The following is a 508,316-nucleotide window of genomic DNA, read 5'->3' as shown; positions in this document are numbered from 1 at the left end:
CCTTGCACCTATATTGGTGCAACTGTACCAATAGTGGCGAGTCTCATAAGAAACCAATGGATAGCACCACTATAGGAACCAAAATTAATTTTTACCGCCACTAAAGGAACAGTGTACCCATACTGGTGCAAGCAATATTTGGTAATTGTTGATGTTAAATGACATCTATCTCATTTTTGTTAGCAAATTTATTAGTTTATCTATTGACTAAGATAATAAAGCAGTAAATTTCCCATAATTATCAATTTTTAAAAAATATTTTCTTTTGAGGAAATCATTAATTACGCAACGGAAAATTTGACCATTTCAACACCCCTCCCCGCTATTTTATACTTTTTGTATGAATTCTCTAAGAAGTCTATGAATCGTCATACTTCTCGCAACCCCTTCCAGCTCAGCGTTGCGTAATTTATGGATGTTTCTTTTGATTAAAAGATTATCATTTAGATGAAATTGTGTTTTCGGACTATATTGAGGTGTAAAACAATACCAAATACAATTTTATTATTTCGCTTCAGTGCTTTGTTCGCTAAGTCCTTTCTAACACCAAATTACTTATCTTTAAAAGGAGAACTTGTGATAATTTTCGATTTCTGTTCCTTTTTTCTTTGTTGTGGATCTTTACGCTTTGGAAGTAGTCTTATTTCGGCCGGAGATACGGGTTTGACAACAGAATTTAAAGGTTCACATGCGTACTCTTGCCCGACCCGTTCCTGCGTACTTTTACCCCACAGCCCCAAAATGTATTCAGTTTATGGTTTTGGCTTCTTGGAAAACCAACCGAATCAATGTTCTGCACCATAAAGTATTCTATATACCGTGGACCCCCGGTAATATGACCGCTTTTAATCTGAACACTTTTTAATTTGAACCCCGTTCGTTTGAACATCGTTCAAATTAAAAATGGTTCAAACGTCATTTAACACGTGGAATCGAGAAAAGAAAAATGGAACATCGTGAAACGGAATGCAGAATCAAAACAAACCAGTCAAGAGAGCAGCCAGAAACCAGTTTTTCTGATGCAAATAGAGTAACCAGAAGTTCAAATTAAAAATGAACCCCGTTAATTTGAATGAGGTACCGTTCAAATTATCGGGGGTCCACGGTAATAGGTTATCGAAATGGGGCCCTCCTTAGCCGTGCGGAAAGACGCGCGGCTACAAAACAAGACCATGCTGAGGGTGGCTGGGTTCGATTTCCGGTGCCGGTCTAGACAATTTTCGGATTGGGAATTGTCTCGACTTCCCTGGGCATAAAAGTATCATCGTGCTAGCCTCATGATATACGAATGCAAAAATGGTAACCTGGCTTAGAAACCTCGAAGTTAATAACTGTGGAAGAGCTTAATGAACACTAAGCTGCGAGGCGGCTATGTCCCAGTGTGGGGATATAATGCCAATAAGAAGAAGAAAGGTTCCCCCAAACATACGCGACGCGATTTTATTGCTTGGCGACAGCGATTCTGTCGCCGTTGGTATGGAAGCGTAAATAGAACATTGTCTGCAGCGACCTAACGACAGAATCACGGCGACTAGTTGTCGCCGTCGCGGCGATGAAATCGCTTAGGTCTAGGGGAGCCTGAAGAAGAAGAAGAAGGTTATCGAAATGGTATAATGTTCATCTGATTGAACGTATATATGGTAATGGAATACTAGTTGCGAAAACACGATTATATTTAGCAAAATGACCAGAAATTAACTATCTTCATATCTCCCTTGTTGTTTATTCGAATCGTTTACAATTACGCATGACAATAGTTGGTCAGAATACCTATTAAACTGATGCTGTGCTGCTAGTTTATCTTTTATTGCAACATCAAAAAATCGAAAACGTACTCTTACCCCACGCGCACTCTTGCCCCACTCTACTCTAAGTTTTTTTTATAGCTAATAATATTGACATAACACTTATTGTTCTTACAATCGTCAAAGGAGTTAAAAATTACCTTTCTGTCGACCGGTTTTGGGCGCGATGTCACCCATCTTCAGGACAATGTCCGATCTAGGACAGTTTGCGTTACAGAGAGGAGAGAAAAAATTCTGCACACCCTCGTTGATAATCCTGCTCATCGACGGTGGAACCTACGTCAAAATGGATCTAGGACAGCTTCCTGGTCAAAAATTCTGCATGGCGACGGCACGAGGAGTTTTTCCTGCGAGATTAGGTTTGCTTTTATGGACAAATTTGCCAAAAAAACTGATGAATTGGCGAGGGATATACAGCTGCAGAGCAAAGACCAAAGTGTTCGTGACGAATAAGACGACGGACTCTAAGCGTTAAGCCAAGAATGTCTCAACAACCGTGGACTAAGTTTCATGAAAGCCCATGAAGGTCCCGTGAAGTTTTGGGCAGATTTGGCGAGTTACCACTACAGCCGGGAAGTCATCCAGTTGTACCGCGATAATAACGTAGATTTCACCAATAAAAACATAATCCACCCAACTGCCAGCAGTTCTGGCCCATCGAGACATTTAGGGCTATAATGAAGCGGAAGCTTAAGAAAAGTGGATAAACAAATCAGGACGCGACTCAGATGACCAACATGTGGAAAAATGTGCCAAGGAAGTTGTCTCCGGAGGGAGGAGGAGGGCAATGGCCCCACTAAAAAGCAACCGTACGTCAAAATTCAATGTAAACACGGAAAACGGGATTGGGCGTCACTGGACATCATTTGTGATGTTCAAGTCGAAATACACGTGTTCAAATGGCTGTCAGTTGACCCAACTAAAAAATCGAATTCGTTAGTTGGGCCGAGGTCGTGGCCCAACCAGCGAATCGCGACTGTAGTTTATTACCTCTATTCTTTGTATTGATGTATTAACCTTATTTGTAGGTCAATCCGTTACCTAGATACAGATGTTTTATTATTCCGGATTCTAAATGGATACAGCGTTACTTATACCAAAGAAATTTAAGTACAAGATAGCCCACTTCTCAATATCCCATACAGTCAAACCTCCATGAGTCGATATTGAAGGGACCATCGACTCATGGAAATATCGAGATGTGGAATAGGAAATCTTTGGAAAGCTCTTTGGAGGGACCATCACAGTAACCCAGAAAATATTTTATGATATGGAATAATTTGCTTCCATGAGTCGATATCGAGTCATAGAACATCGACTCATGGAGGTTTGACTGTATTATCATTTGGTGAACAGATTGTTCCGACACCAACGCCAACTTGTGACGAAAAGTCTAACCAACTTTCTAAAAAAAATCAGGTGGGCCCTGCGTTTATTGTTTTTCAGGGCAGTATTGAAACGTCACTGTTACTCAAAGCTTCCTTCCATCACTATGGTTTCAAATTTTGCTCTTTCGCATTAATTCCAAGAAAACTCATATTTAGGCAGCGTCTCGCATATATTCTCCTGTTCCATCAAGTCGGTATTCTGTCATATCCTGTTTCGTCAAATTGAATCTCTTCCGGGCTATCGGATCTTTGCTGCTGTTTTTCGATGCAACTTGTACCGGAACCATCGGATGCACTGACCTGATCTGGAACCCACTTCAACAATCTCACGTGGGAAACGTTGACATTCGCTAATCTGCTGTAAAACAATCCCATCTATATGTTGCGTTTCTTCCGGATTCAGCTGTTCTCCTATGTTCCTTTGCGGATGAATTGATTTCTGCCTTGCCTGAACATTAGTGCAACATCCAGAAGTTCAACAACAAAAAACTGATAACGGTTTTTTTTTCGATCGGAAGCACAATCTGCAAGATCTGACGCGCAGTGCAACTGGATGAGACAATTATTTCAGTAAAGCACCGTAGTATAATATACGTGATAAGCAAACAGTTTATTTTGAAAGAAATAAAATAAAGAGACAATATTTCCAAAACAATACTTTCACAATTATATGATATAAACAGGTATTTTCATTCAACGTGAGTTTATCCCATTTTGGCTCAAATTCCAACCATTGCTCATGTTCAGAACAATGGCGTTGTCTCACCCTAAAACTAAAATTTTCAAAGATTTTCCGAATGAAAGGTAAAGACTGGAATTGGTCTCATAATATTATGAAAAAGACAGTGTTTTGAATATGAGTCATGTTCGGAATTTCAGTCAAAATAACAAAACGAGAACAAAATAGAACTAACAGAATAAGTTTTTCTGTATCAGATAAAGTAAAATGCTTGCATTCAACGAAATTCAAAATTGATAAAAAAATACAGAATCAATAAAACAATGTTGTTTACAATGTTTGTTTACAAAATAAGTTAAATACATTGGCATGCGTCGAAGCGTTTTAGTATGTGCCGCGATGCAGGGAGTAACAAGTAACAACGCGCGTCGACGCGTTCAAAATAGTTCGACCGCCATCCGTTGGAGCGCTGAACCGCGTGTTCGCCTGATTTTCGCAAGAGTGGACTATATTGTTAATATATAATATTTGCTTATACCACAAGTGTGTCATTAGTATTAGTTAGTTATAGTTTTCTAGAAACCAAAGAGCGGCGTTTTAACCAGGTGGGGCGCGTTATACCGTCTTACCCTACCTTGTAGGCGGCGTTCAGCAATGTGATTGCGCGGTAGTTGCTGCAATCCAGCTTATCGCCCTTTTTGTAGATGGGGCACACGACACCTTCCATCAACTCCTGCGGCAGTATCTCATCCTCCCAAACCTCCGGAAATCGAGTTTTGACTGTTCCGCGCCCGTTTGTATCGTGCCTCGTTCCGTGCGGCGTTGCAGCAATCTCTGTCACGCATTTTTGTTCGGGAACACAATAGTGTATCTATAACCATGAGGATTTTGTTATAATGAATCCGTACGACATAACTACACGAAAACTTAGACACTCTCGAAAATAGAAGAGATTCAAGGAAAGAATAACTTCGCTTCGCTAGAAATAGTCTGAACGGGTCTCTGAAGATCATTCGTTTTCTGCTGGCTTGTGAGTTGGCCGTATTATGCGATGTGTGGGGATCCAATACAAAACGTGCACCAAAGTGAACTTAGGGCCGATTTCTGTGCATTTACTCAATTTTGGCTTCCCGTACGGACGTTCGAGGTTGGGTGAATTGAACTCACTTTTGGGTAGTTTATTTCTTCCGTATATTGAAAACTAACAAAACGAACACCTTTGCATTCTCGCCGAAATAAATTAGGGTAAAAGACCCAGTAGTGGAGGAACTAAGCACGTTCAACCAATATTTGTTGGTTTACACCAAGCTTATGCATACCTACTTGTTTATAATGATTTGGCGTTTTGTTTTGCGTGGTTGAACGCGAAGCAAATTAAATATTTTCAGAAATTTATAATGACCAATTTGGAAAGTACATCCAGCATCAGCAGTGTTGCGCACGCAGAGTTTCCTGGTGATTTGTTTGTTCAGGGATCATGCTTCACGTCTTTGTATATAGCCCATCTATTGTTTAGCCCATCGCCAGATCGTAGCCAAGATGTCCTGGGCTATAATTTATACAGTAGCGATTCGCTGGTTGGGCCACGACCTCGGCCCAACTAACGAATTCGGTTTTTTAGTTGGGCCAACTGACAGCCATTTGAACACGTGTATTTCGACTTGAACATCACAAATGATGTCCAGTGACGCCCAATCCCGTTTTCCGTGTTTACATTGAATTTTGACGTACGGTTGATTTTTAGTTGGGCCATGGCCCAACCAGCGGAGGCCCAACTAAAAAGTGACCCAAGTATTAAAATCCCAACCAGCGAATTCCGACTGTACTGCGTTTCAATGATGACAGCAGGCTAAGTCTATTGATGATGATGACACCGCGCTTGTCACAGGCTCGGATAGATATCAATTTCGGTAATAGAATTAGAATATGAGTATATGCCCAAACTCCCACAGCCCTAGCGGAAAATTGAACACCCCTAGATACACTCATGTGTGTCTCATATGTTGTGCAACTCAATCGAGTCACATTAAAGTTTCTTTAACCAAATCAGACTGAACTATGCTACTAAACAATACTGCAGATCCACCTTGGTTGGTGTACTGGATAATAACGAAAAAGGCATTCTAATATCACCTCAAGCTGGATAAATAAGTTTGATTAATAACTTTTTTTACATATTGATAACGTATCTGCTCATAAATAAATTTGAAGAAGGTAGAAATCGGTCGTCAGAATGTTCCGTTAGTGTAAATACATATTTCTTTATCTCGGAAAGTAATGTGTAGCGACATATATTACAACTACGCAACTGTTGAAGCTTTGCCTTGCGAAAAAAATTAAACAAGACCTCCGGTACAGATAACGTTGATAACAAAGTGATCCACCGTAGGGTGGCTTTTGTGAGTAACCATCATTAGTTTCAGTATTTATTTGAAATTGGCCAATACGGTCAATGCTGGTTTTAGCTATACGGTGTTTCATTCATTCTTTTCAAGTGGTGCGTTAGTGTAATGTGTACAAATTTCAACGTTATGATGAATTACATGTGACTGGATTGTTACAACAATCTGGGGCGTCACTGCGCAGACAAAAATCGACAGCACTTTTTTGCTACCGTCTACATGGTTTGCTAGCTTTGAGTTGAGATGCAATATGCCACCAATTGTCTGGCGGATACAAATCGATCCACACAACCATCACGGCTAAATGTTCAAATCGCTCATGACTTTTACGTTTTTACATGAATTTAACATATAAACATCAGAGTCTATAATACAGAGTTGCGCAAGGAGTGAAGCCAAATCTATCTATTGAACTGTCAAACCGTCTACCTATCGAACAAAGAAAAGTAAACACATGCTTGTTGGTAAGGCGGAAGTATTGTTATCGCCTAATGATTTTTATCAAGGATGTTATCGATCATGTAGTAATTTGCGTTCGATTATTTAGTAGTTTGTCAATAACTCATTCCAGAAGCTGAATTTCAAAATGTGTTATATGGTTGACTTCTAGTGCGAAGGTTTTGCCACAACTCTACCACATGGTTCGTTGTTGGAATTCATCTAATAACGGAGTTGTAGCGCTAGTTACAGTAACTTGAACTAAATGATATGAATTTTGTTATCATTTAGCCTAAGTTACTGAAACTGTAGCTATAACTCGGTTACTAGTGGAATTCATACAACGAACCATTAGGCAGACTTGTAGAAAACCCTTCGCACTAGAAGCCCACCATACAAGACTTTTTGAAATTCAGCTTTTGGAATGAGTTAAAACAGAAATGTATTGTAGAAACAACAATATTCCTGTTCAAATTCAACAATAAATATTGTTAACTCAGGGCTAATAATGTTTATCTTTTGAATCAACCAAGAATATTGTTGTTTCTACAATCGGATGCTTTCCATGACGTGAACAACATTATTGTAGTTTCAACAATATTATTGTTGAAATAATCATGACTTTTATATTAGGTCAATAGTACATCTAGGATTGATTCAACAATAAAATATTGTTGAAACAAAAATATGGCATTTATAAGAATGTGATTGTTAATATTTTATTCGAAAAAAAAACAAAAAATGTTGAGTTTCAAATTTATTTATTCATTGAATATAATAGAATATTATTACAGCTGCGGCGGAATAATTACCTTACTAGGAAGATCATAATACGGATTAACATTTTGAAGGTGTCCTGTTTTCAAAAAGCGGTTCTGTTTTCAAAACTGGAACTGTTTTCAAAAAGCGGTTCATATCAAGAATTCTGCTACAAATAGTGTAATGTTAATATATGATTATTTAGAAAATAATAATATTTTTACCTGTGGTTAGCCCTGTGGATATTTCACCATCCAACTACAATTAAACTAATTAAGTTTTGGCTATATTCACGTATAAGAGACATTTCTCCATTTTTTAAATAACAACAGTACACATTAAAATATACACGCTGCATTTAAATCAGGTGAATTCATAACAAAACAAAATATTGTTGAAATTAAAATAATATTGTTGAATCAATCGAACAACATTGTAGTTTCAACAATCAAATATTTTTGAAACAATAAGACTTATTGTTGTATTCAACAATATACTTTTTTGGTTCAACCTTATGGAACGTACACACGGTCAAGCAGTTTGACCAACATTGACTCCACCTCTCGTTTATTCAAATATCCACGAAGTTTTACCAACAGCGGCACGAACAATCAAATTATTCGACCAACAATATCACACACGAACGACCGAAGCGCCAACTTGAGCACCAACCATCAAAAAATATATGCTGGTTTGTGCAACTTCACTACAAATGCTCAAACATGTTCGGCAAACCTTGACTCCACTCCCGACAACTCAAACCAAAATCAAACCGTTTTAATTTTTTTCCAATTGAGCCGCCAACTGTCAAATGGTTGTTCGAACAACTTCACACACGTTCAAACAAAGCAGCAACCGAAGCGTTTTCTTGGGGGCGGAGTCAATATTTGTCAAAATGCTTGACTGGTGTGTACGTTGCATTACGAAATTATGCTGCGTACATTACTTAAGTACACTCATCTTATCTTCATTTCATATTATATCTATTGTAATGAAATACATCTAATAGGTTTGAACATTGGTAGTGGAATGAAAATGTTATTTAACAATACCTATAACAAACTTCCGTTTCTAAGACACATCATGAATTGCTTGATTACAAACACTCCCTAATCCTTGATTCCGATGATCCGCTTCATATGAGCAATCCCAGATTGGACGAGAGGCTTTGTAAATCCATCTGCAGCTTGATCTTTGATGTATGCATATGTAGTTGACCGTCACGGATCCACTTTTAATAGCTTCGTTTCGTGAACAAAATGATAACGTATACCCACATGTTTTGTTCTGTTTGACTATGGCGATGGCAGATTGATTATCACATAAAATCTGGATACGAATTTCTTCAAAATTTTGCCTCAGCATGTTTCGCCCCCAAATTACTTCTTGCATAGTTCATGATACGGCCATATATTCTGCCTCGCATGAAGACTAAGCTACCGTTGGTTGCCTTTTGACGTTCGATGAAATTGCTCCACATTTGAACATGAAAACGTATCCGATAGTTGATCGTCATGTGTTCACATCTACTCCCCAATCTGTATAGGTATTACCAATTATTTCGTTGTTTCCTGGCTTATTGTATATAAGTCTACTGTTGGTCGTTTCTTTCCAATAGCAGAATATTATTTTGACAGCTTCCCAATGCTTTCAGCCAGGATTACTGCTAAATTGACCATCAGCGTTACTGCGTATAGCATATATCTGGACAGGTGGCTTGGGCTATGACATCCGACAGCTTCTTTATATGGGACATTTCTCATTTCATTATTTTCCTCTACCAATTGTGGTGCCATTGATTTGTCCAATCATTCGCTCTTGAATGTGTTTAATACTTCTTCAATGTATTTTTGTTGGTCCAATGATAATTCTCCGTGTTCTATTTGAAGTTCTAGGTAATATCTTGCTTGGCCTAAATCTTTCATTCGAAACCGGGGCGGGGATACCGTGCCTAGGCATGATGATAAAACGTTCGTTCAAAGCCGCCTGTTACTGCTCCTCCGACCCCCTACATTTGTTATTTTATTAACAACTGATGCTTTTTTCAAATTTCTGTTTAAAAAAATAAGACTTCCATCTATGGTGTGGTTTCCAAATATTACTATAGTTTAACAGTATGCGGGGTTATTGAGAGAGAAAAGGGAATAATAGCGGTAAAATTAAGTGGTGCTCATCTTGACCCGGGTGGCGATCTTGCCCTGTCCTCCCGTATTTCAGTGTACATCGTATTCCATAGTTGGTTCGAGTATGGAACCTTTTAGAATCCCTGCCGTGACCCTGATCGACCTTAACTCAATGTTTGCTTCATAAGTCAGGACACGATTCTGGATGTAGCAGGAGCACGCATACCATGCAGTGCTACGGCTATGGCTTATCAGCAAGCGCTGTTAAACGTGTCCAACATCGAGCGTTACCACGGCGTGATACCTTTCCTTTGTATATTTGTCAGTATTAGATTCATTCACAAACTAGATAATGCGTCAGAACCCCTCCATACAAAAACCCAGAAAAATCCATCTAGCGTCGATAGTGCCTTTCTCGTGTAATATAAAATCTAACAATAAAAGCACATTAGAGAGGTCAAAATTGCACATTAGGGAGATATATTCAGTTATTAGCATTAGCATTAGCATTGAGCTATTCACACAAATTCGTAGGTGGTACAAGCCAAGACTATTGTATGAGAGTAACATTACTTTTATCCAGGCATTGCAATTGATCCAATCATTCGATCTTCTGAGCAAAGATACTGATGATGTGCAGGGATATCGATCTTAGTTATCTATCTGTTCAGTAAACAAAGTGCAATTTTCACCATGGAGAAAAGTTTTTTCACTGCTCTTGTTGTAGCAACGCCCTCGCAACGTGAACAAACCCCGAACCGCGCTGGCTATCAGGATCATCATCAAATGCTCAAATGATAATATCTTTTCAGAGTGCTCTTTGATTAGGGATAATATCTTTGCACAAGCAAAGATGATATCCTGTGCTCAGATGATATTGCAATGCCTGCTTTTATCCCTTACCAAATATATTGATTTGCGACTAATCACTATCTTTTAGATGGAAGCAATGCAATGTACTCTTCAATAGTGACGATCTGTTCTGCCACGTCCTTGCGAATGCTGAGGAAGGGGAAGGATGGTTAGTTGGACACCCACTTAAGAAAGACGCAGAGAACTCTACGACCTCTCATAGGTGCCACGGGAGGTTTTGGATTTGTGTAGGAAGTTATAACAGTAGGAATCGTTTTGGTAGAACGTGAAAAACACAGAAAGAACTAAGATAGAAATACAAAGTATGAATGGAACGAGCCTGGAATTGAACCCACGACCTCCTGCTTATAAGGCAGAAGAGGTAGCCACTAGACCACCGAGCTCTTCTTTAGAGAGATAGATTCAGTTATTTCCATTAATTCACATTTATTTGCATTCATTTAAATGCATTGCATTTATTAATTTAGCTTACATCTAAACAGATAACATTAAATCAACAATTTGACGCCACAATACACGGTTCGAGGCCCTATATATTCATGCTAGCCAAGTCGTTCTGTACCTGGTCAGCCCACCTCGCTCGCTGCGCTTCATGCCGTCTCGTACCTGCCGGATCGGGAGCGAACACTATCTCCGCAGGGTTGCTGTCCGGCATTCGTGCAACATGCAATGCCCATCGTACCCTTCCGGCTTTAGCTACCTTCTGGATGCTGGGTTCGCCGTAGAGCTGGGCGAGCTCGTGGTTCATTCTTCGCCGCCACACACCGTCTTCTTGCACACCGCCAAAGATGGTCCTAAGCACCCGTCTCTCGAACACTTCGAGTGCTTGCAATACCTCATAGAGCATTGTCCAAGTTTCATATCCGTAAAGGACTTCCGGTCTTATCGGCGTCTTGCACATGACACATTTGGTGCGGTGGTGAATCTTTTTTGTCCGCAGTTTCTTCTGCAGTCCGTAGTAGGCCCGACTTCCACAGATGATGCGCCTTCGTATTTCGTGACTAACATTATTATTAGTCGTTAGCAAAGGCCTAAGGTAGACCAATTCTCGCTTAACTTTTCAAAAGTACCCTAGTGACATTTTTTTTATGAATTTATTTGAATATTGCAATCAATGTGACCAATATGAAAGCTTTTGATGGCACTACTCAAAGAAGTTCATGAAATGTTCCTTAGGTCCTTTTGAAAAAGTTAAGCGAGAATTCATCGACCACCTCGAAGAAATTCCCACCCGATCAGGAATGCATAACAAAATTATAACTAAATTCTATCAATTGTTGTTATTTAAAACAACGTGTGTTATAATCAGATAATTCGATAAAAATGTGTCTTCGGCCAGTTTTATTTCATATCAAAATTATAACAACATTAGTTTATGAATATTTTCACAAAATAATTGCCTACATTTTTTGAAGACATTGGAAATAAAAATCGGTGGCAATCACCTTCAGTATAACTTGAACCCGCTCGATATTAATACATTGCTGGAACAAAGTTAATTCCCTACATTTGGACGGAAATCCGTCGTGGTAGCGTACCAGATTTCTATCCGTGATGTAGGTAATTACCTTGAAAGTAGATTTTTGTATAGAAAAATTATATCAACGTTTGTTATAATGTTGATATGAAGGTATCAACCTCTGTTTTAAATATGTTACGGCTAGAGGTATTTTTGATATATATTTTGTTATTTTACCAACTAACCAGCAAAATTTATAACACATTTTGTTACAATATTTTTCTGAAATAAATAACTCCCATTGTTATAATTTTGTTATGCATTATTGATCGGTCATCTATCGTGATACTACTTCCTAGGCGGGCCCTGTCGCGCTCGGTTCCGCCTACAAGCATGTACTTTGCCTTCGATGCATTTACAGCCGCGATTCGAACGGAATGGAGTGTTTGCCCAAAATCAGACTGATGTCTGATAAGCTTCCAGGGAAGCTCTTCTCGTCCATAATTTTTCATAGCTCTACCCACTCTATTCTGTCGTATGTATCAATGAACAGATGGTGCGTTGGAACCTGGTATTCACGGCATTTTTGAAGTACAGTACCGTAAAAGTAAAGATCTGGTCCGTTGTTGAGCGGTCGTCAACGAAGCCGGCTTGATAACTTCCCACGAAGTCATTCACTATTGGTGACAGACGACGGAAGATAATCTGGGATATCACTTTATAGACGGCATTAAGGAAAGTTCTCATACTCCAGCTTGTCGCCTTTCTTGTAGTTGGGGCATATGACACTCCTCCGGTAACTGTTCAGTTTTCCAGATACTGACTATCAGTTTGTGTAGGCAAGTGGCCAGCTTTTCCGGGCCATTTTGATGAGCTCAGCTCCGATACCATCCTTACCAGCTGCTTTATTGGTCTTGAGCTATTGGATGACATCCTTAACTTACCTCAAGGCGGGGATGGTTGGCTTCCATTGTCCGCTAAACTGACGTAGTCATCTCCTCCGCTGCCTCGACTTTCACTGCCTGTACTCTCAGCACTATTTAAATATTATTCGTAGCGCTTTCACCTTTCGATCACCACACGTTCGTCCGTCAAAATGCTCCCATCCCTATCCCTGCACATCTCGTATCGCGGCACGAAGCCTTTGCAGTATGCGTTGAGCTTCTGATAGAACTTGCATGTTTCTGTTCCTTTCTGCACAGCTGTTCCATCTCCTCGCACTCCGTTTCTTTTAGGCGGCTTTCCTTCTCCTGAAAAAGGCTGGGAATAGCTTTCATAGTGATGATTACCTCTAAACGTTCGCACCATTGATCCCTTCCAACAAACGTCCTGCAGCGCTACGATGCCGAATCCACGGTCCTTAAACACATTGGCTGCGTGTGCTCCTGATGAAGTTGAGAGATGCAGTTCCAAAAAACGGATTTCTAATCGCTAGTTCCTTTATTCACAGTGATCTTCGCCGATTGTTGCGGTCCGTACTCTCTTGTATTAAATCTTTGCGTGAGTTTTTTTTTAAAGGCTGGCTTGCAGGGCCTGACACCAAACTCCCTAAATTTCCGGAGGACCATTCCTCCTTATTTCCGGTGGATCATAGTGCACAGTTTCACTTATAGTCCCTCGCTGGCACTCGGACGATGATTAGCCGCCCCTAACATGGAGAACAGACACTGTTGTGAGCCGCTCCTAATATATAAAACAGACGCTCTGTAAGATTTGCACCTCCGAAGAGGCATCTCCATTGCGCGGCCGGCAATAAAGTTAATCAGTTCAGTGCGTGTTTTCTCGTGTTCCAGATTCTCCAGTAAGCAGAGCGATCGGACGGTCGTCGAAATTTAGTTTTGCTTTGTGCGGAAAGCAAAACGATCGGCCAGTAACCGAAATTTTGTTCTGCTTTGTGCGGGTGAGTAATTTAATCAGAAAATGAAAATTTAGTTCGCATCCGTGTAGCGCGGTCGATAATTACAATATTTAGCGTTTATCGATTGTTTTTGTTTTAAATCAAACTACACGCTATACACGGCAGACTGTTTACCAAAACGAACCCTGCCACACTCCCTACACCTTATCTCCAAAATCCCAGTGATTTCTCGTGGAAGTGCAGATGACTCGTCGGCTTCTATCAAAGCGAGTATCACGTCAACAATTTCCTACCTATTCCTTAATTGACCTGCATTCGGATACGGCCGGCGCTGGTATTGCTTATTTTTGGATCATCAGTCCTCTGAGTGAAATCAGGAGTGATTCAGTTTCATTCCAAATTTTCGACCACTATTCTAGTTTGAATCTGGAGCCAAATAGAACAAACTCGCTGGTTTCCCCAGCAGTGTTCTATTCATTTTTTTCAAATTTTCAATTAAATGAAACCATCATGTTGGCGCCAAGAAAGACGCCGTAATTTACAAAGTGGATTGATCCGTAGATAAAATGACGCATTCATACATCAAAACAATTGGAAAATATTTGAATCTCGTGATTCAATCGTGGTTCAAATCTGCAGAAAATAGAATTGAGCGTTATACCAGTTTTATTTTTTTGACATTTGACTGGTATAAAAAATGAATCTAGAACAGCTGCTGGGAAAATGAACGTTTCGGATTCTGACAGCCCCGAACGATTTGAATCACTGCTGATTTTACCCTTATTACACATTGAAGATGATGTTGGTCCCAACCTTCATCTATTGGTTCTCTGTGTAATTACATCGGAGTAGCAACCGTGGGCGGTGAATCATGCTCATGCTGCTTTACCCAGCATTTGCCGTGCCATTGCATTACAGCAGTTTTTGAAAACTTTTTTTCCTTAGTCTTTATTACTTCTGTTTCTCTGTACCGTGTATCACGAAACTCTGGCCATCCGAAAGATGCTCCCTACACGTAAAAAAATAACCTTATATGTTATGGCAAAAAACCATTCGAAAATACTTATACTCTTCATTATGCCACCTAATCAATAGTCCCGTATCAAAAAGCTAATAACATTCATAAGTTAATGAAAAGTATAAGTTTCCGAATGTATGTGACTAATGCGATGTATAAGTTTTTTCTTATACATGTCATTAAGCGCCTGCTTTGGCAAAAAAGTATTAGAAATATTAATAATAAACAACATTAAATTTTTTTACGTGTAACATACCAAAATCGAGCGTGACGCCACGCAAAACCGTTTTCAACGTCAAACGCCCGGATGAGCATACTTGAGAATTGTGACTCCGCAAATTGTCACACGACTGAGCCTACCAAATCAATGAACTGGTTAAAAAAGTTTTATTACTAACTTAATCTTAGAACGGTTTGCAAACTAGCGACTTAAAAACGGTTACGATCTTATAAAAAAATCTTATAAAAAAATCAAATTTTCAAAAAAATGGGGTGTCGATCGTCATAACTTGATTATAACATAATGTATTAGCACAGACAAACAGACATAACATATTGAACATTCACCCATCAAATTCATCGTCGTCCAAATACTAACGACATCTGTTGATTTCAGTTTGTTGGGCAAATCACAAACCAGATGGCGATAGTGAGCAAACGTCAAGCTCGAGCAAACCCGATGAGCGCGCCACGAGTGATCGATTGGCCAACTAATGATTATTTGAATCAACCAGTAAATCAGTGAACTATGGAAATTTGACGAGTGTTATGTCTGTTTGTCTGTGGTATTATGCTTATTTTACAGAAAAACAAAATTGCCAACATTTTTGGTAGATAGGAATTGGAAACAAAAACGAAGAGACCACCTTCAGTATATCTTGATTTAATCGAGAAGACCGTGATGAACTTATGTCAAACTTTAAAAAATCACGTTAATAAAGAAAAAAAAAATAATCGAGAAAGGCATCGTCACCGCTAGGTGGATTAATTTGGGTTTTTGTACACACACGACTTATAGCCTATTCAGATTACGCCATTAATGACATAATAATTGGCGTTTCAGGGTAAATACGCTTTATGATGTCATTATTTACGTAAGATTCCATACATGTTGCGCTGTCAAAAGATACCCGCTAAAAAGAGTCATAAAGAATTTATTACGAACAATTATTACGAGAGAGCTTTCGTTCTAACTGGGATGCAGGGAGAAATTCAACAAAACAAAACTGACAAGCGTCACGCTCTCTTTGCCAGAGAGAAAATTCTCTCTGTTTTCATTTCGTTTCGTACTTGGCTTTCTGTCGCAGCAGGGTCGAATGCATGTTAGATGGAAATCTTCTGAGCGGAATTGTGATGGTTTTGTGGAAAGCATTTTATATGATGAAAAATAATGATGATAATTATTTTATTCTCCACTCATTCAACATGAATTGTTTAAAAAACAGATGCTCTCTAGAATTAACATGAAGTATTTAACTTGAACCTAGATTTAGTAGAACAAATCGAATAAATTTTCAAAGTTCAAGGGCCATTGCGGAAGACAATTTAAAACGTAGGAATGGTTGTAAAACGAATATATTTGATGAATAAACATGATTACATAAATTGTTTCAATTCTGCTTCTTGAATGGCTTAATATACTTTGGATTTCAACATTTCTCACGTGGGCAACTGTACTATTTGAATGGGATGTATATATAAAGTAGAATAACATTAAATAAAACATGGATTGGTAATGCATTAATTCATCCAAAATCCAGTTTAAATTATATCACATTCACACGATTCGATTTTGTTAGAAGCTGTATCATTGATTGTCGAGTAGAACGCAATGGTTCAGTTTCCATTAAAAAAAAAAAAAAAAATTGCTGAGTTGCCCTTCATACATGGAAATACTGGTGGAAATACATTTTAGTTCGATAATATTTCTTGAAAATTGGTCCAATCGTCCTTTTTTTATTTATTTGTGAGAATTCCCAGAATCAAAATACTTTTTAAACTTAAAAATAAATTGAGGAATAGTCTGATTCCCCGAAGAACGGCGCACCCAACTAATGAATGTAGCTTCGCTCATTATCCTTAATGAGAGCTTCAAATATTCTTCGAAAATCCCTTTTCATATTTTTTTCGTAGAAACTTTGATTAGAAAAAATGTTTGATTGTCGCCACACAAATGCTTGATTTCGCAAATTAAATTTTAAAACTCTCCTTGAATTCCACCCTGTATTAGCGTGCAAATGAGGAAACATGGAAACGTCAAGATATATTATCTTGCTGCAGTCTGAACACCTCGTAATAATAGGATACCCTCTCACTTAACAAAGTCATAAATAGCCTTTATGAAGTGAACCGGTCAAGGGCCGAAAACCTCATTAATAAAGACAAAAAAAAAAAATAAATAAATAAATAGCCCAATCTGAATAGGCTATTACATACACACATACATTATTATTTATTTATTATTATATTTATTTATCAGACTAAGGCCGGAGTGGCCTGGGCTGCACATAAAAGTCTTCTCCATTCAGCTCGGTCCATGGCTGCACTTCGCCATCCACGCAGTCTGCGGAGGGTCCGCAAATCGTCTTCCACCTGATCGATCCACCTTGCCCGCTGTGCACCTCGCCTTCATGTTCCCGGCGGATCGTTGTCGAGAACCATTTTCACCGGATTACTGTCCGACATTCTGGCTACGTGCCCGGCTCACCGCAGTCTTCCGATTTTCACGGTGTGAACGATGGATGGTTCTCCCAACAGCTGATGCAACTCGTGGTTCATTCGCCTCCTCCACGTACCGTCCGCCGTCTGCACCCCACCATAGATGGTACGCAACACTTTCCTTTCGAAAACTCCCAGTACGCGTTGGTCCTCCACGAGCATCGTCCAGGTCTGGTGTCCGTAGAGAACTACCGGTTTTATAAGCGTTTTGTAGATAGTCAGTTTGGCTATTCGATAGGAGCGTCTTGCGGAGTCCAAAGTATGTACGATTTCCAGCCACTATGCGTCTCCGAATTTCTCTGCTGGTATCGTTATCGGCGGTCACCAGTGAGCCCAAGTACACGAATTCTTCAACCACCTCGATTTCGTCACCACCTATAGAAACTCGTGGTGGGTGGCTTACATTGACCTCTCTTGAGCCTCTTCCTATCATGTACTTAGTCTTCGACGTGTTGATGACTAGACCAATCTGTTTAGCTTCGCCTTTCAGTCTGATATAGGCTTCCTCCATCCTCTCAAAGTTACGTGCCATAATATCAATTGATGTCGTCGGCGAAACCAAATAACTTGACGGACTTCATGAAATTCGTACCACTCGTGTCTAATCCCTGCCCTTCGTATTACTCCTTCCAAAGCGATGTTGAATAGCAGGAACGAAAGACCACCACCTTGCCGTAACCCTCTACGCTCTTGGCACGGCAAATGCTGGGTAAAGCGTACCATTGGTACTTCGCGTACCTGAAGGAATAAAATAGACCCCATCTCGCGGTCCTTAGCCTCTTACCCAGCAACTCCTATCCCTACCTCCCGCGGTGCTGGCCGGGATACGAGCAACCTTAGGGAAGATCGGGTAACCAACCCCAGTGGGAACTATGGTCGTATGCTGACAGGAAGGGGGGTTTGCTCCCCTTCGGAGGTGCAAATCTTATTGAGCGTCTGTTCTCCATGTCAGGATCGGCTCACAACAGCGTCTGTTCTCCATGTTAGGGCGGCTGATCATCGTCCGAGTGCCAGCGAGGGACTCTAGAAATGAAACTGTGCACCATGGTCCACCGGAAATAAGGAGGAATGGTCCTCCGGAAATTTAGGGGTTTGGTGTCCAGGCCCTGCAAGCCAGCCTTTAAAAATCATAAGCAACGAACAATCAACAAGAGAGTACGGACCGGAACCAACGGCGAAGACCACTGCGACGAAAAGGACTAGCGATTGGAAACTCGGTTCGTGGAACTGCAAATCCTCAACTTCATCGGGAGCACACGCATACTCGCCGATGTGCTCCAGGACCGTGGATTCGGCATCGTAGCGCTGCAGGAGGTTTGTTGGAAGGGATCAATGGTGCGAACGTTTAGAGGTAATCATACCATCTACCAGAGCTGCGGCAACACACACGAGCTGGGAACAGCTTTCATAGTGATGGGCGATATGCAAAGGCGCGTGATCGGGTGGTGGCCGATCAATGAAAGAATGTGCAGGTTGAGGATCAAAGGCCGGTTCTTCAACTTCAGCATAATCAACGTCCATAGCCCACACTCCGGAAGCACTGATGATGATAAGGACGCATTCTACGCGCAGCTGGAACGTGAGTACGACAGTTGCCCAATCCACGACGTCAAAATCATCATAGGAGATTTGAACGCTCAGGTTGGCCAAGAGGAGGAGTTTAGACCGACTATTGGAAAGTTCAGCGCTCACCGGCTGACGAACGAAAACGGCCTACGACTAATTGATTTCGCCGCCTCCAAGAATATGGCCATTCGTAGCACCTACTTCCAACACAGCCTCCCGTATCGGTACACCTGGAGATCACCACTGCAGACAGAATCACAAATCGACCACGTTCTGATTGATGGACGGCACTTCTCCGACATTATCGACGTCAGGACATATCGTGGCGCTAACATCGACTCGGACCACTATCTGGTGATGGTTAAACTGCGCCCAAAACTATCCGTCATCAACAATGTTCGGTACCGACGACCGCCGCGGTACGACCTAGAGCGACTGAAGCAACCTGATGTCGCCACTGCATACGCGCAGCATCTCGAGGCAGCGTTGCCGGAAGAGGAGTGAGCTCGATGGGGCCCCTCTTGAGAACTGCTGGAGTACAGTTAAAGCAGCCATTAACGACGCAGCGGAGAACAACGTCGGGTATATGGGTCGAAGTCGACGGAACGATTGGTTCGACGAAGAGTGCAAACAGATTCTGGATGAGAAGGACGCAGCGCGGGCGGTCGCGCTGCAGCAAGGTACCCGGCAGAACGTGGAACGTTATAGACGGAAGCGGAGACAACAGACCCGCCTTTTCAGGAGAAGAAACGCCGCCTGGAAGAAGCGGAGTGCGAGGAGATGGAACAGCTGTGCCGTTCTCAAGATACACGCAAGTTCTATCAGAAGCTCAACGCATCCCGCAAAGGCTTCGTGCCGCGAGCCGAAATGTACCGGGATAAGGATGGGAGCATCTTGACGGACGAACGTGTGGTGATCGAAAGGTGGAAGCAGCACTACGAGGAACATCTGAATGGCGCTGAGAGTACAGGCAGTGAAAGTCAAGGCAGCGGAGGAGATGACTACGTCAGTTCAGCGGACGATGGAAGCCAACCAGCCCCCACCTTGAGGGAAGTTAAGGATGCCATTCAACAGCTAAAGACCAATAAAGCAGCTGGTAAGGATGGTATCGGAGCCACTTGCCTGCACATACTGATAGTCAGAATCTGGGAAACCGAACAGCTACCGGAGGAGTGGAAGGAAGGGGTTATATGCCCCATCTACAAGAAAGGCGACAAACTGGAGTGTGAGAACTTTCGAGCGATCACCATCCTTAATGCCGCCTACAAAGTGATATCCCAGATCATCTTCCGTCGTCTGTCACCATTAGTGAACGAGTTCGTGGGAAGTTATCAAGCCGGCTTCGTTGACGGCCGCTCGACAACGGACCAGATCTTTACTGTACGGCAAATCCTTCAAAAATGCCGTGAATACCAGGTCCCAGCGCACCATCTGTTCGTTGATTTCAAGGCGGCATACGACAGTATAGACCGCGTAGAGCTATGGAAAATTATGGACGAGAACAGCTTCCCTGGAAGCTTACCAGACTGATCAAAGCAACGGTGGATGGTGTGCAAAACTGTGTGAAGATTTCGGGCGAACACTCCAGTTCGTTCGAATCGCGCCGGGGACTAAGACAAGGTGATGGACTTTCGTGCCTGTTGTTCAACATTGCGCTAGAAGGTGTTATGCGGAGAGCCGGGTGTAACAGCCGGGGTTCGATTTTCAACAGATCCAGTCAATTTATTTGCTTCGCGGATGACATGGACATTGTCGGCCGAACATTTGCAAAGGTGGCAGAACTGTACACCCGCCTGAAACGTGAAGCAACAAAAGTTGGACTGGTGGTGAATGCGTCAAAGACAAAGTACATGCTTGTGGGCGGAACCGAGCGCGACAGGGCCCGCCTGGGAAGCAGTGTTACGATAGACGGGGATACCTTCGAGGTGGTCGAGGAATTCGTCTACCTCGGATCCTTGCTAACGGCTGACAACAACGTTAGTCGTGAAATACGAAGGCGCATCATCTGTGGAAGTCGGGCCTACTACGGGCTCCAGAAGAAACTGCGGTCGAAAAGATTCGCCACCGCACCAAATGTGTCATGTACAAGACGTTAATAAGACCGGTAGTCCTCTACGGACATGAAACATGGACAATGCTCGAGGAGGACTTGCAAGCACTCGGAGTATTCGAGAGACGGGTGCTTAGGACCATCTTTGGCGGTGTGCAAGAAGACGGTGTGTGGCGGCGAAGAATGAACCATGAGCTCGCCCAACTCTACGGCGAACCCAGTATCCAGAAGGTAGCTAAATCCGGAAGGGTACGATGGGCAGGACATGTTGCAAGAATGCCGGACAGCAACCCTGCAAAGATGGTGTTCGCTTCCGATCCGGCAGGTACGAGACGGCGTGGAGCGCAGCGAGCGAGATGGGCAGACCAGGTGCAGAACGACTTGGCGAGCGTGGGGCGTATCCGAGGATGGAGAGATGCGGCCTCGAACCGTGCATTGTGGCGTCAAATTGTTGATTCAGTGTTATCTGTTTAGATGTTAACTAAATAAATGAAATGAATGAACCCTCTACGCGTTTCGAAGGGACTCGAGAATGCCTCTGAAACTCGAACTACGCACATCACCCGATCCATCGTCGCCTTGATCAACCGTATCAGTTTATCCGGAAATCCGTTTTCGTGCATTAGCTGCCATAGCTGGTCCCGATCGATTGTATCATATGCGGCTTTGAAGTCGATAAATAGATGATGGGTGGACACTTTGTACTCGCGGCATTTCTGCAATACCTGACGTATGGCGAACACCTGGTCTGTGGTAGAGCGTTCACCCATAAATCCCGCCTGGTACTGCCCCACGAACTCCCTTGCAATTGGTGTTAGTCGGCGGCATAAAATTTGGGAGAGTACCTTGTAGGCGGCGTTCAGCAATGTGATTGCGCGGTAGTTGCTACAATCCAGCTTATCACCCTTTTTGTAGATGGGACACACAACACCTTCCATCCACTCCTGCGGCAGAACCTTATCCTCCCAAACCTTGATAATCACCCAGTGCAGCGCTCTAGCCAGTGCCTCACCACCGTGTTTAAACAGCTCTCCTGGTAGTTGGTCAACTCCAGGGGCTTTGTTGTTTTCAGCCGGCCGATCTCCTCCTGGATTTCCTGGAGATTCGGAACCGGAAGTCGCATGTCCTGCGCGCCTGCTCCTAGGTTCATTACCATACCGCCACCGTTGTCTGCCATATCGCCATTCAGGTGCTCTTCGTAGTGCTGCCGCCACCTTTGGATCACCTCACGCTCGTTTGTAAGAAGGTTCCCGTTTATGCCCTTACACATATCGGGCTGTGGCACGTGGCCCTTACGTGAACGGTTCAAATGCTCATAGAACTTTCGTGCGTTATTAGCGCGGTACAGTTCCTCCGTCTCTTCACGGTCTCGATCCTCCTGCTGGCGCTTTTTCCTCCGGAAAATCGAGTTTTGTCTGTTCCGCGCCCGTTTGTATCGTGCCTCGTTCGCCCTCGTACGGTGTTGCAGCAATCTCGCCCATGCTACATTCTTCTCCTCAACTAACTGCTCACATTCGCCGTCATACCAGTCGTTTCTCCGATCCGGAGCCACCGTGCCTAGTGCAGCTTCCAATGGCGGATCACACATACATACATCATCTCAATTCGTCGAGCTGTGTCGATTGGGTCTCCAAGCCTTCTATCAAAAGTTCGGTTTTGGAGTGATCATATAGGCTTTACGTATACTTAGTACATGAGAAAGGCAAAAATGGTGGGGGTGGAAAACGGTAAATTTTTATGTAATGGATCAAACAATAAGCAAAAACTGCCGCTATGAAACGAACAGATTGAGCCACCGTATACATGTTCTGTCAAAACCACATGAATAGAAATATGCGTATACAGTGCCGCCGTTGTTTTGATGCGGTGACTGCGAAATGAGTTACCTTGATTGATTTATTCGTGAATGAACCCATATTACTGAAAGAAATCGTCTCGAGCATGTTTTATCAAAAATTATGAAAAACAAAAACCACGTGTTTCCTCCACCAGTTCAACATGGTAATTCCTCAATACCCTCTTTCTTCCTATATGATCATGTGGTTTCTAGATGTCTCCTGTTTTGATTTTCAAAACATATAATATATCAGAGCCAAAAATGCATAAGAAAACCCTAATATAACAAACTTTCAGATTATGTGAACAACGCAGGGAACAACGCTAACATTTCAAAACATTTGTTCTAGGTACAAGTATAAGTCTGAAGTGCCATAATAAGTTTGACCCGTAATGCAATATATTCGAGAGCGGCTTTCTTTGAACCTACAATCAGATCAACAAACAAGAACATCGAACGACTTTGACAATGCATCAGCAAATATACCTGCTCCAACGGATACGAGTCCAAAGCCGCCAGTGCGCAAAACTCGGGACGTTTCCAAACCGTCAGATACATTAGTAATTTCTTCTTCGATCCCTACCATATCGGAAACGATAAGTCAACAAGGCAGTACTCAAAGCCCCTCCAGGAGTACTGGAACAACCGGATCCAACTATGGGACACCTTTTCAAAGCCCTGTTGTATCTGAAAAATGGTCACCCCACGGACCACATGCTGAGGAATATACCACATCGCCAAATAATAATCACTTCAGGAATCACAACCAGTACGTTAGCTACCCCAGTAGATACGCAACGCCAGTCATGAGTGGCTATGTGAATCACTCTTTTGTTGATACTAGCGGTAGCCCTGTTACTAATCAAAACCAGCATAGTCATCAAGCACAGTAAGTAAGGCACACCTGTTAGCGTTTAAAATAATAAACCTATGTTTAACATTACTCTTCTCATATCTATCAATTATATTTGTGCTTATCTATAGATATTCGTGTGAACTCCATCGTAGAACCTGTTTACAAATCGACATCGTTGTTTCATAAGAGCAAAAGTCGCAAACATAAACAATGCCTTTTCCAGCAAATTTCTCAACAACTACACAGAAAGAAATTTCATGGTAACAATTACTATTTTGTAGACTACGCCATGCTTTTAAAACAACCACAAATTTTCAGTTAAATTAACCAGGCATTCGGACAAATTCACCACTGATTTAGTTCATGTAACAACATTCCACCAGTACCACAGTTGATTTTTACTGCGCGCATGGTAAAATCAAACGGGTTTATTGTGTCTGCTGAAAATCGTCGGTGCGTATTCTTAAATTAACCCTCGGAATGGTAGTTTTCGACCGCAACATTTTTTTGCGTGTAGAGTTACCACTCCTTGAATTCTTAACATTCATTCATTTTTTTAGCTTACATCCAAACCTGATCTAAACAAATAGAGTAGAGTGGGGCAAGAGTACGCACTTAGTTTTCAATCGATCATGTGGCCCTTATGAAGCAAGCTTCTGCATATCAAATTAGTGTCGATGATTCATATACTCTTCCTTTATGTTACCCAGTGGAAAAAATATTGAAATTATTGAGATTTGTTTTAGTAGAACCCTTTTTGCGAAACAAGTGAAAAACGCACTCTTACCCCACCGGTGGGGTAAAAGTGCGTATCGGGTGGGGTAAGAGTACGCATTTATCCAATCATGTGCTTTAAGTATATATTAACACAAATAAGAGTTAATAACATTTAATTGATGTTTAATGAGCATATATTAGGGAATGTTTAAAGATTACGTAACTCTTAAAGGGAGGGTCCCAAAAATGTGCACTTTCATACGAAAAACCATTGTTTTTATATATACAAAAACTACAGAGGTAAAAATATAGAGTAGAGTGGGGCAAGAGTACGCACTTAGTTTTTCAATCGATCATGTGGCCCTTATGAAGCAAGCTTCTGCATATCAAATCAGTGTCGATGATTCATATACTCTTCCTTTATGTTACCCAGTGGAAAAAATATTGAAATTATTGAGATTTGTTTTAGTAGAACCCTTATTGCGAGACAAGTGAAAAACGCACTCTTACCCCACCGGTGGGGTAAAAGTGCGTATCGGGTGGGGTAAGAGTACGCATTTATCCAATCATGTGCTTTAAGTATATATTAACACAAATAAGAGTTAATAACATTTAATTGATGTTTAATGAGCATATATTAGGGAATGTTTAAAGATTACGTGACTTTTAAAGGGGGAGGGGGTCCCAAAAATGTGCACTTTCATACGAAAAACCATTGTTTTTTATATACCGTGGACCCCCGGTAATATGACCGCTTTTAATCTGAACACTTTTTAATTTGAACCCCGTTCGTTTGAACATCGTTCAAATTAAAAATGGTTCAAACGTCATTTAACACGTGGAATCGAGAAAAGAAAAATGGAACATCGTGAAACGGAATGCAGAATCAAAACAAACCAGTCAAGAGAGCAGCCAGAAACCAGTTTTTCTGATGCAAATAGAGTAACCAGAAGTTCAAATTAAAAATGAACCCCGTTAATTTGAATGAGGTACCGTTCAAATTATCGGGGGTCCACGGTATACAAAAAACTACAGAGGTAAAAATATATATCAGGTTTCGCGTGGCGTATACAAAGGCATTTTCCATAAAAAAGTCCACTAATCACATAACGTAAAATTTGGCTATTTCATCACCTCCCCTCTATCATACACTATTTGTATGAATCCTCTCAAAAGTTGTACGGGTCGTCATACATCTCGCAAACCCTCCCAGCTAAGCGTTGAGTGATTTATGAATGTTTCTTTTCATTAAATGAAATAATCATTTAGATGAAATTATGTTATCGTACTATGTTTAGGTGTACAACAAGTCCTAATACAATTTTATTATTTCGATTCAGTGCTTTGTTCGCTAAGTCCTTTCTAACACCGAATTACATTTCAACTTATCCTAAAACTTGTGATTATTTCAAATTCTGTCCCTTTTTTCTTAGTTGTGGATCTTTACGCTTTGGAAGAAGTCTTATTTCGGCCGGCGATACGGGTTTGACATCATAACTTGAAGATTCATATGCGTACTCTTGCCCCACCGGTTCCTGCGTACTTTTACCCCACAGTCCCAAAAATTATTCAAGTAATGGTTTTGACTTCTTGGAAAACCAACCGGATTGGTGTTCTATACCATAAAGTACTCTTTACAATAGGTTATCGAAATGGTATAATGTTCACCTGATTAAACGTATATATGGTAATGAAATACTAGTTGCGGAAATCCAATTATTTTTAGCAAAATGACCAAAAGTTATCTTTCTCCATATCTCCTTGTTGTTTATTCAAATCATTTACAATTACACATGATAATAGTTGGCCAGAATACCTGTCAAACTGATGCAGTGCTGCTAGTTTATCTTTTTTTATTACTTCAAAAAATCGAAAACGTACTCTTATACCCCACGCGCACTCTTGCCCCACTCTACTCTAATATTCAATAAACAATTTGACGCTACAATTCGGTTGTACAGTGAACGTTCGCTAATTGGGGTTTTTCTAGTTGGGGCGCTTTTTAGTTGGGAGTTCGCTAATTAGGACGAAACCCAATTAAAAAGCAGCTAAACGTCAGAATGTGATGTAAAAAACGCGTTGACGTTTTGTTTCCGTGTTTAACGGGATCGATATTTTCTGGCGCGTAAAATTTTCTTTTGCTCAATGCAAAAAGTAAACAACATTGACGCTTGTCAAACCGCCCCAACTTTCCCAAAGAACACTTAATTTTTAAGCCTCTAACTGTTTTTAAAATCAAAAACAAAAACCGAAAAAGTGCTGCACATGTGAACCGGCCTGAAAAGTTCAGCCGATGTTCGTTCAAAATCGGGCCAATCTAAAATTTTGAACGAACATCGGGTGAACTTTTCAGGCCGGTTCACACGTGCAGCACTTTTTCTTTGATTTTAAGAACAGTTAGAGGCTTAAACAATATGGGTTCTTTGGGAAAGTTGACCAAGGCTAAGAATCGATTGAGCGAATAAAAAATTTTGACCGTAAAGGTCAATTGTGTAGCCGAATTAAGGAGGGTTATTTCTCGGTTATTTAACACTACAGGGGACAACCCGCATAATCATGGACCATACGTAGACCACATCTGTTATAATTGAAGAGAATAAGTGTGATTGTAGCGATGGTCTCACTAATAGTAGTTAACTATAAATGGACAGTCTCATATACTATTTCAACAGCAGCTCAGATGGTAAACGGCCAAACGACCATATGAGTAATAGGCGGTTAAGTATAATTAACATTTAAATCAGGTCGTTTTTTCGAACAAAATTTTCGATGCACCATACATCAGTTGGTAGATGTACAATTGAAGAACTATATAATTACACATCGACAGCATGTTATGTATTAACAGTAAGTGTTGATGTAGAGCTGGTATGGTGAATTCAGCTTAAAATTGTATGCTAACAATGAAGTGAATAGTGACAATATATCTTATAACGCATATGTAATTTTGAATGTATGGTATGTCGTTTTTCATTATGCGAGAAAGCTGCTCTCTGCCGAGTTTGAGAAGTTTGACCGGGAGCTTTGTCCTTCCCCACAGTAAAGCTCTTCTCGTCTGTCAATCGCTGACTATACTTCGAACCTGGGAGCTGCGGATAGAGTCGAAACGAGTGTCAAAGAATCTCCAAAGTAAGCTGTCAAAAAGTATCCATCGCATCGAGAGAGGTTTTGTGCATTTTGAGCGTAGACGAGAGAGTACACGTATAAATCAACACATACTAAATATAGCTCATTTTCAACTAATTTCAATTTACTGGCGTCATTTTAAATATATCGACAGATTCAACATAACTGGAGGGTATGAATTAATTTAACATTCGACACGTTAATATATACGATGCGGTAAATTGACGAAATCTTTGTAATTTAATTTTATAAAGATAAACATAATGATAATTCAATGTGAGAAAATCGTAACGTGTACAGTGAACACTGGGAGGAAATTTGCGAGTTTCAAGCAAAATATCTTGAAAATTTGATTCGATCGAGTCCGCAGCTCCCAGCTTCGAACCAACCCGTCGCCTAGGTCGCCTCTATGCAGTGCTTATCACTTTCGTGCTGTTGTGCTCACCGATCCATGGATAGACTCCCATTGATCGTTGATGCTGTCGCTAATGTTGATAAATACTCGTTCGACGAGCTTCTGGCGGTCTTCAGCCGATACTCCTTCCGCCGACAAATGTTGGATATTGTAGCGCATCGTTCACTGTGATCTTTCGTTCGATACAGTTGACAATCGTGCTCGAATTTTACTAACAACGAAATAGAAAAACAAATCGATACTGCTGGATCGATGTTTAGATTGTTGAAATCTCGAGCAACATATGATTAGGGCCGAAAAACCAACAAAGCTGAACCGAGAAAAATGAGGTTCAAATTTTCTATGAATAATTTAATTCATTTATTGAAATACAAACTCATTTCATTGCCAAAACCATGTCTATAGTATATGTAAATGGTTATATTATAACAGCAGATCAAGATTAATTGAAAAACCATTCGAAATCTACAAAATTTCAGCTTAAACAAAAATCGCGCCGTTTACTCGCATCACCGGCAACACGTCTGGTTTTTGAGCCGTTTGCTCAAAGCTCCTAACACCATCGGATTTGTTTAGATTTGTGAGCCAGGTCAGTTCTGCTATGCGATATATCGAAAACCTATTAAGAACATACATTTTAAAATAACTTGAAGCTAGTTTTTCTAAATAAACAATATAAAGTGAACGGCCTAAAAATCAAAGCAAACATTCCACATGGTAGTTAAGGGCTCCAACAAAGGACCTAAAAACCACTACGGTGCAAATGGTTCATGAGACGTTCACTCAAAATAGCAATTAATGTGTTTCTTAAGAGATATCAAGTACGGAGTTTTAACTAGCATGAAGAATAATTTACAAAGCAATCGTTCATACCAGAAATTCAAAATCATGGTTTTGGTTTATAAGCCGTAATCATATGTTACGCGAGAAATAACGATATCAAAAAATATTGTCGCTGAAACATCAATATTCCGCTATATCGATACGATTGGAAAATCGCAAAGCAAAAAAAATTGTTCAGTAAAGTTCTATACTTTACATCACATATCACATTTTGCTATTTTTATCGGTTTGCAGCTGATGTGTGTTATATTCCCCCGTTTTGCCTTTCTCGTACAAAGAAGTTGTAGCGAAAGGTTATCATTCACTCCAAAAAAGAACTTTTTATAGAATCATCGGAGACCCATAGTGTTATCGACTCAGCTCGACGAACTGAATGTATGTGCAGGGTTTGCAGAAATCGCTCTCAATAGATAACGAACAACGATAAAAGAAAGGCAAAAACTGTTCCGAATCATAACCATGATAACAAATTTATCAAACTTGTATACAAGTGCGAAAAAACATAATCGGATAGGCAGCCCGCTCAGAAAAATGGTGATTCTCGCTTTGTTTTCGCTCCTTTCGTGTTGGTTTCTGCACAACTGTGTAGAACAAGTTGAAATGCATCATCAGAGCCAGTGCTCCCCGCATTTGGAGCCTTCTAAAGGAAATTTATCATGGGGTATAGTCTCCCGAATCAGTTCTCTATCATGACAGCTTGCGAAAAAAGTCTCTCGCGGCATGCTACGTATCGTATATGTATACAGAGATGATAAGTGAGAGACTTGTGCTTTCTCTTTATGATTCAATCCCTGTATATGTGTGTGTATTTGTATGCACAAAAGCTAAGAGAAACATTAGACAACTTTTCATCTGGAACATTTTCGGATATTCTATTCAAAATTCCAGGAATTCTTTAGGATTTTCCTTCAAAAATGTCCTTCAGTTCCTTCAAATATTTTAGCAAAAAAAAGAAAATTGTAAGTTTGAAATACCTACGGTGCAAGATCTACTCATATTCTTTATATTGAGCTAACAACCCAAGTAACCATGAAGCTATATATGCTTGTAAAAAACACAGCCCTAAAAGTTGACTTAAAGTGGAAAAGGGCAATTATAAGACCGAATTAATAGTTCATTACTTTGACATGTTGAAATAAAGCATCAGTAATGCATCGCTGCATTCGTTATGCTGATTTAGAGTATCGTTGTCTGACAGTTGATAAATAAATGCAACTTCACATTGTTAAAACTGATCTAATGCTATTAGCATTTAGCATGCCGATTTGTGATTGATATATGTGCAATATTGTAATGCTTGGTGTTACTTGGGAATACCCGAAATCGGATGTAAGACAGCGAAAATACGGCCAAAAACTTTTGCCTATATTTTTCGAGGGTGAACCCAAACTTTTGACCGGGAGTGTACATGTTCAAATTTGAAGAAAAATATTTGGTGGATCAGGTGTCCCAATTAAACTTAGCCAGTGTTCAAGTCCAGAAGAAACAAATTCTTTCCTTCTTTAATTGTAAGGCGAGTTGTTTGACAGGCTTGTTTGTGACTCACTTCCGGCCTATGACATATGCATTATGTATATTCTTGCATTAAAACTATAGACACTATAGGTTCCATAGACGAGCGCAGGACCGGTTGGGTCATTTCGATTAAGTGTGTTTTTCCACCTCGTGAATTTGACGTCACACGCTCCGTTGCTTGGATTGCAATCGTGACGTCATGCTCGTTTGGCTACACTAACTGACAGTTCGTTTGGCTACACTCGCCTTCGCCTCAGCTCGTCTATGGAACCTATAGTGTCTATAATTAAAACGTGTATTTACGACTCCTTAACTGAACCTTTGAATGATTTATGTGATACAACATGTTCACTTTCTCTCTTGCTAATTTCCCTGATTGACCCAAGAATTCCCTGATTTTTCCAGGTTGACAATAATTCCCTGATAATTTCAGGTTTTCCAGGTTTTTCCAGGTAGTCGACACCCTGTCGATATATCGTATCGGCACAGACAAACAGACGTAACACTAGAGAAACTACCATCGACCATGACTTCAACGATGAATTTGAATTTGATTGCTTTCGCCTTTCACAACTAGAGGCGCTACCGTAGTAATCGTTCAAGTTTGACATTTCACCCCAGCGCATTCTGGTGTCAATGTCATACGAAACATTGTTTCGTGTAACATGCTCGCAAGATGGTGGTAGAGGAGTTGAACGATGGATTTTTCAGAAAAATGTTCAGGCTGTTACGTCTGTTTGTCTGTGGTATCGGTATCGACCATTCCTAAAATGTATTTATAATATATCTATAATATAATATAGAACTGTTCTTATTTTTTTCGTGCATCAATCAGATTTTAATTATGATTTTTCTAGCGTTTACAAGCACTTTAAGATAATCCCGAATATAAATTTACCATTCCTTTTACCATGGTAAGAACGATAATAGCTGTTAATTTCTGCTTTTCTCACATTTACTTACAGAGTTGTCCACGAGCATTATTGGACATGGTCATGCAAGTGCCGCCAACGATTTACCAACCGTGAAAAAATATTACTCTTGGTTATATTCTTTTTGTTACTTGTAATTGGAGGTCTATCGGCTTATCTAGGCTTTTCCGATAACGGAAACCCACTGCAAGGTAAGAAAAATAGAAATATAATATAATACTGAATATTTTTGATTGTTTAAAAACAAACACAATCTTATATACAAATTATTTCAAATCTAATCTACATAAAAACTTTCTGTACAATTTCAGGTGGTTTACTAACACCAGGAGTATTACATCTAAGAACAGAGGATTGAATATACATGTTAATGTTCTTTTTATTGATAGTACGTGATACTAATCTTTTTGATATACTTTGCTTGTATTAATCGAACTTATTAGTTATTATTAGTTATGATTGAATAAAATTTATTGTTAGACTTCGTTCAGGTAATGATCCGTATCATTTTTATAGAGAATCTTATCCCTATTTTTCTAACAGTCCTTTGCCAGTTTTCTTCAGACTGAGAAATTTGCTGTTGAAGTTTTTGAACTTGTTTCATAAGGTACACTGTGGGAAGTGTAAAAAGGGGGTAAATGTAAAATTCGACTCGAAAAATTGTAATTCTACATATAATTTTTACAACACCATAACATTGTGCAAAAATATACTTTGATGTTCACACTAATACCACAGACAAACAGACATAACACTCACACATTCAAATAATCATTAGTTGGCCAATTGACCGACCGCGGCGCACCAATCGGTTTTGCTCGAGTTTGACGTTTGCTCACTACCGCCACCTGGTTCGTGATTTGCCTAAGTCGACGTAAACAACAGATGTCGTTAGAGTTCGCGTGACGATGAATTTTATCGGGAAATATTCCATGTGTTATGTCTGTTTGTCTGTGCTAATACCACAGAGCATAGACATGGAGGCTCGAACAAAATTTCTTGCAAAACCTGTGTAAATAAACAAACCGAACCTCAACGCCATCTTCGTCGACATTGCAACTCACAATCTCATTTTGACAACATGATGGCGCTGGTATGCTCTTGCAGGCATAATGACTCTACACTGATAATAATTCTGTAGTAAATGCGACTACAGAAAACTGTTTTGCATTACTATGTATGCCATGGAATAGTACGAATAGAAGCTAAACATAATGAATGTTACAATGATCTTGTTGATGCTACTATGTGTAAGCTGTCAAACTGTTACTGTTACTCATAGTTAAATTTACCATGTGTTCTACAGCCAAAATTACTATGTATATAGTTGTAATCAAGATGAATCATAGTTAACACTACTAAAAAATCCACACATATTTATTGGCAAAAATCCATAGATTTAACTTATGATGTATATCAGCGCACACATAACCATTCTCCACGCGAACTACTAATAAAATATATATCCAAATAAAATTTATGTGTGGTCTCGAATTAGCAATTATTTAATTTATGTGTGGTTCTATTAATTTATGTATGGTTCTATTTATGTGTGGTTCGATTATATTAGGGTGGAGCTATTGCAAATATTTATAACGGCGACACATATATCTTATATAGATATTTTTGGCAGTGTAGTAGAACAGATAGTCACAAAAGTCAATCATTTTCATTCGTCATATTTAGTTTTCATCGAGTTTGGTGTGAATCGATTTTTAGAAATTATTGTTTAATTGTATATTTAATGATTTAATGAACACAATTTGTTCCACCTAATTTATGCGGTAAGTAGTATTCAATTATCCGTATTATACATTGAGCAACGAAACCGCATATTTCCAGGAAAATGAATCTCAGCTCCTGTCCCCGACTCAGCTCCGGATTAGTCCATCTCTAAATTCAGTTGCTTCCAATTTGCTGGCTGAGGAATACTTTGCGATTTCACTGCCTTCAACCTAAGCAGAATCGGAAGCTCCGGAGTATCTAACTCGTGATGACCCAGAACGTGATTATGATGTTAAGAATTTTAAACGGAAATATGCGGTCCGCAACATTATGTGTTGTCTAGTTTTACCTAATTTCGAGGTTTCGAAAAAAGGGCTACAGCAATGTGTCAAGATGTTAACATATGGAAAATATTGAAATTACATATATTTAATAAAGCATATAATCAATAAAATTGAATTTATTTCTTTACATCAATGTAAACAAGAAAATACCATTAACCATACCTATAGTTCTACCAGATGACTTACTACTAATCTAAAGAATCCTTCAAACAGCTCGAAACTTGCACAATTGTAAATAAATGTGAAAAAATCATCTATATATGTAAGACGCGCGCGAGGCTCAAACTTTTGTAGACTACACAAAAAAAGTCAAATTCAACAATCAAAATCAACTATATAAAACCCGACTTAATCCACCTATAGTGAACGCAACCCTTCTTACACTTTTGAAAGGTTATGGGTGCACTGCATATTACAATTTTTATGCATAAACATGAACTTTAATTGGATAACAAATAAATGAAGTTTTTATGCTCGAAAAAAAGTTTGAATCTACAGTTGGTATTTTTTTTTCGGATTTCAGAGATATCAGCAGGATCCAACATCCGATTGAAAAAAAAAATGCATTTCATGGCAATATTTTAGCTTCCGCTTATACACGTAAAGAAAAAATCTTATAAGTTATGGCGAAAACCTATTCAAAAATTCATATACACTTCATTATGCCACCTAATGAATGATTTCATACCAAAAAAGCTAATAACATTCATAAGTTAATGAAAAGTATAAGTTTCGGAATGTATGTGACTAATGCGATGTATAAGTTTTTTCTTATACATATCATTAAGCGCCTGCTTTGGCAAAAAAGTATTAGAAATCTTAATAATAAATAACATTAAATTTTTTACGTGTAGTTAAGAGAGCTCAATCAGATAGCAAACTATTGAGATCTTGAAGTGGCACTATCTTGTAACATACACATTTTATATCTAGTTCTATGATCTGAGTTGATAGGTATGCGATTATGGTACTAGTAAAAGGAAAACAAATCTAGTTTTATAAAAATATTATTTAATATTTTTACAAATGAAATAATTCAAGCAGCATCAAGACACAAGTGTGAAAGTCGTATATTAATAGAAAGCGAAATAAACATAAAGCAAACATTGGTCGCTAAGGAAACGCTTGTGATAATTTTTTATCGTCTTCAATATAAAAAACCCGACTTAATCCACCTACAGTGAACGCAACCCTTCTTACACTTTTGAATGGTTGTGTGTGCCCAGTGAATATTACAATTTCTATGCATATGACCTTCAATTGAATGTAAAATAACTGATATTATCATGCTTTTAACGATTTCAAAATAAAAAACAAAATACAATGGGTTCAATGGCAAAGTCATAGCTTTCGTTTAAAGATAAAATCATGCAAATTGGTTTACAGACGGCTGATATATTCATGTGACAGTATTTTGTTAGTTTTCTGAAAATACACTTCATGTTCGTATTTCTCACATATCTCTGGAACCAAATGTCCGATTGCAAAAAAAATTGAACTTGTACAATGACAAGGTCATAGCTTTCGTTTAGTGTTAAAATCGTGCAAATCGGTCCACGGACGGCTGAGATCTTGATGTGAGATTTTTGTAACGCACACACGAACACACACACACATACATACATGTGCTCAGTTTGTCGAGCTGAGTTGATTGGTATATACGACTTGGGTCTCCGAGCCTCAGATAAAAAGTCGGTTTTTCAAGCGATCTCTATACCCTTCTTAGGATGTAAGAAGGGTAAAAAGGGATATTTATGGATTTTTTTAAATTTTCAATAAAAATGCACAAAGGCTGCAGATTTGCTTTGCAACCAAGCCCGATGATTTGCAACCGTTGAAGCCCGAAAGAGTTTAAATCGAACCATAGATGGCTGAGATATTGATGTGGCAATTTTTTATTAGTTTTCTAAAAATATGCCTCATGTTCGTACTTCACAGATATCTCTGAAGCTAAATGTCCGATTACAAAAACATTTTAAAGCGTTCAATGGCAAAGACATAGCTTTCGTTTAAAGATAAAATCATGCAAATCGGTTCACAGACAGCTGAGATCTTGATGTGACATTATTTTGCCAATGTTGTGAACAAAATACGTCTAATGCTTTATGTTCGTATTTCACAGATATCTCTGGAACCCAATATCTGACTGGAAAAAAATTAATGGGTGCTATCGCGAAGCCATAGCTTTCGTACAAAAATGAAAGCGTGCAAATCGGATCACAGACGGTTGAGATCATTATGTGGCATTATTTTGTTAGTTTTCTGAAAATGCACTTAAGATTCGTATTTCACGAATGTCTCTGAAATTGAATGTCCGATTTCAAAAAAAATTCAATGCGTTCAAAGACATAGCTTTCGTTTAAAGATAAAATCATGCAAATCGGTTCACAGACGCCTGAGATCTTGATGTGACATTATTTTGCACTTAATGTTTGTATTTCTCGAATATCTCGGAAACTAAATGTCCGATTGCAAAAAAATTTCAATGCGTTCAATGGCAAAGGCATAGCTTTCGTTTAAAGATAAAATCATGCAAATCGGTTCACAGACGGCTGAGATCTAGATGTGACATTTTTTGTAACGCACACACGCACACACACACACATACATACACATGCTCAGTTCGTCGAGCTGAGTTGATTGGTATATATGACTTGGGTCTCCGAGTCTCGGATAAAAAGTCGATTTTTCAAGTGATCTTAATACCCTTCTTAGGGTGTAAGAAGGGTAAAAATGCATCATCATCATCGAGGCGAACTAATAGATCATTAAAGCCTCAATAGTTTGGTAAATAAACTTGTTCATACAAAATTAGTCAATAATAAAAAGTTGATCAAGTAGGTAGCTGTTAAAAAGGCAGCTTTAACGTGTGATACACATTTTTGCTTAAACTGTGTTAGTGTCGCTGCACGTTTGATGTGCGTAGGCATCGAATTAAAAACATTATTCCTTACGAATTTTGTGAAGCGCTATTCAGGAAATCTAGACCAACATTTGAAAAGGGCGGAACAGCCAAAATGTAAACATTGCAGTTTTTCGTTTGAATGCATAGAATATGGTGCAAACTAGTCCATAGTAATGAAAAAAAAATAATATTTTCAATCAGTAAAAGTTATTTTGAGATACTTGAAAAATGGCGGATTTCCATCCTGGTTAAATTCACCAAACATGGTTCTTACGCTATTCTTCCAAAAGCATAGGAACTTAGCGAAATTTGTGTAAATAAGGTAGGTTTTACTTTATCCTTCATATTGAGTCAATATTTATTACATTTTTACTTATATTTGCTGTAATAATGAATATTTTAATGAGAAATACGAAACAAGGATTTCCTACCTTTTGCTGGAGCTGTTGCTGTTACGACGCGTACATCAGCCTGTTGAAAGTTTTATAGTGGAAATACGCCTTTCGAAAATAATCAGATGCAGGCTCCCGCGAGAGTTCTGTACCTTTAAATTTTTGTTCAATGTGTACACTGGAATAGCATAGAAATGATTAGATACCACGTTTGTTTCTATTAAACCCTAATAATGCATAAACATCATAATTCAATAAATTTGATTAATTTCTGTTTTTGGTTCCTTACTGGAAACCTAACAAAAGCGCATTTTCGTCATGAAACCTAAAAAATGTATATTAATAGCTGTTTTGCGCATAACGTGCTACGCAATTCAACCTGTACAGAAATAACCTAAAAGTAGGCAATTTCTAGACCAACATTTGAAAAGGGCGTAACAGCCAAAATTTATTCCTTCTGATTATTTGTCCACATATATAACTATATATGTAGACGAAGAATAAGAAGGAATAAATTTTGGCTGTTACGCCCTTTTCAAATGTTAATCTAGATTTATTGGTGAAACGGTGGGCGGAACAACGCAGGCAGTTGGTAACAGGACTAATTTCCATGGCGTATTTCCAGTGAAACTTTGATTTTGGGCGTAGTGCATGTAATTTCCATTTCTGAAGCTAATATTCACTTAGCTGCATATTTTGGCACAGCACATCGAAGAGAAAGGTAGTTTTCATCTATAATATGCAAAAAGTTCAATTTTAATTGAATATTCATTAAATAGGAATTGATTTACAAGCTCTAAACTTGGAGAGCAATTTTCTCGGTTTCATGTTAATGGAATTCCGCCCTTTTCAAATGTTGGTCTAGAAATATGGTGTTCGTACATCATTCGCGGATCTGGCTAATGAAAAGTATAAGTTTCGGAATGTATGTGACTAATGCGATGTATAAGTTTTTTTCTTATATACATATAATGTATTACATATAATTAAGCGCCTGCTTTGGCAAAACAAGTAGGGTGAAACGACCTATTATGGAGGGGTTAAGCACCGTGTCAAAGCAATATTTATTTCAAAATTCTTTAACAATTCTTGCTTAACTTTTCAAAAGGACCTAAGTAACATTTTTTTCATGAATTAATTGGAATAGCGCAATCAATAGCTTTCATATTATTCTGTTGATTGCGCTATTCAAATTAATTCATGAAAAAAATGTTACTTAGGTCCTTTTGAAAAGTTAAGCGAGAATTACCTGTTGGTTTTTTTCCACATTGCAGTAGTCGAATAGGTTGCTGGTTAACTATAGATTCGTAAATATTACGTCAAATAGGCTAAACTTATGTTGTTTGTTTTATCACAATAAAAATAAACTACCGCAATAATAGGACACAGTTGGGGTGATTCAAATATGACGTCCACTACTTTCTGAGATTTCAAGACCCCCTCCCCCCTCTGTCACGCTTATTGTATACCTTGTATATGTACTGTCACAAAATCTTAGACCCCCTAAGACCTGTGACATCATTTTTGAACGACCCTTGCCACATTGTATCGTTGCGACATTTTTTCAAGGTCAGTCCTATTGTTGCGGTATTGCATGCAATTCTTACGGAAATCGATACCACAACAATAGGACCTTAACACTACCGCAATACAGTCGCGATTCGCTGGTTGGGCCACGACCTCGGCCCAACTAACGAATTTTGTTTTTTAGTTGGGTCAACTGACAGCCATTTGAACACGTGTATTTCGACTTGAGCATCACCAAAGATGTCCAGTGACGCCCAATCCCGTTTTCTGTGTTTTCATTGAATTTTGACGTACGGTTGCTTTTTAATTGGACCATGGCCCAACCAGCGGAGGCCCAACAAAAAAGTGACCCAAGTATTAAAATCCCAACCAGCGAATCCCGACTGTAATAGGTTCAAAGGATTCCAATTTTTAATGAAAAATGTCGATTTTTCATAATTTTGAAGGGAATTCTGTCAAACAAAAGCTCGTTAATTCGGTGAGTTTTAGCGTATCCACAATTGTTTTTAATGCTATTATATCCAGAATGGACTATTTTAACACTACCGCAACATTAGGACATACCACAACGATAGGACGTTTTACCCTATTAATCTTAATAATAAATAACTTTTTTTTTACGTGTATGAATGACAAGCAAACACACAATGACCTACACTCAAAATAATCCACACTTCAATGCTAGAGGCCTTGATAAGAGAAACGCGGATAGGAAATGTAGCTCTGCCAACACTGCAGCCAATCTTGTTCATCAAAGAACAACACATGAAAAGGAAGAAATGATTTATCCAGGTAAAATTTTACATATCGCTATTTAATGTGTTCGCATCACATGACAATCGAATCCAACAAATAAAACAATTGCATTTCATAATCTATCATTGATTTGCGAAACAAATTAAAAATGCATTTAAAATTGGTTCATTCATAAATGGTGTTAAATCGAATTTAGTTGTTTTCAGTATTTGTTGATGTTTTGGCTGCTTGACAGATCTCTTGCTCGATTGGCTGCTGTTTTTTGACGGTTCGATTGGCGGCACATGTCAATCCGCGTTTCTCTTATCAAGGCCTCTATTCAATGCCACCTGGAAAATCACGTACACGCTTAGATCAATTTACCTATTTATGGGTACCTTATTCACCCATATTTGGGTATAGCAAAATTTACTTATATTATGGATAAAATGCACTAAGTTTATCAGTAAATTTCACTCAAATTATTAATAAAGTGGCTTTACTCATTTATGGGTAAATAAGTTTACCCATATTTGGGTGAAAAGATTTGAGCGTTCTTGTTTCCACCGGTTTTCCGTAAAAATGAACTTCTGTTGTACAACAAAGTGTGAAATAAATATTTCTATTTCTGTTGACTGGCTTAACTAATAAATGGTAAGTGAATACAGACTTATTGAATAATGGATATCCACATTGGTACCCATTCTACATTTTGTATTTGACAGGTTCGAGACAAGTCAAGAGGCCACGGAACAGGAGCGGTACCTCACAGGAGGAATAGAAGGATCAACCGGTGAATCAACAACCGAACCCGCAACACAACCATGTAAGTCAATTTAGTTATCCATGCAACAGTGATACTGTAAAGCATTTAATATTCCGCCTTTCCCTTCCAGCCTCGCCCAAACAGATCTTTTCTACCACGTCACAAACAAATTCTGGCGCTGCGGCCTCCGCAAAAATTGAACACCTGGCCACGGACGACTTATCTTGCATCGACAGTAGGAATATTGGACAAAGGTGGGGAGATTCTGTGGCGTTCCCTGACAACTCAATCGGAATATCGCAAGATGATACCACAGCCAGTGTCCTCCCGAGTGAACGGGAGAATTCACAATGTCACCATCCAGCAGCCCACCTATAACTCTTTGACTTCAGCTCACGGAGCCACGTAACAGTAGTATGTAAAGTTAGCCTATCCGCCGAATCAGCAGTCACCAACCCGTGTCCACCGGGTTGAGGTAAGTTTCAATACATTATTCTCGATGGAAAACCAGGCTTTTTACAATCTGTATTTGAAATTTCACTTCGAAAGTCTCGTCGGAAATAGTTCCAATCCGGAGAAGCCATTAAGGAATACGCGCACCACTTTCGAAATGAAGCATGAGACAAAAAAAACTTCGCCACTTAAAGGTTCCGGATTTCAATTGAGTGTTGGATCCACAACTCAACTTTTACAATAATTCGTATTTTTTCACTCTTAACAGGACCACTGCGACATCCGAGAATGAAAATGCTACCCATCTCCAAGCAGCAAACGCAAATACCTGGAAGCATGTCAACTGCGGCGTAGTCCCCGGAACCTGCTGTTAGATGCCGATCTTATTTTGGTGCAGACCAAGTATTATTGTGCTATTACATTTATATTCTTCTAAATTTTACTTATTTGTTGTAATAAAATGCTATATTGTTTAAGATTTTTGATTATTTTTTAAAGTAGGATGTATTAGAAAAATTAAGAATTTCCCAAATAAAGAAAATCACCCAAATTTGGGTAAAGTTTACCAATAAATCTCCTCAATTCAACTACCTATATATGGGTAAACTATAGGTTTACTCATAAATAAGGTGAAGATCATTTCACCCATATCTGCGTATGTGCACTTTTGGCGATTTTAGGTACTCTTCACCCATATTTGGGTGAACTGAACTAAGCGTGTAGATCAGAGAGAATGAACTTTCTCCTGACTTCATCTGTCGATGGTAACAATCATTGGACCTTAGATAGAAAACAAATTGAAGACCAGTAATTGTTATTGTGGGGCCCTGTGTATGTTACGTGGAAATCACGTGGATGTTCTCAGTATTCATTCACTATTTTGGTTCACTAGGTGCTGTTGTTCGCTGTCATTTCTGATTAACTTCTAATAAAGAAGTCGAAAATAAACTTAGAAATTTGTTACAATTAATAGAAAACAAGTGGTTGTCGTACAGCAAACCAACGATATCGATTGTAAGTAGAACAAGCCATGTCTACTTAACTTCTTAAATCTGCAGAAATTGAACAAAGGTATGTACAACATAACTAATGCAGATAGATGCAGATGTACATAAATGAATGGAATATGTTTTCTCATACTTTTGTAGAAATCCAAAATTACTACCGTTTGTGGCAAATAGCACACCATAAAATGTATAAAAGCACCGATGAAATGGCAGTGACGGAGAAGCTACACATTTGTTTCGTTTTTGATGTCTATTAAATATATTTTATGCCTCAAAGTTCTTGACTTATTTTAATTGAATAATAATAGCTAAAGAAAAATACATTGAAATACAAATTAAATATCCATAACGATCACCAAAACACTATTTACTTTTTATCAGAACATAACTTTGATGCCACCGGAAAAGTCACGTAGCTATTATATGATACTCCAGTAACATGATAAGAGTTCACGAGTTCATTTGTCACCTACGATCCACGTAGCTGCTACGTGAAAAGTATGATGGAGAAAAGCCACTATGTTTTCACGTAACATTGACGTTTGGATTATTTTGAGTGTACTCCGGAGAAAAAATGAAAATCAAGCTCTATCTGTTAAAAGGGCGAATGTCGCAGGAGAGAATTCTCTTCGTCGACTTCCCCTCTTTTGAATAAAAGTGACAAGCAGAGAATTTCTTCGCAGTTTATCACCTCAGAATGCAAGTTTGCATTGTTCTCTATCGTTCTGGGGGGATAAACCAAAAATAAATCTGTTGCTTGACATTTTTATTTAAAAGAGGGGAATTCGACGAAGAGAATCCTCTCTTGCGACTGTCGCCCTTATTCCAGATAGAGCTTAAAAAAGAGTTAAAATTTTTGCCTTTCTCGTATACAAAGTATACGTAAAGGCTATTCGCTCCAAAAATGAACTTTTTATAGGAAGCCCGCAGACCCATAGTGTTATATACCGATCGACTCAGCTCGACGAATTGATGTGATGTCTGTGTGTGCGAGTGTATGTGTGTGTGTATGTCTGTGGACAAATAAATCTCACTCATTTTTAAGGTACTTATCCTGAACCTTGCTCGCAACAAATTGCATTCGACGCAGAATCCTGTCCCATTGTTTCCTACACGTAAAAAAATAACCTTATATGTTATGGCAAAAAACCATTCGAAAATACATATACTCTTCATTATGCCACCTAATGAATGATCCCATATCAAAAAGCTAATAACATTCATAAGTTAATGAAAAGTATAAGTTTCGGAATGTATGTGACTAATGCGATGTATAAGTTTTTCCTTATACATATCATTAAGCGCCTGCTCTGGCAAAAAAGTATTAGAAATCTTAATAATATACAACATTAATTTTTTTTACGTGTATTGAAAATAAGGGCGGATCGGACTATGGGATTCGGAGTTATGGTTAAAATACATTTTTTATATACATTATATATATTATATATATATATATATATATATGTTAACTTAATTTTTGTCACGTTATTTTATAAACATTTTCATTTCGTATTAACAAGAAATCGGAACTTACAAAATGCAATTTTGTATCCCTAATAGAAAAGACTCCCTGTAAAAGCTCAAGAAAGTACCTAAATTTGGGTAATATTCACCTATAAACTGCTCCTGTAATGAAAAACCTAAATATGGGTAAACGGTGATTTACCCATATCTAGGTATGTGCACTTTAACACACTTTTTCGTGCTTTTTCCACTACCTAGATGAGTTTATGCAATAGAACAATCAATTAATAATTTGGTAATCAACAAGGTTATATTTACTTACCATTATTAGTAAGTAATTTAGTTGATTTTGTTCCTATTCCATGAGGATAGTTAAAAATTTTCTGGAGCTTTCTATCGGAGACTTTTAAATAACGTAACAGAAACATAAACAATATTATTTTTTCACCCAAATTTGAGTACGTTTATTCACCCATATATTGGTAAAGTCCCTTTTCTCATAATATTGGTAAAATTGACTAATTTTCTCGGTAAAATTTACCTATAATATGAGTGAAACTTTACAATACCCAAATATGGGTGAAATGACTACCCATAAATAGGTAAACTGATCTAAGCGTGAAAGGGACAGCTTCGGACTTGCAGGCCTGTTCAGCGGTTGTAAACAAGTGCAGTCTCGGCAATGTCACATGAAAAGGCAGGCTACTGACATCCTATTGTTAAGCCTATCGCCAGATCGTAGCCAGGATGTCCTGGGCTATATTTTTTTTTCATACTGCGTTTCAATGATGACAGCGGTCTATGTCTATTCGCTTTGACGCAGCCGCGCTGTTGCCATCTAGCGGCGACGGACGTGTGCGTGAAATCACTGTTTTTCGACATGGTGAAGTATAGGAAGTATATTTTAAAATGCTTTTAAAATGTTATTAACAGTGATATGTCGAAAGCTTTTTAATACGTAGGGTTAGAATTTTGAAAAACTACATGTTAGGCTCCTTATCTACACATGTTTTTTAAATCAAAATAATTCAACTTTCGTGTTACCTACATAAAAGTAAATTAAATTTCTAACCCAAAAAAGTGAACTATTTTAGGATAAAATGTGTTTCAACGCTTTAATAAGCATTTTAAAATTGACGTCCTATATCCCTTGCTGGGTGAAATAAAAAAGCATCAGCCGGCCCCCATTTTGTTTTCTCGCTTTCGTCAGGGCCAATTGATGATGATGACACCGCGCTTGTCACCGGGTCGTGAAAAGGACTATAGGCCTTTTCACGAGACGTTTAAAATCAGCTGATTTTACCGTAAATTGACAGTTCTTCTATGGACGAGCGTCTTCTTTTTCACGATTCTTCTTCTTTTCGCTCGAAAAAATGACATCCGCTGCGGGCCGATGAACATTTGAGTGAATTCGGAGCTTTTACACTACTAAAAATCCACACATATTTATTGGCAAAAATCCATAGATTTAACTTATGACGTATATCAGCGCACACATAACCTATCTCCACGCGAACTACTTATAAAATATATATCCAAATAAACTTTATGTGTGGTCTCGAATTAGCAATTATTTAATTTATGTGTGGTTCTATATCGATTATATTAGGGTGGAGCTATTGCAAAAATTTATAACGGCGACACATATTGCCGATTTCACCAATTTGAAGAGTTATGTGTAGATTGTGATTTGCCCGCTTCTTTTTCTCACACTCACTCTCATTTCAGGTTGATCGATTTTTGTTACTGAAATTTACCCAATTATAACCCATTACTCGTTAGTCACATGTAAGCGTGTACACTAAATCGATTCCCGCCATGATTTGACGTCTATTTGTTTTCAGATTGAGCACTCACACACAAAAATTATACACGGAAAATCAAACTTTTTTGAGTGTATTGAGTGTGAGAAAAAGATGACTGTGAGAAAAAAATCTCGCAAAACTCTTATGAAGTGCAAAAAGCGCAATATATCTTATATAGATATTTTTGGCAGTGTAGTTCACCGGATGTTCACGTTGATGTTCATTTTTTGTAAACTTTGCCCTCAGATGAGGTTTTCTTCTTACTGAAAATCGACGCGTGACGTCATCGTGGTTTAGTCCATGAAAGTGACAGCTTCGGACTTGCAGGCCTGTTCAGCGGTTGTAAGCAAGTGCAGCCTCGGCAGTGTCACGTGAAAAGGCCTATTGACGGCGGGGACTACACGGACAGATAAATCAACCCAAACTTTGAATTCAATATACGCACTGATGAGAATATCGCAGAAAAAATTTACCCAAATTTTGGTAGTTTTCCCTTTCTTTCCCATGATTGCTATCAAAACTAGAGCAAGATGCAAACTATAGATAGTAGAATCTATAGATGAGCGAAAGCATTGCTGAGTCGATTTTTTTGCCCGTGCACACGCGCATATGACGTCACAGCCCTTAACGTTTCCATTGAAATCGTGACGTCATGCTCGTTTGGAGACACGTTTGACAGTTCGTTTGGAGACAGAGGATTTATCTTCGCTCATCTATATAATCCACTATCTATAGCTCAGCCCAATAACCCAAATTTGAGTAAATTCAATTTTCTCTATTTTGGGTTGATTAAGGTCCGCTTTGGATAAATTAAACTCAGCTTTGGGTAAATTGTTTACATGGGATAAAGGCAAACCAGAGTCTATTATATAGAGTTGCGCAAAGAGGATCTTCTTACACTTATTCTGAATGATCTTCTTGTTATTCTGTTTGCAACTTTCATTTTTGTTCAACCCTTAAAGTGACTTCACGGGAGTGTTCACTGCTAAAGCTTTTTAATTCGACAACCAAGTCACCCACAGAGTACAAACGCGTGAGTTTCTTGTTGCTACTTTATTGGGGGGTGTATTGTGGATTTACTTGACCAATGGATTCGAAGGTCGGTTCACTTGCCTATTTCAAACGTTCCCTTTTGCAGCAAGGTTTGCTAAACTCAATAAATGTTTGGTAGATTACCTTGTTGTTTGCTCCTTGTCTATCAAAACAGATGTCAAAACATCGGAAAAAGAAAGAGAAGTCCGAAGGAAACAGCAAAAAGCTCGTGGCAGACTTGTCAGTTTTGACAGATTTTACTATGAAAATGGGTGTGAAGTGAAGGTGAAAACGGCGATTTCAACGACCATTCAAGGAGCGACTATTTCGAACGGCCGGGTCCAATAGGGAAATCCACGTACAATATTGAATTTTTTTGAAGCTGTTTCTAGAACAAATCTAATACATTTCAATTCATGCGTTTTAATTCGCCATAATAATCATTAGGCGATAACAATAATACCACAGAGAACAGACGTTGAAGCTCCACTCGCCATGTTGTGATAACTTTTTACTGTTCATTTTGAAATTACTTTGGAATGTCGCCGTTATCTCGTGCATAATCAGCGCTAGCGTCATCAAAAAATGCCACTGTGCGCTAGTGTCGTTATGCATGCAAGAGCATGCCAGCGCCATCGTGTTGTCAAAATTAGATTGTGAGTTGCAATTGAGGTTCGGTGTGTTTGTTTACACATGTTTTGCAAGAAATTTTGTTCGAGCCTCAATGTCTGTTCTCTGTGATAATACTTCCGCCTCACCAGAAAGCATTTGTTTACTTTGCTCGATAGGTAGACGGTTTGACAGTTCAATAGGTAGATTTGGCTTCACTCTTTGCGCAACTCTATATAGGGTAAAATGCCCAATAGTGGACCCCCTAGTAGCGAAATTTTGCTCTTTTTGTTATAAGGAGTAGAAATTTTCAACATATTAATTCTGCTTGGCATCTAATACCAAGTTCTGCACCCCCTCTTCACGATACATACATAAAACACTCAAATACACGACGTTATTCGTTGAAATTAACATTTTAAAGTCTGACTAAATTCGCCCTATAGTAGACCCCCTGGGGGTCCATAATAGGAATTTGCTTCCCTATAGTCGACATTTCATTTGATTTTTATGTTCCGTTTCGGGACGTTCTTCTTTCCTATTATGGACCCCCCAAAATATTCCTATAGTGGACACTCTCATGTTTATTTTTTATAGAATTGTAAAAAATCATTTAATTTTACTTTCCATAGCATTTCCAATGCATGTAATCAAATCATAGGACTGTAAGGTAGGTTCTCCCGATGGAATTTCATAGCAAAATGTTTACATTGTGCTGTAATAATGCAAAAATGGCTAGAGGGTCCACTATTGGTTGGGGTCCACTATAGGACACTTTACCCTATAATAGACTCTGAGGCAAACTAGTGCCAGAAAAGTCATTTTACTCAAATTTGGATTTTTGGCCCAAACCATGGTGCCAAACCGTGCACGGTTTTGAGTGCAAACAACCCACTTTTGGGTAGTTTTGGTGTTCAGTGTATATTTTTTTTTTTTTAATTTGGCAACCAGTTGCAGAGGAGAGGCGCAAAACGCGCAAAACCGTAGGTAGGTAATATTCAAATAACTAAAGTAGATCAGTAAAGTGAGATTTTAGGGTTTTTTTTTCTATTTTAGAGTTCCATCTAATCCTAATCGTTTGAAGATGGCTCCTACCCGTAAACAACCTACAGCATCTAAAACACAGGTATGAAAAATGAAAATGATAAATAATTTCAATGAAAATAATAATTCGTTGAAAAATATAGCGTACTCGAGCTAGAAAAGATGCTAAGAAACCAACGAACTCCATACCTAAACCCGAGCTGGATCATCCGACAAGTCCAGCTGTACTAAATGGCCCCACTATCGTCATCGAACACTGCACCTCCTGATCGGTGTTCAAGCGGAAGGCCGCTCAGATCCACAAGGAGTTGAGTGAACTTGCGCCGGAACAATCGTTTGGTTTGTCGCTGAACGAAGGAGGGAAGCCACGCCGGGGATCGTTTGAAATTTCCGTTATCAAGTCGGAAAAGGCCAAACCTGTTTCGATTTGGTCTGGGCTTAAAAAGGGACCTCCAAGAAAGGAGAAGTTTCCGGAAGCCAGTCAAATATTGAAAGATGTTTTGGCAGCTCTGAAATAATCGAACATTGCTAGCGGCGGATTGGAACAGCGGATGTTTTTTTTTTTTATAATTTGTGGTTACATTACTTTGGGTTAAAAATTGATTCGAAATCCGTGTTTGTCTTCCTTACACTTCCGCTGTATGAAAGTTTTTAGGCAAACTTGAAAAAGATCTAAAGGCTCGAAGTTTGTGGTTTTGTTGTAAGTGGATTTATGAACAAGGTGTTTCGGATCAAGAATTATCCCATTTGTTCGGCATAAATTAGCCATTTTTTATATAGGAAGTTCCAATAAACTAGCGTTACTTACCTGACACAGCCTCAGTCATTGATCTATCGAAGAATGTAATCCTTGGGATAGTCCATGATCTTGGGGAAATTTTCCAGCAGATCGGGATCCATCTGATCCAACCGCTGTGGCACTCGTCTTGGTTGTCTAATCTGATTAGTGATGTTCTCCAGAATTTCCTTTGGGACCTGATCATCTTTGAAGAGATGTAACCGTTGCATCGTGTGGCGGCGCTGAAGATTCCCGTGCATTGATCGATACACGGCCTTTTTCATTATCTGAAAACAGGACAGTATTTGTTATTCGTAAATCAACAGTCGATTCCTTGGCCTGAAACATGCATACTGGTCTGGTATAGAACAGAATACTTGATTTTACTTTCTTTTAATTCCTGTATTTGTCCGGTACAAGGCAAAATAAAATGCACGCTTAGTAGTACTCAGCAGAATATTCTTCGTTATACGAGAACTTTACTTCAGAGCTTCCCTTGCTTATATTTTTGCGATTGTTGAATAGTTTGGGCAGTTGTTTTAGTACGTTGGCTTGCAGGCCTTATAACTTCTCAGTCCTAAATAATCAGTATTCTTTGCAGCGCCGTAGCGTGGGGTTGGCGCTAGCCCTCAGAGGCACCGAAATCAAGAATCACAGTATGAGAAACAGAATAATTTTATTAGTTACAGTGCCAATAATGACAAACTTGCTACAAAGTCCAAGGGTATATGCTTCCCATATTTTAAGTAATCTATGGCAAACAAACTAAATTTCTTTTGACTAACATAAACATGTCGAACGGTGTGGTCTTAGCTTTGACCGTTATTTCGGTTTCTCTGAAGCTTCCGGGACCAGTTACTTAATTACAAATGGGTGCGGAGCTGTTGAGTGTTGGATATACGATGGGTGTGAACTGCGTCATTAGCGACGTGCAGCCATGAATCGAGCTGGATGGAGACGACTTTTATATACTGTAACTCCGGCCTTAGTCTGAGTGAGCAATAAATATATCTATGAAGCTCAATTGTAACAACCATTGTTTAAAGATTGTTATAAAACGCATTGATTAATTTAATGGCCCATGAAATAGTTTTTAACACATTCGCTTCCTGGAGGATTATAATCTATAGACTAGGGTGCAACAATGGAAAAAATCAAACAATAGGTAAGCTTTTTGTATTCACCTTTTAATTGTTTGCTTTTTTTCGAAGATGACGAATATTGTTAGCCGTCGTCGTTTTTTCGTACACCATAGCTTTATTTCACCCAACATAGTAGTTTGTGCGGTTGTAGGTCATTTGGCCTAAAGTTGTTTGGCCTAATGACGTTTGGCATAAGGCCGTTTGGCCTAATGGTCATTTGGCCTAAAGTCGTTTGGCCTAATGGTTGTTTGGCCTAGAGTAGAGTGGGGCAAGAGTACGCACTTAGTTTTCAATCGATCATGTGGCCCTTATGAAGCAAGCTTCTGCATATCAAATCAGTGTCGATGATTCATATACTCTTCCTTTATGTTACCCAGTGGAAAAAATATTGAAATTTTTGAGATTCGTTTTAGTAGAACCCTTATTGCAAGACAAGTGAAAAACGCACTCTTACCCCACTGGTGGGGTAAAAGTGCGCATCGGGTGGGGTAAGAGTACGCATTTATCCAATCATGTGCTTTAAATATATATTAACACAAATAAGAGTAAATAACATTTAATTGATGTTTAATGAGCATATATTAGAGAATGTTTAAAGATTACGTAACTCTTAAAGGGGGAGGGGGTCCCAAAAATGTGCACTTTCATACGAAAAACCATTGTTTTATATATACAAAAAACTACAGAGGAAATATACAAAGGCGTGGCGTATACAAAGGCATTTTCCTTAAAGAAAGTCCACTAATCACGTAACGTAAAATTTGGCTATTTCATCACCCCTCACACCCTATCTTACACTATTTGTATGAATCCTCTAAAAATTATATGGATCGTCACACATCTCATAACCCCTCCCAGCTAAACGTTGCGTAATTTATGAATGTTTTTTTTTGATTAAATGAAATTATCATTTAGATGAAATTGTGTTTTCGTACTATGTTTAGGTGTACAACAAGTCCTAATACAATTTCATTATTTCGCTTCAGTGTTTTGTTCGCTAAGTCCTTTCTAACACCAAATTACTTCAACTTATCCTAAAAACTTGTGATAATTTCAAATTCTGTCCCTTTTTTCTTAGTTGTGGATCTTTACGCTTTGGAAGAAGTCTTATTTCGGCAGGAGATACGGGTTTGACATCATAACTTGAAGATTCATATGCGTACTCTTGCCCCACCGGTTCCTGCGTACTTTTACCCCACTGTCCAAAAAATTATTCAAGTAATGGTTTTGACTTCTTGGAAAACCAACCGGATTGGTGTTCTGTACCATAAAGTACTCTATACAATAGGCTATCGAAATGGTATAATGTTCACCTGATTGAACGTATATATGGTAATGAAATACTAGTTGCGGAAATCCAATTATTTTTAGCAAAATGGCCAAAAAGTTATCTAACTCCATATCTCCCTTGTTGTTTATTCAAATCGTTCACAATTACACATGATAATAGTTGGCCAAAATACCTGTCAAACTGATGCAGTGCTGCTAGTTTATCTTGTTTTATTACTTCAAAAAATCGAAAACGTACTCTTACCCCACGCGCACTCTTGCCCCACTCTACTCTAATGGTCGTTTGGCATAATTTGAAAAACGTAAATTATTTTTTCTAGTAAAATATGTGAAAATGTTCACATTACTATTATTGGTGTACAACAACATTATCCGATAGTCATCGTCAGTCAAAGATTACGTAACTCTTAAAGGGGGAGGGGGTCCCAAAAATGTGCACTTTCATACGAAAAACCATTGTTTTATATATACAAAAAACTACAGAGGAAATATACAAAGGCGTGGCGTATACAAAGGCATTTTCCTTAAAGAAAGTCCACTAATCACGTAACGTAAAATTTGGCTATTTCATCACCCCTCACACCCTATCTTACACTATTTGTATGAATCCTCTAAAAATTATATGGATCGTCACACATCTCATAACCCCTCCCAGCTAAACGTTGCGTAATTTATGAATGTTTTTTTTTGATTAAATGAAATTATCATTTAGATGAAATTGTGTTTTCGTACTATGTTTAGGTGTACAACAAGTCCTAATACAATTTCATTATTTCGCTTCAGTGTTTTGTTCGCTAAGTCCTTTCTAACACCAAATTATCCTGAAAACTTGTGATAATTTCAAATTCTGTCCCTTTTTTCTTAGTTGTGGATCTTTACGCTTTGGAAGAAGTCTTATTTCGGCAGGAGATACGGGTTTGACATCATAACTTGAAGATTCATATGCGTACTCTTGCCCCACCGGTTCCTGCGTACTTTTACCCCACTGTCCAAAAAATTATTCAAGTAATGGTTTTGACTTCTTGGAAAACCAACCGGATTGGTGTTCTGTACCATAAAGTACTCTATACAATAGGCTATCGAAATGGTATAATGTTCACCTGATTGAACGTATATATGGTAATGAAATACTAGTTGCGGAAATCCAATTATTTTTAGCAAAATGGCCAAAAGTTATCTAACTCCATATCTCCTTGTTGTTTATTCAAAGCATTCACGATTACACATGATAATAGTTGGCCAAAGTACCTGTCAAACTGATGCAGTGCTGCTAGTTTATCTTGTTTTATTACTTCAAAAAATCGAAAACGTACTCTTACCCCACGCGCACTCTTGCCCCACTCTACTCTAATGGTCGTTTGGCATAATTTGAAAAACGTAAATTATTTTTTCTAGTAAAATATGTGAAAATGTTCACATTACTATTATTGGTGTACAACAACATTATCCGATAGTCATCGTCAGTCACATACGATATGTACACTCCCGGCCAAAAGTTTGGGTTCGCCCTCTAAAAATATAGGCAAAAGTTTTTGGTCGTATTTTCGCCGTCTTACATCCGATTTCGGGTATTGTTAGCTCGATACAAAGAATTTGAGTAGATCTTACACCGTAGGTATTTTAAACTAACAATTTCCATTTTTTATGTTCTAAAATATTACATTAAGATACTCATTTGTCTTATTATTATGTTGTAAAAATATGTTGATTTTTCTCTAAATTGAGCCCACAAATTTCGAAATGAAAAGTGATATGGAACCCAATTTTAATCATCTTTGAGGGGCATTGATGATTTACGGCGGAAAATTTTTGTTTTATTTTAAAAATCAAAATGTTTACTCAAGTGCATAGTATGACAAGCATTTTCCAAAAATGTTGATGCCTTCTTTAAAGCATAATCAGTTCTTTCAAGTTATACTGTTTTCATATGTCGACATTGCCAAAACATATCTGATTCATTGTTTTTTATACCTTCCTTTTTATAAATTCCTGGTTTTTATTGTATTGTAAAAGTGATTTGCAATATTTTAACGTTAGTTTGCATTTCGCTTTTTGATCACTGCACATGGCTTTATTTTGCACCTACAAAAATAATTTCATATAAACAATATATTTCAATCGTTTACGCCTATATGTACCTATTATGCCAAACGACCATTAGGCCAAACGACCATTAGGCCAATCGTCCATTAGGCCAAACGACCATTAGGCCAAATGACTTTAGGCCAAACGACCTTATGCCAAACGGCATTAGGCCAAACGACTTTAGGCCAAACGTGGCACAATCGTTTGTGCAACTAGTAGCAAAAAGAAGATTTTTTCAGCACGTGTTGTACGAATGCTGAAAAAAATAGAGTTTGTACCAAAAAGGTACAGTCTAATTCACAGTCTTGACCGTGTGTACGTTCCATTACGTAGCTTGACATAACATGAAGCGATATATTAACCTGCTTTGGGAGATTTTTGCTGTCATGTGCACAAAACTAATTAATTTATTACGCGACACAGAAAACACGCTATTTGAATAATTATGTAAGTAATTATAATTAATTAAATACGCCGGAGACGAGCCAGCCTCGGGCTGAAAGTCTCCTTAATAAAGACACACACAAAAAATTAAGTACTCAAGCTTATTGAACAAAATGTAGTCAGGTAAATAATATTCTGATGTGGGTTCTTTATTATAGATCAAAATAAAATGAATGTTATAATGGATTTTTTACAATTCCTTATCATAATATCTGGTTTACAGTTCGCCGTTGAGTCATAAAATGGCCTACTACATACCAACGAAATGGGTGCTTTAATGAACATTATGCAACTCAAATGGGAGAGGTTGCATCCTACAAAATCGGAATCGACCCCAAGTTTCGAGAAGCAGCTCTTGACACTCAAACCTGGCCCAAAGGAATTTTATTTCGCGAATTCGAAGACAACAGCTCAAAAAACATGTTCTTGCCTCTGCTGAATACGCCAACCATCACGATTTCGCCCGAAGCCGGCTCGTCCCAGTTTACGACACCCTTATCCGGAATAAATCTAGAAGGTTAACTTATTTCAACGAACCTACATCATCTTCACTACCGGGACGCACGCTTGCCATCAGTACTGAGGAAGCCCCTAGTCGACTCATCACAGTCGAGCCATTCCTGCCAGCGATCTTCAGCCGTTCCGGTCCTGTGTTTGAGCTCGGTGAAGGGGTCTTCCGCACTCCCTTTGCAGGCAAGTATACACATGTAGGTAACACTGCTCTGCCTGAACAATCTCCGTTTTCCAGCGCTCTCGGTAGTATCAGCCTCATAGAGACAATAGACAATCCGGATTTATCGTGTGCTACATTGACCATCAATCGGTTGGTTCCCGTTACTCCCGTTGGTGCCTCTTCTGTATCATCTCTGGGACGCACGCTTGCCGCTAGCATTGAGGAAGCCCCGGATCCCCCCAACGCAGTCGAGCCGTTCCCGCCAGCGTTCATCAGTCGTCTTGGTCCTGCGTTTGGGGCTAGAAATGGGGTCTTCCGAACTCCTGTGTTCGGCAAGTATGAACAACATTCAAATGGGTCTGTTCCTAAAGCTGCACTGTATTCTAGTGAACAATGTATCTCGCATATCTCCACGCCCTCCTATTCGCCCATCGTCGCTTGCTGGCCAGTCGCCTCTGCAGAGTGTCCAGGACGCACCGCAGTAAGCTTCTCGGAGATTTTCCAGTCCCTCTATCTCAGTCGCGCCATCTGCTGCCAGAGTTCATCCAAGTCGTCCTGGCCCTGAGTTTAGATGTGGATTGAAATCTCCAGCACCTTACTCCAGGCAAGTACCTATGCAACAATGAACATTCGCTGCCTGATTCGGATCTAACTTCCAGCAGTTCTCCGGTAGTATCATCAACCAGGTCGATCGATCGCGACACCGATGATCTCTTGATTTACTACCAAAACGTAGGCGGTATCAACTCAGAAGTAGACAGCTATCGTCTAGCAACATCAGCTCAGTGCTACGATGTTATTGTCCTGATCGAAACTTGGCTTGATGACCGCACACTCTCGAGTCAAGTGTTTGATACTGAATACAGAAGCGTATCGGTGTGACCGAAATCCTGAAAATAGTAGGAAATCTACTGGTGGCGGTGTCATCATTGCTGTACGGCGTGGTTTTGAAGGCAAGGCTAATTGAAAATTCCACGTGGCAATGTTTGGAGCAAGTCTGGATATCCATCCAATTGAAGAAGAGCGCCATTTTCCTTTGTGCCGTGTACATACCTCCAGATAGAACACGTGACGTTGACTACTTAGATACCCACTGCCGTTCCGTCTTCACCGTAGTCGAGGGTATGGCAGCGGCGGATGAGCTTCTTGTCATTGGCGACTTTAATCTTTCCGGTGTTTCGTGGAGACCGTCTCACAATGGTTTCCTCTATCCCGATGGACATCGGTCAGTATTTCACTCGGGTGCTTTGCATCTTCTCGATGACTACAGCACGGCGATGCTATCTCAAATCAATCATGTAGCGAATGAGAATCAACGTTGCTTGGACTTATGTTTTGTGAGCAAGCAAGATGTCGCCCCGTTCATCGCCGCAGCTCCAGCTCCCATGGTTAAGCTCGTCCCTCATCACCCTCCTTTAGTTGTCCGAATTCCGGTGAGCCTGGCCAACGAGTTCAATGTATTTCCCGCTTCCGTATCATACAACTTTCAGAAGGCCGATCATCAAAGCATTGTCGACGTACTATCTGATATGCCTTGGGACGCTATACTTGCCGATAATGTCGAAAAATGCTGCGTCGATTTTCTCGCATATCTTGGCATACGTTATTGACCGACATGTTCCCAAAAAGTACACAAGAATAGCTCTCATCCGTCCTGGTACACTCGGAATTAAGAGAACTTAAAACTGCCAAGAGAGCCGCCTTAAGGAAATACACTAAATACCGCACGTTTTCCTTAAAGGATCACTACGTCAGACTCAACAACGCCTATAAACGGGTCAGTCGTATATGCTATTCCCGATATCAAAGTAAGATCCAAACCAATCTCAAAACGCATCCTAAACTGTTTTGGAATCATGTCAACAAGCAACGCGGGGAATCTGGCCTACCTTCCTCTATGACATTTAAGGGCGAAACTGTATCATCACTGCAGGAGATCTGCAGACTGTTTTCGCTAAAGTTTGCTGATCGTTTTACCGATGAACAGCTTACCGACAACGAAGTACATCACGCAGCAGACAATGTTCCCCTATATGGCCATGTACTAGGTGTTATCGACATCAGCGAAGAAATGATCTCCTCTGCTGCATCAAAACTAAAGTCATCGATCAAACCTGGTCCCGATGGTATTCCATCCAATTTCCTGAAAAGACACATTTCCAGTTTGCAGTATCCGTTGCTCCTCCTGTTTCGGCTTTCCTTATCCAGTGACATCTTTCCTTCATGTTGGAAGATTGCACAAATGTTTCCTGTGCACAAGAAAGGGAACAAACGTGACGTGGACAATTATCGAGGAATAACTTCGCTGAGTGCAATATCAAAACTGTTCGAACTCGTTGTGATGGATCCTCTGCTTTCCCACAGCAAGCAGTATCTGTCTGAAACTCAGCATGGATTCATAGCCGGTCGCTCCACTAGTACTAATTTATTGTGCCTTACATCTTTCATCACGAACAGCATGACGAAAAAAGCTCAAACAGATGTCATCTACACAGATCTGTCAGCTGCTTTTGATAAGTTAAACCACTGCATCGTTATCGCCAAATTAGACAAGTTAGGAGTAAATGGCACTCTATTGGAATGGTTCCGATCATATCTATCCGGCCGGCAACTAACGGTTGCTATCGGCGACTGCAGATCTGATTCCTTCGTGGCTACATCAGGAATACCCCAAAGGAAGTCATTTGGGTCCGTTAGTCTTCCTACTATATTTCAATGACGTGAATTTTGTACTCGAAGTTCCCCGCCTATCGTATGCTGATGACCTGAAAATGTTCTTGCAAATCCAATCCATCGAAGATTGCTATTTCCTTCAACGTCAGTTAGAATCCTTTGCCAATTGGTGTAACGTCAACCGTATGATAGTCAATCCGGCAAAATGCTCGATGATCACTTTTTCTCGGATTAAAAATCCCGTTAGATTCGACTACACGCTTTTGAATACCAGCATAGAACGTCTGAGTCATGTCAAAGACTTGGGCGTAATTTTGGATTCCCAGCTGACGTACAAAATGCATATCTCATACGTTGTAGGTAAGGCTTCCAAAACCCTGGGCTTCATCTTTCGGATGGGTAAAGAATTTTCTGACATTTACTGTCTAAAGTCTTTGTATTGCTCACTGGTGCGGTCGATACTGGAGTATTGCTCCGCCGTTTGGAATCCCAATTATACGAACGGTGCCGAACGAATTGAGTCCGTGCAACGACGCTTCCTACGATTTGCTCTGCGTAGACTACCGTGGAGAGATCCATTACGCCTGCCAAGTTATGAAAGCCGCTGTCGGCTTATCGATCTGGAGCCGCTAAGAGAACGCCGTAACACCGCTCGAGCTGTACTTGTTGCAGACGTTTTGCAAAGGCCGAATAGACTGTAGTGACATTTTGGAACAGATTAATATTAACGTACAGCCGAGAACACTTCGCAATAACGCTATGTTAAGAATGCCATTTCGTCGGACTAACTACAGTATGAACGGTAGTATTGAAGGATTACAGCGTATATTCAACAGGGTTTCTACAATATTCGACTTCAACCTGCCTCGTCAGACGCTGCGTCGAAGATTCAAAGAATTTTTCACTTCGTTTTAGTGTTTGTGTCCATTTTTTTTTTTTAAGTTTTTGACGATATGTATACTTATATCTTATATCTTTTTTTTTATTACCATCATTAGGACATAAGTAGTCTGTTGATGTAGGCCTTAAATAAATAAATAATATTCATTATACTTGACACTCATTTTATAGCAATAATGAAAACCAACATCAGAACAGTAGTTACATGACTACATTTTGCTGAATTAGCTTGAGTAAGTGTTCAAATAATGTATTCTCTGCGTCGCGTAATAAACGAAATAGTTTGATGGACATGACATCAAATTTCCAAAACCAAGTAGGGAAGTGTACCGGTTTTTTGGCCAACCTTGAAAAATGCATATTTTCCTAAAACTTTCGACCATTTTCCACAGAGAAGAATCGTAAGGGATATATCTCCTGTTACAGTTAATAAAACCCTTGAAAATTGCTTTATTTCGGAGTTATGCGAGAAACTGGCCAAATTAGGAACATGGCCAAAACTGGTACAGTTACCCTACATCTATCGCTTCACGGTTTATCGAACTATGCAATGTGGCACGGCAACATGGAATCTCTGCAGCAACATAATTTATTGGCAAGAATGATCATGTGGAGTAAATTCTGGAAGGAATTAGACAAGTACAAGTATAATTTTGGTTCAGATTTTTCATATTTAAGTCCATTTTTCGTCGTTGCAAAAAAAAGCGTTTGCAACTCGCTGCAAAACTCGATTTTTTCAGTAATCGTAGTAGGTATTTATCCAACTCGTCAAGCCTTGTTAGATAAACGTACGACTCGTGCTGAAAAAAATCATCTTTTTACAACTTGTTGCACAAACTACTATTATGCAACCCACTTGAGTTGCATAATGGTTTTTAAAGCACGCATTTCAATGGTATGGACAAGTAGGCCGTTTTATCACTCAAATACAAACTGTAAACTAGGGGTGGCATTGTGCACCTCGACTCGAAACGAGCAAACCATGCAAACTGAAATACGAAAGAGCTATCGAAAGGAGATGCGCAATGAGGCCCCAGGTATTATTATCAGGAAGAGCAAAAAAAAAATTAATAGTGGAAATTTTCTGTTAATCTAAATCCAGAATGCTTAAAAGTGTACAAAGGCAAAAAAATATTAAACAACTTTACATTTCTTAGCTTCACGCAGCTGCAAAAAATACCGTACTAAAGATTGTTGGGTTCGATTCCAGGAACGGTTTAGGAAATTTTCGTGGCTTCCCATGGACATATGATTGTGTTCGTGATAGCCTCATGATATACGAATGTTTAAAAGGATAACTTGGCTTTAGAATCTTGCTTAAACGCTTAATAAACAACAGCTTTGCCATGTAATGCCAACAAAGAAGAGACTGAAAAACTTACATTGAATATTAATAGTCACAACGCGTCCAAAAGCTATGACGAAAATGATTAAAAAATCAAAGAAATTATTGTATTGACTGAAGGTAGCATTGCCTTCCGCCTCTTGGGAAATACAACATTGGTACAAAATCCGTGGACAAGATTCCCAATGTGTCCTGCTACCTTAGGACCCTTAACAGTCCTAACACCCGTGAAGAAATTAATTTGAATTTGTATGCATCGTCACGTTTCTCGACAAAACCCTTTTTCCGAAATCGTGGCGTATTTAATGGAAGACTTATCAAATAATTCCAAAATTCTTACTTGGGTTGGGTCTTTTTCGTGCAACTCCCATGCAAGTGTCCAGCTGGCACCGCCGGGATAACCGGTGTGATGAAAATATACTCGTTTTTTCCACTCGTCTCCAGGTAAGGCGATCTCAGCCGTGTTGATAACTACAACGTGATCTCCACAATCGTCTGCAAATACAATAAAATTTCATTATTAGCACTGTAGTAGGTACTGAATCCTTTGCAAGTCTTCTTGTGTACGGACGGTAGACTTTCGAACGAATAAAATTTCCTCAAATCATTATCCTATTTGACTGCTGGCATGAACCACAAGCCCAAATCATATTAACTTTCGTGCGAAAGGGCCTTCGAACGTAAACAAGATCCCAGACGGTGTTAGTTATCAAATTGCGTCAAATTCATACTCATAGGATGGTAGATTGGTTTATGCAGCCCCATCAAATGTTTCCGGATCAGCGAGGCTGATTCGAATGGATTCTGCCAAGTGCAATCGTAGACGTGCCAAGTTCTGGCAAAAGTTGCCCATTGCTGAAACAATGTTTATGTAATCAGGCATCATAATTTTTGTTTTGTAAGAACTTGTGAATAAAAAAATGTATTATTACCTGCACACGTCTGGCTGCTGACATTCTTGTTAGATATCTGGTAATATGAAACAATTACTTGACTGCAATTATCGCGCAGAAATTTTTAGTTTTTTGATATCTCGAACGCACGTGAAAAGGTGAAAAGGCAAAACAAAGCCCGGCTATCAGTTTGTTGACGAATATGAAAAAAAAAACAACTACACGCTGTTATATAACCATTCAAAGATAGTGTTGAAATAAGTAAATTTTCATACATTTTCTAGCCCTTCATCGATTAAGCGTGGAGAGCGGACGTAAAACATTAGGGCGCGGTTACACTTTTTTTTGAAACGCGCTCCCGCAGTCCCGCTCCACGGCGGGCATCAAAATGTCATATTATATGATAATAATGTTATTATTTTGTTTTCCGTGCATGAGAACAGTTTTCAAACGTGAGTGCAAAGTGCAACGGAATGCGAAGATTAAAATTTTGAGTTGGGATTTAGGCGAATAACTCTAAAACTCTTCAATAATGTCCGCCAAGTTACTTAAAAGTTGGTGCATTCCAGATGGATCATTTCTTCCGTACTCCTTATACAGCATTGGCGAAGACACAAAGGCAGTGCTGATTGTTCCCGGCGAGGATCAAATCATTACACTGGTCATCAAAAATTGCAAACGTAACATTCAAGCCGATGACAATCCCCACAAGGTGTCTCGCATTAAATCCAGTGGCAGTTTGGTGGAAACGGTCGTTACATCGCAGAGTACGGTCAGTCGCGCCTGTGACGGTAAATTGATGGTTTTCGGTTCATTTCGGGATTGCAGCGTCCTTGAAGGTGTTGCAGGTGTGAAGGCTATCGGGACCATGCAAGGTGAATCAAAGTTGATCGTGATTCGTTTAGCTGGAGGGCGGCATCTACAGCTAGAAGTGTATGATGGCCTGGTCGGGTGTCAATTAGGAAACATAGAGCAGACCTTTGATCTATCCTGGGAAAAGGAGGCATTTGACACAACACGCACAAGCCAAGTCCACAAAGTGAAAACAGTTGAAGTGACTTGCTATAGTGTTAAATTTTTCAAAAGGTTCTTGAACTGCAAAGATATTGCAGAAAATTCAGAACTCATATTATTTACTATTGATAACGGACTCTACTGGCTGAAAATTTTGGAAGGGAGCTACGAAATAGTGACAGTCAAGTTATACCCTGCAATTATACTGGACTTCAATTATGCTTCAAGTACCGGCTGCTTTGCTGTTCTGGCGTCCAACGCTGTGCTCCACATCTATTCTATTTCGGAGGACACAAATTGCTTGTTACTTCAGGAAGAAAAACGACATTTAGGAGTCACCGTGGATTCCCATCTATTTGTAACAGACCTAAGCACCATTCTCTACTCAAACGGCTTTCAAGTTATACAGTTACGATATTTTTATTCAGAACTGAGTAAAACTATATTATTCTCATGTAAAGAAACACAAATTGTGGGAGTTGTTGGTATTACTTATTTACATTTTGCCAACATAGCCATTTGCATAACAGACAATCGACTGTTTTACTCAGTTCCAATAAACAAATTAACAGATGTTGATGCCAAACACAAGGAAGAGTATTTCGAATTAACACATGAAGTACTATCACAAGCAAACCAAATGATCTGCTATCTAACTAATGAAGCAACGGTGGAAACAAGAATTGCCAAACAAACTGAACTAGAACAGGTGCAAATCGACATTCTCGCCAATTCTTTAAATCAAAATTTAAGCAAGCTTCTAATCAAAGTGGAAATGAAGTGGCACAAACATTGGCCGAATTTATGCTACAGCACTCTAATATTGAATGAAAATATGCAAATGAGGAACATGTTCGCCCAGATAGACATAATTTTCACCACCGGTACCAAAGACATTTTGCATCGTCAAAGAAACTGGCTAATGGCAGTTTCTTTCGATAACACTGTTTCACATATTCCACTCGACAAAATAGATTACGTTGGAGACAGTATAATTCGATTAATTGTCCCATTCGAGCAACGTCGATTCAAAACTTACCGTTTTCTTCCAATGGAATTGCAAATGATAATAACGGTACCACACCATCAAGATAGGCTCATACTGGACAATCCCCTACAAATAAGGAATTTGGAAAATTTCGCCAACTTACTTGACGCAAGCCGCAACGAACCGAAACTAATGAATCAAGAAAATCAATCATCGAACGTGATCAGTGCACTCATACGACATAGCGAGCAATTGCCACCGGTTGAAACACCTGTATTTAATTATCATATAAAGGGAAACATTGAGTCTCCAACTGTTGTGAAACTCTTGAACCTCATTGGGATTCCGTTCATAGTTGACGCTGGCATCGAGACAGTTATTCGGAAAGCTTTTCTTCAGTATGGTACTGAAATCTGCGAAGTGGAACACGGGGATGGTAATGAATTCCAATTTAAATCGCCATCAGCAGATTTGCTTTTCATAGTCAAAGTCTTGTGCAGTGAAACATTTCAACAAATGAGTACATCTAACGTAGAGCACCTGAAGGTAAGTTAACACAATATTGACAGTTTATTTTTTAATTTGTTTCACGAAAATGAATCATTATGTATTATTATTATTATTATAATCTTTATTACCAAGTTTTTTACCCCGTGGGTAGTTCATCTCGAAATATGAATCATTTTATTCATCGGAAAGGTAAAATACGTGAACGGTGCCCGTAGTTTCTTGTAAAAATGGCTTAGGGGAGGACGGGGCAAGATCGCCACCCGGGCAAGAAGAGCACCCCTAATTTTACCAATATTGTCCAAGTACAGATCTTGTATGTCATCAAAGAATCTAAGTAAAGGCCGGAGCACAATAGATACGTTGCGTTTGAGTTTGCGTTTTGTAATCCGTTTGATACGTTTTGTACTAAAATACAAAACGTACGCAAAACGGATAAGCAGCCCACAATGCATACGGTTTTTGAAAGTTGAGATGTTAACATTTTATTGTCGCTGTTGGGTTCCAAATTAGTTATTACGGAATGGATATTTGTGTCTCTGGCGCTTATAAAAATTCCTCTAAAAAAAATTCTAAAAACTTCCGAAAATTCCTCCGGGAGCCCCTCCAGGAATTCCCCTGTAACTGTCTCCAAGAATTCCCCCAGAAATTCATCAAACATTTCCTCCGGAAGTTCCTTCAGGATTTCTTCTAAAAATTCCACAAAAATGTCCTTCTGAAGTTTCTATAGGGACTCCTCCAGAAATTGCCACAGGATTTTTTTTCGAAAATTTCTGCAAAAAATAATTCGGATAATGCTCTGAAAATTCCTCTAGGGATTCATCCGGAAGTTCCTCCAAGAGTTCCTTCCGAAATGTCACCAGGAAATCCCCTGGAAGTACCTACAGGAACTAAAAATAAATTCCTCAAACATTTCTTTCGAAAGTTTCAATAGGGAATCATCCAGAATTTTTTACAGGAATTCTTCCAGTAGTTTTTACAAAAAATCCTTCGGAAATTCCTTAAGCAATTGGAACTGCTCCGGAAGTTCCTCCAGGAATTCCTCCGGAAGTTCCTCCAGGAATTCTTGTGAAAGTTCCTCCAGGAATTTCTGTGAAAGTTCCTCCAGGAATTCCTCTGGAAGTTCCTCAGGAATTTCTCCGGAATTTCCTTCATGAATTTTTCCGGATGTTCCTCCAGGATTTTTTACGGATGTTTCTCCAGAAATTCCCTGGGAAGTTCATTCAGGAATTCTTTCGGTAGTTCGTTCAGGAATTCCTCCGAAAGTTCCTTCAGGAATTCCTCCAGAAGTTCCTTCAATAATTTTTCCGGAAGTTCCTTGAGGATTTTCCAGAGTAATTCTTGGAGGATGTTCCCTGGAGGATTCTCTATAGAAACTTGCGGAGGAAATATATGAGGAGTTTCTGGAGGAACTTTCAAGAGAATTCTTGTAGGGACTTTTAGGAGAATTCCTGGAAAAACTCTATGAGGAGGCATTTCCGGAGGAACTTCCGGCGAAATTCCTGGAAGAACTTCCGGAATAATTCCTGGAGAACTTCCGGAGGAATTGCTGAAGAAATTTCCGGAGGAACTTGTGAAGAAGTTCCTGGAGGAACTTCCGGAGGAATTCCTGAAGGAACTTAGAGGGAACTCCTGGAGGCATTTCCGGAGGAATTCTCGGGGGAACTTCCGAGGAATTTCTGGAGGATTTTCCAAAGGATTTTTTGTAGAAACTTCCGAAGGAATTCCTGTAGAAATTTTCGGAGGATCCCCTTTAGAAACACCCTAAGGAATTTTTTATGGAATTTTTGGAGGAATTCCTGGAGGAACTTCCGGGGAAATCCTGGAGGAACTTACGTACGAATTTTCTGGAAGCACTTCCGGAATAATTATTTGAGGAACTTCCAGGGGATTTCCTGGATGATCTTCGGGGGCAACGCCTGGAGGTACCTCTGGGGGTATTCTTGGAGGCACTTCCGGAGGAATTCCTGGAGTCATTGCCGGAGGAATTCCTGGAGGCATTGCCGGAGGAATTCCTGGGGAAACTTCCAGTGGAATTCCTGGAGGAATTACCGGAGGAACTCCTAGAGGAGTTTTTGGAGGATTAATCGAAGGGTTTTTTTTGTGGAAACTTCCGAAGAAATTCCTGTACAAATTTCTGGAGGATTCCCTATAGAAACTTCCGAATGACATTTTTGAGGCATTTTTGGTGGAATTTCTGGAGGAACTTCCGGGGGAATTTCTGGAGGAACTTCCGGGGGAATTTCTGGGGGAATTCCTGGAGGAACTTCCAGGGAATTTCCTGGATGATCTTCGGGCGGAACTCCTGGAGGAATTTTTAGAGAAACTTCCGGAGGAATTCTTTGAGAAACTTCCGGAGGAATTCTTTGAGGAACTTTCGGAGGAATTCCTGGAGGCACTTCAAATTCCTTACAATTCTCCTTGTAATTTTCCTGCTATTTCCAATGGAAATTAAAAAAAAATGTCTTGCGAAACTTCCTTGGAATTTACGTTGAAATATCTTTAAATTTTCAAAGGAAATTCGTCAAAATTTCCAATTGAAATTTCTTAAAATTTCTTATGGAAATTCCTCACGATTTCCCCCTTACAGTTTCCGATGAGAAACGCTAACAGTTTCTCATAATAATTCCTTGTAGTTCCTTTTGGAAATTTGTTACAATTTCCCATTGATGTTCTTAACAATTTTCCATGAAATTTCCTAACAGTTTCTTAGTGAATTTTCTTACGATTACGTTCACAATTTGCCATAGAAATTTCTTAAAATTACAGATTCAAATTCCTAACAATTTCCCGTTGAAATCTTTTCGAATTTCCCTATGAAACTTTCAACAATTTACTGTTGATATTCCCAACAGTTTTTCATGGATATTCCTTACAAATTCCCATAAAAAATCTTTAGAATTCCCCATTGAAATTCGACACAATTTACTTGCCGTTTGCCTTACATCTTGCAATTTTCCATGAACATTTCTTACAATTTTCCAGGGAATTTCCTTGATGTTTCCCTCGGGGAGTGAGATGAGAAGTGAGCAGTGCGAAGTGAGGAAAAAGTAGAACGGAAGAAGAAAGAAGGAAGACGGAGAAAATAATAAAGAAAAAGAAGAAACAAGATGGAAGAAGAATGGGGGTCGAAGGAAGAGGGAAGAAACAAGAAGGAAGAAGGATGAGGGAAGGAGTAAGAAGGGAGAATGAAGAAGGTAGAAAGAAGATAAAAGAAGAAAGAAAAAAGAAAGAAGAAGGAAGAAGGACGAAGGAAGAAAGAAGAAGGAAGAAGGAAGCAGAAAAAAATAAGGTAGAAGGAAGGTGCAAGAAAGAAGAAGGGAAAAAAGAAAGAAGAAGAAGAATGAATAAAGCATAGGAAGAAAGAAGTAGAAAGAAGGTAGAAGGAAGGAGAAAGAAGAAGGAAGGCGGAAGAAACAAGAAAGAAAAAGGAAGAAAGAAGACAAGAAGGAATAAGGAAGAAGGCAGAGAGAAGAAAGAAGAAGTAAAAAGGCCGAAGGAAAAAGGAAGTAGAAAGAAGTTGGAAGATTGAGGGAAGGAGGAAGAAAGAAAAAAGAATAAAGAATAAGGAAGAGGAAGAAGAAAGTAGGTAGAAGGGAGAAAAAAGCGAAGAATGAAAAATGAAGAAGAAAGAAGGAAGAAGAAAAAGGAAGAAGCAACAAGAAAGAAAGAAAAGAAGAAGAAAGAAGGAAGAAGAAAAAGGAAGAAGCAACAAGAAAGAAAGGAAAAGAAAGAAGGATAAAAGAAGAAGGGAGAAGGAAGAAGAAAGGAGAAAGAATAAGTGTGGTAAAAAAGAAGAAAGAAACAAGAGGAAGAATGAAAAAAAAAGCAGGAAGAGGAATAAGGAAGAAAGAACAAAGAAAGCAAAAGAATGAAGAAGAAACAAGTAACAAAGAAGAATGAAGAGCGAAAAAGAAAAAAAGGAAAAAGAAGACTAATAGAAGAAGAAAGAAGATGCAAGAAGAAAGAAGAAGATGTAGGGTGAAGGAAGAACTTTTCAGAACAAAACTCATTTTTCACTTTTTGTTTCTTTTCGCTCATTCGGCGTAATGGCCATTTGGCCTAATGACCTGACACCGTACCACTAGTGTGTCATCTTGTACCATGCTGGTACAACGTGGAAAACCATGGTACAGTATGTACTAAAATGTAATTAAATATATTTCAAATCATAGTACGAAACACACCAGTTTTAAAAATATTGCCACACAAAGCTGCCCATGATCGCATATTTTTAACATTTGCATTTTTGGCGATTATGAGATAGGCTCATGAATCATCTCCAAATTGCTAATTCTTTCAGCTGACCAGGTGAAATAAGAAAGTTTGTTCCAAAAAACTCGAAAAAACTATCAAGTTGTTTTGTAACATTGAGCAAAGTGACTGCATAACCGTAACACCGAAAAACTTTATTGCCGGTACGCCATGTGCTGTGTACAAAAATGTTCGCAATTATTTTGCTTTCAAATACCAAATAATGGAAATGTTTCTACCGAAGATTCTAACTGAATAAAGTGTTTGTGCAATTTTTGGGAATTTTTATAAAATCATTTAGATTTGCATAGTTATGCATATCGCAAAATTCATCGTTCCATTTCTCCCATGCCTACTTTTGTCGATTGTTACAAATATGCAATCATAGGCAGAAAGGCACTCATTAAATGACAACCATAGTTTCAAAAATTGAGTTGATAACTGGAGCTGCCAACAGAACAATTAAATTGAGAAGCAGGCCAAGTTCCAGTTAGAATGTTGAGCCATTTCTAACTAAACCTAATTTAAACAACACTTCAAAACGCCTACCATTTGATTTAAACCGAATGTGATTGGATACCCTAATATTTTCTAGAATTATCATCAGCATCGATTCTCGCTCTAATCATACGAATTGTTCTTTTCAGGCCAGCCGGCTTCAGTTGATGCAGTGTGAAAACAGCCTTGAATCTATCGCGTCCTATTACCGGCAAATCAGGACATCCTCCGACTCCTGGCGAATGACACACTAGTACCAGAACTTGGCGCGCTGTGTTCCTTACCTACATTTGTCGTTTGAATGCATCGAATAACTCGTAGCTGGTTGTTATCGTTCTATTTTATCACATGCAACAACAGTGAAATGAGAACGAGTGAAAGCAAAGGTAGGTTATCAGTTCAAAATCTTCATTTGCCACCCGGGTATGATAGCGGAGCTGAACATGTGTAATGTTGACAGACGCAAAGACTTCGTAGTTTTCTGTGTTATGTCACTGCACAATGGGCCAGTTCGACAAATTGGAAAGAAAATCATTGCATATCTTTGTCTCGCGGCTCGCAAATGTCCTTGACGTTACTTTTTGCCTTTCTCGTATAACAAAATTATATCGAAAGGCTAGAGAATCACTTAAAAGCTAAACTTTTAATAGCAGACCCGGAGACCCATAATGTTATATACCAATCGACTCTGGGTCGCGTTACAACAATCTTTCTATTCTATCTATTTTCTATTTCTATCAATCTATTCGTTATCGATAACGTCCTTGTAAACTTTGTTGAAAAAAATGGAGATCTCGCGCTGAGAATAATAAAGGCGTAACTGTATTAATCGATTTTGTATTTTGTTAATAACTCAATTGTTTTAAAAGCTACAACTGTGATTGTTGTTTCTGGTGCAAGATTTATTCATCCTGGCAACGTATAACATTTTTATATTTTATTTTTATTCTTTTTTATTCCAGCATGGCCCATTGCGTTTTGAAGAAACAAAACCACCAGTGGAGAAAGTGAGGAAGCAAAATGCTTCATTGACAGCATAACAACATAAACTCCATAAACATACACATGTAAAAGGGTAGAATAGAAAATATCGTCATCGACGATTACCCTTCTGTATAGAAGCTTTGTGATACGCTATTATTGGTCGAAAAACATATGAGTAGGTATTCTGTCAATTTCTCAATTCATGTGCAACACAAACGCCATATAGAGACAGGGCGTAAACCCGAAAGCAGTGGTGTTTATAATTGAAGTGAATTGCTTTTTTTCTATCAAATTGGTTATTATTGGTAGATGAATATTGAAGATATGAAATAGTGAAAGATGGAGCATTCTCTATGAACTTAGCAAAAAGTCAAATTGCGTTACCAATGTGCCAGTGAAACAAATAATAGACAGAGATCAAAAGTGCAGAAATTAAGCCTCGAATATCGTTGTCTAGCGCTATGCCACCACTGAATAGCTACAATGGAAATGGCAATGCAAGTGATATTATCTGTTCGCTCACGCAGTCTCAAATGGCTATTAATCAGTCGGGTAATGATTCGGCGACTTCAAACACTAGACCGGTGTTCAATTGTACCCAGTACTCGCAGAAGGTGCTGCTGAATCTGAATGCCCTTCGTCAGAATATGCGTTTCTGTGATGTGGAAATTGTTGTCGGGAGTACAACGATGCAGGCTCACCGGGCTGTCTTGAGTGCCGCTTCAGCATACTTCGAGGCAATGTTCCGGCCCGAGATGGGACTCAGCGAGGGGAAACAAAAATCAGTAACGCTTCATTCAATACGAGCCGATATATTGAAACTATTGATTGATTTCATTTACACGGGTCAGGTCGAGATCAAACAGGTAAGTTGAAAAAAATGAGGAATTTTCTTAAGCAAGATTCCATTTTGAACGAGTAAAATTATTAATTAAACTTTTTTGAATCCTTGACAAGTTTTGATCCATATCCTAAGGATTTTTTCCCCATTAAGGATTGTTCAGCCCATCATAATTTATGATTTTCATGTAAAACAAAAAAAAACTAATGTTTGTTTTTTTGAGTCATAATTCATAAGGCAGTGCGTGAAGGGGCAATTTATAAAATACTTTACATTTTTTTATATTATATGTAAAAACTTCGTTTTTTATTCTGGATTAAATGCTGCTATGCGCCCATTTGAGATCGACAGAAAAAGCATAGGGGCCTTCCTTAGCCATGCGGTACACTAGTGCGGCTGCAAAGGAAGACCATGCTTAAAGTGGCTGGGTTAGATGCCGATCCTGTCTAGGAAATTTTCGGGTTGGACATTGAATGCTGGAACAAAATTTCGTTAAAAACGTGACCTGCCCTAATTCCGCGCATTGCCCAATACCGTGGATTTTATCCAAATTGATGATAAGAAAATTATTTTGAGCTTTTTAGTGGAATGTTTTCACCTGTCATAAGACGAGTTTGAACAATCCCATTAAATTCCACCACTTAATTGTATCCTGACAGATACGTATTTCGACCTCAACAGTAAGGCCGTCTTCAGTGTCTTGTACTTGACTCGACTTCGAGTCGAGTCGAGTCAAGTACAAGACACTGAAGACGGCCTTACTGTTGAGGTCGAAATACGTATCTGTCAGGATACAATTAAGTGGTGGAATTCAATGGGATTGTTCAAACTCGTCTTATGACAGGGGGCAAATTGATGAATATAAAGGTACTGTCTGTCATACGCATCACATTATTTGGTGAAATGCACAAATAGGGACACGGCAGGTATTTTCGTCTGTTCGTCATAGTCTCGAAAACCAATAAAAGAGACGCTTTTTTGTAAAACTCATACGTACCAAATCGTGAGCTCAGGAGAAACGTTCTGCTATAGTGGAGTTCTAGCAAATGTACGTTGCTTTCGTTGGTTTTAGCCACGATGGACGTGCCGTGTCCCTATATATCAGAAAATGTCAGAAAATTATTATTGTGTGTATTTGTGACGTAAATTAGGCGCTAAAAAATAAATGTGAAAATGTATGGCTCGACCAGCCAAAATTTTCATCCGGTTATATTTCCAAGTCTTGTAAGGGGTCGTTCACTAATTACGTAAGCATTTTTTCTTGGTTTTTCGGACTCTCTCACCCTTATAAGATTTTTACCATGCATTTTTTTTTGTTTATATGAAGAGTAAGAAAATGACGGGAACCCGTTCCCCCCATATGTGCTTACGTAATTATTGAACGACCCCTAACTTTAATGATATTTACTTCCAATATCTCATTGAGCCCATTCTTACAGCTATAAAATATGAGCTGGGTACTGAAATGGTATTTAAAATTCCTGTTTTTGCATTTTTATTGATTAAAATAATTGTCGCGGTATAAGGCCATCTTCTTCGTCAGTAGTGCCTAATATCGTGACTATGCTATACCGTGATGTTGATTTTTCCTGTACGCAGTTGCCTTTAGAAATGTAGCTAGAGTATTATATTATACACCCGATTCTGTTTTTACACGGCCGTGTTAAAAAAAACCCATACAAAATTTTTGAAAAGTTGCTCCATTTTGCATGATTCGTCGAGAAATCATAAAACTTTTTTTACACGGATTTCCAAATTTTGAACTGAAAACTTTTTTTACACGAAACGCATCCCCCGTGTAAAAAAGAATCGGGTGTATTATAATAAATGTGAAGTAAATTATTTGAAAAATAATAAACGCTTTTAAACCGTCAATATTGAGAAGTTTCTGTGTAAAATAGTAATTTTTTATGGCGTTTTTTAGTATGACCTAATAATTTAATTGAAATTTGTACATGATTTAATTAATTACATATTTTATTGTAAATGTGCTCTTAAGTTCATCATTTGAGCTTGTTTAATAGGGCACGGCAATTTTCTGCGCGGTATTTGAAATCTTCTTCGGAATGTATAAGGCATATTCATAAGTCAAATATCGAACACTATTTTCTTCTTTTTTTCTGAGTTGAAGTATAAAACATATTTTTCCCGTCAAATGTATTTAATATTGATTAAAGCGACATAGTTTTCAAGGATGATTGTTACAAATTAAATATTATATAGCGAATTTATTGTGGACACGTCCTTACCCAGTCAACACAAAGTCGCATATGCTAGTGAATAAGTGTACATGGTGGAGGCGATATAGGCGCATTCCTCCATTTGACTGCATGCAAAATGTGCGTATATGGCCTCCACTTTGTACACTTATTCGCTATGATATACGATCTTGTGTTTGCTGGGTAATTCCACGGTAATAGGGCATGTCACGGTATAAAGATTCAAATCGCACTTAAGCGCCTCTAACGCTTATAGGGTGGCCACCAAACCGGGAAAAACTGGAAAAGCGGGAAAAGGACGGGATATTGAAGTCATTGGGAAAAAGCGAAAAATGGAAATTCAGGACATTTTGCAGACAGATTTGCTATTTAATGTTTGTTACTCAGTCGAATTCTAACTGAATGATTTGATTTTAGTACAAGGTGTGTGTGAGGTACAAAAATGAAGTAGATCAGTTTCCTTAATCTAGCACTCACTCCAGTATATCATAAATATTATGTTATAAGGCAAACATAGAATCGAATATGGAAATATACATTCTTTTGAATGAATGTAGGGTAGGATGGGGCAACATAGGTCACCTAAGGCGAACCGGCGAACCCTCAATGCCTCAAAATAGAAACATTTTAATTTAGCTTTCTAGCAGGTTTTTGATACAGGCCTCTATTTTCTATGTGCTCCATGTAGTGTATCAGTGTCGCTCCTGCCGCTCGTTTTCCCAATGCTGGTCACGACGACTTCGTGGACCGGGTCTCTCAATAGCACTAACCTGTTGTTCTAGTTTCTGTGTACAATTCTGTACATACTCTTTAGTCTTAATTGCTCCCTTGTAATGAGAATCTGTTCCGTTTCTTCAAGACTAGGCTCTTCTTCTTCTGAAAACCTCTCTCGAACTTTCCTGTCGTACACTCTGAAAAATCTTCACGTCATTTTTACCTGAAAACAAATGTGGTTCTCATCCACCATACTTTTCACGTAAGAGTGACCTGAATGACAAGTAACCTGAACAAAATTTAGTTTCCTTGAGTTACGTGATTTATCCGGTGACTCTGACTGGATCTTCCAGTACTAATGACGTGAAGCTTGAAAGAAGTTACGTGTTTGATCAGGTGAACCTGACGGGATTTGTAAGTACTGGTTACGTGAAATTTTGGTGAAAGCCACAAGACAGCAGGTGACCACTACATGTTTTGAAATGTATTGCAATATTGTGATTTTGAAATAAATGCAAAAATGAACAGGGACTGCCCATAAAAGGGAATATTTTACGCGTTGTTGATGCATTGATACAGGGAATGCCGTCATTTGGTCATTGCGCTTCGGAGTTATCACAGAAACACTGTTGAAGAAAAAACAAAACTATCGGCGGATGTTGAATAAAATTTAGCAGATTTGTTGAGAAATGCTGAGAATTTGAAACCAACCAACCAAAAAGTAGAGGCACCAAGACTATAAATTTTATACTATCGCAACCGGAAAACTGTATACAGTATACTGTATACAGAGCTATAGCTCTAGACTTCCATGCAGCTTCCTTTTCTTTTACATCATTTTTTCAACAAATCTAATAAATTTTATATAAACTCCTAGGAGGAAAAATGCAGGCACCGAAAATATCCACCTAGATGCACCTGAAATATCACTTACCTCCACGAAGCCTCATTATGTTTAGGTTATGTATCTTTCATTCTTGTTTACAATGCAGGTCTTCCGCAAATGCCAAATCTGCAATCACACTAACACAATCTCACTCAAATTGTTTACGTTGATGAACAGTCATATTCATCAAGATTTTTAGTAAAAGTTACGTGAATCTCAGGTGAGCATTACTAACGTCACGTAACAATCGTTGTTTGTTCAAGGCAGATCAGTTAAGTGATTTTTCACGTGAATATGACGTGATGATTTTTTAGAGTGTAAGCACCAAAACTAAGAGAACGTCCACAAATTACGTAACGCTTAGAGGGGAGACATCTGTTGTTTTCACTAAGTTGGGCAAATCACGCACCAGATGGCGTTAGTGAGCAAACGTCAAACTCGAGCAAATCCGATGCGCGCGACACGAGTGATCGATTGGCCAAATAATGATTATTTAAATTGACCAGTAAATCATTGAACGATGATAATTTCACAAGTGTTATGTCTGTTCGTCTGTGACTGTAGGTTAACAGAACAATTGATGCCACTAAATGCAATACGTTCCTCTATGAGGTCTCACTCAATAAAAACCTTACTTAAAATTTTCCAGACGCTTAATCAATTTCTCAGTCATTAATATACATTTTCTTCATGCTCACAGTTGTTTAACACAGCACTTGTTGGTAAACTTTGGTGTTCTAAAATCCTCGCCGCCACTGTTCTGTCTCAAGACATTAAGGTATTGTATTTATTTAGATACTTTCTACTAGGGATCCTATAATCATTATATTATTACTACTTTATTATCTCGACAAGGTATTTTGAATGCTCTAAGCACTCTGAGCATTGTTAATATATTAGTGTTATGAGTTACTTATACACTACACTCCACTGCAATGCATTGAAAACAACGAAAAATAAGATAAAGTTACGAGCAAAATTAACACCTCCTAAATAGAAATCCGTCCCACCATGAACGGATTTCTATTTATAGGATAATAATTTTCTAACTAAATATTTAAATTAAAGATTAATTAACCAAATTACCACCGGGAATAGATCAATATTTACCTTGAGAAGCGATCGAACTTAAACACAGTCATTTTCTGTACAATTATTTCCAACACCCGAACAAACGACACCTGAAACTTACGTTCGCTGGATGGAGATTTGTTTTTTAATTATGTTATTTTAATTTCAGATTACTACTTTTCATTTCAATGGCCAGAAAGCTTACTGTCAAGTATAAGATCAGAATAACTGGTTGTATAATTATGGTAAATGGTATGGGGTAAATACCCTCAAAATTTCAAAGGAAATTCTTTGTATTTTTTTCTGGAAAATCTACGAAACTTCATTAGAACATTCTTCGGAATCACCTCAAGAAATTCTTTGGAATTCCTTCGCAAAAATTGTCAGAAGTTCCTTGGTAAAATCTATGTTATTTACTCGAGGGATTTTTACACTCGCGATGCAGTTGCGACAATTTGGAAGTAGTGCGGTGGATGCGCTTAAATATGCGCTATTCAAGGCATCAATTAGTTTGACAGATAAAACTTCGGAAGAAAGTTCGGTTCGGAAGTCCCGACTTCCGAATTCTAATTTGGGGTCGTACACATATTACGTAAGCATTTTTCCTAGGTTTTTTTACCCCCCTCCCTCTTGTAAGATTTTTTGCGAACAAATGATTTTTTTTAGTATATGGTGCGTAAGAAAATGACGAATCCCCCTCCCCCATAAGAGCTTACGTAATATGTGTACGGCCCCTTTGGTGCTACGCCGACAATACGGAAGTAGGGACTTCCAAACCGAACTTTCTTCCAAAGTTTTATCTGTCAAACTAAATGTTGCATTGTTTAGCGCATCTTTTGGCAAATCCAGTGTACTACTTCCGAAGTTGGATAATTTATCTGTATTTCAAGAAAAATCCAACTTCGGTAAAAAAATTCTTCTAATTTTGTACTGGATAGACAATAAATTACCCAAGAAACTGTTAGGTTAGATACAGAGTTTACCAAAATATTAGTCATCGGCATTGGCGTAACTACAGGGGAGCTAGGGGGGCTATAGCCCCATCTAGGATCCAAATAGCTCCCCCTAGAATTTTTAACTACTTTGCATAAGTATTGCACATATCTAGCTGTCTAAGCTTAACTACAGATAATGAATTTTATTCATCATCTCTTTTTTTTCAAATCTGTGAATCTGTTTATCAGGTTTTTGAATTTCGATTTGCAAATTCACGTCAAAACAATATTTTTTTGCGAACACCACAGGGTTTGAATGGTTTGAATCTAAAGGAGAATGACAAAATCTTTTACTTATCATGTCTGTATACTCTATAGATAGGTAGCATACCATGATAGACGTTTTTCGGAATCTGTTACGATAAAGAACTGATTCGGCGGCTCTACCTCATGAAAAAGGCCATATCAAAATTATATTAAATTTCTTCAACAAAATTTGTTAGATACTTGATGCAGGATGTTGTTAAAATATCTAAATTTATATTAAAAATAACACTACTTTAAACATTTTTTTCAAATTATGTTACAATTTTGTCACAAAGATAACATATTCTGTTAGAAATTTATAAAAGAATCAGATACATAATATATTGTTTACTGTGTAGTTAAAAAATTTTACAGGTCGTAATTGGATTGTGATCATCATCAGATTTTTTTTGTATTTGTCTGAACATGATTATTTTTCAAGAACATGAAACTAAGCCTTTCCGATTTGGCAATCTTTTTAAATTATATCAACGTATGATGATCTATTTGGCTTGGAGACTTCAGCATACTTAGGTGACCGAAACAAAATCCGAAACAAACAAATCCTGATTTCATCAATGAAGTTTCTCAGCAAATGAGCCATATTTTAAAATTTTCTAGTTTTATTGAAGTTTTGTGGAAAACAATTATAATCTCACGCTTTGTGAAATAGACCTAGGCCTAGTGAAATAGAATAGGCGATTGACGGCTTTGGCAGGTTTTTTTTTTCTATTATTGGCAGGGGTTTTTTTTATGACTGACTAGGTTCAAATTTGGCCTAAACATTCTTTGCATATCAAAGAATATTGTGGCCAAATTCTATGTATACAACGGCTTGGCTGTTATAGACAAGATGCAAAACGCAATGAAAACACATTTGCTGGATTTGACTGATGGACCCAAATCTTATAAGGAAACCTCGTAATATCTCGCAAGGTAATACATTGGACATTTCTCTCGGGGGCACAGAGAGATCGTCAATCATTTTAATTTGTTGAATGTTTTTTTTTTTGTTTATTTTGTATATTTGTAAAACTTTTTATTGTAATATGGTCAACAAAAACCCCTGCCAATAATAGAACAAAACCTGCCAAAGCCGTCTTTCCCCATATAAGGGTGCAGGAAAAAAAATTGATATAACGTTTCATATGCATGTATCGAAATCAGGCATTTTCGATTTGTCTGGTAAAGTGTTTTAGGGATTTCGTAATGCTGCTATTTCTTGAAAATTTTCAATTTTCAGTAAACAAGCTAGGCTTCTTTATTTTTGACAAAGTTTTGGAAAATCCCTCAGATTTTAAAGAGAGGTAATTGAAATTTAAATGAGAAAGAACTTGGAATGCTGTTGGATGGATTATAAAAATTCACAGACTCATTTTGCTTTTCTAAGGCTCCTATTATTTTCTCAGAAAATGTCTATTTTTTTATAGGCTGAGTTTCGTGGACCATAATTTATAATGTTCAAGTCGTCAATGGATGTGTTGTATGTTAATAGGTCAATGTTTGTTTGGTCGGCCAACTTGCGAACAATATATATTAGTTGTTTTGAGCATTGAGCGAAAACGATAACTTAATTGTTTTGAGTGAAAAAGTAGAAAAATTTAAGAAAAAGTTAGCCCCCCCTAGAATTTTCCATTAGTTACGCCAATGGTCACCGGTCGCTCTTCTACTGTTGTGGGTGGAACCTGTAACATGAAGTTTCTTTTCTCGTTTGTCTAAACTACAACCGTCAGATTAAGTTCATAACGCCCAATGGGTGTCTCACTTAGGATAAATTGAATTAATCTGCCGATAATCAATCAAGCAACCAAAGCGACTTTATTTCGATTTGATTCGAAATAAACAAAAGTGAAATCGATGATTTTAGCAACATAATGAATTGACCATATGTCAAATTGAACAATGATAGTGTCGGTAAACATAGTTCATTATTAGAAAATATTTGGCATGAAAGTTTTGCAGAGGGAACCAAAAATTAACTAATTTTGGGCTTAAAAAACAGTGTCGCTACGCATAAAAATGAAGATTTATTCATGTAAAAGCGCTACGTAATTAACGAACATTCAATTAAAATATCAAAGTTATCTTTTCATATTTTATCTGAAATTGAAGGAAAATTCTAATTAACGGAATATCGTATTTTAGTTTCTTGGATTCTTGGAACTACAAAGCTCAGCTGTCGCATTACACACCAGAAGTAGAACTCATAGACCCAAAGTCTCGGTAGGAAACGTCTCCGGTAGAAGTGCGGAAACAAACAATGAATTCTTGCATAGTGACGTTTTAAAAAATACAGTATCTCAGTATTGAACATGAAAAATAGCTTAAAAATGTAGTCTCGGTTTATTCAGAAAACTTTAATACGGAGCTGTTCTGTAATTATGCAGCTTAGAGGCCGAGGCCAATAAAATATCATAGATGCAGGTAACAGTGTAGCTTCTGATATTTTAATGCAATAAAATGCGCTAGACTTGTATGTTTCTTCGATACCTTGGGTAACGATTGGGTCGTCCTTGTCTATAATTCTGCATGCATTACTGGCATTAATTATTCTGAAATAAGAAAATATTTCATTAATATATGGTAAACATAAATCACATCACACATCATGTCCAAGTTTTTCTGTTGAAAGAATAATAAACAACTTATTAATGTCATTGGTAACGTACAAAATAGCCCACGGTTGCTTAGACAAAAATCAATTCGGTGTCGTAGAAGACGTGTTGCAATTTTCATCAAACAGTACCAATGATTACCATTCACTTCAAATCGACTTTATTTCGATTTGAATTCGCAGCGATAGTTAGCAGTGAGACACCCCTTGATAAAGCCCGATATATTCTTGATTTATAACCTTATTTCTAGAGTTTAATCAAAGTTAATTGCGTATTTCCGGGGATTAAACCACCCGAGTTGGACATTAATTTACAATGTTGTGAAAACTCATATGTGAATATGTACGTTATGTGGAAGATATTGATTTGGAAAATGTATTGGAGGTAACCACTTTCCCTTCGATGGAACTCAAAACCATAACCCTACAGTACGTTAGACTGGTGCTTTAACAAACTTAGCTACGAAGGACCTCCGTCGGCCTTCGCAACCTAGCGGCTACTGCGTCCAATTTGGGAATCTCGGGCTCGTTCGAGTTCGAAGGAAAATTGGTTACCTCCAATATATTTTCCGAATCAATATCTTCCACATAACGTACATATTCACATATGAGTTTTCACAACATTGTAAATTTATTCTAGAGTTTATTCACAAATTTGTTCTTAACTAAACGTGTGCACTATCGTTGGGGCCACCTGCATCACCGCCACTGCATGCTTCTGTTTTCCGCTCACCACACAGCCAACAGTCTACCGAACTCACCACCCCTGCATGTAACCGCTTCCGACACGCCGGGCCTCACTATGCCGTCGGCCAACTTCGAGCTACCAGGGTAGTTCGTGAATCTCCTTGGTAACACTTGCTAGGCGCTCTCCTCCACGGAACACTTCTTCCACCGCTAACCGTCCACCGAAATGTTACTTGACTGGGGAAGTTGAAGACTTGATCATTACTTTCCCTTAAGCCCCATCGCATTCCACACATGCCCCGCAGGCTGTTTGCTGTCACGGTATCAAAACAATTTCCATGCTTCTTGAATTTATTTAATTCTTAAAGCGGATTTATGACAACAATCACCATAGCTAGTTGACCAGTTTTACTGACGCTCTGAATGAAATGAAATGAATCACCGAAATGATTCTTTTCACGGTATTTTCGTAGAGTAAAACACGGTCAATAAATAAAATTACAAATATTTTATGGAGCTATTACAGTAGATTCAGCAGAGATTTATGAAATTGTTGTCATAGTTATTTTCAGTTTATTTACTAAAGTTACATTATTTTACCGGCGCGTGATATTCAATTTTATTTTTTCCTTTATTTCACCATAAAACACACATTTTGTTAGTAGTATCTTGAAAAATAAAACTTGAAAAAATATTATTTTTTCATCCTCATTATGATTTTTATCAACAATCCATTTAGTTATTATTTGTCCCCATTTTTTTTTTCTTTTTAAAATGGAACATTTTGACCAATTTAATTTCCTTTTTCGCGGGTGGTATAATAGTAGTTTGTGCAACTAGTTGCAAAAAGATGATTTTTTCAGCACGAGTTGTACGTTTATCCAACGAGGCTTGCCGAGTTGGATAAATACTACGAGTGCTGAAAAATCGAGTTTTGCAACGAGTTGCACACGCTATTTTTTGCAATGACGAAAAATGGGCTTTCATTTGATAAATCTATACCAAAATTGTACAATCGAGTTAGTACTAACATGTAAAATAAAAATATAATTTTATTATCTGAGAAGAAAATGAGTAAAAAAAACGCCGAAAATGCTGGAGATCGCTGCTTGACGTATGAATTATGAGCTATAAAGATCTATTCCATTCTAAAAAGTTGAATTGAAATGCTTTTATTTTGTGGCACTGAGAGTTCGCCTTAAGCAACCCATCTTGCCTCATCCTACCCGACACAGTATATACGTTTAATGTCTACATTTAATTGCAGAGCAACGTGCAAGAGCTACTAGCTGCAGCCGATATGATCCAACTTCCGGAAGTAGTGGACGGATGCTGCGAGTATCTTTGTAGGGAATTACATTCTTCCAACGCACTAGGAATTTTACGTTTTGCTGAAGCGCACAATTGTCGTCAATTGGCAGAAGCGGCTGCCACCTACATCTACACCAACTTCCCAAAGGTTGCCCTCGAAGATGAATTGTTGGACATCCCACACATGATGCTGATGAAGGTGATTTCTTCCGAATCCCTCCGAGTAGATAGCGAGTATCAAGTTTTCAAAGCAGCTCTTCGATGGATCAAACACGATGTCGTACCACGTAGGCGGTATGTGTTTGAAATTCTATCACACGTGCGCTTGGCATTGGTTCCGGTCGGGTTGATTGACCAAGCAATCGCCGAATGTCGTGATGTGTCTTTGAAGATAGCTTTGAGATCGGTTAGGAAGGATCTCACTTCCAAACGGGGTCAGCTAGTACCACTACGAGTGTGCCCTAGAGTGTGTGCCAAAAAGAGCATCTATATTATCGGAGGATCCCGCCGCGAGCAGTCGGCTGGTTGGACTCCTGCTGACTGTATTTTCGAGAGCGTAATCAAGTATGACATATTCCGGCGGGAATGGATAGAGTCAGCCCCCATGCAAATTGGCAGAATTTTACCCGGAGTTGCCACTCTGGGGGGTAAAATTTTTGTAATCGGCGGTGAGCGTGGCAGTCAGATATTGGCAAATGGTGAAGTATACGATACTCAGAATAATAATTGGGAGGCTATGGCACCAATGATCGTACCCAGATGTGAGTTCGGTTTGTGTGCTCTAGGCGGTACACTGTATGCCATGGGCGGGTAAGTACGAATTGTTGGTCGACAATTTAGGATAAGCAACTTGATCTGTTCCTATACTAAGTTCGTTGTGATAGAGATTTTTTGGACAGCAAAAATCTGTTTCCTTCCTCGATCTAGTTACTCAGTCACATTTCAGGGAAAGGACATATTTTTTTGTAGGGATGAACCATGTAGGTACAAAAAACGGTATTGCTCGTTTGGAATGCAACATTTAGTAACTATTATAGAGGATTATGCTGCCCAAAAAGATCTTCTCCAATTGCAGCATGTGCAACGCACGCGCACCCTCGTATGTGTATTGTGTGTATGCGTTTGCGTGTCGATCAAACATTAAGTTTAAAATATCGTACAGATTGTATAAGCAGAATATACTACGTGACCATATTTCATCAAGATTCTATTTTCTTTATAGCTGGATTGGTGAAGACATCGGCGGTTCCATAGAATGTTATGATCCTATGAAAAACTCTTGGAGGATGGTTGGTGATTTACCGGAGCCAAGATTCAGCATGGGAGTAGTTAGCTTCGAAGGTACTGAGATTCGACACGATCATCAACAATTATTTAATATTGTTTTACAATACATTCAACAGGTCTTATTTACATTGTTGGGGGTTGTACCACTTCCAGCCGCCATCTACCGGATTTGACTAGGTATTGCCAGTTTTATAATTACTGAACATTTTTATCTAATAATATACTATTTGATTACTAGCTACAACCCCGTCACACACGAATGGAATTCTCTAGCGCGAATGCACACGGCGCGGTGCCAGATGGGTGTAGCAATATTGGATCGCTACTTGTACGTCGTCGGAGGAAACAGCAGCCAACAGGAGGTTCTTTGTACAGTCGAACGGTACTCATTCGACGATAACAAATGGACGATGGTGGCTCCAATGTCGGTGAGCCGTGCCAGTCCAGCCGTGGCGGCAGCCGACGGGTTACTGTACGTGGCAGGAGGTGACCAGCCTTGTGAGATCAACTTCTATCGAGCACAGGTAACCATATCGTCCTTTGAGTGTTACGATCCTATGAACGAGCAGTGGAAAGATTGTCCCGATTTACCCACCAGTCGGTCGGAAGCGGGTGCTGTAGTGGTTTAAATTTTGGGTAGCTTTTGTATTGAACGCACATACTTTCCATTTGGTTGGCAAAACAGAAAACTACATAATCTTCAGATCTAGTCGAATACAACTTTATTTGACTTCGTACATTCCTTATTGGATTACATAAATTTAATATTTTTTCCCAATTGCACGCGTTGAACCATTTCATTTATTTTAATTTTTAATTTATTTACGCACTAAAACATGCACGCGGAAATATAAAAAAAAAACATATAGGTATAACCAAAGATTTTAGAAGAACTACTGAAGATTGTGATCGTTTTTGTAGCAATATAGATATGCCACATCAGTTGATACTTATTAAATGAATGCCAAATTATAAGCTGATATAGTTGATCCACGTAAAATATGTTTATTGACATTATTACCGGACATAAGCAAAGCATACGTATTGAATATAGATACAACAATTCCATAGATAAGCCAAGACATGGTTCAATAAAAACATTATGTGTAATTTTTTTGTGGTTTTCCTCAATGAATTCGCAAATTTAACGTCACGTAACGTAATTGGTATGGATTTCAATTATGACATACAAGTCTTAACTTGCCTTTGCTTAGCTCACCTATGAAATCTACAGTATCTATAATATTGAACTATTGATAACCGTGATTATTTGTTGGTGTAGTTGATTATCGTAATGCAGATTTTAATTAGAGCAACAGTAATACTTGTTTATTTATCCTCATGTGTATCAGAAGACCTATTTAACAAGAACGAAAAAGAAATTCCTTCAATTGTGATGGGTAGTTGCTTTTCTCTGCAGTCATAACGAATTTCTTCTTAACCTTTTGTCTGTGCTCTGTGGTCAATATGACCCCAGACCACTTTGAAAAGCTGCATTTTTTTTAGTTTTCAACCGATTCTCCCAATTTATGGTAGTCTGGTAAAACTCGCCGAGATCTGTCTCCTACAGGGAGTCTGCAAATTATACGTACAACAAGACACGTTTATAATTTATTTTTGGGACAAATTAAATAACCAGCATGCATTGCATGTTATTATAATAGGACTACATAAACCAAGCTGAATTTGTCCCCTGTATCCTGAGTTGTACGCCTTCGATCATGTTGGAAAAAAACACGATGGCCGCACGTTTCTATACAGTTATTTTTCACACATTTTTGACGATTGTGACATGATTTCATGCAAAATGGTGGGTTGACATCAAGGAAGGAGCGCCCAACAGAGCTCTGGTCCCCACAAGTCCCTATCTCACGCTTCCACGGGTCGTCCGATGATAAAAGACCGCCAGCTAAGGGTTGTGTACTTAGCTGGTAGTGCAGCCTGGGCACTGTTGTCCTTTGACATCAGCTAGAGTGAGAAGGTACGCCTCGAGCGTCTGTTCACCAGGAGGTGCGGCTCAAACAGCGTCTGCCTGGTACCCAGCGGCTGATTAACGAAATGCTGTATCGCGTCAGCTATACCTAAGGGGCAAGCCAGAGTAAACGCGACGTGCGATGCGACGCGACGCGACAGTGCAATTTGACAGCCTGTTGATAATGATTGTTATTCTTTTACGTGAGTCGCGTCGCGTCGCATCGCTCGTCGCGTTTACTCTGGCTTGCCCCTAAGGTGGCAGCCCCATCATCGCGATGTAGGTAACGCGACCCCGGTAAGGTAGCTTACTGAAGCCTCTCAAATACCACGAAAAATGGAGATAGAAGAAAAAGAGAACGTTATTTTTGGCAACCGACCCGGCAACGAAATAAGGGCTATGATTGGAAACTCGGTACCTGGAATGTCAGGACCCTAAATGAACCTGGACGAGTGAGCCTTCTGGCTCGTGAACTGCAGAAGGTTGGAGTGAACGTGGCTGCTATTCAAGAAGTCCGATGGCCTAGATCCGGAGAACGTGAATTCCGAGCCGTGGACCCCACGACCAATACTGCATTCAAGTATAACATCTATCACAGCGGCGGTGAAAAAGCAGAGCATGGAGTTGGTTTCGTAGTGATGGGCAAGCAGATGAAGCGAGTGATGCGGTGGAAACCCATTAGCGAACGAATCTGTGTGTTGAGGATACGGGGCAAATTCTTCAATTACAGCCTAATCAACGTTTACGCACCGACAAACGATAAATCCGACGACGTGAAGGACACGTTTATGAATGTCTTGATAAAGCCTATGGAGAGTGCCCAAAGCATGACGTGAAAATTGTTATCGGAGACGCTAACGCTCAGGTCGGTAGAGAGGACTTTTTCCGTCCCATAATCGGTAGGGAGAGCCTTCACTCCGCTACCAATGACAACGGCCTACGGCTAGTAAATTTCGATGCTGCCAGAGGATGGCCATCAGTAGCAACTTTGCACGAGAGAATACCCGAAAGCACACTTGGAGACTCCCAAATGGTGAAACTTGCAACAAGATAGACCATGTTTTGGTGGAGGGGCGCCATTTCTCGGATGTTATCGATGTACGGACATTCAGAGGTCCGTACATTGACTCTGATCACTACCCCGTTGTCAATAAAATTCGATCACGGTTGTCAACTGTATCGAACGAAAGATCACAGCGAACGATGCGTTACAATATCCAACGATTGGCGGCGGAAGGAGTATCGGCTGAGTACCGCCAGAAGCTCGACGAACGGATAAGTGCAATCAACGTTAGCGACAACATCAACGATCTATGGAGTCGATCCATGGAGCGGTGAGCACAACAGCACGAGAAGTGGTAGGCACTGCACAGAGGCGACCCAGGACGGGTTGGTTCGATGTGGAGTGTCAGAGAGTGACAGACGAGAAGAACGTTGCCAGAAGCCGGATGTTGGTGTCAGGTACCCGATCGAATAGAGATCGGTACAAGGAAGCAAGAGCAGCCGAAAAACGAACCCACCGCAGGAAGAAAAAAGAGTACGAAGAACAAGTTATTAGTGAGGCGCAGGAAAAAATGGAGCAGAACGATATGCGGAGGTTTTATGAGTCTGTCAATGGCGTGCGGAGAAAGACTGCGCCATCTCCCGTCATGTGCAACGACCAACAAGGGAATTTGCTGACAGATAAAACTGAAGTGGCTGCCAGGTGGAAACAACACTTCGAGACTTTGTTGAATGGAGGAAGTGACGGTGCATCGGTGAACAGAATAAATATTAGCGACGATGGACAAGCTGTGGAGTCACCTACACTAGATGAGGTTAAAAAAGCTGTCAAAGAGCTGAAAACAATAAGGCTGCGGGAAGGACCAGCTCCCGGCTGAACTTCTCAAACATGGCAGTGAGCAGCTTTATGAAGTTCTGCACCATATTATGTCGAAAATATGGGAAGACGAGGAAATGCCTGCTAGCTGGTTGGACGGCCTCATTTGCCCTCTCTTTAAGAAAGGGCACAGACTGGAGTGCGCCAATTACCGAGGAATAACCTCCTTAATTCGGCGTACAAAATTATGTCCCGTATTCTGTTCAACAGATTGAGACCGCTTGAAGAGTCCTTCGTCGGCGAATACCAAGCAGGTTTTCGTGAGGGCCGATCAACGACGGATCAAATGTTTACCCTGAGACAAATCCTTGATAAATTCCGGGAGTACAACTTGCAGACACATCATCTGTTTATTGATTTCAAGGCGGCGTACGATTCAGTGAAACGGAATGAATTATGGCAAATTATGCTTGAACATGGTTTTCCGGCGAAACTGATACGGCTAATTCGTATAACGTTGGACGGATCGAAATCAAGTGTAAGGGTTGCGGATGAAATATCGACGTCATTTGTTACCTTAGATGGATTAAAGCAGGGTGATGCACTCTCGAACCTACTGTTCAATATAGCGCTCGAGGGAGCGATTAGGAGATCTGGTGTGCAAAGAAGCGGTACCATTATTACAAAATCGCATATGCTCCTGGGATTTGCGGACGATATCGATATTATCGGAATTGATCGCCGTGCCGTGGAAGAGGCTTTTGCGCCTTTTAAGAGGGAGACAGCGAGGATTGGACTCACGATCAATACCAGCAAAACGAAGTACATGGCCGCTGGCAATCAACGTGGGTTCATTAGTGGTGGTGGTAGCGAAATAGTGCTGGATGGTGAAAAATTTGAAGTGGTAGAAGAATTTGTGTATTTTGGAAGATTAGTGACGTGCGATAATGATGTTACCCGCAAGGTGAAAAGGCGTATTGCAGCTGCAAATAGGGCTTATTACGGACTTCGTAACCAGCTTAAGTCCCGTAGTCTGCAAACGAAAACAAAACTCGCGCTGTATACTACTCTGATACTTCCGGTGGCTTTATACGGTCATGAGACATGGACGTTAAAAGAGGCTGATCAGAGAGCTCTCGGAGTGTTTGAGCGTAAGGTGCTGCGGACAATACTCGGCGGTAAACAGGAGAACGGTATCTGGCGGCGTCGCATGAATCACGAATTGTACCAGGTGTATAAAGGGCTGGATATTATTAAGCTTATACAACACGGCAGACTACGGTGGGCTGGTCACGTTGTTCGTATGCCGGAAGAACGTCAAGCGAAGATAATACTTAGTAGAGAACCCGGAAGAGGCCGCAGGCTTCGTGGAAGGCCACGTACACGATAGCTTTTGCAGTTGAAGAGGACCTGAGGGCGCTCAATGTTCAGGGCGACTGGAAGCGATTGGCCCAGGATCGAGTCCAGTGGAGAAGGATACTCCATTCGGCGTAGGTTCATCGAAGAGCTGTAGCCCATCAAGTATCAAGTAAGACATGATTTCAAATATGTCTCGATAATATGTTCGGTGTTTTAATGGCTGTTGATTTCAAGATGGACCATACCGAATGATAAATTCAATCCAAATCGGGTGAGTAGGAAGGAAGGCAATTCCTTTTTGTTCGGAAAACCGGAAAAAAAGAATTCACAAAGACTTATTTTTTTATACATGAAATGACGCTCAGTGTTCTCAGAATATACATCTGTTACAGCCTGCTGAGTTGTTATGCCCATAAAGCTACCGATTCAGTCCATTATTGTCTGTTTTTGGTTTGTAGAAGCAAACTATCAAAATCTGTACGGATAATTTGCAGACACCCTGTAGGTATCACTTGAAAAACCTTGAAAATAAGAGCTACAGTGTACTTTTATCAGAAAACTTACGTTGCCTGTGCTCTGGGGTCATATTGACTAAAACACTGGGTTCATATTCATATAACTTTTTTACGGTTTGGCCAATTTCGGATTTTTGGGCAGGACGTTACCTAATATTGATCATAGGTGGTCGGGTACCTCACGGGGAGGAGTTTTCGTGAAAAAGAGTACAAAAACATTGATTTTTTAGGGTTATTTTGTTTTTATCTGAAAATCATACCCATTTTAAACTGCACATTTTCAAAAAGGTTATGCAGGAAGGCGTGTGCTTTGACATGAGGCATTGACTAGTTTAGAACTTGGCCGCTAGGTGGTGGTATATATGAAATCATTATTTTAAAGTAGCTCAGGATATTCTGATATATCGAATTTTCTACATTGTAAATAATCCTATCGCACAAATTTGTTAAAATTATGTATACAGCCAAGTTTATCTGGTGATAATGGACTATGTCGAGACGAAAAAAAAAATTAGGAATTTTTCAATTAGGCGGCGGTAGTGTGCTTGCAATATTCTTGCATGCGTGAAATATTGCTCTAGCTTTAGATCCTTCGTACATACACCCAAGTTGTATTCAGCAAAAATGTTCAGGATGTTCAGAACTGCAAAGCGATGCTCAGTGGCGCAGGCGCTAATTAGCAGTTATGTTATTGTGGTGGTTATTATGTTCTTCGTCATTCTAGAAATACCTGGAGTTAAGGCCTTTGATTCTACACGTGTAACCAGAAAAAAGACAGAAAACAAACTTGAGTCTACTACCACAACATCCATGTGTGGCAAAAATACATCAGATCTAAGGGTGAGTCCGTAGCTTGGACTTGGACGATAATCAGCCGCTTCTAACATGCTATTGTGAGCCGCTCCTAACATAGAGAGCAGAGGCTCAGTAAGATTTGAGGAGAGAGAGCAAACCCCTCCCTTCCCTTTCAGCATACGACCATAGTTCCCACTGGGGTTGGTTACCCGACCTTTCCTAAGGTTGCTCGTATCCCTGCCAGCAACACGAGGAGGTAGATCGGAATTGCTGGGTAAGAAGCTAAGGACCGCGAGGTGGGGTCTATTTTATCCCTTCAGGTACGCGAAGTACCAATAATGGTACGCTTTACCCGATTTTCCGATTTTCGCGATGTGAACGATGGATAGTTCCCCCAACAGTTAATGCAACTCGTGGTTCATTCGCCTCCTCTATGTACCGTCTTCCATCTGCCCCCGCCATACTTACATACTTAGGGGTCCTGTACACCTCCGGTTGTGCAAAGGGCCAACTTGAAAGATCTCCATCCTGAGCGATGTCCAGCTATCGCTTTAACCTGTTGCCAGGTTAGATTTCGGTCGACTTCTTTTATTTCTTTATTGAAGCTTCGCCGCCATGAGCATCTGGGTCTGCCTCTGCCCCGCCATACATGGTACGTAACACTTTTCGACTTTTCTTTCGAAAATTGGCAGTATTTTTGTATCCGTAGCGAACTCTCGGTCTTAACATGATAGAGTATCTTGATGTCAAAGTTTACTCATTTTATTTTCATTTCATTTCTCATGGTCAATTATCATCTCAAACACCTCGTAAATGGTCGTAATCTGAATAGGCTACAATAGCCATACCTCGAGGCCATTTGGCAAAACGACTATTTGGCATAATCGTTGAAAAGATGTATCAATAACAACGGGCCGTTTGGCATAACGACCATTTGGCACAAAGGACGAAAATCTTCGTTTTACTATCAGTTGCATCGATGCTCAGTAGGCAGCTTCGTAATTGATTCGTGTTTGTTTTGATCAGACGCTCGGCAGGCACGAACATCTCGCAGCATGCTGTCAAACTTCCATACCCAATTTTTATCGCCGGATCCTCAATAGCCGATTGATAATCGAGCGAATATCTACCGGGGCTGAAATGAATATTTTGAATTGCGGTTGATTTGTACCGATAAATGATGATTATTTTACTTTATATACTAAACAGATGCATATATTTTAGGAATCTGACTTCAAAATGTTGAATCCATACACCGCAGTAGGAAATGATATTCATATTTTGAGATTTCAAATTGAATATCAATGTGCCAAGCTGAATATTCATTTTGACACACGCTCATTTTTTTCTACTCAATAGTGAGTAGTTTTGTATTGCCGTCTCTTTTTTTCCCATACAGAAATTTTACTCACTTTTTATTAAAAGTGGAACCACTCAAGATCTGGGTAGTTCCACTTTTTTTCAAAAAGTGAGTAAAATTTCTGTGGGAAAAAAAGAGACAGCAATAAAAAACTACTCACCGGTGAGTAAAATCAAAATGAGCGTGCACTGCACAAAACAACGCTGACATCGAGAGTCGTCGCTTGCTGCTGTTCGTGCACATGCCGTCCTATTCATTCGCACATTCAAATTCGGGAAGGACTAGCAACTTGATTATGTGTTGGATGTCAGCTGTTTGAGTGTAGTTGAAATGACTTTTTCTGTCCCTGGGCACAATGCCCACAAGTTAATCGCATGAATATATGATTTCAATGTTTAGAAGTATGTGGTTGCCCGGAATAAGCCAAAAGAGTAGACGACTCTTTAGTAGACGACTTTTAAAAGAACGAATTTGCCCTGAATATGGTAAAAGAGTAGATTATCCTTTTTTTCAAGTACGCATTTGCCCGACATAAGGCAAGTGTAGATAATCCACCTAGCGGTGTTGGTGCCTTTCTCCTGCAAAAAAGTACTAAAAAATATGAGTGAGTGTTTTTAGCGTGTTTTGCGCATAGAATATAGTATTTTGGCCATAACTTCTGATCCCATAGTCTAATCTGGCCAATTTTCAATAGCAAACAATGGGACAGGATTTCCCATCGAATGTTGCGAGTAATTCGGCCAATGCTAAGTTCTAAAAAGTGTGTCTACAAAATGTTGTACACATACACACACACACATACATACATACACACAAACAGACATCACCTCAATTCGTCGAGCTGAGTCGATTGGTATATAACACTATGGGTCTCCGAGCCTTTACGTATACTTAGTATACGAGAAAGGCAAAAATAAAGAATAAAGAATAAAGAATAAAAAATAAAGAATAAAGAATAAAAATTGCACAGAAAAGAAGGAAGGAGGAAATAAAGTAAAGGAGAAGGAAGAGGAGAGAAAGAAGACGGAAGAAGGGAGAAAGGAAAAGATGAAAGATTGAAGAAATAACATGGAAGAAGGTAGAAGGAAAAAGTAAGATAAAGATGGAAGAAGGAATAATGATGAAGCAAGAAGAAACAAGGAAAAAGGAAGAAGAAAATAAAAGAAGGGAAAGAGAAGACGAAAGAAGGGAGAAAGAAAAAGATGAAAGATTGAAGAAAAAATATAGAAGAAAGAAGAAGGAAAAGGTAAGATAAAGATGGAAGAAGGAATAATGATGAAGCAAGAAGAAATAAGGAAGAATGAAGACAGAAGAAGGAATGATAAGGATGGAAGAAACAAGGAAAAAGGAAGAAGAAAATGAAAGAAGGGAAAGAGAAGACGGAAGAAGAAGGGCGAAGGAAAAAGATGAAAGATTTTAGAAAAAATATAGAAGAAAGAAGAAGGAAAAAGAAAGATAAATATGGAAGAAGGAATAATGATTAAGCATGAAGAAACAAGGAAGAAGAAATAAAGAAAAAGGAACAAAAATGAAGAAAAAAGAAAAGGAAACGGTAGAAGATAGAAGAAGGAAAAGGAAAAAGGAAGGAAAATGAAGGAATAAAAAAAACAGATGAAGAAACAAGGGACAAGGAAGCAGGAAGAAAAGAACGAAGAGGGAAGAGGGAAGGACGAAAAAAAAAGAGAAGGAAAAAAAGGTTGAAAGAAGGAAGAAGGTAGAATGAAGAAAAATAGAGAAAAAGGAATAAGGAAAAAGAAAGAAGAAAGGGAAAGCAGGAAGAGGAAAGAAGACCAAAAGGGAGAGAAAACAAGGACATGGAAGAAGGAAGAATGAAGAAGAAAAAAAGAAGGAAGAAAGAGAACAAAGAAAAATGAAGGAAGAAGAAACCAGAAAAAAAGAAGTAGGAAGAACAAAGAAAGAACAAGAGAAGTAGAAAAAGGAAGAAGGAAATAGGAAAAAGGAAGGATGAATTAAGAAGGAAGAGCTATGGAGTAAGAACTAAGAAGAAAGGTAGAACGAAGAAGGAACTAACAAGGGTTGAAAAAGAAAGAAGGAAAAAAATGAGAAAAATGAAATAAAAAAGAAGTAGGAAGAAAAAAGGGAGAAGAAAGAAGGAATAATAAAGAAGGAAAAAGAAGAAGGAAAAAGAGAAGAATAAAGAATAAATAATAAAAAATAAGAAAGTATTTTTGACAAGAATCATAAACCAAATACAAGAATCAAGAACAATAAAGTCTTGTTCCTACTACTAAAAAATTAGAATTCCGTATAAAAATTGAAAGACAACAAGAAGTCGCAAGCAGGTTACGGATCATTTTAGTTTGTGTCCCTATTAACGTCAAATGCGTCAAATTAACGTCAATTTTTATTTTTTATTTTTTAAATTCACTAAAAATCACGATTTTTCAGCCTTTTGTTATTTCAGTCTTATGTGAGATTTTTACTTTTTCATCCTTTCGTGTTCAGCCATATGAGTTTTCAACCTTGTGTGATTCAGCCTTTCGTGCCAGACCCCTAAGATTTTGTGACAGTACATATACTAGGTTTACAAAAAAGCCTGAAAAAGAGGGGTTCTGAAAATCAAGAAAAGTGGTGGACGTCATATTTGATTCGCCCCTAAGGTTTTTCTCATTTCACTTTGTTTTCACTGTGAAGTGGAATCCGCAATAAGGCCCGCAAAAAATATTCGAACGAATCGGTCGTCCGTAAACGAATCTGGCGGTATTCCTTGAGCATAACAGCAAATTGAATCTGTTCAAGTGATATTATTTTAAAACTAATAATATTGGTGGGCTTGTTCATTGAAAAACTAGATCGTTTTTTCTTGGTTAGATTGTTCTTCCAATAAATATTTTTATTTAGCATTTCTTTCTAAATTACACTGTCATTTTATCAGCAGGACAACTAGCTTTGTTGGTTGCTTCACAATCAGCTCGGTTTTTAGATTTAATCTAAACGTCTAAGTATTGTTATTATATCGGATTTCATGTTTTGCACTTGACATTGCTATTTTAGGTATTTAACCGTTTTGCTTCACTCCAATGAAGTTGCGTTCGAAAGCGAGAGAATGTAAGATGTGTGCTATTATTCAAATTGCATATTATTTATTGGTTTGACAGCGATTGTGTTTCTAGAATTTATGAGTGAGTCTAAGGACTGCATACAAAGTGAACACTTTTATAAAAGTGCATTTGTTACATTTATTTCAATCGGGTTCCATTTTTGTATAACTGCATCCGTGATTACATTTTTTATTGATATATAACTTTTTGAAAAATATAAACAAATGTTTATTTCATAAAAAATAGAATTTATCGTATTCAAAAAAAAGTATTTAAAATGTAAAGGCGCTGCTAATTAGCACTAGAACGGTCAAAATGAACAGACATGATTTTGAATTCGATCTACGTTTCAAAACACAGAATTTAAACAAATCGTTGCGTTTGCATGTTGCTGTCTTATAACATTGTCTTCTACCTCTCTGTGCCCTTTTTCTGGTACGCCTATGTACAAACACACCTTGAAGATACTTATAAAAATGTAGCCATTAAATTAAATAATTTAATTTAAAAAGTACGCATAAAAGGGTCTAAGAGGATCGTTTTTAACTTATTTGTTAGTTCGTAACTCGGTTTTCGCCTGAAGTAACATCTGTTGAGAGGAGGTTTGCGTCCCGATGGTGGCCATACCGGGCTGGTAAGAGTGCAGCTGAACGTTGCAACAGCTGTCGCCACTGCCAAGGGAATTCAATGAGACAGTGCTGTCGGCAGGAAGGCCAGATGCACTTAAGCCATCTCCACCACTTGCAGCTGGCGGTATAGCGAGATGATGGTGGGAATGTTGCAAGCTGTGATTATTCAACTGATTGTGGCTGTGCCGGTGGCTTCCACTCGAAGCCAGATTCGTCCGAGAGGATGGTTTGCGTATTTTCCAAGCCTTTAGCTTAGCTTCCATGTTATCCAACCGTCGAAGTAGGTCTGCCACAATACTTAGAGTAGAAACACGGTCGCTTGGAGCCATTGGGGCGTTCAGTACACTGGAAACCAAAGCAGAACTACTGTTGATGTTACCATTTCGCTCTATGATCATTTTTTGTTGCAGTGAACTATCTTCAATTTGATTGCTTCCATTGTCTATGGATCCAAGTGTAGATTCCAAGTCGAGTTTGCTAGTCGAATTCGTTAGGGCTACAATGTTTGAGTCTGTCTTCTTGACGTTGATATTGTTATTTATATTTTCCAGCTTATTGCTACAGAGGCTAATATTTGCGGTGGTATTGGAATTGGGTAAATCGGCTTTAGGTTCGGTGGTCACCTCTTGTATTTTATCTTCCGATATGACACCAGTGTGAGTGTCACTAACTTCACCATCTTCGTCACTCTTAGGTACGTGTCTTACTTTAAGCTCTTGTTTTAAATCTCGAGCCTCGTCCATAAGTCTCTGCAACTTTATTTGCATGCGTTCTTTTTCGTCCACCTCGAGTTCCAAGAGAGCATTCTTCTCATAAGCCTGATTCAGCATCGATTCGAATTCTGCAACACTTTCACTCGCCACACGGTTGGCACGCTCTAGATCATCATTCTTTTGCTCTAGTTCACGGATATAAACCTTAAATCTCTCATTTTCCTTGAACAAATGTTTGTAGTCCGCATCGATTTTGTTCGATTCGTTCTCACTGTTGGTCGCTTTTCGTTTATATGATTCACACTCAACCCGAAGCTGACCCATCAGCTGATTGAGATCACGGATCTTCTTTTCCTGTTGCTCAACAGTCATTTCCAGTTCCGCTTCCAGTTGCCGTGACTCCTCCGTAAAATCATCGAATTCCCTCTGAACATCGTTCCGCTCCTGACTTATTTTCAAACAACGCTCTTTCCAGTACAAACATTCCTCCTCGACGCTAGTAAAAAGGTTTTCCTGGTCCATTGCTGACAGAACCTTATTTACTTCCGATACTCTTCGGAACGGCTTACCGAATTTTCTACACAAGCAAAATGAAAACAATAAAATTGTGCAATTTCAATGCTACGTCGTAGAACAACAAACTTACATTCTGAAACTGATTCTTCCACCAGAGCAGGGTTATTCGATGCACCTATCCCGTCACGGTCACTTATATATTGTGAATATCTCGAAAATATAAATCTAGCACTGATGCAGCGTTGACAAAATTTTTAAATTAATGTGTATGTTTTCTGCATTTTCGTCACTTTTTTCGTTCAAAAAACAATCACGGAGAAAGTCACCAAACAGATCAAGAGCAAACACAAAAGATGACGGATTTGAAATGTCGATATAACACTTAAAACATAAAAGAGGTAAATTAGACTTCGAATAACACGGATAAAAACACGGAATAAAAAAAAGTATGGATGGGCCGTTCACAAATTACAATATGTTCAAACCAGGGATGCCAGGGGATATTTTTAAATGTCTTCACAGTCGAGTAAAAATGTCTTCAAATGTCTTCAATATCAAAATTAGGTATGATTAGCAGTGAAAAAATTTCAAAATCCAATAGGTTTGTAATTTGGCACGGCAAATGCTGGGTAAAGCGTACACTACTAAAATCCACACATATTTATTGGCAAAAATCCATAGATTTAACTTATGATGTATATCAGCGCACACATAACCATTCTCAACGCGAACTACTAATTGGATATATACCAAATACACTTTATGTGTGGTCTCGAATGAGCAATTATTCAATTTATGTGTGGTTCTATATCGATTATATTAGGGTGGAGTTATTGCAAAAATTTATAACGGCGACACATATATCTTATATAGATATTTTTGGCAGTGTACCATTGGTACTTCGCGTACCTGAAGGAATAAAATAGACCCCATCTCGCGGTCCTTAGCCTCTTACCCAGCAACTCCTATCCCTACCTCCCCGCGGTGCTGGCCGGGATACGAGCAACCTTAGGGAAGATCGGGTAACCAACCCCGGTGGGAACTATGGTCGTATGCTGACAGGGAAGGGGGGGTTTGCTCCTCTCCAGAGGTGCAAATCTTATTGAGCGTCTGTTCTCCATGTCAGGATCGGCTCACAACAGCGTCTGTTCTCCATGTTAGGGGCGGCTGATCATCGTCCGAGTGCCAGCGAGGGACTCTAAGTGAAACTGTGCACCATGGTCCACCGTCCACCATGGTCCGGAAATTTAGGGGGTTTGGTGTCAGGCCCTGCAAGCCAGCCTTTAAAAAATCTTAAGCAACGAACAATCAACAAGAGAGTACGGACCGGAACCATCGGCGAAGACCACTGCGACGAAAAGGGACTAGCGATTGGAAACTCGGTTCGTGGAACTGCAAATCTCTCAACTTCATCGGGAGCACACGCATACTCGCCGATGTGCTCAAGGACCGTGGATTCGGCATCGTAGCGCTGCAGGAGGTTTGTTGGAAGGGATCAATCTACCAGAGCTGCGGCAACACACACGAGCTGGGAACAGCTTTCATAGTGATGGGCGATATGCAAAGGCGCGTGATCGGGTGGTGGCCGATCAATGAAAGAATGTGCAAGTTGAGGATCAAAGGCCGGTTCTTCAACTTCAGCATAATCAACGTCCATAGCCCACACTCCGGAAGCACTGATGATGATAAGGACGCATTCTACGCGCAGCTGGAACGTGAGTACGACAGCTGCCCAAGCCACGACGTCAAAATCATCATAGGAGATTTGAACGCTCAGGTTGGCCAAGAGGAGGAGTTTAGACCGACTATTGGAAAGTTCAGCGCTCACCGGCTGACGAACGAAAACGGCCTACGACTAATTGATTTCGCCGCCTCCAAGAATATGGCCATTCGCAGCACCTACTTCCAACACAGCCTCCCGTATCGGTACACCTGGAGATCACCACTGCAGACAGAATCACAAATCGACTACGTTCTGATTGATGGACGGCACTTCTCCGACATTATCGACGTCAGGACATATCGTGGCGCTAACATCGACTCTGACCACTATCTGGTGATGGTTAAACTGCGCCCAACAAAACTATTTGTCATCAACAATGTTCGGTACCGACGACCGCCGCGGTACGACCTAGAGCGACTGAAGCAACCTGATGTCGCCACTGCATACGCGCAGCATCTCGAGGCAGCGTTGCCGGAAGAGGGTGAGCTCGATGGGGCCCCTCCTGAGGACTGCTGGAATACAGTCAAAGCAGCCATTAACGACGCAGCGGAGAACAACGTCGGGTATATGGGTCGAAGTCAACGGAACGATTGGTTCGACGAAGAGTGCAGACAGATTCTAGAGGAGAAGGATGCAGTGCGGGCGGTCGCGCTGCAGCAAGGTACCCGACAGAACGTGGAACGTTATAGACGGAAGCGGAGACAGCAGACCCGCCTTTTTCAGGAGAAGAAACGCCGCCTGAAAGAAGCGGAGTGCGAGGAGATGGAACAGCTGTGCCGTTCTCAAGATACACGCAAGTTCTATCAGAAGCTCAACGCATCCCGCAAAGGCTTCGTGCCGCGAGCCGAAATGTGCCGGGATATAAGGATGGGAGCATCTTGACGGACGAACGTGTGGTGATCGAAAGGTGGAAGCAGCACTACGAGGAACATCTGAATGGCGCTGAGAGTACACCCAAGCAACCATGAAGCTATATATGTTTGCAAATAATACAGCAATTAAAGTTGACTTAAAGTGGAAAAGGCCCTTCTACGACCGGAATAATGCCTAATTACTTTGATATGTTGAAATAAAGCATAAGTAATGTATCGCTATATTCGTAATGCTGAAGTTGTGTATCGTTGTCTGCCAGTTGATGATTAAATGCATCCTTACATCGATAAAACTGATCTAATGCCATTAGCATTTGGTATGCTGATTTGTGATTGATTAGATGCAATAATTAACGTTTGGTGGTTACTTGGGCAGGCAGTGAAAGTCAAGGCAGCGGAGGACATGACTTCGTCAGTTCAGCGGACGATGGAAGCCAACCAGCCCCCACCTTGAGGGAAGTTAAGGATGCCATTCAACAGCTAAAGACCAATAAAGCAGCTGGTAAGGATGGCATCGGAGCTGAGCTCATCAAGATGGGCCCGGAAAAGCTGGCCACGTGCCTGCACAAACTGATAGTCAGAATCTGGGAAACCGAACAGCTACCGGAGGAGTGGAAGGAAGGGGTTATATGCCCCATCTACAAGAAAGGCGACAAACTGGAATGTGAGAACTTTCGAGCGATCACCATCCTTAATGCCGCCTACAAAGTGATATCCCAGATCATCTTCCGTCGTCTGTCACCATTAGTGAACGAGTTCGTGGGAAGTTATCAAGCCGGCTTCGTTGACGGTCGCTCGACAACGGACCAGATCTTTACTGTACGGCAAATCCTTCAAAATGCCGTGAATCCAGCTTTACGCTAGCCATAAATCTGGAAAGGGGTGATTCAAACATGACAGATGCTGTGAACTTTTTTTTCGCTCGGCATCATAGTCACCGTTGAACTGAAGTATGTTTTGCAATCTGTCAAGATGTTCGAAATGCACATAATGCATTGGTATTTAAATTAATAATAAACGTAATAATAATTCTACCTTTTAGATTTTCTGTAGTCGAATTACAGATGTTGGGAAGCCGCAAGAACAAACTTATCGAGATGTAGCGTATATTCTTCGTTATTCGTCAGTCACCTGAGGAATCCTTTTTATTCTTACTTTACCAATGTTACGTCTCATTGATTCTTTGATAGTACACTCTACTTGTTGGAGAATGCATAGCAGAAAATCCACTAGAATTAAATCTGTAACTCCTAGCGAGCCCTTGCTAGACTTCTGATCGAAAAGAACTTACATACATCCATATTGGTCTTTCTTCGAATGATTCGTGTCGTTGGATTTCGATTAGGCAAATGAGTTGATGCTTTCTGCTGAATTGAATTAGCTTGACAAAAGATGAAAGTGTTCAACTTTCTTTCAATTAAATTGCTCAATCGTGCGTTTCAAGTTATATTTGCTCAATTTTCTTGAACTGTCTTATTCTCAGTCTAGTTTAGGCAAATTAATTGAACGAATCGTTACACTTGAACGCAAATTGAACACCTTTGTTTAACTCATTTGAGCAGAAGGCAAGTTGACCATATTTATCTTTGGTAACCACGTCCTCCGCGTTCCGCTGTACGGAAACCGGTAATCAGGTTTAATTTTCAGCAAAGGTGCTGGACGGCATCATATACTACATTCACAGAAAAACGTTCAACTTCGTTCTCGGAAGATTTAGATTAACCAAGCATGGATGTGGTCCCGTTTACGTAAGAAAACATCAAGAAGTATTCTATCATTAGGAGAATATTCCTCGTTTTTTCGAACTCCGGAACCTAGAAAATCGTCTCTGTGCCTTACACCGCGATGTGTATATGAGTCAGCACTCCATTTTCAGAAATTGATGCCGGATCTAAAGATAAGTGGCATTTTCAGAAAATAACCGTTTGGAGGAATCACACCCACTGGCCATCTATGTCCCGCGAAGCCAGTGACATCGAACGATGATCAGAAGTCAAAGTGCATCGAGTTAGGTGGTATACAGTAGATTGATACACCTTGCTGAAACGGAGGAATTCTAATCACAGACGACAGGAATCGATGGTCGAGACAATTATCAATTTGGCAAGATGTGAGTGAAACAAATTTTGCTGAGAATAGCGGGTGGAAACGGTACATGTTTCAATATTTCAGGCGCACTTCTATTGACCGTCATAGAACTAAAAAATCAATCATTTTTTATCCTGGCATATAAAATGAATGGTATCGTTCCCTCCAGGCGTGTTTAATAATACGGTCAACCGCCAGCAGTTCTTGAATTACCTAAAAGAAAGAAAATTTGAAAAAAAAAACTTAAAAAGTGAAATCGATTGTGAAAACATTAGGTAAATATGTTGACGTTTCCATCGTTTCCATGCGTAATCAAAATTTTTCAACATACCAAAGTATACTTCGATCGAATTACTAAAATTATAACAGCATTTATAGTGGACACCTCAAACGTCAAAAGGGGTGATTTAAAATTTATAGCATGACCTACGTAAAAAGCTGGATACCAGGTCCCAACGCACCATCTGTTCGTTGATTTCAAGGCGGCATATGACAGTATAGACCGCGTAGAGCTATGGAAAACTATGGACGAGAACAGCTTCCCTGGGAAGAACAACTGATTAAAGCAACGGTGGATGGTGTGCAAAACTGTGTGAAGATTTCGGGCGAACACTCCAGTTCGTTCGAATCGCGCCGGGGACTAAGACAAGGTGATGGACTTTCATGCCTGTTGTTCAACATTGCGCTAGAAGGTGTCATGCGGAGAGCCGGGTGTAACAGCCGGGGTACGATTTTCAACAGATCCAGTTAATTTATTTGCTTCGCGGATGACATGGACATTGTCGGCCGAACATTTGCAAAGGTGACAGAACTGTACACCCGCCTGAAACGTGAAGCAACAAAAGTTGGACTGGTGGTGAATGCGTCAAAGACAAAGTACATGCTTGTGGGCGGAACCGAGCGCGACAAGGCCCGCCTGGGAAGCAGTGTTACGATAGACGGGGATACCTTCGAGGTGGTCGATGAATTCGTCTACCTCGGATCCTTGCTAACGGCTGATAACAATGTCAGTCGTGAAATACGAAGGCGCATCATCTGTGGAAGTCGGGCCTACTACGGGCTCCAGAAGAAACTGCGGTCGAAAAAGATTCGCCACCGCACCAAATGTGTCATGTACAAGACGCTTATAAGACCGGTTGTCCTCTACGGACATGAAACATGGACAATGCTCGAGGAGGACTTGCAAGCACTCGGAGTATTCGAGAGACGGGTGCTTAGGACCATCTTTGGCGGTGTGCAAGAAGACGGGGTGTGGCGGCGAAGAATGAACCATGAGCTCGCCCAACTCTACGGCTAACCCAGTATCCAGAAGGTAGCTAAAGCCGGAAGGGTACGATGGGCAGGACATGTTGCAAGAATGCCGGACAGCAACCCTGCAAAGATGGTGTTCGCTTCCGATCCGGCAGGTACGAGACGGCGTGGAGCGCAGCGAGCGAGATGGGCAGACCAGGTGCAGAACGACTTGGCGAGCGTGGGGCGTATCCGAGGATGGAGAGATGCGGCCTCGAACCGTGTATTGTGGCGTCAAATTGTTGATTCAGTGTTATCTGTTTAGATGTTAACTAAATAAATGAAAATGAAATGAGGTTTGTAATTTCAATCATCCCCTTGTTTTATGTATCGTTTATTTTTTAACACTCAAATTGTTAGAATTCAAGAGAATATTCTTTTAAATCTGCATGAGTAAGGAAAATGACTTTTCCCTTGGATTTTCTAATGAGTCTTTAAATATAATTCCAACGGATTTTTCTAACTGAATTTTCTTGTGGAATTCTTCTTCTTTCTTCTTCTTTCTGAAGAAATTTCCAGAAGAATTTCTGGAGAATCTTCAGGATAAATTCCTGATGGATTTCTCGGAGACTTTCTAAAGGAATCCCTGAAAGAATTTCCGGAGGAATTGCTGTTGGAACATCCAAAGGATTTTCTGAAGGAACTTGCGGATAAATTTCTGATGAAGTGCTAACGGGACTTTCTTTATTTCGGGACTTCCGGAGGAATTACAGGAGAAATTCCGGAGGGATGTATTTTTGCATATGCGATGTTTTTCGGGATATGGGCACGGAAAATCAAAATCCTGGCCTCATTTAAAATGCACTGGGACCAAAATCCGGCGGAAAATTTTCCCGATGTAAGGTAGCCTTAACGGAGAAATTTCTGGACGAACTTATGGAGGAGCTGCTATAGGTACTTCCAAAGGAAATTCTGGAGAAAAATTCTGAAAATCTGAAGGAATTGCTGGACGAATTCCTGGAGGAATTTCATGGGAAATTTCAGAAAGAATTCCAGAGATGTATTTACTGTAGAAATTCTTAGAGAGATTCCCAGTTAAAATAATGGAAGAGTGCCCAAAAATATTTCTTGCAAAAATATCAGAGGAATTCAAGGAAGAATTCAACAAGGAACTGTAACGTGTTTACCTTGAACTTTCTACTGAGTCTTGAATAAAAACTCTGGCAGATTTTTTTTTAGGAAATTCCTCTGATTTTTTTTCAGAGGATTCTCCGGAACAAATTAAAAATAATTTACCATGGCCATTCTGAGAACTATCCATTTCACTCCATAACAATTTCAATTTCTTGTCGACATTCGTAAGAATTTTCTACGGAAACTAAAGAAAATTTTCTGAGAAAATGAAAATAATTTCCTGTGAAAATTTTCGTAAAAATATGGTACATGGAAAATTCGAACATACAAATACAAATCCGGAGTACATCCCACGAAAATTTAGACAAATTTCTTGTGGAAATAAACATGAATTCTTTGTAGGAGTTCAGATGATTTTCCTGCAAGAACTTAGAAATAATTTTGTGGAAATTAAGATGAATTTCCCATTTAAATTTAGGGGGAATTCCTTTATTTGCCCATACTGGAATTATTATAAATTTCCAATATTATTTGCAAATAATTTCCAATTTCAATTCTCTTGAATTTTTATGAGAAATTCCTCGGACTATTGATAAGAAATTCTCTTTATTCTACACGATTTTTTGGGTCCCAAAATGAAGAATCGATATTCGATTTTCTTCCAGAGAACGATGAAGTTAATCATCCTGAACGTGTCAATTTTCCATTTGACTCGAAAATCGAAAGGAACATTGTTTACTTGGGTCAACCCTTTTGACAGTTAAAATATGGGCCTGACGTTTTGGGCTGATGGTTCATTCGTTCTGAAATGTTGCACAGCCAAATAATTTGCCTTAAGGCCAGAGCACAATGGATACGTTGCGTTTGCGTTTTGTAATCCGTTTGATACGTTTTGTACTAAAATACAAAACGTACGCAAAACGGATAAGCAACCCACAATGCATACGGTTTTTGACAGATGAGCAGTTAACATTAATGCTGTCCAATGAGCTGCTCGAAGTAGCTCGAAGTTGTTCCCGTCTTGCTCGTTCTTTTTTGTAAACAAATGGGCATGAGCAGGACAGGGAGAAACTTCGAGCTACTTCAAGCTCTCATTGGACAGCACTATTTTCTTTTCGCTTTTGTGTTTCAAATAAGTTATTACGGAATGGATATATGTATCTCTGGCGCTCGAGATTTTGAGCTTATATTTATTTAGAAAAGTTATTAAAGTATTCCGAAAATTTGAAGTAGAATTAAAACTGAATTTTTGGACATTGAAGGATGGAAATTAATTAAAAATCGTAATTGATTCAGGTGTATCCTAGGCAAGTTTCCCACAAGTCATTCCAGGAGAAATTCCTCCGAAAATTCCTCCGCAAGCTCCTCCAGGAATTCCTTCATAAAATCCTCCTAGACTTCCTCCGAAAGTACCTCAAGATATTCTTCTGAAGCTTTCTCCATAAATTCCTCAGAGAGTTCATCCAGAAGTTTCTCCGTAAATTCTTCTAGAATTTCCTCTAAGAATTATTCTGGAAATGCCTCCAGGAATTCCTCAAAATTTCCTCTGGGAGTTTCTACAAATTTCCACATAATTCTTTCAAGAATACCATGGGAAGTTTCTCCAAGAATTCCTCTGGAAGTTCCTTCAGGATTTTTTCCAAAAATTACTCAAAAAATTTCCTTTTGAAGTTTCTATTAAGGACTTCTTATTTCCTAGAAATTTTACAGGAATTCCTTCGGAAGTTATTACAAAAAGATCATTCGGAAAATCCTCCGAAAAATCCACTAGGAATTCCTCCGGAAGTTCTTCCAGAAACTCCAGAACTACCCCCAGGAAGTTCTCCGGAAGATCATCTAAAACTTCCTCCGGGAATTTCCCTGTAACTGCCTCCAAGAATTCCCTCAGAAACTCCTCCGAAAGTTCCTCCAGGAATTCCTCCGGAAGTTCCTCCAGGAATTCCTCCGGAAGTTCCTCCAGGAATTCCTCCGGAAGTTCCTCCAGGAATTCCTCCGGAAGTTCCTCCAGGAATTCCTCCGGAAGTTCCTCCAGGAATTCCTCTGGAAGTTTCTCCAGGAATTGCTCCGGAAGTTCCTCCAGGAATTCCTCCGAAAGTTCCTTCAGAAATTCCACCGAAATTTCCTTCAGAATTCCTCCGGAAGTTCCTTCAGGAAATCCTCCGCAAGTTCCTTCAGGAATTCCTTCGAAAGTTCCTCAGGAAGATCCTCCAAGAATGCCTCCGGAAGATCCTCCAGAAATTTCCCCGGACTTTCCTTCAGGAATTTCCTCCAGGAGCTCCATCGGAAGTTTTCCAGGAACTCCCAGGGAAGTTCCTTCAGGAATTGTTCCGGAAGTTCCTTCAGGAATTCCTCCTGTAATTCCTCCTGATATTCCTCCAGGAAGTCCTCCTGAAGTTCCTCCAGGAATTCCTCCTGAAGTTCCTTCAGGAACTCCTCCTGGAGTTCTTCCAGGAATTCCTCCTGAAGTTCCTCCAGGAATTCCTCCTGAAGTTCCTCCAGGAATTCCTCCGGAAGTTCCTCCAGGAATTCCTCCGGAAGTTCCTCCAGGAATTCTGGTACCTGGGTATTCTGGTACCCATTTTGAAGAAAAGCGGCATAACTCATTTAATGAGTATATCGCGTTTACTCATTAATGGGTACTCTCAACAAACTTCATTAAATGGGTATTTTAAACTCTGGGTGTTTTTGTAGAAAATGGGTAAAAACCCCACATTTATATAAACAAAAAAATGAGGTTAGGGCGTGGAAATCCAAAATAATTTAAAATAAACCAGCATTCAGCTTCTATAATAATGAACAACATTTCATTTATTTATTTAAATTCAAATCATAATTATACACATCGAACAAACATTTTACATTCGGAGCGCCTGATTTGCACAGTTTGGTTTCATTTTTTTCGGGAGTGGCGGTTCTCCTCGAAACGAACGTCCCCGTGAGATATCCCATCCAAACTGCTAGAACTGGCCTGGCATGTTACCGGCTTTATCCATCGTGTGGATAAGCAGAGTGTACTCCTCGATGTGCTATAGGTATCACACCGATTTTCTACCATTTTGGCCATCCTCATCCAGCGGGTCTTATGACGGAGGAACAGCAGCAGCGGTAGGTTCGGGTAAGGAAACTAAAATGTAAAATCTTCGGTCACAATCAACCGGAAACAAAAGAATGCTTTTTTCAACATACCTTATGTCCTGCGGGAATATAAAACACTATTGAAATGCCGAAATACAGGCAGATGTTTGTTTTTAATTTCACAACTTGTAAAAGTGAAAATGGCGATTTCGCGTTCCGAATATTTCTGTGGGTACCATCTACCCATTTTTTAGTTCTAACAATCGATCTCGTTAATGGGAGAAAAATACCCTTTTAATGTTTTTGAAAAAATACTCATACAGTGCCCTTTCGATGATTGTAAGACCGATTATTGCAACGCTTTTTAATTGCAAGTTCGATTATTGCAACGTGTTGCAATTAAAAAGCAGATAACCGTCACTTTCAGATGTCAAAAAATCGGTCTGTCATTTTAAGCGGGGGGCTTTCCAATGGTAATGCATAAAAGAATTTAAAAGTTGCTGGGGTTGCCGGGGTTGAGCTGCGAGACAAATCATTGATTTCACATGCTGGGGCCGAATCTGCGCCGAACACATGATTCGAGGCTGTTCCGAATGAAGCAGTGCCGGATGCTTTGTTGTTTGCATCCTTTTTCGATTGAGCTGGAAGAGAACCACATCTTATTGTTGCTGATCGTTTACCATTTTTGGTATCTAAGCCTAAGAAATCGTAAATCATTAAGGAATTATGCAATCTATTATTTACATACCTGCAATCCGTCGACTCGTTGAAACCACTTCGATGGGCACTGATAAAAATAAACATTGATATGCCCCTTCGCTTTAATGACATTCGATTTGGCATCTGTCAGTTGTTGCAATTATCGAATGCCATTCGTTAAATGCAATGTAAATATTTTGCAATAATCGAACGGGCACTGTATTTTGACATTTTCGAATAATTCCAAAAAATGGGTAAATGAACCCCATTTAATGGGTACCGTGGACCCTCGATAATTTGGACGGTACCTCATTCAAATTAACGGGGTTCATTTTAATTTGAACTTCTGGTTACTCTATTTGCATTAGAAAACTGGTTTCTGGCTGCTCTCTTGGCTGGTTTGTTTTGATTCAGCATTCCGTTCCACGATGTTCCATTTTCTTTTCTCGATTCCACGTGGTAAATGACGTTTGAACCATTTTTAATTTGAACGATGTTCAAACGAGCGGGGTTCAAATTAAAAAGTGTTCAGATTAAAAGCGGTCATATTACCGGGGTCCACGGTATTTTCAAGCTTCCGTGTTGATGTTTACAGTCGCTAGTGTTGCCAGATATTTTTGACTGTCAATATGACAATGTGCCATACTTAAGGTGAGGCACAATTTATGGCACCAGAGTCTATTATATATAGAGTTACGCAAAGAGTGAAGACAAATCTACCTATTGAACTGTCAAACCGTCTCGCATAAATCTAAACCATAATTGAAGAATTTCTCAGATCATCCATGACCATTAAAAACAAAAAAGCTACTGTTCTAATTACTGTTCATTCAAATGATAAACCAACCTCACCATAAATCATAATTACAGCATGTTCTATTGTATTTGGTCAAACAACTACATGGGTAATGGGCGGTTGAGTATAATTACTGTATGAAAAGACGCATTTTTCAGTACATTTTTATTCATACACAGTATGTAATATGGTCCACTTACAATCGTTGTTTTTGAGCAAAACAATATGGATTGTAATATATGAACAGTTGAATGATATGGTAAAAAAAATCATCGCACCGTATCCCTTATCGTTCATCACCAGAAGAATCGATTAATAATTTTACTCAATAATTTTATGAATACACAATAAATAACATTATAATTCTAGATTGCTTTGAGAATAGGTCGTATGTGCAAAAGAGAGGCTCTCTTCGTTCACGCTCTCTTTCGCTTGTACATAAGCTAGTTTTGCATATTTTGCCACATTTTCACTTCAGAACGCTAGACAAAGCTATAATCTTTAGATATCTGTCAAGAAATCTGAAGTAAACTTTATTATAGAACTGTAATAATCGAAAGAGAATGGAGGCAAAGAGAGACTCTCTTTTGCACATACGACCTATTCTCAAAGCACTCTAGAATTATCCTTTATTCATTTATTTCAACACTCGTTTCTAAAAATATCTCCAGCTAGGTACAAAGAAGAAGCCATAACTTTAAGGATACTTTTCGATGATGCTGTCCGGAAACTGCATTCCTTCCCATAAATACGGAGTTGTCTGCAAGAAAATAGAAGAAAAATAACAATTATAATAAAATTGAAGGGGCGATTACAGGTGAGTACATTTAATTTTGGAACCTTCCTTCAAGTTTCGCTTCAGGGTTTCATTGAAACGCGCCATTTCGAAATGTTGGATCTGCCTCGGGAACTGCAAAGTCATTTCATATTCATTATTCATGAAGAATTTAATTTATTTCAAAGTATTGTCGGCGTAGCACCAACTTAGAATTCGGAAGTCGGGACTTCCGAACCGAACTTTCTTCCGAAGTTTTATCTGTCAAACTAATTAATGCATTGTGTAGCGCATCTTTAGATGAATCCAGCGCACTACTTCCGAAGTTGGGAAAGTTGCCTGTACCTGGAGAAAAATCCAACTTCGGTATAAAAAGCGTTATAATTTTTTTCCGGATAGACAATAAGTAAGTTAAAGAACTCTGTTACAAACCTGATTTTATTGGTGCAAAAAAAATCCATATAACACAAATCCAACGGGAAACTGTGCGAAAAAAACTAAGCACCAGCTTTTTTTGCACCTGAAATAAACATGACTACCCAAGTAACCATGAAGCTATATATACTTGCAAATAATCCAGCCATTAAGGTTGACTTAAAGTGGAAAAAGGCCCTTTTACGACCAAAATAAAGCTTCACTACTTTGACATGTTGAAATAAAACATAAGTAATGCATCGCTGCATTTGTAATGCTGAACTAATGTATCGTTGCTTGACAGTTGATGAATAAATGCATCTTTACATCGTTAAAACTGATCTAATGCAATTAGCATTTAATATGCTGATCTGTGATTGATTACATGCAACAATTAATGCTTGGTGGCAGAGTGAATGTAAATAAGAGTGGCGACACTGTCAGAATTGGAACAGAATTCATCTGTCATTCCCATACAAAATCGTGTTCCAAACGAGCAGGAGACCTGTAAAATGCGGCACATGTCGCCACTCTTAATTACATGCACTCTGCTTGGTGGTTACTTGGGTACCGCCTCGACTACCGCACGGAAAAATAATTCTTCCGTTTCTAAAAAATACGCAAACTTATTGCAAAATTTTAACGGCTATCGAATTTTTATCATTGGATGATATGAGAGTGCAGTGTATGTGTGCAATCGAAGGGAAATAATTTTATCGTCGGAGAATACATTTTCGTTTCATAGTTATATTGTATATTGTGACTATTATCAACCAATAATTGTCCATTATCTTTTTCTTCTAAAAGACAATTAAACACGGAGTATAATAAATTATAAAGAAACAGTAATTTGTGAAATTATTACACATGGTGTCGTAGGTTAAAAGGTTTGTATAATATTATTGATAGACAAACGTATGGTCTTTCTTTAAATCAACAACTATATAATTAGTAACAATATCACATAGTTCATATGAATAGTAACAACATCACAGCATATTGTTTTCAATTATGCGGGTTGTTCTAGAAACAGCTTCAAAAAAATTCAATACACCCCCCAATAAAGTAGCAACAAGAAACTCACGTGTTTGTACTCTGTGGGTGACTTGGTTGTCGAATTAAAAAGCTTTAGCAGTGAACACTCCCGTGAAGTCACTTTAAGGGTTGAACAAAAATGAAAGTTGCAAACAGAATAACAAGAAGATCATTCAGAATAAGTGTAAGAAGATCCTCTTTGCGCAACTCTATATATAATAGACTTTGTGTGGCACCAAGTTACAAGAAGACTTCTTGTCTTGGGTCTGTCTCAATTGGATAATTAAACTGAAATTAAACTTAAAAGTGACATTTCAATCATTATCAAATAACCCTGCTCGCAGAGCAAGATTACTTTTGACAGATATCGAATCATTTTCCATCGATGTCCTATTGGAATTGCTGGGTAGCACCAGCCATTCTTATAACGGGGTGATTTTTTAATTTTCGAACTGTCACTTTTAAGTTTAATTCTCCAAATGAGACAGACCTTAGGCTCTGTCTCATTTGGAGAATTAAACTTAAAAGTGACAGTTCGAAAATTAAGAAATCACCCCGTTATAAGAATGGCTGGTGCTACCCAGCAATTCCAACAGGACATCGATGGAAAATGATTCGATATCTGTCAAAGTAATCTTGCTCTGCGAGCAGGGTTATTTGATAATTATTGAAATGTCACTTTTAAGTTTAATTTCAGTTTAATTCTCCAAATGAGACAGACCTTAAGGTCTGTCTCATTTGGAGAATTAAACTTAAAAGTGACAGTTCGAAAATTAAAAATCACCCTGTTATAAGAATGGCTGGTGCTACCCAGCAATTCCAATAGGACATCGATGGAAAATGATTCGATATCTGTCAAAAGTAATCTTGCACTGCGAGCAGGGTTATTCGATAATTATTGAAATGTCACTTTTAAGTTTAATTTCAGTTTAATTATCCAATTGAGACAGACCCTTAGTGTGATGAACACAAATTAAATTGTGCTCAGCGACCCACCCCTTGATTAATGCTTAAATTTTTGTGCAACAGATGGAAGCACTTTCATTGATTTCAGTGTCTCCGGTGAGATGTATGAAAAGTTTTGAACTCGGTTATCTTGTTGCTTTCTTGCCATCTTTGATCCGATGGAAGTCCTGAAGGAACTTGCGCATGCCCATTATGGCCCGTTTACATATTCGCTAGTTCTAGCGGACAATGCACTATCCGACAATACTAGCGCGATATTAGCACAATGTAAACGCTTATTAGCGAGGACAATTCCTGTTTACATTGTGCTAATATCGCGCTAGTATTGTCGGATAGTGCATTGTCCGCTAGAACTAGCCTATATGTAAACGGGCCATAAACAATTTCTCCAGGAACAGCTGCACTGTGACCACTACTGGCCTTCGGGTAAATAGCTTTCTGCCAAATAACCCTTCTTCGATCAATAATTCTATTTCAACAAGATATTCTTTGGACTTCAACGGGAAATCGTTCGGAATTTCCACTCGAAGATTTTTCGAAGATCTTTCGTAATTTCAACAGGAAATTGTATGGAAAATTCTCAGGAGTTTGTTGAGTTGAGTTGAGATCAGGCAGGTTGTGTCTAGAAAACATCGGTTTTAGGTCATGGCGGGAATGTCTTTTCGCAATATTCACATATTTCCCGATCTTTTTAAATAACTGCATGATAAAACTTTTTGATGAATCCGCGTAAAATGCGGCTCAAACGCACTTCTTTTATAGTTGGAATTACGCTGAGACATTACCCACAGTCATCATTCTTGCATTTGTATATCATAAGCTATCATAAGGACATTTCTTTCGTAGTATATAAAGTTTGGGGTTCGAAAATATTATTTTTCATCATTAACTGAACATCTAAAGGGGAAGATTCGTTTCCCCGATGTGTTTTTATTCGTTAAATATTTTTCATTATGCTGAAAAAAATGTTGTATAAATATATATTGTGTGTATATGTTTTTTAGTATTTTCATTTTTCTGCATGTAGTTTAACGTCCATTGCTGCTTCTTGTTTTGCTACAGCTACTATTTACTACTTTACTACTAGAAATGTTGGTTTCTTTCATTAATCATTTTTACATTTCGTCTTCCGTCCTCCGTTGTTATTCTGAATAATCCATAAAACAAAAAGAAGTGAAATTCCAACGATAATCATTATCGGTGACTGCATTTTCATATTTCCATTCTACGCTTAACTTTTTTTATTCTACGTCATCCATATTCCTCACTTTGCTATGTTTAGTGTGTTTGTATGTGTTAATGCTTGTGTTTCTATGTGGCTTTCTAGAAAAAATAATTGCTAAAATTTGTTGTTAGTTTTCAATCCTTATACCAGACACATGAAAAACTGTTTTTATAATCGATACACTGTTGTTAGTTATGGTGACACAATCTCTATTGGAGTTTTTCTTATTGCATTTTTCGTAGTTCTTCTTGCGTTACTCATTTTCTGTTGCTTTTTGTCCTATATACATCTTCTTTCTCAGGGGGATTCTTTTTGTCTTTTTACTATAGATTAATGTTTTGATTATCGACTGTCGGCACATTTCAAAATCATGCTCCGATCATTTCAACCTTACTACTTGCTTTGCTATCATTCTTAGCTGACTAGTATGCACATAAGGGTTGTGGGTATGACCTCGTGAATTGGATTGGATAATTACTACAGAGTAATTTTTGGACACATTAGCGAAGCGATAATTACGGATCCAAGATGTGATTGATTACCATTGACTATGAAAGAGATAACTTTCTATGCAACGAACAGAAACAATAATAAAAATAGTCTTGGCTTTCCCGTACAACTAAAGTTGTGACGAAAAGTTCAAATTTCGCACGAAAAACTAACTTTGTGCAATTGTTGAAAAATTTATTGGAGGTAACATATGAGTTTTCAGAACATTGTAAAAAAGCTCAATTGTACAAATACCACCAGTGTTTCTTTAGTATTGGAATTACCAATTCTATCTATGAATGCATAGTTGATAAAAATTCAAGCAAACATGAGATTGGTATGCATTTATGGGCAGTACAAAAAACTAACAATTATTGGACACAATGGATTTTACCTGTATATAAATGTCGAATTTGCTGTTTCAGAAAAAAGGTAAAATTTAATTCGTTGCATTGCAAAGTCTAAGTTTTGGTTTCTGATCGTGGTACCAGAGTTCAAATTTTAGAGGTTCCAATACCATGTATCTTGACCGAATAGCAACTTGGAGTGGCTTCCCGAACAAAGTATGAGATCATAATTTGATGTCACAGTAAGATCTGCTTTCTGTTGTAGATTTTGTTATTTTAATCGTTAAAAAGGACCAAAAGGACATCAACCTAAGTAATCAAAATCGGCGATTCATCAACAACAAAAAAAGTTATCGATTTGATCTCAAGCTTTGCTCTGGTTTGCATTAATTGATTTCAGTAAACTTAATGAACATGCTATCTTTAGGTTGGTTGCGCAGTTCAATAAAGACAAATTTAATGAGCCTTAGAATCAAAAAGAAAAAAATGTGCAGAAGGATATTTCAAGTGAATACATTTTATTGAATAATAGTTTATTTACTGTGATCTATGCAGTATTCTTGTTAAACAATTCTTTTTTTTTAATTCTGAACAAAAAATCTACGCGATGGAGATTTTCCCGCTGCACCCGAACACATTGGGATGAAATTTTTCTATAGATTGGCACACGGGAAAACGCATTAATTACTGCTGTCTTGTCTACTCAATCACATTATCATACAAATTATGATTCGTTATGTTCTCTTATTTGGATAGGAAAATGGAAAATAACGATAAAGATTATTTCGATTTATCTAATAATGGATATAGAAATTGTGGTAAATATTCTCCGCAAATTGGCTATCAATCGATCATCATGTTTTCTACTATTATGTCACGCGTGGGAAATTAAATTCATACTTATGGCAGTGTGTATCTTCCTATTTTTACTACAAGATTTTCGAATGAATTGATAGATAGGTACGTACGTCGTTGAAAACTATGTTCAGACAAAAAGCGTGTAACATCATATTGCGTTATCTTGATGAAATTATCTTGTCGATGGTTTAAATGTCATGTTATTCACTTCGTCATCTGAAAATAGTATCTACAGGCTTATAACATGCGACTATCTTGATGACATTTCCCTCATCAACAATATGAACCACGTGTTATAACTTCAGTGGTCTAAACATAGCATTCGAACGATTGTGCCGCCAGGATGGCAGGACCTTGCATGCACTTCTATGCACAGATTTTCCGTACTCGGGACTGCAGTGGTATATCCTTTAATAATTTCAATATGTTCGGATGGTTAAAAACATCTATTTATAATGTTCAAGATTATCGACTCGCTACAACAAGTTTTGATATAATTATCCTCTGAACGGGAATCCATACATTGCCACTACTACACTGAAAGCGTTTAGTTGTTATCCATCGTTTTATACAAACAGTAAGATGAACATTTCTCCTGAAGTTACTTGATGTTCATGATTCACCAAATGTATATTAATGGTCGTTTTATATACTGTGTTCTAGATTATGATGGATTATGACAATCGATTAAGGACGAAAACTGAAAATTTACATGAACTACAAGTTGTTTCGCCATTCCAGCGCCCCAGGCACAACTTCAACATCATCAGCTAATGCAGTGTCCAAGTTAGTTTTACCGATTTCCTTGAATAAATATTTCCAGAAAAAAAAATTGCTCAGTTACATCTGACTTTACTGCTAAGTCCTGCTAAGTAAAAGTCGGCAATAAGATAATTCATTACAATGATAAATGGAGGACCGATACTTTCGAACGAATGCGATTCGTTCGAACCGTTTCTCCATTTGATTTTGCTGGCGTTAACGAGAATGCGCTTCAAACGAAACGCGTACACAAACGAAATTTCTTTATGCGATTGATTTTAAATAATATTGACAAAAACAAACCGCGTAGAAAAAACGACTTTGATAGAGTTAGTTGAAGAAAAGTTGGGGTCGTTTATCACGCGGATGGTTTACATTGTTTCTTATCTTTAGAATTAAAGTTGTGAAAATTGAGTTGACTTCACACACAATCGAAGAAAAATAAGATGTTATTTCATATGCCATAAAATTGATAAAAATGTATTCGCCCAATACAATAAAAGTGAAAGCAACATGGACTACCGATCTGAGAAATATTTATATAACAGAAGGATAAATAGTCGAAAACAGGCAGGCCTGTTGTTGGATCCAAGGTGTCTGACCGCCAAATTGTGAATCAGTTACCTGCAGCTTATTCTGGTCGTTTGTAATATCGGTACCACAGTCGACTCTCTACATCTCGATGCTCTATATCTCGATATCTCTCCCTATGTCGATGGTTTCCTCAGTCCCTTCAATCTACATACATTTGGGCTGTCTACTTCTCGATAACCTCCCTATTTCGATATCTCTCTATCTCAATGTGTTATGATCATATTTTGTTCAGGATTCACTCTCCTTATGTCGATATGTTCAAATTTTTAGGCTACTAGAACGAGCTTTTTTGGATGTAGTACCTATTTTAATTTTCCTTCCATTCCTCCCTATCTTGATGGTCCCTTCAATATCTCGAGATGGGAAGAGGCGACTGTATGTATGAATCCTCGGTATCTCCGCAACAAATATTAGCGTAATTAGGTAATAAGCATTTTTTACCGTTTCGAATGCAAATTCTGCTTTCTGTAAATAAACAACGCGAAATTGTTGCTGTGATACTGCTAAGCGTCGGTTTCAGGGTTATCAGGGTTTGCATTTATCTTGGTCGGTATCAATTCAGCGTCGGAAGCAGTAAACGTCAAAATAATTTATAGCAACCGCCATTATGGCGAGCGTGAAAAGCTGGATAGGTAATCACATTGTAGTTCATGTAGACTCAAAAAACAGCATTCTATAAACTGATGAATAGAAAAAAAAGTATATCCTGCATCGCAAGTAATCACACCAGTAGCAATATTTCATGTTTTAAATTTTAATGAATTGAAATAATTTCAAATAATAAGAGTTTCTGTAGTTGTCTAACTAGCCGACTCGATTATACGGTTTTGTACCGTCGATGAATTCAGAATTTAGCACACAGTCTGCTTTTATTCAAGTTCAAGCTGAATAATCCGAACGAAACACAAATATTATACCGATAAAACAAGAATATTAACAATATACACATTACGCTTTTTTTCTAATCATTTAGAGATGACCATAACCGCCACGACTACACAAATCTTTGCGGTCATCTTTGCAAATCACAGCTTGCGCAACCAATTTGACCGTATCGTTCGATTTTCTAAATCTTAATAGCAAGACTGAATAGTGATAGCTCGTTTATGTTTTCTCATCACAACTACCGTTTTTGACGAAGGTAAATCACTTGCTACTAATAGTGCATCATACTCTTAACCATCTACAACCTAGTAAACAACGTGTCGCGAAATCATGCCCGCTAGGGCGCTATTTGAATCCACTGTAAATAAGCATTTACTTCAAATGTATGTATATATATTTTTACCAACAAAAGAATTCACAACAAATGTATTTTTATATAGATCAGATCGATAAAAATAAATTTACATGCGAGCAGATACCTCGTTGCCAGATCCCAAAATCACATTCCACATTTTATAGTACACCCTGACTAGCAACGAGAACCCCTTCTCTCCGAAAATTAAAAAGTAGCGATCACAATCACAATGCCATATCGGGAACGAATTAAAAATTTGAAAACATGATCATTTTCAATTATAAAAATAAACGAACAGTTAGAATCTAAAAAAAGAAACATCCCGGAGGAACAACACGGACGCAACGGTTTAAAATAGAACTATATCGTGGCTACTGACTTGACCAGAACGTGGGTGCGATTTGAATGAGAATCGGTTCCCTACCATCCACTATCACGGCGAAACTACTGCTTGTCGACCCGTAGGCTAAATTTGGGATTCTCCGGTACGATGGTGACCACTTTGAGCTCGTTGGGAGCCTCCAGTAGGTTCTTGGCGTGGGCCGCGGCCGTATCACAGTCTGTGCGACGGGAGATCAACAACCGGATGTCGGTGTGCAGCGAGAGCTTTCCTGAGCGAGACGTTTGGAATCTGCAATAAAATTTTAATAAGAGTTTGGTATCAGTTCCCATGATTGCATATTTATTTCTCTAAGAGCGTAAGCCTGTTTAATTAAGTTCATCAAATGCACAATATCAATTAGTGTGTCTTTACCAGAGCTGTGCAATATCAGGATGCTCTTTGTACATTGATAGAAAACATAAAATGATACTTTTTCTATATAAATAACCATAATTACACAAAGAGCGTCCAAGACAACTAAAGAGAACGATGCTCATACTGATCACGCCTTGAAACAATGATTTTGATTTTTTTTTCAGATAAGAGTGGTATACCTTAATCAACATTGTTAGTTGGGAGCTTACCTCAAGTGGATTGCATATCGTAGCAGCTTCATCTGTTCAGCATTGCTGAGTTGTTCGACGCCGCTAGCACTGCCCAACGTGTCCGGTGTTGCCGTACCCTTGTTGGTATCCTCGTATGCCAGTATCCGCTGGCGGATGAACGTCGTGGACACTGCTGGCATATCGCGGAAGTCATACGGAACTACAAACATACGCACTACGGTGCCTAGTGGATTGAGCAATGTAACCTGTACCGTTCCCTGCCGTGGGATAGAGTAACCTTTCCTTGGAAGACGTAGTTCACACTGTTTGGATTAGAACATTAGAAAAAATTACTAAATTATCCAGCCTCGATTAATCATTCTATACAGCTTACCACATAAGGTGTGGTTAGGTGCTGCCCAGGTAGTTCGTAGAAATACGAAGCTGCCGGTATTGTTAGCTGCGTCGGACAGAAGCTACCAGAAGCGCCAAGTAGAACCTTAAATTCGGCCACCTGGAACTTTGGAGTGATTCGACGTTGTAGTAACGACTCTTCTAGAGTGCCTAACAGCGGTAGTCGGCCAAATTTGAAGAGGTTTTTGCTGAAAGATTTGCTGAACGGTCGTTGAGCAAGGTTTAGTTTCAGCGGTGAGCCCGGGAGCTTGTTGGGGCTGATTTGAAAATTGAGACCGTTGCAAGAGTTGTTCGTAAAATCCATCAAGTAGGGATATTCTTCGTCGGAAAACTGCTCATCGGAACCAATGGATGAGCGCTCCGAAACAGAGCTGCGTTCAGAAAGGTATCGTGTCCGTTGATTCTTGTAAGCATGACGAAGAAATCTTGGCGATAGTGACCCTGGTGACAGTTGACATGTCGGAGCAGAATTCGATTTATGTACGTTCAATCTGCTAATTGGATCCGGAAAGTTGAACATACTGCCATCGATAGGGATCGGACTGGAACTGCTGATAAAGCCCGAATCTTCTCGTGCAAGTGGTGACACGTTGAAAACATTTGTAAGGTTGATTTTGGGGATGGTGAAATTCGAGGAAGACGACGACATTTTATTGCCCGCGCGAGAACTGCTGGCCACTGCAGTACAGCTGAGTATCTGTTTCTTGTGGGGTGATATGCTGCTAGCTGTGCTCACGGAGTAGTCGCTTTCCGTGCAGCTCACGTAGAGAGGAAGTTTGCTTGTACTGCTGGCTGGCGTAGATGTCTGTATCCCTGCGATAGTCGGGGTAGCAAAGACCGAACGATGGCGTCCCTTAACGTCAACCGGGGAAGGTTGAGCAAACATGATCTGGGAAGGATTGTGATGAAATTGATCAGTGATGGTAGAAAGTATTACGAGAATCAAATACTTATATCTTAGATTATGACAGATACCTTTGTTGGACTAATTCTACAAGTAGAGTGATCTGACTTGGTAAAACATTTTCAAATGCTTCCGTTTCAATTACACGGTAAATTCAAGTAAAAACAGCTGAAATCTATGTCTGTCCCATAACTCTAGTTGTTTAGAGAAATAGGCCCAGTTTCTAGGAATAGATATTTTAAAATAAGCTCCATGAGAATGAGATAATATTATCGAACCCCGAAAATCTGTTTCGTTTTTGTTATCAAGTAATTAAAGTGATCAAATTTCAGGTAATGGCTGATGAGGATGTGATTCAAATAGGCAGTTTAATTGTAGATTTTTTTTTATAACGAACTTATACCTAACCAGATTGTTTTTGATAGATCACAAGGTAGGTATATCTTCTTTGGCTTAAAAGATCTTTTGTAAAATTGACAACAAAAATTGGCAATAATTATATGATTGTGAATAGCAAAACGATCATACATCTTAAAAGGCATCTACTTACCGGGCATTCGCATTTCGAAAAGGTGACATCATTCGTTTCCTCCTCGCAATCATCACCGTTGCCGTTATCCGAAATAGCGACACCGGAGGATCGGCCATTAATTCCGAGTGCACTATTCAGATTGATCGTATCGATGACATCTTCCGAAAAAGCGCGACGGTAGCCTTTCTTTAGCTGCTCGAAACTATCGACGACCGCCCCAGCTGAACTGCTGAGGGCGGCACTGAGATCGTCCTCACCGTTGCGGTGCTCATTGAATTCGTTGGCATGGTAGGAAGCCAAATCGGTTTCATCGTCACCACCCGACGATGAGGATGGTATGGTGAAATGGCCGACCAAGCTTTCCGATAGCGTTCGACGACAACCTGGAGGGCTATTGTTGGTACTGCTGCTATTACTGCTACAGCTGCTACTATCCGACTTACTGAGGGCTAACCTAAAATTATGTTTCGTTTTTTGTCGTTTGCACAAACGACAGTCTCCTAAATCTAGGGCATCCTTATTGAAAGTAAAAGTATCACATTCTCTTCGCTCACACTTTGCTGTATCACTACCAGTATTATTGTTATCATTGTAACTGCCACTATAGTAATTATTGTTTTTGAAATGTGCCACATATGGTCGCTGGTAGTCGTTGATGATGGCCGTCCTTTGGATGGCCTGCAGGAGCAACTCGGCTTTCCGAAGGCCTCGGGGTTCTTCTTCTTCTAGATGATGGCGCTTCGAATGCTCATCGTGGACCACGGCAGCTACCATCTGTAGGCTTGTATCACAGTCATCACTAGTGTAATCACGACGATTATAATTACTATTACTATATTGCATTTTGCTATCACTGTTTGTGCTTGTAGATCCATGACCAGGTGCCGACTCCGGTTGCTGTTGCTCTGCACAAAGACAGCAACACCCACTAGCATCTGTCTGGGTGGCCACTGTTGCAACTTTGCCACTATGTGACATGCTGCTGAGGAAGATGGCAGTCTGAGTTGCTTTCGTGTTGCTGGCACACGAGGTTGGTTGGTACAGATCATCGCAATTCGAGTACAGTGGTGGTTGGATTAGATTGATTGAAGAAGTATACGGCGAGGCGCTACTACAGTTGCTGGCATGATTCACAGTTGGAATATTCAGTGCCGGTGATTTGCATACAGGTGGGGGAACCATCATATTTACCATTTCATTACGACTGTTACTGCTCTTTGATATCGCAATTTCCGGCGCTGTAGATTTCTTTTTCTTCTCTCGCTTCATCATACGTTTTTTGTACTTCATCAACTGTTTTTCCCGATGACTAACCGCAGCAAGTGACAAATCGTCCTCCCCGGTTTGAGGATCTTCTTCTTCTTCATCTCGAAAAGCACATCGATGTTTCCCTTTTTCATGGCACGGCAAATCCATGCGATCGTTAACCAGAATATCATCCATTTTGGCATCCATTTCATCGTTGATACTTGGTATCCGTTCGAGGCGCGGTAAACTCTTTAAGCACACTTCTATTACGTAGTTGTCAGCAATGATGGCGTCCGGAAAGTTGTGCACGTTTGGGTTATCGTTGAAGCAAGCGGTGTTGTCGTTACCTCGGATGCGAAATAGAATGTCAAGCTTCGCCTTTGGCAACGCCAATGGAGTTCCCCCTCCATTGTGGCCATCACCACTAACGCCGATGGCAATCGGGGCTCCCATGGATGCTCCAAGCTCATTGGTCGATACTTTTTTGATGCGTGGATTGTTGAAAATTTCTGGCTCAAGTGAATTTTTAATCAGATCAGTCCAGGCAGATATTTGCGAAAAGTATAATTGACTACGGATGGCAGCACATAGCGATTGTAGTGTCATCGTTGATTCAGATGTTCTAAAAAATAAAAAAAAAGATCACATGTCAGTAGGTAGTTTTCTAAAGATGAATTTAATGAAGCCTTTTTATGCATTGAAGAAATGAGTTTAGGAACAGAAAAAATGCACTCTTCGTGAACTTGTATCGTTTTAAAAAATACAGCACCAATGAAAAAAGCACGCTTCTTGTTCACAAATCAAGCGAGAGTTCTTGAGAGATCCTAGACTATGCGAGTCTCAGAAGGTTAGTTAAGTCAAAACACCCAATTTAATTCACCTATTAGTTAGACTCGTAAGATTTTTTCTATACAAAACATTTTTTTATTTACACAGGATTCTGTTTTTACACGATTTTTTTTTTTCGCTCGTATTTTTGATCCTGTGACTTTAATTTGTCACCAGAATATTTGCAAAGTTTTTCAAAAACTCCTAAATAATTCAAATAAAAATCACATGGTAATTAATATGCGTTAAACATTGAGGATGGGTGCAAAATTGAGAAAATGTAAAACGAGAAAGATCCATTAATTACGTAACGCATAAATTGGACATATTCAAGCCCCCCCCCCCCTATGTCACACTTTTTGTATGAAACATCTGAAAATTTTGTATGAATCGTCACACTTCGCTCAACCCCCCTCCCCCTCTAAGCGTTACGTAATTTGTTGACGCTCCCTCATGTAAAAACAGAATCCAGTGTATATGGAGCGTAAGAAAGTGGTAGACCCCCCTCCCCCCATAAGTGCTACGTAATTAGTGTACGAAAGTTGATTTTTCTCACCCCTGGACGTTGACCTCACCCATCAAACAATTTCATTGGCAAAATCGATTAAATTTCACTCATTTGCAGTCAACTTTCCAAAAGAACCTTTATAACCTATAAAAAAGTGCTGCAATATAATTTCGAATTGATATAGGGTTACTGTTCCGGTACTTTATTTTATAGCTCCCATGTAATGTATATTGTGTGAGATAGGGATGCCACCGGGCTGAACGAAACCATCTTAGTACACGAACTTCTTTTCTACGAGTAATAGCACAGACAAACAGACATGACAAATTGAACATTCACTCATCAAATTCATCGCCGTATCTTCTTCTTCTTCTTCGATGGCTCTACATTCCAACTGGAACTTGGTCTGCTTTTCAACTTTTTTAACTATTCTATTAGCATTTCCTCAGTTATAAATTGAAAGCTTTGCTATACCCGCCATTGCACGAGTAGGTATCTTATGTGGCAAGTACAATGGATACACTATGACTAGGAAGTCGAGAAAGTTTCCAACCCGAAAACATCCTACTCCATACCGAGAATCGAACTCGTCATCTCCGGATTGGCAATCCTACGCCTTTGTTCGCAAGGCTACTGGGGATCGTCGTATAAACACTAACAAACTCGAGCAAATTCGATGCACGCGCCACGAGTGATTGATTGGCCAGCTAATGATTATTTAAATTGGCCAGTAAATCAGTGCACGATGAACATTTCAAGAGCGTTATGTCTGGGTTTGTCTGTGAATATAGGCTGTTCAGATTACACTTGATATCATTCATGAGTTGATATTTTCTTTGTCACGACTCACGATTTAACTCGCGAAAGGATGACCATCCATTAAGGAAACGGCAGTCAGTGCTTATTAATGGTAACATTTTGGTTAAGGTTTAGAATCGAATCAAATTAAGACACGTCCATTACTTTCGACCTTTATTCATTTTTTATCTTTCCCCTCGTCCTGATGCCAGTCTTCTTTATTATACATATTACACTCTCTCTTTGCTAACGATTAAAAGTTTACTGTACCTTTCTTAGTTTTTCATCTCAAAGTCCTAGAAACGAAGCGGCCATTTATCTTCTCTTCTCGGCATTGCAGATGCATTGGATTGTACCTCCACATTTGGAGTCCTGGATGTCATACGAGATATAGACGACGGTGTAATCCAATCGTCATCAGTGGTCACATCCTGATTGGAGCTGGCTTCCTTCTTCTGTGGCAGGTTCAACCAGTCATTGCAAGTGCGATGGGTTTCTGGTATATTGCTTTCCATTATCATTTTCTACTAGAACGCTGTTACCTATATTGGAACGTACCGTAGCTGATTCCGAATGGAACAAAGACATTTTGTTCGGAAGTATAATATTCTGCATCAATATTCGGTAGTAGGGATGCAAGTCAGAATATGCAATTCTGTTTTTAGTATCATGTTGTATTTTAGCACCGTGCTTGTTAACCCAATCATGAACTCTAGTTTCGTCGTCTCCAATGTACAAGCACAATGTCAGCTAAGGTATCCAGTCCCTAGACTTCTTATCAAATAGAACCTCGACAAGAGATCTCCCCGTTCCGGGATGCTGAATTAAAGAGTATGCGTAATTTGGGCCTTCTTGGTCGTTTTTTTTTCAATCAGATTTATTGATCTCAGCGATTCGAAGATTTTTTTTAGAATCGACCTGTTTTGCGCTCTTTGACTCCATTAGCCTGGGGCCAGTACGGAGTAGTATGCTTGAACTGGCTACCAAGTTGTTTGCAGAATTCTCCCATTTTCTTACTTGTAAAAATTCTCGTATTGTCGGAAACCAGGGGCCTGTAGCATAATCGAAATTGTACTAATAATATTAGTAGAGTAGCTTGTAACTTGTATTTTTCTGTTGCATAATGAATCTACAAGTATGAATTTACAAGACTAATATTACAAGTAAACCGCACTAATAATATTAGTGGAATTTACAAGTAACTGTTGCATAAAGAAAATACAAGTAGAAACTATTAGCGTTGGCTTGTAGTTTCTTTTACAAGTATGAATGGTGCTGTAATTTAATTTACAAGTAGCTTTTATTTTATTATTTTAGCTGTGCAAAGTAATTATGTATAGTTTAATTGTTTTTAACGACTTAACAGAGAAAGAAACTATTATTCTAGTTGCTTCAAATTAACATATAATGAAATACATACTGGGCACTAAGAATAAATTTCTCGTTCCCATATAACACTGAGAATTATGAAAATTGTCAAATGACTTTGCATATAGTAGAAGTAATATAAGTGCTGACATCAAGTATTCAAATGGTGGAGCGCTAAACTGCTGGTGGACGCATTAGTGTCCCATGTGACTTTTTTTGTCAATTTTGAGATTATGTCGCCAAACATCCTAAATTAATAAGGATTTTCAGAATATGAGATAAAAAAAGCAGTTTGTTTTGAAAATTGTTGAAAAAATTTAGAGCCGATTTGTCACATTTTGAAAAGTGGTCGCATATCTGTCACATTAAAAAAATGGACGCATATTTGTCCCACTAAATCATTTCTGATAATAAATAACGACAATCATAATAATATCAATTATATTCTGCATCGTAAGAACTTCATATATGTAGGATTCAGAAGTTATTTATAAATCACGCTTGGGAAGGCTCATAAACCACACAATTTCAAAGGATAATGAGATAGATGAATAACGAGAAATTTGTTAGAATCTATTTCTCATTCGAATGCTGAAAATGTGTTAAGTCAATATATTGAAGGATCTGAGGCTCACTAAATAAATTTACATAGTTTATGCATAACCACTGATAATTTAAAATGTTCGTACTTGGATCAGTCTCGTCTATCAATCATATAACAGTTAAGATCAGTGTGTTTTTTCTGCAACTAAATATTTTTTTTGAGAAAATCAAACTTAACCATAATACTATTCAGTCATTTCATTTGATGAATCGTGTGATGTAGTAGTCGTTGTAGGAAGATCAACAAAAAACGATTTTTCTTCATCAGTTACGATAGGTAGAACAACCGCTAAAAGAGAAGCCTTCCTGGTCTTATCAATGCCACGTGGTGACTTTTGCCACAGTACATTAGCTTCGATGGAGAAATTGGAGAAATTCGCACGTTCGACTATCTTGAGCTGTTTTTTTGAAAACAGTCTGCAGTATTTGAACTCGTCACTGCTAATGTCTTGAGAGTATCCAAGTTCAAGCCGGCCTTTCTCAAAGACAACTTTTCGCATTATGTCAATGTACGGACGAGGCTTACAAGAGTTGGTGTACTGGGAAACGTTCAACTTGGTTTGCAAAAAGTATGTTACATGCATATCGAGTGTCTCAACATTTTTCTTAGCATTTGCAACCGTTCGTGGCCCATTTTTGTTTCAACTGCAGCATGAAACGAATCAGCGGCCATACATGTATGCCCCGGCTCAAAATACTTGAAAATTATTTGCCCAGTCTGATCGGCGATGCTATTCACGAAAAGGATGATGTGTTGGAAAAGATTCCAGTTTTTGTTCTGCGATGAACAGTTGTCCAGCCAAAACGTTATTTTCTTCAGGTGAGCATACTTCTCAATAATTTTGGCAAAACAACTGAGCATGTCATTGGCATTGCGACCTCTGATTGCCTCGGACCAAACACACGCCGACACAAAGGGTTTCGTTAAAAACCAACAACCAAGATGATGCTTTTAAATCCGTCTAGCCGAGGAAGTTGTATAACCTAAAAACAAATAGTTGTAAACCGTGACAAGTGACTTGTTATACATAATACGAACAAGATCGAGAACGTTACCCAGGACCATGCGAACCCCGAAAGGTTAATAAACATTGCAGTATTGATATATACAAAACTTACTTTTGTAGATCAACTGACAGTACGATCTCGTCAGGTGTTGTAAATTCACCATCTACATGATTCCGTGATTCAGTGTATCGCTTTTGATGCAGTGAGTGTTCCATACATATATTGCATTCCGCAAACATAAAACATAAACACGCGAAATGTCAGACGTAACAACAAACACTGTACCTCAGTGGGACTGTTATGCGTCCATTTTCCGAAATCTCAAAGAAATTCGCCGCATAAGCGTCCCAGTACATATTTTGATCGAATAAATATTGGAATATTCAAAACTTCGGGGAAATTTTTTTCGGGCTGCATAGAAAATAGTACCAATTTATCAATAGTTGTGACTTGAACTGTTTTTGGTGCATGAATAGTAAGATAAATGCGAAACAAAATTTTGAACTTTAAATGCGTTTTTCTTAATTCCCCAATTTGTAACATGGGACACTTATGCGTCCACCGGCAGTAAAGATCATTAGCAATTATGCAGTACACAGAAACCCAAAACTACTCATAAGTGGGTTGTTTTAGCTTAAATCCGCACTTTGGACCAATAACCCTATTTTGAGTAAAATGAGTTTCCTAATACTTAGTAGTTTAACTTAATCCACTTAAAACATATTAACCAAAGCTGAGTTTGGTTTACCCAAAGTTGACTTTATTCATCTCAAAATTGAGAATATATTAATTTACTGAAATTTGTATTATTGTATTATTATACTAAACAATCTTGTTTAAGACCATACATATTGCATTATGTTTGACAACAATCATGGGAAAGAAAGGAAAAACGGGAAAATTACCTAAATTCTGAGTAGAATTTATTACGATATTTTCATCAGCAAGGATTTTGAACTAAAGAGAGATCGTCCAAATTTCATAATCGAATTAGAAGCAAAATCTAAACCCGCATAAGTCTTACACAGTCGTAAATTAAACCCTCTTCAAAAACCCACAACAAACAAGTCTAGCGGGATTCGATTTATCATGGAGGATACGTTTGCGTAACTTACAAATCGCCTTAATTAAAACTTAAGTCAATCCTAAAGATCACGTGAAAACGACTCCAGTGTGCATTACATTGGTTTGGTTAAAAATACCAATACCACGAAGCCGGCTTAAACCGCGGAATCAATAAATTTACAGAGAGTGTTCCGTGCATACCTATCGAAGTCAAAATATATATTCTATCCACAAATTTGCAAACAAACGTAAACAAATCGTTTACCTTCTCATTGACAGTGAACTGTCGGATGAATTTTGACAGGTAAATGAACCTGACGGACTTGTAATTTCAGCCTTACTAATAATACAAGTACTTATATTATTAGTTGGCAAAAGATTATTATGCGACGCAAATTACAAGTACTTGTAATTTGTTGACTTGTAACTTGTAACTTGTAGCTAATATTATTAGTCTGATTATGCTACAGGGCCCAGAACTGCTGGAATTCTCAACCTCAAAAAGTCCTTCAAAGCCTCTCGATGATGTGATCAGAAGTAATGCTTTACATCACCCCGTTACCCGATAGCGACTGTACAGAATCATCTACCACAAGAATAGATTGATGGTTAAGGTCCTATCCTTAATCTTCCACCATTCGTTCCAGACTTTGCTCCTCAGGTACTGTTTCGTCTGTTTGATTGCGTGATGGCCGATGTGTCAACTTCAGCATGCGCTCTCATAGACCTTCAGAAATAACGATTCTAGTTCCTATCATCAGCACGTCATTTAAACTGCCAAGCTTTTCTTTAGATGGAAGGTGTCCCTGAGAATCTCGTCTGCCGTCAGTGCTGTTGGTTTAGCTGATTCCAGAGTCGCCTACAAAATGGAATCTCTGATATCATCGTACGTCGACATTTTTGAAGCTCCGGCAACCTTCGCAGAAACGTGTACGATTGTATAACGATACGACTGCGGTCGTAAAGCCCATCATTCGATGCGGGGACATGGTTTGCAAGATGTAACAGATCACACGTTTCTCTCCATCTCCTCACCTGGAGCAAAACTAATCTAAACGAACAGGCATATCGGCATTGGCTATTGGATTTGTTCCGTTGGGCGGAGAGTAGTAACCGAAATTCCAGGGTCCGATGATTCACGTTTAATCCTTTCGAAAGCTTCAAAGTGCTTCTTTTTACATTTGAATATTTCTTCCTTTTTCAAGAGTTCTTAAAGAGTTGCAGTCAGAGTTGAAAGTTTCGTAGCTTCTTAATTCCTACACCGTTTCTGGATGCCTGATGGATTGGATTGCATTTTCTTGCGTTGGGCTGATTCCTTGATCCTATTCAGAACAGCCGATAGTCCACACTCTTTCCGAATACAAGTATATCATCAATAAAAGGCTTCATATTTTGGTTGCCGGCCACGACTCTCTCGATGACACTCTGGAACAACTCCGAAATGCAGGTTAAATAAAGGTTGTTTAGATCGAGAATCATCAGAAAGATCAATCCGATGGAACGTTTTGTTCGTTTTTTTCCGCGCAGTTGTGTAGATGTGGAATTATGTTTTAATGGCATCACACATTACGCATATCGATGCAAAGATGCACTTCGTTTCCCGTTTCGGTCGCACAGCCAGTCTGGAAATCCAAGGCAAATCGCGCAGTGCTATTTCTATGATGTCCTTTTTCAGTAGCTTCCTTAACCTACTTTCGACCTCTTTTGGGCTAAATTAGAGTAGCGCACTACTCGCGAAGTTAGGTTTAACGTATGGATTGCGAGAAAAATCCAACATCGATAGTCCCCCATTCCGGAATTCAACTTGACTAGCGATATTTCACTTGAGCCACTTTCACCAACTGGTAGCAAAAGAATAGAACCTCCATATTAGAGCTTGGTAATCATATTTTATTGATTGTAACTATCAATACCAAATGATTTTATACTGTCAAACTTTGTCTCAAATGTAGGGTTTGAATCCAAAGGAGAATGAAAGAAATTCTCACTTATCATATTTATTTGCCTGGAATTCAATGGGATTGTATAAACTCGTCTTATGACAGGTGAAAACATTCCACTAAAAAGCTCAAAATAATTTTCTTATCATATTTATTTGTATAAACTCTTGATAGATAGCATATATACCGTGAAAGACGTTTTTCGGTAGCAGTTACGATAATGAACTGATTCGGGGGGCTACAACCCATGATAAATTTCTTTTAATAAGCCCCAATTGCGGGGAGGGCCGGTTCTGACGATGCATTCCAACTTGTTTTATACAGCTGTGCGAAAAAAATATGGTCCCCAACATAAATTGAGCGAGAACAAAGCGTTTTATTAACCCCCCTCGGTGGGGGGCGCATACCCGAATCAGTTTTTTCCAACTTGCATACAAGTGCGATAGTTTTGTTTTCATGGCTTGTTATGATTCGAAGAGATTTTTGCCTCTCTTCTATCATCGTTCGTTATCTATTAAGAGCCATTTCTGCAAACCCTGCTCAAATGCCAAACACGCATAGTTAAAACTGTCTCAAATTTCGAACACTTTGATTCAAATTCCTATTCTAAATCTTTAAGTTATCTTATTTTTTCCTCTAGTCAAGTACGAGAAACTGAAGACGACCTTACTGTTGAGGTCGAAATACGTATCTGTCAAGGTACAATTAAGTGGTGGCATTAAAGGGGATTGTACAAACTCGTCATAAGACATTCCACTAAAAAGCTCAAAATAATTTTCTTAAAAAAAGTTACCTATCTTAAGTATTGTTAGACAATTATAATGTCCTTGGGCTGTACGCCTTCCTAGTTCTCATACATTTTGTTTATTTATGCAATAATAACGAAATGTTTTAGCCACATCGTCATGTAACGAGTGTTCTGAATATGAATCTGTTCGGGATTTGAGTTAAAACGGTACGATCTCTCAGGACCGATGTCCACGTAGTTTGATTACTCCACTTCTACCCTTTGGCTCTGCAGGAATCAGGAATGATCACGTATCCTCGCTGATAACGTTTATTCCACCCACCTTGCAGGCAACCCGATCGTCTTTATCTGGACTCATAGCAAAGACATAATTGATGCTTTCCTCTTCACTGGAAATTTCGTCAGATACTTCCTCGCTTCCGTTTTTTTACTGTTCTTGCTCCGACGGTTCTTCTCAGCTTTCTTCGACTTCGAATTCTTCCTCTTGGTTTTGCAGCATATTTTGAAATGGTCAACAATATTACACTTTTCGCACTTTTGTCGCATACGGAACCCTCATTGTCGTTAACATAATGACCACTGTGACCACAGCGGAAATATTCTCCCTTCGAGCTCGAAATCCGATTAATTTCGTCATATTGTACCATACTTTTACGATGCTAAGCATTTGTCTCGTGACAATTCCAGAATTTTCGGTTTTAAGCACTTCTAGAACTGATCATTTCGATTTCCTCGTACAAAAAAGCCATATTTTAAATGATGAAAAAAATATCAAATTCCCTCAAATTCTACAGTACCATAATATGCAGAGTAATCATTAGCCCTTCCTCTATCTAACCCAGGGAGAAATGGATCCCATTTCCCCGCAATCAAAAGCACACGCATTAGAAAATGGTGGATTTTTTAAAACAAAGAATTTTATCTCTGCAATCCACCAATGTATTTATTTGGTTATGTAGCCAAAACGTACATTTTTTATGCTCTAAAACTTTATTAATTAATTATAATCTTTATTAAAGAGGTTTTAGCCCAAGGCTAGTTCACCTCCGGACACCCTAAAACTTTGTAGAAGACGTCATTTCGATAAAAATTAAAACTGAAAAGTTTCAAAATAAATACTGCCGTTATACGCATAACTGTCCCATGTATATAGAAAATCCCAGCAAACATGGGACAAATATGCGTATGACGGCAGAATATTGATTTGTTAGGACCATAACATTCACCCCTATTCTTGTTTACGGACGAATGAAACTTTCGAACGAATGCAGTTCGTTCGAATCGTTTCCCCATTTGATTTTGCTGGCGTAAATGAGAATGCGCTTCAGCTTTCGTTCGAAAGCGCGTTCGTACGTAAACAAGAATAAGAGTGATTATTAGTTAGGATCATTAGTGTTTCAACATTAAATAAAGAACAACTTTCTCGAACATTATACAATGCTAAAATTTGAAATACAGAAATCAAATTGTATATCAAAATGTAGTGCGTCCACCCTATTGCAACAAACATCAAAAACCCTTAAATTATAAGCTTTGACTTTGCTTAAGACACTCTCTTGCTAAAATGTCATTCTAATTTCCCGGCGTGGCCCATCGTGCACTGTTTGCGTAAGCGACAAGCGTTATTTGGGTTTGCCAACATTTTCTCTATGAGCTCGTCAGAGTTACCCTCTTCGAACAGCTGCTCCTTGATATTTTTATCAAGCCGATTGCCGTAATCACAGATTTCCCTGCTCGCTTAGTCGCTTAGCAAATTTCTCTATTGACTCGTCAGAAGCCTGCTCAAGATTTCCGAATATATGTCGCTCGTGGGCAGACATTTCAGCGTCAGAAAGAAGTCGTCTAGGGGATTATGCGATTCTGCATACAGGTCTGATCTAGCTGAAACTACTAGTTCAGCATCTCCTTTGAGGTTGAAGAATATGTCCTGGACGTCACTAGGAATGCGAAACTGACGACATGTCAGTTGGATTGAACCTCGGCAAGTTGGAACTTCTCCGGGTTTCCATTGTCTTTCGACGAATTTAACCGTTACCCGCAGTATATACGCGCAAAAATACAAACCAGGCAAGGTAGCGTGCATTCATTTAACATTAAATGAAATTTGGATGAGTGAACTTTGACATCAAGATATCAAGAGATGTAGCTTGTTGTCTGAATAGGCTGTTATTTGTACTTTTAATTTATGAGGTTTTCATTTAACTGCGAATATATAAATGTATTATATGTAATCAATGATTGAGACTTACTTAAGTTTTAGTTTCAAAATCCATTGCTCTAAAAGAATGGCGTGATTTTCCGGTCCAAGATATACTTCTATGCAAATTGCTTCTCCACAAGTAAGAATTGACGACAGTTGTTTGAAATAGGCCTGCCAACGTAGACACTACAAAAGAATTATGGGTATTAAACTACCACAAAAACAAAAAACAATATTAAGACACTTACGAATTCGTTCCTATAACTGCAACTATGTTCCGTTTCATCGTTGGGATCCGCTTTTATCACGCCGATTTTCTTTAGGAACTGTTCACAATGGGGTCCTTCACGGGCACGCTGCTTGTTACAACCCGGTGCCGTAAACGAGCTTCCCATACCAGCGTCTGATTTCTTCCTGTTAACATTGGAAGAAAAATTGATAAACGACGACGCGGCTGCTGGCGGTACCTTGATCGGCGAAACGGCCCCCAAGAGCTTCATTTTTTCGAAACCACTGTAGATATGGTCGCGACCCCAAGCCTTAGCGCTGGTCAGCAACGACGTTGTCTCACTAGGGTGCGAATCCCTCATGAACGTCTCGACTCCATATCCAGAGTATCTATCCCTGTCATCGCTACGGCGACCCATTCCGGATGAACTGGCCACCTCAACGGTTACCATATTTTCAACATCCTTGCTCGAACCGGGACAGGCACGAATTTGCTGCAGTTTCAGATTGATCCTCTGAGCCGTATCTGACATGCACGATTGGGGTCGCTCGTTGACAAGCAATTCAGCCTCCGACTGGAGTGTTTCCGCTACGTTGTAGTTGTCTACCGACCGAAACCCACCATCTTCGTCCGAAGATCCTCCTCCACCTCCGCCTCCCGTCCCTCCAGCCGTTGAGCTATCGCCCGAACGTGCTGAGCTCTCATCAAGGATCGCTGGTCGGCCCTCGAGTACGATCGACGCAATGCCGATCGACACCGGGATGGCCGGGTGTTTTGCTGAGATGTAACTACCGCTGTGCATCTGGAATGGAAAAGAAAACTGCAGTTAGATTTACTGCTAAATATTTTAGGACATGTCCTTTTGCTTGGGTTCCCTTACAGCAGTTTATTTCATCAATATACTAATAGAAAGCAGATGGTTTAAGGTCATGGTCAAGAGTCTAAATAATTTTTGAACAAACTTTAAACAATTACATTAATTGATCATTTATACTGGCATACTTGCACCTGGCAAGGCGCTGGATTGAGCTACTAGACAATTTGATGAGGCATCATCATGCTACTATGGAAAGAAAATAGCAAACTATTACCTGGAGGCAGCCCAGCCGCCCACTAATGAAACAATAAGCACGATTTTCCCTATCTTATAGTGGCGGCTCGCCTCCCAATCCACCATACGTGCAACGTTGAACTCCAACTCACACATGTAAACGGAAAACGAACGACCATATCATCATAACTATCATCATTCTCCTGTGCCAAAGTGGCCGAGGCGATATGGGAACCGCGCCGTGCTGTTGCTGGCAATCCGCGATGTCGTCGTCGGCAGCGACGGCGACATTTTCACTTTCATATCCAACTGGAGGTTGTGGAGTGTAGCAATGTGAAGATAAAATATCACATCATGTTGCAGAAGCACCCTACCAACTCGACTCTAGCTCCGCTCTCTTTTTACTCAAGTCATAAAATTACCTCACACCGAAGCGCTGAAAAGTAGGTCACTCAAAATTCTGGTTCAAAGGGATGGACATAAATGGCAATGGGGGATTGAATAGTACTAACAGTAGTGGTGAATAGTAAATGTGTCACATGTTAGTCCTTTGTCACTCCGAATAGAACGAAAATACCAAGATGTGACAACATGGGTTTTGGTTTTCAAGTTTATGCAATAACATCTATTGGTAAATTGATGTTGTATGATGAACAAGTTTGCAAAACGGGTTTTTTTTTCTACTGTATAATTATAATGAAAACATATTGATTTTAAATTTAATTTTCTGGTACATATCACTCATTGTACACAGCACAGAGAACAGACGTTCATCTTCATTCGCGTGCTTGTGTAAAAATTTTACTGGTCATTTTAAAGTATGTCGTTATGCCCCCGTTGCGCGGTGCTAGTGTGCTGATAAATATGGTTAAAATTTGCCGTGTTTTACTTTTTAGCGCTAGTGTTCATTCTGAATTGCTCCTAGGCTCGCTCCTAGGTGGCAGCACTACATTGTTTATGAAGTGTATGCCAGCGCCATCACTTAGTGAAATTGAGTTTTTATGTCGGGCAGCCTGCGTTGGCGGCGCTGAGGTGCGATTTGAATCTTTACACACGTTTTTAACGAAATTTTGTTCGAGCATCCATGTCTGTTCTCTGTGTACACAGTATGTATGTATAAGTATGCATAAGGAAAGTTCAATCCCGTACTAATAACCGTCAAATTTCTTCACACAGAAAAAATAAAGAACCTAAAAAAAAAGTTTAAAGAAATCAACTTTGAGTACGAAGTTCAAATTTTTAACTCTAAGGTAAGTAGTTTTCTCACTCCCTCTCATGAATGAGCGGATTTGAGTGAAAGGAACCATACGCGGTTCTATGCGTATCATGCATTTTTTTAAATATCATCTTTCTGATTCTTCTTTTAATGCAATATTAATTCACCAATAGATTTTGTTGCATAAACTTGAAAACGAAAACCCACTTGTGTTGTCACATCTTGGTACATATTTATTCGCTTGCATCGTCAAACAGTTTGACCAACATTGACTGCGCTTCTTGTTTAGAATCCACCATGTTCCACAAACAGCGGCACGAACACTCAATTTATTCGAACAACAATATCAAGCATATCTACAACAGTGTTTGTATTTGAAGGGCTGAAAAGTTTTGAGCATAACGGAGCCGTATTCAAGTTATTGCATTAAATAATTCAAGAATTTTGATAGAAAAAAAAACATACACCTAAGATTTTTGGACACAATGCACAATATGAGCTAAGCTTTCCATCGATGTATTAATATTCAAAATCGGTGGTTGGGAACCAAGCGGAAAATAGTTTTCAAAAAGAAATCCAAGATGGCGCCCGAATTCAATATGGCTGTCTCTATTCTTATTATTGCAAATTAAGGATATACTCTCCCTCTTTCCAACGATATACTGATCTCCATGATCGATTGAGAAATGTTGGAGTTATGACAGCTTTGGTTACTCAAGAATTGACAAAAATCGAGGGGTCCATTAATATGATTTCGTGTATAACTAACAGGTTCATCTTTCTGAAGAATTTGACTCGGATCCTTAAGGTCACTCCTGACAGAATCCAAGTTTCAAAGTGCTCGCGTTTTCGGGGGCACATCACTGATACGGAAGCATACGCTCAACTGTCATTTTTATTTTTTCATGCTAGCTGCGATGCAGCAAAGCTAAATCAACAAAAATGACAGTTGTACACCGCCTCCGTATCGAGTGGTGTGCCCCCGAAAACGCGAGCACTTTGAAATTTGGATTCTGTCAGGAGTGAACTCAATATACTCGCCGAAGGCTTTCGAATGAATATAAATTTAGGCATTTTTAAGAACTTCGTGCAAATAGTGGCCTGGTCTCAGCGAGAATTACTTAGCACAGGATGGAGGATGGATGCCGAAAATTCCGTTCGTTAGAATATAGTCTATGAGCAAGAGAATGTACATCGTACATGAAGCCATATGAATGGTGAACTTTTGAAATTCTAAGAAAGAAAGAATATTCAATTTGAATGAAACAGCGGTACGAACAGAGTCATTGTTTTGGAAGGTTCAGGTCAAAATTTAACGCCTAGTATTCAGGCTCTAACCAAAATTACGTTGAGGATGGGGTCGTACACAAATTACGTAAGCATATTTTCCGGGTTTTTCGAACCCCCCTCCCCCTCATGTAAGATTTTTCCCATACAAATTATTTTTTGTTTATATGGAGCGTAAGAAATTGACAAACCCCCCTCCCCCCATAAGTGCTTACGTAATTAGTGTACGACCAAAGGTAGAAAATTCCGATAAGGAATCGTATCTGTCCTTATATGTGGTCAGGGTTCCCATTATGCCAGATATATCTGGCACTGACAGACTGCCAGACTTTTTGGTAGCAAAAAGAGAAAAAGAGAAACCATAAAAATGCCAGACTTTTCAAATTTCAGACAGATTTTTTGTGACCAGAATCGACTATGAGTCTATGAGTCACAGAAAGTCACAGATGATCAGCTAATACATATGTGCTGTTCGGGATGCTACAGCAAAAACAGTTCTACACAGTACATAGACAAGTAAAAAATGACCGCAACTTCAACTCGCTTTCAAAAACACATTTTTAAAATAATTTCAATATTTTAAAAATAAGTTGTGAAGGTTCCGCAGATGTTGTTCCGGACTGCAGTTTAGCCATGCTTATTCACAGATATCGGTTTTAAAGAAACAAAAATTAAAGGGCCTAATTCAGGCGAAATTTCTTACGTTTAGAGTCCTGGAAATGCTTACATCGTTCTGTAATAATAATCCCAATAATATGTAATCATTGTCCATTTCCATGGCTTATCACATTTCTTGGTTATTCAACAATCTGGTGTCCTTCTGGAAGATCCGAAACATCATTAAACTCATTTTGATGGACCTGAGTGGCCACCGGAGGTCCTTCGGGATATTCAAAGCATCCGTAAAAGTAGATAGTTTGTCAAACTCATCCGTCTCTGAATAACAAATGATTGATGTGGCCCATTCTCACGAATCTGAGTGGAGATGATGATGAAGATCCGGAACCTCCGTAAAAGTGGTGAATTCTTGATACTCATCTTTCGCAGTTTTGTTGAAATCTTTCCATTACAAGCAACAAATGATTGTCTTAACCCCTTCGCATAGATTTGTAACGCTCCGGAAGATCAAAATCCTCTGTTATGGCCGATTCATAAAAATTATGACGGCACTAATTTTTTTGTTACAAAAATTCAATTATTAACTATGTTTATCAAAACTATTTTTGGAATATCTGTGGGCTTAGCATTTTTAATCTGAATACTTTTTAATTCGAGCCACGTTTATTAATCGAATTAATTAAAAATGCTTTTAACGTCATTTAGAGTTACTTAGAAATTCAAATTTAAAACGAACCCTGTTTTGAATTAAGTCAAGTAACTTGACTTGACTCAATAATTATTTATATTTTATTTATAATTTTAAAAACATTCAGAGCTTAGATTTCATTCAATTCAATCTGAATTTTCTTCTTTCTATTTTTACGGATATAGAATTGTTTCGATGAATATACTAGGCAGAAGCAGACCTTCTTTTAGAAGAATGATTTTTGATAAACATAGAGCAAAAGCAAACATATAGTCAAACAGATAATTTTTTGATATATGTAAAATATTTAAATCATATTTTTAGTTAGAATCACTCAATTAAAAAAATGATAAAGACAAATTTCTTCGCCAGATTTTGCCAGATTTGTAAGATGCAGCATGCCAGACTTTTCTTAAAAAGTAGTGGCAACCCTGTATGTGGTACCTAATGCTACTGGGCAGCTAGCATCAATGTTCATGTTGAATATATCTTCAATGGTAATTGAAACAAACGAAAAATCAGCCAACTATGGTATTTTTAGTATTTTGAAGTTGGAAGAAAACAACATTTTAAGCATTTATTTGCAATACTTAATAATGAATAATAGTATGAATTTGTGTGAAAAATGATGCTTGGTATTAGCATCTTCAAGAAATCAAATGTTTTTCGGGTGATTGGAAATAGAAACACAAATGAACGGAATTAGGAATAATGCCATTTCAGATGATTGGAATTACTATTGGAACCTAAGTCTATGAATGCATCCCAACATATTTTATTTTCTATTGTATATAGAAAATGTCACTATGTAACGAAATTGCAGCTTCAAAATACTAAACAGTTATTTGTTAGAGTTTTTAGACATAGAGCATTGTCTTAGGTGAACGGAATAAAGGCACAGCACGGTAATGCTCCTGTGCTTCTCACAAGAACTAAAAATGGAACTTACATAAAACCAGCAGTTAAGTTGTATGTTGATTTAAACAAGACTTTTACTATTAGTTAATAAATAGTAGTTTGTGCACATGGATTGGCCACTAAATAAATCTCGAGTAAATCTTTTCGATTTGCATCCAGAAAGATTAAATCATAGGCTGTTTCGAAATGCTATGCTATTTGTATATAATGAGGCTAACACGATGATACTTTTATGCCCAGGGAAGTCGAGAAAATTTCCAACCCGAAAGTTTCCTAGACCAGGCCGGAAATCGAACCCAGCCACCTTCAGCATGGTCTTGCTTTGTAGCCGCGCCTCTTATCGCACGGCTAAGGAAGGCCTCCATGGCTGAATAGATATATTTTTTTTATTTTTTATTCGACATGGTCTTCTTCTTATTCAATGGCTCTACATTTCAACTGGAACTTCGCCTACTTTTCTGACTAGCATTTCCTCAGTTATTAATATTGAAAGTTTTTCTATGCCCGTAATTGCATGAGTTATGTCTTGTGTGGCAAGCACAATGAATACACTATGTCCAGGGTGTCGAGAAGGTTTCCAATCCGACCGAGAATTGAACTCGCTATCTCCGGATTGACAATCCTACGCCTTTGCTCGCAAGGCTACTTAAGACCCCTATATTCGACATGATACTTAATTTTATATCCTTTTTTTTGCTTTTTGCTGAAGAAATAGAGTAAAATAATTATACTTCTGAAAGCAATTTTTCAAATATACTTATTAAAGTGAATTTAAAAAATCAGTTCATCCTTTGGATTACGTAAAACAAGGTTATACATTGTTTTCCATTTCCTGGAAATTTTATGGAGATCGGTTGAAATACTAATTTTTGGCGAGTAGTTCTAAGTGATGCAATTCAACTGTGGGCAGGGAACCCTTTCACTATAGGATTTCAAGTGGTCATTAATCGAAAATGTCATGTCTTCCGAATTATTTTAAAATATTTTCTCCATTGTCAATACTCTAATTAAGAGAAATTCTGAATTTGAAGTCTCTAGGTGCACTAGTTCCAAAGATATAAGGTGGCAAAGTCAGAAATGGGTAAAAAAGTTAGCAAATTTTCTGAAAAATATTTTATTTTCAACTATTTATTGAAATATTTTTAAATGTTTTTCTTCAATGTTAATACATCATTACAAAGGTTATTGTATAAGCTTTTAAATGGTGTGCAAAAACTAATGGTTACACTGTGAAAAAAATTGAAAAAAATGCGGAAGCAATATTTTTTTCCAAAACGACGCTATTTTCAACTTTGATAGTGAAGAACTTTTTTTCCTCAGGAATCCCCGGGTTCTTTTATGATACACATCAAGGACAAAGCTTCGACTAAAATGTCCTGAAAGAATTTCTTGCCAGTATTTGCAATTAACAGAGTTAAGTCACTCTGATTTTTTTTCATTTGTTTTTTACCGTGTTTTGCCTCTCTCGTACTCCAAGGTTAATGCTCATTCCAAAAACGAATGTTTGATAGAAGGCCCGGAGACCCTAGTGGTATATATCAACTAACTCAGCGCGAAGAATTGAGGTGATGTCTGTATGTGTGTGCATGCGCGTCTGTATGTATGTGCGCAAAAGAACGCAATCGCCATTTAGACACTTATTTGTGTCCGATTTTCTCGCAACAAGTTTCATTCGACGGGAAATCTAGTCCCATCGTTTCCTATTGAAAATGGGTCAGACTGAACTATGCGCTCAAAGGGTATGGTCAAAATACATTTATTGGTAATAACTTCGACTTTATTTATAACCATTTGAGCTCATTTAATTAACTTTTCAAAGGAGTAATGAATAAAACCCCCAATGCAATGCAGCACAACGGTAACGGAAGGATTTAACAGTTCGCTCATATATTTCCTGTCAAATTTTACTGTTTCCGTCGCCATTCCGCTGAAATGCGTTTGGGGCTTGAGTGGTTTGAGTCATTCTCTAAACCTAATTTTCTGAGCTATTCATTAGCTACTGATGGAGAACTAAATATGAGATTTCATAATATGTAAATATTTATAAATCTCCTGGAATCAATAATTCCTGACATGTTTATTGCAAAAGTAAAGACGAACAATATCTTAGTTAGAACGGAGCGTATGAAATTCCTGCTAGTGTTCATGAATGTCTGGCTAATGGTAGGGAAATATTTATTCACTCATCTACACTTTGAGGTTCACTGGCTGAACAACCAGCGGAAAGTCAATATAAACAGTTGAAGAAATTTAGAACTCATAATGCAAGAAAATGATCAAGAGAGGCAAATGTTGACATTTTCCTTCGTGCCTTACATGAATCAGATCCATTTTAAGCTCGATTTGGATAACGAGGAGACGTTGGAAAAAATTTTCACTTAGTTATTCTTATGCCATGCGTAATTTTGTAATATTTGAAGATTTTCAAAAGTTCTTTATCTTCTAATACTTTAGATGAATTTATCTCATCTTCCATCGTTGATGGAATTGAAGAAAATATCATTGAAGACTTAAACCTTGACACAGAAAAAGAATGATGCTGTATATAACTTGTAGAAATCATGAAAACAAATCAAAAGTAATTCAAATAGTGTTGTTATTTAAATTAAAAGAATTTTGCTTTTCGGAAGAATGGAGCATTCTTACATTCCACAATGAATGTCCACATTTTTTGAGAATATATTAATCTCATTTTTTGAATAACTTGTACACGTAAAAATGTCATGGGATTGCGATTTCTAATTTGCTAATAACTTTTTTCAAAAGTTATTTTCAATTCTGATTATTTGATTAACATTTAATGCTTTATGATCCTTCAGATCCTAGTACTTTGTCAAACAAATTGTTCTAAATACAAATTGTGAGGCATGAGAGTGAGAACAAAAAAATATCACGGAATGTCATGAAATTAATGTCATTTAACATGATCGCCGCCATAATGTCCATAAATTGCTGAACTTAGTTTTTGTACAGCCCGCCCCTTCCTTCTCCTCCTTAAGAAAACGCACGAAATTTCAACTTCCCAAATAGGTTTGCTTTGTCACGTTAATCGAACCTATGAAAAAATAATTACGTAATTCATAGACGATCCCCAAAGGGGGGTTGGAAATTGTATATTCATGCTATTTCGACCATACACAGCTAAAACTAAGTGGAAAATCACTTTAAAAGTCCAATTTTATTTTGACTGCTCGCTTGTATGGGGATCCCCATAGTGCCTTTACCAATCGACTCAGCTCGACGAACTGATATGATAACTGTGTGTGCGTGTGTAGGTGTGTGTGTGTTTTCTTCTACCCGCACAGCATTACCAATTAACATTGACGAAACAGCTTTTACTCCCGGAAAATGCATGTAACGAAGATAAACATCTTAGGGGTGATTCAAATATGACGTCCACTACTTTTTGAGATTTCTAGACTTCCTCTGTCACGCTTTTTTGTATACCTTACCTAGTATAGACGAATCCAAGTAAAAGTAATAAGGTGACACACGACGGTTCTACAGCACAGCGTAGGAAGATAATTTTAAATGGCTTTTAATAAATTCTAGACAATTTGTAGTTTATTAAAATCTGATTGATGTACGATACGGAAAACGTTCTGAATTGCATATTTGGAAGCCTGTCTCATTCTTTTTTATATTTTTCCTAAAAATGTGTCTATCATACAGTTCGGAACTTTTTCCGTATGATACATCAATCCAATTCTTACCTCTTTAATAAAGATAATAATAATAATAAATCAATCTGATTTTAATTACATTTTATCTAGAATTTATTATAAGCATTTTAAAATTATCTTCTTATGCTGTGCTGTATGATCTGTCAAAATTTGAACGACCCCTTATTTTCTCTTATGTCGGGCAAAAATGTGCAGTTGAGAGTTAGGGTCCTATCGTATTTTGTTTAGCACGAAAAACGATCGCGCCATCATCGGAATATTGTGTTTTGCTTTGTGCGGTCGGTAAGACAATTCATTAGTGCGCGTTCGATTGTGTTTTTGTTTAACTTTGATTAAACTACACGCTACACCCGTAAGCCGGATTTACCAAAACGAACACTGCTATACTACCTACCCTATGTATTAAACATCCCAGTGATTTCTCGTGAAAGTGCTCTCATCAAAGTGAGAATCATGTCCACATTTTCCTTTTCATATTATATTCCTTAATTGACCTGCATTCAGACACGGCCGGCCCTGGTATTGCTTGATTTTTGGTCACAAGTTTTTACACATTGAAGATCTAAAGTCCCAAGTCCTAAACATTATCTGTTTGTTCTCTGTGTAATATAGCTGAATTGGCAATAACGGAGTAGCAACCATGCTCATACTACACCACCGGGAAAATACATTAAGTGAAAAGGCCAAACCCATTCCAGTTCCCTCATACAAGCATAATGGGTGAATATGAAGCAGGCTAAACATATTTCTAAATCTGAATCTGGTTGGATGAATCATACGCTGGGGATCGCATAGCTAAACGTTCGCCTTATAAGTGGACGGTCATAGGTTCGATTCCCAGCCCCTCCACTGAGCCCTTGTCAGACGCCGGAGGTGAAACCTTAAAAGTGGCGTCAACTCGTCGAGCTGAGTCGATTGGTATATAACACTATGGGTCTCCGAGCCTTCTATATAAAGTTTGGTTTTGGAGTGATCGTATATCCTTTACGTTTACTTAATATACGAGAAAGGCAAAAATCGTACACTGTTTTGAAATCCATGAACAGAACAGGTGAGTCTGCAAGTTGTATTCCTAGAATTTATCATGGATCATCCGCAGACTAAACATCCGTGTCGGTCTGGACTGTGCCAAAGCGTTATGACCTGCCCTAAATGTCTATATGTCTATATGTCGGTTTTCTTTATTCATTTTAATTGTTTTATACCGTTTCAACAAAAATCCTGAACTGGTGAAAGTTTAAATTTCAGGGTGCTAAAACGCCAGTGTTCGGAATATGAGTCATGTTCGGAGTTTGAGCCAAAACGGTATAACCGCCAAAAATGATTAGGATAACAGAGTCGATTGATATAAAACTAAAGGGCCTCAGAGCCTTCTATCAAAAGTTTTATAAATCTAATGTAACATTGTAAAGCACCCATACAGAGATCCATGTACGCAGACACAAACATTATATCATTGCGATGAACTGAAAGAATGGTATAAAAACTCGACCTTGAATAATCCAGTAAAATTTGTTTTTTTGAATGACATTTCTTCAACACATCTTTACATTATGCGTACGAGAAAAATACCGAGAAAATTGTTTTTGTTCGGCAATATAAAAAACATAGAAGCCCAAGATGGAAAAGTTTCATATCTCGCGCTTAGTTTCATAAGGGCGTAACTGTATTGATCGATTTCTCTTAATCGATTTTATATTTTGTTAATAACTCAATTGTTTCAAAAGCTACAACCGTGGTTATTGATACTGGTGCAAGATACAATCATCCTTTATCACACCAAACCATTAAAACATCGACAAGCTAGCGCAATTCGGTACAATAATAAAAAGAAAACATCGACGAAGAGAAATCGATCAATGCAGTTACGCCCCTATGAAACTAAGCGCGAGATATGTCCTGGAAACCCTTTTTCCTCACGTACTGTGTATAGGTCATTGCGCGCGGCAAACCTAACCTCACTATTTTGACAGGTACTGGTCCTGTTGTTTACGTTTCGGACTTAGATTTTTTTTTTATCTAAATTAAATCTGCATATTTCACGATGTTGAAGACATTCTGCACATTCCGCATTCAAATATTGGTAATTATCGATAAGTTTAGGTAATTATCGATCAGAAAATCCGAAGAATGATAGAAGTATCTCAAAATTAAAATAAAGTCGTCTGTTAACAACAGGACCAGTACCTGTCAAAAGTCGTGCGTGACGTCACTGTGCAATGGAGTATAGGCTAATACATACATTATTGTGGTTAAAGAGGTCAAGTAAACTTTTCGCAAAACTTATGCTTGTTCGTGACCCAAATAATGCAATTTGGTAAAGAGATACTTGGCGCGTGTTTCGCATTAAGCCTGTACAATCGACGACTGCAGCTCAATGCAGTCGGGTATGGGGGAGACTTGCACCAATACAGCAGCTGCACCAAGTCAAGTCGTTGCATATTAACTGAACGCTGCTGGCTGGTGACAGGCAGGCTAGGCCATCGCTCTCAGTCCGTTCTCATTGAATGTAAACTAGACTTCGTACCAGTGCCTACGGATGGCTCTTGCTTTCGTAGACTGGATCTATACATACTTGAATGCTCGACATTGGCATGTGGTACGAAGTGGAAAATGAAAAATGAAAATCAGAGTGAGAGCAAGCTATTCTTAGAAAGCGATTAGAATCGAAAAGTGTGACAGTACTCAGGCATAGAAAAGAATCGATAACGGATAAGAGAGCGGGAGGCGATGAAATACCGTACTTTGGAGGCAAATCGATCAATTGAACGAAGTTGTTAAAAAAATGCAATGCAGCATTATCAAATTTTTATAAAACCGGTTACAATTATTTCTATTTGTGAATAATAGACTCTATTGTTCTAATATTATACCAAGTGAGTTGCGTATTGTTATTCCAATAGACGCACAATAGATTCTATTAGGGGCTATATACTACGTAGACAGGTTTAGGGCAGTTTTCGATACCCTCCTCCCCCAGCTGCCCACGGTTATATGAATATTCAATACATTATTTGAACCGTCGGCATTTCCGCCCCCTATATTGTCCACGTGATATCTAGACAGCCCCTTACCAATAAAATGTTGGCAATAGAATGATAATAAAAGAAAAAAATCGGCTTTTTATTGTAAAGATACATAACAACCCCAATTTTCTATTGTAAAAATGCCATTTACAATAAGCTCTATCGTGGGATTCTATTGTGAGCCACAATAGAGTTTGTTGTATTAAGGCCGATACAAATATTTAAAATCCATTTTGTCTCCCCCCCCCCTCGGATTGTTTTTTTGCCAAAAAATAATATTTTGAGGGGCAACAAAATAAAATTCGGATAATTTTGAGGATTTTCAAAACATTCTTTAACAAATCCGACGAGTTTTAATGTTTATTTTTATTATCCCCCCTTGACCTTTCGGAGACTAGTAGGACAAAAAGTCAATTAATTATTTGTAACGGCCTAATTACCATTCATTTGGGACCTTATCCGTGCGGTAAGATGCGTGGTTACAAAGCAAGACCATGCTGAAGGTGAATGGGTTCGATTTCCGGTCCGGTCTAGGAAATTTTAAAGTTGGAAATTGTCACGACTTCCCTGGGCAAAAAAGTATCATCGTGTTGGTCTCATGATATACAAATGTAAAAATGGTAACTTGGTTTAGAAACCTCGCAGTTAATAACTGTGGAAGCGCTCAACGAAGCTGCGAGGCGGCAATGTCCCAGTAGGGGATGGAAAGCAAATAAGAAGAAGAAGACCATTCATTTCACGTACTGTTACGATTGTTTCTATAGTAATTCTTTTGCGATTTTTATTAGGGATGCCTGTTGCTAGTGATCATCAGGAGATATTTTTATCTCAGTTGAGCCATCTAACCGAGGCATAATAGATAATAGGTTTCATTACAAGGCTAAGGGATAGAACTGCCAAATAAACGTCTGAAATTCCTATTTTACTGATTTAATACGACTTTTTTTAGCTTAACCATATTGAAGGTGCCTAGGTTCGATTCCAGTTGAAAATTCTAACTTATCTTGGAATCCACGCACTTAATTTGCAAGAATATCCAATATGCAAAAAAACGTCAATACACTTTTTTTTAACAATGTAGACCACAAAAACCCTGCAACGATTCAAACGGATAATTTCACTAATGCATGATTTTAGGAAGATGAGTTCGATATGTTCAACACGTGCTTGATTTTAATCGTCCATGACCTTTGAGTTTCCACAATACTGCAAGACTGCCATGTCTCACTTGAGAATGTAATGTCATTAAAGAAAGAATAAGAAGAACTCTTGGAAGAACTTCTAAAAATGGATTATTTAATTTTTTTATAGTTTTGCCTTTCTCGTATACTAAGTATACGGTAAAGGCTATATGATCGCTCCAAAAACAAACTTTTTATAGAAGGCCCGGAGACCCATGGTGTTATATACCGATCGACTCAGCTCGACGAATTGAGATGATGTCTGTGTATGTGTGTGTGTGTGTGTGTGTGTGTGTGTTTGTGTGTGTGTGTGTGTGTGTGTGTGTGTGTGTGTGTGTGTGTGTGTGTGTGTGTGTGTGTGTGTGTGTGTGTGTCCCGCCCAAAAAAAAAATGTCACTCATTTTTAAGGTACTTATCCTCAACCGATTTACTCGCAATAAGTTGCATTCGACGCAGGATACTCTACCATTGTTTCCTTTTGAAAATTGGTCCGATCGGACAATGGGCTCGGAAGTTATGGCCAAAATACCACCTTTTTATATAAAAGTTTAGTAGAAAAATGTCACTAATTTTTCAGGCACTTATCCTCAACCGATTTATTCGCAACAAGTCGCATTCGACGCAGAATACTCCCCTTTTGTTTCCTAAAGAAAATTGGCCAGATCGGACTATGGGCTCGGAAGTTATGGCCAAAATACTATTTTTATAATGCACGAGAAAGGCACCATCACCGCTAGGTGGATTAATCAGGGTTTTTTAATTATTATGTTCATGAAAAATATGTGGTTAGAGAATAAACCAAACCTGATTTATTTTTGCAAGTTTCCGCTTCTTGTTTGGTCGCTCTTTCCAGCATGTTTTACTAAACAGGAAATGCTTCCAAAACTGCTGAATTTATTAGCATTCCTTTCTCCCAGCCGCTTCTAAGCGCAGAACCCCAGTTGAATTAGGATTCGCGATAAAAACTGGTGGAAAGATGTGAAACAAAGTAAAATAAACAATCTAATCCGGAAACAACGATAAGGAGAGATGAGGGTAAAACAGTCAGGTTCAGTAGAAACGGCCACCGGTGTTAGTCGAATCCAGCTTGTCGCTTCAAAATCAGTTGATAAAGTACTCGAGACAAGTGTGAGATATAAACTGACCATACACACACGTCAATTTTTCTAATAGTATCCATTGAACTAGACTTTGCAGTGAAATTATTGCCTTTCAATACTGTGTTGTACGAAAAAGGCACGAACATATTTTCTTCTCAAGAAACCAATAAGCACTATATTTCGCCAAATCGGTCATATAGTGCTACTTTAATGCTTATAAGTTTTAAAATAGCAGTATAGTGGCCTTATATCACCATTTGGCGTAATATAGTGCTAATGGGTTGTTATCAATATTTTATTTATTAATTATACTTTTTGTTTGCTCTGGCTATCCAGAAGATGCTCCCTGACAAATCATAATTCAAGCATGATGTTACCACAAACCGTTCGTGACGTCAAATACCCGGATGAGCAGCTGAAATACCTCAAACCTAAATCCTCTGAGTTTTGCAAAATTAAAAGAACAGTGAAATCAATATCTTAAAAACGATCAAAACCAATACACTAATTTACAAAAAGTAATCAACAAATACCATTGAGTCCTAATGTTTTCTTATTGTCAATAAGGCCGTTACAAATATTTAATTAACTTTTTCTCCTACTGGTCTCCGAAAGGTCAAGGGGGGGGGGGTAATAAAGAATAAACATTAAAATGAATAAAATAAAAAAACTCCTCGGATTTGTTAAAGAATGTTTTGAAAATCCTCAAAATTATCCGAATTTTATTTTGTTGCCCCCTTAAAATATTTTTTTTCGACAAAGAAAATCCGAGGGGGGTAGACAAAATAGTTCTTAAATATTTGTATCGGCCTAAATTGCAATTCATTATTAGAAAAAAATGTATATTCATTGTAAGTCCGTACTACCCTCAGTTCCCATTGATCATTTTGTTTGCACCACAATTCTCCAAGTTGTTTACTGGATCCAAGAGGAACCAGTCTGGGGAACTACATCATACCTACTTTTCTTTTATGTTGGTTGCAACAACAAAATAGATGGGTTACTTCGTTGCTTTCCACTCTGATTATCTTCATTCTCACTTTTCTTCAATTTCTAGCCTACCTCAACTGATTATAAAAAAGAAAAAGCACTACAGGTAAGCGTGTTGATTTATTGAAATTGATTTTTTTTATTGGATTCTTTCTCAATTTTGCTGTTTGAAAAGTGAGTATCTCACTCGCGATCAAGTTGAATGATAATAGATAATATATAATAATAAATTGATCCAAGTGAGACGCAACGCTTTGTGAGACGAAATAGCTGGTTTCAGTAATATTTTTATAATTTTGAGAGGGGATTGAGAATGGTTCAATTTTGTGTTACGCAATTTGCAAATAAATCTTTATCACCGATTCAGATTGTTCAGATTACGAGGTTTCTACGTTATATAATATTGAATGAAAATAACATGAGTAACGTAAGTATCAAGCACCCGTTTATCATGTTATAAAGCTCGTAATCTCAACAGGCTAAGTGATATATTTGCCTTTCTCGTACAACAAAGTTGTACCGAAAGGCCATCATTTCACTCCGAAAACAAATTTTTTATAAAAGGCTCGTAGACCCATAGTGCTATATAGCCGAACTAGGAAAATGTCTGTCTGTCCGTGAATATGTGTGTACGTGTGTGCACAAAAGATAAACAAAGTTGTAACCAACTTTTCATATAGTTTTCATTTCTCGCAACAAGTTGCATTCGAAAGGAGATAAAGTTTTGTAGGTCGCTATTGCATTTGATAACGATCGGTCATTGCGTTATAAATAAAGGGGGGTTTCCTCTTTCTATTCTTATTTTTATCCCTTATTCCAATGTAAAGTATAATAATGTATATGTATATGTAAAGTAAAGTATACACTTAGGATTACTTCAACAATAAACTTCTGATAGAAAGCTGGAAGTACGAAGAATTCAGGTGATGTCTGTATGTGTGTACAAAAAAGTAATCCACCTTTTTGCTTTTTGGAATAATATGCTCGATATGAGTAGCGAGGTTTTAAGGTCAAGTTACAATCTTGCATTCGTACATCATGTGGCTTCTTCTTCTTCTTCTTCTTCTTCGTTGGCACTACATTCCCCTCTGGGACATTGCCACCTCGCAGCTTAGTGTTCATTAAGCACTACCACAGTTATTAACCGCGAGGTTTCTAAGCCAAGTTACCATTTCTGCATTCGTATATCATGAGGCTAGCACGATGATACTTTTATGCCCAGGGAAGTCGAGACAATTTCCAAGCCGAAAATTATCTAGACCGGCACCGGGAATCGAACCCAGCCACCCTCAGCATGGTCTTGCTTTGTTGCCGCGCATCTTACCGCACGACTAAGGGGGGCCCCAACATCATGTGGCTAAACACTCTAATGTCCGAGAACTCGAGAAAATTTCCAACCGGAACATTTCCTTGACAGAACCGGGAGCCAGTAGCCAGCTTCATCATGCTTTGCAGCCGCGCATATTACTGCTGGACTATGGACGGTCCCCTGCATATGTACAACGTAAATTGACTATACGTAAACGTTATGTGTCGAGTTAACAGATTTATTTTCAAGCATTTTTCAAATCTTCGCATGATGAGCAATGTGATTGTGAATACATAATATATTTCTCAAGTAAGGTTTTCCTCGTTTTTCTTCACTCCCTTCCTCGTAGTGTATGGAGCATATTTTATTGTTATAGCAGTTTGCGGACATTACTCGTATACCTCGTTTCACTTTTGTTTATGATACCTTCCCCTGGCATTGTAATTCGACGCGACTAGCACGGTGAGGTAAGTAAGTGGAAATGCACATAGTATCAGCAAAGCGGTTATTGTTGCATTCAGTACTGATTGCTGAGACTGAGCTGTTGCAAACTATGCATGCAACTTACTGACCGAGTAACGGGAATCTGTACGAGGTGTGTAAGGTAGGGCCATCACGTAGGTACGGTAGGCATTTTATGGGTTTCAGCTGGAAGAGGAAACGCTATTAAATTAACACAGTTCACTTTAACGATAGGCGCGGGACTGTTACGACATGTGGAACTGAAACCAATTGATAGGGTAGGGGGACAGGTTTACAAGAAAGTGAATGGGATTATGTTGTGTTGCCATAAAAGGTCGAAGAACCTACATTTCGCAAAGGGGTTGATCCCTAAAAAACTAAAAAAAAATCTAAATGACATATCTGATTTTATAAACAAAGTTTTTAGCGTCAATTTTCCGAATATTATTATTATTACGAATATTATTATTATTATACGGTAATACGGTACGTCTATACAGATATTTAAATCGCTATTTAGGAGTGTGAAAAACAAAATTTAATCATTGTGGTTTCTTATTGTTAAGATGGAAAGTGATTTTCATAAGATACTAGATAGCTGGCCCGTTGACTTCCGTCTCGCCCAAAATTAATTAGTCAGCAGATTTTTTTTGTATTCACTATTTAAGTTTTGATGATGCTCTGCGATTCGATTTCATTTGACCCTTCTAGAGTGGGGTATTCTATTTTGAAAATGTGTCTACTTTTTCCGTAAAATTTACCAACTCATAGTATGTACCTACATACATTACATTGAATAGCTACAAAGGGAACCTCATTTCATATTTATATATAAGAAGATAAGTTGCCATTCACAAAGTACGTCACGCTTTTAGGAGAGGGGATTCGAGAAGCGTGACTATTTTTACATTTTTAGAGAAATTATACAAAAAGCGTAACGAACAAGGGAAGTCGAGTCAAGTACAAGACACTGAAGACGGCCTTACTGTTGAGGTCGAAATACGTATCTATCAGGATACAATTAAGTGGTGGAATTCAATGGGATTGTTCAAACTCCTCTTATGACAGGTGAAGGGAAGGTGGTTGAAAATTTACATTTTTATGCGCGACGTACTTTATGGATCCTGCCTAATAAAATTGTGAAAATAGATTCGTATGCCATCATCTTCATTATGTAAGAACTGGTGACCAAATATTAAGGAATACCGGCGCCTGCCGTGTCCAGATGCAAGTCAGTTAAGAAACAGGAAGGAAAATGTTCACGTGATTTTTGCTTTGATAAAAGCCGACGAGTCATCTGCACTTCCACGAGAAATCACTGGGGTGTTGGATACATGGGGTTCGTTTTGGTGAATGATGTGCCGGTTGTAGTTTGAGCCTGATTAACCAACAACTCAATCGAACGCGCACTAATAAATTTGCTTACCGAGCACACAAAGCAAAACAAAATGTTTCAATGATCGCGCGATCGTTCTGCTTGCTAAATGAAACACGATAAGATGTGCAATGAGTTTCATTTATATAAAAGTTACTCAAAGCATTCCGATGATCGCGCGTAGATTGAGCGAAGTATATAAAAAACACTATTCAACACGCACTTAGTTAATTTAGTTTCATACCGACTGCACGAAGCAAAACAAAACGATCAGAACTCCGTGAACATCCTGCGTGCTTTACGAAAAGCAGCCTACTTTATTTGATATAGCTATATATGTGGACAATGAATCAGAAGGAATAAATTTGACCGTTACGCCCTTTTCAAATGTTGGTCTAGATTTGTCCATTTATTTAAAAATAAATATGTGAAAAAATGGTGTCCCACATTAATAGGTACACTTCACAAAAATACGTTTTTATTTGTTTTTAAACCAGAAGTTTTTTAAAAACAACTTTGCCGTAAACACTTGATATTTTTAACCGGGATTCCAGCAATTCGTTGGATCATCATTAATGGACTTAGAAAGAAACAGTTTCAACGTCACTCGGGGAACAAATGTTAGACATGTAAAAAAATACGAGAGTGCGTTGTATGTTACACAATTGATTACCGTTGTATTTGAATATAATCGGTTGCTCTATACAAAAGTTATGACAAAAACAAGTCACACAGGTTGATGACACTATCGCCGCTAGATAGATAAATATTGTTCGAGTTTTTACTTGCAGTTGCTGCAGCACAAAGAAAAGCACCATCCGGTTAGCGGCAAATTCCACTAATGAAATTTAATTAGTGTTGGCCAGACTCTTCCTGTCTGACAAAAAGTATCCAGTCGTATTTCCCATCCATTACCTTCACAGCCATTAGGTTGTTCCTTCTCGCTGGCGGAGTGAAATTATCGCGAATCCACATTTCAAGCGCACAATATGACACTATAGATACGTAAAAGGTTCGGCGAGCGGACGAAACACTTCAACACTGCACCGTGTGTATTCAATACTCGAAGCGAATTGCAATTCTTGACAAGTTTATGTCCTACCAGCGTAGTATCTCCATTAAATTGCTGTCTTCATTTGTTTGATCATCTACTACTACTAACCGAGTGGAATCGCACTGAAAGACCTTTCCTCGCTGGAGAGGCTGCTGTCGGAGATGAAAGAATGGAACTGATACTGGTTCGACTACCCGCAGATAACCTTTCAGCTTCTTCATTGCTCCATTTTGGTGCTGGTGCTCATTCCAAGCGATCAGTCACTGACACTTGATATACAAGGGGAAAAGCAAGGAAAATCTCTCTGATAATTGAGGGTTTCTCAAACTGAAAACAATTCTGCAACAATGGTACTTTTTGGGGATTTTTTTTCTCATGAATTTTAGGGACACATTTAATATTTAATTAAAATCCAGATTAATTCACACACTTGGCAACTTGTGGATAAGCCTGTAAATTAGTTTTCGGAGCGTATTTTGCTTTTGTAAAATACTGTTATATGATCATAATTTCCAAACCTATTGTTTAATGCAGCCCAATAGTAATAAATAAAACATGGTTCCCCTTTGAATGCAATATGTTGCGAGCAAATTGATTTAGAATAATATTTTTTCATAATTCTTCGCTGCTCACTATAACATGCATTCGATGGGGAAATCTGTCTCCTGTTGGCAATAGATCAGATCGGACTATGGGCTCAAAAGTTCATTCTCAAATACTATTTTTATGCTTCAAACGCGTTTTTAAAATTTATTCATTTTTTCATTGGACTACGAGCTCAAGATACAATTTGGATTCTAGAACTCACTTAAATATTTCTTACCGTTTAGGCAATTATTCCTATTCAATTTTCTTGCCACAAGTGGCATTCGATGTAGAGATGGGCAAAACGGATTACTTTGATATTTTGGCACGAGAAAGGCACTAACACCGCTAGGAGGATTGTTCAGGTTTTTATTTTCTATTTTTCTGTTTGGGAACTTCGTTTTAGACAGTTGTTTTATTTAAAAGTAAAGTGATTCTCAAGACAATTCAATGTCATGGTAGGAATTTTTATTATCTGTTCCTTTTCAGTTCATGAATTGAGATAGTGCCAGATGCTACTACAATACTGATAATGCAAGATTAGGATCGATCATGCATTTTGCAGTTGATCATGATGTAGTATGAGTACTAGATGAATCTGGATTATGTCAAATGATTGAGTATTTGACTAGACCTTCGTAGCGTAGTGATAATATGCGCAGCTACAAATCAAATCACGCTCAAAGTGGCTGTGTTCGAATACAGCTCTCAAAATTTTCGGGTGGACAATTTTATAATTTTGTGTAGAATATTTTATGCCAAGCAATTTACATTACATATACAGTATTTGGTTTGACAACAAAACTAATAGTTATAAAATGTGGAATGGCTTAATGAGTGCAAAGTTGTGAGACGGCGATGTCCCAGCAATGGGATGCAATGTCAGCATTCTTTACTCAGAGCTGTCGATGGCTTGATCTGCTGATAGCCTTTAGCGATCTTGAATACAAAGTACATTTTAACATTGGTCCACCAGATAAAGCATTGCCCTAACCACCTGCTGTACTACATCTTCGACGTAAAACTACGTCGTGATTTGAAACCAAAGTACACACTGTGGTTATCGCGTATGATAATTATGTGCGTTTATCACGTTATAGAATGGAATGTAATTCCATTGATTATATGATTTCAGAAGAAGTCACTGTTAACGATCATTGATCATCAGCCATAATAGGAACGTAGAACATGTTATGACTGTGAGAGCAGCTGATACAGCAAGTAATTATCGTTCGTAATACACACTATGCACAGCTCAAAAGCTTTCTTCATAGCAATGCCCGTTACTGAATGGTAGATTATTTTCTATAGGATCATGTGATTATAACTATTAAGGAAGATCCATTAGTTTCATAACGCAAAATTTGTCCATTTTCAATTCTCCCCCCTATGTCACACTTTTTGCATAAACTATCTGGAAATTGAGTATGGATCATCACTTTCCAGGCAACCCCTCTAAGCGCTACGTAGCTCATGGATGTTCCCTAAACCACTTTATGAGGTCGAAGGGCGCACACACAAAGCATAGGCATCATAGTGTGTATGTGTATTTTTTATATTTTGTATAACACGTGGGATGTTTTGTGAAGATGTTGTGGGGTAATAAGTTTATTTATTTTTATTTTCTCAGTCGATGCATTGTTGTATTTGAGGTCAACGTCCTCAACAATATCAACTTTTTGAAACTTGTAACTATTTAAAAATCGAGAACAAAAAATTAAAATAATGCTGCAGGTTGAACATACCTGATGCTGGTCCAAAATAAGTACCTATACGTTCGCTGCTAAAACAAACTTTTATAGGAGGCCCGGAGACCTATAATATTATATATCAATCGACCCAGCTCGCAAAATGAGGTAATGTCTGTGGGTGTGTATGAGTGTCACTCACTTTTTTGCAATCTGTAAGGCCATCTTCAGTGTTTCGTACACTGAAAATAGTCTTGTAGTAAAAATAACTACATGAACGTGTTTAAATTGAATATTTCAAGAAATAGTAAAAATAACTACAGCAATTGTCATGATGACTAAACTGTCAACAGTAAAAGCAATCTCTTCACTTCAGACGGCGTCCATCTTGATCTTGTTGATTATGTGCTTCGGATAGAGGTTCAAAATATTTTACTTGTATAAAATTAAATCTAATTTGCATCAAACAACTAATAAAACATAATGGAGAATAATCCTGGTAGGTGGACTGCCTAAAGCATGCGAGTAAGATTAAAAACATTTATTTTTTCTAATGTTGCAGAACATTCAACATTTGGCAGCAAGCGCCTTCAACAGAATGACTTCTGAGCATGAGCATGAGCATGATGACCGTGCATTTCGTAGTTGCTACTCCGTGATCGACCAGAACAATCGCAATGGCACAGGGAACCAATGGATGGAAGCATGGGATTTGCACTCCAACCTCAATGTGCACAGTCCGAGAACTCTAGTATTTTGAAAGGTCGATAACGGCGCTGGCCACGTCCTCACGGTCATCGGGGATGGGAAGGAATTGATGATGCAGTCACTCGCCCACTGCAAGCCGAGAACACCTCTGCACTCGCCACGAGTTCCTGCGGAATTTTATTGGAATCTGGGGGTTAGGTTTTATGGCAAAGGTTCGTCTTGGTTAACGGGTTGCCAATGTGATAGTAATGAAAGGGTGGTGTAGTATTCTAATTCGATGCCGAAACGAACTTTTTCGCTCATTTCGAATTCTAACAGTTACCTGCTAGAACTAATCAAGTTTTAGTTATAGGGGGATAGATAAGTATATATAAGTATTTGTAAACCCATCATACTATGTGAATGTGGAAGTATTTTTGTATTACATAATGAAAATAATAGCAAAATACAAAAAGTTACAGTTTTGATGTAACTTTTCATGTTTGTGAGCTCAACATTCTGGAGCGACTCTGGCATACTGTCCACAAAACTTGCGCTGGAACACTCAGTTAGGCAACAAAATAACTTTTCTCAGTGGTTAATCTTCTTATATATAAAAATGAAATGGTCTGTGTTCGTATCCGCATAACTCGAAAACGGCTGGATGGATTTTTTTCATTTCTTCAGCAGAAACATTCATTATAGTTTCCGACGGGTTTATATGATACTTTCTAATGGGAACAGTACGAGTAAAGTTGAGCAAACCATGAATAACTAAAATTGTGATTCCTATGCGAACATTACATGGGCAGTTCGGAATGCACATTCTCGCCTACTATGCAGGACAACGTCTGCCGGGTCAACTAGTATGATATAAAATTGCTTCCATCTTCAAGAATGTAACGATTTTCGAAAACATGTTTCACTGTCCAAAACGCCCCAGTGTATGCAGGACGATATGCTCTTACCAACTGGACACAAGCGCAGCGAGCCTGCAGCAGTTACTTCCAAATTGTATGGAAAATATTGAAATGTAATTCACACCTGCTTAAATGGACCTATGTTGGTATTTAATGTCAAGCGGATTTGTAACCTTTTTATTATGGGATTGATAAAATACTAATGAAGGGCTATGAAACGTCTTTGGCTAAGGTGGGGCGTATTGCCCAGGCACTTGTTGAAATCCATTTTTCGCGACTTTTCAAGAAAGCTTTATTACGTGTTATCTGTAATATTTTTATATGACTACTCGCGGGTAATGCACTTGCGACTTCCTGGACTACCAAATAACACAAAGTTTGCATAAATTGCGTTGAAAAGTAAAAAGTTATCAAGGAGTTGCCTTATGGGGGGCATATTATGCCTTATGGGGGGCATATTATACTGATTTACAATTTTCTATATGAATCAATTTTTCTTTCGTTCTACATTGTGCATTGTATGCCATATTTACATCTGCACATAGTATTTTAAACATCAAATGTAGTTGAATTCGGCATAAAATGTTAATAAATACGGCATAGTAAAATCAACTGCAGTCATAGTTGATTCAAGTGCAAACTATAGTCTGCACAAATCAAGTGGTAAAATGTTTTTAATTTAACCCTTGATTCCGTAGATTTTACCATGCCGCTCCTTTCAGTGTACTTGACTCGACCTGTGCCGTTTACATTGTAAATGAGCCAGATAAGACAGGGATCAAACGTTATGGCCAAAATACGATGGGATTAAAAGTTATGGCCTGAACACGAAGTTATGGTCAAAACACACTCAGTTTCAATTAAAATGTGCAAACTGCGATTCAAATAAATCAATTAGGGTAATTCGCCAAATGTTGAACGGCTAATTTCTTCGCCTATTATTGAACGCACGTGCATTTCTTATGGGAGTTCAACAATAGGCGACAAAATTAGCCGTTCAACATTTGGCGGTTTCTCCTAGCATATTTTCTATCATTCGACGGGTACATTATTTTGTTCAATATACTAAATATCAATTGACGTTTTACATAAAAAAGTTACTTTAGTGAGTTCATATATAGTTTGCACTGAACTGTCATTTTAACCATGAGCACTCTCATACTAAAAGACCGTGAAACGATCACAAATATCGTATACATCATCATCGATAGCTAAAAACTCAAATTATTGAGAAGCAATACGAAAAAAAGACTTGCGCCAAGAAACTCACTTTCTCTGCTAGCCTGTGCTGTAGCCCCGGAGGCCATACCATCTCCTAACAACGGTCTTTGCTCAATGAATCAACCCAACCGAGATTTCGCAACAGACCTCGATCCAGCGTCACCATCAAACGTTGTATTGCTGCTACCACAAGTCGTATGTACGGGAAGGCATTGAGGGTGGTATTGCGTTTCGTCTTAACTGGTCTTGTCGTAATTGAAATTCGTCTTACCTGTAATAAAAAAGAGAAGAACAAAAAAATAAATATTAATATTGGCGCACTCATTATATGGACTATGTTTCGAATATGCACTCCCAAACATTTGATTAGATGTTTTATTTAAACCGCGGTTACAACTCCGTGAGTCTTGTAGCGTATCGTACGATTAACATTATCTCGTATCATCTCTGTGATTCAATACTTCGTTTTCATTATCATGATCGAATGGATCATCCGATCATGATCAAATTCAATAACAATAACATAACTACCATACATACATACACACACACAGAAATTATCTCACTGTATCGAAACTAAATATATTGTTATATGAAATTTGACCTCGGGATGTTCCTATAAAAAGTTTTTGCAGTGATAGTAGGGTAACTGCTGCATCTCATAGTTCGCATATTTATATTATCAAAAACAATGCTCTATTCGGTCCTCATAAGTTTCAATACTCGCACTTCCACGGGTCCTCCGATGACAATCGACCTCCAGAGCCTGCGTGTTCAGCTGATAGTGTAGCCTGTGCACTGTTCTAATTCAGACATCGACTAAAGTGAGGGGGTACGACCTGAGGTGGGGCTACCTAGGATGTGGTGCGGCTTGACAGTCAGTGCGCTCTGTTAAACTTCTGAGTGGACACCGTGCGTATAATGTACCCCCTGAACGAGACTCCAAACTAAACGCTGGAATCGAAGATTTCCTGCAAACTTCCGTCGGATTAGTTGCTGCATATATTATGACAGCAGTTCCATGTCATGAACTGGGAAACAGGAATTTAGGGTTATATTAATGAATTTGTAAAATAAAATAAGGGCTTATTGTTAGCGTACAAGGAGGCAGGTCAATAATAGGCACAAGGAACATGTGGTAATGCACATGTAAATCAATGGAGGGGACCATAGAATACGTTCACATATGTACACACTCGATGTTGCGTAGTATGGACCCGGAGATGGCCATAAATAGGCATACTAGCTACATCATTTTAAAATTCTTGATTTAGTAGTAAAAATGGATGTTCTGGCAAGTTTTATGTACGAAACACATTGCTGTTGTTTGTCATCTGGTACAGCAGAAGAAAACTCGCTTTAGCGGAGCGACTGAAGTAAATTTCAGTCGTTAAGGGGTCCATTACAAGCACTCACTCCCTATAAAAAGCAGCATGTATCTGCAAGCAGGCCCTACCAAAGCGAACTAGCCCACGACTGTTCATCAAGAAGGTGCGGCTCAAATGCGACTGCCCTGGCATTCAACGGTTAAATAAGAATTGCTTATTATTCAGGGATCCTTGGGTTCTAAATCTACTCTTTTCCATAAACTTCAATATTTTATTGTACTGTTCGAAAAAACGAAAGATAAAGATTACGGACCTTAGAACCAGAGGGTCGTGGCAACGTAGCTTCCACAAGCAAATAAAAGTTGACCAAAATCTGTGGAGGCGCTTGCGGGCAACGTCCAAGATGGAGATCTTTATGTTGGCAGTTTGCACCACAGATGAATCTTTGTAACAATTTTAAAATTTTGGTTCAATTAATACGAAGCATCTGATAATAAACTACCGATTTTACCTTTTCAGTTTGTTTTAAGCTCATCTAAGGGAATGGCCAGCCTGTATAACATGTTTTTCAAAGTGTGGATAAGTTATTCAAAGTGTAGATGTAGATAAATATCATCGAGATGGTCGAATGACATGTTACAATTGCTTAGTCTGAGCATACTATTCCACTGTAGATAATATTTAACCCAGTTGAGAGGATGAATGCAATAGAGTGAAGTTGTGCACCTTCGGCAAGAAATCTGCAAATTGCAAAATTTTGAGTAGTAGCAGAAACGACCACTGCTGGCGGTGGCATTGTCGGTTCCATTAGCTTCTAGTATAGGTAACCAACCAGAAGGCCTATCATTAAGCACTTTTGATATTTAACTTTACGCCACAGCACCATTACCGCTGCGTGCGTGCCGTGATTGTGATGTGAGGTTGCCCGTACCTACTCGCATAATATTGCGCATTGAGTGTTGTTTTTCATTTCTCTTTTTCTCAACACTTGCATTTTTCTTTCAGACGGCTAATCAACCTGGTTATAAGAAGGGCGATGTGTAGGTAGGCAATAAGGAAAATGAAGGCGATTTAAAATCAATTATTGCCTAAACTGTCCTAATGTTTCTCAAGACATCGACATTTGACGGTAATTAATTAACACATATATATTGTTGCCCGATTGTCCGCTAGCTGTTGGCACAACCTCATGTGCCTTCTATTAACTAAAAGGTTCGGAGCAGACAATGTTGGATTGAAGGTCTATCGGAAACAGATTCCGGTTTAGTGAAACGCAATGAATCGTGGAAAATTATACGAGATTAAGACCATGGTTTTCCTGCCAAATTAATACGGCTAAATCGTGTAAGTGTCAAATAAAATATTTCCATATCCTTTGTAGACTCAGATGGATTAAAGCAGGGTGATGCACACTCGAGTTTATTGTTCCATAACACTGCAGGCAACGATAAGAAGAGCTGTTCTGCAGGGTATCGATGCCATTATCACATGATTGCATATCGATAGTACATATCGAGATTGAGCGACGTGCAGTGGACGAGACATTGTCGCTGGTAAACAACCTGGTTTTATTAGTGGTGCTGGATGACTAAATATTTGAAGTTGGGTACCTTGGAACCCTCGTAGTCTGCGATCGAAGACGAATCCGGTTTGTATACGACCCTAATTATTCCGGTTGCCTTTTGCTGCCATATAACATGTCTAAGAAGGATGATTAAAAAAAGCGATCGGAATGTTTGAACGTAATGTGTTGCGGGCAATACTTTTCGGTAAGTAGCGGCGTAAATCACGAATTATTCCATACCATGTCTATAAAAGCAATGATATTGACAGATATCCGAAACATACGGTGGGTTGGAGACGCGTTTCGTATCGTAGCAGGGCGTCAAGCGAATACAATATGCAGTAGACAACCACGAAGAGGCCATATGCTGTGTCCCTAAATTGATAACGAACATTGATATAAGAGAGTCAAAGACCTCTTCGAATCATGATGACCATCTTTTGTAGCAAGGCACCTGCCAGTATCACAGGTCATATCCAACAAACAATTTGATCGTGCTTATATTATTGTTTGTACTTCACGCTTATGCGAATGAATAAAGAATCTCTTTCCAGAAGAAAGTTCGTACATACAATAATACAGTCTAGCCCTCGTTTCCCAGATTGACCCAATAGATGAGGATAAGACCCCGCCCTTTATCCACGAAACGTTAACAATAAGAAGTTGGCAAATCCGCTTCAATCAGGTTTCCCTGATAGTTTCAGTATTTAGTTTCAATTCAAATTGGTATAAATAAAAATATACAATGGAATTCTCTCACCAAGCTTCAATGCGAATGTCCCAAACGAGTGAGATGCTTTCTTCAACACCAGTTTCAGACTTCATATTGTCTTCAATTGAAAACCTCTTCGAATCATTACAAGCCATGAAAACAAATGGTATCCCCGTAATTGGAGTCTTTGAGTTCATCATGGAGTATGAGCACAAATAAATAACTAATTGATAACAAATTCTGTTATCCGGTTATCGGACATATTGATAACTGAACTTGTTATCATTTTGACTGACTTAACAGCCAACATAACAAAAATGATACCAGAATTTTATTCGTGAAATAACTACATGAAAACAAATTAAGTTATCACTGATACCAAATTGATAACACATTTTGTTATACATGTTATTTACTCAAATAACTAATTTAGTTATTATTTAGTTATCAGCCATCACTGTTTTATCGACCAAAATAGTTGAATCTTCTTTGCCGACTTCGTTACGCATTGAAAAAAAATGTTGCCATTCACTGGGATTCGAACTCGAATCGAGTGATTGCACGGCGTCGTTTCTAGGCACTCACCCAATTACGCTTTCTTGAGGAGCAGAAGAGAAGAGCAATACGCTTTCTACAATCTTGCATTTACTGAAAATTATTTATAATCAAATCATGGTGCCATATAACCATTTTATGTAAATAACAGTCAGATGTACAGAGTTGAGAGCAGAATAACTTATTAATAACAAACTTTATTATCCAGTTATATTGATAACTAGAATTGTTATCATTTTGGTTGAATTACCAGTCAACATAACAAAAATGATAACCGAATTTAATTCAAAATAGCGAACCAGCAATCAATTAGAATAAACACGGTTTATCGTACTTTTATTGATTTTTTCCAGTATAATAGGCTTTTAAATAATAGGCCAAATAATAGGCTTAGGTTAGTTTCTCTTTCTAATTGTTAATCATTAGGTTACTAGCAGTGCCATGCTGTAGATCGATTTCGGTTCTAGTTTTATTCTAACTAAACCACAACCTTGTAATTCGCAGTGAAACGTTTCATGTTTTCATATGCATATATAAACAGCAACACTGCTGATCCCAGCAAGAATTAATCCGTGAAAAATTTTGCCATTTGGCGAATCCAGGGTCGGGGTCGAAAGTTTTCGGGAGCTCCTAAATGTACGAAAAAGGTTGATTTTGGTACATACGGTTATGTGAGGCCTGGGGTCATGACTCAAAGCCCCCCCCCCCTCTTCCTCAATCCGGCCATGAGTGAATCCTCTCGCTAGTCAAATCAACCTCAAGTAGTTTTTTTTTATTTAAAGTCAAATCTATCAGTTCAGTCAATGTTCTATGACTTAATTCCTTCTGCAGATATGTTTTTATCGTTTCCGGCGGGTTTATATGATATTTGCTCATGCGAAAATCACGAGTAAGGTTGAGTAAATTGTGGAAAACTAAGATTAGGATTCGTTTGGGTACCGAGTCCACAACGTGCATTTTAACCTACAATGTCTGCCAGGTTTGCCGGGTCGACTAGTTAAAACATATTTTTTGGGTTACTGTGACAAAACACCTTCCAAAGGATTTTCTATTTCACATCTCAATATTCCCCGTCCTTTCAACATCGACTATTGAAGGCTTGGCTGCAGATGATCTAGCTCTGGTTTGTCTTTTGCGTCCAAACCTAGGTTTAAACTGTCAATAGTTGAGCCCATTGCTAGATCGACTAAAGTGCGAGCATGATTGTTTTCTCCACAACAGACCAGATCGTTGCAATTTCTTGATTATCCGACATTTCCAGTTAAAATTTCCGCTTCTCCATATATATAAGCACTGTGGATCCCAAGATGAATTATGTTGCGGTTAGCTTGGCGGTTAGTCAAGATTATTCACCGTTCCTGAATGAGCACATGCCCTTGGATCATATATTCCGGGAGCTGCAAGGCCATTTTAAGTACTTAATAAACTTCAACGCTTAATTGGTTCTCAGATACATAATTCATTAATCAACGACACCTGAAATGAAAGTAAAGTTAATAAGCATAGCATAAAACAAATAAGAAAATTTCAACTCTTGTGTAAATCCCTTTGTTGACAGAGAAATAAACAAATCAATAGATATCGAGGGTAACGCGGAAAATCACTCTCTGCTTAGACGACAATTTCAGTTCAGTGTTTGGAAACAGTTCTTGTCACAATATTCATAGCATAGGCCGGCTACATTTAACAGAAGTAGTATGTTGGCAAGGGTAGAATGCTTATAGCCCCATTTCTGAACGACGCGAAATTTAAAAGAAAATTTGTATTGATAATAACATTTGTTATTATTCAGTTATCAGTTAATCACATGATTGATAACTAAATATCAAAATGATAATAAGGATAACTTATCGTGTTATCAGTTTGATATCATTTCAGTTATCCGCCTTTGCTCGGGTAGCTCCTCGAATCACTTAATACCTACCCACCCAACCAGCGGATAGCTGATTTTAATATAGTTCTGCATAAGAACCTTGCAGAAACTATATAAAATTTTGGCAAATACAGTTTCGGAAAATTTCAATACAACCATTGTATTGGAATCTTACAATGGTATTATTTTAATACAGTATCTGTATGACATTTTTTGTATTAAAAATGTATGACATTTTTTGTAGCATTATACCACGAACAGAGCATCCACATACAAACCAGGTGGAGAATTTTCCGTGAATTAAAAAAATATTCTCGCTAGTCTTCATCATTCACAATGGGAGATTTCCTCGACATCCCAGGGAGTATAGAGAATTCGTGCTAGCTACATGACATACGAATTCTGTTAAATTAGCTGAGAAACATGGCAACTGTAAAAGTCCATGCCAGGCGGCGATGTCTCAGTTATGGTATGCGCTATTTACTGTAACCTAGTAACATTTTGATTTTATGCTAGTTTTATAACACTCTTGAAGAGTAAATTATGGTCTTCAAGAGCGTTATAAAACATAAAATGTTCCTTGGGAACCCCGGATTAATCCACCTAGCGGTTTTGGTGCCTTTCTCAAGCGACACGGAAGCTAAATTGTACTAGAGATAAGTTAAAATAGCATTGTTCGGTGAATAGGCCTATTATATTCAATAATACTCATTTCAAGAAGTTTTTTTTCATACATGTTTTCCAATTAGTATTTTGTGGCCTTTTCCCTGATCTCAATCAAAATTCCTTGACTTTCCCTGACATTCCAGATCCAAAATGAAATTCCCGGACTTTCCGCGTTTTTTCAGGTAGTCTCGACACCCTGATGCTGAGATTTTTTTACGGAATTGTCAAATAATTCTCACAATTTAATTTGGCCGTAGGCGTAGGGTAACTGTTCCGGTTCTTCATGCCATGGCCCCCATATTTATTCTACACTCAACCAGAGGGTGTCAGACTTTCTTACAAACGGTCAAATGTTGCACCAACTTAACTATTTTCCTGGGGGCGGATTCAATGTTAGACGAACATACTTGGCTGTGTGTATGAGGGTTTACAGTTGTGTGTAGGATCCTTGGAAAATCCGTCATCGGGGGATGATAATGGGCCACTGTCCCAACACCTTAGAATGTTTGTATAATGGAATTGACGTATTAAAGGTAAAAAAAAAAAATTGGCGACATTTTTAAACGATTTAGTTATCCGACCTTCGTCCTACTCATGAGATCGATGACCCAATCTCACTCCCAGCCCTATTGTCACCCCTTTTGACGGTTGAGGCACTTTCAAATCCTAGAGTCTTATATGTACAACCATTGTATAAAACCTTTATAATTATTTATGATTTCCATACAATATCTGTATAGGAAGCTTACATGGGAAACTGAACAGCTACCGGAGGAGTGGAAGGAAGGGGTTATATGCTCCATCTACAAGAAAGGGGACAAGCTGGAGTGTGAGAACTTTCGAGCGATCACCATCCTTAATGCCGCCTACAAAGTGATATCCCAGATCAACTTCCGACGTATGTCACCATTAGTGAATGAGTTCGTGGGAAGTTATCAAGCCAGCTTCGTTGACGGCAGCTCGACAACGGACCAGATCTTTACTGTACGGCAAATCCTTCAAAAATGCCGTGAACAACGCACCATCTGTTCATTGATTTCAAGGCGGCATACGACAGTATAGACGCGTAGAGCTATGGAAAATTATGGACGAGGACAGCTTCCCTGGGGAGCTTACCAGACTGATCAAGGCAACAGTAGATGGTGTGCAAAACTGTGTGAAGATGTTCGGGTGAACACTCCAGTTCGTTCGAATCGCGCCGGGGACTAAGACAAGGTGATGGACTTTCGTGCATGTTGTTCAACATTTCGCTAGAAGGTGTCATGCGGAGAGCCGGGTGTAACCCTGCAAAGATGGTGTTCGCTTCCGATCCGGCCGGTACGAGACGGCGTGGAGCGCAGCGAGCGAGGTGGGCATACCAGGTGAGCGTGGGGCGTATTCGAGGATGGTGCGGCCTCGAACCGTGTATTGTGGCGTCAAATTGTTGATTCAGTGTTATCTATTTAAATGTAAACTGAATAAATGAATGAAATGAGGAAGCTTACATTATCTGTATTAAGTAGCGTACACTTTTATGCTAAGCTTTTATAGAGAATCGTTAAAATATTTTTTGGGGTACCAAAAACCAATTAATAAAATCAGATGGAATTGTTACTAATGTTTGAGATTTTTCCATCATACATTTTAGCAAAAAAGAACCCACGAAATGTGTGGGTTATTGGGTTATTGATATAAGATGAATGTGGCCCAGTAAGATGAAAAGTGAAACAGTTTCCTTATTTGGTTTACGCCACGTACATAAACAAATTGATAATGATGTTCGAAAATCGAAAATTCATTCCAATTCTGTAATTTGCTCTTGTGGGAAATGTGTACCTCCTTCTTTTCCCGAGTTTCTAAGGTCCATAGAAGCGATTATAGTTGGGTCATTCGCCATTCCCATGTCTCCATCGATTTCTTGTTGAGTTTTTTCTTCACTCGTTTTCTTCAGTTTGAACGATCCATTTATATGCGTAGGGCACACACATCGTGCTTAGCGTGCTAAAGTCACGAGTAACCTCAATATAGAAACTGAAAGTATGTTTTTCGTATTTTATTTTCACACGTCGAGCATCTGTTGCATTGTTGGGCAAGTTGTTGGGTGCTCTATTTCCAGGGTGGTTCTGAACTATTGGTACAGTGTATCCTGACGGTGGAAATGATCGCTAAAGTTAACATATAAGTATACAAGTAACCACTCTAGAAAGCAATCATAAATTGCTTTCAGTGCTACTGGGTATCTTAAGGCACTATTTAGTGAGTTCCGATGATGTTCAATCCAATCATCATTACCCAAAAAGATGGAAATACAATTCAATGAAGCAAAATTTGATTCTGATTAAAAGTAAAAAAGGGCTGAGAATTGTAAACAACAAATGCGACGCGTTAGCCAAATTGACAATATTCAATCCCCTCTCACCATTTTACAAGCCTTTGACATGGCGTACATCTCGAGGGCCTGGTTTCAGTTCCAATCAGCGGATTTGCTGAAGTTTGTTATTGAAACAGGCATAGACAAAAAGTGTTTGATAATAGGATGGATATTTTTGCTAGCGATTATCACCGCGGCGATAAAATTAAACAATGATTGCCTTTTAATTTTTAACTCATAATTTTAAAAAATCGAGTTTGTGGTGATTTTAAGTTTTCCTCGTTCGTTTACCCGTAACGCTGGGTAGACACCTTTACGTGGTGGGTTACGGGGTCAAATCTACCACGGTTACATTGCCAGCTGCAGGAAAATTCTGACCCAACGAATACCTTCCTCGTTATTCAACTCCGTGGTACTTATGAGGGTGTCGCTAAGTCGGTGGCCTCTCGTTAAGTAAGTATCACATCAACACTTCCTTCCTCTCCCTAGTTACGGTGAAGATGGGCGTGGCCAGGAGTAGTAATCCTTATGCTTTTGTTATTTTTGTCTAGAACTGGAATCAAGGACCACTCCCTTTCTTGATTTTTGATTCTAGATAAGGATCTCAAAAGATAAACATGAGTATCACTAGTGTACAATCTACGAATTCCACCGTAACAATGATAATGCTAATGCTAAAATTTTAAGTTTTCCTCGTTCATTCCGTGCAACTGTCGGAATTGAGGGGAGTAATTTTCAGGACTCTTTTCAAGGATCTAACTTTTTTGTTGGATTTCAAAATATCCGATTGACTTGATATACCGCTCTTTTTGTACTATAAACAAATCTTCGATTGCTATCAAAATATTAGCAGTCAAAATATTTTTATCACATTCCAAAAAAGCGGCAAAATTCTAAATAATGAAGTTTTTTTTGGTATTTGGTCATGTCTACCTATTGTATACATACTGTTTGAAACTAAACGTCGATCGATTTGCTCGCAACATGTTGCATTCAATGTGTTCTGAAGTTATTGAAAAATCATCGTTTTGTTGCTTTGACAAAAAAAACGCGAAGTTGTTGTTTTTCAGCTTGAAGATATCCTAACATCTCAAGAATATCGTTTCCCGTCGTATGTTTGCAAAACGTCAAAGTCCTGTGGATTTCGCACGTAAAAAAAGAAAAAACTGGCTCCAATTATAATGAATGGGGACTATAATCTGGCGAAAAATTTTCCCGACCTGAGAGGTCAAAATAGTTTTTTAAACACCTTTTTTCCCAGCATCAAAACGAATAACAGTAGCATCATAAGCCATCTGCTTTCCATTATACCTCAAAAATAATAGAATTTCCATACATGCAAAGTATAATAAAACAATTTTGCGTATTTTTTTAACATTTTATTATATTTAACCTAGTTTAAACCACGATACTCAACAAAACTTGTGTACTCGCTTTGCGCCATCAGTTCAAATAAAATCGGTTTGCTCACTGTCATATACACTACGTAGTGCTACGTACGTTAGATTCTCTGTTTATCTGGACTGTGCTCTTCAACATATCCGTCGAATGTTGCCTGTTCTAGATGACAATAGATGGCTTGAATGTGCTCTTGTGCGGAAGGCAGAATGTCGGTTCGGTTAGCATAAGTTAGCATAAGAATCTGTAAGGAAGGCATATCAAGAATTAGATCTCACTTTTTAAGTGGCATACCGGTCACTTACCTTTTTGTTATCGTTTTCACCGTTCCTTCTATTCGTCAATACCAAAATAGGAAGTGAAACTTTGAAATTGACGTTTGATTATTGATTTATGAAACATTGAAAACGCAGAGCATACTTGATCATTTTTCAAAAAATGGTTTGACTTTGAGTCACAGGTTGGCGCTGCTGTCGGAGCAGTATATTCACCAAAAGGTAGTATGGAATATTGTAGAGTGGACTATCTTGTACTTTAATATTTTTGACGATATGTAGCATACCGCGAGCGACTTTTTTCGCAAGCTGCCATGATAAACAACTGATTCGGGAGGCTATACCTCATGATAAATTTTTTTTTAAAAAGCGCCAAACGGGGGGGAGCACTGGTTCTGATGATGCATTTCAACTTGTTCTACACAGCTGTGCGGTCCGCAACACAAAATGAGCGAAAACAAAGCGAAAATCATTACTTCTGTGTGGGGGCTGCCTATCCGATTTTGTTTTCTCGCACTTGTTACAAGTGACTTGTATACAAGTTTGATAAATTTGTTATCGTGGCTTCTTATGATTCGGAACAGTTTTTGCCTTTCTTTTATCGTTGTTCGTTATCTATTGAGAGAGTTTTCTGCAAACCCTGAATAAATCTCGCGTGATTTTTGAAAACGTCGTAAGTCCAAATGAGAGACTCTCTTTCATTACGCTCTCTTTTGCTAATATCTGGGTTAGTTTAAAATTTGTAGCAATATTTTCACCTCAGCACAATAGACAAAGCTATTTTCTTCAGATCTGTGCTGAAAAATCCGATGTAAATGTTAGTATGGCTTTGTAATAATCGAAAGAGAAAGTAAACAAGAGAGTCTCTCTTTTTGACTTACGACGTTTCAAAAATCACGCAGATTTATTCAGGATTTGCAGAAAACTCTCTCAAAAGATAACGAACAACGTTAGAAGAAAGGCATTTAATGTTAATCAATGAAAAATGAAAACCCAGCTATCTAATGAGCAATTTTGACATTTTTCAAGTGATTGTTTTCATTATTGAAATTAATGCACGAAAAAGGCATCATCACTACTAGGTGGATCAATCTGCGTTATTATAGTGGCGTATGGTATAGTAGTTAGAATAAATAAACTAACCCTTTTCTTTTAAACCTGGGCGGGTTTTATTTATTTATCTCGATTTGCATCAAAGTTTTCAAGGGTGCCCACCAGCGAATCATAAATTTGAAATGTCCAAAAATGTCGAATTTTCGAAATTGTCAAAAAATTCAAATCGACAAAATCAAGCTAATTTCTTTGCTAGTAGTATGATTTTTAGTCTAGCTTCCCATTTAGGGCGAATGTAAAGGACAAAATCTAAAAGAATGCCCACAACCGAACTTCTTCCTCTATAATATATAAAAATCAGGTTATTTTGGTGCACATTTCCGGTTGTATAGAACCCAGGAAGCACAAAATCGAATTCGTTACCACTGTGCTAGACAGTGCATATTCAATTCATAAACAGCTTGATAAAATAACGTCTTAAATACCCATCCCATAAGACGCGGCAATGCGTCATTGTGCGACGAAGTCATTGATCTTTATGTGAGATTGACATGACCCAGGTAAACCACTTTTACTGGGCACACTCCAAGCACCAAAATACTGAGACAAATCAAATGGTAATGACTACATACCCATGTGTATGGTAAAGGTGCAAAAAACCGAAATGAAAATAAACAGAACGAATTCTGAGCGTGACGTAAAGCGACACAATATGTAAGTAGGACTCGACAGACGTGCTTGTAGAGTTCTGAAAATAGCACCAAACCAAATCCAATGGCTCATTGACAATGTTGTATGGTATTGCATGAGGGTAATTCAATTTTTTGATGCTCTAGAACAAAAATAACATATAACTGATTTGTATTTGGTATATTTTGGAACAGTTGCGGATTTTTTACATTTAGTAAAGGTACTTAGATAACAAAAAAATTACATTGAAATTTGTGCTTACGACGCAGTAAAGTCGTTTTTAAAATATCTTCTTGAGTGGTTCTTAAAACAGAACTGAACAAAGTCAAGCAGACAGATTGGCGACTTGGAGTGACTTCGAAATTCTGCAACCCGTAACCGTTTATTCGCAATACATATATGTACGTACATCGTCGAAGTGTATATATTCCTCAGTCAATAAAACCAATCACCAACTTTGAACCCATAGAGGATCGCGATAGCGAATGATAGATATGCGTGACCAATATTCATAATGAAAAAAGTGAAACTGAAACAGGGTCTCGGTGTGACTAACTTGTAGGTTTGTTTTGGTGATGTGTTTTGCCTTTTCAGTATACTGAGTATACGGAAAGGCTATAGGATCATTCCAAAACCTAACTTTCGATGGAAGTCTGTGATGTCTGTATGTGTGTATAACAAATGTGAGACACACTGCTTGGTACTGTCTTGGAATTATCTGATTGCTCGCAACAGGTTGCATTTGAGACAGAAAGCGGTTATCTTCCTAAAGCGTTATTTTTACTCCTTTTATGTGTTGTTTTATAATGTGCGAAAAAGACATCACCGCCGCTAGGTGGATTATTCTGTTTTTTTTTCTTCTTAAATTCACCAGCGTGTAACTGTGCTGTGTTGGGACATAGTAATTGGCACAAATTTGTTTTCTTTCACGGCTCCTTCTAAACGACCATAAGCAAGCGAGCGCATCGAGGTTGGATGTGTTTATTTAATCAAATGTACGAATCGCGACTGTGCTGTTTCTGTTACTCGTGGCTTATGCTGTGATAGGGTGACCCGTGAAGACCGATCTGACTATCAAAAACTTCTACTAGATTACATTCCATTCCATAATTAAAATTAAAAAGTAGAAGTGTTATTTGATCTTTTTTATGGTTACTTTGATGGTTATAACACGAAATTTTATAGAACTGATCATATTTCCTAAATTATTTAGATTTTAAATCCACCCTGATGCAGAGGTGCATATTATTAGCGATGCATTGCATATATGCATCAGAGGCGCACATTTACCACCAAACAGGAGGAGATTTAATATAAAACACCATTTAGTAAGGTTGATTCACGCCGCGAGATGACATACACGAGCAGGTTTTGAGTTGGTATCCTCTAGTCCGACTGTATGTAGCGCGTTCCTATACAGTGTTTTGGTCATGAACTGATTTTGCAAGTTGCCAAATGATGCCAAGCTCGCCAATACAATAATGGGTAAACGATACAATGAAGTGATTAAATTAGATTGCTATTAGAGGAATAACTGTTATTTAAGAGCTCGCATCTCAGTCTGAGTAACTTGTGGGATAATCTAATTGATTTGTTGAATGATCTAACTGACAAAAATGAAGCAGCTTTGAATCTAAACAATAATTGAAGCTCTTTAATTTTTGTTTCAAATTGAATCGTACTGCTTCCTCACCCAAATCGAGTAAATAACGAAATGCATGAAGACATGGATATTCGCATATCAACGTCTTATGACAAGTGAATACATTCCACTAAAAGCTCAACAGAATTTTCTTATCAACTCAGTTCACCGAATTGTGGTGATGTCTGTATGTGTGTGTCCGCACAAAACCGTGGGATACACTTCATTGGACTAGCATTTTCCGTTGCTCGGAACAAGTTGAATACGACAGTATATTTTTTTGTTACAGAAAATTGACTCGATCAGTCATTGCATCCCAAAGTTATTGTCATAAATGTAAACCAATCAATGGGAATAGTGGAACATGTCTCTCTTAATTATTATTTGTAACCTTTCTGATGTGCTTACTTGATTGATTCCCTAGAAAGAGAAAGGCATCATCATCGCATAATCAGTTTACTAATAATTCTCAATTTCTTGAATTAATTCCATAATATAATCACAGACGAAGAGACATAACACTCGTAAAATTTCCATGGTCCAGTATTTTGACCATAACTTCTGATCCCATAGTGCATAGTCCATTCTGGCCTATTTTCAATAGCAAACAATGGGACAGGATTTCCGGTCGAGTGGAATTTGTTGCGAGTAATTCAGCCAATGCTAAGTTCCAAAAAGTGTGTCTACAAAATGTTGTACACATACACACATACATACATCACCTCAATTCGTCGAACTGAGTCGATTGGTATATAACACTATGTGTCTCCGAGCCTTCTACCAAAAGTTTGGTTTCGGAGTGTTCATATAGCCTTCACGTATACATACTTAGTATACGAGAAAGGCAAAAGTGATTCATAGAAATCGCGTAAAAATAATTATTTAAGGAAAATGCTAAGATTTCAAAATCCGCATAAGAAAAGTATCACATGTGTCCATTGTCAAAATAAGTGAAGAAATGTGAAGTTATGAAAAAACAAAAACCATTCGATTTTGGCAACATAAATGTACTGAACGTGTTGCCAAAAACTAATGGGGTTTGTATTTGAAATCCTCCGAAAAGCATATATTACCCATGACTGACAAATAGAACCTCACCATGGTTCAATTGTTATCACTGAGTTATCAGATGTATAAATGTGATTGAATTAGTGAATATTCCATAGTTATTGCATCATTGTTTTTGCTATGTCATCGCGCGAATGGAAAGCTACACGCGCAAAAGCGTGGCGATACTAACGGAAATCAGAAGTGCTGCGCAGTCAAACGTTTAGTAGGTTTCCTATGTTTTCTTTCCGTAGTGAGCTGTTAAAACCACCAACAGCAACAACGTTCACTCGGTGTCCATATTTTCATTAACCACTTAGGAGATTGTACACTTATGCGATTAATTATCATTTTCACACGTTTGTGTGGTGTTTGCTGTTGTATATTCTTTGTCGTGGGTACATGTACTGGGCACCTCGATCGTTTTGCAACATCTTCAGCGAAACATATTTTTGGCGATGTTTTAATGGTCGAATCAATGTCGAGAGCTAACCTCGAGCAGCGCTAAATGAAATACAACTGAACACACAAAAAATAGAGGAGGATGATCTAAATATGCACATGTCCTGTTTTAATAAAAAAGTAACATCATATTTAGCAATTACATACACATAGGTGAAATCCACAAACACATGATAAGTCTTGAAATATTCAAGAGAATAATATTAGGGGAAATTGTTTGGTTGTGGTGTCATTTATTTGCTATACTAACATGATGTTTTGTTCTATATACCAAACCAGGTATACACCTTTACTTTGAACTATAAACAAGTGAAGTAATGTAATTAAAAAAGTGAGTTCCAAAGCGTAGTTATACAGTAAATTTATTCTTTTTTGAGGTTCAATGACGATTACTGCCAAAATTCTAACACTTTCATCACATTCCAAACAGGCTGCATAATTCGGTTGTGACATATTGACAAATCGTTCAATATCGCTGTAAACTAACTTACTTTTTGACGTTCTTGTGCACTGCCCCCACTCGCATAACAGTCCCATTTGACTTTTCGTCACCCTTTTGAGTTAACCCACTGAATAGGGTTCATTTCTAATGTACTACCATAAATCATAATAAAAATTGCGATTTTGTTTGCCCATCAGTGAAAAAATACCAAGCCATGTGCGTCCCATATTGAAAGTACACGCATAACAGTCCCACAAATGACCTGATTGCACAAAACTAAACCATGTTTCGATCAAACTAAATCGCTTTACGGTAATCTGTCGAATGATGAACAACACGATAACGAAATAACGGTATGGGACTGATATGCGAGTGGGGGCAGTGCAGGTTTTCAAAATATTTAGACATAATTGGGTCACATAATGAAATTTAGGGTAAATGTCTGATATTACACCTCTAGAGGAAGTGCTTCTCAATATCCGCTTATGTCTATCAAATTACACGTTCGATACAAGCGGGAATCAGATCATTCCATGTATAAATGTCTCGTTTATGAAACGGAATGGGCATCAGTTATTGATAAATCGGTGAGATTTGCACCATTCTGAAATGTGTTTTGGACAGTGCAACATATTTTGGACCCTGCAATATACACATTTTGGACACCCTCAATTTAATTAGCTTAAAACCGAATTTTCAATTGACATTAGTGAGTGTCACCACACTGGTGACAAGTGTACGTTTGTCAATATTTGATGATGGCTGAATGGAGTAAGCCGAAACGTTATTAAAAAACGGAAATTGTGTATTTTTCATCACCGATAAAAATCAACAAACCAGAAAATATATTAGTCAATAGTGCAGAAGGAAAGTTTTATTTTTTGATTGGCATGCATTAATGAGAAGCTTCCTGCATTTTATATTAACAATTCCGACATGAACTTATTGTGTACGTTCTGAGATTCTAAATCTAAGTGATGTATACATTGAAGTGTAATGCATTGTAACGCTTACCTTCTTGAACAAATGGATTTAATTTAAATATCATTCTTTTCGCACAGAAAACTGGTTAAACAAATACAGAACAATGTTATTTTCCAATGTTAGTCCAATGACGGAATTAGTAGCGGCATTATTTTAGTTCAGAAATCATGAAAATATCGCCAGAAGGGTTTAAAATGTGTAGGGGTCAAATCAAGTTGAATACCCTATTTTTTGTAGTAATGTCTAGTCATTGTTTACACACTTTTAGAAATTAGGTATTGGCCAATTTTCTCGCAAAGATGATATAATAATACTGACAGTTGTCGACATCTAGTGATGTACAAAAAATCAAGCCATTTGGTTGGAACGCGGTCGAGTTATTAACGTTGCGGACGGGAATAGGGGGTGCTGCCCAAATGGTCCTGCTCCCCATATTTTTTTTCCTTTTTTTACAAAAAAAATTTTTTCGAACGTTTAACTTATCCTTCCATCAGGGATGGTGCTGTTCATTTTGCTAGATTGACACTAAGAAGACAAAAAAAATATAATACCGATACGAGAATTCCCACACTTTGAACAATGAGATGCGTTTTTGGCCATAGTCCCCTCTGCATAAAGACGCACGTATTCACGTCGCGAGTCTGCGAATCGGATGGTGTTCTGATGGTATGGATTTTATTGTTGTTGTTGTCGTAACAGATGACGCTCAAAAAAGCATTGCCATATAGAGGGATGGAACGCAGCGTTTTATCTTTCCTGTTCCACGCACTGGCAGTGTATACGTTCGAAGTCATTGTTAAAAGGTATATTAGAGAGCATTTGTCCTCTGATAGATCCATTGTGAAGTCTTTTGCGTCAACTCAGTCAGACAGTAGTCTGAGAAATTCAATTCAAAACCAACCAAACCAACGTCGATCCATAAATGGCACGGATACTATTGGAAGGCAATTATTACATTTTTTTCTATTTTTCATGACCGCCAGATGAATTTTATTTCGTCTCAGATTCGCCTGTTCACCATTCATCACTACCTGCACTAAGCCTGTAGTCTGTGCTACATGGTTGGTTGGTACGGTTGGTACGAAGTGACCTCGAAAAAGTAAATACGCCAAACGTAATAATGAAAACGAGTTAGCCAAACCTGATGGTTGGGTTGAACCGCATGGGTTGTAGAGAATCAAAATGATTCATGTTCGTTAGAACACATTTTTGAAAATGAATGTATTATAGCATTCAATTTCAATCAGTTTAATTAATTCACTGTAACATGGTGATTCATTCACTTAATTGCGAAACAAAAATACAACCGATCAACCGATGATTCTGTTTTTCTTTCTATAAGGCAAAAGCATAGCTATTCTACTCTATTTTTGACACAAAAAAAAAGATATATTTTTCGACGAATGCAATTTGTACATAAATACAGACATTATATTTTTTGTACACATACATTACTTCACAAACCAAAAGTTGCTTCTAAAAAATTCTAAAGTCTTTTATACAACATTTGCATAAAAAGAGATCTTTGTACCACCCATTCAATTAAATTTTTGGTACATAAAAACGATTTCTAACTCATGAGCATCTAAATGAAAAATAAATTTTAACCTAAAAAAAATAAAAAAACGACTCGGTGTTATTAAAAAATGCTTTTAAAATTCATGACGTTTTCTTTTAACTTTGTTGCCTTCTCGAATAAATATTATTTACACAAAAATCTAGCGGGGGTGCTTTTTTCAAATATTTGTTATAGCAGTTCGTTTAATCTTGAACAAAAAATGTTTTGCATACATTGCTTGCATAAAAAATGGGACATGTTCTATTCTGAAACTAAATCGCTCGTACCAGCGCTTGGGTTTCATCGTGCTTGGCGTACCAGCGCTTGGTTTCATCGTGCTTGGCCCTGGTGACAGGGCTGCTCTTGTTTTTAATATAAATTTAGATAGGAGTTTCAAATAAAAGTGCATTTAAAAAAAATGTTATCAAAAATATGGACCTTTGGTCGTTACAAATATTTAATAAAAATTATTCGCTTCTCCGAGAGGTCAGGGATAAGGGATAATAAAAAATAAATAAATAATAAATAGGGGTAATGACGGCTTTGGCAGGTTTTGTTCTATTATTGGCAGGGGGTTTTTTTATGACTGATTATGCATATCAAAGAATATTGTGGCCAAATTTCATAAAATTCGGTCGACAAAAACCCCCCTGCCAATAATAGAACAAAACCTGCCAAAGCCGTCTGTTCCCCTAATAAAATGAAAAAAAAAAAACACCTTGGATTTGTTAAGGAAAGTTTTGAAAATCCACAAAATGTTCCGATTTTTTTGTTGCCGTCTCAAAATGCCGTTTTTAATATTTATATCGGCCTTACTAGTGAAAAATAAATAATAATAACTTAATTTTGAAGTCATTGTGTTAGCCACGAAGAAAATCTTATTCCCAGGCTATTAGTGTTGGTTTGTTAGGTATTATGCAATTTATTAATAGCCCTGGAATAATTTTTTTTTTACTCAAAGCGAGCCAATCATCAGATGGGGCCAACAAAAACGTGTTTCACTTAACCAGGCTGATATTTTTCGTTTCGTCGGTCACCCAGTCGAATTTTTTCGTTTCAGTTTGCACACTGTGGAAAATTGGAAAGCAGTACTTAAAGTAACATTGGTGACTAGTTTTTATGATATCGGTTGAATTCTGCCTTTTATCAATCAGTTTTAGTGAGGTATTGCTTTTTCAAGTAAAAGAGAAGTGAACACACCCACATATGTGTAGAAGAACATATACAATAGAACAGTCATGTTGATTTGAAAAGAACTTGGCTCATAGAAGTAAATGAACTGATTGTTCGAGCTCAATAGACATAACTCCGATTACTTCATTGATAGTTCATGTTAATTGAATCACGTGCACAAAGTGCTTTGACATGTCCCGGTGCAGTACATTAAAAGATCTGAGCATTTAATGTGTATTAAATGTGAGTATAACCAACCTAAATAAACAAACACGCGACAACAACGCAAGACATCGAACACAGGGTCTGACCTTAAGCATCTGAGTTTAAACACCTTTCCGACCGATGAAACTTCCCAACGACATTGACTGCCTTGTCTTCTGCGTCAGCTACGCACTCCTTCAGTCCATGCACAGCTACTTCACCTTCTCGCCAGCAGGCGCTCGTTACTATCGTATTAAATTAACAAAAAGGTCACTTCTACCATATGATTCCACTACCACAGTAACAACAATAGGGGCGACTCCAAAAATAATGGTTTCGGTTCATTCCGAAGATAATGGCATCTGGCACGACGTGACACTGATCTTCAAACATAATTTCACTGACTGACACTATTGAGCATATCACGACAACTTTGTCGAAAGATAAGATTGGTCACTGGTCAGATTGCTTATTCGATATTGCGTATCTATAACGGTAGGGTGGGTCAATTAGATAACTTTTGTTTAGTCCCCAAATTTGAGATGGACTGGACACAGACTGAATGGAATATATAAAAATGTTAGCCAAATTGAATACGAAAAATATAATTCGCAATATAATTATTTTAAGGATGCATTTGACGGTCTTGCTCTCATGGCACGTTCTTAATGGCACAAATCTAAATGAATAGTAGATTAACACAAATACAAAATGTAGCGTGGTTTTCCTTTGTTAAGATTTTTGCTCTTGAACTTACGCGGTATTTTATTGCATTCTTCTGACAAAGGAACATAGTTTTTAAAAGTTTTTCGGCAATTATTATGGGCATGTTCTTACAATAGATAAATATTTGGACTAATTGGAATAGACATATGTGCCTACTTAAAATATCCATAGTTTATATAAAATTTTCCATTCAGAGTGAATCCAATCGTCTTAAACTTTTTTCAACACTATTATGTTGTCCTCAATATATTCAAAGGCGATTTTGTTCTCACTTTTTCAAGGTAATATTTTTCCATACAAACGATGACCCAGTCTTTTATAGCAAGCTCATAACAAAAAAACACGTCCAAATTGGTACACAATTAATCATTCCTTTATCTTCCCATTCAGAACACCGCGAACGACGGACGAATCGCGAATCACAACACGCAGAAGACGGAGCGGCAGGAACCAGCTGTTCGAAGAGCTGGCGATGATTACTGCGATGCGATCCCCTGCACTAGGTCTCCGCTTCGACGACGACCACGCGATGCTTACTGGCTGATGTACATAGGCTGACTGCTTCAGACTCTACTGGGAGAGCCACACTGCGAACTGGCCAACGACGATGACGACATTGAGGGGGGCTCTATACCAACACCTACCAACTACATTCGAATCAATAGCACCATACCCATTAGCCAGGCAGGAGTAGCGAAGCAAAAAAAAAACTTAAACGAAATCGAAAAACGTGTGTACTGCCTTGCTGTTCACCAACCGCACACATAGCTCGACACAGAACGTCAGAGAATGAACAGCCACTCGCGCAGTAACATCAACCGTATTAGATGGAGGTTCTCAACCTTGTGCTCAGCGAAAGGTTAATCAACGAAGTTGGAAAGAATGTTAAAACCCTGACTAATCCACCTAGTGGTGTAAGTGTTTTAGAAAGGGTGATAAGGTAAAAACATAGAAGAAAAATAAAACTTAGCCCTGATAGGCTGATAGATCCCGATATTAGCATTCATTTTAATGCATTGCGAGAATCCCTGTCGGACACACAAATCGGTTAAGGATAAGTACCAAAAATTACCAATGGTTTTTGCAAAAACCCAGAATAGCCTTGCCTTTCTCGTGCATTATAAAATGTAATGGGAAAACACATAAAAGAAGGTCAAAATTGCACTTTAGGGAGATAGATTCAATTGTTTCTAATTTATTTGTCATTAATTCACATTTATTTGTATTTATTTGAATGTATTGCAGTAGCCTCTAAAACAAATGTTCTGAAGACCCTTGAAAAAAAGTTACAAAAAACAATGTTTTTGCAATAGCTTCGGTAAGTAATGACCAATCGGGCCAATTTTCAATAGCAAAAAAACATGGCTTTGGGTCTTCTATCGACCTGCGCATTAGCGTCTCCGAAAACGTGCTTTAGAGGCCTACCTATTGAAATAATAGATTTTATCATATTTATTAGATTTCTTTGTTTCTATTTTCATGTAAAATAGTTTAAAAATTCAACAGCTAGTTACTTAAGTTGGAGTAAACTGACATGGGACTCTTATGCGAATAGGGACAGAATATTCACTGTCAAAAATTGAGCACCCTGTGGAATTGGGTGCCACAAGGCAGTCTTGTGACGATTTGATAGTACGTTTCATATCACATTATGATCATCTTCTTCTTCTTATTGGCATTACACCCCCACTGGGACATTGCCGTTTCTGCGAGGTTTCTAAGCCAAGTTGCCATTTTTGCATTCGTATATCATTAGGCTAACCCATGCCTATACTTTTATGCCCAGGGAAGTCGAGAAAATTTTCAATTCGGAAATATCCTGGATCGGCGGGAATCGAACCCAACCACCAGCATGGTCTTGCTTTGTGAACGCGCTTCTGACTACACGGCTAAGGAAGGCCTTACATCAGGAAATTGGCAGGTATTTCCGGCAAGCTATTGCGCTTCGGCACCGCAATTGAATATTTAAGTTCAATTTCGACTAGCTGCATCATAAATTCTCGAGTGAGCACACAAGGCTACTGCTCGGGTAGTTCCCCGAACAAGAGCGACGACCTCGATAACAAAAAGAACTAGCCTTGCATAAGGGGTTAATAACCAAAAAATAATACCAAAAATTAATATGCAAAATGTAAACATGCTTAGTTATTTCATTACCAAATGCATCACTAAATATTATTCGTTTGGTATTGAAATACCTAAGCATGTAGCATAGTATTAGCATTGTTACGGTGTAATTCGTAGATTGGACACTAGTGATACTCATATTTTACTTTTGAGATCCTTATCTAGAATGCTATCAGAAATCAAGGGGAGTGGTCCTTGATTCCAGTCTTAAACAAAAATAACAGAAGCATGAGGATTACCGTGAGGCATCGAAATCCGTACACTTAAGCACCTTAGTATATGAAAAAGTCATTAGAAAATAGGAATCGAATGTAAATAAAACGTTCGTCATTGACACAGGCGCACGAAGGCTTCTACTTTTGAAGTGTTTCACATTTACTCATCAAAAACTACGAAAAACATGATCAAATAATAAATTAATTCAACTACTCCTGACTCGATTTCGAATCAAAGGATCAAAGTCCGTACAGCTATTTCTGAACTAAATATTTAAATTGAAAGAGTCTGATTGACTAAAATACCACTGTAAATAGTTCGATACGCACTGAGAAGCGATCCCTTCGATTTGTATTCCGTTTATCTTTTGTAATAATTTGCAATTAGCAATTAAAATACAGTTACTTTTGGTGCAATTATGCTCTACCCGAAAACAAAATGGCGGCACAAACTCCGCGTTTGGTGGGTGGAGATTTGTTTTGATTTTTGTTGTTTTATTATCAAAGCCCTCTGTCCAATTCTATGCCCTAAAAGCTTACTATCAAGTATCTGAACAGGATAAGATTAATTATTCCTACATTAATTACCTTTAACCTCCTTTAATTCATTGATATCTCATGAGGTGGACGGATTTCGGTCCCGCACGGTACTACTCCACGCCCATCTTCACCGTAACTAGGGAGAGGAAGGAAGTGTTGATGTAGTACTTACTTAACGAGGGTCCACCGACTTAGCGATCGTTGGGGCAGGTAATCGTTGGGTCAGGATTTGCCTGTAGCTGGCAATGTAACCGTGGTAGATCTTACCCCGTAACACACCACGTAAAGGTGTCTACCCATCATTACGGGTCGGTATTGAAATACCTAAGCATGTAATGCCTAAAGCATTTTGCATATCAATTTTTGGTATTTTACCTCTTATGCAAGGGTCGTTCATAACAAAGTATGGTATCAATAACAGAATGAGGTATTATTGAGGTAATTTCTCCTGCTCGGGTCATAACAGAGCGGGAGCGACGACCTCGATAACAGAAATAGTTATGAACCTTTCCTTGTTCCATTTAGGAAAACAGAGTTTAGGTTGATTAAGACCACGTCGACCTCTTCCAGCTACCAGAGTAAAACTCCCAAATTTTCTTAATTTTTTTCTGGGCAGCTTGGAAAAATTGTTCTGAATTTCCATTGGAAGATCCTCTAAATTTCCAGGAAAAATTCCTCCTATTTCGTATTCAAAGAATTTCTTGTATTTTTCTTTATGAATTTCCACTGGAAATTTATCTGCATTTTTAAGGAATTTCTTCTGAATTTCAGCGAAAGTTTCTTTTGAGTTTCCACCGTAAATATTTTTGAAGCTACACGGAAGTTCTTATAAATTTCCACGGAAAAATCTTCAGCAACAAACGGAAACACGACTGTCACCAAGTATACATTGCAACGACCTGTAAATAGTTATTTTATGTGCGGATTATTGTCTATTTTTTTTTGGTTCTCAAGACCCCGTTTTGTCTTTCTCGGACACGAAGTGTACCGAAAGGTTGAATGCTCGCCTTAAAACATATTTTGGATGGCTTGGAGATCGATAGTATTAAATCCCGACCCTCTATGGTCGGCGAATTGAGGTGATGCCTGTGTGTTTGAGTGTACCAAATCTAACTAATTTTTTGGTACTTATCCGTATCGAATTTACTTGCAACTGATTGCATTTAATCGGAAATCCTATTAAGGTTCCCCCAAACACACGTGACCAATTATTCGCGGCGCGATTCTAACGCTTGGCGAATGCGATCCTGTGAAAGCGTAAATGGAACATCGCCTGCAGCGACCCAACGATAGAACCTCGGTGACTAGTTGTCGCCATTGCGGCGATGGAATGGCTTGAGTCTGGCGTTTCCTATTAAAAATTGAAGGGATCGTACAATGGACATTGCTATCTGTTGAAAATTGGCTAGATCAAACTTTAAGTTCAGAAATTATGGCCAAAATACTATTTTTCGTACAAAAAGCGCGTAAATAGTTCAGCTATTTTATCTCAATCAACAAGTTGAATCAAAATCTGAATTCTGTCCTGTCATTCCATATTTTAAAAAAATGGTGGATCGGACTGTAGACTCAGAAGTTATGGCAAAAAAACTATTTCTCCATAATACACCAGAAAGTCAGCGATACCGCTAGGTGGATTAATCAGTGTTTTACCTAAATAATTTCTGACTACACCACTGCAAACAAAATGAAACGTTTTTCGTTATTTAATTGCTGATTTAATTTTTTTCTAGTGATTCAATTATCTGCAGTGAAAAAAAAATGATAATCCGGATGATCGAGTCTGACCTGTATGTGGTCGGGGTTCAGCCAAACCGCACCAAATGGCTTTTTGACTGACGTGTTATTCTGTTCGCACAAGGAAAATGGTGATCATTTCAAATCAATTTATAAGTATATTTGTTGTATGCTATCCTCAGTTATGGGGTGGGAGGATATTCGATACGTTCTGCGATTAATTAAATCCACTAAACGAAAGCAGGAAAATAGGTAATTTTTTGTTGGCACTTGTTGTGTTTTGGTAGAACTCCGACCATGTTATGCCTGAAGAACTGTGCATATTAATTTTTGGTATTTTACCTCCTTAGCCGTGTGGTAAGACGCGCAGCTACAAAGCAATACCATGCTGAGGGTGGCTGGGTTCGATTCCCGGTGCCGGTCTAGGCAATTTTCGGATTGGAAATTGTCTCGACTTCCCTGGGCATAAAAGTATCATCGTGTTAGCCTCATGATATACGAATGCAAAAATGGTAACTTGGCTTAGAAACCTCGCTGTTAATAACTGTGGAAGTGCTTAATGAACACTAAGCTGCGAGGCGGCTCTGTCCCAGTGTGGGGATGTAATGCCAATAAGAAGAAGAAGAATTTTACCTCTTATGCAAGGTATCATTAACAGAATGAGTTATTATTGAGTTAATTTCTCCTGCTCGGGATGGTATCAATAACAAAATGAGTTATTATTGAGTTTATTTCTTTCGCTCGGATAATTGCTCTTCAAAGTGCGTGTACACTGTACATACACCTGTGTTCAGAATAATAGCAGCAGAAGCCGTTTTTCATACAAAATGGTCAACTTTGACAAGCTGTAACTTTGTACCCCGATGACCGATTGAGCTGAAATTTTGGCAGTGAACTACACTGCCCATGATTTCATAGTTGACGTAACAACCAGCACCATCGATGTTGGGAAAACGCATTTTTATTAATTTTACCCAAATCATCATATCAATCAACAAAATAGATGAACTAATCTGTCTAAATGGACAATATTAGTAGTTAGTTAAAGGCCGCGGGGAATTAATTATTATTCCTTTGATTGAAGTGGTCAAAATATGCATACGACAGTTTATGCGATCAAACAATCGTTTTGTCAAATGTTTGTTCCCATAACATGGCGTAAAAACCAGGCTACTACGTATGGTTATACACAGGATTTTGTTTTTACACGATTTTTTTTCGCTCGTATTTTTGATCGTGTGACTTCAATTTGCCACCAAACTGTTCGCAACATGTATCAAAAAATCCAGAATAAATCAAAGAAAAATCACATGATAATTAATATGCGTTAAACATTTAGGCTGAGTGGAAAATTGAGAAAATGTAAATCGCGTAAAAACAAAATCCAGTGTATAGCGCTAAAGAATAATTGTAGTTAGTTTCCACGATTTATTGATCACTTGTAATAAGACGAGTTTGTAGAATCTCATTTAATTCCACCACTTAATTGTACCTTGATAGATACGTAAGTCGTGGGGCCCTCCTTAGCCGTGCGGTAAGACGCGCGGCTACAAAGCAATACCATGCTGAGGTTGGCTGGGTTCGATTCCCGGTGCCGGTCTAGGCAATTTTCGGATTGGAAATTGTCTCGACTTCCTTAGGCATAAAAGTATCATCGTGTTAGCCTCATGATGTACGAATGCAAAAATGGTAAACTGGCTTAGAAACCTCGCAGTTAATAACTGTGGAAATGCTTAATGAACACTAAGCTGCGAGGCGGCTCTGTCCTAGTGTGCGGATGTAATGCCAATAAGAAGAAGAAGATACGTAAGTCGAGTCAATCACGAGACACTGAAGACGACCTTACTGTTGAGGTCGAAATACGTTTCTGTCAAGGTACAATTAAGTGGTGGAATTAAATGGTATAGTAAAAACTCGTCTTATGACAAGTGAAGACATTCCACTAAAAAGCTCAAAATAATTTTCTTAAGATTTATTGATTGAAGAAGGGAAATCTTTTGAAAAGTTCGAGTTTCCGGGAAAGGTTTTTCGGATAGCTCTTTCCGTGAAAATTAAAATTATGTGGTAAAGATAAAATTATGTGTAGAAGAGTTCGTGTTGCAAAGAATTTGATCAGTACCGTACGGGGATTTTTGCAATATTACAGCATTAGAATGGTTCTGTAACAAGTGTGCAAGCAGTTACCGTTTTCATGTATTGGCCAAAGCTCTCGTTCCAACCAAATTTAAAGCAAAAATGGTTCCAATCCCTATTTTAAAATACCCGAGTAGACGAGGATTAGAAGTAAATCAATCGTGATTAGATTGCAAAATGAGATATGGGTCTGATTTATATGTAGGATATAAAAGCATAAAATATCAGACGACAATATCCAAATCTGCTCTGAAATATCATGAGGTTATCAGTTAATGGTATTTGGAAGAAGTGATTAATATCTCGAGCTATTAGTTTGTTTTTATCCATAATACATCTTGATATTTAAATAACACTTCGATATTTTTGCCTGCTCTTTTGAATCTTACATCAAAGTCCATATCATGTTTTATAATTCAGTTCTGTCCTGGTAAGGTAATGAAAAACATGAATAAGAATTGCATTGCAATTGTAAAAACTAAAATAACAGCCGTGGAATATATTAGGATCCTTCCCGGTAAATGTGCTCAAAATATACATACCAATATTATTAAGCTGAGGTACACATAAAAAGCCATTTAACACGCACTAATTCTTATGTGTTAAGTCCTCAGTGGCAGACCTCTCCTACCACGCAAAAAATGAAGCTACAAAAAATAAATTACTACACTTTAGAGGAGGAATGGGGATTCAGATAAGTGTGATTTCCAATACACAATTTTGATATGCTTCTAAAAAAAGTGTGACACAAATAACTATTCACTGCGTTTTCAATAATTATTGGATTTTCATTCTTCTTTTATATTATACTTCCTTTTGAATCATCGCAATTGTCTTAATTAAAAACTTTTGGCCACAATATTTTTATTGATTCAAAAGAATGTAAACGTTTATTTCAAATAAGCCTACACCTCGATGGATGAAAGCTTATTTTGTCGGATTATACCGTGGATTTCACTAGATTTTTTTTTAAGCTTTATTAATGTGTTTTTACAAGAAATGCTTGCTTTAGCAGGAACTTGCTTATTAATTTTTGATTACAAAATCAGTTACGCCCAAATCATAAAGTAGTCCTGAAAGATGACAAAGTAAAACTAAAACCTATGTTGTGCTTAATTAGTGGATTGTAAATGTCGAAAAAATATGAGACAGGTTTTTGCTCCATATTGCAGCAGGTAATGGAGGTACGTCAACTTATGCGATCAAATGACCATTTTTCCAAAAACAATTATCACCAATCATCAATTATGTTTCCGAACAAAACATGAATATTTTTTCAAGGAGCATATGTATAATCATACGAAGAATCCATATCCGCAAAAAAGTGTGTTTTGGTCATTTTGGCTTATACGTCAACTATGTGATCATGGGCAGTACAAACAAAACAACAACAGTGTAACAAATATGATGAAATTCACACACGTAATTTTTGAACGCGTCATTCGGAAAAAATGATGCATAGTATGTGTAAATTTCATCATATTTGTAGTTCACTGCCAACTGCCACTGCCACTGTCAGCTCTATCGGTCATCGGGGTACATAGTTACAGCTTGTCAAAGTTGACCATTTTGTATGAAAAACGGCTTCCGCTGCTATTATTCTGAACACAGGTGTATGTAGTATCTCTAACAAATGAAAAAAAATCATACATTCTCGAACAATATTGTTTTGTTTTTTGGCCAGATTACGTTTTTTTGGACGATTCAGAACATAGGAAACTGAAAAATATCATTTTGGTTAAACATTATTATGCCAAATACTTCAGACATAACATACTTAGGTATTTTAATACCAGAGGAATAATAATTTGTTATGCGTTTGGTATTATTCCTATATATATATACCTCTTACGCACACTCCTAGCTCATAATTGAGTAAGGTATCAATAACAGAATTAGGTATTATTGAGTTGATTTCTCCTGCTCGGGAAGCAGTTTACAGTCTTTAACGGACTGCGGCACAAAGATTGGGAACTACTTATGTATAGAGATTGGAAACAGAAACGAAGCGGAACGGTAAAATAAGTGTGGAAAACCGCACTACAATACACAGTGGTTCTATGACGGAGTAATACTTAGAGAGAAGGAGATATCGACATTGGCTGTATTAATCAACGGTATACGTTTTAATTGCATCCAGAAGCAAGAGCATCCAAAGTGAATCATTGTGATTATTTTATTTTGTTCAGTTTTGAAATTCACAAAATTCTTTGTTTTCTATAGAAAAAATTAAAGGCGTGACCACCGCCTTCAATCGGAAGTCGAATAGACAAAATACACCCATGGAAATAATTATAACACAACCGCTTTACTTTGGTACATTCAGAATGGTCATGTTAGAGGATCAATATCTTGATTTGTAGCGATTAGATTAAGGACATATTTTGCATCCCAGCCTAAAATGACCTGACAGTGAACAGGCATGTTTTTGTTTCAAATATAGGGGATGTCCAAAATAACTGGGATAGGCCAATTTAGGGTATAATTAGATGTGTTGCAATTATGTCAATTATTATCCGATTTTGACAATTCAGGAATGTTAAGAAAATTATTTTGAGCTTTTTAGTGACGTCTTTGACAAGTGAATTCAGGAATGCCTGAACTAGAAATTTAATATAGTTTCTCGATATATCTAAACTGATCATGGCCATCGGGTACCGGAGATGTTCCGGGTTTTTCGAAGTTAAGTTCGGAACCGTAAATTTGTGGTGGGTATTAGGATAAGTTGTGGTTAAAAACAGAATAATATTAGTAACCACAAATAAAATAGGGCTCTTGCTTATTGGAACCATATGTTAGGATTGAAAATCGGATCGGAATCAAGTGAGATATGGCCATTTATTAAGAATCGGATCCGATCGATAGTTTCAAAAGGGGAGATTTTCTGTCAAGAAGCTTGGTATGAATATAAAACGGACCATTGACGACTTTGACTGATTCCGGGACCTACGGATTGCCCCGGGGAAACCTGTAGAAGAGGATACTTAGGTTTTTGCACCAAAACTAGTCATTGGACCGCTCTTTTTCCATTACTTTTCATGGAAGGAAGGTGTATGAATAAAAATTGGACCATTGAAGATTCTGACCACTTCTGGGATCGACGGATTGTCCCAGGAGAACCTGTAGAAGCGCCAACATCAGTCATTAGACGGCTCGTTTTTCATGTTTTGTGATCAGGAAGCGAGGTATTTATAAATAAAAAATAGACTATTGAAGACTATGATCGCTTCCGGGACCAACGGATTGCCCCAGGCGAACCTGCATCTGGAACCGGTTAAAAATTACTTTATGAAAAGTTGTCTGATGCTTTTTTCGCACACATACACACAGACAAATCGATTCGTTGGGCTGAGTTGTTTGGTACATAACATTATGGGTCAAATCTCAAGAAAACGACTGGCCAACCAAGTAAAAATTTTGCTCATTCGGTGCAAATTTAGTATAGATTAAGTATTTTCTGGATGTTTTTAGGCATTAGCAATTTGCTACTTCAAATAGATGCTAAGAAAAGAATTGCAAATTGCAACAACCATGATTAGGATCAGACAAAATATTTTAAGCTCTTTTTAGTGGAATGTTTTCAACCGTCTAAGGCGAGTTAAGTAACTCCATTTAATTCCACCATTTATTTCGATATCTTTGCAGATACGTATTTCGACCACAACTGTGTCTTCAGTGTCTCGTACTTGACTCGACTCGACTAAGTCGAGTTAAGTGCGAGACACTGAAGACGACCACACAGTTGTGGTCGAAATACGTATCTGCAAAGATATCGAAATAATTGGTGGAATTAAATGGAGTTACTTAACTCGTCTTAGACGGCATGATTAGGATGTTTTGGTAAAACTTTTGCTTATAATTTTGAGAACAACATTTGTATTGAAGAAAATGGCAAGTATCTTAAAGTGTCTCATCTTCTTCTTCTTCTTCTTCTTCTTATTGGCATTACATCCCCACACTGGGACAGAGCCGCCTCGCAGCTTAGTGTTCATTAAGCACTTCCACAGTTATTAACTGCGAGGTTTCTAAGCCAGTCTACCATTTTTGCATTCGTATATCATGAGGCTAACACGATGATACTTTATGCCCAGGGAAGTCGAGACAATTTCCAATCCGAAAATTGCCTAGACCGGCACCGGGAATCGAACCCAGCCACCCTCAGCATGGTCTTGCTTTGTAGCCGCGCGTCTTACCGCACGGCTAAGGAGGGCCCCAAGTGTCTCATACTTTCATAAAATGCTTGTTGATTAGTAAAATGATAGTACTTCCACAAACTTGGTAATATCACAAACTAGAAATCGACATACCTTAACAACAGTAAAAACACACCTCAGAAGATCGAAAGGGTCACTCCGTCACTCTATAGCGCACATCTATATCGGGGAATAACAGCACGAGAATAGCACCAACATCAAAAATTTGCCTCGTGCCTGCCGGTCGCGGTATCAACAGCTATGTAGAGTAACATGCTGTAACCTAGAGAAGAGAACCGCAAAGCTAAAGTGAAATATCGCGCATAGTCGTGTGCTTACCGAAGTTCATACATACATGACGATATACGAAACACGGGGTTTGGCGAAAAAGACTATGCACAGCTGAGCGGGCCTGCTGATCGTGTTGGGCCGCACAAGTATCGTACCAATACCCATACCCATGTACATACCAAAAGGCCCAGATAATTGTACCAGTTCAAGGATAGCCGCACTGGAAAACGATTTTCCATTCTCGGAATCAATGATTTCCCCCCACTGAATGAGGCAAGTAGGTACATAGGAAGTGAGTATTTAGCTTCCAATTTTTTCGGCGTTCTTCTTTCGAATGGATTTTCCTTCTATAGTTGAATTGTGAAGTTGGAGGCTCCTGAGCTGAATTTCAATAGTTTTTGACCAGCCGTTCTATTACCGAAGCAGCTAGAGCAGACATACCCATAGGATTCTTCTCTCAGCTGTGTGGTGCACTGAAGTTGCTGCTGAAGGTGAATTGAACGAACTTTAGATGTGCATTGAGTTGGACTTTATTGGGCGAGCTTCGAACAGACGACGTATATTTTACCATACGCAGCTGTATAACGATGGCTGGTATTGCTAAGGCTTACTTGTGTAGATGAATAAATGTATTTAAAAATTTTTGACCACTGCTCTTATTTTTCTATAGCGAGAATGCCAGTGGATTGACGGTTCGTTACCAATTTACCACATAGTGGTGAATGTACGTACCTGCATATTAGAGTGGGGTATGGAAAAACGCAAACTTCATCCAATCAAGTGAGATCATGGTTTTTCTGAATAGTTTTGGGATCCTGATCAACTGTGCAAAATATGGGCTCGATTGGTTGCGTCCTTGCTTTCCGCAACGCGTTTTAAATTTATATGGAGATTAGTATGGGAAATTGTACTTTTTTACATTTTTGTCCTTAGCGGTTACAATATTTATCGTCAATCACGTGACTCATTACGTTAGCATATAGTCTGAAAGATGCCTAAACACTTTGCTGAAGAAGGTACGTTGCTGGAACATCTACAAAAAATGTTTTAACGCTTCGAAGATTTATTGTTCGAACTATATGGAAGAATTCAATGTTTCTGCCAGCACTACCAGGCTACCAATGCAATGTTGTTTGTGGGCAAAATCCTTTTTCATTCTTGACCCGATTTTAACGTTGAGAAATGATTCCGAATAACTCCCATTATGTTTATGTTGTGGGAACGGTATATTCAATCATAGGAATTTGATTACGGTGCTATTTTGCCTGCAAGTTTATACGACGAATTTTTTAGTTTATTTTATTAGTTTTTTTAGTTTATTTTTTTTTATTTATTTAGAATTTAATCCTCGAACAGGTCGAAAATGTATGAAAATCATGTATAAATAATGGATGAATAGAAATGATATGCCAATAGAGGATTGAAAACAAATCAAAAAGAAGGTTAACTTCCAATGGAGTTCAAACTTTGAAAGGGATAGTTAACTGGGGCGAAATGAAGGTTGTACACATTCTCTCTTCAGTTTGGGTGGAGATTTGAACGACGATTAATGAACACATTTAACATCGAAATCAAGGCTATCAAGTATACAGACACCTCGAACAGCTGGACCACCAACGCCACTGCCATTGGCAACCCTCGCGGATCAATCTTGTGCATGTGGCACACTCATGAGACCTCTAGCAACAGCATTTATCGCTCAGACAGGAAAGTTCATCAAGCATGAGGTGGAGACCTACTCGAATAATTTCGCATGGTAAAAAGGTTTATGAGTTGCCTATATTCGGGTCATAGTGAAACAACAGATCGTTTAAGACTTTAAGCGAATAGGGTTATAACAGGTATTTCCGTCCGTTAACATAATTCATTAAATAACTCACAATCTAGTTTCAATTCTATATTCACACGAAAGACTTCTCACAACTCTGAAATCATTCCAATCTAAAGACGCCTTAACCCTATGTCACTTGCTTTGTCGGTAAAGACTGTAGTATATCTGCTTCAATATTTGAATAAAATCTTAAAACTATTTCTATCAATGTAATTGATCTTGCCCTCCCGCGTTTTCATAAAATGATGACATATTTCTTACTCTTTATTTAGCATTTGTCTATCGATACCGCAAATAAATCTGGTCGTTTTGATGCGAATGCAAACCTTCTGCTCAATCACGTGGCAATAAATATAATTTTTACCACTCATCAGCACATGCCATTTTAGAGTCGATACGTTGGGTACGGACGGAGGACAAAATCTTGTGAGAGTTGGCTTAGGGCGTGAATTAATTTTCGCTGGTATGCTGCAAAAGGAAGTGTTAGGTCGGCTGGACAGTCACACGTTGACCTTGAAGCCTGAGATTGAGCCAGCTTCTAAAGGTGATTGAAATGTCACGTTGACATAGTTGGCCGAGTTTTGCGCTGGAATATTCGTTAGAATCCAATTAAATATAATTAGGAAACTCGTTTCATATATCCAGTGGCATACGCGCCAACTCAAGAGGCGACAACGAAAGAAGAATTTATTTTACATGGCTATAAAAAAAATCACATCATAAAAAATAATCTGTTTAGGGGTCGTACACTAATTACGTAAGCAGGGAAGGGGGTTCTGCCATTTGCTTACGTTCCATATAAATAAAAAATGATTTGTATGGGAAAACTCTTATATGGGGGAAGGGGGGTTTGAGAAACACAGAAAAAAATGCTTACGTAATTAGTGCACGGCCCTCAGATCATAGCCAATCTTATTGAGAGATTACGTGTTATCACACTACTACGTCGAGAATCAGTTAGCCCACTGAAGGCGCATCCTTGTTAATCAAATTTGAATGAAAATCAAAACAGTTAAACTTGATGAACAGCTGCTGTTCATCAAGAAGTTATCAAGAAATTGCATTGTTCAATGCAGGTGTGTCGAAGCTTATCTTATTGGTTATCAAAGCTAGCCGAGAAAAAAAAAACAGATTAATCCACCTAGCGGTAATGGAGCCTTTCTCGTGTCTTATAAATATAGTATTTTGGCCATAACTTCTGAGTCCATAGTCCGATCCGACAAATATTCAAATATGTTTTTTTGATCATTTAAAATTAATTCAAAATTATGCTTGCGGCGGGATATAATGTTCAGGCAGTGGGGTAAAGTGAACAATAGACTGGCCAAGGAAACAAAAAGTTGTCGAATTCCACGGGGCACCCCCCGAATTGTGTCTTTGGGTGGAAAAATGAATCTATCAAAATTTCAGCTCAATCGCGTGTTGCATAAACTGGCGCATGTGAATTGAAGTTTGTATGGGGATTTCAACCGGAAAATACACCGATCTGGAAATTGGTTCTGATTGTTCGATTGAGCTCAGTATTACAAAAACGGCAGTTGGTATGCCTCAGAACTATTTCACAGAACATTGTATGATGATTAAATGAACTTTTATATAGTTTTTGGCTGATTTATTAGGAGCTGGATTGTGTATTTTAGGATTTATTGATCGAATCATATCAAAGGTTTTGCCACCATTCAAATCAAATGCGCCAGCTTATGCGACACGCGATTGAGCTGAAATTTTGAGAGATTCATTTTCTCACCCAAAGATACAATCCTGGGGGGTGCCCCGTGGAATTCGACAACATTTTTTTCTCCCCATACTAAGCTGGGCCAGTCTAGTAAACAATCTTGTAAATACACATGGAACACATATTCCAAGAGATGAATGCATGTATTAAATAATTAGCAAATTAAATTAGTTTAAAAAATCTTTTAAATACAGCAAATAAGTCGGTCAATATGTTTTAAACCAAATCCATATTTTGAATAATTGAATTTTGAATGATTTGATGTCACAATAAGATTTTTCTGCTATCTTCTTCTTATTGGCATTACATCTCCACACTGGGACAGAGCCGCCTCGCAGCTTAGTGTTCATTAAGCACTTCCACAGTTATTAACTGCTAGATTTCTAAGCCAGGTTACCATTTTTGCATTCGTATATCATGTGGCCCTCATTAGCCGTGCGGTAAGACGCGCGGCTACAAAGCAAGACCATGCTGAGGGTGGCTGGGTTCGATTCCCGGTGCCGGTCTAGGTAATTTTCGGATTGGAAATTGTTTCGACTTCCCTAGCGTTAGCGTTAGCGTTGTTACGGTATACTTCGTAGATTGGACACTAGTGATACTCATGTTTCTTATGGAATCCTTATCCAGATTGCTATCGGAAATCAAGGTGGAAATTACCCTTGATTCAATCTAAGATAAAAATGGCATAAGCATGAGGATTACTACTCCAACCACGCCCATCTTTACCGTAACTAGGGATAGGAAAGGAAATGTTGATGTAGAACTTACTTAACGAGAGGCCCCGACTTGGCGACGCCCTCATAAGTTCTACAGAGTTGGTGGTTTGGGTAGGGTAAGGTAGGTCATGGAGGTTTGCCTCAAGCTGGCAATTCGACCCACAGACTATGTTGTTTACCTGTTTTTATTTAAACTCTTGCCAGCCGGCTGTCGAAAGAGTGTGCTTATATCGATTCTATTTACAGTTTATTCTTTAAGTAATTTACAGGCGATTTCTTAACCTCAATCTATCAACAACTATCCGTTGAACGAATCTAAATTTACCAAATTTGTACTTTCTGCTCAGTGAGCAAAACGATTCTTCTAGGTTCATCGAATACAAAAATCAAACCATGCCTTTTAAAGATAATTATAATAAACATTTTACAAAGTTTTATTTGAAGTATTTCCGCAATTTCTGATATAAAATTCAGCAGCTCTGTGGCGTAAACGGCCTAAGTGCACCACCACCAGAAAATTTTCCTCACGCGCTGATCTACCTAAACACATATCACACATAGTAATAGTATGGTACTTCCTTTTGCGTTGTACAAATATATATTGCATTTCACAAAAAAACATGACGCTTCTCTTTTCTCCATTCCATCAAACGTTAAACTCAAATTTCAATGATTCACTTCAATTTCAATAAAACACGTCACCGAATGAATAAAATAAAATAAATAAATAAATGAATAAATCAATAAATAAATAGATCAATAAATAAATAAATAAATACCACAATCACTCGCGAGCGCGTTACTTGTTTGGGGTTTGTGGATCCAAAAGCTCTAGAACTGAACACTCACATTAAAGCCCAATTAAAAATAAAAGTTGCCAAAACAATACCACGAGCATGGCCCAGAATCAGTGCCAACCCCAATGTGCGACTTCATTATAAGAAACTTTGGTCCGGAATGCACATAATATAATTTAGCGGGTACCAGTACAAGTTAATAAGGTACCAGTCATGAATTTAGCCAGTCTAGTTCGCTGAGTGCATGCTTGGATAACTCATTCAGTTGCATTATCTATTTGGAAATTGTTTCGACTTCCCTGGGCATAAAAGTATCATCGTGTTAGCCTCGTGATATACGAATGCAAAAATGGTAACTTGGCTTAGAAACCTCGCAGTTAATAACTGTGGAAGTGCTTAAGTGAACACTAAGCTGCGAGGCGGATCTGTCTCAGTGTGGGGATGTAATGCCAATAAGAAGAAGAAGAATATCATGAGGCTAACACGATAATACTTTTATGCCCAGGGAAGTCGAGACAATTTCCAATCCGAAAATTGCCAAGACCGGCACCGGGAATCGAACCCATCCACCATCAGCATGGTCTTGCTTTGTAGCCGCGCGTCTTACCGCATTTTTCTGCTATACATTTTGTTATTTTAACCGTTAAAACGACCAAAAAGATATCAAATTAAGTAATCATATTCGGCGATTTCACAACATCAAAACAAGTTATCGTTTTGCTCTCAAGCTTTGCCCGGAATCTAAAAAAGCTTTACTTATGAATCCTGTACACCTCCAGTGGTGCAAAGGGCCTGCTTGAAAGATCTCCATCCTGTGCGATACCCAGTTATCGCTTAAACCTGTTGCCAGGTTAGATTTCGGTCGATTTCTTTTATTTCTTTATTGAGGTTTTGCCACCATGAGCCTCTGGGTCTGCCTCTGCTGGAATGTCCCGCTGGGTTCCAATCTAATGCTTGTTTACAGATTTCGTTTCTGCCCCTATGTAAGGCCGACCCAGCCCCACTTCTGATCTCGAATTTCTGTTGCTATCGGCCTCTGGGTTTGGTGCGCTCATATGCCTGTTTTTTCAGATATTTCTTAAACTCGCAAAGGCTTGCTTTCTTGATCCGTGTGCCTATGTCGATCTTGGTACCGCCGTCTGTCGCCATTTGAATACCAAGATATTGGAAGCTTTCAGCATTTTCCACTGATTGCCCGGCTACTGTGAAACTGGAAGGGGTCGCCGTGTTTACATCCATCGATTTGGTTTTGTTGACGTTGATAGCTAAACCTGCCGAAAAGGAGTTGAACTTACTCTACATATCAGAGCGCCGTTGAGCGAGGAGTGCAACAACATTAGCCAATTCGAAGTCGTTTAGGTGCTCCATGGTTATGGGTTGCCAAAGCAGCCCGCGGTTTGGTTCACGGTCAATCGCACCTACCAGAATCTCGTCGGTTACGATGAGGAACAGTAACGGTGATAGAATACATCCTTGCCTCACACCTACTACGAATCGGATAGGGTCGGACAAGACTCCATTGTGCAGCACTCTACACTAGAAGACCTCGTACTGTGCCGCGATGAGGCCGATGATTTCCTCAGGAACCCACTTGCGTCTCGTGATTGAGACTGTCGAAAGCTTTTTCGTAGTCAATGAATACCAAGTAAAGGTACGCTTGGAATTCGTTGAACTGCTCCAGAATGATCCGGAGCGTGACAATATGGTCCACACAGGATCTTCCGAAATGGAATCCGGCCTGCTGACATCGGAGTGTTGCATCGATCTTCTCCTGAATCCGGACTAGGATAACTTTGCACAGAGCTTTGAGAACGGTACACAGCAACATAATACATCGTCAGTTATCGCATACAGTCCGGGAGTCTGATGTTTTGATTGTGTTTTCGTAGTATAGATACAGTCTCTTTTCTACTGCTTTTCGTTTATGGAACTGTCAGTGTGGAACGCACCTATCTCTTTCCTTCCCGTGATTATCCTTATGGCTGTCAGTGCGGAATTTCCAATGTTGGCTACGAAACAAACTGCGGTCGAGGAATTACAAGTGTCACTCTCGTGATACAGTCACCCTTTTTGGGCAGCTGCACCGATTGACCGGGAAAGTTGCGGTGTTCCAGATATTACGAAGTAAACGATGCAGTAGTTGAGCGGATGTCATGGGGTCAGCTTTGAGCATCTCGGCTGATATGCGATCGACCCCTGAGGCTTTGTTTGATTTCTGGCTTTGGAAGGCTGTTTGAATATCTAGCAGTGATGGAGCTTCAGTATTGACGCGTGTTATGTGTCGGATACTAGGCAGATCATGCTGAGGTGGTGGTGGCCTGGCTGGCGAATGAAAAAGTTGTTCGAAGTGCTCGAACCAGCGTTTCTGCTGGTCAATTGGGTCTGTCAATAACTGACCATTCACGTCTTTCACAGGCATCGTTGCATTCGTCTTCGCCCCGCTTAAGCGTTGTGAGATATCGTAGAGGAGGCGAATGTGCTCGGTTGCTGCGACTCTCTCCTTCGTCGACCAGAGAGAACCTTCGTACGCCCACCTTCGATTGTCCTGTCAACATGAGTGTTTCACTTCCTTCATCAGAGCCGAATATCGTTGACGGGCTAATGCTTTGGCTCCTCTGGTTTTCGTTAGCCCTATCGTGGCTTTGGCTTCTCTTCGCTCCTCTATCTTCCTCCAGGTATCATCGGTGATCCATTGGTTTCTATGGGTGCGCAGTTTATCCAGATTATTCTCGCTGATGACGATGAAGGCATTCTTGATTGCGGTCCATTGGTCTTCCACGTTGCCACCTTCCGTAATATCTGCAGCACGCGTCTCCAGTTCTTCAACGAAAGACCGTTTCACCGTGGCATCTTCCAGTCGGCATGTGTTGAACCGTCGTCCAACTCTCTCCTCCTGCTGACGAATCTGTGCAATGCACAGGCGTATTTCGCCGATGGGGAGATGATGATCAGACTCATCGGTTGGCGCATAACATTGGATTATAGTAAGGTTTCTGACCCGGACCTCGGTTTCTAAATCTAGCAACAATTATCCTTTCACTTATAGGTTTCCACTTCATAAGCGCAGAGTGTGCCTGGGCGCTTAATAGGAAGCCAACTCCGCGATGCCGGGAAGCGTGTTCACCTCGTAAATCAGCAGATTTTTTCGGCATTATGTGTTCTCCAAAGGTTGGCCAACGGATTTCACTCAGTCCCAGGATCTCAAGTTTCATGCGGCGTGCCAATTTACCCTGCTGAGCTAGGGTTAAAACATTCCATGTCCTATTCGCGTCCGTTGTTTCGCGCTAAGCTATGTATATGAACCATTTGTTTTATCACAATTATTGTGAAGTGATTCCTTAGTGTGTTTTGCCTAATACTGTACATGCAAAATGCATCCTCTCAATCGTAATGCATTCAGCGCATACGTCATATTTTTTATTCGGAGTTTCTTTTCACTATACCGACTATTTCTAATGCTGATAGCGTGAATAGGTCACACCATAACCCCAAGCTGGTTTATATTTGAACGTTCAAATTTGAAAATGATTGTTTTATTCCACTCAATCATATGTCATCTTATCTGTCTTTCTTTTTCCCAATTCCATATTTTTTAATGGTGAATTTAAATTTAAGTTGAATAACTATGAAAGTTTGATTGAATTCGCTGATAAAATTATCAATTAAAAACAATCCAGATTTAATTGGTAGATAATGCGCTGAAAAATAAGCATTGAACTAATCAATTCGTCTTAAACTATGACAATTGATGATAAAGTTGAAGGGTAAATGCACCGGTTCTAACTATGGCTCCTAGTTTGGCGAATTTTGTGAATAACTTTGAAAACAAAGCAATTTACGAGGGTTTTATTAGGTCCAATAGAGGATATATCTCTTAGGCTTCTACGCTGCTTCTAATTGAACGATTTTTTTGAAAAAAATATTTTTTTTGGGTTGGCCAAATTTGGCACCAATTAGTGGTCAAATCCGATACATATGCGTTTTTATGCAAAAAAAACTTTAATTTGAAATAAGCATCCCATGCTGCCCGGTGCATTTGAATTAAAAAGTAATACCACGCTTCACCCGAGACCGAGACACACTAAAATGATTTGATTCACTGTGGCAATTGACCATGATAGGTAATATGCGCGACTCCCAAAGGCCAATAATTCGGATCTGTCGGTATTGCGCAGATTCATATACTGACTGGAGCTGTTACAAGCGATTTCAGCATTCACCGCCACCAGCGAGACTCAATTTATCGCTGTCGTCATCGCATCGTCGACGCAACCAACCAACGGTCGCCGCTCGGCGTAGTTATGGCGGATCCGTCAGTCTGTTTGACGCTAGTTGTCGGGGTAAGTATGTACAAATAGTTGACTTGTGAGTGAGCTTGCATAGTGTAATTAAGTAAGTGGTAGTAAGTACATTCAGTACACAATAAGTCTCATGGAACTTAGATATCAAAAATTGGTATGCATGGGTTGAATTTCTTAGGCTAGACTATAATTTATTACTTCAAAATACTAATGTGAACAAAGAATAACAATTATATCAAAGAACTAAGTGAGAGGGTTAAACGCAAAGGGGTGTAAGTGACAAAAACTTAGTTTTGAGAAATGGGTGTAGAAAAATGAAAGTTTTTAAATATTTTTTCGTTCCATACAAATTGTATGGAAGATCCAAAAAAGACTAATTTTCTGTGAATTTTCACAATTTTTACAAATCACGTACAATGCCTTTATCAATATATTGACGCAAAGCTTTAAGACCAAAGCATTGTTTGCCGCAGTTAACTTAAATTTGATCAAAATGTTACTTACACTCCTCTGCTTTCAACTCCCTCAAATATACTTTCAAAAATATCATAATTTTACGAAGATGTATTATATATGTGATGTATTTTGCAAGTTTTTATTAGGAAAAATAAAACAGTATCGACAATAAACGTAACGCTTAGTAAAATCCATTTTTTTGGACTCTTAATCTGTACACATTAAGGTTGGAATCTAATTCCAAGCCATATATTATTGATTCTCTGTGTAATCTTTATTATTCTGATCAATAAAGGAGTAGCACCTTCCAAGTGTACGATTATCAAGCTCAAGCTCAAAAGAAACAAAAAGTATAGGCAATGTATGTTGAATTAGTAAAATGCAAATACCTTAGCTCGTGGATTCATGAATAGGAATTACATACCTGGAAGAAAAAAAGAATATTACGTTTAGATATAAAATATTATTTTGAACTTCTTAGTGGAATGTCCTCACTTGTCGTAGGATGAGTTAGTACTATCCCATTTAATCAATCAAGTGAAATAAAGTGGGACAGTATAAACTTTTCTTATGACAAATGAATAATACGTTTAGTTGTTTGTTCATTTTGAATCATTTATTTATTGTTGCTCGTCCTCTACGACCGTTGGGTAAAAACTTTTTTTTTTTTTTTTTTTTTGTGTCTTTATTAAGGAGACTTTCAGCCCGAGGCTGGCTCGTCTCCGGGGTAAAAACTTATTATTATGACTTAACAAATACTTTGTCAAAACAAGACGAAAGACGATGAGGGTTTTCAAAAGTAAAATAAATTAGAAATACGCTTGACTGAGTAAATCGACTAATATTTAAAAGTAATGATAATAAGTAATGTCCATTTTCCACTAACAATTACTTAAAAAAGACAAGTCCAATTTTGGAGACACTTTGGATTATGTTATTTTGTGGCCCTGATATATAATGCCAAAGTTTGTATTGTACTGGGAGGGACCACACCAGAAAGTGGACCCAATTGGTACTTGTGTTCCGGACTCATGGCACTATTATTGTTCAAGAATGTTTTAAAGTATTTCAACAACATACCATTTTCAGCTAAGTTTTTTCGGCATCTTTTGGGTTATACCTTAACGCAATGAGCCACTTGGTTTACAATGAACTGAGGACTGAGCGAGGAAACAACCAATCGGGCCCAAGTTCTGTACAGTTGTTTAGGATCCTGAATGGTTAAAAAAAAACATTTATTTGAAAAAAAAACCATGACCCCACTCTAATATATACGAATGCGAAAATGGTAACCTGATATAGTCGGGTATTGAGTGGTAAGTGGACGGAAAATAAATTTCAGAAATAGAATGGTAAGCCATAGAAACTTCACGATAATAACAATGGAAATGCTCAATAAACACTAATCTACGAGATGAAAATGTCAACAAATAAGAAGAAGTGAGAGAAAAGAACCTAAAACATGAGTGAGTATGTGTACCACATATACACGTCATCTTAATTCGTCGAGATATATCGATTGATATATAACACGATATGTCTCCACGTCTTCTATCAAAAGATTGTTTTTGAAGCGATTCCTTAGCCTTTATTAGCTTAGCTTAGCTTAGCTTTAGCTTAGCTTAGACTGACTGTACATATCAATGGTTGCTACTCCGTGATTGATCAGAACTGGTGCAAATTGCACTACGATCCAAGTGAATAGTGGTTGGGATTTACCAACTATTCTCGAAGTGCACGTTTCAGCAGCTCGCAAATGTTGATCAATAACGGCGCCGGCCAAGTCCTTACAGTCAGTTGGGAAAGGAGAGTAATGTTAGTGTGTACTAATAGTTGCTACTAGAGACCGAGAATACCTCTGCATCTCCACATTTACCACGGGAAGGAAGTAGTGTTAGTTGGGTGGGGTAATCAGTAACATAGATCAGGATTCACCATGGAAAGTGATGTGACCTATGAAACTTCTACACAGCAGTATTAGCATTTCCTTAATTTGTTCAATTGTTCATTCTTCGCGAGAATAAACAATCAATCGCTCAAAGTGAGCGATTGTTCATTTGAATTTCGGATTAGGCGCCCGCGTTATCATTTCATTAACGTAAGAAAAGTAAAAAAGAAACGGGATTAAAATTGAAAATAATTGATAGTAATCGGAAAGCTAATGTTATTCAGCAACCCTTATTTTATCTCTATTTGACGTTAAGAAAGAATGTAAGTTTACGTTCATTTTACATGTCGTTTATTTTGCATTACTTTCGCGCGCGTATGTGTCACTGACCAGTATACCGTAATCAGGATCTCACTGGTATTAATCCTGATGTGCCGGTTGGCACTCGTGTTGGGCTTGTGCGCTTTGAGCGGCACACGGTCGCTTCCCAGTCTACACAAAACCGCACATGGTGCAATACAAGATGCTAAATTGGAGACGATATACATACATGTTGTGTGGAAAAGTACCTCTATCGCCTGCACTTCAGCATCCTACACGACACCATATACGTTCATGTGTTGACTGGGTTTGATAGGGCCTGCTTATGGACACATGCAGCTTTTGTAGAGGTTTAACAGAGCCCACTGTCAAACCCCACCACATCCTAGGCAGGCCCCTAACTCGCAGTGGCCTTGGGGAGGGTCGTCAAGCCCTTGGACATAGTCCCTGCTGCCCCTTGAAGCGATTCCTTAGCCTTTATGTACATTAAGTATACGAAAAAGGAAAAAAGCAGTTATTTTTTTTCATGCGAAACAAATGTCGCTGACCTTTTTCTAGTGATTTCCTTTCTTCGCTAGACTATTTTTAGGTATTCCTGGGAAAATTTCATACTCGTGTTGATCTCGTGCGCAATGGTGGCATTGGACTTTTTGTTTTCATATTGGGGCGCTGTTCCATTTTCTATCTAAACATCGCTTTTCGAAAAAGGAAATGCGAAAAAATCACATAAATAGACACAAATCAAATTGCTATTCAATCTTTCGTTTTGGCGAGTGTATGGTATGATGAATGGTAGGAAATAAAAAGTTAGAACAGTAATTATATAAGATATACAAAGATAAAAGTAATACGTTATCAACTTTTATATTTGCCTTGCACGTACACTTAGCGTGCATGAATGTTAAATGAAAAAAAATATTTAAGTTCTTTTGCTGGAATGTCTTCAACTGAAACGTAGTGGAATTAAATGGTAAGTACTTAACTCGTCTTAAACAGTTGATTTTTTTAGCTTTTTTCCCCCCTTTGTAACTTTATAGATGCGTATTTCGATCGTATTTTAGGGCCCTCCTTAAGGCTGCCTTACACCTCGGGAAAATTTTCCGCCGGATTTTGATCCCCATGCATTTTAAATGGGGCCGGGATTTTGATTTTCCGTGCCCAAATCCCAAAAACATCGCATATGCAAAAATGCATGGGGAAAAAATCCGCGGACCAAATTCCCGAGGTGTGAGGCTACCTTTAGCCTAGCGGTAAGATGCGTGGCTGTAAAGCAAGACTATGCTGAGGGTGACTGGGTTCAAATCCCGGTCTAGGCAATTTTCGGTTTGGAAATTGTCTCGACTTCCCCGTGCATAAAAGTATCATCATGTTAGCATCATAATACACGAAGGCAAAAATGGTAACAGTGGAGGATGTAATGCCAATAAGAAGAAGAAGAAGAAGAAGAAGAATTTGACCTCAAAAGTAAGGTTGTCTTCTGTGTCTCGTAAGTCGAGTCAAATACGAGATACTGAAACCGAACTCACTGTTTTTGCCTTTCTCGTATACTAATTATACGTAAAAGATATATGTTCGCTTCAAAAACAAACTTTTTTTAAGCGGCAAGCAGATCCATAGTGTTATATATTAATCGATTTAGCACGACGATCTGAGGTGATGTCTGCTAAAAAAACTCACTCTTTTTTGGCACCTATCCTCGAAGCGAATTCCGATTCGATGGGGAATCCTGTCTTATTGTTTCCTATTGAAAATGGGTCAGATTGGATTATGGGATCAAAAGTTATGGCCGAAATAGGGGAACTGCTCCCTGAATTCATACCATGTACCCGAATCAATACCATTCGAAAACAAAGAATTGGTGTGCTACCTAATTGTTTTATTTCTAATTTTTGTGATTTTTTTTCAGCAGTGAGCACGTCGGAAAACAACAAAACACGACACAAATTGAACCTTAATTGCCTGTTTTGCGATTGTTATTGCTATTGGAGCATGTTATTAATAATGGAACAGATACCCTATGCCTTCAATCCAAAAACACCCAAAGAAAGTTTTTTTTTGTAAATCTTATGCACGAGAAAGACTAATCAGCGTTTTTTTGTGTTAGGATTTAAATCACTGCGACCATAAATACCTCACTGTTTACATGCGTATCTGTGTAATTACATAGTGCCAGATTTAAAGGGAACAATGCTAACTAGTCTTACGATAAATTAAAAATATATTTTTGATTGATAGTATAGCGATAAATGAAGGTCTTGTCTGTATAAGTTTTTTTATATACTTTATTTCCGTGATAACTGTCTGTATGTGGGAATTTTTGAATATTGCGCATAAATTCCAAAATTTTGTTCCCACCTTTGGGTTTCCGCGCCGAGCACTCAGCGACAGACTCGGTGACAAGGGGATAGTTGTCGAATTGGTAACCCTGATTTTTGACAATTAATCTCAACCCTACTCGTGATTTTCGCATGAAGAAATATCATATAAACCCGTCGGAAACGATAACAAACATGTCTGCTGAAAGCATTAAAAAAATCTATCCAGCCGTTTTTGAGTTATGCGGATACGTTTTTATTATATAGAAGATAGATGAGTAAATAACATGTACAAATGGTCTATCGGAGCAGTCGCTGAAGACAAGTGTCGATGTTTTCAACGACGAAACGAAAAATTCCAATGCCAAAAGCAATATATTTTTATTTAAATAAATAAAAGCAATACAGCCTCTTATGTAACTACTAGATTTTGTACACTAGTACAGATATTCTACTGTGCACATATATGTAATAATTTATGTTATATTATATTTATGTTATATTTTATTAAACAAATATAAACCTGGACAATTTTCAATAGGAAATAATACGCCAATGGGATTCCACGGCGAGTGCAATTTGTTGCGAGCGAATCGGTCAGAAAATATATTATAATATAAAAATATATTGAAAAAATCTCATTAGAATGGAAAAAAATGCTCGTCAGGTTAGGGGAATAAATCGCTTTTTTTCCAAGGGGGGTCCCTTTGGGAAAAAACAGTAATTTTCCAATAATTCCGAAATGCAATGTCGAAGTTGTTTCGAGTAAATCGGATAATGCTAAGTTCCAAAAAGAATGTCTACAAAATTTGTACACATACACACATACATACACGCCAGAAATCACCTCAGTTTCTTGTGCTGAGTTGATCGGCATATAACACTATGGGTCTCCGAGCCTTCTATCAAAAGCTCTGTTTTGGAGCAATCATATACCCTTTCGGTACCACTTTGTTGTACGAAAAAGGCAAAAACACGTTAATAAAGTAATTTATCAAAAAAAAAACCAATGCAAAGTGCCGATTACATCTATAGCGTCTCGTTCCTTCCACGTCAATAGAGTTCCTCGGTGCAAACTAACAAACACGCTTTTTGCTCTCTAAAGTCTACACAGATAAAAAATATGTTGTGATTTTAAATGTATTTTCATGCACATATTTGGAGCATGCAAATAAACGTAACATTCAATCGATCTCACTATTCTGTAAATCGAAATAAATTTAAACTGTGGTTGCTTGTAAAATTTAATCAAATTTAATTGAATATCGAATGTTAATTCGTTTGATGTGATAACCTGCAGTTTTACACGTCGTTGAATTATCAAAATTATTTGCTGTCTAAGTCTTGAATTGAAAATAATACGAGTCACGTGGAAACTTCTTTCCCTTACATCGTGCAATCAGCTGTGGCCTTATTTCCTTCATGCAGTAGCTGTCTAGAACACAGATTAATTTATTTTGTTCTTTGAATGGTATATTTAGCTACCGTAATAGCTACGGTAATAATAAAATATTTCTCAAAATAAGAATATCAAGCATACACCTAGACAAAAATGCTTCTTTAGGAACTATATTTGGTTTACAATTTATTCCGTCGTACCCTATAGCAGTAAAGTGCAGTGCAAACGATTTTCGCATTAGATAATGCTCGCTGATCAGAAAACGGTTTCTCCCACTGCTGGAGTTGTCAATTATCTCGAATATAGCGTTGTATTACAAAGCAATTTACTACTTTGTACTTGGGCTGCGAGCTAGTACATGCATTCATGGATACTACTTCCGGAAATTCGAAACTTAGCTGCTTCAACTTTGACATTTCGGTTCCAACATATTGGCGGATAGCCAATGGCATCGGTTGTGTCGTTTTCCATGACGTCAGGGCTTACGCTAGAGATTGACATAGTTCTGAAGGGGTTTTCTTTTACGGTACATGTAACGAAGTTTCAACCGGAGCAAACTGAATAATAGAGATCACTTAGTCGATGCATGGCTGATACCTACATACAGCATGGTATATGTAATTGAACTCACGCTACGTGTGCGGGCCGCGTGCAATTATATACTCTGTCTAACGTTCTCTGTGTACTTACCCACTTACTGTTTACGTGTTATCAGCTTTGGATCGCTGAATGTCGGAATGCATTTCTTGCAAGTTACAACTTGCTGGTGAGATAGGTTGGTATATAGAGTTCACAATGCGTCTATGACACCATCCAAGGACAAATGCGGTTACTTCCTAGTGTCAAACTGGGGGGTGTTCGATATTGTTGAGTATGATGAAAAATACCTAACAAAAGAACGGTTATGTTGCCTTTCTCGAATCGATATTGATGAAAGATGGGACCTTCCTTAGCCGTGCTAGATGCACAGCTACAAAGCAGGACCATGCTGAAGGTGGCTGGGTTCGATTCCCGGTGCGGTGTAGGAAATTTTCTCGACCTCCCTGGGCATAAAAGTAGGGGAAACTGGGGAATTATGCTCCCCCGGGACAAAATGACCCTGTTTTTTTCCTGAATTGCATTTGTTAGAGCGATTTCAATGTTACTAGTTAATCTCTTGGATCTCGAATAAAAATGATCTATGTATGTACTAAAAGGTCTATTCAACAGAGCAGCCGATTTTGTTTTAATTTGAGGGAAATCGGACTGATTTTTTCTTCTAAAAATTATGACCCCGGGTGGGGGACCTGGGTTATGTCATCGTCGATGGAGTTCAGCATTCGAGATCCAGTTGTGAGGCCACCAGGTCCGAATTATAAAACATAGACATCGATTGATGAATATACTTTCAGTTTCTATGTGATCTCTGCAAATACACACCAAGTCTCACTGGCGTATAACAATACAATACAGATTTCACGTTAGAGTTGAATATTCAAAATTTAGTGCGTTGACTAATCTGATTGAATCACCATATATTTCGTAAACTCGCAAAAGCAGCCCTTGCCTTCTTTTTTTTTTTTTAACTATCATTTATTTGGAAGGCTCATTTGCCGTGAAGCGTTACGGAGCCGGAATACAATTTTCATGATTATTATACACTAATGTTAGTTTTGGGGAACCGAAAGACTCGCGGTTTGGTCGAGGTTAGGAATACAATTATACAATAGGAAAGGAAGGGAAGTTAGGTGCTTAATTAATTACAATGCTGATGTTCACACAGTTTAGCGAAGGATTTAGCGATGTTTCACTTCTGTAACGAGACAAATGTTTTTTGGGAGACAGCAACGAGAGGACGACATACGAATGGGGTTTACCGGTACACAACAAGAGGAAGACATTCTTAAGGGATTACGACAGCTAAAGGGGCAGGTGGACAACGATTACAATCTAACATCAGCAACTTTCAAAAATTGGTGGACAAGGGACATGTATTCGAGATCAAGACCCGCCAACACTTCTCTAATAGGCTTTGGCTGCCTTCCTCGGACCCGAAGATGTTCAGTTAGCGCTGATCTGGGGCCACGATGCTCCTCGCACGCCCACACGACATGGTCAATGTCTTGATAATCTGCGCCGCAAACACAGAGATTGCCTTCTGAGAGCCCTACTCCAAAATAGATGGGCATTTAAAGTGTAGTGATTGGACATTAGACGGCACATGGTTCAGATGAAGCCTCGTCCCAAATTCAATTTTTGAACCATGGCCGCCTCGACACCTGTTGGCGAATTGAGTACAGCCATCTACCCATCTCCCCATTTGTCCATTTTGTTGCCAGCTGATCAAGGTTTCCTGACGAACTAATGAGAAAAATTAATCGAAGGTGATTTGCCGATCGTAAATATCACCTTCCATAGCGCCCACCTTAGCCAAGAGTCCGCTTTCTCATTTCCAGGATCGAGAATGAGAAGGGACCCAAGCCAAAGTGATTGTGAATGACCGTTTTGATAAAACACTCAAAGCTTTCCTTATCCCGTTTAGATGATACGCTGAGTGCTTAACCGGTTTCATTGACCAAACAGCCTCCAAGAAACTTAGACTGTCTGTGAAGATGCAGAAGTGGTCAGGAGGTAGGGATGCAACAGTCCAACGATAATGAGTTCGAACAAATGGAAAGATCTAGACGGCTATCTCTTGCTGGAGGAGCCACTCGTGTAACTTCTCCTGTATTCAAAATTGACATATTGAAGTCGTCGCAGAGGTCGTATATCATTGATGAACGGTTGTCGTCGTACAGTTCCCCCCAGCCTGTTCCGTGGGAGTTAAAATCTCCCAAGATCAACCGTGGCTCGGGCATAACCGAGCATATGTGCGAGAGATATCGCGGTGTTTGGAGGAAGACATATCGAGGCGATACTAAGGTCTTTTCCTCGAATAGTCACCTGACATGGGACAGCTTCGGTGCCAGACATCGGTGCAAGATCAACTCTATAGAAGGAGTGCTGTTTTTTTATCCCTAAAGCCACCCCTCCATATTGATTTGCCCGATCGTGGCGGATTATGTTAAAATCTGGAAAATGAAGGCTCACATCTGGTGTTAGCCATGTTTCACATAATGCAAAAGCATCGCATTGTAATTTGTTAACTAAAAATTTGAAAATATCTAATTTTGGAAGAATACTTCAACAGTTCCACTGTAGAATCGAAATCATATGAGCCTTATGGACGAAATTAATCATCGAAGGATACGAATGACTCGAGGAGGGGCATTTTTGAAGCCAGCTGCTTCAGAAGAGGAGTCAGACTAGGAAGAACAACTTTGACCATGTTCTTCACGGGGTCAGAAGCGTCAAAGAAGTTGAGGATTAGCTCCACGATGCCAGAAAGCGTAACCATAGGACAGCCAGGAGTTTGTTCCGTTTGTTCTCAATGCTCTCTTTCTGGCTGAAAATTCGAAAAACTTAGGACATCTGGGATTTTAGATGTTCTCGGAAGCGGAGGAAACTCTCGTTCATCCTGATGTGAAACCACAAAAGAAGAACGTTTCTAAGTATTTCCGGCCGCTTGTGATTTGACCATGTTAGATTGGGGCTCACTTTGAGGCTGTTTTTCTAGGCTTTTCGAGGGTCGCTGGCTCTGTTTTACTCTTTTTCCTCGTTGAGCCTTTGAAAACAAACGAAACCCCATTTCCAACTTCAGAGTCAGAGCTGCCTTGATCGTCAAGAGGAAGAGACGAGTAGATGGTGTCAGAAACAACCGGCGAAGCGGCCTTCTTCAGCTTCTCGGCGTAGCTTCGTCGAGAACGCGGCTGAAGAGACCGTTTCTGATGAATTCGCCGCTCTATGTACGTCGGGCAGGCTTCGAGAGCATGTGGTGGGCCTTCGTTGCAATAAACACATTTCGGCGCCGTCTTGCACGCGCCATCCACATCTTCTCTCCGCACGATGCACAGCGAGGTTTATTGCCGTAACAGTACTGAGCGGTGTGGCCCAGCTGCTTGCAGTTAACACAATTCATCATCTGCGGTACATACAGCCGAACAGGTAGACGAAGTTTACCAATCACTACATAGTCAGGCAGTGCGGACCCCGAGAAGGTCACACAGAAGGAATCTGTGAAACTGAAACTCGTTTCTCCCCTCATGCGACACTGAATACATTTGTTTGCAGTACAGTATCTCAATAGGTGGCAGAGAAGTATTTATGAAACGGCCGAAACCTTGTTTTAAATCATCGGATGACATGCTGCCCTCCGTGACCACTCCCGCGATTCCACACACTGCTAAAGGGAGATAAATTTTGTATTCAAGAGTACAGAGCTCAGAGGAAGCAATCTCATTGGCCTGTTTGCGGTCAGAACATGTGACGCGCAGCTTACTAGACCCAACCATGTCAATGGTCGTGACAGACGAGAATCGCTTTTCCAGATCTTTGCTTATCTGACTTATATTCAAACGCTTGCCTTTGGGTTGGAATAATACAACATACGGCCCACTGGAGTCGGGTGGGTAGGCCTTGAGGCGGGGTCGCAATGGCAAAATTACCATTATTCACAAGGGGATTAGTGATGGTGTTGCTGATTTCCATTTTACTGTGGGGTGGAATACCAGAATGCAACAATAGATCATCGGACAAGGGATTCGAAGCGCCCCTTCGCCTTCGCCTTCGTGCATTGGTGGGGACCAAATGTCCCGCTGCAGCGAGGCACACACACAATTAATGGAAGAACACTTATCACACGGAGATGACTACAACTAACTAAAGCAAAAATAACTATGTATCTTACAGGGAGGGGAAATGAGAAAAATAAAAACTTACTACTGACAAACTAGAATAACGTATCGACTAAGACGGTAGAGAAAAGGGGAACAACAAGGGGAAATTTTATTTACTCAACTTTGTATTGCTGCGTTGACAGCTGCCTACGATTGCTGTAGGGCGCACCAGACGATAGCACGTGACACGAAAGGGGCCAACCCCGTGACGTGTGTGTTGGTCTTCACACAAACTGTACACAGCGAACAGATGGCTTGAGCTGCGCTGATGGCGATTGGCGATTTGGCGTTGCAAGAAAAAGAAGAAGCAGAATGTCGCGCATTCCAAAAATTAGCACGGGAAAGGATAGAAAGAAAATTTTAAAACACTGCTCAAAAATTCAAGAAGTAATTTAATTAAAAATGGATTTCAGCGCGGGGTTGGAATTCTTTTGCACTGCGTAATATAGCTATGTACAATTTAGATTTCAAAATTTTATTTTTGCAATTCCTGATTATAATACCTGGTTTACAGTTGGCATTTGAGTGATAAAACGGCCTACTTTTCCATACCAATGAAATGGGTGCTTTAATGAACATTATGCAACTCAAATGAGTTGCATAAAATCCATTATAAGACTCATTTAGTTGCTATAATAGAAAATCAACATTAGAACAATAGTTACATGACCACATTTAGATCAATTGGCTTGGGTGAGTGTTCAAATAGTGCATTCTTCTAAGTCACGTAATGAATGATGGCCATGACATTAAATTTTCCAAAGACAGGTTTATCTATTTCTTTATGGTCTGTCGCGCACACAATGGGGCACGATAACATAGATTCTGTTTGTTTTCTGCAGCAACGTGATTTTTTGGCAAGATTGATCATGTGAAGTAAATAAAATTGTATCATTTTGGTACAGATTTATCATATTTAAGCCATTTTTCGTCATTGCAAAAAATAGCGTGTGCAACTCGTTGCAAAACTCGATTTTTTCAGCACTCGTAGTATTTATCCAACTCGGCAAGCCTCGTTAGATAAACGTACAACTCGTGCTGAAAAAATCATCTTTTTTTAACTAGTTGCACAAACTACTATTTTGATGTTTCGTTTTATTCACAGTATTAAACATTTCCAACCCCGTACTGATAACCGTTTTTAAATAAATTACTTCTAGAATTTTGAGAAGTCTTTTAAAAGTTCTTCCTAACCTTCCCCTGTGCTAATTTTTCGAATGCGCGACATTCTGCTTCTTCTTTTTCTTGTAACGCCAAATCGCCATTGGTCCGATCGACGTCTGCTTGCTCTGAACAATACTCGCTTAACTTTTCAAAAGGTCCTAAGTAACATTTTTTCATGAATTAATTTGAGTACAGCAATCAAAAGCTTTCATGTTGTTCTATTGATTGCGCTATTCAAATTAATTCATGAAAAAAATGTTACTTAGGACCTTTTGAAAAGTTAAGCGAGAATACACTGGCACCACGGGAGACAGGCTGCGCGCGTGGGCCGCGATGAAGCGATGAAGCGATGAAGCTCAGTTCGACAGATGTGCACGATGACGCTGGCTTTATACACGCGATTTTCAAAGAAAATACTTAATGACGTGTATTTAATTGCTTCGCAAATAAGCCACGCTTCTAAGTCAAAGCTAAGAAAGATCCTCCACTAGACACTTTCACACGGTAAAAACTCAGCTCGAGGAAAAAATCGAACAAGGATCGAGAGGCACAAAACTGGTGACTGTCTCGCACGGTAGCTCGACATGGAATGCCCCTTGCCTTCTTGATCCGTGTTCCTATGTCAGTCTTGGTTCAATCGTCCGACGCTAACTGGCTGCCAAGACATTGAAAGTTTTCGACCTTCTCCACTGCTTGCCAGACTACCGTAAAGTTGGAGGGGTTGTTCGTGTTGACATCCAACGATTTGGTCTGGCTGACATTGTTGGTGAGACCCGCAGTAGATGATCGTTCGTCTAGGTCGTTCAGCTTACTCTGCAACATCAGAGCGCCTTTGCGCTAAATAGTAGAGCAATATCATCAGCCAAATCTAAGTCGTTTAGATGCTCCATAGTAATAGTCTGCCAGAGTAGCCCACGGTTTGGTACACAATCAATCGCTCCCACCATGATCTCGTCGATTACGATGAGAAACAGTAGCGGAGATCCGGAGATAAAATACATCCTTGCCTCACTCCAGCGACTACCCGGATGGGTCAGATAAAGCTGCATTATGCAAGACTCTGCACGTATAAGCTTCGTACTGCCTTCGATGAGGCCGAAGATTTTGTCCGGAACGTATAGAGGGACTTGGAATTTATTGACTTGCTTCAGAATGATAGGGAGCATGACAATATGGTCCACATATGGCTCCATTCAGACATCGTGAGATATCGTAGAGGATGCGAATTTCTCCCCTTCGTCGATCAGGACGTTCACTTAGGTTCGCTTGTTCCGTCTGCAGCAGCGTTTAACTTCCTTCTCTAGAGCCGAATATTGGTGACGGGACTCGTACTTGGCTGCTCTGGTTCTTGCCCGCTCTATCCATCGCGGCCTATTCGTCTCTCTGAACCGATCTTTGCATTGAAGTCGCCCATGTAGATTTCGATGTGACCTTTCGGAACTTTATCCACGACGGCATTTAGTTCACTGTAGAAATTATCCTTGTCCTGTTACTTTGGCAACATCGGTCGGCGCATAACATTGGATTATCGTGAGGTACCTTACCCGTGTTCACAACCGACATAGCAAAACCCTCATAAGTTCCACGGAGTTGGATATTGAGAAGGATATTTGTTGGGGCAGGATTTACCTGAAGCTACACTGAGGATACTGGCCGTAAAATTTTCATACGATCAAACTTATGAGAATGTTTCATACGAATTGAACTATAAAAATCCTAGGGTTTTTTTCGATAAATTCTAACACTTTATTGGGTATCCAACGAGACAGTATCTCGAAGCGTCGGTGGGCGTGTGGTGTGAGCGCACGCCTCCTAATCACGACGTCAATGGTTCGAAAACGGGTTACACTTTTTTTGAACAAACTGAAAATATTTCATAAGATTGTCGTATGAAATACATTCCATTAGAGAATCGTATGAAAATTAATACATTTTCTTGTGGTGAAATTTCAAAAGAGAAACGTATGATGTTCTTACAACCAGTATCCTCAGTGTATTAATGTGAGCATGGTAAATCTTACTTACTTACTTACTTAGTAACACACCACGCAAAGGTTTCTAGGCGACGTTACGGGAATTTTCGTACACTTGAAATATACTGAAATACTATGATCAGAGATCATAGTAATTTCATGTCATTGACTAATACGGTGTTAACTTTTTCCAGATGACATTTTAACTTCATGGTTTTAGCCTTGCCTAATTTGCTTGCTTTAAATGTGAAACGAAGGGTATAAAAACGAGATAACTTGAAATAGGTTTAATTATTTGAATTATTTTTGTGCCTATCATCAAAAAGCATGTTAGTACCTACTATGTCTGTTTTTTAATAATATAACCCATTTTTGGGCAAGTTTTCTTGTAACAGATTTAATTGTTAACAAGCTATATCGGATATCCCTCAATTCCATTGCTGAAGATATCCTACAACAAATGTATGCATTGATGTGAAATAATTTCCACTTTATTTTTGTGGATAAAAATAATATCACAAGTGAGCCAAAAAGTTGCTTGGCAGCCATATTATTGTTCAACATTATTCCAAATTTGATTACTTAACATACATTGCCACCAATGTTTTCATCAGACAGACCGTGATTACAATACGACTCCACTATGAAAGCTTACCTAGTTGCTGCTCGGTAGTTTACTTTTAACACATAAGTTTACACATGCCGTGCCTCTGTATCAAACCCTCCGTCGTCGATAAGAAAACATTTCCATTTGTGGTGTCAACTCACGTTTGCCCAGAGACCTCCCACTCACAGACAAATAGATGTGTGACATATAGCGTGTGAATCGTGTGGACATAGGAACGACTAACATTGCACCTAGTAGAGTGCTTAAATTTATACGTCAACGCTCGCCACGTGTCTCTAATACTAACCTAGCAGCACGTCGACTGCTGTTGATGACCTCTATACTATTATAGTACGGGCGATTGACGAGAGCAGATGCATTATGGTTAACGTGATCACAACTGATCGATGGGTGAGAAATTTAGAACCGTAAGAGTGATGATTTGAACGATTGAGATATTATTTTAAACAAAGAGTTACATGCTTATAATTTCAATGTTATTATTACTGTAGGGAATTGATGAATACCATCGCCACCCGTCATGGTTTTGTGTATGAATATTGTTGTCTCCACTCGTGCTCCCGATCGGGAAAAGTAGAATGGTATGGATAGAAATCGTATGGCGTAGGTACTCGTGATGAATATATTATTTACTGTTTCTTCAAGCTATTTGAACGGTTTAAATTATAGAGCGAGAAACACAAACTAGGGAAAAGTACCAAGGTTAGGTTCGGGCGTCAGCCATTCTTAATCGAAAACTTAGGATTTATACTATGAAACTGTATAAGTTAATGGCACTTGGTATTTTAGTTTTCCAGAACTCAGAGTATGTGAAATTTATTATCAAATCAACGAATAATCACATTATAGCTATGGAGGTTGAAACAGCAAAAACAGACGTATTTTTGCTATTCTTGTACACTAAGGCTGTAAGATCTAATGAAAGACCCTGAAACTCATAGTGTTACATACCAACTGAATTAGTTCAACAAATTTAGGTGATGTTTGTTTGTGTGTGACACACTTTAAACTAAGCATATTCACCTAGTAATGGTTTTGCTTTTTCTTGCATTGTATTGGAAAAAGCACACAAGAAAGGCGACAATTTCAATAACTTATTACTTATAACTTATTTACTTATAAAAACGCTAGGATATAAAATTAGTTTTAAGTATTTTTATATTTTTTGGAATTTGGGGGTTAGGTTCTTATGGCAGATGTTCGTCTTGATTTTGGTTAAGGGATTGACAATTTGGTAGGATAAACATGATTTTTTATGTTTCTATAAGGTGCACCACCACGAGCTTTTTTCGTTGATGTAGGTAACGCGACCATGGACAGGTAGTTTAATGAAGACTTTTGGATACATACCACAAAAATGGAGAAGTACGGACTATGATTGGAAACTCGGCACCTGGAATGTTACACCCCTAAATGAACATGGACGAGTGAGCCCTCTGGCTTGTGAATTGCGGAAGGTTAGAGGAAACGTGGCCGCTATCCAAGAAGTTCGATGGCTACGATGGCCTTGGTTTCGGAAAACCATCAATGAACGACAAACGACATGAAGGAAACGTGTCATGAATGTTTTTATAAAACTGCACTACGTGAAAGATATTATCGGAAACGATCAGATCGGAAAAGATGACTTTTTCCGTTGCAAAATCGACTAGTAAAGTTTTGCTGTTGGCAGAGAGATGTAGCACGTACTATGAACGAAGTAATATCCTAAAGCACACCCTGAGACACCCAAATAGTAAAACTTGCAATCCGATGAACCAGGTCCGAACATTGACGCTGATTACTACCTTGTTGTCAGTAAAATTTAAGCACCGTTGCAACAGTATCGAATAAAAAAAAACACAGCGAACGATGCGTTACTAATAATATCCAACGACTGTCGACGGAAGGAATATCGGCTGAGTGCAATCAACGTTGGCGACAACATCAACGATCTATGGGAGTCGATCCAAGGAGCAGTGAGCACAACAGCACGAGAAGTGGATAGGCACTGTTGTTCGCGCCCAGAGGGAAGGTGCCGCTGTCGAGGTTAATATTCCGACAGTTCCCCGTTCACCGTCCGTGATCGGACAACTGTACAGAGGCGACCCAGGACGGTTTGGTTCGAGGAAAATACCGCAGAAAATCGGTGAAATAATTACCGAACAATTCTGCTGTTGAGATTTAGGTGAATTGAAGCAAAATTCACCGAAATCTGTGAAGTGATTTAAGTGTGTACTGTCTTCTTCTTCTTATTGGCATTACATCCCCACACTGGGACAGAGCCGCCTCGCAGCTTAGTGTTCATTAAGCACTTCCACAGTTATTAACTGCGAGGTTTCTAAGCCAGGTTACCATTTTGCATTCGTATATCATGAGGCTAGCACGATGATACTTTTATGCCCAAAGTCGAGACAATTTCCAATCCGAAAATTGAAACAGATGAAGTGTCTGATATTCGGCGACAAAGGACGCTTCGAACGGTTTCATTCTGTTGAACAGATACGGGACATAGTTTTGTACGCCGGGTCAATCCTCGGCTATTGGCGCACTCAAGGATATGTCCTTCCTTAAACAGTGGGCAACTGAGGCCGTCCAACCAGCTAGCAGGCAATTTTTCGTCTTCCCATATTTTCTTCATCTTATGGTGTATAACTTGGGGCCCTCCTTAGCCGTGCGGTAAGACGCGCGGCTACAAAGCAAGGCCATGCTGAGGGTGGCTGGGTTCGATTCCCGGTGCCGGTTCGGATTGGAAATTGTCTCGACTACCCTGGGCATAAAAGTATCATCGTGTTAGCCTCACGATATACGAATGCAAAAATGGTAACCTGGCTTAAAAACCTCGCAGTTAATAATTGTGCAAGTACTTAATGAACACTAAGTTGCGAGGCGGCTCTGTCCCAGTGTGGGGAAGTAATGCCAATAATAATAAGAAGATACAACACGGCAGACTACAGTGGGGTGGACACACTACACTGTTCGCTTCAAGCGAAGAGTACACGATGGCTATTTGTAGTTAAAGAGCACCTGCGGTCGCTAAGCGTTCAGGACGACTGGAAGCGATTGGCCCAGGATCGAGGCCAGTGGAAAAGGATACGTCATTCGGCGTAGGTCACAGAGGAGGAGGTTTAGCCCGTCAAGTATCAAGAAGATATAAGAAAATGTACCAAGATTCATAACATACATAAACACAGACATCATCTCAAATCGTCGAGCTAAGTCGATTGGTATATAACACTATGAGTCTCCGGGTCTCCTATAAGAAGTTTGTTTTGGAGTGAAGATATCGCCAATCGACGCAGTTCGATGAACTGAGGTGATTTCTGTGTTTATGTAAGGTAACCGGCGGTAATGTTGGCCCTGGATGTAACATTGGCTCATCACGCAAGGTAATCAATATTTCAGCGAAAATACGTCGATTTGTAGGGAGATATTAACCACTGCTTCTTTAGAAAAGTTAGAAAAGTGTATCAAACATATATCTGCTTCATAACTCTATATTTATACACTTCTTAAACTATTAAAAGCAACTATGTTGCGTGATAAATCAATTTGACTCGGTTTTTAGCAGCCATGTTTCGTTGACTTATGCAGGCTGGCTGTGCTAGAGTTTTTTTTGCCCAATAACAGAGTTTTCTGAATGAACGTACCTGCTTTCGCACATCAGATGAATGGATAACAACCACACTATGTCAGCTATCGTGTTTATTTCACAATTTCCTTTAGTATAGCGACATATTTAACCAAAACTTTTTGAACAATGCTGGGGGCACCAGTAGCCAAATGGTGGCATGCGCTTTCGATTTGTAGCACTACGTTAGTATAGGTGAAATTCTAAAATCAAAACATTCTCACCAATAACCTGTACTGGAGAAAATAACCGAAAGCTGCAGATAGAATATCCGATGCCTGCGATTAGGTTTTAAAAGATTTTTTCTAAAATTTAGATTAATCCACTCAGCGGTTAAGTTTCATTAGCAAATTATTGTCTATCCGGAATAAATTTATACCGCTTTTTATATCGAAGTTGGATATTTCTCCAGATACAGGCAACTTTTCCAGTTTGGAAGTAGTGCGCTGGAATCGCCTAAAGATGCGCTAAACAACGCATCAATTAGTTTGACAGATAAAACTTCGGAAGAAAGTTCGGTTCGGAAGTCCTGACTTCCGAATTCTAACTTGGTACTACATAACGCTAAACTCAACCCACACCAAGCCTCTAGTAATGCTTCATGTATGGTAGGGTTCTGAAATTTATCAAAGTCCTTAACGCTCAGACAAGTACCTTCGCACAACCTAAAACGTCATGTAATTTGTAATTGGGCCCTCATGATGCTTTTTCTGAATCACGATATAATCGCTTTCATTCATAAAACATTTTCTTCCATAATTTCGCAAATAAATTATTCAATTAGTGTAAGAATATTTAGTTTATCATCTTCCGCACAAATCCTACAAACATAGTCTCATTTAATAATGGAAAGATACAATGGATCGTATGTTTCATTAGATAAACTTTCAACGTCATTTCATGTGAATAATTTCAAGTCAAATTAGGGGAATGACGGCTTTGGCAGGTTTTGTTCTATTATTGGAAGGGGTTTTTATGACCGACTAGGCTCAGAATTTGGCCTAAGCATTCTTTGCATATCAAAGAATATTGTGGCCAAATTTCATTTCATTAGTCGACAAAACCCCTGCCAATAATAGAACAAAACCTCAAACTCATCTTCTGACAAATACATCATAATTTAGATTTATTATTGCTTGCAAAAGTATTTTGATCTGTAAAATATTCTTTCAACTCGGGAAGTCGAATCACGAGCTTTGAGAGGATTCACAACAGCTGATTAATATAGAGAACAAGTGGAATCAAAACGCACGTACCAATCATGAAACTTCAATGCAGGCAGAGTTAAAACAAGCATCCAATAATTGTATTTATGAATAATTGTGTAATAATATCAGGTAGTTGACTCAGTTATAACTGTTTATGCACAGTACAAAGCAAGGAATTACCTAGAATAAGTTTTGGAATAAGAATTGGCTTTTTTCAGTAGTGCGTTATCCATCATCTAAAGCATTGTTTACGTTTTGGATAAAAGTTTCTTTGAGAGTATCGCGAGAGCAACACAACTGCCATGGTTTCAACTAGCAGTAAATCTCAAAATTATGCGGCAGCCAATAATTAACGTATGCAATTTGTTTGAAGGCACAACATGAGGGCTAGAACATGTAGCCTTTTTGCAATTGCAGTTTTTAATACAGTTTTAATTTTTCTAAACTTCTTCACTTACAAATATGGTAAACATTTAAGAAATAGATGATTCATATAATAGTATTTTCGTTAGCATGTCCTTGGTAAGCGTGCTATTGAGGGAATCTGAAACGCACTCTCACAATCAGTGTGGTAGTATTTTACATGCAACCAATTAGAATTCACGCTCAATAAAAATATTTGATTTCTCTATTTGTTTACATGCTGCCTTTATTCAACGCAAGCAAAATGACTGGTACTATAAACCGCAACCCATCTTTATCTTTCGTATGTTCGAAAATCAACTCGTCCCAAGTGGGCTGAAAATTATCCACCCTGATAGGGACAAGGATGCCGACATTTTGTCCATTTCTCTCGAGACTTTCCTTTGGTTTGAATGAGATATTGCGGACATTCATCGTCGTTTTTGCTATTTGGCGTCAAACCAAATGTAAAGCAAGACGGCTGGTGGAATAATTCTGGTTGGAAATGCAATATATGAAGATTTATAACGATACATGTGCTCAACAGTAGCATAATGAATGGGCCAAGGTTTGAGCCGTTTCCCTATGTTATATTATTCGTCTCAAAATGCCAGATTGGTCCATGAGATCTAATATGGTTTTTATTCAAAAAAGTAGATAACTGTATCTGAGACACGAACGTAAATTGGATTACGTAAAGTGTAATCTATTCAAATTAGAATTAGTGGCCCTGAAAAGAAGGATTTATTCTCCATAAAGTAGTTTTCCGAACACTAACAGCAACAAAATCAAAATCTTTAGAGAAAATTTCACTTCACTGCTACTGATACCATCCATACGAAGTAATTTTTGCTGCGTCTCCCCAGTAGAAGCATTAGTTCTAGAACGCTAGTGACGCTGTAGTCAATAATTTTTATCAAATCAAATTAAATTATCAAATTATGCCTCTATAAGCTGAACTTGGCTGTTTTCTATATACCATGTAGAAGAAAATGTTTCATTTTTACCAATATCATCAGTTTGACATTTGTAGAGCCAGTACTTAAGCTAGTATGCCGATGCAAACTAGATGTTGGTCACGCGAATTGGAGCGACACTAGCAATCTGATACTTTTGAATCGACTGTCTCCCCCGACGAACGCTTAGGATATTTCTGCCGTCGCCAAGCGATTATTATTTACACTTTTAAGAAAATTTGCCTGTTCTGTAAATGATGGCTCTGAAAAGAACCGTTCCTCCAAAACATACGCGACACGTTGGAATGGAAGCGTAAGTAGAACATTGATTGCAGCGACCCAGCGTTAGGTGCCCGCCAGAGTAAACGCGACGAGCGATGCGACGCGACGCGACTCACGTAAAAGAATAACAATAATTATCAACAGGCTGTCAAATTGCACTGTCGCGTCGCGTCGCATCGCACGTCGCGTTTACTCTGGCTTCACCCTTAGAGTCGGGCTATTAAATCGCTTAAGTTTAGTATAGCTTAGGGGAGCCTTTATTTGCAATTATTCGCTTTTCCAATTGCTATTGACACAACGACACAACCCTAATAAAATTTTTGAGAAAGAATTTCAGACTGTTGCCGACGCCATAAATGCGAATATTTTTTGCAGCTTCTCCTTCCGATGAGCTTAGCCCTTTTAATGAATGAAAAAGTGATTCTGAAAAAACCGATTTATTTTCTACAATGCGCCTTTGCAATCACTTAAACCAACAAAACCAAAATTAGGATCATGAAAGAAATTTTGATTTGATTGCTAGTGGCGCCAACGTCAACCACTCGATGATGAAATGCAATAGACGCCATTCATTCGAATATTGTTTTAAATCATCTTGAGTGCTACGGTGACCGTTGGTTCTCTATCCACTGGGACCGCGCTGCTGCCGGCGTCAACGTAGCGTCAGCATCTGTGTGGTCCTCGTGTCCCGTGATATTTTGATTGAACGGAGGATTAGAGCCCAGCCCGTAAATTGCACAATTTAGATGTCTGTGGTTGCGATGTCCGTATGAGATTGATTGGTTTTCAACATTTTCAACAGCGCCTGGCAAAATTCAAATTTTCACTAGTTGAATATCTTTAAACCTTTGTTTTTAATAGGTGGGCATACTCTTAAAGAGATCGTCGATCGATTGATATTATAATCTTCAAAATCGGTTGGAAGGCAACTGGGTTATTAGCTCATGTTAAAAATTATTTAAGCTCTTTTAGTGGAATGTCTTCAACTGTCTAAGACGAGTTTGGTACTTTCCATTTAATTCCAATACGTTTTGTTATATTTACAAATACCTAAATTCGAGTCAAGTACGAGACACTGAAGACAGCCTCAACAAAACGTAGCGGAAATAAATGGAAAGTAGTGAACACGTCAGTTATTAGCTCATACTTCCTGCCGTTTTCGTGATAGTCTCAAATTTGAATATGCAGAATGACCCCTAACTAAAAAATTCCTAAGAAAAACTCACCCAAGTTTTTTAGCACATCGAATGCACGAGAAAGGCACAAATATCGCTAGGTGGATTAATCGAGGTTTTTACATGTCGCTGAATTTCCAATACCTTTTGCCGTTATATACGGTTATAGGTTCGCTTCAAAACAATATTTCAACAGAAGACCCGAACTCGCTTCAAAACAATATTTCAACAGAAGACCCGAACTCGCTTCAAAACAATATTTTAACAGAAGGCCCAGACACCCAATTGCTGAGCTGTGTCGATTGTTCTTGAATTATGAGGCATATGGCATACAGTATGCAAATCATGCAATTATGTACTATAGGGGAGACTGGGTAGACTTGATCCCCTTTTCTGATTTCCGATGTATCACAGCCAAAAATAAATAAACATACGCGATTTCCACACAGACTATCTAAGAAAAATAGTATTTAACTTTACTGATGTATGACAGTCCTTAAATTATTGTTGTTATTGATACACAATCGATTTTTTAAAATGCTGTCAAAAATCTATTTTAAAACATTCGGGGGAAATTGATCCCTCTCCAAGAACTTGCTTTGATAAGATTAGAAAAGTGCCCTCAGATTTTTTAAATATTTTTCCTTCAAAATACGCGCAATTTTCGAATTGCTGTGCGTATACATGAACGATTTTTGTTATTGAATTCGACAGCGCATGCAATTTTAAAATTTGGGGAGACTTGATCCCCTTTCTATGATATGCACGCAATAAATGTTTCCTGTCAACCCTTCATCAAATCTGTCAAATCTACAAAAAATCAGAAGCCTGAGAACAGATTTATATTTTTTTGTATTTTTTCGCCAAATTTTTGTATGGGTTACTAATGGGGGATCAAATGTCCCCATATTGAGGCAATAACTTCAAATCCAAATATCCTAAAACTTTGATGGAATGTTGACATTTTCAGCAGTACAAATCATTAAGCACATTTATGACTTTGTGCTGTGAAAAAACGAAAGCATTTGGCCATTGTTATGAAAGGTTATTCAAATTTTGCGCGGCCAATAAAAAAATCTTAAGGAAGGTCAAAACATACAAATCGCTCTGCAGAATAAATAAAGTTGTCAATCCAAAAAATAGCTCACCACATAAAGGTCATTTGTCTAGAGGATCTATACTAAAAAATACGCTAGAACAAAACTACTTTAGTTCTCGATAAAACAGGGGGTGAACAAGTCTCCCCGGGGATCAAGTCTACCCACCTTCACCACCAGGCAACTGGGTTATTAGCTTATGTTAAAAATTATTTAAGCTCTTTTAGTGGAATGTCTTCAACTGTCTAAGACGAGTTTGGTACTTTCCATTTAATTCCAATACGTTTTGTTATCTTTACAGATACTTAAAGTCGAGTCAAGTACGAGACACTGAAGACAGCCTCAACAAAACGTAGTGGAAATAAATGGAAAGTAGTGAACACGTCTTAGACAGTTATTAGCTCATACTTCCTGACCGTTTTCGTGATAGTCTCAAATTTGAATATGCAGAATGACCCCTAACTAAAAAAACCCTAAGAAAAACTCACCCAAGTTTTTTAGCACATCGAATGCACGAGAAAGGCACAAATATCGCTAGGTGGATTAATCGAGGTTTTTACATGTCGCTGAATTTCCAATACCTTTTGCCGTTATATACGGTTATAGGTTCGCTTCAAAACAATATTTCAACAGAAGACCCGGACTCGCTTCAAAACAATATTTTAACAGAAGGCCCAGACACCCAATTGACTGAGCTGTGTCGATTGTTCTTGAATTATGAGGCATATGGCATACAGTATGCAAATCATGCAATTATGTACTATATGCATAGAATATACTTCAATGTTCATATACATACACTAAATAAAAATGCGCATAGCTCATCATTCGTCAGCTTCCGCTTACATCAGCAGATAGAAATATCGATTGGCTTTTAGAATGATCATCTTTGGAAGATCAATGAAAACAGGAACTACACACAATCATTCTAACACACAATCAAACTCATACAAACACCTGTTGAACTTGCTGTTCAAGGTTCGAATCGACATAACAGCATATGTACCTATACCTAGCAGCAGTTGATCTTGCCTAACTCGACTCGCCAGAAATCGCTGCTATATGAATCTCATATGAATTTTCCTCTGGCCAATCAAACCATGTTACACGTACTCGTACACCCTGCGGCTGTTCGAGAGCGAAATTAACTTTTTCTCAGCAGCAGCATCTTGTTTTGTGCACCCATACACAAAAGGAAAACCACTCCGTGAAACTACCCTCCGAGCGTTCGAAACCACCCTTCGTTCATGTATGTATATGCGCTCCTGCTGATATGCGCATGCTTATTTATTTCTTTCTTTGTTTACATTCACCATTTCGCATCATCGCTCACAACGGTGCTGCTGTGTCGTCCGTCAGTGGGCCAGATTCTATGCGCAATGTTTTGATAATTGACTGCGCTGGTCTTGGGGTTTCGCGATCAGCTGGTTCAAGACGACACCAACACAGACTACGTCGGTTGGATTATTTACATGCAAGAAGGTGGGAGACCAAACGTTCCATGGGTTTTGGGGTGGTAAGAGACGTACACGGGAACGTTATGTTTCGGTTTCGTAACCTATGTGAAGGCTTCAGAGCGTTCAGAGCATTCACAGATGTGTATTATAGTTGAAAGTGTTTTCAATGATGTGAGATGGAAATATATGTGAGTGTGGTGCTGTTGAGGGTGTTGGCATGGCTTTTCAACATAGAAGTGATGCCAAATTTAAATAAATTACGATGACGGATAATGTTATAAGTTCACACGTTTATTTTAATTGACGAATGCAAGAATAACTAAAATTATATTGTAGTAATTAATTACCATGGAAATGCTAATAATAAAAGAACACTAAATTGGTAGAGCCGCGAAGGAAGACGAAGCATCATCGGCTTGCCTATATACATAACAATGATGGGGCTATGGTATTTATAAAATAAACCATGTAATAGCAATTTGTAATCGCTTTAAATGTGAACATAATTGAACTTCGATTCAATATACAAACAAAAAAATTGCAAATAATGCTGACAGTATTCAAACTAATGAAAACAATCGTGATTTGCATCGAAGAGTGTCGTGTGATAGTCACCACTATCTATAATACTGATCTATACCACTTCTCTAGATCTCGCTGAACTGCATACATATTTATACTGATATACACAAACACAACTTCTCTGATTCGGAGAGCATTCATTGTTCAACAATGCTTAATTATAAACCCCACACAAAGCGTACAGAGCTAGTCTTAGTCTTCTCTCAGACATTCAGACCAACAACCAAACCACACCGCACTCTCATTATCTGAGTTCACTTTCAAACTGAGAACTTTACAGTAATCCCTCGTTCAATGCGGATTCAGGTTACGTGAGAACATGCTTGTACTTCTAGATATTCTGGCCTTCATGATTATAGAAACCGAAATCTCTAGAAACTGAATGCCGTTGAATTGAAGTTAATTGGTTTTTTTTCCGGGTATTGATCAGCTGAAAAAATCTCACACAACTTTATATAAGGTTTGGCAATCAACTTTGTACTAGCTATTAATATCGAACAAAGATTCAAGTAATACTGGAGGTGAATACCAATATTTTCCAATATCTACAAATAATGTAGGCAATTATTTTGTCTAACTATACATAACTACTGTTGTTATAATTTAGATAATTAATAAAACTGGCCGAAGACTCGATTTTTTCGAATTATCTAATTACGTTGTTTCAAATAACATAATCTAACACGTTGTTTCAAATAACAGGTGTCTTGACTAATTACAAGAAAGGCAGTATATTTGAACTGGGTGAATTAATGCGGATTTTCATTCAGTAGGGGAACTGATCAGTTTTCCATCTCACTAACCATTATATTCATCTTATCGCGAAACAAAGATACATATAAATTCGTTCTTTTTGCTAACATACTAACTGCTGAAAAAATCACAAATCAAATTCTTTTTCATTGTTTTGTTTTTCTTGGGATGAACATAGGAGCTATGAGATAGCAGTACCCCTGTTTGCCATTTTTTTACAAAAGCTTGTCAAAAAATTTAACCATCATTTGCAGCTTATAAAACGATAATGCATGTAATTCAGATAACAAGATTGATATTTTCATTCGGTTTATTTTTCTTTATTCAATTTATGTTTCCTTTCCTTTTGAGGTTCGGCCACAAACGCACTTCAGGGAGTGTTGCTGTACACAATACAGCAGCGAATCACGCACATAGCTTGACATCAGCATTCGAGTCGATATCGAGCTCCTTTCCCTTCACCATCGTCATCACCCTCTCACTCAACGACAAACGTATCGAATGAGGAAGAGACAACAAAATCCCAATGAACCTATTTTTTGGCACGGTTCTTGTGCGTGGATAATACGTTTTTTTGCTACGCAATAACTTGTTACGCACTTTCCATGAGATTAGATTCAGTTGGTGGGGCTAAAAATTGAAAGTAACTGGCCTTCCACAAAGGTTGAATTCGGGTAACATAGAAATATAGTAATTTTAAAACAGCTATGCAATTATGACAGGTCTTCAAAATGCAAGGTTTATCTGGTCAGTAATTATGACGTTTACGTAGGACACACTAAAAGAGACAGAAAAATGAAAAAAAATCTATGTAACTGATAATGGATAACTATGTGCTTAAGTTGGATAAAAAAAAACATGTGATTATATTAGAAAGAGAAGTGAAAGGCACAACGACCAATCTTCCATACAAATTTTTAAAAATGTTAACACAAGAACACCTTTTTTTTTGTAGCAAAATAAAATGCCCCAGTTATTGTTCGTTCTGTGAAGCCAGGAACTATATTATTTATTCACAATGAGAAATCCTTGATTATCAACGAAGTCATCAACCATTAACCATTAGCTACAAAGTTAAACATTCATCATTCAGTGGCTTAGTGTAAGTAGATGAAGCGATGAAGATATGATACGTACATAAGTAGGTATATTCATATGTACATGAGAACCAAAATAATGACGACCTCAGCAGTAGCGGTATGAATGACGGTATGTTGAATGACGCATACATATAATTGCCTTCAAATTATTCGACTTTTTCGCAACTAGCCAATGGAAAGAAAACTCTAAAAACGTAATTTCGATAGGAAATCTTTTGACCGAGTCCTATTTAGCATTCCAGTCAATCGAAGAATTTGAATTATGGGATGGCGTGTGTACAAATTTGAAACATACTCACATTTAAACGTAACAAGTAGTTTTAGTTAATCAATTTCACCCCATTCGCTGTTTTCAAACATTATAGCAAAGATTGTTTGTAAACAGACAGTAAGAGTAAAATCAGCAGTGATTCAAATCGTTCGGGGCTGTCAGTTTGAATATGAATCTGAAACATTAATTTTCCCAGCAGCTGTTCTAGATTCAGTTTTTATACCAGTCAACTGTTAAAAAATAAAACTGGTATAACGCTCCGTTCTATTTTCTGCAGATTTGAACCACGATTGAATCACGAGATTCAAATATTTTTCAATTGTTTTGGTGTATGGATGCGTCATTTTATCTACGGATCAATCCACTTTGCAATTCCGGCGCCTTTCTTGGCAGTAACATAATGATTTCAATTAATTGATTATTTGAAAAACATGAATAGAACACTGCTGGGGAAACCAGCGAGTTTGTTCTATTTTGCTCCAGATTCAAACTAGATTCATTCATTTATTTAGTTAACATCTAAGCAGATAACACTGAATCAACAATTTGACGCCACAATACACGGTTCGAGGCCGCATCTCTCCATCCTCGGATACGCCCCACGCTCGCCAAGTCGTTCTGCACCTGGTCTGCCCTTCTCGCTCGCGCCGTCTCGTACCTGCCGGATCGGAAGCGAACACCATCTTTGCAGGGTTGCTGTCCGGCATTCTTGCAACATGTCCTGCCCATCGTACCCTTCCGGCTTTAGCTACCTTCTGGATACTGGGTTCGCCGTAGAGTTGGGCGAGCTCATGGTTCATTCTTCGCCGCCACACCGTCTTCTTGCACACCGCCAAAGATGGTCCTGGCACCCGTCTCTCGAATACTCCGAGTGCTTGCAAGTCCTCCTCGAGAATTGTCCATGTTTCATGTCCGTAGAGGACAACCGGTCTTATAAGCGTCTTGCCCGCATGACACATTTGGTGCGGTGGCGAATCTTTTCGACCGCAGTTTCTTCTGGAGCCCGTAGTAGGCCCGACTTCCACAGATGATGCGCCTTCGTATTTCACGACTAACGTTGTTGTCAGCCGTTAGCAAGGATCCGAGGTAGACGAATTCCTCAACAACCACCCTCGAAGGTATCCCGTCTATCGTAACACTGCTTCCCAGGCGGGCCCTGTCGCGCTCGGTTCCGCCCACAAGCATGTACTTTGTCTTTGACGCATTCACCACCAGTCCAACTTTTGTTGCTTCACGTTTCAGGCGGGTGTACAGTTCTGCCACCTTTGCAAATGTTCGGCCGACAATGTCCATGTCATCCGCGAAGCAAAAAAATTGACTGGATCTGTTGAAAATCGTACCCCGGCTGTTACACCCGGCTCTCCGCATGACACCTTCTAGCGCAATGTTGAACAACAGGCACGAAAGTCCATCACCTTGTCTTAGTCCCCGGCGCGATTCGAACGAACTGGAGTGTTCGCCCGAAATCTTCACACGGTTTTGCACACCATCCACCGTTGCTTTGATCAGTCTGGTAAGCTTCGCAGGGAAGCTGTCCATAATTTTCCATAGCTCTACGCGGTCTATACTGTCGTATGCCGCCTTGAAATCAACGAACAGATGGTGCGTTGGGACCTGGTATTCACGGCATTTTTGAAGGATTTGTCGTACAGTAAAGATCTGGTCCGTTGTCGAGCGGCTTTAAACTAGAGATTCAAGCGAGATTCAAACTAGAATAGTGGTCGAAAATTTAGAATGAAACTGCATCACTCCTGATTTCACCCTAACATTGGTTAAAAAGCTTGTCGAAATTAATTTATTTTTATGCACAACATGTTTAAACAGATTGATTATTTGTATGCACTTCCTTGATCTGATTGTACGTAACAAGGAGAATTCCTCGTGGAATCCTTTTCCATTGTTTCCTATTGGAAATGGGCCGATTCGGACTATAAGACCCAAAGCTTTGGCCAAAATACTAATCACACGAGAATAAAGGCAACTTTACGTTGATGGGTGGGTTTAGCAGGGTTTTTATGACGTAGAAAAAGTTTCTCTGAATTTACGCATGTAGGGTATCTGTTCCAGGGTATCCAGTCCAGGTATCTGATTCCCGGTGCCGGTCTAGGCAATTTTCGGATTGGAAATGGTCTCGACTTCCCTGGGCATAAAAGTATCATGCTAGCCTCATGATAATACGAATGCAAAAATGGTAACCTGGCTCAGAAACATCGCAGTTAATAACTGTGGAAGTGCTTAATGGACACTAAGCCAATAAGAAGAAGAAGGTTATCTGTTCCATTATTAATAACATGCTCCTATATCAATAATATTCGCAAAACAGGATATTCAGGCTTAATTTGTGTCGTGTTTTGTTGTTATTCGGCGTGCTCACTGCTCAATCATCAAGATGAGAAATAAAACAATTTGGGCACCAATTCTTTGTTTTCGAATGGTATTGATTTGGGTACATGGTATGAATTCATGGAGCAGTTCCCCTATATAATTTACGCACTAACCAAATCTACCATTTGATTACAATAAAATTAAGTTATTTGCCTTCTTTCGTCGAATGACATTACGACGAAGGGACATTTAGTCGAAAGTAGTTTTTTGATTAAATAATAGAGGAAATGACGGCTTTGGCAGGTTTTGTTCTATTATTGTCAGGGGGTTTTCTATGTCTAATTTTGCTCAAATTTGGCCTAAACATACTTTGCATATCAAAGAATATTGTGGCCAAATTTCATAAAATTTGGTCAACAAAAACTCCCCTGACAATAATAGAACAAAACCTGCCAAAGCCGTCATTTTCCCTATCGCGAACATTTGGTTGGAAGTAAATTCTGTAACTCAGCTAATTTTAGATTAATGATTGCTACAGATTTCTGCCCTAGTTATCTAAAAGTCTAAAGACATAGACAATAGTGGTCGTGAAAATCGTGTAGATTGTGATACGTCAGATATGAAGCGTAACGAAGCTGAGCCAAACTCACACGTGTATGGAGAATGATTAACTCATTTACGATGCTTATCGTGGGCATATTAAGTGGGAGAAAGAGAATCGATGAAAAGAATAAGACAGACCAAAAAAAAGGAATAAAATTTCGGACTTATCATCTCTGTACACATACTTGATATGTAGCATATCGTGAGAAACTTTTTCGCCAACTGTTATAAAGAATAGATTGAGGGGAGGGGGGGCTATACCCCGGGGTCTCTAGTGTTAGTCTTGCGATCAAAGGCGTAGGATTAGCAATCTGGAGATGACGAGTTCGATTCTTGGTTCGTTCTAGAATGTTATGGGGCCCTCCTTAGCCGTGCGGTAAGATGCACGGCTACAAAGCAAGACCATGCTGAGGGTGGCTGGGTTCGATTCCCGGTGCCGGTCTAGGCAATTTTCGGATTGGAAATTGTCGCGACTTCCCTGGGCATAAAAGTATCATTGTATTAGCTTAATGAACACTAAGCTGCGAGGCGGCTCTGTCCCAGTGTGGGGATGTTATGCCAATAAGAAGAAGAAGGATGTTTTCGGGAGGAAAACATTCTCGACTCTCTGGGCATAGTGTATCCATTGTACTTGCCACACAAGATACATACTCATGCAATGGTGGGCATAGAAATGCTTCCAGTAACTGAGGAGATGCTAATAGAATACAGGGTGTTCAATAAGTTCGAATACACTTTCAAAAAATGTTTAAAAATTGAAATTAAATTATTTCTTTTCCCGGTTGCATTTCACTGAAAGTATTGTTTATAAGGAACGTTTGTAACATTTCTTTTGGAATGACCTCTATTTTGTAGGGGAAGAGGTGATAAAATGAACAGGGGTGGTAAAATGAACAGTTGGCTATATTTATATTAAAACACTATTTAGGCGTATGTTAACCATGCACACGTTTTCTTTGAAATAAAATAAGGTACCTAAGCTAATATTTTGGTTTTGAGACCGAACGAATAGCTATTACTATCCAAAATATCAAACGAGGCCGTAAAAATTGGGTCTGATGTAATTTTCAACTATTTTTCCGCAAGCTTTAATTCTTAATAAGTTCATCATAACATTGGTTCAAACCTGTACAAACTACAGCGGCAAATAGGACAACCTTCACAAAGATGTTGCAGGGGTAAATAGTAAAATTATTGGTTTGCATCGCTATACGAAGAGTTTTTTATCACATGGCATGTATGCGGGTAAAATGAACACTTGTATCAAACTTACAGAAATTTATGATAAAAGTTGTATAATTGTGAAGCGGAAGTTGAAGAAACAAACCATATCAAATACCCAAGATAAAACTTTGAATATGGTAATTCAATTTTAAAATAAATGATATTTTAAAACTTTTTTCCTTCTTTTTATTATATTGATGATTAAGCGCTTTTCAAAAGATATACCAGATTTTTCAAAAGGTTCTCGTGATCTCAATTAGTTGTATATACAGTGCTAGAGTTAAAAAAAGATAATTAAATGTTTCAAAAGGGTTTTAGAAGCGATGTTCATTTTACCACCAGGTAGTGTTCATTTTACCCGCACTATTTTTGAACATGCGAAATTTCGATGTTTTTTATTTCGAAGAAAAACTATATAAAACAATGTTTTTTAGCGAAAAAAATGTTCAGTGCAATAAGAATATGAGTTAAATTGTTGGGCCAAGTGGTAAAACTGGCAAATTATCCTTGTTTTATAATTGAATTCAACGCGTTTCCTTAACATGTTCATTTTACCACCTGTTCCCCTACTTCTTCACGAGCTTCAAGCGTTTCTAAAACCCATCGCAAGCGGCACGCACGGTCTGCATGGGCATTTCGTTCCTGATTTTGAGAATTACGTCTTGAACTGGTCCAAGTTACTGACCTTGTATTCGTACAGCTTTAACATAATAAAGGACCACACAAAAAAGTTAAGAGGGTTCAAATCCGGGAAACTGTGAGGTCGCAAAGTTTTGTCAAAAAAGTCGATGAAATTGTCCCCATAGTAGGCTAAAATATCAATTTCCGTGTATAAAGGGTTATCGTCCTATTGGAACACGTAGGGCTCATCTCCGTCTAAGCACCGGGCCACAGGGGGCATCAATCGTTCCCAAAACCTCAGTTTTGTAGTACGCTGCAATGATTTTGAAATTCAAAAATGGCTATTTATGATGCCCAATCCATTTTCAACGCACGTAATAAACAAACAACAAATGACAGAATGTAAACACCACACACATCCTATAGCGTATAAATACCGCGAACACTGACACCAATACTAATACAGAATATGTACATTGCGCTTCCAAACACAATGATCAAACATTTGTATTCGAACTTATTGAACACCCTGTATATAGTTGAAAAGCAGGCCAAGTTCCAATTTGAATAAAGAGACATTGATGAAGAAGAAGAAATTGCAGTAGATCGAATCGAATTTGATAAAAAAAAGTTTGGTTTTTACTTTAAGTTTTGCTAAATGCCCATTCGACCAAATGTTGACCAAGTGTTTCGAAGTCGCACGAATTTATCTAGATCAACATTTGAAAAGGGCGTAACAGCCAAAATGTATTCCTTCTACATATAAAGCTATCTACATATAAAGCTATATATTTGGAAGAAGAATCAGAAGGAATAAATTTTGGCTGTTACGCCCTTTTCAAATGTTCGTCTAGATATAACAAAAAGTCGAAAAGGACAAGTATTACTACTGTAGTTTTGCGAGCAGCCAGCCGAAATGCGATTGTGAAAAAGATGAGGAGTGGCAAAAATATTCAGTCCGATGTTGTGCTGTTATCTATTTCCAGTGCAATCTTTAAAAGCTATGGCATTAAAAATAATGAGTTTTCACCGCAGATCCAGAAGCTCAATGTGTTTTTTCTGCATGCTTACGTCGGAGTACTAACTGGCAGAACTGAAAATGATTTTTGAACATTTTTTCATTAATAAATTCCTTAAATTATACACACACATACACTATCTCAATTCGTCGAGCTGAGTCAATTGGTATATAACACTATGAGTCTCCGGACCTTCTAAACCACAAAATCGTCTTGGAAGTGAATATATAGCCTTTTCGTTACGCCTTGGTGTACGAGAAAGGCAAAAAAACGTTTAGATAAGTGGCTCATTATGCCCCATATGGTGGCTCATTATGCCCCATATGGTAGCTCATATTGCCCCGTACTAAATGTAAGGCAATACATTTTTAAAAGTGTATTCCGGCAATTTTTAAATAGATTTTTTTGCCAAATCGTCGTTGGCAAATATGAATGGCCAAACTCCCTGATATAGGGTAAAGGATGTATTTTGGACCACCCTTACGGGAGCTCTTATTTTGGACCACCAAGAGAAATTTGCACTTAGTGGTCCAAAATACCTCCCTTACCCTCCCAAAATACCTCCCATTCTATCTTTTCTACAAGCATTCTGGATGAAACAGTGATCCATTCTCACCCCCATTTGATCCATTGTCACCTCCGACGACGGCATTGTTTATTCATGCCGATTTTTCACCACATTTAAAGTTTCAAAGTTTTCACCCAATATTGCAATATTAGAATTTTCTAAGTTATGGACCTTTTTATTTATTTTATATGTAAAAAGTTAGAAAAATAATCTGGATTAAAAAAAATCAAAATAATTAAAATTTTCTAGATTGCCAAACATTCTTTCAGAAAACCAGATTTTTTTTTAACAAAATCAATCAAAAATCGTTTAAAAGATGTTAAATTTCACCTAAATACTTCTCCTGAATCCTTTTAATTCCATTCAGATTAATCGGTTTCCATGAAAAAAACATATGAAATTATTTATCAAAATTAGAAACTTTTGATGATTTTCATCAATAAGTTCCATTATAAACTCTTGAGAATACATTGCTCTTCGAGTTCCTCGAGAAATTTCCTCATTAATTTCTAGCAACTGGTTCAGGCCCAGGATGAAGATCTTTCAATTTATGGTGTGATTCACTTGTGTATAAGTAGTGAATTGAGTGTTCAAACATTGACGACAAACAGCTCAGAGGAAATAAAATAGATGTTAGAGCAATATAATCCACCTAATCAAATCATAAAACATCGACATGATTTACAAATAATACTTAGCTTAGAAAACGATCAAAACTTAAATTTCGGTAATTTTGGGAAAAAAATTTCTTGTTTTTAATGAATCCACAGACGCAATGAGATGTCCGTCCAACATACGTTTGACCTTACAGGTCAGGAGAACTATTCGTACATCCTTTTTAGCAATAACTATTATTTTGAGCTTTATTTGTAAAAAAAGGCGCAGCCTTATACTTCAGATAAGAAATGCAATGCGGAAATCGATTAAAGAGGATAGATTTCAAATATAGCTAACAGAGTAATGCATAGTAATGAATCGTGAAGTTGTTACTTCAGAAACCATAAAATATTCACGATGCTTAAAAAATCCTTTACTTTTTATACCATAGCTTTCCAAAGATGAGGGGTCGCGACCACCTTTCATAAGATTTACACAGGCTAGGGGGTCACGACCCATCACTTTGGGAAACTATGGTTTACACATTCTGTGTCATTATTACCGATAGGCGATTTTTTTTGGTATGACTCACACTATTGCCAGAAATATTATTTTCAAATGATAGTTTTATTTAAGACATTACAAGAAAAAATAGTTCACAAATTTGGCAATAAATGTTTTTGATTTGATCGATAGTTCAATTTCCCGATTGGTTTCATGATTTCCCGCATTTCCCGGTTTTCCCGACACCCTGATGCATATGATACGATAACACATTATTTAATCTTCTCCAAAACAAACATAACATAATTGTAAAAATTTATTTTGCCTTATTTCTGACGTCCTTCGAACCAGTTGTCGCAGTAGTGTGGTCCCATTATGGCCAATCCCATAAAAAAATAATGGTATTTGCCATAATAGGAACCAAATTTAAGAATAGTGCTACAAAATGTTGACAGGAAAAGCCGAAACTTTTTTTTGTGTGTGTTTTATTTTTTTACTAAAAATGGGAAAGAATAGTGTCGCTGTTATAGTAATATACGTTTTATAACACAGTTGAAGAATAAATTTCGCTATAAAAACCAAAATTGTTATTCGGGATACAATACACAATGCATATAACAAAAAGGCCATCAATGATTGATAGATTATACAGACTAGAGCAGTGCTTTTGATTTACAGAAACTAATGCTGTTAAACACAAGTTCGATATAACCGCTTGTTTATTTATTCAGATACGACACGAGTTATTTGCGATTAAAACATATTAGAATGGGTGTATTTCCAAATAACCATAAACCGAAGAAAGAAAACAGCTGATAAACATATGTGAAAACATATGACAGTCAAACAGAAAAAAGTTATCTTATCGCACGACAAACCACCATGCATTTTCGACTTGATTGCGTGTACGTTGAACCACAAAACCATGGCCAACAGTCTAACGTCGTAATAATAGAACTGTGTAATTAATTCGGTTCCGAACATCTTTGGCCTTCTTCAAATATGATAGTAATTTAACCACTTCTTCAACATCCAACTAGTTATGTGTAAAATAAACTGTGATGTAATAATTTTGTTATACATTTAATTTGTAAAAAAAATATTACAAGTCTGATTTGTAGCACCATTGTTGATCGGTCAAGAGAATGAATATTAAACATTTGAAATTGGAATATTCTCGCTTGCTACACTTCGATGTATTAAGGGATAGGCAAATGTTTTACATTTGTTCTACAAACAACTTTGAAACATTTCAATATACCCCCCAATAAAGTAGCAACAAGAAACTCACGTGTTTGAACTCTGTGGATAACTTGGTTATCGAATTAAAAGGCTTTAGAAGTGAACACTCCCGTGAAGTCACTTGAAAGGTTGAACAAAAATGAAAGTTTCCGACATAATAACAAGAGCAACATTAAGAAAAAGTGTAAGCAGATTCTCTTTGCGCAACTTTATAATCAGAAACTTTGGGGATAGGTAATTTGGTTCGAGATTATATTTTTTGTAGTCAATGAAGTTATTATGTTTTTATGTGACTTTTATTGTATTTTTGGTCATTTGACCTAAAATATTCTACTATGTTATTTTTTATTCAATTACATGCATCATTACATGTTCCATAAAATCCTGAATAAAGAAATAATCCATTCTGATTATTATAAAATGGAATAAATTTTTTATGCTTTTCCCAGAAACTTGCACTAATTTGTCGACCAATTATGGCTGCATTTTTTTCCATTTCAGGCATACATCAAAGCAATTTCTGTAAAATATTTCATTAGATCAAAACTCTGCAAACAATATTTATCTAAAAGAAACAGATTTATGATTAAATACTTAGCTATGGACGTGTTATTTCCTTTTGGTGCTCTTTTGTTTGCTCTGAATAAATGGTAGGATTTTGTTTTTTGTGTGCTCATTTTACTACCATCGGGTTGTAGCTCTAAGAGCTGATGATGGGCGACCGACGCGCATGCCACCAAACGCAGCTACCACCGTAACTAGAACCCCAACCACAGATGAAGGTAAAGGTGGATTTTTTGCGAGATATTTCTTTGTGCTCAAGTTGTCCGCAGATGTTTGGCAGTGAAACGGACGGCAATCATCAACACCATCGACCATTCTAAGATGTTAAAATGAACGAAACCAGTTCGGTGATTGGAGTCTACTTATAAGAGGACAGTCTTAAAAAGGGGGACGAAATAATTGTCTACTATTTTGGGAAGATTCATTAATTACGTAATGCAAAAATTGTCCGTTCTAACCCACCTCCCCCCTTATGTCATACTTTTTGCTTGAAACATCTAAAATTTTTGTATGGATTTTCACCCTTTACGCAATTTCTTCTCTTTCTTAGCGTTACGTAATTTATGGACGATCCTCCTAATTTATGGATGGATCCTCATATAAATAGAGTGGTCAAAATAATCTAAAAATAATAATGTTATGGAAATCAAAGACTCAAATGTTTTATTTTGTTTAAAAACACTTAAAAGAGAAATAGAGATTTTCTATTTTTCACGAATGTCACCTTCTGAAGATTTTTGGGACTTTTCAAGATGTGTTTTGTTATATGAACATCGTCTGTATATTTTTCCGTTACCGAGTTATATCAATTTATCTGAAAAATATGACTTTTTTGGTTTGCCTCAATCGGATGAATCAACTTTCGAAAATAAAAACGTAGATATTGAGCATATGTACACACAAAAAGTTGTAATTTGTTTAGCTCTAAAAATCATGATTTTTCCGAAAAAATTTAAAACAAAAGGAGTAAGAAAATACTGTTTTTTGAGGGACACCCTAATCCAAGCAGGTAAAATTGCTCTAAATCAGCTACAGAAAAAGTTTTTTAAGCAAAAATTATTGGAATAAGCTGCGCTACAACTTTATATAACATTGCATATAAGTATTCCACAAAACAGAAAAAACTTTATTTTTAATTTTTCTACATATGTAATCACCCTATTCTGTGATAGCACCATAATGATGACCTTACTATTCCGAACAACATTTTTTCTAAAACATATATTGTGAATTTACTTGACCATTGAATTCGATGGTCGGTTCAGTAATCTGTTTCAAACGTACGTTTTGCAGCAAGGTTTGCAAAAATCAATAGATGTTTGGTGGATTGCCTTGCTTTTTAGTCCTTGACTGTCAAAACAGATGTCAACACATCGGAAAAGAAAGAGAAGTCTAAAGCAACGGTTCTCAACCTTTCTCTTGACAGGTACCCCTTCGAACTTTTGCATTAATTGAGGTACCCCTTCTTCAAAGGAAGTTTCCGAGCCTCTTGAAAGGAGGCTTCCGAGCCTCTTGAAAGGAGGCTTCCGAGCCTCTTGAAGGAGGCTTCCGAGCCTCTTTTGTAGGCTCTTGAAAGGAGGCTTCCGTGCATCTTCAAAGGAGGCTTCCGTGCATCTTCAAAGGAGGCTTCCAAGCCTCTTCAAAGGAGGCTTCCGAGCCTCTTGAAAGGAGGCTTCCGAGCCTCTTAAAATGAGGCTTCCGAGCCTGTTGAAAGGAGGCTTCCAAGCCTCTTGAAAGGAAACTTCCGAGCCTCTTGAAAGTGCGTTGACATAACCTCAAGGGTTCCGCAAGGTTCCATACTGGGTCCGGTGTTAAAACGTCATGTACGATGGTGTCTTGAGGTTGAAGTTCCCGGTGGGCGTGGTAATCGTCGGCTTCGCTGACGATATTACGCTGGAGGTCTACGGAGAATCGATCGAAGAGGTGGAATTGACTGCAGCCCACTCGATCGGAATTGTGGAGGAGTTCCAGGAAGTTAGAACTGGTTCACCACAAGACTGAGGTGGTTTTGTTAACAACCGAAAGTCGGGCGAAGCAGTGATAAGGGCAGGCAACTGCGCGGTCACATCTGAACGCTCCATCAAACTCTTGGGGTAATGATCGATGATAAGCTCACCTTTGGTAGCTACGTTAATTACGCCTGCAAGCGTGCCTCCACCGCTATAGTGGCATTGTCCCGGATGATGTCCAATAGCTGGCTAGTGTCGCTCAGTCCATACTGAGGTATGGGGGGCCAGCTTGGGCGGCTGGCCTGCGTATTAACTGCTACAGAACGAAGTTAGAACGTGCGTATGAAGGCTCATGTGCAGAGTTGCGAGCACGTACCGTACCGTGTCGCACGATGCACTTTGCGTCATCACCGGTATGATGCCTATTGACATCGTTATCGGTGAAGACATAGAGTGCTTCGAAATGCGCGGCAACGAAAGGCATCCAGGAGACTGTCAGGTTGGCCTCAATGGTCAGAAGGCAGCGATGCGTAGGACAGTTCCACTAAGGGTAGATGGACACATAGGTTGATACCGGAGATAGGCACGTGGGTCAAGAGGCGCCATGGGGAAATCACTTTCCATTTGACCCAGGTCCTTACAGGCCATGGTTGCCTCAGACAGTATCTACACCGGCCGTGAAGAAAAAAGCAGGCGCGAAGTCGACCCTTCCCACCTTCCGAGGACATAGGACGTGGAAACACGCAAAAAAGCGTTCATGAATTCGTGAACTAATGAGTTCACGGTATATTTTTCGTGAACAACAGTCACGGATTCAGAATACAGCCACGTTTTCTGGAACGTTCTGGAAAACGTAACTGGTGTTCCTGAATTCATGACTTAAATCACGGTGATTTTCTGCTAGTTCACTGATTTAGGTACGCTTTTTTTGCGTGAAGGCCACCTGGAAAGCCCGCAATACGCTGGGACGATACCATGGTACCACAAGACTGAGGTGGTTTTTGTTAACAACCGAAAGTCGGAGCAAGAAGCGGTGATAAGGGCAGGCAACTGCGCGGTCACATCTGAACGCTCCATCAAACTCTTGGGGTAATGATCGATGATAAGCTCACCTTTGGTAGCCACGTTAATTACGCCTGCAAGCGTGCCTCCACCGCTATAGTGGCATTGTCCCGGATGATGCCCAATAGCTCTGCGGTTTATGCCATTCTGGCTAGTGTCGCTCAGTCCATACTGAGGTATGGGGGGCCAGCTTGGGGCACAGCCCTGCGTATTAACTGCTACAGAACGAAGTTAGAACGTACGTATAGGCTAAGCCTAAGAGTTGCGAGCACGTACCGTACCGTGTCGCACGATGCACTTTGCGTCACCACCGGTATGATGCCTATTGACATCGTTATCGGTGAAGACGCCATGAAATTAACTTCAATGCGCATGACACGAAAGGCATCCGTAAGACTGTCAGGTTGGCCTCAATGGTCAGAAGGCAGCGTGCGTAGGACAGTTCCACTAAGGGTAGATGGACACATAGGTTGCTTCAGACAGTATCTACACCGGCCGTGAAGAAAGAAGCAGGCGCGAAGTCGACCCTTCCCACCTTCCGAGGACATAGGACGTGGAAACACGCAAAAAAAAGCGTTCATGAATTCGTGAACTAACGAGTTCACGGTGTATTTTTTCGTGAACAACAATCACGGATTCGGGAATACAGTCACGTTTTCTGGAACGTTCTGGACAACGTGACTGGTGTTCCCGAATACATGAATTAAATCACGGTGTATTTTTGCTGGTTCACGAATTCGGGAACGTTTTTTTTGCGTGAAGGCCACCTGGAAAGCCCGCAATGCGCTGGGACGATACCATGGTGCTCTTCTAAAAAAGCGAGTCACGATATTCAGTTCTGCAAGGACACACCGCTAAACTCGAGGGTGCGTTGTGCACTGGCCCCCCTTTGAAGTATTACTTTCTGGTTGTACCGAAGGGACGACGGGCTTGCCGGCAATGGAAACGGTTTAGCGGGTCGGGGATGTAGTCCTGCCTCCCTCGTTTGCTGATGGAGATGGTCCCTAATTCCGCACTTCCTGGACCTCCAACCCAGGATGTCTGTTGACCAGATTCCCCCTCCATTGCTTAGAAAGAAAAAAACACATACATACACAAACAGACCCACACATACACACACGCTGAGTCGATTGGTATAAAACACACTGGGTCTTCTATTAAAAGTACGTTCTCGGAGTGAAATGATAGCCTTTCGGTACAAGGCGAGAATAGCAAACCGTTTGCAATTATAGAATAGAGAAACCTATTGATGAGGTGTTTTATTTTGCTTTCGGTGGTCTCAAACATTGATTCCCGGTCCGGTCTAGTATATTTTCGAATTGGATTTTTTCGAACTATGCCTTTCTTTTCCGTTACAGCCTTGTAGAAATTCAAACTTTTGCAGTTGTGTTTCAGTCTACTAAGCAATGTTGGATGTATTAAAATACACCTTCTCCAGTCGAGAGGGAAGGGGACGCGGAACAAAGGAAGACATTTTAATACCCATTTCGGGGGAAACCCATCTTCTACTTCTCTCCATGCTATGCAGTTCAGGGTGGGCTGTGGGAGTTTCTTTGTGCAGAATTGCACAAGAGTGGAAAATTTTGTAAGTCCCTCTTCAGACACCGACTGACTGGTGAAAGGACGACTCGGTGGCCCCGACAACAAAGGCTTGCTTAGGGTAGGTGCATTTCCGATGGCTGTGTGATGGATGGGTACCATGACCAGGCAAACGACCATCCCATGCAATCCAAACACAGACTGGTCACATAATATTGTTTTTTTTTTCTTATTTGCACACCAGACAAGCTCAATCGTGTTACAACTGGTTCACAAAGCGTTCGTTAAAAATCAGTGAAGGAAAGAAATTAATATCATTAGACATCAAACTCATCGTGTTTACTTCTGGGATCGAATTCAACCAGTTGAAGCGAAAAGATAATGCAGATACGGAGAGAAATAATAAGTATATAAATACAATATGTATGAGGAAGTTGATTTTCTCGTTAATCAACAGTATTTCGAGAAAGTCGAGCAATTTTTTAAAGTTTTTCTTACATTTACGTTATATTGTAATGTAACATTTCTTATCATTCCCAGCAACTATAATCTTCGTACAATACTAGCATAACTCAACATGTTTCGTTTTTGACATTTCATGGCAAAGCACGTAAAATGGCATAAAGTTGCACCTGACAAAGACCAAGGCCAAAATTTAAAATAGATCAAAAGTTATGCGTAATTCAATATTTGATTACTGAAACACACAAAACCAAACCACTTTTATCAACGCATGCAAAAAGACCCGTGAAATTTGAAATAATCCCAAAAATATACAATTTCCTTTTTTTAGTCAAAAATTTAAAACGTCATTTCTGAAAATTTACAGATTTTGAGTTGTGCCTGAATTGCACCAAACCGTCGATAATTTTGCTTTTCTCTTACACTATATGTATGTACAAATAGGCTATATGTTTGCACCGAAAACAAACCTTTCATTCGAGGCTCGGAGATTCATAGTAATATATTGACGAAATGAGGTAATTTGTTAAAATAGAGGAACATTTTCCTAAACCGGTCTTGCTCTGTAGCTACGCATTTTACCGCTAAGCTAAAGCAAGCCCATTACATTAGTATACAATATGCTGATAATAATTGAGTTCAGAATCTTAACTTTTGTTCATGACATATGAGAAGTTAACCATTGCATTACTCAAGCGACAAGTAGATGCTGTTTTGCGAAATTCAAGATGCTGAATACAATGTTGTTAAGAAATTTAATCATAAGTTCTTCCTATACCATGGAATAAAAGATAAAAAAAAATACATCCAATATAACAAAAAATATTACGTTCCATAACAAGATAGACATTTTGCTTTTTTCTGACCACCATCATTGGGGCAGCCTTCATAGTCTGCATTAGCTCTGCTGTGTACAACAGCAATCCCATAATATAACCACTCACACGACCACTGCTAGTGAGTGCCGTACCGTCGAGAACTGAGCAACGACTGTGGCTGCTGACAGCTGATTTTGTTGACAGTTAGCTGTCGGATCCCTCGTATGTTATTTTGCTACTGCTGGTGCTGCCATAAACGCAGATTGTATTACATCCTAAGGGGCTCGGTGCACACAGGGCCAGTAGAGGTAGAGAGTTCCCTGTTCGTGTTACTGAGGGAAAATACGCAATACATTCAAACGAGCTGGATCCACCAGAATGTATAGACTGAATAATTAGCATTTCCTTTTTGTTCAGACTAGGAATATATGCTATGAATTATTAATTGAATAAGATTAGTTAAATGTATCAAAAATACATCCCCCCGTATTAGACCATTTAATCATAAATCGAGATTCAATTTGATGGCGATGGAAACAGACATATTAAGGAGTTTTGCAAAATGACGTCCGGTTGAAAACTGAAACCAATACATTATAATGGTGGACCACTTACCTTACTGAAGTAAATTCGGAAAATTTCTATCAAACGAAGATAATGTTATATAAATCCATTCTTTAAGCACGGAAAATCCTTTTTTACTAATTTAATCAACATATTGTCTGTAGATGTGGCTGGTATCTATCGTATACCGTTTTGCTTCTTTCAATAAACACTTTTTGTCACCTCAACGATAGGAGTTGCACCAACACAAAGGAAACGATTTTTCCTAATTGTTTTTTTTTTATCGATAACTCTAGTTTTTCTCTATTGTGTCAGCGTAGCTTTCGCACTTGTTCGATTTCAACAATCTCCACAAATCAAAATGTCCTCTTATGAATACTGATCGTCAATTTCAGATAAAAAATGTGTCACAATTGTCACATATATCTTTATTCAGCACCATACAACTCTGCTTGATTTGATTGCTTTCCACAGGTTCACTTTTCACTGTTTAGAAAACTGTCTACGTCGAAATTCTACAACTGGTGATCCCGAAAAATGTCTGATATTCGATTGATTATTAACTTCATAAACCTTTTGCAAGTATCCACCCTTCACTGGTTCCTCGCCCACTTTTGTTGCACTCCCAATAATTTTCCTATAGGGTATGCGTATGTGTGATAATTCCCTATGCTTTTTGCAGTTAGCACAGCCTCACACAATAACTCCAGGGATGAGAGAGACCAAGTCGCTTACAGAAGGGAAATTCGGGATTCCTTTGTAGAGCAGCCGCGCGTAGAAAGCCTCCCACCTACTAGGGCCAGAAAAACTCGAACCGCTCACCACCGTAGTCGACGAATGACTGTGGATTGAGAGCTAGGCTGCATTATGCACAGTTTCGCTGTATCCCGGTGAGTGGCTGCTACTTGTTCCTCGTCAATCGCGAACGGACCCCACGTAATGGGACTCTCGATTCAGTTGATATGTGGTTTCAGTGGTTATGCTATAACCGGATCAGACATAGAAAATATTAGACAAAAATATTATTTCTTTATTTTATAATAAGTATATGTTAGAAGTGTATATGTAGCCTGAAACAAGTTTTATATACCAAACCACTAAAAAGGTCCCGTCGTAGCTACTGACAATTTCCCAATTCAGTCATTATGTTCCGATGATGTTTCCAAATACTATCATTGCGCGTGGCCAATATTCAAAATACGAGAAAGGCAAAAAGGGAACAGGTCCCACTCCCCCAGGTAAAACGTCTCTTGAGTGTTCTCTTTATATTTATCGTGGTTGAGAAAGAAGTAGAATAATTTGTTTCAGAAACTGCATATGCGACATTCCTGGCCAAAATCATATTTTTATATATTCTGGATCCTCGTCAAAAATACGTTTTCTACGGCAAAAAAACGAATTTTCAAACAAATGATTCAATTACAGATAGGAAGGAAGGAAACCACCCCGAATTACCACATTTGGATGGAACAGCTAAAATTTGGCGAGACAAAACGTCCTAGAGGGACTAACCTACAATCTACTACGCACCTCCACGTACTGCCAATACCAGAATGATGATTAGCCGACGCATGGTGCATTTTTTTCATAAGAGCTGCCAACTAAAATGCGTGTAATTTCAAACTTCCGATAACATTATATCAGTACTTTTTTAAATGTGAATATTATCAATATGATTGTGATTTTCTACAATTTTAAGATGGCGTCAGCTAACTATGTTATGTAACTGTTGGGATTAAAAATACCGATAAAAATCGTTACAACTAAGACATTCAAGCAGTCTTTGCTGAGCTAGAGCATATTTTCCCACCTTATCATAAGTGGAAATTATATATTTGGATTTTGTGCATTTGCCATATGTTTTGCACAAATTAGACGATTAGCATACCATAGCTATAAAATGCTCAATTGAGCAATCTTCTGTATATTGTCGCAAATCGGTACTTGGGAATAATAACTTTTCCTATACAGAAGCAGTTGTATACCTGACCACGTCCTTACAATCACGGAAGGATGGGAAGGATGGTTAGTTCAACGGATTAGTCGGATTTGTTAAAGAATGTTTTGAAAATCCTCAAAATTATCCGAATTTTATTTTGTTGCCCCCTCAAAATATTATTTTTTGGCAAAAAGACCCGAGAGGGGGGGGACAAAATAGTTTTCAAATATTTGTATCGGCCTAATATAAAAGAATGAAAACATAATCATATGATTACATAACAAAATAAAAATATAGAAATATAAAACCTGAAAAAAAAAACTTAAAAGAATATATAGAACTAGTCGACTCGACAGACGTTGTCCTGGATAGTAGGCGAAAATGCGCGTTGTGAACTGCCTATGCGAAATTTCCATACGAATCATTATTTTAGTTTTTCAGGATTTACTCAACTTTACTAATAATTTTCGCATGAGGAAATATCATATAAACCCATTAGAAACTATAACGAACGTAACTGCTCAAGGAATGGAGAACATCCATTCAGCCGTTTTCGAGTTATGCGGATACGAACACAGACCATTTTATTTTTATTATATAGATTGAAAATTAGAAAATATAAAAATATGAAAGTATAAATAAAAATATCATAATATGACAATATGGATACCATGAAAATATAAATCAAGAACATATGGAAATATGGTATAAAACTGAAATACGAAATATAAAAAGTTAACATTTAAACAGGCAAAATTATGAGAATATACAACATTAAATCATAAGAAAGTATAAAATATGAAAATTAATTTCACACTTTTCACACTATTATATTTGCCTGCAATAAAAAAAATATATATATATAAATGTATATGAAAAACCCTGATTGATCCACCTAGCGGTGTTTGTGCCTTTCTCGTACATCAGATATACTAAAAAATTGAGTGAGAATTTCTTAGCGTGTTTTTGTATATAAATCGTATTTTGGCCATAACTTTTGATCCCATAGTCCGATCTGGCCAATTTTCAATAGGAAACAATGGGACAGGATTCCCCGTCGAATTGCAAACAAATCGGATCAAGATAAGTGCTTAAAACATGAGTGAGTTTTATTCTGCGCACATACATACACACACGCACACATATATACACAGACAGACATCATCTCAATTTGTCGAACTGAGTCGATTGGTATATAACACTATGGGTCTCCGGACCATCTATCACAAAATCGTCTTGGAAGTGAATATATAGCCTTTTCGTTACACCTTGGTGGCAAACATAAATATATGAAAATATAAATATATGAAAACATAAATATATGAAAACAAAAATACATGAAAAAAGGGGCCCTCCTTAGACGTGCGGTAAGACGCGCGGCTATAAAGCAAGACCATGGTGAGGGTGGCTGGGTTCGATTCCCGGTGCCGGTCTAGGCACTTTTCGGATGGGAAATTGTCTCGACTTCCCTGGGCATAAAAGTATCATCGTGTTTGGCTCATGATATACGAATGCAAAAAGGGTAACTTGGTTTAGAAACCTCGCAGTTAATAACTGTGGAAGTGCTTAATGAACACTAAACTGTGAGGCGGCTCTGTCCCAATGTGGGGATGTAATGCCAATAAGAAGAAAAAATACATGAAAATATGTATAAATATATAAAAATATGAACGCACGAGGAAACGAAAATATGAAAACAAGATAAAATGAAAATATAAAAATATGAACGTAGGAAAATATGGAAATGAGATACATGATAAAATGAGAATGTGATTATATGAAAATATATTTTAAAAATATATAAATAAAACTATGAAGACATTAGGGTAATTCGCCAAATGTTGAACGGCTAATTTTTTCGCTTATTGTTGAACTCACGTGCGTTTCTTATGGGAGTTCAACGATAAGCGACAAAATTAGCCGTTCAACATCTGGCGATCTCTCCTAAATATGAAAATACATAATCAAACAATATAGTTCCCTATCAGCAGTGCACTATGGTCCAGGATCAATATTTACGCGGAAAGATGCATTTTACGCCAAAACTATATTTTTTAGAAAAAAATGTTGTTCTACAAAATTGTTAGAAATAGTAAGGTAGAAAATATTTTTTTTATTTCTCGAAATACTGACACGTTATGTTCTACAAAGTTGTAGCGCACACAGATAAAAATTCTGAAAATCACACGCCATGGAAATATTTAAACGCATATTTTTGTGTTCAATAGCCTCTAATTTTACATCCAACTTTTTCTTGTACGCAATATTGGATACAAGCTCTATAGTAACGACGACCTGTAATTTTAAAAAGTGATGGGAAAATGTGTCAAATCGCACGGAGCCTTTTTGTTACATCATATATGTTGTAACATTTTTATACTGTGCAGCTTATTCCAATAAATTTTGCTAAAAAGGCTTTTTCTGTAGCTCTTAAGTTGGCTGATTTAGAGAAATATAGTTTTGGCGTAAAATGCATCTTTCCGCGTAAATCTCGATCCTGGACCATAGTGCAGTGTATGGCAGCATAAGAATACAACATTATGAAAGCATATAAATAAAAAAATAAGAGGATAAAAAATAGCAACATTTGAAAATATGAGAGTATGAAAATATGAAATTATGAAATTAAGTAAATATAGAACAAATAAATATGGAAATGTGAGGAAATAAATATTTGAAAAAAAAAATGATAGTGAAGTAAAACTCATGTTTCTTTTGAAATGTCTTGCTGTCCAGATTGCTATCAGAAATCAAGGTAGGAGAAGTCCTTGATATCAATCTAAGACAAACGTTACAAAAGCGTGGGGATGGATTACGCCCACATTTGTACCACAACTAGGGGAGGGGAAGGAAATGTTGATGTGATTCTTCAAAATAGGCTTTCGACTCAACGACACCCTTATAAGTACCAAGAAGTTGGATATTGGGAAGGTATTCGTTGGGTCAGAAGAATTTGCCTGCAGCTGGCAATGTGACCGTGGTAGATCTTACCCCGTAGCATACCACCTGAAGGTGTCTACCCAGCGTTACTGGCATGTTTTGCACAAATTTGACGATTAGGTATAAATACATAATCGTCAAATATGCACGGAATTTTTAAAGGCCGCATGTGATATGAGGCAACCTAATTGTTGCGAAGGAGGCGCGCTATATTTTACTCTACGATACCGAAACGACCCACACAGTATAAAAATGTTACAACATATATGATGTAACAAAAAGGCTCCGTGCGATTTGACACATTTTCCCATCACTTTTAAAAATTACAGGTCGTCGTTACTATAGAGCTTGTATCCAATATTGCGTACAAGAAAAAGTTGGATGTAAAATTAGAGGCTATTGAACACAAAAATATGCGTTTAAATATTTCCATGGCGTGTGATTTTCAGAATTTTTATCGGTGCACCCTCACCACATGTTGTTTCAATACGTGCACTTTCTACCGAGAACGCTTTACACGCATTATTTCGTATATGTAGGTCATCTGCTCAAACCGCAATCGGCGATGTATTGGTATTCAAAGCGTTCTTCGTTGGCAGTGCACGGTTTGGTGCCGAATCGTGAATCAGTGAATGAAAAACTACCACTTTGCCAATGATAACAACATTTTCCTCTTTTGTAAATGTTGAGACAAACAAAGTGCTGATATTATGTTATCGAAAAATTTATGAAACAGCACGCCTTTTAGTTGGCAGCTCTTAGGAAAAACGCGCACCACGCGTCGGCTAATCAGCATTCTGGTATTGGCAGTGCGTGGAGACGCGTGGTACATTATAGGTTAGTCCCTCTAGGACGTTTTGTATCGCCAAAATGTTAACTGTTCCATCGAAATGTGGTAATTTGGAGTTTCCTTCCTTCCTATCTGTTATTTTGACACTTTTTCCACCTAACCTATCTACATAATTGACCTTTCCCGTCGAAAATTGCATCTCGTTTTATTGTCTCAATCGATTCTTTGGCTTATTTAAGGTCAACTTTCCCAAAGAACCAATATTTTTTAAGCCTCTAACTATTTCAAAAATCTAAAACAAAAGCCAAAAAAGTGCTGCACGTGTGAACTAGCCTTAAACATTCACTGTAGATACAGTATCCACACTTATAATCTTCCCTTCTCCTTCGTACGGAAGTTTGGCAGAAGGAAGGTCGTGCTATTTATACCATCACAAATATTCGCACTAAGGCCTTGTAACATGTTATTTTGCTATCTTGAATAGCTTTCTTTTGTCGATAATTTGAATAACATTTTGTTAAGAAAATTATTTTGAGCTTTTTAGTGGAATGTCTTTACTTGTCATAAGTCTTATGACAAGTTGAATAACATGTTATTCAGGCCGTAGTGCAAACATAGTATTAGAAGCAGATATACGAAATATAAAGAGCAAACATATGGGAAAACGCTTGAAGATGAATCATTTATATTATATGCGTCATTTCAGGTTCCTTTTATACGCGTTTTTCTCGAAATATTTAACTTTAATGAAATGGTCTCCAGTAGCCTTGAGAGCAAAGGCGTAGGATTGCCAATCTGGAGATGGAGAGTTCGATTCTCGGTCCGGTCTAGGATGTTTTCGGGTTGGAAACTTTCTCGACACCCTGGGCGTGTATCCATTGTACTTGCCACACAAGATACATACTCATGCAATGGCAGGCATAGAAAGGCTTTCAATTAATAACTGAGGAAATGCTAATAGAATACCAAGTTGAAAAGCCGGCCAAGTTCCAGTTGGAATGTAGAGCCATTGAAAAAGAAGAAGAATGAAATGGTTCACATGTTGAATAATTGATCACGCGACGCCGCGTAAGCTTTGTCACGCACCCTATACAATATAACAAGAAATTACCAGCGTTAGACTTTATGCGTTAAATTTGTATTATTGCTTAAACGGCAGTATTCTTGTGACACTAACTTTTGTGACTTACCCAGTGGCGTCTCGTCCTCATTTGCACTGAGTTCACTACTCCTGTTGTATACCATGCTAAGAATGCTTAGTGAACGAAATCTTGCCTTTATATAGCGCTCTTGCACCAAATCTTTCCCATTAGCAATCGAATGTGGGGTCGCATGAAAGACCATGCGTCTCCATTAGTTTGCTCACGCAATCACTTCAAGTGCTTGTCGTTGTCGTGTAACTGTTGTCTATGGTCTCTCGGGTGTTTATCACCGACATGCCAGAAAATGAAACTCCAACGAGACCTGGATGTCCTGACAGAGTACAACAGCTGGAAGAAACATTTTCCGCCTGAGGATTGTAAAATCACCCTAAAGGGCACGACAGTGAGTGGAATGAGCCAATGAGTCCGACTGCCTTGGCTTGACCCTCGACATCAAGCTTACCTTCAGCAGGTAGGGGAAACTGGGGTAATATGCACCTCCGGGGCAAAATGACCTTTTGACGTTTTTGAGGACATTTTCAGCAATTTTTCGAGCATATTTGCTACAGCGCATGTAGTTCGGATTGCGAACTACCAGTCCAGCAGTAAACATTCCTGAAAATATGTCTGAAACACCTCCAAAAATGTTATAAGGTCGTTTTGCCCCGGGGTGCGTTTTACCCCAGTTTACCCTATGGGAAAAATCAAAATTTCAAAAAATCGAGGATAATCAAAACTCACCCACGATCTTATTTTTAAATTATCAAGTGCTTAAAACTCGCCAGCGATTAAGAATTGAAGCATTTACCGTTACATTTTGAACTCTTTTTCCTTGCTACCATGAAACCATGACGCCAAATAGAAGGCGACAACTCGCCTACTGTTTTCACGTGAAAAGTTTTCACATGAAAATTGCAATCATTATCGTCTGATAATGGCAGGTTGACAAAGCATTGACGTTATTGTCCAGCGTGGCACTTTTTGCCTCGGTGGCGACGTGAAACGGCGTCGATGGAAAATATGATTTGCACTATACACATGGGTCGCTTTTTACGATTCACCCAACCAGCTGATGGCAGATTTTAATACAGTCCTTTATCAAATTTTGGCAAATACAATTTCGGAACTGAGGAAATCAATTTTCATTCAAACTCCTTATCAAAATCAATATGCCTACAAGGAATCAATATGAACTTCAATGCCTTATGAAATATGATTTTCATTAAAAAAAAAAGCAAAGTTCGGCAGACTGGGCTGACTCGGCTGGGACGTCGGGATCGGGAGGCCGGTATGTAAACCACACGCCCATCGAAGCTTGAATACTCCACTAAAAAAAATAATGAAAAGTAAACAGCGCGTAAAACTTGACATGCGGAAATTTACGCTATTCTGAAATGGTCCTCTTCCTAACAAGATTGCTTACAACTTGTATGCAATATCGACGATTCACGTCAAACATTGTATACGTTTAGGCTATATCACGTGTGGAATTACGCTAATTATGGTGTTCCATTTATGTGCATGATTTTTAACGTAAATTTCAGTGGATTTTTTTATCTGTGCGTCAAGGTAACAGCGTATGAGAAGCACTGTTGGTAGAAGACAACGTACGCCACCAACTTTGTTTTTTTTTTTCGACTGTGACAGACGAACAAACTACGATTACCAAACTGATTATCTACAAAACGATCGTTAGACCGGAAGTCATTTAAGGACACGAGACCTGGCTATTGAACAAAGCTCTTGCAAAGAAAAGGGCTGTGTACCATCTATGGTGGAGTTGCGATGGACAACGATACATGGGATTTGTTGGGAGAACCATCCATGATCCATACTGCGAAAATCGAACAATTGTGATGGGCCGGGAACGTAGCCAGAATGTCGGACAATAACCCGGTAAAAATGTTAGTCAATAATTAGTCATTCGACGGAGACAAGAAGGCGGGTTGCGCTGCAAGCAAGGTGAATCGACCATGTGAAAGATGATTTGCGGACCCTCCTGCGTGATTGGCGATGGACCGAGCAGAATGGAGACATCTTTTATGCACTCTGTAAGCCACATTTCAAATTACATACACTCTGTCCTGCTTTAGTTTGACAACAAAGAAATAATATTTATTTCGTCAAATAAAACGATAACACCAGATTACACAATTAAGTAATTTAAAAATTGTAGGAGATTGCGACTGGTAGAATGGATACCGTTTAGTACCGTCAAGTTGTGTATGCGTTGTGTCTATGTGCAGTGAATATTGTCTTCTAATTAATTTTTAATATCAAATGTGTAATGCTACTACAAGAAGCTCCAACAGACTCAGACATTCATTCCGTATGTAACGAGAGTCGGCCGACAGCTTATCCCTTGAAAAAGGTCCAATACACGGGACCGAAACGTCGGGCTATGCCAAACTAGCCGTCTTAATTAAATTAGACTGAGAAAGCCAACCTCAAAATATGTAATTTAAAAATTATGCTTGATTGGTCTTCGAAAGGGGAGGGGCGGATTATAAAAAAATAAACTCCTCGAATTTGTTAATGAATGTTTTGAAAATCCTCAAAATTTTCCGAAAATTTTATTGCTGCCCCCTCAAATTATTATTTTTGGGCAAAAAAAATCCGAGGGTGGAGACATAATTGTTTTTAAATACACATTTGTACTTTTGAATGCCATAAGCCTAAACTGTAGCGACTTAACCCTTTCCTGCCCACAACTTTTTCAACGATTTGAATAGGAGGAGTGAATCACCTTTGATAAAAAATCTAAAACAAACATGATTGTTTTCAATAGTTTAACTATGTTGACACAAACTTGATTAGCAGTCTAAAGAAATCGTGAATATGTGCTTTATATTTCTTTTTGTTGTTGAAGCCTTTAGGTGAAAGTTGGAAGGTGCAACAAATTGATGGTACTCTACAGCTACCACGGGACGGAGAGGGTTTACTGATTGAATGAAATAAAATCCTGCACATAATGATCGTGTCTCATTTTTTTCAACTACGACATAATCATTGGGGATTCCCTCTGATAAGAGAACAATGTTTGTATAAAGAGATGTAAATGCAGTCTGCGGAGCAGTCATCTCAGTTAGTAAGGAACATCAGTTGCGATCGGTCATATTTTTTTAGCTGAACGAAGTAATGAAGCGTTACAAACCTATTGAAGTGCAACGACTGCAGGATAAACTGAATGCGGACTTGGTGCAAATCCAAACAAAAAATGTTCAACTGAATGGCAAGCAGACTTCTGTGTTGCTTGTCAGAGCGGACAACTCACTACTGTGCTACACGTATAATCCGGGTACGAAACTTTGGCAATACTTATGGAACAGTTCGGCATTTTTTAATGGTACTGATGACTTACGAAAGCAACCATGGTTGATCAGCGCGGACGGATTCGTAGTGGCAAGAACGGATACGGGGCTGCACGTCTTCAAGTTCGACGATAAATTTGAACTGAAACATTTGGCTACGGATGGTCGTTATCATGCAGCATACGGATGGGACCAGCCGGATCACGTTATGCTAATAGGACACTTCTACAATGATCCAAGCAAGATCGGGATTATGAGTCGCAACGACGAAGGGACAATCTTTTTCGAAGCTGTGATCAAGGAGGAAGCACTGAAACGAGCGCAAACGCCGGTATGGAGAATTGAAAACGATCCCGCAGTTCCGGCAACGTGGAAAAATCTGGAAACGGACATCACACTGGCTTATGTGGACTCGACGGAACAGCAGGCATTCGTAGTGAAGGATGTGAAAGAGCTCAGTGTGTTTAAATTTGATAAAACCCATTTAATAAGGAAAACGGTTGCTGCTCCTAGGTTGACGAATTCTTCTCGAGATAGTGATATGGTGGTTTTTGGGAAACTTTCGGCCGAAGATAGACTCGTCAATAATGTGCTGCACTTCAACGAAACAGGACTGACCGAGTATCGATATGTGTCTACAAGTGGAGATCTTCAGCCTATTTTGTACGCTGGGCAGTTTGCTGGAAAATTAGGATGGAATCACGAACATGTTGGATCAGTTATTTTAGACGATGTTGACGGGGATGGAATGGATGAAATGTTGTTTTGTGGTCCTTCAGGATTTAATGTGATTAAGATATCAGAGGAAGAAGTTTTGGAAGACATTATTGTAAGTGAGAAGGATTTCGATGTTCCGTACAGACATTTGAAGGCATTTGTAGTACCAAATTTAACACAGGATCAACAACAGATTGTAGCTGTTAATGGCAATGGCATTATTGCATATAAGTTGAACTCATATTCAGAAAGTTCATCGAACGTTAATGGTGTACTAAAACTTGAGTCTGTGAATGAGATAACGAACAGTCATCTTCCTTTGTTGTCAGAATCGATGGCATTTTTAAAAATTCTCAATGTACACGATCAACTCGATTTCGCTGATTTTCTGCATCCTAGGAATCCACTACTCGGAACTTTGGACTTCTCCGTTCCACTTATTGAAATACCGAATCCTTTTGGAATATCAATTTCCCATTCGATCAAGTACAAGGAGTATGGTGCACCCGATGTTCTCGGACACGGATGGTCGTTGCCTGTCGATTGTATTTACATCGACCGCCAGGGAAGTATTTTTTCTATCGATCACAATTATTATTTGGTCAAGAATGGGCTGCAATCTCACTTGAATCCCAAACTAGATACTACTGTACCTGGTATCCTTTCGTTTACTTTACAAGGGTCCCCTGAACTGGAAATCAAATACTACAAATCACAGAACTTGTGGGAAATAAAAACGAAACTAGAAAAATATTCATACGGTAGATTACAGAATGTTGACTGGTTACAGTGGGAATCCGGTTCAGAAGAATGGCCTATGACTCAGAATACTACAGCCCCCGTTAAAGCCAAGCCATTCGCATGGTTTCTGGCCAAACGTGAAGATCAACTGGGAAATCATTTAAAGTATGTGTACTCACCAGTATATGGAAAACTCTCGAACGGCAATCCATTTGTTCAAAAATTAAGTTTACTGAAAGTCATCAGTAGTAATGGTGATTCCTTAAGATTCACTTACGATAGTACGAATAAGCTTCTGAAAAATTACGTTGCTCGTACAGAGACCTACCATCAAAACGTTAGCTTTGAATACACAGATGCTAATGGCACGGCGTATTTGACTTCGATATCTCAGTCAAGCGTTCCAATTCTTAAATTCAAATACGCAGGCCCGAAGCACGAAATGACAGAAATTGTCTATCCGAATGGTTTGGTATCAAGGTTTTCATACAGCTCTTACAAGTTTCAGTCGGCTCTTACAGAGAACAGATTTGAGTTTCGCTTGAATGGTCAGCTGACCTACGGTCCAGACTACATGTTAATAGGAGACAAAACTGAGAATGGCCAAGTGCGAATAAAGGCCCGCGACGTTGTTGGATCTGCAACGACTGCAATGTCCGGTTTAGTATTCCCAGCTCTTGGGAAGGAACCAGTAGTTAGCTTCGAGATGTTCGCATTGGAGCGCTTTTTTGCTGTCTCCTTGACTCACGAAAATCACAAAGAAATGTGTATTTTTCGGCAAACCAGTTCCGGGTGGTCTACCGAAGCTTCGTATATGCGACTGGCGAAAGATAGTACAATGCAAACAGGAAAATCGTTCATTTTGGTGAGAAGTGGCAAAAGGCTAGCTGTATTGCAATATAATGGCAATCGTTGGGATGTTAAACCTGTATTGGATAATCTTGACCATGACGATATAGTCAGGGCGTTTTCGCATGCTTTTATTATGTACAATGATACAGGTTTAAAAATTGGTTTCCAAAGTGAAAGTGGTGAATGGATTACTAGACAAGTGCCTATAGGTTCTAATTTGATAAGATCCAGTTTACTCGTATTAGAACAATTTGAAAGCGATCGAAAGACTCACGATGATTTGAAGAAAATATTTACGGATGGAGTATTAAATGTCTACCATAACGCGATTGTAATACGATCGTTGAGTTTGGAAGGGAGAAAATTGTATCTACGTCTGCATTGTAAAATATTCAATAATTCACATGAATTAATCAACGATGAAACCATGAGTGTTCTTGTAGAGGATTTGGATGAATACGTGCTAGAGCTTCCACCCATAGATGAAAACTACTTCAAAATTGGCTACGAACTGAGTGGCGACAAATTTAAAGTTAAGGTCAAAGACCACAGTGGCAAAATTATAGACGAGGTAAATCGTATAAAAGAAAAAGTTGAAGAAGAAATTAGAAAACATCCTAGGGCTAGTGAGGCAGAGAAGAACAAATTTCGTAAAGATAGTCATGATAAGTTGACGAACGAATTGAATGAAATTTATAAAAATGTAACAGCGAGCATTCCGTTTGCCATAGATCCGGCAAAGCTTAGTGTCCATGTCAATAACGACAACATTGTGGCTGCGTCTCACAAATTTCATTTTGATGGAAGTCGGTGGTCTAATGAGAAAATTCCACAATCAGAGATCAACATGGCTGATTTCAGTATACAGTTGGGGAACGCTTTTTATTTGACCAAATCAGGTAAAAACGATACGTTCAAACTTCATGATGCGTCTTCGAATAACAAACTGATTTGGAACTCAAATACAAATAATGGGAACGACATTTTCTTGAGTTTTCCCACTTTCATCGGCGTTCAAAACAATCAATCAGCTGAAATTTACACATTCGGTAATAGAAAAGTGCATCGTCTTCCTGAAGGGGAATTTCTAAGCAGATTGAGCAATCCTTCAGCAATCATTACGGTAACTGAAAACGAAAAATCAGTCATTGTTAGATCAATGAAATCCTTCACTAACTACAGACAGAGTGTGATTACTAAACAACAATTATTGCACAATGAAAATGATATTCGTATGACCATTTTCGAGTATGACCCATCGAAGGTTAAACCCTTTTCCGATGGTTTCGCATTCTCCAAATCGAAAACATTACCCGACGGAAAGCCTCAAACGTACGGGTGGTTCGAAGACAATTTCAATTTGATGGACATGGGAAATAGCACAAAGACGGTCCACAACTCGCAAGGTGTTGTTGTTAAGACAATTAAAGCCGAAGAAGACGAGAAGCCAAGATCGTTCGATAACGATGGGATTCTCACTGATCGTTTTGAAAGATTTGAGATCGTGGATTTCCGACCTTATCGGATATCACAGGAATTGGTTTCCTACTATGGCTTCGAACCTTACGAATCAAACCGCATAGGAACGGATAGTAGTTGGATTTTCGATAGCAGCATGTTAACGAACGAACATTCAAACTCCTTTCTGCGATTGAAATCGGGATCGTCAATTAAAGGTCATTTCGAGCCTCAGCTGCACGGGTTGGCATACGTATTCTCCTGCTGGATTCGGACGACTGAAACTACGCTTATTCCAGAAGCGATTCGTTTGAGAGGCGTTGATCGGAATGGTCAGCTCATCAGTATTGAAAATGGTACTATTCGGGCTGACATTGGAGAATGGAAATACGTAGAGGTTCACTACAAAAGCGCTTCTGGAGACTTGGGAAATAAAATAGAAGTTGACATCCGTAATCTGGCGACTGCCAACATAGACGTAGATCACCTTCGAATGACCCCGCTGGATTTCAATTTTCAAGCAAACTTACTTGACTATCGTAGCGGAAAAACAAGAGCTGTTCTTAAAAATTCTGGACTGATAGAACAAAAACTTTATGATGCTAGCGGGCGCGAAATATGTACAATTTCAGATAACGGCACGATAGAAGTGTTCATTACTGCTTCAAAAAACTGTGCTTTATGGAAGAATGGTCAGTGGATTTCCCGTGCTGAAATGCGTCCTTTGAGAAGTGAAATAGGGACTGTTTCGGGAAATGGAAGTATGCGGAAGTCTTTCAACTACATACATAACTCTTTTGGCTTTCGGTTTCTCTACAAGTTGAGCGGGACAGGAAAAATTGCTACTTCCTTGAGAAGGCTTTCTCTTGTGATATCTCGGGAGGCAGATCAAACAAAGCTTAAAGTTAATAACTCGCAATTTAGTTTGATCGATCACGAGGGCGAGATCACAATGTTGTTGTTGCCTACCAGGATTTCTGTGTGGGTACAAGGACACTTGATAGAGGATAAACAAGTTGCAGCATCGGCTCAAAAATGGTCCATAGATATTACACCATCTGGACAGGGTCATATTTCAGAAATACTCTATATGTATGATCCTAGCGTTACAGTTTACTATATGAATAAGCTAGGGCTAGCAATTCAGGAAATTGTTCTGAAAAATCAGGATACGATAAACGTTCGTCAAATTATGTACGATGCAATCGATCGTCCCGTTTTGAAAACGAAATGGATAAGTATACAACCAGGCGCAAAGTCGTTCTTCAACTACAATCCTAAGATTATCATCAACACTGACGATATCTTGACAAGTCATAAGGCTGAGGGGCTTGCCAACGAGATGAATCTGGACTGCATGGGTTATCCATTCACCTGGACTTCGTATCAGGACAACCCGTTGGAAACGAAAGCAGCCACTGGACTTCCTGGAAAAGAATTTTCGGTTCAGGGCCAATTTGCGACTAAATTTGGAACGAATCACAACTTTACCGCACTGAATATTCTGTTTCCCCTAAAGATGGGCTACACCCATGAATTTGAACAGAACGCTAGTGCATCGCAGGTGGTGCAAGTGTTTGATAAGTCTAAGAATAAGGTCGCTGAGCTCGTGAAAGTAGTGAATTATGATCATCGACTGACAACTTTCGAATATGACGACCAAAACCGATTATTATGTACTTTGCCTCCTGCATACCACTACAAGGCGAAAACATTATCACGAACAGGACCCTTCGAATCACTTAGGTTTACAGCAGAAGAGAATACAATGAGAATAAGATGGGGAAAATTTTATAAATATGACCAAAACGGCCGTCTGATTGAAAAAGTTACCCCCGATTCTGGAAAGCAGGAATTCATTTACTCCCATGAAGGATTGTTACAATTTTTAGTGCAAGGAGATGGGTCAACAACTCAGAGTACCACCTATTACGCTTATGGAAACGATGGTAAAATAATTGAGCGCGGCATAGTGGATGTACCAACAAATAATATTCATAAATATCTGTCCGGCAATGCGACACTTCCAAAATCAGATAACTACGTAGCTTTTGATTATGGAGCAACTGAGCTACTGCCAGCACACCGAAATCTGATGCAAATGTCCTTGAAAGTATCTAATAATGTCACTGTTACTGAAGCATTGCTATTCGACCCGAAACAAAAACTACTAAATCAAATTTTTGTTTCATCAAAAAACTCATTGTCGTTTAATTACCAGTATCAGAATAATAAGATAAAGGAAATTGAATATCCGTTTTTTGTTGGAGGCCTACAACTAAAATTGTCTTATACCTATCATATTGATCAAAATATTCGAGCTGTTAGAATTGGCAATCAAACAATAGCTATTATGGATTACACTCCATCGGGTAGCATACAAACAATCCAGTTTGAGCCACAAACCCAGTTCACCTATAAACGATCCTTCGGATATAATCAGCCTGGGTATCTAACCAGCGTAAAAGACAAATTCCTAACCGAACTCATAGATTACACAACCAACAGTTACGGTGGACAATCATTCGGCGATGGAACTGTTTCATCGACATTGTTCAATGCTACATGGCATGAGTACAGCGACATTAGCCGAATCAAGCTCAAGTGGAAGAGCTTCTCGTCGAACGAAACTACCAATGAATATGCACAATTATGTTTCGAAAATTTAAAGAAGCTCGATTATTTTGACGAACGGAATCGACCGATTAAATCGTTCTATCCGTTGAACGAACTACAGCTGCCTCTCATTTGCAATACTGGAAGCAGAGCCAATCACATTGCTTCCGTTCTGGTTACGAAAGGGTTCCCCTCGGTTTACGGCCATCGGTACGACTATGAAAACCATAAGCAACTAATCAAAGCGAAATATTTCCAAAATCTAGGCGAACGAAACTTAGAACCTCTTTCGCAGTTGACGTTTTCGAAGCACATTCGCAGCATTAACGATATAAAGTCCCGCAACATCTGGAATGCCTTGAAATCTGCAGGTTTCATCATTACGGACTGCAGCAACAGTGAAGCTTGTCATGCTGTTCTAGGAAAGCCTCTCCTTCATCCAGCTATTGCTACACATATCAACGGAGCATCCTTGGAAATACTTCTAATCAATGGAATCAAATCACGAAAGGATATTCCGCAGCAAATATTCATTGCAGTTTGCGAAACTTGGCATCAGCATGACCCAATGAATCGCCAGCAGCTGTGCGCCACTGTATGGAAAGAAATGTTAGCTAACAGCTTCGTTGGTAGTAGATCCGAAAAATCCATGAAAGCCGTGAACCCTGAATTGAAAATGGCACTCAAGGCCTACACCCGTAATATTGGAGATATCGTAGGGGTCCTCTATGACCATTTTAAGCATGCTTTGGGTAACTCCGCTGGAGATGTACAATCGTACAACATTGATCCCAATGGCAATCATGTGCATTTCTATACAGGATTCAAACGATATCGTTTGGAATACATGGAGAATACTAACAAAGTATCGAAGGTATTTGCAACTGACCTTACAGCTGAGGACCTGAGTGAAACTGAATTTGCTATGGATCACGACTCCGAAGGAAATGTTATTAAAGCAATGCACAAATCCATCAGTAAAATCGTATACGATCCTCTGTTGAAAAGGCCCACTGAGATAACAATGACTGATGGCAGGAGATTGATTTTCCAATATGATGTCCGCGGTGAGAGACTGTTCAAGCAAGTCATTGGCCGAACTGGGCAGATCACAAAAGAGAAGTACTATATGCGTGATGTGACGGGTAGATGCCTAGTCGATTATGAGGTGACGTATTTGCAAGGTGGTCGTGATCCCCATGTGCGAAGCACTGCTTATATTTATGCCGGTGATGTTCTTGTGGGATTCGTCCGCAACGATCAGTTCTACAGTGTGTTCGTTGACCACGAGGGATCCATCCGACTGGTAGTGAAAAATGGCGAAGTCGTTGCTGCGTACGATTACCTTCCTTACGGACAACTACTGCGGAAGTATAACGGCGATCTGGATGGATCAATTGTCTATCTCTATACCGGCCAAGAGTGGGACGAAGAAACCGGGTTGTTCAATTTCCACGCCCGACTTTACGATCCGGAAATTGGAAGATTCTACCAAATTGATCCAAAAGAACAATATCCCAGTCCGTACGTTTACGCTGGCAATTCTCCAATCTCATTAATAGATCCTGACGGTCAGTTTGCGTTCCTAGTGGCTATCGCATTTGCAGCCGTAGGTTCATATCTCGGAGCATCGGCGGCAAATAATTCTTTCAATCCTTTGAAGTGGAAGCTTGCCCCGACATTGGTTGGTGGCGTACTGGGCGGCATAGCAGGGGGCTTAGCTCCAGCGGCCATAGGAGCCTCTTTTACATTTCTCACTGCCACAGTTGGCCTGTCGGCAGCAGCCGCCGGAGGAGTGTTGGCAACGACATCGATCGGGTTTGCTTATCTGAGTGGTGCATCTGTGAACAACAACTGGAATCCGATCGATTGGAAATGGTCTAGTCCTGGCACTTGGAATTCGCTGTTCTCCGGGGGCCTCACTGGAGCGACCCTGTTCGGCGGTATGGGAAAAGTTCACGAAAGATTCATATCTTTAGTTGGTTTCACTGATAAACTCGCTTTTGTTGGAGTAGTTGCATCGGGTACGGTAGGCATTGCCTTCTTTGCTGGATCGGCTGCAAACAATTGGAGCGTTAGCTTTTGGGAGTGGGATTGGAAAAATCCATCAACCATTTGGAAAGTGACCATGGGAGCAAGTTTCGGAATGTCTGTCTCTCCCGATTTACACAAAATTCAAAATCAAGTAGCACAGAAAATGAAGGATTTCAAAACTTTAATAGGAAAAGTAAATTCTGGAAATATAGAAAAAATATTATCTGAAGCAAAAATTCATTTCAAAGAGTCAAGTGAACTATTTCAATTGATTAAGACTACATTTAAAGATTTATCTAAGCAAGTCTTGAGGCCGCAAGGGGCTGGGGTGGCTCAAATTATTGCTACTGGGAAACGTGGTTCTTCGAACAAAGTTATTTCAACGATCAAATCAGTGTTATTTGAAGCAGCCAAATTTGGACTTCAAGCTAATTTATCTGGTGTCATTGAAACATTAGATGACGTCAAACGGCTGGACAATCGAGAAAATTTACGACGAAAACGAGATACAAGCTGTTGCGAGTTGCAGTTACTAACACATGACACTATTGTAGACCACCGAAAGCTACTGACATCCGATGGTACTCTACAATTTTCAATACTTAACGAATTATTTTACAACTTCTTCGCATATTTCAAAACCTGGAATTACAGAACACCTCACTCCGATAGGCAACCTACAGAACTAGGTTCTAAGAGAACCTTACCAAAAGCACCTAAGACATTTACGGTGCATAATTGTTATCGCTTTGCCACGTCAGATAATTCGATCCACATCCAATGTTTCGGGTCGAAATCTAATTACGATATTTTCCCTAAGCTTAACCACCAATTGACGATTGAAGACTCCTATAGTAACTGTTCTCCAGTAGAGTACGACGGTCATTCGTCCGTATTTTGCCATGGTGAAAGTTCAAATCTTCTGTTTACCCCGAAGATTTTTGCCAACGGCCTGGACGTTTTCAATGGCTGGTTAATGTTAGCTTTGGTGACACCAAACGCATTGAGATCGATCCACCAAACAGCACAAGGATTATTCAATAACTTGTTTAGATCTAGAGAAAATGATCATCCCAAAGGTCAATCGTCAAGCAATATCAATATGTTAAAGGGAAAATTGTTCGAAATTGAAAACAAATTTGATTTGGCAAAACTAACTGATATGAGATGGTTGACGCACATATGGGAGGACCTCGTGGTTGATGTTGAGAAGCTATCTACGGGCTCAGGGATGTCCAGTCACGAGGAGTTGATCGATCGCATAGATGCATTGGAAGAAGAATTAATCGAAGTGTCTTATTTTGTAAATGACAATGGTAATACAGCATTGAACACACATTTATGCAAAACGGAAGAATGTAGGGCACAATGGGAAGAAATCAGCACAGGAAATATTGGAATAATTTATTCTATGAATCAAGGATTTCATCAATTGAAAAACATTGCATAAAATGAGAAATAACTAAAACTAAAGCCTATAGATAGGATAACTACAGGTATTCCCGACCAATTTTCGTTCCCGGTACAGACCAAGGATAAATATATTAATTTTGTCAAAACTCGACCGTAATCGTGTGTGCTTACTCGAGAATTTACTACTAGACCTGAAATCAACGTTATACTTACCGTGTTTAAATGATATGCCAAAATACAACCTGCTACAACACCACATCAATGACTCATTCAGGAATATTCGCGTAAACATCAAACTCAAATTAATACTATAAGACTATCACAATTAAGTTTTTTTAATCTTTTGGTCCTCACTATTTAAAAAAAAATCAATGATTAATACCAAGTTCCTGTTGTCTATGTTTGTGCATACCAAAAGAAGAATCAGCTATCATTTAATATTCTGAAATAAATTTACGGTTTTCAAACTAAAATAGGCTACAATAGTCATCTGAAATTAATTTGATTAGCTGATTTGAGTTATTACATATTTGAGCAGTTACATATTTACAATAATTTATATACTACTTCTAAAATTGCGAGTCACATTATACACGTATAATACTATCCTCTAAAAGCCAATTATTAAACTTGAATCTATTAAAGAAAGAAATTAATGGTTTTTGTAGAAGCAATTTTCGTCAATTCAAACTGGCCTTGCTGTGCACACCGACCTTAAATGCTACATCTTCACCACGCTCAAAATTCAAATGAAAGAAAGAAATTATTTGAAGAAAATAAAAATGAACGAATATGACCAATGTTGTTTTACTAAAGGGTAAGTCTCAAGCTGCTTAGGTATTTATAAAATAACAAAGCATACTAGTTTTATATTCGTTTTTTATCAGTGAAATCTCGCTTAACTTTTCAAAAGGTCCTAAGTAACATTTTTTTCATGAATTAATTTGAGTACTTCAATCAAAAGCTTTCATGTTGGTCTGTTGATTGCGCTATTCAAATTAATTCATGAAAAAAATGTTACTTAGGACCTTTTGAAAAGTTAAGCGAGAAATGTTCTTTAATTAGAATGGTAACAACTACTAATGAATTACGGCAGAACACCACACCATGAACTTAAAAGATAGTGAGTTTATAATAAATCAGCTTATGTATCCGGTCTTGTACCAGTTTGATTTTGCAGTTGCTAATAAAAATAGAATAAGATAAAAGATGATGAAAGATGAGTCATTGTTATTATTATTGATTATTAAATCATTGGCTGTTTGCAATGGTTAGAAAAAGAAGACGCACTTTGCAATGTGTACTTTCATGAATTTTTTTTTTTTTATGAAGATTTACTGGCGGGACTCTGAATAGAGTAGAAACCTCTGCACCAGGCCTTTGATGATACCGTTGCATAATTCCTTTCGAAGCAGTTTACCAGCCGTGCACGGAACATGTCGTCCAAGAAGAAGCTGTTGCAACTGAATCAGAGGGAATTACGTTCATAAATAGTCAGACAGGTCTCATGCTAACTAACATCGTTATAGTTTAAAGTCATTTTTGTCATTTTCTTGTCAGTGTCAAACTATTTTGTCAGTTTTTATGCTATTTAGACGTCTATTGTCATTATACGCGCTCGAAATCGACCGAAGCAGTTTTTTCAACTCACATGGAACATGTTGCCCAATGCTTCATCGAAGAAACTGAGTCGGAAGTTTTTTTTTATCAAGTATAAGAAAGTTTTCAATCCCCGATTTATAAAAAAAATGACAAGTTAATAACTTTTGAAGCAGTTTTCCAGCCGTACAAGGATCATGTCGTCCATTAAGACACTGTTGAACTGGCTCAAAAGACATTACATTTACAACTCTAATAGATACTCTCTCCCATTATCTTATTCCTAATCATATAGATTGATCTGTACGATGTCATTGTAGATTGATGAATGTATGTCTGTACTTTCTGAAAATATATTTCTTATAAGTGTCACAAGTACGTAGTGAAAGATGGCGTCGGAGGAATTGCGGGTTCGGAAAGAATTGTGTGCAGTCGCAATTGAAATTCGGGTATCTCGATCCAGAAACTGACTAAAAACATTTTGTTTTCATTGTGTTTTCATTAAAATTTGTCGATGCTTGTTTGACAATATCTAAAACGTTAGAGAGTAGAACAAAAACGGATTTTATGAGCCACCAGAAGGATACGAGCTCGAAACAAATTCTACTGAGGATGCCAGATCTTTCGGCACGTATTATTTCTTTGAAAATTCAAATGTCACCAAGTTTCGTGCATACATCGAAGCATCGATAAGGAATGAAGCCATTTGAAGTAAAAAACGTACCGAAATAAACCAACAGCAGTTTATTTTTATTCTTAAAGTTTTGAGTCCAGATTTTGTCGCGAACAAGCCTTATGCGTTCCATGAATTACTTTGTTTGCCTAAGTTATTGGTTCATCCTATGTCAATACTATCAAACACAATGTAAGTTATGTCTTGTAAAAAGTGGAAACTGTTTGTGCATTTAGTTTATTTTATTGTTTTTTCTTTGTCAAGGTATTACTATTATTATGTTCTAATAAGTAGCTTGATCGTTTCGTAACTAACTGTCATTATCTATCATGTACTAATGATCTGTTATGAGTCAGCTATAGGATTCACTTTTCGGTGGCAAAGTAAAGCTTCATCACGCCTATTCCCTACTATTAGTAAAAATTATCGTGAATGAAGCCGTCATAAGATTGTTCATATACCATCATTATAATGTGTGGTATTTTTTATTATTGCTCTTCGAAGTGAGGCATAACCAAATAAAACTGGCACCACGCTCCTAGTTTTGAAAAAACTTCTACTCAGTGAATCCAGCAGTCGATTCCCTACGAAAGTCTTGAATACTTTGTTTTTTAATAAATGCCTAGCTAGCTAAATATAAGCGTGGCTACGACTCATCGTCACAGGGAACGCATCAGAAAAGTATTGCTGAAAAGAAGAGAACTCACATCATTATCACTGATGAAAAAGGCCTCTGCCTGACTGCACTACCATTCAAGGCTCCAAGACACGAGATCCGTTGGATCACATGCAAATGCCGTAAATTAGTGCGTCAATGCCAGATATGTAACGCGGCACCAAATAAAAACAGTCAACATGTGATACCACCACGACAGGATATGTCTTTGGTTGCCATATCAGTGCTAATGGCGTAAGCCGACCCACCGCGGCAAGGTAACATATCCGAGGGGAAGGTAATGTGTACTTTCATGAATTTAAAAACAAAATTCTGCAAAATATGCCCAATAGTTACTATACGTACGGTACCCCAGTTATCACAGTATTACTATAATTGAATATGAATTCTTACTTATGGGGTCGATCATTGCACTATGGTCCAGGATACAGATTTACGCGGAAAGATGCATTTTATGCCAAAACTATATTTTTTTTATAAAAAAAAAACTGTTGTTCTACAAAATTGTTTGAAATAGTAAGGCCATCATTATGGTGCTACCAAAAAATAAAGTGGCCCATCATATAAAAAAAAAATTGAAAATATTTTTTTTATTTCTCGGAATACTGACATGTTATGTTCTACAAAGTTGTAGCGCAGCTTATTTCAATAAATTTTGCTGAAAAAGCTTTTTCTGTAGCTCTAAAGTTGGCTGATTTAGAGCAATTTTACCTAATTGGATTAGGGTGCACCTTAAAAAAAAACAGTGTTTTTGATCTACTTTTTTGTTTTAGATTGCTCGAAAAAACGTCTTCGGGTGACTTTTAGAGCTAAAAAAATGCAACTTTTGGTGGATCAATATGCTCAATATCTTTTTCCGATCAAAAGTTATAATCGTTTTTATGTCAAAATTAATTTTTTTTTCAAAAGTTGGTATCTCCGGTTAAGGCATACCAAAAAAAATATGTTTACACATTTGAAAGAGCAATTCATATTCTTTATTATTGATATTACTCGACAACGGACGAAGATACAGACGATGTTATTATAGCAAAACACACGTTTTGAAAAGCTCCGAAAGTCGTGACGTTCGTGACATTCGTGAAAAATGAAAAATAAAAAATCTACAGCTTTAACACTTTTAATAAGTTTTACCATTATCACCGTATTGCAAGATTAACAAGAAAAGATGCATTTTCGGCCTTAAGTATAATTTTAAGAAAAAAAATTTATTGTACAAAGTTGTTCTGGATACTTGGGCCCTTATTATAGAGTTATCGAAAAATAGGGTGGGCTATTTTATAAAAATGTGATTTTTTTTTTATTTTGCGGAATATTGACATAAAATGTTCTATAAAATTGTAGCGCAGCTTTTTCCAATCAACTTTTTTATAAAAACTTTTTATGTAGCTCTTAAGCTAACTTGTTTATAGCAATTTTACTTATCAGGGTTAGGGTGTCCCTCAAAAAACAATATTTATGATCTGCTCATTTCATTTTTCATTTTTCACGAATATCACCTTCTGAAGAATTTTGGACCTTTTCAAAACGCGTATTTTGCTATAATAACATCGTTTGTATCTTCTTCCGTTGTCGAGTTATATCAATTTATTTGAAAAAACATGACTTCAGTAAAATTAATAAAACTTGAGTTGCATTTTTTTGAGTTCTAAAGGCACCCGAAGACGACTTTTTCAAAATATCTAAACAAAAAAAGTAGATAAAAATACTGTTTTTTGAGGAGCTCCCTAATTCAATTAGGTAAAATTGCTCTAAAGAGGCCATCTTAAGAGCTTAGGAAAAAGCTTTTGACGTAGGACTTACGTCTCTCTTTACTATACCGGGTGTCATTCCAAAATATTCAAATCGACCGCGTTACGCTGTGCTGAAAGATTTTAAACGTTAATAGCGTTTGTCTCAATGGACGAATTTCTTCGGTAAGCCCCTCAATCGACAGATTTCAAGTATGCCTTTCATGTCCATGCTTGATAAGACCCGAAAAACTTGTTTCAATAGGCATGAAACTGTTTTCAATGAAAAACATTGAGATCAAGGGAACCTATAAATATGGGTACCGCATAATTCTTGCATCATTCCATTACCACGTTCTGATTGGTGCAGACACCAGCGAATGAGCAGCCGCTGGGTCTGCTGAGAAGCCATAAAATAGCGCAACGCAATTTTTTCCTTTCATTCTGACCGGGACAAGCGAAGCAACCGCATCATCGATTGAACAGCACTCACACCTTTTAGCAGGGAATGAAGTCTGCACTGCACCGACCGCTTTTTTCGGCTCGACACCATCGAAGCCACCATCATCAGCCGAAACCTAGTCAGTCAGTTCAGCAGCAGTCCACCCTACAGACCCGACAAAGCAGCAATGCTGAGCAGATACCGGCAGCAGCAGCAGAGTGGAGCCGAGACCGGCCGGCATCGGTGCTGAGCCGAAACAGGTTGAAGAAAAGCCACATGATGCAGCATGTATGTCCAAAAAACAAACGGTTCTTCAGAGAGCCAATAATAGAGATCAATATCAAAGCTTTCAATACCCTTCGGGATAGAAATTGTACTTGGGTGCCAAATCCAATATTCTAGTGATAAAATTTTATGCGTGATTTTCATAAATAGCGTTAAAACTAACAGTGGATAATTTTTCTGATTTAACCGCGAAGTGGGCGAAAGACTTCGCTTGACCATGCCTAAAAAAAATCATGAGATGTCCAAATCTCTCACATAATATTTGGATATTTGGATTAATAAAACACCTTTAACAGCTCAAACATTAATAAACTATCAATCGATTTTTCATCAAATGTTGGATTTTTTGGCATTGATCAAGAAATATCTAGATAAACATTGTTTGAAACCGCACACAAAGCGAACGTGACTGAATGATCGCCCCATGTTACCAATTCTAAATCTTATCACCCGAAATCCCATGTCCGGGTGTTTCCTTCCATCTACTATTAACAATGCTGTCTCAGAAAAGAACACGTACTTCTCACCTGAACTGCAATTCTAAGCTCACATGCCCGCCTTATTGGCCTGTATCAAGCGAAAAGTCCCGTTAGGAAATAGACGCCAGCAGCGAGCAACAAGCGTAAAAAAGAAGAAGCCCTTCTCGAACGCGTTGATGATGATGACGCTTTAGCTGACAAAGAAGCGGGATTCAAGACACTGGCTGATTGGCCCGCTAATTGGGAAGCAGAGAAGATTCAAAATAAGGTATAAAAGAAAGGTGCATTCGCTCGCAGAGCATTCAGTCTTTTTTATACCACCACTAGAAATTCGCGGTTATTTGAAAAGATCGTTTTCTTACTTTTTGGACTTAGCCGAAGCAAACAGCCTTTTTCAAGGCTCTAAGAGTTAAAAATAATGTTCTCCTTCAGTCGCTATCGCACGGATTAGGAGGCCCTACATCCCCTGCTGGGCCAACTTGTGGCTTATTTCAGGCAGTCCTTCAGTTGCCACTGTGGGAAGGTTGCCACTGTCGAGCCAAATATTCCGTGACCGGACAGATACTTCCTGAATTGTTTTTGATGATTCTTGTTCGAGGTAGATTTGATTTCTGTGTCGGTTTGATGAAAAGATTTTGCCAAGGACTGGTATGCAACGCCGATTATTTATCCAAAATAGTTGATGTGAGAAATTTGGACATATTATGTATCTTAAAGGCATGGTCAAGTCAAGTCCTACGTCCACTTAGCGGTTATGTCACAGACATTACCCACTGTTCGTTTGTTAGCAAAAATTATTGGAATAAGCTGCGCTACAACTTTGTAGAACATAACATGTCAGTATTCCGAGAAATAAAAAAAATATTTTCAATTTTTTTAAATGATTTTTGGTAGCGCTATAATGATGGCATTACCATTCCTAACAATTTTGTATAACAACATTTTTTCTAAAAAATATAGTTTCGGCGTAAAATGCATCTTTCCGCGTAAAACTGTATCCTGGACCATAGTGCATGGTCCCAGCACTTAATGTATGTTTATTTAGCATGAGCATGAGCATGAGCATGATTGACCGCCCACGATTGTTACTCCGTTATTGCCAGGTCAGCTGTAATTACACAGAGAACCAACAGATGAAGTTTGGGACTAACATCATCTTCAACGTGTAAGAACTGGTGACCCAAAATAAGCAATACCAGCGCCGGCCGTGTCCGAATGCAGGTCAATTGAGGAATGGGTAGGAAAATGTTGACATGATTCTCGCTTTGATAGAAGCCGACGAGTCATCTGCACTTCCACGAGAAATCACTGGGATGTTGGATATATGGGGTAGGGAGTGTGGCAGGGTTCGCTTTGGTAAACGGTATGCCGTGTATAACGTGTAGTTTGATCGATAAAAACAAAACTAATAATTTTAATTTAAGGCCGCACAAAGCAGAACAAAATTTCGGTGACCGGCTGATCGATCTGCTTACCGCACAAAGCAGAACAAAGTTTTGATGACCGGCCGATCGTTCTGCTTCTTGAAGAAAACTTGTCTGGGCGCGATCTAAACTTTAACTTTCTAATTAACTTACTCACCCGCACTACGCAGAACAAAATTTCGGTGACCGGCCGATCGTTCTGCTTCCCGCACAAAGCAGAACACAATTTTGATGACCGGCTGATCGTTCTGCTTAATGAAGAAAACATGGACGCGATCTACGATCGTTCTACTTCCTACAAAACACGAACAAACCTGCACTGATTGTTTCACTTTCACAAGTCGTTTATTTTTCATTACTTTCTTTTGCGTTGGTTATGAGCAATTTTTTTATTTAGTTTTCTTAATAGGGCATAGGGAAAATATTAAAAAATATTGATTATAGTAGTAATGGATGAGACATAGCGAGATGCGAAATCAAGATCAAAAGGTGTCTGGTTTTTAAATATGTTCCAAAAAGTTACTGTCAATTATAAGTCTAGAGAAAATGAAAAAAAAAACAGTTGTATTTGAAGCAACTTATGTCAATTCAAAATCCTAAGCAAATTCCGACATAGTGTTGTATGTATATCTCAACAAAACTATATGTCTGCCCTTGGGCCTAATGGCTCCGCTTAAAAGCAAGAAAAGTATATAAATTGCTGAATCTTAAACCGGATCAGCTCCCAGTTGATAATCACAATTGATTTGCAGAACATTATACTATTTTTGTCTTTATTTGAGAGGTTTTCAACCCTAGGCTGGCTCACTTCTTTGACATAAAACTTCACATAGACGCTGTTTTAAAGATGCAGTTCTGAATCTAATTTGAACTAGAAAAATCTGATGAAATGTTGAATAAAAAATTCCGTCGGAATGAAGTCTACAGATGTAGAAATCATAAAAATCACCATCTGCAAGGGTTTTCATACCTGGGGTCTAATCATTATATAATCTAGGGCGACAATGGCACCGAGTTTTCAAAAGATAGGGGCGTTGACATAATACATACCTATAGGATAGAGCATACCTCTTAAAGCTCGAATCAATGGGGCAGTCGACCCAGTGGAGCATAAAGGCACTGTCAGCTTCCAGGATAGATAGAAGAAACTGGGGTCATGTTCTTCATGAGTATTAACTGGTTCTGGTTCGCCACTCACGCCTTGCTGTGACCCTAGACCCCAGACTTGCTTGAAATGTTCCAAAATGGATTCAACTTTTCTGCCGGAGCACTTCAGACTTGTGGCTAGAGAAGGAGCGAAAGTGGTTGTGATAAGTAAGACAGTAAATACAATATGTGAAAAATGTAAAGAAATTTAAAAACGATCCTGCTTTGCGAATACTCGTGAAGTGTGACGACGAGAAACTTGACATCAGAACGACTTCAGTTAGAACTTCAATTTCCAATAAGGTACCGGGAGATACCAACGCAACGGTATTACTAATTCGCAGCAGATCAATAAACTACGAACTATTTGAATCAGGAACTTCCTTCCGGATTTGATGGCCACTTTATTTTTCACCGCACCGAGCCAGTTTTCAAAATGAACTCCAAAGCAGACTACAAAATCCATAAAAATCTGGTCCCAGCACTTAATGTATGTTTATTTATTGGATTTAATAAAATTTTCCATAAGATAATGCCACTTCGGCATATCTGATTGGTGTACGGCACTTCTTCGACATTATGGGAATCAAAAAATATCGTAGCATCTCGTTGCAGCGTTACCGGGACAGGGTGAGCTCGATGGGGATGACTGCTGAATAGGGATTGAATCCTAAAGAGAATGAACAAGTCTCTCACTTATCACCTCTGTATACATATACGATACCCGAAAATTGCCTAGACCGGTACCGGGAATCGAACCCTCAGCATGGTCTTGCTTTATAGCCGCGAGGCCTCGCTCAACATAAGACGGAGGTGGTTATTGTCAACAACCACAAGTAGGCTCAACATGCGATGATTAATGTGGGCAGGGCCGGATTTAGTTAGGGGCCCCCTGGCCCCAAAAAAACAATATTTTTGGTACATTTTGGGGCCCCCTTCCTGCTAAATCCGGCCAGAGTTTGAAGCTCCTTGAAATCGTAATAGACGACAAGGTAGGCATTGCCGTATCTATTCGTAGGTACGGCGGCCCGTCCTGAGCGAGAGCTCTGTGGGGTTCCAGTTACCTGCGGAGCACGTACCGCTTGAAGTGTCTCAGAATGATATCTGCTTTAGAGGATCTTGTTTCCCGGACTATAAAAAATTCCGGGATCCGGGATAATTTTTTTCGTTATCTCGGGATCCCGGGATAAAAATAAAAATACTTACAAATTTCATTTTCATTATTTATTGAATTTTCGGGAATGGTAATATATGTATCAGTTTAATTTACGAACGAATGGCTGCTTGTCTACCTGTTCGCGATTTAATAAATATTAAGGCGTTGATGCTTGAATCCGACAATGAAGACTTTCCATTCTTAGTGGAGTTTTTTTCAGAATCAAAATCAGAGAATAGTCGCTCGCTATCAATCGAAGGGGGTTTAATGGACTTCAATGCCATGAAAACCTTCCCCAGACTCGATGCTAGTTCTCCATTTACATCAAACGGAGCATGCTCCTTATTGATGAAATTATTCAAACTACGACTTCTCAGCCTATTTCTGAATCATAGCTTTCAACTCTTCTTTGAGAGAGTTCCTGTCAGATTCTGAAAATGGTGTGAGGATCGGCAGGGTATCTGATGGAGTATTATGAAACCGTCCGAACTCTTCTTTAACAAACTTCATCAGCTAGTAAAGGGAAGCGATCGGAGGCTCAGCAGAATTCGAAAATAACCTTTCTGGAGAGACTGGAGAGCATCGAATAACGATTGAACCAGATCTAGATTATGTTTGATTATGTACGTACTTTTATTCTTATCGAGTTCGGTGAGCGCTTCCACAACACTATATAGCGCACTAGCACTAGTTATCAGAACACAAAAACGAGTTGAAGTTGTTCCCCTAACCGTTTTCATCCTTTCTCTGAAACATTGTGTTCTTCACTGGCGATCGACGAAACATTCGAACAATGTTTCAGATCCGTTTGAGAGTTTCTCTAAAATCGGTTTTATATAATCGTGAATTAAATTTGAAATTTTGTTAAGAAAATCAAAATATTATAAAAGAGGTGAGCCAGCCCAGGGCTGCAAACCCCTCTAATAAAGATATAAAAAATAAAAAATATTATAAGTTCAGATATTACTGAATTAGAACGGAATGACTTCGTCATCTGATTCTCCAGTATTATCGATCCTGATGTCGTCATCATTATCTGAAAATTTTGATTCTGACATAATCGATCATCTTCTCTATCGAGAACTTAGAGCACTCCGATGAAGAAGGTCCTGAATAGCGAGGTGTGAATATTTGGGACAACTTCGGATTTACTGATCGGACAAGCGGACAAGATAAAGCAATCCATGCAGCAATTCATAGCCGCAGTTACATTGGATGGCGGTTCGGTTTATTGTGAAATTTGGAAAGATGATTCCTTATTTTTATCAGTTGTATGTTTACTCCAAAAACAAAGTAGGTAGAAGGCTCAGAGACCCACTTATTGTGTTATAAATCACTTTTTCGACGAATTGTGAAGATAGCTGTGTACATACTTAGTTTTTATTTCTGCAGCTCGGCAAAAATCCGCACAGCCGTGCGCCAGCAAAATAAAAAAACTGATATTCCGGCAAAAATGGCGTTTGTTGTTAGCTGATTTTCGGCAAATAATTTGCTGATTTTCAGCAATTTTGACAGAAATCTAGGCAAAAAACATGTTTGCTGGGGCACGGCTGTGCGAATCTCGGTAAAAGTTCAACATTTTGCTGAGATCCCGGTAAAAAAATACATATGTTTGTATGTATGGGTGTGCAAAAGACTTGTGTGCAAAATGAAAGCCCATGGGCTAACAAACTAGAATCCGTGCAATTATGAAGAACCTACATTAATTTATCCTAAATCGTTTTGTTATCATGCATATTTTATTTTCGGAAGATCCCGGGATGCATGTTAGAAATGCATTACATCCCAAGATATCCCGGAATTTTTGTCCCGGGATTTCCCGAACAAGAACCTCTAATCTGCATACCGCACGATATCATACGATGTAGCCAGCGTGATAGTGAGCATGATGCCAGTCGGGTTGGTCATCCGGGGAGACGAGGAGTGTTTCGAGCTACGTGGTAACAGAGGATCCCGCGAATACATCAGCGCGAGTGGGATAACTCTTCTAAAGGTAGGTGGATCCACCAGCTGATACCTGCCATATCGAGCTGGGTGGAAATACCCCATGGGGAAGTTCACTTTCATCTGACACAATTCCTGTCCGGCCATGGCTGCTTTCGGCAGTACCTCCACAGGTTTGGGCACGCGGAGCGCCCCGTCTGCCCTGACTGCCCAGGTGTTGATGAAACTGCAGAACACATACTGTTCGTATGTCCTCGTTTCGACGTCGAAAGAAGAACTATGCTAGACGTTTGCGGTCGGGACACAACCCCGGATACCCTTATCTAGAGGATGTCCCAAGTGGTGAAGAAGTGGAACGCAGTTTCGACTGCAACCAATCAGATTGCCTGCAGCTTGCAGAGAATCTGGCGCGCCGAGCAGCAGTTGACAAGCATGACTAATTTGTGATCTGTTAGGCTTAAAGGAAAAAAGGCTGAGCGCGGTAAAGTGAATGAGACGTTTGCACATGTCGAGGTAAGAGTGTCAACCGCAGTCACCACCTCGAGGCATGACAGAAGAATGGGCAGTGAAGGGACGATGGGCTTGGCGGCAATGGAAACGGTTTAGCGGGTCGGGGATGTAGTCCTGCCTCCCTCGTTTGCTGTTGGAGGTGGTCCCTAACCCCGCACTTCCTGGACAACCCAGGATGTCTGTTGAGCAGATTCCCCCTCCATTGCTTAGGAAGAAAAAAAAAAGAAGGGTGAGCACATAGGTGTTAGTATGGACTGCACATGCTGAGGTAAGAGGGTCGTAGCGTAGAACTGTTGGTACCTATCGACATCTCGAGGCATGTCAGAGGAGAGTAGAGTGAGCGATCAAGTCAGCCTCACATGGTATTTAAGGGTGAGCATCCAAGTCAGACTCACATGATATGTAAGAGGCGAGCACCCAAGTCAGCCTCGCATGGCATGTCAGAAGTGAGAATCTAAGTAAGTCCCACAAGGTGTGTCAGAATGTGTGTCAGGAGGAGAGGCAGGAAGTGCTGGATTGAGCATCCAAATAATTCTCAAATTGGTGTGCTAGAGTGTGAACCAGGTGGCAGGGTGAGCATCCAAGTTAGTCGCTCATGGTGCGTCAGAGAGAGTGTCAGAGAGAACACCCAAGTAAGCCTCTCACGGGACGAGTACCTGTGTGAGCGTGGATGAGCGAGTACAGTAAGTACTGCCTATCCTCCGGAAGTAATACTATAAGGCAGTCCCGGGGGGATCAGGGTATTAGCAGAGAGGGTGACTCAAGTAACCCCACTGAGTGATAATTTCAGGTGTCTGTTTGCAGATTTGCCTTCATCCCTCTATAAAAAAAAACGGAAACGGAGGCAGAAGAGTTAAGAGGCGACCCTTTCAGGCGAAGAAACGCCGTCTGGAAGAAGCGGATTGTGTGGCTATGGAACAGCTGTGCTGTCATCATGAAACACGCAAGTTTTTTCAGAAGCTCAACGCATCCCGCAAAAGCTTCGTGCCGCGAGCCGAGATGTGAAAGGATAAGGGTGGGAGCATTTTGAATGACGAACGTGTGGTGATCCAAAGGTGGAAGCAGCACTTCGAGGAACACCTAAATGGCGCCGAGTGCACAAGTAGTGAAAATCAAGGCAGTGGGGAAGACGGCTGCATCAGTTCAGTGGACGATGGAAACCAACCAGCCATGCCATCCAACAGTTCAAGAACAATAAAGCAGCTGGTAAGTATGCCCCAGAACGAGCTGGCCAATTGTCCATCTACAAGAAAGGCGACAAAAGCTGGAGATTTTAGAACATTCCACAATAGGAAAAAAGGAGGTATTTTTGGCCAAAATTATGAATCCTGCAATAAACAGTGGTATTTATTCATCATAAAAACCTAGATAGAAAAGAAAAATATTTTTTTCTGAGCCTTCAATGGGGTATGGGACCAATTTTCGGCATAGTATCGATTTTTGTCATATTCTACAAAACCAACGGAATTTGGTCATTTTTTGGCTTGCAATAAGGCCAAAACGGAGAAACACATGCAAGGATGTCTCCAAAATGTTGAACTGTCGGACATTTCAAGACAACATTTTCAAAACGACTTATCTTCTTTTGCATACAAAGATTCAAACGACGATTTGACTCGAAAACCAATAAAAGAGACGCTTTTTTGTCAAACTCATACGTACCAAATCGTAAGCTCAGGAGAAACGTTCTGCTATAGTGGAGTTCTAGCAAATGTACGTTGCTTTCATTGGTTTTAGCCCCTACGACGATGGACGAAAATACCTGCCGTGTCCTTACATGATTCAAGATTTCGATCTTTCAATTTTCAATCAAAACGAAACATAGTCCATGATTTGCACCTAAACATTCTTCGACGAACGACTAGTTTTTCATCAATCAAGACAGAAATTCATTTCTATACAAACCATTGTGGAAAGGATCTTGCTCGTCCAGGAATTTCAAAATGAAATTTGGTGAGAAAATTCCATTCTATATGTTATTAATTAACATTTAAACTATATGAAACTGATAAGAAAATTATTTTGAGCTTTTTAGTGGAATGTCTTCACTTGTCATAAGACGAGTTAATACAATCCCCTTGAATTCCACCACTTAATTGTGTCTTGACAGATACGTATTTCGACCTCAACAGTAAGGCCGTCTTCAGTGTCTCGTACTTGACTCGACTTGATGAAACTATAACATTATATATAAATAAAGCCATCAGGGCACCCAATTGAAGCGATTTGGATAGGGAGAGTGGAATCGCCAACTTCCTATTATTAACATCTCGTGGATAAAGGGCGGGCTCTTCTCCCCATCTATTGGGTCAATCTGGGGAACGAGGGCTAAATTGTATTATTGTATATGTACGAACTTTCTTCTGGAAGGAGATTCTCTATTCATCCCGTGGATTCGCATAAGTGTCTGTGCTTATGGAACCACCCCACCCATTTTTGGCCCTTCATACAGAAGTTTGATGAAATACATACAATAATATAATCATGATCAAATCGTTTGTCAGATATGGCCAGTGCTATCGGCAGATGCCTTGCTACAATAGATGGTAGTATCATCATCATCATCATCATCATAGGGGCATTAGGGCAGAATTTTATTCATAGTCCTCAAAGCTTAAGCGTTCAATAGTGTAGCGCATGATGTTTTACTGCGATGTATTGCGGGGTACCAAACTGTTTTGTTCGTTAAATATTGCGTAAAATATGCTTTTTCAAATCTAACAAAAACTCAATTCTGGACTAAGCTTTTGTTACATTATCAAGCCTATTGCATAGATCTGTTTAAGAGCTTTGTAACGATATATAAATATGTTATTTTTGAGACGAAAACATGACAATGCTGTCCGTTTTCCCAAAAAAACGTAAAATATCATTTCTAGGAGGGACTAGTTTGAACGCCAACCCCCCCCCCCTGAAAATAATCTAAAAAATAAAAACCACCCTGATTACAGAAATAGTGGTTATAAGCTGTGTATTCATTACGTTTTACTCGCCAAAAACGAAAATTGGCCTTTTGATAGTTTTTGCCACACTTTTATATGGGGCTGTCCTGTTGTGGCATTCGAACGATTACTATCCTAAATGCCTCCTACAAAGTGATATCCCAGATCATCTTCCGCCATCTGCCACCAATAATTTGTTTATTTATATATTGAGTTCGTGGGGAACTAAGAGCCAGCTGCGTTGGCGGCCGCTCAAAGACGGACCAGATCTTCACTGTATACGGCAAATCCTTCAGAAACGCCGTGAATATTAGGTTTCAACGCACTATCTGTTGATATAAATCAAGGCGGCATACAATAATCGATGGATGGTGTGCAAAATTGTGTGAAGATTTCGGGATAACACTCCAGTTCGTTCGCGTCCCGTCAGGGACTACGACAAGGTGATGGACTTTCATGCCTATTGTTTACTATTACGCTAGAAGGTGTCATACGCGGAGCCGGGTGTAACAGCTGGGCCTAAATAAAGCTTAAAAAATATAACAGTCGGGGAACGATTTTCAACAGATCAATTTATTTTATTTTGTCAATTTATTTGTTTTGTGGACAAAACTGTACACACACCTGACACGTGAGGCAACAAAAGTAAAACTGGTGGTGCACGCGTCGAAAACAAAGTACATGCTAGTGGACAGAACCGAACGGACAGAGCTCGTCTGGGAAACAGTGTTCGAAAGACGGAGATACTTTCAAGATTGTCGAATAATTCGTCTACCTTAGACCATTGCTTACGACTAAAAATAATGTTAGTCGTGAAATACGAAGGCACGTCATCTGTAAAATTCGGGGCTACTACGAGCTTCAGAAGAAACTGCGGTCAAAAAAATCACACCACACCAAATGTATCATGTACAGAACGCTCGTAAGATCGGTGGTCCTCTACAGCCATGAGTCTTGGACCATGCTCAAGGAGGACTTGCCAGCACTCGGAGTATTCGAGAGACGCGTGCTTAGGACCATCTCTGGCGGTGTGTGGCGGCGAAAGATGGACCACGAGGTCGCCAAACTCTATGGCGAACCCAGTATCCAGAAGGTAGCAAGGTACATTTGCAAGGGTACGATGAGCAGGGCATGTTGCAAGAATGCCGGACAGCAACCCCGCATAGATGGTGTTCGCCTCCGACCAGGCAGGTACAAAAAGGCGTGGAGCGCAGAGTGCGAGGTGGACGCCTGAACGACTAGGCAGCGTTGAGCACAAAGAAATTACATTAGTTCGTCGAGATGTTATAAACAATATGGGTTTTCGGGCTCTTAGAAAAGGTTAATATGTGAAGTAGTCCTATAGCATCTTCGTACAGTTAGTGTACGAGAAAGGCTAAACATCAAAACAATGTACGACCCAACAAAAAGCCGCTAAATCGCTAGAGGACGTATAATACGTAAGCTAGTTTTTGGGGTTTTCAACTCCCTGCATCCCATGCAGATTCTTTTCACATAAATTATTTTTATATACAACTAGTCGACCCGGCAGACGTTGTCCTGCATAGTAGGCGAGAATGTGCGTCCCAAACTGCCCATGCAAAGTTCGCCTTGGAATCACAATTTTAGTTTTTTACGATTTGCTCAACTTTACTCGAAACTCGCATCAAGAAATATCATATAAACCTGTCGGAAACTAAACGATTGTTTCTGCTGAAGAAATGAAAAAAATCAATCCAGCCGTTTTCGAGTTATGCGGATACGAACACAGACCATTTCATTTTTATATATAAGAAGAAAGAAGATAAGAGCGCAAGATCTCTCTTTTCCATTAACCCTTAAGTAATAAGTGCTCCTTACTACAGGGTTGCTTCGTAGCTTCTTTAGTTATTCCATGTAACCCACATCGCATTAAGATGCTATCTAGGGGAGGTGATATTAATCGAGACATAATCTCTATTTATTTATTAATACATTATAAATATTTTTATTAATACATTCCTCATGAATATCAACAATAGTACATAAATATTATTTGACCAAAATACCAATATAATCTTTTGTGCTTACTCGAGAATGTACGATGCTGGTTTAGATTGAAGTTGTGTGTAACTTTTTTGATCGCCGGAAATACCTATCGATTCTTTAGATAGTTTCATTGGATCAATTTATTTTAATAGATACGTACAAAAAGGAATTGAATATAATGACATAAAAATACTATTGATTGCGCTCATACCAGAAGCCCGACAATGTCTGAGCATTCCAATGCTCTTTCCATTACACTTTGGATATCCCTTGCTAGACGAATTCCACACTCTTGTATCATTGCTTCACCTAGAGAAGCTCTCATTCGATTCATATTCATGGACATTTCAATATCTTCCAAAACATCACACTGCACCGCATCAACTCTTTCCTTCAAAATATTATACGCTGGCAAATTTTTAACTGGCTCATGCAAAAACTCCACAATGTCTTCTCGCAGCTCATCGACAGCTTTCTGCGCCCATTCCGAACTCACGTCCATCTCCATCAAGTCACCGAGTATGTCCAGATCCGTAATCAAAGAATTGATCTCCGCTTCTGATATGGGCTTTGAATGGAAACAAGTTCGACCCCAGCCAAAAACCCCTTTCACGCCGGACACGATATTTTTTATTGCAGCCGGCATAACGCGAGCCAGCAGAATCCATCCATCGGTGTAATCGAACAATCTTGGAGTTTCGATGGCGGAAAACAGTAATGAAGACTGCTCCCCTTCGCAAGAAACACTCGGGATACCGTTGTAGCTGAGGGGAAAACAATATTTAAAGCGATCCTGCGTTATCGCATCGTTCGTAGTTGTGTAATGGATGGAAAACTGGGAGCGACGTCCAAAACATTTGATATGCTGGGCGTCGTCGTTCTCGATGTATTTGAATTTAAAACAGTTGGAGATTGTGAATGTTTTCCTGTTTGGTGAACTAGTTTGAGTTCTGAAGATGTCGATCTCCTTTAAATTTTCTGTTGGGGAGGATAAACCATTGATTAAAAGTCGGAAGCTATGAATATTTAGTATTGGTCGAGATATTTTCGGTGCTCCGGATGATACGCTACCGTGTTCTGAATCGTCAATATTGTGTGCCACGCTGCGTACTGGTCGTTGTATTCTTGCATCAACTTCTACGGGTTGTATAGCAACATCCTTAGATGCGAATTTTAAATCACTCACCAAATGATTGGATGCTGAACCAATTTTTCTAATGCTTCCGATAACTTCTAGCAGCACGCCAAATCCTGGGACATTACCTTTTTCTACTATCGTACATATCCTCAAAGAACAAACCGTTGTGTAGAGGAAAATGTTGAATACATTTTTCCCGGCCAATTGATTGTTTCCAAAATTCACGTCAATAAAGTAGGGCGTTTTCAATAGTGTTTTCAACCAGCCTTTGCCTAGATATTTATTGAACTTGAAGATCGAATTGCTCAGTTCTTTGTTGCTTAGGAAGCTTGAGATCTTCTTGATCAATGTTTTTACATTTTTTGGTAAGTTGCTTATAAAGTTAACTGTGCCAGTGGCCTTCACAGCACCATTGAACAATGCCATGTATAATCCTGGTTTTGTGAAATCCCACTTCGAGGGATCAAATTCTCCATTCTGCTGTATAACTCCCAACATATAAGCAAACCCTGTGGTTAGTATTAACTTGCCACCGACGAATAATCCCTTGCCAACTGTAGAGGTGATTGCAGTATATGAGCTGGCTAAATTATGTGGATTCGTAATGATCGTTAAGCTCGTTGAAACGCCAGCGAAGAAAGCATTCCATGTGGCTGGCGATGTTTTGTCCCAATTTTCAGGGTTCCAATCATTGTTTGCAGCGGCCATACTTAGATAGGTGAATCCTATTCCATTACCAACCATTATGCTCACAGATGTTCTCAAACTTAATCCAAGGGTCGACGTAAGGTACGTGAGTGTTGACGCTGCAGTAGAGGGTAGTGTCGCACCCATGAATGCACCAGTTATAATCCCCAACCAGGTGCTGATACTTTTCCAATTCCATTCGGCAGGATTCCATGATCCATTTGCCGCAGCTGCTCCAAGATATGCACCAACAACCGCCAATGCTATGGCAATCAACGTCATGAAGAATTGACCATCTGGATCCACCAGACCTATCGGACTATTACCCGCATACACGTACGGGCTGGCATACTGGCTCTTGGGATCAACCTGATAGAAACGTCCAATTTGTGGGTCATACAATCTTGTGTGATAGTTGTACAGGCCAGTTTCTTCGTCCCACTCTTGTCCGGTATACAAATAGGAAATAGCTCCATCCAAATCTTTCTCGGCTTTACGGAAAATGATTCCGAACGGAAGATAGTCGTAAGCAGCTTTCACTTCGCCATTTTTAATTACCAACCTCGTGGAACCTTCATGATCGGCGAATACGCTGTAAAATTCATCATTCCTTACAAAACCAACTAGACCACTGTCGGAGTAGATATAGCTGGTAACCTGCACGTCTGGTATTTTACCTTTTGCCACATACGTTAGTTGCAAATCTACCAGCACGTTCCTATTCAACTCTCTTATGTAATACTTTTCTTTACTGACGTGGCCGTCGCGTTCTATGACTTGTTTAAATGTCCGTTCTCCGCGTACATCGTATTCGAATTTCAACATGCGTCCATCTTTCATCACAATACAGGTTGGACGATTCAACAAGAGGTCATACTCGATTCGGGTTATATTCTTATGCTCGGCGACCGTGACGCTTCCTTCACCGTTGTGTTTCATCTTGAAAAGATTCGTAGAATTCTGAATGTCTGTTTTCGTAATGGTATGTATTTGATTGGTTCCATCGGTAAGATCAAACCAATACCGATCGAATCCTTGTCTGAACAGACGATAGTTTCCGTTTGCATCCAAACTACACGATAATACATCGGCGGGAGATTCACCTAGGCGTGTAGCAAAATGCTCGTGAAGGACTTGAACGATTTGTGGAATGTATTCGGTGTAGGAGTTAAGCACACTGCGTAAATTGAGTCCTAATGCGTTTAGTGTACTGTTAGAATGTTCGCCAATCATAAAATTAGTTTTCAAGTATTTTTCCAAATCATCACAAAATTCATGCTTATCAAGTCCAGTACTTTCAAACCATCGTAAGCACCTTCGTGTAAAACCAACCACTGGTAAGGTTTCATTTTTGGAAATAGCATTTAGTATAAGTGCGGTTACGTACGAGAAATTTGGTATGCGGGTGTTGAGCAGTGATTGATTTCCAGGTACTCCGTCACACATTCCAGGGTTAAAGCAACGCGCAGAAATGAAGTCGTTCTTCGTAAGTATATTCCAGATATCCTTCGACATAGGATCTTCTACACCTTTGATGGAAGAAAAGCTTGTCTCTGTTAGCGGCTTCCAATTTGCTTCTGTTGATGATTGGAAATACTTGGTTCTTATCAACTGTTCGTGACTGTCATAATCGTAAGAATGACCATAGTACAAAGGGAACTCATTCGCCTGAAATGCAGCACGAAATTGTTTATTTCTGCAGGCCACGCTTACCGAGTCATCTAATTTCGGATAGAACGACTTAAGTGGGTGCAAATGCTTGTTATAGTATCCCTTGGACTGTAGAGCCTTAATGCAAAACTCGGCAACTGTTTTGTTGAGATGTTCTATACAGTTCAACTGAAGTGTCGATAGCGTGGGATTACTTCGATCATGCCATTTGGCATTAAAGGCAGTTCTGGAGATCAATCCTTCGAAAATCATGGACAAAGTACTGCCATATCCATCATCTTCCAGATAGCTCACCGTTTCTTCTAAAAAGTCGTCATTAATGCGTTCTAAATAACCTGGTTCATTGTAGCTGAATGCACGCTTGTAGGAATAACTGGAACCTGGTTCAAACTGCATTTGTTGAACCAACCCATCTGCGTTGTACTGAAGCTTGATGAACCTTTCCGGGTTTGCTGTAGTTCCAATTGAGATCATGTCTCCAGCATTGTTGTACTCATAACTGACCTTGAAATCGCTTCCGTTCACACCAATCGGGTATCGAATCATGGTCAGTTTGTCGTTGAGATATTCGTAATCGATTGAGTAGGATGTATTCATTGTTGGAACGATGTATATCTTTTTTACAATTTTGTTAGCGTTATCAAACATCAAACTCTCCATTATATGCTTATCATCAACTCGTCTTAGTGATTGCTGTGATCTGTATCTTAAATCAGGATTTTCATCATACTCTCCGTGGTAATATTCGATAAAGTTATTAGAATTGGGCGCCAATGTATCGTTGCTAGAATACTGATCAAAGTCAAAAGATGTGATATTTACTAACACTTCCTTGACAATTTGACCGTTCAATCCATACAAGAAAAATACAGCTTTATCGGTTGCGTTGTTTCTGTCTTTGTGCACAAGAAATCTAATAACGTCGTCATCGTAGATATAGTGTTCAGTTCCAGAATCCGGCATTCGTTTGCTTAATATTTGACCTTTGTCGTTGTAGGTATATTTAACACCCCAGCTTTCCTGCAATCGTGCTTCTCTTAGCGTCAACGATTTTTCCCAAAATGGATCCGAAAAACTCAATGTACCAGTAGCGCTGTGATACATAGGTGGCAATTCCAAAACAAGGTGTCCTTCTTCATCGTATTCATAAGTAGTTAACCGTTCTTCGGATTTATCAGCTGCAATGAAGTACGCTACTTTCTGGTTTTGCACATTGTTAACAACAATGTGGTACGTCTTATTCTGTCTGATTTCCACCCGTTGTGTAAAACCATGTGTGGCGGGAAATAATTTTTCTATAACTCCATATTTAGAAAACCTCGTCAGCTGTCTAGAGTACTTGCTATCTTTTGAATACACTTTTCCCGGCATTGAAATTATCACATCCTCTGTAATGGGACTGTTCGCATAGTCTTTCTTGAAATACGGATATCCTTCACAGTTCGGATTGAAGTCATTAACAAGTCCTTCCAGCTGATTTGATCGCACAGGTTTGATGAAATTCTCGTGGAAACCAAAAAAGACGTTTCCTTCCTTGCTCACGGTGGTCCATTTCGTTGTGATGACTGATCGATCGATTTCATCGTACACAACTTCCTTCATCCTTACAGAGCGTTGATCTTCCATGATGAGTGTTTGTTTTGGTAATCCCAATCGATTGTAGTATGTGATCTTCACTGAAGGATCATACAGTACTAGCATTTCACTGATCACTACTAAACCGCCTATAGTTAGGCGGAATTTTTCAATATTTGGCAAGCTATGAGATTGTTCAGAAACGAGGGTGCCTTCGAACCATAAGGCGTAGTGCGATTTCGATATAAACACAACTATTTCACCATAACTAGGTACGGTATCGCATAACTTGTAGGATTTGCAGAGAACATCAATAGACGTGTCACCAAATGAGAGACTTACAACAGCATCGTTAGAATAAAGGTTGTATACGAATCTGACAACAAAAGAATCACAACTTGTGGATACTTTTCTCTCAATAGTATCTGTCGAATCTGGTTTATGAGTCAAAGTACCGCTCTGTATTATCCATTGATCCTGGTTGTATTGAATCCATCTTGATAAATTATTAAAACACTCGATTTCTCCAATCTTTGGTCTCACCTCCATGACATGTGGAAATTTATTCGAATTTCTAATAAAGTACGACTTGGAGTACGTTATAAAATCAGTTACCTCTCCCAATTCCGAAACATATACCACCCGATTTCCATGGGAATCCAACAGATATTGGGTCATCAATCCGTTATTGTACATCACATTACTGACTCCCCAGAATGGTTGACGATACATGTAAGCTCGAAAGTTAACATTTATTGGGGAGAACCGAACATGATCGACGCTCAAACGTTTCCCTGTTTCAGGTTTTACCTCAACAATTACAGTTGCAGGAATCGATGCAGTTATATTCATTTCAACATAATACCAGCGAGCAGCTATAGTGTGTTTTACTTTGCATTCACCAACAGTAACAACCTGATCATCATATTCAGGTTTGATTTTTACATTGCTAACTTTGTCCCCAACCTTCCGTATTGTATCTGTTCTCAACCAACATGCGAATATGTATGTTTCATTCGCTCTTTTCATGTTGAGGAGCCCTTCGAAAGATTTCCCATCTGTCAGTTCGAGGTAGCGTTTTCCTTCTATCGTTTCCAAATTCTTAACATCGAATGTCCATCGATTCGTTTTGTTGAATAAAGTTCTTTCATACAGCTCAAATCCGTAGTACGAGTACTCGCCATCCTCTACATCCAGAGGACTTACGTCCACTACAACCAAACGCCCTGCCTTATCTGTAATGACTGCACTAGAGTTGGGTTTCTCGTGTTCGTTCTCGACTTCCGGTTCGATATTTTTTATCCAATCGCCCTTACTATTTCTAACACTCCGCCTCATTTCACCGGTTTTTAGATCGTAGCTATGCTCATACCAGCCGTATTTGGTTTGGTTCGCTCCTGGAAGAATTTTGCTACTGGTAAAGATATATTCGTTCGACAAGCCATCGAGTTCTAATCCTCCGTTATCGTAGGAGGTAACACGTGACACGTTTGGACACAGGTTCAAGGTTTGCATTGCTAAGACATCGATTTTCGATTCTTCTAATGACCTTACAGGTAGTAGCATAAGTTTGGTGTTATTGTCAGCTGTTGTAACTATCACCAGATTGTTACTTAGAAGACTCAGTTTTTCAGCGGAAGTTAATTTCTTCACTTTTTTCTCATTGAATAGATATAATGATGGACCGTCCTTGGACTGTGAAACGAAATAGTGAGGCCATATCAATTTCACCGACCTCGAATCATTGGTTTCCGAGTCATAAATTACAGTGGTATCATTCATAATCTTGTATGTATCAGCATCTCCCTTTTTCACAAGTTTTAATTTGTCTCGCAGAACCAGATCAACCGTCGCATCCTGATTATGCTGGCTCCATTTAGTTCCATTGTGAGAAACTATTTTTCCACCGGTTTGAATGCCGTCATCATCAGCAGAAATACCCAATAGTAAAACGTCGAAAGCAAAAGGATTATCCTCTGAAACTTCTTTCTCTAGTGAAGCCATATTCCTGCTGAATGTATGTATTGCGCTCATTATTTTGTCAACTGTCATCGATTCGGATGGTTCCATTTCAGCCTTAAAGATATCTTCAAATTGTTCAACCGTGGAACCTGTACAATCGATAGTGATAGCGTATTTATCAGAATACCACATATATCCAAGTTTGCAATCATCACCGTTCCTAGAATTTACGTTCAGTTTCATAGCTTCAACGCGGTCAAGCTCGAATCTCCAATAATCACTATCGATTATTTCGTTAGAGCCTTTGAGTATTTTTAGCCTCATACGAATTTTCATGATTCCATCTCTGATTTCCACCGCTCTCAGTATGATGAAATTTTTGTATATTTGAATCATATCCAGCTTCAGGGCTTGTATCAGATTAGTTTTTATATCTTCATTCAACTTGAACCGATTCACCGTTTTCAGCGTTTCTGTAATTGAGTTTTTATCGTAGAAGTTGAACTTTCCTTTCAGGTACTGTTTTTCTGGACTATAGCGAAGACCAAACTTTTCGTCATCATAAGTCAGTAATCCCCGATGTGTTGCTCGCATTACGAAGTTCTTGGTAATATTTTGAACGTGGGTCACTAAGGTTTCGTTGGCATCAATCGAAATATATTGCAATATTTTAGGCTCAGCTATATAGATTGATTTAACATTGCTGGTTGCTATCGCTTCAGATGACAAAAATAGTGTTTGCACATTCTTCCATGCATATTTAATGTATTGGAAAACATTTAAAATCTTTTCTTTTTGGTACGTTCTAACTATCCCAATTAGATTCTCCAGAGTCATGACTTGGTATGCCACAAATGGTACTTCTTGGATAGACAACGTAGTATTGAACGTTTTCAGACTGTTGGTTCCTCCGAGTACGTCACGTACGTTAAGCTGGACGTACGAGTTGTTAGATGCGGCCATTACAATAACGCTATAGTCCGGCCCGTAATGTATCGAGAAGTTCTCACTAAGTAACTTAAGCTCATTGGGTTGCTTGTTTGCATAAGTTATCGTTTTATAAGCAAAAGTAGATGTTAATCCATTTGGATACACAATTTTCACCATATTCTCTGATTCATATCCAAATTCAAACAATAGATAACCGTCCTGTTTAATTTCGGTCAACTTATCTTCATTGTATATTAAGAAAATACTTTGGTTGTAGAATTGTGTCTCAACTGTAAATTTGTGCATTTTCTGCTTTTCATAGTGAAATGTCACCAACGATCGCTGATCTGTCGAAACCTTTCGAAGTCTTGGGCTGTCTTCTTTGAGATCGTACTCATAATTAACAAAGCTGCCCGTTGTATCCTTTTCAGAAACTAAGTACCATGCAATCGGAAATGTTTTGTTTTTATCTTCCTGTGAATACCTCAACCCCTTCAAGGAACCATGGTTTCCAAAAATATATGTCATCAATTCCTCCTTGTCTTCCATTTCCCATTTTTGTTCCTTTTTGAAGTACTTCAATATCATCCCTTGTTGAATTTCGAAGCAAGGGACCTCATCGGTGGATTTGTCAAAGTTTGGCACCAGGTTGATTTGTAAATTATTTCTCACGATGGCATAGCGGAAATCTTGCTCGAAAATACTTCCATGTGGATCCACCACGATATAGTCCAAGGGAAGTGACCATCCGCGTGCCAGACAGTTATCGCCAGGGACATCTTTATATTGAAAACTTTTTCTCACACTAATCCCAAAGGGATTGTCTAGTTGTACCAGCGGTATCGAAAGTTCCACCCTACCGGTTAGAGAATTCAACGGTTGTAGCAATTCTGACAGATCTAATTGCTCATGCAACCAGCGGGAGAATTTCGCTGCAGGTGTTATCAACTTGATTTCCGGCGGTCCGATGTTCCTGCGTTGAATATCCAGTGGAAGGGTATACGCCATATTACTACTTTCAATGTTCATAGACAATAGATTGCCATCACCTTGGAATATAGCACATTGTTTTCCATTATCACAACTCGATAGAATAGCTTTCAAGTTCATAAATCGATGTTTATCATTGACACTTTTCAGAATTACATCTTCTAAATAAAAATCATCGTCGTCAGTAACTGCTCTGAACACCTGAAATCCAGCTGGTGCAGTGAACATAAGTTCGTCGCGTCCATTGTTATCCACGTCATTCACTATCAACGAATTCACATGATCGGCATTCCAATTTCGAAACTTAGAAAATAGACTGCTGTAATAATGAGGTTCGTATGTTTTGGTAGTGTCGTTGAAACGATAAACATTCAATCCAGTAGTGTTGAAATGTAGCATGTCTTTGAATTCAGTAACATCCGAGAAATTCGCAAACGCAATTTTGTTATACTTGGCATCCCTCGAAAACTTAATTTGTTCACATCTTGCGATACATTCCATTTGATTCGCTTCGTTAACTTTATAAATACCAAAATGGTTTTCCGTTTCAAACAGAACCACATCTTTGTCCGCGTTAAAATCGTTAATCACTTGAATCACACATTTTGTTTGATTTTTGAAAGGAATGTCAACGTCCACTTGCTTCCACGTATAATTCTTGTACGACATGAGATTCCACTCATTACCATTTTGAACCAGCGCATCCAAATCTGAGCCAATAAGGAAGTTTCCCAAAAAAAATCCACCATATTTGTCTTCATGTTTCAGTTGGTCGAATTTCTTTCCAGTACTGTCCAATCGATAAGTATCGAATCTTGTTCCATTTATAGCGACGATAGATCCTTGTTTCGGTAAATACCACTTCTTATGTCCAAGCTTTGCATCAAACACGTTCAATTTCTTATCCATCAAAGACCATCTTTTCCCATCTTCGGCCGAACGGTACATCAACAAGTGTGTATTATACTTCACAACAACTAAAGGAACACTTGAAATCCCATTTGGCAAAATAGCCACCTCAACCGATCCTTGAAGTCCTTCCACAAGCGTCGAGCCGTTACTGAATTTCAAAACGGCTTTCTCTATTTCTTTGACTTGATTGGGTTCCATGATCTGTTGTTGATCAGCGATGTTTCAAATTGTCTTGGTTCTCAAACAGGGGTTTTCAAAACCAGACTAAATTGTAATACGTGTGAGGCAGTATTTATACCACATAATAAGTGTTTTCAGATATTATGATATATACTTCAAGCTGTCATGATTGACATGAATTAAGTGCAATGATATACTGGAAGACATCTACGTAAATATGTGATTAATTATTATGATCAACAGCTGCAGAATATGGCACAAATAGCAAAGCAAACATTTCAAAGAGGTTGCTTTTTTGAAATAAAAACTTGTTTATCTGATAGGCATGTTAAATGTTCCCGATATTGATTTTCACGCCCACCATGAACTATTTATAAAATTTTCTAAAGTTGTGTTTTTTGAATTTTGGTCTCACTGAAAGAATTTCTAAAGGTTCAAATGACATAGTGTTGAACACAGAATGTGCAGCTTTATGAACGAATGGCAATTCTGCAAGTTGCACTGAAAAATGATGATAAGGACAAGAGTTGACTAAGCCACTACGTCAAAATCATTATATGAGAGGTTTGAATTGAATGCTCAGGTTGGCCAGGAGGAATTTAAACAGAGTCTTGGACATTTAAGCGCCCGGTTGGCGAACAAGAACGATCTGCGACTAATTGATTTCGCTGCCTCCAAGAATATGGTCATTCGTAACACGTTCAGCACAGCTTTCTGTATCGGTACACCAAGAAATCACCTCAGCAGACATAATCTCAATTCGATCATATCCCGATTGTAGGCGGCACTTCTGGAGTACAGTTAAAACAGACATTAATGACGCAGGTGAAAGCAACATCGAGTACGTAAAACCGAGGCGGCGGAACGATTAGATCGATGAGGAGTGTGCCGACAGATTCTGGAAAAATAGGACGAAGCGCGGCCGGTCGAATTGCGGCAAGGGACCCGGCAGAATGTGGAACGCTACAGACGAGAGCGAAGACAGCATACCTGCCTTTTTCAGGAGAATAAAAGTCGCCTGGAAGAAGCGCATTGTGAGGAAATAGGCCAGCTTTGCCGTTCTCAAGAAGCACGCAAGTTCTATCAGAAGTTGATGCGTTCATGCTGCGAGCCATCCATCCTGCAGGATGGGAGCATCTTGACGGACGAACGTGAGGCCATCGAAGGGTGAAAGCACTTCGAGGAACACCTGAATGGCGCTGAGAGCACAGGTAATAAGTGTCAAAACTGCGGAAGACATGACTACGTCAGTTCAGCGGACGATGGCAATCTACTAGCCCCCACTTTGAGAGAATCAAAGACGCCATCCAACTCTAAGACGCTGAAGAACTTTAACGCAGCTGATAGTAATGGTTTTGGAGCTAAATAAACCAAGATGGGGAGGATGTGGGAGCATGAGAAGCTTCCACCGGATGAGTGGAAGAAAGGGGTGTCCCACAAGTTGGGCTAAGAATTTCCGAGTGATCACTATTTTAGATGCCACCGTCATCTGCCACCCATAGTGAATGAGTTCGTGGCAAGTTATGAAGCGAGCTTCTTTGATGAACGACAACAACAAACTAGATCTTGACTGTGCGGCAAATCCTCTAGATATGTTTGTTTATCGAGATTTAAAGGCGGCATATGGTAGTACAAACCGCGGAATAGCCTGTTCAGATTACAAGGTTTCATAAGTTTCATTCATTCAATTATTTAGTTTACATCTATACAAATAACACTGAATCAAAAATTTGACGCCACAATACACGGCTCGATGCCGCATCTCTCCATCCTCGCCGTCTTGTCCATGCATGATCAGAAACGAACACCATCTTTGTAGGGTTGATGTCCGGCACTCGTACCCTTCCGGCTTCAGCTATCTTCTGGATGCTGCCTTCGCTATAGAGCTAGGCGAGCTCGTGGTTCATTCTTCGTCGCCACACACCGTCTTCTTGAACACTGTCAAAGATGGTTCTAAGCACCCATCTCTCGAATACTCCGAGTGCTTGCAAGTTCTCCTTGTGCATGATCCATGTTTCATTTCCGTATAGGACTACAGGTCTTTTATGAGCGTATGGTACATGACACATTTGGTGCGGTGGTGAAACTTTTTGACCGCAGTTTCACCGCAGACCAGACTTCCACAGATAATACGCCTTCGTATTTCACGACTAACATTATTGTCAGCCGTTAGCGAGGATCCAAGGCAGACGAATTCATCGACCTTGAAGGTATCCCCGTCTATCGTAACTAGGGACGTTCCGATACTTCAAAATATCGATATTTGATTCGATGCGATAATCGCATCGCATTCACAAAATACAATGCAATTGATATTATTGTGTTACTTTTTTCTGTTTCAATATATCGATATCGAAAGCAAAAATATCGATATGACCGATATATTGGATGCAAAATATCGATACAAAAATATCGGATATCGGAACAAAAATATCGATATTCCGATATATCAGAAGTATCGGAACGTCCCTAATCGTAACACTGCTTCACAGACGGGCCATGTCGCGCTCGGTTCCGCCTACAAGCATGTGCTTAGGCTCTGTCTCATTTGGAGAATTAAACTTAAAAGTGACAGTTCGAAAATTAGCAAATAACCCAGTCATAAGAATGGCTGGTGCTACCCAGCAATTCCAATAAGACATCGATGCAAAATGATTCGATATCTGTCAAAAGTAATCTTGTTCTGCGAGCAGGGTTATTTGATAATTATTGAAATGTCACTTTTAAGTTTAATTTCAGTTTAATTATCCAATTGAGACAGACCCTTAGTATTCGACGCGTTCACCACCAATCCAACTTTTGTTGCTTCACGTTTCAGGCGGGTGTAGTGTACAGTTTTTATACGCGGTAACAATACAACACGAAAATACGTGATTCATTCAGAACGTCGGCTCCAGGGGCACGTTCACCTCAATTCGGGAGATTTGTGCCATCGCCTTCACAGCCTTTCTCATCACGCACCTGACGGAAAAGGAAGTGAACAAAAAGGAAAGGAATATGGATGGGAGAAAAATGGGAAGTTTGGGAAAGGTACCCTTGAAGAGGGCATACAACGTATACAACACGTACAAAAGCTCATAGCTCCTTACCACAACGGGTTATGAACATCAGAATACTTTGAAGGTTCAGGTTTCTGTAGTCAATTTCACTTAGTAAGTGTTTACCAAATATTTGGAAACGCAGTTGCGCATAAACTGGGCAGTTACATATCAGATGATAAGAAGTTCCATTATCGGATTCACAACCATCACAGACAAAGGATTCAACACGTTGAATATTTGCCATGTGATAGTTGAGTCCGCAGTGACCTGTCAAGGCCTTGACTAAGACACTGCAATTCTGTTTAGACAGATTAGCTAAATAGTTAGCTACTACCGGAGATGGCTCTCGGATATACAATTTTGTTTGTCGACATGAATCCAAACTACTCCAATACCGTTTGTGCTGAGTGGAAGCCCAAGAGCTAATCAAACGCTTCACCCAACACTTAGATATTGGAATAGCTTGCTCAGGACCAAAAAAGTCTTGTGATGCTCCAGTGCGAGCTAACTCATCAGCCAATTCGTTTCCAGCTATGGAAGAATGGCCAGGTACCCATATAAGGTGCAATGTATTAACTGAATTCAGTTCCTCTATTTGAGTTCGACATGCGATTACTAACTTCGACCTTGAGTTGGCCGAAGCGAGGGCTTTGATAGCTGCTTGACTATCTGAACAGAAGTATATTACTTTGCCCATTATGTGTTTCTGCAGTGCGGATTGCACTCCATAATGGCAAATATTTCCGCTTGAAAGACAGTGCAGTGTCTACCCAGTGAGTGGGACTGTTCCAATCTTAGCTCACGCGAGTAGACACCTGCACCCGCTCTACCTTCGAAGAGGGAGCCGTCAGTATAACAAACAATGCTGTCCGACATACTTCTCTCCAAATAGCCAGATGTCCACTCATCCCGCGAGGGAATTGTGTTGAAAATGTCCTATAAGGAAACTACTAGCGAGTGTGAGATCACTTGGAGCAAGGACTGTTCTGTCCCAATCAACCATGAGTTGTAACAACGAAGTGTGTGTAGAACTGCGGTTTACAGGATTCTCTTCCATGAAACCGAGAACCCATAATCGGTAAGTACAAGAAAGTGCTTCTTGTTTGAGATGTATGTGTAGTGGGACAACGTCGAGAAGAACCTCGAGAGCAGCCGTGGGAGTCGAAGAGAACGCACCAGTCATTGCCATTAGGCACATCCTTTGAAGATGGCCTAATTTAGACTGAATTGTCCTCACTTCACCCTTTTGCCACCACACAAGACATCCATAAGCCAAAATTGGTCGTACAACTGTTGTGTAAATCCATTTGATATATTTAGGTTTAAGACCCCAAGTTTTACCAAAAGTTCGTCGGCATTGACCGAAAGCCATACACGCCTTTTGACTCTGAACTCAATGTTAGGAGTCCAGGAGAGCTTGGAATCAAGAATTAGTCCCACATACTTTACCTGATCCGTTACATTGATTTCAGAGTCAAAAAGATGTAATGGGCGAATACCATTACGGTTACGTTTTTCCGTGAAAAGTACAATAGATGTTTTATTCGGATTAACCGAAAGGCCATATTGGCGACACCAACTTTCGACTGCCTGAAGAGCATTTTGCATCAGGTCGAATAAAGTAGTAATACACAAACCGGCTATTAATATTAGATAGTCGTCGGCAAATCCATAGGTAGGAAAACCGCCATTATTGAGTAATCTCAATAGCGTATCTGCAACGAGGTTCCACAAAAGTGGAGATAATACTCCCCTTGAGGGCAGCCACAGACACTTAATTTCCTAATCGCTGCTTGACGTAATGTCGAGTAGAGATGTCGGTTAAGCATCTGGTGAATCCATTTGGTAATTATATTAGGTAGCCCATGACAACGTGCGGCTTCCAATATTGCATCGAAAGACACGTTGTCAAAAGCACCCTCAATATCTAAGAACGCACCCAAGCATGATTGCTTTTGAGCAAATGCTTTTTCGATGTCGTAGACAACCTTGTGTAGAAGAGTCACGGTGGACTTTCCAGATTGGTAAGCATGTTGATTAACATGAAGAGGCATGTTTGCCAAACAGTCATCACGAATGTGATGATCGATAATGCGTTCTAAGCATTTCAGAAGAAATGAGGTCAGACTGATGGGTCTAAAACTCTTTGCTTCTTCATACGAAGCACGTCCTCCTTTTGGGATAAACTTTACAGTGACATCCCGCCAGGATATGGGAATATACCCAGTAGCAAAACTGCATACTAAAAGTTTTTTCAAAACATGTTTGATATGCTCAAAACCCTTCTGAAGAAGAACGGGATAGATCCCATCTTCCCCTGGAGATTTGTAAGGAGCAAAACTATTAAGAGCCCATTGAATCGATTCAGTAGTTATCAGGAACATCCGAAGATGCAGTATCTACACATCCAGGGAAGTGTGTATCAAATAAGTGCTCTAACGCTTCTTCGTCAGAAGAAGTGTAGTCGCCATTTGGCTTGCGAATTTCGCCAACTTGGAAATCCTTGGATCTCGCAAGAATTTTGTTCAATCGAGTGGCTTCACTCAAATTGGAAACATTTGCACAAAGGTTTTTCCAGCCGAATCGTTCAGCAGATCGTAGAGCCTTCTTGTAAGCTTTGCGAGCCAACTTGAAAGAATCCGTCCCTGCTGAATGGCGTCTGTTCCAACTCCTTCGACACTGCTTCCTGAGCTTAGCCAAATCGGAATTCCACCACGGGGTTCCTCTTGAGGTTTTCACAGAACGCAAGGGGCAAGCTTCTTCAAAAGCTTCCACGATATGCAACGTTGTAGTATCAACGGCATCATCCAAGTCGGTAGGAGTTTCAATGGATGGTAGATATCCATGAAATTTTGTCGAGAGCAACTCTGTATAGAGATCCCAGTTGGTTGAACGGGGATTTCTAAAACGCAAGGTCTGCGAAGAAACATTCAACTGATCAAAATAGATGTAGCGATGGTCAGATATGGATTCCACATCTGACACATGCCAATTCGTCAACTCGTGACTGATTCTATTGGAGCAGAGAGTTATGTCTAATACTTCTGCTCTATTAGATACCATAAAGGTTGGGCGATTGCCTATGTTAAGTAAACCAAGTTCGGTACTACTTAAGTATTCCATCAAGCTGGAGCCTCTCAGATTGATATCCGAGCTACCCCAGATGATGTGATGAGCATTAGCATCACTACCGACAATTAGCGGAAGGCCTTTTGACGTGCAATAACTGACCACTTGTTTGAAAGCATCCGTAGGGGATGGTTCATCATGTGGTAAATAAACCGAACAATAGACGTATTTCCTGACGGGGGATCCGCCGGTTGCATCAATTGTGACAACACATACATCTCTGGTTGTTAGTTCAGAGATAAGTGTAGCAACGATAGCGTTGTTAACAAGTACACATGCACGCGGCATTGATCGAGAGTTTGCCATTTCATTACTGAAAGCAGCAAAAATCGGGTTCACTAGGTTACCTAGGTAAAAGCTACCCTTGCGAAAATAGGGTTCCTGCACCAAAGCCACTTGGGATTTGCCATTTTGCATAAGTCTACAAAGATTAATCGTTGCTGTTCTTTTGTGCTGAAGATTGATTTGAGCTATCCTAACTGTAGCCATTGCGAATTACGATAAAACACTCCACAACTTCAACATTTATGTGAACAGCAACGATGAAACCAAGTCGGTATCGTATCAAGAACGTCAAAGACGAAACACAGAGTACACTGTGAAAAACGCATAAAGCGAATCCATATAGGTGACAATTAGATAAAAAACTAAATAAAAACATACTCATAATCCCACCCTTATTTAACCTCAAGTTGAGATTGAATAAGAGTAGCCGATTATTCGGAGAAGCAATAAGTCAACTACGCCATAGCTCCGGTTGGCGCAATAAGGGCTCAATACCTTGAAGGTGCCCTGGTGCTTCACAGGCTCCGTTAGCGGTTAGGTTCATTTTAGACCCCCCTAACCATTCATTCATAGGCACGGTAAGCATAAAGCCGCATCACACCAAGAATTAGGGGTCACCTGTATGGTGGACTTTTACCACTGGAACAGGCAATCCGTAGCGTTATTCTTAGCCAGACAACCGGCTGCCGACACCACACGGCTATCTAGGCTGTTCGTGAAGAGAAGTTGACATTGACTTTACGTCAACTCTCAATGTGGCCGAACAGCCGGGTAACGTCCCTAATCGTAACACTGCTTCACAGACGGGCCATGTCGCGCTCGGTTCCGCCTACAAGCATGTGCTTAGGCTCTGTCTCATTTGTCTCATTTCACTATAAAACTATGGCATATCATATGTCATGCGGAAAGCCAGGCATAGCCACCGGGATACGATTTCCAGCCAATTTAATATGATACATTGTAGGTCTAACATTTGAAAAGGCGATACTGTTGATTCAATGTTATTTGTTTAGCTCCCTTAGCTTTGTGTGACTGTGTGTAGAATTGCTTCTAGAACACAAAGTTGAGAGTCAACTATAGGCTAATTTGCCTTTTCCAGTTGGTAAAAAGCACAGGAAAATAAAAAGATTGAATTAAAGAGTACATTGTAGCAAAGACGATGATGCTGTCTGTTTTTGGAGAAATGAATAAAGAGGCTCAAAAAACACTTTCAAATTTTTTGATGGGCCGCCCTTTTATTCGGTTCTATTTGATGCCCTGATGCTCTGGACAAAATTTCAGCCAAATCGGTCAACGTTTGGGCGGTGCTAAACTCGTTGGAAGTTTATATGAAAAAATGTATGCAGAAACATCCAAAAACAGTGATTTGCAGTTGGACGGCACAATTTACGATCAAGAACCATGATACTCATTCAGTTTTTGTAGAATTAAATACAGAATGTAATGCTTAAAACCGCGAGAGGATTAGAGTTTATTACGCAAAGATATTATCATTTTACTGGAGTGTTGTAGGGGTGAATTTATTTCTTTTCAAAGGTAAAAGAAACGAAATTTGCTCAAACCCCACTTCACAGAAATGCTAATAACTAAGCCGGGCAAACTCTAATCTTCTCGCGGTTTTCTGCATAACATTCTGTATTAAATTCTTCAAGATCTGAATGAGTATCATAGTTCTTCATCGCAAGTTGTGCCGTCTAACTGCAAATAACTGTTTTTGGATGTTTCTGCATACATTTTTCCATATAAACTTCCAACGAGTTTAGCACCGCCCAAACGTTGACCGATTTGGCTGAAATTTTGTCCAGAGCATCAGGGCTTCAAATAGAACCGAATAAGAGGGCGGCCCATCAAAAAAATTGAAAAAAGTTTTTCCCATACTAATTTGAGCCACCCTAATAAAGAGTGAGATGATGCACCGGATCCTTATTGAGTAGTTAATTACAAGATGCTTTTGACTTCTAGGCTCTTCTGGTGATGCAAAAATTAAAAAAAATGTTATGCGTGCACCTAAATTTGCGATAGTATTGTTTATGCGAAATCAAAGACAAATTTCTGCAACCCACATAGTGTTCAACGAATCGACAAGAGTATCATCTCTACACCCAACCAGAGACTGCAACATTTTATTATAATCATGCATTAATTCTGCGTACAGTGTGCCATAATTTGCAACATATGCACACACAGCTTGTATTAAGTCAACGACAGACCCTTGTATTAGGTACTCGGTCACGAAAAAATAAGAACTGGTTATGTGTTGTGTGTATACTGAATCTATTTTTACACTCCATCTAGGAGTGGAATGCTGTATACTTCGACTACGTTAGATACTTTACACAAAAAAATGACGAAAGACGGGTATTGAACCTGGACCCTCCGCACTTAGTGCATCTCGACTGACGCTGGACTATATACCAGATGAGGAAAATTGCGACCAAAGGCTAAAGCTCTGTCCAGTTAGAATCCGGAATCATTTATTGTATTGCCACACCACTGCAAGAATTATTTTCCAGCGGTATGAATACCTAGGCGCCCACTTTCTGTGGTATAAATTTCATTGTGTTTCATGCAGCGAGTCAAAAATTATTCCAGATGGAAGCCGAGAGCAGAGAAAAAAATTCTGCACACCTCCGTTGATAATCTTGCTCATCGACGGTGGAACCTACGTCAAAATGTGTTTAGGACAGCTTCCTGACCAAAAATTCTGCATGGCGACGGCACGAGTAGTTGTTCCTGCGAGATTAAGTTTGCTTTTATGGACAAATTTGCCAAACAAAAACTGATGATTTGGCAAGAGATATGCAGCTGCAGAGCAAAGACCAAAGTGTTCGTGACGAATAAGACGATGGACTCTAAGCTGTACAAAGAAGAATGTCTCAAAAAACGCGTACTAAGTTTCATGAAAGCCCCTGAAGGACCCGTGTAGATCTGGCCAGATTTGGCAAGTTGCCACTACAGCCGGGAAGTCATCCAGTTGTACCGCGATAATAACGTAGATTTCAACAATAAAAACATAATCCACCCAACTGCCCGCAGTTTTGGCCCATCGAGACATTTTGGGCAATAATGAAGCGGAAGCTTGAGAAAAGTGGATAAACAGCTCGGGACGCGACTCAGATGACCAAAATATGGAACAAATGTGCCAAGGAAGTTGTCTCCGGAGGTGTGCAGCGTTTGATGAGAGGAATAAAGAAGAAAGTGCGAATTGTCACAAGAAAACTAGAAATGATTTACATTTATATTTTTTCCTTAAAGTACAGTAATTTACCCTTGTTTTGATGTATTAACCTTATTTGTATGTCAATCCGTTACCTAGATACAGATGTTTTATTATTCCGGATTCTAAATGGACATAGCTTTATCATAATCCATGTTTCATGCTATATGGATGTCAGAATCTCAAATTCAAATGGAAGGGGGTGATACAAGTGATATTGGCACCATACAAACTTGTGTCCTTTTCCGTCATTAAGTTAAATGGAATCGGGAAGATACATATACTTGTTCTAGCACGTTTAGATGTATTGATCGAATCCAAATAAACCGACTTAATGCAATGAGCTGGATCAACAAGTATGACATTCTCTGATCGGTTTGCATGCGAAGTTTGATACAAAATGCACAATATAACGAATGCCTCAAAGAATTATTTTGGGTGTAGTCAAGTACCAGACCGCCAATATCAAGTGTTTCTTTGTGATCGCGGTCCACATAACAGCAGAAAAGTTCGTGGCGGTGGGATTCTCGTAGCCGTTCATCGGGAAATGAAAACACACGTAATCGAAGATGTTGGGTGGAAAACTATGGACCAGGTATAGTTAGAGATAGTTCTTGCGGACAGCAAGCTGGCATCGTTGTCACGGTGATTTCAACATGCCTGGAATTAGCTGGCGAACTTCTAGCAACGGATTCTTCTACTTCGATGTTGGTCATTCTACACACTCAGTTTAGCTCGGCATATTTTGATTCTTTTGCCGAGATCCGCACAGCCGAGCGCTCGGTTAGTGACTTTCTGCTGATATCTCAGCTGAAAAATTAGTTTGTTTACTGCGGCACTCAAAGGAGCCACCGTAAACATACGTTCATTCAGCCGACATTCCAGCAAACGAACTTAAACCGAGATTTGCACAGCCGAGATCGGTGGAAAAATTTAAGTGTGTACGTTTAGTGCGTGCACGACGACAACTACGCCATACTTCAACAAATCAATTATGTTGCGGATGAAAATAACATGAGCCTAGATTTATATTGCCGATTTCACCAATTTGAAGAGTTATGTGTAGATTGTGATTTGCCCGCTTCATTTTCTCACACCCACTCTCATTTCGAGTTAATCGATTTTTGTTACTGAAATTTACCCAATTATAACCCATTACTCGTTAGTCATATGTAAGCGTGTACACTAAATCACGACGTTTCGCGGTGGCCCGTTTATTTATTGTGTATCCGGAATAAATTTATACCGCTTTTTATACCGAAGTTGGATTTTTCTCCAGATACAGGCAACTTTCCCAACTTCGGAAGTAGTGCGCTGGATTCGCCTAAAGATGCGCTAAACAACGCATCAAATAGTTTGACAAATAAAACTTCGGAAGAAAGTTCGGTTCGGAAGTCCCGACTTCCGAATTCTAACTTGGTGCTACGCCGACAATACTTCTAATGTTTTGTTTTCGTATGATTCTGCGTGAACATTCCGTTAGGTCCGAACACAAAATAATGTTTGTAACGTTTTACTTTTCATTCGTGTTTTCTTCAGCATTTCATGCTTAGAATGCAATGGTATGAATTATCTAACGATACATTTTAAGAATCATATGAAAAACTATGTTCTAAAACCCTGGTAAACCAAAACGTAAAACAGGCAGAATTGATGATGGGACCTATCGGAATGTTCGGCGCGAAATTACCAAACAAACGGGCTCCCATTAATTGTCAAAGTAGATAAACACGAGAAAAACAGCTGTTTTGATCTGTCTCATAAAATACCTTATTCCCGCCATGATTTGACGTCTATTTGTTTTCAGATTGAGCACTCACACACAAATATTATACACGGAAAATCAAACTTTTTTGAGTGTATTGAGTGTGAGAAAAAGATGACTGTGAGAAAAAAAATCTCGCAGAACTCTTATAAAGTGCAAAAAGCGCAATACATGTTTAGTCTCGTGATACAACTCCATCGATTTCATTATCTACAGCGCCATTGGTGAAGTGGGTTCTCCAGTATCCATCATTACACCGTGGCCAGGGAATTATATTTTTTAATTTCTAGAATACTCATGTGGTTCAAATTCAAAATTTAAAGAAGTTATGTTGAGTTTTTTACCTTTGTTACTTCATTTTCGTTGATTTTCAAATAAAAACCCAGAATAATCCACCTAACGGTGATGGTGTATTTTAAAACGAGAAAACGTGAGTTACAAGAAAAGCATATAAGATAGGTCAAAATTGCACTTTAGGGAGATAGATTCAGTTATTTCCATCAATTCACATTTATTTGCGTTCATTTGAATGCATTGCAGCAGTTTTTGAAAAAAAAAATCGATTTTGAATTTTGTTTTCCTAAAGAGACCCTTGGGGGAAAATGGGAAAAAAGTAATGCTTTTTGAATAGCTCCGGAACGCAATGGCCGATTGGCCCTATTTTCAATAGCGAAAAATAAGGTAGGATTCCCCGTCGAATGCAACCTATTGCAAGTAAGGTGAGGCTAAGTACAAAACATACACACATACATACATACATACACACATACATACATCACCTCAATTCGTCGAGTTGAGTCGATTGGTACATAACACTATGGGTCTCCGAGCCTTCTATAAAAGTTCGGTTTCTGAGTGATCCTATAGCCTTTACGTATACTTAGTATACGCGAAAGGCAAAACTCTGTTTGACAAAGCGTTAAGATCAGCATCGTACGACTTCAATTACATCGCTAACCCTAATATTATTGCAAGACTGCATTATCAGGCTCTTAAATAGTATGTCTATGTGAAATTTAGGTAAGAGAACTCAACTTAAGTTAACTTTAGGTACTAAATTAATTAATATACCCCAACTAAGTGCTTCAAAAGTATAGGCGCCGATGAGTGCCTGTAATGATTTTATGCCCATTACACAGCTTAAAGCAATAGTTTTTGATTTATCACTATTTTGTTCTGCAAAAAGTTGTGATAAGCTGTTTTTAAACGTTTTAATTTTAAACGCGTTTATTATTTTTTGGTGTGTTTCTAACCGAAATCTTACAAATGCGCATGTTTTGTTCGCAAGAACTTTAAAATGCCTTTTTTGATTAGTAGAGTTGAAACGTTTGATATAATAATCAGGGTTCGTACTTTTCGTTTCGATGAGGCGAAACAAGTGATTTTCCGGTCGGAGAATTTGTGTCGGAAAAGTGAAAAACATCTCTCTTCCACCTCTCTTTTCTCTAGAGCGAACCTAGAAGATAAGCGAAAATCGTGCCTTCTTGATGAATTTCTTTTTCCGTTTCATCTTTTACGCCTCACTCATTTTTCGCGAATTTTTTTTCGGTAAGCAATTACAAAAAAATTATGACCGCAACGGGATTCAAACCTAAAACATCAACAAAAATGGCGATGGGATGCGGTCACTGTAGCCTTACCACATCGACCGCATGTAGGAATTAGGTTGTTTGTTCCATAAAGGCTACTCTTTTTGCAATTTTTGATGGCACGGAAAGGAAGAAAGGAGTGAGAAAACGAGCAAATCAACTTTTCGCGGCACTGGTAGTGAGGGAGAAATCACACCTTTTTTCTTTTCCCGCAAACCGACTTCTCGGCGAAAATCAGCGTGAGGGAGCAATCTCTGCTCGTGAGAATGAGAATGAATTACGATCCCTGATAATTATATAATATTTAAAACATATGTAATTAAATGTATGTTTCTTTCATGTGCCTTTTCTTCTCCTAAAAGAAGCGGGTCTGTTGTTTTCAATTTATTTTATAACGTTCTATGTTCTGCCGGGCCCCTTTCTTCATTGCGAGGGCCCACGCTGTGTCCTTCTCCTCCAGAATCTGTCTGCACTCTTCGTTGAACCAATAGTTCTGTCCAAGTCACACATACTAGACCCCCTGCGTCGTTAATGGCTACTTTAATTGTACTCCAGCAGTCCTCAAGAGGATCTCCATCGAGCTCACCTTTTTTCGGCAACGCTGCCTGGAGATGTTGCTCGTACCGAGGCGGCCATACCGTTGGAGGCGGCGAAAACAATTAGTCGTAAGCCGGTGGCCGCTGAACTTTCCAATCCAATAGTCGCTCTAAACTCCTAAACTAGATTATGCTAAAGTTGAGGAACCGGACTTTGATCCTCAACCTGCACATTCTTTCAGTGATAGGTGCGACCACGCGCATGTGCACATCGCTCATCACTATTACCACTAGGTGGATAAATCAGGGTTTTTCATGTTCCAGTTTGGTGAATTTTCTCAGTTCTTGGCATAATATCGTGTGAACAATATCAAATTAATTAATTAAGAATTAGGTACAGATAACGAAGCATAATTTAAAAAATACACAATGCATCGTTTACTACCATGACTTAATCAGTGAACCACAATAAACAAGCATAATGCGGGGATTCCCTCCGCGCATCATTTCAATCAGCTAACAGGAACATACTTCTTTTCACTGCAATGATTGTTCCTAGATTTAATTCTTGAACAAAGAGTTCAATGCATTTCTATTTTGCTCGTCTATGATGCGAATCGGTCGACAACGCTTTCAGTCAACGACTTGATGTTCTTTAGAATCCAATCAGTTGTTTTCAAGCTGCTCGTCAAGAAAGATGTTCCTAAAATACACATCATTGACTTTAGTACTAGTAATACATTTTACGACCGGGTTTTCCCTCAGCCGTCGCGTCAAACGTCAACAGTTCAGATCAGTGCCATCGTGTACTGTTTCGCACGATGAAGTAGAGGACCTGATCCGTATCACCACGGATTTGAGCAATGCCATTGAAAGTGTTCATCTGGATATTCGTTCCGGGTTCGATGAGGAAGCGGCAAATCGCGATCGGTGCTCTAAGCAACTAGGGCAATTCAGGGAAACTGTGTTGAATATCATCCGCAGCTACAAAAGCATAGATCGCAGTAAAATGAGTCAGGTACAGTATGACCGCGCGAAAGCTCGTTATCAGGGTGACATCCAGCGTCTGCTGAGAAAGGTTGACAACTTGAATCGTGATGTGGAGGAAAAATATAGAGGCGAGGTCGAAAGACTGCGTACTAATATGCTAAGCTTCAAGTCCCAGGTGGATGATTATATTACGGAGTTAGAACAAGAACGTGCTAAAATTCGATCATGTTCTGTACGATTGGTAATAGCAAACGTGCGAGCTCGGCGATATAAGGATGCTGCCACAGAATTTATAGCCCTGGCTGATCGACCATTCGATCCAATTGTGACGGATGTTTATGAAGATGAACCACAGAATGCTGAGTTGGTGATGGATTTCCTGGAAAGCATCGACCTATATCAGGAACCCATTGTTGGATATGAAGTTCTATATCAACTAATGAAGCGTAATAATCAACTTGGTGGGAGCAGCGGTCGCCGATTTTTGCTACATTTGATGTCGATGATCCAAGCTGACGACGAAAACACCCGTAGAGCTCAGAAGTTGATGAGCACATTTAAGTCGGAAGTGCATTAAACACATGCTGCATATATGAACGAATTAAAATCTTATACTCAAATTTAAATAAAAAATAAATTTTTACTTCTTTATTATTTCGTTTAAGACTTGCAATTGATTTGCCGATAACCTTTTGAAGGGCTGTATCAGTGTACCACTGTACCAGTGTATCACCAGCCATTCATGCCCAAATCTTGAGTAATATGTCCTTACACCAAGATATATCCCATTTATTTATTTATCATCAGACTAAGGCCGGAGTGGCCTGTGCTGCACATAAAAGACTTCTCCATTCAGCTCGGTTCATGGCTGCACTTCGCCAACCACGCAGTCTGCGGAGGGTCCGCAAGTCGTCCTCCACCTGATCGATCCACCTTGCCCGCTGTGCACCTCGTCTTCTTGTTCCCGTCGGATCGTTGTCGAGAACCATTTTCACCGGATTACTGTCTGACATTCTGGCTACGTGCCCGGCCCACCGCAGTCTTCCGATTTTCGCGGTGTGAACGATGGATGGTTCTCCCAACAGCTGATGCAACTCGTGGTTCATTCGCCTCCTCCACGTACCGTCCGCCATCTGCAACCCACCATAGATGGTACGCAACACTTTCCTTTCGAAAACTCCCAGTGCGCGTTGGTCCTCCACGAGCATCGTCCAGGTCTCGTGTCCGTAGAGAACTACCGGTCTTATAAGCGTTTTGTAGATAGTCAGTTTGATACGGCGGCGAACTCTATTCGATCGGAGCGTCTTGCGGAGTCCAAAGTACGTACGATTTCCAGCCACTATGCGCCTCTGAATTTCTCTGCTGGTATCGTTATCGGCGGTCACCAGTGAGCCCAAGTACACGAATTCTTCAACCACCTCGATTTCGTCACCACCGATAGAAACTCGTGGTGGGTGGCTCACATTGACCTCTCTTGAGCCTCTTCCTATCATGTACTTCGTCTTCGACGTGTTGATGACTAGTCCAATCCGTTTAGCTTCGCTTTTCAGTCTGATGTAGGCTTCCTCCATCCTCTCAAAGTTACGTGCCATGATATCAATGTCGTCGGCGAAACCAAATAACTGGACGGACTTCGTGGAAATCGTACCACTCGTGTCAATCCCTGCCCTTCGTATTACTCCCTCCAAAGCGATGTTGAATAGCAGACACGGAAGACCATCACCTTGCCGTAACCCTCTACGGGTTTCGAAGGGACTCGAGAATGCCCCTGAAACTCGAACAACGCACGTCACCCGATCCATCGTCGCCTTGATCAACCGTATCAGTTTATCCGGAAATCCGTTTTCGTGCATTAGCTGCCATAGCTGGTCCCGATCGATTGTATCATATGCGGCTTTGAAGTCGATAAATAGATGATGTGTGGGCACGTTGTATTCGCGGCATTTCTGCAATACCTGACGTATGGCAAACACCTGGTCTGTGGTAGAGCGTTCACCCATAAATCCCGCCTGGTACTGCCCCACGAACTCTCTTGCAATTGGTGTTAGTCGACGGCATAAAATTTGGGAGAGTACCTTGTAGGCGGCGTTCAGCAATGTGATTGCGCGGTAGTTGCTACAATCCAGCTTATCGCCCTTTTTGTAGATGGGACACACGACACCTTCCATCCACTCCTGCGGCAGAACCTCATCCTCCCAAACCTTGGTAATCACCCAATGCAGCGCTCTAGCCAGTGCTTCACCACCGTGTTTAAACAGCTCTCCTGGTAGTTGGTCAACTCCAGGGGCTTTGTTGTTTTTTAGCCGGCCGATCTCCTCCTGGATTTCCTGGAGATTCGGAGCCGGAAGTCGCATGTCCTGCGCGCGTTCTTCTAGGTTCATTACCATACCGCCACCGTTGTCTGCCATATCGCCATTCAGGTGCTCTTCGTAGTGCTGCCGCCACCTTTGGATCACCTCACGCTCGTTCGTAAGAAGGTTCCCGTTTATGTCCTTACACATATCGGGCTGTGGCACGTGGCCCTTACGTGAACGGTTCAACTTCTCATAGAACTTTCGTGCGTTATTAGCGCGGTACAGTCCCTCCGTCTCTTCACGGTCTCGATCTTCCTGCTGGCGCTTTTTCCTCCGGAAAATCGAGTTTTGTCTGTTCCGCGCCAGTTTGTATCGTGCCTCGTTCTCCCTCGTGCGGTGTTGCAGCAATCTCGCCCATGCTGCATTCTTCTCCTCAACTAAATGCTCACATTCGCCGTCATACCAGTCGTTTCTCTGATCCGGAGCCACCGTGCCTAGTGCATCGGTTGCGGTGCTTCCAATGGCGGATCGAATACCTCTACAGCCATCTTCAAGAGATGCTGTGCCTAGCTGCTCTTCCGTTGGGAGTGCCTCTTCCAGCTGCTGCGCGTAGTCTTGGGATAGTCTACCATCTTGTAGCCGCCCAATGTTTAGCCGCGGCGGACGCCTCCGACGCGTGTTGATCACCGTCGAGAGTTTTGAGCGCAGACATACTGCAACGAGGTAGTGGTCGGATTCAATATTCGCACTGCGGTAAGTGCGTACGTTCGTGATGTCGGAGAAGAATTTACCGTCGATTAGAACGTGGTTGATTTGGTTTTCCGTTACTTGATCAGGTGATTTCCATGTGACCTTGTGGATATTCTTGCGGGGGAAGAAAGTGCTTCGGACTACCATTCCGCGGGAGGCTGCAAAGTTTATGCATCGTTGGCCGTTGTCGTTCGATACGGTATGCAGACTATCCGGTCTGATGACCGGTCTATACATTTCCTCCTTTCCTACCTGAGCGTTCATGTCACCGATGTTGACGTACCGCAGTGGGCATCCATCGTATGTCTGCTCCAGCTGCGCATAGAACGCGCCTTTTTGTCGTCGGATCTCCCTTCGTGTGGGCAGTGCACGTTGATAATGCTATAGTTGAAGAAACGGCCTTTAATCCTCAGCTTGCACATCCTTGCGTTGATTGGCTGCCACCCAATCACGCGTTGGCGCATCTTTCCCAGCACTATGAAGCCGGTTCCCAGCTCGTTGGTGGTGCCACAGCTTTGGTAGAAGGTAGCTGCCCGATGCCCGCTTTTCCGTCAACTCGCAGATGGCCTGGGTAGGGATCGTCAAGCCCTTGGACATAGTCCCTGCTGCCCCCGAGGCGAGATTAGGGGATTGCTGGCGAGGTTAGGGGATCTAAATGTCAATGAAGGAAAAATATATACGATTTGACAGTTAGGTATCACACATGTTCGGACAGGAGAACAAAGGGAACCGAAGCGACAATCTTTATCTGGTAACTATTATAAATTCAGTAGAAAACCGAATTATAGCCGCTATTGAAATTGGATTTTTCTCACAATCCATACGTTAAACCTAATTTCGGAAGTGGTGCGCTGTATAGCACATCACCAAATGAAAACAGCGCACCACTTCCGAAGTTAGGTTTAACGTATGAATTGTGAGAAAAAACCAACTTCGTTAGCGGCTATAATTCGGGTTTGCACTGAATTGATAATAAAATATCTTTTATCAATACAGTTCCTGCTGGAGTCAGAAGTGACAAGTTGTTTGGGCGAGACTAATTATCATCTGCAGGCCAAGCAAATCGAGGTTGATTATAGTCCCAACAAACGAGTACTGTATCATCTTTTGAAAGCAATATTGCAAAGTTTGAGAACTGTGGCCAATATCCTAAGTAATGTAGATATTGCAAATCAGCAACCGGCAACCGTGGATATTGGCAGAAATACACACCTGCTCCAAGCGCCATAGCGCCAAACAACACGGTAGGGTTAACAATCTCAACAAGCAAAATCAAGAAGACGATTCAACTAACAGCAGTAAACAATAGCAACAGTCACCCATTAAATTTGGAGCATATCCAACCGATGAACCTGATAAAATAAGAATCTCTCACCAGTTCCCGTTAGAAGCCTCTAAAATCAAATTTATGGAACGCTTTATTGGGTCACGTGATAACTTCACTTTCCCCCATATTTCCAGGCAGACAAAGTCAAACAAATTCATGAATGAAATGGTGATAACCTCATTTTCCCCGAAGTGGACATCGATAGAATATCCCACAAGCATACCTAGACAACCCTAGTGCAGAAGGCTTGAGCTTACCGGAGCCAGAGGATAACTCCTGGTACTTGTCACTGTCAGCAAGGCCAGTTGGGAGATGGATATTAGCTAACGCAATTCCAACAAGAATAAGAAATTTTGTGGTCAATATCACTACCCAGCTGGAATACGAGAAATAATGGCAGGGAAGGGAAGAAGTTTTTTTTCTTTCTCAGTTTTTCTTGTCTCTGTCTTATTGTTCCGTGTAGCATGAAGCTCTGGCCACCCGCAAGATGCTCCCTGACGAACCATAACTCGAGCATGACGCTACGTCACACCATTCTGCCGTCAAATATCCGGATGAGCAGCTGAAATACCAAACCAGAATTCCAACCCCGTCCGTCCTGAAATTACGCAATCTAACCTAGAGTTGCCACGAATATCTTGATCTATGGTATTTTATCCTTACGAACTGTTGATAATATTGATATAGATTGTAAATGTCATAAAGAATTTCGGCTACGTAAAGTGTGCAAAAACAATGGTTAAAAAAATGTTAATGAAACATGTCTTAATCAGATGCTCTAAGTGTTGTTCTGGAGTTCAGACAGCAGACACAAAACTATTAGCAACCCGTCATCCTGTATGTTTTCTATACCCCATGCAATTGATTTACGAATGAAATATGTCCAAATACGATTCTCAAGTTCTACGAATTGTTCTAGCTAGAGTTCAGACTAATCGATTTTTTGATACAGGATTGATAGCACTTATGATTTACGAGGCAAATTAACTACATTGAGAATTATGCACTTTTTTGGCGATTTTTGAGATTTACGCGGTATTTTTAACGCAGTTTTTCAAAAAGGTCTGGAAACTCTAGAAAACCGCGAGAACCAACAGATGTTTGCTTGGGACTAGCACTCGTCTTCAATGTACAAGTACTGGTGATCTCATTTGTTAGGTCATATTGGCACCTGCCACGTCAGAATGGAAGTCAATGTAGGGAAGGGGAGTAAATGATGATGTAATCACTCGCCCACTGCAACCCGAATATACCTCTGCCCTTGCCAAGAGTTTATACGGAATTTATTGGATATGTTTGGGTTAGGTTCGGAGAGGCAGAGGTTCGTCTTGGTTAACAGGCTGCCAATGTGATAGATAGGAGAAAGCAACTGATGGAATTTTTAATTGGATGGAAGAAACGAGCTTTTTAGGTCATTTCCAATTCTAGCAGATACTGCTAGAATAGTCAAGTTGAGGTTTAGGATAGAAATGGAAACGGTATGGAAGTCCATTTCCAGTTCTAGCGATTGCTAGAATATGAGAAATATAGAGAAATATACAAAGTAAGTGAATGGAACGGACCTGGGATTGAACCCATGACCTCCAAGCCCGTTATACAAGAAAACCACGAAAATCGATTTCCGATAAAAAAATCCATTCTTAGTTTTTGGGATTTACGCGGTTTTTCGTCAAGCTATGATAAAATGCTCAATTCTCGCTCAATTACAATTGGGGACCATTTGTTTGCACAACTTTTCTAAAACTAGTTTGAATGCATCATCAGCACTGGTTACATGAGAGATTTTGTCATATCTGGATTCAATCCATGACAAAAAGTCTATAAAAAAAATATCGTCATAATATTATAAATCTGGCTACTCCATCCTGACGGTTTCACTAAAACCCTATCTTCCCCAGCATGTCCTAATCAATTTTGCTGCAATTAGATGACATTAGTTACACATTGTTCGAGGTTATAAAAGATTGGTTACGATCAATAGTGAGAGTAATGCAAGAAAATTCAAACCATGTGCATCATAATTGTTTTGCTCTTGTTTATCACACAATTGTCCGAGACAGCACAACCTGACTCGGCTGTTGTACGTTTGCAAGATCTACCTTCGCCTACTTGCTTTTCTATCAAAACCTTTCTACACCGGTACATAGTGGATTCGGCAAAATTTTGGCACAATCACCCGAAAAAGCGACGAGTGTTCCGGTACAACACCGTAGCGCGCTACATGCCGGATGCGGCCATGTGGAAAGCTACGACCACCGATCCTCAAGCCCATGGTATCAACATAATGAATATACGCACCACTTCGTTTCTATACGCCAGTTCCGACGGTGACAGTATGAGCGCCCACTGCCGAAACTTATTTCTCAGGAGCGATGCCAGAGAGACGGAGCACGATAGAGCACGTTTTCTGTTTCACTACAATAGAAGCACACAGGCGTACCGAATACAGAATTTGGCCACCAAGGAGTTCCTGCAGAACCTGCCGTCCGCGTTTCAAGATAACCTAGCCATCTTGTGCTTGGATAGAAGAGGCGGTGGTGGAAAGGGCGCTGATGAAACTTACGACTTTTTTCTTAAAGCGTGCGACGAGGAATATACCGAACGCAAAAAGATTGCAACGGCAATACAATACAAGCACGGATAGACTTGATAGTACTTATATCGTATATGGATGAGTTTGTGATTAAAAACACTAAAAAATACGTCACGTGTTCATTATGTTCGTTTGAAAATCATGTAAAGTAGAATTAGTTATTGTTAACACGGCACTCATTGTTGGGTTCCTGCTTATTTGAGATAAGCAGCCCCTTAACAAAATCACTATTATGTATTAGAGTTCCTTTAATCCACTCCAAGGCAGGTTCATGACTGATCATTCTGCCAGAAGCTGAAGCCGTCTTCATTTCAATATCAGGTATTATCAGCATGAGAGTTCCTTGTCAGTTTCTTCAACTTGAGTAATTTGCTCGTTTTACATAAAGAAACAAAAATTCTAAAAAAAGTGATAAAAGCTTCAAACTTTCCGAGAATTTGACATAATATTCTTCATCTGTATACATAGCAATGGAACTAATAAACGGGTCGTAAGTTTTAGTTTTTGGGTATCAAAATTTGGAATATAATTTTATCAGTTTATCTTGAATAAGAGGCATTTGTAAGTCAAAATCAATATTTGACAACCGAAAAGCAGTTTTATCTAACTCCACCTGACTACATTAGATGTGTGTGATCATGTGCAGAACATTCCCGATTAAACGTACCGCGTTGATAAAAATAATTGTAGATCAACCGTCTAAGACGAGTTTATCACTTTCCATTTAATTCCACTACGTTTTGTTATCTTTGCCAATACGTATTTTAACCTCAACTGTGAGGTCGAAATACGTATCTACAAAGATAACAAAACGTAGTGAAATTAAATGGAAAGTACTAAACTCGTCTTTGTTGACTGTTGAATACATTCCACTAAAAAGAGCTTAAAATATTTTTTCTAAGTAGTGTTTTATTTATTATCGTCAACACGACAGGGGTTTTCTATGGATTTTCATGTGTTTTCCCAGAGCGTCTTTTCGGCCAAACTCGTTGTGACAAATGTCGCACACAAACGGAGTACTTTTTTCATGCTTGGTTCGATTATGCCTCCGCAAGTCACGTCCATGTATGTACGATGCACTACACTGAGTACATTTGTATGGCTTCTCACCGAGATGTTCTTTCACGTGGTAATTCAACAGATCCTTCCTAGTGAAAGCTATTGAGCAAAGGTGACATTTGAAAGGGCGCGATTCATTTTCCTGGTGGATCGCCTGGTGCTCCTGAAGAAGATACTTTTTCTTGAATCCTCTACCGCAAAATTCACATTTAAACTGATCATCCGGAACCGAGTGATAACGAACATGAGTCCGGAAGTTTGTTTTTAGTGAAAATCTCTTCTTGCAAATTGGACATTCATAGGGACGTACGGATGCGTGGCTTTGTTCATGATCGACGAAGGCCTGCCTCTCATTAAAGGTTTTCCCGCAATGGGAACATTGGAATCGATGTTTTCGAAAAGGTCGCCGCTGATGTTCGGTCAAAACTTTTGGAGTTTTGAAGCATCGAGAGCATATTTCACACTCGAACTGATTGTCGGTATCAATATTATCTCCTTGCAATGGGTGATTTTCCATAACATGTTCTTTAGCACCAACCAGAGTATCAAATTGTTTGCGGCACAAGCAACATTTATGAATTGAAAGACGCATTTCATCAATTTGCGCGTTTGTGTTTTTTCTCTGGTGAGAACGTTTCACGTGCAAGCGAAGATTATAAGCATTAGCAAATTCAGCAGGACATAGTTTGCATGGATACAATTCAATCGCATACATTGTTCGTCGGTGACGTAGGAAATCTATTTTGTCTTCAAATCTTTGGAAACACACTGAACATTCAAATGGTTTTTGTTCAAGGATCCCCTGATCAGTGTTTTTGTCACGACGATGCCGTTTCTCTGAATGATCTTCAATTTGTGCATTTGATGTTAGAGGAAACTTGCACCCACAGCATCGCTTTGGTTGTGATTCAGATTTTGTGCCCAACCTTTGCCTTTGGGGTTTTAATTTTTCCTCATCTTCTGAAGTAGCTTGATTAATATTTATTGAGCAATCTAAATTATCTGGCTCTACAGTTTCCTCGGGTACTGCAGAATTTTCTCCGTCAGAATTGTCTCGTTCAAATTTAATGATGACGTCTCCTAATCTAGGAGATACACTGAACACATCCCTATAAAGTTATGGAAGTATATAAATAGGGTTTCATTTTATCCTAGCAAAAAAAAATAACTTGCCGTGATTCTTCTACAGCTAGAAGATCTCTTAGTTTAAGATTAGCCTCTTCAATTTTCTTAACAAACCTATATGTTACTGAAAGTTCTTTTGTACACACATCGCATAAGTTCGTGGATAAACAATCGTCGTATGGTGTCTGTAAAGCAACCACAAAATTATTATTTCAGTATAAATACTCATCAAATTAATCACAAACCTGCAGTTTGTGGAAAACTGAGTGCAATACTACTTCCACACTTTGCCCGTCGATTGTATCATTTCGGCTTCCTTCACAGGATTCCGTACAGATAATACATATTTTAAATTCATCGTCATCCACTTCCATTTGATTCGAATAAACAATTTCAGGAAAAATATATGTGTACCACTTGTTTGATTTCAATATGTGAAAAACTGTATTTAGATCTAAGATTATTTTTTATGTTTCCAGTCTGTACGTATTATTTTATATTTTCGAATAGTCAAATAAACAAATTGCGATTTTTATTTCGCTCCTTACAGTAACCTAAACAAACCACTGCAAAAATTTACAAAGACCATCATAGAGACTTGTTGTTCAAGACATACGATTATCAAAGAGAAGTAGGAGAGCGAAGAAATTAGGGTGTTCGAAAATCAAAGCTGCTAGCTACTAACCGTTGTATGTATTTTCTCTTCATTCTTATTACAACAAAATAACGTAGCATTGAAATTATCCTATTTACTAACAAGCATAGTTACAGTTACAGCAAAAAACTGTTTTTGAACAAATTGGCACCAAATCTTTCCGGTGTTGAACTTAGTCTGTAGATTAAAAAACACCTTAATAAAGATAAAAAAAAACAAATCTTTTGATTTCTTTGATACAGATCAATAGTTTTTGGCAAAACTGAACATCCTGGGGCATCCAGTTTTAAAACTGCAAGCAGTACTTTATAGTTGCTCTTCAAAGTGCGTGTACTTATGTATGTCTGTAGCAATTTTTGTTAAAAATCAAGTTCAGTCTAATTATATTGTCGATTTGATACAAAGTCTGATATAAAAAAATGTAATACTGAAATGTAATTTAATACTATATTTGCACTACGAGCTTTTAACAGGCTATTCTACAATCATGATTACATTTCTTTTGTCGGTAATTTGAAGAACACATTATTCAGCCCGTAGTGCGAACATAGTATATATAAGTGCTGTGGTGCTTCTATCAATAAAATTTGTTCTATCAAGAACAAAATCTTCAATTTTCGGAGTAACAGCAAATTATTGATAAGTATACGATATCACGCATGGGAAAAACAAAAAAAAAGTTCGTTGGTCGCTAAACGGCCAAAAATAGTATTTACATCACTTGCAGGTAAATACCCTTATGTTATTTGCGAAAGTAATATCCCACATCCCGCACGGCTCGGTTCGCACAAACACCACTCCAAACAACCCGCATCGCCAAAACAAAACAAGCTGATCGTCGGCAGTAAGTTATAGAGCATTTTATGCCATATTTGAAATTGAATCTATTCTTTAGTGTTCAGTAAGTTGTCATCAGACAGCATTACAGTTGGACTTACTTGTGCATAATTAAAACCTCTGTTTAAGCAGATTTTATCATGGTTATGTGGACCATATGGTGGCATAATTTGAGCACATAGTCCGCAGCACGTTGAACTAAAATATTTCGTTTAAGAATAGAAGTTTTTCAAATCGGTTGAATACGATATGAAGTTACAACTGTCTCATCATCCGAGGCGAACAGATGCCAAGAAGGAACATTCACAAAAAGGAACGATGCAGAAGGTAATCTCATGCATTTTCATTATCAGGTAAAGAGTGCGACTGTTTTTTTTTTCTTCAGACTGTAGCTGACTCCAATGAGAATGATGAATTTCATTGGGTTGAAGATGAAGAACAAAGGTGAGTAGCAAATTTATTTTTTTGTTCACACAGCAAATTTTAAGCAAAATTTGATAACTCCAGTTGGTCGATATTTAAATGGTGCCGTCCATCATGCATTTCGATAACGTTGATATTTATCCTGATTGTGATGGTCGTTTTGCTGCCACTGTTAGATCACAATGAAAAACTCTCTAATCAACGATCTCATCTAAATCGTCTGCGCAACGATGTATGTGCCGAGGGTTGCAAGTGAGTATTCATTGAATGAACAACAGTAAATGATGTTAACAAATATTTCGTTTAGCATCCAAATAGTGGAGAGTATACCGGAGGGCTTAGTCTATCCGAAAGGAAGTCCCACGTTCATGTCCACCTATGAAGCGTGGAATGATTTGATCGGCTTGGCAAAGAGTTCTATCGAAATAGGATCGTTTTACTGGACTTTACTGCGAGAAGATGTGTACAATCACTCGAGTGCGTGGCAAGGAGAGGATATCTTTAAGCTTCTTCTGGAAACGGGATTGGCTGGCGATGTGTCGATCAAAATAGCACAAAGTGCGCCTACTGCAGCTAACCCATGTCTAGATACCGAGGTTCTCCATAATAGAAAAGCCGCCGATGTCCGATCGGTAGATTTCCCTCGCCTTTTTGGAGGAGGAGTTCTACATTCAAAAGTGTGGATTATCGATAGAAAGCATTTCTATGTCGGTAGCGCCAATATGGATTGGCGTTCGCTAACACAAGTGAAGGAGCTTGGGGTACTGGCTACGAACTGTTCCTGTCTGTCGAAAGACATTGCCAAGATTTTCGATGTAAGTTGTGTTGAAAATGTTTGGATAATTTGTAAAAATATTTTCTTTAAAGGTGTACTGGGACATGGGGGTTCCTAATTCACAAATTCCAAAGCAGTGGCCGGATACTTACGCAACAAAGTACAATGCTAACAATACGCTTTCGGTTGAGTTCAACAACAACTTTAAGGTGGATACTTATATATCGGTAAGTCGCGATTCACTTGGATTGTTTTTAGGAAGTAGAACTAACAATACATTTTCAGAGTTCCCCTCCTCCTATGTCAACAAACGGTCGCAGTCACGATATAGATGCCATTATCAATGTCATTCAAAAAGCTGAAAAGTTTATCCACATATCTGTGATGGATTATGTCCCTTTGACACTATACACACCTAAAACTCAGTAAGTACCAGATCAATAGTTTTTTTTTTGTACAGAACATCTGCCGCTCCTAACTACTCGGAGAGTGCTCGGACAGCATATGAAAAATTCAAAAAATGCAACTCACTTTCCTCCGGTGGAGTTTGAATAATCTACGATCCTCAGTATGCTAAACTGGTGCTTTTCCCAGCTTAGCTAGGGGCCGTACATTCATTGCGTAAGGGCTTAGTGGGAGAGATGGGCTTGTCGTTTTCCTATGCATCATAGCATAAAAAACATAATTAATTCAGCTAGTACTAATACTGCGGGGGTCTCTAGTAGCTTTGTGAGCAAAGGCGTAGGATTGTCGATCCGGAGATGGCGAGTTCGATTCTCGGACTGGTCTAGGAAGTTTTCGGATTGGAAACATTCTTGACTCCCTGAGCATAGTGTACTTGCCATACAAGATACAACATACTCATGCAATGGCGGGCATAGAAAAGCTTATCAATTAATAACTGAGGAAATGCTAATAGAATACAAAGTTGAAAAGCAGGTCAAGTTCCAGATGGAATGTAGATCCATTGAAGAAGAAGAAGTAATATCGCACATCTCGCATTTAGTCAAGACCACAACCTTTTTGATTCGAATTACCATTTTCTAAATTATCTATTCGTTTATTTGTTTTAAGATAGGAAGTATATTTTAAAATGATTTTAAAACGGTTTTTAAAAATGATAAACTAACTTTTAAATACGTAGGATTAGAATTTTGGAAAACTATATGTTAAGCTGTTTTTTTAAATCAGAATACCTAATTCAACTTTGGTGTTGCTAATCTAAAAGTAAATGAAATTTGAAATTGAAAATTGAAAAAATCGAACTATTTTCAGCTAAAATTTTTTTGAACGAGTTATTAAGCATTTTAAAATTGACGTCCTATTCCAAATAACCATTAGCACTATATTACGCCAAACCGCCATATAGGGCCAATATACGGCTATTTAAAAACTTATAAGCATTAAACTGCCGTGTCAAGCATATCTGTCCCATGTCGAAAAATATGCAACTGAGAAAAATGCGATTGAAGTTGGAAACATATTTTTCAGTTTGTAGCTGAATTGCCCCATGAAATTTTCATTAATAAACGTATATCGATGACAATAGTGTATTTCCAATGGCTTAGTATGTTTCAAAGGATAAACACTGTTTTTTTTAATGAAATTTATTCAGTGGGACATTTATGCTGCGAAATTGAAGACAAAATTGATAATTCCAAGCATATTTGTCCCAGTGCTAGAGTATCATCAGATTACTTTGCGCTTAGCAAAAGTTCAGTTGGGTCTGGATAATAACCTGATTCAAATTAGATGCATTAGGTATTTTCAAAGCGTATTGTAGTAAGGGGCCATACACCAATAACGTAAGCTTTTGGGGGAGGGGGCTCTTACGCTCCATAGAAAAAATGTGTATAAAAAAGCTGACATGGTGACGAGTGTGTCTGATATTATACCTTATATAAGGGTAAGGACAGTGAGAATTGGTTCCTATACATAATTTGATTCTGAAATAATACAGGATAATTATGTTTCAGCGCAGAAGCATCAAAATCAGGTTCCGTGGTAACTCAATACCGCAATACTGCGAAGGTGTTTGATGATTCCTATGAAATTTATTTCAGATTAGTATCTGATGTGTCGAGTGGAAAATTCCACCTGCGTGTATAAACCATTTTTTCGTAATAAGTTGCACTCGACGGGAAGTTCGGCACCATTGTTTACTATTGAAAATCGATTAGAAGTGACTAATTCCGAAGTTATTGCAAAAATCTTGTATAAATGTAAATGAATTGGGCCCACCTTATAGCCCTGCACTTAGAAGCACGACAAAAAAGCGATGATGCTTAGGTGGCTTGGTTGGACTCACGGTCAAAGGAATTTTCGGGTGCTATTAGGCATAAAAGTATTATCGTGTTAGCACAGACAAACAGAACTCGTCCAATTTCCATCGTTCACTGATTTACTGGTCAAATCAAGAAATCATTAGTTGGCCAATCGAACACTCGTGGCGCGTCGGATTTGCTCTAGTTTGACGTTTGCTCACTACTGCCATCTGGTTCGTGATTTGCTCAAATAACAGAAATGAGTGAATGATCAATGTGTTATGTCTGTTTGTCTGTGGTGTTAGCCTCATCATATATACGAATGCAAAAATGGTAATGCCAATAAAGGAAAGAAGAAAAAGTGTAAATAAATACATCTTCTTCTTCTTATTCTTATTGGCATTACATCCCCACACTGGGACAGAGCCGCCTTACAGCTTAGTGTTCATTAAGCACTTCCACTTAACTGCGAGGTTTCTCAGCCAAGTTACCATTTTTGCATTCGTATAACATGAGGCTAACACGATGATACTTTTATGCCCAGGGAAGTCGAGACAATTTCCAATCCGAAAATTGTCTAGACCGGCACCGGGAATCGAACCCAGCCACCCTCAGCATGGTCTTGCTTTGTAGCCGCGTTTTACCGCACGGCTAAGGAGGGCCGAATAAAAATGCAATGCGAATAAAAATGAGAGAATGCGAATAAAAATGAGAGACTTTTAGTTATAAAACTCAAGTGAGTTTTTATATAAATATGCTAAATATGCTTCAATTATTACTTTTCAATTTTCATGATGTACAAGAAAGGCATCAACGATGTTAGGTGGATTAACCTTTTTTACCCATTGAAACTATATACCACAACCCATATTATATATCTGAATGATTTGATAATCAAAATTGGCCTCTTCGAAGTAATTTAATACATGTTGCATGAAATTTGTTTTAATGGGACAGTTATGCTTGGAAATTCTACAATGGGACAAAATGACCCGATATTTTTTCGCCAAGTTTTCGAACAAACTATATGTATTTATTTGTTCACAATAAAATATACATTAATTTAGAACGTTTGGTGCAAAAAACTGAAAAATGATAAAAATCGACATGGGACAGATATGCTTGGGACGGCAGTAAAGTGGCACTATATGGCCGGTTTGGCGTAATATACGGCTTATTGGTTACTTGGGATATGTCTTGCCGGGTGAAATAACATCACCCAGCCCGAATTTTGTTTTCGCGCTGCCGTCAAGGCCCATAGAACTCGTACATTTTACAAATTCAATGCCTTACGTTGCTTACTAAAATACATGCTATTTTTTATTCCAGCTACTGGCCAATCATAGAGGATGCTCTTCGTCGTGCGGCAATCGACCGGAGAATTTCCGTACGATTACTCATTTCTTATTGGAAGCACTCCCGGGATTCCGAAAACCACTTCCTCAGCTCGATCGAAGCACTTTCCAATTGTATGAAAGGGGTAAACATAGAAGTCAAGCGATTTGTAGTTCCGGCAACAGAGGACCAAGAAAAAATACCCTTTGGAAGAGTCAACCACAACAAGTATATGGTAACTGACAACACTGCCTACATCGGGACATCCAACTGGTCCGGGGACTATTTCATTGACACGGCTGGAATAGGACTAGTCATGTCTTCGTTCATGCCGAACGGTACCATTGTGAGCGATCTCCAAGCCATTTTTGAAAGAGATTGGACTAGTGAATACGCCATTAGATTAGATTAGTTTATCATTAATCTTATTTCTGTGGTTTAATTTGTATTTTATACATTTAATTTTATTTCCTAAATAAATGCATCATACTGAGTTTCTAGCTTTTTGAGAAAGTCGCCTCGTGACTCCTTTCGTGCGTTTTCAAATGAACTTGCAGCGGTTTTAGTTCGATAAATCCCTTAGGACAAATATTGCACTTAAAAGTACGAATACCCTCGTGTTTTTCGCGAACGTGTCGTCGAAGCGCCCGCTGATGAACATACGATGCCGGACAGCGATCGCACTTAAACGACTTTAGACCGGAGTGTTCCAGGACGTGGGAATTGAGGCGATTTTTCTGAGTAAACGTAAGTGGACACATCGGACACTTATGGGGTCGGTCGGTTGAATGAATTCGCAGATGCGCCTTCATTAGACCCTTCTTCCGGAAGCCCTTTCCACAATATTCGCAATGGTAGATTTCCTGCGCATCGTGATACCTCACATGCGCCTGCCAGGACGCTTTCATTGAGAACTTCGCATGGCAAATTGGGCACTCATATCGCCGAACATTCTGATGTGAATCTTCGTGACCTACCAATTGAGCCTTTTCTCGGAAACTTTTACCACACTGAGCGCATATCAAATTCTTCTTTTTGAAGAATCTTAGTCTATGATCTTTTAGATATTTTATAGATTTGTATGTTTTATAACAAACATCACACTCGACTGTATGTTCGCCGTCAGGCGCTTCACGCTGAGGCAGGTGAACCATTATGGCATGTTCCTTCAATTCATCTTGGGAGTTAAACTTGGTTCGACAACCGCAGCATATGTTGCTTTTGATACGTAGCTCTTCAAGTTCACGAAGTTTCAACTTCCGATGGTGATTGAGTTGTATGTGTTTCTGCAGAACGTAGAAATTTGCAAATTCTTCATCGCATTGTTTGCATGGATGTAGCATTTCGACAAACATTTTGCGGCGGTGTTGAAGGAATAACTTTTTTACTTCAAATCTCATAAAACAAACTGGACACTCGAATACTTTATCTCCATATGCTTCTGGGTTTGTCACACGCGATTTGAGATGATATTTTTGCGAGTGCTCTTCAACTTTGTCATGCGAACTTAGTGAATAATTTTTACACCAACAGCACCTTTTTGGCTGGGAATTGATGCTGTAATGAGTTCGTTGTTTGACCTTTTGGTCTTCTAATTCGTCCTGATTGTCATAGTCTGGTTCAAAGTCGGAATCATCTGAGTCACCCGATGACGCAGAGAGAGCATCGTCAGAACGAGCGGTATAAGTGCTCAATCGTCTTGTTTTTCTCATATGTATTTCCTGATTAGGTTCTAGTTGTAAGGATGTTTGTTCCACATTTTCAACCAATTTAATTTGATCCTCAATGTCAGACGTTTTATCCGTATTTACAACATTCTGTCTCCTTGGACGTCCTCGTTTCTTGGGTTTGGATTGAGACAAAGGTTCTGGTTGCTCGTCGATTCTATTACATCCATCATCGTTCAGTTCGGATTTGATTTCTGCTTCTGCGATGAATACTGTAGATATATTATTATCACTTGCATCTCTAGAACATAGTAAAATCGATAATTGAAAATTATATTATCTAGACTCCATTACTTACACTATTTCAACTTTTGGTATTGCAATTATCGATTTCAGCTTCAAATCAGATTCGCGAATTTTTGTCACCAATTTGAATGCAATTATCAGATCGTTTTTGCATCGAGCACAGCATAAACTAGTTGATTCGTCTTCCGAAATCTACAGAAAACTTATCAATTATAGATTCGATTCAAGTGATAAGAAGATATTCATCCATAACATACCAACAATCCAAAGCAATCCTCAATCACTTGAGCCGTTGTTCGATCACCATCAAACGAGGTATCCGAAAAACGAACCATTTTTGTCGGTCTCGTATTACTACAAATTCGGCAAACATCTTTGTTGGTCATATTGAATGATATGTTTCAGAATTTAATCATACAACAATAAACAGATCATTGATGTCATTGACCATCGAATAACAAAATAAAATACGCGAAAGGCAAAAACGTTGACATTTGTTATCATTATCACTCATTCACATCATTCACATGAGTTTGATTGATTCTCACCAACATCTTCTCATACTATCCACGGACCCCTTGAACAAATTATGTTTTTGATACAGTGGAAAATGTAAACAAATCGTCGAATCGCAATGGTATTAATTTAAATTCATCCAGCTAAAATGGAACATAAAGTGGAAAAACTAAGCTGTCGAATATGTCTATCGGAGGAAGACGAGTCGCAAAGGATGTGGCCACTGTTCGAGATTTGTCTGGAACAAAAGACGCCGGCTGACATCATTCAATTCTGTTTTGGAGTTGAGGTGAGTTTAGATGGAATTTCTATTCCAATGTACTTATTGAGAATGTTCTTTCCAGGTTGCGGAGAATAGCACAGTGAACGATGAAATCTGCACCAATTGTAAGACCGATTTACAAGCGGCTTACCGCTTCCTGAAGCAATTGAAGCGTTCAGAGACACTCAAAGATATGGCGCCTAAGGTTGAGATCGGGTATGTATAATGGATGGAATAATGTAATTGCAATTATTAGTAAGGTATAATATATTAAACAAGTTCGTAAGATCGTAAGTTACAGAGTTCTCTTATTGCATGTTGTCCTGTAATCTACAGTAATGAAAGTTAGCAAGGACATTGAATACATTTTCTGTACTGAAACAAGCATTAAACATGGTGTAGTGTATCCATTTTTTTCTTAATTTATTTATCGGCAGCACTTTTATTATATTCTACTGATTGTACTGATCCCCTGGATAAATTCAAGCCAAAACTGACATCATTTGTGTGATATGTTGAACTTTGTAATGAAAAACATAAAAATTTAGTATTTCGATAATAGATTGTGTTGTTTACGATTAATGACCATGAAACTCGTACAGCTCTTACCAGTGCGATGTATTGAAAGGCAGCATTTCGATCAGGCTAGGCGGGTTTAATTATCATTATTCTGTCACTAATCTATCCACAAAAGATGTCACGCATCTAAGGGAAGGGAGGTGCATATCAGCGTGACGATCCATACAAAAATTTAAGAAATTTGTTACAAAAAGGGGAAGGAGGGTTCAAAACAGCCTATTTTTTATGAATTTTACCTATCGCCTTTCTCAAGCATCTCAGAGGTTGTTATGCTTTTGACAAATAGATTGATTCTGATTTAAAAAAAAGTCCAGGGCATCAGGATATTAAATAGAGATCATTAAAAAAGCATTCCCAATAGTAGCTAAAAAATATAGGTAGATACAAAGTAGGAAGGAACATGGGCATTAGAGTGGGGCGCAATTGTGTGAAAAACGCAAACTTCATCCAATCAAGTGACGTCAAAATTTTTCTGAATCGTTTTGGGACCCTAAATCAACTGTGCAAAATATGGACTGGAATGGATGTGTCCTCGACTATCGCATCGCGTTTTAAATTTATATGTAAATTAATATGAGAAAACGTACTTTTTTACATTTTTATCTAAGCGGCTTCAACTTATCGTCAATCACGCACACTTACCTCATTTCACCGTATTCGGTAAATTTTACCGAAATCTCAACAGCTGAACTGTTCGGTAATTTATTTTACAGATTTTTTGTAATTTTCTCCATTGCTCAACTGTCAAGATCACCGAAAATCAGTTAAATTATTTACCGAACAGTTCTGCTGTTGAGATTTCGGTAAAATTTTACCGAATTCGGCGATTTATTTTAAGTGTGATGATTCAATACGTTAGCATATAGTCTGAAAGATGCCGAAGGACTTTGCCAAAGAAGGTTCGTAGCTGGAAGGTCTACATAAAATATTACGTTTCAAAAATTAATTGTTTAAACCATATGCACGATATCAATGTTTCTGCCAGCACTACCGAAAAACGTTTTCCATATTACTAATTTCCATACAAACTTTGAACGCGATGCGAAAAGCAAGGAAGCAACCAATCGGTATACAGTTGTTTGAGACCCAGAATGGTTTCGAAAAACCATTGATTTGAAAAATGACCATGACGCCCCCCATGGGATTGAACTAAATATTTTTTGAATCTGGGACAGAAACGATTACTTGACCCGTATTGAAAATTATTTTTAGTTTAAAAGGCATTTCATTATTTTTAAAGCATTTTCTACGGCAATGAAGAGCAGTACATATCTGAAGTGGAAATCAAAACCGAAAATGCTGATGAATATATGGAGGAAGCAGTTGACACTAAAGGCATTATTGCTATTGAACAGATTCATACAAAAAGAGAAAGAACCAGAAGAAAACTTGATACTATAATTCCTTTGTCTAAGGATAAACAAAAATCTCCACAGAAAAATACCTCAACCAAAATGGAACTGTTGTCCTCGTCAGAAGAAGAACAAAACTTTGATGATAACAGTGACGATGAACATAACTTCACCTCCGAAGATGAAGACTTTGATGAAAGACCAACCACCAAACGATTGTACTCCGGAACTAAACCAAAACCTCTACCGAAACGTTGTTGCTCCTGTAAGGAACCGCTAGACTCCCAAGAAAAGGTACAAAAACATTCTGATCAGTATCACTTAAGCTCCCGTATCACCAATCCCAAAGAGTACGGTGATCGTTTATTCGAGTGTACTGTTTGCTATCAGCGTTTCAACACGAAAATTCTATTCCTTCGACATCAGCGGAAAATGTACGTCGATGAGCTACATCCCTGCCCTAGGTGCGAAGAGGAATTCGCAAATGCATTTGTGCTTAAGAAACACATTAAGTTTGATCATAAGAAACAGTTCAAGACTGCCCAGATGGAAGAGATGCGCAGTAAGGCGAACTTATGTTGCGTCTGCAAAGAGCGATTCCCCACAGTGGAGGATCTCCGAGAGCACGTCAAAAATACGCACGCTCGAGATCAGGTGCTCTGCGAAACATCTAACACTTTCGAATGCGATGTCTGTTATCACCGCTTCAAAACCTTCAAATCATTGAAACATCACCAGCTACGATTCTTCAAGGAGAAAAAGTTTGTTTGTACTCTTTGTGGAAAATGCTTCCGGGAAAAGGTACGCTTATCAGAACATGAGAACCTGCACCGAAAAATAGCGCCGTTCCAGTGTGCGATCTGCCCGGCAAAGTTCGCAATCAAAAATTCCTTTGAAGTGCATGTAAAAATGCACGCCGCTGAGGAGATCTATAACTGTGAGTACTGCGGTAAGGGTTTCCGAAAGAAGAGCCTGCTGATGGGCCATTTGCAGATACACGACACTGATCGGCCTTACAAATGTCAGCTCTGTCCGATCACATTCACCAGACAAAACTTACTCGATGCGCATTTATTGGCACACAGCGGGTCTAAACCGCACAAATGCCAACAATGTGCTGCTTCCTACATCCATCAGCGAGATCTGCGGAGACACATCCGCGAAAAGCACGAGGGAATTCGAAGCTTTAAGTGTCATCTCTGCCCGAAGGCTTATATCCGACACAAGCTTTTGGAAGGCCACTTGAAAACACATGACGATTGAATAAGGAGGCTCTTCTAATAGAACAAATGTGTAATTCTAATAAAAAGTGAGTTCTTAAAGCTTTGTTCAATTGGTGATATTATGATCCGAAACACATCAAGTAACAGCATTTATAAACTACAGAGAAAGATTGCCACTGGGGTTCCCTTTCGTTTCTCGACCGTATGGATTTTGCAATGAATTTCGCTCCCAGCCTATCCTAAACAACGAAAGATGTTCAAAGTTAATTTTTATTACCGGGCTCGGTTGCCAGATTACCGAATTCTCAACAGCTGAGCTCTCGGTAGTCACCTCGGTAAACCACATCGAGAATTGAGTGCTCGGTACTGCATTCTATCGAATAAAATGTCAAATTTTACTGAAATGTTCTGTAAAATGTACTGAGCCCTCGGTCATATAATACCGAGTACTCCGATAAATCACTTGTCAAAAAAATTAAGTATTACCGATTTCTCAGTACTTTTTTAACTGTTGATCCGTACTTTTTTGCGGATCACCTGTAAAAAATACCGAGCGGATTGTAGCTGTGTTTTTTCTTTCATTCCAGACGTAATTATTCAAAAATGTTCAATTTATACATCATTTTTATTTTTCAGAAGTATTAAATGCTCAAATGCGCATAGTTTTTTTGTCGAATCACGTTGCCTCACATCCCGGGAGATTTTTTTATTAGAAATCCAAAAAGTCTTAGGGGAAAGTGGGGCAAGATGGCCATACTAAGCGGTAACCCTTGTAAAATAGTGACACTGCTTCAAATTCTGCTGATTTCTCCATGAAACACCTTTATGATGGCCCGTCTTTGACATAAGTATCCATAAACACTGATTAATGAAGTTTCAGTATCTTATAAACTGGTTTTAAAAAGGCTGTTTTTATGATGCCTATATTTACCATATGGGGCAATATGACCACCCCCTCGGGGCAAGACGAGCCTGGACCAAGAGCTATATCAAAAGTGTGCTAAATTTATTTAGAATAGGGGACACATTTCTTGCACTTCTATGGATTATGTTCAAATGATGCTTCGTTTAAAAATGTCGTATTTCATGTTGATTTCTTGACAACTGGCACTACGACAATATCAGAATTTGCCTATAACTAATTTCTACTGTTAAAACCATATCCTTTGTTTTAAATCATCTCTGATTCACGCAGAAACTATTTTGATCATTTTTTAAATGCATTTAAATGTTAGGCGACTCTTAATCCTGGAGATGACCTTGTTCCTATACAGTTGGCAATACCGCCCCAAGCCGACGTATATCCAAAGATTTATATCCTATCAAACCTAATTACTGTGAATCTCCTCAAATTATTATTGTATATATGCTATAGTTATATAAAAGCTTCGGCAAATATAAATTTGTCCTGAAAAATGAGTAATTTAGGCTTCAATTGTTAAATTATGTAACTAGAAAATTAAAAGAAAATTCGAATTTCAACTCAACCATCTTCAAATCAATATTACAAGAACAAGTGAGGTTGTCAAACTGCATTTTTTAGTTGTATAGCCCTTTTACGTTATTGTGTACCATCCCCTGTAATAATAATGTGAATATAATGCTCACTTAAGGCATAATTAACGTTGGCTGTCTTGCCCCATATGGCCATCTTACCCCACTTTCCCCTACTCTTTTTAAAACAGAAGCCGATTTTTTTGGGATGAAAATCCTAGCGAAGAAATCCAAGTTGTGATTCGGCATTCTTATCGTATAAGTAGGAAAAAAATGAGTACGTTTTCCGAGTCCCATAGATGAGAAGCTGAAGTTAAATGCTGCGAACATAGCGTCCTTTTAGCGATCCTCCTGTAGGTACCATATCGAGAAAAATGTATCTCAAAAGGAAAGTTCTAAAATTAAATTGAAAATGCTATTGAACTATGAACAACACCACATTATTGCCTTATTACTTACCACACAAAACGATGATAATTTCCACTTATCTGGATAATTTGTTTCACTTCATTTATATGAACCTGCTGGAGCCTGATGTGCTCGCTCAGGCATTTGAAAACGAAAATATTTTTTTTAAATGGCGCCTCATCCAGCATCACGTTAGATGATACTGAGAGCTCGGTCTACATTTAAACGACATTGGTAAAATGGATTACAGAACACGGTATAAAAATGAATCGATATCTACGAAAACCGAGAAACTCGGTAGCCAACATTATTGACATTTCAGTTTACAGATATATCAGTGAACAACATAACAGAAGTCAGTAATTTTCCGGAGATTAACCGAGCTTACTTTAGAAATTATTTTTTACTGAATTAAACCAGTAAAAATGATTACCGAGCTGGGATTATGAATTTAAGTGTGTTCCGACCAATGACGACAACAACCTTTCTGTGTAGTTAATTTTCACCCAGCTCTTAAATTTCTTACCCATTCGTATGCTGAAAATGGCGAGAAGATTCGAGATCATACGACGAAGTTATAAGCATTTACTACTTTTATTAGCATATCCACGCAGTTTTTGGAGGGTCCGCAAATCGTCTTCCTTCTAATCGATATACCTTGCTCAATGCGAACCTTGCCTTCTTCTGCCCGTCGGATCGTTGTCAAAAACCATTTTCACCCGGTTATTGTCCGACACTCTGGCTACGTGCCCGGTCCACCATAGTTTTTCAATTTTCGCAGTGTGACCGATGAATGGTTCTCCCAACAACTGATGCAACTCGTGATTCGTTCGCCTCCTCTACGTACCGTCCGCAATATGCACAGGCACCACACCATAGGTACCAAGACCAAGATAAATACACTACTAGGTGTTCCAATCTACCAAATTCACGATTCAGCCATCTTGTAGGACTACCGATCTAATGAGCGTTATGTAAATAGTCACTTTAATCAGCCAGAGAGCGCCTTGAAAATGAAAACCCACCTGTGTTGTTCCTTGATATTTGTTTACACATAAAATAAACATAGTTCAAAGTTCACTTATCTTATTTTCATTTCATATCAGATGGTCAGTTATCTCAAATTCCTCGTAAATCAGAATAAGCTATTAATCCCACTTAAAATATCTTTCTGAAGTAATTTCAAAGATGTTCTTTTTAAATGAAATTATACTAGATTTTGCTTATGTCGTTGACCCATTCACAGTTTCCTCCTCCTCCTTACATTGCATCCACACTGGGACAGAGCCGCCTCGAAGCTAAGTGTTCATTCAGCACTTTCACAGTTATTAACTGCGAGGTTTCTAAGCCAAGTTACCATTTTTGCATTCGAATATCATGAGGCTAACACGATGATACTTTTATGCCCAGGGAAGTCGAGACAATTTCCAATCCGAAAATTGCCTAGACCGGCACCAGGAATTGAACCCAGCCACCCTCAGCATGGTCTTGCTTGTGCGTCGGCTAAGGTGGGATCCGTTTACGCACAGTTTACGAATAGCTAAAACAATGAAAATTTGATGGAAAGGCAATAGGTAATAACTAGACACTAAATTTTTTGCAATTTTTGAGAAGGTGAAAGAGTGATTGGACATTTCCCTGAAAGCTGTAAGGATTAAGGATATGATTTTCAATTCAATTCTTCATCATTTATGTACCACATACTTGGATTTATTTATTGACAATCCAGACGGACTCGGAATTACATTAGATTGCTTCATGCGTCTTCAGATGCACCAACAACGGTTTCTTTCGGTTGAACGCCTTCGGACAGAACGTACACTGGAAATTGAGAATACCCTCATGTTTTTCGCGTATGTGGCCCCGCAAATCACGTTGATAGCGATACGATGCCGGGCACTGTTGACACTTGAATGGCTTATTGCCCAGATGGAACTCTATATGGGAATCCAATAGACGCTGCTGGGTAAAAGTGATTGGGCACAGATGGCACTTGAAGGGCCTATCTTCGGAGTGAACGGTAAGGTGACCCTTGAGTAGACTTTTCGTTCGGAAACCTCGCCCACAGTATTCGCATTTAAACTCATCTTTCGCATCGTGAAGCCTGACATGCGCATCGTACGAGCCCTTGATGGAGAATCGGGCGTCACATTTCGGACATTCGTAAGGTTTTTCTCTTCTGTGAGAATTTTCGTGGTCGCGAAGAAACGCCTTTTCTTTGAACGCCTTACCGCAGAGCGCGCAAATGAATTTCTTGCCCTTGAACATTCGGTACTGATGCACCTTCATAGACTGCCGAGTTTTGAAACGACGAAAACACACTTCGCATTCAAACTGATAATCCCCGTCATATGCTAGGCTCTCCTTGAGATGAATCTCCTCTGCATGGGCTCGGAGCTGCTCTTGTGAATCAAACTGCTTTTTACAAGCGCAGCAGATATGCGACTCTTGGCGCAGTTCTTCCATTCGCTCAATTATCATCTTTTTCTTATGATACATTTTGAGATGTCGTTGTAGAACGTATTGATTGGCGAATTCCTCATCGCATTTTGGACATGGATGTAACCGTTCCACGTACATCTTACGTTGATGTCGCAGAAACTCCTTTTTGGATTCGAACCGCTTAAAGCACGTGGGACATTCAAACGGATTATCCTCGATGTCACGATCGTTTGTAATGCGGTACCGATAATGGTACTTGTCGGAATGTTCCTCTACCTTTTCATGGCTGTCTAGTGGGAAATCCTTACAGTCGCAACATCGTTTCGGCTGTGAGTCTGCTTTGACTCCATAGTAAAGGCGTTTTTTCTTCGGTTTATGGTCACCTTCTTCACCACTGTCCGAACTGTTTGCGCTATCGTAATCGGAGTAGTTTTCATTGTCCGATGAATCATCCGGCGAGAAGTTCATTTCAATCTGTATGTCAGCCCATCTTTTTTTCATCGGCTTAGACGTATCGGGTTTAACGTCTTCTTCAATATCAGGTTTCTGTTCTACGATTTCTGGTGTTGCGATGTTAGGTTCCAGCTTTTCATCGATCGGTATCAACTGTTGAGGGTGTTTTTTATTTCTCTCTCGTTTTATGCGCCGCTTCCGTCGAGCAATCGGCTCGTCGTCTTCATCAGTGTCTATGTTATCGTGGAAAATTTCTTCGCACTCCGAGTCAACCTCTGATTTGATGTACTCCTCGGAGATGAATACTGATGAAATGTTTCCATCTCCTGTTTCACTGTAAATTAAATTATATTATACTTAAACTGCCTATAAATGCAAAATTGTCTCATGATGATGAATATTCAATCAAACATGTGACAGTAGTTTAGGGACAGTAAAGTTCTTCAGGTAAGGTATGTTGTTATTATATAAACCACCAAGCCTCAAATATTCTTGCTCACGTTTGAATGTTTTTTAACAAATCGGATTCGCTCTAAACTTTCGTGCATTAATAAACAAGCATGTGGCTACTTTTTATAGGATTTTTTTCATGTTTGTTTCATAGATTACGATACAATAATCATAACTTTTTAACATGCATAGATTTTTTTTAGCAACTAAGTTAATTATAATTTGAAGATGCTGTTTATCAGTGATAAAGCTTGTTGTCTTAATAAGCTATAAACCAATCAAAAGGAAATAATAGTTCCTGTTGAAATCAGTACAATAAACAGAATACTTTGACAAAATACTTCTACAATAATGATCCAAATTGGTTGAATTAATAGTTCAAACCTTAGTGGTTAAAGTATAATAACGATACTAAAACATAGCTCACCATGGAAGCATACTCACGTAATCTCTATCTTCGGTAGCGTAACAAGACTTTTGAATTTTTTCTCCGACTCCAATAAAATCGTGTGAAAATGCGATACAGACTTCAAGCCTTCTTTGCAGCTTTGACACAATTTATTTGGGAAACCGTCTTTTGAACACATCTATGTAGTAAACAAATTGTTTAATAGACCAAAACTTTTCATACAATCAATGAAATGCTCACCGCGATTGAAAAACACTCTTCAATAACTTGTGCTGGAGTCTTTCCTTCCACCATAGGCTCGTAGATTGATTCCATGTTTTCTGCTCCCGTCTGAGCACATACACGACACGCTAAGGCGTATGATATTGTAGTCATGTTGTATTGTTTATTTTATCGAATGTAGAATAAAACACTGTTTAAAATATCACATTTCATGTTTAAAAATGTTTAAAACTAATAGAGACATATCACTAAACAAACAAGCTTGTTTGATTGTCTCTACTGTCATGATAGAATATCAGAAATGTCAAAATAAAAATACGCTCATATACGCCTGCACTAGTGAATCTATACGAGGTTTGAATGTGTCTGTATTTAAAAACATTGATATCGCATTCTACTTATCTTGCACGCAAGTTTACTCAGAATAAAGTTTGATAATTTTGCCATACAACTTTTATGCATTTAAAAAGGCATTACGAAATACCACAATAATTACCAAGGAAGACAATTATTATTAGTAATTCATTACATACCGATCTGACTCGTTGTCATCCTATTTTATCGTGATTTTTTATAATAGTTTAAACTTTGGCTTAGTATGCTGAAGACTCTTACTTCTTCTTCAAAACTGTTCCCGCCGCCTAAATTATACTTTTTTTATGTTTTATCGGAAAATATATTTTAAATTTAAACCAACTTAAACTTAGCTATTAGGTGCATTGCCAGAGCTGTGCGAAGCCAAGTGTTTGCGAAGGTAGTCCTGCCTCGGATAGCCCCTCCCACAAACGTTGCAAATGTAAGGCTTGATTCCAGTATGTGCCATAACATGGCGCTTCAAATCGCTCGAAAAAGCATAGCTTGCGTCACATAACAAGCATCTGAATGGTTTCTCTCCGGTATGCATTCGCATGTGTGACTTCAGACACGATTTTCGTGCAAATGTGGCCGGACAGAGGCTGCACCCCAGGGGACGATAATCCGACGCGTGCGTGATGTAGTGGTCCTTGAGATTACCCTTCGTTTTAAAACCCTTTCCGCACGTTTCGCACTTAAAGTGATCATCTTCGATAGCGTGTGATTTCACGTGTTTTCGGAAGGAGTCCTTGATTGCGAAAGTTTTAGAGCACACTGGACACACAAAAGGTCGCTCGCCTTGGTGACAGCGCTCATGGTCCGACAGGGCGCATTTATCACGGAAGATCCGTCCGCACTGGGAGCATTGGTACTGCTTGGTACGATAGGGCTTCAATTTATGGTTTAAAAGTGATCGTCGTGTTTTGTAACGGCGATAGCACGTGGGACAGACGAAATCGTTGTCTTGGGGAGCGTTGTCGATCGATTGGCTTTCCGGCAGATGAATTTCCTTACAATGAGCCTCTAGACTAGCTTCCGATTCGAACTGTTCGTAGCAGGCGCAACACTTAGGCATTAGTTTTTTTCGTTCATCGGCATCCTTGGTGTGCAACTCTTTGTGGTCTATCAATAGATCCTCAGAGATAAAATCATGCTCACATTCGTCGCATTCATACGGTTTATCAATGTACCTTTCTCGTTGGTGAAACTGCAAAGCTCGTCTGTTGGTATATCGTTTGAAGCATGCATTGCATTCATATGGACGAGAAGAGATCTTCTGAGGATCAGTTTGCTTAGAATCCAGGTGCACTTTGACATGATCCTCTGCTTGTTCTTCATTTTCAAAACGAGTCTTACATTTGCAACATCTTTTTGGGATTGAAGCCACCTTACGTTTAACATACTTTCTTCGTTTGCGTTCTGTCTCAACAGCCTTATCTCCTTTTTTATCAATCTGTGTTTCTTCATCGTCTTTGCTATTAAATTCATTGTCATCATGTGTCAGATTATTATCCTTTCTGGTCTTATTTTTTTCATCCGAAGAACTCTCACTACTTTCTTCTTTGAATGGATCATTATACTCAAATTCAACTGTTGTTTCTATATGTTCAGCTATCGCACTCAAAGAAGATGTTTCCCTAAAATATACAAAAAAAATATTTCTCAACGCAATAATCGAATTGAATTGGAGTATGGTACCTTAGTGCTGATACAGCCTCAAGCAGCTGTACTCGGAATTTTTCATCTGACTGCTGACATCGTACTATTAGTTTAAATGCCACTATCAAGTCATCCTTACAACTTGTACAACATCTAAATGGAAGACCGTCGCTTTCGTGAAACTTAAGAAAAAATATATTAGGAAAACTTAAGCTGTTTGAAAAATATTAAAACTTACCTCCAGTTTTACACAATAGCAAAGCATTTCGGCTAAAGTTTTTCCGCCCTCGTTCCAATCCAAAGAAATTGTACTGTCCATTCTATCAAAACAGATACGGCATTGTTGCCTGTTAATTTCCAACAGGTCCATAGTCGTAGTCCAATGAAAAATAAAATTGAAAATTGAACTCAAAATATTTCTTCTGCAAAATTATGAGCTTTGTTTTGATTTGTACGAGATGTTATTAGTTTTTAGATATGTTATTGATATTTAACCCTTGAAAACATAGTTTAGTGAACTCACAAGTTTGAGAAGGAGAAATAATTATCTCACAATGATGTACAGGGTGTGTCAAATCGAAGCATTATCTGTAGCTACGATTTTTCATGGTTAGATTAAAAAATATTTTAGTTACTAGATAAAGATTGTCGCTTCGGTTCCCTTTGTTCTGCTGTCCGGAACATGTTGGGTACCAAGCTGTCAAATCGTATGGATTTTCCTTCTTTGACATTTAGCTCCCTCAAAAGATGTTCCGGACAGCGACTACAGCGACAATCTTTATCTAGTAACTAAAATATCTTTTGTTAGATGAGAAACCATATTAATTATAAAAAGCATTTAAAATATACTGCAAAGCGTCTAATTCTGTTTGCAAATTTTCAGGTCATATCTTAATATCTCAAAATGCTTTGAAAAATATACATGTGAAAAGTAGTTATTTTTGTTCTATTGCATGTAATGTAATTTGTGTATTTTACGATACTTTCTGTATCTTTTATCATGTCTTCAATAAAAAAACAGTACTTTCTGCTTATTTATGTTTAAAATATTGTACATATGTGAATGGGAGTAATCAGAAACAAAATTGATATATGACGGTTAGTTTATATTGGCAAAGGGAAGCGAGTGATATTGGTAGCTTAAAGCCTGCGTTTTATAACACTAGGGGTTTTACCATGAATAGAAAAAGGTAACTTCATATTTTAAAATGTTCAACTAGATATGCATACGGAAAATACTATATGTGCATCTCGTTCTCATCTAAATCAGGTGAGATAAAATTATCTCACTTTCTCAAAACGACTTGGACAAAGGTAATGCCAATCAAAACATAACTTTATCTTTTTTATCACCGTAAACAAAATTCAAATGCTTACATTTATTGTAAAATTTCAGTAAATTCTGTATTTGTAGTAAAAATATTTCTGACGCACCACGTTCGTTATGTTTTCGTTTATCAATCCATTTGCCTGTCGAATATGTTTCGAGACGTCCATGAAATTCGAATCCTTAGCCGATATTGTGGATGGAAATTCGCTGGCCGATATGCTACGGTATTGCGTCAATCTAGAGGTAGGTAAACTTCATGACCTTTTGTATTACGCTAATACCATACCCGACCTCACAGATTGACCAGAACGACGGACTGCCCTATCAGTGTTGTTCAAAATGCAAACTTGATTTAATAGTGGCTTACCAGCTAGTTACTCGATGTCATCAATCCGATACCAAGTTTCGAGAGATGGTGCTGGAAACCAAAGCTAAAGAAAGGTGCGTCACACATTTCACATTTCATACCTGATCCGGTAGTTAAACAAACCCACAAAAATTATCCATGTTCAGGTTCAAATTTTACTGATTATTGTTAATGTCTTTCAAAATATGTAGCCACTGTCTGCCCAAATATGTGCTCCTATCACAAGAACTAATCAGCCAAAAGATTTCATTTGGCTGATTTTTTCTTTTGATTCAACCTGAAAAATATGTTTCTAATTGCAGATTTCCTATCGAGAATGAATTGATGCCACCGCTCACAGAAGACGATATCAAAATTGAATTGGATATCGACGAGGAGCGTATATATGCTGAGCCTTTATCTCAAAGTAATGTTCACGAAGGGAACACAGTCAAACAGGAGACAAAAGATAAATTGTGCAATGCAGCAAAAAGTGAAGAAGAATCAAGCGAGGACGATTATGAAGAGGAAGCCGTCTCAAATGACGAAAAAGCTCTGGATGATAATGAAGATAGCCCGGATCCATCTAAAAAGAGCAAGAAAACTCCGGAACGATGTTGCCGATGTAGAATAAAACTAAGTACAATGGAAGCAATTATCGAACATTCGAAGAAAGTTCACTTAACCAAGCGATGTACAGATTCAAAGAAAATTGCAGCTAAACCTTTTGAATGCGATTTGTGTTTCAAACGGTACACCACTAAAAAAGCATTGTGGCAACATAAGTCATTACTCTTCGTGAAGAACAAGTTTCAGTGTGATGAATGCGAACAAAGCTTTAGACTCGAACGGACTCTGCTCCAGCATAAAGACAGCCACAAAAATGTAGTTCAACCGTACAGTCGACGCCAAGATCAACTGCCTCGTTGCTGTGCTTGTTTCGAACAGTTTGACACTGACGAGTTGCTGAAAAAACATGCAGATGAAACCCACTCACCGGAAAGTACATCGGTGGAAGATTTGAGCAAGCCTTTCAGCTGCGACTTATGCCATCGTCGATATAAGAATATTCGCATTTTGAGGGAACATCAGGCAAAACCCTACCGTATCACACAGTATCAATGTGCTACATGCGGTCGAACCTTCCGAGAGAAGTGTGCCTTGGCAGATCACGAACGGTCCCACCGTGAGGAACGATCCTTCATATGTCCGGTCTGTTCAAAAACATTCGCTATGAAAGATTCTTACCGAAAGCACGTCAGAGCGCACACTTTGGCCGAAGATCGATTTAAATGCGAAGTATGTGGAAAGGGATTCAAAGCCAGGGCCAATCTCAAATGTCATCTTATTACGCACAACCCCCAACACCGGCCGATACAGTGCACACTTTGTCCGGCAACGTTCGCTCGAAAGATATGTCTACAGGCACATATGAAGCTGCACACTGGCGAAAAGCCCCACAAGTGTGATCAGTGCGGTGCGGCTTACACTTTTGCGACGGACTTAAAGCGACATATCATGGCGCACAACGGTATTAAGCCGCATTTGTGCACCATCTGTGGTCGAGGGTATCCCCGTCGGGACTACCTCCGAAAACATATGGCTAACCATGTAAATCAGGAAACAAGACAATCGGGGGCAATATGATGAACGTTCTACTTATTTCAAACACAAGTCCTAGGCATTGGGCATTCAAATTGCGTACTAACAAATTACGTCACGAAATTTAAAAAAATGTTATTAGATCATTGAAGAATCAAGTAAAATTCATTTATAACAAAACATTACTTGTAACTTATTTTGCTTAGGGTAATAGGGGTGATCGGGGCAATATAGGCCATTTCAGGAAAACGAATCGAAAATGGCTGAAAAATGATCAAAAATGTATCATTAAAATGTACTGCCCATAAATGCATAACTGTCCCATAAAGGTAGGAAATCAAGCAAACATGGGACCGTTATGTATTTATATGCAGTGTAATTGTCTTATATTAGGGAGTGTACCTTTCATATTACATCGAAGAATGATGAAAAATGCGTTTGGGAATTGCTGGAATGGAATGCACTTTTCAAAATGTATTGATTTTAATGTGTGTTCCCGTCTATATGGAACAATATGGGTCACCATTTGGAGCAGTATGGGCCACCCATCCAAACCGTTTTTGTGAGAGAAAAGTGTCGTAATATGGAAGGATATAATATTACTTCAACAGTATTCCATACAAAATAAGAATAATAAACCGTACAACAGCGTACCGAACCGATTTGTTACCCTTCACTGTTTGCACAGACACATTTCAATAATTGGTCAATGGTAATTTCTTCTGTTCCGATCGTAGTCATGCGGTGTTGTAATTTATTCGTAATGAATCTAACATAGATGATAATATTCTTGTATTCGGCAACTGAAATTTGAAATTTCGCATATTAATGCCTAATATCTTGATCTGTGCATGTATGACCATTGACCACATTGCCCCATAGAGAGTGGTTTTGGAAAAAAAAAAGTTTTATGATAAAATCAGATTTGTATCAGTACAAACATGTGTTCATAATATTCAATTATAATAGATCTTTTGATTTTGATGCTTTTTTGACCTTTTTTTTATGTCAAAACCTTATTTATAAACTTCAAATCTTATGATAACTCTGCTTATGTAGCAAAAATTTATATTTTCAAGGGTATTTTCATGTTCGATATGTTTATTCGTCATTACTATTGAAAAGTGTAAAATTTTATGTATATTGTGTTTATTTAGACTTTCGCTTTGTGAGCGAAATTAGGTTTATGAGAGTAATTATGGTGCCTAATTTCGTTTATTGTTGTTGCGTAGTTTCATTTGCAACATTCTGATGAAACAAAAGCAATATAATACACAGGACAGTTTTACACTGAATAGAACCCGAGAAGTTCATTCCCATACGCTTTTTAACTAATTTTCAGGCGGATAACCACCGACATCGACGAATGTTGACTTGAAAAATCTTATAGATCAGTGCCTGCAATAGCTACCAAATCCGATGTGTAAAATGATGCTAAAATGTGCGATGTGTAAAATGATTCTAAACTTAAGCTAAAACTACAGCAGCTTTTTCGATAATGTATATAATATTGAAGATGTCTTGAATAAAACACATATTTGAAGATGTCCTATGTAAGAGATAGCGGAATTTAAGATTTTCTTTCATGACGTCTCGAAAATTTAAACATTTTTTATACACCAGATAAACATTGCTCATACAATGCCTTTTTTCTTAAAATATGGTTTATATTTCAAAAGCAAACGATATTTTAGGAATTATGACTTGTGTCAACTAAAATGCATAAAATAAACTCTAAGCAAAGCTCCAGGGTCGAAATATAGGCACATACCATTTCGACTAAAGAATGGGTCACTGACGGCTGTCTGATACCGTTATCTGCATATTTTAAACAATGGGTGCATGCTTCTATTGATTAATTGATTATATTTCATCAAACCAATAACAATATTCAATTTCAAACATGAGCGAAGTTAGGAACACTTTTGCGCGAAATTAAGAACTATCCTATTTTCTTGCGCGAAATAAGGAGCATACAACGGTTTCGGATTCATACTCCAATTTTTTTTAAATAGCAGCAAAATTTGCAAGTAACATTTTTTTGAGAACCTAGAATCCTTCTACTACGTGATGCAGTCCCAACTAACATTTTTGGTGCTAAAAGCTTCAACTTCTAGCCTTTGGCTGTATAATATTTGAATAAAAGCAGCCAATGCTGAATAAAAGAAAAGCCTCCGCAAATAATCCCTTAAACTTCAACTCGACTATTACCCAAATATCTATCAGCTAGTCAGTGTGCCGAATATATTTAATCTTTTATCGTTTATGCAGCTTTCATATAGTCATAAAACAGCTCTGTCTGAATTAGCAACAAAGCTTATCGGTTAAGAGCTCATGTATGTAACTGAGTTGCTTGTTAGCAACTTCCCATATTACGGTGAGTAGCATTCACAATGAAAACGTTTTTGCTGTTGTTATAGCACTAACAATATAGCGTTATGGCGCTATAAATGAACTAACGAAGCTTTTAGGCAACTTCTGTACCTTTGAAGATTACACAACGTTTAAGTAAACCTATTACTGCTTCTCTTAATAGCATATCAGTATGGAACGTCAAAACCGCTATGTTTACATTTGATTTTTGTTGCCGGAGCTGTGTATGAGCTATTGATTTCTGTAATGCAGCTACAAAGATATTCATCTGCTCTTATAGCAACTGACAGAGCGCTGTCATTTATGCTAGCAGATAGCGTAAGAAAACAAGCCATTTAGAAGCGATATTTCTGTTGACGGCTACTGTTAAACGATTTGCAGCAAAGTTGCATCTATACATGTCGAGAAAATGTTGCCTTAAAACAATTTCAGCGATTGATGATGGATAAAAGTTAGCCAACAGAACATGCTGATAGATGTTTGAATAATGGTTGAAATAATGCTGAAAGCATAATTTTTAAGCTTATGTGCTGAAAGCAGCATGTAGGCCTCTTTCTAACGTTTATACAGCATGAATCTGAAAATAGCGTTAGTAAAACAACCTATAGGGTATGCGAAGAAGCACATCCATAATTTTCTTTGTTATTTACATATGTCAAAGTGACGGTGATGACAGAGCAGCGGCCATTGAATCAGGAGATCAGGAGTTCGAATCTAGGTAGCAACAAAATTGATATTTGAGTTTCCACAAAAAAAAAAATTGAATAAACTCCCGAAATTTACTATCCTCTCAAATAATATTTAATCAAATTGAATTCAATGGCTGTATAAAACTTATTTAACAGATTCAAAAAATCTGAATAAGCGCCATTGAAGCGAATTATATTACTAAATGGTTTAGTAAAGATTGAGAAAAAACTGTGTAACATGCTGTAAAGTAGTTGTGCAGACACGTCAAAAACAGCTGAATAGATTCGCCAGATTTGCTGGTAAAAGCATTGAATAGAAGTTCTTGATCATATGTATAGCACACATATTCAGGTTGAAGCCGTATAGACGAGTTGAAATAACATTTACATTGACATTAAATGTTAGTTGGGGTAGCAAATGCTTCTAAATGGCCACTACATGTTTCTTAATGAACGTTTTAACTTGGTCAGATCTTAAGTGCGCGAAATTAGGGTACTTCACGGTAAGGTACCCCGGGGCAAGTGGGACCTAAAAAAACGCTAGTTCAACAAAATTGTTTACGCATACTAAGAAAACAGGGTATTTCAGGACATTAACCACGGATACATCATTATATGCTTCCGTTGTTGAAGTGTGGACGTGTTGTAAGCCATTTATTCAGTTACAAAAAAAATTGGTAGTGACAGAAATAAATTTACCTGTGGGACCCACTTACCCCTTCAAACGGGGCAAGTGGGACCTATTCTGCTTTATACTGTCGAACGAAACTAATATGAAGAATGTAGATAAAATGTTCATGTAGTTTCTGAGTCGTAGTATATCAGATCATGGATGGAGGTTTATTGCTTGTCAGACTTTGGTTTTTGCAAAAAGAAAGGGTTTACAATGTTAGCAGATGAAAAAAAAAACTCGATTCACTGTTTAATTGGCTATTGACTGGCTTTCCATTAGCTATTAGCTTACTTTCTTACCAAATGTGTTAGATGGAAAAGATAAGCAAATCTTTGTTCACCTTTCGAATAAATGTTTATCTGTTTAGAACACAAATTATTACATAAATTAGAACCTCGAAAGAAACGTTTTTATTCAGGCGATGCGCAGTGTTGTAAATTTGTAATAGAACAAAATGGCCAATTTATGTCCTAAGCACTTTATTTATCTAAAAATCTGATGCGAAGTTTAAAAATAACAAAACACAAGACAAAACCTATTGATCTATTGTAAAATAAATAGATTATTTGCACTGTAAATGGAAAATTTCACATAGTTATAAGCATTGCTCTTTTCCATGAGGGAGATAATTTTCAGAAAGTAAAATACACATTTGGTAAATCAACTGTACACTACTTCTTAACAACGAAAATAAATATATCCACTGCATTTGATTCAGATCCACATGATATATGATTGTCGAAGTTATTTTTAACTAGACAACAATCTAAAAACAGGTAAAATGGCTCTATCGAGAATGTTGTTCAAATATGTCCCACTTGCCCCATCTATGTTAAAACTCAAGGGCAACTGAAAATTGCAGATTCTAGCTTTGATCAAAACTTTTAAATCGTTTTCGATATCACACAATTATTCAATTGCTCAAAATATTCACTTTCCACATCAATGATGAATTTAGAAACGACTATTTTGTTGGAAATCCATTGAATTAAAATAAAAGTAATAGCTTTTGCCTGTAGTTTAAACTCATGATAAAACAATACCATTAGTATGGTGCCGCTAATGGTCTTTATTCCAAATATTTTTGTGTCAGGTGAATTCGTTGATAGTTCTGCTTCATCTTTCTAGAACATAGTTACCATTAAAAACGTTCATGGATTAATCGGCAGCCTTAGTACCCACTTACCCCGTATTTTCACTTGCCCCGGGGTACCTTACTTAATATTCTAGTTGAGTGGCTGACTAGTGTCACATAACAGAAAAGCAACTCAGAACAAACTGCAGGTTTCAAAGTAGACTCATTGTGCATTGCCATTGTAAAATGTCAAGTATCAGCTGACTATTCCGTCATGATTTTGCCGAGCACTTATAATCTTTAGTGATTCCTAAATTAGTGCAAAATGGTAATGCGGAATTATACTTCCACTTTTGTAACTTTAATATTGTGCCTTTCAATAAATTGACAACTTTTCAACTACGCATACAAATAACACGTGCTACCAAAGCAATTGACTGGCTCACTCTTCCACGGGGTGAATTTTTTTCAAAAATAGTCTGAAATTATGAAAGGTGCTACTTGGCTGCAGGTTCGTTTTTCTTTCTAGCGCTTAAGATTGACTGCGATTGAAAGTCATCGCTGATGCTTCATGTCCCGTACATCATTTGAAGTAAGCCAATTGATTTGCTTATAATAAACTCGTTTGTGAAGCAAACAATTAGAAAATATAACAAGTACAGGGCTGGTAGCGATCAATGCTGCTCAAAATAGTGACTTAAGTGACCAACGTTGGAGAAAAAAGAGACCGAAACTCATTGCCTCAAAACTTATGTTCGATTTATAGCAAGGCAAAATATTGCTTGGTTCAAATCATCCAAATTACTCACCATACGGTAAATGGGTGAAAAGAAACGACTTTGCATGAAAAACTCAAGCTCCTTCAAAATTGCAAACGAGTTTACTTGCGCGAGAGAACTTGATGAATAAGATTTGGAATGACTTTACCAGTAACACTTGTTATTGTAGAAAAAGTGATCAAAATTAACTTGAAGTGGTTGTCCGACATTTCGTGGTAAAACATTCCGCGGTAAACCATTTTGCGGTGTACCATTTCGCGGTATGTACCATTTGGCGGTAATCTGTTTCACGGTTTATACAATTTGGCGGTATTCCGTTTCGCGGTTTACAATTTCGTGGTGCTCCGTTTCGCAGTATTCAAGCTTAGCTTATCTTTTTAACTTTTTTTTGTATTTTTAAGAGTTTGCCATTCTTTTCTACCAACTCTTAATTTTCTGTTCTTTATATGGCCGTTTCTTCCATTGCGTTTCCCTTTCAAGTATTTTTCTTTTTTCTTTTACGCATTATTTTAGGTTATTTCCAAAAGACATATACATACATTATTGTCAATATGATAATTAGATGTGGGAACTTTGTCATCAAGATACACTATATCATATGATAAAGGTCGCTGTCTTAATACCATAAAAAGCTATGGAATTCTGATAGAATCCAGTAAATGGAATGACTGAAAATTATTCATAAGGCATAATGTATCTTCCTTAAATGTTAGCCGGTATTAGGCGAAATATCATGTGCTGTCTTCTTCAAATGTTCGCATTTGCCCGGTATAAGACAAAATGTGTTGTTTCGTCTTCTTTAAATGTTCGCATTTTCCCGGTATAACGCAAATTGTGATGTTTGCCTTCTTTAAATATTTACATTTACCCGGTATAAGGCAAAGTGTGTTGTTTTGCTTTCTTCAAATGTTTGCATTTGCCCGGTATAAAGCAAATGTTATGTTTTGCTTTCTTTAAATGTTTGCATTTGCCCGGTATAAGGCGAAGTGTGTTGTTCGCATTCTTTACATACCGTCGTCGGGGGTGACAATGGGTCAAATGGGGGTGAGAATGGGTCATTGTATCAACCACTTAGAATGCTTGTAGATTGGATTAAATGCATCTGAGGGCAAGAAGACTAAAATACAAGAGACCTTTTTGGACGATTTTGCTCTTCTACCTCCAGACTGCCGGAGAAAGCGATGACCCATTCTCACCTCCAGACCCATTGTCACCCTCGGTGCGATGGCGGTAGTCGTATTTGCAAATATGTTTTGCTTCAAAACTTTTTTTTTGTTGGGATTTGAATTTATATAAGTCTGGTGTAAACCCAATGATTATTCACTTTACATAATAATTAGGTGAATTTAGAGGCTTTACAAAGCTAAAGAACACGTTATTGAACTACTTGTAACATTAGTAAAATTAAACCTGCAAATTGGTATTGACCGCGAAAAGTTTCACCGCGGAATAGTACTAACCGCGGAATGGTATACCGCCAAATAATATAAACCGCGAAATGTTAAACCGCGATATGATACTGAACGCGAAGTGGTAGAGCGCAAACTGGTACACCGCGAAAAGGTTAACCGCGGAATGTTTTATCGCGAAATGTCGTACAATCCTTGTGTAGTGGCAAGCGTAGATTACGCTATTCGGTAAAATAGCAGAACCCACCTTGAGGTTCTCTGAGCATACAGATATGTTTCAATAAACAGTTGTTACCAGATTGACCACGAACTCAGACGTTTTATTTTAAAACTAAAGAAGACTCTTTTCGATAGCAGTAAGCTATTACAGTGGCGACGAGGAGATAATTTTACCATTTTACCGTTTTTCACAGCCGCCGGTGAGATTTGTGACCATTTTTGGCGTGATTTTTCGGCCACAATAAAGAGGCCCGATACCAGCCCGGCGTCTATTCATCAATTGTGATCAACTGTGGTAGCCTCACGGTGAAACCGGTTAAACAGGCGATCCCATTTTGAGAAGCGACACTCACGTACGAGAAGTGCCAACTGTCAGCAAGTGAACATAGCCGGAAAGTGCATTCTGCGAGCGAAGCGTTCGTTATCGGTGCAGTAAGGAGTGACGAGAATAAATTGGATAAACTGATTTCATCCGGGGTGCTGCTGCTGTTGTTGTTTTTTTTGCTGTTGGTTGCTGTTGGTGTTTTGCTGCTGGTGCATCGCTAAATACGGAGCTCATCTGCCTTTGTCATATTGTTGACATTTTAGCTGGGAATCAGCTTCTGGTGTTACTTATCCGAACTGAGAAACCAATTTATTAAGGATTGCTGCTGGGAGTGCTTTTGCTAAGAAGATCAATAGCAAGTGAACGTTTGGTGCTATCGGCTGACTGCTTTGGTGTTTTGGAAGTGTGCTTTTGGTTTTGCACCGCCGCTGCAGAGTTAAATACACAGGTACGTGGATTTTATTGTTCACTATATAGTGTTACTGTTTTGCCTTTTTTTTTTTGAAAACTGCAAATTTCATTTTATTGTTTTTTTTTTATAATTCTGGGGAATTGATTCGCATTTTGCTTTTGTGCTTTTGTTTTTTTATTGTATTGATAAACAGGATGTCATTGACAACAACCACAGAACCGTATGTGCCGGGCACGATCCCCTTTTCCCAATATTTGGAACAATTAGAGTTCCTTTTTGAGCACAATAATTATACAGCAGACAGATATAAAATATCATTTTTAGCCGTTTGTGGAGTGGAAGTTTACAGTCAGCTGAAGTTGCTATTTCCGGGTCAGAATATTAAAGATTTATCTTACAAACAAATTACTGATGAATTGAAAAAGAGGTATGACAAGAAAGACTCTGATGTTATACACACGTACAAATTTTGGACCCGTAGGCAAGGGCAATTTGAAAAATCAGAGGATTTTGTACTTGCCATTAAGCAAATGGCAGAACTTTGCGGTTTTGGCGATTTTAAAGAAAGAGCAATTCGTGATGCGTTGGTTATAGGGACCTACGATAGGAATATGCAGAGGAGATTATTCGACGAAGATGAATTAACAGCTGCTAAAGCAGAAAAGCTTATTGTGAACCAAGAGTTGTCTTCAAATAGGACTCGATTTGTAAACCGCGATGAAGAAAAGAGACTTAGCGTAGTCGCTAGATTGGGCAGAAGAAAGGAGCGAGATTCAGGTAGACACCAGTTCCGTAGTAGGAGTAGAAGTTATGATCGTAATAGATCTTATTACTCAAGGAGTAGGAGTGATGACAATGGACGTGAAAGTGATAAAACTGGAAAGCTATTTAAGTGCTCGTTTTGCCATAAAACTGGGCACACGAAGAAATTTTGCTATAGATTAAAAAGAAAGAGCCCTCGTAAAACAAGGCAAACCGTTAAATTCATTGACTCCCCAACACCTTCGACTTCTCATACGTCAGGCCTTTTCAAACGCCTTAAGGAAGATTTAAATAAATCAGATTCTGACGACGAAGACATTCACTGTATGATGGTTTCTTCTAAAAATCGAGGAAATGAACCATGCTATGTGAAAGCATGGATTGAGAATAGGCAATTATCATTGGAGGTGGATTGTGGCTCCGCGGAGAGTGTTATATCTGAATCGTTCTATCTAAAGAATTTTAGTAAATGCCAATTAAAGGAGACTAATAGAAAACTGTATGTTATCAACGGCAACCGATTGAGTATTTTGGGCAAATTGCGAGTTTCGGTAAAATTAAATGGAATAGTGTCTGTCCAGCATCTTATCGTATTGCGTGGTGCGAATGATTTTGTCCCGCTTTTGGGACGGAGCTGGTTAGATACTTTCTTCGATGGATGGAGGAGAACCTTTTTGCAGCCGATGGCGCCAAATAATCAACGTATCAATGCGATGACAGATGAGAACACAGTAGAGGAAGTGATTAATGATGCAAAACGTAAGTTTCCAACACTTCTCGACAAAAACCTGATAAATCCCATTGTTGGATTTGAAGGTGATCTTATACTTAAGGATGACACGCCCGTGTTTCGGAAGGCGTATGAGGTACCGTTAAGATTAAGAGATAAGGTTGTAGAACATCTTGACTTACTGGAGAGAGATGGTATTATCTCGCCAATTGAAGCTAGTGAGTGGGCTTCTCCGGTTATCGTGGTAATAAAAAAGGATCAGGGGATTAGGCTTGTTATAGACTGTAAAGTCTCAATAAATAAGCTTATTATACCTTCTAAATATCCTTTGCCGCTTCCACAAGATTTATTTGCCGCACTCTCTGGGTCAAAAGTCTTTTGTTCTTTGGATCTCGCTGGAGCATACTCTCAGCTTTTGCTTTCGAAACGGTCAAAGAGATTTATGGTGATTAACACCATCAAAGGCCTATACGTTTATAACAGACTTCCACAGGGCGCCTCATCAAGCGCCGCAATTTTTCAAAAGGTGATGGACCAGGTTTTGAAAGGGCTTGATAAAGTATTTTGCTATCTAGACGACGTTCTTATTGCTGGGAAAGATTTTGAGGAATGCAGAAGTAAACTTTATTTGGTTCTAGAAAGACTTTTTAGATACAATATTAAAGTGAATTTTAAAAAATGCAAGTTTTTTGTAGCTAATCTGCCTTACCTGGGTCATGTTTTGACAGATAACGGTCTTTTACCATGCCCAGAGAAAGTTGAAACTATCCGTGAAGCTCGTGCTCCGCGGAACGTTACGGAACTCAAGGCTTTTTTAGGTTTAGTAACTTATTATTCGAAATTCATTCCTAACTTATCTTCTCGAGTCAGAGTTCTTTACGAGCTTTTAAAAAAGAACGCTAGATTTGATTGGAACCATGATTGCGACTTGGTATTTAACCAATGTAAGCAATTTTTATTAAAACCAAGTGTTTTAGAATATTTTGACCCTGATAAACCTGTGGTCGTTGTTACTGACGCATGCAATTATGGTCTGGGCGGCGTGATCGCACATGAAGTAAATGGTGAGGAAAAACCGATCTCTTTTACTTCATTTTCTCTTAACGACGCGCAGAAAAAGTACCCAATACTTCATCTAGAAGCATTGGCAGTTGTCAGCACAGTGAAAAAGTTTCACAAATTCCTGTATGGAAAAAAATTCACAATATATACAGACCATAAGCCACTTATTGGAATTTACGGAAAAGAGGGTCGTAATTCAATATCCGTCACTAGGTTGCAGCGATATGTGATGGAATTGTCAATTTATGACTACGAGATAATTTACAGGCCATCTGCTAGGATGGGCAACGCGGATTTTTGTTCGCGCTTTCCGGTTGCCACAGAGGTTCCTAAGGATTTAGACAGAGATTATGTAAAAAGTCTTAATTTCTCCGGCGATTTCCCAATCGATTATATTAAGATAGCGACTGAAACAAAAATGGATGAATTTCTCACAAAGATATTGGAATACTTACGGAATGGTTGGCCGGATCGCTTGGATAAAAGATTTGCAAATGTATTTTCACATCACCAGGACTTAGAGGAGGTTGAAGGATGCATATTATTCCAAGATAGAGTGGTCGTCCCAGAGTCGATGCAGAAAGATGTCATGAAGCTATTGCATCGTAACCACTCCGGCATGTTTAAGATAAAGCAACTGGCTAGGAGAACTGTTTATTGGTTCGGCATGAATGGGGATATCGAGAGATATGTTAAGACGTGTAGAGTTTGCCAAGAAATGACCCCAATTTCTAAGCCGCCTCCTTTTTCACCTTGGAAACCTACAAAAAAACCTTTCAGCAGGATCCACGCTGATTTTTTCTATTTCGAGAAAAAGGTTTTTCTAGTAGTAGTTGACAGTTTTACCAAGTGGGTAGAGGTTGAGTATATGCGAAATGGTACAGATCATACTAAGGTCAGAAAAGTTTTTCTCAATATTTTTTCAAGATATGGTTTACCAGACGTGCTTGTGACTGACGGAGGACCTCCATTTAATTCGGAGTATTTTATACAATTTTTTAAAAAAACAAGGTATTATTGTGATGAAAAGTCCAGCTTACCACCCACCAAGCAACGGTCAGGCTGAGCGCACAGTTCGGTTGGTTAAGGATGTTCTAAAAAAATTTCTTTTGGATCCAGAAATAAGAAGGTTGGATATCGATGAACAAATTTCTTTTTTTCTTATGAACTACAGAAACATTTGCCTTGGACCGGACAGCGCATTTCCTTCAGAACGTGTTCTCTCGTACAAACCAAAGACGACGTTGGATTTGATAAATCCAAAGCATAGTTTTAAACATAATTTGACAGAGTTAGATGATCAACAAAATGCATGCTCTATAAGCACAGATTGCACACACAGTACAATTACACCAACACGTTTGAAGAAGGGAGATTTGTTGTTTTATAAAAATCCTTATAAAACTGATATCAGACAATGGTTGCCAGCTAAATATCTAATGCACATTTCTCCAAATGTTTTGCAGATATCCTTAAACGGTCGGATAGTTTCGGCGCACAAGCGTCAAATTAAATTTGTGGAAGACTCTCGCCGACGATCTTTCCGTCGTTTTGTGTTTAATGGAGAGAGTCCAGCCATTTTAGCACAACCCAGCAGCAACACCAGCAATTTTGATGAATTTTCCGGAAGTGCCGGTCAAAGTAGGAAACGTAAAAGAAGTGAAGATGAGAGCGAAGACTCCGATTCGGACTTTTATGGCTTCGCGGCCGAATCTCTTTTGTTCGATGAGGAAGAGCTCGCCGGTACGACTTCCGTTCCTGCCTCAAATGTGGTCGAAGTCGATTGCCGCAGTATCGATGAGAGGCGAGCATCAAGTCGGATTGACGAAATGGAAAATATTCCGGAAGAGAATGTTCGAATATTCCGCGAAGAAGAACGGCCTCGACGTAGCAAAAGACAGACAGAAAAAAGAAGAAAAAGAGACTATGTATATTATTGAAATAAGTGATATGATCGAATTCTGTTTTAGTTTTGAAATTACGGTAGTTTAAAATGAAGACTCGAATATGCAAACACAGAATGAAAAGTTTGCTTTCTGAATTGTTACACTTAAGTTTTTCAATTAAAAAAAATCTGAATTATAGTTTTAAGCATTGCTATCCTCTACTAGACTATTAACTTAAGGGGAAAAGAGTTGTAGTGGCAAGCGTAGATTACGCTATTCGGTAAAATAGCAGAACCCACCTTGAGGTTCTCTGAGCATACAGATATGTTTCAATAAACAGTTGTTACCAGATTGACCACGAACTCAGACGTTTTATTTTAAAACTAAAGAAGACTCTTTTCGATAGCAGTAAGCTATTACACCTTGAAGTTAATAACTAGGCAGTGAGTTACAAATTGTTACACAGAATTATATTTTTAATTTAAACAACAATTTTGCAGCAGGTTCTACATTATTGTGGGGAACAATGTTTTGTATGACTTAAACATTTTTCCTATAACATCTGTATGTGAAATGCCTTTTTATTATGGTAAATAGTATGGTGTGGTATGAACGTAATTGCCAGATATTTAATGCCAGAATTATTTCGACTCACAATGCTTATACAGTCAAACCTCCATGAGTCGATGTTCTATGACTTGATATCGACTCATGGTAGCAAATTATGCCATACATATTAAAAAATATTTTTTGGATTACTGTGATGGTCCCTTCGAACACCTTTCCAAGAATTTTCTATTCCACATCTCGATATTTCCATAAGTCGATGGTCCCTTCGATATCGACTCATGGAGGTTTGAATGTAAATCTAAAAAAGGTCCCTCTGTTTGAAAAAAATACTGTATACACCAGAGATAACATTGCGAAATTATAACATTTATTTACATTAATCCCTCCCTCAGGTCCAGGTCCCTCTGTAGAAAAAAAGACTGTTTAAAGAGATAACATTGCGAAATTATAATATTTATTTACATTAATGGGCAAATAAGCAGCGAGGGTAGTAACAAATTAAAATATATTTCTTGAGAATTAAAGCTGGAAGTATGATGCAGAGCAAAACATTTGAATCTCCTCTAAAATAAAAGCTGGGGTTTCCTATACTAAATAAAGAATTTCGGTAAACTATACCGGCCGGCCAAATAATTATTTTTAAATAGTTTGTTCAGGCTTCTAAGTTTCTTTGAAAAGGAAGGAAGTTTCTTTGAAATATCAAACGGTTGTTCAAGTTCAAATTTTAAAATTTCAAAATATTTTAGATTTCAATGTTATTTTATTTTAAACTTTCAAAGTTTATTCGTTTATCATCAGAAAATATTTTTGTAAAATCCTCAAGTACTGATCGTTTGATCATTTGAGCAGTTCCTCGCTCACTTTTGGTTTCTTTAAAATACCAGGAAGTTCATGTAGAATTAAAAAGATTAAAAAGTTCAATTGATTATAGAGTTTAATAGTTTTTTTTCAAAAGTGTTAGAAAATCAGCCAGGTCTGCAGTTAGGCTTTATAATATGTTTGATTATTATTGAAAAGCTAATAACCGAGGTAAAAGGCTGGCCAAGTTTTGATAAAAAATTGAAGGCAAGAAGAAGTTAATAGCGCCTTAGAAGTTCATTTTCTATACATCCTTCAGTTTAGCGAAGATAATTGGACTTATTCTACGAGTCAAGTGACGTGAGGTGAGTCGATTTTAGCAATTCTCACGTGAGGTGACCACGTTATTCAAATGGGGCTATACGATTCTTTTCACGTCATTCGTGCAATCTCACGTCACTCCACTCGTAGAATAAGCCCAAATATTCAGTCGAGAACTCGTGGAAGGCCACGTACAAGATGGTTTTTCGCAGTAGAAGTGGACCCGAGAGCGCTAAACTTCAGGGCGACTGGAAACGATTGGCTCAGGATCGAAACCAGTGTAGGACGATACTCTATTCGGCATAGGTCCATCGAGAAGCTGTAGCCCCAGCTGTAGCCCATCAATTATCAAGTAATGTAATTTTGCATTTTATTTCTACATCCCGATTTTCTATATATTGATATCTCTCCCTATGTTGGCGGTTCGGCTCTTGATAAAAAGCATTTTACATTTCGGAGATGATTCATAAGCTTAACTTAAAATCGAAAAAAAAATGCAAATGTTACAAATATGCGATCATGGGCAGTGTGATTGTTGGTTGATATGTATACCATTTGTTTACTTGACAATATAATCATATTGTACTTCTGGATTTCCAGGACGTCGAATTGTGTTAAGAAGTTGATTTTTGTTTTCAATATCTTTGACAGTTCTTCCCATGAATGTTGTGGCAAAAATCGCGGATTATTATTGCAATTTTCGGAACGACAATTCGGCTATTTTACTTATCAAAGGTGTTATTGTCCGGATCGAACGTATTGAAATTCGCCGGCACTGAGCTAAAGCATGCTGGTTGACGCACGTAATCTTGCTGGTTATTATCAACTCTGTCCACTCTGTTGAGCGATAGAGAGGCTCTTCATCTTTCTGACCTTCTACTGCATCCAGTTCTGCTCCATAATTATTCCCAGTTCTCCAGGCTGATTATTCTAACTATTTGCTTATATAATCCTTTGTATAGTCATAGCTCAATTACCACCATTGCTAGGTTAGATGCTTTTTCGGTTAAAACGTTACTGCCATTTCACTATCTAAAATTCCTCATTTCTTCGTTAGCTTATGTCTAGTGTTGTAGAAGGTCATCTGCATGTCATTTGACTAATTTGTCTAAAACTTTTTTTACAGACCTGAGTAACGTCATAATTTATAATGGACCCACACTTAAGTGGTCCTATATTTTTAACCGAAGGTACATTGCTCTAAATATGACATGAGTGTTTTTCTTTTATCAAACAAATGACATTTTGCTTCCCTCGCCTTAGACTACAAGACTACATGTTAACAGCAATGTTCTGTTAGACGCCATAGAGCTACAGGTTCAATACACCTCAACGCTATAAGCTCGAAACACCTTATCACTTGATATCGCGCTTCTGAAAAAAAGATTTGGGGAAATTGATACCAATGACGTTTTACAATACTGCTCGTGCCTGAGCACATTTACAGAAATTGGACTCCATGGGAAATGGTATTTTTAAGGCAAACTACGTCTAAGGGGAAGGCTTGGATATAGGTAAAATGGAAATGTTAAAATTGGGGATAGTCACAAAAATAGGTGAGATTTCAAACGCTAATAGCTCCTTTATCTGTCGATGTATTTTAGAGATTTTATTATCAATCGATTCAGAAACTCTCCAACAATTTGCCAAATTTATTGAAACTATTGATTTCAACGTTGAACTATTGAACACAACTTAATCGATCCCGTTTATGCATTCACTAAACGGTGCGATTCAATTATTGGTAATTGCCTACTTTTCGGGTATTATGTATATTAAATTATGCATGGTGTACAAAAAAAAGGTTACTTCATTAGTGCTGCATCCAGAAAACAAAATCAAGTAAAACTAGAAACATGGAAATTTGATATTACATGATACTGGGTGAAATTTTTTTTAGGTGACCCCCTAGTTAGTAGCGGAATTTTGAACTTGCTGCAATAAGACGAAAAACTCTTAACATGTTAAATTCGCATAGTATCTAATAATAAGATTTGCATCTCTCTTGCTAGTTACAAACCCAAAACACTCAAATACACGACGTTATTAGTTGATATCAACATTTGAAAGTGTCACCATATTTGCCCTATAGTATACTATATACTGATGGCAATTGAAATTTGAACGCGTCGATTTTTTTACGTGGTTCACGTCGTGCGGTCGTGTCTTGTACATAACCCTTCTGATTTTTTTAAATTCCAAAGTAGCCGTGAGCTTTGACATCAGAACACTATTTAACAAGCAATATGAAGGTTGATTAGAATATTGGTATTAGTGAAACAAGGATCCATTTATTTATAAAGTATGAAATTATGTCTTCTTTACCATTCAAAACATTATTATACGGAATAAATTATTTATATTTATCTATTGATTAAAGTTTCGATACATTAAAAACAACAGTATTGAAATTTTGTATTGAAATGTGTTTCTACGTGATGAGGCCATTGTTTTGTTTCTCGCGGTTTTGGTTTTGCATTCGCGGATTTCATTTCGTTAGTCGCAGATTTTACGGATTGGAATCTGATCAGTTTGTAACGACACTGCATTTAGATTGATCAGTTTATAGATAAATGTAAAGGTGCCTATTTACACCTATAATAAATACACCCTTTTTTTCTACAACCACCCAGCTCACCATTTACACAGAAAGTGAGTCAAAATGATGCTTTGACTTCTCACCTTCTCATAGCTTCGCAGTCTTGCAAGGCAAGAAATTCCAATGACATGTACGTCTACTCTAATAATAACATAAATATACCAGAAGTTGGATGAAACGACACTAATGTATTTTTATTGGAATTGAAAATAAAATTAAAAAATGTGCACAAACATCGATTTGAATGCTTGTCGAATTTGCTTCGACACATCTGCAATGAACGTATCCTTGACCGATATCGTAAATGGTAACTCGCTGGCCGATATGCTGCGATATTGCGTCAACCTGAAGGTAAGACTTATGAATTTCACTTGTTTCAATAGACCAAACTAAACAGTTTACAAAATTTACAGATTGACCAGAACGACGAACTGCCGTACCAGTGTTGTGCAAAATGCAAAACCGATTTGATTGTAGCGTATCAACTGGTGATACGATGCCATCAATCTGATACAAAGTTTCGTGCCTTAGTTCTTGAAGCAAATATCAGTAAAAGGTGGATCCAAAGACTATATAAAACAATTCTAATTAGTAAAATTTTAATATATTTTTAATGCCAGATCTCCAGATGAAGGAAATTCACATTCATTGTTGACGGAGGACGATATAAAAACTGAGTTCGACGAGAAACTAATTTATGCCGAGCCATTGCTTCAAAATTTTGATCAACTTACTAATCCAAACGAGCAGAAAGCATCACTACGTATAAAAAATGGGAGTGATTATAGCAGTGATGATAATTTCGATGACAAGGAGGATTTGAATGATTTATCTGACGTTGAAGAGAATCAAAACAGTGTTAAAGGTCTGACCAAAGCAGGAACCAAAATTCCGGAACGGTGCTGTCAATGCAAAATAAAGGTGACATCTATGGAAGCGCTCGTTGAACATTCGAGGGTGGTTCACTTGCCCAAGCGCTGTGAAGATCCGAATAAGATCTCAATTAAACCTTTGGAATGTGATATATGCTTTAAAAGGTTTACAACTAAAAAAGCTATGGGACGGCACAGATTGCGAATATTCATTAAAAACAAATATCAATGTGATGAATGCGAGCTAAGCTTCAAGATCGAAAGAACCCTGCTACACCACAAGGATACGCACAGAAACGTGATTCAGCCGTATATTCGACCAAAGGACAAACAACCTCGATGCTGTGCTTGTTTTAAACAGTTCGACACAGATGAGCTCTTGAAGCAACACGCGGATGAAGTACATCCGGCGGGTAGTTCATCTGCCAAGGATTCCAGCAAACGCTTTCCTTGCGACCTATGCCACCGACGATACAAAAATATGATCGTTTTGAGAGAACATCAAGCGAAACCGTATCGCATCACACAATATCAATGTGCCACATGTGGACGCACCTTCAAAGAGAGATGTTATTTGACTGACCACGAACGAACACATCAAAATGAAAAATCTTTTGTGTGCCCTGTGTGCTCTAAAACATTTGCCATGAAACTTTCGTATCGGAGGCATGTCAAAACGCATTCGCCAGGTGAGAATAGATTCAAGTGCGAAATCTGTGGAAAAGGATTCCAAGCAAGAACACTTCTGAAACGGCATTCGATCACCCATAATCCCCAACATCGTCCAATTCAGTGCACACTTTGTCCGGCAACGTTCGCCTGGAAAACATGCCTGCAGGCACACATGAAGCTACACACTGGTGAGAAGCCTCATAAGTGTGATCAGTGTGGTGCGGCGTATGCTTTCTCTACGGACTTGAAGCGGCACATCATGGCCCACAATGGCATAAAGCCGTATGTTTGCACAATCTGCGGCCGCGGATATCCTAGACAGGACTACTTACGAAAGCATATGGCTAATCATGTAAATTGAACTATGTAGGTTTTTATATTTTACTATTCAAACCGTTCAAATATATTTATCTCCTGAAGAAAAAAAAATGTATTTCTTTAGGTATTTAGGATTGTGAAATATTTCCATAAAGAGTAAAACAAGCTATAATGCACAATAACTACCGGCTTGTTTTGGGGAATTTTTCAAGTAGTATAACTCCCTAAACCGTTAATTCGTGTGTGTAAGTATCAATTTGTGAAATATTTCACTTACAATTGTACCTACTATTAATTCAGTGTATTGCCGTTTCTTTTGTTTTCACAAAATTTCACCAGTTTTTATTAAAATTGGGACAATTTAAAACTTAAGTTGTCCAACTCTTAATAAAAAAGCCAGTAAATATCCGCAAGAAAAACGAGATAATTCAATTTCGACTGTTAACCCTAATTACTAAATTCCGCTACTAAAGTTGAGAAGGGTGACGGAAGGCCTTCGTAGCATTTGTAACTTAGCATAGCATAGCATATCTGACCGCACACTATCCTGGGTTGGCTGTCGATAGGAAGGTTAGATGCGCCAGAAAAACAGCCCCGGGCACAGGCATGTTTTTCATTCAACGATCCCTTTGTTCAACACCTGACCAGGTCCTTACGATCAGTGGGAATTAGGGTGGGAAGTGTTGATTAGACACCTACTTAAGATGATGCGGATCACTCGCGCGACCTTCATAGGTATCTGGAGTTGGAGTTTGGATGGGTTAAGGGGTGCTTTTCTTGGCGAAAAAGCGTAAATATTATATTTTTATTGGTATTGATATTGTAAAAGGTGATGTTTTGTTCTTAAATGTAATATGCATAGATTTTGACAAAACAATTGCATTAATTTTGCAATCTGCAGCATATTTCTGAAATAATAAACTGTAGTAATATTAGACTTTGTAGTGTGACGCTGCTTCAGAATCTTTGTCAGCACCTAATGTTCCTGAAAGTGAAGATCAATCATTGTCATTTGGTTAGGTAAATCGTTTATGACAAGATGATTATTTATAAATGTTCATGCCAGATTATTTAAAATATATGGATCTCCGTGGTAATTTAAAAGTATAGAAAAAAAGTTGAAATTTATGAAAATTAAAGTAGAGCAAATTGTTCCTTGTTGTGGAACAAACTTCATCAGCAACACTCGTTTCAGCTGAAAAGAAAATATAAATATTTAGACTGGGATTACATTATTTGAAAAATAGTTCAAAAAATCAGCGTCACCAGATCACCTTGTGTCAATAAAACCCTGATTGATCCACCTAGCGGTGTTGGTGTCTTTCTCGTGCAAAAAAAAAATATGAGGGCGTATTTTTTAGCGTGTTTTGCGCATAGAAAATAGTATTTTGGCCATAACTTCTGATCCCATAGTTTAATCTGGCCAATTTTTGATAGTAAACAATGAAACAGGGTTCTCAGGTGAATGGAGCTTGTTGCGAGTAATTCGGCCAATGCTAAGTTCCAAAAAGTGTGTCTACAAAATTGTGTACACATACACACACATACATCCATACACAAAAACAGACATTACCTCAATTCGTCGAGCTGAGTCGATTGGTATATAACACTATGGGTCTCCGAGCCTTCTATCAAAAGTTTGGTTTTGAAGTGATCATATAGCCTTTACTTTACGTATACTTAGTATACGAAAAAGGCAAAAATTATTAAAATAAATGTTTCTTCTATATTGTTGAAAAGGTTACCTTTCCTTTGAATCTTGTCAGCTCCTCCTGTTTTGCTGAAGTTTGATCACCGAACCTATCAAAATTTTGTCAAATATTAAGGGCCTAGGCAGGGTTTGCAGAAATCGCTCTCAATAGATAACGAACAACGATAAAAGAGAGGCAAAAACTGTTCCGAATCATAACAAACAAATTTATCAAACCTGTATACAAGTGCGAAAAAACCAGGCTACTGACATCCTATTGTTTAGCCCATCGAAAAACAGAATCGGATAGGCAGCCCCCACAGAAAAATGTGGAAAAATTATGATTCTCGCTTTGTTTTCGCTCCTTTCGTGTTGGTTTATGCACAGCTGTGTAGAACAAGTTGAAATGCATCATCAGAGCCAGTGCTCCCCGCATTTGGAGCTTTCTAAAACAAATTTATCATGGGGTATAGCATCCCGAATCAGTTCTCTATCATGACAGCTTGCGAAAAAAGTCTTTCGCGGTATGCTACATATCGTATATGTATACAGAGATGATAAGTGAGATACTTGTTCTTTATCTTTAGAATTCAATCCCTGGGCCTAGGTAAATGATGCCCTCTCAATCTTCCCGTATTTTTATACGTCGGATAAATATACATCTTGTTGCAATAATTCAATATTGCGTAGCCGTCCTTAAATCGAAAAAAAAATAACTTAAGAAAACCCGCATTCATTTCCCAGTAGTGATGATGCCTTTCTCCGACTGTTGTTCGACGAGTGGTTAATGCATCTCACAGGTAAATGCCTTATAAATGGCGATTAAATGCTTTCAAGTGCTATTTTAAGGTGTGCTGCCTGAATTGTAAGCTAACCTTGTTTACAGTTGATAATCAATTAAGTCCATCAGTGTAGAATTATTAGCACAAAAGTAGAGCGTAAGAACCAACCACACCAGACAACGGTCGAAACGAGACTTTTACTGAGTTTGGAAAAAATTGGAAATTCAATGTTTTTACGTTGATAATCGATAGTTCCAATGGACTTAAAAATAGCTGGAGAGATTGAAAATCCACCGAAAGATAAGGAGTTATTAGCGTTTGAAATCTCCCCTAATTTCGTGACGGTCTCGAATTTGGAAATTTTCATTTGTCACTCTGTATCCGAGTCTTCCTCTTAGACTTAGACACCTGAGACAAAACACCTGTCTAGCGTACTGGGGGTTTAAACTCCACCGAAGGAAAGTAGTTACCTTCAATACATTCTTTGAACTAAATCTTGCTGTAAACAATTTTGATATTCTGCCAACACAAATAATGTTATCGGAGCTGACTAAACTAATCAAAATCTTCTCATTCAATGCATTTACGCTACTACTACAACTACTAAAATTTGAGTTTGTTAAACGGGTAATTTGAGGGGAATCGACACTGCTAATTATCCGGACACTTTACTCCCAAAATAATCTACAAACAAAGATGTGTTGGAAAGTGGTTTACAAACTGAAAGTTAATTCGTCTTTATAGATTAGAGCTTTATCAATATACATATTATTGGTTTACCAGCATTTTTCTCAATGTATTCAAATATGTATTCGTTTTTACGCTATACCAGGCTTTACAAGACACTTGAGAATGATGATTATAACTTACCTGTTTGTAAAGCATTGCATCTGAAACAAAAAATAGAAAATATTTTCAATGAATTATACGTAACGCAAAGTATGATATTGTTGCAGAAAGGATTATCAATGTACACTTCTTCTTCTTCTTATTGGCATGACATCCCCACACTGGGACAGAGCCGCCTCGCAGCTTAGTGTTCATTAAGCACTTCCACAGTTATTAACTGCGAGGTTTCTGAGCCAAGTTACCAAGTTACCAAGCTAACACGATGATACTTTTATGTCCAGGGAAGTCGAGATAATTTCCAATCCGAAAATTGCCTAGACCGGCACCGGGAATCGAACCCAGCCACCCTCAGCATGGTCTTGCTTTGTAGCCGCGCGTCTTACCGCACGGCTAAAGAGGGCCCCTTACATGTACACAGTCTCGAGTATTTGTGGTTGATTCGAATACAATGGATAAATTTTACTGTTTTTTATTGTTCGGCTTTCTCAGTCTAATTTAGTCAAAACAATTCGTTTTGTTTTGCCCAAAAAACAAAACGAATCGTTTTGACTAAATTAGACTGAGAAAGCCACACAATAAAACACAGTAAAATTTATCCATTGTATTTCTTTTGTATTCGTATTCCAGTCGTATATCTTTTGTATAAATTTTACTTATAATAAACAAAATAACAATAAACAAATGTATTCTTGTTCGAACATCCGTGATAAACATGTTCCGAGGTTGTATTACGACATTTTGCTAATTAACCCGAATGACTCGCGAAGTAGGCAGCATGTTCAAGGTCTTGACGATCCTTCCTCAGGCCATCTGCGAGTTGTGGTGCCTGCCTAGGATGTGATGGGGTTTGACAATGGGCTCTGTTAAACCAAAGCGACCGTGTGCCGCTCAAAGCGCACAAGCCCAAGTCTTGGTGTTAGGTGGGACGGTCAACAGACCTGACACGACGGCCCTCCGACGGGACAGGAGGTTTGCGCAGGCTCAATAAGCCGCCTTTAAAAACAACTATTACGAACCATTACGAATCTGCTGGACAGGACAGAAAATGTGGAAAAGCGGACATCGAGCGGCTACCATCTACCAAAGCTATGGCACCACCAACGAGCTGGGAACCGGCTTCATAGTGCTGGACAAGATGCACCAACGCGTGATTGCATGGCAGCCAATCAAACGCAAGGATGTGCAAGCTGAGAATAAAAGACCGATTCTACAACTATAGCAGCGGTTCTCAATCTGGGGTATATGTACCCCTGGGGGTACCTTTGTTGGTCTCGGGGGGTACCTGAGACAAAATGCGTAATAGCGGATATTGCATTATATAATTGCAAAAAAAATACTCACTTTGAGATTGATCTTGAAAATTTTAACGATTTTTATTCTTTTTAATCAGTTTATTTCGTTCATGTAACGTTACTACCAGAGAGAACGGATTTTTTCCTGTTGAGCACATTTGTTGTCCTGAATAAAGAGCACAGTTCTTATGAGGTAAGGGAATTGGTGAGATTTTACAATCGCCGTTCAAAGCTCAAGGTTAAAATCTATTATGTCCATTAGGAAAAAGTCCATCAATTGATATAGTGAAAATTGATTTTCAAACACAACATAACATGTTGACGAAATCATAATTTCTAGCTATTAACTGGCCAGAGCTAGTTCTATGAAGTTTGTGACAGTATCTTTAACATGCATCATGTCCTTATGGGCAAAAGGAAACGGAGCTACTGACGAGGTTACTTGTGACAAACTCGGCATCCATTTTGCCATATTTACTATTAGAGAGGAGTGCAGCGCGAGTTTTCTATAAAATTGAAGCATCGACATATTTGGCAGTTTTCAAAAAGCCCATAGTAGCCAAGATAGTAGCCTCAGAGTAGTTCATAGATGCCGTAAACTAATTACGTACAGGCCTGTCCATCCTTTTCTAGCCACGGACCAATTTTTCAGAATTATAACTTGCTGGCGCACCAGAAAATATTTGGCACATATTTTTTTACATATTTTAAAAATAACGAATGTTTTAGTTCCTTTATTTCTCTAGAACAGCTAAAAATTCTTCAGAAAAAAACTAATATAATGTTAAGGCATACAAAACTAAAATTTAATTATCTTTATTCACGAGAATTCGGCCCTAGGCCGGTTCATCTAGTTATACAAAACTAATATTTTTTCTTGTCATAAGACGAGTTTGTACAATTCCATTGAAATTCCACCACTTAATTATATCTTGACAGATACGTATTTCGACCTCAACAGTAAGGTAAGGTAATATTTTTTGTTTAATTTTGTTTTCCTTCTACGCAGTATGGTCTTTCATTTCTAGAATTTTGATAAGAGTTCAATTTTCAAAAAAATGGTTGAAAAATTCATGCACTTGGACCTCCGATAATGATACCAGCAGAGAAATTCGGAGACGCATCATGGCAGGAAATCGTACGTACTTTGGACTCCACAAAACGCTACGATCGAATAGAGTTCGCCGCCGTACCAAACTAACTATCTACAAAACGCTTATTAGACCGGTAGTTCTCTACGGACACGAGACCTGGACGATGCTCGTGGAGGACCAACGCGCACTGGGAGTTTTTGAAAGGAAAGTGCAGACGGGACGTGAAGGAGGCGAATGAACTAATGTGCACAGCGGGCAAAGTGGATCGATCAGACGGAGGACGATTTGCGGACCTTCCGCAGGCTGCGTGGTTGGCGACGTGCAGCCATGGACCGAGGAGAGGACTTTTGTGTACTGCACCCCGCATAATATAAAAAACAACATGTAATATGGTCAGAATCATCATTACGATGTAAGCTTACAGCTTCACAGTTTACGTTGCGGTTATCAAATACTTTTCGGTTGATTCAACCATAACTACTCGACATCATCACTAAATGTCAATCTATATTGTGGGCTTCGTAGCCGTGCGGTTAGCGACGTCAGTCGTCTAGACGCATGTGCTATGGAGTGAGGGTTCGATTCCCGCCTCGGTAAGGAGGGAAACTTTTCGTGATCGAAAAATCCTCCACTGGTCCACTGGGTGTTATGTGTCCGTTGTCTAATGCTAGGTGTTAAGTGTTCAGTCTGTACGACCTCTGGTCGAAGACGGTGTTCCTGTCTTTTTTTTTATAACATGCTGTCCCTAAAATGTCTTATATTTCTTGCATTATATGTCAACATTTTATCATACTGTCGAGCGAAAATTTGGTTCGCGAAAACGGCTGATTTTTTATGGTGACATAACTTAACAACCCATTCAACATATTATTTGTAAAATAACCGTACCACAAACTGTTAAAACTTTATATGAGATTGTTCATTTACAGTTGTCAACAGTAAATAATATTGTTGCACGGAAAAATGTCCATGTACAGTAGAGTGGGGCATCATGTTAATTTTTTCAAATCAATGGTTTTTTGATGCCATTCTGGGTCCTTAACAACTGTGCAAAATTTGGGCCCGATTGGTTGCTTCCACGCGTTTCACTTTGTAATAACATTTGCTATTTCAATAGTCATTCAAATTGTTGAGAGTTGATTGTAATTGAACAGAGCACAAGCCGTTTAATGTTCGCATGGAATTTACTACGACAACAGTAACTTTAGTCAAGAACCAGCGTTCCGCAGGACTGTCCACTGACCTTTTAAAATATATGATTACGTTGTGAACAAAAGAAAAATAGATCATCTTTTGTCCCGTCTTATCTTAGCCCATGGACAGCCTGTATTTAACAAGCAATTATTTTAATAAGAAAATTATTTAGAGCTTTTTTGTGGAATATTTTCACTTGTCATAGAACGAGTTAGTATTACCCCATTTAATTAAACCACTTGTGTCAAGTACGAAACACTGAAGATGGCGTTACTGTTGCGAGTCGAAATACGTATCTGTAAAATAACATTAAAATGGTGGAATTAAATGGAATAGTATAGTACTAACTAGTTTTATGGCATGTGAGATCGTCTTTGTTGGGAAACGATCTGTTTTCTAAACCCGAATTTAGCAGTAAAATGAAAGTATTTACTATGCACAGAGATGCCGAAAAACGGTTGTATATTGAAAAAACAATGCTTCCACACCCACGATCGAGTCAATATGTGACAACAAGCCTCAAAATTGAACCCACGACCAGTGTTGTAAAATGTCATTTGCATTCGTTTGTATAATTTTTCCAGAACTTGTTCAGGAGTTGGCTATCGGCTCCTGAGGTATGTCGAACTTATAGCCCTCAAATGTGCCTACAACATTGTCTAATAAGACATTGCTGTAAATATGTAATCTGGGGCGTGGGAGGCAAAATGTCATTCAAATGACATTATGTCAAATGACACGTGACATTTTGGAAAGTTTTCACTCTCCAGCCTCAGATGTTATATTTAGAGCAATTTACCCTTGGACAAAAATATAGCCCTACTCAAGCGTTATGAGTACATTAAAAAATATGAAGTAAATTTGGCTTCTGAAAAAAGATATGAACAAATTAGTCAAATGACATGCAGATGACATTTTACAAGCCTGCCCACGACCTTCCGCGTAAGAGGCAGAAGTGGTAGTCATATGACCACCAAGCCCGCTAACACATATTTTATTTGGTTGATCATAATAGGTAATAGGTACAAATGATTTTTATATTATATAACTTTTTTTACAACAGGCAATCCAAAAATAGTGACTTTAGTGACTTTTGGATGCAAATAGTGACTTTTTAGTGACTAGACTCGCTACCAGGCCTGGACGATCGAAACTAATTTGAGGAATGTAGATATACTGTTAATATTATTTCTGAGTAATAGTATTTGCAGATCAGGGATGGAGATTGGTTGCATATCGGACTTTATTTTGCCAACAAGAAAGGGATTATAATGTTAGCAGATATGAAAACAAGATAACAGCCGATTCACTGTTTATTTGGCTGTTGTCTTGTTCTCCATTAGCATACTTTTGTACCAAATGTTTTAGGTGGCAAGGATAAGCAAATCTTAATTCACTTTTCGTATGAATAAATATTTCTCTTTTTAGAACACAAATTATTACATAAATCAAAACTTCAGAAGTAACGTTTTTATTCAGGCGATGCGCAGTGTTTTTAATTTGTAACAGAACAAAATAGTCAATTTATGTGTTAAGCACTTTATTTATCTGAAAATCTGATGCGAAGTATGAAAATAACAAAACGCAAGACAAATCATGTTGACCTATTGTAGAATAAATAGATTACTTGCACTGTAGACAAAAGAATATCGCGTAGTTATAGCTGTGACGCCGGTGACTTACGGATTTTTCGGATGTAGAAAACATACACTGTAGAACTGTGGTCTAGAACTAACTTTATTACTAATGCTAAGCCGTATATATGAATGAATGTACAATATATTCTACCTGATTTTGACTCATTATCTTTTGGGTCCCTTTCTTATTATCTCTACTTTGTTATCGCCGCCACTATCGGTGCGTCACTATTTTGTTACAATTTATGGGTCTCTTTCTTGGTCCTTCGTAGAAGATTAGTTTATGACATAATTGTCTCGGGTAGCAGAGAATTATCAACTATGCGCATATTGCAACTAACAATATGCCATGCGGTGCGCTGTATAGCTTAACGAAAATGACAACTTGAGTTTGAAATGCAAATTGATTGATTCGCGTTCGTTACATTCCGGACCCCGTAAATCTACTAGATTTACAATAATAACTGTCGATAAGCGATTTATTACTTATTATGAAATGATATTGATATTGTCTTTTTACTTAGGACTAGACATTTGTGTTGATTTTGGATACACATTTCCTCTATACAGGTTCATTTCTGTTTCTTCTGTTTCATTGTTTGGTTGTTGATTCTCTTCTGAACATCTATTATTTTCCATTTTGTTTACCGTCTCCCTTCTAATGTTTTTATGCGACAAAAAATTAGTTAATGAGTCCCAGAATGATGCTATTAGTTTCCAACTGAAACCATAGATGTCATATAATATCTGACTATGTATGACTGTATCAACAATAAATTTTAAACCTCGAGCGAATAGGTAAATACCGATGAATGTTGACGTAGTGTTTCCCAACCATGTGCTCCAAGACAACACTTTGTTCCAGTACTTATGTATTGCACCATCAATTATTTTCTCAGATAATAAAGCATCAAATCTAAAGCCTTGAGTATTAGGATTTTGTCCAGCTAAAATTTTATAAACTACAGAAGATGCTACACGTCTTTCGCCTTGTTCATATATCATGTTCCTCATTTTGACCAAACTGTTGGAATCATAAACCCCACTCTCCATTAAGTTTGGCAATGGCGTGTATGACCAGCTGGTAACAATATCAGTTGATAGTTTACTTGGCGCAGTGGTTTCTCGTAATCTTCCATCTGTGGTATACCATCTGCTCCCAAATTTGAATTTGGCAGGAAGTAGAGGAGTACACTCTATTTCTGTTCCTAATGTTTGTAAAACGCGTGTAACTGGAGCTAAAAACATTGACACATTATTGTAAAGAACGGGAATTTCTTGATAACATTGCTCAGTAAATCTTGGTGTAATGTAAACAGGTTTACACTCCAAAACGTGCAAAACTTCGCCAGCGACTACTGCTGTGTAACCATTTCTCTTCGTTATGCTGCTGACGAATTCATTCGGGTTAAGCCTAGCCAGTGTAAGCTTAGTTTCTAAAAGAACTTTATCTAATTTACACATTTCAGCCATAACCATATTGTAAATATCATTTAAAGATTGACCAATGTAACTTTCTACGAGAGTAATTTTGGAATTAAAATAAGTAAATAAATCCAAATTTTTTCCACTGTTTGCTTTTCTTGTAAATGGAGATCTAATACTCTGTGTTTCAATTATTAAAATTCTAGGATGATCAGTAGTAAATCCGTTGTAACCACAAATGCGAGTATCTTCTCGTGTTTTGATCGAAAATACTTGCGTTTCTGAAATAGTGCTGTAAACTACTGAATGAGTTTTCTTTATATTACCCTCTAAACTTGTAGTTTTATTGACAAGTCCTTCATAAATTACTTCAAATTCAGTTGTTTCACAGGACTGATTCAAGTCTACATTCCAGGTCAAATAACCTTCTTCGGAATCTAGACATGTTCCAATCGAATACGTACACATTAAACCATTTTTCAAAAATCTGATCTGATCATTTTCAAGGTCAATATTTGCAATATAATCGTATAGAGCAATCTCGTACTCATAATAAACTAGTGCCCCAGTCCATGTATAGAATGGTGTACTATATGTGCCTCCGTTGCATGAATTTCCAGTCACGCTACCTACAATAAGCGTTTCACCCCTTGTAGTGGAATTTAACTTCAGCTCATTAATTTGTCTGTCATGAGTCAGCGATACCATTCCTAAAGCGTGTACCTTTGTACATTCCTCTGAATTGAATTCTTTGACGATGTAAGAATATCCATACTGATAATCTGAAGTATGCGAAAATGAGCCACAATGTCTTATGGACCTTCGAATTATTACCTTACATTGAAGAACTTTAGTTAAACTTTTTACATTCCTTTGTAAAACCTGTATTGTTATTTCTGTTGAACTCAAATTACTTTTCTGAGGAATACAAGAAGCTACATCAAGAAGCGAGTAACTTGTCATGTTTACCTCTGGGTTGGCACAGTCAAATGCTATCAATCCTCTAGTTTCGAAACCAAAGATTAGTGTAAACATGTATACGAGCAACATAAACGTTATGAGGTTACTAGGATTTTTTGTTCTTATGGTTTTATTCGAACGTAGATCGCACATTTCTTCATGATCATTTTGATTCGGGATTAAATCTGGTGAATCTAGTTTCTTCGGTTCTGAAAGTGGAATTGTGTCATGCCTTCCTTGAAAGTTTTGAGTTTGTTGAAATAAATCATCATTTGTTTCTAAAGATGGCTTTGGCTTTTGAATTTTCCGAACATCTAAAACTGCCACTTTGACGGCTGGCCTTTTATAAATACCTTTAGATGTTTTAATTTCAGCAGATCTTACTTGTCCATCTTTAGCCATTCTAACACTGATTACTCGACCTTTCAACCATGTTCCAGGAGGTGCCTTATCATCAGTTATTACAACAATATCGTCAACTTTAATAGGTTCAATTTGATTAGTCCATTTATTTCGTTTCAACAACAATGGAAGGTACTCTTTCGTCCACCGATCCCAAAAATATTTCCCATAGTTTTGAACCTTTTTCCAATGATGTTTTCTAAGTGAATTGCTGTTGGATCATAAGGTGGTACATATTCTCCAGCACGACCAATTAGAATATGAAATGGTGTCATTATTTCGTCGTCGATATCTTCTACTGGTATGTGTGTTAAAGGACGAGAGTTTAAAATAAATTCTACTTGGATCAGAGCAGATCTTAAAATTGCTGGTCGTGGTAAACGACTACCATACTGCTTCAGCATTTTGTATAGTGATAACTTTATGATTCTAATAAGCCTCTCCCATACTCCGCCAAAATGCGATGCCGCGGGAGGATTGAATGTCCATTTTAAGGCTAATGCTGCCGCATCACCGTTTCTCATTCTTTTATCAATATTCACAATTAGTTCTTTTAATTCATTGTCAGCTCCAACAAAGTTCGTGCCATTATCGCTGTAAAGGTGCTTAACTTTTCCTCTTCTGTTTTGAAAATTACGCAAACAGACAATAAAAGAATCTGTATCTAACTTCTCAGCCATTTCGATGTGAACTGCTCTACTAGACATACATGTAAAAATCACACCCCAACGTTTTTCTCTTGATCGTTTTACTGCAACTTCAAATGGACCAAAGTAATCCACTCCAGTATGCGTAAATGGATACAAGAAAGATTCGGTCCGATAATCTGGTAAGGGTGCCATCATGGGTGGTACTGGTTTTGCGTTAGCAATAATGCATTCTTGGCAATATTTCTTGACCTTTTTCAAAAGTGACCTTTGTTTAATAATCCAAAACTTTTGAAGAATAGCTGCAATTACGACATTGTCATTCTGATGCAAATACCGTTCATGATATGTCTTTACAATTAAAAAGAAATATTATGTTCATATGGTAATATAATAGGCTTTCTTGCTGATTCGGGTATGCTTCTTGCGTGTTCCAATCTTCCTCTTGCTCTGAGTACTCCATGATTATCAAGCATTGGACTCAATTTTCGTAAGTTGCTGGATTTTTCTATTTCTTTACCTTCTTTCAGTAATGTTACTTCCTCCGCGAAACAATCCCATTGAGCTTTTTTGAATATCGCGTTTTCAACCAATTTTACATCATCATAATTAGTGCTACGATCAAAATCTGTTTTATTTTTAACCCAATCGGTAAACTTTTTATTATTAGAGTTCGCTTAACCAAACGCCACCAGTCCGAAAAATAATCGTCCTGAATAAAAGAGTAAGGATGTATTCTTTGATGAATGTTTACATAGTTTCTCAGCTCTTCATCAGTTTCCATACTTACTGTCCAGTTTGGCCAATAACTTTCTGATTTTCTTAAAAATGATGGTCCATTGAGCCATAATGATGCTCCCTTTTTAATTTTTGTACCTTCATCAGCAGGGTTTAATGATGATTTTATATATCTCCATTGATCCATTGAAGTTGTTTCTAAGATTTCAGCAACTCGATGAGCTACGAATTGCTTATACCGCCTATGCTGACTATTAATCCATGCTAGGACAGTTTGGCTATCTGACCACATGACGCATTTTGAAATCGAAATTCTTAATTCTTTCCTTACGGTATTCAACAATCTTGTCCCTAATATTGCTGCTTGCAACTCTAAACGTGGTATAGATAACATTTTATTCGGTGAAACTCTTGCCTTTGCTGACACTATATTCACATCAGTGCCATTTTCAGTAACACTTTTCAGATACACAACGGCAGCAAAAGCATTTTCCGAAGCATCTCCGAACATATGCAATTCATAAAATAATGCATTTTCAAGGTCATACATCTTGGAATCTTAAAATGGGTGACAAGTTTAAGCATATCTATCCAAGAGTTCCAAAAATTTGATAAACTATCTGGTAACTGGCTATCCCAATCAGAAGATTCTTTATGCCATTTTGTAAAAGAATTCTACCATGAATTGTGAAGTTCGAAATTAACCCTAATGGATCGTAAATACTCATTACAAACGAGAGAGTTTCTCTCTTTGTAATCAACCTTGTGAATTCAATCGATCAAGTTTTAATTGAAATTCGATCAAATCAGTTGATGTATTCCAATAGATACCCAATACTTTATCAGTTGGTATTTCTTTATTCTCGAACCATTTTATTTCTGAAACATGAAGTCTTTCTGAAGGAATAACGTTGGCAAGCTGTTGCGAATTTGTAATAAAACTTCTTAGATGAAATCCAGCATACTGTTGAATATTTATAACACCCTGAACAACTTCAGATGCTTCTTTAATTTCATCAAAGCTATCCAAATAATCATCAACATAAAAGTTATTTTCAGAAGCCTCAGAAGCCTTTGGAAAATCATCCTTAAAAAGCTGTGCATTATAATTTTTCACTGCTTGAGCACAAGCAGGAGAACACGTTGATCCAAAAATCATTGATTCCATCACATATACGCTCGGATCCCTATCGGCCTCACATTGTCTCCAAAGGTATCTTTGTGCAGGCTGATCTTCCATAACAATTTTTATTTGCTGAAACATTTCTTGTATATCCCCTGTAACAGCGATTTTGAACTCTCTGAATCTTAGCAAAACACCGAACAAAGATTTTACTGTGTCAGGACCTGAAAGCAGTGCTGAGTTAAAAGATACTCCTTCTACTGCTGCAGCTGCATCAAAAACAATTCTTGATTTAGGTGGGACTTTGTTTTTATTTGTCACAATAAAATGAGGTAAATAATAGGTGTTTGGATGTTCCTGTAGTAGCTCACGTGGGCTAAGCTTACGGGCATAACCCTTTTTAACAAATCCTTCAAATGACTTAATTGCCCATTTTCTTAGCTCTGGTTTCCTAGCTAATGTCTTTTCCAACATTTCCAAACGTTTGAAAGCATTATTAAAACTTGGAGGGAAACTCATACTTTCAGTTTTCCACAATAATCCTATTGAGTAATGTCCGTTTTCATATTTAATTGTATTTTTAATAATTGATTCAGCTCTTTCTACTTCTGCTGATTTTGGTAATTTATTAACGACGTTGACTCCAAAGTTTTCAGTAGAACAATAATTTTCAAAAATTGCTCTCAAATCTGTACTTTCATGCTCTCTAATGCAAAAAGAATATGAAGGCTCACCTCTATATACCTTACCGAAAATCAACCATCCTAGTTTGGTACGCGCTGCCATCGGCGAGTTCTCGTCACTTACCCTTCTGTCGGTCGTCAACAACAAATGAGCGTGCTCCATGCCAATTAAAATCATGGGCTTGGCGTTGACGTATCCCTGAACTGGAACATCAGCTAAATAAGTGAACTCCTTCTTCATGTGTTTAATATCCAATGTTTGCGTTGGAAGTTCAATGTTCTCGATGGTCCTGACATCCTTCATTGAATAAGTTTTTCTCCATGTCCGCGTATCCACAGCTGTACTCTTCGGCTAGGTGATTCCTTTGAAACGTTCTGCGTCCAGGTTAATTCCAGTGGGTCTGACCGTCCATGGAGCCCAAGTTTATCCGCTACCGATTGATCCAAAAGGCTTAATGACGAGCCGGGATCAAGGAAAGCGAATGTTTCCAGAGAGTTTTCCATTCTGCAACGTTACTGGTACTATTTGATAATATACCGTTGATTTCCGATTTCCATGATGATTATTGTTAGTTTTGTCCTTCTCCAGATTTTGATTTTCCTTGGGTTTCTCGACGGCTGATTTATGCAATAAACGATTGTGCATTCCCTTGCAACCGTCTATTTTGCATTCTCGCTTGCTTCTGCAAAACTTACTACCGTGTCCTTTGTTCAGGCAAGAAAAACACAGGTTCAATTGTTGAATTCGTTGTTGCCTTTGCTCAACATTGAGGTTTTTCAATATGTTGCACTTGAACGTTTGATGCTCATGCTTACAAACGTTGCACTGCATTTTTGAAGGATTGTTATGAATATTGATTCTGGGCTTTTGTTCCTTTCTTGTAGGTGGTGCTAATCTCCGTAATGTCGTTGCGTGAGTTTGCAGCCACTTATTCAAATCATGGAGAGTTGGCTGACTGACATTTCTTTGAAGCGCTTCTGTCCATGTTATCTGCATACTAAATGGTAGCTTTGATACTATGTCAGTAATTAACCGATAATCATGAAGGAATTCTGGCTTGGCCAATGTTTCCATTGTCACAACCAAATCGTCCAATGCGTTAGCAATATCGATTGTATGGAGTTTGGGTTGATTCAATGTTTTTGTCAGCTCGTTCAATAATTGCTGATAAATAGCCTCCGGTCTCCCATAAATTTCTTCAAGCCGTTGCATTATTTTAGGAACATTAGCTGCCCCTATCATCAAATTTGACACGCTCTTGGCAGCTTGGCCATACAGAGCTTCTTCCAATCTTAATAAATTTTCGAGATTGGTAAATCTACCTTCGGCAGATGTGTCATTAAAAATGCTTTTGAATTTCGGCCATTCACGAGCCTCTCCACTAAATTTTGGAAGCTTGATTAAGGCTTGCCTCGTCACATTTAAAGGACCTTCAGACTGACGTCTGTTTGCCACATCTTGTTGAATTTTCAGCGATTCATTTAGCTGGTTCGCTAAATCAAATTTCATTTTTACGTCCAATAATTTCGCTCGTTCGTTTTCCAGATATTCGCATTTTGCGCAAAGGAATCGCTCTTCTTTTGTCGGCGTATGCTTAAGTTGCACACAACTAAGGTGGAACCACCTATCACAATCGTCACAAGACACCATATTATCCTTGGTGTCAGCTTCCTTGCATAAACGGCAGTTTCCGTTCTTATTTTCCACGAATTGGAACATAGCTTTTGATTTTGCCATCGCAAATGTTCACTTTACTATCACCTGGTTGTTTGCTGCTACTTTGCTTCTCTGTTTCCTTTTGCCGGATCTGCGCGTTCACTTCTGATGACAGCTTACAAAGGTATTTCCAACCTTTTTGTTAATTCACACACTGCAGTTTCACTATTTTCAAAATGTCCAATGTCCTAGTTTCACTTGAATTACCACTCTGGGTTTTAATATTCAACACACAAGGTATTTTAGACACGATTCGTGAATATCTATTCACAACTTTCGAATGTTTGCCACTATTGGCTCAAGATTTGTAACAGTTAAATTTTGTGACAATGCACAACACTCAGACTGCACTCCTGGCGACAGTATACCACGTTACAAAATCAATCACTCTAGCTATTTATTACGACAATTTTATTTTTTTTATTTTTGTCGGAGTCCTTTCCACTTATTCTAGTTGATCTCCGCGCGCCGGTATCACTGCACAATTTCAACACAACGTCGCGAGTACTTTCCTCTCTGGTAGTTCACCAAAATGTGACGCCGGTGACTTACGGATTTTTCGGATGTAGAAAACATACACTGTAGAACTGTGGTCTAGAACTAACTTTATTACTAATGCTAAGCCGTATATATAAATGAATGTACAATATATTCTACCTGATTTTGACTCATTATCTTTTGGGTCCCTTTCTTATTATCTCTACTTTGTTATCGCCGCCACTATCGGTGCGTCACTATTTTGTTACAATTTATGGGTCTCTTTCTTGGTCCTTCGTAGAAGATTAGTTTATGACATAATTGTCTCGGGTAGCAGAGAATTATCAACTATGCGCATATTGCAACTAACAATATGCCATGCGGTGCGCTGTATAGCTTAACGAAAATGACAACTTGAGTTTGAAATGCAAATTGATTGATTCGCGTTCGTTACAATAGCCATTGCTCTTCTTCTCGCGGGAGATAGTTTCCAGAATGTAAAATACACATTTGGTAAATAACTGTACAATTCTTTTTACCAACGAAATCAAACTGCATATGATTAAGATCCATATGATATATGAAGACGAAGTTATTTTTAACTAGACAACCATTTAAAAACAAGTAAAATAGCTTTATTGGAAGTGTTGTTTAAATACGTCCAACTTGCCCCATGTATGGGCTCATTCACAAATTTCATAACGCGAAACAACACAGATTTGAACCCCCACCCACCTTTCTGTGACTTGTTTGTAACATTTCTATTATACCCACCCACCCCCATCTGTAAAGCATAACGTCTTACTAAAATTTCACAAAAAATGATAAATGGGTATTTTTAGTAAACTCTACTTTAACTTTCTACATAGTACATAATAATAATGTCAAATTAGAATTTATTTAGTAATTCCTTTTTTTATATTATTTTATTGTCAGATTTTCTGGATATGATACACTGCGCGGCGTTTGTAATGTTCCCAAATGGGTACTTGCACAAAACTTCACGCGGCGAATGACTGTCGAAAGGTACGGCCGCGCCAAACGATACACCGCAATGCTATTCACCCATAAGAATCAAGTAAACGGGGTGCAGAAAGCGCGGCGGTACCTTTCATGAAGGGTTCGCCGCGTGCAATTTTGAGAAAATCAGGCAATATTATCATAAATGTTACCCGTAACAGAACTGAATAAACCCTCCCACCCCCTAGACAAACCGTATACCGTTGTTATAACAATTTGTAACGCAATATTGTATATAACCTCGCAGTTAACCCTTAAATGCGCAATGTTGTTTTAAAACAACAAACCGAAAATACGTTTAATGTTTTCAATGGTTATTTACGTTAAAAATATTTCCGAAGATTTCTAAAAAAAATCACCTTCCGCCTTTAAGGGTTAATAACTGTGGAAGATGCCACCGGGCTGCTGTGGAAGTGCTTAATGAACACTAACCTGCGAGGCGGCTCTGTCCCAGTGTGGGGGGATGTATTGCCAATAAGAAAAAGAAGAAGAAGATGTCCTTATGCTAATTTCGTGCTATTGTCGCATAGTGCATTATCTGCTAGAATTAGCGAATATGTAAAAGGACCAAAGCCAAAGGACACCACAAACAACAAACCCACATCCGGTACAGAAATTCTTACCTTTTCTGGAGTTTTCAATTGTTGAATGTAGGAAAATTTCTGGAAACATTTCACAATACTCTGAGGTTTGCTTTGCATTTCTTTTATAAACTACTAAAACTATGTTTTATCACTAAATACAAATCGCAATCACAGAAACGACAAAAACTGAATGTGCCGTCACTTTCCGCATTTTCAAAAATTCCATCCGATCGTGAATGCGGAGGGAGTGGAGTGGAATCGCAACAACGGTCAACGACAACGAGCGCGCACGAAAACTGCGAAAGCAAAAACAACAAAAACCGGTTGAGCGGTCAGCTGCACTGTAAACTTGGCATTACTCATTAATGTGCAATAAATACACATTTTTTGATGAAGATGTCAAAATAATGGGTATATAATTTCAAAAAATGGGTGAATTTGCGTCCTTTAATGGGTATTCCAAAACTTCCGTGTGTAGGGTAAGGGTGAAGCCAGAGTAAACGCGACGAGCGATGCGACGCGACGCGACTCACGTAAAAGAATAACAATCCCCCATAAAACATTTGACAGATGGGAAATTTCTTGATACACCGACGAAGTCGGGTGCCGATGGAAACATCTGTTTTTATCGCCGACGAAATCGGGTAGTGACCAAGGTCTCGACGAAACCAACAGATTTTATCATCGACGAAATCGGGTGTCGTGAAAATCAACCATCATGAATACCAACTAAATCTGGTGTCGACCAAATCATTTGTATGGATAACCTATTTTGTCGGGTGACTCTCAGACATAATTTAGATCCACATATCAATCGATGGATTAAGTAGTGTTTATATACCAAATTAAATCGGAATAATGGTTGATAGATTACATTTGCTTAACGTATTGTTTACTTTTGATGATGTTGTGATTATTGAACACAATATAATTATTAAAATTAGTTGAATATCTATCACGTAAATTGCAAAATGTAGTGCACTATGATGGTAAGTATGTGTGTTTATGTATATGTGTGTGCGAGGGGCAGTCAACTGCATAAATCAGTTGAATTGTAAATACTTGCATCTAAAAATACATTTAAAAATACATAAAAAATACAAAAATTCTTTTTAATACTTCAATTCAAAATAATACATCAATACGCCGACAATCCGTCAATACATCTTAAAGTACAATTTCAATACCCCCCAAGCAACCAGAAGTTCGGATAAGAAGGGCTATTTTGGCTTAATCAGCTCTCATTTTAAGTAATTTTTTGTATGTAACGGAACTTTAAGTGAACTTTAAAGTTTCGTTAAGGATGCTTGGAACTTGATGTGAACCATAGTGAACCAATTAGTTCGGTTAAGAGTAAATTTAAGTAAAATCTGAACTTCTGGTTGCTTGGGCCGATTAATACGTCAGCTCACCAAAAATACGTCAATGCCTGTCAATACCAATCAGTTTATTTTGACAGCGATGGCATTATTGTTTTGAAATGAAAAATCACAATCCACATGATGAAACTGGAAGCAGTTCGACGAGCACTGTCGGGGGCAAATCAGGAATGGTGAACATATTTTTTATTGGATATATTCATCATTCAGAAAGTCTCCGTGCATTGATCTCCCTAAAGTTTATTACAAAATAAGCACCCGGTTTTGGCAGTGGAATAATTGATAATTTCGATTTCGGGCTGCCTAGATTTCAAACGGACCAGGTTTTCACCCAAATAACCATGAAACAATGAAGGTATGCTTGTAAATAAAAAGCCCTTAGGCTCTGTCTCATTTGGAGAATTAAACTTAAAAGTGACAGTTCGAAAATTAGCAAATAACCCAGAATGGCTGGTGCTACCCAGCAATTCCAATAAGACATCGATGCAAAATGATTCGATATCTGTCAAAAGTAATCTTGCTCTGCGAGCAGGGTTATTTGATAATTATTGAAATGTCACTTTTAAGTTTAATTTTAGTTTAATTCTCCAAATGAGACAGACCCTTAAAGTGGAAAGGGCACTTTTACGAGCGAGCGGTTCATTACTTTGGCATGTTGAGCATCAGTAATGCAATTATAGAATTTCCTCAGCTATTAATTGAAAGCTTTTCTATGCCCACCATTGGATGAGTATGTATCTTGTGTGGCAAGCACCGTCGGTGTGCGGCAAGTACAATAATAGCTACGCTATGTCCAGGAAGTCGAGAATGTTGCGCACTCACACACATCCTAGGCTTGCCCGGAATCGCGCTCGCCATCTCTGGATTAGCAATCCTACGACTTTGTTCGCAAGGAGACCCAAACATGATCTTCACGCCTTTATTTTGAAAACAATTCGATAATTTGACAGATATAAACATCAAATGAAAAAAATACTTTCAATAATACCCAAAAAATACATTTCATATATAGTAAAAATACGCGGAAAATACAATTAATGATGAATTTAATACACTAAAATACAAAAATACTTCAATACGCCAAAAAATACGGAAATTCAAAATAATTCCTCAATACGCCTTTTCAATTCAGGCAGATGAATCGTAAATACGTAAGTTGACAGCCCCTCGTGTGTGTGCGTGTGTGCGCAAAAAGTATCGCAAAAAATGTTGGGCAATTATCCTTATCTCGCAACAATTTTCGACGGGAAATTCTGTTTCCTATTGAAAATTGACCGGAACGGACAATGGGCTCAGAGGTTATGGCCGGAATATATTATTATCAATCCAGTAGAAACCCGAAATGGGCGATTAGCGAAATTGGATTTTTCTCAAAATCCGTACACTAATCCTAACTTCGGAAGTGGTGCGCTGTTTTCATTTAGTAATGTGCTATACAGCGCAACACTTCCGAAATTAGATTTAACTTACGGATTGTGAGAACAATCCTCTTCGGAGGCGAGCCAGCCTGGGGCTGCAAGTCTCCTTAATAAAGCTAATAAAAAAAAAAAAAAAGAGAGAACAATCCAACTTCGCTGGCGGCTAATTCGGTTTTCTACTAAATTGATAATATTTTATATTATTTTCATGTAAAATTGATTCTTCATTACAGCTTCTTGTACAAACACGCTTAAAAAGTCTAGTCTATTTTTGGCTATTTTATCTTAAACTGATTTGCCCTCGATTTGCTCGCAACAGGTTTCAATCGACAAGGAATCCTATCCCACTATGATAAATTAGTCGGATCTATATGGACTCTGAAGCTATGGCCAAAATACAATTTTTAATTCAACAAACACGTAAAAAGTATCTGCCACATTACGGAGGTTGGATGAAACAATTTTCGAAGCTAGGAATGTATCTATTGAGAATGGTCTAGAAGTGATCAATTTTCGGTCTACATTCTATTAAGGTAAAGTTTAATGTTTTTCTTCAAAAATATTAATGTGACTTGTCATGCGTATTTATTTTTAAAGTATTGATAAATCATCTCTCTTTTTATTTGCATTAATTTTCCATCAGCCTATTTCCATACGAGTGACAAACATTGGCGCCAGGAAGACGACTTTCATGCCCGAACCCTATTAATATCGTACACGTCAACGCATTGGCCGGGGCCTACGGCTTTTCGTCCTAACTGTATAAGAAGGCATGACCACATATTTAATGTCTTACCGGGATGTGAAGCAGTCTCTGCAGTACCATCGGCGATGTCAACTAAAATCGTCCAACTAAATAAAAATAAATCACCCTATTTCGTCGGGTTATGTTTGTTCTCTGTTTGAAACATCCGATTTATAGCTTATTTTAGTAGAACAAAAACAACCTATTTATTCGGGAATCGTCTAATGTTCATTATAATATAGTTACTAATCGAGCAATTAACTTAGTTTTCATAAGCCGATTTCGTCGGCTATATTTCATTATTGAATTAAATCAGTTGATTAATCAACCGATTTTGTCGGCTATATTTTATTATTCATTTGAATCAGTTGATTAATCATTCGATTCTTTGGGTTTTCATCGGTCGATTTCGTCGGTTTAATTGCTTTTTTGCGCTAGAATACGTTAGCCGATTAATCTGCCAACTAAGTTGCTTCAAATCAGTTGATTTTGTTGGCCGATTTAATGTATCGATTAATCGCTAAACGCCCCTGTAAAACTCCCATAAGCGTCTGTGCAACAAACAACCGATTAGTCGGCTGCAAAGTAGGCCGATCCGACCGACGAAAACCGACTAAGTCGGGGGAAAAGTCGGTAGGATGTTTTATGGGGTCATTATCAACAGGCTGTCAAATTGCACTGTCGCGTCGCGTCGCAACGCACGTCGCGTTTACTCTGGCGGGCACCTAAAGTTTTAGTTTTTAGTGTTTGGTACGTATTTTACGTTGCTACTTCAATAAATCAAAACGTCAATCTGTCAAATCGGTCAAATCCGTCAAATCGGTCGTGCGTGTGCATGTGTTTTTGTTTATCTCGCGATGCGAGCTGGCGCGAGTGCAAAATCGTTTTTATCAATATAAATACTGCTACTGTTTTACTTGCTAGTTATTACATTTCGATCAAATAATCGTACAAAAATCTTCATTAATTACCTAGTGAAAAGACGGTGACAATGGGTGACTATCTCGGATCGGTGGCTCTGCCCAGCATGAAAATGCGTCAGCGGAAACTTTGTCAAATTAAGCAACAGCCACGTGCGGCACCCGTCTACAATGGTATGTAAACACGGTAAACACAGGAACGTTCGTATCAAAAAAAATTTCGCATTCAAAATTTTTATCCATTTTTAATTTTGGGTACATAGGTAGATGATCTTTTCCGTTCCCTCACGTTTATAACACGACCACATTCCAAATATTTTTTTTTAGTTTTGGGTATCTTTTTTTTAAATACTTTATTAACGTGATTTTTTATCTTAAAAGTAAGTTCATCACGGAGTTTTGGGTATCTAAGTACTAAAGACGGTAACGTGAGTGCAGCACAGATAGATCTTTCTTTCTCCTTGGTTCTTTGAGTAAAGGTAAACGAAACGGAATCTGCTCTGCAGCCACCTGAAAAGAAGGTAGTGTCCATAGGGGTAGTCATAACAGTTCCTGTTTGAGCCCTTAAAAACTTAAAACTTGTTCTACAGACTAATCTGAAGCAAGCTAGATGCTTTTATTAAGAAATACTTTGACTTTTGAGAGACGGATTATACACAATTTGGTTCGGATAAAAACTATGGTTCCAATATACTAGTCCTAGTTTGGGAATAAAACCAAAAAACTTACGAACATACTCGTATCTAATGATTTGTTAAACCCCTTAGTTTTGATTGCAAAGTAATAAGTCTTATCATTCTTTAATTACAGATTCGAGTAGTTTTGGTGTACGGATGCTGGAGAAATTAGGCTGGTCCGAAGGTAAGGGTCTCGGTAAGCGCGAAGACGGTATGTGTGCACCCATTTTGCCTAAAATGAAACAGGACGCGGAAGGATTCGGTTATGCCGGAGAGAAGGATGACCATTGGACGCAGCACGATCAGGATTTTAACCAGCTGTTGAAGTCGTTAAACGGCGAGCAAGCTCCTGTCGCGGACGAGGGGGATGTGGTAAAAATGAAGTCCTTAGAGGAGAAGTCTAAAAACTCGCGAGCACGTGTTCACTACAAAAAGTTTACTCGGGGTAAAGATTTGAGCAGGGCTAGCGAAAAGGATTTGGCTAACATTTTCGGAAAGAAAACATTGGAGGAGGTGAAAAATCAATCTCTGGCTATAGAAGAACCTGTTGATAAAAATGTCAAGGAAGATGAAGCAGAGGAAGACGAAACCAACGTAATTGGACTAACCACAATAAAGGCAAGCGTGTCCTTACAAGACTACTTTAAAATGAAAATGCAGGAAAAAATCGGTCAATCCAAACAAAATCCAATAATTGAACAAGAAACGATGGATGAAGTCGAGGAATCTCCTCCCAAGAAGAAATCTAAAAAGAACAAAAAGATCAAGGAAACTGTCCCTGTTGAATCTGTAGCGAACCCGTTCCCCGAAAATGTGGCGACATATTGTGAAGAATCTGTCAAGAAGAAGAAAAAGAAATCAAAGGAAGAAAATGTGGAGATTTTTGAAAAATCGATGTCAGACGAAGTTGAAGAGCCAATGCAAGAGGAAGCACCTACGAAAAAAATGAAACGATCAAAAACTAAAGAGCAAGATCAGTGCTCAGAACTTCATGAAGCTCCGAGTAAATCATTAGATAAGAAATCTAAAAAAGTGAAGGCACTAGCAAATGACCTTGCTGTTGAAGTTGATGAAATAATACCAAATGAGACATCAGTTACTAAGAAACAAAAGAACAAAAAACGAAAACGCTCCGATGAAATGGTTGATTCGAATAAACTACCAACTTCATCAGATGAAGTGCTTCCTGAAGCTTCCTTTGCGGAGAAAACTAATGATAAGGAACCATCGGAAGATAACGAGATTACATGCCGCGTGAAGGTTAGTGTGTTGAAACAGCTGGACGAGAGCGGATTTCCCGGATCTAACTTTGCAGATATTGTAGGCTACGGGCTGTCGAAAGATGTGAAACTAATCAAGCGAGAAAGTAAACACAAGAAGAGGGTCTTCGAGAGGCATCAGTTCATCAGGCAGAAGCAAACCTCGTTTCAGCGGAAGAGGCAGATGCTGAAGAAGGTGAGTGCATTCAAGCGAATATGATATTTAAGCATGTTTGTAATATATATTCAGTAGATTATGTTTCCATGGATGTGTAAGGTTATTGGAAAGAACTCACCTTCGAAAACTATCAATCTTTCTTCATCACTTATTTGGTTATCGTTTTGAAACACAAATTGATGATTCTATGACATTGCCCCGAATGTCATTACCTGGAACGCCAGGACCCGAAAGGCTATTGCCCTGAATAACCCATTATCCCATTATGGTCACCCGAGCAGAGAATCAATCATTTTGATATTTTGATACTTTCATTTCTAATATCAAATTTTGGTGACCCTGTGGTCGAGTTAATTTCTTGATATCACAGAAAACCAAAAAAAACTTATTTATGATATCGAGCATTTTTTGTTTGATTTGCATAATAAGTTGTTATGATAATAATTATATGTAGCAAAAACAAATCAAATGAAAACATCTTAATTCGATATTATTTTGATATTTGGATCATAAAATTATATCAAAATACTTATATCTTGTGCAGTAACTTGTTCGATAGAACTCATATTATATGCGATATCAAGACCGTTATCAATTAGTTATTTCCTAAAGGCCTTGGAAAAAAATTATTCAGTTCTCACCTAGTTTTAATAGATTTGAGATGATATCCAAACAAAAATAACAAATGTTTGAAATTTGATATCGAATTATTAATTTTATACTGTATTGTAATAGGGACTCCCGTAGCGTAGTTGGCTACACGTTCGTCTTACAAGCGAATAATCATGGGTTCGATTCCCAGCCCCTCCACCAAAACCCTTTTCAGTCGCCAGATTCGCGCCTATCAAACAAAAATATGGCTGGCTTTCTTATATAAGCTTCAGTTTGTATTGATAGTTTATTGATAAAATGTATATACAACTTTTTTTTGAGATATATCTGCCGGTTACGTAACATTTGCATATTGGTAGATGCAATGTGGTTCTAAAAGGGTTCATATACAGGTTACGTTTTCTGTATTCTCTTCAGTTTATAGATTCAAAATTGCAAATCCCGGAATTACCAAAGAAAGTGATGAATTAAAGTGAGACTCGCATTCTTTTATTTATTGTTTGGTTTTAAAAGCACTGTACTTTTCTGTATAAACAAAATTTAACGCATCAACGAATAGTATATGATTTGTTTACTTATTAACGGCTTACAATAATTATTTGTCCATCATTTCATATTCACTTGCCGCTTGGCAAAGCAGTGGGATCAGCTGATGTTTATACAACTCGTGTTCCTCCCCATGAGTCACTCGCAAAATCTTCTCACTATCGTTGATACTCTGCAGCGCTTCTTTGACGAGCTTTCTTAAAAGCTGAATCTTTCCTACTTTCAACAAAAGCAGCCCGTACAATGGATGAAACGGGCCGTTGTATTTCTTGAATCCGTCTTTCAGTCGCAGACCATAGTTGATAGCATCTTCCCATTTCTCCATACTAATAGCTCCTTCGAAAGCGTGATCCAGTGTCTTTAGGTACCATGCGTTGTAGTAGTGTAGAATGTTTTCCTGTTTTCTCAAACACAACTGACAAATGTCCAAATCTGGAATTTGAAGAAGTCAAATCGTTAGGTATAGGTATTTGGTTCTACAACGTGAATCAACTCACAAGCAACATTTTTCATCTTAGCTAACTGAGCCGAGGTGAAGTCGGTGACCTCCCGGAATTTCTCCCTCGCGGAATGTTTGATGTCGGTGTCGCAGCTTGGACATTTTTTCACCTCTCGATCCAGCATCGCTATTGGTTCGTCGCAGTCGACGTTCGGACAAGCGCCGGCATTCATCAGTTTCAGTTCCTGTTCGTCTCGACATCGCTCGCATTTGCAATCGAAATAGTACTGTGCACTGAGGCGCGCTTTCCGCTCGTCTGCCGGGTTCATCAAGTCAATGTAGGAAATGAAAACCTTCGAGAAGTCCACCTCACTGCCCTGATAGTCTTCGAGCAATCGCACGTGGACAGTGCTGCCGTCGAATGTGGCCACAGCATTTGGACTGCAGCTGTGATCGATGATTGAGGTTCCCAGGTACATTCCAGTACCAATACTGTTCATATCGTCGTCCAGAATGTTAAAGCTGTTGATGCACATCTGAAAGATAATCATGAATATTTATTGAAGATCGTTATTACAGCCACCTGGCACGAAGCCATGTTTTTGAAGCCAACATCTCTTGTTATACTTGTTATACTCAACGTATCCCCGGGCCGTGGCCAATCTACGTTGTATGACATTAGGCAATACGTTTACACTGCTGGCTTAAATTTTCAACGTGACGATTAATTTATAGAACTCATGAAATCAATGTGAACTCGACTCGTGGAAAACTTATTCCAGGTTATCCGAGGCTTGTGATAGACCCTTTATCACAACGGACCTTTCCATCCACTGACTGGTAGGCTCGAGTGTCCCGTCCTCTGCTTCAGACCCATAAGGGGTCCGAAACAGTTCAGTTTCAGGGTAGTAAAATTGTGAGATAATAGAAGATAGAGGAGGAGAGTATGGAGCGGCTTGTTGACCGCTTCCGGCTCTAGCGACTGCTATGGAACCTTTTATTAGAGAAATGTTTGTAGAGATAGAAACGGTTGTGTTTATGTTCATAATAGACAGTGTTTAGATGTTTAGACAGTTCGGGATCGCTACGATAGAGTTTATTATAGCTTAGATGATTTATACTTATGGTAAAAGGAAATGATTGAAATTCGTTTTCTGGTGATTGTCGCTTCTTGTATGTAGATTCGTATGTAGATTGATATGATAGAGGTACGTGCAGTTTGGGATTAGTGTGATCACGTTGGTTTAAGTTTGGAAACATAAAATAGAAAAGGAGGGAGCAGAAGGGGTGGGGGAACAAATACCTAACCATTTGACGCAGAAAGATTAAAATAATTAAACTGAATTAAAATAAATCAATTAAATTTTACAATTTTGTTCGAACTTGAGTTAAAAATGTGTTCCAAGCGTGCCCAATGAATTAAGTACATTACGAGTACTGATAACCTATGCTACTAAATAAAGCTCGTGATTAAAAAATAGAGGTTGGCTCATCAAAATATAACATTATTCTAGATATTCTCTTTAGTATGAAAACTGAATCCTAACTATCCCGAAACTGCTTTCACCCTGCTGCCGCCCAGAGCACAGCCGCCTCTGCCACTCGTATGCAATGTCCCTCCCACCGCCTTGACAGCCTCCAGAAGTATCTACCAAAACCGTTAAGAACTGGAATGAGTTATTAACATGTCCCGCCATTACATAAAATGATTTGTTCAAGCAAAGGCGTCATAGATGCAGGAACGACATCGCCATAAACGACACGAGACAATCTTGCCCCACACGACAGTGCAAAATTGCCCCGAATCATAACATTTTCTATGCAAAGAAGAGTTTTACATTCTCTTGCGTTATGTGATGTTGAAAATAAGCTCCCTAATCATTTGATGGCAAAATAAAAATAAAATAAAAATAATCAAACAAAATTAAAATATTCTAGCTAAATTTTACTATTTTGGTCGAGCATGGGTCAGCCGCCTGACACCCGCGTTGAAAAATATGTTCCATGCGTGCCCCACATAAAATAATAACACGTGCTAATCACTAATGATACTAAAAGATTTAAATGGAATTAGGTATTGTTCCCGCTTATCATTTTAGCACCGCCAGGGGGAACTTGGCCGATACCCACTGCACTTTTCTTTCCCTTGGCACAAACAATTAACCATCATTTGTGATATTTAAACGGAATATTACTGGGAATTCTGAAAAGGCAGACAATCAATGCAGTTAGATTGCCAGGTAATACGTGCACATCGTAGCACTGGTGATGCATCACAATCGTATATATACAGGAGTATATGCACTATATGATGACATTGACCGGAAGATTAGATAAGCATTTCCCCCCATGTTTTTGAAGCCAACATCTCAAAGTAAAATTTATGGTAGTATTTGTGCTGTTTACCAACATCTGATTTGATACCCATACGCTAGAAGACATGTCAAAAAAAAAAAATTGAATCACAAAAAAAATCCACTAGGTACGAGATATGGAATGCAATTCTTCAAATAATTCAAAACAGCGAAAAAAACAGCAACGGATGAACAGCCGTAAATATTACATTGTTTTCAATTTTAATCCCGTTTCGTTTTTTTTTACTTTCCTTACGTTAAAGAAATGATGACGCGGGTGCCAAATCCGAAATTCAAATGAACAATCGCTCAATTTGAGCGAATTGAACTCGCGAAGAATGAAAAATAGAACAAATTAAGAAAATGTTAATACTGTTGTGTAGAAGTTGCACAGGCCACATCACTTTCCATGGTAAATCCCGATCTATGTTACTGATTTCCCCACTCAACTAAAACAACTTCCTTCCCGTGGTAATTGTGGAGATGCAGAGGTATTCTCGGTCTGTAGTAGCAACGATAACCACACACTAACATCTTTCCATCCACTGACTGGTAGGCTCGAGTGTCCCGTCCTCTGCTTCAGACCCATAAGGGGTCCGAAACAGTTCAGTTTCAGGGTAGTAAAATTGTGAGATAATAGAAGATAGAGGAGGAGAGTATGGAGCGGCTTGTTGACCGCTTCCGGCTCTAGCGACTGCTATGGAACCTTTTTATTAGAGAAATGTTTGTAGAGATAGAAACGGTTGTGTTTATGTTCATAATAGACAGTGTTTAGATGTTTAGACAGTTCGGGATCGCTACGATAGAGTTTATTATAGCTTAGATGATTTATACTTATGGTAAAAGGGAAATGATTGAAATTCGTTTTCTGGTGATTGTCGCTTCTTGTATGTAGATTCGTATGTAGATTGATATGATAGAGGTACGTGCAGTTTGGGATTAGTGTGATCACGTTGGTTTAAGTTTGGAAACATAAAATAGAAAAGGAGGGAGCAGAAGGGGTGGGGGAACAAATACCTAACCATTTGACGCAGAAAGATTAAAATAATTAAACTGAATTAAAATAAATCAATTAAATTTTACAATTTTGTTCGAACTTGAGTTAAAAATGTGTTCCAAGCGTGCCCAATGAATTAAGTACATTACGAGTACTGATAACCTATGCTACTAAATAAAGCTCGTGATTAAAAAATAGAGGTTGGCTCATCAAAATATAACATTATTCTAGATATTCTCTTTAGTATGAAAACTGAATCCTAACTATCCCGAAACTGCTTTCACCCTGCTGCCGCCCAGAGCACAGCCGCCTCTGCCACTCGTATGCAATGTCCCTCCCACCGCCTTGACAGCCTCCAGAAGTATCTACCAAAACCTTTAAGAACTGGAATGAGTTATTAACATGTCCCGCCATTACATAAAATGATTTGTTCAAGCAAAGGCGTCATAGATGCGGGAACGACATCGCCATAAACGACACGAGACAACCATGCCCCACACGACAGTGCAACATTGCACCGAATCCTAAACTTTTCTATGCAACGCAGAGTTTTACCCTCTCTTGCGTTATGTGATGTTGAAAATAAGCTCCTAATCATTTGATGGCAAAAATAAAAATAAAATAAAAATAATCAAACAAAATTAAAATATTCTAGCTAAATTTTACTATTTTGGTCGAGCATGGGTCAGCCGCCTGACACCCGCGTTGAAAAATATGTTCCATGCGTGCCCCCACATAAAATAATAACACGTGCTAATCACTAATGATACTAAAAGATTTAAATGGAATTAGGTATTGTTCCCGCTTATCATTTTAGCACCGCCAGGGGGAACTTGGCCGATACCCACTGCACTTTTCTTTCCCTTGGCACAAACAATTAACCATCATTTGTGATATTTAAACGGAATATTACTGGGAATTCTGAAAAGGCAGACAATCAATGCAGTTAGATTGCCAGGTAATACGTGCACATCGTAGCACTGGTGATGCATCACAATCGTATATATACAGGAGTATATGCACTATATGATGACATTGACCGGAAGATTAGATAAGCATTTCCCCCCATGTTTTTGAAGCCAACATCTCAAAGTAAAATTTATGGTAGTATTTGTGCTGTTTACCAACATCTGATTTGATACCCATACGCTAGAAGACATGTCAAAAAAAAAAAATTGAATCACAAAAAAAATCCACTAGGTACGAGATATGGAATGCAATTCTTCAAATAATTCAAAACAGCGAAAAAAACAGCAACGGATGAACAGCCGTAAATATTACATTGTTTTCAATTTTAATCCCGTTTCGTTTTTTTTTACTTTCCTTACGTTAAAGAAATGATGACGCGGGTGCCAAATCCGAAATTCAAATGAACAATCGCTCAATTTGAGCGAATTGAACTCGCGAAGAATGAAAAATAGAACAAATTAAGAAAATGTTAATACTGTTGTGTAGAAGTTGCACAGGCCACATCACTTTCCATGGTAAATCCCGATCTATGTTACTGATTTCCCCACTCAACTAAAACAACTTCCTTCCCGTGGTAATTGTGGAGATGCAGAGGTATTCTCGGTCTGTAGTAGCAACGATAACCACACACTAACATTCCCTGCCTTTCTTAACTAACTAAAAGGACTTGGCCGGCGCCGTTATTGATCAACGTTTGCGAGAATAGATGGTAAATCCCAATCACTATTCACTTGGATCGTAGTTTCGTAGTGCAATTTGCACCAGTTCTGATCAATCACGGAGTAGCAACCATTGATATGTACAGTCAGTCTAAGCTAAGCTAAGCAAAGAAGAAGAGTGTCGGAAACTTCAAATGGCATGCACTGTTCGTTGTTGATATTTCTAGATATCAAGAATATTCGAGATATCTAAAATGTTTCAAAATCACATAAATTAATTTGTAATTCGATCTTGCCCCACTTTCTCCTATATCTCACAGTTAGATTAATAAAAATCTAACAATAGCAAACGATGTATCTATTTGCCTTTCTCGAATACAAAGTATACGTAAAGGCTATGGGATCGCTCCAAAACCGTATTTTGATAGAAGGCTCGGAGACCCATAGTGTTATAAACCAATCGACTCAACTCTACGAATGTAGGCGATGTTTGTATGTGTCTGTGCACAAAAAATGTGATACACACTTTTTGGTACTTAGCATTATCAAGTTGCAATCGAAGCGAAATGCAGTCCTGTTGTGTCCTTTTGAAAATTGGATTGATCGACCATTGCGTTCCAGAGTTATTGCAAAAACATCGTTTTTTGCAAGGGGTCCCTGCTTGGAAAAACAAATTTAAAATCGATTTTTTTTAGAACTGCTGCAATGCACTTTAATGACTGCAAATAGATATAAATTAATGGAAATAGTCTAAAAATCTATCCCCATATAGTGCTATTTCGTTCTCTCTTGTGTGTTTTTCATATTTTTATAATGCTTGAGAAATGCGCCACCAACGCTATAGGAGGATTAAACCGGGTATTCTAATTAGTTTTGTAATTTACATACCTTCCCAAATATCTGCAATAACTCGGCACTGCATGGCATAGCTGTCTCTTCTATTAAAGATTGCAAAACCACCAACAATGATTGAAAATGTTCCATTCGTTGTGCATCATTCCTTATATTGTCCTCATCTGTTGAATATGCGTTTACGTGAAACCCAAAATAAATAAAAGCAATATTATTGTCTATTACTGGCATGTAAATTTAAAATTTCAAAGCACATGTCGGGACAGTTGTTATGACCTGAAAAAGGCATATTATGGAAATTTAGAATTGAAGACGGAAAATATATTATGCACTGTCCAATAAATGCACGATCGACAAAAATAGATGAGATACGTAAACCAAATAAAAAAAGACGTAAACATGAAAGCGTTAAATCCAAGTTAGGCACTTAATATAAAAATAGCACATGTCTGTTTTGTTAGCGGATCCTCCTTCTTCGCATGTCGTTACTGACTACACCTGCACGCGTCAAAAATTACAAACAACGAGTATAACAAACACAGTTCGTCGGAGGCCTTACGTCATGAGCAATCTTTGCGAATGCGGTATTTCAGATTCACTTTCATGTCTACAATATGCTCATGCCGAGCGACGACTTTTACGTATATAGAGAGGGCATATGATTCCACAAAAATAGCAATCACGATGATCACGACGGACAGAGACAATGCTTCACTCTAACGTTCATTTTCTACGAGAAACGATGCAGATCACGTTTGGAGGGAATATGACGAATGTGCTAAACGCTCCTCCAAATGTAGACGAGACAAGGGAAATGAAAATATACAAATGAATATAATTGTGTTTTGTTTTCGAAGAGACAGTATTATAAAGGTAATACTCACGCGTCATTAGATCTTTAAAACGTCGATAGAACTTAGTGGTGTAGTAACCCTTCTGAAAATCGCCCCCCTTCTGCAGCTTCCGGATTATGCGAGACATCATTAGGGCTGCATCTGGTACAGTGCTGGCTCCTATGGCCTTCAGCTTGCCACATTCATCTTGGTGGTCTGGCCATGCCTCTTTCTGGCAAAATCGGTTACAGTATCGCACGTACAGGCAGTTGGAACATTTCAGAACTTTGCCCCTGAAAATAGGTTAGATGAATTGATGGCGAGAATGTAAACGCATCCTTTTATTTGCTAATACAGTGATTTTTTTAATAGTTCAGCACTGATGTATATTGGTATCGATGCAGCAAGAAGAAGTATAGTTCTGATAAAATATGTTGTTCATTCTGTTTTGCTTGATTGATTTAGATACGTTCAAATACGTTGTTTAGATTACGTCATTTATCATAATGAATTTCGTGTTAAAGGGGAGAAAGAAAATTGAATGTATCAGGATTAACATAAAGTTATTCTTCATCATGATATTTATTATCATAAATGGCGTAATCTGAATAGGTTATAGGGTTATAGTTGCATTTTAAAAGCTGCTTTTAAGATTTGCATCATTACTATTTCTGGGCTGGGTGAAATTTTTGTTTCTCAGGTGATAACTCGCATATACCCACACCTTCGAGTGAACCACTTATTCAGTTGAAGCATGATAGATACTTACTGTTTAAAACACCTATCGCAACGTTCGGCACGGTACCGCGATTGTAACACACAGGCGAATGGTTTCTCTTTGAGAATCAAACTTCCTTTTTTGTGGAATAGTTTCCTCATAACTATTTATGCACTCGAGGCACCTTCCTGGGGAATCGATGAACAGCACTGTGGTGTCAGTTTTCTCTTCTTTCGCAATGTGTGCAACCAACTAACCTGCTGAACTACCGGCAGCCAAATGATCGCTCCTAATGAGTGGAGCGGTGGGATGCCTGAAACGAAAATAATCATTTCATAACATCGATAGGTGCGTGCTGTGCGCAGTGCCAAAATGACAAAGTTCAAAGGTTTCAATGTTGACGATATTATTTAATCTTTAAATCGTTCAATTGAATAATAAAAATAAATGAATAGAACAATGCCTTAGTGAACCTGAAATATTTGAAAATATATAAAGGGAATAGCAATAATAATTATTCGTTAGTGATTATGTTCATGTGATTAATAACATTCCTGAGTGATTTTGTAAAACCACTTCAAATCTAAAATAACAGCAACCGCGATGAACTCCACATTTTCAGATGATTGATACCTACATAGTTATATAACTAAGATGCAAAATCATACAAAAATCAACAAAACTCTGAACTAGCTAAATGTAGAATGATTTTTTGTGATGTCTTAGATCAACAAACTATGAACTTGCTAAATGTAGAATTATTAATTGTAATGTCTTAGAAAATGCGAGGTAAAACAACGTGAAGGTTTATCCTTAGTACTTGCAAAATATACCCGAATAATATTTTGCAGTTTAAAAGTCAAGATACCTATTTCCAAATATTTTTCTTCACAACTCAAACTTTATAGGCTATTCAGACTGGGTGCTATATACGTCATATATGTACATTATTTCAAGTGAAATTTAAATTTGTGAACTTTGACATCATGCTAATCAATCGTAAGTTTTGATTTGGCGAATTAATTAATCAGTTAAATTCCTTAATTTTTCTTATGTTAAGTTTAGATTGGATTTAGATTCCAGAAAGTTAGCTCCTTTTGCGCCGCTGTAGGCGGCATTGCTAAGTTTAGACAAGGCAAGTGAATTGAACAAGTCGCTCGAATTGGTCGTCTAATATTGCATGTCACATGTGACATGTTATTCGGCTATCTTGATGAGGTTTCTTTTGTCGATAATTTGAATCACATGTTATTCAGGCCGTAGTGCGAACATAGTGTGAACACCGTCATTCAACTCACTTGAACGTAAAAACCCAAATTTATCCCCAAGTGGTGATTATGCCTTTCTCGATTCGATATGTTGGATTCGAATTAATGCTGTAAATGCTGTGCTAATTGCCTACATCTTGGCGGTTAAAATATTTGATGCAACTCTATCACGCTGCTTATAAATTACTCAATAATTGAGTAATTTTTAAGCAATTATGAGAGTAATGGATTGCGCCATGGCTAAATTGATTAATGACTTAAATTGTGCATGTAAACAGCGTATTTGTTAAAAGAAAAATAGAAATATTATTCAAATCGAATGAGTAATTAGCAAACAAAAACAATAGTGTCCAACTAGGAAAGTTTCTCCGTCGAATGAAACTAGTTGCACTCGAATCGGTCAAGTCCTTCTATATGAAACGTGTTTAACAATAAAAAATTCCCGGGGCTACACACACACACACACACACACAGTCAGACATGTGCTCAGTTTTTCGAGCTGAGTCGATTGGTATATAACACTATGGGTCTCCGAGCCTTCTATCAAAATTTGGCTTTTGGAGTGAAATTATAGCCTTCTGGTACAACTTTGTTGTACGAGAAAGGCAAAAAGATGAACAAGTTCAACTTTTGGCAATTCAATTGAATTCAACTGAGTTGCTCAATACACTTGCACACAATACACTGTTTAAATTCAGCATTAAACGCTTGAACTTGAATAATAAGAAAGTACCCTTGGTACCTAAAGAACTCGTTGAACTTTTGGCGAGTATAAGGTATAAATCACACCTAATAACTAGCATTACAAAAATATATTATACTAAAAAACTAACAGAATATGTATTATAAAATATATTATTATTTAATTGCATTGAAATTAAAAAAAATGCGCGCACCTGATTGATATTTACCGATTAGTGTACCACTATGAAGATAACTTCCGTACACAAACGCACTTTTTTGCAACTCACGATAGTACCTAGGCGTGAAATGGATGGCCTGCTAGCCGGTCAGTATCAGAAGTGAAGATATTTTTAGCAATATGAGAAAAAACATAATTTAATCACCTACCTAAATAAATATAAATAGATTATTGTTTTTCAGAACGCTGATTTTGTTTATTGAGGTTTCCTTTCCTGAAACTCTTCTGTCAAGTCAACGATCTTCACAGAAAACCAAAACTACCCAAAAGTGTGTTGTTTGTACTCAAAATCGACTTTGGGCAACAGCGACAATCTTTATTCACCTTGACGAAGCCGTGCTGCTGCCATCTCGCGGAGATAGACGTATGCGTGAAATCACTGTATTTCGACATGGTGAAGATGGGAATTATTGTTTGTAATGCTTTTAAAATGTCACACGTTAAGCTACTTATCAATTATTGCCCGTTGCATCCATTTTTAGACTCTGGCGCAACTTCGTTTTGCTTCGAATTTTTAGCGTGCACACCAATACATTCAAACTATCTTCGTAATTGTTTTTTGTTGTTGTTATTTATCGAACACACATGTTTTTGTTTACTCAAATAAACAATAAACAGTGTCAATTCATTAGTGTGTGTGACACGGGAAAAATATTCACGCAAATAATTTTCGCGCAGGAGTCTAATAAGGCGGAAACTGCGCAATAACACATTTTTTTTTAATTGAATAATTCAAGACAAAATTTTCAAAACGACTTATCTGCTTTTGTAAACAAAGATTCAAACGACGATTTGACGAATCTGATAGCTCACCCACGCAAACCAATACCATCAATAGGTAGGGGAAGGGTGCCGCTACCTGTTGATGATGATGGTTTGCGTGGGAGAGCTATCAGATTCGTCAAATCGTCTTTTGAATCTTTGTTTACAAAAGCAGATAAGTCGTTTTGAAAATTTTGTCTTGAATTATTCAACTTTCGTATTGCCAATCTAAAAGTAATTCAAATTTCCAAACCGAAAAATTAAAAAAAAGTGATCGTTCACTAATTGGGGCACGACCTCCCCCAACTAGTGAATGCCGTTCGCTAATTGGAGTGTTTTGACAAGCGTCAATGTTGTTTACTTTTTGCATTGAACAAAGGAAAATTTTATTGTCTATCAGGAATAAATTTATACCGCTTTTTATACCGAAGTTGGATTTTTCTCCAGATACAGGCAACTTTCCCAATTTCGGAAGTAGTGCGCTGGATTCGCCTAAAGATGCGCTAAACAACGCATCAATTAGTTTGACAAATAAAACTTCGGAAGAAAGTTCGGTTCAGAAGTCCTGACTTCCGAATTCTAACTTGGTGCTACGCCGACAATACGCGCCAGAAAATATCGATCCCGCCAAACACGGAAACAAAACGTCAACGCGTTTTTGACATCACATTTTGACGTCTAGCTGCGTCTAGCGAACCCCCAACTAAAAAGCGCCCCAACTAGAAAAACCCAATTAGCGAACATTCACTGTAGAGGTATTCGCTTTGACGCAGCCGCGCTGTTGCCATCTAGCGGCGACGGACGTGTGCGTGAAAATATCACTGTTTTTCAACATGGTGAAGTATAGGAAGTATATTTTAAAATGCTTTTAAAATGTTATTAACAGTGATATGTTGAAAACTTTCAAATGCGTAGGGTTAGAATTTTGAAAAACTACATGTTAGGCTCTTCATCTACACATGTTTTTTTAATCAAAGTAATTCAACTTTCGTGTTACCTATACTGCCGTGAATCGCATATCTGTCCCATCTTTGCTGGATTTCCTATTCATATGGGACAAATATGCGATTCACGGCAGTATATGAAAGTAAATTAAATTTCTAACCCAAAAAAGTGAACAATTTTAGGCTAAAATCTGTTTTAACGCTTTAATAAGCATTTTAAAATTGACGTCCTATATCCCTTGCTGGGTGAAATAAAAAAGCATCAGCCGGCCCCCATTTTGTTTTCTCGCTTTCGTCAGGGCCAATAGTATTGTCGCGCTTATCTTTTTCTAGAATGCTGCGGCGGTCTTACACTCGCAGGCTCGACTGCGAAGGTAAACGTCAAGATAGCCACCGTGTTAAAAGATAGGCAGAATTTTCCCGCTCAAAACAAAACCACGTGGTTTTCGCGAAATGACAGCAGTGTTCGATTGTATTAGTGAGAGGCAACCGGAGTCACTGAGTACATGGAGAGTGTTTATCATGGCAAGTGCATACAGTGGGTGAGATTTTCATTGACGCTGTTGTGTTTAGTGACCGTTGCCATTACCTGAGAAGCAACCAGCAGGAAGCCGCAGTATTCTATTTTATCTCGAGATGCATAATAAACTATAGAGGACGATTGTCGCTGCGGTTTCCTTTGTTATCGCCCTCAAACATGTTGGGTACCTATCTGTCAAAAAGCACTGATTTTTCCTTCGTTGACATTTAGTGCCCTATCATCGCCAGCAAAAGATGTTTCGCCAGTGACGACAGCGACAGTCTTCCTCTATACACACTCAGTTTTTATTTCTGCAGCTCGGCAAAAATCCGCACAGCCGTGCGCCAGCAAAATTTAAAACTGATATTTCAGCAAAAATGACGTTTGTTAGCTGATTTTCGGCAAAATATTTGCTGATTATCAGCTTTTTTGACAGAAATCTCGGCAAAAAACATGTTTGCTGGGGCACGGCTGTGCGAATCTCGGTAAAAGTTCAACATTTTGCTGATATCCCGGTAAAATAAATTAAGTGTGTATAGATTATTAGCTCTATTCGAAAAATCAAACTATTTTCGGCTAAAACGTGTGTTAACGTTTTAATAAGCATTTTAAAATTGACGTCCTATAAAAAGACATTTTAGTTACCAGATAAAAATTGTCGCTGTCGTCGCTGTCCGGAACATCTTTTGCTGGCGAGGAGAGGGGAGCTAAATGTCAAAGAAGGAAAATCCATACAATTTGACAGCTTGGTACCCAACATGTTCCGGACAGCAGAACAAAGGGAACCGAAGCGACAGTCTTTATCTAGTAACTAAAATATCTTTTGTCCTATAATGTCTTGCCGTGTGAAATAAAACAGCATCACCCAGCTGTGTGGTACTACATAGGGGAGGAGAAGACCACCAGCTGTCATCGAGAGAAAAAGTAGAATCATTGAAATTTCACACGGTGTGGTATAGGAAATGAAGTATATTTTTGTTATAAAACAAAAATTAAGGACGTTTCCCAAAAAAAATCCTGGTTTACGGGGTTAGAATTCAAAAAGCACACAAAATAAAGATGATATCTCGATTTTTTTTTCGAATAAGCAGTTAATGCTTAAGATTGTTGAATTTCTAACCCCACAAACTAAAAATTGTTTGACTAAAAAAATTCTATAACGTTCTAGAGGCATTTTAATTCTCATTTTCTATATCATGCCATGTCAAATTTCCGTGGTTCAACTTTTTCTCTAAACTTTTCCAGGTGGCAGCACTGATGAAGGAACCTCTCCCATGATAAACATAAACAGAGCATGCCACGTTGTAGCTGTCATATGACAATTATACGCACTTGCATTCATTGCAACTCCCGAGCCGTTTGTTTGTTTTGGTCATTGCAATTTGCAAGTATTCACGCATCGTAGCAACCCAGAATCAGAGTGTATGTAATTAAGATTGGCGACACTGTCAGAATTACAAAATGTCATTCCCAAGATGAATACACCACTAGGTGTTCCAATCTGCCAAATTCACGATTCAGCCATCTTGGATTTCAGTATGGGAGAGCCAGCCGGTTTGTTTATGTTTTGCACCGAAAATGAATTTTTCACCCCCGTCTTCTTCTCGTCCATAAATTGGGCAGACTGTAACACCTAGCTGTGTATTCATCTTGGTCATTCCCATACAAAGTCGTGTTCCAAACAAGCAGGAGACCTGTCAAAAGCGGCACATGTCGCCACTCTAAATTACATACACTCTGCCCAGAATATATCTCTTCCTCATTGAGCATTGAGGTAAGACGTGCTTACTTGTGGTTCCTTTTCACAGCATTCATTTTTCATTTCATTTATTTAGTTAACATCTAAACAGATAACACTGAATCAACAATTTGACGCCACAATACACGGTTCGAGGCCGCATCTCTCCATCCTCGGATACGCCCCACGCTCGTCAAGTCGTTTTGCACCTGGTCTGCCCATCTCGCTCGCTGCGCTCCACGCCGTCTCGTACCTGCCGGATCGGAAGCGAACACCATTCTGTCCGGCATTCTTGCAACATGTCCTGCCCATCGTACCCGTCCGGCTTTAACTACCTTCTGGATACTGGGTTCGCTGTAGAGTTGGGCGAGCTCATGGTTCATTCTTCGCCGCCACACACCGCCAAAGATGGTCCTAAGCTGGGAGGGAGCTCTCGATACTACACACCAAACTAATTATATACTGTCGTCATGCATCAAGTAAATTTTCAACAAGAAAGAACAATCAACTGAAAAGACTAAATTCATTTTTGCGTGTTATTGTTGTTATATTGCCTTCAAAAATTTGCTTGCCAAGAGTTTCGTTTTCGGCTCACACTGACAGCTAGATTTCGGCTCGGCTTGACACACACATTTTTCGTATCTGTTTCTCCCTCCCAGGTCCTAAGCACCCGTCTCTCGAATACTCCGAGTGCTTGCAAGTCCTCCTCGAGCATTGTCCATGTTTCATGTCCGTAGAGGACAACCGGTCTTATAAGCGTCTTGTACATGACACATTTGGTGCGGTGGCGAATCTTTTTCGACCGCAGTTTCTTCTGGAGCCCGTAGTAGGCCCGACTTCCACAGATGATGCGCCTTCGTATTTCACGACTAACATTGTTGTCAGCCGTTAGCAAGGATCCGAGGTAGACGAATTCCTCGACCACCTCGAAGGTATCCCCGTCTATCGTAACACTGCTTCCCAGGCGGGCCCTGTCGCGCTCGGTTCCGCCCACAAGCATGTACTTTGTCTTTGACGCATTCACCACCAGTCCAACTTTTGTTGCTTCACGTTTCAGGCGGGTGTACAGTTCTGCCACCTTTGCAAATGTTCGGCCGACAATGTCCATGTCATCCGCGAAGCAAATAAATTGACTGGATCTGTTGAAAATCGTACCCCGGCTGTTACACCCGGCTCTCCGCATGACACCTTCTAGCAAAATGTTGAACAACAGGCACGAAAGTCCATCACCTTGTCTTAGTCTCCGGCGCGATTCGAACGAACTGGAGTGTTCGCCCGAAATCTTCACACAGTTTTGCACACCATCCACCGTTGTTTTGATCAGTCTGGTAAGCTTCCCAGGGAAGCTGTTCTCGTCCATAATTTTCCATAGCTCTACGCGGTCTATACTGTCGTCTTCAAATCAACGAACAGATGATGCGTTGGGACCTGGTATTCACGGCATTTTTGAAGGATTTGCCGTACAGTAAAGATCTGGTCCGTTGTCGAGCGGCCGTCAACGAAGCCGGCTTGATAACTTCCCACGAACTCGTTCACTAATGGTGACAGACGACAGAAGATGATCTGGGATATCACTTTGTAGGCGGCATTAAGGATGGTGATCGCTCGAAAGTTCTCACACTCCAGTTTGTCGCCTTTCTTGTAGATGGCATATAACCCCTTCCTTCCACTCCTCCGGTAGCTGTTCGATTTCCCAGATTCTGACTATCAGTTTGTGTAGGCAAGTGGCCAGCTTTTCCGGGGCCATCTTGATGAGCTCAGCTCCGATACCATCCTTACCAGCTGCTTTATTGGTCTTTAGCTGTTGAATGGCATCCTTAACTTCCCTCAAGGTGGGGGCTGGTTGGCTTCCATCGTCCGCTGAACTGACGTAGTCATCTCCTCCGCTGTCTTGACTTTCACTGCCTGTACTCTCAGCGCCATTCAGATGTTCCTCGTAGTGCTGCTTCCACCTTTCGATCACCACACGTTCGTCCGTTAAGATGCTCCCATCCTTATCCCGGCACATTTCGGCTCGCGGCACGAAGCCTTTGCGGGATGCGTTGAGCTTCTGATAGAACTTGCGTGTATCTTGAGAACGACACAGTGTTGTGAAACGACCTCTGCGGGGATCAAAAGCATTGGTCGGCTCGGCTAACTAACATCGAATGCCACAAAATAAGCTCAACAACGAAACATATACATGATGCAGATATTTATTGAGCTAGCATGCCCTTTCTTAGGAATAAATCATTGCCCTAACTCCTATTCTCAGCCCTAGCTAAACCATGGTTTTTTACTCACGCTACAGAAACACGCGTCCGCGCCACCGTCTTAATGCCACAATTCCTGATGCTCGGCTTCATATTCATACTGGATTGAGCCTCTCGCCACACGCAATCCGGCTCCGCGACTCGGCTGTCGATGTATGGCACGCACTTACAAGCCGCGCTCGTCTCCGCTCACTATCGGCAGCCTCCGTGGCTCACGCAATTCCGTGCGACCCTCAGCAATCGTCTTATCGCTTCTCTCGACGCCCTTTTAGCACCTCTGCACCCTGCTGGATTGCTCGCCCGGAAGTCGTGTTTGCCTCCAAAGAATATTCGCTGACTTGGCAATCGGCCTAAATACCGAAGAACTGACTCCGAGGTTAGCACTCCGACATCCAATGGACGGTCGCCGGAAATTGGTAACTTCGGCTATGCTAAGGAAATCCAGTTGCGCAAAAGAACGACGACGAAAATCAGCTGCTCCGCTAAAACTTCAGCTACACCAAAGAAGCCCTGTGAATCGAGGAAATTCCTTAAATCTTGCATTGTCTCGAATGCAGCGAATACTCACTTCTCGTGAAGGCTTCTCCTAACTCAGTGTTTCGTTCTAGATGATAAAACTTTTCCGACCAGTTGCCGGATTGATCAGTCCCGGTGGACTTCGGCTCACTTAGCTGCATCGAAGAAGAAAATCTACGATTACTGTGAATTCCTTTGTGGTCTTTATTATGACTCTTACCGAAACGCAAACTTTCCTCCGGCTGGTCTTTATCCGAACTTGTCCGTCGAGCTGATTCTTCTGCGACAGGGATCTTGCTCACCGATTTTGCTTGCCAGGACCGGAGTGATAAGTAACACGGTCCGATTTTTCTGTTAATGCAACGAGAATTATGACTTTTCTCAATGATCACTTATCGTATGGTTCTTACCCGATCTTTTCGCTTTTTACTCGGTGAGTGAGTGGGGTTGGCGGCCGGAATGTGCTCGCTTCGAGACCCGTCCTCGTGGGACACTTTCTGTGCTTCGTTTTCCGCTTTCTGATGGCGACAATCGGACCGAAAAGAAAATGATTCGCCGAGTCCGATAAACGCGGTGCTGTGCACACTGTTTTCAATTAAACAATCGTTCGGTACGAACGACACTCGCGGCACCTTTTTCTCGTTGGTCCACTCGAACGGAAAAAACACTGCGAATGCTATGAAAAGGCAGTCGGAAAACGGATGCTTTCAGTCGCTGTGTCTGTTTCTCGGTTCAGCCACTTGGTGATGACGCAGAGGGACGTTTGTATATGATGCGATCGCGGATGCGTTCCATTCAAATTGGCGGTTGATGTACAGGGCAATTCTTCCAGGCGGCGTTTCTTCTCCTGAAAAAGGCGGGTCTGCTGTCTCCGCTTCCGTCTATAACATTCCACGTTCTGCCGGGTACCATGCTGCAGCGCGACCGCCCGCGCTGCGTCCTCCTCCTCCAGAATCTGTCTGCACTCTTCGTCGAACCAATCGTTCCGTCGACTTCGACCCATATACCCGACGTTGTTCTCCGCTGCGTCGTTAATGGCTGCTTTGACTGTATTCCAGCAGTCCTCAAGAGGGGCCAAATCGAGCTCACCCTCTTCCGGCAACGCTGCCTCGAGATGTTGCGCGTATGCAGTGGCGACATCAGGTTGCTTCAGTCGCTCTAGGTCGTACCGCGGCGGTCGTCGGTACCGAATATTGTTGATGACGGATAGTTTTGGGCGCAGTTTAACCATCACCAGATAGTGGTCAGAGTCGATGTTAGCGCCACGAAATGTCCTGACGTCGATAATGTCGGAGAAGTGCCGTCCATCAATCAGAACGTGGTCGATTTGTGATTCTGTCTGCAGTGGTGATCTCCAGGTGTACCGATACGGGAGGCTGTGTTGGAAGTAGGTGCTGCGAATGGCCATATTCTTGGAGGCGGCGAAATCAATTAGTCGTACTCGTAGGCCGTTTTCGTTCGTCAGCCGGTGAGCGCTGAACTTTCCAATAGTCGGTCTAAACTCCTCCTCTTGGCCAACCTGAGCGTTCAAATCTCCTATGATGATTTTGACGTCGTGGCTTGGGCAGCTGTCGTACTCACGTTCCAGCTGCGCGTAGAATGCGTCCTTATCATCATCAGTGCTTCCGGAGTGTGTGTGAGTGTTTCACATCATTATATTTACAGATACAGATATACAGATTTCCACAATGCCGATCCTGCCAGGAGTTGCAATTTCATCGTTGCAACGTCAAGAGGAACCTAATAAAGTAATTTTGAAAAAGGAACACATTTGGAGTTTATTTGTATCCGAATTGCTAAACCAATAGAAGACAACATATTACTTGCTGTTCAGGTGAGTGAAAAAAAAAGTGTTTGTGAAGTGAAACAGCAGAGGAAAAATGTATAGCACTGTAACTGAGCGGACCTTCAAAATCGCGCAGAGCGGTCCACATAGACCATACAGAGAGGGTCAAGTGGACCTCGCAGAACGGGTGAAGTGGACCGCGCAGAGCGGGTCAAGTGGACGGCGCAGAGCAGGTCAAGTGGACCGCACAGAGCGGGTCAAGTGGACTGCCCAGAGTGGGTCAAGTGGACCGCGCAGAGTGGACCACGCAGGGCTGATCAATTGTACCGTGTTGAGCGAATTGGAAGAATCTCTTGAAGTAGATACTAAGTATCGTGCTGAGCTGGCCAAGTGTATCACACTATAAAGGTCAAGAGAGAATTCGTTGATTAATAGTAATTTCTCATCAATTGAATCTGAATTGAATAGCATTATACAGTCGCCTCTCCATATCGCGATATTGAAGGGACCATCTTGATAGGGAGAGATCGAGGAATGGAATGAAAATTTAAATGCTTTTGTAAACGTTGTAGCTGTCATATGACAATTATACGCACTTGCATTCATTGCAAGTCTTCACGCATCGTAGCAACCCAGAATATCTCTTCCTCATTGAGCTCCAATCAATCTGACAGGTAAGACGTGCTTACTTAAGTGATTCCTTTTCACAGCATTATATTAGATTTCCACACCAGCCCAAAAGATATTTTAGTTACCAGATTAAGATTGTAATCAAATGTTCGGGTGGCCATGCTTTTCCAATTTTAATCAAGGGGAATTGTAAGTTCATTGACTTCACGATTTTTGACGTAGAACTACGTCTTTCGGTAAGATAGGGGGGTCATTCCAAAGTTTCAAATTTGGGACCGTCACGAAAAGAGGTCAGGAAGTACGAGCCAATAACTCATCCGTTTTTCAACGGATTCCGGAGATTTTGGTATGAATCTCTAAGATTCTATACAACTATTCTAAATAATTGATTTAATGCATTTAACTATTGAAAAATTAAATTTTGCCAGCCACTGTTGAAATTGCACTTTAACAATAAATTGCCTACATTTCGGCTATTAGCCATCCGGCATGAACAATGAACATACTTAAAATGTTGATGATCAAATTTCGTATCCTCTATCGCACTATACGTAATTCTACGTTAAATTTGCGGTCGTATCTTTGATACAACCCTCTACTTTTTTTTAATTTTTTTACTGGTTCCGGCATGTTTCTCAAAGGAGTGCTGAAGTGAAATCTCTTACTGCTAAGAAAATTTGTGAAACAGCGCGCACTCTCAATATTTTTGGAAAATTTAAGGGGGGGAGGGGTGACATAAAATAAATTAATAATTTATATCTGCCTTATTTGATTGTTTCAAAATGTAGTGCTCAGCTTTCCCTATTTGAGATAAACTGTTCAAATCTAATTAGGCAAGGTCAAACATTCCACTGTAAATATATTAAATGGTCCTTAAATATTCTTTGAAGACAATCCCAGCAAACATGAGACAATTATGCTTCCACTGGCAGTATATACATTAGAGTGGGGCGCAGTTGTACGGAAAAACGCAAACTTCTTCCGATCAAGTGAGATCAAGGTTTTTCTGAATCGTTTTGGGACCCCAATCAACTGTGCAAAATATGGGCTCGATTGGTTGCAACCTCGCATGCCGCATCGCGTTTTAAATTTACATGGAAATTAGTATGGGAAAACGAACTTTTTTACATTTTTGTTCTTAGCGGCTTCAACTTATCATCAATCACGTGACTCAATACGTTAGCATATAGTCTGGAAGATGCCGAAAGACTTTGCTGAAGAAGGTACGTAGCTGGAAGGTCTGCAAAAAATGTTATTACGTTTCGAAAATTGATTGTTTAAACCATATGCAAAAAATCAATGTTTCTGCCAACACTACCGGACAACCTATATGGTTATCGAAGGGCAAAACCCATCTTCCTTCTAGTCGGAGCTATAAAGCCCTATTAGATCAATTATTATTTTGAAACACTCACTCAGTTAAATTATTGCCCCACGTAGTTCTGCAGTGCTGGCACTCTGGCAGAATAAACGATTTTTTGCATATGGTTTGAACACTCAATGTTCGAAGCGTTATAACTTTTTTCGTGGACGTTCCAGCAACGTACCTTCTTCAACAAAGTTTTTTGGCATCCTTTGGGTTATACTTTAAGGCAATGTGCCACTTGGTTTACGATGAACTGAAACCTCTAGTAGTAGAAAAGCAAAAATATACGTTCTCCCATACTAATTTCCATACAAACTTTAAACGCGATGCGGAAAGCGAGGAAGCAACCAATCGGTCCCAAATTCTGCACAGTTGTTCAGGACCCAGAATGGCTTCGAAAAACCATTGATTTGAAAAAATGACCATGACGCCCCACTCTAATATACATGTGTACTTGGTCAAGATTTTCATTAAAAATATGTATGGTTTTTAAAATATTTTCTAATGCTGATTTCTTATAAGAAAATCCAAGTTTTCATCAAATTTTGCTAATTTATCTGTATTTCAGAAAAGAGGCGTAGCCACGGGGTTTTGAACATAACCCCCCCACCCTTAGGCAATTTTTTTTAAACCCCCCTCCAGACCAATTTGCTTGCTACGCCACTCTTTCAGAATCATTTTATTTTTCTAATATTTTTCTAGTGTCAAGTATTTTGTTGGACAATAGTTTCACAATGTGCGAAGTCATATAGAGAGAAAAAGGTATAATAGCGGTAAAATTAAGGTGTACTCATCTTGCCTCAGTCCTCCCCTATGCCTGTGTCAGTAAAGAGCCCAACACATAAGATAGGGTACGATGGGACAAGATTGGTCGCCTAAGGCGAACCCTGAATGCCTGAATGTCTCGAAACAGAAACATTTTAATTCAATTTTTTTCAACGTGGATCTTGTAATCTTGTAATCTTGTAATATCAACGCATCCTCTGACCATAGCCTATCTGCGTTGTATTTAAATACCACTGAGCGATACGTCTACTGGGCAAAACGTCCGGTGTGCACTGCACTAAGATCTCCTTAGATGCAACCGGACCGAGATCTTACTTAAGGCTCCCAAGGGTCCGTTTCGTTGTGATATGTTGCCATAAAATAGAAATATATGCACTTGCTTTTCTAATCTACGGGAATATTTAAATTTACTAATGATATTGATTAGTGACAAGTAAATTCATTCATCGATCAGATTAGAACGAGCTCAGTGCAATTAAAATATAAACGCAATACTTATCTGCAATTCACAGAAGATATTGGGATTGTCCTTGAAGTAATCACGTTGTGAACACAGACTTCCTGTATTGACGGTGGTTGTTATGAATATGAATACCACTGCTGATACCGGAACAATAAGATTTTCTTCATCACTGGTCGTCTGGAAAGAAGTAGATAAAAGAATTGGGCCGCTTTCACTCGCCGGCCCGCAAAACATTAGTAAGTAATTAATCTTACTACAAAGACAAAAATACAGTTCTAATAATTCTGTCTTATTAATGGATATCACACATGCCCATCTGATACTCAACTTAACCAAAAACATATCCTCAATACTTAATAAAATGATAACTGTATATAGTTTCTATTATTGTCCATATATACCTACTATTCAATCTAGGATTCCAAATCGGATAAATTAATTCAGTTGCTAACTAAAAGCTTATCCTCAACGCTTTGGCTGTCAATAGTCTCCACAATATGAACCTTAAAGGTTATAACTTTGTTCAATCCTACATCTGTTTATATTAAAACTCAATCCTAACTGCCCCGAAACCGCTTTCAACACATAACTGCCCCGAGCACAGCCACTACATGCGACCCACAGGACCCCAATCGAGGACGGCCTACACTATACCGTTGTGAGCTTACACCCTCTCCTGGGCTGTGCGACGCTGAAAACATGCTGCTAACGTTTGATGCCTAAAAATAAAAATAATTAAACTAATTACACTAAATCTTACACTTTTGATCGAACCCGGCTGACATTCGCGTTAAACAATGTGTTCCATGAGTGCTGATCACTCATGATAACGCCCCGAATCGGCGAATAAAATTCAGTTTAACGCAGAGTTTAACCCTCTCTTGCGCTAAGTAATGCTGAAAACCTAACTTCTAGGAATTTGATTCGTAGAAACAAATTATACTGAAATTGGTGCGTGGCAAAATAAGTTATACTATTAGCTAATTTAGTTAAACCCTGACTACCCCACATTATACTGGCCCGTTTGGAGTCATCCAGTGGCACTTGGTCTTAGAATTCGTTTTCTTTTTAAATTCTATAACAATTCACCACGCTTACCCCCATATTAGTAATATGTAGAACGAATGCTTGACTATTACTATACTAAGTATAGTAAAAGACCGGAAGTAATAATTGGGCCAGCCACCACCAATTCAATTTTTTTCAACGTGGATCTATAAAAAATAGCTCATAATCTGTAAGCCATGGGTAAAATAACAAAAACTCCAATTTTTATTTCATTTTGAGTCATTAAAGTAGAAGTCTATTTTGCTGTCAATCAAAAAATGAGGGGGTAAGATGAGTTAAACAGCGGGGCAAGATGGGTCACCTTTAAATTCTGCAATGAATATTGTTTTTATTCCCAATATTGTATTACACACAGATAGATAGCTCTATTGCCATTGATTTCATTGAATAAAAAATAGTTTTTAAGCCTTGGATGGAGAAATGGCTCTACATTTAAAAATGTCTGCAAATTCTTATGAAAACAAGTCGTCTGAGTATTGCTTCCTTAAAGACAAAAAATAGACATTTTCAATAAACAAATTAACATCATTATGTAAAAGTAACTAAAAGTAAGTAAATTATGTCAAAAGTAAAAGATTTAACCAGCAATGGAAAATATGTTTTGAATACGAACTACGCCCTCCAGTGACCCATCTTGCCCCATTTGTAAGTTCATGTTAGAATGTCTAATTTTCGATCAAATTTGTTTATTATTTCAACGCAGTTAGTACAACATCACCTACATTACTTATAATACTTTCACTATGTTACTAAAATGTTTAAATTTTTCATTGCTCGAAGAGATTACACGTTTTATAGAAAGTGTGTTTCGCATAAGAAACAATGCTGGAAAATATTTTACCTTGCCATACTCTACCAAAATAAAATTTTATCGCCAAATCGAGTGACAATAAAGTAGAATCAAATTATTCCATACTTATTATTCACACCTGTGCTTGTTAACGGACGAACGACGAAACGAAAAAAATGCATAAGTTTTCGTTCCAAAGCGCGTTCGTACGGAAATAAGAATAAGGGTAATAATTGTTTTCATAATACTAAAGACACACCTGTGGTATTTGTACCATGGTACAAGGTGACAAGAAAATAATTCCAAGACTATCTTTGATGAAGACAATAATAGATATGACACTCATTTCAAGATTTTTGTACCATGGTACTTGTACCACAAGTGTGTCATTAGTATAAGATAGTCTTGGAATTATGATCTTGTACCATGGTACAAATACCTCAGGTGTGTCCTTAGTATAACGTGGCTTAAAATTTTTACGTTGGATTCCAATTTTTTAAATCTTATTTTATTCCAAATAACTTGAGCATAAGTTTTTCAGCTTTCCATTTGATTAGTGACTAAAGAAATATCTTCTGTTGTATTGTCAGTAGGTCGATTTTCAGTTGTCATCATTCTAGCTTTTCGAAGTTCCAAAGCTTTCAATCGATTTGCTGCTATTTTCGCTCGCATTTCCTCTGTTAGTCCTGGCGATGGTCGGCTGGGAGTGTGAACGGGTGTTGTCGGTACACTGTCATCCCGAATGGAGTCGAAATTATTCTCTGTTATGGACAAGTTTCCTACGCCAGAAGTGTTTAGACTCGCATTGGCATTGGCTCGAGAAATGGCTATCTGTTCCTCCAGCATGCTGTCTAAAGGATCGAGAGGTTGGTTTAGAGCGTTCAAATTATTTTCCATGAGGTCTTCCGTGTCGTTATCAAGTATCGGTACTTCAGGTTCCAGCAAACCCATCCGATATTTATTCATGTAAGACTGGGTTTGCTTCTTTCGACCGAGATTCTCGATTGCCGCTAGGCTGTCATCGAATCCATACTTGGGGAACATGCGATGAGCCCAATGTTGCATCCGTTTCATAACAGCATCGAGATCTTCTCTCTCGTGTCCCTTGCCTTTAAATTTCATACCTTTGAAATAGCTGTCCATGTCAATTATCCCTCTCGGGCCACATAGCACCGCCGCATTCAGTGTAAGTCGGGGATGACGTACAGTCTTCTTCTTCGGCTCTACGGGAACCGGTTTTGATTCATTTTCTTCAGCATCATTGGCATCCGCATTGTCCGGATCCATGCCTGCGTCCTCATTTTCAGATGGGATTTCCCCATCGTTTTCATTGTCAAGTTCGTTCCCGAAGAGCGAATCCAAAACAGACATGCTAAAAACAGGAAACTTTAAATTTTGTTTTTGTTAAACGATATATTCACTTCTGGTTAATATACCTACTTGTCACAGTCGTACACAATATTCAAAATTTTGTAAAATCTTTAAAGTTTGTTTAAAATCCAAACAAAGTTTTAAATGGAAATTTAATGCCGCGCAATCATAATACACACACAATTTTTTATTGAGGTTTCGTTTTATGAAACAGAATACCTTCTTTCTAAACACGGTAAAAAAATAAAAGGTAACTGTACACACGCTAACCTGAACCTACTTAGGCTGTGAACCATTCCACCGATTCGTTTAACTTTTAGATAAAATTTAACAGTTCGATGGTTATTTCGCCGTGGTTAAAAATAACCCTGCTCAGAAGCATGGTTAGATTTGACAGTTGAATAGTTAAACTTTGTTCGCGAGAAAATTGGCGCCAAATCCATTTCGTTCCGAATAACTATCAATCTGTCAAAACTCAAATGGGTCGGCTTCGGAGTAAAATTTTAACCACGATGAAAAAATAACCATCGAAGTGTCAAATTTTAACTAAAAGTTAAACGAATCGGTGGAATGGTTCACAGCCTTAGGCTTTGGTCCGATTCGTGAATTAAAAGATTAAAATCGAATTAAACTTAAAAGTGACAGTTCAAAAGGTTTCATGTTGTTCTGTTGATTGCGCTATTCAAATTAATTCATGAAAAAAATGTTACTTAGGACCTTTTGAAAAGTTAAGCGAGAGTTCAAAAATTTCCAAATAAAGGTAGCCTCACACCTCGGGAATTCGGTCCGCGGATTTTTTCCCCATGTATTTTTACATATGCGATGTTTTCGGGATTTGGGCACGGAAAATGAAAGTCCCGGCCCCATTTAAAATGCACGGGGTTCAAAATCCGCTGGAAAATTTTCCCGAGGTGTAAGGTAGCCTTAAAGGTAGCCTCACACCTCGGGAATTTGGTCCACGGATTTTTTCCTCATGCATTTTTGCATATGCGATGTTTTTGGAATTCGGACACGGAAAATCAAAATCCCGGCCCCATTTAAAATGCACGGGGTTCAAAATCCGGCGGAAAATTTTCCCGAGGTGTAAGGTAGCCTTAAGGTAGCCTCACACCTCGGGAATTTGGTTGGCGGATTTTTTCCCCATGTATTTTTGCATATGCGATGTTTTCGGGATTTGGGCACGGAAAATCAAAATCCCGGCCCCATTTAAAATGCACGGGGATCAAAATCCGGAGGAAAATTTTCCCGAGGTGTAAGGCAGCCTTTAACCGAAGACGGCTAATAACAAGACACACAGCTCCCTCTTTTTTTCAGTCTACACTTTCGAAGCGCCCTCAGCGGGTCACGGAAACACTACAATGAAGTGTTTGTGTGTGTGAATTTGTTTCGACAGCGCGAGGACTAGAGAGCTTACTAACGGCTAATCATCTTTCTCTTTCCAGCAGAATAGGATTTGTTTTCATCGGGAAACGTTTCCTGCTGAAAATTGAAACAGTCAGACGACAACTAGCACTATTATAAGTGAAAATAATCTGCACGTTCGCAAGTATTGTTGCGAGATCTGCTGCCAGTGGATAATAAATTCAAATAAGTCATAACCCCCCAGGTTTTCATATTGTTTTCACATACAAGAAGCTCATGCACTTGATGGTAATCGACATTGTCCTCTTTTGTAAATAGCGGAAAATAATCAAATCAAATAGGGACAAAATTAGTTGGTTTAAAGCAAGGTTTATAGTGCTTTGCATTTTTTTTCTAGGTTCCTTTCTGACTTTACGATACCGGACGGTTTATCTCACCTATAATTAATAAAGTTCGCATCCAAATTGTTGTGTCGGTTTCCATTCAATTTTGTCGATTTGCCGTTGCACCGGATCTTCGCAAATAGCGTTCGCTACCATCCATGCAAAAGATATTTTTCCGGAAAGAAACCGCTCGTGGTTCGGAATGTTCAATGCAAAAAGAAATGGCCTTGACGTTTCTCCTTGCATCAAACGGAAACGAACACATATGATACAGCTTGAGTTTATCACGCACACAATCATGTTAATATTACTGGGAGTCGTTCGGGGGCGCAAGTGTACATGATGTTTACACTGTATATGCAAGAATTTGACAGCTGTGTGTCTTGTTATTAGCCGTCTTCGCTTTAACCCTGCTCGCAGAGCAAGATTACTTTTGACAGATACAGTAGCCGTTCGATAACTGCAAAATGTTTACTTTGCAGTTAACGAATGCCGTTCGATAACTGCAACGCATTCTAGACGTCAAACGGTTGTCAATCGACGTCAGATGCGATAAAAGTGCATCTAAATGTGCATCCCAATGCAGCTCTGTCATCAAGACTGACATCAGTTTGAAGTTTAGCGGTCCGATAACTGCAAAACTGTTGCAACTATCGAATTGCAGTTAAAAAGCATTGCAGTTAAATGACTTGCAGTTATCGAACGTCTACTGTACTAATGTATTGTCTGTTTCCTTGGTAACAAAACGCGCCGACCATTTTTTAGGCACTATCAAAATCGTCGCCAACATCTTTATTCTAAAATTATGTTAGTTTTATTACACTGCCAAAAATATCTATATAAGATATATGTGTCGCCGTTATAAATTTTTGCAATAGCTCCACCCTAATATAATCGATATAGAACCACACATAAATTAAATAATTGCTAATTCGAGACCACACATAAAGTTTATTTGGATATATATTTTATAAGTAGTTGGCGTGGAGAATGGTTATGTGTGCGCTGATATACATCATAAGTTAAATCTATGGATTTTTGCCAATAAATATGTGTGGATTTTTAGTAGTGTAGTAAATAATGTCAATCTGCATTAAAAACAGGGCTCAATTTTGGGAAATAATGTGATTATTGAGTATATAAAATTTTGTTCACAGTTGATTTGACAGATCTTATGGCCATTTCTGCTGGCGACGATTTTGGCGTCAATTTGTTTTGCGACGATTTCAAATCGTCGCGGCCGATAAAGGCTACCTTACACCTCGGGAAAATTTTCCGCCGGATTTTGATCCCCGTGCATTTTAAGTGGGGCCGGGATTTTGATTTTCCGTGCCCAAATCCCGAAAACATCGCATATGCAAAAATACATAGGGAAAAAATCCGCCAACCAACTTCCCGAGGTGTGAGGCTACCTTAAGGCTGCCTCACACCTCGGGAAAATTTTCCAGCGGATTTTGAGCCCCGTGTATTTTAAATGGGGCCGGGATTTTGATTTTCCGTGTCCAAATTCCGAAAACATCGCATATGCAAAAATGCATGGGGAAAAAATCCGCGAACCAAATTCCCGAGGTGTGAGGCTACCTTTAAGGTGGGAAATTGATAATATGGTATCTTTTCGGACGATGAAAAATGATGCGTGGTTTAGAAAACTCGTTTATTCGCGTCCGACCGTTACTATGGGCGAGATAGACGATTGCACGAGCCAAAAACTCCATATAAAAAAAGTAAACATTGCCCTCATGAAACTTCACTCCCCATTTGAACACGGGTAAAAAAAATTGTCTTGTGACGTCGGGATGCAATGGTTCATACAGTATCCCCCGCTTATCCGGACCTCGCTAGTCCGACGACTCGTTAGTCCGGATCTCGCTAATTCGGAATTTTCCGGATTAAAAAGTGTCAACACCCATTTAAACACATTATGCTGTTAGTTTTCAAATTTGTGCTATGATTTTGTTTTGGTTCATTTGTATGGATTTGACAGTCGGATTAACGAGAGAAACCTCGATAGTCCGGCCATACATTTGTCGGATCAGCGGGGGGATACTGTACTTGTGTTCGATTTTTTCAAATTTCTCACCTATTTCTTGAACAAGGCCTAACAAACAGTTTTACACCACGCTTAGTTCACTTTACCTATTTATGGGTACTTGATTCACCCATATTTGGGTACATCATAGATATGGGTGAAATATACCAATAAAATCAGTAAACTTCACTCATAATGTTTGTCAAACCAGCTTTACCTATATATGGGTAAATCAATTCACCCATATTTGGATGAAAAACAAAACATTTTCATTCAGTCGAGAACATCATGGACACCAGTGTGTCCTCGGCCGTGTTATTTAATTCTCCTTTGGTCGAAATGCTTGCATTTAAAGATGGTTTTCTTCTTTACTGGTGAGTATTTAACTAAATAATGAATATCTATGGCCGGAGGCACTTTATTTATATATATTCTTTCGTAATTTCAGATTTTGTTTCCGTCCGGCTTTGACCACTGGGAAACTGCAGCTGGCAGAAATGGAATCAGGGAAAATTCGTCCTGCATGCAACACAGGAAATTTGGATAGAAAGTGGATTTATGGCGACGGCCAGAACGAAGCGAGAGATGTCAATCCAAATGTACGCTGGACCGCATATCCACATTCGTGTTTTTGGTCAACAAACAACGTATGGGAACATCAGCTGCCCAGAAAAAGACGCATCATTAACAATATTAGAGGCAAGCCAGAGTAAAAGCGACGAGCGATTTTCATCGGAACATCTCCCAGATGTATTACTTAACACAATCTATTAGAAAATGCTTAATCAGCTCCTTGTTCCATTGTAGTGCACCATAAACATAATTAGCAAGAATAAAAATGATTTTCATAACATATTTCTATAACATTTTTGTTTGATATTTTGATAAATCGGAACAAAAAAAATAATTCTGAGTCTCTAATAGAAAATACCCCAGGTCAAAGCTCGAAAAAGTACCTAAATTTGGGTAATATTCACCTATAAACTGTTCATATACTGAAACACCCAAATATGGGTAAATCGTAAATCACCCATATCTAGGTATGTGCACTTTTTGGGGAATTTAGGTACTCTTCACCCATATTTGGGTGAACTGAAGTAAGCGTGACTAAACAAAAAAAATTGACGAAAACACACTGAACATAAAACAGACATAATCTATACACGCTCATTTTTTTCTACTCAATAGTGAGTACACGGATAAAAATTAAAAAGCTAAAAAGATTAAATTTTAATCTAAAACCATATTTCTAGACTGAATTTTGAATAGGTCGTAAGTAACAATTTTGGATATTTTGAGCTGATTACGTCATGAGAAAGACAATATACAGTTCATTTTGTGAAAAAAAAATTGTACCAATATTTTAATAATTTAATAAAATATTGCTTAGAAACATTTCGACGTATTTGACAAATCCTCCTGTAGAAAGAAAATCGATCATTCGACCTTATGTCAAAAAAAGCCTTTTCAACAAAAAATGCGGATATTTAAAATTCCGTGTATACGACCTTCTGTCACAAAAGGTCGCATGAACAGAAAATGTCAAAGAGTAAATAAATGCACATAAGACTCTTTGTCGACAGCCTGCAATTTATTGTTTATTAAATAGCTATTTTAAAAGTGAATTAAATACATTGTAAGGTAAGTTAATCCAACGAAAAATCAGTTAGTATGTGAGCTATAACTACTACCTATCCAATTTTGCAAGAAAATAATGCTGTCTAATTCTTGTTTCAGGAGGTATGCAGCATGTTGGAGGACCCGTTACATTATAATAATTATAAAGCTATACCTTCGTTTCGCAACCTCATCATGTAGTCACTATATGTTGAGGAATAATCAGCCAAAAGTCTACTCCTGGTTCTAGATCCAAAAACTACATCCCCAGTAATCCAAGGAGCGATGAAAGAACCAATAATGTGTGGTGAGACCTCTGCAAGAACCTGCGGTATCAATGCGAATAATTGTTCATTCGATGACATCATCGCGCCTGGTATTTACTAGACCGTTTAGACTAGACCGATAATCAGCCGCCATTTCCATTGGCCAAGGCTAGCTTAAGATCCATATCAGTGAATATTACCACTATTAACCCACCATGAGTTTATATCGAAGGTGACGAAATCGAGGTGGTTGATGAAACTGATTTCCGCCAAAACCGATACCAGCAGAAAAGCTCGGGGACAAATTGTGGCAGTAAATCTTACTTCTTTTGAGCTCGGCAAGACTCATCGATAAATTGTTTCAGCTGTTAGGGGAAACCTGGACGCTGTCAGAATTCCAGAATCACCCGGTGAAAACGGTTCTAGATACGACGGCTACAAGAAAACGATATGGACGAAGCGGATCAATCAGGTGGAAGGTTTTGGCGATGGCAACGCGTACATATGAACCGAGTGGAATGGAGACTCCGACCATAGTTCTGTACTAATAAACTATTGATTGATGTAGTATTGTTTGTCCTGTTTATTTAGTTTATTCTTTGGCGATATTGTGGCATATCACTACTATATTATCCCGAATCCATCCTGAAAATACTAGGTACAGCAAATGCATTCTATCGCCAAAATCGTATTTTATGCCGATTAAAGTCGGCATGCCGTTTGCCCCCAGGAAACGTATCCGATTACAGCTTTCATCAAGTATGATGTTCTTGCTATAGAGCTCTAGGTTTTGAAATTTTTTAGCTAAAGCTCTCGAGGAGTCGATGTTATCTATATCAGGTATTTAAATACTTAAATTTAGACCTTCACCACCAGGCCACCACACTTCACTGATGCAACTAAATGTAATACATATTCTTATGAAAAAAGATATGCCGCTGAAAATAATATCGGAATAAACAATGAAATGCAGGTACAAACCTTTGTTACCCAATAATACTATAGGTATATATCGAGAATGCTCTCCACCTGCATTCCTACTCTGAATATTCAATGAATTTCTTTCAAATGAGTCTGAAGTTATAATTTAAGTAAGTATTCATTGATTCGGATTAGATATTGCGATTGGAATGCGATCAATTGGAATGAGCTGATAATACTCGCCTCATTCAAAACGTTGTTGATTTTTATTTTGGGACCAATAATTTGAAAAATAATATAAAATTGTTAAAATGCTTCATCCATACTAAGCCTCAGGACGGAAATGTTGGAAAATGTAATGCCAGAAGCGGTATTCTGATCGAGAATCTGGCTTAATTGGAAAGATGGAGTTTTTACACTAATTCCTTACAATATCATTAAGTGGATATTTTTTCATAGATTTCTTGACGAAGGCTAATGATGACATTCAAAATTGTTTTGAAAGAAACACAGCTGAACAATTTGAACATGGTATTGCCTATGTTGATTTTAGTTTTAAGGAATATATTTGTTCACACTGTACTTGCTATAAGGGGGGGCTCTCTGGCCCTCTGGAAGGGGGGACTCCGATGCAAACGAAACAGAAATTTCTGCATAACTCGAAAACTAATCAAGCAAATGCGAACCAAATTTGGTATGTGAAGGTTTTTAAAGGCGAGAAATGTATCTATGATGGTTTGAGACCCTTTCCCGCTTAAAAGGCGAGGGTTTCCATATTATGAAAATGTAAATTTTGAAAATATTCAATTTTTGGCGAGACGAAGTTTGACTGAGCTGCTAGTTCATAAATGTTTGGTCATTAAGCAAGATGGAAGAATAGGAAACAAAAAATAACATCATCCTGGACCTTCGAAGACTGCAGCTGTTAAGTTTGAATATAATAATATGATATTTATATAAGGGAAATGTGTTCTTATTTTGGGATTAATCTTATTCTAAAATCATATGGAGCTGGGTCGTAAGTACTTCTTCAATCATCAACCGGTCGGATCTATCAGGTCGCATGAACATACTAGTTGACAGAACGACGAAACATTACTAGTCGAAAGTAACATGGGGTCTGATTTTAGGTCGCATCGATTAGGTCGAATGTTCGCACAAATTTACAAAAAGACTTAAAATAGTATTTACCCAAAAAACTAAGTTTTTAACAGTAAGACCTGATGATTATGAACTACAATTTAAAATATCAATTTTTATTAAATTTTCCATGTGGTATTTGAATGCTTTCGATCCTTTTGTGAAAATTAGCAATTGATTTTATTTCAGGAAACTTTGAACATCGATTTCTCTGATTCATGTAAATTGCACATAGGACCTATTCAAAAAGCACTCTAGATTTGGTCTATCCACTCATTGGAATGCTTAAATTGCAATAAGCTATGAACAATTATTTCAAGTTTAATCATTTGAAATGATTATTCGATGTATAGTCTAACAAAGATTCAATGCGTTTTATACAGATTTTTGTTTTACAAAACAAAATAAAAACAATTTGGCATTTCGACCATGGCATGAAACTAAAAAAACTGGCGACTGGCGACTACATCTAATGTTTTTATTGAAATCATTGCACATTTAAACAATAGTAGCATATAGTAGTGCGGTACTAATCGTGGAAAAGGTAACACGGTAGTCATTCGTGCTCTAGGACTCTTTGAAGAACAAAGTTTCACCCCGGACATCGCAATAATTATTATGCGGCTGCAGATGGAATGGCGTATCCAAGAAGAACGATGAGGAACTGTACTATGTCGCTGTCCATTGCCAATTTGTTTTGATTGAACCTCAGGTTGAACGGATGTAAAAATTCCAGGATCGACGACGGCATCACCAACTGCAAACGAGGTGAATAGATAAACAATCAGCATCAATAAGGGAACGACGAAAATTTAAAGCTACCTACGAAGCAGAACAAAATAACCGACGAGCATCCATCATCCGTTTCTAACTTCGTTTTAGTAAGGTTCCGCCTCGGGTTCCGCTTATCGAACTACCGCCGATCGCCATCTTTATACATTGGATTAATCAGAGTAAAATTTCTTTTGGGGCCATTAAATTTTTGTACGCCATACAGAGCACCACTTCTATTTTTATTTTACAGATAAATTAAATGCGAATAAAAACATCCCGGATAAAAAATATCATTGAAAAACCATATTTTTTACTGTTACTGCACCATTCAATTCAAAATAATTACCATTGAATGTAATGGAAATTTTACAATAAAATAGCTTTAGAATTTATGGTTTTGCACGATAAAATGAATGGTAAATGGGACTTTTACAATAAAAAATAGGGGTTGTTATGTATCTTTACAATAAAAATTTCGAAAATTTTCCATACAAAATTCAGAGCAAAACAATTGATTTTACGGTTCTTCAATGGGATGATTTCTAAGGACGAAACCATAGAAAACAATGTGTTTTAAATGTTTTTCCTTACTTCTTTTTGTTGTCTTACCATAAAAGTACAATAGGATTTAAAATAAATTTCACTCCAGCTTTACAATAGAAATACAATACAAATATAATACAATTTAGAATTTTACAATTTATTTTATAAACAAAGAAAAGACATTTCTCGTGAGATGCATGAAAATGATTCACATCTTTACAAAACTTCATTACACTTTGTAATATTGAATTGATATTTTAAAGTGCAATGATACTTGTAATGATGAAGAACATTGTTTGCATCGCACGAGAATAAATGTTCATTTCTTCTCTGTTTATGAAATAAATTATAAAACACTAAATTGTATTGTTTGCTTCTAATGTAAAACTGGAGTGAAAATTATTTTAAATCCTATTGTACTCTATAGTTTTATAAAAAATGTAAATTTGTAATTATAATTCATATTCAATTTTAATTTAATAATTTATTTTATTTATTTTTTAATTGAATTTAAAATTATTTTCAATTTACTTGATTTAAAATTTTAGTTAAATTTAATTTTAATCTAGTACGCAGCCTTTCAATAAAAAAAATCGTTAAGTGCGGCTTGGCTTTCCACGAGTATTGTCCAGTTTGGTACGGTGATGAATTCCTTACGAACGAAGCGTGTTGCGGAGTCCAAAGTATGTACAGTTTCTAGTCACGATTCGTCTTAGAATTCTTCGGGCTCATGCTGCCAGTGTTGAATTGGTCCCACTAAACGGCGATGCTATAAAGAAAAATAAATAAAATTAAAACATATGAACACGTGGAAAATAAATCTAAATAAATAATAATGTATTAATGAATCATTTACTTTGAGCATACTTATGTATCTTTCAGACTACGAGCTATATCACTTGATAAAGTGTAGCTTGACACCGAAGTTTTCATATATTATTTTCACTGCAAAACATCACATGTCAAAATTCTCTATATCAAGTAGTTATAGTAGGACTTACGGCGGCAAACTAAGTGTTAACTTTCTGAAATCAGTATGGTGCAAGGCATCTATAGTTCGATTTCTTGAAATTATGCACCTTTATCGAAAACGTAATTGGTAGGCGTAGTTTCAAATGGTTCCAAATAGTTTTTCGTCAAAAGTTCTTAAGAAAACTAGTGTGAGATGAGTTCCACCATACACATTTCTGGCGGTAAACTTAATGCTGTTGCTTATGCACCAGTATGTTAGCAACGGCGGGTAGTAAACCAGGCATTGCTTATGTTTAATAAAATAACGACATAATACATAATTGTAATGGAAAGTTCACCTTGAATTAGCCGAATTGTCGGATGTGGCTAACGATCCGGGGCCGAGCTCAAAAATTGAAGATGCTCAAAAGCCAGTAGCCATCGTTGTCGCGAGATGGTGGCACCAAATACCGGTGTCGGACTGGTACCGAAACGACACTCGCCACAAAGCTTTCGAGTCGCTGTTGATCTCGCTACCAAAGACGTGTCTGCTGGTGGCAACGACTAGGGTTACTGTCGTGTTTGTGACCGGTGATGTTGTGACGGTATTTCCGAACGAAAAACTAGCATATGCAGACGATGCAGACGGCTCCTGAAAATAAAACAGGTTTTTTCAGTAACATCAACGGCCAAAAATATTAGTAGAATATGGCTTTACCGTGGAAATGCTGGGGATATACTTTCGAATGGCGGAGTTGCCGTAATAGGAGTGATAGTGCTTGTCGTAGTGGTAGTGCAGTTCTAAAAGATATAGGCGGTAGGAATTGACTAAAACCGAATTTCGGTGTCGCGGAGGAAACACCGAAAATAGGTTTTGCCGTTACCGATGTGGCGCCACAATCCAACGCTCTTCCGAAAGAGAATCCAGTAGGGGTCATTGTCGTGGATGCCGCTGCGGTTGTAGATTTAAGAAATGCAACTTGTTTCGAAAAAGAATGCACCAGCAGTCGGAATGTTGGTGATGTTGAGCCGGACATTGCTGCAGAAATGATTCCAATCAATGAAACAGCCGCGTCGTTGTTCCAGCTGTAGGTGATAGGGGTTAAAAAGTATTAATCCAGAACCAATGCCGAAGGTTAGAATAGACGGGCTATGCTCAACGTGTTTTGCGGGCTACCTGACGATGTGTTTGTCAAAATAGCATCGAGAAACCTCTTTTGGAGCGTCATGTCTGGATGTCGACGCCAGTGATTAAACTTGGAATAAACGAAGCCGTTTTTGTTGTGGTGACCGTTTATTGGCGAAGTTGAGAAACCAAATCCAGAAGGTGTCATCAGAGGTGAAACTGATGTATTATTAGTCGCGGGAAAAGCGTATGCAGGAAGAGCATTTCGGACTTTGGAAGCTAAACGTAGCGTTGTACGTCGGCTTGGTTATGGCATTCCGAAGATAAATTGTCCTGTTGATATTAATAATAGTTAGCTTAATTTTACCGGTTTTGGAAGTTCAGTCTTACCTCGGCCAACATCCTTGATAGGTTTACTCTGGTTCCCTAATCAAAGCTGCAATTTTGCTCGGTTTGGAGACGGATACTTCCGATTCCTTTTCGTCTACCTTATACCTCGCCTTATACCGTCACTTTGTCATAAAATTGTCACTTATGCGATGTTTATTTATATAAATACTTCGAGAAACGCGAACAGCGAAGCCAAAATGTCCAATCGAGCAATGTAAACAAACATCACCATTCTGTACTAATTCGGTGGTAAGTATTGTAATCAACATCACTGAAGTTATCGAAAAGTTTGAAAAGTTAAATAAATCAAAATTTCCAAGAGTTTTTATTGCATTTTCGTATAAAGCATTGCATTGATTATTATTTGATTATGGTTATATTCCAATGGTGTCAAAGAAGGCTGGGCATGCTGTGTTGAAGGGTGACGATGTGATGTGAAAGTGGGTGTCGCCCACCAGGAGACGAAAGGTTCAACCAACATATTGACGTAGGACTTACGTTTTTCTTTACTATGCTGGGTGTCATTTAATTTTTTTTTTTAAATCGGGGGAATTTATTTTTAAATAATGTTCTTCTCCAATGACTCTACTTGTAGCTTGGCCTGCTTTTCAACTTAGTATTCTATTAGCATTTTCTCAGTTATTAATTGAATGCTTTTCTATGCCCACCATTACATTGTGTCTTGTGTGGCAAGTACAATGGATACACTATGTCCAGGGCATTGAGAACGTTTTCCACCCGAAAACATCCTGGACCGGACCGAGAATCGAACTCGCCATCTCCAGATTGGAAATCCTACGCGTTTGCTCGCAAAACTAACTGGACTAATGATAACTATTGTTATGTTATTGTTTTTAATTGTTATTTCATCAATATAATAAATCAATGAAATATTCTAAAATTGAATATTTTTAAACCTTAAGCAGGTTTTTCTTATAAACGAAGTCAAAAAATGCATTATTTGTTTAGTTTTTGATCCGCAAAACAAAACATAAGATAACAATAAAAATATAATAGAATATATCGGTAACATTAAAATTTATTGTGCTCTTTAAGTAAGTACAATAAAGGTTTTTTTCTACCGTGAAAATTTTACATTTTACGTACAATAGATTGTATTGTTTGACATACAGCCTATAGTATTTCAATGGTTTAAACCACACAAGGTACTGTAAATTTTTATCCGGGATGCGATGCCAAAACTTAATAATTTAACTTGAGCCAAGAGACAACACAATTAAACCACGAGATATGCTGTAGCAATAATGTCAAGTTCCAAGATTAGTATTGAGGGCTTGCTAAGCAATTTCGAGATTATATTTCAAGAAAGCATTTCAATGCTTAAAATCAAGATTAGTTTATAATCCTTGAAAATATTAAAAGTAGAAAAAGATTGAAAAGGGATACATTAAAAGCTAACTAGATTTTTCATTTTTCTCCGTGTAGTTTTGTATTGCCGTCTCTTTTTTTCCCACAGAAATTCTACTCACTTTTGAAAAAAAGTGGAACCACTCAAAATTTGAGTAGCTCCACTTTTTTTCAAAAAGTGAGTAAAATTTCTGTGGGAAAAAAAGAGACGGCGATACAAAACTACTCACCGGTGAGTAAAATCAAAATGAGCGTGTACAAAGCAAAAGTACACACTCATTCGAAATCAGTGCATTTGATTCAAAATTATACTACAACTCGGCCATGCCTGACTCCAGATCGTCTCGATCTCAAATGACAAACACACACACAACATAGAAACATAAACACATATGTATTGCCTTCTCAATTTTGTAGTTATTTATTGTTGTTTCGAATCAGAGCCACTATCGTCTTCGCTATCGTCTGCGTCACGCCATAATCAGCCCATTTTTTCATGTGCGACGATTCTATTATGCCATCATATGGTAACTGTCCATTTTCGATATCCCTCACAACGTATCTGTCATTTGGAAGAGCCTCATGTATACGGCATGGACCTTTAAACTTGGGAACGTACTTTTTGTTGGTACCAATAGTTGTACAGTAGCCGTTCGATAACTGCAAAATGTTTACTTTTCAGTTAACGAATGCCGTTCGATAACTGCAACGCATTCTAGACGTCAAACGGTTGTCAATCTACGTCAGATGCAATAAAAGTGCATCTAAATGTGCAGCGCAAGTAGCTGTCATTGAGTTTGACATCAGTTTGAAGTTTAGTAGTCCGATAACTGCAAAACTGTTGCAACTATCGAATTGCAGTTAAAAAGCATTGCAGTTAAATGACTTGCAGTTATCGAACGTCTACTGTATCAATATTTCTAATTACAACGTAATCCCCTTTAGAGAACGCAATTGGAGCTTTATGTTTTCTCTCGTGTAACTCAAAAGTACGATTCTGAGAAAGTGTTGAACGCTCTGAAGCGGTTTGTCGCAACGATTCTAAGTCCCTTACGAAATCGCAATTACCTTCATTCATCTTATCGTCAAGAAATTCAGAAAGCACGTCCACGTCGCGACCACGCTGCTGGACTCCATTCAGAAGTATACTTGGTGTCTGCCTGGTACTCGAATGAATAGAATTGTTCACAGCTTATTCTACTTTCCCCAACATTGTACACCTATCCGAATGTTGCATAGATTCCGTTAATTTAGCCAACATAGTCTTGATGATGCGATTCACTCGTTCTACCTGTCCATTTGCTTGAGGGGAAGCAGTGGCAACTTTTACATGCTCAATATTGTTGTCTAGAAGATATGAACTGAACATGCATGGTTAATTTAACAGAAAATTTGTGGTTGTTTAAAAAACATGGCGTAGTCTACAAAATAGTAACCGTTACCATGGAAAAAAGATATTTTAGATACAAGATAAACATTGTCGCTGTCGTCGCTGTCCGGAACATCTTTTGCTGGCGAGGATAGGGGATCTAAATGTCAATGAAGGAAAAATACATACGATTTGACAGTTCGGTACCCAACATGTTTTGGACAGCAGAACAAAGGGAACGAAGCGACAATCTTTATCTTGTAACTAAGGGTCTGTCTCATTTGGAGAATTAAACTGAAATTAAACTTAAAAGTGACATTTCAATAATAATTAAATAACCCTGCTCGCAGAGCAAGATTACTTTTGACAGATATCGAATCATTTTGCATCGATGTCTTATTGGAATTCCTCGGCAGCACCAGCCATTCTTAATACCGGGTTATTTGCCAATTTTCGAACTGTCACTTTTAAGTTTAATTCTCCAAATGAGACAGAACCTAAAATATCTTTTCCATGGATTTTTTTTTCTGTGTATAGTCTTTAGCTGAGACGAGATCTGCAAAGACCAATGTTATGAATTTTATACAGGTTCGGGCGAGAGAGCGCAAACGTGTTCGTGAAATGTCGGAATCAGTTACAGTGTTCGTTTCGCACGACGACGGCGGTGGCTCGGGTGTCGGAAACAAAAGAACAGTGACGTCAAACTCACACCTCATGAATTAAATTTGGTGTGAGTTTGACGTCAGCAATCAGCTGATCAGAAATGTTTACACTTTTTGAGCTACTAATACGAACAAAAGGCACGCTCAACCGGACCTGTATAAAATAAATGACATTGTGCAAAGATGGCTTTCTTTTTCCTTGTTTTGACACTTGTTCTTCTTTTCATCACAGTTGATCATCAATGGACCAATCAATAAGCAAAAACTGCCGCTATGAAATGAGCAGATTGCGCCACCGTAGACATGTTCTGTCAAACACACACGAATAGAAATATGCGTATACAGTGCCGCCGTTGTTTTGATGCGGTGAGTGCAAAATGAGTTACCTTGATTGATCCATTCTCAACTGTTCCCTTGAGTGTTTCACCTAAATCCCGGGTAGAATCTTCTGAGCATAATAAACATGTTTGCAATTTACGAATTTGTAAACTTATTTTTATAAAGATTTTCCTATCGGAAATAAAACATGTATTTATAACTGTTCAATAATAATCTGTCCGGCTATTGTAGAATACTTTTCAAAGTGAAAAAGTACTCGTAAAATAAAATCATTCGGAATACTTTTCGAGGGATACCAATACTTTCACACAAAAAGGTGCTGGTTGCATCTGACAATTCGCGACAGCGCTTGCTGGTTGCAGATGAAGTTACATTTTTTCCTCTTTGCAAGTCCCGTCCCAGGTCTTTAGTAGAAATACTAGAATAAGAGATCGGCAAAGACGCCATCTTGTTTCCAATCGAACCGTCAAAAGCGGTTCCAAATCGACTTGTTTACTTTTTTCATCCATAAGAGTCAAGCAAAAAGATCAAGTGATGCCAGTATTGTTTCCACTATATCACACATTTTCATACGTTGCCATTTCGACAGTTTTTCACTCCGCCGGTCTCTGGTTATAGGGTTGCTATTGCGAGAAACGAGAAAAATTCTAATTTTGCGGAGCAAAGAAGAAGAAGCAGACTGTGTGTCGGAAACTTCAAAATGGCATGCACTGTACGAAAAGTGTTGATATTTCTTGATATCAAGAAGATTCGAGAAACCTAAAATGTTTCAAAATCACATAAATATATGACAAAATACCTTTAAAGTACCATCAAACTTGTTTAAAAAATATAGCGGCATGTCACACTCGTTTAAAGTTGCATATTCTCATTGATTTTAATAAATCAACATTCACACCGAAAAAATAAACCAAAAATTTTTTCCGTGCAACAAGTGATTTGACGTTTGCGGAACAGCTTTCCGACAGTCGACCGTCGGACCCCGGTTCGAATTTTTCAATCTTCTCGCAATAGTCTTTAGGGGTCGTTCAAAAATGATGTCGCAGGTTGTAGGGGGGAGGGGGTCTAAGATTTAGTGACAGTACATGTACTAGGTATACAAGAAACCGTGACAGAGGGGGGGGAGGGGGTCTAGAAATCCCAAAAAGTAGTGGACGTCATATTTGAATCGCCCCTTAGCTGGGTGGTGCGGATAGAATCGATTTGGTTGTCAAAGTGAAGCCAAACTTTTCTATTGTGCCGGAGCCAAACATTGAAGATTGTGGTTATGTTCGTTTTAGATCTTATATTGATAAGTATTGTTATTATTTGGGGAAAAAATAAAAATAAACTTTGTTTGAGTGTTGCATTCTTTTTAACAAATATATTCACATTATACTAATGACACACTGGTGGTATTCGTACCATGGTACAAGTTGTACCACTAGTGTGTCACCTTGTACCATGCTGGTACAACGTGGAAAACCATGGTACAATATGTACTAGGGTATATAACCGTGGTACTTGTACCATCAGTGTGTCTTTAGTATTATATTTCGAGTGGAAAATGAGTAAAGGCTCCGTCAGACGTTGCAAGCAAATCACTTGTGCGAGTTAATGATTTCTGGGAGCACTTTTTGTTGCAGTCACACGTAGCAGCTTCTCAGTTTCTGCAAATGTCAAATTTGCTCTCCAAAAACGCAAGCCAAAAACGCAAAAACGCAACAACAACAAAAATTTGCTCTCATGCAAATTTACTCGCAGTAAACACTCGTTTGGTGGTCACACATAGCTGTATGAACGTGCAACAATTTTAAACTTCCGAAAATGGTGACGTTTTTACAAAGTTCGCGGATTCGAGGAAGAGCCTGAAAAAAATACATTCAAATTGAATTTTTAAGAAAATGAATCGCAGACGTGTACTCTTGGCCACTGCAGCTGCATTATTGCTGGAAGACGAAGATGAACCGGTGAAGAAAAAAAGGAAAATTTGGGCGAGAAATTTTTATTTTCGTGGAGCCAGTAATCCCTACTTCCACACTTTAATGGCCGATTTGACGAATGAGGGACCCGATTTTTTCAAAAGTTTTGCGCACATTTCCCTGGATGATTTTAAATTTTTGTGCCAAAAAGTGCATTCTCGAATCGAAAAACAGGACACTCATATGCGCATAGCTATTTCTGCCGAAGAGAGGCTCGCAATAACACTTAAATTCCTAGCAACCGGAGACAGTTATGGTACACTATCGGAGTTGTTTCGTATATCACGACCTTCGATAGTGGAAATCGTACCAGAAGTATGCCAAGCGATTTTTGATGCCCTAAAGGAAGACTACTTGCAAGTAAGTCCAATAATAAAATTTCACTTGAGCAACCCATTGATATTCCATATGTATAAGGACCGATGGTTTTTCAAGCTGCGTTAACGTATACGTCTACATTACTCCATTTGATGCTGGGTACCTTGCGTGAACGCGGCGTTACCGCAGCTTAAACAACCGCTACGTGCATGGTCATCGGCCCTAAGACCGCCTTATCAGGTACATCTATATGATGATAGTTTTTCTTGTTGTCCTTGCAAAATGTAGTGGTTCTATTACAGAATGAATACTGTTCGCGTGACTTCAAAACAAAATGCTGCTGTGATCCTGGAATGCCATCACTATTTTGACTGATGTGACCACTCCATATTGCTCCACACAAATCGAGTACACCATTGAGATTCAAAAGATGTCATTGTAATTATTGATTCATCGGAAGTTTTTCGGTGTCCATCAAAGTGTTATAAAGGGTTAAACGCTATGCTATGATTAAAATTCCACACAGGCGATGAAGTTGAAGCCTGCGATGCAGCATTCTTTTCGACCCTTTGTACAGCTAGGCAACGTTTTGAATTACTAAAAGCGTGGCAGCTTCGATCGATAATGCTATGTAGCAGGTTGATATGAAAACACAGGCAATGTCTATTGTATTTAATTATATGAGGCCATCCAACTATCCGGTAGGCAATGTACTTTGTATTTCTACTTTGTCTTCGATGTATTGATGACTAGTCCAATTTGCTTAGCTTAACGCCCTTCCCAGTAACTTTACTAGTTTATTCAACTCATCCCAGGCCTTTTACACCTCATCCATGGTGGTTCCACAGCTTGACCGTCGTCGACTATGTTTATTCTGTTACCTACACCTTCGCTACCACCGTTCAATAATTCTTTGAAGTGCTCCTTCCATCTGGCTGCCAGCATAGTCTTGGCTGTCAGCAAATTTCCTTCTCGGTCATTGCGCATGGCGGACACTGGCACAATCTTGTGCCGCAGCATGCGATGCAGCAAGTGTGTACAGTTCGGCTTAGAAATCCTAGCGCATATCCCAGCCGGTATCACGGGGTGGTAGAGCTAAAAGTGGCTGGGCAAGAGGCTAAGGACCACGCAATGGAGTCTACTTTATTCATGCACAGATCATCCTTTCATTTATAGGTTAACACTTTTCTTACAAAGGATTAAAAACGAATCTGGTCTCCAGATCAATTGCTCTAGCGTTCAGAGTCCCCGGCTGCGGATATATCCTACGCCGACGAGATGAATTGAACATGATTGATTGCTGTAGGGTTCCTTCCTGGTGTAGTTGACCTGGTAGACTATGAAATTTTCATCCAAGCTTCAAAATGGTTCCATAGATCCATCAAACAAGCTTCATAATCAATTTAGTTTGGTCAGAACTGAGTGGAAAATTATTCGCATGGGCGGAGATGCATATACATGATTGAAGGGGAAAACGCAATGGATTGCGGCAACGACTAGCGGTTTGTTGAAGGATTTGTACTAAAAAATTCCGCATCAATGCCGCTACGAACGATTTAATTTCAATTATTAAAATAAACTTTAAATTAAATTCAACTTAATTGATTTATTGCTTTCAATATATCAGAACAGTAGGGATAATGTTACTCGAGGTCTTGAACGGAAGTTTCTCCAGGAATTTCATAACATCCTTTAGAAATTCCTCTGGATGCTCAGTAGTATTATTATTTATTTATTCAAACTAAGGCTGGATGGGCCTGTGCAGTAAATAAGAGCAGTCTCCATTCAACTCGGTCCATGGCTGCACGTCGCCAGCCACGCAGTTTTCGAAGGGTCCGCAAATCGTCCTCCACCTTGCTCGCTGCGCACCTTGCCTTTTTGTGCCCGTCGGATCGTTGTCGAGAACCATTGTCATTGGGTTATTTACCGACATTCTGGTTACGTGCCTGGCCCACCGTAGTCTTACGGTTTTTGCAGTGTGAACGATGGATGGTTCTCCCAACCGCGGTTGCAACTCGTGGTTCATTCGCCTCCTCCATGTACCATCTTCCACCTGCAGCCTGCCATAGATAGTACGCAACACTTTTCTCTCGAATACTCCAAGTGCACGTTGGTCCTCCATGAGCATTGTCCAGGTCTCGTGTCCGTAGAGGACTACCGGTCTAATTAACGTGTTGTAGATAGTTAGTTTGGTACGGCGGCTAACTTTATTCGACCGGAGCGTTTTGCGGAATCCAAAGTACGTATGATGTTCTGCCATGATGCGTCTCCGAATTTCTCTGCTGGTATCATTTTTGGCGGTCACCAGTGACCCCAAATACACGAATTCTAATACCACCTCGATTTCGTCACCACCGAAACAAGCTCTTGGTGGGTGGCTAACATTATCCTTCGGAAGTTCGTCCAGAAATTCTTTCGGAAGTTCGTCCAGAAATTCCTTCAGAAGTTCCTCTAGGAATTCCTTCAGAAGTTCCTCTAGGAATTCCTTCGGAAGTTTCTCCAAGAATTCCTTCGGAAGTTTCATTCGAAAGTTGCTCTAGGGATTCCTTCGGAAGTTCCTCCAGGAATTCCTTCAGAATTTCCTCAAAGAATTCCTTCAGAAGCTCCTCCAAGAATTCTTTCGGAAGTTTTTCTAAGAATTTCCTCCGGAAGTATCACCAAAATTCCTTCGGAAGTTCCTCCAGGAATTTCTTTAGAAGTTCCCAAAAGAATTCCTTCAGAACTTCTGGACGAATTCCTTAAGGAACTTCCGTACGAATTGTTTCGGAAGTTCCTACTGGAATTCCTTCGGAAGTTCCTATTGGAATTCCTTCGGAAGTTCCTATTGGAATTCCTTCGGAAGTTCCTACTGGAATTCCTTCGGAAGTTCCTACTGGAATTCCTTCGGAAGTTCCTACTGGAATTCCTTCGGAAGTTCCTTCAGGTATTCCTCCGGAAGTTTCCTTCGCAAGTTCCTCTAGGAGTTCCTTCGGAGATTCCTATTGGAATTCCTGAAAGAACTTCCGAAGAAATCCCTGAAGGAACTTCCGGAGAATTTCCTGGAGGAGCTTCCGGAGAAACTCCTGGGGAAACTTCAGGAGGATTTCCTGGCGGAATTTCCTGAAGGAACTTTCGAAGGAATTCCTTCGGAAGTTCTTACAGGGAATCCTCCGGAAGTACCTCCAGGAATTTCTCCGGAAGTTCCTTCAGGAATTCTATCGAAAGTTCCTTCAGGAATTACTTCGGAAGTTCCTCCAAGAATTGCTGCGGAAGTTCCTGCAGCATTTTTTTCGAAAGTTCCACCACGAACTCCACCGGTAGTTTCCTTCGAAAGTTCCTCCAGCAATTCCTCTAAAAGATCTTCCAGGAACATCTCCAAGGATGCCTCCGAAAGTTTCCTTCGTAAGTTAGTCTGGGAATTCCTCCAGAAGTTTCCCCAGCAATTCCTTCAGAAGTGCCTCCAAGAATTCCTTCAAAAGTTCCTCTAGGAATTCCTTCCAAAGTTCCTCCAAGAATTCCTTCGGAAGTTCTTCTAGGAATTCCTTCGGAAGTTCCTCCAGGAATTCCTTTAAAAGTTCCTCTAGGAATTCCTTCCGAAGTTTCTCCAAGAGTTCCTTCGGAAGTTCTTGTAGGAATTCCTTCGGAAGTTCCTACAGGAATTCCTTTGGAAGTTCCTTCAAGAATTGCTGTGGAAGTTCCAACAAGAATTGCTGCGGAAGTACCTGCAGTATTTTTTTCGAAAGTTCCACGTGGTTCCACCACGAACTCCACCGGAATTTCCTCTAGGAATTCCTTCGAAAGTTCCTCCAGCAATTCCTCTAAAAGAAGTCTTGGAGAAACTTCGGGAGGAATTCCTAGAGGAACTTTTGAAGGAATTCTTGGAGGCACTTCTGAAGGAATTGCTGGGGAAACTTCTGGAGGAATTCCTAGACTAACTTTTGAAGGAAACTTTCGGAGGCATCCTTGGAGATGCTTCTGGAAGATCTTTTAGAGGAATTGCTGGAGGAACTTTCGAAGGAATTCCTAGAGGAACTTCCGGTGGAGTTCGTGGTGGAACTTTCGAAAAAAATGCTGCAGGAACTTCCGCAGCAATTCTTGGTGGAACTTCCGTAGCAATTCTTGGAGGAACTTCCGAAGCAATTCCTGAAGGAACTTTCGAAAGAATTCCTGGAGTAACTTCTGGAGAAATTCCTGTAGGAACTTCCGGAGGATTCTCTGTAGGAACTTCCGAAGTAATTCCTTCGAAAGTTCCTTCAGGAAATTCCGCCAGGAAATCCTCCAGAAGTTTCCCCAGGAGTTTCTCCGGAAGCTCCTCCAGGAAATTCTCCAGAAGTTCCTTCAGGGATTCTAATAGGAATCTCCGTAGGAACTCCTAGAGGAACTTGCGAAGGAAACTTCCGGAGGAATATCTGAAGAAACTTCCGAAGGAATTTCAGTAGGAACTTCCGAAAGAATTCCTACGGAAGTTCCTTCAGGAACTCGTCTAGAAGTTCTGAAGGAATTCTTTTAGGAACTTCCAAAGAAATTCCTGGAGGAACTTCCGAAGGAATGTTTGGTGATACTTCCAGAGAAAATTCTTAGAGAAACTTCCGAAAGAATTCTTGGAGGAGCTTCTGAAGGAATTCTTTGAAGAAATTCTGAAGGAATTCCTGGAGGAACTTCCGAAGGAATCCCTAGAGCAACTTTCGGAGGAAACTTCCGAAGGAATTCCTAGAGGAACTTCTGAAGGAATTTCTGGACGAACTTCCGAAAGAATTTCTGGACGAACTTCCAAAGGACAAAGTTAGCCACCCACCAAGAGCTTGTTTCGGTGGTGACGAAATCGAGGTGGTTGAAGAATTCGTGTATTTGGGCTCACTGGAAACCGCCATAGATGATACCAGCAGAGAAATTCGGAGACGCATCATGGCAGGACATCATACGTACTTTGGACTCCGCAAAACGCTCCGGTCGAATAAAGTTAGCCGCCGTACCAAACTAACTATCTACAACACGCTAACTAGACCGGTAGTCCTCTACGGACACGAGGCCTGAACAATGCTCATGGACGACCAACGTGCACTTGGAGTATTCGAGAGAAAAGTGTTGCGTACTATCTATGCCGGCTGCAGATGGAAGATGGTACATGGAGGAGGCGAATGAACCACGAGTTGCAACAGCGGTTAGGAGAACCATCCATCGTTCACACTGCAAAAATCGTAAGGACTACGGTGGGCCAGGCAAGTAACAGGAATACTACAGGAATTCCTTTGGAAGTTCCTACAGGAATTCCTTCGGAAGTTCTTATAAGAATTCTTTCGGAAGTTTCTACAGGAATTCCTTCGAAAGTTCCTACAAGAATTCCTTCAGAAGTTTCTCCATGAGGTTCAGCCAAGAAATCCTCCAGAAGTTCCCCCAGAAATTTCTTTGGAAGTTCCTTCAGGGATTCCTTCGGAAGTTCGAAAAAAAAACTTGCGAAGGAAATTCCAATAGGAACTTTGCAAGTTCCTCTAGGAATTCCTTCGGAAGTTCTTCCAGGAATTGCTTTGGAAGTTCCTACAGGAATTCCTACGGTTGGTACTCCAGGAAATTCCGCCAGGAAATCCTCCGGAAATTCCACCACGAATTCCTCCGGAAGTTTCACCAGGAATTCCTCCGAAAGTTTCTTCAGGAATTCCTCCGGTTCATTCTTCTGGAACTTCTGGAGGATTTCCTAGCGGAACTTTTTTAAGGAACAGGAATTCCTTCGGAAGTTCCTACAAGAATTCCTTCCGAAGTTCCTCCAGGAATTGCTTCGGAAGTTCTTCCAGGAACTCCTACGGAAGTTCCACCACGAATTCATCCGGAAGTTCTTCCAGGAAGTTCCGCCAGCAAATCGTCCAGAAGTTCCACCAGGAATTCCTCCAGGAACTCCTCCGGAAGTTTCACCACGAGGTCCTCCGGAAGTTTCTATAAGAATTCCTCCGGTTCGAAGTTCCTCTAGGAGTAATGGAGTAATTCGACATGCACTTAAACACTAAGGATACGGGTAACGCTACAATCAATCTAATAACTGGTCGCAGTGGCACACCCATAATACTGGTCGCAGTAGCATCACTTTCATCCGTTACCACAGATATTGATTTGGGACTAAACACTATCTCTTAGATGGAAGCAATGCGCACTCTCCAATAGTCGAGATCTGTCCTGACCTCTCATAGGTACCACGGGAGGTTTTGGGATTGTGTGGGAGGTTGTAACAGTAGGAATCGTTTTGGTTGAACATGAAACACAGAAAGAACTAGAAATACAAAGTAGGAAAGGGACGAGCCTGGAATTGAACCCACGACCTCCTGCTTATAAGGCAGAAGCGGTAGCCAGAGCTCGTCAATGTCACAGTGGCACGCCCGAACAGAAAAAAAATATCAGTTTATTTTTTTATAAATTTTATTAGAGTTTCGTGTGTAAAGCAAGTTTTAATAGGTTTTAACAATGTACGAGATGAGCCTGTCTCGGGCCAATAATGATAATAACAACAAAAAAAAAGATTGTTTCAACAAAAATTAAATTCTCACGGTGAGCTTTAAGGTGGACATATTAGCCGTTCTCTCTTTCCTGTCAGAAGTCCCAGTGACTGCTGTCGCCACTTGATACAGTAAAAAACTGGGCCATACCAGCAATATTTTCTTTAACAATTATTAGATACGTAGGAACAAGGTAAAATAAAAAAAAAACTTATTCATCGTCTAGCAGTCGTATTCCGCCGCTCTGTAGTGCTGGGCATTCCATCCACTGTCATCTACCGCCACAAAATTCACTTTAAGAATAATTAAATAATGGGGGAAAAATCATTCATCATCTAACCATTCTGTCGTGCAGATCATGTCTTCTACCGTTTCCTCATTATCATCGTGTGAACTCGCTTCTATCATTAGTCTGGTCGATTCTGCTAATGACTTAGCTATGTATAACTGTATGTTCAGTTTTGTTCTCTCCGCTATATTTGGCTTCATCATATCTAGCGATGACGCTACATATTCGCCAAATTGCTGATAACGAGATTTGCTGCCCGAGATTTCATACATGAGCGTTGTCCAGCATTGACGCCGTTCATCGTCAATGGCACTTCTTTTCCGCTTTTGAGTTGTAACCGTAGGCGTAATGTTGCTTGCTCTGGACGAAGACGCATGTGTTATCGGTGATGGAGTGTATGGAGAGGAATTAATATTCGAAATGTGCGTGGATGACACGTCAGGAATCTCGATAATTTCATCCTTACAACTTTCCTGTAGAATAAAAAAGAAAAAAATAATATTTAATTAGAAAACTTTATTTTTTTTCAGACCCCCATGACACCAGAAACATGGTCAGACATTGCGGAACAGTTTCAAGTTCAATGGAATTATCCCAATTGTATTGGCGCACTGGACGGAAAGCATGTTTTATGCAAAGCTCCCCCCAATTCAGGAAGCTCATACTACAATTATAAAGGCACATACAGTATTGTTCTTATGGCCCTGGTAGATGCTAACTACAGATTTCTCTATGTAAATATTGGAGCAAAAGGATCTGCCTCGGATGGTGGTATTTTTTCCGTATGTGCGTTCAATAATGCGATGGAAAATAATGCCCTGAACCTACCAACTGATAGAGTATTGCCTGGTCGTGCATTACCAGTTCCATTCTGTATCGTAGCAGATGATGCATTTGCTGCTTCTACCCGTTTAATGAAACCCGTAGCAACTAGAAATTTATCCATGATTGATCGTGTTTATAATTACCGCCTCTCTCGTGCTCGTCGTGTTTCGGAAAACGCATTTGGGCTTGCTGCTATGCGTTGGCGTGCTTTGCGGACAACAATGGAGCATAAACCGGAAAATATCATAAAGATTGTGTCTGCCATATGCGTACTTCACAATTTTTTCATGAGATGGAAGAAATCTCTTTATGCCCCTAAGGGATCAGTGGACGTCGATGCTGATGGTATTGTTCAACCGGGAGAATGGAGAAACACTGGTTCAATGATGGAACTGCAACAGTTGTCCCAGCGAACGCCAAATAATATTGCAGCAATTCGTGATGAGTATAAATCATACTTTGTTTCACAAGTTGGTGAATTGTCCTGGCAATATACAACACATTGATACTGTTTTTAATACATTTTTTCCTTTCAATGCAATAAAGTACTTTTCTTGGAATTATCTTACCATAGCTTATTGTTAGGTATATTTAAAGTGCTGAAAGAACACTAAGCTCGAGGCGGCAATGTCCCAGGGGGGATTAATGTCAATAAGAAAATGAAGAAAATGATCTTATTGGCAATAAGCTCTATGATTGAAAGGGCTATGTTTATGCCAATGCTAAAGTAAATATATAAATAGAATAATCCACACTATCGCGACGCAGTTGCGACTTCAGGAATAGGAAAAAACTAGATTGTTGGGATTTTCAGCTGTGATTACAGTGTCGACCCGATTTTGTCACTCCCCGATTTTTTCTACCCCCGATTTTGTCACGTTTTCGATCCGATTTTGTCACGCCAAAAAATTTTGAAAATTTTAGTCATTCTTTTTATTTATGTAAATAATTCCGCAAATAACATTGATTTTCATTATTTCACCGCCTGTGGTTTATTATAAATCCTTTGTGGGTACCTGTAAATGATTTAAAAGCTTTTTCGACAAGAAATAACGGGTGCCAGTCACGCATTTTACTTTTCAAGGCATAAGCTGATATTTGTGAAATGAATTATTGGCAGTGGCTGATTTTCTACCCGCCGCTGTAACATCCAGGTGCTATTGTATATGTGCAAAATAGCCAGCATGAGTTAACCACCAGAAATTTGTATGGCGAAAGACATCTAACGCAGGTTTTCTCAACAGCAGAAACTTTTCACTGAAATCTATTTGGTACCAGTTATGTAGAAAGGTGCCCGCTTTTACGCCTACTGAATATTTTTTCGATTAAGTATCTTATTTGCGAGAAATTAAACCTTAGATGCTTTTCGCCATACTGATTTCCGAAAGTTAACTCCTAGTGTACCGCTGTAAGCATGCTCAAAGCAGGCGATTCATTGAAAATATTTTTTTTCCGATTTTGTCACCCCAAAATTCACCAGGGGGGTAATAAAATTGGGATATTACTATATTATCAATGAATCGCTTGCTTTGAGCGTGCTTACAGCGGCACACTAGGAGTTAACTTTTGAAAATCAGTAAAAGGCATCTAATGTTTAATATCTCGAAAATATGCACCTCAATCGTAAAAATATTTGGTAGGCATAGTAACGGACACCTTCCTACATAACTGGTACCAAATAGTTTTTCGTGAAAAGTTCCTACTGTTGAGAAAACCCGCGTTAGATGTCTTTCGCCATACAAACTTCAGGTGGTTAACTCTTGCCTGCTATTTTTACATATATGTATATATGTATATATACGTTAGCGCCTGGATACGGCAGTGGCAGGTAGGAAACCATCCACTGTATCTGATTCATTCAGTAGAAAACCGAATTGGGCGACTAGCGAAGTTGGATTTGTCTCACAATCCATATGTTAAACCTAATTTCGGAAGTGGTGCTTTGAGCGTGCTTACAGCGGCACACTAGGAGTTAACTTTCGGAAATCAGTATGGCGAAAGGCATCTAATGTTTATCATCTCGAAAATAAGCACCTTAATCGAAAACATATTTGGTAGGCGTAGTAGCGGACACCTTCCTACCAGAGTGTATGTAATTAAGAGTGGCGACATGTGCCGCATTTGACAGGTCTCCTGCTCGTTTGGAACGCGATTTTGTATGGGAATGACAGATGAATTTTGTTCCAATTCTGACAGTGTCGCCACTCTTAATTACATACACTCTGCTTCCTACATAACCGGTACCAAATAGTTTTTCGTGAAAAGTTCCTACGGTTGAGAAAACCCGCGTTAGATATCTTTCGCCATACAAACTTCAGGTGGTTAACTCATGCTGGCTATTTTGCGTATATACTATAGCGCCTGGATGTGACAGCGGCGGGTAGAAAATCAGCCAATGTCAATAATTCATTGATGATACAATCACACCTGAAACTGTTCACAAATTATGTAACGCTGTAATGAATTATTGGCAGTGGCTGATTTTCTACCCGCCGCTGTCACATCCAGGCGCTATAGTATATGCGCAAAATAGCCAGCAAGAGTTAACCGCCAGAAATTTGTATGGCGAAAGACATCTAACGCGGGTTTTCTCTAAATAAGAAACTTTTCATGAAAAACTATTTGGTACCGATTATGAAGGATGGTGTCCGCTACTACGCCTACCAAATATTTTTTCGATTAAGCTGCTTAATTTTGAGAAATCGAACCTTAGATGCCTTTCGCCATACTGATTTCAGAAAGTTAACTCCTAGTGTGCCGCTGTAAGCACGCTCAAAGCAGGCGATTCATTCGAGTGAGCGAGTCTGTTCTAGCTGTACAACTTGTACAATACAAATTCAATCATTCATTCAAAAAGTGTTGCGAGAGGAAGAAAACATAAGATTTGAAGCTTGCTTCGTTAATGAATCGCCTGCTTTGAGCGTGCTTACAGCGGCACACTAGGAGTTAACTTTCTGAAATCAGTATGGCGAAAGGCATCTAAGGTTCAATTTCCAAAAATTAAGCACCTTAATCGAAAAAATATTTGGTAGGTGTAGTAGCGGACACCATCCTCCATAACCGCTACCAAATAGCTTTTCATGAAAAGTTCCTAATTTTGAGAAAACCCGCGTTAGATGTCTTTCGCCATACAAATTTCTGGCGATTAACTCATGCTGGCTATTTGCGCATATACGATAGAGCCTGGTAGTGGAAGCGGCGGGTAGAAAATCAGTCACTGCCAATAATTCATTATATTTATTTACTCACCAGAGAATCGACATCTCCCGCCTGGGAGACCTCGCCAGCCATGAAAAGACACGCTTTATAAAATTCCCAGCGGGGAAGCTGCGACCCACCAGCACTTCCGCTCTTTGCTTTCTTTCTATAATTCTGCATGAAAATTGTTCTCAGCGACCGCATTTTTTCTTTCACTGCATCAATAGGCAAATTAAGTATATTTGCCAGCTCCTCCGTAGCCTTCATTTTCGAATATTTGTTTATATAAAATCTGTCTGCCTTCCTCCAAAGACAAGGCCTAGCTTCGAGCTCACGAATTAGTGAATATGTCGCTTCGTTAGTCCATACCTGCAAATATAATTATATTTGTATTTGTATCTATTGAATAATACGGTACTGCTTATTCTAGCTGAATATTTACCCTTTCAACTGCGGGATTCTCAACATTTACAAATTCCATCGTAGACTTGAAATCCAACAAATTCAGATCCAACAAAAATCACAAAATACTCCGATTCACTTTTGCGAGCGAAAAATTTGCTAGTGCTGCATTAGCAAACGTAAACAGTTTTTTGGGAGCTGCAAATTTTGACCGTTAAGGTGTCACACAATGCAAGCGAGTGTTTGCTTGCAAGTTGACATTTATTTGCATGCAATCGCTTCCATCGTAGTCAGACATTGCAAATGTCACTTTCTGAGAGCAAAATGCTCGCTGCGAGTGATTTGCTTGCAACGTCTGACGGCGCCTTAAGAATGTAACTAAAATGCACTCGTTACGAGATTTCACGAGATTCAGCAGCTGATTGGAGCAGGAATGTATGTAAACCATCGTAAAGTCATGTAGAGTCTCGCGCATTTGTGAGCCTTCATGCAGCATGGAAAGAGAAATTCGAAGAGCGGGAAATGTTTGACAGCAAAGTAACTGCAAAATAATTTTGCTTATGGAATTGATTTCAAAATATCCCGCTGCTCGCTTGAGAGCACAAAAGCGGCTCTATCCGCAGCACCCAGGTCTTTAGCACCCATTTTGAGTTATTGGATCAAACAACGGTTTTGAGTGAAAACAACCCACTTTAGTTAGCTTTGGTTTTCAGTGTAGATTTGGATGAGCGTGTAGTCGATCGTCGAGATCGTATCGATGACGATCATCATTGAAAACGTCTGATATGTCAGATTTTGCGCTTTTCCATTCCGCATTCGTTTTGTTTTCAACGCTAGAATTACACGTGCGATTCTTCATTTTCATTTCACAAAGTTAAATTACGATTAAAAGTAAGCTAAATTTCTATTCACGTTCTATTACTTATCCTATGTTCTAGTTTCTCTTGAAATGCGGTTTTCGTAACAAGTTAATTTTGCATTTTGGGGCTAATCGATATTGTTTTTTTTATGGCTGAACATTTTGCTTTCCTGAATGACATAACCTTAATATGATGTTTGGTTTACAGGAAAATCAACATGACCGAAGTCGAAGCCAAGTCCGTTGCAGAAGAAACTGTCGAGCAGGTGGCATCTGAAACTACAAACCCGGCAACAGAAACAACTGATAATGCATCTAAGCTGGAAAAGTTGATCATTCGTCAGCTAGAGTACTATTTCGGCGACTCCAATTTGGCCCGTGATAAGTTTTTACAGGAACAGATCTCAAAGGATGAAGGCTGGGTACCGGTCGATGTGCTGCTCACGTTCAAAAGACTGAAGGCCTTGAGCGAAGAGAAGAAAGTGATTGTGGATGCTATTGAGAAGTCAGATGAGGGATTGATTGAAATAAGCGAGGACCGTGAAAAGCTGCGCCGCCATCCGGAGAGGCCACTTCCGGAACAAAACGAAGAAACGCGGAAGGAAATTTTTGGACGCACTGTGTACGTGAAGGGATTCGCCCCAGAAGATGGAACCCAAATGAGCGAGCTGCTTGAATTCTTTGAACCTTATGAAAAGATTGTCAACATCGTGATGCGAAAGTATCACGATAAAGCTATGAAAAAGTATTTGTTCAAAGGAAGCGTGTTTGTTACCTTTGCCAACAAGGATCAATGCGCAGAGTTCCTGAAAAAGGAAAAGCTGGAATACAAAGGAAAGGAGCTGATCCGAAAGATGCAGGATGATTATTTCGAGGAAAAGAAAGCCGAACGGAAGAAGAAGGACAAGAAGAAAGAGGAAGATAGGTTCAACATTGACCATCTCCCAAAGGGCGCGTCTGTTCATTTGGCCGGCTTCAACAAGGAAACCAGCCGGGAAACCATTAAGGAGACTATTCTTAAACTGGATGAATCTCTTGAAGTGGCATTCATTGATTACGCAAAAACTGATAGCGAGGGAACGGTACGGTTTGCAGCTGACGATGCCGGAAAGAAGTTCATGGAGAAGTTGACTGACGCTAAGGTAGACGTATTTTTCGTATTTTCATGTTAATTTAAACTATAATCCAATTTTTAATTCACAGATTAAAATTGACGATGAAGAGATCACCGCTCGATTATTGGAAGGAGAAGAGGAAAAGGAGTTCCTACGGAAAGTGGTCAAGGATCAGCAGGCACGACGACAAAACAGTAATACACGTAATAAAGGACGACATCAAAAGGGAGGCAGACACCACCATAAAAACGGTGGCGATAAACGTAAGGCGGAGGGTGATAGTAATGACCAACCAGCGAAAAAGAAGGCGCAGAAAGCGGATGATTAGACCATCCCACTGAAATTGGTCTGCAATTATTTTGATAAGTTCCATTCTGAAGAAATGGTTGAATTTACCATTTAATCATTTTTAACACATGATATCTGGGTTATATTTAATATTTAAAACTATACATTTCAGTAAATGTTGATATGTATAAAACTTTCCTTGTAGTGTTACATATTCTTCATAAATTTAATATGTGAAGCCGCTACTTGAACTAAAAATAGATATGTGAAGATTACATAAATCCCAAGATTAAAATCTGTTAAGAATTCAACTTTATAGAGAAATTTTTCCTTGGTTTGGGTGGGTTCAACTAGCAGAGTTAACACGAGAATATTTTTCCGTATATCACTCTGTTGAAGAGTGAAGAGTTTGGTCGGATTCGTTTGCCCACGACTGTCATCTGGTTTGTTGGTTGGTCATGTCAGTGTTAACAACATGACGAAATTTAATAAAAAATAATCACACTTCTTGCGGATGGAAAAACATTATCGTTGGAAAAGTGTACTATGTACATACATTGGCATTTTTTCCTTCAATATTCACTTTGTTTTCCATCAGATTTGCTAGCTTTTCATTTCTGTTTCGCGATGTGATACCATCGGTTCCAATAGTGTTTTTTTTGTTTCGATTATCTTGGAAAAACCTCCCCTGGGATATGTTACCTTGCCGCGGTGGGTGGGCTTACGCCATTAGCACTGATATGGCAACCAAAGACATCCTGTCGTGGTGGTATCACATGTTGACTATTTTTGTTTAATGTCGCGTCATAATCTGGCATTGATGTGATGCAACGGACGTCGAGTCTTGGAGTCTTGAATGGTAGTGCAGTCAGGCAGACCTCATCCCTCAGTGATAATTTTGGTTGATCTCTTCTTTTCTGCAATACTTTTCTGAAGCGTTCCCTGATTATGATGAGTCGTAGCCACGCTTAATTCTAGCTAGATAGGTACTTATTTTTATTAAATGTGATCAAGTTTATCGACGGTAATAGAGAATTGACTGTTGGATTCACTGAGTAGAAGTTTTATCGAAACTAGGAACGAGGAGAGGCGACTTTTTTATTTTGTTATGGCTCACTTTGAAAAACATCAATTAAAAATATCACAAATTATAACGATGGTATGCAAACAATCTTATAATGGCTTCATTCTCGATCATTTTTACTAATAGGGAATAGACGTGATGAAGCCTTACTTTAAGTAGTGATTTGTTTTATGTCCTGGAAAAGTGTTGCCTACGCTGATTACATCTCAAAAATATTTGTTAAATTTTAAGATCCAATCGATTCTGAAATTAGTGGGACAAATTGACTCGAGTTTAGATTTTTTCATTAAAGGTAACATGGGACAATTATGCATAGAACGGCAGTATATACGCAACATAATCTACAATTATTATAGATTTAAACTGAATAACGTAGGAAACATGTAATAACTAAGACAGACAAAATGATTGGATAATTAAACATTGTAAGACGATATGACACCGTACTAAACATCTGATATACAATTAATTGCATATTATTCGGCAACTCGGCCGTACGAAGACCATTTTTTGTTAAGTATCTTGGCTGTACATATGCACTGCACATGTTTCGAAATGGACAAATTGAAATGAAATTTGCGAAAAAGAATCCACGTGTCTTGGAGGGGGACTCGAACCCTCAACCTCCTACTCTCTAGATGGGCGTGTTAACCCCTACACAACAAGACCATACTTAAAGGTCACGTTTGCCATGGCTGATGATGCATCAGAATCCGAGTACCAACCTCCACAGCGGTTAGCTCGTTTTTGCAAATTGAATATCTTTTGGATGCTTGATTTGTCCAATCTTCACATGTGCTCTACTGTTGTATATCCACAGTCAAGCGAGTGCACATTGTTTATTATTCGAGAGCATCACATTCTATGCCCCCAACACTGGGCGGACTTTGTATAGAGTGTGAATCAATCACATTCTGCTGTGCCAAAGGCTTGTTTGGCTAATGCATTTGATGTAGCTGCATGAGTTATCCAGAGAGTAGGAGGTTGAGGGTTCGAGTCCCTCCAAGACACGTGGAATCTTTTTCGCAAATTTCATAATAACTCCTTCTTCTTACTGGCATTACATCCCCACACTGGGACAGAGCCGCCTCGCAGCGTAGTGTTCATTCTGCACTTCCACAGTTATTAACTGCGAGGTTTCTAAGCCAAGTTACCATTTTTGCATTCATATATCATGAGGCTAACACGATGATACTTTTATGCCCAGGGAAGTCGAGACAATTTCCAATCCGAAAATTGCCTAGACCGGCACCGGGAATCGAACCCGGCCACCCTCAGCATGGTCTTGCTTTGTAGCCGCGCGTCTTACCGTACGGCTAAGGAGGGCCCCAAAATTTCATTTCATAATAATTTGTCCATTTCGAAACATGTGCTGTTCTCCACATATTAAATATTCATCATAAAACTATCCCTAACCTGCCCAAACTCCTTAGGCAGCGATATACTATGAGTATATCCCGCAAAACTTAAAACCCCCATGGGTAAAGATGTTGGGATGTTGTGAAGCCTCATCCTTAAGAACCTGGTGTATCATGGACGATATGAATTCCAAATTCACATCGGTTACTTGGTCCCTGGAAGGATACATCAATAAAATAAAATTAAAAAAAATATCTTGGAAAAGCAGAAAAAGTCGTCATACCGAGCAAATTTAATCATTTTATGTTACACAGTTCCACTGCCGTCATACGCATATTTGTCCCATGTTTGCTGGGATTTCCTATATACATGGGACAGTTATGCATATAACGGCAGTCCAGGGGCCTTTCATATTTTAGTCACCATGATTTAAACTTCGGACACCTGATAACACAGTACAAAGAAGAATGATTGCAAATCGGAAATCGAAAAATGTGGGAAATATGCGGGAATCGAAAGTCCATGCGGGAAAAATTGCTTACTACTTTAAATGCATATGATTTTTCACGTAACGTTGGAAACTATTTGAGGAACAATTCGGCTTTGTCTAATGTATAATGAAAATGATATTGACCGAACCCAGAATTCTTTAACATCGAGTTTAGATCTCTTCTCGGTAGTGATGATGATAAGTAACATGTCCATCTATGCTTCGGCAGGTTTCTAAGACCAAGAATATCTCCGAGAGTCCACTATAAAGCTAATTAGATGTGAAGATGCTTGATCGATATTCTCTTGAAAGAGACTCGATTTTTGTCTGGATACTTGTCGACAGTAGTCGAGTATATCCAATTATGTTCAATTCCAAGCACACATCTCAACAATCTGGTCATTCAATGTTAATATCATAATTTTATCACATGATAACGCTGTAGGGCAGTAGGGGCAATATGATAGCCACTCTCAATTTGAGCTTGAAATTTGCATTATGCTAGTATTGTTGGCTGACACATTGTTCGATAGAATCAGACCGCATCGTGCTTTCGTGCTGTGCGGTTCTTTCTCTCTTTGCGGAAGGAAGTTTTTAATACTACCCGAAGCTATTTTAATTTCAACGGTGCTTCTTAGCGCTATTTCTACCCACTGATCCCGTTACGATTTTTGCAAGGACCCGTGCCTTCGTTTTACGTTGGACCCGTTTGCGGAAGTAAAATTCCGACAAGCGGTGGTAATCCTGCAGGGACACCGTTCTGGGAAAAAAACCTCTTAGAAGTTCACGTCTCCACGCTCAGCCATGAGCATCAATAAAAACAAGAGGAAGGGGGAGTCTTTGAATTCTCCACTTCCTTCAAAGAAACAAGGATCAAAACCGTCCTGCCAAAGCGCGGAAAAAATAGAAGGAAGCTGGAGAATTCAGATATTCCTTCTAACTCTAATATCGGAAATAATTCTTCTCCAATCGAACTGAGCAATCAGTTCGAATTGATTAATGATGAAATTGAGCAAATCGAATATACCTCTAGCCCAGGTGATTCGATTCATGCGAAAAAGCAAAGGATTCCGCCAATTGTGGTATCTGTTGCCGAGTTTTCTGGCTTTCGGAATGAAATCTTGAGTAACCTTCAGGGGATCAAGGTTTCATTTCAGATTGCTAGGAAAGGTGACTGCCGCGTTTTGCCGGGATCCTTTGACGATCGCAAACGTCTTCTTCAGTATTTAACTGAGAAGCGCCATAAATTCTTCACATACGACGACAAAACTGAGCGGTTGTTCAAAGTCGTCTTGAAAGGTGTCCCCAGTGATGATAAATCACTGGATGAGATTAAAATTGAAATTTCTCAATTACTTGGATTTTCACCAGTCCAAGTAATTAAGATGAAAAAGAAATCCCACTCTGGTACTTCCCAGAGGGGCATTTCTCAAGAATTTTATTTAGTTCATTTTAACAAAAGTGAACTAAATAATATGAAAAGTTTGGAAAAGGCCTGTATTATGTCTCATGTCCGTGTTACATGGGAACATTTCCGCGGGCCTGGAGGAAATTTCCAAAACCCCACCCAGTGCCGTAAGTGCCAAAAGTGGGGTCATGGAACCAAACATTGTCACATGGATGCTAAATGCATAATTTGTGGTGGAACCTCTCACGCCAAAGACGCATGTCCTGTGAGAGAAGATTCCAATAAATTTAAATGTGCAAATTGTGGGGGCAATCATAAATCCAATTTCTGGGAATGCCCTTCACGCAAAAAAGTTTTGAATTCCCGTGCAAAATTGATGACGGGAAATTCCAATCGGATTCGATGGGTAGAAATTTTTCAAACGCTCAAATTTCGAAACCAGTTACCGGTCGAGCAATTCATACCCACCACAATTCACAAACAAATTTTGCCGCTCGTCAACGGGTAGCAAGCACTTCAGTAAATTGCAATTCCAATTTTTCGAATGTACCTACGTATGCAAACATCGCTGCTGGTAGACAAAATTTCTCTTCTCAAAATGAGGTTTATACCCATGTCCCAACGGAAAATAATGGTCATGTTGCCGATTCAGGTAGCATGACTGCTTCCGATTTTGATTTTTTACCTGAACAATTGCATCACATGATTGATGCAATGTTCAAAGCAAATACCATTCCTGAAGCTGTTCAGGTTGGTATAAAGTACACACAAAAAATTGTTATCGGACTCCGTTTCAATTGATCTAAATAATTGTGTGAAAGTTCTAAATTGGAATGCCCGCTCTCTAAAGGGTAAGGAAGATGAATTATTCAACTTCCTAACAGTTCATAATGTGCATATTGCCATTATAACTGAAACCTATTTAAAACCAGGACTCTCCATTAAACGAGATCCAAATTATTTTATCTACAGAAATGATCGTCTTGACAGCGCCTGTGGTGGGGTCGCCATTGTCATTAATAGACGTATCAAACATAAATTATTTTCTTCGTTTGAAACCAAAGTTTTTGAAACCTTGGGAGTTTCTGTTGAAACAAATTTTGGTCAATTTTCCTTCATTGCAGCCTATATGCCTTTTCAATGCAATGGGCAGCAAAAGAATTTGTTGAAAGCTGATCTTCAAATTCTGACTCGCAACAAATCAAAATTCTTCGTAATTGGTGACTTCAATGCCAAACACCGTTCATGGAATAATGCTCAAAGCAATTCCAACGGCAACATTTTATTTGAAGATTGTTCTGCGGGATATTATACTATTCAATATCCCAATGGCCCAACTTGTTTTTCATCCACTCGAAATCCTTCGACAATTGATTTGGTTTTAACGGATTCAAGTCAGCTGTGTGGCCAATTGGTAACTCATGCTGACTTTGACTCAGATCACCTTCCTGTGACATTTGAAATCTCACAAGAAGCCATTTATAATCCAATCAGCTCTACTTTCAATTATCATAGGGCTGATTGGGATTTATATAAAACGTATATTGATAGGAATTTTGATGTTGATATTCCTCTCGATACCAAAAGTGATATTGATAATGTATCTTTGACAAATTTAATTGTCGAAGTCAGAGGCATTGCAATTCCTAAATGTGAAGTTAAATTCAACTCCATTATTATTGACGACGATCTTCAGCTACTGATCCGTCTTAAAAATGTGAGGCGAAGGCAATACCAAAGAACTCGCAAAATGAAATTAAAAAACGTTTCGCTATTCTGAGAAATACCAACTTTGAGAATAATGTCTCGAAGTTGGATCCCAGTTCGAAACCCTTTTGGAAATTAACGAAAATTCTTAAAAAACCTCAAAAGCCAATTCCAGCGCTTAAAGAGGGAAATAAAATTTTATTAACAAATGGCGAAAAGGCTCAAAAACTTGCTCAGCAGTTCGAGAGTGCCCATAATTTTAGTCTAGGTCTCACTAGTCCAATTGAGGATCAGGTTACACGAAGCTTCGAAGACATTCTCGACCCTTCGTTGGGAACTAATTTGGATGAAGTGAGATCTATTACTAGAAAATTTAAAAATATGAAAGCCCCGGGTGATGATGGTATTTTCTACATACTTATCAAAAAACTTCCTGAGAGCTCTTTATCCCTTTGGTTAATTTATTTAACAAATGTTTTCAATTGGCATACTTCCCAGATAAATGGAAAAACGCCAAAGTTGTTCCAATTTTGAAGCCGGACAAAAATCCAGCTGAGGCTTCTAGTTATCGCCCAATCAGTTTGCTTTCTTCAATAAGCAAACTGTTTGAAAAGATTATTTTAAATAGAATGATGGTTCATATTAATGACAATTCTATTTTTGCTGATGAGCAATTTGGTTTTCGCCATGGGCATTCAACCACTCATCAGTTATTAAGAGTTACGAACTTAATTCGGCTCAACAAATCTGAAGGATATTCGACTGGAGTTGCTCTTCTTGATATAGAGAAAGCATTTGACAGTGTTTGGCATGAAGGTTTGATTGTAAAATTGATGAATTTTAATTTTCCTCTGTACATTATTAAACTGATCCAAAATTATTTATCAGATCGCTCACTGCAGGTAAACTATCAGAATTCTAAATCTGATAGGTTACCTGTACGAGCTGGTGTTCCCCAAGGCAGCATACTGGGGCCCATTTTGTATAACATTTTTACTTCTGACTTACCTGATTTACCACCAGGGTGTCAAAAATCTTTGATCGCAGATGACACAGGTCTTTCAGCCAAAGGGCGAAGCCTTCGTGTCATTTGTAGTAGATTGCAAAAAAGTTTGGATATTTTCTCCACTTACTTGCAAAAATGGAAAATTTCCCCGAATGCTTCCAAAACTCAGCTTATAATTTTCCCACATAAGCCGAGAGCTTCTTATTTGAAACCTTCTAGCAGACATATTGTCACTATGAATAGGGTTCCAATTAATTGGTCTAGCGAAGCTAAATATTTAGGACTTCTGCTAGATCAAAAATTAACTTTTAAAAATCACATTGAAGGCCTTCAAGCCAAATGTAACAAATATATTAAGTGTCTATATCCACTTATAAACAGAAAATCAAAACTTTGTCTTAAGAACAAACTTTTGATTTACAAACAAATTTTAGACCTGCCATGTTGTATGCTGTGCCAATATGGACTAGTTGCTGCAATACCAGAAAGAAGGCACTCCAGAGGATTCAAAATAAAATTTTGAAAATGATTCTGAAGTTGCCTCCGTGGTATAGTACCAATGAACTTCATAGAATTTCTAATATTGAGACATTGCAACAAATGTCCAACAAAATAATTTCCAATTTTAGACAAAAATCGTTGCAATCTTCTATTGCAACGATTAGCTCCTTGTACCCTTAGTATAAATTAGGTTAAGTTTAGTTTAGTTAAGTTGAAAACATTGTAATTCCTACATGGTTCAATTCAACCAGAGGAAAAATTCTAACTGCCAGAGGCAATTGAAATGTATTAATAATAACTAAAAATATAACATAGCAAATAAGGATGATAGTGTTAAGAAAACACGGAACACCTATAGTCTAAGAGATGAATGCATGTATTAGATAATTAGCAAATAAAATTAGTAAAAAAAAAAAAAAAATCGATAGAATTGTTTTATCGGTGGATACTTCAGGGGGTCATGTGGAATGTGGCGGCTGTACTCGGGGCAGTGGTGTGGTGAAAGCGGTTCTGGGGCAGTTAGGGTTGAGTTTTAATATAAACAGATGCATGATTGAACAAAATTATAATACTTAGGGTTCATATTGTGGAGTTTATGAACAGCCAAAGCGTCGAGGATAAGCTTTTAGTTAGCAACTGAATTTATGTTTCCGGTTTGGAATATATTTAATAGTATAGGTTTATATGGACTCATATTTACCATTAATAGAAAATTATATACAGATATCTTTTTATTATACTATGTTCGCACTATGGCCTGAATAACATGTTATTCAAATTATCGACAAAAGAAAGCTCATCAAGATAGCCGAATAACATCTTACAAGGCCCTAGTGCGAACAGTATTAAGTATTTAGGATGTGTTTTTAGTTAAGTTAAACAGAAGATATGCATGTACAGTATCCCCTACTTATCCGGAGCTCACTAATCCGACGACTCGTTTGTTCGGATCTTGCTAATGCAGAATATTACTGTATTATAACCATTGCATAATGCAGAATTATAGCAAGAGAAGATCCATTAATTACACACTTTGGGCAACCCTCCTCCCCTCTCTTAGCGTTACGTAAATTATGGATGCTCCCCAACTGTATTTTTGTGTCTGTTGTGAGATTAATTACTAATGTTTTGCGGGCCGGCGAGTGAAAGCGGCCCAATTCTTTTATCTACCTCTTTCCAGACGACCAATGATGAATTATTTCAAGAAAATCTCATAGTTCCGGTATCAGCAGTGGTATTCATAACTTATACTATCTACAACCACCGTCAATACAGGAATTTTGCGTTCACAACATGATGACTTCAAGGACAATCCCCACATCCTCTGTGAACTGCAGATAAGTATTCCGTTTATATTCTAATTGCACTGAGCTCATTCTAATCTGAACGGTGAATTAATTGACTTGCCACATATTTAGACACATATAGGCTTATTCTGCGTCTCGTATAAGAGGAGGCGTTTCGAATGATGCGACAATTGTCGATAGGGGCAGTAGGGGCAATATGAACATACGGGGCAATATGAGCCACCCTCATTTTGAGCTTATTGACAAGTTTTATCATGTAAAAGTTATATGATCTTTAAGAGGATGCTCCACATATGCATCAACGTGAAAACCGCATTAAAATTCAATTCAAACATGAAAATACACATGAAAATGTAAATTTTCGCTGCATAAGCAAAAATATTATAAGATTTCAAGTTTATAAATAAGGTTTTGACACAAAACTGATTAAAATACACGTCAAAAATACACCACAATCAAAAGATATATTAAAATTGAATATTGTTCACTCATATTTATATTGATACAAATCTGAATTTATCATAACACTTTTTTTCCAAAACCAGTCTCTATGGGGCAATATGGGCATACCTGCATAGAACAAGATATCATGCCTTAAAATGCGAACAAGTTCAAATTTCAGTAGTCAAATACAAGAATATTATCATATATGTAAGATTCATTACGGAAAAATTACAACAGCGCATTACTGCGATAGAAACAGAAAAAATGAACATTGACCAATTGAAATGTGGCTGTTCAAACGGTCCTATAGGAATATCATATTCTTCCATATTACGATACTTTTTTCGCCTAAATAAAGGTTTTGGAAGGGTGGCCCATACTGCCCCAAATGGTGGCTCATATTACCCCGTATAGTCCGGAACACACATTGAAATCAATACATTTTCAAAAGTGCATTCCAACAATTTCCAAACGCATTTTTCTTCATTCATCGACGTAATATGAAAGGTTAAATTCTCTAGTACAAGTCAACTACATTTGAACGGTGTTTTTTGAGTTTTTCAGCGCTTTTCGGAACGATTTTTTTAGGTGGCCCATATTGCCCCGATCACCCCTACTTCCCATTGGAATAACACGGTCGTCTCACGTGAGACGTGTCGAATAAGAATAAGCACGATAGTGAATAATCAATATCATTAGTAAATTTAAATATTCCCGTGGATTAGAAAAGCAAGTGCATAAATTACTATTTTATGGCAACATATCACTACGAAACGGGACCTTTTGGAGCCTTGGGAAAACTGTCAAAACGCACGCAAACGTATCCGTTGTGTTTGGTCCATTAAGATCTCGGCCCGGTTGCATCTATAGATATAATCTATAGATATAATAATTATAAGGAGGTCTTAGTGCAGTACCCACCGGACGTGTTGCCCGGTAGACGCCCAAGTAACCAAAAGTTCCTTTATGAGTACGTTTTTCGCTTAAGCAGCTCAGTGAAGCTGATTAAGCGAAAAACGTACTTTTAAAGGAACTTTTGGTTACTTGGGCGTATCGCTCAGCGGTATTTACATCAACACAGATAAGGCTGTGGTCAGATGGTGCGTTGATATTACAAGATAACAAGATTTATCGACATGATTTTCTAAGCTTTCCAGCGCTTTTCGGAACGATTTCCTTAGGTGGCCCATAATGCCCCGATCACCCATACACAGAAAAAAAATCCGTGGTAAAAACTACTATTTTGTAGACTATGCTCTGTTTTACCAAGAAATTTCAGTAAATTTTACCATATGGTTTCAGAGAAATTCACCACTGTTTCAGTTCATGCATGACATGTGACATAGGCCACAGTTGATTTTTACTGCGCGCATGGTAAAATCAAACGGGTTTGTTATCTGCTGAAAATCGTCGGTGCATATTCTTAGTTGTTTCGACTGCAATATTTTTTTGCGTATGTATACATATGATGTATATGTACACTAGAGTGGGGCGCAGTTGTATGGAAAAACGCAAACTTCGTCCGATCAAGTGAGATCAAGGTTTTTCTGAATCGTTTTGGGACCCCAATCAACTGTGCAAAATATGGGCTCGATTGGTTGCGACCTCGCATGCCGCATCGCGTTTTAAATTTACATGAAGATTAGTATGGGAAAACGTACTTTTTTACATTTTTGCTATTAGCGGCTTCAATTTATCATCAATCACGTGACTCAATACGTTAGCATATAGTCTGGAAGATGCCGAAAGACTTTGCTGAAGAAGGTACGTATCTGGAAGGTCTACAAAAAATGTTATTACGTTTCGAAAATTGATGGTTCAAACCATATGCAAGAAATCAATGTTTCTGCCAGCACTACCGGACGACCTATAGACAGGAACTAATAACCGGGACTTCGGTGTTGGAATTTTTCGGTGTTGCGCTTGAAGTCTCCATCGGTGTGTAGAGTTCTAGGTATACAGTTGAAAAGACACTATAAAACGCTGTCAGTTATCATGTTTTTTGCATATTTTTCTCGCCGTGCACAACTGACAGCATAGATGTTTTTGTTTTTTTACGAGATCTGTCAAAGTGAAAGTTGAATGATTATCGATTAGAAGGTTCCCCTGGGGGAACTTCCCCAAAACGGAAGTGACAAATTACATCCAGACCATCCTATACTAGACGGGTGCCAAGCCTAGCGGCACACAATTGCGAAATAGTTGAAAACCCCTTCCCGAGCAATGCTACAAAAAGGAAGAGGTCAAGATTGCAGTCGATTGCAAACCGAAGAAAGTGATTCGTCATCGAGTGGCTTTGGCCATTCCTTCCACAATCCCGTTCAGGATGCATTTGCCAGAAAAATCAGGTAATAAATCAATGCTTTTGTTGCTGTTTTTCCTTTCTCATCCTCAACTACTTTCCAGAAACCAATTGGCATAGTAAGCAAACCCAGTATGATTTGTTGGACAAGTAGCTATCGCAAAGATAGAATCGGTTGTATGATTCGTGGCATCTGCAGGCTGGAGGATGGAGGCAACGAAAGAAGGCCATTAATAAAAACAAATATATACAACACCCGGCTGACGAAAGATCCACAAAAACATGCGCTTCGTCGCTTCTTACCAAGCCCCTGCGCAACAAAATTGCCCGGTTCGAGACACACCAGAAGAAGCGTATGCGTCACCGTGTACAGGAAAAAAATATGGACACAGGGTTTTCTACGTGCCGAAAGTGTCCGCTGTAGAACATGACATCATTGAAGTTGTTCCGAGACCAGGAAGCTTTCACAACATTGTCATCCAGGTCACAAATCCTTCCGCACTTCCGCACAGATAACCGACGCAACTAAGTTAGTGCAAATATCTAAAGGACCAATGCAGTTCAACATTTTTTGGTATGTCAGCAAAGAAGAACTGGTCACATACTGAGAGCAGCTACACAAAAAAAACAATGAATCTGCAATGCAAAAGTGTGTAGATACACCAAAACGGACAAAACAACAACGTCCCTTAGTTCAGGACACTGTGAGTAACACGCATTAATGAAGACTTTGAGCTTATGGAACTAACAAAAATGTTAACCGTCTATGACGAGTTTAGTACTCTCCATTTAATTCAAGTACGTTTTGTTATCTTTGCAGATACGTATTTCGACCGCAACTGTGTGGTCGTCTTCAGTATCTCGTACTTGGCTCGACTCGACTCGTCGAGTCAAGTACGAGACATTGAAGACGACCACACAGTTGCAGTCGAAATACGTATCAGCAAGGATAACAAAACGTAGTGGAATTAAATGGAGAGTACTAAACTCGTCATAGACGGTTGAATACATTCCACTTAAAAGAGCCCAGAATATTTTTTCTGAAAATTTTCAATTTTTCCAGAAATTCTTCGATTATGAAGTAGATTCGGATGAAGATTGGAAAAAGGAGGCACCGGACGAATCGCTTCACGGCAGTGACGACACGGCAGAGGCTGACGTCATTGAGGACAACAGTCCGGAAACCCAGAAGGCTAATTTGAAAATCATGCAACAAGAATTTGCTGCCGAAAGGAAAAATAAAACGTAAAAAATCAAATCACGGCAAATCGGTTGCTTGTGGGAGAACGGAGCCGGGGATGAATCAAAATGTTCAGCTGTGATTAGGGAGATCCTCAAAACTCGAGCCATGTTGTGCGATCCAGAGGAACCCATTTCGTTTACGGTGCAGAAAAATGAGCAGGAATCGAACAGTTCATCACCGTCAAAAGATAAGCAACAACCCGAGTGCTCTGAATAGAAAGTTCCTAAAACAAAAAAGCATTGGTCAAATATGGTTTGACAGACTTGGAAATTCCCATTAGATGAGAGTTTACTTGAAAACTTTTAATCGAAACTACATACCTACAACATTAATTTTAATGTGCAACCGACTCCTAGCTCAGCATCAATCGCAAAAACATCTGTCGCTCCCGCCTCCAAAATCACCAAATTCACTCGATAAAACTCCAAAGACGACAAACGGAAGCAGTTTGCACCGAAATGCACGGAGCAGTTTGCCACCGCATCGCCCTACACTTCAAGCTGAAAATCTGCCGCGGCCGTCGCCTCACCAGTGGTCGCGACACTAGTGGCGTGTTCAACCGCTGATATCAGTGCCACTTGGCCGAACATAAATCAGACCACCAAGAGCAATCTAACCAGCCAGCTTCAGACCAAAGATGGCACCGCTAACAACACCACAAGCAACCATAAGAGCAATGCGAATGTGCTGAAATCGATGGCGGTTGACTATGACGCTGAACCACGGTGGACAACCGATCAAGCCTGGCGAAATTATTGTTTTATTGATCAATGGGTTTGAAAATGTATCAGTCCAGTAGAACTAAATTGTACTAGGTATGAATGAACATATGAATATTCATATATAAGTAGAAATCCATCTGAATTGGTCTATAGAATTGAACTGACTTATTTCTTTATAATTTTCAATTTCTTTTCGGGATTCCGAAGGAAATGCTTTCGGGAATTATTTTCGAAATCCGAAGGGAATCCTTCTGGGGTCCCGCAGCGAATTATTCCGGAATCACGCAGCAAATCCGTCTGGAATTCCGCAGGAAGCCTTACTGAGATTCCGCGAAGAATCATTCTGGGAATCCGGAGTCCTTCCGATATTCCATAGGGGATCCCGCAGGGAATCCTTCCGAGATTCTACAGCGTATCCTTCCGGGATTCTCAGGGAATCCTTCCAAAACTGCAAGGAAACCTTCCGAGATTCTGCTGAAAATCCTTCCGAGATACGGGAGGAAATCCTGTGGAGATTCTGCAGTCCATCCTTCCGAGATTCTGCAGGGAATCCTTCAGAGATTCTGCGGGGAATATTTCCTATTTTGCCTATCTATCCTTCCTGGCTTATCCAGGGAATCCTTCCGAGATCCTGCCGCAAATTCTTTCGAAATTCTGCAGGAAATCCTTCCGAGATTCTGCAGGGAATCCTTCTGGGATTCTGCAGGGAATCCTTCCAAGATTTTGCAGCCTATCCGTCCGTGATTCTGATGGAAATTCTTCCAAAACTCTGCAGGAAATCTTTCCGGGATCCTGCAGGGCATCTTTCCGGGATTCTGCAGTGAATCTTTCCGGGATTCTGCAGTAAATCCTTCCGGGATTCTGCATTGAATCATTCTGAGATTATGCTGGAAATCCTTTCGAGATTCTGCAGTCTATCCTTCCGAGGTTCCGCTGGAAATTCTTTCGAGATTCTGCAGGAAATCCTTCCGAGATTCTGCAGAAAATCCTTCCGAGATTTTCTAGGGAATCCATCCGTGATTTTGCAGGGAATCCTTCCGGGATTCTGCAGTGAATCCTTCTGAGATTCGGCAGGAAATCCTTCCGAAATTTTGCAGCCCATCCTTCCGAGATTCTGTAGGGAATCCTTCCGAGATGCTGCAGAGAATCCTTCCGAGCTATATTTTTCCGAGATTCTTCAGGGAATTCTTCCGGGTTTCTGCAGCAAATCCTTGTAAGATTTTGTAGCCTATCCATCCGAGATTCTGATGGGAATTCTTCCAAAACTCTGCAGGAAATCTTTCCGGGATTCTGCATGGAATCGTTCCGGGATTCTGCAGGGCATCTTTCCGGGATTCTGCAGTGAATCCTTCAGGGAATTCTTCCGGGATGCTGCAGTGAATCCTTCTGAGATTCGGCAGGAAATCCTTACGAAATTTTGCAGCCCATCCTTCCGAGATTCTGCAGGGAATCTTTCTGCGATTTTGCGGAGAATCCTTCCGCGATTCTGCAGGGAATCCTTTCAAGATTCAGTAGGAAATCCTTTCATGATTCTGAAATGAATCCTTCTGGAATTATCCTGCTGGGAATTCTTCCGGGATTCTGCAGGGATTCCTTACTTGATTCTGCAGAGAATTCTTCCGAGATTTTGCAGCCTATCCTTCCTGGATTATGCAGGGAATCCTTCCGAGATCCTGCCGCAAATCCTTCCGAAATTCTGCAGGAAATCCTTCCGAGATTCTGCAGGGAATCCTTCCGTGTTTCTACAGGAAATCCTTCCAAGATTTTGCAGCCTGCCCTTCCAAGATTCTGCAGAAATCCTTCCAGAATTTCGAAGAATTTCATAAGGGTTCCCTTCTTCCGTAATCTCAGTAGTATTTTCTTTGGCATCCCGGAAGGATCAACCTTCGGCCACCTTCGGCATCAACGGAAGAATTTCCTTAGGAATCCCCGAAAGTTTCTCTGCAAAATCCTGGAATCCCTGTAAAACCCTGCTAGGACTTTCTGCAAAATCTCGGAAGGAGCCCTGCGGAATCCATAAAGAACTTTCAGTTCGAAATCCCCAAAGAATTCCCCGCGGTATACTGGAAGGATTCTTGGCGGTATATAGGAAACATTCCTTGAATCCCGGAAAGACTCTCTGGAGGGACCCTTTGTTATCCTGGAAGGTTTTTTTTCGGAATCGCGCAAGAATCTTCTTCGGAATTATAGGACTATTCTCGTAATCCCGAAAAATACCCCTCAGTATCCCGGAAGAAATACCTTTAGAATCCCGACAGGGTTGCCTTCGGAATCCCGGATGGATTCCCTATGGAAGGAATCTTTGCGAAATATCGGAAGGATTCCCTTCCGGAAGAATTCGCTTCGAAGTTCCGGAAGGATTTTCTTCGAAATCCCGGAAGCTATCCCTTTATAATATCGAACGGATTTTCTTCTGAATACCGGAAGTATTTTTTTTTCGGAATTTCGGGTGAATTCTTTTTGGAATCCCGGAAGGAATTTCCTCGGGAATCCCGGAAAGATTTTTTTCGGAATCGGAAGCATTCTCTTCGGAATCATAAAAGAAAAATTTCCGGTATCCTGGAAGGATTCCCCGGAAGAAATATTTTCAGAATCCCGATCGGATTCGTTGCGGAATCTCGGAGACGTCGTGAGAAATCCCGGAATGATTTCCTCGGATTCCTGGAAGGATTCTTTACGAAACCCCGGAAAGATTTCTTGTGAAATCTCGTATGAATTCCACGCGGAATCTTGGAAGGATTTCCTGCTGTATTCTGAAAAGATTTACTTCGGGAACTTGGAGGGATTCGCTGCGATATTGGAAGAAATATCGGAAGGATTCCTTTCGGAATGTTGCAATGGTTCCTTGCCGAATCACTGAACTATTCCTTGTAAAATCGCGGAATCTCCTCGAAATAACGAAATCCCGTAAGGATACCTCTTGGTATTCCGGAAGGCTTTATTTCGGAATCCCGGAGGGATTTCCTTCGCAATTCTTGAAATATTCCATTCGGAATCCTAAAAGGATTTTTTTCTGGAAGGAAAAACGTAAATAAATAAAACCTCAAGAATGAGGTTAAAAATCTGTCAAAACTTACAGCAAAAAAGTCTACACTTACCAAAACACTTTCAAATGAATTTACCGAAATGTGAGTAAAATACACTAGCGCCTCTGGCGGTGCTGGTCTCGTGAGCTCATATGGGTTGCATGAATTTTTAATCGGTTCTTCGCGAGTGTCATGTCCCGGTTATTAGTTCCTGCTTTTGATATACACGGACAGATAAATCAACCCAAACTTTGAGTTCAATATACGCACACGGTAAAAAATATACACGTCCATGCGAACTGTTCTGCATTTGAATATGCACTACTTTGGAATCAAATCAATATCAATAGCTGAGCTCGTCGCATTCAAAGACCACCACTTCCATTTGACGTGCACAATGTTTTGAACATAAAACAACAAAATAAAAAAATAGAATTACCTCAGCTCAGATTTGAATAACATACCTTTGCTTGAAAGTCCTTCGTCTTACCATGACTCCATACCACACTTCGAAATACCTCTTGAAATAAGCAGAACAGATGAAAGAACTGTCATCTATTTTTAGAACAACACCAATATCCCTCCACTCTTAAATCAATAGCCATGAACCTGTGAATTCAATAGCATAGCACTTTCAATTCTAGTGGGGAAATTATTGGTGCTGATCGAAGTGCTAATCATTTCAACATCCAGTGAGTAGCACTTTGATCAACAGTGTTGATATTATGGAATTGTCTGCATTCAACGCACTTGTGAAAGCCCGCATAATTACAAACTGTAAATGGATATTTTCCCGTGCGTTCGGCCACAGTATCCTTTACTGTTGACAACTGTAAATGAACAATCTCATGTAAAGTTTCAACAGTTTGTGGTACGGTTATTTGACAAATAACAGTATGTTGAATGGGTTGTTAAGTTATGTCACCATAAAAAATCGGCTGTTTTCGCGTGCAAAATTTTCGCTCGACAGTATGATAAATTGTTGACATATAATGCAGGAAATATAAAACTTTTTAGGAACAGCATGTTGTATATTGACATTTAGTGATGATGTCAGGTAGTTATGGTTGAATCGACCGAAAAATATTTGATAACCGCAACGTAAACTGTGAAGTTATTTCTTACATCGTAATAATGATTCTGACCATATAACATGTTGTTTTTTATTATGCGGGAGGTGTAGCACCACTTCAAAATCAAAGGAATAGCATTTTCAATAATAGTGATTTTAAAGTTTATCATTCAATAGATGGAACAGTTAAATTGAGCGTGTTGATTTTTTACCGTGCACTATTGAGAATATCGCAGAAAAAATTTACCCAAATTTGGGTAGTTTTCCCTTTCTTTCCCATGATTGCTATCAAAACTAGAGCAAGATGCAAACACCTCACCGAGGTTGCTCAGCCCAATAACCCAAATTTGAGTAAATTCAATATTCTCTATTTTGGGTTGATCAAGGTCCGCTTTGGATAAATTATACTCAGCTTTGGGTAAATTGTTTACATGGGATTAAAGGCAAACTACACAAAACAGATAGGTATCATAGAACAAACAGCAAGTTTCAAAGTAGGCTCTTTGTGTATCAACAATCGACGAACGGCACTCCCGTATATCCAAGGCGAAAGAAAGAGGCAGCAAAGCATGCTATGCTGCTCTGTCTTATGCACGTTGTTCAGTAAAGCTTGACTTCCACCGCTAGGTTCGCTAGCGTTTCAAAATCATGGAAGGACCACATTCCACGGCAAAGATGCCTATATGTTGTGTGCAAACTACCTAGTGCCAGAAAAGTCATTTTACTCAAATTTGGGTTATTGGCCCAAACCACGGTTTTGAGTGCAAACAACCCACTTTTGGGTAGTTTTGGTTTTCAGTGTAAGAGCTGTCAAATCAGTAACACGCTCGTCCGGCTGAACTCAAATTTGGGTCAGATTAACTCAAAATCGTAAAAACTGGCTCAAGACAAAATTGAGTTAAGGCCCCTTAACTCAATTTTGAGTAACGACGGGAGATACACACTTAAAATAAATCGCCGAATTCGGTAAAATTTTACCGAAATCTCAACAGCAGAACTGTTCGGTAAATAATTTAACTGATTTTCGGTAATTTTGACAGTTGAGCAATGGAAAAAATTACAAAAAATCTGTAAAATCAATTACCGAACAGTTCTGCTGTTGAGATTTCGGTAAAATTTACCGAATACGGTGAAATGAGTTAAGTGTGTATGAATTTTGAGTGACGTTTACTCAAAATCATAAAATCAAATATTTAGAATTTTGAGTTTGTCAAATCTAATAAAAACAATCAGGCGCAGTATAAAGAAAAGCTATTCGAATTAGATTCATAAAACAATTTAACATTTATTACAGCTTAGTATAATGAGAGGTTATAAACTACAGAGAAAGGTCGGATCCTGGGTAGGAACATCTGTTGCTGATTTGTAATAGCTACAATAGGAATTACATTGCAAACTTATGTGCCCAAGTATGTACCCCAGGAACGAACTTTTTCTCTAGTTCATATCCTCTTTTATAATAATACATTTTTAAACTATTGTTTTATAATAATAAATAGCGGTCCTCAAATATCTCCGGCGGTCGCTTGTGATGGTACGTCTGGGAGCTCGTCTGGAAGTAAAAAAAAATGTGATATAGGAGACATTCTCTGCTATGGTTCTTAGCGCGGACATGGACAAACCAATAACTGCCTGAAACTTCTTACCTGGTATAAGATCTCATCTATATTGTTGAATCTGACCACAACTGGTAATTACACAGCAGAAGAAATTCACGAGGGCAATGACGAAGTCTTGAAAACTGATGTACACTGTTCTAACATCTTGGTAATGCTCTTCAAAGCTCAGTTTTTTCTGGGGTATTTCCAAACGTTGTTTCGAGCGTGCACTTGTCCTCGTCCTCGTCGTATAAAGCTGGAACGAGAAATGGATAAATAATCTAATATTTAGAATTAGATTAGTAAATTAGATTTAGTAAATCAAAACTTACATGAAGATCTACCAGCGACCGTTGGACTTCTGGAAATTTTCACGGTGAACTCATTTTTGAGTTCGGGAACTATTTATGCAAATATGAGTCAAAGCTACTCAAAATCATAACTCTCAGTTACTCAGAGTTTGACGTCTCAATAGAAGTTATTATTTTGAGTTATGCTGACCCAAAATTGAGTTCAGCTGGACGAGCGTGAATGCCATCACGAAAGTCAACAAAAATAGTAACTAATATTCACATCCTGAATTCCTGATGTTAATGTAATAAAACGATTTTGCAAGGTTCAAACGTGCAACCAGATGTTGTGATCACAATGGATTTTAACTCGTCAATTACTCCGGGATTTTGTCCGGAATGTGGTTCGGTACTGCCTTTGCTACAAATGACGGGCAATGTGAGGTGTTACAACTGCCTGAAAATCTACGACGAAGCATGTGAGCAGCACGATGTTATTTTTGACTAACGCATGTTTGATGTTTAATTATTACTATTTCAGTTTTCGGCACCATGGAAATTCGAACCACAATCCATTTCAATTCGTACAAAAGCAGAAAGGACCAGCAGCTGGATAGCAGAAAAGCAGCCGCTGACGAGGAAGCAGAAGGCCCAATTGTGGCGCGTAAATGCCCCAAATGTGGCAACGACAAGATGTCGTATGCTACCCTGCAGCTGCGATCGGCCGATGAAGGGCAGACCGTGTTCTTCACGTGCACCAAGTGCAAGTAAGTGTGGTGGTTAACGACGTTCAATGAACATTTGCGTTGCTAATTTGGGAAATTTTATTACAGGTTCAAAGAATCAGAAAACTCATGAAGGCAATGTTATACCCTGCTGATTTATTTTTCATAATAAATTTGTTTGAAATATATTTATTTTTTTCTAATTCTAATTTGTATTTGTATTAGCCAGTTAGCCTGTAGTACATAACTTTTAGTCAGGTCAAGGCAGGTACGAAAACAAGGTTTTACTTTTGGACAATTTACTTCTTAATTAATACTAGGTATGTGTTTTGGCTATCTATCTAATTATCTCGAGTACTACTGGTTGCCTTTAGAGAGTGCCTAAAAGGACCTAGTGTTGGTTTGATGGTTAGTGGCAAGTCATTCGAGGTCAACGTTCCAGATATTAATTTGTTTTCTTATTGTAGTGTGTCCTTGGACGATGAAACATCGGGACCGTTCTTGTCGTCCTTTCTGCAGTTCTCGGAAAATGTTTTAGTGTTCTGATATACAGATTAAATCTTAACTTTGTCTGGTTGGAGTTAATGATTTAGCTCATCCTTGCGGCCTATCTCGTAGGATCAGTAGGATAAAAACCTCTACTACTATCCTGCGATTGATTTCGATGAGGTCGATACGGTCCACAAAGCCCAGGAGCATATGTGACCGTGTTATGTAAGTGCCGTTCTTCTGAACGCCAGATAATCTAATCGCCCCCTCAAGCGCAATGTTGAACGAAAATCGAAAGCCCATGAGAGATGAGCTCCTCCGAACTCCGTCTACAGGCAAATACACAACACCACAGAACAATCCGGTCTCTGATTCGTTCCTCGTCCTCAGCATCAACGATCCGCTCTGCTCTGCCGAAAAGTAACCCAAGCTATCGACTCGCACCAAGTCAAACGCAACGTCCAGCTCCGGGTGATTATTCATTCAGTTCTCCACCCTATTCCACTCGTTGCAGTCGATCCATCCCTGTCAGCGACCAGCAGCCTGACCCTGCGTATGAGTTGGGAGACGGGGTCTTCCGAAACCCAATCTTTGGCAAGTATTATCAGCCATTAGCTTTGCCTTCGTCTGAAACACATCTGATTTGCAGTAAATCTATGCGCACGCAGCACTTACCATTCTTCAACATCAACGTCAAGCCTCTGCTGTTTTTCCGTCCTGTTCTGCACCGAGACGCACATTCGACACAAGCAGTGAGGAAGCTCCTATCCCACTCATCGCAGTCGAGCCACTCCTGCCAGCGATCAGCAGTCGTTCCGGCCCTGCGTTAGAGTCGGGAGACGGGACCTTCCGACCTTCAACGTTTGAAGGTATGATCAGCGATCCACTATTGCTTTCCCTAAGAGTGTCCTAAATTCTAGTGTACAACTGCATCCTATGTAAGCGCCGTTTCTAAGCTCGTTGTCATGGAACCATTACTTTCGCATTGCAAGCAACATCTCAGCCCCGACCAACACGGCTTTACCGCCGGTCGTTCTACCACTAGCAATTTGCTTACTTCGTATGCAAACCGATGGTATCTATACCGTTCTGTCTGCCAAGTTGAACCATGCTGTCGTTTTTGCCAAACAGGTACGGCATCGGTAGTGATTAATTGTGCTGGTTCCGCTCATACTTGACTGACTGGCAACTGATGGTGACTTTAGATGACTGCGAATCGAATAGTTTCCGAGCAACATCTAGCATACCGCAAGTAAGCCACCTGGGGCCACTAATATTCCTGCTCTACTTCAATGACAATCTAGTCATCGAAAGCCCTCGACTATCGTAAGCTAACGATTTGATTTTTTTTTCAAATTTGCTCAGCTACTGACTGTCTTAATCTACAACGGCAGCTCACACATTTTGCCAGCTAGTGTTCTCTTAACCGCATAATCGTAAACCCAGCTAAGTGCTGCGTCATAACGTTCACTCGAAAGAAACAAACGGATAATTTTCGACTACAACTTACTTGGCACGACACTCGAGCGCATGAATCACATCAAGGACCTCGGTGTAGTCCTGGACTCAGAGCTAACATTTAAGCAGCACATCTCGTACGCTGTCAATAAAGCTTCTAGGACATTGAGACTCATATATAGGATTGCCAAGAATGTTTCCGACATTTTTTGCTTGAAAGCCATCTATACTGTTCTCCTGTGAGTTCTACTCTGGAGTACTGCGCTGCAGTTTGGAGCCCAGCGTACAACAATGGCGCCGAACGAATCGAATCGGTCCAACGTCGGTTCCTGCGTCCTGGTTCGGTTTTGCCTACCGAGCTATGAGGGCAGATGCCAGTTGATCGATCTGGAACTTCTTCGTGCTAGGAGATACCACCCGGGCGATGACGATCGTTTATATACTACAGGGACGAATCGACTGCGAAGGTATTCTGGAGAAGATAGATTTGTATGTTCGACCAATGACAATCCGCAATAGCGGAATGCTTAGACCACTGCAAAGGACGAATTACGGACTACATGGGACAATCGGTGGCTTGCAACGCATATTCAACAGAGCATCATTGTTTGACTTCCATTTATCTCGTAATATGTTACGTCGGATGTTTATGACTTTTTTCAACACAACTAGATAGTATTTTTACTACTGTAACTTTTTTGGATTGACTAGATTGGATTGACAAACAAACCTTCGTTTGCGCCCAAATATCAGTCATATGCCGCGCGCCAGTCGACAGTCGAGTAAAACCAGTAAAACCCTCGCATATTGTTTCTATCCATGTTTTCCTGCGCTTCAGCTATCACACTCTCTTCGTGCTGCCTTTTCTTTCTGCGGTGGATTTGTTTTTCTACTGCCCTTATACACTGTACCGGTCTCTGTTGTATCGGATATTAGCCACTATCATCCAACTCCTGGCAACATTTTTCTCGTCCGTAACTTGCTGGCACTAATCATCAAACCAACCATTTCGTTGGAGTTAGCTTCTGGAAGTACTGCTCAGTAGCCCCATCTACTGAAAAAGCGTAGGATATTGAAACGCATTGTTCTGTTACTGTGTGAACTTAGTGACTCTGGATATCAATTTTGGCAACTGTGGACGAGGTAGTGATCCAGCTCATAGCTCGTGCCTCTGATGGTCTTTACTACGTCTGAGAAATATCGTCCGTCGATCTGCACGTGGTATTTCTATATGTGGGCAGTTGTCGCCACTCGGGTGTAGCCAGATGTTTGCGGTATTCTAATTGTCATCATCCCAACTGCAGCAAAGGTTACAAGTCGCAGGCCATTATCGTTGGTAGCGGTTGGTAGCTCCCTATCAATGACATGAAGGAAGAAGTTTTCTCTCCCGAATGAATCCATCGCTTTACTTTACTGTTGCCTTTCTTGGCAACTGTAGAAACTTCGAAAGGCTATCTTACCAGGGATGCGCTACCTGTGTATGATGAAGAAGCTGCCTTATTGGTGATGACACGATGCAGCAAAATGTGCACAGTTTTGCGTAAAGTACCACGATGGTACTCGGATGATTGTAATCATCAAGTTAGGTTCTATATTCTATTGGTATTTCCTGTTATTAATTGAAATCCTTTTCATGACCGTCTTTGCAACTGGCTACCAAAAACAGAAATACCAAAAACGATGTTGGGTAGGGTGCCATTGTACCGCGGATGACAGGCGTTTCACCCTCCTGGATGATTGTCAGCCTCTCCCATGGAGAGCAGATGCTTCAGCAGTTTCCCCCTGGTTGGTTAACCGATTTTCTCGACGGAAAATCTGTATGGAGACATCGAGCTCGATTTTCCGTCTTCTTCTTCTTCAATTACTCTACATTCCAACTGGAATGCTTTTCAACTTACGTTCTAGGGGCAGTAGGGGCAATATGAACATACGGGGCAATATGAGCCACCCTCATTTTGAGCTTATTGACAAGTTTTATCATGTAAAAGTTATGTGATCTTTAAGAGGATGCTCCACATATGCATCAACGTGAAAACCGCATTAAACTTCAATTCAAACATGAAAATACACTAAATTAATGATTTCGTGTGTGTTACTTCTACGTGAAGTTAAACGATTTACAATGATATGGAAATGCTAATATCATCTTCCAAACTTGGACGTACATGTTCATGATATCATTAGAGGCGAAAGTATAGAATTGATAGTTCCGTTAGGATACGGCAGGCATGAAGAATGTTTTTATAGAAGTCGATTTGAAAGCGAGCGGAGGGCAATATTTGTGATGGCATATATCGCACGACCTTCCTTCTGCCAAGCTCCCGTATGAAGGGGGAAAAATATCAGTGTGGAAGCTGATATATCTCCACTGGCAAAAGGAAGGTGGTTTGACTTGCTCATATGCCATCGCGTGCGGAAGGATTTGCTATCGACGAGTACTGTCTCCAAATTTCTAATATGACATCAGCATTTAGTCGAATAGGATTTTTATTGCACAGTTCTGTTTTCTCATTGCGTCCGTCTCGTCGCAACCAACTTGGCTGCCTCAGAGAGAACAAAGCAGAGAAAGGCACTGCTGCTGTACCGTCGACCAATAACAGCTGAATTGATGGATGCCCCCACCGAGGGTAGTACACTAAATTAATGATTTCGTGTGTGTTACTTCTACTGATATTCTTCCCTCCCCCTTCATACGGGAGCTTGGCAGAAGGAAGGTCGTGCGATATATGCCATCACAAATATTGCCCTCCGCTCGCTTTCAAATCGACTTCTATAAAAACATTCTTCATGCCTGCCGTATCCTAACGGAACTATCAATTCTATACTTTCGCCTCTAATGCTATCATGAACATGTACGTCCAAGTTTGGAAGATGATATTAGCATTTCCATATCATTGTAAATCGTTTAACTTCACGTAGAAGTAATGGAACGTACACACGGTCAAGCAGTTTGACCAACATTGACTCCACCTCTCGTTTATTCAAACATCCATCAAGTTTTACCAACAGCGGCACGAACAATCAATTTATTCGACCAACAATATCACACACGAACGACCGAAGCGCCAACTTGAGCACCAACAATCAAAAAATATATGGGGGTTTGTACAACTTCACTACAAATGCTCAAACATGTTCGGCGAACCTTGACTCCACCCCCGACAACTCAAACCAAAATCAAACCGTTTTAATTTTTTTCAACCGAGCCGGCAACTGTCAAATGGTTGTTCGAACAACTTCACACACGTTCAAACAAAGCAGCAACCGAAGCGTTTTCTTAGGGGCGGAGTCAATGTTCGTCAAACTGCTTGACTGGTGTGTACGTAGCATAACACACACGAAATCATTAATTTAGTGTACTACCCTCGGTGGGGGCATCCATCAATTCAGCTGTTATTGGTCGACGGTACAGCAGCAGTGCCTTTCTCTGCTTTTTTTCTCTCTGAAACAGCCAAGTTGGTTGCGACGAGACGGACGCAATGAGAAAACAGAACTGTGCAATAAAAATCCTATTCGACTAAATGCTGATGTCATATTAGAAATTTGGAGACAGTACTCGTCGATAGCAAATCCTTCCGCACGCGATGGCATATGAGCAAGTCAAACCACCTTCCTTTTGCCAGTGGAGATATATCAGCTTCCACACTGATATTCTTCCCTCCCCCTTCATACGGGAGCTTGGCAGAAGGAAGGTCGTGCGATATATGCCATCACAAATATTGCCCTCCGCTCGCTTTCAAATCGACTTCTATAAAAACATTCTTCATGCCTGCCGTATCCTAACGGAACTATCAATTCTATACTTTCGCCTCTAATGCCATCATGAACATGTACGTCCAAGTTTGGAAGATGATATTAGCATTTCCATATCATAATGAAAATACACTTGAAAATGTAAATTTTCGCTGCATAAGCAAAATTATTATAAAATTTCAAGTTTATAAATAAGGTTTTGTAAGGTTAGGGGCCCTCCTTAGCCGTGTGGTAAGACGCGCGGCTACAAAGCAAGACCATGCTGAGGGTGGCTGGGTTCGATTCCCGGGGCCGGTCTAGGCAATTTTCGGATTGGAAATTGTCTCGACTTCCCTGGGCATAAAAGTATCATCGTGCTAGCCTCATGGATATACGAATGCAAAAATGGTAACCTGGCTCAGAAACCTCGCAGTTAATAACTGTGGAAGTGCTCAATGAACACTAAGCTGCGAGGCGGCTCTGTCCCAGTGTGGGGATGTAATGCCAATAAGAAGAAGAAGAAATAAGGTTTTGACACAAAACTGATTAAAATACACGTCAAAAATACACCACAATCAAAAGATATATTAAAATTGAATATTGTTCACAAATATTTATATTGATACAAATCTGAATTTATCATAAAACTTTTTTTTTCAAAACCGGTCTCTATGGGGCAATATGGGCATACCTGCATGCTGCATAGAACAAGAAATCATGCCTTAAAATGCGAACAAGTTCAAATTTCAGTAGTCAAATACAAGAATATTATCATATATGTAAGATTAATTACGGAAAAATTACAACAGCGCATTACTGCGATAGAAACAGAAAAAATGAACATTGACCAATTGAAATGTGGCTGTTCAAACGGTGAAGAGTAGCAAATCAGTTCAGTCTGCTGTTGTGCAGTTTTTTTCATTTTATTTGGTATGGAATACTCACAACTGTTGTAGGAATATCATATTCTTCCATATTACGATACTTTTTTCGCCTAAATAAAGGTTTTGGAAGGGTGGCCCATACTGCCCCAAATGGTGGCTCATATTGCCCCGTATAGTCGGGAACACACATTGAAATCAATACATTTTCAAAAGTGCATTCCAACAATTTCCAAACGCATTTTTCTTCATTCATCGACGTAATATGAAAGGTTAAATTCTCTAGTACAAGTCAACTACATTTGAACGGTGTTTTTTGAGTTTTTCAGCGCTTTTCGGAACGATTTTTTTAGGTGGCCCATATTGCCCCGATCACCCCTATATTCTATTGGCATTTCCTCTGTTAATAATTGAAATCTTTTCTATTCTAAATCGCCATTGCATGAGTATGTATGTATCTTGTGTGGCAAGTACAATGGATACTATGCTCAGGGAGTCGAGAATGCTTCCCACCCGAAAACATCCTAGACCGGACCGAGAATCAAACTCGGATTGGCAATCCTACGTTTTTGCTCGCAAGGCTACTGGAGCACTACTTGTCTATTTATATGATATTTTCGGGTGGGAAGTCATTGATAATGATAATCTATTACGAATAAATATCACGTTAGTATGTTCATGTTCTTTATTTATTTGCCATCGCGAATTTCGATTGCAGTACAGAAAGATACCATTTGTTTAACGGAACACCTAATTGATACTTCTTTAGTTTTTGCTGCTATTAAAAACATAAGCAAAATCACAAATATCGTTTAACCAACAACGACCAACCCATCCTCTGGGAACTCGTAGTAGGGCACCTCCAGATTTAGTGGAGCAGGTCCCTTTCGGATGCGCCCGGAAGCGTCGTAGTGAGAACCATGACACGGACAGTAGTATCCGCCGAAGTCACCAGCATTAGCGATCGGTACACAACCCAAGTGGGTGCAGACTCCGATCACGACGAGCCATTCTGGGTTTTTGACACGCTCCTGCAAATCGAGTTGCAAATCAATTAAAACAAATCCAGATGAAATATTTGTTTATACCTACAGAATCATGCTGGGGATCACGTAGGGTTCCAGTGTTGACGGATTCCTCGGCCGAGATCTCCGCTGCCGTGCGGTGACGGATGAACAGCGGTTTGCCACGCCATTTGAAGGTAACTGATTTGCCCTCCGGGATGTCAGCCAGCTTGATTTCGATCTTGGCCATAGCCAACACATCGGCCGAGGCGCTCATCGAAGAGACAAAGGTGGAGACCAACGACTTGGCCACGTAAGCGGTGCTTACGGCAGCACCTGGAGAGGGAAAGCATATAATGTTACAAGCGTGCCAGAGAAGAATGTGAGGATTTGTAGAAGTTACCTCCCACCATCAGGTAGGTGAAAGCAGCACGCTCATCAGCCGAGTCATTCTTGGCGTTGGGTCGCTTAACCTGCTCGCGACGGTAGGGTGAAAAATCGGGGGTCTGGATGTCGGTGTGAGCCAGTCGGATCTGACCAGTAGCTGTAAGAAAAAAGAATATATTTTACTGATTGGGAAACTATAAGTTAATTGTTAGCTTAGCCTAAAATTGGCCTGTGATGGTCCCAATCATTTAGTCAATTATTCAACATGTGAACCATTTCATTCTTCTTCTTCTTCTTCTTTTCAATGGCTCAACATTCCAACTGGAACTTGGCCTGCTTTTCAACTTCTATTTGCATTTTCTCAGTTATTAATTGAAAACTTTTCTATGCCCGCCATTGCATGAGTATGTATCTTGTGTGGCAAGTACAATGGATACACTATGCCCAGGGAGTCGAGAATGTTTCCAACCCGAAAACATCCTAGACCGGACCGAGAATCGAACTCGCCATCTCCGGATTGGCAATACTACGCCTTTGCTCGCAAGGCTACTGGAGACCCAGTCATAGTCATAGTTTGACTCATTTGTCAACGACTCATTACAGAAGCGCAAATTTGATTACATATGACTTTTAGCATATTTTTCCTTTTTCTTCTTCTTCATTGGCATTACATTCCCCATTGGGACATTGCTGCTTAGTGTTTAATCAGCACTTTCACAGTTATTAACAGCGAGGTTTGCAGCCAAGTTACTATTTTTTTTTCGAGAAAATTGTCAATCCGAAAAATTTCCTAGATCGGAAAGGGAACCGAACCCAGACACCTTCAGCATGGTCTTGCATCATACCGCATGGCTAAGGAAATTAATTTTACTTAGTTATAATTAATACTTAGCTAAGTACTAATATTAAACACTTGAAATTTAGTATAGGTACCTATCTACTCACTTCGAGCAATGTTTTAAAATTGTAGGAAAAAAATTCGTTTAGAAAGTCATCCATACAATATTCGAAAATCAGCTTTTAAAATGTGTTATTGATATAATTGACTATAATTGAAATCATCCCTGGTAAGAAAATTGGAGTTTGCCCCAATGGACCACTAATTATCGGTAATTCCTAAAGTTTATGGAGCCGTACAAGGCAGGATCCTTGGAAGGATGACCCTCCATTTATATCATTTGTAGGATACCGAAGAAATGTGTCGAACACAATAATTCCAATTTTACCAAAAACGAGAAATCAATCAAGACCAATTATGGCAGATTATGAATAATGGGTTTCCGTATAAACAGACGAAGTAAGTTTCTTGTAATTGAGGGTCACAAGAATAATTGTTTTTTGAATGCGTACCTCTGTAGCAAGGTACAACATAATATCAAATTCACAACTATTCAACCATTTGGCAACTTGCATAAACAACTTGATTCATGAAGACCTGCTGATCACAGATTATTTTGGTTTTTCGTTTCAGGTTAGGTATATTTTGCTCGGTATACTTTTTCAGCTATTCAAGAATTTTAATTTTAGTTGAATCTGAGATATGGCGAATTATTACAAACAATCATAACTTTCAATCAGAAGGATCTAACCAAACAAAAACAATTCTGCACTATTCCCGTCCAGACCAGGTTACATAACGAGATTTTTCACGACGTTCTCCTGTCAGAGACTTTACTTCTTATGCAATCTCAATCCAGTCTTTTGAACAAACAAATACTATTCCTGCACTTCCTTAAGCCCCTAGCCGCATATTAGATGGACAATAATAACCTGCAACTCCGGACACAACCCGGACTACGGACCGCGGCAGTGCGCTATTCGGCGAGCTGGCAACAATCGGGGTCTGACCTGCGAAGACAGCTGGCTTGGCATCCACCTTGACGGGGACGGCTGCGGCCTTGCATCCGCTTGCGACGGCCTGCGACACTCCGCGTACGTACGATAGCTTGGCCAAATTTCCGATCATCCTTGCTCTGGAGGGCGGTTCCGGGGTTCCTTGTACTGTTGGGGCCTTCGGAAGCCTTTTTCTCGTTCGAACACTACTTTTTCACACAGCAAAGGAAGATGACTGCGATTCGCGAAACCGAGATGCAAGTTTTTTTTTATGGCAGCTTGACGTTTTATTTTTTGAGATCTCGTCGGCTGTCAAAGTGCTATAAAGTCAGGGCTGAACTCAGGACATTTTTCCCTCCAATAAACACTGTTACACTAATAAAAATCCACACATTTTTATTGGCAAAAATCTAAAAAAAAAACAAATTTTATGTGTGCGTTAATAACTATAGTATACTCGCTACAGGAGATTCCACATAAAAGGTTATTAGTTTATACTAGTATACTCTAGCTTGGCGCTGTTTGTTTAACTCATGACCGATTGATGTTTGCATCTTTAATTTGATATTAGTTTATTTCACTGCCTCAAACGGTGAGATGCAATATGGGAAATAAAATATGACACTGGGAAACGACATTTAGTTTTCGAAGTAAAATCGGCTTTGATCACCTCTGAAATAAAAATAGAGTTCTGTCTATACTACACTACTAAAAATCCACACATATTTATTGGCAAAAATCCATAGATTTAACTTATGATGTATATCAGCGCACACATAACCATTCTCCACGCGAACTACTAATAAAATATATGTCCAAATAAACTTTATGTGTGGTCTCGAATTAGCAATTATTTATTTTATTTGTGGTTTTATATCGACTATATTAGGGTGGAGCTATTGCAAAAATTTATAACGGCGACACATATATCTTATATAGATATTTTTGGCAGTGTACTGTTTCATCTTATTTATTAGCGTGATGTTAACAACATTTCCAATCGTTTTGGCTCTTAACGGACGAACCGAACTTATCACTTCTGAAGTCGCTCCATTGAACTTCAATGAACAGCCACTGACGCTTGATGTCTGCGATGCCTTCAGGGCAGACACACGTCAGGATCATAACCATGGGAAGGTCACTTTACATCGAATGGTTTGTTCTTCTCCTTGCACGTCCCTGTTGTTTAGCCGAGAACCGACCTGCATTGGGACAAGATCAAGGCTCAGCACGTTGAACAGGGCCATTGTTTCATGATACGATTTTGAATGGTACTTGATTTAGATCGGGAGCACCGAATTATCGTATTCTATCAAGTTCTAGATCCATTTTGGACGTGCTTGTCGGAGAAACAGGATAGGTGTCTCTTTAACCTTGAATATATCATAAATTAAAATTAAATAAAAAAAATGATTAAAAATATAGTAAAATTTGAATACCTATTCACTAGAATAAAACTCTTCTTTGGATATAAACAGATACAATGTGCAAAATATGACATTTTAAAACAATCCAATGACTACTAGAACGACGCTATAATGGTTGTACACAGCATGTGTCAAAATTGAACTGCCATAGTTGATCCGTAGCTATTAATAAAAAGCTGGATATTTACCGCATCGCCATCATAAAATAGATCCTAAGCTGAAAGTGAGTTGTTGTTGCGAAGCAATCTGACTTTTGTGAGCAAAATTATAAAGAAAACAGAAATGCTCATTATTGATATTGATGTTATTCTTTAACGTGTTAAATTGAATTTCCCACAATTCAGTATTTTCCTAATAACTTTTGTTGCCAACATCAAATCGTTTAGCAACAACGACGATATCTTCCCTTGTTAAATTTCCTATGTTGCTAACGTATTCATACATTTTAAGAGCTTAATGGGCAATGATTTGGAACGGTTTTTTACAAAAGTTACTGTTTTCATGGAAATTTTCATATTATGCATCTCGAGATAAATTAGAATACTGCGGTTTCCTGCTGGTTGCTTCTCATGTAATCGCAACGGTCACTAAACACAACAGAGTCAATGAAAATCTCACCCACCGTATGCACTTGCCATGATAAACACTCTCCATGTACTCAGTGACTCCGGTTGCCTCTCACTAATACAATCTAACGCTGCTGTCATTTCGCGAAAAGCAAGTGGTTTTGTTTAGAGCGGGAAAATTCTGCCTATCTTTTTGCACGGCGGCTATCTTGACGTTTACCTTCGCAGTCGAGCCTGCGAGTGTAAGACCGCCGCAGCATTCTAGAAAAAGATAAGCGCGACAATACAAGCTTCAAACAGCTTCTGCTCAGTCAAATTACATCCAAATTTGCTTAAAATTTTAGGACGATTATCAAAATATTGTGGATTTAGTCGAAGGATGGATTCCAACGAATTTTTGCTTGGTGTTGTTTCAAATTACCGTTCCAAGTTAGGGAGGATGTCGATGTACATGGATGATGCAGATACTATTTTAGTATTCTGATTATTGGTTGGAATGGAGCTGTATTATATTAAACTTAGATCACTTTTTTCCTCAATCGAATACAATAATAAATTTTCCGAACTGGCTAGCAATTATTTATGTTTCCAAAAGCATGGGACTTTACCCTTCGCCTCGTCGTGACGCCAAGCCGAGATCGGAGTTGAAAGCAAAACCACGTGGGTTGGCTGTCAAAAGGGAATCAAAACAAACATCAATGAAAACGCAGGAACAGTGCAAGGATCTTCAGCACTCGTTACGCCAATACGAGCAGTGCATAAAGAATGTCAATTTTAACGGCAACTGTGTAGCTTTCTCACTCTTTGGTCGACCGACAATTTTAACGTCGATTAGATGGACCGGCGATTTCAAACCGTCGGGTCCAGTCTTGAATTCAACGTACAATAGCAAATGTCATCGTTTAAGCATAGGGGAGCGAAAAAGTCAAAATTTGAATCACTCTAGTGTTCATTCAGCACTTCCACAGTTAAAGTTATTCCTGAAAGTCTGGCATCACTGTTTTTGGCGCGCTTCGAATAAAAAAGTTCGACGAAAACAAATAGACAGCTTTAACTGACGTCTAATCTCTTTCAAGCTCATAAGAAGGATAGGATTTGACACAAAAAAGTTGACAGCTCGCTGCTTGTATTTTGGTCGGAAACTTCTTGCAAGATCTTTGTATTTCGCGTTTTGGAAGAAATTTGCAATAACTAGGTACGAAGTTTCTAAGCCAAGTTAAATACCATTTTTGCTATCGACTGAAGAAAAACATTGCTCGTTAACTTTAAATATGGTGTGTAGGTAGAACGGTAGGTAGGTAAAAATTAGGGCATGTCGCCTGGACCGATTCGTCGTCGTCCCGTGGGTAGTAATTTAAACAGCCAGGTATATCCGTTTCCTTGATCTTTGTTAAGTAAGTTTAATTGTTTTTGTTTGTAAATTTCTAAGCTTTCGTCGTTAAATATATGTTCGGCTACTTTAGATTTGAAATGATAATGTATACCTTTTTCAGTGTCTTTGTTTGCTTCTGCCAAATGTTCTTTGAACCTCGTGTCTAGTGTTCGTTTTGTCTGTCCTCACACTTAAAAGCCAGATTTCATTTCGAGATTACCGAGATTTTTACCGTCATCTCAGCTGTTGGATTCTCGGTAATATATTTTGCCGGCCTCGGCGAAAAAAATTAAGTGTGTATGTAGATTTTGTCATAGTGTGGGCATTAGACCTCTTCATGTTTTCAAAAAGTATCAAAAATTCAATCGGTCAGCCCAGCATCACAATTCTTATGCTAAAATAAGTCTCCTGTCAAATTTTCAGCTAATTCGGATACAATTTCGAGGTGGCTCAAGTCGATTTAGTGTTTTTGGGCTATTTTCAATTTTGGAAAAAATCTAACAAGAGATATAAACGTCGAAAACTATCGCAACAACCTCTATACGGAAGCTTTTGGTGTGCTCTACAAGTCTTGTGAACATTGCGATTCGTTCCGTTCACGTTTTGTCCATGTTAAAGTGATTTTCAAGATTTTAAGTGCACAAAAATACTGTTTTCCCCAAAAGTCATTGTTCTACAAAATTCTTGATTTTATGATAAATGATTGTTAATTTATTATATTATAGTTCCTCTTTTTTCCCTGGAAATTTGAGTAATATAATTGCCCATGTGCGTTTTACCGTTAAATTCTTAAAAATCAAAAGCTGAACATTTGTAATAAATTTGCACGTTAGGATTTCTTCAAGCAAGTTGTTCGAACAAAACATAAATTAAATCATATGATATTTGATGCTTACAACAAACGACTTCCAAATTTTGTTAAATTCATCATATCATAAAGCATGCAGACGCTTTTAACATTGAGTGCATTGTAGTAACAAGTGAAATCGAAGCTTCTTTATTTGAACAACTTGTTTGAAGAAATCTCAGCGTGCAAATTTATGACAAATGTTCAGCTTCTGATTTTTAAGAATTTAACGGTAAATCGCACATGGGCAATTATATTACTCAAATTTCCAGGGAAAAAAGAGGAACTATAATATAATAAATTAACAATCATTTGTCATAAACTCAAGAATTTTGTAGAACAACAACTTTTGGGGCAAACAGTATTGTTATGCACTTAAAAGCTTGAAAATCACTTTAACATGGACAAAACGTGAACGGAACGAATCGCAATGTTCACAAGACTTGTAGAACACACCAAAAGCTTCCGTATAGAGGTTGTTGCGATAGTTTTCGACGTTTATATCTCTTGTTAGATTTTTTCCAAAATTGAAAATAGCCCAAAAACACTAAATCGACTTGAGCCACCTCGAAATTTTATCCGAATTAGCTGAAAATTTGACAGGAGACTTATTTTAGCATGAGAATTGTGATTCTTGGCTGACCGGTTGAATTTTTGATACTTTTTGAAAACATGAAGAGGTCTAGTGGGCATGATATTTTATAAACTCCAGATTTTCCTAATGCGTCAACGGGGTCTTTTGTGCTTCCAAGTAGTGTCTTAAGTTGGTTGTTCCTGCTACTGAAAACTAATTCGATACCAATTTGTCTAAATTTAGAGCGTAATGGTCTGGTTACTCGCATAATAAAAAACAACATGTTATATGGTCAGAATCATTATTACGATGTAAGATATAGCTTCACAGTTTACGTTGCGGTTATCAAATATTTTTCGGTCGATTCAACCATAACTACTCGACATCATCACTAAATGTCAATACACAACATGCTGTTCCTAAAAAGTTTTATATTTCCTGCATTATATGTCAACATTTTATCATACTGTCGAGCGAAAATTTTGCACGCGAAAACGGCCGATTTTTTATGGTGACATAACTTAACAACCCATTCAACATACTGTTATTTGTCAAAAAACCGTACCAGAAACTGTTGAAACTTTACATGAGATTGTTCATTTACAGTTGTCAACAGTAAAGGATACTGTGGCCGAACGCACGGGAAAACACCCAAGTAACCATGGGGCTATATATGTTTGCAAAAAATAAAGCCATTAAAGTTAACTTAAAGTGGAAAAAGGCCCTTTTACGACCGAAATAATGCCTTATCCAGCTTTCCACGCTCGGTAATGGCGGCTTGTCGGTGTGTAAAAATCAATCAGTCACTGTACTTTTTGACACTAGCTGGAGGAAAACTCACTGGCGAAAAGGCCTTTTTTCCCTTCCCCTCACTCAGAAACGCCAGTGAGCTTTCCTCCAGCTAGTGTCAAACAGTACAGTGACTGATTGATTTTTACACAGCAGCAAGCCGCTATTACCGAGCGTGGAAAGCTGGATTACTTTGACATGTTGAAATAAAACATATGTAATGCATCGCTGCATTCGTAACGCTGAACTAGTGTATCGTTGCTTGACAGGTGATGAATAAATGCATCTTTACATCGGTAAAACTGATCTAATGCAATTAGCATTTAATATGCTGATCTGTGATTGATTACATGCATGAATTAATGCTTGGTGGTTACTTGGGCATCCATTTACAGTTTGTAATTATGCGGGTATATTATGGTCAAAATTAACGGATACTCGTCGCAATTCATTTGTTATTGGTGATAATGTAGTTAATGATTTTCTGTACTGGGTTTTTCTATGTTTGTCTATAATGGCTTGAATAGTTCTAGTTGAATATCCGTTTAGTCTAGCTGTTTCAAAAATGTAATTTAGTTCTTTCTGTTTCCCTGTGACGCTAAGTGGAAAAGTCTCGAGTCTATGTATCATGTGTTGGAATGCGGCTGCTTTGTGTTGGTGAGAATGGTTTGAAGTGTTGGGTATAACTCTTTGTGTGTGTGTGGGTTTTCTGTAAATTTCAAAATTCATTTGGTTTGATTCTCTAACTATTGCTGACGTCAATTTTGTGTAAAATGACTCTTCTAGCTCCACGTAGTTTACCTTAATCCACGTAAAAACATATTACCCAAAGGAAAGTTTAGTAAATTTAGTTTACCCAAAAATGACTGGGGGGGTGGGGCCATGCATCTTGCCCTATTTTTGATAACAATCATGGAAAAGAAAGAAAAAACTACTTAAATTTTTAATAAAATTTGATGCGATATTATCATCAGTAAGTATTTTGCACATAAATTTTTAAATAATTTATCTTTCAAGTAATCGCCTAAATTTCATAATAATTTAAAAAATTTCAAGCGGTCTCAATCTGTTGAACAGAATACGGAACATAGGGGGGGAGGGGGGATGGATCTTCCCTAAGACAAATCCTTGATAAATTCAGGGAGTACAACTTGCAGACATATGATCTGTTTATTGATTTCAAAGCGGCATACAAACCAGTGAAACGGAATGATTTTTTTATTATTGTTATCAGACTAAGGCCGGAGTGGCCTGTACAGTGCATAAAAGTCTTCTCCATTCAGCTCGGTCCATGTCGGCACGTCGCCAACCATGCAGTTTGCGGAGGGTCCGCAAATCGTCCTCCACTTGATCGATCCACCTGGCTCGCTGTGCACCTCGCCTTCTTGTTCCCGTCCGATCGTTATCGAGAACCATTTCATCGGATTACTGTCCATCATTCTGGCTACGTGCCCGACCCACCGCAGTCTTAAGGCCCAAACAGATGTCAGCGGAACGGCGACGGCAACTGAAAATTTGACAGTTAGCCCATATATTTTCTGTCAAATTTGCCGTTTCCGTTGCCGTTCCGCTAAAATTGTGTTTGCGGCTTTACGATTTTGGCGGTGTGAACGATGGATGGTTGTCCCAACAGATGATGCAACTCGTGGTTCATTCGCCTCCTCCACGTACCGTCCGCCATCTGCACCCCACCATGATACGCAGGACTTTCCTTTCGAAAACTCCCAGTGCGCGTTGGTCCTCCACGAGCATTGTCCAGGTCTAGTGTCCATAGAGAGCTACCGGTCTAATAAGCGCTTTGTAGATAATCAGTTTGGTACGGCGATAAACTCTATTCGATCGGAGCGTTTTTCGGAGTACAAAGTACGTACGATTTCCTGCCATGATGCGTTTCTAAATTTCTCTGCTGGTATCGTTATCGGAGGTCACCATGTGAGCCCAAGTACACGAATTCTTCAACCACATCGATTTCGTCACCACAAATACAAACTCTTGGTGGGTGGCTTACGTTGTCCTCTCTTGAGCCTCTTCATATCATGTACTTCGTCTTCGACGTGTTGATGACTAGTCCAATCCGTTTAGCTTCGCTTGTCAGTCTGATGATGGCTTATCTTCTTAATCTTCTTATCTCCTTAAAGTTTCGTGTCATAATATCTATGTTGTCTTCGAAATCAAATAACTGGGCGGACTTCGTGAAAATAGTACCACTCGTGTCAATCCCTCCAAAGCGATGTTGAATAGCAGACACGAAAGATCATTACCTTGCCGTAACCCTGAGCACGTTTCAAAGGGACTCGAGAATGCCCCTGAAACTCGTACTACGCACATCGCTTGATCCATCGTCGCCTTGATCAACTGTATCAGTTTATCCGGAAATCCGTACTCGTGGTTTTCAATATAGCGCTCGAGGGAGCAATTAGGAGAGCTGGTGTGCATAGAAGCGGTATGGGAAACTGGGGTCATATGCACCCCTGGGGCAAAACGACCCTTTGGCATTTTTTAGTACATTTTCGGCAATTTTTCGATAGTATTTACTATAGAGCATGTAGTTGGGATCTCGAACTACCAACTCAGTAGTAAACATTCTTGAAAATATTCTTGGAACATCGCTAAAAAGCCAAAAGGTCGTTTTGTCCCGGGGGCCGGGGGTGCATATTGCCCCAGTTTACCCTACAATTGTCACAAGTTCGCGTATGCTCCTGGGCTTTGCGGACGATATCGATATTATCGGGATTGATCGCTGTGCCGTGGAAGAGGCTTTTGCGCTTTTTAAGAGGGTGACAGCAAGGATTGGAAGGAAGAGCAGGAAGAGCGTCGAGTGAAGATAATATTGAGTAGAGAACCCGGAAGATGCCGTAGGCTTCGTGGAAGGCCACGTACACGATGGCTTTTTGCAGTTGAAGAGGACCTGAGGGCGCTCAACGTTCAGGGCGCCTGGAAGTGATTGGTCCAGGATCAAGTCCAGTGGAGAATGATACTCCATTTGGCGTAGGTTCATCGAAGAGCTGTAGTCCATCAAGTATCAAGTAAGTAATATGGCATGAATTTTGAAAAAATAATTTGTTAGGTCATTTTACGCATCACATTTTTTTTTAATTTGACATACGACTCCAATCCATTCACATTGTTCCTTTCGAAAATATTCTAGCGCGATACAAAAATTGAACACCCAATTTATAAGTATGTGAAATATTTTGTGTCTACATGCTTCTACAAATTGCTTTCTATTTGTTGTTTGTATGAACATTTGATCTGATCTGATCTGATCGAACGCAAACGCAGCCATGTACAAAGAAAGCATCCTGGAAAATCATTGAGTTAGATGACGCCCAATAACTTTTCTTGTCAATATTGAGGCAGGTCATGTGCCAGGATGTCGTCTGCATAAAGGTTACATGGCAGGTTGTGAAGCTTTCATTACTGGGATGTTTTGTAGTGTACTATGAAAATGTTAAATCATGAAAATATGAAGGTACATAACACAATATTATAAATATATAAAAGCATGAAAATATGAAAATTTTATAATATGAAAATAAGAATCATAAAAATATAATGTAATAAGAGAATAAAAATAGCTATATGAAAATATAAAAATATGAAAACATGAAATTAAAAAATGAAGATACAAAAATATGAGTACAAAAAAACATAACAGCATGAGAATATGAAAATATTGAAAATTTGAAGTATAAAAAGTGATATTAAAGGATAAAATTTTGAAAATATGACAATATGAAGATCTGAAAACAAGATAATATAAAAATATTAAAATACAAAAATATATAACATGGAAAGATGAAAGTAAAAAAACATATGAAACAAAACATTAATTATAACAACATGAATGTATAAAGATATAAAAAAATAAAAAATTGTAAATTTAATATTAGAAATTATAACAATATGAAAATATGCTAGCATGAAAAAAGAAAATACAAATATATGAAAATACAAAAGATTAAAATATGGAATTTGAAATTTAAAAATATAAAGGTATAAAAATATGAACATATACAGGAATAACAAATTTGAAGCATGAAAATATAAAAATATAAAAGCATCATAATGTAAGCACATAAAAGTATAAAAATAGGAAAAATATAAGAATGTGGAAAACATAAAAATATTATAATATGAAAAGGTAATAACATAAAATTATATAAATATGAAAATACAACAATACAAAATCTAAAAGTTTCAAAATATTGAAACATTAAATATCAAATAAGAAGGTGTAATGTTAAATTTAAAGAAATATTAAAATATGATAATATAAAAACATAATAAAATAAAAATTTCAATACACAAAAATAATATACATAAAAGTGTAAGATTAGGAAGGTATAAAATACGTAACTAAAAAATATACAATGTAAAAATATAAAATTATGAAAACTTAAAAAATTTAATTGTAAAAATATGAAAAATAAATAGAGTGAAATATGAAAAATAAGTATAATGAAATATGGAAAATAAATAAATTACTATAAATTATTTCGTGGACTGGAAACTAATGATACTCATGTTTCCTTTGAAATCTCTGTACAGATTGCTATCAAAAATCAAGGTGGGCGTAGTCCTTAATTTCAATCTATGACAAAAATGACAAATGCATTAGAGAATAACTATTCCTGGCCACGCTTATTTGTACCGTCACTTGGGAGAGAAGGAATAAGTACCACGGAGTTGGATATTGGGAATGTATTCGTTGGGTCAGGATGTGCCTGTAGCTGGCAATGTTACCATGGTAGAACTTACCCCGTAACACACCACGAAGAGGTATCTACCCAGCTTTACGGGTGTTGTTTGTATGTACATTTCATTTGGTTTAGCAGATTTGCTCTTTAATATTTGTGCTGAAGAAATATTGAGTCCCAGTTCCATAATTCTTGATTTAATTAGGCGAAAATTGCGAAGTACACGCTGCTAGAAAAAATATCTTGAGTTCTTCATACGTACGTACGTACGTACCAATATTGTCACTTTTTAATCTAGATAGATGGGTTATGAATCAACGATGAGAATGGGGGACACTGAGAAGTCGAGCTAAACTTTACAGCATACATGAATGATACCGGAAAGTCGCCCAAACTAGTTTTCTATGCAGGCATCCGCAAAATACCACACAGGAAAAAGTTGTACCCAGAAAGGAAAGGCACTTTTTTGCTTTCTCTTTCATGAGAGGATAGGATTTAACGATCCAGCGACAAAATAAATTGCGTTCTTTGAAAGTGCTCTATTTAATGTTTTCAAAACCTCAGACTTTTAAATAGCAGTTTATTTTTCAGATGTATGACCAAAAATTCGACAGCTGAATTTTTTATCTGTTCAACATCCCGAAAAAATAAGAAATATGTTTACATATTTTACAAATAAAAAAAAGTTCTGCATTTCTCTCCTCTATTTAGGCCTTGCTCTAACCCACCCATCCGCAACATCACCACACATTTCTCCCTCTCAAAGAGGTTGCTTTTTGGTTTTAAGCCTCCTGATGCGGACATTTCTAGGGAATACATGCCGAGGTTGAGCTGCCTGTAGTGAGCCTTGAGTGGCACAGGCATAGTTTATTCAAAAGCCTTATTCCATTTCATCTTCCAGTTCCGGACGACCCCATCAGCAAACCTGCAGCAAGGAATCGGAGCCTTTTCCCGCCCACTTCGCTTTGTGTATTCAAGCCGCCGCCGTCGTCGTCCGCTCGGAGTCGCATCTGGGCTGAATGTCTATGCTCTTTTCTGATGAAAAACAGGGTTAGGCACTATCGTTTATTCTCAGGCGGTTTTCCAAACTTCTATTTTTGCTGGGTCACAGTCAAAAAAGTGTGCGTATGATATTTGAACTGGCGGATACCAGCAGCAGATGATGACACGAGAAAAACTTTCTTCGCCGGTTGCCGTTACCTTCTCGTTGCTTGAGACTGGGCTGCTTTTTGCACTGATGCCACTATGTTTGCTTTTGTAGGTATAGAATGGAATCCCACTTAAATTTTACGGTGTTATTATTTGATTAAACTTTTTCATTGAAAATATCTACTAGCTTGTGTATTTGTTTGGAAGATATGTATCCTTAACCGATTTACTCGCAATAAAATTTATGACCTAAATACTATATTTTCGAACCACCAAACACAGTTGGCATTCCTCACTTATTGATGAATAACAATAGGATTATTTATTGGTCATTGTAATTTGTCCATTGCTTGTTTGCATTCCATGTTCATTGTTTATAGCTAATTTCTAATTCATTATTATTGTTTTTATTGTTTATTGTTTATTGTTACAGTTTTTGTTGTTGTGTTTTTGAATATTATTTATTACTAGTCCTGCATACTTAATTTTGAATGCCGAATCTCGGCTAAAATATGCCGAGATTTGAACAGCCGTCTGCTCGGCAATGCATTTTAATGTGATCTCAGCAAACGGATGCCGATATTCAGCTGAACATTTTTTGTTATTAAGCAACCTGGCATTTTGTTAGCTGAACCTCAGTCAAAATGCTAAAACCGAGATTCACAGCGAGATTCAGATCATTGTCTTGGAATTATTGATAACACTAGTCGACAGTAAATTTGTATTTGTGATGCTCATGTGTCATGTGTGTTTATCGACAAAATTTTGAGATTTTTTTGTCACAAAGTAGGTAAATGAACGTCGCTTTAACGGCATTGAATTATCTTACATGTTGCATGATTGAATTTTCAAATAAGTTAAAATACAAAGTTTTTACGATATCTGAATGTCTTCAGGTTTTTTTTTCAGGCCAAAATGGTAGCGATTTTGAAAACAGTTCAGCAGCATATAAGCATAAAAGCATATGGAGACGCATGGTACATTTGTGGGATGATTCATCTTGTGACTAAACTGTTTATGCAAATTTCATCACATCCGTTGTATTAAACAAATGAACAACTATGTAAGCATTTGTATGGAACTTGTGTGAAGGGGAACCTGAACCTGATTGCATGTTGAGAAGTACAAGCTCTTGGTTAACATGTCGAATACTGCGATCAAGAAATCATTGGAATCATGGTTCACAGGTTCCCGGGCGTCTTTTAAGCGATTTTCACAATTCTTTCAAGGTTGTCTTATCCACCTCATCTAGTTTCCTGTAAATAGTTTGCTATGGGGGGAGGGGTCCCGTAGCGTAGTTGGCTACACGTTCGCCTTACAAACGGATGGTCATGGGTTCGATTCCCAGCCCCCTACACCAAACCCTCGTCAGTCGCCAGATCCGCAACCCATACGGTGTCTTTTTGGGGTACGCGCCTTACCGTCACGGCTGCGTGATGACGACTGACAACCAGTATTCTCACTACTTTTTAAGAAAAGTCTGGCATGCTTCAACTTAAAAATCTGGCAAAGAAATTTGTCTATATATTTTTTTTAAAATTAAGTGGTTCTCACTGAAAATATTATCTAATTATTTTTACCTATATTAAAATTTGTTTTGACTATCATTTTGCTTTTGCTCTATCTAATCTATTCTTCTAAATAAAGGTCTGCTTCCACCTAAGATATTCGTTGAAACCTCGGCTGAAACAATTCTATATCCGTAAAAATTAGATTCTTAGAGTTCAAAATTAAAGTTAAAAAAAATAAGTTTTTCAGAAAAGTCAGATTTAATTGAATGAAAGCTCTGAAAGTTTTGATAATTATAAAAAAGAACATAATTAATTATTGAAGAAACTTAACTTCATTCAAAACAACGGAGTTCGTTTTTAATTTGAATTTCTAAATTACGTTTAAACCATTTCAATCGGATCGATTAACAAACGATTAAAAAGTATTCATATTTTAAAATGGTAAGGTATAGATATTCCAAACAGAATTTTGATAAACATAGATAATAATTAAATTTTTGTAATAAAAAAATAGTACCATCATATGCTTTATGAATTGTCCATAATAACAGAGGATTCTGATTTTCCGGAGCATCACAAGTTCCTGAGAAGGGTTTCACACAAACATTTGTTACTCAGAGTACTATAATAAAAAGACTTGAACAAAATTGCGCTTCTCTGAGATGGATATAGTGCTCATGATGTACTAGAGTAGAAAATTGTACAACCGCATTTTAATATCACCTTGATGCAAGTACAGCGTTGAGTAACTAGTACTTCATGTGTTACTACGGTGACTAGCCAAATGTTATGCAGATCCTAACATAAGAAAACATGTTCAGAAATAATTTTCAATAACAAACGCAAATCATTTCGACAGGGAAAGAGTTGCTTCCTGTTGTGTTCCCAAATAGCCAACGATCCTGGTCATGCTTCAACTGGACAACTAGACAAATTTTTCTCTGGTGCAACAGGTACTCAAAACGATCGCGATTTTCTGACGTCCTGGAGATTCTAATTTCCATAAGATTAATAAGTTCCATATCTCGGTTTGTCAGTGTAAAAGCCAAAATTTTAATATAATATGAGATTGAAATCAATGAAAAATGAATTAATGAACAAAAACCATATTATAATATTTTTTTCCATCGTTTTTTGACAGCTTCGAAATTCCTGAGGTTAATTCACGGAATTCTCGAATTCATCTATTGCTACAAAATACAAGATAACAAGCGTTTTTACAGTAAAACAAAACATCGAAATTCAAAGAATTGTTTTTTAATTTTATTAATGTTCAGAAAACCCATTCCTACATTTACACTATTTTGCTCATAAATTCACCAGAAGTCACACATACTACTTCAAATAGTTTGACCACTTAATCTTTACATAAAACGATTGCTTCTCCGACTGAAAATGACTCAATAGATCTATCTGCGGCATCACACAAACATGTATCGTCATTTAGACTTCAATGTATGTTTTGGATTTCTCTTGCTTTCCAACCACGTATTGATTCTGGGTGGCTGTAAAAAGTCATTGTATTTTTATTATTTCTCGTGAAACTGACTCTGGCACGAAAAGACGGCTTCTGACGATATCGTAAGTTACACCTTCTAAACATCACTGTAACCATCCTGATTTTCCATTTATGAAATGCTAATCAAACACCATAACGTACATTGCAAAACATTACTTATCGTGAATGTGTGGGGAGAAACGTTTGTTTTGAGTCATTACATTAGGAGCCGCAAATATATCAGATATACTTTATGTTACTGTATACATATATATGTTACGAGTTACGAGCTTTGGCATCTGTTTGTAATTCCAATTATGGGTAGAGTAAAAAGAGTTGTAATGATCAGCCGTTTATTGCATCACTACAAAAACATCGTAAGGGTGACAAGATGTCAAATTGATCACGTGTGAACGCAGCCTCGTTTCGTGTTCTTTTCGGTTACTTCAAGGGCTTCGTAGACGACTTTTCGATCATCTTTGCAAAAATTTTTTAATAGGCCCTAAAAGAGAAGCCGCTTTAAAATGTATCCTTTTCTTATGTAATCTAATAATTCTTACCTTATGTTTCTCAATGGTTTTGCACAGAATACCGGTTTGCACTCAATCTATCGACGGCTTCAACATCATGCTATAGCGCGCACGGAATAAAAAAAAATCTTAATGCGCTCATTGTTCCATTCACTTAACGCAATGCAGCCAGTGCACGCAAAAGCAGCATCACAACACTGCGCGCCATATAAATGCGCGCCTACATTCGTTAATTGTATTATCTGTTTAATTGTCCTTCCTGCCTATATAAGGCAAATCATAGTCCGTATTTTTTTGTAAATTGTTTATCTTGTTTATAGTTCTCCACCGCTGCCAAACCAATGATTTCCACACAACGTAGGGCCCAATCTCTGGCCGCAATAGTACCATTTCCTCAATGTTATCCGGTATCGATCAGGGTTCTTCATCTTGATATCGATCACCTCAAGAGTATATTTGGCGCAGGTATTTCTTTTTGGGGATTTGGTCTAAACATATTTATCAAAACAATTGTAACTGTTCATAACAAACTTTAGCTTGTTGCCATAGGCTACTGCATTCCAAAGTTGATGGAAGAAAAGGTATTCATCAATACGTCAAACTTGGGTACCGAGGGACCAAATGCAGTACTAGAAGTGGTCCCTCGATTGAGCTCTACAGTGACGTCTTAATTAGTCTTTGCTTGCACTGTATGTATCTTTTTTTTCTGGATACCAGCTTTTTACGGTAGTCATCTGTTTATTGATTTCAAGGCGGCGTACGATTCTGTGAAACGGAATGAATTATGGCAAATTAAGCTTGAACATGGTTTTCCGGCGAAACTGATACGGCTGATTCGTATAACGTTGGACGGATCGAAATCAAGTGTAAGGGTTGCGGATGAAATATCGACGTCATTTGTTACCTTAGATGGATTAAAGCAGGGTGATGCACTCTCGAACCTACTGTTCAATATAGCGCTCGAGGGAGCGATTAGGAGAGCTGGTGTGCAAAGAAGCGGTACCATTATCACAAAATCGCATATGCTCCTGGGATTTGCGGACGATATCGATATTATCGGAATTGATCGCCGTGCCGTGGAAGAGGCTTTTGCGCCTTTTAAGAGGGAGACAGCGAGGATTGGACTCACGATCAATACCAGCAAAACGAAGTACATGGTCGCTGGCAATCAACGTGGGTTCATTAGTGGTGGTGGTAGCGAAATGCTGGATGGTGAAAAATTTGAAGTGGTACAAGAATTTTTATATCTTGGACCATTAGTGACGTGCGATAATGATGTTACGCGCGAGGTGAAAAGGCAGCTGCAAATAGGGCTTATTACGGACTTCGTAATCAGCTTAAGTCCCGTAGTCTGCAAACGAAAACAAAACTTGCGCTGTATACAACTCTGATTCTTACGGTGGCCTTATACGGCCATGAAACATGGACGTTAAAGGAGGCTGATCGGAGAGCTTTCGGAGTGTTTGAGCGTAAGGTGCTGCGGACAATACTCGGCGGTAAACAGGAGAACGGTATCTGGCGGCATCGCATGAATCACGAGTTGTACCAGGTGTACAAAGGGCTGGATATTATTAAGCTTATTCAACACGGCAGACTACGGTGGGCTGGTCACGTTGTTCGTATGCCGGAAGAACGTCAAGCGAAGATAATATTTAGTAGAGAACCCGGAAGAGGCCGCAGGCTTCGTGGAAGGCCGCGTACACGATGGCTTTTTACAGTTGAAGAGGACCTGAGGGCGCTCAACGTTCAGGGCGACTGGAAGCGATTGGCCTAGGATCGAGTCCAGTGGAGAAGGATACTCCCTTCGGCGTAGGTTCATCGAAGAGCTGTAGCCCATCAAGTATCAAGTAAGTAAATTAACAAGGGGTGAATGGAATTTGACATATGCTGTGAATTTAATTTAAAATACATAATATCTTGGTAGCCTTGAAGTAGAGTTTTAGTCTTCCCCGTTACCTTCAAGATTTTTAATATTGTTTATTCTTAAACAACATGGAAATTCACACATTAACATTTTCTTTAAAATTACTAATCATTCTTCCATGTTAGGTATCTTATTTTAGGCATAGATAAAAATGCTTTAAGAACCACGCAGAATAGTGTCAATAACGATTACGATATTTTAATTGGTATCAGCTATGGTGTCGAAAATTAAGCCTTTCGAGTTTGTTTGTTTGGTCTGTACCATAAATTTTGGACATATCGCTTCAAAAACGGATGCAAACCATAAAAAAGTAGAAATTTGGGGTAAATTTTTTTTAGATCTTTTAGGGTTTTTAAACTTGATGATCTACATAAACAACAAAGCGTTTTACGTGACCTCAATACTAATATGACGTTGGCAACGGTACTTGAGACATAATTAAACTATTTTTATCAAATCGCAGTTTTACCAGAACATCAACGGTACTCCAAACCATTCTTGAGATCAGATCTTGGAGGTGTTCAAGACCAACAGAGTGATTGATAGGTCGCTGAGCTTGTGTGTTAATTGAAGATAACCCATGGGACATCATTACATCAGTATTTAAAAAATTAAACACTCCCATAATAGCTATGATACTCCAAGCCATTCTTGAGTTCAGATTTTGAAGGTCTTAAACACCAATAGAGTGATTCATACGGTCCTGAGCTTATGTGTTAGTTGGAGCAACCCCATGAGACATCGTTACACCAGTATAGACAAATCACAACATTCCCAGAGTTCCTGCGGTACTCCAAATCATTCTTGAGTTCAGATATTGTAGATCTTGCGTTGCGTTGCGTTGCGTTGCGTTGTAACAGAGTATTTCGTAGATTGCATACTGATAGCTGTCATGTATTTTCTTTAACTTTCTTACCCCAACTGCTTATGGATTACTATTTGGGATTTAATAGCAACCCAATTGGGGGTCAATAATGATAAAGCATGAAAGCTACCATTGCCGGCCACGCCCATCTTCTCTGTTACTAAGGAAGGGAAGGAAATGATGATATGACATCTACTTAACGAGAGGCCAGCGACTCACCGACGCCCTCATAGATGTCAAGGAATTGGATGGTTGGTAGGGAATATAGTTTAGGAATATCATCATAAGCAAATGATATAATGCGTTTAAACAGACGTTGGGAGTGACCATGCTAAGAAATTTTTGGTCACTCCATTGTTAATTGTCCTGGGATGGGGCGAAGCTATTAAACTTGCCCTGGCTACCCAAGTAGCACACATGTCCCACATAGATTACTGCAACGGATATGCGACTAGATTTGGTCACTATCAAGTTGCTGCAACCATTTTAGTCTGACTTGTGCTGCTCGGGTAATTAGCCTAGGTTTAAGCGCCATTGTTCGCTCTCTGAAACGAGAAAGAATATAGAATATATTAATTTTCCCTTCCCCTTATGCGATCCCAATTGAAATTATGTACTCATATTAATATATGCCCTTAGTAATAAGCGAAAACCAAAATGGCTAAATCACAGAAAAATTTTATTACACCACGAGTACGAAAGATGAAAAAATATGAGTAATTTTTTCAAGTAAACGCGCTGAAACGTCATTAAGGAATATAATGAAGATGATGAACTATTTGAGTTCGTGGAAAATAAAGAAACTGAAAGCCTAACTTCCAGCCGTTCATCACTCCAACCTAATAAACATTAAACAATATTAGCTTATCATTTGTTATCATGTTTGACCCTTTCGTCAACATGAAATAGATCTTTTCACGGCCATTGTTGTGCAGCAAGCAAAATTAAAAATTTAACATACCTGGACTTTTGCATACCTCAAAAATCATCCGTCAAATATTTCGCGATAAAATACCTCATCCTCTTTGACATTCGGCTCAGTAATTCTTTTTTTCTCTGGCAAGCTACGTGTATACGATCCGGTCTCTTCCTTCGCATATTGATGACCACGATTCTTGAGCTGCCGTACTCCTCTCGATACAGAAGTTTGCTTTCAGATGCTCTTACTCCAGAATCCGGGAGAGAAAATTTAACGACCCTCCCTGACATCAACCGCAGTCATAAAAGTTAATTCTTGAATAGAATTCATCTGTCAATTCAACACTATAATTTGTAGGAAAAAATTATTGTTAGTAGTTTGTTGATTTTAGAAGGAAGGAAAATTTGGAAAAAAAGAATCAAAAATAAATAAACTGAAAAATATGACGGATTAGAAATTTTCGCATCCGCCTTAAAACACGGCACACTACGACTCCTCTTGAGTTCAGATATTGTAGATCTTCAAGACCAAAAGAGTGGTTCATAGGTTTCTGAGCTTGTGTGTTAGTTGGTGAAGCCCCATGGGACATTATTACATCAGTATATAAAAAAAAATCGACATCCTCAAAATAATTAAGGTACTCCAAACCATTCTTGAGTTCAGATATTGGAGGTGTACAAGATCAACAGAGTTATTCAAAAGGTTCCCAAGCTTGTGTGTTAGTTGGAGAAGCCCCACGGGACATCATTACCCAAGTAACACGGTTAGTTGTATGAGTGTAAAAAATACATCTTTCGAACATATAGTATGTTACGTTTTGGTATGTAAAACTGCTGTGATTACTTTCACACGACCCAAACAGCGCAAAAATTATCGATATTTTCAACATCTTTCAGTCGCAACCTTGTTTTTGATTGCACATTCACAAGAATAAACTTAAGTACTACGGATGTTTTCAATAACCGACTTTCAACATGGTTCTGCCAAATTGAATACCAAAACAAAAATGCTGACAAACACGTTCAAAGAAATAAATTTTATACAAAAAAGGAATGAAAACAAGCATGCATGAAATGATGAACACCATTTCAATAATATTAATTAACATATACAAACTGAATAAATAAATCATTATTTGTTTCGAAGTCTCGGTCGAAACATTATATGCGGCTCATGTTTAATTGGCTAACTTTTCATTTTACTTCCCCTAAATTCATGCGCCATTGATTGAAGAAAAATATAACTATGCCAAAGCATAATTTTGAAATTGATATGTAAATAAATTCTCGAATCTGCAAAAGAAAAACAATATGGCAAGTTGTCGATAAACAACAGGGTCGATGAAGAACGTTCATAACATTAAATTTTATCTCAAAAGATGTTAAAATTACGTTAAACTTCTATCATTGGGGTATATATTCTGTGTTTCGTCAGATGTCAGATGTAAAAAAATGAACATGTTACGATCTTGTTCGTAAAATCTTCCTTTAGACATGTTTTATGTTGTAAAAATGTAAAACGAAACATATAAAAAAACCAAGCAAATGTCACAATTCGACATGTTATCAGCAAGTTGTGAGAATGTTGTATGAAACTTCTTCTCTGACCAAATTGCTGTATGTTTTGGAAAAACCTTATCATAGCTTTCCTTGAACATAACATGTTTTGTATTTCATTTTCCCAACCTTTATTCAACATTATTATTAGATCTTCGTTAATAATGATGTTTTCGGTGTTACTTGGGTACATCAGTGTATAAGAAATTCAATATACCCAGAATAACTACGGTACTCCAAACTATTCTTGAGTTCAGATCTTGGAGGTCTACAAGACCAACACAATGATTCATAGGGTCCTGAGCTTGTGTGATAGTTGGAGTAACCCCACGGGACATCATTACACCAGTATACACAAATCACAATATTCTCAGAGTTCCTGCATTACTCCAAATCATTCTTGAGTTCAGATATTGGAGGTCTACAAGACCAACAGAGTGATTCATAGGTTTCCGAGCTTGTGTGTTAGTTGGTGAAGCGCCATTTGACCAGTATATACATTAGACATTAGCCATTACACCAGTATATACACAATGCATTTTTTCCAGAATATTTACGATACTCCAAACCATTCTTGAATTCAGATTTTGGGGGTCTATAAGACCAACAGATTGATTCAACGGCTACGGGTTTTTCTAGGGGAGAGCCATAGTTAGTTTTTTCGCAATCTATCTGACCACGAGTCTAAGTCGAATACACCTTAAGTATTTTCTACGAGTGAGGTTTAAGATTAAGACGAGATGAGATGTGGCATCTAATTCGTCTCTCGGCTAATTATTGAAAAAACCCACGTGAGAAAAAAAGTTAACCTCTTCATTCTTTCTCCCATAAATCCTTTCGTAATAAGTAGATTCACATTGAAATTTGTCAGTAAATTATGTCCGCAAACACGCGGCTTCAACAAGATCATTCAGATAGGCACCTCATATTTATAATAATATACAACCATGATCTCATTCACAAAGCTCTGTGATAGATTTATTGACTATCCGACTATCATTTTGAAGCAACAAAATCATAGATTTTACAAACCAGAGATAGTATCAGAAGATCACACTGACGTGGAAAGCGTGTTTGTATTATAGAAAAATGCAGAGAAGTCTTGAGGGAAGCTCAATAGCCATTAATCCAAATGCGTACCACAGACACCAGGCAAGCTTATATTATCAAGATACCTGAAGGAAGTATAAATTAATAATATATTATAATGGATAAATCTTTAACCAAGTTATGTAGGCATGCTAGAATTTCAAGAAAAATTATGACAGTTCAATGTTGTTTACAAAAAAATCAATGAATCGCCAATTGCTAAGACCCATATATGAATTATTATACTGGACACAGCATGTGTCAAGAGGGGTGATACAAAGTATTATGGCACCGACTCGTTAAAAGCTGGATAGCATCTGGATAGCAGTACACTTGTATTAGATGATTTTCTGTAAATCATATTCTACCGATCCTGGGCACAAAAAATCTGTCTGAAATTTGAAAAGTCTGGCATTGTGGATGGTTTCTCTTTTTCTCTTTTTGGTGTCAAAAAGTCTGGCAGTGCCAGATATATCTGGCATAATGGCAACCCTGCTGACAACTTGTTCTTCTCGGAGGCAATCCTCCAACGTTAGCAGGATAAATGGCAACCGAACAATGCAACGATCATTGGATGCACGACATGGACAAACGAACACAATGGACTCGCGATTAGATGGACTAGCAACGACAACAATAATGAGTAATGGGAAAGATAAAAATAGATTCTGTGTGGATTCTGTACAGCAAAATATATCACAGTAGATCTCGGCACAGTAGCGGTTAAGTAACACAGAGTACCTAACAAATAAAACAAGGAATAGAAAAAATGTTTGCTAGTGTGTTCTAGGGATTCTCATTTTTTTTGCAAGATCAGCTGGACCTGGAGTACAAATGCTGCCATTTATGTAAAAAATTTATGTATACCAAATTTAATATGAGTAAAATTTACCGATTCAGAAGAACTTCATAACGGAAATCAACCCAACTTGTCCATGCAAGCTTCTTAAGCCCTTGCGTATTGTATTAGTTTGATGCAGATTTTCATAATTCTCCAAATTGTTCCGGAGTTCAGATAAATTGGTCTACCAGGTCAACTCCGCCTAGTACCGAACCAAAATCAACCCGGCATATCCATTCAAGTCTTTAAAGAGCCATTGCATATTGTGTGCAGTCCCAATTAGTTTGATGCAAATGTTCTAGGTTCTCCATATTATTCTGGAATTCAGATCAATTAGTCCACAAGGTCAGGTCAGTTCATGCAAATGATGTATGCATGAACGGCACGAGTCTCATGCAGCAAAATACAAACATTCTGTGGATGAAGAAAAAAAGTGTCACAATCAAACTAATTTGGACGCATAATACTCTAGGGCTCTGGGGACTTGTATGAATTTGCTGGGCTGATTTCGATTTGATATCAGGCGTAGTTGACCTTGTAGACCAATTGATATTAGATCTAAAACATTTAGGAGAATCTAGAACATCTGCATCGATCAATTTGGGCTGCAATGCAAGGAAGCTGCAATACGAGTAACACTTAAATGGCGCTTAGATTACAGGCAGTGAAAGTCAAGGCAGTGGATGAGATGACTACGTCAGTTCAGCGGACTATGGAAGCCAACAAGCTCCCACCAAGAAAATTATGTTGAGATTTTTAGTGGAATGTCTTCACTTGTCATAAGACGAGTTTGTACCATCCCATTTAATTCCACCACTTGACTCCACTCAAGTGGTGGAGTTAAATGGGATGGTACAAACTCGTCTTCTGACAAGTGATCTCTTTTTATTTGAACGATATTTCGGTGCTATTTTTTGATATTGATGTCTGTTTTTTTTTCTCTTATATCAATCAATCAAACAAAGCCATATCATGTTTTGTTATTTTGTTCATGGCTTCTGCCCGGAAGTTGTTCAACATTGCGCTAGAAGGTGCCATGCGGAGAGCCGGTGTAACAGGCGTGTTCGATTTTCAACAGATCCAGTCAATATATTTGTTTCGCGGATGACATGGACATTGTCGGCCGAACATTTGCAAAGGTGGCAGAACTGTGCACCTGCCTGAAACGTGAAGCAACTAAAGTTGGACTGGTGCTGAAGGCATTAAAGACAAAGTACATGTGGTAGGCGGAATCGAGCACGACAGGGCCCGCCTGGGAAGCAGTATTACGATAGACGGGGATACTTTCGAGGTGGTCGATGAATTTGTCTACCTTGGATCCTTGCTAACGGCTGATAATAATGACAGTCGTGAAATACGAAGGCGCATCATCTGTGGAACCGACTATGGCCCGACGCCTACTAAGATTCACCACCACACCAAATGTATCATCTAAAAAACGCTCATAAGACCGGTAGTCTTCTACATGAAATTTGGACCATGCTCGAAAAGGACTTTCAAGCACTCAGAGTATTCGAGAGACAGATTCCGAGCAGCACATGCAAAAATGGTCATAGTAACTTGATTATGACTAATCTAGTCACATATAAGTTGCAGTAACTTATAGGGAACATGCTTGTTGCTAGGGATGCTTGGGACCATATATGCACACCATGCGGTGTGCAAAAAGACGGTGTATGGTGGCGAAGAACGAACCACGGGCTCGCCCAGCTCTAAGGTAACCCCGTTTCCAGAAGGTAGCTAAAGCCGGAAGCGTATGATGGGCAGGGTATGTTGCAACAATACCGTACAGCAACTTTGCAAAGATGGTGTTTGCTTCAGTACAAAGTACAATAAGGCTTGGCGTGGAGTGCAGCTAGCGAGGTTTGCTGACCAGGTACACAACGACTTGGCTAGCATGGGACGCATTCAAGGATGGAGTGATGCGGCCTCGAACCGAGTATTGTGGCATCAAATTGTTGATTCAGTGTTATCTAGTTAAATGAAGCCAAATAAATTAAATAAAATGCAAGGTCTCTAGGGACTTGTATGGCCATGCTGGGTTGGTTTCGATTGGATACCAGGCGTGGTTTACCTGGTTGACCAATTGATCTGAATTCCTAGACAATTGGGAGTACCTAGAACATCTGCATAAAATTTATTTGAATAGAATATGATTGGCTAGGGCTCTAGGGACTTCCCTAGCAGCACAAATGTTTCAAATAGGTTATTGCAACTAATATGTGACCAGATTTAGTCACAATCAAGTTGCTGCAACCATTTCTGCCTGACTTGTGCTGCTCGGGTTGTATTGACTTTGGTTCGATACCAGGTGGAGTTGAACTGCTAGACCAATGGATCTGAACTCCGGAACAATTTTGGATAACCTGGAATATCTGCATCAAACCAACATAATACGCAAGGGCTTAAGGGGCTTGCATGGACAAGCTGGGTTGATTTCTGTTATGAAGTTCTTCTGAATCGGTTAATTTGACTCATATAAAACTTGGTAAACAGAAATTTTCTACATTATATATGACAACACTCGTACATTAGCAAATACATACATACATACATTCATAGATTAGCAAATTATTTACATCAAACTAGATGAGGTGGATAAGACAAAAATGAATTGTGAAAATCGCTTAGAAGACGCCCGAAAACCTGTTATTTGAAATCATGATTCTAATGATTTCTTGATGGCAGTATTTGACATCTTAACCAAGAACACGTACTTCTCAACATGCAGTCAGGTTCAGGTTTCCCTTAATACAAGTTCACTTGCTCATTTATTTAATAAAACGGATGTGATAAAATTTGCATGAAAAGTTTAGTCACAAGATGGATCATCGCACAAATGTACCATGCGTCTCCATATGCTTCTATGCTTATATGGTGCTGAACAGTTTTCAAAATCCTTACCTATTGTTTCCTTTGGGAGGCCTATTTTTCTGTGAAAAACACTCATGGGGACATTCAGATATTGTAATTACTTAGATTATCTTAAAAACTTAGTATTTTAACTTATATAAACATGCAATCATGCAAAGATATAGAAGACTTTAAGGTCACTCCTGACAGAATCCAAGTTTCAAAGTGCTCGCGTTTTCGGGTGCACACCATTCGATACGGAAGCAACGCACAACTGTCGTTTTTATTTTTTCACGCATGCTGCACGCAGCAAAGCTGAATCAACAAAAATGACAGTTGTCTGCCGCCTCTGTATCGAATGGTGTGCCCCCGAAAACGCGAGCACACTATTATTGGTTTTATATATTTTTCATACTAAAAAAAAATTTATTAGAAAGTTTATTTTTTATGTACTTTTTTGTTTTTACAATAGAACTTCCCTAGACGATACCACATGAATGTGTCATCATACGTTTTTCTTCCATTTTTTCATCCCCTACCGTGTCGGATCAAAGTCCGTCCAGCTTTAAAATTCATCCATTATCTGTAAACTGGGTTTTTATGAAATTATTTATTGTAAATTGTTATTACTCACTCTTATTATATACTTATATTTGATGGAATGTTTTTGAATCATCAAAATGAAAAGCAAGTTCTCAATATAAAAGCCCCAAATTTATCTCCCAGCGGTGATGGTGCCTTTCTCGACACAACCTTTTGACTTTACCTCGGTGTAGTACACTAACAAAAACTGACTACCTTACGGCTTATGCGAGTGCTTCAAACGAATCATGTGCGCTGGGTGCATTTAAGTCAATTATTAGGGCAATGTTTGTGTCATGGCTTTTGAACGCAATGGTCGATCGTGTTCAAATTCAATAGTTATCAATTAGGCGTTGAAATTTACTTTGGAAAAATTTGGAAACACATACACACGGACAGACAAACATTTACTCAGTTCGTCAAGCTGATCCTTTGGTATATAACACTATGGGTCTCCGATCTGTTTATGCAATGATAGCCTTTTGGTACAATTTTGTTGTACGAGAAAGGCAAAAAAGCTAAACTGAAAGAAATAACCAGATTTTAGTTTTCTCACGTGTATTGATTACTGATTAGCATCCGATCAACGGAATTTCAACAATATAGCTCGCTTCTCAAAGTGAATTTTAGACATTAGGTGGATTTCCGGATTTAGATACCTCAATTAGAAATATGACCACGTTTGGTGGAGAGCTACCTATCCGTGAATTTTGTTACGTAGCAGTTATACACCTACACCTTTAAAAAACTTCCTCCCTTTTCTTTGTACACCCGGATGATAGATGAACACCTTATTTATATCTAAATTGTGTGTTCTGGAGGGCATCACAAACATCGGCGTGCTTATGTAGATGTACGGATTTTGGTGTCCCACGGTATTCCGTGAATTCCTCGTCAGACAGGTAAGAAATCGACGCAGACCAAATAAAATTATTTGCCTTTCCCTCCAGACGAAAATTTTCATGGCAATTGGCTCTTCCACTTTTGCTTTTTTTTCTACATTCAACCACTATAATGCTGCCTTTGCTCCTTGGAGCTTCCGGCTTGCAGCACACAGTCCCTGTCAAGGGACTACCTTGGCCAATAATGTTCTTGCAGACTGCAGAAAATGAGAGCGCACTTTTTCATCGCAGGAGGCTACATAATTTCGCAGTAAATTATGCAACGGGACTGCTGCAGTTCTCCTGAAGGATTTCATCTCCACCTACCACCGGTTTGGCAGACGGTTGAGTTTCCCCGGCTTCGGGGTTGAACAAGTTTTTTCCTTTTGGGTATACACGTGCAATGCAGTATTCATAGTTGGTTCTTTTACTGCAATGTTATGTATGAAATATATCTGTATATAAAAAGAAGCTTCCCTTTTCACTTGATGGAGTTTCGCTTTCGTTGATACATGCATTTCATTCCAGTTGGAAGACAAGTATTCTGTCAAGTGGAAATTTCTTGCAGCACCTGAAAAGAATATAATTTTTCTTATAATGCATTAGTTAATGTTACTGCTTCTCTTTTTTAGCACATTTATTTACAATTTAAAAATATTTTTATTTTATTCATTTTTTTTACCCTGAAGCAGAAGATTGTTTTTTTTAACTAAGTATTTTAAGAAGCATCCATAGATTAAACAACACGTTTGAATGAAGAGGTTAAATGAAATGTGAAGGTGTAGGCAAAGTTTATATTTTCAGCGGCTCGTAGGCTGATGAGTAGTAGTCTTTTTTTTCTTTACTTGAACTCTTCCGGAACCACTATTCTGTATTACGTCGGCAATGTCGGCTTTTTAAAGTTTTGGGTGATGATAGGGTGGTCAAGTAAGTTTGTCCCTAGGCTGGCTCACCTCACTTCAACTTCTTCTTCTTCTTCAAGCTCTACATTCCAACTGGAACTTGGCCTACTTTTCAACTTAGTACTCCATTAGCATTTCCTCAGTTATTAATTGAAAGCTTTTCTATGTCCGCCGTTGCATGAGTATGTATCTTGTGTGTCAAGTACAATGGATGCCCAGGGACCCGAGAATGTTTCCCACCCGAAAACAACCTAGACCAGACCGAGAATCGAACTCGCCATCTCGGGATTGGCAATTTCACGCAAGGCTACTGGAGACCCCGATCGGACTCAATTCTCGGACACCCGGAATCTGCTTTGCTTGCATGAGCAATGTGACAGAGAAAAATTTTATTCTGCATTTACAGCAGGATTCCAGTACCTGAAATTTTTTTGTGAGAATGTTATTATGTTTGGTCTTTTAGGCAGTATTGGCAATTCCAAATTGGATTTTGGACCAATTGAACACATATTTGGCATGCATGGCATCAATATAAATTGTGTTATTCATAAATCAAATGAACTGTCTCGTTTTATTGAAAACAATAAATAGCAATAAAAATAATAAATACAATAAACAATATTACAATATTTTCGGTAAAATCGTTAAAATTTACAGAATTTTCTCGAGAAGTTCCTCAAGGAATTCGTCCCTTAGTTCTTCCGGAAGTTCCTCCAGGAAATCCTCCAGAATTTCCTCCAGGAAATCCTCCAGAATTTCCTCCAGGAAATCCTCCAGAATTTCCTCCAGGAAATCCTCTAGAAGTTCCTTCAGGTATTCTTTCGGAATTCCTCCGGAAGTTTCTCCAGGAATTTCCTTGGAAGTTTCTCCAGAAATTCCTCCGGAAGATTCTCCAAGAAATCTTCCGGAAGTCTCTCCAGGAATGGCTCAGGAAGTTTCTCCAGGAATTCCTTCAGAAATTCCTCCAGAAGTTTCTCCAAGAATTCCCCCGGAAGATTCTTCAGGAATTCCTCCACTTTTTCCATGAATTTCTCCGGAAGTTTCTCCAGGAATTCCTCGGTAAGTTTCTCCAGGAATTCCTCCGGTAGTTCTTCCGGAAGTTCCTCCAGGAAACCCTCCAGAATTTCCTCCAGGAAATCCTACAGAAGTTCCTTCAGGTATTCTTCCGGAAGTACCTACAGGAGTTCCTCCAGGAATTCCTCCGGAAGTATCTCCAAGAAATCATCCGGAAGTCTCTGGCTCTGGAAATCCCGTGAGGTCCTGTAACTTCTTGAATAATTACCCATAGAATTTCTCCTAAAATTCTATCTGGAGTTCCAAAAATAAATTCCTTCAAGTACACTTTATTACTTACCTCGCGAACTGTACAGAAATTATCACATTTATTTATTATCAGACTAAGGCCAGAGTGGCCTGTGCTGCACATAAAAGTCTTCTCCATTCAGCTCGGTCCATGGCTGCACTTCGCCAACCACGCAGTCTGCGGAGGGTCCGCAAATCGTCCTCCACCTGATCGATCCACCTTGCCCGCTGTGCACCTCGTCGTCTTGTTCCCGTCGGATCGTTGTCAAGAACCATTTTCACCGGATTACTGTCCGACATGCTGGCTACGTGCCCGGCCCACGTGGATGGTTCTCCCAACAGCTGATGCAGCAGACACGAAAGACCATCACCTTGCCGTAACCCTGCGGGTTTCGAAGGGAATCGAGAATGCCCCTGAAACTCGATCTACGCACATCATCTGATCCATCGTCGCTTTGATCAGCCGTGTCAGTTTATCCGGAAATCCGTGTTCGTGCATTAGCTGCCATAGCTGGTCCCGATCGATTGTATCATATGCGGCTTGGAAGTCGATGCATAGATGATGTGTGCACGCAAAAAAAAGCGTTCCCGAATTCGTGAACCAGCAAAAATACACCGTGATTTATTTCATGGATTTGGGAACAACAGTCACGTTTTCCAGAACGTTCCAGATAACATGACTGTATTCCCGAATCCATGACTGTTGTTCACGAAAAAATACACCGTGAACTCGTTAGTTCACGAATTCATGAACGCTTTTTTTGCGTGTGGGCACGTTGTATTCGCGGCATTTCTGAAGTACTTGGCGAATGGCGAACAGCTGGTCCGTTGTGGAGCATTCGCCCATAAAACCCGCCTGGTACTGCCCCACGAATTCCCTTGCAATTGGTGCTAGTCGACGGCATAAAATTTGGGAGAGTACCTTGTAGGCGGCGTTCAGCAATGTGATTGCGCGGTAGTTGCTACAATCCAGCTTATCGCCCTTTTTTAGATGGAGCACACGACGCCTTCCATACACTCCTGCGGCAAAACTTCCTCCTGCCAAATCTTGGTAATGACCCAGTGCAGCGCTCTAGCCAGTGCCTCACCACCGTGTTTAAATAGCTCTCCTGGTAGTTGGTCAACCCCAGGGGCTTTGTTGTTCTTCAGCCGGCCAATCTCCTCCTGGATATGTCCTGCGCGCGTTCCCCCAGGTCCATCACCATACCGCCATCTTCGTCTGCCATATCGCCATTCAGGTGTTCTTCGTAGTGCTGCCGCCACCTTTGGATCACCTCACGCTCGTTCGTAAGAAGGTTCCCGTTTATGTCCTTATACTGTGGCACGTGGCCCATACGTGAACGGTTTAACTTCTCATAGAACTTTCGTATGTTATTAGCGCGGTACAGTTGCTCCGTCTCTTCACGGTCTCGATCTTCCTGCTGGTGCTTTTTTCCTCCGGAAAATCGAGTTTTGTCTATTCCGCGCCCGTTTATATCGTGCCTCGTTCGCCCTCGTGCGGTGTTGCAGCAATCTCGCCCATGCTGTATTCTTCTCTTCAACTAACTGCTCACATTCGCCGTCATACCAGTCGTTTCTCTGATCCGGGGACACCGTGCCGAGTGCAGCGGTTGCGGTGCTACCAATGGCGGATCGGATGTCTCTCCAGCCATCTTCAAGAGACGCTGCGCCTAGCTGCTCTACCGTTGGGAGTGCCACTTCCAGCTGCTGCGCGTATTCTTGGGCTAGTTTACCGTCTTGTAGCCGCCCAATGTTAAGCTGCGGCGTCCGACTTCGACGCGTGTTGTACACCGTCGAGAGTTTTGAACGCAGGCATACTGCAACGAGGTGTGGGCAGCAGGGACTATGTCCAAGGGCTTGACGATCCCTCCCCAGGCCATCTGCGAGTTGTGGGGCTTGCCTAGGGTGTGGTGGGGTTTGACAGTGGGCCCTGTTAAACCTCTATAAAAAGCTGCATGTATCCGCAAGTAGGCCCCACCAAAGCGACCTTGTGCCGCTCAAAGCGCACAAGCCCAAGTCATGGTGTTAGGTGGGACGCTAAACAGCCCTGACACGACGGCCCTCCGACGAGACAGGAGGTTTGCGCAGGCCCAATAAGCCGCCTGGAAAACCAATCATTACGAACAATATAAGAGATAAGCGACGAATACAGGATCACGATTGGAAGCTTGGAACATGGAATTTCAAGTCGCTAGGTTTCGCAGGTTGCGACAGGATGATCTACGATGAATTACATCCCCGCAACTTCGACGTCGTGGCGCTGCAGGAGATTTGCTGGACAGGACAGAAAGTGTGGAAAAGCGGGCATCGAGCGGCTACCTTCTACCAAAGCTGTGGCACCACCAACGAGCTGGGAACCGGCTTCATAGTGCTGGGTAAGATGCGCCAACGCGTGATTGGGTGGCAGCCAATCAACGCAAGGATGTGCAAGCTGAGGATTAAAGGCCGTTTTTTCAACTATAGCATCATCAACGTGCACTGCCCACACGAAGGGAGATTCGACGACGAGAAAGAAGCGTTCTATGCACAGCTGGAGCAAACATACGATGGATGCCCACTGCGGGACGTCAAAATCGTCATCGGTGACATGAACGCACAGGTAGGAAGGGAGGAAATGTATAGACCGGTCATCGGACCGGATAGTATGCACACCGTATCGAATGAAAACGGCCAACGATGCATAAACTTCGCAGCCTCCCGCGAAATGGTAGTCCGAAGCACCTTCTTTCCCCGCAAAAATATCCACAAGGCCACATGGAGATCACCTAACCAAGAAACGGAAAACCAAATCGACCACGTTCTAATCGACGGTAAATTCTTCTCCGACATCACGAACGTCCGCACTAACCGCAGAGCTAATATTGAATACGACCACTACCTCGTTGCAGTAAGCCTGCGCTCAAAACTCTCGACGGTGTACAACACGCGTCGAAGTCGGACGCCGCGGCTTAACATTGGGCGGCTACAAGACGGTAGACTAGCCCAAGAATACGCGCAGCAGCTTGAAGATGGCTGGAGAGATATTCGATCAGCCATTGGTAGTACCGCGATCGCTGCACTTGGCACGGTGCCCCCGGATCAGAGAATGAACTGGTATGACGGCGAATGTGAGCAGTTAGTGGAAGAGAAGAATGCAGCATGGGCGAGATTGCTGCAACACCGCACGAGGGCGAACGAGGCACGATATAAACAGGCGCGGAATAGACAAAACTCGATTTTCCGGAGGAAAAAATTGCCAGCAGGAAGATCGAGACCGTGAAGAGACGGAGCAACTGTACCGCGCTAATAACACACGAAAGTTCTATGAGAAGTTAAACCGTTCATGTAAGGGCCACGTGCCACAGCCTGATATGTACAAGGACATAAACGGGAACCTTCTTACGAACGAGCGTGAGGTGATCCAAAGGTGGCGGCAGCACTACGAAGAACACCTGAATGGCGATGTGGCCAACACCTGAATACCGGCTCCGGATCTCCAGGAAATCCAGGAGGAGATTGGCTGGCTGAAGAACTACAAAGCCCCTGGGGTTGACCAACTACCAGGAGAGCTATTTAAACACGGTGGTGAGGCACTGGCTAGAGCGCTGCACTGGGTCATTACCAAGATTTGGGAGGAGGAAATTTTGCCGCAGGAGTGGATGGAAGGTGTCGTGTGTCCCATCTACAAAAAGGGCGATATGCTAGATTGTAGCAACTACCGTGCAATCACATTGCTGAACGCCGCCTACAAGGTATTCTCCCAAATTTTATGCCGTCGACTAGCACCAACTGCAAGGGAGTTCGTGGGGCACTACCAGGCGGGTTTTATGGGCGAACGCTCCACTACGGACCAGGTGTTCGCCATTCGCCAAGTACTGCAGAAATGCCGCGAATACAACGTGCCCACACATCATCTATGCATCGACTTCAAAGCCGCATATGATACAATCGATCGGGACCAGCTATGGCAGCTAATGCACGAACTCGGTTTTCCAGATAAACTAACACGGTTGATCTTAGCGACGATGGATCGGGTGATGTAAGTAGTTCGAGTTTCAGGGGCATTCTCGAGTCCCTCCGAAACCCGCAGAATGTTACGGCAAGGTGATGGTCTTTCGTGTCTGCTATTCAACATCGCTTTGGAAGTGGTAATACGAAGAGCAGGGATTAACACGAGTGGTACAATTTTCAATAAGTCCGTCCAGCTATTTTGCTTCGCCGACGACATAGATATTATGGCACGTAACTTTGAGAAGATGGAGGAAGCCTACATCAGACTGAAGAGGGAAGCTATGCGGATCGGACTAGTCATCAACACGTTGAAGACAAAGTACATGATAGGAAGAGGTTCAAGAGACGACAATGTGAGCCACCCACCGCGAGTTTGCATCGGTGGTGACGAAATCGAGGTGGTAGAAGAATTTGTGTACTTGGGCTCACTGGTGACTGCCGAAAATGACACCAGCAGAGAAATTCGGAGACGCATAGTGGCTGGAAATCGTACGTACTTTGGACTCCGCTCGAATAGAGTTCGCCGCCGTACCAAACTGACAATCTACAAAACGCTCATTAGACCGGTAGTCCTCTACGGACACGAGACCTGGACGATGCTCGTGGAGGACCAACGCGCACAAGTTTCTAAAGGAAAATGCTGCGTAACATCTATAGCCATGAACCAAGCAGAATGGAGAAGACTCTTATATACCGCACAGGCCACTTCGGCCTTAATAAATAATAAATAATACTGCAACGAGGTAGTGGTCGGATTCAATATTCGCACTGCGGTAAGTGCGGACATTCGTGATGTCGGAGAAGAATTTACCGTCGATTAGAACATGGTCGATTTGGAAAGAGTTTATAAAAGATTTTAATGTGCAATGTATGAAGTATTTCTTAAAGCAATTCGCAAAGGAATTCCTGGTTTGGCCGGTTCCCTTCTTGATGGAGTAGCCATCAAGCAAGTGAGTACAGTGCGTGTATTAGTCGCCGCGAAAATGATAAAATAACTATTTCTCGGGTACTTATTCAGAAGGACGTATTTGATTTTGCAAACAAAGATTGAAACGTTGATTTGTCTGATAGCACTCCCACGCAAATTATCACCACAGACAGGTAGGGGAAGCCTTCGGCTACGTGTTGGTGGTATTCGTTTAAATCACATACGTCCTTTTGATTAAGTACCCGAGTTTGGTGTACGGTGGCTCATGCGCATGTATTGCGCTTAGCTCCGGTCGAAAGAAAGAAAGATAAGAAAGAGTAGCCATTTGGCAAAGAAGTACAGAGTGCTGCGCGTCGCTCTGATCGTCCACAGTTTGGATATGCCACCGGTCATTTTTTGCTGTTTTATTCTCTCGTTGAAGGATAGCAAAGGTAATTGATTAATGTTTGCATGATCGTGTGTCAGTGCTAGACGAGCTCGGTGGTCTAGTGGCTACCGCTTCTGCCTTATAAGCAGGAGGTCGTGGGTTCAATTCCAGGCTCGTCCAATACTTTGTATTTCTATCTTAGTTCTTTCTGTGTTTCACGTTCTACCAAAACGATTCCTACTGTTATAACCTTCCACACAATCCCAAAACCTCCCTTGGTACCTATGAGAGGTCGTAGAGTTCTCTGCATCTCTCCTAAGTAGGTGTCAAACTAACCATCCCTCCCCATTCCTCAGCATTCACAAGGACGTGGTCAGGACAGATCTCGACTATTGGAGAGTGCATTGCTTCCATCTAAGAGGTAAATGATTAGTCCCAAATCATTACCTGAGGTAACGGATGAAATTGATGCTACTCTCGTACAATAATCTTGGCACCTACGAATTTGTGCGAATTGCTCAATGCTAATGCTAATGCATGATCGTGTGTCAGTGCTACGCGTCGTTTCGGTCGTTCAAAACGCGATCGTCAACGGTTTGCATATGATACCGGGCATGTATGGTGAGGAGTGTTCATGCTCGGTTCATAGACACTTCAAACGATCTGGTATCGTTGTGCTTTCTGTGGTCGAGAAGTAAATCAACTGATGTGCGTTTGATCGTGTTCTTGCTCGGTGTGCAGATAGTTGGTTAGTTCTGATTTGTGCGGCCGAATCATCATTGTGTAAAAAAATGGCACGGTCGCATCGCTTATCAGAGTGAATGTAGATCCAACGATGCCTACCGACTAACTGATAATCCTTTCTGTGGTATTTGTGGAGACGCAGAGGTAAACACGGTCTTCAAATAGCAAAAACCACCTACCAATATTTCTTCCCTATTCCCAACTAACTACAAGGACGTGGCCGACATCGTTATTGATCATTTGAATATTTGAGTCACTGAAACTTGCACACTGAGAATGTTTGAACAATCTGAAAGTGCCAAAATATTACCGAATGATATGAGATGTTGTTTTAAATAATAAAATTGAAAATGTTGCACTCCACGAATACCCATAATTATTCAGTTAGCACGACTCTATAAATATCTATGAGGTTCTGTGAATGGTCACGAGCGGGCTTGTAAAATGTCATCTGCATGTTATTTGACTAATTTGTTCATAACTTTTTTCAGATGCCAAATTTACTTCATATTTTTGGATGTACTCATAACGCTTGAGTAGGGCTATATTTTTGTCCAATGGTACATTGCTCTAAATTTAACATCTGAGGCTGGAGAGTGAAAACTTTCCAAAATGTCACGTGTCATTTGACATAATGTCATTTGAATGACATTTTGCCTCCCACGCCCCAGATTACATATTTACAGCAATGTCTTATTAGACAATGTTGTAGGCACATTTAAGGGCTATAAGTTCGACATACCTCAGAAGCCGATAGCTAACTTCTGAACAAGTTCTGGAAAAATTATACAAACGAATGCAAATGACATTTTACAACACTGCACGAGTGCCTACGGATTTTTATGATTTTGTTCTTTGTTTTTTTTTTCTTTGTTCAAATTTATCCAAGATTCAGAATCATCATTAGTATCCAATAATTTTCTATAGTAAACTATTCATTTGTGTTCTTTTTCCAAACAAAATTTTTTACCACAAGCAGTCAATTATCGCATGATTTTAATAGCCTCTATTAGATTATTCGGTTTATTTATGGCGTAGGTTCAGTAACGAAATTGATTGATGGAGTAAATGGTAGACGAATGGTGTTTAACGCACTTGCAGAGCAAAATTGCTTAACACTGAAAATTTGACATAAAATAATTTTACTGATTTTTTAGCGAATATTACAACGCTAAGTAAATAATCAAATGACTAATAGTTGTTTTCAGTTGAATATCAATATGATAGTCATTCTTGTGAATTTTGTTTGTTGCGTTCGTTTTTAGACATAACGGTTTCAACTTTTTTATGTACGTAGTCATACATTAACAGTTCGTATAGCCAATCATAAGGGCTATCCCCTTATAGCTTTTTAATAATTGCCATTATGTTAAGTGTTTAATTGCCCATTCTCAATCAAAATTGAATATTTATGCACATCACTTCCTGAAATTGTCAGTGATTGTTCGTTCTGTTGCCCGTGACTGCTCGTGAGTACCGTTCAGTGCCCATATCAGATTATGATTATTTGTTTTCGTGAGTTCCCATCCCATAAGTGCCTACTTTTAGTAAATGTGTTTCCATAAGAGACTCGAAAGCTGTATTGATTAGATTCTTATTCTAAACATCAGAGTTCTGAGGTTGTTTCCATAACTTCACCCTGAAATTGATTTATGCCGAACTGTTTTGCTCCCCTATGCTTAAACGATGGAATTTGCCATTTTAATAATCGTCCTAAATTTTTAGCTTATTTGGATGTAATTTGACTGAGCACAAGCAGTTTGAAGCTTGTATGAAAATTACTATGAAAACAGTAAACAGTACAATTAATTGCATATTATTCGGCAACTCGGCCGCACGAAAACCATTTTTTTGTTAAATATCTTGGCTGTGCATATGCACAGCATATGTTTCGAAATGCACAAATTGATATGAAATTTGCGAAAAAGAATCCACGTGTCTTGGAGGGACTCGAACCCTCAACCTCCTACTCTCTAGATAGGCGTGATAACCCCTACACAACAAGACCACTTAAAGGTCACGTTTGCGGAAAAGCCATCAGAATCCGAGTACCAACCTCCACCGCGGTTAGCTCTCTTTTTTGCAAATTGAATATCTTTCGGATGCTTGATTTGCCCAATCTCCACATGTGCTTTACTGTTGTATATGATGGCTTTTCCGCAAACGTGACCTTTAAGTGGTCTTGTTGTGTAGGGGTTATCACGCCTATCTAGAGAGTAGGAGGTTGAGGGTTCGAGTCCCTCCAAGACACGTGGATTCTTTTTCGCAAAATTTCATATCAATTTGTCCATTTCGAAACATATGCTGTGCATATGCACAGCCAAGATATTTAACAGTAAACAGTAACCGTTCCCCATCATTGCCCAATAAGCTCTAAAAATGTATGAATACGTTAGCAACATAGGAAATTTAACAATAGAAAATATCGTCGTAATTGCTAAACGATTTGATGCTGGCAACAAGAGTTTTTAGGGAAATACTGAATTGTGGGAAATTCAATTTAACACGTAAAAGAATAACATCAATATAAATAATGAGAATTTCTGTTTTCTTTATAATTTTGCTTACAAAAGTCAGATTGTATCGCAATAACAATTGACTTTTAGCTTAGGATCTTTTCTATGATGGCGATGCGTTAAATATGTTCAAATAGATTCTGGGCTGCTTCACGAAACGATCCTTTACATAAGTGGCAATACTCATAGAAATTTTCATATAACCTTCAAAAGACACGTGCTTGAGCTTGAGCTTGAGCTTGATTGACTGCTCGTAGTTGATACTCCATTATGACCAGATCAGCTGTTCTTGCACAGGGAACCAACAGATGTTTGCTTGGGACTAGCACACATCTTCAATGTACAAGTACTGGTGATCTCATTTGTTAGGTCATACTGGCGCCTGCCACGTCAGAATGCAAGTCAATGTAGGGAAGGGGGAGGAAATGATGATGCAATCACTCGCCCACTGCAAGCCGAATATACCTCTGCACTTGCCACGAGTGCATGCGGAATTTGTTGGAATTTCTGGGTTAGGTTGGAGAGGCAGAGGTCCGTCTTGGTTAACGAGCTGCCAATGTGATAGATAGGAGAAGGTAACTGATGGAATTTCTAATTGGATGTAGGAAACGAGCTCTATAAGTTCATTTCGAATTCTAGCAGATTACTGTTAGAATACTCAAATTGGAGGTATAGGAATAGTAATGGAAACGGTATGGAAGTCCATTTCCAGTTCTAGCGATTGCTAGAACTGGAAAAATAAAGAGAAAGATACAAAGTAGGAGAATGGAACGGACCTAGGATTGAACCCACGACCTCCTGCGTATGAGGCAGATGCAGTAGCCATATGACTACCAAGCCCGCCTCGAAACAAGAGAGATCACGCACTGAACTGATTAATTTTATTGCCGGCCGCGCAATGCAGAGCATAATAATTCGGCCGACCGCACGATCGTTCTGCTGTCCGAAACAAGAGAGATCACGCACTGAACTGATTTTTTTTTTACCGGCCGCGCAATGCAGAACACAATAATTCGTCCGACCACGCGATCGTTCTGCTGTCCGAAACCTATAACCTTCAAAAGGCACGTGCACAAACAAATTAAATCCAAATTGGCTAAAAATTTGGGAGGACTATTGAAATAGCAAAAACAATCGTTTAAGCACAGGGGAGCGAAAAAGTCCAAATTTGAATCACTCTACTGCCCATATTTAAGATCGTTTTACATTGAGAAACACAATCAAATCTAATAAAGTTTTAGAAGCTACATTCTTATTGAAACTTTGATAAAATACATATTTATATGAACAAATTTTCGTACAGAACATATTAGCGGAAAAATTAAATTTTTGAAATGTGGTAACTCCAATATGATCAATATGATTCCGCTCGTACAATAATTACTGGTTATTCGAGGCCACGCATTTCTCGTGTGAAAAATGGTTTTGTGTACTCTTATATTCTTCTTCTTATTGGCATTACATCCCCACACTGGGACAGAGCCGCCTCGCAGCTTAGTGTTCATTAAGCACCTCCACAGTTATTAACTACGAGGTTTCTAAGCCAGGTTACCATTTTTGCATTCGTATATCATGAGGCTAACACGATGATACTTTTATGCCCAGGGAAGTCGAGACAATTTCCAATACGAAAATTACCTAGACCGGCACCGGGAATCGAACCCAGCCACCCTCAGCATGGTCTTGCTTTGTAGACGCGCGTCTTACCGCACGGCTAAGGAGGGCCCCAAACTCTTATAAACATCTTTATTTAAGCAACATCCCATAATTTCCAATAAAATGTGTCGATTACAGCAGTGTGCATTGTTTTAGATCTATCAATGGAACTATAATTACGTTATTTTTTTTGTTTACAGAACATCGAAATCGGAACTGTGGCTGCTATATAAATAAATATCAAAGTGTGGCAACACAATTAGGTTTTGTTTATAAGTTGAAAGTTAATATTTAATTTAATCTAAGCTCAGGGTCAATCCGGGAGTTATTGAATGACGGAACGAACTTCCCACGTTTATGCACCGATCGAACAATTTTTCAATATAAAGATGGCGGAAAAAGGGAAAATATGATCATAGAAAATAATAAATAAGAAATTTTTAATAGAATAGAACTAGTAACTAAGAATGTACATTTTTATTTTTAACTTTAAATAAGGGAAATGGAATGGGAAAAATCAACACACCTTTTTGTTCGGGTAGCGGTCATCTACATGTGCAGCAGTAAGCAGATTCCAGTTGGCGCAATTTCTGCTAGCGTTCATCGAAGCGTTGAAACGGAGTGGGGGAGAAGAAAGCACGGTGACGTCCCTAAACTCATGCGCGGGGTGACAACTTATCGGATATTGAGCTTCCTGCAAGCGGGGGTAATCCCGCCGGACCTTACAGGGGCTCTCACCTCCTAGACAGCCGTTGCCACTCGCCCGCCACGTGTGATACGACGATAATGACGGAGGTCGTCGATCACCAGTCTAGGACTCGCCACCACCCACAATCTGGTTATTATCAGACGCTGTTTCGTATCGCCGTCTCTCGTTGGATGAACCAGCCCTCGTCGCGCCGCCCGGTGGATGAATGCGTCGGTTGCGGTGTTGGTATAGCGTCGTTCTTGGCTTCGGTAAGCTTCACCGGCAGAGTTCACCACCTACGCTTAGGTCGATTCCACCTACGTGGCACAATTGCTCGGAACAATGTTCACTGCAGACTCCAGTATGATAGATGCGCGCACGGAACTTTCACGACTATTCGCACTCCAGTTATCAGACCTTGACAATCGTCTTCGATGGATAATATAATTCTGTCACTGCAAAATGGTATAATAAAACTGATTTAAATCGCGAACTGCGGTAAGAGAGTTAGCTTTTCTGTTACCGAATAAGATCCTGAACCTGGTTTCAGGTGGTTTTTATATCCGCTGGACCGCAGTTTACAAAACCGCCATGGCATAATGCATATTGTTACCGACATGGTAGCATGGTAGCGGGTTACGGTCGTTGTTACAAACGTTCGTTTGTTGTCAGCGGTTGCTTGGTGTCAGGGGGTAATTCAAATTTAAATTTATAATAGGGTTGTAAAGGGCATCTGACACCGAAGGAAAGGAACTAGGATGGGATAACAAAACTTTTAAATATACAACATTATTATCTTAATCTATTTATTTAATTCTAGGACCATAAATTATATATATATTATTTTTTTATGTACATTTTTTTTTAATTGTTGATCGATGCTACGATAGGATTGTAACTGAGAGGTTACAAAGTTCTTGAACAAAGTCTTTTATTTTTCAGGCATTCATTTTTAAGGCAATATTAGACTTCAAAAAATCTCCAAAACTCAACATGGAGCTTTCGTGTGAATTGGGGTATTTTTACATTCCATGGCATTAACAATGAATGGAAACATAACGTAGGAATGTATATCTGCCGAGGAATTTCATAGGAAAATGCTTTTGTATACTTTTAGCATGTAGTTCCGCATAAAAAGTCCACTATTAGTCATTCCATCCTACGTGGCCAATTCTGGAATTCGCTAATGGAGATCTTGTGCAGAAATACTGGAAGCTGAATAAATTAAACCGTCTAAGACGAATTAAGTACTGTCCATTTAATTCCACCAGTTAATTTTCGTTATCTTTGCAGATACGTATTTCGACCACAACTGTGTGGTCGAAATACGTATCTGCAAAGATAACGAAAATTAACTGGTGGAATTAAATGGACAGTACTTAATTCGTCTTAGACGGTTGAATACATTCCACTAAAAGAGCTTAATATATTTTTTTGAATAAATTAAATCGCTAATAATTTTTTTTTTATTACAATAAGGGCTAAGGGCTAAGAAATGATAAATATACCTGTTAGGTGACCTGGGGTTTTCGGGAACTATATTAAACTTTCCACCATAACGAAACGAAAAAAAAAATCGAGTTGCTTTATATCGAGGTAAGACTGTAGGTATGAAAATGCAGTAATAAAATAATTACTTACGTGCATCAAAATTGATCGTCTGGGAAATGAGCTCAGTGTTACCACGGACTAAACAGAGAGAAGCGAGCATTATTGCAATGCGTTGTTTTTGAATTCAATTTTTTACTAACAATGGCTTAATTTTCCATTTGTGGTAGGCCAACCATTTTCGAACATCCACCCGATTGTTACCGGGAATGTCCTTTGAAAGTCATTTGTAATACTGCCAAGCTAAAAATTGTTTTTCTTTTTCCTCCTCCCCGCCGATGCTCATACAATAGCACCATCCTCATTGCGTTGTGTATGGCGCGCACTGGTTCCCCAAAAACACACTTTCCAACAGTTTGTCGAAAAGCATAGTAACTAGAAGGTACACAACAGCTTCCTCCCTATACTGTTTGGAGCAGGAGATCACAGGCCCTCGCAGCCAGCCTGTCCACACCATCCGACCGTAGTGCTACCTCTATTGCGTGCAAGAGAGGCACGCACACGCACATACACCGGAGGAAGCACTCGCACATTGCAGGCGGCACAACTAAAAAAACAGCATCGTTGGGAAAAGACGTTTCCCTGATTCTAGCACAGCGCAGCAAAAAGGGAAACCTACCAACCGGCAGCAATGGCACTAGAGGATGTACGATGCTTGCCAAAATACATAAAGCATAACACTCGACGGCGAAGGGGAGTAGGGGGATATAATTTGGGAGCTTTTCAGGGCAGAAGTTCTCAATCTATGCTGAGCGATTGGTGTTGCAATACTTTGTATGGAAGGGGCACCTGTTAAGTTTTCACGTTGGTATGAAATAACTGATAAGATGATCCGCTCGTAACATTTGATCAAAGTAGAGAATCTCTTCATGGTTCACATTGCAACATGCCTTCCTGGTCTATACTTTCGCATTTGTCTCGCTTTACTTCCGCATTTGTTCATACCGAAAGTAAGTACATCGTTGCGTATATTTATAAAATTTATCAATACATCTACTTATTATATGAACCTCACTATTCTTGTTTTTGCAATCTTTTGCAAATATTGCAACATTTAACGCTGAGAACCTCTGTCCTACGCACAGTTTCCCTGTCCCCTTTTTGGCATCCACCACAATCCATACGCATCCATCCCGTGCTGCTCAAATTTAAAACAGAAGTGAAGCGCACACAGTGGGGAGGAAACGCAGAAAAAAAACTACTTTTATGTACAAAACTTTCTATTTCGCCCCATCCTTCTGCTACGGCTCTAGGTAACTCTCGACACGCTTGTCTCGGCCATAGTCATCCCCAACCCCAACCAGCCACCCAGGTCAGGCATAGAATGTAGGATGTGCGCTTCGTTCCCATCGAGCTGGTGCCGGTGCTGCGCGTGGTGTGCTTTTGGGGAGTATGTTCTAATAGAACCTTCTAGCATTTTCGATGTTTAATTTCTGAACTATTTTTATTTTCATTATACTAACCACACGCCCCAATGCACAACCGGTCGTTATTTAGAGCACGGCAGCACTCCTGCAATTAGTGAATGCCGTTCATTAATTGGGATGTTCTAAAATCTGCTTTGAATAAAAGGCAATTTTACCGAACAAGTTCAAATGATCCTGGCGTAAGCGAAAATAAATCATTCAAAAAAAAAAACAAATTATCATTATTCGATCATTGTTGCCAATTAATAAGTGTTCAGCCTGTTCAGAACATTCTAAACCTAAAAACTATTACATATAATAGCTTTTGCAAATACCTCACCGTTGGATTTAGGCCACATTCTCCTGCAGAGACCTTCTGTGCGAGGCGACTGCAAGGCACTGGGATGGGGTAGCTTGAGAATTTCCCACTGCCAGTGCGGCTGCCTTTAGGCTTGCTGGCAGGAGAATGGGTTGACGTAGAGACGAATTTCCAGCTAGCCCGTGCTTGCGCTACGGATGCCGGTCGACCAGAGACTTTGGGATGAGGCGGGAGATTGTGTGTTTACTTGGTACTTCTAGTTTGAAAAACCGTTGCTGGCGGAAAATGAAAGTGGAACGACACTAAGCGCATGATATAGATGATGGGAACTGGTGGAAAGTGGCGGGCCAACAGCGCGGAGAAAAACGGCAAAAAGTTGCTTAGAAAACAGGAATGTTATGAGAGAAAAACTCGTTTTAAGCGGAAAAACTTGCTAACTGCAGAGTTTGCTTTGGCGTGTTTCTATACGTGAATGTTGTTTGTTAATGCTTTTTATCAGCATTTGGTAAATAAATCATCTTGATGTTGCTCTTGGCTGGTCCTTCTCTCAGTTGAATAGATTATTTTGATCTGAATAAATCGCATTAAGAAGCCTGTGCTTTGTTTGTTTAACATTATAGTTTGAATTAAAGTCCTTAGTAAGAAATTTTACTCCTATTGTTTTGTTATTTAAGGTCCATAGTGGTGAGGCACGTGGCAACAAGGCACGCTATAGATTGGAATTTCGAATCCTGATCAGGTACAAAAGACTTTCTTGATCACTCTGGGTATGGGATATGTTCTACTGCTCTACATACTAGCCCTTTGATATACGAATGGAAGAATGGACCCTCCTTAGCCTAGCGGTAAGATGCGCGGCTATAAAGACCAAGACTATGCTGAGGGTGGCTGGGTTCGATTACTGGTGCCGGTCGAGGCGATTTTTGGTTTGGAAATTGTCTTACTTAGAAAAAAAATGATGTATACCTTTTACATTGGAAATTCCACTTACTTTCGTAAAACCGAGTCCATAAAAACGTAAAAAAATATTTCGACCATTTTTAAAACACCGTCTTTTAATAAAAAATTATAACTTCTTTGTCCATCATGACTCATAGTGCAAAAAAGTACATATATTATCTACTACAACATATCAAAAAATGAAAAATATTGAGAAATTCGTTTTTGAGAAAAACGATTTTTAAGTTTTATCTTCAATTATTGGACTTTTTTTTTCAGTGTATATTTTTTCACATAGCCCCAATAATTACCTAAAACATCGTCGAAGACATCAAAACGATCGGACAAGCCGTCTTCAAGTTATATTTTTTGAAAGTGTTCAAGGTGGTTTTGCTTAGGCGCTTGTCAAAAGTTAGGCTACAGTTAAAATGGCAAACCAATGCACAGTGTGCAAATTCGAGCCAAAAAACGGACGCAATTCAACCACGGTATGTACATATCTGGAGATTACCTTAAAAAAATCACAAAAATCCAAAGAATCTGATGATGCCGACCCCTTTGCCGTTAGAATACTGGAAGTGTCCTATTTTGTCCAATTTCCCCTACAAATAGACGGTTTTGCTAATGCACATGTTCACATCAATCGAAAAGACAGGGAAAACCTTGACTTGTGTTATAAAAATATCATAATAGGCCTCCCATATATTTTTGAACACGGATTAGTGTCTCATTTTGTCTAATACCCCCTATAAAATGCTTCAGATGACACTCATTTAAGATTCGAGGAGATCATCAAATGAGTGACTGTCAGTTATGGAATTCAGGACGATGAAATAGTGTTATCCTCGGACAATTCACTGGGAATATGTTTAGTGTCTGTTTTTGTCTGATGCCCCCTATAATTTAAATATGTTTTCAAAAGTATAACATCAAATCAATTTTCATTTTGTAAAATGTACTAAGATCCTTGAAGACTATTGTAGGCATATCAAAAGGCTATTCCTTGTTTGCAGAGTCCCTTAAGTGTCTCATTTTGTCCAATATCCC

General features: G+C 38.9%; 24 protein-coding genes and 10 long non-coding RNA genes across 58 annotated transcripts; 17 read left to right on the top strand and 17 right to left on the bottom strand.

The window, feature by feature from the left end:
- Positions 1-22,835: 22,835 nt before the first annotated feature.
- On the top strand, positions 22,836-31,735 carry LOC134209867 (uncharacterized). Its single transcript, XM_062685887.1, has 4 exons — positions 22,836-23,137; positions 23,323-23,862; positions 31,411-31,568; positions 31,689-31,735. The coding sequence occupies exons 2-4, from the start codon at positions 23,366-23,368 to the stop codon at positions 31,733-31,735; spliced, it is 702 nt and encodes a 233-aa protein (XP_062541871.1). The 5' UTR covers positions 22,836-23,137; positions 23,323-23,365.
- Positions 31,736-40,342: 8,607 nt separating this feature from the next.
- Positions 40,343-40,700, top strand: LOC134216751 (uncharacterized). Its single transcript, XR_009980810.1, has 2 exons — positions 40,343-40,418; positions 40,493-40,700. It is a non-coding gene; the product is annotated as an uncharacterized LOC134216751 (long non-coding RNA).
- A 6,336-nt stretch (positions 40,701-47,036) lies between these two features.
- Positions 47,037-48,000, top strand: LOC134212607 (selenoprotein H-like). 3 transcript variants are annotated; one of them, XM_062690608.1, is made up of 3 exons: positions 47,037-47,131; positions 47,201-47,270; positions 47,332-48,000. In XM_062690608.1, the coding sequence occupies exons 2-3, from the start codon at positions 47,229-47,231 to the stop codon at positions 47,704-47,706; spliced, it is 417 nt and encodes a 138-aa protein (XP_062546592.1). In that variant the 5' UTR covers positions 47,037-47,131; positions 47,201-47,228; the 3' UTR covers positions 47,707-48,000. The 3 variants fall into 3 exon arrangements, with proteins under 3 accessions (XP_062546592.1, XP_062546594.1, XP_062546593.1); XM_062690610.1 differs by having other exon boundaries at positions 47,052-47,135; XM_062690609.1 differs by having other exon boundaries at positions 47,131-47,270.
- On the bottom strand, positions 47,935-59,622 carry LOC134212606 (large ribosomal subunit protein uL13m). The gene is made up of 4 exons (XM_062690607.1): positions 59,451-59,622; positions 59,250-59,373; positions 58,859-59,013; positions 47,935-48,253 (listed from the first exon to the last, which is right to left on the bottom strand). The coding sequence occupies exons 1-4, from the start codon at positions 59,472-59,474 to the stop codon at positions 48,020-48,022; spliced, it is 537 nt and encodes a 178-aa protein (XP_062546591.1). The 5' UTR covers positions 59,475-59,622; the 3' UTR covers positions 47,935-48,019.
- Positions 59,623-59,833: 211 nt separating this feature from the next.
- On the top strand, positions 59,834-81,869 carry LOC134212604 (actin-binding protein IPP). 4 transcript variants are annotated; one of them, XM_062690606.1, is made up of 7 exons: positions 66,587-66,663; positions 66,822-67,058; positions 67,635-68,522; positions 79,197-80,050; positions 80,463-80,581; positions 80,644-80,704; positions 80,766-81,869. In XM_062690606.1, the coding sequence occupies exons 3-7, from the start codon at positions 68,118-68,120 to the stop codon at positions 81,154-81,156; spliced, it is 1,830 nt and encodes a 609-aa protein (XP_062546590.1). In that variant the 5' UTR covers positions 66,587-66,663; positions 66,822-67,058; positions 67,635-68,117; the 3' UTR covers positions 81,157-81,869. The 4 variants fall into 4 exon arrangements, 1 of the variants encoding a protein (XP_062546590.1); XR_009979308.1 differs by lacking the exons at positions 66,587-66,663; positions 79,197-80,050; positions 80,463-80,581; positions 80,644-80,704; positions 80,766-81,869 and adding an exon at positions 59,834-61,959 and having other exon boundaries at positions 67,635-67,831; positions 67,966-68,118; XR_009979307.1 differs by lacking the exons at positions 66,587-66,663; positions 79,197-80,050; positions 80,463-80,581; positions 80,644-80,704; positions 80,766-81,869 and adding an exon at positions 59,834-61,959 and having other exon boundaries at positions 67,635-67,835; positions 67,966-68,118.
- Positions 81,870-91,431: 9,562 nt separating this feature from the next.
- On the bottom strand, positions 91,432-93,632 carry LOC134212603 (nuclear distribution protein nudE homolog). The gene is made up of 2 exons (XM_062690605.1): positions 93,398-93,632; positions 91,432-93,328 (listed from the first exon to the last, which is right to left on the bottom strand). Exon 2 carries the CDS (start codon positions 93,271-93,273, stop codon positions 91,957-91,959), a length of 1,317 nt encoding a protein of 438 aa, XP_062546589.1. The 5' UTR covers positions 93,274-93,328; positions 93,398-93,632; the 3' UTR covers positions 91,432-91,956.
- A 9,466-nt stretch (positions 93,633-103,098) lies between these two features.
- LOC134216750 (uncharacterized) lies at positions 103,099-104,346 on the bottom strand. The gene is made up of 3 exons (XR_009980809.1): positions 104,138-104,346; positions 103,501-104,030; positions 103,099-103,438 (listed from the first exon to the last, which is right to left on the bottom strand). It is a non-coding gene; the product is annotated as an uncharacterized LOC134216750 (long non-coding RNA).
- A 9,259-nt stretch (positions 104,347-113,605) lies between these two features.
- LOC134212608 (protein Atossa) lies at positions 113,606-369,926 on the bottom strand. Of its 7 annotated transcripts, none has more exons than XM_062690615.1 (9): positions 239,474-239,573; positions 238,790-239,279; positions 154,018-154,239; positions 128,929-129,711; positions 128,730-128,866; positions 116,385-118,236; positions 114,911-115,819; positions 114,556-114,839; positions 113,606-114,220 (listed from the first exon to the last, which is right to left on the bottom strand). In XM_062690615.1, the coding sequence occupies exons 3-9, from the start codon at positions 154,057-154,059 to the stop codon at positions 114,034-114,036; spliced, it is 4,194 nt and encodes a 1,397-aa protein (XP_062546599.1). In that variant the 5' UTR covers positions 154,060-154,239; positions 238,790-239,279; positions 239,474-239,573; the 3' UTR covers positions 113,606-114,033. The 7 variants fall into 7 exon arrangements, with proteins under 7 accessions (XP_062546599.1, XP_062546598.1, XP_062546595.1 ...); XM_062690614.1 differs by lacking the exons at positions 238,790-239,279; positions 239,474-239,573 and adding exons at positions 174,052-174,431; positions 174,943-175,092; XM_062690611.1 differs by lacking the exons at positions 154,018-154,239; positions 238,790-239,279; positions 239,474-239,573 and adding exons at positions 354,699-354,718; positions 369,710-369,926.
- LOC134212624 (uncharacterized) lies at positions 173,616-175,664 on the top strand. Its single transcript, XR_009979312.1, has 2 exons — positions 173,616-173,983; positions 175,061-175,664. It is a non-coding gene; the product is annotated as an uncharacterized LOC134212624 (long non-coding RNA).
- Positions 275,708-285,818, bottom strand: LOC134212602 (uncharacterized). Its single transcript, XM_062690604.1, has one exon. The coding sequence runs from the start codon at positions 285,765-285,767 to the stop codon at positions 275,910-275,912; it is 9,858 nt and encodes a 3,285-aa protein (XP_062546588.1). The 5' UTR covers positions 285,768-285,818; the 3' UTR covers positions 275,708-275,909.
- On the top strand, positions 299,952-300,955 carry LOC134216749 (uncharacterized). The gene has a single exon (XM_062695566.1). It carries the CDS (start codon positions 300,009-300,011, stop codon positions 300,876-300,878), a length of 870 nt encoding a protein of 289 aa, XP_062551550.1. The 5' UTR covers positions 299,952-300,008; the 3' UTR covers positions 300,879-300,955.
- On the bottom strand, positions 308,163-310,008 carry LOC134216748 (zinc finger protein 567-like). The gene is made up of 3 exons (XM_062695565.1): positions 309,695-310,008; positions 309,498-309,634; positions 308,163-309,433 (listed from the first exon to the last, which is right to left on the bottom strand). Exons 1-3 carry the CDS (start codon positions 309,821-309,823, stop codon positions 308,188-308,190), a joined length of 1,512 nt encoding a protein of 503 aa, XP_062551549.1. The 5' UTR covers positions 309,824-310,008; the 3' UTR covers positions 308,163-308,187.
- On the top strand, positions 310,678-316,232 carry LOC134212619 (5'-3' exonuclease PLD3-like). Of its 2 annotated transcripts, XM_062690633.1 has the most exons (8): positions 310,678-310,948; positions 311,074-311,268; positions 311,327-311,385; positions 311,449-311,616; positions 311,672-312,179; positions 312,232-312,366; positions 312,425-312,564; positions 315,733-316,232. In XM_062690633.1, exons 2-8 carry the CDS (start codon positions 311,191-311,193, stop codon positions 316,148-316,150), a joined length of 1,506 nt encoding a protein of 501 aa, XP_062546617.1. In that variant the 5' UTR covers positions 310,678-310,948; positions 311,074-311,190; the 3' UTR covers positions 316,151-316,232. The 2 variants fall into 2 exon arrangements, with proteins under 2 accessions (XP_062546617.1, XP_062546616.1); XM_062690632.1 differs by having other exon boundaries at positions 310,678-311,268.
- Positions 316,176-318,157, bottom strand: LOC134212613 (zinc finger protein 540-like). Its single transcript, XM_062690625.1, has 3 exons — positions 317,969-318,157; positions 317,764-317,903; positions 316,176-317,706 (listed from the first exon to the last, which is right to left on the bottom strand). Exons 1-3 carry the CDS (start codon positions 318,095-318,097, stop codon positions 316,236-316,238), a joined length of 1,740 nt encoding a protein of 579 aa, XP_062546609.1. The 5' UTR covers positions 318,098-318,157; the 3' UTR covers positions 316,176-316,235.
- Positions 318,271-321,742, top strand: LOC134212614 (zinc finger protein OZF-like). The gene is made up of 3 exons (XM_062690626.1): positions 318,271-318,516; positions 318,572-318,705; positions 320,309-321,742. The coding sequence occupies exons 1-3, from the start codon at positions 318,376-318,378 to the stop codon at positions 321,681-321,683; spliced, it is 1,650 nt and encodes a 549-aa protein (XP_062546610.1). The 5' UTR covers positions 318,271-318,375; the 3' UTR covers positions 321,684-321,742.
- On the bottom strand, positions 325,234-327,801 carry LOC134212612 (zinc finger protein 425-like). The gene is made up of 3 exons (XM_062690624.1): positions 327,540-327,801; positions 327,335-327,477; positions 325,234-326,774 (listed from the first exon to the last, which is right to left on the bottom strand). The coding sequence occupies exons 1-3, from the start codon at positions 327,672-327,674 to the stop codon at positions 325,292-325,294; spliced, it is 1,761 nt and encodes a 586-aa protein (XP_062546608.1). The 5' UTR covers positions 327,675-327,801; the 3' UTR covers positions 325,234-325,291.
- Positions 327,889-359,891, bottom strand: LOC134212617 (gastrula zinc finger protein XlCGF46.1-like). 2 transcript variants are annotated; one of them, XM_062690630.1, is made up of 4 exons: positions 359,885-359,891; positions 329,773-329,881; positions 329,574-329,716; positions 327,889-329,512 (listed from the first exon to the last, which is right to left on the bottom strand). In XM_062690630.1, exons 2-4 carry the CDS (start codon positions 329,851-329,853, stop codon positions 328,225-328,227), a joined length of 1,512 nt encoding a protein of 503 aa, XP_062546614.1. In that variant the 5' UTR covers positions 329,854-329,881; positions 359,885-359,891; the 3' UTR covers positions 327,889-328,224. The 2 variants fall into 2 exon arrangements, with proteins under 2 accessions (XP_062546614.1, XP_062546613.1); XM_062690629.1 differs by lacking the exon at positions 359,885-359,891 and having other exon boundaries at positions 329,773-329,998.
- Positions 330,790-332,992, top strand: LOC134212616 (zinc finger protein OZF-like). Of its 2 annotated transcripts, XM_062690628.1 has the most exons (4): positions 330,790-330,888; positions 330,949-331,107; positions 331,163-331,305; positions 331,534-332,992. In XM_062690628.1, the coding sequence occupies exons 2-4, from the start codon at positions 330,979-330,981 to the stop codon at positions 332,855-332,857; spliced, it is 1,596 nt and encodes a 531-aa protein (XP_062546612.1). In that variant the 5' UTR covers positions 330,790-330,888; positions 330,949-330,978; the 3' UTR covers positions 332,858-332,992. The 2 variants fall into 2 exon arrangements, with proteins under 2 accessions (XP_062546612.1, XP_062546611.1); XM_062690627.1 differs by having other exon boundaries at positions 330,859-331,107.
- On the top strand, positions 340,117-345,568 carry LOC134212623 (uncharacterized). The gene is made up of 2 exons (XR_009979311.1): positions 340,117-340,802; positions 344,787-345,568. It is a non-coding gene; the product is annotated as an uncharacterized LOC134212623 (long non-coding RNA).
- On the top strand, positions 349,603-351,469 carry LOC134212618 (PR domain zinc finger protein 5-like). Its single transcript, XM_062690631.1, has 3 exons — positions 349,603-349,845; positions 349,908-350,050; positions 350,115-351,469. Exons 1-3 carry the CDS (start codon positions 349,717-349,719, stop codon positions 351,397-351,399), a joined length of 1,557 nt encoding a protein of 518 aa, XP_062546615.1. The 5' UTR covers positions 349,603-349,716; the 3' UTR covers positions 351,400-351,469.
- LOC134216747 (uncharacterized) lies at positions 360,038-363,973 on the bottom strand. Its single transcript, XM_062695564.1, has one exon. The coding sequence runs from the start codon at positions 362,679-362,681 to the stop codon at positions 360,411-360,413; it is 2,271 nt and encodes a 756-aa protein (XP_062551548.1). The 5' UTR covers positions 362,682-363,973; the 3' UTR covers positions 360,038-360,410.
- A 4,082-nt stretch (positions 369,927-374,008) lies between the features above and the next one.
- On the top strand, positions 374,009-376,333 carry LOC134212601 (PIN2/TERF1-interacting telomerase inhibitor 1). 3 transcript variants are annotated; one of them, XM_062690602.1, is made up of 3 exons: positions 374,010-374,306; positions 374,943-376,069; positions 376,134-376,333. In XM_062690602.1, the coding sequence occupies exons 1-3, from the start codon at positions 374,204-374,206 to the stop codon at positions 376,155-376,157; spliced, it is 1,254 nt and encodes a 417-aa protein (XP_062546586.1). In that variant the 5' UTR covers positions 374,010-374,203; the 3' UTR covers positions 376,158-376,333. The 3 variants fall into 3 exon arrangements, with proteins under 3 accessions (XP_062546585.1, XP_062546586.1, XP_062546587.1); XM_062690603.1 differs by having other exon boundaries at positions 376,125-376,333; XM_062690601.1 differs by having other exon boundaries at positions 374,009-374,306; positions 374,943-376,333.
- Positions 376,334-377,325: 992 nt separating this feature from the next.
- On the bottom strand, positions 377,326-387,675 carry LOC134212594 (histone-lysine N-methyltransferase SMYD3-like). 3 transcript variants are annotated; one of them, XM_062690593.1, is made up of 7 exons: positions 387,565-387,616; positions 387,390-387,492; positions 385,277-385,538; positions 384,559-384,800; positions 383,711-383,838; positions 377,902-378,379; positions 377,326-377,836 (listed from the first exon to the last, which is right to left on the bottom strand). In XM_062690593.1, exons 3-7 carry the CDS (start codon positions 385,384-385,386, stop codon positions 377,454-377,456), a joined length of 1,341 nt encoding a protein of 446 aa, XP_062546577.1. In that variant the 5' UTR covers positions 385,387-385,538; positions 387,390-387,492; positions 387,565-387,616; the 3' UTR covers positions 377,326-377,453. The 3 variants fall into 3 exon arrangements, with proteins under 3 accessions (XP_062546577.1, XP_062546578.1, XP_062546579.1); XM_062690594.1 differs by lacking the exon at positions 387,390-387,492 and having other exon boundaries at positions 387,565-387,675; XM_062690595.1 differs by lacking the exon at positions 387,565-387,616 and having other exon boundaries at positions 387,390-387,495.
- Positions 387,676-393,542: 5,867 nt separating this feature from the next.
- Positions 393,543-394,881, bottom strand: LOC134216746 (uncharacterized). The gene is made up of 4 exons (XR_009980808.1): positions 394,558-394,881; positions 394,368-394,498; positions 394,200-394,302; positions 393,543-394,141 (listed from the first exon to the last, which is right to left on the bottom strand). It is a non-coding gene; the product is annotated as an uncharacterized LOC134216746 (long non-coding RNA).
- A 6,641-nt stretch (positions 394,882-401,522) lies between these two features.
- On the bottom strand, positions 401,523-402,634 carry LOC134216744 (protein TIPIN homolog). 2 transcript variants are annotated; one of them, XM_062695562.1, is made up of 2 exons: positions 402,477-402,634; positions 401,523-402,408 (listed from the first exon to the last, which is right to left on the bottom strand). In XM_062695562.1, exon 2 carries the CDS (start codon positions 402,405-402,407, stop codon positions 401,574-401,576), a length of 834 nt encoding a protein of 277 aa, XP_062551546.1. In that variant the 5' UTR covers position 402,408; positions 402,477-402,634; the 3' UTR covers positions 401,523-401,573. The 2 variants fall into 2 exon arrangements, with proteins under 2 accessions (XP_062551546.1, XP_062551547.1); XM_062695563.1 differs by having other exon boundaries at positions 402,473-402,627.
- A 5,055-nt stretch (positions 402,635-407,689) lies between these two features.
- Positions 407,690-408,648, top strand: LOC134216743 (uncharacterized). Its single transcript, XR_009980807.1, has 2 exons — positions 407,690-407,822; positions 407,919-408,648. It is a non-coding gene; the product is annotated as an uncharacterized LOC134216743 (long non-coding RNA).
- A 3,258-nt stretch (positions 408,649-411,906) lies between these two features.
- Positions 411,907-414,146, bottom strand: LOC134212599 (uncharacterized). 2 transcript variants are annotated; one of them, XR_009979304.1, is made up of 6 exons: positions 413,910-414,146; positions 413,571-413,852; positions 413,278-413,479; positions 413,112-413,194; positions 412,753-413,045; positions 411,907-412,211 (listed from the first exon to the last, which is right to left on the bottom strand). It is a non-coding gene; the product is annotated as an uncharacterized LOC134212599 (long non-coding RNA). The 2 variants fall into 2 exon arrangements; XR_009979303.1 differs by having other exon boundaries at positions 413,112-413,479.
- Positions 414,147-419,338: 5,192 nt separating this feature from the next.
- LOC134212600 (uncharacterized) lies at positions 419,339-420,612 on the top strand. Its single transcript, XR_009979305.1, has 3 exons — positions 419,339-419,968; positions 420,026-420,166; positions 420,229-420,612. It is a non-coding gene; the product is annotated as an uncharacterized LOC134212600 (long non-coding RNA).
- A 5,714-nt stretch (positions 420,613-426,326) lies between these two features.
- On the bottom strand, positions 426,327-431,312 carry LOC134212597 (uncharacterized). Of its 3 annotated transcripts, none has more exons than XM_062690597.1 (3): positions 431,142-431,312; positions 430,751-431,068; positions 426,327-427,149 (listed from the first exon to the last, which is right to left on the bottom strand). In XM_062690597.1, exons 1-3 carry the CDS (start codon positions 431,178-431,180, stop codon positions 426,712-426,714), a joined length of 795 nt encoding a protein of 264 aa, XP_062546581.1. In that variant the 5' UTR covers positions 431,181-431,312; the 3' UTR covers positions 426,327-426,711. The 3 variants fall into 3 exon arrangements, with proteins under 3 accessions (XP_062546581.1, XP_062546583.1, XP_062546582.1); XM_062690599.1 differs by lacking the exons at positions 430,751-431,068; positions 431,142-431,312 and adding exons at positions 427,505-427,985; positions 428,071-428,129; XM_062690598.1 differs by lacking the exons at positions 430,751-431,068; positions 431,142-431,312 and adding an exon at positions 427,505-428,060.
- A 525-nt stretch (positions 431,313-431,837) lies between these two features.
- LOC134212596 (la protein homolog) lies at positions 431,838-433,658 on the top strand. The gene is made up of 3 exons (XM_062690596.1): positions 431,838-431,992; positions 432,169-433,102; positions 433,164-433,658. Exons 2-3 carry the CDS (start codon positions 432,179-432,181, stop codon positions 433,401-433,403), a joined length of 1,164 nt encoding a protein of 387 aa, XP_062546580.1. The 5' UTR covers positions 431,838-431,992; positions 432,169-432,178; the 3' UTR covers positions 433,404-433,658.
- Positions 433,659-444,735: 11,077 nt separating this feature from the next.
- LOC134216742 (uncharacterized) lies at positions 444,736-447,091 on the top strand. Its single transcript, XR_009980806.1, has 3 exons — positions 444,736-445,017; positions 445,076-445,675; positions 446,035-447,091. It is a non-coding gene; the product is annotated as an uncharacterized LOC134216742 (long non-coding RNA).
- A 5,121-nt stretch (positions 447,092-452,212) lies between these two features.
- Positions 452,213-453,097, bottom strand: LOC134216741 (uncharacterized). 2 transcript variants are annotated; one of them, XR_009980804.1, is made up of 3 exons: positions 452,965-453,097; positions 452,681-452,888; positions 452,213-452,586 (listed from the first exon to the last, which is right to left on the bottom strand). It is a non-coding gene; the product is annotated as an uncharacterized LOC134216741 (long non-coding RNA). The 2 variants fall into 2 exon arrangements; XR_009980805.1 differs by having other exon boundaries at positions 452,681-452,913; positions 452,965-453,081.
- A 42-nt stretch (positions 453,098-453,139) lies between these two features.
- LOC134216740 (DNA-directed RNA polymerase I subunit RPA12) lies at positions 453,140-453,856 on the top strand. The gene is made up of 3 exons (XM_062695561.1): positions 453,140-453,401; positions 453,464-453,689; positions 453,756-453,856. The coding sequence occupies exons 1-3, from the start codon at positions 453,281-453,283 to the stop codon at positions 453,778-453,780; spliced, it is 372 nt and encodes a 123-aa protein (XP_062551545.1). The 5' UTR covers positions 453,140-453,280; the 3' UTR covers positions 453,781-453,856.
- A 7,022-nt stretch (positions 453,857-460,878) lies between these two features.
- LOC134212593 (cytochrome b-c1 complex subunit Rieske, mitochondrial) lies at positions 460,879-463,698 on the bottom strand. 2 transcript variants are annotated; one of them, XM_062690592.1, is made up of 4 exons: positions 463,447-463,698; positions 461,615-461,755; positions 461,300-461,547; positions 460,879-461,238 (listed from the first exon to the last, which is right to left on the bottom strand). In XM_062690592.1, exons 1-4 carry the CDS (start codon positions 463,562-463,564, stop codon positions 461,020-461,022), a joined length of 726 nt encoding a protein of 241 aa, XP_062546576.1. In that variant the 5' UTR covers positions 463,565-463,698; the 3' UTR covers positions 460,879-461,019. The 2 variants fall into 2 exon arrangements, with proteins under 2 accessions (XP_062546576.1, XP_062546575.1); XM_062690591.1 differs by having other exon boundaries at positions 463,369-463,697.
- Positions 463,699-508,316: the final 44,618 nt, after the last annotated feature.

This window comes from Armigeres subalbatus, chromosome 2, assembly GCF_024139115.2.
Source record: "Armigeres subalbatus isolate Guangzhou_Male chromosome 2, GZ_Asu_2, whole genome shotgun sequence".
NCBI classification, from domain to species: domain Eukaryota; kingdom Metazoa; phylum Arthropoda; class Insecta; order Diptera; family Culicidae; genus Armigeres; species Armigeres subalbatus.
Note: the sequence above shows the minus strand (reverse complement) of the source record. Positions and strands in the feature narration are given on the sequence as shown.

What these genes read in the sequence shown, in the direction of transcription:
- LOC134209867 (XM_062685887.1), top strand. Translation starts at nt 23,366, where the DNA reads ATGCAATATATTCGAGAGCGGCTTTCTTTGAACCTACAATCAGATCAA. An exon ending in CAGCATAGTCATCAAGCACA is followed by an intron (nt 23,863 to 31,410) that starts GTAAGTAAGGCA and finishes ATTTACTTACAG; the next exon opens with AGTTGTCCACGAGCATTATT. An exon ending in TAACGGAAACCCACTGCAAG is followed by an intron (nt 31,569 to 31,688) that starts GTAAGAAAAATA and finishes GTACAATTTCAG; the next exon opens with GTGGTTTACTAACACCAGGA.
- LOC134212606 (XM_062690607.1), bottom strand. Translation starts at nt 59,474, where the DNA reads ATGTCAGCAGCCAGACGTGTGCAG. An exon ending in ACCAATCTACCATCCTATGA is followed by an intron (nt 59,014 to 59,249) that starts GTATGAATTTGA and finishes TTGTATTTGCAG; the next exon opens with ACGATTGTGGAGATCACGTT. An exon ending in ACGAAAAAGACCCAACCCAA is followed by an intron (nt 48,254 to 58,858) that starts GTAAGAATTTTG and finishes TCCTGTTTTCAG; the next exon opens with ATAATGAAAAAGGCCGTGTA.
- LOC134212604 (XM_062690606.1), top strand. Translation starts at nt 68,118, where the DNA reads ATGCCACCACTGAATAGCTACAATGGAAATGGCAATGCAAGTGATATT. An exon ending in ACACTGTATGCCATGGGCGG is followed by an intron (nt 80,051 to 80,462) that starts GTAAGTACGAAT and finishes TTTTCTTTATAG; the next exon opens with CTGGATTGGTGAAGACATCG. An exon ending in CATCTACCGGATTTGACTAG is followed by an intron (nt 80,705 to 80,765) that starts GTATTGCCAGTT and finishes TTTGATTACTAG; the next exon opens with CTACAACCCCGTCACACACG.
- LOC134212603 (XM_062690605.1), bottom strand. Translation starts at nt 93,273, where the DNA reads ATGGACCAGGAAAACCTTTTTACTAGCGTCGAGGAGGAATGTTTGTAC.
- LOC134212602 (XM_062690604.1), bottom strand. Translation starts at nt 285,767, where the DNA reads ATGGAACCCAATCAAGTCAAAGAAATAGAGAAAGCCGTTTTGAAATTC.
- LOC134216749 (XM_062695566.1), top strand. Translation starts at nt 300,009, where the DNA reads ATGTTCCTAAAATACACATCATTGACTTTAGTACTAGTAATACATTTT.
- LOC134216748 (XM_062695565.1), bottom strand. Translation starts at nt 309,823, where the DNA reads ATGGAAGTGGATGACGATGAATTTAAAATATGTATTATCTGTACGGAA. An exon ending in CAGTTTTCCACAAACTGCAG is followed by an intron (nt 309,635 to 309,694) that starts GTTTGTGATTAA and finishes GTTGCTTTACAG; the next exon opens with ACACCATACGACGATTGTTT. An exon ending in CTAGCTGTAGAAGAATCACG is followed by an intron (nt 309,434 to 309,497) that starts GCAAGTTATTTT and finishes ATAACTTTATAG; the next exon opens with GGATGTGTTCAGTGTATCTC.
- LOC134212619 (XM_062690633.1), top strand. Translation starts at nt 311,191, where the DNA reads ATGAAGTTACAACTGTCTCATCATCCGAGGCGAACAGATGCCAAGAAG. An exon ending in AAAAAGGAACGATGCAGAAG is followed by an intron (nt 311,269 to 311,326) that starts GTAATCTCATGC and finishes TTTTTTCTTCAG; the next exon opens with ACTGTAGCTGACTCCAATGA. An exon ending in ACATTGCCAAGATTTTCGAT is followed by an intron (nt 312,180 to 312,231) that starts GTAAGTTGTGTT and finishes TTTTCTTTAAAG; the next exon opens with GTGTACTGGGACATGGGGGT.
- LOC134212613 (XM_062690625.1), bottom strand. Translation starts at nt 318,097, where the DNA reads ATGACCAACAAAGATGTTTGCCGAATTTGTAGTAATACGAGACCGACA. An exon ending in AGGATTGCTTTGGATTGTTG is followed by an intron (nt 317,904 to 317,968) that starts GTATGTTATGGA and finishes AGTTTTCTGTAG; the next exon opens with ATTTCGGAAGACGAATCAAC. An exon ending in ATACCAAAAGTTGAAATAGT is followed by an intron (nt 317,707 to 317,763) that starts GTAAGTAATGGA and finishes ACTATGTTCTAG; the next exon opens with AGATGCAAGTGATAATAATA.
- LOC134212614 (XM_062690626.1), top strand. Translation starts at nt 318,376, where the DNA reads ATGGAACATAAAGTGGAAAAACTAAGCTGTCGAATATGTCTATCGGAG. An exon ending in AATTCTGTTTTGGAGTTGAG is followed by an intron (nt 318,517 to 318,571) that starts GTGAGTTTAGAT and finishes TGTTCTTTCCAG; the next exon opens with GTTGCGGAGAATAGCACAGT. An exon ending in GCGCCTAAGGTTGAGATCGG is followed by an intron (nt 318,706 to 320,308) that starts GTATGTATAATG and finishes TTATTTTTAAAG; the next exon opens with CATTTTCTACGGCAATGAAG.
- LOC134212612 (XM_062690624.1), bottom strand. Translation starts at nt 327,674, where the DNA reads ATGACTACAATATCATACGCCTTAGCGTGTCGTGTATGTGCTCAGACG. An exon ending in AAGAGTGTTTTTCAATCGCG is followed by an intron (nt 327,478 to 327,539) that starts GTGAGCATTTCA and finishes TTTACTACATAG; the next exon opens with ATGTGTTCAAAAGACGGTTT. An exon ending in CTACCGAAGATAGAGATTAC is followed by an intron (nt 326,775 to 327,334) that starts GTGAGTATGCTT and finishes TTTAATTTACAG; the next exon opens with TGAAACAGGAGATGGAAACA.
- LOC134212617 (XM_062690629.1), bottom strand. Translation starts at nt 329,904, where the DNA reads ATGGACCTGTTGGAAATTAACAGGCAACAATGCCGTATCTGTTTTGAT. An exon ending in GCTATTGTGTAAAACTGGAG is followed by an intron (nt 329,717 to 329,772) that starts GTAAGTTTTAAT and finishes TTTTTTCTTAAG; the next exon opens with TTTCACGAAAGCGACGGTCT. An exon ending in GAGGCTGTATCAGCACTAAG is followed by an intron (nt 329,513 to 329,573) that starts GTACCATACTCC and finishes TGTATATTTTAG; the next exon opens with GGAAACATCTTCTTTGAGTG.
- LOC134212616 (XM_062690628.1), top strand. Translation starts at nt 330,979, where the DNA reads ATGTTTTCGTTTATCAATCCATTTGCCTGTCGAATATGTTTCGAGACG. An exon ending in GGTATTGCGTCAATCTAGAG is followed by an intron (nt 331,108 to 331,162) that starts GTAGGTAAACTT and finishes CCGACCTCACAG; the next exon opens with ATTGACCAGAACGACGGACT. An exon ending in GAAACCAAAGCTAAAGAAAG is followed by an intron (nt 331,306 to 331,533) that starts GTGCGTCACACA and finishes TTCTAATTGCAG; the next exon opens with ATTTCCTATCGAGAATGAAT.
- LOC134212618 (XM_062690631.1), top strand. Translation starts at nt 349,717, where the DNA reads ATGTGCACAAACATCGATTTGAATGCTTGTCGAATTTGCTTCGACACA. An exon ending in GATATTGCGTCAACCTGAAG is followed by an intron (nt 349,846 to 349,907) that starts GTAAGACTTATG and finishes CAAAATTTACAG; the next exon opens with ATTGACCAGAACGACGAACT. An exon ending in GAAGCAAATATCAGTAAAAG is followed by an intron (nt 350,051 to 350,114) that starts GTGGATCCAAAG and finishes TTTTAATGCCAG; the next exon opens with ATCTCCAGATGAAGGAAATT.
- LOC134216747 (XM_062695564.1), bottom strand. Translation starts at nt 362,681, where the DNA reads ATGGCTAAAGATGGACAAGTAAGATCTGCTGAAATTAAAACATCTAAA.
- LOC134212608 (XM_062690611.1), bottom strand. Translation starts at nt 369,758, where the DNA reads ATGTTTCCAGAAATTTTCCTACATTCAACAATTGAAAACTCCAGAAAA. An exon ending in GCAGTTATAGGAACGAATTC is followed by an intron (nt 128,867 to 128,928) that starts GTAAGTGTCTTA and finishes ATTCTTTTGTAG; the next exon opens with TGTCTACGTTGGCAGGCCTA. An exon ending in CGATATGCAATCCACTTGAG is followed by an intron (nt 114,221 to 114,555) that starts GTAAGCTCCCAA and finishes ATTTTATTGCAG; the next exon opens with ATTCCAAACGTCTCGCTCAG.
- LOC134212601 (XM_062690601.1), top strand. Translation starts at nt 374,204, where the DNA reads ATGGGTGACTATCTCGGATCGGTGGCTCTGCCCAGCATGAAAATGCGT. An exon ending in TGCGGCACCCGTCTACAATG is followed by an intron (nt 374,307 to 374,942) that starts GTATGTAAACAC and finishes CTTTAATTACAG; the next exon opens with ATTCGAGTAGTTTTGGTGTA.
- LOC134212594 (XM_062690594.1), bottom strand. Translation starts at nt 385,386, where the DNA reads ATGAGGAAACTATTCCACAAAAAAGGAAGTTTGATTCTCAAAGAGAAA. An exon ending in TGCGATAGGTGTTTTAAACA is followed by an intron (nt 384,801 to 385,276) that starts GTAAGTATCTAT and finishes ACCTATTTTCAG; the next exon opens with GGGCAAAGTTCTGAAATGTT. An exon ending in TATTGCAGATATTTGGGAAG is followed by an intron (nt 378,380 to 383,710) that starts GTATGTAAATTA and finishes ATTATCTTTCAG; the next exon opens with ATGTGCATCAACAGCTTTAA.
- LOC134216744 (XM_062695562.1), bottom strand. Translation starts at nt 402,407, where the DNA reads ATGTCTGTTTTGGATTCGCTCTTCGGGAACGAACTTGACAATGAAAAC.
- LOC134212597 (XM_062690597.1), bottom strand. Translation starts at nt 431,180, where the DNA reads ATGGAATTTGTAAATGTTGAGAATCCCGCAGTTGAAAGG. An exon ending in AGAATCCCGCAGTTGAAAGG is followed by an intron (nt 431,069 to 431,141) that starts GTAAATATTCAG and finishes TTATATTTGCAG; the next exon opens with GTATGGACTAACGAAGCGAC. An exon ending in CGGGAGATGTCGATTCTCTG is followed by an intron (nt 427,150 to 430,750) that starts GTGAGTAAATAA and finishes TTTATTCTACAG; the next exon opens with GAAAGTTGTAAGGATGAAAT.
- LOC134212596 (XM_062690596.1), top strand. Translation starts at nt 432,179, where the DNA reads ATGACCGAAGTCGAAGCCAAGTCCGTTGCAGAAGAAACTGTCGAGCAG. An exon ending in AGAAGTTGACTGACGCTAAG is followed by an intron (nt 433,103 to 433,163) that starts GTAGACGTATTT and finishes TTTAATTCACAG; the next exon opens with ATTAAAATTGACGATGAAGA.
- LOC134216740 (XM_062695561.1), top strand. Translation starts at nt 453,281, where the DNA reads ATGGATTTTAACTCGTCAATTACTCCGGGATTTTGTCCGGAATGTGGT. An exon ending in GAAAATCTACGACGAAGCAT is followed by an intron (nt 453,402 to 453,463) that starts GTGAGCAGCACG and finishes TTACTATTTCAG; the next exon opens with TTTTCGGCACCATGGAAATT. An exon ending in TTCACGTGCACCAAGTGCAA is followed by an intron (nt 453,690 to 453,755) that starts GTAAGTGTGGTG and finishes ATTTTATTACAG; the next exon opens with GTTCAAAGAATCAGAAAACT.
- LOC134212593 (XM_062690591.1), bottom strand. Translation starts at nt 463,564, where the DNA reads ATGATCGGAAATTTGGCCAAGCTATCGTACGTACGCGGAGTGTCGCAG. An exon ending in CACCTACCTGATGGTGGGAG is followed by an intron (nt 461,548 to 461,614) that starts GTAACTTCTACA and finishes TTCCCTCTCCAG; the next exon opens with GTGCTGCCGTAAGCACCGCT. An exon ending in GTGATCCCCAGCATGATTCT is followed by an intron (nt 461,239 to 461,299) that starts GTAGGTATAAAC and finishes CTCGATTTGCAG; the next exon opens with GAGCGTGTCAAAAACCCAGA.